Here is a 576,716-nt window from a genome sequence, read left to right on the forward strand (position 1 = left end):
CCTCTGGCCGCCATCAGTCTATTCTCAGTGTTTTATAGATCTGATTCTGCTTTTTGTTTATTCATGCTGTTGTTTATTCACACTGTTCATTCATTTTACTTATGAGTGAAATCCCATGGTATTTGTCTTTCTTAGTCTGACTTATTTCACTGAGCATAATACTCACTAGGTCCTCCATGTTGTCTCAAACAATCCTTTGTTGTGGGAAGATCTCCCACGTCTTGTAGGTGTTCAGCCGTATCCCTGAATTGGACTCACCACACGCCAATAGCACGCCCCTCTCCCAAGGTAGGACGATCAGTAGGATCTTTAGACGTAGCCAATGTCTCCTGAAGGCAAATTTGGTGTGGGTTCAGAACTACTACTACTCTAAAATTTGGAGAAATTTTAGAGAAATTTACTGGAATATTTATGGGTGAAATGATTTGTTGTTCCATAATGAAAAGTTTAAAATACATTTAAAAAAATATGAAAGAGTCTGTTTGTATGCTCTTTCTGTCAATGTGGTGGAGTCATTGTGAAATTTCTTCTTACTTCAAAATCTGCATATCCTGGATAAAAAAAGTAAATATTTACCTTGCTTGGTGCAAGATCTTGTGTCAAGCCTCCTACATTACTCTTAACCCCCAAGGCTATAGGCCTTTCTGACTGTGGGTAGGGCAGACCCTCTTGCACATCATTCACTCAGTGCAGCCCTTAGCATTCCCTTGTCATGAACTGGGGTGGGGGGGAGGGGGGCGTTGGAGAAGGATCGGGGAGGTTCTGAGTTGCCTGGTGACCTAACTCCTGAGGCCGTCTCCCACCATTTCTCAATGGGCCTACTTCTCCTGTCCCCAAAATCCTGTCCAGAGGGGGTGTGTTTAGAACCTGACTCGTTAGGGCCTTGCCTTGCCCATCCTTCAGAGTCCAGCCGGTTGACTTTCTGCTGACTGTTTGCAGAAAGCTTGTGCTCTCACCACGCATCAGGTCAGCCCACTCTGTTTAAACACGCACCACACCCGTCCCCATCTCCTCCACCAGTGCTTCACTTGACCACCTGCTGCCTCACTTGGCCACCTGCTCAGGACACTCCAGGCCCCCCTGGGCCTCAGACTTCCCTGGGTGTCTCTGCTGAGCCTGACTTTCAGGCCCACCTGACCATCGGAAGGCCCCAGGCCTTCCACAGTTTGGTCAGGCCTCCCTTGTGATTGGGCTACGTTATCACCCAAGTCCGCCAGGGGCCAGTCGGAGTGTAGGTCAGAGGAGGGGCTTCTGAACTGCAGGCAACCACAGTTGGAAGTTTTGGGCTGAAGAGCCACATAGGGGTGGGGGTGGGCTCCACGTGGGCTTCCGACACCAGCTGAAGGGCAGCCTGCTGGGTTCATGAGGGCCTCCCCACAGAGCCCAGGGCGGCGGGGCAGGCAGCCAGGCCCAGCGTAGTGGGGCCGTGGGGGAGGCAGCCAGGCCCAGCGAGCCTGGCCTGCAGCAGCGACTCGGCCGGACCAGCACGGAGCCAGGGCAGGGAGAAGGCCCAGTTATTTTTACACGGACGGCGTTTGACCACAGCTGGCTGTTTTCAGAGGTGGGTGGTAGCTATCTGTTAAAAAGATCTTTCAGGTGAGAGGGCGGCAGGAGGCCTGAGCGACCACCACTTCCTCTACCTTTCTGAGTGTACCTTATCGACCTCCTGGTTCTCCTCCATTTTCTGCCTCTCAAAGAAGGAGGAGAGGTGAAGTCTGGCCACCTACATGCCTGGGAGGCCAGCATGGCCCCTGGTGTGTTTCCAGGGCACCGAGAGCTGTGGGTGGACTTACCAAAGTAGTCCTTCCCTGCCCTTTCTAGAAGCGGAAGGATGAGTGAGTTCACAGCAGCACTCGGGCGTCAAACACTGGGTTCAAATCCCACATCCTCCACTTAACTAGCTGTGGGAAGCAGCAGGCTAGGTGGTCAACGTCTTCGTACTTCACCTTTCCCCTGTGAGATGTGAATGTGCGGAATGAGAACAATCCTGCCCACTCCATAAAATTATTGTGTGATATAATATTGTGTGATATAATAGTTATAATATACAATATACAAAACACACATTATTACCCATATAATGCAGAAGCAGGACAGGAATGAGTCATATGACCTCGCTCAATTCTTTGCAAACTCCTATTATTAATGACCCTCCTTTTATGTCAGTGAAGTGGGGGATTGTCCTCAGTATACACCAGTGGTTCTTCCTTTCCCACCAGCATCTCAGTAAATACCTACCTATGCTATTTTAGGGGTCAGTAATCCTGCCCGTGTCTGTGACTGTAGCTGTCATTAACAATAGCTTCAGTTTATCGAAAGCTTGCTCATGGAGACAAAGACATTTTTCCACCATTAGGCCTTTTTGTCAAGCAAGTGAAGCAGACCTAGAGAAGGAAGAGACCAGGCTGGCAGTGGGGTGGGGGTGGGAGGTGCAGTGGGGAGCTATTTAAGATGATGGAGCAAGAGCATCATCAAAATAATCAAATATCAGCACAACAGGATTAAAATTTTTTGAGGGTGGAGACTTATTGACTACTTAGAGGTTTTGGGGTCAACGAACACCAACATGGTGCCCTTGGGCTTTGGCTGTGGACCGGTGTTGTTTTCACTGACCCACTGTCCCTCCCCCACCCTCAGCACCACGTGGTCTTTGGAAAATTCGCACCATTTACTCTCTTTCCACGCAGTGCAGGTGAGGACAACCTCAGGTTTTCCCACCTCCAGGTCCAGGGCCGGTATGTTTCCCAGGCTTGGCCAACCAGTCACAGTGATTGGCTGGGAATTAAGGCCTTCATCCAGGGAGGGTCAGTGAGAGCTGGCACTGGGACTTTTGCTAAAAGAGATCCTCTTTCTTCAGTGGAGTTGGGAAGGTGAGAAAGTGTAAGCTGAAAGGAAGGGTGGCCATCTTTGTCACTGTCTGCGCTGAGTCTGTCTGCCTGAGAACAAAGCCAATAGAGAGAAGCAGCAGATCCAAGAGGTGGGGACACGCGGATTTCTTACTGCCCGTGCTGCGCATGTGGAACTAGCCATTCCTAAAGCTGTAGAGCTTTCCAGTAGGAGCCAACATTATCTTTTTAAAGGCAGCTTGCATTGAGTTTCTGTTAATGGCAGCCAAAGGGGTTCTGACTAATTCATCTTTCTATTTATTTTTTATTTTGATGAAAAATTTGCAATTTTTACATTGTGGCATAAAAACAGAACCCTGACATGTTTGACAACATATTTTTGACAGTTCTGTCTATTTCTGACAAAGACGTGCTGGGAAGTTGTGGGAACACATCCCCTGTGTCTGTCCCCCTCCTTTGATTCAGAGCTACATAAATGTATGCTAATGATCTTCTGATGATGACAATCGGGGCTCTGCTCCAAGAAGGTTTTAGCAGTTGGGAGTCGGATCAGAGCAGGGAGAGACAAGAGGTAGAAAAGACTTCTCAGGATGCTGATTTCATTATTCCAGTGAGAAGTAATAAGGAGTTCATGAGGTGGTAGCCACAGAAATAGAAAGGGAAGACCCTGCAGAGGTTGGATTTTCATGGTCTGGCCACAGATTAGAGGGCAAAGGAGTAAAAAAATAGAGTGTTTTCATCTACAAGGCCTGAAAGGACCTGACCCCCATTTCCCACGTCATTCCTGGTTTCTCGCTTACTTCTCTTCCCCTAGCCAGTCTGCTCAGTGACTCTGGCTTTTGAATTCACTGTGCCCTCTGCTTGGCACACTCTTACTCCAGATGGCCCCTGGTTCATTTCTCACTTCCTTCAAGCTTCTGCTCAGATGACATTGCTTCAGAAAGGCTTCCCTGGGGGCACCTGGGTGGCTCAGTCGGTTAATTATGCATTGTGGTGTAGGTCATGAGCTCATGGGTCCTGTGATGGAGCAACCTCTCCCCTCACCAACCCCCTCCCCCGCCCCGTCTGGCTCCGTAATCAGTGGGGGTCTACTTGAGCTGCTTGAGGATTCTCGCTCTCTGCCCTTCCACTCCCAACCCCCCCCCCCCGGACGTGTGCGCATGCATGCTCTCTCTCTCTCACATAAATAAGTAAATCTTAAAAAAGAAAGAAAGACTTCCTTAAAGTCCCCACCCCCCAAACTATTCTGTTATTGTGGCTCCCATCAATTAGCATGCCTTACACCTGCTAATCTCCCTCTGTAGTACGTAACCCCTTCTTGACTAGGTATCTGTTTCCTTTCTGTCTCCCTTGACTAGGATGTGGGCTCCAGGAAGGCAGTGACTTTTGTCCACTGCTGAGTCCCCAGAACCTAGGACAGAAGCTGGCACAAAATAGGTACTCAATGAATATAAATAAATACATCTTGAACAACTGGGACAATGATGTGGTGTTGACAAGAAGAGAAACAGTGAGAGATGAGTGGTGCCAGGGGTGGTGGAGAGGAGGAGTGAGGTCGTGAGTCATTCAGACCCCATGGAACTTAAAGTTAGATGTGCAAACAGCCATAACAGACTGGTGGTCGGAGTGGCCGTCTGGAGCTCAGGAGAAGCAGGAGGTGGGATTTTAGGGAGGAATTTTTTTCAAAGGCTGGTGGCTGCCATGGAGTCAGGGAAATCCCTGAGGAGCCCATGAAGAGAGAGATGAGACCTGGGGACTAAAGCCTGAAGAGGATCGAGGGGACCAAGTAGTCTTGGTTTGCCCAGGAGTTTCCTGGTTTAAAACCTCAAAGTCAAGCTTGAGGACCCCCTCAGTCTCAGGCAAACTGCGGTAGTTGGTCACCCTAGGAAGGCCCTTCCATTAAGGTAGAAGGAGGGGAAGGGCTGGTTAGAAAAGATAGAGGAAAAGCAGCCTGGAGCTTCCTCACAGAACTCAAGGAGAGGTGGGCTCTGATAAGGACGAGTCTCCCACACCCTCTTCCTCCTCCTGGACCAGTTTGGTTCTGCCCTTCTGAGCCCAGGAAGGCTGAATTACCTCTGAGCTTCCCCCTTACCCCACCGCTCAGCAGAATTTGATGGCTTCCTGGTATGCTGGGGAATTTGGTTTGGTTCCAGGGCTGGGGCCCCAGCTCCAACCAACTGGAGCAAGTATGGACCCTTAAATGGTGTCTGGGGGTTAAGGGACGCCCTGGGTAAGGAGTTTCAAGTCAGTGATCATTTTCTGCTTATGCCTGGAGGGAGTTAAAAAGGGTAAACAGCTCTGCATTTGCCTAGCCACTGTGGCTAAGGAAACAGGAAGCCGCCTCTCCTCTTGTAAATGACAGCGGCCAAGATAAGCAGCACTTGTAAGATGCCACTCTTAGCAGTGGATGCTGAATTGTGCCCAGAGTTAACCTGCAAGTGAGAAAAATTGTTGCTGGATATGCAGAAACACAAAAGAACCCTAAGGGGCATTTTCAAACCGAATTTGGTAGTAGAGTGAGTTTTAAATCAGATGTTTGGAGCCTTGGTCATTCACATTAACTGAGAGCAAATGAGACAATAAACCAGAAAGTACCTTAAGCTATGTAGTTTAATTATACAACTAAAGTTGTGTCATTATTTTATAATAATTAGACAAATACGAGTTCTTATCACTGCCTGGCTTGAAATAAAGGCACCACCTATAGAACATATGGTCCCTGTCTTTAGAGAACTTTACGGCTTACCTGTAGAGGAAAGATATATTCCAAATGTATGATAAGAACTTAACTGTATTTACAAAACAGTATATAAGGAAGTGGAAATAAATGTTGTGTCCACTCCCCGACTCCCTCACCCCTTCCTAGCTCTCTAACCTACAACATGCATCTCTACCTTCCCAATGAACATGGAGAAAAGTGCCCTAGTTCATCCAGGCCAGAGCACAGTAATGTTTCTGGCCACCTTTCTTTAGCCACTGACCTGCTCTGGGTCATGAAAAGGGTCACAGTGGGTCATGAATGTGGCAAGCCTGAGCATAAACACATTGCCTAGAACGTTAATTCAGTAACTATGTATAGGCTGATTACTTAAGGCTAATGCTGCCGCAGGTTTTGTGAAGGTCTGAAAGAAGGTCCCTTCCCCTTCACTGGCGTGAAGAAACTACAATCCCCAAACAAAGTCCCATGTTGTGAAGTGTCAGTGTTAGTTCTGTGACAAAATTCTAGAAAAGGGAAACATTAATATTTTAAGTGGACTGTATATTTCATGGAGGGTGGGCCATGAGCTGGACAGACTGTTGAGACAGAAGAAAACCTGGTGAGTCAGGGCATCGTAGAATGAATGAGAGCGGCATTTGGAAAACAGGGACAAGACTTCCTGCCGAGATCCATCTTCTGAAAGAAGGGAAAATGTTTTATTGTTCCTTCAAAATATGGATGGCTTTCAGTAGTAGTAAACAAAAACAAAAACAAAAACAAAAACACATGGTTCTTAAGAAGTTAAAGGACTTGAATGGAGAAACCTCCCTACCCTAGGACTCGAGTAGAGAACCTAGCACTTAGGCACTGGAAACTCCAAGTCCTTCTGGAATGGATAGGTCCACTGTGCTAGGAAGAAGGAAGCTAGTGGCACTGCCTCCTGCTTGGAGCCAGGATGTCAACACTGGGTTCCTGGCAGAGGCCACCACTGCTGCCACTGACTGAGGCCATCGTAGGTGTTCACCAAAGGCACCGCTGTTGCCCATGAAAGTTGCCCTATGCTCCTGTGCTCGGCTGCCTTACTGGGCTATTGTTTCCTAGGACAGGAATCCACCTGCTGAAGGTGTATCCAGTCCCCTGGTCCCCTTGGCTTTGTAAACAGAGGAGCGTTCCGTATCTACATTCACTTCTGCTTCTCCCCTAAGTGCTGTTTGTGTACCCCCAGTGTCTTAAGGAAATGTTGTGTGACTGTGCCTACTTCAGTTTTTTGCCCCTCCAGTCCTCCCTCCTTAGGCCTTAGTCACATCCCCGGGATGCTGGATGGGAACCATCTGGGAGATGTACACCAGCTGTTACTCAAAACCACTCCTTTCCCCAGAAGGCAAGGGTATTATCATCAGTGGCAACTTGTGCTCGCCCATGTCTCCTTTAGGAAGAGACCTTCCTCACTGGCCCCTCGGTCCCTCCTATACACAGGCTCCTCCTCACTGGTTTTCTAGATAAGCCTGGACCTGTCTGAGCTCCAGAAGAGAGAAAAAAAAATAGACAAAGTTAAAAGCATCACTTTCTTGGGAACTTCAGAACCGAGCAACAGAAAATTAGTGGTGGGATGTCTGTAGGAGAGGGCATTGGATGAACATTAGAAAAAAAAAAAAGTTGGCGGGGGGGCGGGCACTGACTGAGAAGACTGGTTAAAGGCAGGGGTAGAAAGCCCTAGCCTTTGAGAACAGATGAGCGAAACTGCCCCAAAAGCAGTAGGGAAGGAGTTACCTGCAGAGCTGGCCTCTGACCTCTGAATGCCTAGAGCTCAGTGATACGGCCCCTGCTGGGAACTTTTCAGTACACTATCTCTAATCTTCAAACAACCCTGTGTTACTGGGAAAAACCAAACCAAACCAAACCAAAAACCCCCGCCCTCGACGCCCACTCCCTCCTCTCCTCCTACCTGCAGGGCCCGGAAGGCAAAGAGCCTGGGCTCAGAGCGAATGGCAAGGGGGGGGGGGGGTAGCTATGGAGCGCTGCAGGCAGTTCTGTAGTTTGGATAGAGCTTTTGCCTTGTTAAGGGAGAGTGGCTCTTGCAAGGAGGGACTGGAGGGAGGTGAATTGAGTGCTTCAGATGATAGGGATAATCTGTATCTCTCCTGAGGGTGGGAGCAGAGAAGAAAGAGGGCAGAATGGGGTGCCTGTGTGACTCAGTGGGTTAAACCTCTGCCCTCAGCTCAGGTCATGATCTCAGGGTCCTGGGATTGAGTCCCAAATCGGGCTTTCTGCTCAGTGTGGAGTCTGCTCCCCCCCACCCCCCTGCCTGTCTCTCTGCCTACTTGTGATCTCTGTCAAATAAATAAATAAAATCTTTGAGGGGAAAAAAAAAAAAGAGGGCTGAAGAGAGAGGAAAGGAGGTTCCTGAGCGTGGTAGGAGACCAAAGCCAGGAGCCCAGAAGAAGCCTGGGGACCAAGAGACTCCGAGAAATGATACTCATTTTTGAGTACACTTGACTGGGTGTAAATCCCTCTATGCTCTGTTCAAAAGCCCTGGGTGAGGGAGTTGTTGTCGAAATTAAGGAAAGGGCTGAGCTTCACTACTCGATCCACGAAACACAGGTCTGGGGCAGCGCTGGCAGCGCATTTGTAAACATTTTCACTGCCATTAGACTCTTCAGAAACAACCTTTTAAAATGTATGCACGATACGGGTGCTCCTTAGTTTTCTTAACTCTATGATTTTGGGCATTCTGAGTGTTTCTAGAATTGTTTTGCTTGTGCATACATTTTCTTACTGAACAGCAGTTTAACCATCCCAAGATAATTATCGGGTAATCCAGACTAACTAGGATTCTCAAATCCTTGAGAGACTGACCCTGCAAATGATCTACGGCGAGACCGTGTGTCAAAACTGAACTCTGACCCCCAGCTTCTATAGCAACCAGCGCAGGAAGTTAAAACACAGCCTCTGTAGTAATCCACCCATCATCACCCACTTTCCTACATGTCGCTTAAGCTTCCAACTCAGGACCAATCCGAGAAAGCCAAATGTACTCTATGAGCCAATCATACAATGTGCCCTGCTTCTAGAAGCTTAGCCAGCCTCCAGCACCCCCGTCAACAGCCTTCTCTGTCACTATGTAGCATTCCTACTCCCCTGCTTGTCTTTGAGCCTCTGCCAGAAGCAAGTGTTGGTGGCTGTTCTGACAAGGCTCTGCATAAAAAGCCATGGCTTGTCACATCTGGTAGGGGCAGACACTAGACCCAGAGGAATGTCGTAGGCAACAATGTTCCATCAGAGCTTTTTCCACCCTGAGCCGCTGGAAAATATCAGGCTATTTCGAGAAGGATATCTAAGAGGAAAACCCCACCTCTACACCCTATGCATACCAATCAGACAGCAGGCCCCGGGGCCCAGTGTCTACTGTGACTGGGGGTGCCTTGTGGGTACACAGCAACAGCGGCGGCGGCGGCAAGCCGCAGAAAAGCAATCAGCTGCTGGGTTCCTATGGCTGCAGCCGGTCACACCTGCCACGTCGTCAGGGCGTGGTGGTGCCGTGTGCCAATTACCCTGGCAAGCGCTGAAGTCACTTTTCAAAACACGGTCAAACAAACTCCAGCAGGGCCAGCCAGGTGTTAAAACACTCAGACACAATTGTCAAAGCAAAGAATTACACGCAAGTACATAGAAGTCTGGGCTCCAGTTAAGCAATCGCCCGGATGACAGCCTTCAGATGAACCCTTTGTGGGTACACAGGCCCGCCACCATGTCCCTGAAATGGGGCTAAAGGGAGGGCAAGAGGGCCCGGGCATGGGATTCAGTCAGACTGAAACTGGGGTGGTTTTCTGGACTGCCACTCCCAGGCCACCACCGTGGTGGGGATTCTGAGCGATGCTATCAGCTCGGAGTGTGTGGAGGGCCGGTGTAGGTGTCTCACAGGCTTCCTCGAGCCCTCCGCCAGTGTTCACACCGTCACCCAGAACCTGACACCATGCAGAGGCTTATGTTCTGGGCTCCTAGGGAAAGTTCTGAGAAGATCCTTTGTAGCCCAACATTCTGAGAAATGATGTGGCTAAAATTTGAATAGGCTGGTAAAGTCTGTTAAGCCCCATTTACAAAACTCACTTGGTTGGATTTCTGCAAACCTTCCAAGATAGTGTGGTCATTACCATTATCCCTCTTCTGAGGCTCATAGAGTTGAACTGGCTCGTCCAAGATCACACAGCTAGGAAGGTAGACAGCCAGAGCTCTTCTGGCTCCAAGCTCTGGGAAGTGGGGTGGTGGGGGATATCGGGCTCTCGCTAGGGCCCAAGGTGTTTGCCCTAAGCTTCCTGATACTCCGGATGGTGGTGAGCTTGAGGCAACTACCGGTTGGGTTTGCAAAGCTCACAGGGAGGCTCAGACTGGAACTAGCCTCTGGGTTCTCTTCCAGCCCCAGATAGGGAGTGCCTAAGTGAAAGCTCTCTTCTGGTATTTTAATGGGACAAAAAGCAGGAAATAGAAGGAGTTAGCTGATTGCCGGGATGACCACTAACATATTCTTTAACTATAAGGAACTAGTCATTTCCTGGACAGAAAAGAAAGGTTTAAGAAAAAAGTGACCGAGAAGGTTCCGGCTCCCAGCCACCGGCCCAGCCAGCTGCAGAGAAGGAAGCAAATGAGTTTCTATAGATGGAATCCTTTGTTTCAGTACAGGTTAATTGTGGCTACTCTGTAACCTGGGGGTGGGGGGAGGGGGAAGCGAACACCTTGATGCTTCCCTCAGGGCACTATCTCTGGAGGAAAGACAGCTGTGGGGACTCTGGACCGAATCACTTAGAAAAAAGGTCATAAACCTGGAAAAGTTGGGGGATCAAGTCAGATGTTGTGAAGGGTAAGGAGCCTGTGAATCTGGGAAAGAAAGGACATTTTCCTGCAGTCTCCCCTCCTTATTCTCTTTTCATGCCACATTTAGATAACAAGACCAAGTGATAGTAAATTCCCCAGTCAAAGTAGGAATGCCCAGGGGAGCAGCGAGCCTGTGCCCAGAGTCTGTCCCGGCTGAGTGCGAGGTGTCCGGGGAAGGCAGGCCTGGTTCCCTGCCCCTTCTGATACGGAACCACTGTGTTCTCACCCTCCCATCCCCCCCTCCCGCCCCTGTGATGAATGAGTGCCTCCCTGAGGCTGGGAAGGTGGAGATCCTACCTAGTTCCTCCCTCCAGCCTCTGCACCATGGTCTCCCACCAGCTCCTCACCCCGAGGGCAGCCTGTCCCATAAAGAGGAGCCCCACTAGGACAGCACAAGCATTTGGATTGATTCTGCGCATGCTTTCCTTCTAAGTCACCCAGAACACCCTCCCTCAGGTACCAGGTTCCCTCCTTGCCTGGGAGTAAGAGAGAACAAGGAGCCGGAAGTGGAGGAATGAGCCATCCTTCTTTCTCATTTTCTAGTCCTAGCCTCTCCTAGTACCCTGGTCATATTGGGCCCTGTGAGTGGCACCTTCCTGTGGATCAGGGCACTGGGTGGTGTGTGTGTGTTGGGGGTGGGGGATGGCCATTGGTGACCCAGGTTGGAGAAGGAGATCTCTCTGTGCCATCCTCACAGGACTGGACTGTGTGCTGCACAGACTGCTTGAGATGCTTGGGCTGGGACTGAGTTTCCACCCGACAACTTTTGAAATCTTTGTGAGGACAATAGAAAATGCATGGCAAATCAAAAGTAAATGCAGATTTTAAAGAGTCCCTACATGAGCCTTGGGTTTTGCAAGAGGCAAGACTTGGATAACAACTTTAGGGCTGATGGGTACTTAGTTCTAGAAAAACCGATGAAATGGTCCATTTAATTATGCAGATGTAGAGATACAGTAGTTGTAAGGGAAAAGTGCTCTCTGGGTGAAAAAGTGAATGAGTGTTTTATGTTGGAGTTTGATAGAGGTCTCCACTATGCTTCTTTAGGAAAACCTGAATTTGTTGAGAAAAGGCAACTTCTGTATCCAGGCTGATGCCCCAGTGAAGCTTGCCTATGTTTTTGTACAGCTCATCGTAGATGAAGGACCCGCTCTTGCCAGAGCTCTGTATGAGTACCACGGGGACAAGCAACACAGAATCACGGAGATTCTCTGTGGGGCTTAGCACCTCAGCCTGCTCTGGTATCCCCAAGGAGAGACCCTACCGGTCAGGACACTGGCATTCTCATGATGGGCACATGAGCAATGAGGCCCTTTGGAGGGGGTTCTCTAGAATCATACATTTACTAGGTGGGGTATAGGAGTTTTTATCCTAACTCTGTGGCCCCCTCAGAGGTTGTGAATAGAATTCAGAGACTTTATTTTATGTTTTCGAATGAAGAAAAAAAACTTCATTTTTACTACTTTTTTTTACTAACTCATTTTTTTACTTTTACTAACTTCTAAATGAGTTTGGTGTTTTCTTTACTAATGACAGAGGCCATCAACTGCAATCATACTTGCAGAACTTGTGTCTTTGTCCCCAGTAGAAATCATAGATATTTCATATCACATTACCATTGTTGCTGTCACCTTGAGATATTTTTTATATGCATCGCTTCTCCTTAGTTACAGTCTTCCATTAGAACCAGGCAGGATTAAACTGACCTTCTAGTTGGGATCAGGTAATCGATCATTTGTAGGTGGCTTAACCTGGAGCAGACTGAATCTTGGTTTGGACCATCCCAAAGGGCATGAGGTACTGAGCTATTTGGACAAAGGAGCAAATGCCAACCTAGTATTCCCAGCCAATGGCACCCACCTTGAACACAACTCATTTTGCCAGTGGAAACCAACATTGAACATTTTGTATGCAAATTAACAAGCCCTCTGGTGCTAGCGTAGATAAAGATGAAATTGTGGAAACTTCTCTTGTTAGAGAAGTGCTTAGAGTTCTGTTTAGAGTCTTTCCTAGGTCTTCATCTCTGAAGAGTGAATCTTCTTTAGAGGACGTCATATTTTAATTAACTATTCCTATGGTGTAGATGACACATATATCATGTTAACTAGGCTGAGATTTTAAGGTAAATGATAGCAGTATAACACAAATCAAGGCTGACCCAGAAGTTCGGTAGAAATTGCAGGTCATCTGGAACCCAGAGAATATTCGTGTTTCTCTTGGATGGCCCAAAATCAAACTTTCCCATGAATTTACAGTTGAAACCACTTGGGAGAGAGCACGGTGTATGGGCTCCCATACTTACCTACTGAAGCCCCTAGTCATGGGTAGATTGCCTCTAAGTCAGGCTTAGCAAACTCTATAATGCCAGGCCACTAGAAAAAAAGTTTCCTGGGGCACCTGGGTGGCTCAGTCAACTAAGTCTCCGTCTTCAGCTCAGGTCATGATCTAGTCCCACATTGCGGGTTCCTTGCTCAGCGGGGAGCTTCCTTCTCCCTCTCCCTGCTGTCCTGCCTGCTTGTGCTCCTTCTCTTTCTCTCTCTGACAAAAAAATTAAAATCTTTTAAATAAAAGAGTTTCCTGAAAGCAGAAGTTCATTGCGCATCCCCTGCCCTTTCTTTAGAAAGAAGCAACATATTTCACAGAAAATCAGCAGATAATGCAGAATGACTGCCTTACCCTGCTCTTAGCTCTGTCTTGCAAATGTCCCATTCCCAAAGGTGCTAGATCTGGCTAAAAATAGCCGAGGTCCTGAATCCAAGAGTAGGGGATGCTAATCTTTATCACACTTGGTATCATTTTCAAATGTGAAGAGGTTCACTGCCTTTTAGCAAATGGAGCTACAGGATTCAGTTTTCTCCTTTTTAAAATGGAACTACTCTTTGGCCAGAAAGAACAAGTTATTTAAAACCTTAACATTATTAATGCAGGAAGGGACTGCAAAGAGCATTTGGTCCAAGTTCCCCAATTAACAGATGAGGAAACAAAAGCCAAGAGAAGACACCTTAATAGCTGCATGGCTGGTATGCTGGCCAGTCTGAGACACAAAGATCTAGTCCCAACTGAGATGAGACAATGGGAGATGATGAAATTCAATCTTCAGAGTAAGCATTCAGTCTGTAAACGAGCAATAACAACTCAGAGAATGCACTGGGGAAAATACCCCACTTGTAGTAGCAGCAAAAATGATATAATTCTCTAGATGTCTTCTTCACATCATCCATAAAAATAAATTCTGGGTGGATTAAGGAGCTAGACATAAAGAAACAAACAAAACCAGCAATAAGAACAAAAACCCAAAAAGAAAGGAGAATGTTTTCATGATCTTTGGGTCAGAATGAATAACCTTCCTAAGCAAGACACAGAATCCTAAATCATAAATGGAAAGATCTACAGCTATAACTGAATAAAAGTTACTGTAAACACTTGGTCAGAATCATGAGGTCTCCAGTTCCATCGGTCCCATCAGGTGGCTCCAGCCCCTGGCTTGGGGCTCCCCCACACCTGGACTCCCTGCCACACCACAGAACTGGGGCAAGATGCATGGAACCCAGTAGCAGCCAAACAACATCAAACGCAAGCAAAAGCACTGAAGATGGGGCACTGGAGCCTGCTTTCCGGCTTTGGCGTCTGGGAGCACCTGGGAGCACACTTTCTGGAGTCTGGTCATCTTTCACCGCCTGCATCAAGGCCGCCAGTCACTGAGCCCTTGAGGAGCGTGAAGCTGCCAGTGGGAACTCCACTAAAGCATTTTTCTCTCCTGGGAGCTCTCTCCTCTGCTGTTTTTGTGGGGAGCAAGGATGACTCAGACATGAGTGCTCCTCAAATTGTAGGGTTGGCCCAGGGGGAGAAGTCTGGGGCTGGACTGACAGTGGGAATAGGAAGTCAGACCTTGCCTGGTCTCTTTCTATGATTTTGAATTAAGAAGGATTTCAAATATCTGGCAGCAGAACAGGGACTGTACAGTGAATCCTGTGTACCCAGTACTCAGCCCTGACCACCAAGTACCCACAAGCCATCTCTCCCGTCCTGTGGTTTTTGATTTTCATTTTGAAGCAAATCTTGGCAGTGGATTATTTCTTCTGTATTTCAGAATGCATCTCTCCAAGAAAATGCTATTTAAAACATGATCACAAAAGTTTTCACACCTAAAAAGGTGGTTAACAATTCCTTAATATCAGTAAGTGTCTAGTAAGTACTCAAATAAAAAAAACCCACTATAAACAAAAGCAAATAAAAAGCAGATTCAGAGAAAATGTTCACAGCCTACATAACTAGCAAAGGTTTGGTATCCACAATATATAAAAAAGTTCAACAAATCACACAAAAATACAAATAGGTCAATAGAAAAGCAGACAGAAGATGGAACTGAACTGGTCAATCACATAAGGAGTACAAGACATCACTGAGCATACGAACAGACGGTTTTACGGAAACAGATTTTAATTGTGGATTTCAGACCACACTCAGTTTCAGAACCGTTCAGTTAAGCGTCTGCCTTCTGGTCAGGTCATGATTCCAGGGTCCTGGGATCGAGCCCTGCATCGGGCTCCCTGCTCGGCAGGGAGACTGCTTCTGTCTCTCTCTCTGCAGGCCACTCCCCTTGCCTGTCTCTCATTCTCCCTCTCTCTCTGTCAAATAAATAAATAAAATCTTAAAAAAAAAAAAAGAGTATTAAGTCACAGGCAAGGGATGGTCTTCAGAGAAATGGGCTTTCTAGAAAACTGAAAAGGTGTAGGCAGAGCTATTGTTCAGGTAGCTCTGGCCTTGTTAAGTTTATTGCAAAAACCAAGAAAGCCCATGATTGACATACCTTCCTTTAGACAGAAATATGGCTTGTGTGTATGAAGGTCCCAGAGAACGCTGATTATAGTAAGGTTAAGGTATAATACGACTTGAATTTTTCCACATCTGACTTGACTGCCTTTGTAGGCGTAGTGTGTCCCACTTTGAGGCCTGGGGACCAGGGAAAGCTGTGCTGAGAACACTCACCTTTGCTCGATGTGGCCACACCACGACTGCTAATATTTTGCATCATTGGCTAGTGAAATCCAGGCTGCATTAGATGTGTGTGTTTTGTGTTTTATGCTGCATTAGGTGTGTGTGTTTTGTGTGGGTTTTTCCCATCCACTGATAACTACCTAAATGCTGCCATGTTTATCCTAATTAATCTAAAAAACACAAATTAAAACATGATACATCTATTTTTGTCTAATCAGAAAAAAAAATTAAAATACTTATTATACCCAGTTTGGCAAGAGGTGGGGTAAAGTGTATGCCAATAAATTGTTGGTAAGGATATTATTAATAAAGCCACTTTAGGGGCCAGTTTAAGGATATCTCTGAAATACCAAAGGCGTGACTCCCTTTAACCTAGCAATTATAATTCAGGAATGTGTGCACATGCTTAATCCACATGGATCAATATTCTCTTGCAGTGTTTTTTGTATCGAAAATCAGAAACAACTTAAATGGTCATTAATAAGAAAATGATTCAGTAAACTAGAGCATATTCATGCTATCTTAGTTTATGTTCTTTTGGAAGCAGACCTTGTGACTAGGGTTCGAGTGCAAGATGTTTGGAAGTGTTAAGCAGAAAAATGGGGAAGTGATACAGGAAGCGCAGAGAGCCCATAAAGGCTTCGTTGTGAAGCCGGCTAGCGTGGGAGTGGCTAGAGTTCAACCTTTCAGGGGAACGCGATAAACAGTGCAAAGCACATGCCTCTGAAATATTCTTAGCCAAGGGGCCCAGGAACCGGGGCATGTATACTCCTAGAGCTTTTAGGTATTGTTAAAGCCTGTTTTCCACAGGGACGTTAATTCCCGAGTACTTGCCACCGACTGTCCGAGGGCAAATTAGTTTTCGTGGCTGGAGGGAGCTATCCAAGAAAGTGGGGGCCCTATGTGGAAGTGATAAGGGTTCCTGAGGGGATATGAGTAAAGCATAAACAGCGTCTGCTACATATGCTGACAAATACAAAGAAACCATTAAAAAGAATAACATAAACCAAGGAGCAAATAAATATATTTTGTATGCTCCCACTTTGGTAATAAAAATACGTATCACATTGTCCACAGTGGTTTACCTCTAAAGAGAGCAAAGGATGGATTTTAATTGTTTATTTTATACGTTTTTGCTTCTTATTTGTTTTGTAACAAGGCTATAGAATGCTTTTAAAATGAAAGGAAACAAGGAGAAAAAAAATCAGGAAATTCATTCATGAGAAAACAAGAATAAAGCTGAAGAAACTAAAGAAGAGGATATAGGTAGGACCAAACAACGCATTTTAATTCAGTCCCTCAACAAATTTTATCAAATGCCTTCTGTGCAGCAGGTTCCATACTAGATACTGGTTAAAGTGGCCAATAAATACTTTGCCAAGTGATATGCTAACCTCACTGACCAAAGTATCCCCTGTCATGAATTCTTGACGTTGGAGGAAAATTAGTTACTTTTTCATGGAATGTCCATGCCATTTCCAGAGCTTCTCAAGCTAAATATTTATGCTTTCGAGGGCTTTCTAGAGGTGGTCCATTTAGGAAGGGGGAAAACACAGAGCTTCAGAACACATGTGGGTATGCTTTACCAAATTGGAAGCACTAATACATAGTCAAGTGTTATTTTCTCATGTATCCTGAACAGAAGGCAAGTGCTTATTGACAAACACAGACGGGAGTGTGTCCTTTACCCACCTGAGAATTTAATTGTCTTTCCCAGGTACATGACTCTTGTACTAGATAGTGATGCTGTTGGAGCCAGAAAACATTTTTCTGCAAAGAAGACTATCTCCTTTCCCCCGAATCCTGACATACCAGCTCTGTGGAAAAAAAGAAGGTTTGAAGAGAGCTAGGCAACCCCTTCCACCCTCAGTAGCAATGCAGGCCTGGGTACCTCTTTCTTCAGAGTTGCCCCCCCCCATTTCATCCCCCAAATGAGGTACTGTTATCTTGCTTGCGGGTGACCGGAAGGCCCTCAGTGATCAACACATGTGACTGGGTAAGAGAAGAAACAAACCTTTCTCACACGATTTTCAGCCTTGCTGTTCAGAACCGACAAGATCAGAAAACTCTCCAATGTTTTAAGAACCACAGATCAAAGCCTTTGGCATTTCCTCCAGGTCATCCTCTAGTTATTTCAAAGTGTTTGTTCACACCTGGCAGGAGGGGAGGAGGGGGAGCGTGAAAGCCATATGCGGAGATCTGCAGCCTTCACTTTCATGGCAAAGCTTCCCCCTCTGAAGCGGTGATGAATTCAGTTATTTCAGGAGCGAGGACAGAGATGTGACCCTGACTCATCTCTGAGTCCCTGTTTAGAGTTCCCAACAATAGGGAGAAGAAAGGAAAATAAAAGTTGAGAAGAAAATCTCTCAATATAGTTCATGAACCTGCCAATGCTCGATTAGGTTCTGTATTGATCTGCTGTCCACTCGGGGTAGGACACCAAGGGGATGGGATTTGAAGGGACAGAGGATTTGGCTCTGATCGCAGATCAGTCACATATTAGCTGGGTGACCTCGGGCAAGTTATTAATTCAGCAAGCATTTATTGAGGGCTTTAACCTTGAAAATTACAGAGATGAAAGACACTGTTTTTGCCCTCAGGGAGCACACAGAACATTGAATAGAAAATGATATATAAGCAAGTATCACAGTATGATAAATTCCAACATAGAGGTCCCCTGAGGGGAGACTGGAGGAGAGATACCCGGCTGAGCCTGCAGGGTGTGGTCTCCCAACCTAAGTTGGGAGTTTCCATCCTTCTGCTAGGAAATAGGGAGGTTTTATGTACTTGTGAAGGGAGCCATTATCTCCGAGGCACCTTGTTTCCCAAGTGAAACCCCTTTAGCGCCCTGCCTCCGTCTTTCTATGTGAGCAGGGAAAGAATGCCCCACTCATCCTATCTACCCTCTGTTCGGAACCCTCGCAAGAAAAGCTCTTGCCTCTCTCTGCTGCTGCCTCAGTTTCCCAGGCACACTATGTCCTTTCTTGGTGAGTCATATGATTCAGATGTGACTGTCCGCAAATGTGCGAAATTGAGAGAGACGAGGCATGTTGCACTGGCAGAAGCTGGGGCTGTTGAAGGAAAAGAGTCAAAGCTCAGCCAGGGCAAGACAAACAAGGAGAAGAGAGATTAGAAGGGAGGGAACCAGGAAAGCTGGAGGCAAATTAAACCAATTTTCACAGATCCCGGGAGCCTCTCCTGTGCCCAGACAGGAACAGAAGAAATGCCTTGATGGTTCTAGATGTTCAGGACTGTCTGAGGTGTCATGAGGATGAAGAAAAGCCACCAGAACAGTCTCCTTTTAGCAGCCAGATGCGTTTAGCAAACATTTTATCTTCTAAGAGGGAAAAATCAAGATGATATTAGGAATTGAACACAGACTTCTTGTCTAATTGGGGAAATTATACCGGTGCTTGCAAATGCATATGTGCTTTCCTTCAAAGGCCGATCCGAAACTCAGCATTTCTCATTCATTAATGTCCCTATCATTCATTCACTAGAGCTGGGCACTGAAGGGAATTCAGGATTGCAGAAGACTCAGCTTCTGCCTTCAACTTTCTTCTAGCAAATGTTTATTGAGCATCTGTTATATGCCAGGCACCCGACTCCAACTCAGAATTCAAAAACAAAGCACAACTTCTTACCTCAAGGAGCTTATGGTCTCGTTAATTTGGTAACAAAATGTCTTCCCATATTCCCATCCAAGTACTAACCAGGCCCGACCCTGCTTAGCTTCCGAGATCAGACGAGATTGGGCGCGTTCAGGATGGTATGGCCGTAGACGTCTTCCCATATTCTAAACATTGACTGGAACAGATATTAAATATTTTTCTTTCCTGCGAATTTTTTAAAAAAAAGATTTTATTTCCTTATTTATTTGAGACAGAGAGTGAGAGCAAGTGAGAGAGAGAGAGAGAGAGAGAGAGAGCGCGAGCGAGCAGGGGGAGTGGCAGGCAGAGGGAGAGGGAGAAGCAGGGTTCCCGCTGAGCAGGGAGCCCAGCACGAGGCTCCATCCCAGGACCTTGGGATCATGACCTGAGCCAAAAGCAGACGCTTAATGGCCTGAGCCACCCAGGCACCCTCTTTCCTGTGATTCTGCCAGTTTTCTGGCCCTTCTTGGGAGAATAAATCCTCTGAATTTATTCTAGAAGCTTGCCAGTTCATCTCTGAGCTCACAGTGTTTATGACTGAGAGAGGGAAAAAAATGGTCTGTTTCCATATCTCTCTCCTACAGGTTTAACAATGCTCCTGGCTGGATCGGGAACATCCACTTTGTTCTCCAAATGAAGGGTTACACACACTGAGTCATTTTTCTGGCTTTTTAAAAAGCTCAGTTCAACCTTCCAATTTCCCACCTTCCTCTTACACCTGCTTTGTTTGATAATTAGGCTATTTAATAAATGCTTTAGATGACGAGGAGGGGAAGCAGATAGCGGTTGTTCGGGTTCACAAGTCCTTGGGGGAGCCGTAGCCTCCACCATATTCTGGGTTGTTTCCTGGACATCTCGCTGAGTGAAAAAGCTGGAGGCCTTTCCTGCCTCAGGGCCCAGGCTTGACTGACCTGGGTCATTCTGTCTCCAACGGCCTTGCCAAGGAACCCAGTTTGGCTCCAGCCTCTTAGCCTCTTTGTTGTTCCTGCTCTAAGTTAACTTTCATCTTCCTTGGGGCTGTTACCAACAGCAGATAAACACTGCTTTTCAAGTACATACCGGTTCAGAAAACCGAGATCAGATTAGACTAGGAGCAGGTAAAGAAATAACTCCAGGCTAGCTTGTGACAAAGCAGATGAGTCGGGAGACCCCACTGGAAAAAGCACAGCTGGGCTGGAGGGCGCTTTAGGCAGAGAAGTGAGGAGTGCCTGCCCATAGACAAGAGAGCCATGGAGATAGAGAGATAGGGACAGAACCAGAGATAGGGAAAGACACTGGGGGGGGGGGGGGTCAGGATGGGTGTATATGTGCTTTGTACAGAGAGGCTATGCAACTTGGGGGCATGAGCACTGGTTTTGGAGTCATAGAGATGTGGGTTCAGGTTCCAGCCCCACTTTGTACTAGCTGTATGATCTGAGGCAAGTGACTTAGTCTTCTATCTAGCTTCCCATCTATAAAACAGAGCTCACAATACCTATCTCGCACAGTCATTGTGAGGACTAGTAATAAAATGTCAAGTTATGTGCATACAACAGGCACTCAATAAATGGTAGTTGTAGTTATTTATTGAGTACCTTTTTAAAAAAAGATTTTATCCATCTATTTGACACACACACACACACACACACACACACACACACACACACACAGAGAAAGAGAGAGAGAAAGCACAAGCAGGGGAGCAACGGCGGGAGAGGAGGAAGCAGGCTCCCTGCTGAGCAAGAAGCCTGATGCGGAACTCAATCCCAGGACCCTGGGTTCATGACCTGAGCCAAAGGCAGCTGCTTAACCTACTGAGCCATCCAGGTGCCCCCTACTTTTTTTTTTTTTTAATTCATTTAGTTGACAGACAGAGATCACAAGTAGGCAGAGAGGCAGGCAGAGAGAGAGGGGAGAAGCAGGCTCCTCGCTGAGCAGAGAGCCCGATGCGGGAACTCAATCCCTGGACTCCGGGATCATGATCTGAGCAGAAGGCAGCAGCTTAACCCACTGAGCCACCCAGGCGCCCCCCCCCCCCCCCCACTTTTTTAAGAGAGAGAGAGCACACATGCGTGCAAGTGAAGGGGGGGTGGATGGGGAAAGGGGCAGAGGGAGAGGGAGACAGAGAATCTTAAGCAGGCTCCATAGTCAGCTTAAAGTCCACCTCGGGGCTTGATCTCATGACCCTGAGATCATGACCTGGGCAGAAATAAATGCTTAACTGACTGAGCCACCCAAGCACCCCTATTGTATGCCTTTCATATATTACTTAGCTGGGTTCTGGGGATACGGGTGGGAGGTGTGCTGTGACAAGTAAGATTGGCCAGTGGATTGCCCTAGGGGCTTTCTCTGGGGTTGCCTGGCAATGGGCTAGCTCCCTCTCTCTCTAACAGGAGGGGCTGGCTGTACCCAACCTCAATTTCTAATGGGACTAGGAGACCTCAAGGCCTCTAGCTGGACATTTCAAACATTTCCCTAAGCAGTGGACCCCTAAACTCATATTACTTAGCATCTGAACCCCAAAATACTCCCTTCCTCACCCCTTACCCAGCAGAGCTCTTCTCACACTGAACTATTAAAGGAAAAGGAACAAGGGATTTCTCCTCAGGAGCACTACCCGGTGGTAGGTCCTGCTGCACCCCAACCTGACCTTGCCTTTCTGCCAGAACCAGAGAGAACAGACACTTGCCCCTTCCTTGAGTTTCACCTGCACCAGTGATGCTACTAGTACTGAGTCCTTTTTTTTTTAAAAGAGTTTATTTATTTATTTGACAGACAGAGACCACAAGTAGGCAGAGAGGCAGGCAGAGAGAGAGAGGGAAACAGGTTCCCTGCTGAGCAGAGAGCCCGATGTGGGGCTCGATCCCAGGACCCTGGGATCATGACCCAAGATGAAGGCAGCAGCCTTAGCCCACTGAGCCACTCAGGCACCCGGTACTGAGTCCTTTGCTAGAGCAGAAGAGCAGCCTCTTTTTAGAAAACAAAAACTCTCATGCTGTGTGGTGAGTACTATGATAGAGTTAGTTCAGGTGGTCTGATTGGGGTGCAGGGTAGAGGCATCTGATCGCCCTTTGGAGAAGGTGCTGCCTATGCTAACTTTGAAGGAACAGTTGGCTGGGCAGATGTTGGGCGTTCACAGGAACGGACATTCCGCTCAAAGAGAATAGTATACACAAAGCATGGAGGCAAGAGAGAAACTCTAAGTTCTATTTGCTCATGTTGCTCATGCTCTGTTGCATGAGACATGGTGCAATAGGAGATGATGCTGGGAAGGTAGACAAGTCTTTGAGGGTTGTGCTGAGAATTTGGAATTGACTTTAGAGGTGATGTAGAGTCACTAGAATACTTGAGGCTGATGCAATGGAAATGGAAATGGAAAGACCATTTTGCAAGATATGTGTTGTGTGGTTTTGGAGGAGCAAGACCAGAGGCAGCTGCCACAACCCGGGGCAGAGATGTTGGTGGCACAAACACAGGTGGAGCGATGGGAATACGGGAGAGAACACTTGAGGGAGAGGGTTCTAGTGCAGCAGGAGTGACCCGACAACGTACGCAAGGAGACAGAAATTCAGTCTGATGCAGTGAACGTGGGATCCTGGCAAAGTCTGATTGGTCACCGGGACAAGCAGCAATTCATCAAGAGCGAAACTTGAGGTGTGCCCATGAAATAATCCTCTGCTATTGGTATTATTGGTCACATTGACCAGAGAGGGAAACTGAAGCCCAGAGAGCTCACGATCATGCCCGTGGACGCATGTAAGTAAGGAGAAATGCCGCTGTCCAAACGCCGAAGGGCCAGACTCAAAGTCTTCTTCTTCCTATTAGCATTACCTGAAAACAGGCACAGGACTTGCCATCACTTCCTGTTTTCACTCTAACACATGCAAGCCCGGGGCCATCTGCTAAGCTGGCCACAGAAAATGTATATAAAGTCTCATGCTTCTGATCCTCTGACTTGCATGTGACTGGACCACCTCTGGGCCCAGTCACACGCAAGGGGGAGGTGGGGCTGTTGTCAGGGACAGAAGGTATCTTTCTCCAACAATACAGCTCTCATGTTAGCCCTTGGCAAGCATCGGGTTGGTGTAGGGTCAGGGGGACAAAATTACTGGAGTGGGGTCCTCGCCTTCCTGTCAGAGTCCTTCTTTCTTCTAAGGCCCGTTTTCCAAATGCAGCACAACCTTGACTCTTACGACAAGATAACCATCTTTCTTCCCTTGAGTGAGCGTGAGAAAAAGCGCTTTCTTTTTTCAACCCAGATTATTTATCTGTTATTCTATTGACCTATCTACTTACCTATTATTGAGGTATAATTGACATATAACATTGTATTAGTTTCAGGTATATAATGTAATGATTTGATATTTGTATACATTGTGGAGTGATCAACACAATAAGCTTTTATCTTAAATGTACCTTATTATAATGTTTATTAATAAAATATTATGTAACGGGAATATTACAAATACGTAACAAATAACATAAAAATAATGCTCCTTATAAAATTGCACATAAACATTTGAATATATGTACATATACATATATCTATATACTTGTGGGAGTGTAGAAATACAAATAAAGCTATCTCTATACATGTATAGCCATACCCAGTTTTTTTTTTTGCATAAACGGTATGACACTGTACAACCTGCCTTGTAATTTTTTTCAGTTACCAAATAAACTGATACTCTTCTTAAGGTAATACTGATGGGTTTCCTTAACTGCAAGTTCTGGAGAACTTGAGTTTATCCACTGTTTCCCGATGGCTCATGAGAGTGGCTCTCATGAGAGTGGCTTGTGTACAACCAAATCAAATAAGGTCACATGTCTGAGAGTGTTTCACAAACTGTAGGGTGCTATACTAATGTTAGTTTATCAAAATATCAAAATGTCATATGTGGTGTGAGGACTACGTTTACACAGAAGTGGGTTGGATGCTTCTCATAATGTTCTTGCCAATAGCTAAGGAGACGTGTTTGCACTTTGGAGGGGAGAAGAGCAAACACTGTGGTTGACAACATTGTTGGTCCTCCCTCCTCCTTGCTGTTGAGAGCCCACCAAGAAAGGAGCCTATAAGGCCTCTGGCTGCCTCTGTCTCTGTTCCCCAAACCACCCAAGTGATTAATCTGAGGAGATTTTCTTTTCTTTTTCTTTTTTTTCACAATATTTTTCCAACTTTATTGAGATATCATTGGCAAATTTGTGATATATTTGAAGTATACAAGATAATTTAATACATGTATCCATTGCGAAGTAAATCCCACAATCAAGTTAATTAACATGTCCATTACTTCACATAGTTACCTTTTTTGGTATAAGAATGCTTCAGATTTACTCTCTTAGCATATTAAAAGTATGCAGTACAGTATTTTTTAATACTGTCCATGCTGTCCATTAAATCTGGAAGTTATTAAGCTTATAACTGAAAATCTGTACCCTTTAACTAACCTATCCTCAGATTTTGAGGAAAATCAACCCCTGGTAACCGCCATTCTAGTCTCTGTTTCTATGAGTTTGGCTATTTTTTAAAAAATTACAATTATTGTTATTTTTAGATTTCACATTGAAGCGATATCATGAAGTATTTGTCTTTCTATATCTAGCTGATTTCACTTAGCAATAATGTCCTCCAGGTTCATCCATGTTGTCACATGACAGGATTTCCTTCTTTTCCTTAAGGCTGAATTACATTACGTTACACTCTATGTGTCTATATGTGTATGTGTGTATCATTTTCTTTATTTTTTTAATTAACATATAATGTATTATTTGTTTCAGGGGTACAGGTCTGTGATTCATCAGTATTACACAATTCACAGTGCTTACCATAGCACACACCCTCCCCAATGTCCATCCCCCAGCCACCCCATCCCTCCCATCCCCTCTCCCCTCCAGCAACCCTCAGTTTGTTTCCTGAGATTAAGAGTCTCTTATGGTTTGTCTCCCTCTCTGGTTTCATCTTGTTTCATTTTTCCCTCCCTTCCCTTGTGATCCTCTGTCTTGTCTGAGGAGATTTTCTGAGTGTATCTGTTAAACCACAAGACCATGTCACAATGGGAGGAGGGAATCCTCCCAATTTCCCCTGGGAGCCCAGAATCTGAGGGCGGCCTTCACTGCCACACAAGGAGAGTTGACTTGGTTGGGAACATGGGAGCAAATATAGCATCTTCCTAACTTCTTAAAACATCCCTCGAAAAACTCCAAATCTCCTCTAGCTTCAGTTGAACATTTTACTTCTCTCAGTTTCCCGCTGACAGCTTGAAAAAAAACAAATTTGTTGTTGGCTGGGTTTTTTGTTGTTGTTGTTGTTTTTGTTTTACCTAATGACAAGCCTGGCTTAGAACTATTCGACTCCCAATACTGTGTGTCTATAGATAAACAGGCATAAATATTATCTACTTTTGTTTACTTCTCCCCAAATGGAAGTCCATTAATTTCCCAATATAGTTTATAGAATGACTTGCCCGTTGCCAGCACTGAGAGGACATATTAATCCTTAGTCCTGAAATGTTTAAGTTAGAAAATAATGGGAAACAGAAGAAATAGAAGGACCAGGATGACTCATTTATCTCAGAGGTTCGCCCTCAACCACTTCAGAAATGCCAGCAATGAATTAAAACCAGAATTGTAGAGGAATGGCCTAAATCACACTTCACCAGAGAGTCTTTATTTTGTTCCTTAGCAGCAATAACACTTTATGACGAGAATGGAGGAGCAAGATGATGTCTTGAGTCAAGTAGCATGAACTTCGCTCCAGCCGGTCTGGGGATAAAGAATCTATGTTGTCTCTCTCTGGGCAGAAACCTCTTTAGCTTATGACAAAAGGAAGGCACAGTCAAGTGGATGATACTGACACCCTGTGATATGTTAATGTGGAGGAGAGCTGGCTTGAAAAGAAAGCAACATTTTTTTCTTTTCCTTTTTCAAGTAGACTCTACGTCCAGTGTGGGTCTTGAACTTGAGAGTTGCAGGCTCTGCTGCTGGAACCAGCCACGTGCCCCAAGGTCTTTCCTCACTTGCGGGCTCATGAACTTGAAATCCTCCCCTCTGCTTCTTCTGTGGTCTCTTCCTGCTTTGCTATTCCTGAGGCACAAATGAAGTGACCCTACGGGGATCAGCCAACTCCCTTTTCTATCAGGTAACCGAAAGGCTGGGGATCCTGTGTGTGATGGTTGGTAAACACGAAGTTGTGACTGAGGCAAAATTCAGGGAAAAAAATAAGACTCAGGTCAAGGAATAGAAAACATTTTGTTGAATGTTACTAAAACTTCGTATGTAACTAGTTACTGCAGGGAAGCAACAATCTTATAATAGATGTTGTTGAGAATGTTCTTTATCTCCTTAGATGCCATCAGGAAATGGCTTTCAAGTTTACACATTTCTCATCCAAGTTGTAAATTTGGTCTCGGTATGAACACAGTGGTGGTAAGAGCCCTGAAAAGCTTAAGGAGGTTATTTATTTTGTGCATAAACAAAGAGAAGGATTGGAGTGAATAAAGATTATGAGTGAGAGGGAGACTAAGCCTAACTTTGGGCCTGTTACCCAGGAGGGCGCTCTGTGGCCAGCATCATGTTGGTGAAGGTGGTCTTGGGGACAGCATTGGTCCTCAGCCTGGCGCATGTAGGACCTCCATTTTATCTATCCCCCTGGCAGGTAGCTGACTCTGGTAGGGTCAACAGGAAAAATACAGGGCACCCAGTTAAATTTGAATTTTAGATAAACCATGAATAAGTTTTTTAGTGTAAGTATGTCCCATACAGTACTTGTATTTTTTTTTAAAGATTTTATTTATTTATTTGACAGAGATCACAAGTAGGCAGAGAGGCAGGCAGAGAGAGAGAGAGGAGGAAGCAGGCTCCCTGCTGAGCAGAGAGCCTGATGTGGAGCTTGATCACAGGACTCTGGGATCAGGACCTGAGCTGAAAGCAGAGGCTCTAACCCACTGAGCCACCCAGGCACCCCAATACTTGTATTTTTATTTGCTAAATCTGGCAACCTTATCTCTCCTAGAGAGAGCTATCTCTCCAGAGACTTGTTTATGCATCAGAACAGCAACGTGTGAATTGTAGGGCTGGCCACATCTTTCCGTGTATCAGAGCCCTTGCCTACTCTCTGTACTGCTCTCTTTCAGCATTTGGAAGACCAAGTTGGTCATTGTTTGGTGAACACCAAATTGTAGCAAAACAAGTTGAGGAGGCTCTTGGGCTTCATACCCAGGCTGCAGCAGAACACCGGAAGCCGGGTGTTGACTACGGGGACATCGCCCAGAACCTGGAATCCCAGCCCAGTCAGACTCAGTGTCTCTCCCCACAGTCCATGCTGCAGTGATGCTGGGCTTCAAGTCTCCTCTTCCAGTATTTAGTTTTCACTGTTTTTTGAAGTTACCAAAAACTTTTTCCTTGTCATTGACAAGCTGCCATTTCCAGGATTATCTGCTGATTAAGTCCATTTTAGATGAACAATTGTGCTACTTTTTAGGGAGTCATAGTAGATGTCTTTCTGAGTTTGAGGAAACTGGATAGTCTTAATTAGTATATATTAGTTTTATGAGACAGTTTCAGGAGTGTATATTGGATTTTCTAAAACAGAACATAATTTTGATCTCATACTCCCTTCTCTTTGGTGCGGAAAAATCAGCCTGTTAACTACCGAGGAGATGAATTCATACTTACACTTCTTCTCTTGCTCTCCTTTAGATGGAATCCTAGTGGTAGGGGACTGAGAGAGGGAAACCATATAACACCATGTGCTCTGAGTTGGTCACTTTCAAGGTGAATGACTGCCCCATCTTGTCTTTGGTCATGGGATCCCTCCCCACTAGTCTCCAGCGTTCTCCTTGGAGGCAGCTCCATGTCCATCTGGTTTGCTCAGCTTCTCCATGGCGGTTCCTCCATGGCAGGACTCCTCGGGACTGCTGGCTGTCACTCTCAGCCAATTAACTTTAGAGCCCTTTCCAGGTTTTGAAGAAGGTCCTGTTATTCTCCCACACCTCTTTGGGGGCTACTGGAAACAAGGCTATCCTTTTGTTCATTTTCCCTGTGATCCATACAACCATCTCTTCTCTGTTGACTCCATCTCACTGTGGCATAAGCAGAGCTCTGGGGTGAGCGACCCTCCCTAGAGGGCAAGTACACATGAACCTCTGCCTCTCTCAGTTTCCTTAAAGCCTGTCTGGTGTTCTACTCCCAATCACAGTCCTCTTGCTTCTGAGGGGATCCCTCTGGGAAGATGATGGGGCTAGGGCCTCTCTGGGAAACCATATACCCTTATAGTCCAGGTAACACCGCTACAGTGCCTGAGGGATGGGTAACTTGGATGAAAAGGGGGAAAGGAGTTCTTTTGGGCCAGTCTTATTTGTCTACTGGTTCAGGCCAAACAGTTGTTGGATGCTCAGAAATACTTTTCTTGTGTTCAGGGATCTTAATCAAATGTCAAAATCTAAGCAACTGACTTTATTTTGCTTGGATTGAAGCTGTATCCATCCCACGCTGCCCTGGGGCAGGGGATGTCTTGGACTGCAGGGTGGGAGAGGGTAGTGAAGTGTGTGATGTTGATGGTAATGGGGAAGACCCAGATGAAGTCTCAGTATCTTCTGATCCACTGGCCAATGAGCCAATCACTGAACTAAGTACATTAGACCCATGTCCTCCTCAGAACAATTGCCCAAACTACTACCATTCCTGTTTCCAGGTGAAGAGATGGAAGCCCTGAGAGAGGATAAGTAACTTGCTCAAAGATCCCAGTTGTAAGTGGTGGAGGAAGAAAGATCTAGGGTAATTGCATTCCAAAGCCTTCATTTTACATCCCAACAGTGGTCTCATTACTTGGTGAACAACCAACTCTCCAGGGAGTTTGTTAAAAATAATTTGATAGGGTGCCTGGGTGGCTCAGTGGGTTAAAGCCTCCGCCTTCAGCTCAGGTCATGATCCCAGGGTCCCGAGATTGAGTCCCACATGGGGCTCTCTGCTCAGCGGGGAGCCTGCTTCTCCATCTCTCTCTGCCTGCTTCTCTGCCTACTTGTGATCTCTATCTGATAAATAAATAAAATCTTAAAAAAAATAATTTGATAAAGACCTACCTCAAGGGATCCTGGTCCAACTGGTCAGTGACAGGGCCAGGTCATCTGTACCTTGAGGAGTCTCTGGAGGTAATTCAGGTGCCCCCCAAAGTTTGAAAGCCCCCTCTGCCACTTGTTAATTGTGTGATCTGGAGTAGATGACAGCCCCTTCCAGTGCCCTGGTTCCTCATTTATTAAATGGGTGATGATGACAGTACCCACGGCATTGAGTTATTGTGGGAATTAAGTGGGTTTAAAATGAAAGTACTAGGATGAGTCCATGGCACATAGTAAGTCCTTGATAAGCACTAAAGATGATTCCTTTTGCTGCCTCTTAGCAGCAACTTACTTATGAAACATTTTTTAGGAGTGTTATTTCCTGGACAGATTACATAAAAGGGTAATTGCCTACATTTACATAAATTTTTGGTAGTCTGTGTCTTGGAGAGCAATATTTTTTTTAGCCCTTTCCCCCCAATCTAAGTTTAAGCCTAATTTGGATCCCGAGGTCTCTTGTGATCCTAACCACTCTGAGGCCACCTTATGAAGGTTAATTGAAATAAAGCTGGAGCTATAATACTAATGGCAGGCAAGAGAGAAGAAGATCAGTGATTCTCAGCCTTGATTGTGCCTTAGAAATATCTGGCGAGCTTTAAACGGTGCCAAAGTCACACCTGTACTATTAACATCAGAGTCCCGGCAGATAGGGCCCAGCTAGCCGTATGCTTTGATGCCAGGTGACCCTGGTGTGTACCCATTAGGCCGCTCCCAGGTCTACTGAATAGAAACTCTGGGGGTGGGACCCAGGAGTCTGTGTCCTAATGTGGGGCTTTCTATGAACTTCAGAACCTTTGGTGTGAACCATTTTGTATCCCCTCCATTCCCCCAAGTCCAGGCCTCTGTTTCTGCTTCTCTGCTCAGTGGGGTGTGATATGAAGGCAAGAGACGTGTTAGCCTTTAGTTCCCTTAAGAAGGTGCAAGTAGATCCGTAGTTAAATCAAGCTGATACCATTCCAACCAGACCTGTGCTAGACTGGGGGAATGAGGATCTGCCTGGGGGGAAAGGGGGGTGAGGAGATAAGCCAATTAAGGGAGGCCCAACTCTCTCAGAACGGACACCTGTTTATATTTGCCTAAAATACCCCTTCTCTCCAATCCTAACCATGCCCTGGAAGCCTCAGGAGGCCAATCAAACGTAAACAAGTTCCAAACCAACCCATCTGCTTTTCATTTCCTGCAGGATGCTAAATCGAGTCTTTTAAGGTTGCTTAAAATATGTCCCTCTCCTCCTGCCCCGCCCTGTGGGGCATTTGCTCTGCGTCCTCAGACCACCTTACCTCCTGCCTCCTCCTCCACCTGGGGCCCTTCTGCACAGACTTGGCTTCAAACAATGCTCACAGTTATTCCTGGCATTTGCTTTTTCGGCTTAGCGTACATCCAATGATATCTTTTTCTTCTTCTCTTAAAAGCACTGTCTTCTGTCTCCTCATTTGTCCCCTTCTCCGCTGGCAAATGTAATGCTACCAACATTTGAAAGTGGTCTGGGTCCCTTGAGTCTGGTAAATGGCCCTGCTGCTAGAATTAGCGTGAGAGCGCTGTGTGCAGAAGTGAGAGCATGGGCTAACAGGATCTCCTCTCCAGGGGCTCAGATGCCCCTCTTGGGACCTCCACAGTGTACTTGGGAGGTTGGAGTGAGCTGCAGCTGGGGGGTGGGACCTGGAGTAAGTCTGAGTTTCCTTCCTAAATTTGAGTAGTGACTCAAGGTGACCTTAAACCACTCTTGGTTTTGCTCTACTTCTGTGTAACATCTGTTAAGTAGAGACCTTTGGCACCAATTAACAAGAGTAGGGCCCCATTCCATTGCAAAGTACTTCAAGATTGTAAACAAACTTGGAAAGACCAGTTCCAGGGGAAATCATGGGGTAGGGGGTAGGAAATGTGCCCTTTATTCTTCTTTCAAAATCAGAGAGATGCGGCCCTCCTCTTCTTCAAGGAGTTAATTTGGACCATCTTCTAGGGCAGAAGCCCGAGCTCCACACCCTGTCCCGAAGTGCTGTCCTGTCCCATATTTCAGCTTTTCAGAGTCCTGCCAAGTACAGGATAGGTAAAATGATAACAGCTCTTATTGCCCTAATGTGTTTTCTCTCTAAATCTGTCAACGTAAACTTCTGAGCGCCCTCTTTATGCCAGGAATTGTGCTATACACTTAAGAAGCTTATGTTCCTGTTCAAGAGACAAGATATGAGCACACGCAAAGGTCATGGCCAGAGAGCATGCCAAATGCACCAGACAGATAACAGAGGTTCAAGGAGTTGCAACCAGTTCAGTAGCAGCATCTCGAGCACCTGTTACATGCACTGTTTTGTGGTAAGCACTGAGGCTAAACCAGTGAACAAAACAGATAAAGCCCTTGGCTTCGTGGATCTTACGTTCTAAGGAGACAAGACAGAGTGTAAATGAGTAAACATATAATTCGTCAACATGTGACAAGTGCTTTGAAGGAAAATGAAGCAGAGTGAGGTGATTTTTTTCTGGAGAGGAGGTCTGGGAAGATCTCTCTGGAAAAGTAGCATTTGAGTCAAAACCTGTAGAAAAGGAAAGAGCAAGTCATCAGAAGGTCTAGGGGAATTTCCCAAGCAAGCTGAATAGTGAGTGCAAAGGCAACGTGTGCTTGGTGCATTCTATGAAGGACAGGAGGGCCAATGTGGCTAGAAGGCAGAGAACAAGAGGGTACAAGCATGTGCATAGGCTATAAGGTTACAGAAGTGGTGGGTACATCAGAGTGTCGTGCGGGCTGTGATGAGAACTTCGGATTTTATTCTGAAGCCCTTGGAGGGTTTTGAGCAGAGTAGTAACATGATCTGATTTATATATCGGAAGGATCTCCTTGTGTGAGGACAGACTCTAGGGGTACACAAAGAGAAGCGTGAGGTCAACAAGCAGACAATGATTCAGGGGCAAAATGATGGTGGCTTGGACCAGGGTAACAGGACCAGGGGTGGCGAGATAAGATTGCATTCTGAATGTGTTTTGTAGACAAGAGAGCTAATGTATGGGGTTATTAATAAAGAGAGAAATTAAGAATGACTCCACAAAGTTTTTGGACTGAACCCAAGGTTTTACATTCATAGGAGGGAGTGGCTACTTCTGCCCAAGATAATCAGAGGATTAACGAAAGAAAGACCCAAGATTTGAGCTGTACTTTGGAAATCTAGTAGGGTTTTGTGGTTTGTAAACTCTCAGTGGTTTATTCTGAGAACATTTTGTCTTTTGGACCCCATCCCCCCACCCTAATCCCACTCCTTTGTTGTTTTAGCAGCCTCTACTCCAGGGGACCAGGAACTCAGAAGTAGCCAGAGGGAAGTTCATCTTTTTATTGTTGTTAAAGGTTTTATTTATTTATTTGACAAAAAGAGAGAGAGAGCAAAAGCAGGGGGAGCTGCAGACAAAGGGAGAGGGAGAAGCTGGCTCCCCACTGAGCAGGGAGCCCAATGTGGGCCTGGATCCCAGGACCCTGAGATCATGATCTGAGCCGAAGGTTTAAGTGACTGAGCATCCCAGGTGCCCTGTGAGGAAAATTCATCTTGATTCTTTGAGCCCATCAGGGATATCCTTAGCTCTTGCCAGTAATTGGTTGAGAAGTGGGCTGGATTAGAAGTGAGCAGCATGTACTACAATTTTGGACAATGAAGCATAAAAGGGAACTCTGCAGAAGAGACTTCTGGGAAATCCTGTAAGTCTGAGATGCTTTGGGGTTGAGATGTTGTGTAAGAACATAGTGCTTGAGCTGCTGTTGCCATCTAGCAAATGTAAAGGGGAAAGCTTAGGACAGCAGCTGGCATGGTACGAGGGGCAGATGGGAAAGGTTGGAGACAGCATGCTTCCTTGAGGACATCATTAAGCCACTGAGTTAAGCAACTCTGGAATGACACCACTTCTGGACTTATTATGTGTGATTAAAAAAACAAAAAACCAAAAAACCTCCAAATCATCAAATGCTTTCGAGTTATGTGGTTTTATACTTGAAGTGAAAAGTATGCCGTTTTAGGTCATTAGAATAAAGATTCTATGTGGTAGGACACAGCGAAAGCAAAGACACTTTGAGGCAAGACTTTCTTTGAGACAAGAAAACTCAAAGCATATCTGGGGAAGAGTAGGAGGAATCATATGTCATTCATTCATAGACTCATCAACAAATATTCGTAGAACCTCTGCTGTGCACCAGGCACTGTTCTGAGGCCTCAGATGCTGTGGTGAACAAGGTAGACAGGATCCTTCTTCTCATGAAATTTATTATCTTGTGGAGGAAAGATGGCTGATAATGAAGGAAACACAAGCAAGAATCATTTCAGGAATTGTGAGTGTGATGAAGGAACTAGAATATACTGGTGTGATAGAAAGCAACCAGAGGAGCCACTTTTGGCTGGGAAATGGTGTATTCTGGAGGCCTAGAGAGAGAAAGAAGCTGCCCAGGCTGAGGAAGTGAAATGAGGCTGGTATGGAGAGAGGAGAAGGAAAAGGACAGATAGAGAAGCGGGTCTTGTGGGCTTTGTGGGCAAGGCAGGCAGAAAGAAAGAAGAATAATTGGAGCATGTTAAGCAGGACTATGTTATAACCTGTTAAGATTTGTAGATCTGTGTGGTGGCATCATGGATGGACCCAAGTCGAAGACCCAGTGCTTATAGGGGACTGTAAATCTGGGAAAGACTTACACTACTGGGTGACTTCCTTTCATTTCAACAACCCACCAAACACTGTGGCTCATTTGAGAACTTTAGGTATAGGAATAAGGTCATTAGGGAAGGCACTTTCCTCTGCTGAGCCATCCACTTAGACTTCCAGGCTCCTTCTTCTAGAAGAAAAGCCAGCCTTGGTACAACTAGATACAAAGAATAGTGTCAATTACAAGTAGGTGATTCCCCCAGGATGCTGGTCACATTAGGTTAGGGCAATTCTAGGACAGAGATGTCCAAAATAAATAAAGTGTGAGCCACACAGGTAATTAATTAGAAAATTAAAATTTTCTAATAGCCACATTAAAAAAGTAAAAAAAAGTAAAAAGATCAAATTAATAGCAGATTTCATTTGAACCAATGTATTCAAAATATTGTCAATTCAATATGTAATCAATATAAAAATTATTAATAATCTATTTTTTCTTTTTTCACCCTGTCTTTGAAATCTTTACATATACATTTAAAAAAAATATGTATTTTTTTAAAGTCGGGCTTAAGGAACCCAACACAGGGCTTGAACTCGCAGCCCTGAGATCATGACCCCAGCCAAAACCAAGAGTCAGATGCTTAATAGACTGAGTCACTCAGGCACTCCTGAGCCAGGAAATATTCAAGTGCTTAGCGGCTACTATACTGGACAGCACAAGTATAAAAATATGGGCTGGGAAGGAAGACCATATCAGGATGGAATTCTGGATTTTGCCAATGGCTTGGTGCTTCTGCTGCTCTGTTAGCGATCCCTTCTCTTAAAGAGATATATTGGGGGTTAAGAGAGATGTATTGGTCACAGGGCATAAACATTTTGGGGACTCTAAATTATTTTCCTAATCGATTACATCCATTTAGGATACTATTCGCCATGAATAAAGGTGCCAATATGACCAGTCCCAGATCTGGGAATTTGCGTCTTAATTTTGGGGAGGTTAATTTAGTTAAGAGTTAATTTACTAATGCTAATTTAGTTAACTTAGTGAAGGAAATACCATACTTCTTTTAATGTTTCTCTTTGATAACTCATAACATTGAATACTTTTCCACATACTTACTAATTTTTTTTGTGGATTATTTTATTACAAGTCTGTTCTGATTTTAGCTAAGTCTTAAGATTCTTATCAACTTGGGTGCCTAGGTGACTTTGCCAGTTGAGCATCTGCCTTTGGCTCAGGTGATGATTCGAGGGTCCTGGGATCAAGTTCTGTATCAGGCGGGGCTCCCTACTCAGCGGGGAACCTGCTTCTCCCTCTGTTCCTCCCTCCCCTGGCTTGTGCTTATTTTCTTTCTCTCAAAAATAAACAAAATCTTAAAAAAAAATCTTATCAACTTGTGTAAATTCTTAAGATAACAATGTCATTAATCTTTTGTTGGTCATATTTTTTATAAATATATCTGTTAGTATGTTATTTGTCTTTTGGCAATTTTTTTTAACATGCAAAGTTTCTTTTCTGAAATCTTCATGTTGTCAAGTACTTTCATTTTTGCTGTATAGTAATCCTGTACTCATGAAGTTTATCATCTTGTGAAAGAAAATTAGGTGGCAGTGAAGGAAACACAAGGCAAATAATTCCAGAAAGTTGTAAGTGTGGTGAAGAAAGTAAAATATATTAATGTGATAGGAAGTCACCAGAAGGGCCTTCCCACTAGCACTGTAATAAATATTTAATCCTATTTTCTTCTTTCTTCTGGACTTTATAGCTTTTTGTTTTGTTTTGTTTTGTTTTAAAGATTTTATTCATTTATTTGACAGACAGAGATCACAAGTAGGCAGAGAGGCAGGCAGAGACAGAGAGAGGGAGGAAGCAGGCTCCTTGCGGAGCAGAGAGATCCCAGGACCCTGGGATCATGACCTGAGCCGAAGGCAGAGGCTTTAACCCACTGAGCCACCCAGGCGCCCCAATGGACTTTATAGTTTTAAGCACATTTAAGTCTTTAAATAAAATGAAATTCAGGGTACCTAGCTGGCTCAATCAGTGAAGCATGTGACTCTTGATCTCTAGGTTATAAGTTCGAGCCTCATGTTGGGTGTGGAGATTACTTAATAAATAAATAAAACGGAATTCTCTTTGATGTACCAGGTAAAGTGTGGATCTAAATTCTTCCCTTCCTCCCAAATTGCTCATCAGTTTCCCTCCACCATTTATAAGTTAAAAAAAAAACAACCAACTTTGTTTATCTCATTGTATTATGACATCTTCCTAGTATACCAAAATTTCTATGAAACTTAGGATGTATTACTGATCTTTCTATTAAATTCTAGGAAGCTGTCTGTTCCACTATTTTACTTTAAGTGTTTTGTAGGTTTTACTTTTGATAGTAATTCCTCCTTAACTCCCCTCCCCCAACACATTTTCTTTCTTGCCTATTTAGAGTTTTCCTTTCTTTCTTCTTGTCATATGTTTAAAAACATCCTTCTAGGGTTTTTTTTTTTTTTCTCCTTAAACAAGATTCTGCTAGAACTAGAAATGAAGTTGTAGGAAACAGGTATTTATGTAATATTTTGGCTTCCTATCCAGGAACATCTATTTTCATTCATTCACATCTTTTTAGACAAGCAGGTTTTGTAGCTTCCTTTGTAAAGAAATGTGTGTATATATATGTGCATGTTTGCACACACATATATAGTATCTTAGACTGGGTTTCGTAGAAACAGACTCAGAGATGGAGCATTGTTCTGGAAGATTTTCACAGAAGGCACATGTAGCAAACCAGCCTATGGTGCAGTGGCCAGTGGGACCTTAGCTGGTTGGGGTAGTGGGGGAAAGGGAGGGAGCAGGGAACCTGAAAGAGATAGTCCAGAACTGGAATGGGACATTGAGGTTTAGCAATTTACAAATAAAATACAATCTTTGAATAGATCCAGATGCTCCTGTCAGCCTGACCATCACATTGTCTTTCCTTAGATTGGCCTCAGTGATGGTCAGATTGTCAGGCAAGGGTTAATAGTACCTGTCTGCCTTCCGTAGATGTATACCATGCATAATCCTCTCATAACAAATGGCGCACTTGTTTCCCCTTGACAATATTGGGTATTATCGAGCTTTGGGATCTTTTGTCAATATGGAGATGAAAAATGGCATCACATTTTAGTTTTGAAGTTTTAGTTTTGAATGGGGTTGAGAGAAGTTGCTGTGGCTGATGTCAAAGAGGTTACTGCCTGTGTTCTTCTCTAGGATTTTGACGAATTCCTGTCTCACATTGAGGTCTTTCATCCATTTTGAGTTTATCTTTGTGTATGGTGTAAGAGAACGGTCAAGTCTCATTCTTCTGTATATAACTGTCCAATTTCCCCAGCACCATTTGTTGAAGAGATTTTTTTTTTCCCATTGGATATTTTTTCCTGCTTTGCTGAAAGTTATTTGACCATAGAGTTGAGGGTCCATATCTAGGCTCTCTATTCCATTGGTCTGTGTCTGTTTTTGTGCCGGTACCATGTTGTCTTGGTGATCACAGCTTTGTAATAGGGCTTGAAATCAGGCAAGGTGATGCCCCCAGCTTTGTTTTTCTCTTTCAACATTTCCTTGGCGATTCAGGGTCTTTTCTGCTTCCATACAAATTTTAGGATTGTTTGTTCCAGCGCTTTGAAAAATGCTGATGGTATTTTGATCAGGATGGCACTGAAAGTATAGATTGCTCTGGGCAGCATGGACATTTTAACAATGTTTATTCTTCTGATTCATGAGCATGGAATGTTTTTCCATCTTTTCGTGTTTTTTTCAATTTCTTTCATGAGTGTTCTGTAGTTCCTAGAGTATAGCTCCTTTACCTCTTTGGTTAGGTTTATTCCAAGGTATCTTATGGTTTTCGAATGGAATCGATTCTCTAATTTCCTTTTCTATAGTTTCACTGTTATTATATAGGGAAGCAACTGATATCTGTGCATTGATTTTGTGTCCTGCCACATTACTGAATTGCTGTATGAGTTCTAGTAATTTGGGGGTGGAGTCTTTCGGGTTTTCCACATAAAGTATTATGTCATCTGTGAAGAGAGTGAGTTTGATTTCTTCTCTGCCAATTTGGGTATTTTTTATTTCTTTTAGTTGTCTGATTGCTGTTGCTAGGACTTCTAGTATTATGTTGAACAACAGTGGGGAGAGTGGGCATCCTTGTCCTGTTCCTGGTCTTAAGGGAAAGGCTCTCAGCTTTTCCCCACTGAGAATAATATTCACTGGGGTTTTTCATGGATGGATTTTATGAAGTTGAGGAATGTTCCCTGAGATGCCCTTTAACAAATGAATGGATAAAGAAGATGTGGTCCTTATATATAATGGAATATTACTTGGCCATCAGAAAGGATGAGTACACAACTTTTGGATAAACATTGTTGGGACTAGAGGAGATTATGCTGAGTGAAATAAATCAAGCAGAGAAAGTCAGTTATCATATGGTTTCACTTACTTGTGGAACATAAGGAATAGCATGGAGGACATTAGGAGAAGTAAGGGAAAAATGAAGGGGGGGAATTGGAGGGGGAAATGAACCATAGAGACTGTGGAATCTGAGAAACAAACTGAGGGTTTTAGAGGGAAGGGAGGTGGGGGGTGGGTTGGCCTGGTGATGGGTATTAAGGAGGGTATGGATTGAATGGAGCCCTGGGTGTTAAATGTAAACAATGAATCTTGGGACACTATCAAAAGCTAATAAAGTATGGGGCGCCTGGGTGGCTCAGTGGGTTAAGCCGCTGCCTTTGGCTCAGGTCATGATCCCAGGTCCTGGGTTCGAGCCCCACATCGGGCTTTCTGCTCAGCAGGGAGCCTGCTTCCTCCTCTCTCTCTGCCTGCCTCTCTGCTTACTTGTGATTTCTCTCTGTCAAATAAATAAATAAAATCTTTAAAAAAAAAAAAAAAAAAGCTAATAAAGTACTGTATGGTGACTAACATAACACAATAAAAAATTTAAAAAAATTTAAAAATGAGGTTGAGTTTTCCAGTTGTTTAGTAGTTATTTGTATCTCATTTTGAAGCTGAAGCTTGTAGTACAGTATGATCTGGACTTTGTATCCAATTGTTGCCTTGCAGAACCCAGAACATGCCTTTTATATCTCCATAGCTTTTGTATCCCTTTAGGTTCATTTTGACTGGCAGTAACATAAACCCCTGAATCAATGGACTTTAGCAATGAGGAAAATCTTTTATCTTAAATGACATGTCCTGGGATAGAGTAGTTCTAGAGTTGGCTAATTCAGCTACTCACCAAGGCCATTGAGGTCCCTGGTTTTTCTATATTTTTGATTGCCATCCTCCAGACTAGATTACCCCCTGAGATCTTCACCTGAGCCCAAACCTACTCACTGGCTCAATCGACTGGGCCACCCAGGCACCCCAAGGAGTAGTTTTAAAATTTCTTCATGGAGCACATTGTCAGGGGGTGTTTGGAGGGGCTGATATTGTGTTGCTGTATCTGTTTTTCATAAGCATCAGAGGAAGGGCTGTGGCCTCTGTCCTCCCTTCACTCCCTGAAGGAGCTGTGCTGGCGGCTGCCCAGCCTTCAGATCACGCAGGTTGGGAGTTGTGGGTTGGGGGGTGGGGAATGGGGTGGGAAGGGGTTCAGATAGGGTGGAGAGGGGTCTCAAAGGGGAGGAAGTCAATTGGAGTGTTTGTTGCATATTTGGGGTCATTTCTCACACATCTGAAATTCTCTCTTCTGTGACTGTCTTAGAGCTGCCGTCACAGCTGAGAATTTGGGCACAGGCTGTCCTTCCTGCTTGCCCACCTCCCTGGAAAACCCTCTGCAGGCTTCATAGCCTGCTTCTTCTGTCGTCAGCTGTATGAACAGCAAGCCATAGATGGGCTTCCTTAAATAGAAAGTTATTGGTACTTGTTTGTTGTTACTCCTGAATTGTTGAGACTTGGGAGAAAGATTCCATAGGGGATCATGCTCCCCCACACCTCCCAAAACACACACATGAACACACACACATGCACACCCTTGAGAGAAGACAAGCAAGGTGGGAAGTTGGTTTGCCTTGGCTGGCTGTTGGGGAAGAGAAGGCTGATATCCTGGCTGGGATTTGCCTTTATCCCAAGGCGATGCAGAACAAGAGGAAATGGGATTCCAAGAGTTTTAGGTAAATATGGGGAATTCCCAAGAATCCAGTGGTTCTTTGCTTGTTTGTTTGGTTTTTGTCCATCCTTAAGGAGTCCCATCCAGGACTGGGGCACATCATTCCCTGTTCTCTGACATGTTTCCAACCAACCTGGGCCCTGAGGGTGCTAGGGTTCACCAGCATGCCCAGTGGAAGGAAGTGTGGAAGCAGGCAGGGCAGTCATACCTGCTCCCAATACCAGGGAAGGAGAAAGACCCCAGCATCTGTGAAGAGCTCGCTCCGTCTTCCCAGCATCTTGGTGTGTCCATTTGCCCACTTTTGTCACCCATGACCTTGAAGTAACCAAGTTTAGTGGCTTTTTCTCAGGCCTCATCTTCTACTGGACAGCCCCTCTTTCTTAAATGCTCACCCTAGTGAGCTAGTTCTCCCTGAACTTTTTTGATGACTCTTTCTGTTTCTTTTTCTTTTTTTCTGTATTGCAAATTTATGACTCCCCCAAACCTGTCTTTAGCCCTTTTCTTTGTTTACTCTCCGTCTCTCTGGGCAAACTTTGGTTTCCTTTGCAACTGACTAAGTAATGTTTTGCTGAGACATGCTTTCTTTCTTTCTTTCTTTTTTTTAAATTAACATATAATGTATTATTTGCCCCAGGGGTACAGGTCTGTGAATCATCAGGCTTACACATTTCACAGCACTCACCATAGCACATACCCTCCCCAATGTCCATCACCCAGCTGCCCTGTCCCTTCCCCCCCACCCCCAGCAACCCTCAGTTCGGTTTTGTGAGATTAAGACTGAGACAGTGAGACGCGCTTTCTGTCAAGAATAGTAACAAGCTTAGGCAAAGGGAAGGTTTACATGGCAAAGCGTCTACAAAGCCAAGCGCAGATGTGAATCTGTCAGGGCTAAACCCAGGACATGCTAGGCTCCAAGAAAGCCAGGCAGAACTGGCTAAGGCCCTGGTCTCTGCCTCTCTCCTGTCTGCTCATTTTCTGCTTCTTGGACATCTCTTATCTCTCCCCTCCTCTCCTTTCTTGGGCTACCATCTGGCCTGAAGCCCTCATGACCTTTTTAGTGATTTCCTTGCAGCTGGTTATGTCCTCCATCCAAACTATTTTATTTCAACAATATCCCCTCTGCCCTGAGTCCCATGCTGTAGGGCCCACCCTCTCTCTCCCCCAGCCCACTTTAGCTGTATTTCTCCATGGGGTAAGGAATCCACAGGCTAATGAAATGTTCCCACCTAAGGTCCCCATTTCTCTTCTATAGCCTATTTGCTGGGCCTGGGTCAGCCTTTTCTCCAGGTACATTGTTCTGAGGACAGACCACATCACCAAAGTACTTGCTTTTGCACCTGAAGGGTACCCAAGGGGTAGTTGTTTACGGAGAGGGGTAGGGTGAGATGGGAGCTTGGACATGACCATTAAAAGTGCTCAAGGTCTTTTGACATGTGGGGCAGAGCTTGAACTGAATGGGCCAGGGCCCAGTGACCAGCTTTCCCCCATTCTACCCAGCATGGAACTTGGAGAAATTCAATCATTCTATATCTGAACCTAGCCTTTCACACTGTAAGTTTATTTTTAAGTATAGGGGGATGGAACATATTTTATTTAATGGTTTGTTAGTTTGATTTATAACTTCTTTTTATGTGGCATGTGGACCTCCGTTTGTAATCATACCTTGGGCTCCACAGACCCTAGGGGCAAGTCCGAATTTCATTATGGCTAGTTTAAGAAAAAAAAAATTCCCTAAACAAAGTTCTGATTAAACCATCACCTGCCTCAAAACTTTTGCTATGACTACTACTGTTTACTGGGGAGTAAGTGGCTGCATTGTTCATTATTTGGGTCAGATGAAGCTGACAGGTAGGGCTTGCCTTTCATCAGAAGAATGCTCAGGCCAGGCTTGACTTGGCAAAGGAGCAGTTTCCTGCTCAGAGCTCGCTGGGAAGGCTCAGGGGACAGAAGCCAGGGAAGCCTGACATCCAGCCTTTGGAGCCTCTGGCAGAGATGCTGTAAGTTCATGCAGATAAGGTTTGGAAAATCACAGGCAATTCTAAGGTAAGCTGTCTAAGAAGTGGCTGGTGTGAGATTGTTGAAAGGAGCAGGGAACACACATAGATAAAGGGGATTTGATTCCCAAGGTCACTTTTTGCCTCCATTCCAGATTGTTCTATAGTTCCCACATACAGGAACCTGTCCTAACCTAATTCATGTAAGATGCTTCTGGGAGGGGGGCGTGGACAGTAGGAACAAAGCTTAATATTTAGCAGCACTCCATAATAGTTTCTTCTTCTCCTTCTTCTTCTTCCCCTTCTTCTTCTTTTCTAAATCTTTATTTTTTTAAGTGATCTCTATGCCCAGTGTGGGGCTTGAACTCACCATCCTGGGAATGAGAGTCATATGTTCTACTGACTGAGCCAGCCAGGTGCCCTTTCGCAAGAGCTTCTATGAGGAACTCAGAGCAGTAATGAACACACTACCTTTATAATCAATCTCCACTGAATATCTTGAAAGTGATTGATTCTGGGAAACAGTCCATTTAGACTGGGAGAGGGTCAGTGGGTAGGACTGGAATCGGGGGAGGTGGCCTGGGATGCTGTCCTCTCGCCTTCCAGGAGCATCTGAGACTGAGGCAGGTGCTGGTGCTGGAGGAGACGCTATGGGACTGAATCCAGGCTAAGGCTTCTGTGGGGCTCAGGACCATCTGTAAGAGCGGCATTCCAGATGTACAAGGATCAAGATCTTCACAGAGGAGCTGTTGCTGAGCATGGGAGAAAATAGGTAATTTTAAAAATAGGGAATATGGAGAAATGTATATTTTAGAATAAACCTTGAGTTTAAGATTAAAAAAAAAAAATGTATGTTGCACAGCTTTCCTGGACTTCAAAAACAGGCATTGGCGATAGAGTCTCCAAAATCCGTAGAGCAGGCTATACTTACACATAAAATTGTTTTATCTCAAACTCACTGATACGGGTCCTAATGGAGGGAACTCCTCCGGCTTCCGAAGGAATGCTGCTGTCTTAAGCGGGCTGCCTTGTGAGGCGCTTCAAGGGCCAGCCTACCCAACGCTCCTTAGACCAGCCCGTCTCAGGACCACCTGGCAGTGATTGTTCCAAAAGCACAGTGTATGAGACTCTTTTCCTATTAACCCAAAATTATCTCTTGAAAGTAACGGTATTCATTTTCCCAACCAACCACAAATTATTTTCTCTATTTTAAAATTCAAATAAGCTACTTTAGCTTTACTAAGGGAAAATTTTACCGAGGCAAAATAAAATCCCACTTGTGGAAGCTTAGGTAAGGGCAAAATTAAGTTAAATTCTTCTCCATATTAATTTAGAAATAGTAATAAAAGCAAAATGTTCTAAAGGTTACACCAATCAGGGTCCTGGCAACAGAGAGCCTTGGAGTGAGTCATTTGAGGAAAGCGTAATAAAGGCAGCACTTACTGAGCTTAGGCTGGGCTTAGACCAAGAAAAGGGGATGGTGTCCTACTGTTGGTTTGGTAAGGGCAGGAATCATTAGCACCAGGAGGTGTAAAAGGGCCGAGGGTGGCAAAACCAGGTAAGGGAACCCAGAAAGAAAGCTGATGGGAAGGGTAAGTTCACAGGAAGGAACCAGAGAAATAAACCTCATCAGCCTTTCCTCCTGGAGGCTGGAAGGCAAAGGGAGCCCATCAATTCAAGTTCCTGTGGCTCAGCCTCTTAGGGCAAACAATAGGTTGAGAAAGGTGAAGAGTGGATCTTGAGGGACAAATGAAGAAAATCCAGCGCTGATCAGAGACAGCTAAGGACCCGGAGGGACCCTTGTGTATTTTCACCAGCGCTGGAGAAAACAGTAAAGGGATTTGTTTTCCTACCATCTTGTTTCTATTGCCCTGTAATATGTTTATAAGAAACATATCGTCATTCAATATTATGCTCTTGTATCAGGGGAGGGGAACAGGATCCTATGTCCCACGCCCAGGCCTACAGACTCAAGTCTCACACCAGAAGGGACGGAGAAATGTGAAGTTTAAGTAAGTACTCCCAATGACGCACATTCAGCTTCCAGAAGCCCTGAGCTACGAAATGAGAGGGTGAGCGGTAGCAGTTATCTGGTAAGGAAAGTGGAATCTTATCTGTGTTGAGAAAACAGCTCTACACCCAGTATGGACACAGGTAGACAAGGAAAGGGCAGATGAACACACAAGTAAGAACAATTGGTTCGTGGGGTGTTCTGAGTTTTAAAACTTTTTTTTTTTTGGCTATGAAAATGTTCACATGAGGGCTTATTAAATTAAAAACACTTAAAAATTTAAAAATTAAATTAAAAACAGAGAAATTGGAGCAGGTAAAACACTAGGTCACCATAGGGGCTGACCCGAGTCCCGAGGTGTCCATGGAACTTTACCACAGGATCTAAGTTCTCTTGGTCCTGGTCAGGGCTACTCAGAATCCCAGAGTCTCCCAAGCCAGCTTTGTCCTACAGACATCCAGAGAGAACATCAGACCCTGACCTGGCCTCCCAGGACCCCACAAGAAGTACAAATGGGTAGGCAGCCCCCAATGACGAGACTTCTTCTCCCTCTCCTGGACTCAGTGACTGAATCTTTGGGACTTGGGCTGAGAAGGCCCCTTCTGTTGGTTTCCTTGTCAGCAGTTCCCAGACAGGGAAAGTTATCTGCCCAAGGTAACCTTATGCTCCAACAGAAATAACTCTTGGGGCTAGATGCAGCAGTGTTGTACTGGAAGTTTCCAAGGCAGCACAGTTCTTATCTCTGTGGAGGCCTGGGTCTGGGCCCTCTGCCTCTCTTTGAAGTCTTCTTTCTTTGATTGGTCTTCCATTGACCTGTAAAGCTCAGGACAGGGTTGAGGGTGGGGAGGGGGGCAGGGTCAGCCTGGTTTCCCCACTGAGGCCAGTGAGTTGCCCGCAAAGAGGAAGTTCAGTGTATAGGCCTCGGGATAGGGAGAGAGGCCCTCTCTCACTGCAGAAGTCAGGAAAGTCTCATTATATTCTATGTGAAGAGCCCCCCAGTATTTTCTGGGCTGACGCAGAGAAGGACTATTTATTTCTCAGCGATGCTTGTCTGAATTGGCAGGCTTGGGCTGGAGCAGGGAGAAGCAGATCCAAGCCAATCATGTGATGGAATTATACCTGCTGAGAGAGAGCACAGCGCGGCTCCCTGAGCAGGCGTTCTTGCAGACTCTGCATTGTAAACCCTGGCCCGGGAGGCCCTGGGCTAATTTGTCTTTTGCCAACTAACGGCAAATGGAGGAGGGCAGGGCCTGGCAGCCTCTCCAGATGCCTGGTGATTTGAGGATCACTCAAACCAGCGCCCCCCACCCCCGCTGCCCCCCCACTGATGCCTCAATAACAGATATGAATTTATTCCACTTCATCAAGGAGCAAATTTTTATTTTTCCAAATCAACTGAAACCAAGCTCTGAGCCCCACCTTGGCCTGGTTGGTGGGACCCTCGATAGTAATCATTATCAAAATCCCCCCTTCCTCTCCCCTGAGCAGCACTATTATCTAGAGGCCTACTTGGTAGCAGAAGAATGCAACAGGGGTCTGAGGTAGTCAGTAAAATAGCCACCGTCATTATTTCTTCTTTTGTTACAAGATGCAGCTATTATACTAAAAGGTTTCCAACATTAGCGTCCGTTTTGCCTGCACCCTCTGCCATAGGCCCTTGCCTGTGTTTTCAAGGTCAAATAATTAGAGACTGTCCCTGAGGCATTAGTGATGGGCTAAGCCTGGGATGGGGGGAGGGTGGATGGAGCTTTGAGGAAACTTTGGACCTTCCCCAAATAATCTGGGTCAGTGTCTTCCACTCTTCACTGTAGATAATTAATATTTGCTCCTTCCCATATATAGAACCATGTAAACAGAACAGCCTCCTCCTCTCCCCAGACTGCTGCCACTAAGACCCTCCTGCAGAGACATTTTGGAGGCCTGACTGCTGGGTGCCAACTGCCACCCCAGAGCCCAGAACCTCCGGAGAGTGTACAAGAGGCGTGGATGTCTGCCATTTGAGGATACCTCCCCTTAATGTCCTTCCAGGCTTGCAGAATGCAACTCTGTCCCTCACCCAGGAAGCCTCAGCTTCTCTCCACCCATCCCCACCCCATCCTCTCGGGCACTTACAGCTTAATTCCTTCTTGGGCTTGACTCTTGAATTGGAGAAAAGCTATTCGTTAGCTGCTACCACCAGCTAAGACAGAACTGGGGGCCGAGAGCACTGAACACAAAGCCTTGGTTCATTTGTCAGGCTAGATGGCCAGTGAAGCGGGACAGATACTGTTTTTTTCTTTTTAAGTCTTTTTTCCTATGGCAGAAAGGAAACCTTGACTCATTTGATTGTCATGCCTGAAACTGTGCCACCAAAGAGGCACTCCTTTGAGCGGGATATCTGCACGGGATCCTAAGAGGTGTCCCTGGGAGAGGTAACAGAGCATGGCTCCTAGCTTACCGTAAGGGGTTCCTGTGACACTGCCCGACAGTGGCAGGGGTAGAATATAGCAGGTGGGGCCGGGAGAGGGGCAGGCCCGGCTCTGTCCCACTTTGCAAGCGGCCCAGTGGCTGGCTTTGTGGTTGGTTAGATCAGGTGATGCTGACCAGAAAGGCTTCTCTTCTTTCTGTTGAAGATAAGCTTGCCAGTTTCCTGTGGTTTGTTAGGGGCTGGGCTCCCATGTCCTAGGGACTTAGCAAGGTGGGGCGATCCGCTCAGATATCAAACCACCTAGGAGTTACTGCTGTTTTGTAAGAAAAAAAGACCTTCAGGTCAAGTTCAGAATGAGCTGGGAATCAGAACACAGGTTCATGTGACCAGCAGAGGCCTCAAAATTCTCTCCGGGACTGCCGAGAACCACCAGGCTACTCTCGGGTCCGCCTCGGGATTAACAGAAGCTAGGAGCAGACTCTGGTTGGAATCAGGTTCCTTGTGTGACCTTGGGCGCTTACCCTCTGTGCCTCAGTTTCTTATCTCCAAAAATGGGGATAATAGTATACCTACCTCACGGTGGTGTTGTGGGGATCTGTTAGTATATTTGGGCACTTAGAACAGGGCCTAGCACATAGCAAATGTTAGATAAATTTTCACTGTTGTAATTGTTGTTATTGTTTATGGCCAGGTGGATCTCAGCTGCAACTAGAGATAATTAATCATACTTGGTACCAGTTGCCTAGTACTACAGGTGAAGTAATAGCTGTAAAACACCCAGAGTTTCCCTGAGTAGGGGTGGGGTGTGGGGAGGGGGTTTCAAAATACCCAGATTTATCACTAGAACCTAGGTACAGAGGCTTTTACCTTGGGGCATTGCAGCCCAAGTAGACCTGACACCCACATGGTTGAAGTACACCCTTGGGGCACCCCGCTGGCTCAAGTCAGTAGAGCATGTGACTCTTAATCTTGTGGTTGTGAGTTCAAGCCCCATGTTGGGTCTAGAGCTTACTTGGAAAAAAAAAAGAAAAGAAAAGAAGAAAGAAAGAAATATACCTTTAATGGCCATAGTTTGAGGGGCTTTGAAAGGCTTTCTGGTCCTCACACATCTCTGTCACGGTCTTGCCTCAATGCCTAAAATTGTCTCCAGTACTCCCAGGAATTCTAAAGCAGTTACCCTGTCTGCAGCCAGACTGACTGTTTATAAATCCTGACTGTACTCACCAGCTGGGAGTCTGGGAGACGTTACCTACTCTGGGCGCCTCTGCTTGCTCACCTGTAAAGTGAGACTGGGAAAGCACCCTCTTGATAGAGCGTTTGCGATTACGTGGAATAATGTGTGAAGGGTTAGCAGAGTGCCTGGTACACCCCAAACTCAGTAACTGGCAGTGATGGTGGATTTGACTAGAGAAGGTATCCAGTAGTGATTTCGTATTTACTAATCCATGAATACTCAATGTTTACATATTTTATTTTATTTCATTTTTTAAAAGATTTATTTATTTATTTGACAGAAACACACAGAGAGAGAGGGAACACAAGCAGGGGGAGTGGAGAGGGAGAAGCAGGCGTCCAGCCGAGCAGGGAGCCCAATGTGGGGCTTGATCCCAGGACCCTGGACTCATGACCTGAGCCAAAGGCAGACGCTTAACTGACTGAGCCACCCAGGCGTAACTGTAATAACTTTTACTAAGTATGCAAAAATGTTAAAAAAAGTAATGTGACGAACACCTGTATAAACACCATTTCGACTCAATAGTTGTTTTATTCATGATTGCCGTTTTTACTGTTATTTGTGGGTTTTGTACAGTTACTTTGCTGTTATGTGCATATATATCTTTTCCCTCAATCATTTGAAAATGGCAAACATCATGACACTTCGCTCCTACATACTTCAGCATGTAGCTCCCACAAATGAAGAGGTTCTCCTATGTAACCCCAGTATCATTACTACATCTAGAGCAACTGACAGGGATTGATTATTTATATATTTATTTATTTATTAAGATTTTATTTATTTATTTGACAGAGAGAGAGAGCACAAGCAGGCAGAGAGAGAGAGAGGAGCAGGCTCCCCGCAGAGCAGTGAGCCTGGTGCAGGACTTGATCCCAGGACCCTGGGATCATGACCTGAACCTAAGGTAACCACTTAACTGACGGAGCCACCCAGCACCCCAAATTTTTAAATATTACCTAATAGTAAGTCAATATTCACACCTTTTCTGTTGTTCCCCAAATGTCTTTTAGAGTGTTTTTTTTTTCCCCAAATAGCAACCAATCATAGGTCATGCATGTATTGTGTTTGATTATGTCTCTTTCAATCTAGAATAATCTCCCCTTCATTCCTTTTTTAGCGACACTGACTTTTAAAGAGGCCGGGTTGTCTCACAATGTCCCACATTCTGGATTTGTCTTACTGTTTGCTTGTAGTGCTGTGTTCAGTGAATATTTTGGAAAGGGATGAAAAAAACCTGGAGCTTGAACCGGATTCTCCAGGCTGTCCTGAGGACATAGAACCCTATTGCCCATAGGAAATGAGGGAGGAAACAAAAAAACAAGGCACACTCATTTTTTTTTTGAAACTTGAAACCTGTTAAACACTAACTCCCCATTCTCCCCTTCTCACAGTCCCTCGCGCCCACCATTCCACTTTCTGTATGAATTTTCACTAAGAACCTCACCTAAGAGGAATCATGCAATATCTGTCCTTTTGTGACTGGCTTATTTCACTTAGCATGATGTCTTCAGGATTTATCCATGTTGTAACATGTCAAAATTCCCTTCCTTTTAACAGCTACAGATTATTTCATTGTATGTGTGGATACAGCACACTTTGCTTATCCGTCCGTCTGTTGATGGACACTTGGGTTGCTTCCACATTTTGGCTATTGAATAATGCTCCTATGAGCATGGGCATACACACACCTGTTCCCATCCCTGCAAAGCGCACTCATTTTTACCTTTTGTCCTGGGGCTAGTCCTCATGCGGCCTCTAGTAACTGCTAACTTTAGAAATCATGTTTTGAATCAATTTTCCTTTCTATTGTTCTCTCCCTATGACCAGCATCTAACATGAGATGACTTTTGTGGTTTTGCCATTGTTTGGAGCTTATAACAATCTACACCAACGGGAGAAATCTGGACATCACTCAGAGCAAGTATTTCTGTCCTGCTTCCTGTTGCAAGTATGTTGATTATAATATCAAGGTGTGAGAAGCCAAAAGCTCCGAGATTTTAAAGCCAGAGATGGCCTTTTAAATCACCGTAATGACTTTTTAATCTGTTAGGTTCCTTTAATCTGTTAGGTTCCCATACTTCAGGGAGTTCCCTTTTTAAAGGTATTTATTCCAAGTCTCTGAGTTAACATGGGTGATTTATATGTAGCTACGCATAAACTATGAGAGGAAACCAGACCGAGTGGAACAAATGAACTTTGAACCTAATGGTCAGGAGACGGGATCCAGGATGTGAGCCCTGCTGATAACCACGAGACCTGGGACAAAGCCTCAATTGTGCTTTAAGTGCCTCAGTCTTCTCATCTGCCAGATGGGAGGTTGGCTTATGGCCTTCACCTGCTACGATTGCCTGAACTACAGTTTTTTATTTGCAGGCGTCAATACTGGGGGGGCAGGTGTAGAGAAGGGAAAGCTCCCAGGTTGAGTCCTAGCTTCTCCACAAAAGAGTCGGGCACTCTTCCAGAGATCCTTTCGTTCTATAAGCCTAAACTTTCTCGCTTGCAAAGCAGGGATGACAACTACTGCAGAGCACAGGTGAAGATTACAGCCAGTGAAGGAGAGTGACAAGGCTTTGTATTTTTAAAGTACTGTGGGGTCCCATGAGCATGGTTAGATGGAGAATTTTAAGCCATCAGGAGTGCTGCAAATGCAAGGAACTACTATACAGTCAAGGACCCTGTTCCTAGAGACTCACTTCCACTTCCACAAACTCATGGAACTTACCACTAAAATATATAGATTATGACTCCTGCCATCCCTCTGGGCCCCAGAATCCATTCTCCGGTGGCCCTGGGTATTTCCCTCAGCTGCTCTGGATGTTGGGGCAGATCCTCCCCCATCCTTACTTTATAAAACGTCCAACAGTCGTTTGAAAATGCTTCCTTTGTTTTGCTCTGGAACTTGTTGCTGCGGATCTTGTTTCCACAGCCCCCAGCCTGCCCGTGGAGCTTTGGTTCTGCCAGTTGCAATGACTCCCAAGCTCTTTGTCAATTCTTTTGAGTCCCGGAACACTTGACGGGCTAGTCGGGTTGCATGTCGCTTTAACCACTGAAGAGCAGGTTCCCAGGCTCTGCTGTGTTTTACAGTCTGCAATTGAATTATGATTGTTTCAACCAGTGTTCCTCCCCAGAGTTCAAATAGGCCTTATCAACGTGCGGTTCATGCTTCACTTTACCACCACCTGATCTCTCTCTTAAGGAACTCCTTGGGTTCCCAGTTCAAAGGGAGACTATTTGAGAAAAAAGAATACAGGAATCAATGTGTTCAGAATTGAGCTAATGGCTGGTTTAGAGTGAAGGATGGTACGCCGAGCTAAATTAGTAGTAGGCCTAAGAATCGCCTGAAATTCCTAAGAAAAATGCAGATTTCTGGACTCTGACCCCAGAGGTCCCCTGATTAAGGATTTCTGTGGTGGTGCTCTCCCTGGTGATTCTGAGGCAGGGGTTCCACATTTTAGAAACCTGGTGGAGAGAGAGCACCATTCCCCTACTGTTTGAAGCAAGTTGACTCTAGATAAGCTGCAAACTTACCGAGTTCCATTCTCCCTGCTCATAAGTGGCCATGAAAACAGTAACTGCCCTCAGTCCCGCAGAAATGGGAGTAAAATAAGATAATGGACCCAAAACCCTTTTGACAGTAAAGTGCTCCCACCAGTGCAAGGCAGCCTCCTCCTTCTCAGCCTTCTCTTGCCCAACAGAGCAGACCCAAGCTGGCAGGATGCCCCCATGCCACTAGGCACTTGTGTGGATGCCCTCAAAGGGAGGGAAACCCCCACCTGCCTTTGTCTACTTGGTTCAGAGAGGCTCACCTAGGTTTATGCCCTTCCTAAGAGAGCGAGGTGAGGCCCACACACACTTCTGCCTGAAATCTTGCCCAAAAGGCATCTGGGATGACCCTCCTATACGCCCTAGCTCTCCTTGAAATCTAGGTCCATCTGCATCCCTAATGATCCCATTAACCTATTTTCTACCATATCCAGCAGTCCCGGGCCACACAGGTCTTCCTCCACACCAAGGCTTACCCTTGAAGCTATGCGGTCCACACCCACCCCTTGGCTTTGGCCTTGTTCCCAGGTACAGTACGTACCTTTTGAAGTTTAGAGTGATCGACTTCGCATTAATCTTTTCTTCTTTCCTCTCTTCTAATCCTTTTGGCAAGTACCTATCCAGGGGATTCTACCCTTTTTGGCCGCACTCAGCTTGGAATAAGGTAATGGGAGTATCATTTCCAATTAAAGCACTCCACCCTTCTTAGTCCGGTTCCCCGGGCAGGGCAGCACCTACAAGGGCCTCCACCACTGTGCCTTTGTTCAGTTATCCAGCACGTTCTGAGCGTTTGCAGGTCACCTGGCTCCCTACAGAGCAAAGAGGGGCATGGCTCCCCTCCTAAAGCCAAAGTCTTTACCTCACTTGTTCATTCAAGAGATGACCACCGAGCACCCAGGATGGGCCATGCATTGGTGGGACAGCCTAAGGTAGACAATGTTCCTGGTCTTCAGGAGTTTATATTCTAACCTTCTTAGAGTCAGTATGAGCAAGAACATTGAAGGAGCTACAGTGCCCGCCTGTAGCATTTATGCAGGGTGAGTGGGGCTGGAGAATTGCTACCAGAGACAAGGTAGTCAGGAAGGGCATCTCTGGGGAAGTGATTTTTGAAGGAAGACTTGAATGAACTGGCCTTAGAAAGATTGGGCCCAGAAAAGCTGTTGCATGAGTTTCCCCTCAATGGTTTTCTGTGTTATTCTGCAGAGGAAAGCAATGCTTAGAAAGTCTTTCGCTCTGATTATGGTGACATTATAAAGATTACTGCTCGTATATAGTCAGCCAGAATGAGAATTCAGGCTATGACCTGCCACAGCTCTGTGCCCCTTTGCAAAGGAGCTCTCAGGTCAGTGGTGGCAGATAAGCCAAGGGATCCCTCAGAGTAGACTCCCAAAAAGACCAGCTTTATCCAGTTAAATTAAGCAGGTTACAAAAGTGTTAAGCTTTTAGAGCCCCAGGAGAGGCTCCTACCTTTCCAACTGCCTCCTGGAGTCTGAAAGTCTTCCCAACCAGTGGTTCATTCTAGAGCCAGTTGAAAGGCTTCTGTGCCATGTCCTCTGGAGAAGAAGCAAACTGGCCCTGCCTCCATGATGGGGTTCAAAAGAGGATCCAGACTCTGTGAGGGGAAGATGGAGAGGAAGAAGTGAGTGCTGGAGAGAGCTAGAAAAGGAAAGTTGGGGGAAAGGGTAGAGCTGAAGGAAGGGGAAATGGAAGGGCTATGTGTCCTTGAGCCATTTATTGGAAGAATGGCAGCTTCTCTAGATTTCTCCAGAACTTGAGGAATTCAAACACACATGAAGTTGGTCTGAGGGGTTGGCTATGGCTGCTGTCTGTTCCTTCTCTTGCTCTTGTCCTGAGGACTTGTTCCTACATTTCAGAAGGTGGGTTTCCCCAGGGGAGGGAGCTGTGAATAATTAACAGATGAGCATGGTAGGAAAGTGACATCTCATTAAGCAAATGATTTTTCATCTTTAAGAAGAAGCCTAGTGGGTAAGAAAGCCTTAATGGGATGAGACTTCCATGAGAATGTGACCACCGGCACCTGTCTGTCCCACAGGAAGGTTGTGTGAGGTCTAACAAAGCAAGAGATGGGATCAAATAGGGAAGGGGTGGGAATGTTGATGGGTCCTTCTAGCACTGAGCAAGCTACTCTCATATTACCCTAGGCCCCAGTTGGAAGGGTAGAAAGAACAGGGAAAAGGGATGGGAAAAAAAGTCCTAGAGAGTTTCGTGGACTAATTCGATGAATATTTAGAATAATAAAGTAACCAAGTAAATCCTAAGGTCCTCCGGAGGCCCAATTTCCCAGAATCAAAATCAAAGATGGTAATCCCAGAACCAAGAAGAAATGAAACTTGCATTGCAATCTTTAGAGCTGCAAATCTCTCAAAGAACGCTAAAGGGAATCTGATTTATATCTCAAAGGACACTTCTTAAATTTCCTTTTAAATTTAAACTTCTTTCCTTTTAAATTTAAACTTCTTAAATTTCCTTCTTTAAATTCTCTTTTTCTCAATCTGCATCTGACAGAGACTTTTACCACCAAATCCCCCAAATTGTCCTCAATGCCCAAGCTATATGTTCATGTCCCCTCTTCATTCACCTTTTCTCTTTCCTCCCACCTCTCCAACCCCATTTCTCTTGATCTCCCAGCTCTGCACAACAAAAGTGTACAAACTGATTTGGAAAAGACAGGACTGTTCCTTAGAGCAGTGCTGTGCACTGGAAATGCAATGTGAGTCACATAGGTAACTGAAAATTTTCTAGTAACCACATTCACAAAGGTAAAAAGAAATGAGTGAAATTGATTTTAATAATGTTTAACCCAGGGCGTCCAAAATGCTATTATTTCAACATGTAATCAATATACAATTATTGGGGGAGATTTTTGATATTTTTTTCATACTACATTTTTGAAATCCAGTGTGAGTTTTTTACTTATGTTTACACTTAATTTAAAAATTACGTCAAGTACTTGCTAGCCACACGTGGCTAATGGCCATACTGGACAGTACAACCTTATAGGTTAGGTGAAAGGGCAGGGGAAGGGGAGAGCCTGGGCCTCAAGTACAGGGACATGATCTGGTTCATGAAGACATTTTCACAAGTTGGTACAATAGCAAAATAGCAAGAATAAGAGCAGTGTGCCCAGTTTTACTTAGGGACAAATGTATTCGATTTTTAAGTTTTGAGATTGTGTCCCCGCTGTTGGGTCCCCCCAAATTGGGTAACCCAATAATGGGTCCGTGATTAAAGGAGCGAGACTGATATAAAGTGAAGGTCAAGCAAAGCTTTATTTCACGTCAAGCATCAGGAATCAGACCTACTGTCAAACAGACGGGTTGGGGCCACCCCTACAGAGAGGACGACGCCTCCCTGCTTTCCAGACTAACTTTTATAGAGCAAAGGCCATGTGGTTGGGCCTGGCCACACACAGGTGGCCAATGAGATTGTAACACACACAGGAAACTCCACAGTGATGCTAGGCAACCAACTGAATTATAATTTACCCTAGTAGACATTTGATTTAGCCTATCCCACCTTGGTTAGGATTGGTGCCAAAAGGCTCCCAAAGGGCAGGGGCCCATACTCCTTGGTAGCTAGGAGACAGTATGTGCCCCCACTGATTGAATACCTCCTCCTGGCCTGACCTACCATTGTACTTGGACTTTGTTACGTGGGACTGGTTTCCCGGACTTGCTTTTAAGTAAGTTCCCCGGGGTGGGGTGGGGGGGTGTCAATCTAAGTTTTACAACAAAATGGCAGTTCAACTGGGTTGGAGCTGCTCTGGCTGAATAGGCCCTTACACCCGCCAACGTAAGTAGCTCCTCACAGAAATGATTATTTATAAAATGATAGTTGTAATTGACGATTGTCTTATTCTACTTCATGTCATTCTGTGGCTAAATAAAAAGGTGGGGATTATAGTGCTCCCCCAATTAAAAACAGGTTTTACTGAACCACAAAACCCAAATGTGAGGAAACCACTGTTTTATAACACACATCGTCTTTTATATACACTAGCCCGTTTAATTATCCTGACAAGTGCATGATTTTTTATTTTTTTTTGTTTTGAAATAATCACACATTTTCAGAAAAGTTGCAAGTACAGTGTATAGAACATTTTTCCCTGGAACCATTGAGAGTGAATTGTTGATCTGATGCTCTGTCATCCTCCAGATTTTATTGCATATTTCCTAGCAAGAAAACACAACCTGCAAATCCACAATACAGTCACAAACATCAGGAAGTTGTGTTACCACTGCCTGACACTTTGATTGCATTCAGGTTTGAACAATTGTCTCCAACGTGTTCTCAGTTGGCCTCAGTCTAGAGGAGGTCCTCAGTCTGACGTACGCCATCCTAGCACTTCGGGAAGTAACAGGTCAGTTATTCCATAATTAATAAGTAGTTAGTGGGGAGTTAGTTGAAAACTATGCAAATATCTCTTTCCTCATCAAACTTTTAATTTATTCATTATATGTTTTAATACTGAAATTGTCCCCAGTTTAAGCAGTGGGAGTCCCTTCAGGTTGTCTTCTGTGTCCTTTGACACATGCCCATCATTCTTGAAAGCACTTTCTTGCTTTCCAGCACAATGGATTGTCCACGTTCATCTTGTACTTCTCCTGCCTCGTGCTGGGGTAACCCCCACTTGGATAGCTTCCTCATCCAACGCCCCATGCCAGGACTCCTTTATTTATCTTCCCTTACAGTAAATTTTGAATTTCGAAAATCATATTTTCAATTTCTAAGCATTCTCTTTTTCCTTTGGACTTTCTTCTTCACTCCCTTTCTTTCCTCTTTCCTAATTTATTTATTTGACAGACAGAGATCACAAGCAAGCTGAGAAGAAGGCGGGGGGGGGGGCCGAGGGCGGGAAGCAGTTTCCCCGCTGAGCAGAGAGCCCAATGCGGGGCTCGATCCCAGGACCCTGAGACCATGACCTGAGCCGAAGGCAGAGGCTTAACCCACTGAGCCACCTGGGCGCCCCTCCTCTTTCCTTTTTTAATAGACCACTGTTCTTATTTCATGGAAGCGATTTTTCTCCTTCTCTCTGATGACATTCATTCATGTTCATTTAGTTCTCTCCTTTTCCTTTATTGTTTCTGTTTTTTCTGGGTGTCCTTCTTGGTTTTGGCCTCTCTGTCTTTCCTGCTGGAGGCCTTTCTCATACATCTGCTGGTCCTCAGCCTGAATTTCTGTATGAGAATGAGGCACTGACTTTAAAAAAAAAAAAAAAAAAAAAAGGAAAGAATGAGGCACTGAGAACCTAACTGGAATTTGGGGTCGGGGATAGAGATGCCAGATACAGTATAGGAGGCCGAGTTCAGTTTGGATTTCAGATACAAAATAAATAGCTTTTTAATATAAGCATGCCCCAAATATTGTATGGGACATATTTACATGAAGGCATTTTCTGTTGTTTATCTAAAATTCAAATGTACTTGCGCATCCTGTATTTTTATTTGCTGAATCTGGTCACTCCAACTAGGATCTGAGTAAACTAAAACCTCAGTTTTTCTTGGGCCTGTCCATTTCCTCAGAGAAAAATTCTTCAGTTTGCCCTTTGGGGCTATGAGTCCAGCTGCTGATGTGCTACAAGCCAGGTGTGGGAAGCAGGCAGGTGTGCAAACTATCTTCAGGGCCACCATCCAGCCCTCTTCAAAGTTTCTGGTGTCCCTCTTCTGAACAGAATCCTGGAGGAGTGGGGGAGGGGGAAAGGGGGAAGGGAAAGGGAACTAGAAGTGATCTAAATGGGTTTTATTTCAATGTTCAACCAATCCTTCTGTTTTCAGGCCTGCCCAGAACTCTGACCCTTGGAGGTACCTGTTACCCCCAGTGTCTGAGTCTTTGGGATTCTGCGACTCTAACTGATTTGCTTCTCCAGGATGTTTAGGTTTCATCTTTCTCTGAATATCATTTCTTTCTTTCATTTGCTGTGTGTTTGTCTAGTGCTCTTTTAGTCTTTGTGAGTTTATGTCATTAAAAAAATTTTTTTTGCTGAATTTGTTTTGTGAGCATAGAGATAAATGTGAGTGTTCAACCCGCCATGTGTAACTTGGCAACAATGATTTTTCCATTTATTTTATTGATCAGTATGCCTGGATGAGAAATTGTAATGTGTTGCATACTCATATGTCCTGGGAAAAAAGGTATTTGGATAAACCCAGAATTTTTTTCTTCTCCCTTTCCTCCCCTGCCCCCAGTGAAAGACCAAAGGTGACCCTTATGTGGGTTATTTGGCCTTCTAGACTTGGTACTTTGGCATTGTTGGCTCCCCAAGGGGAGCTGGACTGGAGTGCTTATAAATCTTCAATCTTAACCAACTGTGAGTTTTAAACCTAACTGTTCCCTGTAGGTCTGTGGCTTAGAGCAATGAATTTAGATAAAGGCAAGGTTTATTGTTGTTTATTGCTTTACAATAAGTGCCGTTTGCTCATGGTAATTGGTTTACAAAAGCTCTTCAGGTCACTAATAAATAAACACCCAGGGTCATTTGTTAAGTTGGAAGGTGAGGGGTCCCAAGGCTCAAGGAGGACTGAGAACCCTGGTCTTTGCCTATTTTCTTGGACACAACCTCTGAAATGAGCCCAGGAAATTTCCAGAGTAGTCCAATTACTTCCAAAAATGATTTTCTATCAACTATTGTCGTATAATTAAACTAGTTGCTACATGTGGTAAATATTATAGGCAGTAAAATCCAGGCTGCTAATCACACAGACTGGAAGTGAACAGCAAGAATGGGGCAGGAGAGCCAACATCTCTCACTTGGCTTGGCCCCATTTTACAGATGATGAAATAGGCTCAGAGAGACTTGTGGCAAGTGGGTAAGTGGTGCCAGTGGATTTAAATTCATGTTTGTCAGACTTTGACTTGTAGAGAAAGATTTCGGCCCTCTTGGATTTTAAGAATCTGAAAGGGCCTGTGTTCATTCTGGGAAAGCAAAGGCTAAAACCAAAGAACTCTGCAAACAGAAATTTCCCATTCTATTTGCCAAACATGGTTTTACACAGTGAATCATTTTTCTAGCAGATATTGCAAGGCAGTAGAATTGGGAGGATGGTGGTCAGGAAGGCTTCTGTTTTGGTTGTGATATCAGCCAAACCAAACCAGAAAAAAAATATATGGTGGCAAGAGGCAAGAATGGGAAATATTTCTTGGTTTGGTCCACAGTTAAAGAGAGTACTGTTTTTCTTTTATAGCAGATAAGCTCATCTTTAGGAAAGCAAAGAGAACTCTTTCCCCTGACATTAAAAAAAAAGGCGGTGGGGGGAGCACCTGGGTGGCTCAGTGAGTTAAGCCTCTACCTTTTGCTCAGGTCATGATCTCAGGGTCCTGGGATCAAGTCTCATATCGGGCTCTCTGCTCAGCAGGGAGCCTGCTTCCCCCTTTCTCTCTCTCTGCCTCTCTGCCTACTTGTGATATCTCTCTGTCAAATAAATAAATAAAATCTTAAAAAAATAATAAAGTAACTCCAAGCTTGACGGGACTCAGACCTGGGCCCATCTGTCACCTCTATGTAGGGACATAATAGAGAGAAACATGAGTTCCTTTGAAGAATTTCATGGGGGCCGGGGCGGGGAGGGGTGCTGGAAGATGAATATGTCAGTTACTCTCCTGTAGTCCAGAAGAATCTGACAATGTTGGATTTCTATGTTCATTTTAGTTGTTTTGATGTCTTAACCTAGTAATAAATTGTTAATTAATCACTTTTATGCAATAATAAAAGACACTTAAAATGGTTAGTGCTACTTCCTGATAAGTCCCCCTCCCCAACATGGAGTGTTATTAAGATACATTTTATTCAGGTAAGTTGGCAATTTTATCAGGGCATGGAGGACACTGACAATTACCCCTCATGCTGCAGCAGACAATATAAAGAGCCTTCGAGTCCTAATCCTAATTTGGTTTGGCCACAAGAAAGTACCTTACAGAGGGAGCCGCTTTGGTGGCCCTAGAGAGTTTGGTCACCAGGTTACATTATTTTGATTGTAGAGAAGGCCCATATTCCTGCTTCAGAACTTAGAAGCTGGGGGTCAGTATGTAGGGAGATAAGTGATTAATAATGTTGTTAATAAAGGTGTTAAAATGGGTATAAATAAATGTGGGTATAATAGGTATAATAAAATGTGTTACATATGTTAATAAATAATAATGAATGTGTTAAAAATGGGTATTCTGTGTTGAATCTGAGCTGCATGAGTTTTTAGATCAAGTTCATATAAGAACATTCTTGAATTCTGACTGGTAATTGACTTCCAATTACCAGTGAGGTCAGCATGTCCATGGAAATCTACCATACACAGACACTGGAAAAACAGTCATTCCCAATTTCTGCCATGTGACCCCATATTACCTTGCTGACGTGTTTGAGTTTTAGTCCCTTGGTTTAAGTGGAGAGGAGAACCCCCTTTACAAGGTTACCATGTAGGGGAGTCATAGCCAACCTTGATTTGGTAAAAATCAAGAGCCTTTGTGAAGTTGTTGCAGATTCTCAAGGTATTTCAATGCATCCTGGTATGCCCTCCCCACCAAGTGCATGCCATCAGGAGAAGCGGTAGTGAAATGGATCGATGGTGGGGTGATGTAACTCCACAAAGGCTGGAAATTCTTGATCTAGTAAGGTCATAAAACAAAGAATAAAGGAAGAAGTGACTTGACTTCATGATGACTAAGATGACAATCTCAGCACATCATTTGGTTGCTGTTGCCAAAGGAGGAGGGAGGAGGAAGAAAAGACAGGGAGAGGAGGGGCGGGGGGAGAGCTGCCTCAGTTGTGACAGTTCGACTAGACCATAAATTAAGTTAATTATTAGTATTAGCTGTTCCTTATTATTTAATTCAGTAGCGCCACTCTGTAATTCTACAACTCGTACGTTGGCACAGCATTTTGTAATGGAGCTGTGTGCAAGATCCTATATAAAATTACGTTTACTACTCCTGTTATTATAGTTCAGGAGTCACCCTTACCCAGCTGGCATGGTCATGAATTAGGAAGATGAACTGCTAAGGAAGAGGCTGAGAGGAAGCCGATGTTTGGATAAAGGTTAAGTAGGATGAAATCTGCAATAAAGCCAAAGGTGTGGGTTCTCTTTCCGATTTTGTCATCATTTTGACCTATTAGCATGGAGACAAAATGAAAATGTTTATCTTCTATCTACCCGCCCAGGATGTAATAGAGAACTCTGGGAGACTCCAGGAGAGAAATGGAGTCTCCAGTAAAGAAATGCATTAAGTAAATGTCAGGTGATACAAGCCTTGATAGTCTTCCAGCTACAACACTTTGAAAAGCTATTTATTTAGGAGACAGAGGACAGAAAGCCCTAGGGTTTCAGATTAATACTTCTGCATATGGTAGAGCACTTCTAGGACTATAGGTAAAAGAAGTCCATGGGACATTAGGCAAATGTCTTTGTGTCTACATAGTGATTCTTCCTTAGAGCATCAAAACTTTTCTTAGACTATTTTATGTAGAGGATTATGAAAAAGGATAGCAGTACCTTTAAAAACACTTTACAAGAAGTTTTTAAACAATAAAAATAATATGTAGAAACCCAAGAAAGTGGGATCACACACGCAAAATTCAAGCATTCAATAACAAGCTAGTGAGCCCCAGCTGTCTTATGTGCCAGGCATTGTGCTTAGGTCTAAGATCGTGGTGGTGAGTGATAAAAACTGGGATCTAGTTTCCACGGAACTGAAAAGTTGCATACCTTCTGGATTTAAGAGAGGGAGTTCTGATCATCTGAAACTTGTTTTTGTAAGTAGCCTAGACATAAGCAATTATTGAGAAACAATGTATAGTGGCTTGGTATTCAAGCTGCGGAGAGCCAAGTAGGGGTGCTACCCTGAGTTCATCCCAGCCCTCGTTGTCCTTATCTCCACCTCTACTCCCACTGGATTTTTGGAAGCTGAAGGATAGGTCATCCCTCTGGGATTTCCCAAGGCTCCTTCAGGCAGGTTGGTCAAGTTTCCTGCCTTTCTTTGTGGCTATGTGCTTTCCCCAACTTGGTTCACAAGGGTGTCAAGGAAGGAAACCCTTCTTCTGAATTTACTGATCCCAATTTTGGAAAGTGTTTCTGAGAGAAAGGGATGCCCAATGTCATGGGTTTCTTATGTCGAGGCTCCACCTGCATCTGGAAAAGGGGAGCCATTCAGCTTACTGGCCTGCTTGCCTGTACTGTATGGCATGGATAATAATGGGGAGGTGGTCTGGCGATGTAAGATGACTAAATCCTTTGTTAATATCCCCTGAGCCCACACAGTTGCCCAGGCATCACAGAAAGGGGTGGCATAGTCCTAGCCCTTGATGGATTTGTAATCTAAACTTAACGTATTTAACATTTAAAGGAGAACTTAAAAATATGCAGGTTAATTCCACTTCCTAAATATTTATTAATTGCCATTAGCTTGGGCCATTAAACACTATCTTTTTAAAGCCCCATCTTTCTTTGCCCTTGCTAATGGAGCGTTCTCAGTAATAGGCTTTTTCTCTTTCTTTAAAATGTTCTTCTATGGCTCTTCTCTTTAAACTAAACTAAGGAAATATTATCATAGCTGAAATCTTTCCCTATTCAGCTAGAAATGAGCATTTAACTTAAAACAGAATGCAGGTTAAGCTTTAAAGGGCCATTAATTAGTAACGGTACCACAGGAGCAAGGTGACTGGATGGCTGAAATTGGGCAGAACAGGCCTAATTTTTGCTTCTTATCCCATGTGACATTTGTCCTTCAAAAGTACATTAAATGACTGGATGGGGTAACTTGGTAGAATTTCAGCATGTGGCCAGGCACATGGAAAGTTCTCAGTGACTGTTCTCTGCCTTTCCCCCTCTCCCATCTACCTTCTTTGCTCTCACTAGTTACCCAGGCCTTCCACCGGATTATGAAAACAATGCCTCAAACTCCCTCAACTTTTTTCAACCTAGAACTTATCTCTTTGGCATCCCTTGCTTGGTGGACTCTTCTAATAACCTCCCACCACCCCCAGGTTCCCCTGTGGCCCTGCTCTTCCAGTCGCCCATCCTCCACTCTATCGTCCTTCTCCTCCTCTCTGATGCTTCCTTACCTTAGTCAGCTAACACGCTCTATTGCAAAGTCCAACACAATTTTCTCTCAATTCTTTTCTTCTTAAGTTCTGGGCTCTTTTTTCCTACCTACTGGACCAAGCTTCTTGAAAGAAAGTCTACGCTCCCTCTGGTTCCTCATCTAAAATCTGCTCTTTGCTTCTTGCAATCTGGCTTCTGCAGTTACTAAAATTGCTTTTCCAGAGACCAGTCATAATCTATTTACCAGATGGAGTGACCTCTTCTCATTCCTCTTCCACCTGTCCGGGGCATGCGATCCACTCTCCTGATTAAAATTTTTCTTATTGTTTTTATCTCTATCCGCTGCTCTTTACCCTGAGCTGCTTCTGTTTTGCTCTTGATTCAGGTGCAATAAGCATTGGCTAGGGAGTGATCTAAGAATCCAAACCCAGATTAAATCCAATGAAATCTGATTAAATATACACCAATTAAGTCTGATTTCTGATCCCAGTGATCCTTCCTTAGAGCATCAAAATTTTTCTTAGACTATTTTATGTGGAGAATTATGAAAATCAGATTTAATTGATCTGGGGACTGTACCCTGACATTTACTTCCTAAAGGCTCCTCAGCAGAGTCTCAAGGACTGCTAGGACTAAGAACCATAACTCTATAATATCTACTTTTATCTTCAGTTCTTACATTATTCCTATTACATAGACCCAATTTTTTAGCTCTTTGCTGAGGTTCTCAGCCTCAATGCTCCATGGCACTTCACTTTCTAGGTGGTCCAAATCAAACTCATGTTCCCAAGTCTAAGAATCTCTTCTAAGTTTATAGGGCTTCCATTCTCCTAAGCTGGAAACCTAGAAGCCACCCTTAAAAATGCCCTTGGCTTTCCCCCTCAATTCACTTATTTGCCATGCTCTCTAGATTTTATTGCTGACCACTTTTAAATCTATTTTCACTACCATCATCCAGTACCCCATTTTAGGACCTTATTGTAATAATTCCTTACCTGGCTTCTCTGCCTTCAGTCTTGTCCCTCTTCATTCCATCCACCACCTGCTAGTAGATAGATCTGATTGTATCCACTTAATAACTACTACTGGATTTCTCTTAGCCAAGAGTAAAGTCTAAATTCCTTAGTGAGGCCCTCACAATCTAGACCCAGTTCTCTAAAACTACTCTCCTCTAACCTAGATTCCCACTCCATGATGTTCCCCATAATGCAGTCTTGGTTCCTTAATCAAGACATGTGTTCCTTCTTGCCTTTACTTATACCACTCTAAGAGTGGATTCAACTCAGAAGGTCCAAATGAAGAGGATATTTAAGAGACACAGTCAAGGTAAAGGGGAACCACAACAGTGTTTAAGACATCCAGAAACTAGCAGAGTGGAAAGCTCTTACCTTCGATAGGTTCAAAGGGGCAGGGGGATTAGATACTGTCACCACAGCCTGGAGAGCTAGAGTCATGGGAAAGGGGGTCATGAGTAGGAGCTGTAGGCTGGGAAGGTGGCAGCCACTGCCAAACCACAGTGCTGACCCAGTGATGGGACAGTGAATAAACACCCAATCTCTCTCTCCTCCTGCCCTCTAATCTCTGGCAGGGTCTTCTACCAAACTCTACTAAAACCCAGCCAGCCACCAAGGATGGTCAGATGGTGCGGTCTCTAGATGATAAAGCAGGGCAGAGAGAGGCAGAGAAAGGAATGGTGGTGTGGGGGAGGGGGATATTAAATGGAGAGATTAATGAAATGGAAATAAATGGAATTTAATGGGAGATTAAATTAACCACAGAATTCCCCTTTATATATAGTAAAATCCCTTGTATCTTACAGGACATGGTTCAAATGTTGCCTTTTATGTCGTCTTCCCACATTTGCCAATCCCAAGATCCAGTTATTTCACTCTTCTATGTTCCCTTGGCTGTTGTTATGTGTACATTACTGCAGCTATCAGTCTGACTTATGATGCAATTATTTATGTATCTGATTCCATCTCTTGCATCATATTTTGTGCTGCTGGAGGAAGGGGATAGCACTTCCTTTGGCGCCGTGCCTTGCAGGTAACAGGCAAGCAGTAACTGTTGGTTGAATTTAATTGCATTTTCATGTTATCGCCTTCTCTGCCTCTGTCAGGGAGATTCATTCATACTTGTAAAGCGTAGTTCTCACATTTTTTACATTCCCACTCTTCTTGAGAGTTCCTTTTAGTCTTCTTCAGCTTCTTGCTTCATTTTCTCCTACTTACCACATTTCGTATGTTAGATACTTTAAGCCTCAGCTCACCCTCAAATTGGGAATACCGCCATCACTGACCCTGGCAAGGGTCTCTAGCTAGCTTTAGTCCATGTCTTAAGTGGTGCATATGAAATGTTTTTTTTTTCTCTAATTTATGCATGCACCGAGCTTAAAAATGAAGTTGCAGAACTCAATTTTTTATTCTTCATTGGACTTTAAACTCTTCTGAATAGAAGTTATGCTTGGCTTAACATGTTTTGCATACAGAAAAGGCTGTGAGCTGCTTCCATTCTTTATAAATACCAATAGCAAGGGCAGCTAACATATTTTTATTATGCAAACGCTATTCTGCACTGATAGTTTTGATGCACAATGGTATGTGGTTTTGAGATTTCTGTATGAAAAGAAGTATTTTTAGACCCAATAAAAATATTATTCTACATTTGTGACATTACTAATGATAGAAATAATGGCAAAAATTATAATTGCCATGGCAGTTCTCAGTTTTCATCTTAAATATTGTATTTTTCATATTAAGAAGTTCAACTTTACTTTTTTTTTAACCTTTCTTTTTCTTTCCTTAATATGCTCATTCCTTCTACTTTCTTGAACATATGGAACATAGTTATTACAGTTGTTTTAATGTCTTTGTCTTCTAGTTTTATCACCTGTGTCATATCTTTTTGTTTGTTTGTTTGTTTTGTTTTTTAGGGAGACAATTTGGTTTATTTTCAACCAAGAACAAAGTGTGGAGGTGTTCTGTACAAGTGGTGAAAGGATACAAAAGAGGGGTGGGGTGGAGAGGAGACCCAATAATGCACAGCATTATTCTAAGCGAGCTCCAGCTCTTCATTCTAACACTTTAGGCAAGGACAACCATACTTTCTCACTAAGGCTGCAGAAGAATGGAAACTGGACTCAGTTTATCGGCTCCTACAGGGCAGGCAGAGCAAGAGGCTCTTTTAAGCTGATGGAAGAGGTCACTGTGGTCTGTTGGGAGCCCCGTAGCAAGCACAGAATGGATGCTGACAGTGGTCCACACAGCCAATGGGGGCCAGTCTTGGCTCCCTAGGTCCTAGGCTTCTCTTGATTCTCAGTGATAAGCTTGTCAGTCAAATACAGTTGGCCCATGTGGACCTGTGGATGATTTATTCCAAGGTCTCTTTTGGTTTTATTCACTAGGGTTTGAATTTCTTCAGGATCCTTTACATTCTTATTGTCCTCCTGACATCATAAGTTCTTTAACTGAAGGAGCTGAAATGCTTGCTCTTTCTCAGCATTGCTTGTTACAGATTCAACATTTGTGTGGGGCTGGAGGCAGCCATTTTGGAAAGAAAGAATACATAAATAAATGGGTCCTCTTCGAGGAGGTCCCAAGTTTAACCTAACCCACAAAACTTTAGCCTACGTAAAACTATAAAAGAAATAAAATGCAGTGGGCCTCGGTCTTGCCTAGAGGGCTGGGCCTCCGCCTCAGAGAGTCCGCCTGCGTCAGATCTGTCTCTGTGGGTTGATTGATTTGTTTTCCTCATTACGGGTTGTATTTTCCTACTTCAGTTGCATGCCTGGTTAAAAAAAAAAGAGTATCAATAAAAACATTGGATCCCAGGCATTATGAATTTCACATTATTGGCTGTTTGATTCTCTCTTTCTTTCTATATTCCTTTAAATATTTTTGAGTTGTGTTCTGGGATATAGTTAAGTTACATAGAAACAGTTTGATCCTTTTGAAGCTCGCCTTTAAATTCTGATAGGAGCAGACCAGCCTTTAGAATGAAGGGCTAAACAGGCCTACTAAAGAGGCAGTAGCTTTCTGATACTCAAGCCAATGCCCAATGTGTTAGAAAGTTTTTCCATTTAGATTGTTGGGAATGTGAAGTATTTCCAGCCCTGTGTGAATGCCAGTAATTGCTCCCTTCAGCTATTTTTTTTCTTGGCCTCAGGTAGTTTCCATACACATCTATGTTAATTAAAGACTCAAGGAGGATTCCCTGTAGATCTCCAGTACTTTCTCTGTGTTTAGCTTTCACCTCTCTGGTCAACTACCCTATAAATCCTAACTGCCTTAGCCAGTCTGAATTCTCACCTCTGCCTCTTCAACTCAGGAAAATTTCCAGGCTTTGTTGGGGTTCTCATGCCTGTGCCGTAGCCTGGAATCTCTCTGGGCAGTAAGCTGGAGTAATTATAGATCCACTTAATTTGTTTCTCTTCTTTTGAAGATCACTGTCCTCTGCTGCGTTTTGTCCAATATTTGAAAACTATTGTTAATAGTTAACTCAAATGTTAACTCAAACCACTGAAATGGTTTTCATTTGTTTAAGGTAAAGGGTAAATCAGGTCCCTGTTATTCTATCATGGCCACAAATGAAAGTCACAGATTTGACTTTTAAATGGAGGATGGGGAAGTATATAGGACCAATTTTGTATCAGAAAAAATAAGCTAGAGTATGACCATGGCTCAGTCATTTAACCTCTTCTTAGCTTTACTTTCCTCATCTGTAAAGTGAAGAGGTTAGTCTATACCATCATTAGGTTCTTCCCTGGTTCTTAAATTCTGTAATTATATAATTAAGCATAGGTTTACCTTTGCAGAGAAAATGGATATATAGTCTTCAAAGTGATTGTTTAAAGATCTGGATCTATGAAGCTTTTACTTTGCCCTGGTAAAGTAAATTTAGAAGAGAAGATTTGTTTTTAGTGGATGAAGAAGGAATCTTAAGTTATAGGCTTGGGAGGGACAATACAAATCCCATAGCACATACCTGGGAAATGACCAAACAATTTGAAGAGGGCAAAATATATAGGAATATTCTTTATTTCATTATTGTTTATAGGGCCTAGGTATCATGTTTGAACATAGTGAGTGGTCAATCAATATCTGTTGAATATCTTATTTGATACTTGAAACCATTTTTCTCACAAGGAAAAGTGACTGAAAAAGCAATTGTTTTTCAGTATACAGGAAAAGTTGGAAACAAACAAAAAACCCATCAACATTGGGATTGCTTAGTGGTATAGCCATATAATGGAATATTATGCAAAAATAACAATACTGAAGCAGCGTGGCATGCATTAATATGGAATGCTTCCCAAAATATGTTGTTAAACTGAGGGTTGCTGGGGGGAGGTGCAGGGATAGGGTAACTGGGTGATGGACATTGGGGAGGGCATGTGTTATAATGAGCACTGGGTGTTGCATAAGACTGATGAATTGCAGACTTGTACCCCTGAAACAGATAATACATTGTATGTTAATTAATTGAATTTAAATAAAAATAAAAAAATATGTTGTTAAATAAAAATGTGAGATCACCATCTAAATTTTTATATCCTTACTTATATATTTCCCAATAAAAATATTTAAAAAGGAGTTGAAAAAGCAATGTTATAATAGTCTATTATTTTATATAATATATATTAAGTATAAATAAAATCTGTTTAAGGGCTATATAATTATACACATCAGAGAATACATCTGGAGAGTTATAAAAATTGGTGTCACTAGTGCCTCAAGGAAGGAGGACTAGGGGCAGAGTGGAGGAGAGGCTCATTTTTCCCTTTATGCCCTTTCATATACCCTTTGCATTTTTTATCATGTGCATATGTTATCTCATTTTTAAAACTGCTGTGACTTGGTATATACATGCATATATATATATATATTCTTCTTCTTTTTCAGTAAAGTAGCCAAAGTTCTCCAAAAGGGTTAGATTTCCATAAAGCAGTCTGGGAAATGTCCCCCATCTCTAGATTACTTGTTTAAAGGAGCCAGACCCTACCCACTCTTTCTACTGCTACTCCAGGGCACTTCCATGGCTGTAATTAATTCCTATTCCTTATGAAAAGAATCATCATGGTAAATAAACAAGCATCATGCTTGTTTGAATACAGGAGAGAAAGAACAAGGCCATTCGTTTCCATGACTCTATATAGTAATTACGGTGTTTAATTAACGTTTATATTCTAACCTACCTTTCTTTCTGGCTTTCAGAGGTGCTGCCAAAAAAGCACAGGATGTAGGAGCTGAAGAGTGAGGCTGTGTGACTCACCAGATGTTAACCTGTGGCCAAGTTGCTCCTTCCCAGCACTGCAGGTAACGTGTAAATATGTTTGTAAGAGTGAAAGGACACTCACAAAGTGGGTCGCTACCTAGTATGTTTTAGGAAGAGAGTTACACCTCTGGAGAGCTATCTTAAAACAATGCCTTTAACCATAACCCGTGTGTCCCTACACATGTCTGAGGCACCTCACATAAAACCCAAGTATTTCCTGGAAGACACCGGGAGATATTTGGAAACATATGTGCAAGTCCCAAAGTAAAAATCCAAGGCCGATGTAAGTCAGAAAAAGTGCTAGGACTTGCTATTATACATGCCTAAGGCATTTTCTTCTGACTCTGTTATCTGCTTTAAAATCTCTGGCGCTGTTGTCTAGTTTTGAATTGTTGAAATGCCGATGTAGCAAGTGGATAGTTAATGCCAGAAAGAGGCCTCCAAGATCTAACTAGCCAATGAACGAATATGAAGAATAAGATCCTGACTTTAAGAGGCTTATTTTTGTCATATGGGAGATATTAGTATGTAGAAATCATTACAACGCATGTATAATAGGAAGGAAAACATTGCTGTTGAAGGGGGAAATGTTATTTTGATGCAAATATACAATATGATACCACATACACACACATGCACACACACACGGCAGTGATTTGGGAGGTTTATATGTTGGCAGGAAGTGTCCTGCTTTCCTCCCCAATCTGAACCAAGATCAAGAATTTAACAAAAGGGAGTACACTACTTATAATGCCAGATCTAGCATATAAAAATGCAGATTGCTCAGTTAAATTTGAGTTTCAAGTAGACAACAAGTAATTTCTTAGCATAAATATGTCTCGTGCAGTATTTGGGAAATACTTATGCTAAAAAATGATTTGTTGTTTATCTGAAAGTCAAATTTAGTTGGATATCTTATATTTTATCTGCCAATCCTAGCTGCTTATAGAGTAGAAGTAGATGCATTTTATGTTGTTTTTCCCTCACTTCTTGGTTCCCTCATGGTAAGATGAGTTGCTATTGACACCTTCCAGCAAGGGATGAGAATACAGCTGAATTCTTGCTATGTTGCAGAGCCGGAATGTGGGAACAGCCTATAGACTGACTTGCCTCAAGAAAAACTATGAGACAGACCTCCTTCTCCCTCACAAATAAACCAGATGGAGGTGACTTTATTATGTATGGGATGGAAGTTGAGCTTTTAAAATTTGGATATTAAAGGAAAAGGGGACTCCTGAAGGCTGGAGGACTTAAAGAAATTCTATACCATAGAAATTTGTGGAGGGAGTGAAGGCGGAGGTTTTGTAAGCTGGGTCAGTGACCGCTGGCTATGAGCTGGGAGGCACCTGCTATGTGGAGTCAGGCTGACGGAGCTCCTGGTTTCAGGTCACACTAGCTTCCAGAGATGGAGAACACAGGAGTGAGAAGACAAAGGTAATGATTGGGGCGCATAGGTGGGTTTGTCCAATGAATGGGAGAGGGTCTTGGAGACCATGTTAAGGATTCTGGGCTTAATCCACAAAGCAATGGGACTTCTCTGGGGGTTTCTGAGCAGGAAATATCATGATCAGGGTTATGCCTCAGGAATATTAGTTTGGCAGCTCTTCATAGAGGGATTGTGAAGGGGAGAAAGTGGAGACCAGGTGACCAGTTGAGAGGGGATACAGTCAAGGCTTTTGATAGTCCATATGGCATCTCTATGGAGATTATGAAGGTACAACTCCCCTGAGAGAATGCAGATCAGGGCAGTCATTTTGGCAAAAGACTGCCAGGCCACATGGTTTGGTACCAAACCAGGGGCTAGATTTCAGGCCCCATTATCCTCTCAGTCACTATCATAGTTGGTTAGTTGACACTAGTGGCTTAATGCAATAAAAATTTATTCCTTGCTTATGTCACAGTCCGCTGCTTGTTGGATGGCTCTTCTCCTAGTGGACACTCAGGGATCCTTGCAACCTACCTATCTTAGAGTGAGACCATCTGAAATATCTAGCCTCCAAGATCACCAAGGCAGGGGAAGAAAGACCTGGAGGTTCTTACATGAGCACTTAAAACCAGAGTAGGAAGTAACAGTATCATTTCTGTCTGCCACCCATTGGCTAGTATGTGGTTCCAATGTTAGTAGAAAGGAGGCTGGGAATATTGAAGGATCAGAGTAAGTTGTGCTGCTCTGAGTCTAGAAAACATTGGAAGATGATTTTAGCAGCTGAAGAGGATTATAAGGATATTAGGGGAAATCTGATGTACTTTATTCAACTTTCATTTCAACTATAATAAAAAAATATTGTTTTTCTTGTATAAGCAATTTAATTGAGCATCTATATCTAGCAGTTTGGTTTTTCTAGACTGTATATGTGGGAAATTATGAGTCATCAATACAGGAGGTACCTCCAGACGTTATGGTTCATGCTACTCTCTGTCAGAGTATGATTAATCCTAAAACCATTACACACACACACACACACACACACACACACACACACACACACATTCATACACCCAAGTTAGTTTGTGTTGGTTAAAATTTGTCTTACTTCATCCTCATGTGATACTGGATTTGTTGTAATGAGTGTAAAATTTGTCCCATGTCCTTGATGAACAAAGTGGTCAGTGGTAATTGGGAGATAATGAAAAAAGGATTAAAAACTCTCCTTACAGAAGCAAAATGATCTGAATACAATCTTGTTTACCAGAGCTTCAGTTAACCTCTCTGTTACTAATTTAAGCTCACAGAAGACAAAGGTACTCTTCGAATATTCAAAATACTATTGCATGGTCTCAGACAATCAAAATAGACTCCTGGCCAATCAGAATTTTGCCCTATTGGTGACTATCAGCCCTGATATACGACCAAGGACACTTTAAGTACAAGGTCATGAGGAATCATGCAGAGCTTAAATAAATATTTCAGACTCATCCGTGGTGTCCATGTGTCTTGGACTTCCAGGCAAATTCAGATTTTAAGTACTAGATTTAGTGCTTAGACTTAGTTTCACTCGATTTGGTGAGTAAAATATGATCACCACAGCCATATCTATCTGGGAGGAGTCGGTAAATGCATTCATTGTAAGTTGGAGGGTAGAACTAATCAAGCACATTTTGTCTTAGAGGCACACAGAATATTAAAAGTGAAAGAGCTGCATAGATTCTTTTATTAGGCCCTTATTCTAAAAATGAAAAATACTCCCATAAAAGGAAAGACAAAGTTAATTGGATTTTTTTCTATTATTTAGGGATGTGGACATAAGTATGTGGAAGCTTTCTTAGGCTACTTTAAGAATAGCTATTAAAAGGTATTACAACTTCCTTGGAAACCATTTGGAGGATCTAACAACATGTGAAGACAATTTTTTTTTTTTTTTGGCCAAATCCTTTCCATTGACATAAAGTCACTTTCTTCATTCATTCATTCATTCCTTCGCTCATGTGTTCATGTAATGGTCATTGAGCATCTCCAATAGCACAAGCACTATTCTACACACTGCAGACCCCATCTGATTCAATGATCCTTCGTTAGGATTTTGCTCTTTGTAAATGAAGTATTGAGCCTGACAGAATATTGGGTTGGGAGCAGAAGACCTGATTCTAAATGTGATTATACTGAACTTTGACTTACATTAACGATATGAAATAAGTCATCAACCAAGCCCAAAATCTCATTCATGGTTTGTCACTTTTTCACCTAATCTGTTATCACTTCCTTCACGATTTCTGGAATTCACCTCCTGCTGTCCATTTCATCTTCTGGTTGTCTTATGTTTAAATTACTTTATCCAGAGCTGTGCCACATGGGATTGTGTTGGTCATCTACTGCCTGTGGTGGAGATATCAGTGCTCACCAAACACCCATGTGGTCCTTTGTATTTCCCAGTCCCCTTGTTGTTAATTCAGAGCTACAGGATTTCTTCTTCCTTTACTAAAAAGATTTATTTATTTATTTATTTTTAAAGGAGGGGTGAGTGGTGAGAGAGTCTTCAAGCAGACTCCCTACTGAACGCAGAGCCTGACCCCAGGCTGGATCTCACCAACTATGAGATCATGACCTGAGCCAAAAACAAGAGTCAGATGCTTAACTGACTGAGTCACCCAGGTGCCCCACAGTGATATGCTATTTATATATTATTCATAAACTCTGATAGAATTAGCTCTTAATAAAATTTATCTGTAGGTTAGCTTTTAAAATGTCTATCTTTCCTCCGTGAAGACAGTTTAGTTCCATTATCCTAGGGCTTTCACCTTTTCGCTGATTTTAAAAGGAGCCATGAGTGTTGCCTTTATGTAATTCATGATTTCTTCTGAGCTCACTTGTGACAGTGTGAGGGGGGCTGAGTCATTTTGTTGGTGAGATGCTAGATGGTCCATGTGGAGGCAAATTCCAACAGAGTCTTCCTGACTTCATGAACTAAACACTTACTGGAAACAATGCATCAGAGAATTTGCAGAGACCAATATGAAGGCTGAGCTTGAGTTGAATTGCTAAGGACTGGGGACAGGAGGACAGAGTAGTAAGATCTGTATGTGAATATTAGAAAGATGAGGAGAGTTGTCGAAAGCTGAAGGGGAAAGTGAGGGGAAGGACTATAGCAGGTTGTCAGTGATATCAGTCCCTGTGTGTATCCTCTTCCCCCACTTCTACTACATGCTCAGGACCAGAGCCCCTGCTGAAGAGGCAGCCACCACCATCTTGACAAGGTAGTTTGGACCAGAATGAGTACTTGACTGAGGTCCAGAAGACCTGTGATGTGACTTAGTAGAGAAAGATACAAAGCCCAGACAAGATTTCCTTCTCTGGAGAACATGAATCAAGAAACAGAAAAACTTAAGACTGTGTCTTACACTATGAAATTACAAGGGAACAAAAATCATGAGCCCCAGAAACCAAAAGGTAGACTAAAAACTAGAAGTCATTTGGGGGCACGTGGGTGGCTCAGTGGGTTAAGCATCTGCCTTTGGCTCAGGTCATGATCCCAGGGTCCTGGGATCGAGCCCCGCATCAGGCTCTCTGCTCAGCAGGGAGTCTGCTTCCCCCCCTCTCTCTGCCTGCCTCTCTCCCTGCTTGTGATTTCTCTCTCTGTGTCAAATAAATAAATAAAAATCTTTAAAAAAAAAAAGAAGTCAGTTGGCACTGAGAAAAGAGCAGAAGGACAGAGAATGAGATGGGGAACGTGAGAGGGATGGAGATGCATGCGGATCAGATCTCCAGCTGCCTTGGTGTCTGATGGTGCTTCAGCCACAGGGTCAGTTTCAGTTCATGCATTTTGAACTGAAAACAGTTCAGATCCTCTTTTCCTTGGAGTAACCTGAGTTGTTTGGTTCCTTGCACCTTAAAAAGCTCAGGTAGGTTGAATGGACTTCTCAGCCGTTTGACAGAAGTGCCCAGAAGACAGGGAGTGTATTTTAAACTAAATGATCAGCCTTGAAAGAAATATAAGTTAGCTCCCCTTGACCCAATCCATGTGAGTTTACAAGTGTACTTGTAAACTCTGCCAGCACAATTTATAGGGGGTTGTTTTTAGAACCTTTGCTCTTTGTTTTAAATACCAACACTTGTACTCTAGCATGTACTGCAGAACTGAAATGACATTCAACCTTCGGTTTAGGAAAATCTTGCCCATCACCTATTTCTTTTTCTTTCCGAGATTCTGTTTTCATGTTATCTTGACTTTGGATATAGATCAGATAATAATAATAGTGTCCACAAACACTTGCTTTAGCTCAGGGTTTTTGTGGGGCGATAAACAGCTAACATTTGTTGTGTGCTAACTCTCTGCCAGGTGCTGTTCTGAAGAGCCTTATATGTAATAATTCATTTTACAGGCATGACAACCCAGTGAGGTAGATAACATTCTCATTCCCATTTTACATGAATGAAAAAAATGACACATGGTTTTAAAAAGTTTCCCAAGGTCTCATCACTATTAAGTGGCAGTGCTTGGATTCAAATATAGTTAGAATCTCCTTTCCGAGCCATGACTCCATACTGCCTTGTTCCCATGGAAACTGTAAAAGACCCTGACTAGCCAGAGGTTAGGAGTTTCTTGATCCCCCTGGCAGTTATACTGTAATGAAAATTAATTAACTCATTCAGCAAATATGATGCATAGTGGTGATCAAGACAGAGAGGCAGGGGCTCTGCCCTCCAGGGACCTTCTGGTCTTTCAGACTTCTGTCAGTTTGGTTAGAGTTAGTCTTTCCTTTCAGATTCTAATTTTCCCTCCGGTGAACTGATAAATAGGGTTTTGCCCCTGCAAAGCAGAACCTTGGAACTTTGGTGACTTCAGCAAGGCCCATTCTTACTGGAACAAATATTTATAACATAGTAACACTGGTAATTTTTAGCTTCCTTGGCTGGAATTTTTCTTTCTGAATTTTTATTTTTCTCTTGCACCTATCCCATCCTTCCTCAGTCTGTATTTTTATTTTTGGTTTAAAAATTTTCAATATAGTAGTATATATTTGTCTTTTTATATTTCTTTTAAATCTTTTTGGATTTATTTCTCTTTTTATGGAGCATTAAGGATCCAACATAATTTATCAAACTACTATGGCATTGTATCAGGATTATGTTCAGTGGCATGTAACAGAAAAACCTAGAAAACAGTGGCTTAAATAAGAGAGAAGCTTGCTTATTTATTTATTTATTTGTTTGTTTATTCATATGAAAGAATGTTAGAGGTAGCAGCCCAGGACTGGCATGGAGGGGTCTGGCTATCTTCCTCATGGTCCAAAATGGATGAAAGGGATCCAGTTATCACATTATGGCTCAGGTAATAGGATGCAGAGAATGGATAAGAAGGGTATATTCTCTTTCTTTTTATGACTTTTTAAAAAAAATAGATGGCCCACACAACATTTCTACTGTGATCTCAACAGCCAGACTTTAGTCATATGGCCACACCTATGCAACAATAGAGACTGGAAAATATTAGGTTTTAGCTGAGTGGCAAGATGACCATCTAAAAATTGGGGGTTCATTGTTATGGAAGAATGAAAGAACAGATATAGGGGGGTAATTTGAAGTCTCTGCTTTACATATAGGTGATGAAGATTTATTGATTCATTTTTATAAACTTGATCATATTCTTAGAAGTATCATTCAAGTTGTTATTAAATTTAATTAATTTAAGGATTTTTCCCTCTTATTTTTCTACTTTATGATAATATACATACCATTGCATTAATCACAGCTAAAATAAGCCCACCTGAAATTAGTTTATGCAAAATAGGGAATATATTAGAAGAATATGGAGGGAAACCTTGGAAGAGGCAACCTACAGCAGAAGGAAAGGCAGAGATTCTGTCAATAGTCAAGAAAACCTGGAACTGAGATCTCCAGCATAACGAAGACACTTTCTTCACCTGTTCTTTTCCCTTTGTCCATCAACTTCATTCTGTCAAAGCAGAATGTGTTTCTTTACTTGGCAAAAACAAAACAAAACAAAAACATGTCCAGTGACATCTTTCAGATGATATATCCAGTTGAGACTAGAGATGACCTCCCTTCCAAAGTCTAAACATATTGGAGGAATGGCTTCATTGGCCCAACTTGGGTCAGGTGTCTACATCTTCACCGATTAGCTGTGGCCAAATGGGCCAATCAGTAATAACAAGGCTTTTCTTGATGCCATCATATGACAGATGTGTGGAAACAGGGGGAGCAGTTCCTATAGGAAAGGCGGTCCTGGCTAGGGAATTGTATAGGCTACACTATCATTACACATGATGGAAAAACACAGGTCAGTGGTATGAATTAAATGAAAGGAAAGATAAAGGAGAATGGATCTATCCTAATGCAAAAAAATTGATTTATCTATGAATAAAGACCATTTGATAGGACTGCAATACATAGAATGTTTATTACGTGTCAGGAATTGTGCTGAGTGCTTTTTACATGTTGAGTCATTTATTCCTCAACCTATGAGCTAGAGATTATTACTCTTTTACAGATGGAAAATCAGAGCTCAGGGAGGTTAAGTAACTTGTCCTAGAACATATAGCTAGTAAGTAAGCGACATTTGTCTTAACTTCAAAGGTTTTAACTACCATGGTAATACTGTCTCATTGCTTCTCTATTTTCAGTTGGAAACTATGGTCATTTTTGATGAAGTAATTATTAGTTTTTTTTCCTTCCTTCTGTCATAACAAAGCTATGTGAACTTGATAAATTTTGAAATGTATCTGGGTCTTAATCTCTTTACCTGTAAAAAGATTGGGTTGTATTAAATTACTTTTCCCCCCTTGTTAATTCCGGTGACATTTTGTTTCTAAAGGCAAGAGCATGAGCTATTATATTTATAAAATTTTTAATTCATCCAATATTTTTGAGTACTTCCAAAGCTATATGTGTTAGGAACTGTGATGAAATTAAAGATATACAAGATGTAATTTCTGCTCATGGTGTTATCGAGGAGAAAACCAGAATTATTATTTTGTAATATTACAAGTCCAGAGAAGAGAAGCCTTCAGAAATTATATAATCACCAGCTCAAACATATTTTCAAGGTTTTTTCTCTTGGTTTGCCATCTTCAGTGTGTTGACTTCATTTTAAGGTTAATTCTTATTGTTGTTAGATTGCTGCCAATGGTAATTTCTGTTATGGCCTGACTCATTTGTATCTGTTAGGAGAGAATCCTCTCCCCTAAGCAGGACTACAAATCCTTCCCTCCAGTCTGACTGCGCCAGCATACTCCAGGACTATAGTGGTTTTCAGGTGTATTAGAATATACCCAAATTAGAATTAAAATCATCTAAGACCTAGCATAACCTAGATATCAAGTCATACTGCAGTAAAAAAAGAAACCCCAAATCTCAGTGGCTTAAATAAAGGTGTATTTTTTATTCATATATTCATCCTGACCTGATGAGGGTGGGTGGTGGGGTGTTCCACACTTTCCTCTTTTAGGGACCCAGGCTAACAAAAGCTTTATCATCTTCAATAATATTGGTTTTGAGACTGGGGCAGGGTAAACACTGTGAGAACTTATACTTGCAATTAAATTTTATGTCTGGAAGCGATACATATCACTTCTGCCCACAACCCACTATAGACACAACCCACTATAGACTATAGACTGTAACTAGTTACATGGTTCAGTGGGGTTGAGTGGCAGGGATGTATTATGAAAATATAATCTCTTTATATGCAAGGAAAGAGAGAGTAAGCAAGTCTTTACCATACTAGGGAATTAATTTACTGATTGACTTAGGCTAATTGAATTGCCCTTCTATAGCTGGAGGTTGGTTTGGTTACCTAAAACACACACACACACACACACACACACACACACACACACACACACACACACAGTACGCCATTAATGAGGAAGGAATAGGAGTGGTTGTGAACAGTGTGACTTATATGATGCTTTATCTCAATGAAGAAGACAGAAATTTCAGCCATGGAGGCAGGTCATAGAAAGGGATAGTTTGGCTAGTTTCATAAGTCTTTAAATCCATCAATTCATTTACTCTTTTGACTGGAAAGATTGCCTTTGCTCTTTAATAAGTGGATGTAGACTGAATTTCTATTTAAGGAGTTGGCTCAAAAATTACTTAAAAACATTTACTGGATTTCAAAGTATAGACTGTTTTTCCATATTTCTCATTGTTGTGGTTGCTGGCAATGGTTTGTCAACCTGGCTAGATATGTAGTTTTAGAACTGGCAAACAACTAAAATTTCATTAGACCATCCCCTTTATTCTACAGGTAAGAAAACTAAGGGCCAAAATGGGTAAAATGATTATCTCAAGGTCACACCTTTTTGCATGTAACAATAACAGTGCTGTCTTTTGAATGATTTCCTGTAAGATGGAATTCTCTAAGTAAATGTACCTAGAGCAATGCTTAGAAAATAAGAACAATTAAGAATTATTACAAATGTTTCCAGGACTGACATTCAATTGGTCCACACTAGCAGAAATGGAAACATTTCTCAACTATTTGGTAAGTAGCTGCTGCTGAGAACCTCTTTAGCTCCTCTCTGTGACCTCTTAGATCCCCCTATTATAATAATAGGATTTGTGTCAAAGGGTTGCTTTGAGAATTACATGATGGAGGTAAGAGTTTATCATGGCGCCTGGCACTCAGCAATATTACACCTAGCCTATTATTTTTATTATAGTCATTAATAAAATGGTAGTAGTAAACTTCAAACCAGTTCCTGCATGAATGTTCACAACTTTGGAAATGTGATAATATTCAAGTTCATTAACTTTGATTTGGCTAATCTCTCAATAAAATGGCTACTAGTGTATTCACTTTAACTTTCATTTTCATCTTTTCCATTGTCTAATGGCTAACTCCTCCTTGCCCCACCCACAAGACCCCACAGCTCTGGTTGGTGACTAAGAATTTGACACAGGCTGTGTAAAAGAATATAATGTACTGATAAGGTTCTATTAGTTCTTGGTATATGACAAAGAATGTTCTGTACCGTCTCTTGCTGAGCAGAACTTATCTGTAAGTTTTCAGATAAGCAAAGATGGGTCTAAAACCTAGCTGGTGAGGGAATGGTAGAGGAAGTGGTGGAGCACTTCTACTTGCTTAAGCAAATATCAGAAACTAGGAGTGATGAGAGGCAGAGGCAGGCAGCTGGTGTGAGAAGAGAGAGTGAGAGGGCCCAGGAACAGCAGTGGGTGGTGGTGGGGAAGCTAGAGCTTGTGGAGAAAACATCTTTTGACAGAGATGTCTTCTGGTGACTAGTAATGTGTAGAACCTTTTGGAGATATTTTCCTTCTTAGAAACAACCTAGCAAGAGAGAGGCAGAGTTTCAGTAATTCCTCTCCAGAGAGAGTAAAAGAAATGTTAAAGTTGGAACTGTTGTGAATTTTTTGGAAATTCATTATTGATCTGGAACTCAGTGTATAAAGATTTGTTCCCAAAGTCAGTTGTATAACTGATACTTCCAGTTCTGAGGTGGCAGCTAATCCTGGGCATGTCCTGGAAAGGGCCTTGATAACACTGTTCTGTCACAGGCTGAGCACATTGACTCAACAGAGCAGAGTCATTCGAGAAGTAGTTTCTGAGTGTATTGTAGAGACACCCAAATTATCTGGTATTTTAATATGTAATATACTATCCTACCAAAATACACTAAATTTTGGGCAAATATTCCTAGGACAGATATATATATATATATATATATATATATATATATATATATATATAATTTTTTTTAAAGCAGAAGGCAGTAGAGAAGATTTATTTTATTTAATTTTTAAAAAAAGATTTTAAACTCACAACCCTGAGATCAAGAATCACATGCTCTACCAACTGAGCCAGCCAGGCACTCCTGAGAAGATATGTATTTTAATTCCTACATTTGGAAAGGAAAAATGAAGGCCAGATGGAAAATCGGATGTTTTGAGGCATATGTAAAGTAAAGCTTTGAACTTGGAGATCTTAAAGTATTATATAAGGTAAGCTTTAAAGTGAAACATCCTTGCTAAAATTTTTTTTTAATGTGCCATGCTCTTTAATTTTATTCAAAATCTTATTTAGCTAATAACTACTCTTGAGATTCACAGTCACGTTCTGAAGAATAGGGTAACACTGTAATCACAAAAATCTATAACATAACTCCCAAAACTCAATGACAAAGGTTATATACAGAGATCTAACAAGTTGAAGTCTAGAATTTATACAAAATTGGTACAATGTATTGAATAAAGCAAAATGATTTCAAAGAGAGTATCTATCCTGAATCCCTCTGATTTATCCATGAAACAACTTCAGTGAAAAAATTCAGAAATCTGTTTTTTTTTCCCAACAAGAAGACACCTAGCCAATCTGTCCTTAAATCAAGGTCAAATTTGATTGACAATGTTGCTTAAATATTTTTAAAATGCTGTTTAAACTAAAAAGTAAATACCTATCTTACTTCTGACTTCTGAAAATGATCTAGAGTATGACTGATAAGACATTAGCCTTTACTTCATCTTACGATGGCATAAGCCTAAAATTTCCGTTCATTTCCGACAACCAAAGATTGTGGCCCTTATAGTAGAATTCTGTTGTTTGCAAGCTCTGCACAGGAACCTCTTTAGTAGAGGATGGCAACCATGCATTCAATAAATCATTGTTGAATGATGATCTACAAGCTCTCTGAGCTAGAACATAATTCTGGCTCTGCCAGTATCTTTTTCGTGTAACTTTAGACAGGTCACTCTACTTTTCCCTCAACTTTCTCTTCTTAAGAGAGATAACAGTCATAAAGATGACTGGAAACTACTTTGCTGAGAGCTTTTCCCTTAAAGGACTGACAGTAAATACCAGAGTCACAACGTCCAGCAAACCTAAGAAGAAGCCGAGCTTCTTGAGGACAGGGAACTTTCTGTCTTCTTTGAATCAGCTGTTATCTTATTTGTTTTTCTGTAATACAGTTCCTGGCCTATAAAAAGGCCTCAATAAATACTATAAATTTATGAACGTTATTAGGCAGATTGCAGTGTTGGCAGGCCAGTGCCTTGTAAATCTTTTTTCCGTGATCCTTTCCATACTCGGCATCTAAAACGCCGCCGCTATTTGTTTTGGGATAAGTACCCAAGGCATTTATTTAAAAATACCCAAGTCCAGAGAAAAAATTTTTTCTGTGCTTGGGGCACCACGTCGCTTTCCAAGTCGGCACAGCGCTCCAGGCTCGGGATCTGGGTCCCGAGGCTACAGGGAAGAGTTGGGTACGGGAAGCTCACCCTCCGGCCGTCCGATTGGTCGGCTCGCACTCCACTCACTCGGCTCGTATCTCTGATTGGACCCCGTGGCACCCCCTCCCTCGGCCCGCGACTACTTTGTGTGCCGGGGCTGCGCGCTGTGGTCCTCCGGCTCCCCTCGCGGTCTGGGCTGGTCAGAGCTAGGTCTTCGGCCCACTGCTCTGCATCGCGGGCGCCAGGAATTTCCCGAGTGCGAGCGGGTAGGAAGCATCCTAGGGAACCCCTGTCCCGCACCCCCAAGTTCTTTTTCCCGTACCGAATAAACTTCCGCCTCAAAGGGGCTGTCGCAGCCCCGGGTCGGGGCAGAGGCTAGGCATCAAACGCAGGCCCTTGTGGGAGGTCTTTCTGTCGGGTTAAATATGGAAACAGCTCTCACAAGATAAAACAGGGCTTCGCTAGTTGCATGGGGGTGCGATGCCATTCTCTGGTCACGCCGCAAGCTGCTGTCGAACGGCCAGACCTAGGCTGCAGGGGCTGAGCTGCCGCGATCCCCTCTAAAAAGTAGCAGGAAGCCTGCTTCAATCTCCAGTACCAGTGCTCCTTAGGGGCGCGGAATGAACTGGCTAGGGCCAGTCCGTTCCCCGGCTGTCGAGAATACAACATTCCCTGGAGATGGCGCTCCCGGGAATGGGGGAGTTCGGCTCGAGTCGCGCCGCCGTCATCCTCCGGCCTGCAGGCGGTAGAGGGCGGCCTACGCTCGTGTAGGAAGCAGGCGCCCAAGCGCAGCTGCTGCCCTGCTGGAAGTCTCCCGGTCCCTCTGTGACCCGCGGCTCTGCCTGGCAGCGGATGCTGCAGCTACGCTATCCACCGGCGCAGCGAGAAGGGGGCGGGCAGAAGCCGGAGCACATGCCAGGGTCGCCGTAGGTGGCAGCGGCCGGCGCATGCGCGCCCTCTCCCAGAAGCCTGTAACGCTGAGGGGCGCGCGCCCCCACCCGCGCGCGCACGCTTGCGCTAGCCAAGGCTTCCCCGCCTGCGCTCGTTGTCGGATCCGCTCCGGCGCGTGCGCGCGTTATCTCCGGCCGGCCGGAGTAGCCGGGTTCCCTCCGCTCCAGGCCCCCGCCGCACACCGCCCCCTCCCAGCCCCCAGCCAACCGGTCCCCTTCCTCTCCTCGCGGAATGGGGCCGGTGCTGCTCGGGGTCGCGCGCCCGGGACCTGGCTCGCGCTCCGTCTCGCGCTGTCAGCGACTGCCCCGCTCGCGCCGCCTCGCGCTCTCGCTCAGTCAGTGGCGCCGAAGGCTCCGTTAAGCAGCGGCGGCGGCGGTTCCTGTTTCCGTTTCTTCCTCTCCTTTCAGTCGGGAGTAGCATCCTCCACCCAGCCACTCCTCCCACTCCCCAACGGGGCAGCTGCGGCTGAGGGCTGTGGCGGCGGCGGTGGCGGCGGCAACTGGGGACGGCGGAGACCGCCTCTGCTCCCGCCTCGGGTAAGGGGGCGTTTGGGAGCCGGGCCCCGCGCGCCTCGGGGTCTGGGGCTGGGCTAGTGCGGGATTCGAGGAGGCGCCGGGGATGTGATCCGGGGCTGTTGCCGCTCTTTCCCCACCAGGCGTTCCCCGGGCCTGTTGCTGCAACTGCTGCTGCTTACCCAGGGGCTCCGGGAAAAGTGGGGAGCAAGCCCCCGGGACGCTCTGGCGCGGCCCCGGGGCGCGGGCTGGGGGTGAGGGGCGCCTGCAGCCGAGGCTGTCCTCGGCGTCGCGCATCCTTGCTTCGGGCAGGGGCCGAAGCCAAGGAGAGAAGGGATGGGGGCGGGGGTGGGAGGTGTCCCTCCTTTCTCCTCTCCACCTACCTGCCCTTTCGCCAGCAACTCGGTCCCTGTATTCACCGACTGTGGGGAAGAGGATGCTTGTACGTTACGGGCTTTTGTGAGGGGTTCTCGGGCGAGAAATCGGGGGGTGGACCTGTACAAAGATCCGCTCCCGGCGAGGGGCCAATGCCTGGGCAGTTAAAGGCGTGAGTGCCGCTGAACCCCCCCCCCCCCCCAACTGATGTGGAAATGATGAGCTGGCGGCTTTTGAGTACCTAAACTTATTTGGGAAGGTGAAATGAGTCCTTATTAGTTAAAGGAGATTTGTCCTGCAAGAGTGAGTGGGTTGTCGGGTGCAGCACCTGTTCTTTTGCTGTGGGGACTGCAATCTTAAGCCACACAGAACGTCAGAGATGCAGTGTATATCTTAAGTTAAATGGCAGTGTCTTGGTTAGGGTTTATCCCTGGTGAGCTTTCAGCGTTTTGCCGTATATTATTAGCCTTTTGATTGGAGGCCTTGGAGAAAGGCAGAGAGAGGTGGTGTTTCTTCTTCCCATGTTTGAATTAATTTACAGTGGACTTAAGCCAACTCTAGAAGGTGAACCTAGGAAAAGGCAGAATCCCCAGTAGATAACCCCCAACTTCAAGGTAACGCAGAACAGATTTCAACAAAAGTTTTCTATAAGTTTAGAATTAAGCTCATCATGGGTAACTGACTGCACTTTGACTTGGCTCTCTTTTGAAACTGTAGGCAAGGTTTCATTATAGTTTTTTTTTTTTCTTTCTTCTTGTTACTCCTGGAGGTAAGTGTATATTTATTTACTTTATTTAATTTAAATTTCATGTTTTTATACATAGTTCTTTTAAAAGGTGCATCATATCTATGAAAACATTTTGGAAAGAAATTAAGCACAACAGCACTATACTGAAATATTGGAGCAAGTTGTGTTTTCTCTTCTTTAAAATAACCTAAAAAATAACCTAAAATTCAGTGCCAAATGATAAGATCTTGTACATTGCCAGCTTTGTGAAATATACCATAAAATGTGTATACAAAGTGGCAGTTACTTGATTTATAAATACTATAGTAGTAACAATTAAGGTGGGCATTCAAACATTTGTATTTGTGAATTTACAGTTTAATATATAGAAATGTAGGGAGTTAGAAATGAATAGGCTATTAGGACCATTGAAGAGTGATTTAGGGCATGGATTTTCCTTTTGCTGCTTTTATAAATTGAGAATTGTTACTTGAACTGAAGAGCTGAACAGCTGGAATGAAACTTGTATAGATTGCAGAAACATGCAAAAGTGTATCTTTGAGCAAGTAATGAGTTAATATGAGTGGTATGCTGTGGTTTATTAGGGTAGTGATTCAAAATAATTTCCATAAAATATCATACCATGTAGATTGTTTAGGATGTTCTTAAATTTAAAGAGTCACTTGAAGTTGTTTTCCTACAAGTCATCCTATTTGAGATGTATGGAATTGAAAAAACAGTAATTCTGATTACATTATGCAATGTTTGATTTCAATTTTAATTAGTTATTTTAAAGTACTGGAATGTCCTTAAAAGTGGTGAATTTTGAAATTCTCTCATGGTTTGGAAAAACTTGTGTTGTTGTTTATTTTTTTAAGTGCAGTTATATTAGTAGGTTGGTCTGGAGGGGGAGCTAGTGCCAAAGCAAAGAATAGCTTAGTATGTATTTGAACTTTTAAAAACGCCCAAACCCAGATTTTTATGACTAAAAGGAACATAAATTTTTAATTAAAAGAGTAAGGGAATTGATATGGGCATATATCTGTACTTGGTCATTTGTGGAATATATATATATGTATATATATGTTTTATATTACAAATTACTTTAAAAAATCTTTTCATGATTTAAAATAATGGAAAGTATATGCTTAAGGCTTACTGAATTTCTCATTTAAAATCTCAGAAAAATATGCCCCATAATGTAGAGTGTTTGATAGTCATTTCTTGTGCATTTCATCACAAGGGAAGTAGTCTTAATCCTTTGTGCTTGTTGTTATGTTCTTAAATTTTTTCTTTATAGTATCTGCAGTCCTAAAATTTCAAAAATCAAATAGAGTCTTATATGGGCAAAGATATTGACTGGGTAGTAAGCTAAGTATTTATCAAGAGTAGAGATACTTTCATTAAGAAATGGACCTTTCAGACATCTGGAAAGCACAATCCCAAGGTCACTTCTTAACCTCTGTCTCCTGTAATATGATGCAGTGAGTCTAGACTGTTTACTAAATTGAACTTGGGCCTTTGAATATAAAGCAATTATTTTTTGGTTTATGGCACTTTAGTAGAGTTCTCAGCTGTAATCAGGTATGCAAATTTACTTCTCACAGTTCACATATTCTTGGAATTCAAGGCTAGAAACTAATAATGTATATATTAAAATTAGAATATTTTGTTTTCTGAAGATAGTGGTTGCGGTTTGTTCTATATTGCTGTGCATTATGTCCATTAAGTAAACAGAATCTCAGTGATGATAAAATAAAAAATCGATTCTTTGAAAAGAATGGCAATATCTGTGAGATAAGACTAGTGAGGTGTTTACCCTTTTTAAGGGGTTTATGCTAGAAGTTAAACAATGTTCTATAAAACATGCCAGAATATTTTTATGTATCTTTTTCAATTTCCTAAATGGTTATTTTTGATTTACTATAAACTGCATTAAGTCTCTTGTTTTAATTAAATGGTAAATACACCCACTTCATATTATAGAACATTTATAAGAGTTTCCATTTTATAATCATAAGAGTAAATATTAAAAAAATAGGTTTTTTTTAACTAAAAAATAAAACACAACTGGGGCACTTGGCTGGCTCAGTTGGTACAGCATGCAACTCTTAATCTCAAGGTTGTGAGTTCAAGCCCCATGTTGGACATGGAACATACTTAAAATAAAAGGACAAAACAAAGCACAGCTAAGATTCTAAACAATGCTGAAACTAAAGTATTATTATTATAGTACTTTTATACCTTGCATCAGTACTAGTCCTGTTAGTACTCTAGTCAGCAGTAGTGTAGTATGGTGTAGCGTTTAGAGGACCCATTCAAGAGTTTCTTTGGTTTCCTTCTTAATGAGTATGTGGCTTATGTTTCTGTACTATTTGGCGTATGGTTTCTTTTTGGCAGTTGGAATTATTATTAAATTGTAGTTTGCTATAATGAGACAAACATGGGAAAGATATTTACAATCAGTTTTTAAAAAACTGTTTTAGGGGCGCCTGGGTGGCTCAGTGGGTTAAGCCTCTGCCTTCGGCTCAGGTCATGATCTCAGGGTCCTGGGATCGAGCCCCACATCGGGCTCTCTGCTTGGCAGGGAGCCTGCTTCCCCCTCTCTCTCTGCTTGCTTCTCTGCCTACTCATGATCTCTCTGTCAAATAAAAAAATAAAATCTTAAAAAAATAAAAAAAAAAACAAAACTGTTTTAAAGGGACACCTGGGTGGCTCAGTCGTTAAGTGTCTGCTTTGGCTCAGGTCATGGTCCCAGGTTCCTGGGATCAAGCCCCGAATTTGGCTCCCTGCTCAGAGGGAAGTCTGCTTCTCCCTCTTGCACTCCCCCTGCTTGTGTTCCCTCTCTTGGTGTGTCTCTCTCTGTCAAATAAATAAAATCTTAAAAAAAAAAACAAACAAAACCATTTTAAAATTCCCAACTGAAGACTATTATATAGGGATGTATAAGGTATATTTTTTAAGAGATTAGTCTCATGTATGAATCTTTTTTTCTCTCTCCCTTCTGCTCTCCAGCCCACTCTTTTTCAACCTCCCTCCATATACCAAAATTTTCACTTTGGAATAATTAAGGATCAAACCAATAAAATGAATGGTATCACTTGCTGGCATAGGTTTTTCTTCCTTGAGTAAATAAATGACCGTATTACCAGCCTCAACAATATTCTAAACATACAACCCATATAAACTTTATATGATACTGTACATTTTACTTTTTTTTTTTTAAGATTTTATTTATTTATTTGACGCAGAGAGTCAGGCAGAGAGAGAGGAGGAAGCAGGCTCCCCGCTGAGCAGAGAGCCCAATGTGGGGCTCCATCCCAGGATCCTGAGATCGTGACCTGAGCTGAAGGCAGAGGCTCAACCCACTGAGCCACCCAGGTTCCCCTGTACATTTTACTTTTAATGGAAGAAGAACATATAGGGCGTATGGAATTATGCTATATATTTCAGTATTAGTTAACTCATATTTGTTACAGAAAGCAGAGCTATATGGTTAATTTCATTTAAGTTTTCTTTTTATTTATTTATTATTTTGAAGATTTTATTTATTTGGCAGAGAGAGACAGTGAGAGAGGGGGAGTGGGAGAGGGAGAAGGAGGCTTCTGGCTGAACAGGGAGCTCAACGCAGGGCTCGATCCCCTGACCCTGGGATTATGACCTGAGCCAAAGGCAGACGCTTAATGACTGAGCCACCCAGGCACCCCTAAGTTTTCTTTTAAAAAGACTTTATTTACCAAAACCAAATAGCTCATTTACCTATTTTTAAAAATATATTTTTGTGATAATTTTTTTGTTTTGTTTTGTTTTTGGTCAGAAAATGACATGTGAAGAGGACATATGTTTCAAGTTTGATGTGGTTCAAACTTGCTTTTGCTGTTATTCTCTTTTGTATTTGTTCTGTAGTATAACTTCACTTGAAGCATTGGAATAAATCTTTAAAGATCACTATTGAACTGCTCCTTATTTTTGTTTTATTTTAGAACTTGGGTTTTTCCCATTTATTTTAACAATAGGATAAACTGAAAAAATATGACAGCATACCGATGTTTTGATTGGATTTAATGTTCTTGTCACAGTCTTGATGACTGGTTAATGTAAATAAAGTTCACATTATAAATATGTAATAAAATATTGATATTAATCATAGATGTAAATGAGAAACTAATATTTATTTTAGAATCTGAGTTATGAGAAATAATACATGATAATAACTTTAAATACTATAACTTTCTGATTATAAATGAACAAAAGTAACAAAAATGGGAGATTCTTCTATTTATTTACTGCAAACATATAACTAAAATGAAAATGAACCTTTTTTGTTTTTATGTACATCTTTTTATTCAATTGACTGTTAATGAACCATGACTGAATTTCAAATTTTTAATAATTTTATGGCTGGATTATGTCCCTTAAATGAGATATGAAATCCCATTAATATCTACAGCCAGAATAAATTTGCATGTGGTAAAAACAATATTTACAAATCATCAAACTATAAAAGCATAGCAATGTTATTAAATGACTTAAGTCATCATTCCATAAGCTAGTTTTAAAAATCATTTTCATAATTTAAAAAATGTAATTGATCATAATATCTTGATTGGTAGTAAAGGTGGGAAAAATGTAATTTGTAGCTTCTGTATTATATCCCTTGTTTCAGACTTTAGCTGTGTTTGGGGCAGATAGTGAAGGGAAGGAGACTGAGAGAGGCCCAGGATCTTAGTGGTTGGTGAGCCTGGTTTGTTTGTTGGTGAGGGAGAGTTCTTCTTAGTTTTTCTTTGTCCCTCCATTTCTTTCTTTTCCTTGTTTGTCATCCATAACTCTCCCAATCATGGTAGAAAATGTGGGAGTTGACAACATCCTTCTAGGATTTTTTTTTCTTAAAGTTCACAGAACGTTTCCTGGTAAAACATTAGCCTTTGTGTTACAATAGATTTATTATAATGATTTCATTTCCTCTGAGGCAGTAGGCAAGAGACTGGGGTAGTGGTTATTATTATTTATTAAAAAATGATTTTGTTACTCCATGTAAAAAGGGATATTGGGTTTTGGTTCATTCATTGTTAAGGGTGTTGTATCAGTTACATTATTATGTTTAATATTTAATATATCATAATCCCCCTCTTCCAGTTTCCTGGAATGCATTCTTATGTCTTCTTTGTTATTTCTGTCTTCATCTATGGAGTTTCTGTCTATAAGGGATTGGTTTTTAGAACATCACTTCACCTTCTTTGTGTGCCTCGAAAAATGTAACAAAAAAAAAAAACAAAAAAAAACCCCAAACTATACTGTGTCCCTTGGAGAGAGCTAACAAACTAAAATGAACAGCAATGTTCTCCATTCATGGGACTATGATTAGCAGGTTTAAGCCAGTTATTGTGAAAAGTTCACAAGGAGAAAGTGTATGTTTGATAATTAGGGCACTCATCATTTGGTATCTGACTGACTCAGATTTTTTTTTTTTTTTAATATTTTATTTATTTATTTGACAGAGATCATGAGTAGGCAGAATGGCAGGCAGAGAGAGGGGGGTGGGAAGCAGGCTCCCTGCTGAGCAGAGAGCCCGATGTGGGGCTCTATCCCAGGACCCTGGGATCATGACCTGAGCCGAAGGCAGAGGCTTTAACCCACTGAGCCACCCAGGTGCCCCCTGACTCAGTTTTTTAACACACGGAAAGAGAGATATATTCAGCTGAGATTGTGTTCTATTTTTCATGTCTTGAATTCTTTGAATAACCTCTTAATTCATTCAGTTACCAAATGTCAAAAGATTGTAATTTTGAGAAACCTATTCTTTTAAACTTGGAGCTTAAGCTAGGGTAAGCATTTAGCTTTCTTTTTATAAGTTTCAGATTTTTCTTTCTCTTTTAGGAAATTTGTCGAAACTCTAGAGCTTTTAGAAAGGTGGTAATTGAAATTCTTTTTTTTTTTTTTAAAGATTTTTATTTATTTATTTGATAGGTAGAGATTACAAGTAGGCAGAGAGGCAGGCATAGATAGAGAGGGGGAAGCAGGCTCTCCGCTGAGCAGAGAGCCCGATGCGGGGCTCCATCCCAGGACCCCGAGATCATGACCTGAACCGAAGGCAGAGGCTTAACCCACTGAGCCACCCAGGCGCCCTGGTTATTGAAATTCTTGAGGCCAAAAGGGTCTTTTGTTAGCTTGGGTAAACTAATGCTCAGCAGCATGGGAAATGTAGGTTTACTAAGTAATCCTGACTGCTTCCTCTGACATAATTACAGATATCTAGGCCTCCATTAATTAAAACGCTGTTCATTTTTAAGGTTCAAACAGTGGTATTTCTCATAGATGTAAAGCATTAATTGTTATGAGAGAGAGCAAGGAGCCCAATGTGGGACTTGATCCCAGAACCCTGGGATCATGACCTGAGCCAAAGGCAGACGCATAACTGACTGAGTCACCCAGTCGTCTGTGCATCTTCTATTCTAAACTGCCTGCGGAGGTTTACTTAGAGTGGTGCAGATCCTATCTAAAAGGAAATAATGATCAATAATGAAAGTGTTTTCAGGGGCGCCTGGGTGGCTCAGTGGGTTAAGCTGCTGCCTTCGGCTCAGGTCATGATCCCAGGTCCTGGGTTCGAGCCCCACATCGGGCTTTCTGCTCAGCGGGAAGCCTGCTTCCTCCTCTCTCTCTCTGCCTGCCTCTCTGCCTACTTGTGATTTCTCTCTGTCAAATAAATAAATAAAATCTTTAAAAAAAAATAATGAAAGTGTTTTCAGAGGAATTATGCACATTTCCTATGTGTGTATTTGTGCACTTCCTGTTACTTTCTGTATCCATGGAAAACGTAAGGTTGGAAAATAAAGTACCTAACTTTTGGAAATTTTCAAGGGAAAAGGATCTGAAGTTTGGGAAAAAAGCTTTTTTTGTGTGTGTTTCAGTGATACTTTTATTTTTTTTAAGATTAAAAAAATTTATTTGAGAGAGAGAGCAGGGGGTGTGGGGAGCTGCAAAAGCGGGGAGAAGCAGACTCCCTGCTGAGCAGGGAGACCCATGCAGGGCTTGATCCCAGGACCCTGAGATCATGACTTGAGCTGAAGGCAGACACTTGAGGGACTGAGCCACCCAAGGCACTGCTAGGGATACTTTTTGACATAAAATTTCCTCAGAGCTCTGTGGACTTAACGCCAAAATCCGAGTTCCTTCTTAGTCATTTTTTGAATAGCTTTATTTAAGTATAAATTATATCTCATAAAGTTTCCAGCTTTAAGTTTTATTTATTTTTTTAAAGATTTTTAAATTTATTTTAGAGATAGAGCTCACTAGGTGGGTCAGGGCGGGGAGCGGGAAAGAGAGTCTTAAGCATACTCCCTGTGGAGCACAACTCAGGGCTCCCTCTTGTGACCCTTAGATCAAGAGCTGAGCCAAAAGAGTCAGACTCTTAACCTCCTGTACCACTCAGGTGCCCCACAGCTTAAATTTAATAAGGTTATATATTATTGTGCAACCATGATCACAATTTAATTTTAGAATACTTTCATTCTCCAGAAAGTTCTGTCTTGCCCTCCTTCCTCATCCTTACTCCCACTCCCAGCCCCAGGCAACCACTGACCTGCTTTTTGTTTCTGTAGTTTTGCCATTTCTAGAAATTTGACATTAATAGAATTATACAATATGTATTCTTTTGTGTCTGGCTCCTTTCATTTTGTATAATCCCGTTTAGTCATTTGAACGAATGGTTAAAGTAGAAAAGCTCCAAGCCTGGAATCAGGAGATTGGATACTAGTGTTAGCTTTGCTACCAAATGTGTATACTTGGGTAAGCCACTTATTCCCCCTGGGCGTTTGTTTTTTTCCCATGCAATGAATTATTTTGATTTTCTTCTATTCCAGTTTTTGCAGCTGGGTAGACATTCATTGACCTTTTGTATCTTAACTCTTCCCCCTAAATATAGTCACTTCATTATTACTTTTTTAATCAAAAATGAGGTTTATGGTCTAATTTTTTCTTTTTTTTAAAGTTTATTTGAGATAGAGAGGGAAGTGTGTGAGCTTATGGCAGGGAGGGGTGAAGGGAGAGGGAGAGACTCTTAAGCAGACTTGACACCTGACTTGGGGTTTCATTTCATGACCCTGAGATCACTACCTGAGCTAAAACCAAGAGTCAGGTACTTAACCAACTGCGCCAGAAATGTGCAGAAAATGAGACTTATAGTCTAATACTTGAGTTAGCCATGGGCAGTTTTGGGACTATCTTGAAGAAACAAGATGGCTGATTAAACCTTTTTTTTAAGATTTTATTTATTTATTTGATAGAGATCACAAGTAGGCAGAGAGGCAGGCAGAGAGAGAGGAGGGAAGCAGGCTCCCCGCTGAGCAGAGAGCCCGATGTGGGGCTCGATCCCAGCACCCTGGGATCATGACCCGAGCTGAAGGCAGAGGCTTTAACCCACTGAGCCACCCAGGCACCCCTGATTAAACTTTTTCTTGAACATTTCTTAGTTTATGTGTGTAACTGAGAATAGGGACAGTCATAAAGCTGAGTAAATGATTTTTGAAGAGAATAAAGGCAAAGTTGAATAATTCTCAGAGGTGGGGCTTTAAAAATGATTGAAGCTTCTTAGGAATGTAAGAAAAAAACTGTGCTTTTTAGGTTTTTTTTGTTTGTTTTGGGAATAGAATACAGCATGGAGAGATTTTAGCTAAGTTTAAACCAAGTTGGGTTCAAGGCAACCAGGTGAGATTAGACTGTTTTTCAAAGAAGAACCAATGAAAATATATAGCTACCGTTGGGAAGACTGTTGTAGGGCTCAGGTAGAGGCAAAACTGAGAGGTAACATTCAGGTGACAAACTAAGGGGAAAAAATCCATATATAAGGAGTTAAAAAATAGTGCTGTATGTGTTTGTATATAAATGTATGTTGTTGTTGTTGTTTTTTTAAATGGGGCTCAATCCCAGGACCCTGGGATCATGACCTGAGCCGAAGGCAGAGGCCTAACCCACTGAGCCACCCAGGCGCCCCTAAATGTATGTGTTTGTAACAGGAGTAGACAGCTGAGTAGGCTGGTGTCAGATATGCCAGAGGGTTCATGTGCATTATCAGCGTAGTATAAAAAAAGGGCATTGAATAACAACTAGCTAAATTTAAAAATGGTGCTGTAACTGCTTTCAAATATTTAATAATTTGACTTTTTTATTTTTTTAAGATTTTATTTATTTATTTGACAGAGAGAGCACAAGCAGGCAGAGTAGCAGGCAGAGGGAAAGGGAGAAGCAGACTCCCGGCTGAGCATAGAGCCTGATTGCAGGGGCTTGATCCCAGGACCGTGGGATCATAGCCTGAGTCGAAGGCAGAAGCTTAACCCACTGAGCCATGCAGGTGTCCCCCCCCCCCCAATAATTTGACTCTTATAAATCATCAGAGCTTCTTATATTACCTGTAATAGTAGGAAGTATGGCTTTTATTTTTACCCAACATACTACAATGTATGAGTGGTAACCCACAGATCAGATACTATGGAGGAGGGGTATGTTGTCATAAATATATTTTAATGATGGAGTCATTATAGCAGCATAGGAATATTTGTTTCATGCTTTATAGTCATATCTTTTGTTCACAAGTAGTATTTCTAATTTAGGTAAACCACTTTATGATAACCAGAAATTTCCCCAAATATGAAACCTATATATTTAATCAATGAAGATTTGTCACTTTGACAATAATATTATTATGTTAAGACTTCAAAGGAGTTCTAAAAGTTGAATCTCATAGCTTTTTATGCAATGGCAGCATTCTAGGAATAAGTGTGAGAACTTTCTAAGGTGACTATTTTATGGCAACCCTATTCTTTTAAATATATGCAATGCCATATTTATTTTTAAATGTCTCATAGAATTTGTAATACATATAAAGTATCTAAATATGAATTATGTAATTGGAAAAATTTCAGTGTAAAGGGAGAAAATACTTCTTTCTATAACTTTTTTTTTTTTTAAAGATTTTATTTATTTATTTGACAGAGAGAAATCACAAGTAAGCAGAGAGGCAGGCAGAGAGAGAGGAGGAAGCAGGCTCCCTGCTGAGCAGAAAGCCCGATATGGGGCTCGACCCCAGGACCTGGGATCATGACCTGAGCCGAAGGCAGCGGCTTAACCCACTGAGCCACCCAGGCGCCCCTTTCTATAACTTTTGAAGCTTTAAAATATTAAAGATCATATTCTCCCAGGGAATTTTTATTTTTGAACATAATAATAAGTGAGCAGCTGTCAAAAGATAATAGCCCTTTTTTATTTTATTAAAGATCTTATTTATTTATTTATTCTAGAGACAAAAAGCAAGCAAGCACAAGCAGAGGTAAATGCAGAGGGAGAGGGTGAAGCAGACTCCCCACTGAGCGGGGAGCCTGATGTGAGGCTCTTTCCCAAGGTTCTGAGATCATGACCTGAACCGAAGGCAGATGGTTAACCGACTGAGCCAGTCAGGCACCCCTCAAAAGATTTAGCCATTTTTGTTTAGAATTACTATTCTCTATATAGTTCTCACATACTTGACTTGAAGAAAATAGACATTGTGGGAACACCTGGGTGGCTCAGTGGGTTAAAGCCTCTGTCTTCAGCTCGGGTTATGATCCCAGGGTTCTGGGATCGAGCCCCACATCGGGCTCTCTGCTCAGCGGGGAGCCTGCCCCACCACCCCGCTCCTCTGCCTGCCTTTCTGCCTACTTGTGATCTCTGCCTGTCAAATAAATAAATAAAATCTTAAAAAAAAAAAAAAAAGAAAATAGACATTGAGGATTTCTTGAATAATCAGATACTACATGGATATTTAAGCAAAGCATCAGAGCAAGACACATTAAAGCAGTAAAAATGATTAATTTAAAAATTTTATAACATAGCAAAGAAAAAATGCAGTAATATACTATGGAAAAGAAGACTTACAGAAGGAACATCATTACCTCAGATCAGATGTAGAAGGCTGTCTTTACAAAACTGTAACAGTCAAATCCAATAGGTCAAAGAATTTGTGCCCTTCTACTAGATAAGTGAAATGAGATGAATAATTAATTATAAAGTGTGCTCTAAAATATTCACTTACAATGGTTGGCAGTTCTTTTGCAGTCGATTTCCTGCAAAGGCTATTTCTGACCTTTTCTACTCCCTAGTCCCTGATGCCTGTGTACTGTTCCCAGACTCTGTAGGTTGTTTTCAATTACCTTTTTTTTTTTTTTTTTTAAAGAGTAAGAAGATTAAGGCCATCAAACAGAAATGTCTTCAGCTTTGCTTTTTCTTTTTTATCTCTAAATTGTTTAATTTTCCTTCCTCTCTACGGTTTCATGTTAGTGATCTGTCCTTTTAGGCTCACCTGACTATTTCGTGGCTGCTTTTATCCCTTTTGTTAGAATGTATGGGTTTGTTAGTTAACTCTTTTATTAATTTTGAGACTCTCTAACATCTTCAGTGACCTAAAAACAAAATCCACCCAAAAACACTTTTTCTTATTCTTTTTTTCTTCTTTCCCCTCTTTTTTTTTTTGTATTTTATAGTAGCTCAAAGGAAAAAGCAACATGTGTATTTAAATTTTGCTATCTTCTTTTTCACTAAAGCTGTTCTCTCTGTTGTTACCAGTAACCTGAGTTGTCAAATAGAGACTTTTTTTCAGTTTTATCTTTTTTTTTTTTTTTTAAGGTTTTATTTATTTATTTGACACAGAGAGACACAGAGAGAGAGGGAACACAAGCAGGGGGAGAGGGAGAGGCAGGCTTCCTGCCAAGCAGGGAGCCCGATGCGGGGCTTGATCCCAGGACTTTGGGATCATGACCCGAGCCGAAGGCAGACGCTTAACGACTGAGCCACCCTGGTGCCCCTTTTTTTTCAGTTTTAATTCTTGCTTTTAAATTCTCCAGATTTGACACTGTGAACCCCTTTACCTCCTCCCTTCTTATAAGGGAGCTTATAAACTCTTCTGTGTATTCTAGCCACTCTTCATTCACAAGGTCAACTTGTTTCTTTAATATTTGCCTTATACATTTTTCTTAATCTAGTTTCTTTTCTTAGAATGTTACCTGGCCCTTTGGCTTCAGTGAGTACCTTCCAGATAACTCCTATACTCTAAGTGCCCAAGCTTCAGTTTTTAGCTGGAGAGCTCTACCTGTTTGTCATTCCCTTAAGTTCAACAGGCTCAGATTTGAATTTTCTTTCATTTTCTTTCTCCTGAAATGTATTCTTTCTAACTTTCCTTCCTGTACTGTTGGCTTATTCCTCCCATTACCCAAACTTGAACTCTGAGTCATCTTTGAATTCCCCTTCAGATCTATTCAGCTGTTAAACTGAAAATTCTGTTACTACAGTATTTCTCTATTTCATCAGCTCTTTTTCCTCCTCCCCCCTCCCTCCCTTCCTCTCTTCCTTCCAAAGATTTTATTTATTTATTTGACACAGAGAGAGAGCACAAGCAGGGGGAGCAGCAGAGGGAGAGGGAGAAGCAGGCTCTCCTCTGAGCAGGGAGCTTGATGCTGGCACTATCCCAGGACCTTGGGATCAAAGGCAGGATCTGAGCCGAAGGCAGACGCTTAACTGACTGAGCCACCGAGGCACCCCTTCCTTTTCATTTATTACTACAGACATTTTACTACAGAAGGTTCTCATTACCACTAATATATAAATAATTGTAATTTGGTAGTTGCTATGGTAGGGAGGAGTCAGAGGCAGCAGTGCTATTAGGGTGTGATAAGTGGAGAAGACTGTATTGAAAGGAGGTGATATTTAAGCTTAGCATCAAAGAATAAGTAGGGGCATTCCAGGCAGACAAATTGAAGAAAGACTTATTGGAAGTTTAGTATATGTTGTCAGTTCATACAGCTTTTGCTTTAATCCTTATTGCATATGTGTGTTTTTTATATTGGGGTGTGCAATTGCCTTTCTTCAGATATTGATGGAGATGAGTGAACAAACAAGGTAAAACCAGAGTGACACAAAGTAGTAACATATATTTATGACCTAGGTTTGAAGGAGCAGAATGCTGAAATGTCAGGTGGTGAGAAGTGAGCACCACATGCATTGAAGACTTAAAAAAATCTTAAAATTTACATTTAAAGCTGTTTTTAAGGTTCCTGGCACTTGGAATTTAAATCTAGTGGACAGCTGTTTTCAATCTACCTATATATGGCTTTATCTTTCATATCTGTCTCTTTATACATGTATGTTTGCCCTACAGCAGGGCTAGGTAATATCTATATATTAATGGCCACGAATACTGGGAATAAGTTAACTAAAGGCCACGGCAAGTGAAGAGATAATTTACTGTTTTTGCTCCCTTAAAGATACGAAATGTTTTGTGCTTTTACAATGGGAAGTATTAAAACCAACAGTTCTAAATTGGCTTAAAAAGATGACTTATTATCTTTGTAAATGGGAAGAGCATAGGTGAAGCAGTCCAGGAACAAACAGATCCAGGGATTTAAATGATGTTTTCAGAATACTCTCCATTTCCTGACTGAACTTTTTTCTGTATGTTAGTCTTATTGTCTGATTATGTTAGAAGTCTTTCATGACAGAGAGGCCCAGCCTCAGATTGTAGAGAGCTTACAGCGAAGAACTAAGAACTTTCTGAACGAAGGCCTCTCATGAGACCCATCCTTGGGCTGATCACTGTGGGGAATTGTCATTAGATTGTCATCAGAACCACATAAAATGGAGGAAGGTCAGTTACCCGAAGGTTGGAAATACTATTAACTGGAGAATTGGGGGGAGGAATGTGAAGTAGGCAAAAGCAATCTATAGTCATTGTACTGGAGGAGGAAAATAAAAGTTGAAGCCGTAGGGAGAGAGAAATGTGTACGTAGGTAAGGGAAGCTAGTAAAGGGAAAGGAAATAGTGTCAGTTGAGAATGTGGTAAGCCTTGTCTTAAGCATTTTGTATTTTATCTCTGTGGTTTACTGGAGGCAGCTTTATTATCTCCAGAGGATAACCATTTCTAGAACTAGTAATTTTTAAAAACCTTTTCTTATTCTTCCATTCTTTTTTTTTCATTTGGCATATTTCCTTTATTTTTTATGAATTAAATTTTCTTTTAATTTTTAAATTTACATGCAGTAAAATATATACTTTTGATATACTATTCTGTATTTTGACAAATGTATGTAGACTGTGTATAAAGCACTATTAATTATCAAGACAAAGAGCCTCTGTGGCCTCTTTGTAATTAGCCTCTCCCCCTCATCTCCAGCCTCTGGTAAACACTGACCTGTTCTCCATGGCTTTTGTTTTGCTTTTACCAGGTTGTTATGTAAATGAATCATAGTTGTGTAGATTTTTGGGTCAGCCTCTTTCACTTAGAAAATGCCTTGAAATTCATTCATGTTGTTGTGCGTATTAATAGTTTATCCCTTTTCATTGCTAAGTAGTAATCCATAGTATGGATGGACCAGTTTATGTATTTATTCATCTGTTGGGAGATGTTTGGGTTATTTTTAGTTTTTGGCAGCTACAAGTAAAACTCTAAACATTTGAGAGGTTTTTTTAAAAGAGATTTTATTTATTTATTTGACAGAGAGAGATCACAAGTAGGCAGAGAGGCAGACAGAGAAAGAGGAGGAAAGCAGGCTCCCTGCTGAGCAGAGAGCCCGATGTGGCGCTCGATCCCAGGACCCTGGGACCATGACCTGAGCCGAAGGCAGAGGCTTTAACCCACTGAGCCACCCAGGCACCCCAAGAATATTTTTTTTTAAAAAATGAATGTAGATGTTCATTTCACTTGCGTAAAAACCTAGCAGTCATGTGGTATGTGTATGTTTGATTTTGTAGGTAACTGCCAAACTTTTCCAAAGTGGCTATACCATTTTGGATTCCCACCAACAATATATGAGAATTCCAGTTGCTGTTCGTCAGCACTTGGTATTGCCAGGGTTTTTTGTTTTGTTTTTTTGTTTTCATTTTAGTTCTTTTAGTAGGTGTATATATAATTGTGGTTTTGAATTATACTTTCCAGATGGCTGATAATGCTGGGTATATTTTCATGTGCTTTAAAATACCTTTTTTTTTTTTTTTTAACATTCTGAGAATATTTTCTGCTTTTTAAAAAATGATTGCAGGGACGCCAGGGTGGCTCAGTCAGTTAAGTGTCTGTGTCCTGCTCTGGCTGTGATCCCAGGACCCTGGATTGAGTCCTGCATCAGGCTCCTTGCTCTGCGGGGAGCCTGCTTCTCCCTCTCTACCTGCCCCTCCCCCTGCATGTGTGTTCTCTCTCTCTGGCAGATAAATAAATAGAATCTTAAAAAAAGAATGATTGAAGTGTTTTTTGAAAACAGAACAATAAATGACCTTAATGAGGGTTTTGATAAGCATTTGGGTTATAGCTGGTGCATTGCACAATCCAGAGGACACCATTCATATTTAAAAAAAAAAAGGCTCTCTGGAGTTGTGCAATGCAGCAATGTTGGCTGTATATTTACAGCCATTATCTAGAATTATCAATGATTAAGTTCCATGGAAAATTTCAGTACTATCAAATGATGCATTTAAAAATCACTTTCCAGTGTTTCTCTGGAATGAAGTTTTGTTCAGGAGCAGGTTCTAAAGAAATGCCTCAAAGGCAGTATGTCTGATGGATCAGTTGGGAGATAGAAAGGCCTATTTCAGATACTCAGCTCCACCATTTACTGCATGAATGACCTTGGGCATCTTATCTAGCTTTTTTGAGCCATTTCTTTATCAGCAAAACAGGGTCGATAGTTTCTCCCTTTTGTGGATGTGGTAAGAATTATCAATAATGTATGTAAAATACCTGACACAGAGTGGACCTCTTCACGTTGCAACTGCTTTTCTATTTCTTCCTGCTACTTAGTGCTGATCACCCAAAAGCCATTCCCAGCAAAGGCTTTAGGGTACCAGCAAAGCAGAGGAAAAGAATTTGAAAAAAGATTGAAAGCACTTAATATTTAAAAATTTTTTTTGAAGAAGTAATCTGGAAGGAAATAATTTTATTCTATTAGTTGTGTAGCATCTAATAAGGTGGAGTAGATGATAATACTATTATATTTTCTGTACTTGGGGCTTCTGAAGATCTTAATTTGGTCCTACCACCATCACCCACCACAGCTACATCTGTATCATGCCTGTGGTACAGAAAGACTCTGAAATTGGTAGTATCATTTAATGTTTAGGATTTTAGAAATGCAATTTCCTTGTTTGAGACAAGATGTTATGAATGAATACTACTTAAGACATCATTAGTTCTGTCCAGTAAAGTGAGAATATTTGAGGTTCGAGGGAATTATTTTATAAGATTTTCTTAAACTTCATAATTTCTTCATGATCAGTCTTTTAAAAAATTATTCAAATCCCGGTTAATTTAATGTAATAGGAGTTTCAGGTGTACAGTTTTGTGATTCCATACTTGCATACAACAGCTGGTGCTCATCACCACAAGTGCCCTCCTTAATCCCCATCACCCATTTAACCATCCCCTCACCTACCTCTCCTGGTCAGGATTATTCTTGTGATTCCAGGTGACTATAGTAAAATCCTTAAAATAGCAAGGCAGGAGAACCAGCAAGATTAGATATGCTTTATGAGTATAAGGAAGAAGTTTACCAGTAATGGAGTGGGGGTATGGAGGAGAGGAGTTTAGGCTGAGTTTCTGGACCTGGAAGTAACTTAACTCTTAACTGTAGAAGAGTGATAGTATGATTTTGTTTCTTTGCTTGGTTTTATTTTTTTTTTAAATTTTTAAAAGATTTTATTTATTTCACGGAGAGAGAAAGAGATCACAAATAGGCAGAGAGCAGGCAGAGTGAGGGGGAAGCAGGCTCCCTGCTGAGCCAAGAGCCGGATGTGGGACTCGATCCCAGGACCCTGAGATCATGATCTGAGCTGAAGGCAGAGGCTTTTTTTTTTTTTAAAGATTTTATTTATTTATTTGACAGAGATCACAGGTAGGCAGAGAGGCAAGCAGAGAGAGAGGAGGAAGCAGGCTTCCTGCTGAGCAGAGAGCCCAATGCGCGGCTCGATCTCAGGACCCTGGGATCATGACCTGAGCCGAAGGCAGAGGCTTTAACCCACTGAGCCACCCAGGTGCCCTCTTTGTTTGGTTTTAAACTCTCTCTCTCTACCTTGGTGTTTTCTGCTTCTTTGATACATTGGTTTTATACCTTTGTGTAGTGAAGCGGTCTGAACCAAATTCGTTTGATTCACACTTTTATTTCTCAAATGGACTTTTTTAAAGGTAATCATATGGAGCAGAGTAAGAAATATTCTAGTTCCAGTTAGTTAACATAGTGTTAATATTAGTTTCAGGTGTAGAATTTAGTGACTCAACACTTCCATACAACACCCAGGGCTCATCACCACAAGTGCAGTCCTTAATCCCCATCACCTGTTTCAACCATTTCCCTCATCCTCCTCCCCTCTGATAATCATGTTTGTTCTCTATAGTTAAGAGTCTAAAGGTCCTTCTCTTTTTCCATTTCTTCTCTCTCCAGTATTTTTGCCATTTTGTAGCTTGAAATTAGAGAAAGGAAAGTTTGCATTTACATCCCCTATCTTCATCTAACTTTGTTGCCTTTGACTTACTGTTTCATATTCTGATTTCCTCAATTAATGAAACCTAGATATTTAGTGGGCGCTACTTGCACTTGCTGAAAGACTAAATTTCTGAGGTTCTCTGTAGTTAAGTATAACCTTGTAAAGAAGTTCTGGTCAATGATATGTAAGTGGATACTTCCAAAATTATATTTAAAGGGAGAATTGTATCCTTTTAATGTTTTTCTCTAGCTGTCAACTTAGACCGTGAGGATAGGGGCTATATTCCAAAAATAGTGGGTTGGAGAGTGGAAAGGATACTGTATGTTGATAACATGGTAGAACAGTCCTGAGCTGCCTGTTTTCAGATTTGTTTTATGTCAGAGAGAAGCAAACTTCTATTTTGTTTAAGCCACAGTTAATATGGGTTTTTCTGTTACGTGTAGTTGAATCCACCAGCGTCCCCCCCCACCCCCACATACACATTCTAAGGCAGCTTCATTTCTCTTGCTCTGTGGTTGAACTCTTGGTACCATTCACCTTTCTATTTCTTTTACTTTTTATTCATTTCTTAAAAATTTTTTTTTAAAGATTTAACTTTTTTTAAAAGATTTTATTTATTTCTTTGAGAGCGAATGAGTGAGAGAGAGCATGAGAGAGAAGGTTAGAGGGAGAAGCAGACTCCCCAAGGAGCTGGGAGCCCGACGCGGGACTCGGCCCTGGAAGTCCAGGATCATGACCTGAGCCGAAGGCAGTCGCTCAACCAACTGAGCCACCCAGGCGCCCCAAGATTTAATTTTTTTAAGTAATCCCTAAATGTAATGTGGGGCTCGGATTCACAACCCTAAGATCACAAGTCGCATGTTGCACCACCTGAGCCAGTGTGCCCCACTTTTCCACTTCTAAGTCCCTGAAATCTCTGCTGTCAGTATCTTCTACATTTGTTCACAGGCACATCATTGTAATTAGAAGCTACTGTAAGTGCTAGTTACATAGTTTCTGAAATTTTAATAACTTTGAAGAAATTTTTTAGACAAGAATATAAAAGAAGGTTTAAGTGCAGTTACAGATACTTTATTTCCTAATAAAAAAGAAATAATTTCTTTTTTAAGAAAATTTTATTTATTTGAGAGAGAGTGGATGCATGTGGAAGCCAGGGAAGGGGCAGAGGGACAAGCAGACAGCCCACTAAGCAGGGACCCTGACTGTGGCTCAATCCCAGGACCCTGGGATCTTGACCTGAACCAAAGTCAGAGGCTTAACTGACTGAGCCACCCAGTCTTCCTGAAAAGATACAATTTCTAAAAAATAATGTATAGTTACTAAGTTGCTCCCCAGCCGAAGCACCCCCACTCCTCAGTGGTGGTAGAGGTAGATTGGTTTGGTTAATTGGCTACCAGCAACTCCTCCAGTGATTTGTTTGGGTCACTATTAACCCTCTTGTTACCTGCCTCTTTTGGAACATTCATACTACCCGTACTTTCATCACAGGGAAGTATAATAATATAGGGAAGCTTCCACATCCCAGTTATGGGTGCAAGAATGGTTGTGTGAGATGAACAAATACTAGCTCTGTTCCAGGCTTTTTGGAACTATACCTAGCAGGGAAAGAGATTATCCTCTCTAGTCTTGGGACTAAAGATGTGGAAAAACTGGGTTTAGGAGAATTCTGCTAATACCTAGAGAGAACCAGAAATAGAGATGGAAGGATACAATCCAGTTTTTTCTTTCAAAAATGGACATTGTACCTCATCCAGGCTAATATAAAATTTCTTTTCTAGTAACTTTTGATTGTTTGCAATTGAGACATAACTTCAAGTCAGACTGGGTTGGGCACTTGAATTGGAGGGTCAACTAAAGGGACAGAAGTCTCTTTAAAGCCATACTCCTAAATATACATAAATATAAATATAAAATATAATTTAAAACTTCAAGGGTGATAAATATTATGTTCTTTGATACTTTGAAGGAAGTTCAGTATTGGTTTTTTAAATTTTAACAAATATACAATACTAATGTAAGATGTTAATGATAGGGGAAACTGGGAAGGTGGTATATGGGAACTCTGTACTATTTCTGAATTTTTCTTAAATGTAAAACTCCTAAAAGAGAAAGCCTATTTTAAGAAAAATTTAATTTTTAAAAATTATGGATTATATAAATTGCTTGAGGACAGGGTCATTTGACTTGTTAATATTTGCATACTTAAGATCTAGCGTGGTGCCTAGCACAAAATAAGCAATAAATGTTGAGGAACATTGTTACACTTAGGTTATTTTGTAGGAGTTTCCAGAAAGATAAGAAAGTTGGAAAAGAAGGTATTAAGTTTTCTCAACTTTTATTAAAAAGCTACAAAAATTCAGTTTAATACAAGTTGAATTTTTTCGACTACATTTCCTACCCAGAGCATTGCATAAACTTTCTGTTACTGCTCGTGAGGCCAATTTTAAATCCTCAGTATTTTAAATGATTTTGAAAAGACATCAAGCTTAGTTTATTTATTTATTTTTTTTTATTTTTATTTTTTTAAAGATTTTATTTATTTGTCAGAGAGAGAGGGAGAGAGAGCAAGCACAGGCAGACAGAATGGCAGGCAGAGGCAGAGGGAGAAGCAGGCTCCTGCTGAGCAAGGAGCCCGATGCGGGACTCGATCCCAGGATGCTGGAATCATGACCTGAGCTGAAGGCAGCCGCTTAACCAACTGAGCCACCCAGGCGTCCCACATCAAGCTTAGTTTAGTTGATAAAAGTATTTCATTCCATTAACAGGCTGAATGCTGAAATATTAAACAGTCCTTTAATAAGTGGAATTAAATGTAATATCTAAAAAAAACTGAGTATATTGGTGTCATTAGCACCAGGTTGGGCCCTTCATTTGACCCTCCAGTTCAAGTACCCAATCCAGTATTAACACCAAATGCAGATTAAAACCACAAAGAGATAACCACTACATACCTATTAGAATAGCAAAACAAAACCAAACAAAAACATTCTGACGGTACCAAACCGGCAGGGATGTGGAGCAACTGGAACTATTACACACTGCTGAATAACAATGCAAAGTTGACCGGCCACTTTAGATAAGTTTGTCAGTTTCTTGCAAAGTTAAACATACACTTAGTGCATGATCCAGAAACCCTATCCCTAGGTATTTTCCCAAAAGAAATGAAACTATGTTCTCTGAAAGACTGGTATATGAGTGTTTAAAGCAGCTCTATTCATAATTGTCGGAAAGTAGAAATGACCCAGATGTCAATGTGTGAATGGATATACCATATAATGGAACACCACTCAGTAATAAAAGGAACTGACTTGGATGAAACTTAAAGGCATTACACTTAGTGAAAGCAACTTGTCTCATGCAAAACTAAAACTAAAACTGCAAAACTATAGTGATGGAAAATAGCGCTGATTAGTGGGTTATGTTACTTATGACTACACATAACATGACTATAGAGAAAGTATGAAGTTTTTTGGTGTAATAGAACTGTTACGTATCTGAGTATGGTGGTGGTTTATATGTGTTAACATTCATAGAACTGTATTCCCCTGAAAAAGTCAATTTTACTGTATGTTAATTTAAATAGTAAACCAAAGACATACACACTGAATATATATCTGCTTTATAAAGCTTTTGTAAATAAGTTTAAATAAATAAGCTTATGTGATTACTGTTTGTTTTCTCTATTAGATTTTTTTTTAAACTTTCAAGAATTTGTATAAGGTCACTGATATCAGAAAATCTTTTATGTTAAAAGAATTAGTACTATAATAATTCTTTACAAAGAATTTGGGTGGTCACATTTTTGATAGGCAAGAATTCGTTCATTGAAATAATACTGGTTAGTTGTCACTTTGCTGAACATTTAAACTATATTTTGCTCATATTCATAGCTAAGTATTATTTTTCCTATTTTACACATGAGGAAACTGAAGTATAGGGATATTAGATATTTTGCCCAAGATCACACAATAAGAATGTGATAAAGCTGGAATTTCAGCTGTTACTGTTGTTTTTGGGTTTATGTATTTTCAACTAATTATCTAATTATATTGTACTTAATATCAAGGTAAAACCAACTGCAAGGCGTATATATACTAATTGGCGGGTCAAAGCAGTCCAACAATAGTCTGCGTAGCAAAAATTAGCTAACTTGGCAGTATAGATTTCCTTTTGTAAATGAATATAGAGATAATAGTTGCAGCTATTAATAATTTAAAACGATTTTTGCCAAATTGGCTATTAAGCATTATATTTATAGTTTTTATGCTCCTCAAGTAGAAATAGAAAAAAAGGAAAATAAAAATGTGTTTGCTACAGTACTCCAAATTAACTTATAATACAGTTTGTCTTTGACTTACAAATACTTTAAATTTAAGTGCTCTATAGAATAGAAGTTGCCTGGGGAGTGACTGATCTCTATGTAGAGGAAGTCTGTCTCACATGATTGTTCAGATTTTCCAGCAGGCACTATTAATTAATTTTCTCTTTAACTTCTATTCTGTTGGTGAATCCCCATCTCTCTGCAAAGCTGTCATGCTATCATGCTATCATGCATATGGTATATGAGTGTCATGGATATCTCTGGTCTCACTGTCAAACACGGAGGCAATGGAATTCCTGAGATCACAATTTAGAACTCAGAATATTAATACATCCACCCTCCTACCCACATAAACTTAAATTCATGCGTGTATATTTTATTCATGCGTGTATATTTTCCTGTATTTATAAATGGTAGCTATATATTGTTATTAAGTTACTATTTAAATATTGGCTGGCCTGGGAACAGAAAGACCACTTTTTAATTTAATTTAATTTATTTTTTAAAGATTATTTATTTATTTGAGAGAACAAGTGAGCATGAGCCAGGGGCAGGGGTAGCGGGAAAGAAGCAGACTCCCTGCTGCGCAGGGAGCCCAATGAGGGGCTCGGTCCCAGGACCCTGAGATCATGACCTGAGCCCAAGGCAGAAACTTAACCAACTGAGCCACCTAGGTGCCCCTATTTTATTTTTTTTTAATAGATATTATTTATTTTAGAAAGAGTGAGGTGTGGGGGTGGAGAGGAGAGAATCTGAAGTAGACTCCATGGTTATGACTCCAAGATCATAACCTGAGCTGAAACCAAGAGTCAGATACTTAACTGACTGAACCACCCAGGCGCCTCTAGAATGAACATTTTTAGCATTGCTTTCCTATACGAGGAAAGTGCATTTTAAATTCTGAGTAGGTTTTGGAATGGCATGTTCATTCGTGGCAGCCTGCCTATTTTTAATACATGAGGACCTCATTGCTTTCCGGTGCCAAACATGAAATATTTGGTACATTTATTAGCTTGTAATCATCAAGGATTATATATCTGAGTTTGGGATTAAACAGTATACTGCAGGTAATTTACATTGTTGTGTAATTGAGACTGCTAGTACTATTGATACTTTGTTAATGAATGATAGAAGACTATAAATTTTAATCTGTGTAACTTGGTGGAATGGAAGAAGCTATGTTTTTGGAGTCAGATTTGAGTTCAAATTCTAACCCTACCATTTACTAACTGAATTTGTTTCTTCAACTATGAAATGGAGATGGTAATTGCTGGGTGGTTATGAGATTTTAAATGATTTAGCAGTACCCTGTATGAAAGTGCTTATTTAGTCAAGGCGCTTGGTACACATTAAACATTCAATAGCATACCATTAGATCTTTAATTCCTTGAAGTTAGTTCTTTAGTAACTTGACCTGCATAAAAGTGAGCATTTCACTGAGCTATGGCATAGAATTATGTTTTTAAAGGTGTAATAGTAAGTAGGTGTGATTATTATATGTTGATACTTCTTTGACTATGTTAAATATCAGATGGTTTATTTTACTTTTTCACACCTTCGTAATGCTCATAAAAAGCACTTATTTATTAAGTACTTATCTATTCATGAAAGCTCAAGTAGCAAGTAAAAATGAATAAAATAATGCACTGTTTATTTTTCAAATTATTATTTTGTATAGTAATATTTGCTTTAGCAGGAAGTCTTATTTTATGGAGATACTGGCTCAATTTTTATTTCCCATTATGAAATAGTAAACCTTTGAAATGCATATGTACTTCTGAAATTCAGAGTAGATTATCAGTGGCCAATACTCACCTTTAAAGCTGTTTCAATAAAAGTGAAGTAGGAACCTTAGAATGTAAATTAATTTGGTAATTGTTCTTACATGAACCTGATGGTAGGAGTATAGAAGTTGAACTAGTGTAATATGTTTGTAGTCCAGTTTCGTAGTGCAGTTTCAGGTTATATAACTAAGCACAATTAAATAAAAATAATGTTTCTGGCCTTCAGTACTGAAAATGATTTGTGAGAAAGTTTTAGTTAACAAATACTTGATTTAAGAAATGCTCTTTGGCTAGGCCATGGTAAATATCAGATGCCTAGAGAAAATTTGTTGGTGAGTATCATATATTTAAAATGTCTGGTCAGCTTTGTAGAAGGTATAGTTAGGAAGTTATTTATTCTTTCTTGGGTTTTTCTCTGCCTTTATTTCTCTTCTTCTCCTTTCTCCTCACTCCCTTTATTCCCCCCTTTTCCCCCTTCCTCTCTTTTCCTCCCTTGTTCCTTTTCCCATTTCCTTTATTCCAGTAGTCTCTACTGAGATTTTTTTTTAAGACTAAGAAACATTTCAGACACATTAAAAAGTACAGTAAATCATATAGCAGACATTATCTACCACTGAAATTAAGCAGATGTTAACTTTTTTGCAGTCTTTAGTTCAACTCATATTTTTTTAAAAGGGCAGGTAGAAGAGCAGGATTCTTGTTTTTTGCAGTATCTTCAGTACTTTGAAGATTTTTTTTTTTAATTTATTTATTTGACAGACAGAGATCACAAGTAGGCAGAAAGGCAGGCAGAGAGAGAGAGAGAGAGGAGGAAGTAGGCTCCCTGCGGAGCAGAGAGCCCGACGTGGGGCTTGATCCCAGGACCCTGGGATCATGACCTGAGCTGAAGGCAGAGGCCTTAGCCCACTGAGCCACCCAGGTGCCCCTCTTCAGTACTTTGAATAATGCCTGAGTCTTAGTAGGTTTCCAATAAATATTTGTTAAAAAGACCAGCAAATATATATTCAGGAAAGAACAACAAAAAATCAGGCATCAAGGCAGTAGTGTTTGAAAGAGTCATCTACAGTGTCAGCGACAATGAGAGAGTTTCAGTAAAAATTGAAAGCAGTCCATTATCATTGATAAACTGGGTAGTCACTGAAAGCATTAGTTTTCACCTTAACTTTTATCATGAGAGAGGCAGTGTATGTAGTAGTCATTTAAGGTCCAGGTTTTGGAGACCCAATGGGATAGAGTTAAATCCCATTTTTCCACTTAGCTTTCTGTGTCACTGGGCAAGTCATGTTTCAGTTTCTTCTGTAAAGTAGAGATGAATTTAGAGGGTTGTGAAAGTAAATGAATTAACTCATGTAAGAAAAATAGGATACTGCCTGGTATATAGTAAATGCCCCCCCCCCCCCCCCCCAAAAAAGTGGCCTTTCGGTAATTACTACCAAATAACCCAAACACTGTGTATGGCTCTTCCGTAGACTCTGTCTCAGTTTGGCCAAAACAAAGTCCCTTCTTCTGCATAACTGCAATATCTCCTGGTATGAAATCTGTTCCAATCTCTATAACTAAGGATGTAGACAATCTCATTATTTGTCTTTTTTTTTTTTTTTTTAAATCTCAGTTCAGATAGTACTTTAAATTTTCTCTTGGTATTTTTTTGGTAGGCAGTAAGAATGAAAATTAAGTGAAAATTAAGCAGGGTGAATTTTTTTACAGCCAAAATGTATTTTGATGGTATTTTATCTACAAAGCTTTTTACGTTGAGAAACTGATGAACTTTGTTCGCTCTTCAGAGCTTTATGAACTTTGTTCACTCGTCCTAGCTTTATGAGGATCTGAAAGGACGATCTTAATAGCTGCTAAGTAAATGGTTTTGAATTTTAGAATTATTTCTATTTTCAGCAGTACTAATTAGTAATACTGTATGCATTGAATTTCAGTATAATCAGGGAGAACTGACAATTTTATTTTCTTCTTTGAGCTTTTAAATGTATTCCATTCCATCCAAAATCATTGAGCGTTTTTCAGCATTAATGACACATTGAGAATAGAAAAATTCACAGCGAGAAAATATAAGTTCTAAAATTTCCTTATTTGAAAAAAGTAAGTTTGGTTATTTACTGAGGGAAAATAATATTTTAAGGTAAATAGAGGTGTTTAGTTAGTTGTATTCTAAGAACATTTGTTTTACCTGTACTGAATTGAATGGACCTGTGTTGTAATAAAGACAGTCCATTTTTTCTTCTTATTTTGTAGCACTTAGAAGAAGCTTTCTTACAAATCAGTTGGTTTTGTAGTAGTGCTTCTCAAACTTTTGTTCCTAAGACCCATTTTACATTCTTAAAATTTATTGAGGTTAGACTGCAAGAAACTTGATTTTTTAGATTATATTGATATTTACCACATTAGAAATTAAAACCAAGAAGTTTAACATAATTCATTTACAAGCAATAATAAACCCATTATGTTCATGTAAACAGCATTTTTTAATAAATAATTTACCAAACAAAAAATGTTAATGAGAAGAGTGGCATTGTTTTACATTAAATTTCTTTAATTAATGGAGTTTTACTTCTGCCTTTGCATTCAGGGCATTGTGATACGTTGTTTTGGTTGAAGTATATGAAGGAAATATGGCCTCACATACATATATATTTGGAAGAGGGGTAATTTTAGCTTTTTAAATGATTATAGATATCCTATTTGATACCGCATCAAAATTTGACACATGGCAGTTTTCTAAGTTGTGAAATCTGAAACTATATCAGTTAAACCTTTTTACTTTTTACTTTATTACATTAAAACCCATGGCTATGTTGTATTCATTGATTGGCTCTTTAATCCACACATGGTTTTGTAACATTAAGCTTGGGTCATTTGGAAAATATTGGTTTACTGAGTTATGTGGATCTTCCAAATGTTGACATGACACATTTCATTATACAGTATAAAAAAAATCACTTGTTAATAGCACCACCAATCTCATTAGAAAAGTAAGGTGTTAAGCTCATGACGATGAATGGATGTTTTCTCAACTTGAAAGTTTGAATTTTATCATTGGAAACTGTCACTTTAAAGATAGGCTTACTGAATGCCACAGGAGAACAGGGTTGACTGTGAGCGTGTGCGCTACCTTGCCTGCATCACTGGTGCTCCAGACTAGCCAGGGGTGGCTGGGATGCTGATTCCCGAGGCTGCTCCAGAGCTCGGTAGGGGGGGCAGGTTGCACAGCAGGCCAGTGGCTAACTGTGAGCCTCCACGTACCTCAAGGACCCTCAGGAGGAATGGCCACAATGGGACGCCTGCTTGGAGCACATGCCCTACTGTGTGCAGGAAGGCCAAGTGTCTGCTGCACTCAGAAGCCGGGTGGACTCCAGGTGTCCTGGTCTGCTTAGGCTGTTCTAACACAATTGTTGCAGCCTGCTGGGGCAGCACATGTTAATGGGGCTGCCCTTTGCACGTTGCCACCTGTGCACATTCTCCTGGAAGACTGACAGCAACAGAGCCTTGCTCACACATGTGTACCAACAAGCCTGTGCACACCTCTGCCAGGTGCTCCTGGTCAAGCAGGACAGCTCCACCATCCACATCTCTTATTGGGAGCCACGACAAATGCTTGAGATGCCAGTAGACCTGGCTGTCCTATTCTCAGAGGAGAGGCAGGCCTGGTTCCTGAAATGTGAGGCCTAGTGCAGAGAGACAAAGGAGGAGCCAGAGCTCTGTGACAGCTTTGATGTGGAGCAGTACAAAGGGTTTTGGATTGAAAAGTGACCAGGCCAGGAAGCTGTTCTGGCAGGGTTTGCTGGGGCAGGGAGCACATGTCTTTAAATGGTATGTTCATACACATACACACAAAAAGATAGCCTGTGTTCATTTTCAAGAAAATGTCTGCCAAATGCCCAAGTCTGGAGAACCAGAGTTCTTTCAAGTAAAAACAGTATCCCGTGGAAAGTGGCTCTTTCAGCTTGTAGCTTGGACAAACCTACAGGTGGTTTCCGACAGGACAATTCTTATTTTTTGGTACACACAGAAATGCTTTATGCATACTTCCATTTCAATACAGAGACTGTTAAAAAGATGCATTCTCAAAAGGATGAGAATTTAAAAAATAAAAAATTTAAGTTAAACTAGCCCCCCTTTACTGCCTCCCTCCCCCAACATTGTGTGTCTTTGAAGCATACAATGACTAGTAATATAGTTTGATGCCAGTGCCTTGATTCATTCTAAGGCACTGTGCATGCAAATGTTAACTGTAAAAGGGAAAATATCACCTCAGTGTTATTATGAAAATAGTTTTGGCCTAGTGGATCCCTGAAGGGATTTTTGGGTGTTCCAGTGAACTTGTACATCATATTTTATATGCAATAGGCCAGTTTGTGGCTATATCTTTTAGTTATTGGGGAGGGTTATTATTTACTGATAATTTTTTTAAGACTGGATTTTCCTGTTCAACTTCTTGTTTTGAGATAAATTTCATAGCTTTAAGCTATTGTGTGTTTTAATGGAATCCAGGTAGTTGAAGGTTCTTGAGAAGAACCAATTTTGAATATTGATTATTTAACAGTTCCTAAGGCTTATTAGAACAGTGAAAAGGAAATAACTTTGTCTTGGAGTTGAGTGATTCTTTGGATCAAAGTTTAGAAAAAGCAAGGAAAAGTTTGTATCAGTGGAGGCTGGTATTAGAACTTCAAAATAAGGCTCTTTGTTCTTTAAATTACCTTCTCAGAGCTCTTGAACCTTAAAAAGTTGGTGTTGGAGTCTTGATGCTGGGTGAAGAGAAGTTGAGGCATTCCAAAACTTCATCAGATTCACATTAAAACTAGAGTGACTTCACTTTGTTTTCCTGCATTGAGGTTCTGTTTTTAGTAGAGAAAAAGATTTTGCTGCTAAAATATGTGTGGAGACTTAATTTTTATCTTTAGGACTTATTTCTAAACAGCTCAGTTCATTTTCTCATGCAGATTATCATTGTTGGTTGTTACTTATATTTTCATCCATTTAACACATGTTTGTTGAGTATGCCTGGTGTGGGAGGCACTGGCTGGAACTGGGATTGAGTAAGACTCAAGGAAAATATAGACAGATATGTTTCCTGTCCCTACCCTGCTGTACTATATAATTTTGGACCTTAGGGAGTCACAGAATCTTTTCTACCCTTTAGCTGATCTTGGGTCAGTTCCTTGGCATCCGTTTTCCAATCTCAAAAATTATTACCTTAACGACCTTTAAAGTTTCTTTTTTTTTTTTTTTAAAGATTTTATTTTATTTATTTATCAGAGAGAGAGAGGGAGAGAGAGCAAGCACAGGCAGACAGAATGGCAGGCAGAGGCAGAGGGAGAAGCAGGCTCCCTGATGAGCAAGGAGCCCGATGTGGGACTCGATCCCAGGACGCTGGGATCATGACCCGAGCCGAAGGCAGCTGCTTAACCAACTGAGCCACCCAGGCGTCCCACCTTTAAAGTTTCTTAAAGTTTCGTATTTTTAAAATAATTTCAGACTTGCAAAAATAAATGGTATACTATCTTTCATCTTGTTCCCCAAATGTTCATATTTTACAGTGTTTTAAATAATTTTCTTTTTATTACATACATATTTTTTCTTGAACTCTTTGAAAGTTGCAGACATGATCCTCTGAAAATGCAATGTGTATTTTACGAAATTTTAGGGTAGTTTCCTGAAGTGATTAAGGACATTCTTTATAAACCATATTCATTTACTATATCTATACTTACTAAATATTTAGTCTATGAATTTAAGTTTCACTAATTGGTCAAATAATATAGCAAAAGAAGAAATATTTCCTCCAGCCCAGGATCTAATTCCGGGTAATGAGTCGCTTTTAGTTCTCATTTTCTTTAATTTGGAAATGTTTGTGTCTCTTAAAGATTGATTGATTGAGGGGCACCTGGGTGGCTCAGTGGGTTAAGCCTCTGCCTTTGGTTCAGGTCATGATCTCAGGGTCCTGGGATTGAGCCCCACGGCAGGCTCTCTGCTCAGCAGGAGGCCTGCTTTCCCCGCCCTTCCCCTCTGCCTGCCTCTCTGCCTACTTGTGATCTCTCTGTCAAAGAAATAAATAAATAAAATCTTACCAAAAAAAAAAAAAAAAAAAAAAGATTGATTGATTGACTGCAGAGGGAGTATACCAGAAAGGTGAAGGCCAGAGGGAGGAGCAGATTCCCTGGTGAGCAGGGAGCCTGATGCAGGGCTTAATCCCAGGACTCCAGGATCATGACCTGAGCTGCAGGCAGATCTTAACCGGCTGAGTCACCCAGGCACCCTTCTGTCTTCCTTTTATAACACTGAGTTTTTTGAAGAGTGTAGCCCAGTTATTTTGTAGAATGTCCCTCAATTTGCCTAATATTTTATCTTCATAGAATCAGGTTATACATTTTTTGCAGGACTACGCAGTAGTGATGGTGTGTCCTTCTCAAGGTGTTCTTTTGGAGACACATGATGTTGATTTGTCCTATTACTAGTGATGTTAGCTTTAATCACTTGCCAGTTTTCTTCATTGTAACAGTTCACTATTTTTTTCCTTTTGCTATTAATAAGTATATTGTGAGGAAATACTTGAGACTGTGTAAATACTTTGTTTCTCATCAGATTTTCCTTAACTACTTTGGCATCTCTTTGAGGAGTTTTGACTGAATCAGTATTATTAATATGGTGGTTGTCAGATGGTGATTTCTCCTTTAATTAGTTGACATTCTAACATGTACATATGCATAGGTTCTTATTTTACTTAGTGCTATCAAATTACTATTTATTTTGATCCTCAGATTGTTGTAAATCTGGTCCCTTTAGGCCAACTCCTGTGTTCTTAAGACATATTTCCATGATTCTTTGAGCATTTCCTTAGTTTCTGGCACAAGATATTTTGGGTCTGTCTTGTGCTACTCTCTCAGCCACTGAGGTGAAATCATTTTTTCTAAGAAGTCTCAGTCCTCTTAGTGGAGAAGAGTATTTAGATAAAAGGTCTTGGTGCTAATTATTGTGCTTATTGTCACTGGGGTGTCATTGCTTCCAGGCCCTCTAGACAGAGTTAGGCAAATATACATCCTGATACATTCATATCCATTTATATTTCTATGTATGTATATCTATAACTGAGCTTAAGTTGATAGCTCCATTTTCAATCTAGTACCCCAGGAATCATTCCAGACTTAATTTTTCAAGTATTTGTAATTCCCTTTGCTGACAGTGAGACACCTGGCTCTGATTATTTACAATTCATTTGCTTATTCAGTTAATCTTAGAATGCATAAAAGATAGCCTCAAAATTGATAACCCATTCCAGTGGTAAAAACAGAATGATGTTAGTTTTGTTTTCAGCTTGAGTATAAACAAAATACCGTACTCAGAAGTTACTACAGGGAATGGCTGGATGGGTTAAGCATCTGCCGTTGGCTCAGATCATACTCAGAGTCCTGGGATTGAGCCCCACATCAGGCTCCTTGCTCAGCAGAGAGCTTGCTTCTCTTTTTGCCTGCTGCTGCTCCCCCTGCTTGTTTTCTCTCTCTCAATGTCTCTCTCTCTTTCTGACAAATAAATAAAATCTTAAAAAAAAAAAAAAAGTTCAGTTCTCCCCAGTGGCCCTATTTTTCTTTTAGTGGTAATGTGTTAATTATTTGAAATGCTTTTAGGTCTGGTTCCTTCTGTTTATATACCACTTTAAGGGCTAGCCCCCTTCCATACTTGGTGATTTTATGTATTTTGGGGGGTATGTGAAACATTCATATGGTTGAGAACTATAGGAGTTCATTAACAGGAGTCCGAACTATATGAAAATTTATTCTCAAATGTCATTCCCCCATCTCTTCCACTCATAAATATACCCTCAAAAATGACCTCCTAAAAGACATGCATGAGACATGCATACACTAATCTCTTGAACTTGTGAATGTTATCTTATATGAAAATGGGATCTTTGTAGATGTCATTAAATTGAGGGAAGGCTTTTGAGATGGAGACATTACCCTGGGTAGGTCCTACATACAGTCACATACATTTTTGTAAGAGGGAAACAGAGAGACTTGACACAGAAGAGGAAAAGACAGTATGATCATAGAGGTAGAGATTATAGTGATGTAAGTACAAGCCAAGGAATGTTCGCAGCCACCAGAGGCTGGAAGAGACAAGGAACAGATTCTTTCCTAGAGACTCCTAAAGGAGTGAGGCCCTATTGACACCTTAATTTCAGCTCAGTGAAACTGATTTTGGATTTCTGGCCTTCAGAACTGTTAAGAGTAAATTTCTTTTAAGCTTCCAGGTTTGTGATAGTTTGTTAAAGCAGTCACAGATACTGATATACGCTCCTTGCTAGTAACCAATCTTACAATTTTCTTGTTTAAATCTTTATTTTATTTTATTTTGATCCATGAATATTAATTCCCCTTCACACTGAAAAGTTTACATACAATAAATATTCTTTGCCCTTTACTTTTCTCTCTTAATGTATCCTGGAAGTCACTGATCTTCATCTTTGTATAGTTACATAGTACTTGATTGTATGGATGTTAATAGGTTATTCAACCAAGCTCCAATTTAGGATTTTTTTTGCATATAATGTTTTTCCATTAATTTGCAATTAAAAGCAATACTGCAATGAATAACTTTGTGCATACATGTTTGTATACTTTTGGAGATTTTTTAGGGTAAATTTCTAGAAGTGAAAGTTGCTAAGTCAGAAGGTAAATACCCTATAAGTTTTATTAGCTGTTGTAAATTTTTCTCCATTAGCATTGTACCAATTTACCTTATCACCAGCAATTTATGAGAGTACCTGTTTTCCTGTGGTTTTGGCAGCAGAATATTATATTTAAAATTTGGGGGGATTAGGTAAAAAGTGGCATGTCATCATAATGAGTGAGGTTAAAAATTTTCTGTATGTTTAAAGGCAGTTACGTGTTATTGTGAATTATCTATTGCCAGTTTCTCTATCCAGTTTTTAAGAATTCTTTCTATACTAGGGATATTAGATTTTTATCTGTAATGTATGTTGTATATACTTTCTGTCAGTTTTTCACCTGTCTTTTGATTTTGCTTATAGCATCTTTTGAAAAATATATTTAATTTTTTTAGAGAACTTTTAAGTTTACAGAAAAATTTATTAGAAAGTACAGAGTTCTCATACCCACCACTCCCCAGTTCCCTCCGTGTTATTTACATCTTATATTAGAATGACACATTTTTATAATTGATGTACCAAATTATTGCATTATTACTAAATAAAGTCCATAGTTTACATTAGAGTTCATTCTTTGTGTGGTATATTTTATGAAATTTGACAAATATATAATATTTGTCAACTATTATTGTGTCATACAAAATAGCTTTTCTATATTAAGCATCTTCTCTGACCACAATGGTATGAAACTAGAAATCCATTACAAAAAGAAAACTGGAAAATGCATGTATGTGAAGATGACATAACATACTACTGAACAACTAGTCAAATAAAAAATTACCTTGAAACAAATGCAAATGGAAATATGCCAAAACATAAGAGGTATAGTAAAAATAATTCTAAGAGGAAAGTTAATAGTAAGAACACCTTCATTAAGAAAGAAGAGCTCAAATAAATGACCTGACTCTTTGCCTCAAAGAACTAGGAAAAAAAAAAGAACAAACAAACTCAAAGTTAGTAGGGAAAAGGAAATTCTAAAGATCAGAGTGGAAATAATTGAAATAGAGACTAAAAAGACAATAGAAAAGATCAGTGAAACTAAGAACTGTTTTCTTTGAAAAGATAAAATAGACATACCCTTAGCTAACTCAGCAAGAAAAAAAGAGAGGATTCAAAATCAGAAATGAAAGGAGATGTTATAACTGAGACCATGGAAATGCAAAGGATCATAAAATCGTTATGAACAATTATATGCCAACAGATTGGACAACTTAGAGAAATGGATAAATTCCTAGAAACATACAACTTACCAAGACTGAATCATGAAAATTGAAAATCTGAACAGACCCAATTACTAGTAAGGAGATTTAATCAGTAATCAAAAACCTCTCAATAAATAAAACTCTTGTCCTAGATGAATTTTTGGGTGAATTCTGCCAGATGTTTAAGAAAGAGTTAATATCAATCTTTCTCAAACTCTTATTAAAAGCCATAAGAGGAGGAAATACTCCTAAACTCATATTGCAAAGCGAGCATTACCCTGATACCAAAGCCAGTCAGTGACACTACAAAGTAAAGAAATATTAAACTAGTATTCCTGATGAACATGGATGTAAAAATCTTTAACAAAATAGCAAATGAAATTTAGGATATATTATAAGTATCATAAACCATGATCAAGTGGATTTACCCCTGGGATGTGGAGATGATTTGGCATATACAAATCAATAAATGTGATACATCAAGTTAATAGAATGAAAGATAAAGATCATATCATCTCAATAGATGCATTAAAAGTATTTGAGAAAACACAACATCCTTTTCATCAGATAAAAACTGTCAACAAATTGAGTGTAGAAGGAGGAACTTACCTCAACCATGGAATGGGAGAAAGTATTTCTAAGTCATATATTTAATAAGGGTTTAATATCCAAAATATATGAAGAACTTAAACTACTCAATAGCAAAAATTTTTTAATCCAGTTATAAAATAGGCAAAGGAACCTAATAGACATTTTTCCATAGAAGACATACAAATGGCTTAGTTACATGAAGAGATGCTTGACATTACTAATCACTAGGGAAATACAAATCAAAACCACAATGAGATATAACCTTCACCTGTTAGAATGGCTGTTACCAAAAAGACAAGAGATAATAAGTGTTGGCAAGGCTGTGGAGAAAAGGGAACTCTTGTGAACCGTTGGTGGGAATGTAAGTTAGTACACCCACCATGGAAAACAGTATGGAGGTTCCTCAAAAAGTTAAAAATAGGGCTACCACATGATCCAGCAGTCCTGCTTCTGGGTATATATCCAGGAAAGTGAAAATTAGATCTTGAAGAGATACTTGCACTCCCATGTTCTTTGCAGCATTATTCACAATAGCCAAGACACCTGTTAGTGGATGAATGGAGAGAGGGGATGTGGTAGATAATACAAGTGCAGTGAAGTGTTCAGCTGTGAGAAAGAAGGATTTCCTCTCATTTGTGACAAGATGGATGGATGTTGAGGGCATTATATGCTAAGTGAAATGAGTCAGGGAAAGACAACTGTATTTCATACAGTATAGGTACTTGAATTGCCTATGTGGAATCTGATGAAGCTGAACTCCTAGACACAATAGAATGGTGGTTACTGGGGGTTAGGGAATGGCGAAAGTGAGATGTTGGTCAAAGGGTACACACTTGCAGTTTTAAGATGAGGAAGTTCTGGGAAAGTTAAGTTTTATTGATCTAACTTTAGGTTCACTGACTCTTATGTCATTTCCAATATGTTCTCTTTATTGTAGATACTCTTTTATTGTTCTAGAATTTCTATTTGGTTATTTTTCTGTGGTTTCTATTTCTTTATGAGCATATTTTCCTTTATTCATTGAGCATAATTACAATAGCTCTTTTAAGATCTTTGTTTATTTATACCAACATCTGATTTTGTAAGGTTGATATTTATATATTTTTTTGTTTGTTTGTTGTTTGGTCTTATTTTCTTGACCTTTGTATGCTAAATAAATTTGGATTATGGTCTTTTATGTTATGAATGCTATGGAATTCCATTATATTCCTCTATAAAAGGGCTGATGCCTTTGTGTTAGCCGGCAATTAATTTGGTTATACTCATACTACAAACTCTGTATCTTAGGAGGCAATTGAGTTGTCAGTGTGGGTTTCTTTTTTTCCCCCCCAGTCATTAACTGTTCTGTGTCCTGGATATATACAGTTCATTGGTCAGTTGGTCTGCCAAAGATTTGGGCAGAGTTACATGTAGGATGTATGACTTACCTCTCTGACTCTCTTCTTTCTGTGATTTTCCCCCCACTTTCCAGTGTTGGCAGTTGCTTTGAAAGCTTCCTCTGGTATTCTAGAAGAGATAAAAATGGTAATTAAAAACTGTAGGTATCTGTGGGAATTAGGAAACTGACTGCTGCCATTCTTTTGTTCCAAGAATATACTGCCCTCCAGAGTCTGCCTGCTTCTGTTCAATGTTCCTGTGCCTTTAGATAGTTATTGTTGTTTGTACTTTTTCAAGTTTTATAATTGTTATCTGCAGGAGGATTTGGTCTGGACAAACATATTCTATTATATAGGACATGGAATTTCCCTCCTCTTCTACTTGTTTTTTTTTTTTTTTTAAGATTTTATTTATTTATTTGACAGACAGAGATCACAAGTAGGCAGAGAGGCAGGCAGAGAGAGAGAGAGGGAAGCAGGCTCCCCGCTGAGCAGAGAGCCCGATGCGGGACTCGATCCCAGGACCCTGAGATCATGACCTGAGCCGAAGGCAGCAGCCCAACCCACTGAGCCACCCAGGCGCCCTTCTACTTGTTTTTAATCAAGAGTCTCATTGATTTTTATGTATTTACAGTTATTTATGGCTTTTGATTTGATGTTCAAATTTGACCAGTGGGAGCCCCTTCAAGTTTACTTATGTGTGTTCGTGTGTGTGTATGTGTGTGTTCTGTGTGTCTTTTTGCTGGGCCTTTATTGGGCTTTGTACTCTTTACGTCAGGCATAAAATGATGTCCCAGGCTCTTTATTTATTCCCTGCTTTGCATATGAGAACAAGATTTAGATACCATGACCTGGGTGCTAGGTTCATTTTTCAGGGGCATCATTGCTTCTAAGATTTCTTATTGGACAAAACTAAGAAATATATAGTTTTTAAAAAAAAAAATCCATGTATCAATTCAAATTTAACAGAGAGTCTATTTTGTCTTAATTTTTTTCATTTTATGAATATTTTGTTTTCCCCACCATACTAATATCTTAGTTCCTAGTAACAGATTTATCTATTTGATTTATTCTATACCATACAAAAAAATTGTTCACAAATAACACTAGAATTACTATTATCAAAAATCATAAAACTGAACTTCAAGCTTTCTTTAGTAGTTCTTTTTCTGTTTAGAATATATTCTACCAATATATGCTATTGCCAGAGTGCTGTCTTTCAGAGTCATTTTTAAATCGTTTTTGTGTGTAGTTATTTTACTAACACAGTATAAGTTTAAGATGATTTGTTTTGGGGTTTTTGTTTCTCCTTTTGATTTAAATTTATTCTTGAATGTGTAAAACATTCATTTAATGCAAAAATCAAAACTATTTAATTATATGTCCTTAGATAATTATTGTTTTTACCTGTATCTCCTGCCTCCTAGCCCCTTTCCCTTCCTTGCCTTTTACAAGTAACTATTTTTATTAATTTTGGTATTTTCAGTATTTTGGTTTTTTAAAAAATAAGACTATATTTATTTTTTTTCCTTAGAAGCTGGCATACCTCATATTTGTTCTGTACTCTGCTTTTATTCACAACAGTATATCCTAGAAAGCAATGTATACATAGAGATCCTCTTCATACATTTTTACAGATAGGAAGGCAAATGTGAGCCACATGTGGCTACTAGAAAACTTAAATTGCACATTAAAAAATTAAAATATAGTTTTAATTCACTATGATTAACTTAACTATTTATCCAGATGTTACCACATAAATTTAAAATACTACCATTTCAGCACTCAAAATGAGTATTATCATTGGCATGTAATCAATATAAAAATTATAAATGAGGTATTTTGTTTTCCTCTTTGTACCAAGTCTTCAAAATCTTGGGTGCATTTCATACTTAGAGCACCTCTGAGTTTGGACTGGCCACAATTCAAGTGTACAGTAGTGGTTAGTAGCTACATATTTTCTCACAGTTTGTTTTTTGCCATTACTTATAGTTTTGTGGGGGGGTGTTGGCCATTCATACTTTAAAAAATAGGTTTTGTTGAATATATCAGTTAAAAATTTTATCTTCTGATTTTAGTTTTGAATCACTGCTAGATTGACTTCTCATTCCTGGGTTATACTTGAAATCATTTCTGTTTTCTTACAGGACTTTCATGGTTTTAATTTTTATATTTTAGTCTCTAATCCATTTGGAACTGATCTTTTTTCTGTATTATACAATTTTGTTTTTTTCCATTTCATTCAAAAGTTTAAGATAACACTTTTTTAACCTGCAGGAGTAAGGGCTTTTTGTTATTTTTCATTTGTAGTCTTATTGCACTGTGATCAGAAAACATAAGTTGTGGGCGCCTGGGTGGCTCAGTGGGTTAAGCCGCTGCCTTCGGCTCAGGTCATGATCTCAGGGTCCTGGGATCGAGTCCCGCATCGGGCTCTCTGCTCAGCAGGGAGCCTGCTTCCCTCTCTCTCTCTCTCTGCCTGCCTCTCTGTCTACTTGTGATCTCTCTCTGTCAAATAAATAAATAAAATCTTTAAAAAAAAAAAAAAGAAAACATAAGTTGTGGTATTTTTAGTATTGTGAACTTAAATTTTCTGTATGACCTTACATATGATTAGTTTTTGTGAATAGTCCATGTCCCCATGAAAAGAGATTGTTTTCTCTATCAAAATACAAAATTCAATGTAGTAAGTTCAATATGTTACAATAATTTACCTTACTGATTATTTGGCTTTGGTCTTCTATAGTTTCAGCTACTATTACTCTGTTTCTATTAATTTTTTCCTACAGCTATTCTAGATTTTTGTTTTCTAAAGCTTGTAACAGGGTTATTTGGTACAAAAGTATACATAATTGATTTATCTTCCTCATTGTTAATTTGTCCTTTAGCATAGAAAAAGCCCTACTTTGTCTTGCTAGGTGTTTTTTGGGCCTGAATTCTGCCTTGTCAGTTATTAAGATCATAACCTCTGTTTTCTTTTTTATGTATTTGCCCATTATTCCTTTCTTTGCTCATATCTTTTTCCTTTTAATGTTTCTTAATGACTTTGTTTTTAGGTATTCCTTGTATAATATACTATTGGGTTTTACTTCATGAGCCAATCTAAAAATTTTTTTTCTTTTGATAGAGGAGTTAAACTCTTTGCATTTATTATTGACACCGATATGCTAGATTTTTAGCTCTGGCAATTATTTATTATATTTACTGTGTGTTCTATTTACTGTGTGGCTTTCATTGTGTTATGTTTTCATTGCTCATTTTAAGAGTTTGCTTTGAATTTTTTTATATTTAATATATTTATTTGAATAAAGTATGGAGTTTTATTAGTAAAATATATTAATATTTTTTTCATTAATTGTGACAAGTGTTCCATAGTAATGCAAAATATTAAACATAGGGGAATGTGGCACATACAAAAACTCTTTGTATCTTGCAACTGGTCTGTAATATAGAGCTATACTAAAATTTAAGACAATTTTTTTATTTTTAATGTAGTAGGACTGAAGGTGTCTAGTACTGGTTTTGGAAAGTAAATTTTATGTGAGTTTATTACTGAACTTTGTTCAGTTTCCAGTAAATTAGGGAGTTGTAATCACTGTCTGTTTGATGGTAAAGAGAGGAAAACATCTCTGTTTTGTAATAATGAAGCAAAAATTAGTTTTTGTACTGGAAAGAAATTTTTTAAGCAAGAGATTAAAGAAAACAGTTTCTTCCAGAACTGGTTACTCAAATACTGTCTTGTCAAGATGAATTATTTAGAATGTTGTTGGGGAAGAGGGCGTGTTTAGTAGTAAGGCATAAAGGTGAATTGGATATAAGCTGAAGAATTTTGATGGCTCCTAGAAGGTGTAGTTTTAGGCTTTTACTCCCAGAATTTTAGAGCTGCAAGAGACTTCAACAATTTTTTTCAGTTCTTTCATTTGTAGAAGAATGACCAGAAGTCTAAGCAAGTGATATGTTACATCCAAAATCATGTAGTAAATTGATGTTCAGAGCTGGGGCTAGATTCAAAGACTCTTCTTCATCTCTATTTTAAGAATCTTTGCTCAGTGCCAGAATGTGTTCTTGAAAGTCATGATAAGCTTGAAAGTCATGGCATCCTGAGCTCCTCATATCCTACTTAATGTGCAGCTAAGGCAATGTTACATATTTATACTAGCATTTTAAAAAAAGGCATAAGTGATTTTTTATTCAGCATTACAGAGATAATGTTAGGTCATAAGCCTCTGCTTTGTTGATTTTTTTTTTCTCTGTATCTTATCCAGTAAGGGAAGGACCAGATAGAAGACTGTAGCGAATAGGCCAGTCACTATGAACTGTAGCCTGGGAGCTAGAACTGGAGGTGGTGCTGGAAACCATAAAAATGCCAGATGATATGGGGGCTGGGATGCTGTTGGGATGATGACTCCTGCCATGATTAAGTGGACCAGTAGAAAAGGGAACAGAGTAAAGGAGAGTGTGGAGCCACCATCAAACTCATGCTAATCATGAGGGCCAGTTCTGTTTTCATTCCACAGAGCCTTCTACTACTTTGCCAGCTAAGATTTAGGATAACGATAGATAATGAAATAAAATTCACCTGACATCTGTAAAACATTTTTATTTGTAAAGTACTGTCACAAATATTACTCTTTTGATCCTTGCAATATCCTTGTGAGATGGGTAAAAGGTATATTGATGAGCAGAAAATGTTAAATGCTGATGAGTGTCAAGATGGCAGTGTGTTAGAAACCACTAAAGGATATAAAAGTGAATACACATAGTCTTGGCTCATGTGGTGTGTACAATCTTGTGAGATGGGTTGGGGAAAACAGCCACAGGTGTAGTGTAAGGCAAGTTGAAAAATATTTAGAAATTCAAACTACCATGGGAATTTAAAAGGAATGGTGGTATTATAACTGATGGAAATTTTAGTATTTTGCCTTCTGATTTCAGACTAGTTAATAATAACTATAAAAAGGATCTCTTTATATATATATATATATATATATATATATATATATATAGTATGTTACTGTGCTGTTACTATATATATATTGTATGTTACTGTGCTGTTAAATAAGGCATAACATTTCATAAGGCTATTTGGGGACTATAGTCAATGACCACACAATAGTGGTCCAACTCTCTAAATAATAATATTAGACAAACAGGACACCCTCTCACATGTGGACAAATCTGCATGGAAAAGTACTCAAGGTTTAGGTGTGGACTTGTGTCCTTTATTTTCCCTTTCTAGTGTATTAAGCAATGACATGCACTTTAACTTGCCCAAAACAATGCTTGCATTCTAGTGGCAGCATACTACTTCTGATACATAGTGAAGTGAGTACCAAAGCTACCAAGCAAGGCAGGAGGTGTAAGTAAATTTTTGTTAGGAAGGGAAGTTGTCAACTTAAATAGCAGCAAATGAAGAGTGAGTAAGGAAACTTCTGTTGTCATAGACATACAAGACCTCCATCACATACAGGATACAGGAGGCATTTCACTTTGTGATATCCAGCCCAGAAATGTCAAATGCTTTTCCATTTAATCTCATAATTCTGGATTTCTACCAGAAAGGAATCCATTAAGATCATGGAAAGTTGCTTACTGAAGGGAAACCCTTAAAAAAAAGTAAGGGAGGGAAAATAGAAATTAAGTTTTGCAGAATACTCTTTAAATGATAATTAACTACATTTTCATATCTTCACGGTAATACAAAACCCAATTACTTACAGAACTGGTTCAGCTTACTTAAATGTCAGATATGTTTTTAGTCCTCTACATAAGTGTTTAGAAGTTACTAGTGTTTATACAAAATGAAGCTATTAATACTTTTCTACAGCACTAACTACACACCAGGAAGGCCAAGGCAAACACAAATCAAGGAATGGGGTTTTCCCAAAGCTACAGTGTGAAAAGACTATAAACATGTGATTCTATACACATGAATGGGTTTCTTTGCTGTAGGAAATTCAAATGGAATAAGAAATGGAGATGTGTAAAAAGGTTTCTTGGGGGGGAGAAGGATGACATCCTGTATGCACTTAGTTTTCTGCTCCTTCTGTAGCATCATATTCTTCTGCACTGTCTGATGTCCATAATGTTAGGTTGTCTCTGAACAACTGCATGATGAGGGAGCTGCTGTCTTTGGATGAGGCGTCATTCACTATATCAAGTTCTGAAGTGGCCTCATCAAAAGCCATTTTAGCTAGTGTGTAGGCAAGCTTGGATTACTAAGGATCTTACAGTGAAACACAGGAAAGTTAAGAGCCAGCCTCAGGCCTATTGGGTGTGTGGGTTTCATCTCTTGCTTACATCAAAAGCCTCTTGCTAAGCAGCTTGGGAATTACCTACCATTTGCTTTTGATCTTGACCACCTGGAGCTGCAGCAACATACCATAGGTAATCTTTCCTCATTTTTAGGTAGAAAACCTTACTCTCTAGATTAATTGCATTGGCTGTTAAATATGCATCCAACAAATAGCTTTTTGCTATTTTTTATTACTGGGTCCTGTTTATTCTTTGCGCTCAGCTGCTATTTGCCTATTTCATTTTCATGGTTATTATTCTTTTCTGCCATGTGTTATGCATTTATCATATGCTTTAGAATAACTTACTAATGTATAAGTGATGGTAATTGAATATATCTAATTTTTTGAAAATGTCAGCATTCAGTGCTGTCACAAAATTAATCTAACTGATAGATAGTGCTTCCACCCAAGATGGACCAACAGGGAGTAGTATACTTCCACTTTTACCCACCTGGAGAAAAGATATGAAACAACAGTTTCTAAGACATTTGCCATCAGGCAGCAAAAGGCTTCGATCCCTGAGTGATAGAAAATAAATTAAGTGAGACTTAAGAATGTGCTAGCCTGGAGAGAGTTTCTAATCATGGAGCAGGTCAACAGAACCCAAGAGGAACCTAGAGATCTTCCTGAGTTGAAGGGAAGGAGCTGGGAGGCTATGAGGAGGTAAAGTAGCTAGAGTTCACAGGGCAGAATATCAGAGAAGACAGAGCTGCAAGAGAATTTTCAAGAATTTAGTTGAGTACTAATCAGTGAGGTTCCTTTCAAGAATTCAGTTGAGTACTCATCAGTGCATGCCTGTGAGGGAACTACTTGAGGCTAGGAAGAACCACTCAAAAGGAATTGAAGGAACAATACAATACTCATAGCTCACATACAATACCAGGAATAGAGCCCTGAATCCATCAGAGTAGAAAATCTTATTCACTGAGTGTCAGGTAGAGCATCTCCAACATTCTAGTTGTCATTTTTAGATGTTCGGGGTTGAATCTTTTTATCTGTCTTTACTGAAAATGTAGTCAACCTTTTTTCTAGCTTCTAGAACATATGGGATTTATAACAACTTTTAATGTCCTGGTTTCCTAATCTTATCAACAGTGTCGTGTCTAGGCTGATTTTGATTGATATTTCTACTCATGGCTGTATTTTCTTTTTCGTACGTTTTTTTTTTTTTTTTTTTTTTTTTTAAACCTGCTTGGAAATCAGTTGATGCTTGTCAGGCATGTAAAAGAAGACATTGTAAATTTTACCTTGTTGGGTGCAGATATTTTTGTATTCCTCTGTGTGTTCTTGAAACTTTTTCTGGAATGTATTGAGGTTACTTGGAAAGTGTTTGGTCCTTTCAGGTATTACTTTTAATCTTTGTTAAGTGGGACCATTTAATCTAATTGCCCTACTGCTGAGGCAGAATCTTTCTGAGTGCTTTACCGGATGCCCTGTGAATAATGAGGTTTTCCATTTGGCTAGTCATCTGGTTACAGATGTTAAATTGAGGACCTGGTTGTTCCTTCAATGTTTGTTTTTAAGTTCTTTTGGGATCATTAGATAGTAGTCTTTATTCTAGGACTGATTTTTATCCATGCTTTGGTCTCTACTTACTGCCTGGAGTATACAAGTCTTTCTTTACTCTGTTTGGATAGAACCTCCAAGGTCTCCAACCCCGTTTGAACCTTGCATTGTTTTTGTTTGTTTGTTTGTTTTAGCTCCTCAGCAGTTGTTTTTTGCCTGGCCTTGTGGAATTTCACTCTAAGTGTATGTAGATCAATATTAAGTAAGACTCAAGTGGACCCCTACCTAGATGTCTAGAGTTTTTTTCTGCATAACCCCTCCTTTCTGGTACATTATTCCGGTAATTCCTGTTACCTGTACCTTACTGAATTTATATCTTTGTCTCTTCAAGTTAAGTAGATTGCTGTGCTGTGCTTTTAATCTCTCTGCTTGCAGGGGTGTTTAGGACATACATGTCTTTTGGCAGAAAGTCAAGATGTTCTCAGGGCTTATCTAGCTTGTTTCCTTCTCTCAGGGAATGCACATCTACACTAATTATTGTCCAATGTCCATAAACTGTTATGTCATATGTTTTGTCTAGTTTTGTAGTTGTTTACTGTCTGGGGGTAAATCTGGTTGCCAGTTACTCCATAATCATAATAGCTAGAAGCATAAATCCTAAACTGGGTTATTGTGGGAATTTGATAAAGACTTTTGGGTGAAGTTACAGGAAGGAGTGTTGGCTGGTTTTTATAGTTGATAGCCATTTAGGAATTGTTTATGGACTCCTGCAGTAGTTGACTTAGCAGTGGTTTGTCTTTTTCAACCAGATCCGGCAGATGAGATAATGTAAATCGAAAAGCACTATACAAATGTGCTTATTATTTTTAGCTTAGAGTAATTTATTGAATGTTCTTATTAATAAGTGTTCTGCTTCCGAGTAGATTTTTTTTTTAATTGAAAGTAAAAATAGGGCGCCTGGGTGGCTCAGTGGGTTAAAGTCTCTGCCTTCGGCTCGGGTCATGATCCCAGGGTCCTGGGATCGAGCCCCACATCGGGCTCTCTGCTCAGCAGGGAGCCTGCTTCCTCCTCTCTCTGACTGTCTCTCTGCCTGCTTGTGGTCTCTGTCTGTCAAATAAATAAATTTAAAAAATCTTAAAAAAAAAAAAAGAAAGTAAAAATAGTTGTTTTACCTTTATGCTGGAGAAGTTGGAGTTGGTGATGATGCCTTCAATGTTATTTCTAGTTACCAAAAATTGGTTTCAGTACACTTTGATGTTATTGGATAAAGAAGGCTTCTCACATGTAGTAAAAATGTCAGTCCAAGACTACAGTAAAGTAGTTGGCAGAAAGACATATTTCTGAAGATTGTATTGTGTCGCTATATTATTCTTGGGTTTTTTTACTTAGGGACTTGCACATACATATTCAATGAACATTTGATGTATGAATCTTTATTAAGACCATTCACTTGTCAATCATATGATTAACTTTCTATATGTCAAACATGGTAGTAGATATTAGGGAAGCAAAAGAAATAAGAGATAGGGTCCCTTATTAGAAGATCACATGAGATGGCACATGTATAAGGCAACAACACATTCTAGCAAAGATTAATGGAGTACATAGTGATTATGTCAGCTCTCAGGGAGAAATGGAGGGGCTGGATTTTGAGAAAATTGATGGATTTGCATTGATTCACCAAGAGGATAAGGGAGAAAAAGTCCCTGCTCTAAGAAGAAGGAATGGTGTGTTGCAGGGTGACAGCTGAGAATGACAAAATTGTTCTGTGAATAATAAGCAAATTAAATTGGCTTGAATGGAGTTCTCTGTAGAATAGAGTCAGAAATTAGGTTGTAGAGCTGATTGTGGTATGAGGGATGTAGAAGATTTTGAGCATTAGTCTGCGAAGAGAGAAAGCTGATTGCCCCATATGTTAAAAAGTAGACAAAATTAAAGAATTTTGTGTTCACAAAGTAAGTTTTATAGGTGTTGACTTATTTTAAGATAAACTATGAAGCAAATGAAGACACTGAGTGTTGCTGTGTTTGATTACAATAAAGTAGAAACCCATTCTTTATTGGGATTTGAAAAACACTGCTTAGAGAAGTGAATAAATATATAAAAGTTTTACATGGAGGTGCCTGGGTGGCTCAGTTGGTTAAGAATCTCCCTTCTGGGGACACCTGGGTTGCTCAGTTGGTTAAGCGGCTGCCCATGATCCCAGTGTCCTGGGATCAAGTCCAACATGGGGCTCCCTGCATGGCAGGGAGCTGCTTCTCTCTCTGGCTCTGCCTGCCACTCTGCTTGCCTGTGTGCTCTCTCTCTGACAAATAAATAAAAATAAAATCTTTCAAAAAAAAAATCTGCCTTCTGCTCTGGTTATGATCCCAGGGTCCTGTGAGTGAGCCCGGTGTCTCCGTGGGGAGCCGGCTTCTCTCTCTGCCCCTCCCCCTGCTCACACTCTCTTAAATAAGTAAATAAATAAATAAATAAATAAATAAATAAAATATTTTTAAAAAGTGAAAGTTTTACATGTTATGACTTATTGTAAGGGAAGAAAGGGCATTTTTTTTTTTAAAGATTTTTTTAAATTTATTTATTTGACAGAGAGAGAGATCACAAGTAGACAGAGAGGCAGGCAGAGAGAGAGAGAGAGAGAGAGAGAGGGAAGCAGGCTCCCTGCTGAGCAGAGAGCCCGATGCGGGACTCGATCCCAGGACCCTGAGATCATGACCTGAGCCGAAGGCAGCGGCTTAACCCACTGAGCCACCCAGGCGCCCCAGAAAGGGCATTTTTTAAATGGTATAATAACTGAAGGTATTCTAACTGAATTCTCTGAGTAAGGCTGAATTTCATTTGTTTGTTTGTTGCTCCAGGTTGCTGCGTACTCATGACCCAGGTGGTATTTTCATTCAAGATAAAGTGTGTCCTATTGCCGTTATTGATTAACTGAACAAATTCAGGTTAATGTATTTTTTGGACAGCATTTCCCTTTTCTGATTATAAATTAATATGTTGAGAAATAGATAATTTTGTGTTAAAATCTATGTATGTACGTGGCAGTGAGTTAGAAAGACCAAGTCATTCTAAATGCTACTGAATTATGTATTAGTTAATAGACATTTTGGTACTACCTACTATGTATAATCTGTAGTGCATAAAATTAAAAAAATGTTTTACTCCTTGTTTAGTAGTTTTGTACTTTAAGAGGCTGGTTAAAAACAAGTTGTGGCTGAATATCTTACATTGTAATTTTGGCATTGTTGTGTGACATATTGGGTGTTGAAAATAAACAACTCATCGTAGAATTTTTGGACATTTTTATAGCTGACTTTTAAAGGATAGATTGTTGTTCAGATTTTAGTCATACATTAAAATTATTATTTGTTTTTAGTGTTGTCTGTGTGTTTTGACAAATATATATTCATCTCCATAATCTTTTAAATTCATTCATGTTGTCTCTCTGTAGTCAACCTCTCTCTCATCTCACCTTCTAGCAACCACTGATCTGTTTTTTTGTCCCTATAGTCTACCTATTCTGATATGTCATTTAAATAGAATCATTGAGTATGTAGCTTTTATTTTATTTTATTTTTTTTAAGATTTTATTTATTTATTTGACAGACAGAGATCACAAGTAGACAGAGAGGCAGGCAGAGAGAGAGAATGGGGAAGGAGGCTCCCTGCTGAGCAGAGAGCCCGATGTGGGGCTGGATCCCACGACCCCAGGATCACGACCGGAGCTGAAGGCAGAGGCTTTTAACCCACTGAGCCACCCAGGTGCCCCTGAGTATGTAGCTTTTAAAATCTAGCTTCTTTCACTTAGCATAATACATTTGGATTCATTCATGTTGTTGTACCGGTAATTTGTTCTTTTTTCTTTCTTTCTTTCTTTTTTTTTTTTTTTTTAAATTCTGAGCTGTGTTCTACCAAATGGGGATATACTGTAGTTGGTTTATTCATTTACCACTTTATATACATTTGGGGAGTTTCCAACTTTTGGTGATTATTTTAGTCATACTTTTTCTCTCTTTTTTGTGATAAAATACTTACATATAGCCTAATATTTATAACAATAAGATACATGACATAAAATTTACCATCTTAGCCATTTTTTTAAGAAAGATTTTATTTATTTATTTGAGAGAGAGAGAGAAAGCACCAGGGAGGGGAGGGTCAGAGGGAGAAGCTCTCTCCCTGCTGAGTGGGGAGCCCGATAGGGGACTTGACCTGAGCTGGATCTTGACCTGAGGTGAGGGCAAACGTTTAACCTATTGAGCCACCCTGCACCCCTCCCCCACTCATCTTTGCCATTTTTAAGTGTACAGTTCAGTGCTTTAAGTACATTCACATTGCTATGCAGTTGTCAGAGAATTCCTGTAACTCTTTTCATCTTGTAAAATTGAAACAATATACCTATTAAACAATAACTCCCCATTCTCTATTCCATCCAGCTCCTGGAAAGCAGTATTGTACTTTCTGTCTTTATGAATTTGACTCTAAGTAATTCATATGAGGGGGGGTCATACACAGCATTTGTCTTTTTGTTTCTGGCTTATTTCACTTAGCATAATGTCCTTGAGGTTCGTCTGTGTTGTAGCATAGCACAGAATTTACTTTCTTTTTGAGGCTGAATAGTATTCCATTGTATGTACATACTTCATTTTGCTTATCTGCTTATTGGTTGTTGGACATGGGTTTCTTCCACATTTTAGCTATTGTGCATAATGTGGCTATGAACATGAGTGTGTAATTATTTCTTCAACACCCTGTTTTTAGTTCTTTTGGGTATATATATATGTTCAGAAATGAAATTGGTAGGTCATATAGTAATTCTATTTTTAATTTTTTGAGGAACCACCATACTTTTTTCCACAGCAGCTATACCATTTTACCGTCTCATCAGCATTGCACAGGTGTTTCACTGTCTCTACCTCTTTGCCAACAACTGTTACTTTCTGATTTTTGATAGTAGCCATTTTAATGGGTATGAAATTGTAGGTTTGTGTGTGTGTGTGTGTGTGTGTGGTTTTGATTTGCATTTCCCTAATGATTGGTGCCACTGAACATCTTTTTATGGGCTTATTGGCTCTTTGTATATCTTCTTTGGAACAGTGTCTGTTCCTGTCTTTTTTTCCAATTTTGAATTAGGTTGTTTGTCTTTTGTTCTTGAGGCTTAGGAGTTCTCTATATATTCTGGATAGTAATCCCTTATCCCATACATGATTTACAAGTATTTTCTCTCAGTCTTTTAGGTTGCCTTTTTACTTCATAGATGTTGTCTTTTGATGCACAAAAGTTTTAGTTTTCACAAAGTCCAGTTTGTCAATTTTTCCTTTCTTTCTCCTTATGCCTTTAGTGTCATATCCAAGAAATCACTGGTAAATTCAGTAACATGAAACTTTTATCCTATGTTTTCTTCTGAGAGTTTTATTATTTTAGGTCCTACAGTTATGTACTTGATCTATTTTGACTTAATTTTTGTATATATGTTAGGTAGGGGTCCAGCTTCATTCTTTTGGATGTGGATATTCAGTTTTCCCAGCACCATTTATTGAAAAGACTGTCCTTCCCTCCCCTACCCCCCCAGCACTGAATGTTACTGGCACTCTTGTCAAATCATTTGACCATATATATGAGGGTTTATTTCTGGGCTCTCTGTTCCTTTGGTCCATGTGTCTGTTTTTGTGGCAACACCACACTGTTTTGTTGTTGTTGTTATTTTTAAAGATTTTATTCATTTGAGAAAGAGAGAAAAAATACAAGTCAGTGGAGGGACACAGGAGTAGGGAGAGGTGGATTCCCAGCTGAGCAGGGAGCCCAACACAGGGCTGGATCCCAGGATTCTGGGATCATGACCTGAGCTGAAGGGAGATGCTTAATTGACTGAGCCACCCAGATGGCCCAACACCACACTGTTTTGATTACTGTAGCTTTATAGTAAAATTTGAAGTCAGAAAGTGTAAGTCCTCCAGTTTTTCTGTTCTTTTTCAAGATTGTTTTGGCTCTTTGGGATCCCTGGAGATTTCATATGAATTTTAGGGTGAGTTTTTCTATATCAGAAAAAATGTGATTGGGGTTTTGATCAGTGTTGCATTGAATCTGTTGATTTCTTTGGGTAGTATGACATTTTAACAATATTAAGTCTCCTAGTGTTACTAACATGGGATGTGTTTCCATTTATTTATGTCTTCTTTATTTTCTTTCACCAATATTTTGTAGTTTTCATTGTCTTTTGCCTCCTTGGTCAAGTTAATTCATAAGTATTTTATTCTTTTTGATGCTGTTAATGGAATTCTTTTTGTAATTTTCTTTTTAGATTGTTCATTTTGTGTAGAAATGTGGTTTGTTTTTGTATGTTGATTTTGTATCATGCTGTTTTGATGAATTCATTTATTCTAAGAGCTTTTTCATGGAGTCTTTAGGGTTTTTTTTTTTTAAGATTTTATTTATTTGACAGACAGAGATCACAAGTAGGCAGAGAAGCAGGCGGGGGCGGGGGGGGGGGGGAAGCAGGCTCCCTGCTGAGCAGCAAGCCCAATGCAGGGCTCCATCCCAGGACCCTGGGATCATGACCTGAGCCGAAGGCAGAGGCTTAACCCACTGAGCCACCCAGGCGCCGCTAGGGTTGTGGTTTTTTTTTTTTTTTTTTTTTTTTTTAACACATAAGATTATATTATCTGCAAATAAATAATTTTACTTTGTCCATTTCAGTTTGGGTGCCTTGATACATGTATATATTTTTTTCTTGACGTATTGCTCTGGCTAGAGCTACTAGTACTATCTTGAATAGAAGTGGGGAAAGTGGGCTTCCGTTTCCTTATAGCTAATCTTGGAGGAATAGCTTTTGGTCTTTCAACATTGAGTATGATATTTGCTGTGGGTTTTTCATATATTGCTTATATTATGTTGAGGTAGTTTCCTTCTGTTCCTATTTGGTTGTTTTCATCATGAGAGGGTATTGGATTTTATCGAATGCTTTTTTTTTTTTTTTTTTAACACCAACTGAGATGATCGAGTGGGTTTTTCTTTCATTTTGTTGATGTAGCATATTACATTGATCAGTTTTCATATGTTGAACAATCCTTGCATTCCTTTAATAAATCCCACTTAGTGGTGGTGTGTAATCCTTTTAAAATGCAGTTATACATTTTAAAAATAAAAATGTCATTGTATTAATGGACTGTTTATTAGTAGAATTATTAATAGAATGTTTTATTAACAGAATTTATTAATAGAATGTTATTTGTTATTGTTAAAGAAACCAAGATGATTTTACTATTGCTTTTTTGGGCTGGGGTTGCATTTCTTTTAAAAAGCATTAAAGCATAACCAAGGAATTTTTTTTAACAGATCTTGTGGGTAGGGGAAGAGACCTGCATTTATGATTTTTTTGAGAATATAAAGACAAGTAATTCAAAACTGTTAGAAATGGGGTATATTGGATCTTGTGATGTTTCCTGACTATTGAAAAACGATGTTGCTTTCTTGAGTATAGTGTTAGATCAGAAATGTACTGATAGGCTTGTATAGTTAACCCTCATATAGGTAGTTCCAAAACCTACCTGTTTAGAAAAGTCAAATAAGTTATAAGAATTCTCTTATATTAAAAATCATACTTACTCTTGAAGATGGCAAATGTCAGGCATAAAACGTCAGTTTAAACTTTCTTGAATGAATATTTGGATTGAAAGTGATGCAAATTGTCCTTCTGCCTTGGGGAAATTAGTAATATAAAAAATTAGCTAGGTAGTGATCTCAAAAAGGCTACTGATTATTTACAAGAATTATCTGGTTCATTGTGTGCTATAGAAATAAAAAGATCTTGAGCAAAATATTATGCTCTGAATCAGAGAATGTTGCCTTAGATTCCAGCTCTCAGCCTCGAGATTAAGAGTCACTGCAACTTTGAACTGTTCTATTTCTGAATATTTTAGATAAATTGTATGACTTGAATAGTATCTATAGATAAAATAGTAGATAAAATAAAATGTATGATATTTGTATTTTTAATTTTTTGAGAATCTTCCATTTTGTTTTCCATATTGGCTGCACCAGTTTACAAAACCACCAACAGTGTACAAGGTTCCCTTTTCTCCATATCCTCACCAATACCTGTTATTTCTCAGTTTTTTGATACTAGCCATTCTGACTGCTATAAGGTGATATATCTCACTGTGGTTTTGATTTGCATTTCTCTGATGACTAGTGATATTCATGTTCAGAACTACCAGTTTCCTTTTTCTCATGAGCATTACCAGGCCTAGAAAATTAGCCAAACAAACAAAAAAACAAAACACACACATACACACAAAACCAGAACAAAACTTATTCAAGATACTGTTTTAGAAATGGAACCTTTTAAAATAAAATAGCATTTAAGTATTTAATTTTAGATATTTGATGTATGGGCATATTAAGAGACTGTGACTCAGTTGAAGTGGTTTTAGTTATTCTAAAGTACACCTCTTTGCTCTAATTTTTTTTCTCCTGTAACATCTTCTATTTATTATATTATACTAATTTCATTCTGATTTCCTAAGAATTTCTAGCCCTTTAGAACAAAGGAGACAGCTATTTTCTGCACGACTCTTGTGTTTCTGTCCATATTCTGAGCAGAAGCATTGACAGCTTTTGTTGGGGGCTGTCTTTTCAAGGAAATTTGTATACCAAACATCCTAGAAAGATAGAAATAGTGTTTTCCTAAGGAAAACAGATTACAGATTTCTTCTGTCCAGGATAATAAAGGTAATCCCTTTGGGGAAAAGATAGGGCACATTAGCTTATAAACCCCTTGAAAGATTTGGATTTCATAAGCTCATCTTTCTTTTCCTGTAGCAAACGTACTCTGTGTGCGGGCATCATTGGCTCACCTTCTGTTGCCTTTTAAGGATTAGGACTTGGGGAACCAGCACAAATGATGATACTCTGGTTCCTGCTGTTGTTTTGAGTAGTAAGCTGTTCTTCGTCTCTGATCCAGTAGTGTCATATCTTCTGCCAGGATTATCTGATGCTGAGTTGCCAAATCCCACTAACACAACTTATTGGTAAAATAAAGCTGAGTTTATTGTTTATTGCTGTGAAGGAGAATACCATCTTCAGAAGGCTTTGGTGATATCTTAGTGGGGCAAAGCCAAGGTCAAAATTTGAGAATTTGAAGTTTGATTTGAGTCTTAAGTGGTGGTGATTGGGCTTCATTGGGATTGAATACCATAATAGTTTAGAATTGGTAGAAACAGCAAAGCAAGGATTTGAAAATTGTTGATGCTTCTTGTTGAAGAGATGATGGGTTTTTCCTGAAGCTTCTGAAATGAACAATCAAGTTATATTCATGCAGGAGTCTCCTGGAATAGTAGAGTTATGCTAATGAGAATGCTGGACTAATAAAGTCTCGTTAATATATACCGGAAGATTTGCATGTAGGTATATTAGCTTCTTAGGGCTGCTGTAATAAATTGCCACACACTTATGGCTTAAAACAATAGGCTCTTTTCTCTTCCAACTTTTGGTGTTTACAAGCAGTCTTTAGTGTTTTCTTGTTTCCTGGCAGCGTAACTCTAATCTCTACCTCCCATTTTCACATGGTGGTCTTCCCTCTGTATCTGTATCCCAAATTTCCCTCTTCCTATAAGGACTCCAGTCACTGGATTAGGGCCCACCTTAATCCACTATTACCTCATGTTACCTTGATTATATCTGCAAAGACCCTATTTCCAAATAAGGTCACATTGACAATGAATGACTTTTGTGGGGACACTATTCTCCAAGTACAAGGATGCAAGGGAGCATGTGGTTTCAATCATCAGTATCTAGTGTGGCTAGATGATTTTGTTTCTCAGTATCCAGGACACTGTGGCAGGCTGATTGCTTAGCATGCATGTAGGATAAAATCTCAGACTCTTCAGAGTTCTTAACAAAAGGATGATGTAGTGGAAAGAATACCGGTATGGAAATCAAGTTGCCTTGGTTCTAGTTTGTACCCTGCTATTAAATAGCTTGAGAAAGTTACTGTCTTCTTCCAGCTATTAGTTTCTCAATGGGTATAATGGGGAGGTCTGGAAGAAAAGAGGAATGGACCAAATAGTCTGTATGGGCCTTTGTAGGTCTCAGATTCTGAAATTTGTTAATTGTTAAGTGTCTGCTATATACCATGCTGACAATAGTTTTGATAGAGTGACAAAATTTAAAAAGGAAATAGAGAATGATTTAAATGCTGATATGATAAATTCTGACTTGTGAATGTGGCCTTGTTTACGTTTTGCTTACTTGGGTGAAGATCACTCATGAAGATAGTAAGTAAACATGAGGTTAGTCCTGATCTCTCTGACTTAACCATATTTTGTTTTTCAATTTGTATAATATTTTGGAATAGAGACATTTTTGAGGTCAGTTAATTCACTTGAAGTTAGAAAAGTGTATCGTTGCTGCACTCTCTCAGCTGAGTTCAGAAAATGAAATAATCTTTTTTCAAGTGAGCATGAGAGGGTAGATCTCCCTTCATTGCCCACATTGCTCTATCATAATATTCCTGCAGTCAAGGGATCTGAGAAACATTCCTCCTAGAGAATGGTAATAGTCTAATGAGGTGGAGCCTGGTCCAAGAGTTCTAGATGTAAGTGATTCTTCTTCCATTGGGTTTTTTTTTAACATTTTAATTAGCTCACTGCAGTGTTGTTTGAATTCTGTCTCTGAATGTTGAAAATACATAATAGTTACTTCATAAACATTTTGTGGATACTTACAAGGAAATTTTTTGGTAATACTAAAACCACGTGTGGTTGTGTCTGTGCTTGTTCTTTTCAAGGTACAAATTAATAATGTCTATGTATTGGTGGTAAGTATAAATACAGGTTGAACCAACATCTTTGGATTTGCATTAAAAGTGACTGAAGTAGAAGAAAATGGATTTTTGATTCATCCCATATGGTAGAATTTCAGACCCATCTTCTGGGAAACCCTGGAAATCTCTCAACACTTGAATTTAAGGATCTTCCAGCGTATAGCTCTTTAATTACAGACAAATTTTCCCAGGACCCTGTTTTCAGGGTAGGTATTTGGGTTATTCAGAGAAGATCACCAGAAACGGCAACAATGGTGATTTCTTTTTTTTTTTTTTTTCTCTTTTCTTTTCTTTTTTTTTTTTAGTTTCAGAAGAATATTAGAATATAAAATTTGCAATAATACGTAGCAATACTTGAAATAAAATATGTTAAAAAGGGAGTTCCTCAGTGGTTCAGTTTGTTAAGCATCTAATTCTTGATTTCAGCCCAGGTCATGAATTCAGGGTCTTGAAATGGAGGCAGACATGCCACCTGCTGTTGGGCTCCATGCTTTGTGCAGAGTCTGCTTGAGATTCTCTCCCTTTCTCTCTGCCCCTCTCCCCTGCTTACCTACAAGCGCGTGCTCTCTCTCTCTCAAATAAATAAATTAAAAAAAAATACATTAAAATGATCATAATTAAAAACTAATAATATATAGATGCTATAATTATGGTAATAAAAATACATACCTTTTGTATCAAATTTTCTGTTCACATTTCCATCCTTCAATGAAAAGAGTAGGAGAATGTTTTTTTAATGTGCTGTCCACAATCAGTGAAAATAACTTAACCTTTAAAAAGCCAAGATTTGGGGCGCCTGGGTGGCTCAGTCAGTTAAGCAACTGCCTTCAGCTCAGGTCATGATCCCAGAGTCCCGGGATCAAGTCCTGCATTGGGCTCCCAGCTCTATAGGGAGTCTACTTCTCCCTCTGACCTTCCATCGTCTCATGCCCTCTCTTAACTTGCTCTCTCAAATAAATAAATAAAGTCTTAAAAAAAAAAAAGCCAAGATTTTTTTGACTTGTGGGCCATTCCAATGAATCCTGGAAGGCTTTTTTTGAGAGGTGTGGGTGGATATGGTAGCTGATTATTCACGTTTTTATTAAACTGTTTGGATTTTCCTCCTCATTTTAGACCTTGAAGTTGGTCTGCTAATATTTAGCAAGATAAAGTTTCTTTTTCTTGTAAGAAATATTTTCTAGTTTCAGAGAATTTTGAATTGGCAAAGAGTAGAAAGTAGAGTATGGATATGTTTGATTTATTTTATGGTTTGGAATCTTCACTTTCTGTGTAATGTTTATTTTGTTGGATTCACATATGCTTGAGAAATTAGAGGATTCTCCTCTTCCCAGCCCCCAACCAGCTACTTCCACAGCCTCATAGGAAAAAAAAAAAAGGAAAGAAGGAAAATCATGATCATGTTAAACACATTTTTTCCCCCTCTTTTTAAATACCTATTCTGAATTAATGGACTATTGTGCTGGTTATTTAGTTGAAGGTTTTTTTGATTGATTGATTTGTCAAAGAGAGAGCACAAGTAGGGGGAGCAGCAGGCAGAGGGAGAAGCAGGCTCCCCACCAAGCAAGGAGCCCAGTGGAGGACTTGATCCCAGGACTCTGGGATCATGACCTGAGCTAAAGGCAGGTGCTTACCCAACTGAGCCACCCAGGCATCTTTTTTTTTTTTTTTTTTTTTAATAGATTTTATTTTTTGGAGTAGTTTTACCTGTAGAGAAAATGCAACAGAAAGTACAGAGTTCCCTTATATCCTATAGTCTTGCTATAATTGCTTATTACTACCAGGTATTTTTTCCCTTACAGTTCTTTGGGATTTTTTATGTAGATCATACTGTCTGTGAACAGAGACAGTTGTATTTTTTCCTTCCTACTTTATATAATTTATATCCTTTCTTGTCTTACTGCATTAGCTAGGGTGTCCAATATGATATGAATAGGAATGGTGAGAGGGAAAATCTTAGAGTGAAAGTATCTAGTTTTTAACTATTAAGAATGGTATTTGCTGTGGGGTTTTTGTAGATTTTATTAGCTTGAGGGATTTCCCTTTTACTTCTGTTTGCTGAGTTTTTATCATAAATGGGTGTTGAATTTTATCAAATTCTTTCTCTGCAGGTATCGATATCACATGATTTTTCTTGTATGGTGTGTTGATGTGTGATGGATTACATTAAAAAATTGATTTTCAAATGCTGAACTTGATTTATATACTTAGAAAAAATCTTATTTGGTTGTGCTGTATAATTTGACTTGCTGATAGTTTTTGAGGATTTTTTGCATCTCTGTCCATGAGAGATATTTGTTTGTAGTTTTCCTTTCTTGTAATGTTGTTTGGGTTTAGTATTAGAGTAATGCTGGACTCATAGAACAAATTAGTAAGTGCTCCCTCTTCTTTCTTTAACAGACTGTAGAGAAATGGTATTTCTTGTTTCTTAAGTGTTTGGTAGAATTCATCAGAGAAAATATCTGGGTATGGAGCTTTCTGCTTTGGAATATTGCTAATTATTTATTTAATTTCTTAGATTAGTATAGGGTTATTTGTATGATCTGTGTCTTCCTTGTGTGAGCTTTCGTAGATTATCTTTAAAAGAATTGTTCCATTTCATCTAAGTTGTCAAATGTATGGGCCTTGAATTATTTATAATATTGCTTTATTATCCTTTTAATGTGGGTAGGATCACTAGGGATGGGCCCTCTTTCATTTCTGATATTACTAATCTGTTTCTTCTCTCCTTTTTTCCTGACAAGGGGTTTATCCATTTTATGATCTTTGAAAAAAAACAGTTTTTACTTTTGTTGCCTTTTCTCTTTTATTTACATATTTTCAGTTTCATTGATTTCTGCTTCCAATTTTTATTATTTCTTTTCTTGTGCTTATTTTAGATTTTATTTGCCTATATTTTATTTTATTTATTTTTTATTTATATTTATTTATTTATATTTATTTATATTTATTTATATTTTATTTATATTTTATTTCCTATGGCAGAAGCTTGAGTGGTTGATTTTAACTCCTTCTATTATTTTAATATATAACTCCAGTGCTATAAAAATTTTCTCAGGAAGAGAAAATACAATAGTATGTTTACTGCATTCCACAAATACTTTTGTTTTATTTTCATTTTTACTTAAAGTATTAATTCCTTGAGACTTTCTTTTTGACTCATGTTATTATTGTGTGTTTTTAAATTTCCAAATATTTGGGTATTTTCTAACTATCTTTTTGTTACTAATTTTTAGTTTAATTCCATTGTAGTCTGAAAGCATACTTTGTATGATTAAGGTGTGTTTTTTGGCCCAGAATATAGTCTATCTTGATAAATGTTCTCTTTGAGCTTGAGAAGAATGTGTATACTGCTATTGTTGAATAAAAGAGTCTGTAGGTGTCAATTAGATCCAGTTGATTGATGATGCTATTCAGTTTTACAATATTCTTACTGATTTTATGTGTACTGGTTCTGTCAATTACTGACTAGAGGGGCGTTAAAGTCTCCAAATATAATAGTGAATGCATGTGTTTCTCTCTGCAGTTCTACTAGTTTTTACATCATTTATTTTGATTCACAGTTGTTAGGTGCATACATATAAAGGAAGTTATATCTTCTTGGTGAATTAACCCTCTGACATTGGGTAATGCCCACCCCTTAATCATTGGCTAACAGTCTCTGTCTTTTAGTTGATATATTTAGACCACTGATGTTTAAAGTAGTTATTTGTATACTTGGATTAATATCTACCATATTTTTAAACTGCTTTCTATTCCATGCCCTTGCTGTTTCTTTCTTTCTTTTTTTTTTTTTTTGTCTTCTACTCTGTTTCTGCTTTCTCTTATTTCATTTGAACATTTCATATGATTTTATTTTTTTATCATATCTTATATATCATTATACTTACTGTAAAATTTTTTAGTGGTTGCCCTGGAGTTTGTAATTACACATTTACAACTAATCTTTGTTCACTTTCAAGTAATAATATACCACTTCATGGGTAGTGCAGGTACCTTATCATAGATTATTCCCAATTCTTTTCTCCCATCCCTTATAACATTGCTGTCATTCATTTCATTTATCTATAAGCTGTGATCACTGAATATATTATGCTATTATTATTTTTAACAAGTTGTTATTTGTTAGATCAAGAATAAAAAATAAGATTTAATTTTATCTTTATTGCATCTCTAATGCTTTTCATTTTTTTAATGTAATCCACATTTTCTGAAATTATATAATTTGTACAAAATTACAATGCTTTATAATTTTCCTTTCCTCTGAAAAACTTTTTATTTTTATTTTTTAAGTATTTATTTGAGAGAGAGAGAGAGAGATTGAGAGAGAGAGCACAAGAGCGGGGGTGGGGCGGGTAGACAGAGAGGGAGATGCAGACTCCCTGGTGAGTAGGGACCCCAATACAGACTTGATCCCAGGACCCTGGGATCATGACATGAGTCAAAAGCAGACACTTAACTGACTGAGCCACCCAGCATCCCTGAAGAATTTTTAAACATTTCTTGCAAGGAAGGTGAGTAGGCCTTCAGTTCCCTCAATTTTTATTTGTCAGATAAAGCCTGTATTTCCTTTTCACTTTTGAAGGATAATTGTGATAGGTACAGAATTCTGGATTGGTGGGTTTTCTTTTAACACTTTAAATTTTTCACTCTGCTCACTTTGCTTTCATGGTTCTGAAGAGAAGGTTTGACAGAATTCTTATTTTTCTCATGTCTAGGTAAGCTTTTTTCTTCTGGATTCTGTCCAGATTTTCTTATCTGTTTTGTTGCAGTTTTACTATGATATGCCTAGGTGCACATATTATAGTATATATCCTGTGTAGTATGTTCTGAGCTTCATGAATCTGGTTTATTGTTTATCATCAAAGACATTTTTTCTGTTACATTGTTGTTGATTTGTTGCATTTCCTTTTGATTTTTTTCTTACTCATAACTGTGCTTACAATAACCATCTGTTCTTGCATGTTGTCTGCTTTTTCCATTAGTGCCCTTAGTGTATTTATCATAGCTATTTTTAAACTCAGTGATAATTCTAAAGCCTTTGTTATACCTGAGTCTGGTTTTGAGGCTTGCTTTGTGTCTTCAGATCATAGTTTTAGCCTTTACAATGCTTTGTAATTTTTTGTCAGTAGCCAGACATATTATATTAGGTAAAACAAACTGAAATGATTAGGCCTTTAGTGTGAGGTTTTATGTTTATCTGATCAGGAGTTAGGCTGTTTACTATATTCCATAGCAGTGGCGTCAGAGGCTAAAATTAGTAGTGTTTTTGTCTGCCCTGTTGGTTTTGGGTTTTGTAGAGAATCCTTTAATAGGGTCTGAGGCTTGCAGTTCTTTTACATACATAATGCATATGTATACATATACACACACACACACACACACACATATATTTGAGAGAGAGAGCATGAACAGGGGGAGGGGCAGAGGGAGAAGGAGAGGGAGAAACACATTCCCTACTGAGCAGGCAGCCTAATTCGGGGCTCTATCCTAGGACCCTGAGACCATGACCTGAACCAAGGCAGCTGCTTAACCAACTGGGCCACCCAGGTGCCCCTACAATCAAGAGGTGGTTGCTTAACTGACTGAGGCACCCAGGTGCCCCATAGTTATTTTATTAGAATGATGTGATGTGGTGTATTGGCTCCCAGTGTTTTAGTGAGCCTGATTTGGTTATCTCTTACCCCATGTTGAAGGATGGAGGGTTTGGAATTGGATATTTACTTTCCCCCAGGTTGGTTAGATTCTATAAAACCTTGGTTGGTTAGACTCTAAAAAATTCTAGTTTCTTAAGCTTTATTAAATAGTTTTTTTGTTTTTTTTGTGGTTTTTTGTTTTTGTTTTTGTTTTTGTTTTTTTCCAGACAGTCCTTTTAAAGAATAACAGAGAGTTCTGGGCATATTTCAAGTTGGTTACTTTTCCCCTCCCCCTTCTGGAAATAAGATTTTTTTTCCCAGACTCTCCCAGGGAGAACCTGATAGGGTTCTTGGAGGTAAAAAGTCAGGAATGCATGGGGACCTTTCAAAGACTGGATTCCCTCTCCATTTTTCACTCCAAGCTAGTTGACACAGAGCCTCCATCAAATTGTCAATTATTGTTAAAGTATTCCTATTGATCCTGGCTCCAGCTAAGGGCTTATTATGTTCCTAGCCTTTGCAGCTCTCACACTGTGATTTTCTGTATCTGCCTGTCTGTGTCTCTGGTTTTCAGGGTAACAGTTTGCCCTCTGAGTTCAATTCTCTGATGGATCTAAGAAGAGCTGTTGATTTTCAAGCCCCCCCTCACTCCCACAAAGTCAGTCTGTCTGTCTTTCTTTCTTTCATGAGAACAGGAGTGATGAATTATAAGCTCTTTAAATGTTGGATATGATTGAAGATTATTTTTGACTCTTTTTGGCAATTTTGTAATGGTGACTTGGTATGATGTCCTTTGTCTGATTTGACAGTATTTTGGAATTTGATTTCCTTCTGGCATTAGGTTTGCACAGTTTGAGGTAATGTATTCTAATTTGCAGGAATGAGTATAGAACTTTTTCAGAGGGAAATTGATCTTAGGACTGATTCTTGTTATTGGTGAAATGACTCATTCTTAGCCCAGTTACTATTCTTCTGTTTGCAAGTATAGTTTGGGGACACTGGCAACCTTTCCTTTGTTTCCTATGTTAAATAGTCAGAGTTTCATTTTTATACTCTTGAACCATACAAGAAATATTTTTACAGACTTTTTGGGTGTAGGGTCTTGTCAGGTTTCACTAATTTGCACTTATGGTAATGATACTGATGGTTCTGGGAATGGTTATTAAAACATTGTGCTGGGGCTCCTGGGTGACTTAGTCGCTTAAGCACTAGCCTTCGGCTCAGGTCATGATCTCAGAGTCCTGCGATGGAGTGCCGCATCAGGTTCCCTGCTCAGCTTGTGCTTGTGCTTTCCGTTTCTGTCTCCTTCTCTCTGTCAAATAAATAAAATCTTAAAAAAATTTACAAAAACAAGAAAGCAACAAAGCAAAAACCTTGTGCTGATACTTTGGATTTATGAAATTAATTGGATGGCTCATTCAGACTGGATGTCTTAATTTAATTAGTACATTGTTCACTAATTGTTTTTATGAGCAGAGAATAGAGTAATAGTGTTAATCCTTACATTTTCTGTGATGTGGTAAAAAAAACAAACCAACCAACCTTGATGTACATCTTGAATTTAGTGCTTAGATATCTTGACTTCAGTGCTTCAATATCTTGGTGGAAGTATGAAAAGAGAAATTGGTGTATATTATATGTTAAATGTTTATTTTCTTTTAAAAAAATTACATTAAAAAAATCACTATGTTACAGGTAATTCAGACAACTGTTTTATTAAAATAAGAGAATCATCCTTTATCCCATAGTTTAACATGACAATAGCTATCATGTGTGAGTATATGGTTCTTTTAGTTCTTTTTCATATATAGATTTTTTAAACATAGCTTTGATAATAATTTTTTAAATTTGTGCTTTTTGTAGTTAGTGTATTTTCTCATTCTGTATTATTGTGTTTTTAATAGTATGTTTTTTTTTTAATTTTTTTTAAGATTTTATTTATTTATTTGACAGAGATCACAAGTAGGCAGAGAGACAGGCAGAGAGAGAGAGGAGGAAGCAGGCTCCCTGCTGAGCAGAGTGCCCGATGTGGGGCTCGATCCCAGGACCCTGGGATCATGACCTGAGCCGAAGGCAGAGGCTTTAACCTGCTGAGCCACCCAGGCGCCCCAATAGTATGTTTTTTCATAGAGTGACATACTGTTAGGTTGGTCAGACTGACAGTTTATTCTGTTATCACTGTGATAAACTGTGTATGCATTTAGCTTTTCCATTTCTTTTGATTTAGCTTAAAAATTTTTTTTTAATTTTATTGTTTTTTTTTTTTTTTAAATTAGGTAGACTCTGTGCCCAGTGTGAGGCTTGAACTTACCACTTTGAGATCAAGAGTTGAATGCTCTAATGACTGAGTCAGCCAGGCACCCTCTGATTTAGCTTTTCTATGTTTGTGCCATTTCCTTGCCTGGATTTTCACAAGTTTCAGTCTCTCTTTCTTTATCTTTCTTTTAAGGAATATGTTATGTTTTCTCCCCCAGTGCTAATTAACTTCTGTTGCATCTTGAAGATATTTGTTTTCTTACACGATTAGAAAACAGTTCTTTAGGACTTAAATTGCCATAGTGATTCCCATTGTTCTCTTCTAATAATTGAAATTTTGTAACTAGGTGATAAAAATGTCAAGATGTGTCAGACTTGGTATTCTGGACTCTCATACTTAGGTTGTAAGTAATCTGTAGTTAAGTAATTTAATATTTTATGTTGTACTTAAAAATTGAATTTTTCCTCACTAGCTTTATATTTGTGGGTTTAATTTGATGTCTTTGTTAGGATTCCTTATTAGATTTCTCTGCGTTCTTCTGACTTTTCCTCTACTGTCACTTGTGTTTAGGCCTGAACTGGGTCTAGCCTTTTGAGTGGAAAGTCAGTAGTGATAGAAACTTCTAGAAACAATTAGTTAGTGTGATGATCTTGAACCTACTTCCTCACCCATAAAAGCTATCAAAGAATTGTCTAGGACCTTGCATACTGCATATTCTCTTCTGACTTTCTAAGTTGACATTTAATAAAGTATTTAGCTTTTTTTTTTAACTCTTGTCATCTTCAAGGCATTTTACCATGATTTAAAAAAAAAAAAAATCATGTTTCTACTGAGACATAGGTGAACCCAAGGGAAGGAAAAGATCATGCAGAATTGATGAATTCATTTCATTTAAAAGCAGTAAAATTCCATAATTGGAATTTGTTCTTATTCTTTGCAATTTTTTCAGGGAAGATAGGATTAAAATATATATATATGTATATATATACATATATATATATATATATATCACTTAGGAATATCTGTATTGGTTGGCATTTAAAGTGATGTATACAAGGATGCTCTTCATATGTCTTTTCTGTCCTTACTCCTTTTTTCTCCTGGTCTTGATTTCTTGTCCTTTCTTCAACAAATTTAATGAACAACTGCTGTAATTTTGGACACAAAATGATTAAGACCCTACCTCTAGAAAGCTGATAATTTAGTAGGTGAGCTGGAAATGTATGTTAATAGTTGCCATGTAGGAAGTCCCCTAATTTCCTATATAATAATATGTTTCCCAAAATGTGTTTGAAAATAAATATTCACATGGCAGAGAGTTAGGAGGTGTTTGGGTATTTCTATGGGGAGTTATTCCATGAAGCCAAAGTGTGTCATTATAAAACAACTAATTCTAGGGGGAATTTAGTTGGTTGGCTGGGTGGCTCAGTTGTTTAAGCATCCAGCTCTTGGTCTCAGTTCAGGTCTTGATCTCAGGGTCTTGAGTTTAAGCCCAGGGTGGAGCCTACATAAAACAAAAACAAAACCAAAAACGCCTAATTCTTTTTCCTGGGCATGTTGTCTCTCTTGGGACTAGGAATCCTATTCGGTGTACAACATCAAACGTGTCTGAGTGGGATTGCTAGCTGTGCCTGAGCTAAGCAAATGAATCTTGGCCCAACCTCCCTGTAGAGAGAGGTGCAGCCTCAGGGATTTGAGCTCTGTTACTGGGATGGTAGGTATATGAAGCTGGGGGAAAAGGATCCTTCTCACCCTGCTGTGACAATATGAGCTGGGTACTTAAAGCATGTCTCCCACTCATATATTTGATTACCTGGGGGTATCCTTTTGCAACCCAGCAATACCTATAGCTCTGCACTGTCCCAAGGGAGAAATCACGGACTGTTGGAGATAGGCCTGGGAAAGAGTAGGCCAGACAAGAGGACACCTATCCTTCAGGATTTGAGAGTGAAAGCTTGAGTCACTCCTTCATTCTTAGCCGTCCCAACTTTTATGTATATGTGGCTAAGGCTTTGTCTGTAGAAGGACTGGGAAATGAGGTAGGAATAGTTAATTTTTTTTCCACTGTAGGCCAGGATAATACTAAATGTTTACCTCAACTTCAGGGAGGCCTGGCTTCACACTTCTTCCACTCCTTGGCTTTGTGAGCTACCAGAGCTTCATGCAGTAACCACGATCATTAATAAGATGATGTCTAAGAGACTGAATTTGGTGTCCTAAAGGTAGTTTAAGGGTATTAGTCTGTAATGTGTGAAATGTGTTGAGTTGTGTGAAATTTAGTCCTGGTTTGCTTAGTGTGGCAAGTATAATTGGCATATTTGTAAAATTCAGTAGTAGCACCCAGGGAGGAATAATAAATTGTGCCTAGAAGGTAATGAGAAGGTTCACAGAGGAGGGATACTCAGACTCTGTAGTAAATGGGTGGCTTTGAAAGTAGATTTAATAGTGGAAATTCCTGCCTGAAAATACTGATATCTTAAGGCCTCACTCAAATCAGATAGGACTGTGGTCCAGAATACATTATTTGTCTTGAATTTCTTTATACCTTAATTCTTTATACACAAAATTCAGTAGCTTCTAAGCTGCCTTTAGTAAATTTTCATTGTGAATTATACGTTAGATGATTAAATTTTTTTTTTTAAGTAGAATCAGTTGCTCTATTTTAAACTTTTGATTCAGATACTGTGATGAATGCCTGAGACAGCCACAACATATGACATGAATTAAGTCTTAAGAGGCAAAAGTCCAGAGGAAAGACAGAAATCTCTAAAACTGTGACAAGTGGGGAATTGTGCTCTTAAAAAATGTGCTTTGTGAGAGTAGGGAGGGAGTGACGATATTCTGAGTGGAGAATGAGAGAGTTTGAGAATGGTGCTGAATGGAGATGACAGTTGAGTTGATAGCAGAGATACTTTTAAAGCTAACCTTCCAGTACCTGGTCTCTAAGTTTTCTTTAACCCTAGACTTAATTGGTTAAGTTTCAATCTTCCATAGCATTTAGTTACATATGTGTACAAGTAGAATTACTACTCTTAATAAGGACTCTCAGATTTTGCATGGTTAATAAAGCAAAATTATATTTTCCTTGGTATATTATTTACTCATAATACTAATAAATACTACTATACTACCACTACTGCTCCTGTAACTACTTCTATCATTACTATTATTACTGTTATTAGTACAGTGTTCTAATGCTATTAACCCTTGTCCTCTTCCTTCCACTCCTAATACTACTGAATAATGCTTAATTTTACTAGGAACCACTTTTAAGTTCTTTTTTTTTCAATTATTTTTTAATAGTAGTCACTATTACTGTCTGACGTGGGGCTTGAACTCACAACCCTGAGATTAAGAGTCACATGCTCTACCGACGGAACCAGCCAGCCACACCTATAGTATTTTCTTTTTAAGTTCTTTACAGTTTTAAGATGGGCGAGTATATCAATTTTTAGAAGGCTTTTCAAGATTGATTTAAAAAAAAAGTGATTATTTCACAGAAACTTAATAAAATTATCTGCATTTTCAAAGAAGTCTTCTGATAATTCAAGTTCTAGATATGAGGGGTTATCCTATGTTTTTCTTTATGTTTCTTGATAAGTATTATTATATGTATGGTAATATGATTGAGTTCTTATGATTAGATTTATTCCAAATAAAAATTAATCCTAAATATAAAGGTTTTTTCTACTGAAGTATATACTTTTTTTGGTTACTTTATATATATATATATATATATATATATATATATATATTTTTTTTTTTTACTTTTAGGTCAATCAGGTGTTTGTTTTAGAATTTCTCTAGAGATCATAAGCTATGGAATAAGGCAGATGTGGACTGATTCTTGGATACTAGCTGTGCTTGGGTAGTTCATTTTAGATACTAAATTTCTGCATCTATAAAATATAGATAAATATTAAGTACAAAGTCTTTAGCACAGTGCCTGGCATGAAGTAATGGCTCAATAAATGTTAACTATTACTGTTAACTGAGTTAGGAGTTAAGTCTCTGACCTTAAATGTGGACCTTGGAGACTAGGAATACCTTGGGACCACCTTGAGCCCCTATATGGAGAAGACTGCCTATAAAATGACCTATTTTGGGTATGCCTTTCTGACCTGAAACTAATCAGGTGCCTATGCACTTTGCTGAAAAATGTTTAAAGAACTCTAATATTGCAAAGACAGTGTACAGGAGAAACTCTAAATTTTGTCATAAGATGAGGCTACAGGATGACTAGGTATCACTATGATGTAAGCATAACCACAGAGCAAGAGATGATGAGAAAACCTTTTTTACAGCCCCTGGTCTGGGTAAGTTTGGTTTGGGATAAGATAGAGGAATCTGAGCTATAGAGCCAGTCGTGCCAAACAGTAGGGAGAAGTGTCCTTTTTTTTTTTTTTTTTTTAAGTTCTAGATTTTAAAAAAAGCACCTTGTTTTAGATGTTATCAGGCATCAGAGGTAGCTGATGAAGGCAGCAGAAAAGTTAGAGACAAATGTAGCTAAATCTAAGTTCTATCTCCTTTAATCTTCTTTAGTTAGAGGACCAGGTCTATAAAATGTTGAGAACCCTGTAAAGGAACTCCATGAAGGGCAAATGCTTGAGAGCTCTGATTTTTTCCTTGTCTTTCCTTTTGGACAGTGGAGGTTAGAAGTACATTCACAATCACAGAAACCTTTGTATATATGGTTACTGTTCTGGAAAGAGACATTCTGTCTTCCACTGCAGATGGTTATCTTAGATACTTAGGTTTTTAGAACAATAATGTCACTGTGGTTTAGGTTCTGAGTTAGTAACTTGAGGAAATTTGATACAGGCCATTGAAGAATAAAAGATAAATCTCATTTTAAAAAATGTTATTTACTGTGCCACCAGGTAGTAATGACTTGTAATATGGAAACATTCTTTCTTTTTTTTTTAAGATTTTATTTATTTATCTGACAGAGATCACAAGTAGGCAGAGAGACAGGCAGAGAGGGAGAGAGGAGGGAAGCAGGCTCCCCGCTGAGCAGAGAGCCTGATGCGGGGCTCCATCCCAGTACCCTGAGACCATGACCTGAGCCAAAGGCAGAGGCTTAACCCTCTGAGTCACCCAGGCACCCCAATAATATGGAAACATTCTTAAAAATCCTAGGAGAGGGGTGCCTGGGTGGCTCAGTGGGTTAAAGCCTCTGCCTTCGGCTCAGGTCATGATCCTAGGGTCCTGAGATTGAGCCCCACATTAGGCTCTCTGCTCGGCGGGGAGCCTGCTTCCCTTTCTCTCTCTGTCTGCCTCTCTGCCTACTTGTGATCTCTCTCTGTCAAATAAATAAAATCTTTAAGAAAAAATCCTAGGAGAGTTGTACTTTCATGATAGTTTAGTTTATTATGTGCCTTTGCATTTTGGGGGTTTAAAAAAAGTGCTGCATGGGGAGGGGATGGCTTAAAAACAAATTGGGTTCTTTTACACACCAATAAGTTGACGGTTTGACTAATTGTAAATGAAAGTGGAATTACTATTATTTATTTATTTTTTAATTAGGCAGGCTCCACACCTGAAGTGGGGTTTGAACTCCACGACCTGGAGATCAAGAGTCACATGCTCTACTGACTGAGCCAGCCATATGCCCCAAAAGTAGTATTTTTAAGTGGTTTAATTCTAGATTCTAGGGGATGTTTTACAAAACACCCGGTCTGCCAATCAGTAAGTTGGTACCTTTCATACGTATTGTTAAAGTTAAAAACTGGAATTTGTTGAGTGATAGTATTATACATGACACTTTATCAAAGATTCATTGACAGCCTCATATAAACTCTTCCTGATCACTCAGTCCAAAATATCTGTTTTTTTTATTGTATCATTTTACTTATGACACTATTATGTATGTGTGCACACACATGTTTGTATTTGTTTATTGACTATTTTTATTTTTTATTTTTTTTTTAAAGATTTTATTTATTTATTTGACAGAGAGAAATCACAAGTAGGCAGAGAGGCAGGCAGAGAGAGAGGAGGAAGCAGGCTCCCTGCTGAGCAGAAAGCCCGATGTGGGGCTCGAACCCAGGACCTGGGATCATGACCTGAGCCAAAGGCAGCGGCTTAACCCACTGAGCCACCCAGGCGCCCCTATTGACCATTTTCTTATCAGAATGAAATTCCATGAGTTCTTTTTCTTTTATCATCAAAACATTTATTAAATGCTTAACTGCATGTGACCTGAGCTGTGACTAGGCTTGTTAAAGATTTGATGGCCTGACTGAAACCAGGAAAACTGCTGCCTCCTTTTCATGTTCACAGAGCAGCTTCTGCTCTGTGGCCCAGAGCAGAGTTGGGCTAGTCCTGTTTCCTGCAAAGGAGGGGATACATGTACCAGAGCAGGATTCTGCTAAATGGAATGGAGCCAGGGGTCGGGACACTAGGCCAGCCCTTCCAGCCAGCCCTTCAGGAGATATCCTGAGCACCTAAAATAGCATGTGACACATAGTAGGTGGTCAACAAATACTTGATGAATGGGAGATTTTCTCTTTTCTTTCTTCTCTCTCTCTTTCTTTTAGAGGGGAGGAGTGTCAAGGTTCAGATTTGAATAACATATAGGTAACTTTATTAATTTTCATAAAGATGATGCTGGGAAAGTATATTTGCATAATAAAGGGATACGTTTCAACATTTTTAAAATGAAGAATTAAGAACTCATTAGTTTTAAGGCTTGCCAGTATTCATCATTGTAATCTGTTAAAGGAAAATATAAATTGTGATAATTAAATTGAGAATACAAGAGAAATTCTGGTGAAGTGATAATGTTTATAACAAAAATACAAATGAAATTTTTGAAAAGCTTGAATATTATGAAATCTCCAAAAGTTAAAAAGTCAAAGCAGAGTGATGCAGTGCCTGGCAGAAGTCCCTCCATCTGCGGTGTTGTGCTGTGGGAAAGAGAGATGGATTTGTAAATCCAGAGTGAGATTCTGCCTACCCGAAGCCACTACTGTGCAGAGACCCTGGGTGAAGCCTCCTTCATCATGTCCTCTGAGGAGGCAAAACTGTCAGCTGAGGACTTGGGGTCTTATAAGAGGAAGGAGAATACATTAAACTCACAGTCCTTGGACAGGATAGCATTGAGATTCGCTTCAAAGTGAAGATGACAACACATCTCTAGAAACTCAAAGAATCATGCTGTCAGAGACCAGCAGTTCCAATGAATTCACTCAGTTTCTTTTTGAAGGTCAGAGAGTTGCTGATGATCACACTGCAAAAGAACTGGGAATGGAAAAAGTGATCGAAGATTATCAGGAACGAACGGGATCATTCAACAATTTAGATATTCTTTTTGTTTTTTTTTTTACTCTCCTTTTTTATTTTTAAAAATAGTTCTTTTATAATTCGATGTTAAAAATGGAATTGAAAATCTTTAAAACATCTGGTAATTTGAATTCTAGTGCTTGTTATTCATTATCACTTGTTTTTATTATGCCGAGATTTAGTGATCAGACCTAAGCCCCCTTCATATTGCCCTCTCCTTTTAAAAAATTATATGTGTGCACAGAGAGACCATCTTTTCCAGCATTGCATTCACAGGAAATGTGAGTATTCATGAGTTTCCAGTTGGCCCTGAAATTCTAGCATGTGATTGCTTTATTCCTAGACTGTGATTTTCAGTGGGAAATGGAAGTTTTTCAGAGAACTGAACTGTGGAAAAATGACCTTTCCTTAATCTGAAGCTACTTTAAAAATTTGTGGGTCTGGACCAAAAGAAGAGAAGTATCAGGCTGGAGTTGAGATGATAGAGATGGTGAGAGTAATGACTAATTCCAAAGATGGCTTTACTGAGGCGAAAGCATTTTAAGATAAAAGAAGTCTTGTCAGAAAATCCAGAAAAGTTCTAGTGTAATTAGCAGTTATCAAAGTTATTCATGCAGAAGTGTATATAAGGGAACACTGCTCTTTTTAATTTTATTTGTACTTTTTGGCCTGGGATATAGGTTTTAAATGGAAATTGTCTGTACCAGCTTCATTAAAATAAGCAAAGTGTGTATAAAAACCATTAAAAATGGGTGCCTGGGGGACGCCTGGGTGGCTCAGTTGGTTGGACGACTGCCTTCGGCTCAGGTCATGATCCCGGAGTTCCGGGATCGAGTCCCACATCGGGCTCCCAGCTCCATGGGGAGTCTCCTTCTCCCTCTGACCTTCTCCTAGCTCATGCTCTCTCTCACTGTCTCTCTCTCAAATAAATAAATAAAAATCTTAAAAAAAAAAAAATGGGTGCCTGGGTGGCTCAGTGGGTCAAAGCCTCTGCCTTCCGCTCAGGTCATGATCCCAGGGTCCTGGGATGAAGCCCCACATAGGGCTCTCTGCTCGGCAGGGAGCCTGCTTTCCCCTCTCTCTCTGCTTGCCTCTCTGCCTACTTGTGATCTCTGTCTGTCAAATAAATAAATAAATAATCTTAAAAAAAAAAAAAACATTAAAAAAAGGGTCAAGCAGAATCTCTGAAGTAGACATTTATTTTAGAATCTGAAAGAGAAAAAGAATAAAATTAGGTTGTAAGTAGACTAGGTATTGACAAAGCAGGCCAGTCTGAGGCTAAATGTTCTCAGCCAAAACCAGATATTAAATGGAGGAACCCAGAAGTACTATCTTCAACCCACTTTTGAACTGGACTACATCGGACCTATCATAGACTCTTGTTAAGAACAGTGACTAAGTTCACGTTCAGGGCTATCCCCAGTGTCCAGTGTAGTTCCTGGTAATTAGTATTCTCTGCAAAAATTTTTTCTTGAAAAAGGTGAATTAATCTGTAGGTAGTAAATTGTAGAGAGCTGACTTCAGACATTTTTGGGGGTGTTGTTGCCATGGGTTGTAGCCATAGCTGCTCCTGTATCATTTTTCTTTGAGTTTCTCTTAACCTTTTAGGGTGAAGGATCAGAATTTGTGCCTTTGGCCCTTGTGAAGAATATGCTTTGAATTATTTTCTGCATTATTCTTATCTATAGCTGGACCCCCCCTTTTTTTTCCATAAAAGGCAGAGGGCAAGCTTCTCTAGTTTTTTAAGTTCTTTAGCTGAAATTTGAGTCTCTGACCAGTGTACTAATAGATGGAAAGTCTTATATTTATTTTCTTAGTGAAGTTACTTTAAATAAAATTCCAAAGGGTTTAATCTGTATTAAAGAAATCTGTATTATTGCTAAAGAAATCTGTATTACTTAATGATGTGAAGTTATAATGATTGATTTAAGGGATTAGGAATGAGTCATCAATGCTTTTCTCTTGTAGTTAGTGATTTCAAACTTTTTTTTGTGTTGGTAACAATGAAAAATTACTTATTCTTGCTGACATGAAGATATTCAGAGTTGCCTTTTCTTGTATCTTCATGGAATGAAAGAGGTAGATTAAGTTGCCTTTTACTAATGTAAATATGAAAATAATTTAGTCTAGATTTTCTTACTAGGCTTGTATTTCACTGAGACCTTTTTTTTTTTCAACCCCAAAGATACACTCCTCTCATTTTAATACATGTTAAAATTGTATGAGTAAGCTTAAATATGTTAGTGTGCCTCCCCTTCGGTCTCAGTAGCCATATTTTAAGCGCTCTGTAGCCACATATGGCTAGTGGTTATTTTATTGGGCAGTTTAGGTATAGAACATTTCCTGCTTGCAGATATGCCTGATACAGACATTTTCTATTATAGATTTTAATGATCTAAGTAATTATAATTTTTAAGGTAAGATTCTTAATATTTTTGGTAAGACATTTGTATTATTAAATTTATTTTGATTATTCTGTTATATAATGGACAGTCCAATAATTCGTTATTCTGTTTTAAAATGCCATTTTTAAAAAGATTTTATTTATTTATTTGAGAGAGAGAATGAGAGAGAGAGAGACCATGAGAAGGGAGAGGTCAGAGGGAGAAGCAGACTCCCAGCTGAGCAGGGAGCCCCATGTGGGACTTGATCCAGGGACTCCAGGATCATGACCTGAGCAGAAGGCATTTGCTTAACCAACTGAGCCACCCAGGCGCCCCTAAAATGTCATTTTTATCTAATTTTGAGACTAGCTTGCATTTTGTAATATAATTTAATGGGAAATTTTGATATAGTAACTAGAAATTGCCCTTACAGGTAACACAGAACATTAATCTTGTTAAGTGAAGTAATGAATATAACTGTGAAAATTCCTCTTAAGGCTTTTATGATCAGTATTTTAGGAATGTGGAGCTTTTAAAACAGGCCTTTAGCTCCTAATGTATTTTGGTTAAACATGATAATGATTTTGTCACTATAATGCTGGGCTTACAGAAGTTGCTGATTAGATGTTAGTTCTTTTAATACATAGATTTCATTTTCTAGTGCGTGTTTCCCCAAATTAGATGATCATAAGAATTCCCTGAGGAGGGACACCTGGGTGGCTCACTCAGTTAAGCATCTGCCCTCTGCCTTTGGCTCAGATCATGATCCCAGGGTTCTGGGATTGAGCCCTATGTCAGAGCAGGGAGCCTGATCTCCCTGCTTCTCCCTCTCCCTCTGCCTGGTCCCCCTGCTTGTGCTTTCTCTCTCTCTGTCAAATAAAGAAATAAAATCGTAAAAAAAAAAAAAAAAGAATTCTCTGAGGAGTATTTATTTTTTTTTTTGAGGAGCTTTTTAAAGATACAGATATCCAAGGCATATATATTATAAACCATATGTATTAATAAAATCCTTTGTATACATTCCTTAGTTTAAACTCCTTGAGATAGAATTGTTGGCTCAAAGGATTGAATTATTTTTTAGATTTTTGATTCAAAGGAAAAATTTCCTTCAGAAAGTTTGTACCAATTTATAAACTTTTCCTCACATTTTCTCTACACTGGGTATTATTGAATTTTTAATATTTCTCAGTTGATTAAAAGATCTCTTATTTTAGCTTGTATTTCTTTACTTATGAGTGAGAGTCAACATTTTTCAAAATTTTTCAATAGGTGTTTTTTTCTTCCCTTTTCCTCTGTCCCTCTGTCCCTCTGTCCCTCCCTCCGTCTCTCTCTCTTTCCCTCTTTCTCCCTCCCTCCCTTTCTTTCTCTCTCTCCCCCCCTCTCTTCCTTCCTTCCTCCCTCTTTCTTTTCTTTCCTTTCCCTCCGTTCCCTTTCTCTTCCCTCTCCTTTTCCTTCCCCTCCCATCTCCCTCTCCCTCTGCCTGGTCTCCCCTCCTCTCCCCTCCAGCCCCTCCCCTTCTCTCTCTTCCCCTCGCCTCGCCTCTCCTCTCTTCTACTCTCCTCTCCTTTCCTTTCCTTCAAATTGCCTATTTTTGATATCTGTTGTTTCGCATACCTAAGGTTCTTCATTTTGATCATCTGTAAGTTGAATGATAGGGCTAGAAGGCAATGACTAAAAACAAGAATTGGTGTTCAAAAGGGCAGTGTGATTTTGGTTATTGAGCCTGGTACAGATTCGGTTAAAATGTTAAATCTATCACAGATCTGCAGTATTCTTTGTACATATTTCCATCTGTTCTCTCATAAATTATATCTTTTAGGAATGGTCCTTTTCAGTTTGACAGTGGAGGAATTGGATTTAAAATTTTCTTATGAACAAAGGAAGTATTTTGCTACTATCATTTGGAAAACCAATCATTATGTTTGGTTCAGGTTGTTACTGGAATCAGTTTGAAATAATGCCATTAATAATGCCGTCTAACACAACTATTTATTTTGATTTCTTGCCTATGTATAAACATGATAGGACAGAAATCCCTTAATTATAGGGACCTTTTATCTTTGTGTTGCTTGTGCCTCTTATTATCTGGCCCTGTAAAAGAAAACTCATTTCCGGTACTCAAAACACTTCTGAAACCAGATTTGTGGGTTTTCTACACCAAGCAATTCTTTAATTTGGGGGGAATACCAACCAAATAATTAGCATAGAGCATAGACTCCAGAGGTTAAGGACCCAGTTCTACAAGACTACCCTTAATGTCAGATGTCATTTGGGTGTAGTGAATGCCCAGGTTACCTACACTTCTGTCTGACTTGGCTACAAATTGGTGGGATCCCATGACTTCCTCCTCAGATTTGATAATTGGCTATTATGGCTCACAGAACTCAGAAACACTTACATTTATCATCTTATTACAAAGGATATAATTAAAGATAATGATGAACAACAAGATGAAGAGATACATAGGATGAGGCCCAGAAGGATCCTGAGCACACAGAGTAGAGTGTGCCACTCTCCAGGCACATGGATGTATTTACCAACTTGGACAATCTGTAGGCCCCATAGTTTAGGGGACATGATTAGTTATTAAATCAATGTTTAGCCTCTGTCTTGTCCCTGGAGGATAGGGCATGGAGCTGGAAGTTACAAGCTTACGATCTGTGTTTGGTCTTTCTGGTGAACAGATTGAATATTGAATATTCAAATATTCAAATATTGAAGCTATCCGGGAACCTACCAAGAGTAGCCTCATTAGAATGAAAGATGTTCCCATTAAGAAGTTCCAAAGGATTTAGGAACTCTGTGTAAGGGATGTGTGTTCATCTAGCCACAGACAACTGCATTCAGTCTGAATGGGGTCTCACGGAGGGAGTGGAGGTGCTGGCACTGGCAAGAGTCCTTCAGAGTGCCCAGGGGCTCCAGTTTCCATGTTCAGAGGGATTTGACAGCTTATTATCAGACTGAGGTTTCAGGGTTGCAGGAGGATTGTCACTAAGTGACTGGGACAGCACTCCACTAGAAGTCCTCACCCACTGGTCCAACACTGGTCACCAAGTCCCTACTGTAAACTGGTGGAGAGCCTCTTTCTACTTCAGTGTCCCTTGAGTGCCCTCTACTGAAAAAGCTTAGCATAGTGCTCATGTTAAAGGAATAGTTAAAGGAATTTTGTTACCACAAAACATTGAAAGATTCCTTCACAGCTGGGGTCTCTATGTATGTGTCCATAACTGACACATACGGATAATACCTAAGTTTGTTTATCCAGTTACCTGTTTATGGGCAATTTTGGTTCTTCTTAGTTATTAGTTTCTGTAAGTAAAGCTGCCATGAACATTAATATACAAGTTTTTGTATGGACATATATTTTCATTACTCTTAGGTAAATACATAAGTGTGGAATGACTGGATTGTATAGTAGGTGTCTGTGTAAATTTTTAGGAAATTTCCAGATTGTTTTCCAATATGGCTATATGATTTTTTTGTTCTTGCTGGCAGTTTCTCTATATCGTATCAATATTTGATATGGGTTATTCCTTTTAACTTTAGTCATTCTGTTAGGTGTTAGTACTATCTCCTTGTGTTTTAATTTCCACTTCTCTAATGACTAATGATATTGAGTACCATTTCTTGTGTTTTTTTACCATTTTTATTTATTTATTTTTTTTTTGGTAAAATGCTCACATCTTACTTTTTTTTAAAAATTGGGTTGTTTTCTCATTATTGAGTTTTGGATGCTTTTTTCTTTCTTTCTTTTTTTTTTTTTTTTGAGTTTTGAATGCTTCTTCTATATTTTTGTGGAAGTTTGCAGAGGTTTTTTCCTGGATTGTGGCTTGTCTTTTCATACTTTTAACAGTATCTTTTTTTTTTTAATTTTATTTTTTTTTTCAGCGTAACAGTATTCCTTGTTTTTGCACCACAACCAGTGCTCCATGCAATCCATGCCCTCTCCAATACCCACCACCTGGTTCCCCCAACCTCCCACCCCCCACTGCTTCAAATCCCTCAGATTGTTTTTCAGAGTCCATAGTCTCTCATGGTTCACCTCCCCTTCCAATTTCCCCCAACTCCCTTCTCCTCTCTAACTCCCCTTGTCTTCCATGCTATTTGTTAGGCTCCACAAATAAGTGAAACCATATGATAATGACTCTCTCTGCTTGACTTATTTCACTCAGCATAATCTCTTCCAGTCCCGTCCATGTTGCTACAAAAGTTGGGTATTCATCCTTTCTGATGGAGGCATAATACTTCATAGTGTATATGGACCACATCTTCCTTATCCATTTGTCCATTGAAGGGCATCTTGGTTCTTTCCACAGTTTGGCGACCGTGGCCATTGCTGCTATAAACATTGGGGTACAGATGGCCCTTCTTTTCACTACATCTGTATCTTTGGGGTAAATACCCAGTAGTGCAATTGCAGGGTCATAGGGAAGCTCTATTTTTAATTTCTTGAGGAATTTCCACACTGTTCTCCAAAGTGGCTGCACCAACTTGCATTCCTACCAACAGTGTAAGAGGGTTCCCCTTTCTCCGCATCCCCTCCAACACATGTTGTTTCCTGTCTTGCTAATTTTGGCCATTCTAACTGGTGTAAGGTGGTATCTCAATGTGGTTTTAATTTGAATCTCCCTGATGGCTAGTGATGATGAACATTTTTTCATGTGTCTGATAGCCATTTGTATGTCTTCATTGGAGAAGTGCCTATTCATATCTTCTGCCCATTTTTTGATATGATTGTTTAACAGTATCTTTTGAGGAATAATAATTTTTAATTTTGATGAAAGCTCAGGCTATCAATCAATTCTTATATCCATCATGTTTTTGTATCTAAGATATTTTTATCTAATGCAAGGTTATAAGGGCTTTCTCCTAGGATAGTTTCTGGAAGTTTTATGGTTTTAGGTTTTTTGTTTTGGAAATAGTTTTTTTTTTTTTTTTTTTTTTTTAGAGATTTATTTATTTTAGAGAGAGAGAGAGCGTGAGCACAAGCAGGGGGAGGGGCAGAGGGAGACAGGCAGACTCCCTGCTGAGTAGGGAGCCTGATAAGGGGCTCAACCCCTGGACCCTGAGATCATGACCAGAGCCAAAATCAAGAGTTGGATGCTCAACCCATTAAGCCACCTAGGTGCCCCATGGTCTTAGGTTTTATGATTAGTACTATGATGCATTTTGAATTAATGCTTTTTATGTAAAGTGAAAATTGGAAAAGGGTTTATTTTTTTGCATATCGATTTGTTGTCTCTACACTTTTTGTCAAAAACCAGTTGATCATATATGTGTGAGTTTATTTATGGTTGGATTACTGTGGTAGTATTAAGAAGTCATGAAACCAAGTTGTGTTGCTCATCTAAGTTTGTTCTTTTTCAGTGTTATTTTGGCTGTTGTGCTGGTTATTCATTTATTGCCTCTCAGTTCCAGATTCACCCTTTATGCTTGTTCAGTGAAAATGGATCTGGCCCTTTTAGTATTTCTCTTTTGCCAGTTTTCGTAGTGTTAAGCTTCGTCAATATAGAGTGCTACAGACACATTCTAAGAGGAAAGACTTTTGCTTCTTGCTTTTTGTGTGCTTGCTTGATAGGCTCCAGTATCACACTCAGTTTCTCTAGAATCAACCCACATGGCTTCCTTAGCGTTTGGTTCTTGCCACATGTGTGACTTCACCAGCACTAAGCTTCTACAGACCTCAGAGGATAGCAGTAACCCAGCAGCCAGAGACCCAAGGCTAGCTTCTCTTTGTTCCTCTCATGTGGGTTTGTAGCAGAATGGCTTCATAGGATACTTCCAGATGAATAGCTTTTCCTAGAATCCTATGAGCAGATTTCTGGCAAGTTGCACAAGGCAGATTTCCAGCAAATTCTGTTGGCATGGCACCAGAACAATTTATCTGTCATTCAGTGACCTAGGACTGTGCCTTCTCCAACAAGGTCTGACCTCAGGCCTGGAACATATAGGGAGTTGGAGGAAGCTCTTGCTTAGGCATGCCTGTCTCAGCCCTAGGAGATATTAGCTGCTCTTATATTCTTTAGTATTTTCTGTGCTTCTCACTAGTTAATTGTTGTTATACCAGCCCCTGTTATAGTTAATGATTCTTTTTTTTTTTTTAAGATTTTATTTATTTGACAGAGAGAGATCACAAGTGGACAGAGAGGCAAGCAGAGAGAGAGAGAGGAGGAAGCAGGCTCCCTGCGGAGCAGAGAGCCCGATGCGGGACTCAATCCTAGGACCCCGAGATCATGACCTGAGCTGAAGGCAGAGGCTTAACTCACTGATCCATCCAGTGCCCCTAGTTAATGATTCTTTATACTTAACTTTTCCTTTTCAAATTTCTGTGTGGCTTCTCTTGCCTGATTGTATCTAGAATGATGCAACCCCTTCTAGGTTTTTTATATTTCTATGTGAATTTTAGAAGCAGTTTCTAAATGTCTAAAAAAGAAAGCCTACTGAGATTTTCACTGAATTTATTCATAAATCTGGGGGAATTGCACTGGGATCTATAGATAAATTTGGGGAGAATTGGCCTCAATAGTATTGGGTTTTTTGATTCATGAATAAAGTATCACCTTTTATTTAGATTTTCAGGGTTTTTTTTTTTTAAGATTTCATTTATTTGTTGATTTATTAGAGAGAGTGTACATGCATGGGGGGACAAGCAGAGGAGGAGCAAGAGGGAAAGAATCTTTGTTGTTGTTGTTGTTAAAGATTTTATTTATTTGTCAGAGAGAGAGAGTGTGTACACAAGCACGGGGAGTGGCAGGCAGAAGGAGAAGCAGGCTCCCTGCCCTGTAAGGAGCCCAGTGGGGGACTCTATCCCAGGACCCTGGGATCATGACCCAAGCTGAAGGCAAATGCTTAACTGACTGAGCCACCCAGGTGTCTTGAGGGAAAGAATCTTAAGCAGACTCCATGCTAATCTTGGATCCTGTTGTGAGCTTGATCTTGTGACCCTGAGATCATGACCTGAGCTGAAACCAACAGTTGGGACATTCAACCAACTGAGCTACCCAGTTGCCTCTAGAATTTCAATCTCTCTTAGCAGTGTTTCATGGTTTTTTTAATATAGCTCTTTTCCAGATTATCCCTAAATGTGTTATATTTTTTATGCTCTTATAAATAGCATTATTCTTTTTAAATTCCACTTTCCAGTTTTTCATTGCTAATATATAAAAATACAGTTGATTTTTATGACTTTAACCTTGCTAAATCTATTTTTTAGTTCTAGTAGTTTTTTGTTTGGTAGATTCCATCAGATTTTCTACATAGTCATGTCTTCTGTGAATAAAGATTTTACTCCTTTCATTCCAGTTTGTGTTCCTCTTATTTCTTTTTCTTGCTTGACCTCATTGGTTAAATTCTCTGGTATAATCTTGAAGAGAAATGGTGACAGGACATTCTAGTCTGGCTTCTAATATTAGCAGGAGAATATCCATTCTTTCATAATTAAGTATGATTATGATGTTAATTGTAGATTTTTCATAGATAAGTTGATTAAATTCATTTCTATTCCTAGTTTGTAGAGACTTTTCAAATCAGGAATGGATGTTAGATTTTGTCAAATGCTTTTTTGTGTGTGTCTGTTGAGATGAGAGTTACTATTTATTTATGTTTTAGTTCTAGGTAATGCAAACATCTGTTGTTATGTACGGTTTTGTTAGTACTTTTTTTTCCCCCAAAAATGACCTCCTTCCCTAAAAAAAGCCAAATAATCTGCATGTATAATACCTGGGTTTTAAAAATATTTTATGTGCAATATCATCTCTAATTGGTTAAAATATAAATTACAGTAATGCTAATGGAGTCTAATTATTGAGCTGTGATGTGAAAAAAAAACGGAAAAGTCTGAGAAGTAGCCCTAAAATACATACCTACTAAAGAAATTTTGATTGAGTACAATTGTTTTAACCCTAAATTTATATTTAACATTATTGAAGGGAGACAGCTATAGGATACAGATACTTAAGGGTCTTTGGTAAGTGCTTAAGAAGAAGTGAAAACAATAGATGAATTACATGAAGAAAAATTTAAAGCATAGAGGCTTACTTAAAGATTGAGAAAAGCAAATAAGTAGACCTAACAGAACACAAGGGGCTCAGAAAGTATGCAGTTGTTTCTTATAGACAATAACTGGAGTTAAGGCAATGTAGCTGGTGACTTTGGTGAAGTGGAAAGGATTGCCCTGGGATAATTGGGTTTAAATCCTGTATTTTCCACTTACTAACTCAGTAAGTTTCTTATACTAAGTTTCTAATTTCTCATCTGTAGAAGGAACATAAAAATATTTATCCCAAGGGTTGTAATGAAGATTAAATAGAATCAGTTACATAAAAGTGCATAGCAGTATAGTTAGGTGCTTAATAGTTTGTCTTTGTCTTTATTATTTTTTTAAATGACCAATAGAAGCATTACTTTTCTGTTGCCTATTTCCCTGGTGATTATATATAAACACAGAAGTAGGGCCACAGTTAGCTTGAAACCCATCGAAAAAATAAAAACTGAAGCGAATTCCTGCTGTGTTGACCTCCTAGAACTTCTCATACTTTGAAAGAAAATTAATCAGAGCACTGTGAGCATAAGATTATATTAGAAGATGTTCTGAAGGAGAGTTCTAATTTGAGGAAGGATGGCAGAATTTATAGGGTATTAGCAGGAGGGGTTAGACATAGTTCAATTAGTTTGGGGGAATAGTTGGTCAAGGATGACTCTCAGAGAATTGATCTTGTAGATTAGTAGCTCTTGGGCAGATTTTTTTTTCAAGAAGTTTGAGGATAAGCAGCTGTGGGGGTCAAAGACATGAGAGGATCAGTGCAAAGTTCTTAGGCTTTTAGTGTCTGCACAGTAGGTTTTTCTATCATTGGCTCTTCCAGTCTTCTCTTCCTGCACCCGCATGACTAGTATAAGGGCCCTTTATCTTCGTCATGATTTTAGACGCTTTCTAGCTCTTGATCTCAGAGGTAATATCTTTATGAAACTATAAAGAACAAGGAATTAAGTATTTTGTAGAACTAGAAAGTTCCCTTAGTCTTTGCTTCCAGCCTTCTTTGTATTGTGTTTTGGATTACATTATATAGATGCTCTGCAGTAGAGAAAATGGTAATGTATGATAACAAAAAGCTTCACTTCAAAGTAGACAAATGGCTGGAAGGGAAATTCAAGTAGGGTTTTGCTGCAGCTATTTTAGATGATGACACAGCTTAAACTTAAATTGCAATTGATTTTTTCTTTTTATTTTGCCTTATCTTTCTATGATGATTCTAGTAGAAGTCAAATGAAATTATTTTTGATAGCTGGGTTTGTGAACATTGGTATTTGCATCTAACCTTCCAAAGCCTACCTGTGCTTTCAGAGAGCTCCGCTTGTGACTAAATGGATCATCTCTTCCCTTGTATCTATTTAATGCATTACTGGTTTCTGGCAGCTGGTACTTAACATTGTTCATTCCTGAGTTTGGTGTTTCAGGTGATTTCTTTGCCTTTATGAGGTACTTTCTGACTATAGGTGAATCCATTCTCCTGTAAATATAATCTGTGCTTTGAAATTAAATTATCCTTGTCCTCTTTGAATACATAAGTCCTTTTATTATCTGATAGTTTGCCTCTCCCTTTGTGGCTTCCTGTGTTCCTTTTGTAATGCTTACTTAGCTTTTAATTTAAATACAAGGTTGCCTTAGTTAGCATCCAAGGAAGACTTTGGCCTATTGAAACATTCAGAAAGTATGAATATTTGGCCACCATATTTAGTATTATTGTGACATTTCATTCTAATTTTTCAGAATATAGAAGAGGAGGCAAATTTATTATTTTTTTCCTAATCAAGCTTACCATAGGCCTTGTACTTTTCAAAATAGCTTGAGTGGGAAAAAAATATATGAAGAATGGCATATCTGCTATTTCTACATGGATGTACTTACCATAACTGTAAAAAATATATTTGATTTACTGTGAACCTCTCAAGGTAAATGTGTCAGATATAATCAATATTTTAGTATTGTCATGTATAGTTAAGCACTTTCCCGTAAATTATGAGAAAGTTATTTATGTTTTTTTGTTTGCAAAATATTAAAATATTTCCATAAGGTGGCTTTCTTTTTTTGATAGAGGAAGTTAAAGATAAGATTTATCTACAACTAAATAGTAAGTCACTGGTGAGAATCTTTTCTACCTCATATATTACTGCGCTTCCTACATCTCATTCTCCTCCATTTGTAACATTTGGTGATATGATACAAATGTCACTATCTTAGCTTTCTTTAATTTTCTGAGAAGTATAGTTTATAGCCTTTATATCTTTTAATCTTAGGAACTCTGGAAGTCTTCATCCTTTATTTCTTCTAAAGAAAATAGCTTCATTTGCTCTTTAGAAAAAATATTTTATCTATTTATTTGAGAGAGAGAGTACAAGCAGGAGGGGCACTGGGAGAAGCAGACTCCCTGCCAAGCAGGGAGCCCAGTATGGGGCTCTGTCCCAGGACCCTGAAATCATAACCTGAGCCTAAGGCAGACACTTAAAGACTAAGCCACCCAGGTGCCCCAAATCTGCACTCCTTTACCAAGCTCTATTTCCCACACCGCCCAGTCTCAGACACTTTTCTACCCTTTGTTAGTATGAGTTGGATTTTTTTTTTTTTTTTTTTTTTTTTGGTAGATTCTATGTGTAAGTGATAGCGTGCAGTATTTTCTCTGACTTATTTCACTTAGTATAATACTCTTTTTTTTTTTTTAAAGATTTTATTTATTTATTTGACAGAGAGAGATCACAAGTAGATGGAGAGGCAGGCAGAGAGAGAGAGAGAGGGAAGCAGGATCTCCGCCGAGCAGAGAATCCGATGCGGGACTCGATCCCAGGACCCTGAGATCATGACCTGAGCCGAAGGCAGCGGCTTAACTCACTGAGCCACCCAGGCACCCCTTAGTATAATACTCTTAAGATTTATTCATATTGTTAGAATGGCAGAATTTCTTTTTCTCATGGCTGAATAATATTGCATATATATACATATATGTATGTACATATACAAACACATACATACACATACATATATACATATACACCCCACATAATATATCCATTCATCTGTGGATGGAAACTTAGGTTGTTTCCATATCTCAGCTATTGTGAATAGTATTGCAGTGAACCTGGGAGTGTCCTGATCTTGTTTCTATTCCCTTAGGGTGTATACTGAGAAGAGAGGGATGTCTACATCATTTGGGTAATTCTGTTTTTTATTTTTTAAGGAAAGCTCCATACGTTCTCCAAAGTAATGCTGCATCAGTTTACATTGCTACGAGCAGTGAACAAGGGTTCCCTTTTGTTCACACCCTCACCAACACTTGTTAAATTACATTTCTTTTTTTGTGATAGCCATTCTAACAGGTGTGAGGTTATATCTCATTATAGTTTTGATTTGCAAAACTGTATATTTGGTGATATCTAGTAATCTGAGCCACCTTTTCACATACCTGATAGCCATTTATAGATCTTCTATGGAAAAATGTCAGTTTTTAAATCGGATTTATTTATCGATTGATTAATTGCTATTCACATAATATGAGTTCTTTGTATATTTTGGATATTAAGCCCTTATCAAGTATATGGTTTGAAAACACTTTGTCCCATTCTGTAGGTTTTCTCTTCATTTTGTTGATGATATCCCTTGGTGTATAGAAGCTTTTTTTTTCCTTTCTTTCTTTAAAATGGAGGTATTATTGAAGCACAGTGGGGCAGGAAGAGCTGCTACCGTTCCCGGCTGCCCGAAAGCTTTTTAGTTTGATATTGTCCCATTTGTTTATTGTGTTTTCATCACCTTTACTTTTTGTGTTTTGAAATTGAAAAAAAATCATTGAAGACTGATGTCAAAGAGCTTACCCCTTATGTTATCTTCTAGAAGTTTTATCGTTTCAGGTCATTTTGAGTTGATTTTTGTCTGTGTTGTAAGATAGGGGCCCAGTTTCATTCTTTTGATTGTGGTTGTCCAGTTTTCCCAGCACCGTTTCTTGAAGAGACTATCCTTTTCCCATTGTATATTCTTGGCTTGTCAAATACTAATTGACCATATATACGAGAGTTTATTAATTAACCATATATGCATGAGTTTATTTTTGAGCTCTCTGTTTTGTTTCATTGATTCATATATCTGGTTTAATGCCAGTGTTGTTTACTATAGCTTTGTAGTGTACTTTGAAGTTAGGAAGTGTGAGGCCTCTAGCTTTGGTCTCTCTCAAGATTCCTGTGGCTATTTGGGGGATTTTGTGGTTGATTACAAATTTTAGGATTATTGGTTTTAGTTCTGAGAAAATGCCATTGGAATTTTGAAAGGGATTGCATTAAATTTGTACATTGTCTTAGGGTGTTTGGACATTTTAACAATATTTTTCTAATCTGTGAGCACAGATTTATTTGTGATTTCCATTTATTTGTGTCTTTTTCAGTTTCTTTCATCAGTGTCTTGTAGTTTTCATGCACAAATCTTTTACCTCCTTTGCTAAATTTATTCCTAAGTATTTTTTTTTGATGCAGTTGCGAATGGGGTTTTCTTAATTCTTTCTGCTAGTTTGTTGTTAGTATGTATAAACACAACTTGTTTATAACAACTTGTTGTTGTTCGTATATATAGACATAACTGATATTTGTATATTGATTTTGTATCATGCGTCTTTGCTGAATTCGTTGATTGGTTCTAACAGCTTTTTGGTGGAGTCTTAGTATTTTCTGTATATAATATGTCATCTGCAAATAGTGAGTTTTACTAACTCCTTTCCAATTTGGATGTCTTTTTTCTTTTTCTTGCCTAATGTCTGGCTAGGATTTCCAGTACTGTGTGGAATGAAAGTGGCGAGAGTGAACATCCTTGTCTTGTTCCTGATCTTAGAGGGAAAACTTTCAGCTTTTCACTGTTGAGGATGACGTTAGCTGTGGGCTTGTCATATGTGACCTTTATTATGTTGAGGTATTTGTTGAGAATTCTTAATCATGAAAGAATGTTGAATTTCATTAAATGTTTTCTTTATCTTTAGAGATGATAATTTGATTTTTTTTTTTTAAAGATTTTGTTTATTTTTTTTTGACAGAGAGATCACAAGTAGGCAGAGAGACAAGCAGAGAGAGAGGGGAAAGCAGGTTCCCTGCTGAGCAGAGAGCCTGACGCGGGGCTCGATCCCAGGACCCTGAGATCATGACCTGAGCTGAAGGCAGCAGCTTAACCCACTGAGCCACCCAGGCACCCCGATAATTTGATTTTTGGGGGGTGGGGTGGGGTGGAGAGGGGCAGAGGGAGAGAGAGAATCTTAAGCAGACTCCATGCCTAGTGTAAGAGCTTGATGTGGGCTTGATCTCACAACCCTGAGATCATGACCTGAGCCAAAATCAAGAGTTGGATGCTTAACTGAGCATCCAAGTGTACTCCAATATGATTTTTATCCTTCATTTTATGTGTGGTATTACATTTACTGATTTGCCTATATTGAACCATCTTTGCATCCCAGGGATAAAACCCTCTTGATCATGGTGTGTGATCCTTTTAATATGTTGTTGAATTCTGTTTACTAATATTTTGTTGAGGATTTTTGCATTCATATTCATCAGGGATATTGTCCAGTAGGTTTCCGTTTTATAGTGTCCTTGTTTGGTTTTGATTATAAGGATAATGCTGGCTTCATAAAGTGAATTTGGATATGTTCCCTTCAAGTTTTTGGAAGCATTTGGAAAGGATTGATAATAATTCTTTTTTAAATGTTTGGTAGAATTACCAGTGAAGCCATCTGGTCCTGACTTTTTTGTAGGAAGGTTTTTGATTACTGATTAAATCATCTTACTAGTAATTGGTCTGTTCTCATTTTCTGTTTCTTCATGATTCAGTCTTTGTAGGTTGGTATATTTCTAGGAATTTGTCCCTTTCTTAGATTGTCCAATTTGTTGTATGTAATTATATAGTCCCTTATGATCCTTTATATATGTGTGATACCATTTGTAATGTCTCCTCATTCATTTATAATTTTAAGTTCTTTCACATTTTTCTCTGTTAGTCTAGCTAAATGTTGTCTATTTTATCTTTAAAAAAACCATTTCTTAGTTTCATTATTTTTTCTATTGTCTTTTCAATTTCTGTTTCATTTATTTCCACTCTGATCTGTGGTCTTTCTTTCTTTCTTTTTTTTTAAACTGACTTTGGGTTTAGTTTGTTATTTTCTAGTTCTTTAAAAAAACTTTTTTTTCCTTGAGTAAATTTAGGCTGTTTATTTGAACTTTTTCTTTTTTTCTTAATGTGGGTAGTAATTGCTATGAACTTACTTCTTAGAAGTGCTTTTGCTGTAGCTCTTAAGCTTTTATATTGTGTATTTCCATATTAATTTGCCCATAGATTTTTAAAAATTTCTTCTTTGACCCATTTGTCAGCATTAGTAGCATGTTGTTTAATCTTCATATATTTGTGTATTTTTCAGATTTCTTCTTATAATTGATTTCTAGTATGATACTATAGAAAAGATGCTTGATATGATTTCATTTTTCTTAAATTTATTAAGACTTGTTTTGTGGCCTAACATGATGTATTCTGGAGAATGTTCCATTGGTAATTAAGTATTTTTTTTTTAAGATTTTTTTTTAATTTATTTGACAGACAGATCACAAGTAGGCAGAGAGGCAAGCAGAGAGAGACAGGAGGAGGAGGCAGGCTCCCTGCTGAGCAGAGAGCCCGATGCGGGGCTCGATCCCAGGACCCCGAGATCATGACCTGAGCCGAAGGCAGAGGCTTTTAACCACTGAGCCACCCAGGCGCCCCGGTAATTAAGTATTTTGTTGCTTTTGGGTGGAATGTTCTGTAAATTTCTCTTGAAGCCATATGGTCAAATGTGTAGTTTAAGTTAAGTATTTCCATATTGTTTTTTTTTTTTTTTTAAGATTTTATTTATCTATTCGACAGAGATCCCAAGTAGGCAGAGAGGCAGGCAGAGAGAGAGGTGGAAGCAGGCTCCCTGCTGAGCAGAGAGCCTGATGCCAGGCTCCATCCCAGAACCCTGGGATCTACACCTGAGCCAAAGGCAGAGGCTTTAACCCACTGAGCCACCCAGGCACCCCACCATATTGATATTTTTTTCTAGATAAACAATATATTGTTGAAAGTGGGGTATTGAAGTTTCTATAATTATTGTGTTGCTGTCTGTTTCTCTCTTCAGATCTGTTATTATTTGCTTTTTAATTTTAGGTACTTGTGTATTGGGTAGATAAATATTTAAAAATATTACAACTACTTGTTGGATTGACGCCTTTATCCTTATGTAATGACCTTCTTTGTCTCTTCTTGTGATCTTTTGCTTTGAATGCTATTTTGTCTGATATAAGTATAACTGGTCTTGCTCCCTTTTGGTTTCGATCTGCCTAAAATGTCTTTTTCCATTCCTTTACTTTCAGTCTATACGTACCCTTAAGATATATAAGAGAACTTAGTCCACTTACATTTAAGGTAATTATTGATAGATATGGATTTATTATTGTCATTTTGTTAATTGTTTTCTGGCTGTATTGTAATTCCTTTGTCCCTTCTTTTATCTCTTTTTTGTTATTTGGTGATTTTCTATAGTGGTATGCCTAGTTTTCTTAATCTTTTGTTGTAGTTTTTACTTTGTGGTTACCATGAGGCTTATATAAAAGATTTTATACTTGTAATAGTGTATTTTAAATTGGTAGCAATTTATGTCAAATGCATACTACTAACACTCTATTTTTACTCTACCCCCATACATTTTGTTTTTGATGTCATTATTTATATCATTTTGCCTTGTGTATCCATTAACAAATTATGTATCCAATTATGTATCCATAACAAATTGTTATTTTTACTAGTTTTATCTTTGTGCCTTCATACTAGATTCACAAGTAATTTACCCACCTTCATTACAAATTATAGTAATCTGAATTTAACTATGTATTTACTTTTGCCAGGGAGATTTTTTCTTTAGTTTGTCTTATTGTTACTAATAAGCATTCTTTAGTTTGCAGCTTGAAGAAGTCATCTTAACATTTATTATAAAGCTGGTGTAGTATCAGTGAACTCCTTAAGCTTTTACTTTCCTGGAAGACTCTCCTACAACTGTGAAGGACAGCTTTGCTGGGGAGAATATTTTGGGCTGGTACTTTCTTCTTTCATGACTTTCATTCTACTTCTTTCTCACCTGCAAAAATTTTTCAGATTTTGCTGAAAAATTTCCTGATTATCTTATGGTGATCCCCTATTATGTAAAATAAATTTTTCTTTTTCTACTTTTAAGATTCTGTCCTTTTCTTTAACTTTTAACTATTATAATAAGTCTTGGTTTAAATTTATCTTGTTTGAAATTTTGTAGGTTGTTTCTTTTCCTGTGGTAGGTGTTATTCAAATAGGCTTTCAGTCCCTTTCTCTCTTCTTTGCCTTCTGGGACCACATAATACATATATTGGTGTATTTTATGGTGTCCCATAACTCTCTGAAGCTACATTCACTCTTTTTCATTCTTCTTACTCATTACTTCTCTAACTGGGTGAATTCCACTGTCCTGTCTTCAAGTTTGCTGATTCTTTCTTCCACTGATCTAATCTGCTGTTAAATCCCTCTGTTGAATTTTTCAGTTCGCTTATTTAATTATTCAGCTCTTTGTTTTGTTTGGTACGTTCCTGTATTTTTTTTTTTTTTTAAGATTTTATTTATTTATTTGACAGAGATCACAAGTAGGCAGAGAGGCAGGCAGAGAGAGGGGGAAGCAGGCTCCCCACTGAGCAGAGAGCCCAATGTGGGGCTCGATCCCAGGACCCTGGGATCATGACCTGAGCAGAAGGCAGAGGCTTTAACCCACTGAGCCACCCAGGTGCCCCAACTTTCCTGTATTTTTAATCTCTTTTTTGAAATTCTCATTTAATTCATGCATTGTTCTCTTGATCTTGGTGAACATCTTTATGATCATTATTTTTTATTCTTGATCAGGTAAATCACTTATTTCCCTTTTATTAAAATCTGTTTCAGGAGTTTTGTCTTGTTCATTTGTTTGTAACATATTTCTCTGTTTCTTCATTTTCCTTAACTTTCAGTGTTGACTTCTGTGAATTAGATAAAACAGTCACATTTCCCAGTCTTGATAGAATGGTCTCATGTAGATGAAGAATTTTTTTTTTTTAAAGATTTTATTTATTTATTTGACAGAGAGAGATCACAAGGAGGCAGAGAGGCAGGCAAAGAGAGAGGAGGAAGCAGGCTCCCTGCTGAGCAGAGAGCCCGATGCGGGGCTCGATCCCAGGACCCCGAGATCATGACCTGAGCCGAAGGCAGTGGCCTAACCCACTGAGCCACCCAGGCGCCCCTAGATGAAGAATCTTATCATTCAACCTGGCCCTAGCTCTTGGCTGTCTCTCAAACCTTTTGTGATTGTCCAAACTGCCTTCTTCATGGCTCTCAGTAGCTGAGAGTATGCCAAGATCTTTGTGTCCCCAAGTGGAGGATCAGTCATCGACGTGTATGCAAGCTGAATGAAAGCTAGACCCTCAGGTAGCAGCTTTTAAAGTATGCAGGTAGATGTGTTTTAGAGAAAGATTGGGATCTGAATGTTTTTGTCTCCACTGTTCTAAGCCCTGGGAGTTAACCAGTTAAGAACTGTTTCTTTGTTTGCTACTGTTTTGTGGGACATACGAATGTAATCCCTGCAGGCTGCCCGAACCAAGCAATCAAAGAGTGCATCCCCTGGGTGGCAGCCATAGTATAGTACCAGATGTGTGCATAACTCTTCTAGGAAGCTATTTGTGATTTGTAGTGATCTACTGGGAGAATGCAGAGATGGTGTCTGCTAGCTTCCCAGGTTTCATGGAAGCTTGACATCTGTCTGTACATGTATGCTAAATTAGAAGCCTCATGTTCTGGCAGCAGCTTTTAAAGTACGTAACTGGTCTCTTATTGGGAATGACTGGGAGATGAGTCTTTCTGTCTGCTCCTTGTGCATTGAGCCCGAGGGAGATAGCCACCATAGAATTATTTATTTGCTGCAATCCTGTTGAGTCTGCTAATGCAAGCTCTGGCCACCAGAGTTAGGCTATCAAGGGGTATGTCCTTTGGGTAGCAGCTGCAAAAGCCAAGCACTGGATGAGTACACAAATTACTTTCAGGAAGATACCAGCGAGTGAGAGGTGGGCAGAGAAGGAATGCAGAGATGGTGCTCACTGACCTTTCTGGTGTCTGGAGAAGACCTGTCCCTACATGTGTGTTAAATGAGAGACCTGGCCCTCAGGCTGCACCTTTTAAGATATTCAAATAGACATATTTCAGGAAAGAATGGTAGGTGGGCATTTTTGTCTGTTGCCTCTGTGCTGAGCTTTGGGGGCATAGCCACAATGAGTCTGTGGAGCCCACCAAGAACTATTTCTTTGTTTGCTATGGTTTTCTGGGTCTTGTGGACATAAGCCCCATTGACTTTCAGAGCTAGATGTTTTGGGGGTCTGTCCCTGAGTTGGTGGAAGTCTTAAAAGTGACACTAGGTATTGCATTGAAACCCTTTAGTCTTTCCTTTTTTTTTTTTTTTTAAAGATTTTATGTATTTGAGAGAGAGCATACACAAGTGGGCACACCAGCAGGGGAGGGGGGGGAAGAGGGAAAGAATCTCAGCACAGAACCCCAAGTGGGGCTCCATCTCATGACCCTGAGAGCATGACCTGATGCTCAACCAGCTGAGCCATGCAGGCACCCCAGAAAATCTTTACTCTTCAGGGAGAAGTCGGTAGTTGTGAATTCTCTCCCAGTAGTATGTTGCTGTGCTGGGAGTGGGGCTTATGGGAAGAGTGTTTCTCAGACTTTCCTACCCATTCAGTTTATGTTTTTTATTTGTCCTCTGTGTAGTAGTCACTCAGCTGGTTTCTGGATTAATTTCAGAGGGACTTGTTTCATGGTTAGATATGGATTCAATATGTCTCTGGGAGGAGGTGATTTTGGGATCTTGTCACCATCTTCAACTGAATCAGAGTTGTGATTTTCAAATGTTATCTTTTTGAATGAATAATTATTCCAGGGAATTAACAGAGATGCCGGTCATATCTAAAATATAACACAGGGGCACCTGGGTGGCTCAGTGGTTAAGCCTTTGCCTTCAGCTCAGGTCATGATCTCAGGGTCCTGGGATTGAGTCCCACATCGGGCTCTCTGCAGGGAGCCTGCTTCCTCCTCTCTCTCTCTCTCTCTCTGCTTGCCTGTCTGCCCACTTGTGATCTCTCTCTGTCAGATAAATAAAATCTTAAAAAAATATATATATATATATAACACAAAGTAAGTCTTAAAAGGTATATAACTTCATTTATGTTGCTGCATGATACAACTCTTTTCAGTAAATATACCATTGGAGAATACAGTAGTTCCCCTTATCCACAGTTTTCCTTTTCACAAGATTGAGTTACCCACAGTCAGCCATAGTCTAGAAGCAGATGGTCCTCCTGATTTTAGAAGGTCAGTAACTAGCTTAACTCTATGTCAATACAATTTCTATATCATTTGCTACACTTTATCTCATCATGTAGGCATTGTATCATCCCACATCGTTATAAGAAGAGGGGTGATGAGATATTTTCAGAAAGAGAAACCACATTGGTATTTTTATTATAGTATAACTATTCTATTTTATTTTTAGTGATTGTTGCTAGTTTCTTACTGTGTCTAATTTATAAATTAAACTTTTTCAACGGTATGCATGTATAGGATCAAAAATAGTATATATAGAGTTTGGTGCTATCTGAGATTTCATTCCACTGGGGGTCTTAAAATGTATACCCTGTGGAAAAGTAGGGGGTAGTACAGTATGTTAGAATGATAGCAAAAGGCTTATGTTGTTTATTGATATCATACATGTATGCAATTTATGTCATAGACTGGTCTCATAGTTACACAAAATAGGTGGCATGGGGAAGGAGAAAAAAAAATTAGTGTTTCTGCAAAATTACCAAAGGAAAGAAGTGCTATATACTTTCTAATGTACTTTTTAATGTTAAAAAAATTGAAAATTCCAAAACCCAAGGAAATTGAGAAGGTTTCTTGGACTTATATAACAATTTTTATCTATTAGTTGCAGAGCCAAAACAATAAGAAATTAATTTTATATAAAAAATAGCTTTTAACTATGAAGTCCTCCTGTCATTCTTCAGTTCGTTAAACTTACTTTTTGTTGTTATTATTTAAAAAAAATGTAATTAGGCAGTTCCAAGAAAGCTTCGGAACAGCTGTAATTACAGCTGCAGATTTAGTCAAAATAGGGGTTTTTAAAGGCTCCACTCCCCTTTTGCATCTCTTTCCCTCACCCTAAGTAACCCAAAGTTAGTTGTAAAAGTTTTGGTGCACTCAGGATTCCTGAAACTGAAGAGCCATATGTTTAACTGCATGCAGATGTGATGATTATATGTGACTCTTCATTAAGATTTTCCGAAACCTTTTTAGTTTTACTACTCTATGCACAGTTAAATGACTTTTATCAGCTTGTTTCTGTATTTAATTTTACAGATATATGTGTATTCCAAACATAGTTTATTAATTTTTATCAAGGTTCAGGCATCTGCTAAAACTACTTAGGGGGATAATAGTCTTTAAATTTAAATTTGAGCTAAATGATGCTGCTATTATTACAAGCTGACTGGGAATCTGTTACACCTTACGTCTATGTTTTTCTTGAAATTTTACTTCAAATATTTTTAAAAAATATTCCTTCAAATATTACTCTTTAGGAAGTTAACTTTAACCTTGTCTAAAAACAAATCTTTAATTGGAGAAAGTTCTGTTATGATAAATCAGAAGTTAAATATACATGCTTGTTAGTACTCCCCTCACTCTTCCTTCCTTAGCTTTATGATCTAGGGATGTGGATGTCATTCTGAGGTCTGGTTTGCTGTTAGTCAGGGATTGGCCATAAGGGTTATGAAAAATATGGCTGAGCGAGGTTTGGGGCCAAACTCTCTGTCTCAGTTAATTGCCATCTCCTTAGCAGATGTTAGTTATGCTGAATATCATTCATGGACTACAGTAACTTAACTTGGATTCTAACTGTAATTTTGCAGTTATATTCTCAGAATTTGTTTAAAAATTGTAGTTATTTGTGGTTGAATCACACATAGGGAAATTCAAGAAGTCTTCTGCCAAAGTTAACAATTTAACACTTTCAGGCAGGTGAGCAAATGAAACATACCTCTATGTGTATACCACCATGTTCAAAGGGATAAGGTTACAAAGATATATGGCTCTTACCTTCAAGTACAGTGGGTAGAAAAGATACAAATATGTGCATTAGTTTAAGAAATCAACTTCTGGGGGTGCCTGGGTGGCTCAGTCAGTTAAGCATCTGCCTTCAGCTCAGGTCATGATCCCCGGGTCCGGGAATTGAGCCCCACATCAGGTTCCTTGCTCAGCAGTGAGTCTGTTTCTCTCTCTCCTGCTGCCCCTCTGCCTGCTTATGCTCTCTCCCTCTCTCCTCTCTCTCAAATAAATAAATAAAATCTTTAAAAAAAGAAATCAACTTTTAGAGGGTAAATAAACTTGGATTTAAATCTCTAGACCAGGAACTCTTTAGATCTTAAAGAAATTCCAAAACTCTAGACCAGTTTTCTTCTACATGAGGAAAAAGATTCAAAGAAGTGGAGTGAATTAAGTCATCGATTTGGAAATAAATAGGACATTTATTGGACATTCTAAATATGAATTCAAGAGTGACAAAGGTAGCAAGTTTGCTCTTAGAATCTTGGATGTCAGCTAATGTCGATTGATTGCTCATTGTAGGTACTTTTAGCGAGAAACTGCTAGTTCTTTCCTCACAGGAGTCTAAGTGGGAGTATCAGCAGAATGTGGACTTATATAGTAGGTTATTTTTAGAGAGATAAAATTGAACAAAAGCCATTTCAGAGAATACTGCTGAATTCAAATGAATAGTTTAATACATTCATTAAGACAGAATAAAGAACTGTATTTACAAAATTACATAACTTAAAACATAGATTGGCTTATTTGAGATTGAGTATAATTTTGATGATGAAGATACAACTAATTATGTAAAAATAAAGGGAGAAACTTAACAGAAAGAAACTTTTAGGAAGGAAAATAAAACTGAAGCTTTAAAAAGGAAAAATGAAATGTGAAAAGTAATTTAATTTTATTTAGGGACTGGCTACCTATTTATCTCATTACCAAAACTTGATGATGTCATTGTCTCTTCTTTCGTCTTCTTGCTTTCTCTACTGGTGCTCTCTGAAAAAGGCTGTAGTGTGGTGTGGTGTGTGATACAGGTCAATACAGTTCTGGGTTTGTCAGCAATGACCAGCATAGGCTTGGATTTAAGGTTTGTGTATTTAAGACATACAAAATGAATAATAACTTCTGAGCTTCAATTAAGGTCCTTCATGAAAAATGAGATTAGGTCTTGGATATGACTATAAGATTGTTAGAATAATCAAATGAAGTCACATGAAATGTTTTAAAAACTGAAAACTTCACGAGGTATATAATATATTTTTTATAATTATAGATTCAATCCAGCTTGACAAATACTTGAGTATCCAATATGTCAGAACCAGGGTTGTAGACTTTGGAATTCAGGCAGGTCGAGTCCTGCGTAATTTGGGGAAGAAACAAAATATATAGTATATATAACATATGTATAATATATAATGCAAATGTCTATAATGTATGACAGAATATGAAAAGGGTAATAAGAGGTTCAGCTGAACCAGATTGTGGCTTAAGTTAAAGAACTGTGCCCCCAGAATCTGCTCGAATTCCATGAGACTTGGTATGCCACAAGTGACAAAGTGAATATTTTGACCTTTTCTTACATATCTTCTGTTTTTTGAACCTTTAAGTAAGAGTGGACAGATTTTTAACTTGCATTGTAATGTGGTGAAAGTCTAAACTTGGGCTCTTCTACTGGTTGCAGATGGGAGCTTACTGATTTTTTAGGTGTCCAGACATGAATCAGTAGCTGAGTCAAAGTGCCACAAAGAATGTATAATTTTAGATTCGGTGAGTATTGTCAATGGGATAGGTTCTAGATTTTAATATCTGGGTTGGATACCTTGAAAAGGACATAGGTGATTAAAGGGATGCTTGAGGAACATCTATCCAACCCCCTTGAAGATAACTTTTACAGGGTCCCAATATTACCCTGTTTCTCATAGTGAGGAATCTCTCTGTTATGTGATGAAGTATACTTTCTTACGGGCTCTTGTGTTTGGGATTCTTTGTTTTGTCAGACCAAGTGACCTGCTCCATCTGCTGTCTGTATTTTTTACATTTTATTAGATATGCTAAAAGCTTGAATAAGGAGAGAACCTGTTGATGGGGCAACCAGAAATAGAAGAGGAGAATGATAGGTTCAGGAAGCAAGTCAAAAAAGGAAATAATAATGATAATAGCTAATACTTATGAACATTGAAGTTCCAGGCCCTGTTCTAAATGCTTTTCTTTTATTATCTTACAACAACATATGGTATTGATATTTTAATAGTAAATATGAGTTAAATGAAATATTAATTTAATGTTAAATGGTAATAATATTTATCCCTGTTGCAGACAACACAGCTGAGCTATAGGGTTTTGCACAACGAGAGGCAGGGTTCATGCTAGGGATATTTGGTTCTGTATATCGAATTCTAACACTACCATATACTACTTGTTAGAGGTGATCTGGAGGCTCTTTTGGGAAAAATTCTCAGCCTCCTCTTCTCTAAGTGCAGTATTCATTAGAGATAAAAGATGAATATTTTAAGGCCAGTAACTTGGTTGGCAAAGGTGGGATAGAGGAGGTGAAATATAGAATTTATTCAATGTTTCAAGACTGAATGAAGGTATCAGAAAGGAAGGAACCTGAATATGCATATAATCTACTTTGCAAATCAGGCAGGAAGGGAATTTTGGTTAGGCTATTGTAATGAGGAGATCTTATGATGCTACATAGTCATGAAAAATTGACATAGAAATAGTTTCATAAGAGCTTATGATTGATCACTCGTTTATAGACCAGCATTGTCCAGTAGAAATATAATGTGAATCATACATGTACTTTTAAATTTTCTGGTAGCCATACTAAATAAGGTAAAAAGAAATCGGTGAAAGTAGTTTTAATAATATATTTTATTAAACCTAATATATTGAAAATATTACCTGAACTGCTAATTAATATAAAAAAATCAATGAAATCTTTTGTATCCTCCTACTAAGTATGAAATCAGTGTATATTTTACACTTACAGAGTTTCTCACTTCAAATTAACCATATTTCACATGCTGAATGACCGCATTTGGCTGCTGACTACCTTACCTGACAGTGCATTTATGTACCATTAAAAGATAAAAGATTGGTTTGTCTTGTTATGTTCTTAAAACATTTCTGATTGAATTACAGATAGATGATTTATTCTCCCTGTGTGTGTATAGCACACAAAGAGTAGAGGTTATGATCTGGGGCCAAAAAGGCATCACTCACTATTCAGTTGTGTCTAGAGAATTTGCTCAGGAGGGGAATATATTTTTAATATTTAGTAAGAAGGGATAAGGAAAGATTTACCAAACGTGTCTGCCTTCAGCTTCGGTCATGATCCCAGAGTCCTGGGATCGAGGCCCACATTGGGCTCCCTGCTTGGTGGGAAGCCTGCTTCTCCCTCTCACACTCCTCCTGCTTGTGTTCCCTCTCTCACTCTGTCTTTCTCTGTCACATAAATAAAATCTTAAAAACAAAAACAAAAACCCATGATGTTTGTTAGTCAGCAACTCTGTGCCTCTGCCTGGGACCTTTCACAACCTCACTAATTTGCTTTTTGTGGGATTTAATGTTTAAGGTTATGTCCCTCAAGCAGGAATTTCTAAATCTGCCTTTTCCTACCCCCCCCAAAAGATATACCTAATTAAACAGATCACTTCAAAATGACAAATCTTTCATAATTGGGGCGCTTGGGTGTTTTGGTCCATTAAGTGTCTACCTTTGCCTTGGGTCATGATCCCAGATTCCTGGAATCAAGTCCCACATCACAGGGGCTCGCTTCTTCCTATCCTCCCCCTTGTGCTCTCTTTCACTGTCTCTGCTCTCTCTCAAATAAATAAATAAAATGTTAAAAAAAAATCTTTCTAATTGTAGAAGTATAATATGCATTCTTTGTAAAAATTTAGATAGTAGAGATACCTACTTTTATGTGTTTAATCAACAGATCTCCAGCAGAAGGAAGTGTTAACACTTTGGCTTCTTTCTGTAGTACGGGGTTCCTTGAGCTCTGTAGCATTCCAGTGAATCAGAATCTCTTTGGTTTGTATGGGAGAGGTATTCTCTCCTTAAAGGTGAGGGTGAGCAAATGGGAGATAGGTGTTCTCCCTGGCTGAGTTATATTTGTATATTGTTCTGTATTATGTACCATTTTATATTTAGCTAAGAGCTAAATTTTAATGCATTTCATTAAAAATCTGTCTAGAGAGTTATCTATAAATTATAAGGTTTGTAAAACTAAATAACCTCCATGAGACTTATATTAACTTGTTGAGAGTTATCAGGTTAAAATAAAATAAAATAAAAATAAAAAAATAAAATAAAACCTGCTCTTTGCAATTTTAACAGAATAGAATGTGCTTTTATCATTAGTAATTTTCATTTTCTGAATTTCTAGTTTTGGTGGTATGTGTATGTTATCAGTATATACATATCTTTTTTTGCATGACTAATTGTGTTTTGTTATGAACGTGGTTCAAGTGGGGAAGGTTTGTGGAAACCAGTGTCTAAAATGCTTACGATTTTAGAGATAGCTGGTTGGGATAGGCATGTACTTGGGAGGAGAAAATGATGGCCATTTGGGAAGCACTGAGATGAGGGGAAAACAGATGCTTTGAGAAGAGGTTCAAAATATTTTAAGAAGTAAATGATTCATACAAAAAACTTAATCATTAGGAACATAAGCAGATTTTATAAAATTTGAGTAGAAAGCATCCTGAAGGAGAACTTTGAATTGCATATTTATTCTGTTCATATTTTGTGATGGGTGAAATATAGAAGTCTCCTTATTGTTTTGAATTCATCGACTACAACTCCTCTTGTGGTGTAACTAAAATCCCGTGGATTCTGTTCAGATAACCTTTTTCCTGTACAGTTGCCAAAAGTGCAGCAGAACTACAACTGCTTTTGTGGAATTCATCGCCTTGTAGCTTCTTATACTCTTAACTAAGGATTACAGCCCTTTGATGTGGGAAATCAAGAGACTTTGAGTTTGTAATGTTTTTGAGTTAAACAGCTTAATGACTTAGACTGGATTTCATTTACCTTTCTATTCATATTGTTTGCTGGAATGTTAACAGTCATACTGGCCCTTATCGTGGAGTTATTGCTAATTCATAATTTTAAAGTGCTGTGAAAATATTAAATACTCTTTAAATATTAAGTATTATATTTATTAGAACATTACTTAATATGAAGTAGTTCACTCATTAACCCGTACTTAATTTTGGTTATTATAATTACCTATTGTTAACCACCCATCATAGTATATGCCTGTCTTTCAGTTCTTAGTCATATAAGAACATTTGTGAGACATGCTTAGGTCATGGTTGACCTGGGGATGATTCAGGAAAATTCTTGTAAAGTGTAGTTATGACTATAGAATGATTTTGTGCTTACTGTTGTTGTCCTGCTATTTCTGGAAGTTAGCCTAGGTTAAAGTAAAGAGTTCAGGTTTTGGAGTCACAGGTATCACCTTGAATCCTTTCTCTGCTCCCTAACTATCTCTGGGCAAATTATTTGCCCAGACAATTTATTAAACCTTAGTTCCTACAACTTGGAAATAAGTAACAACCATGTCTTAGAGTCATTATGATGACCCCCACAAAGTAGACTCTTACTAGGGATAATAGCAGCTTACTGTTTCCTCCTTTTAAAAATTTATTTATTTATTTTTTTAATAAGATATTTTACTTTATTCATTTGAGAGAGAAAGTGCAAGCAAGTGAGAGCACAAACAGGAAGGAGGGTCAGAGGGAGAGGGAGAAGCAGACTCTCCACTGCGTAGGGATCCCAACACTGGGCATGTGTTCCCAGGACACTGGGATCATGACCTGAGCTGAAGGCAGACACTTAACCCACTGAGCCACCCAGGTGCCCCTCTGCACCCCCTCTTCTTCTTCTTCTTCTTCTTTTTTGTTATTTAATAAAGACTTTTTTTAGAGCAGTTTTATGTTCACAGCAAAATCCTATCCCCTGGGGCGCCTGGGTGGCTCAGTGGGTTAAGCCGCTGCCTTCGGCTCAGGTCATGATCTCAGGGTCCTGGGATCGAGCCCTACATCGGGCTCCCTGCTCAGCGGGAAGCCTGCTTCCTCCTCTCTCTCTGCCTGCCTCTCTGCCTACTTGTGATTCTCTGTCAAATAAATAAATAAAATCTTTAAAAAAAAAAATCATATCCCCTGCCCCTGCACATTCATAGACTCCTCCATTATCAACATTCCCCACTAGAGTGGTGCATTGTTGTAATTGATGAACCTACACTGACATATCATAATCACCCAAATCCATAGTTGACCTTAGGGTTCATTCTTCCTGTTGTACATTCTGTGGGTTTGGACATGTATCCATCATTATAATACATAGTATTTTCACAGCCCTAAAAATCCTTTCTCCTTTCTTCTTTTCATCTCCCTTGCTCTTTCCCTAACTTCTACCTGTGACAGCCCCTGATTTTTTTTTTTTAACTGTTTCCATAGTTTTGCCTTTTCTAGTATGTCAAATAGTTGGAATCACACAGTATGTAGCCTTCTCAGATTGGTTTCTTTTTACTTTAAGTTTCCTCTGTGTCTTTTCATAGCTTCATAACTTACTCCTTTTTTAGTGCTGAATAATATTTCATATGTATCAAAGTTTACTTTTTCATTTACCTACTGAAGGACATTTCGGTTGCTTCCAAGTTTGGCAGTTATGAATAAAGCTGCTGTAAACATGCATATACAGAGTTTTGTGTATATATTAGTTTAGCTAGCAGCTAGTTTAATGAGCATTTCTTTATCTTAGAAACTCTTACAGACTTTACATGCAATATATCATTTAATTCTTATATCTGTAATAGATTATGTAAAGTTCACGGCCTATGGTAATGTATGTCCAACAACTGGTAGTTATTATTTTTTCTCTGTCTTAATTCCAAGCACGTAGTTTAATCAGAAGTTGAAGCTCTTAAGACGAGGGATGGGTTGAGTAGTCTGATCAGACCTAAAGGGCTTATAGGGAAGTTGAGAGTGATTTGAATGTGCAGTATATATGGAAGTGTAATTTAAGGATAATCTGCATAATAATTACTTAGGAAGCTTGTTAAAATGTATAATTTTGAGTTCATCCTCGGAAACTCAGACTTTATGATTCAGAATCCCTGATCATAGGCCCAGAAGTCTATAATTTTATGAGCTTAATATGTAATTCTGATTGACAATGAAGTTGAGAATCATCTTTTTAAGTTTATTCTTACTGATGAAAAAATTATTCAAGTGATTTTTAAATAGTTATTTTTCTTTGCTACAATAAGTTTTTTATTGATGATGGAGGTAGTAAATTTTTTTCGTTTAAGTTTTTACACGATGTATAATAGATACAATTTTTCTATGTTATGAGGGTAGAAGGAGTAGTGATTACTCATTTGACTCGTATTTAGTAAACATAACTTATTTGAGGTATATTTTATTTTGCCATAGGTCATATTTTACTTTATTATTCAAATAATGTAGTGTTTTGGAATAGGGTAGCAAAGAAAGGTAGACTTGAGAACACATACTATTATGAAGATAGGTGGACAGATGAAGAGAGTGGTTTTCTGGTTTTAACTAGAAGGAAAAAGTAACTACAAATAGGTTACATAACTAATATGGATAATTAAAACCTGATGGAAATTTTCAAGAGTTTTGGTATGGGTAATTTTGTTAGTCATATTAGTGAAAAGAGTCATATCAGGAATACTCTGCTTCTGTGTTTTTTGACAGTTGTCTTGTCTCCTAAAAACATGCTTCTTTTGTTTTTTTTCAGTGTTGGCTTCCTGAGACTCTTACTCCATTCTTTGGGAAATCAGGTTGCATCCTTACTGGGCCACACATGCATATTAGCTTTCTTTCTTTTTTCTTTTTCCTTTTTTTTTCTTGAGAGAGGGGAGGGGAGGGTGGTGCAGAAAGAGGGGGAGAGAATGTTAAGTAGGTTCCATGCCCAGTACAGTACTTGATCTCACGACCCCAAGATCGTGACCTGAGCCGAAATCAAGAGTTGGACACGTAACTGACTTAGCCACCAGGCTCCCTGGACCTCAGCTTTCTTAGATTCTTCAGGTAAAACCTTACCCAAAGGAACCAATGAATTGCTTCAAGTTATAGTTTTATACTTAGGTATTTAGAAGAGTATATTCAGTGAGTCTTTGCTTTGATATTTTTAGTTCTCAAATCTTTCTGGCTCCATCATCCACTTTAGTAGCTCCTATGGGTTAAACAACTCTATTTTTAATAACTGTAGTTTTGTTCATTCTCAGTAACTAGGTCACTGGAGTTAGTGTACTTTTTTTTTTTTTTTTTAGGAGTTTGGGCTGAATGAAGTTAAGACATCTTAGAAATTTTTGCTTTCCTTTAAATACTCAGGATATAATTTTGCATATTTTAAATTCACTCTATTTGCAGGTACGATTACATTATTTACCTTTGAGAACTTTGGCTATTCTATCATGCTATTTAGAATTCACATGAATTATTACAACTTACTAATAGGCCTTTAACTGACAGCGTCAGACTTCTTTAAAAGTTGTCTTCAGTATTTTCAAAAGTAACATTTGGGTCTTACTGGGACTGAAATTTTTACTTCTGTTACAAGAGAAGCAGAGTCGACCTTTTGAGAAGTTAGGAGCACTAGAGTACAGAAGAGGAGAAAAGTCAGACTAAATTTATTTCATGCTTGTTTCATTGTGAAAAATAATCATAGCCTTTTTTCTTTACTTTTCTGAGGGTGGTGGTGATGGTGATAGTAGGAACAGTTGTGGGGGTGAATTAATGAGGCACTGAGGAGATATATCTCCTAATGGGGGCTTTCAGTTATTTCCTAAGTGTAGATAACAAAGTGATTATTACCAAAAATTTTTCTTCTATGGGTTAGTCTCACATGCAGTATTTTATCCTAAAATGTTGACAGTGTTGGCATTGTAAGCAACCTCCTGAGTTATTGTCTTCTCTGTCATGTTCCTCTCTGTTTTAACTGGCGGCCACAGACTCATAACAGTGTTGATGTAGTTATATCACTATTACAACTCTGTTTATCTTTTTTTAAACCAGAGAAAAGCACACTGATTTTTTTTTCTTTTACTCTTGCAGTGTTCCTATTGCCAATAATTATATTTTTCTCCTGAATGTTTTGGGATGGCATTGGTAAACAGTGTTATTTTGTGGTTAAGTTTAAGATAAGACTGTCTGGGTTCAGTTCTCAGCTTTCCACTTACTAATTGTGTGACCCAAGGCAAGCTATTTATTTTATATGACTCTTTCCTGAGTTTTCTTATCTGTAAAACAGGGATTATAAAATTATCTACTTTATTGCGATATATTGAGGATTAAATTATTTTGTTAAGAACAATGCCTACAAACTGTATAGGCTGAATAAATACTAGTTATTATTAAATATTATTAAAAGTTATTCACTTACTAATGCTGTATTCTTAGTATACCCTAGTAGACTTAAAGTATTTTTATTTTACTTAAAGTAAAAGTATTTAGGGGTGCCTGACGGGCTCAGTTGTTGGTGCATGCTGAGTTCAAGCCCCACATTGGGTGTAGAGATTACTTTAAAAAAAAGAGAAGTAGACTGTTTAAAACTTAAGAAAAATTCAACTTAGTTATTTTTAGGTTGGAGTCTGGACACACAAACTCTCAAACCCTTTTCATACTGTTACCGAATGATTTTTTTTTCAAAACTCTAATGTGCATACAGATTACTCAGGGATCTTGTTAGATTCTTAGTAAAACCTGAGAAGCTCCCTGTCTAATGAGCTCCACTGGTAATCTGGATTTATCTAAGTCCTTTGACCATACCTTGAGTATTATAGTTATGGAATGTTCCAATAAGTGCTTCTCAGTCCCTCTGTCAGTACGTTCTAAACATTGGAGTGGCTTTTTTTTTTTTTTTTTAAGATTTTATTTTTAAGTTATCTCTATACCCAACATAGGATTCAACTCATAATCTCAAGAGCGAGAGTCGTGCACTCTACTGACTGGCCATCAGGTGCCCTGTTTTGTTTTGTTTGTGTAATATGTCTACACTCCATCTCAGACCAGTTAAATCAGATCTCTGGCATTGTGTTCTGAGCGTCATCATCATTGTTACTATTTTGTTATTTTTGTCAAAACTTCTCATTCATTCTCATGTGTAAACAGCATTAAGAGCTACTATTTTAGTGATTCAAAGGAGAGTCTGTAAGCTAAGAAGCTCCATTTCATGTCTTCCTTTATTTTATCTTCATTTTATCATTTTAAGCATCTGTAGGGTGATGAAGGAGAGCTGGTTAGAACTCTTTAACTGGAAGGCAGCTAACATCCTGAAGTTTTTTTGGCCTGAGCTAAGAAGTGACTCCTTGAATCTCTCCTCATGCATTCTATTGCCTGTTGCTTTCATAAATTTTTTTGTAATTTCTTTCACCTCTCTCTAATTTGTCAGTGGCTTCCTGAAAGTATGATAACTCAAGCTCAGTATAAAACTTTACTTTAATAAAACAACAGTGGCAGAGGCAAAAGAGTAAAGTTCCTTCCACTTCTTAAATTCTGTGATTTGTTATGTAAAGTGGACAACTATATTTGTTTTCGACTTTTTATTGACCTCTTCTTTATATTTCTGGGGATTAAAATGTGTTTTCTTTCTGTCATGATATTTGCTCAATATATTGCTTTTTTTTTTTTAGAGGGATTTTATTTATTTATTTGACAGAGAGTGTGCATGAATAAGCAGTAGGGGCGGGGAGGGGGCAGAAGGAGAGGGAGAAGCAGGCTCCCTGCTCATGCTGAACAGGGAGCCCGATGAGGGGCTCTATTCCAGGAACCTGGGATCATGACCTGAGCTGAAGGCAGACACTTAACTGACTGAACCACCTAGGAGCCCCCAATATATTACTTCCTCAAATTGTGTTTCCTCATCTTTCTCAATCATACTTCTTGCATCCATTTCCCATCTTGCACCCATTTTGGGGGAGAGGCAGTAAATATTTTCTCATAGGCTGTCATGTTTTCAGAAAATAGTTTTCCTAAGCGATCAAGATCATGCTGGATTTTATTCTGTCTAGCCACTATATATCAGTTAGAATCTGGACAGTGAAGCAATCTACACTAGATCTTTCTGCTGAGAAAATTTAATATAGTCAATGGATTATACAGGGTTGGAGTTGAAAGGGCAAAAGGGGAACATTGGAGTAACACAGAGACGATAATTGCAGAAAGCTACAACCATTAATACTGGGGGAACAAAAAAGGGCTTAGGAGTAGAGTTGGGGCTCAAAACCTCTGGAGGGAGTACTCTCTGGCTTCTGCTGATACTTCTGAGAGTGCTGGAAAAATTGGTGGCTGTCACCAACTGCTGCTGCTGGAGTGGAGGGCCTATGCTGGGGCAGTGCTGACTGGATAAAGCAAGTTTCTCCTACTGCTCTTATTAGCAACAGCCAGCCAAGTTGGCTGGCCAAAGAGAAAAGTAGTTTCCAGAGTCTGTTTTCAGCATCACTATGTCGAGTATTAAAGGCTGGATTTGGAGCTAAAAGACAATAGCTGAATAATGAGCACATACAGCTTTCTCCTCTTCTGGTTACATGATGGCATGGGCCTTTGGTCTCTTGATCTCTTTCTGAGCTATTGGAACTGCTGTATGCTCTTAGAGTATAGGATTTGGAATGAAAGGGGTTGTTACTAAGTTAACTCGTCTAGTTCATGTGATTCAGGGGCATGAGATGGGACCACCTGCTCCAAGATAACTCTGTCATAGCCTTTCTTGGGATCTGAGATTTAATCATTAGATACTAATTTCTTTGTCTCTCAAGGGGTTTCTATTTTTCAAGATCCCTTATTTAAAATACAAAAATTGGGACACCTGGGTGACTCAATAGGTTAAGCATCTGATTTTCATAGGGGTGCCTGACTGGCTCAGTTGGGATCAAGCCCTGTGTTAGGCTCCCTGCTCAGCAGGAAGTCTGCTTGTCCTTCTGACCCTTCCCCTGTTCATACTCTCTCTCTCAAATAAATAAAGAAAATCTTAAATAAAATAAAGTACAAAGATTGTGGGAGGAATAATGATGCTTTTAAACCAAAGTTTAAAAATTGATTGCTTATTGGACAATGGCCTGCAGTAAGAACCAGTCTTTGAACAGATTATACCTTTTTTCTCATTCTAATCTTCCTGCAGAGATTCTCAAATATTAATACCTATGTGAATTATTTGGGGATTGTTAAAATGCAGAATCTGATTCAATCTGTCCCTGGATAGGGACTGAGACTCTGCATTTCTGACAAGCTCCAATGGGAGGCTTAAGTTACTGCCCCTAGATTAGACTTTTCATCTCCTTTTGCCACTTTGAAAACCACTGTTGTGGCTTACATCCCCTGCTGGACCTGGGTTTGAGTGGTTGAATGGTGAGTGATCATAAAGGAAAAGTTTTCTTGCAAGCTTAACTTTCTAGGAATATTTTGAGCAATCTTAATAGAGATTTATAAGCTGTTTCTTTCCAGGTGGAAAGAGAAGGACATATGCCTCTGAATAGGTTGAATTTTTGTCCATAATTTTGTTTGACTGCATCGTCTGCTCTGGATGCAGAGACATGTCTATCACGTTTTCCTGGGTTCTTTTCAGTAATTTCATACATGTTTAAGGGGAACTGACTAATAGGAGATAGGATAGGAGGACAATTAATAAATTCATGCATGAGATATCTTGCCTTCATTAGAGCCGTTATTCTTGATTAAATAGAGCTATCTCTGGATTTCAAAAATTGAATTTGGTTTGAATTTCATACTAATTGCATTTTCCCACTGTTGACACTTTCATATACTTGTCTTCAAAGTGTAGGGTCTTGCCTTGATGCAAATAAGTGGTAGTCTATCTTTTATGTCTTTTATTTTTTAAAAGATTTTATTTACTTATTTAAGAAAGAGAGAAAGAGAGACAGAGAGTGTGTGTGTGCCCAGGGGTGGGGCAGAGAGAGAGGGAGAGAGACACTCCAGCAGATTCTATGTTAAGTGTGGAGCTGGATCCCACACCCTTGAGATCAGGACCTGAGCTGAAACCAAGAGTCGGAAGCTCAACAAACAGTGCCACCCAGGTGCCCCAGATAAATGGTGGTCTATCTTAATGGAACTTTGAAGGCAGCCCAAATTTATGAAGTTGTTAAATGCTCTTTACATTTGGATTTTACTTACCAAGCCATACCTGGCCACATGAGTAAAACATTAAACTTTTATTCAATTGCCATCCTTCCAGATTCTCTCTTTGCAGCCACCTCATCCTCATTCCTGGATCTTTCTTTTTTTCTTTATAGACTTCAATTTTCAAAGATTCTAAGTACTTTCTTTTTGTCTGATATGAATATTATCCTTAAATTTTTAATTCAGGCTATGGATGATAATTCAGGCTATGAATAGAGAAATAATTGGCCCCTTTATCAGCTAAGGTGAAAGAGTTAAAATGGAAGTTAAGGACTTAGGGGATTCCTACAGAAAAGGTGAAAAAAACTCAGTTTTAGGATCCTGAACAAAGCATTTTGATTGGCATATAGAGACCCTTGCATGTATATAAACGCCCATATTTGAATATTTATAGCAGATAATCTGTCAAAATTACTGTTATTTTAATTTGCCAAGCTTGGCTGATTGCTGCAGTTGGATGTTAGCTGAATTCTAGATGAGGAACTGTAAATATGATCTAGTGTGAAGCATGTTTTTTGTCCTTGAAGCTGTTTAATATCCCCCCTTTGTGTGTGTGTGTGTGTGTGTGTGTTTTGTTTTTAATAGCCTTTTTGTATAGCTGAACTTCCATGTTGTTAAGGAAAAAATAAAGTGGTGTGAGAACAGTAAATATTAAAAAAAATTTTTTAGTTGGAAGAAAATTTATTCACATTTAGTGATCAGGAATTGTTTAAATAGTTTTAACTATGTGTTCAGTCTTCAGAGGAGCTCTCTAGAGATTTCAAACGTAGGGACATGTATCTCATTTGAATAGCCTGTGAGATATTATGTGAGATATGTTTCATGTTAACAAAGAAAATGCATAATTGTAGGTAATTAACGTTATCCCTTTTTTTTCTCATTTTGCACAGTGATAATTTTAGTGACCCAGATTCAAGCAATAATATCTTCCTTGGGAAATACCATGTGGTTTTGTCAGTTTACGTTCTAGTGGAAGGAAGGTAAGCCGTTTTTCACAGTTAATATTGAAATAACTTTACTAATAAATCAAATTTTTCTCTTTGAAAGTTAGAAAATCCTTTTTTCTTTAGGTAGGTAGTGTTCCTTCACCCAGAAAGCACTATATTATTTATTGATGCTGTATCACTTTTCCTCAAAAGATTATACTGATATTACATTATTTCAGCTCTGGAGATAATCTGGGACTTCCTTAAAAATCATGTGACTTTTTTTGGAGCAGGAGTACATTCTGAGCTCTGTCTGCTAGATTATGTTCCCGCAGCCATTTTCACCTGGATAGTTTATTTTTACATATATATAACCATTTGACATAATGAGAGAATCGTAATTTTTGTTTTTTGGTTTTTTCTTTTGATGTTTTCATTTATCTTTTGTGAACTGACATAATTGGCTCCATTTTTATTAGTTATTACTTTAGCTAGAAACTATGCTAATTACTAAGTCTTAGTTTTAGTTTGATTCTGAATTTGTTTTGGGATTGCAGGAATGTGGGGTCTCAAGAATATATTTTATGTTAAGCAAATTAAGAATGGAACTTTCAGAGCATTCCTTTCTTTCACAAGCGTCCATCTTCATTCTCATTTGACCTCTTTTGGGGTCAATTACTCTTTCTTCATATATTACTCTTCATATATATATATATATATTTTAGTATATATATGTGTATATATATATATATATATTTTTTTTTTTTTTTAACTAGTTACTGTGGTCATTTTTCCCAATGTTTTTTGTGACCATCCCCAAATCATTTCCTATGTCTTTCACCCTAATTCCTCATTATCCTCATAAGAAAAGTATTTATCCAGCTTTGGTGGCTCTCCTCTGGCTGAAGAGCAAGATTATTAATGATTCCTTAAGATGTTACCCTTGTTCCTAATTTTGTAATGGTTCACCATCTGTTCAATATATTAAAGGCTTAGAAATGTGTGTTGTACCTAATATATCACAGATGTGGAAACAATAATAATAAAATAAAGTTATATTTATGTGAAGTGAAGATACTGCTAATATGTTCCCTTGGGTTTGGTTAGTCTGACATTCTTGCTATGTTTGGGCACTTATTTGCAACATGCTTTCAAATTTCTTAGAGTGAATTAGATATTTTCATCTTATTTAACCAGCATGCATTTGATTCAGTATGTTAAAACTCAGTTGAATAAAATTTAAGTCAATAATATAAAGAGTAATGAGCTGTTTTATGGTGTAATTTGGCAAAAAATTAGCTGTATTTCTTGTTATGAGAACAGTAGACAGCATCATACAGTGGACTACGATTTTCTAAGTAAATTAATTTTGATAAAGGTTAATTGCACAGCGATAGCAAATGCTGGGAATTGGCATCCAAATGTCAGATTTCACAGACAAATTTTAGTTTTTTACTGATTTTTTTTTCCTCCAGAGGAAGAATATGAAAACTTAAGTTCGTTTAGAAGATATTATCATTCTATTTAGGAATTAAGAAATAGGCTTTATTTTTCTGCAAATTGAGCAGCAAAGATACCAGTGAATTACAGTTTTTACGGATAGATTTTTTTTTAAAAGCCCCTATGGAAATCTAATATTTAGGTCTTTATTTAGGAGCTGTTTTTAGTTTGTAATCATAATTCAGGATCTAAATGATCCCTATAATTTTTTATTATATATGTGTTTTCATTGCTTCAGAAAGAAAGGATGGAGTGTATTATTTAATAATTTGTGTTTTGGTATTACTTATAGGGTGAACTCTACAATCAGTTGTATTTTAGGTAATTTATGTGCTGTTGAGACAAATACAGATCTCTATTTTCTCTCTCTCCTTAATAGCATAAGAGTGTTATATATCACTTTATCAGTTAGCAAAATGTGAAGGTAAAAATTGAAAATGGAGATTTTTCAGTGGTTTTTGGCATGCAAGTTATCATTCTATTTTAACAGTAAGTAAGAATCTGAACAAATTGAAAACTTTCAGCTTTCTTAGAGTTTTCATAGAGGTGAGGTCATAGGGCTAGCTGCTGTCCCCAAATTGGAGAGACAGGCAAATACAGAGAATGACAACTTATTCTAGCAGAGCATAGGAGCAGAGACCTCTAAGGAAACCAGAACTGGGTAGGGAAAAAACCTAAAATGTAATTAATGAATTGCCAGAGGCTCAGTGTGGTAAGTCTGAGGTAGAAACTCTAGGGGGGGCCTAAGTATAAGAATCCCACATTTTTCATGGTTTTACTTCCAGCTCTACCATGTCTTCACAGAGAGAATTAGAGAAAAGTGCCCTGGTACTTCCTACATAGGAAGGGGAAATCAATCATTTTGAAATATGCCAAGGCATTCTGTTTTTCTTGACAAGATTTGCCCTAAAGAAAAGTTATTTTGTCAGTGTCTAACCTTTTATGGTGTTATCAGAGCCTATCTGACCTGGAGGAGGGGTAATGCCCAACTCTAGGCTGTTTTAGCCTTCCGTGGAGGGGAAGAAAAGTGTCTAATTCCAGCCATCCTGTTCCTCCTCTAGCCATCCTCTTTGTCCTAAGGGGTGTGTGTGTGTGTGTGTGTGTGTGTGTGTGTGTGTGTGTGTGGATGGTGAGGGTGGTGGTGCTGGAGGATTGAGAAGAACTTTTGAAGGTCCTAACTTGGGAGCACAGACTCACTAAAAGACTGAGACCTAATCATAGAACACTTCTCTTACCCCACATTACTAATGCCTGTTTGCCATAGTTCCTTTTTTCCAGTGTATCATGTCTGGCTTCCAACAAAAAAATTACAAGGCATGCTAAAAAGCAAAAGTACGGTTTACAAAGACAGAGCAAGCATCAGAATCAGACTTAAACACAGCAGGGATATTGGAGTGATCGGACTAGGAATTTAAAGCAATTATGACAAATATGCCAAGGGCTCTAATGAAGAAAATAGCCAGCATGCAAGGACAGATTGATAATGTATGAAATTCTAAGAAAGAACAAAAATGCTAGAAATTAAAAAATACTGTGACAGAAATGAAGAATGCCTTTGATGGACTTCTTAGAAGACCGAACATAGCTGAGGAAAGAATCTCTCTGAGCTTGAGGATATGTCAGTAGAAATGTCTAAAATTAAAAAACAACGAGGGGCACCTGGATGGCTCAGTTGGTTGAGTATCCAACTCTTGGTTTTGGCTCAGGTCATGATGTTGGGCTTGTGGGATTAGGCACTGTGTCTGACTCTGTGTGCAGCGTGGAGTCTGCATGAGGCTCTTTCTCCCTCAGCCCCTCCCCACCACTCTGTCTCTCAAATAAATGGCTAAATCTTAAAAAAGAAAAAAAAAGATTTAAAAAGCAAAGAGAAAAAAGCCTGAAAAAAATTAAAAAAAAAAACAAAACTAAGAACTGTGGGACAATTTCAAAAGGTATAATATATGCATAATGGGAATACCAGAAAGAGAGGAAGGGGTAAAAGGAACAGAAGAAATATTTGAAGCAATATTGACAGAGTATTTCACCAAATTAATGTCATAGTCCAAACCACAGATTCAGGTAGTTTGGAGAACACCAGGCAGGGTAAGAGTCCCCAAAATTTCACCTAGGCATTTCATATTCAAACTTTAAAAAATCAGACAGGAGGTAATCTTGAAAGAAGCCAGAGGGAAAAAACACCTTATCTATAGAGAAGCAAAGGTAAGAATTACATCTGACTTCTCTTCAGAAATCATACAACCAAGAAAAGAGTGAAGTGGAATAAAATATTGGGAGAAAAATCCAACAATTTAGAATTCCGTATCCTGCTAAATTATGCTTTAAAGAAAAGGAGAAAAAAGACTTTCTCAGATAACAAATGTAGAATGTAGATGTAGAAAATTTGTTGCTAGTGGGCTTGCCTTATAAGACATATTAAAAGAAATTCTTCAGAGAAGGAAAACTGTATAGGCTAGAAACTTGGATCTACATTAAAAAAGGGGAAAACGTTGAGAGCTTGTTTGGAGGTTCTAGCAGGGGAGCACAGCTACTCATATACCCTTGACCGAAGAACGGTCCTCTTCTCTATCAGGGAAGGTCGTCCTCTTCAATCGAGCACGCAGCTTTGGGAGGGACGCACATGGAGCCATGAGGGAGGAAGGGGACACCTGCCTAGCCAGCCAGATCAACCGAATCAACCCTGGCGATCAATGGGGTGACACATGTCGCAGCCAGATCTCCCTCATTGGATTGGGAGGGAGACAAACCATAAGTGACTCTTAATCTCACAAAACAAACTGAGGGTTACTGGGGGGAGGGGGGTTGGGGGGGTGGTTATGGACATTGGGGTGGGTATGTGCTAAGGTGAGTGCTGTGAAGTGTGTAAACCTGGCGATTCACAGACCTGTACCCCTGGGGATAAAAATATATGTTTATTAAAAAAAAAAAAAAAAAACAAAACGGGAGAACGTTAGAGAAAGACTAGGTGAAGGGAAATAACTTTAAAATAACTTTTGAATAACTTTAACTTTTATTTTTCTTATTCTTAATTGACCTTACAGATAACATAATTTGTTTAAAATAATATTATCAACGATGTATTCAATGAGTGTAGCTTAAATATAAGTGAAATGAATGACAACAATGATACAAGGGTTGGGAAAGAGGAATTAAGAATATTCGTTATAAGGTACTTGTACTTCACTACCCATGAAATGGACTTGGATTAGTTGTAAATGTATAATGTGAACTCGAGGGCAAAAATAAAAGAAAGTGAAAAAAGAAGTATAATTGATATGCTTAGAAGGGAGAGAAAATGGAATCTCATAAAAATCCTTAATTAAAACCACAAAAGAGAAAGAGTAGAAGATATAAATAGGAACAAAAACAAGGGCAATGAACAGAAAACAGTAACAAATAGAGAGGTTATCAATCCAGGTATATCAGTAATTACTTTACATGCCAGTGGTCTAAATATACTCAGTTAAAAGAGACCGTCAGAGTGGAACAAAAGACAAGATTCAACTATATATTGCCAACAGAAACCCACTTTAAATGTGAAGACACCTACAGAATAAAAATAAAAGAATGGAGAAGGATATACCATACTAACACTAATCAAAAGAAAGCCAGAATAGCTCTATTAACTTCAGACAGAGCAGACTTCAGAGCAAGGAAAATCTTCAGGTGGAAACGGGGGCATTATATAATGACAGTGGGGTCAATTCTTTAGAAAGACATAATCCTTAATATGTATGCATCAAAATGTGTGAGGCAAAAACTGAGAGAATGGCAAAAAGAAAGATGACTCCCCTATTGTTGCTGGGTGTCTCAACACTCTTGTCTTAAAAATGGACAGATCTAGCAGGCAGAAAATTAGTGAGAATATATTTGAACTCAGCAGCACCATCAGTCAACCAGATATGATTGACATTTGTAGATTACTTCATCCAACAATAGCAGAATACACATTCCTCTCAAGAATGAAAATGGTAGGGGTGCTTGGGTGGCTCAGTAAGTTAAGTGCCCTCCTCTTGGTTTTGGCACAGGTCATGATCTCAGGGTCTTGAGATCAAGACCTACCTCTGGCTCCACGCTCAGTGGGGAGTTTGCTTGAGATTCTCTCTGCCACCCGCTTTGTGCTCCCTCTCCCTGGGATCCTCCCCCTGTTCCTACACACACATTCTCTCTCTCAAATAAATAAACAAAATCTTTAAAAAAGAAAAAAGGAATGAAAATGGTATTATTCAGAAACTTCAGAGTTCATTTTAGACTTTAATTTGTTTCCTGTAGGATTGCATCATAAACGAGATCAGAGAAAAGAAAGATGAGGACTCATTTAAAAAAATACAACAAATTATCACCTGCCTCCCCTCTACTTCTTACATATTCTAGGGTAAGAATTTTAGAACTTCGATTTTATTGTTATACATTTTTCTGGCCTCAAGTTTGGCATAATGAATGAGTATATGTGAGTTATATACTTTTATAGTGAAACCTACCTGGCATTCTCTCTCATTCATTAGCTACTAGAAATATTTCCTACAACTCTTTGGTTCCATGTAGCAAAATTTGAAAATTATTCTGAAGTATGAATCCTTCATGCCTTGGCCAGTATTTGATAATTATTGATTTTGCTCCTGAATAAAAGAGCTCTGGATGTCTGACTGCCTTATTATTATTATTTTTTTTTAGTAGATTTTGAGTAATAACAGAAGCAGATGAGAAAAGACAGGTGAGAATTTGTAAAGGAAGAGAATATTCTAACTGGATTTTAGACAGTTTTATAGGTTAGTAGAAGACAGATACTTTGAGTGATACATTGCTGAACTTTCTCAAGTAGAGAGGAAAATGACTTAGATTTGATTTTATATTTGAAATGGTGGTGTTCCTTTCCCATTCTGAGACCAGCCTTTTCTCCCTGATCTTGCTCTCCTGTCGAGTTATGCTAGTGAGGAGCAGAATCATAGGTTTCAATTAGTGGAATGTAGGAGCATTGGGTAGAATGAGGGGTAGTATTTCACCTTCTTTGTCTAAATTTTAATTCTCATTTTTGTTGCTCAAAGTAGTGTTTCAAGAATTGGTACCTGGTTCAAGAGGGTCTTATTCTTAGCAAAGCTATTCTAAATGACAAAAGGCATTCTGTGTTTTCCTGTTAGATTATTGGATTAATTATTGGGTTGGCATCTATTTGCATGCTAAATGCATGTCTTTGCTATCTTTTGTTTGCCTGGTAGACTCATGATAGTGACCTTACAGGGATTACCAACAGAATTCCTTTTCTATAAAAAAACAAATAAAACTGAAAACAGGGGCGCCTGGGTGGCTCAGCTGGTTAAGCATCTGAGTCTTGATTTTTGTTCAGGTCATGATCTCAGGGTTGTGAGATCAAGCCCCATGCTGGGTACTGTACTGGGCATGGAGCCTGCTTGAGATTTTCTCCCTTTGCCCCCCTACCTTCACCCCCACCCTCCACTCAGATACTCTCTCTCTCTAAAAAAAAAAAAAGAACATATAAAAAGAAAAAAAACCATAAAAACCAAAAAAATAAAACAACATGTCAAATGAACTTCCCTCCTTGGATCGCAGTTATGGTTTGAGGACAAAAATCTGCCAATGTATAATCCCAGAGTTTCTGTCCTGTCTTAGCTCCTATTTTCTGAACAAACCTTGATCAAGTCAAATCACTTCTTACCTCATTTTCTTCATCTTCAAAATGGAGACTGTGTCTACCTAACAAAACAGTGGTAAGAACTAAATAACAAAATGTGTGCCAAGTGCCTGGGTCATGTCTGACACAGAGCAAATGTTACTTCTCTTCCTCCTTCCTTTTGGCATCAGTAATATCTAGATTCAACCTCTTGAATTCAGTAGTTACTGATTGTGAGATCAATTTATTTTGTTTCTCTGAGCCTCATTTTCCTTTAACATGAGATCATTAATACCCATTTTATAAAGCTGTGGTTGGACTTCAGTTCCTAGTGTAGTCTAAGAAATTTTTGTTGAATCTGAATGTAAATGTTAAACTGCTAAAAACATATATAAATATATGAATTTTGCTGGATGGATCTTTTGGACACAAGATCCACAATGTATTTTTAGGAATGTATACTAAGAAGAACATAATAAGGAAAAATACATTTCTAAGTCGTTGTTGTTGTTTTTATGGGAGGACTCTACAATAGTTTACTTAATTTTTGCTTAATGTATTTCATTGGGAAAGTAGGGAAATTGTTGATCAAATGATTTATTGTCACTTGAAATAGCTACCTCTAGAACAGTTATGCATAGGGCACTAAGGGAGTCAAACACTTGAATATACCTCTTTCTTTGCTTTTATTATTTTTGTCTTAGGTAACTGCATTTTTACTGACACTTCTGTATACTATAATAGTTATGTGGGCAGATCTTGGAAAATTAATCAGTACTGAAAACTGCCTAGTTTGGTAACTGCCAGAGAAATAATTAATTAACCAATATTAAAGTTTAGTTGGTAAATTGAGGTCGAGTCCCATTAATGAATCATGTTAAATGAGTTACACATTAAATCAATATTGTTGAATTTAACTACGTGTTAAATCAATGTAATTTCTTTGACATCATAGAATAGAAAGGAAATTGTATTGAATTAGGGAGTTTGAATTTTTAAGAATGTTCTATAGTTCCATGAATTTCATTTGGATTTGTTTGAATGTGAATCATTTTTATAATTAGGAAAAATTTTATTGCCTTTTTGTCTTGTAGCAGTTGTGTCAGCTTTTGTACATGTGGGGATGAATGTAAATTCTAACTTATCTTCTTACACATTTCCCAAAGGTTAGGAAATAATTTAGCATACAGAATGTTAATCACTTTCAAGAATTCCCAGTTTATCATTTTATTTGACAAACTATATTTCTTATTAGATTGCTTGTTATCTGCCTTGAAAATGTTGCAGAAAGTTGGAAATAGTCTTTGTATGCATAGTTTTTACCCGCAAGGAAAAAGATACAAGAAAATAGAATAAAAACTGAATTGCAAATCATTTTAAGTGCAGACAAGTTTCTGCTGAAAGTGGAGGTGAATTTATGTGTGACTGTTAAAACGTATGGATATGTTGATTATCACTGTGTTTAAGTATTTTTGTCATAAGGCAAAGGGTTTGCAAAGTAAGAATAATTGCATGCATTATTGGTATTGCTGAAATAAAAAATAACTTTGTTTCTTCAAGGGTTGGTTTTTTTCTTTTTGGTACTTGTTTTTTAAAGAAACCAGATGTGTACAGAACTGGATGTTTATTTTTTACTCCTTTTTAAAAAAATAATTTAATGTTAAGAGCTATTAGAATTCTGTGATTGTACATTTATAAAATGTTTGGGCAAGTCATTCATAAAGTAATGTAATATAATATTTTTGTCCTTTTTTATTGTGGTGAAATATATATAACATAAAATTTACCATTTAACCATTTTAAGTATGTCATTAGGTGTAAATACTTACACTGTAACTCATTGTAAGTACGTTTACAATGTTGTGCTGCCATCACCACTGTCTCCAGAACTTTTTCAGCATCACAAACTATTGTACTCATGGAACATTAACTCTGCCTTCCTTCCAGCCCCTGTAACCCCTGTAACCATTGTTTTATTTTGTCTTTATGGATTTGACTATTCTAGGCTCTTCTTATGAGTTTAATCATGTATTTGTTCTTATGTGACTGTCTTCTTAACATAGTGTCTTTCGGGTTCATCCGTGTTATATCATGTATCAGAATTTCACTCTTTTTTTTTTTTTTTTAAGATTTTATTTATTTATTTGACAGAGAGAGATCATTAGTAGGCAGAGAGACAGGCAGAGAGAGAGAGGAGGAAGCAGGCTGCCTGCCAAGCAGAGAGCCCGATGTGGGGCTTGATCCCAGGATCCTGAGATCATGACCTGAGCCGAAGGCAGAGGCTTAACCCACTGAGCCACCCAGGTGCCCCCAGAATTTCATTCTTTTAAGAATGAATAATATCTTATGAATGTGCCACATTTGTTTATCCATTCATCTGTCAGTGGACATTTGGGTTGTTGTGAATAATGCTGCTATGAACATTGATGTCTAAGTTATCTATTCAAATGTGGTAATATGTTTTTATATATATTTTAATATTGAAAAATTTTTGTGGTAATGAAATTCTATTTAAATGGACTAGATAAATATCTATATTTTCAGTGCCATCAGTGAATATTAAATACCTTTTGTGTATTCTAAATAGTGGAGATATAAAGAGTCATAAAATCATGATACACTCTTTTGAAGTTACAATCAAATAATAATATATAGGGTGTATATTTTAATAATAATAATAGGGTGTGCTTATAAAAATACCCTGATTGGTAGCATATGCTTTTTGGAGTTGAAAAGGTATTTACAATCTAATACAAACCAGCATCCTACTTCACTAAATTTTTGTATGTTGTTCTCACCAATTAAGAGGCAAAATACTTGACCGTAATCAACTTGGATATTCCATTCAAGCATATATATTTAACATATGCATTTAACATTCGAGCATAAATTCTAGAGAGATCATACTAAAATGGAAGTTGGATCATGACATTCCTCTAAACAGTTTTCTCTAATGAAAACATTCTTAGAATGATTCAACATTTCTTTTCCCAGACTTCCACCTTAACTCTTTTTTTTTTTTTTTTTAAAGATTTTATTTTTTTATTTTATTTGTCAGAGAGAGAGAGAGAGCGAGCACAGGCAGACAGAGTGGCAGACAGAGGCAGAGGGAGAAGCAGGCTCCCCACAGAACAAGGAGCCCGATGTGGGACTCGATCCCAGGACGCTGGGATCATGACCTGAGCCGAAGGCAGCTGCTTAACCAACTGAGCCACCCAGGCGTCCCCCACCTTAACTCTTTATCACATCTCCTGTCCCCATACCCACTGTGAGCTGGGTAATTCTTTGTTGTGGATACATGGCTTATGTACGTAAACTGGCTTAAGTGTATATGAGTAAAAGGCAGAAGGTTGAATTCTATATGTTTCAAGGTTCTTCCCAGGTTTGTGATTCTAATTTAATCTCTGTGGTACCTGGATTTTCCAAATGAGAGAAAACAGAATAGGCATGTATAACCTCTAAATAAGGCTTCTCAACAGATCTATGGTAAATTTACAAGCTGAAATAAATATAAACATTTTGTTATTTTTTGGTATTACAGTGGTCTTTTTCTCTCTTTCTCAAAGTATTTTCCTGGAAAAGCAAAATAAATCCTTTATGAATTCATCATAATTTTGTAGTTTAATTGGATTTTTAAGGTTTCTCTGTGTGTGCCAGCTGGACTTTTAGAGAGTGTTACTACTCTTTTTCCATGGAAATGTTAGACCAAAGGAAAACATACAGCTAGCTGTTAGATAGATTCACATTTCCTATGGATGATGTTTTGAAGCTCAAAAGGAACTTTAAACATTTTAAATGCAGCTGAGCAGAGGTTCCAAAAGCTGATGCTATAGTACTGTTTCTTCCTCCATATTCATCTCCTTGACTCCCCTTAGTGAGCCTGAATTGTGAATGATAGACATTTAAAGGCTTATTACTCTGCAGAGTGAAAAAAAGAAAGAAAGAAAGAAAGAAAGAAAACTGAACTAATTTCAAAGTCAACACTTAAAATACTGAAGGGTTGAATGAAGAAGCATAATCATCCATTCATTCAACACATATATGATAGTCTACTATGTATCAGACAATCACTAAACACAGGAAATAAAGCAATGACTAAAACAGAATCAGTCCCTACACTGTTGGAACTTAGATTGCCTAGAACAGTGAGTAGAACATAATAGGCACTTAAAAATATTTGAATAAACTTGTTCTGTTTTCTGGAGAAGATTTTGGAGTAAGGAGCATTGTAGTGAAGAAGTATGGAGTGTCCTGATCATTGTATTATAAATAGTTTGTTTTAAAAACTGAAAAAATGGAAATAAACCAAGTATCTATTAATAGGGAAAAAGGTTAAGTAAGTTTATTAGAAATACATAGAATGTAGTATACACTGGGGTCTTGTAATGACATGTGAAGATATATACATGTAAGGTGTTCTTTACCTAATGAATTAAAGTAGGCTATAGAATAGGATGTGTGCAATGAATCCTTTAATGTAAGACTGTTTATCTTTAAGTAAAATGTCTTGAGAGATGGTGCAGAAATGGTAATCCATGAATTATTCTTTCAAAAGATAAATTTTCTGTGAACTTTTCTTTATCCTTTATGCATTTCTGTGATTGTTTCTTTTGTTTTACAGTAATCATGTACCATAATTTGAAAATAATTAAGCTAATTTAAATGTTTTAGTATAAATTGATTTTTAAACTTAATACCTGTATCAGTAGACATTGTTACTGGTTGATGGTCCATTGTCCTGTAAATATAAAATGTATCAACATTAAGGAATTCCATATTTTCTTTCTGGAGAATGAAAGTTAACCAGAAGGAAATACTTACCTTTAACATTTAATATTTATCTTTAATATTCACAGGGTATATTTTTTAAAATAAACAGTAACATTTTAAAATGTGTATAATAGTAAGAAACTATTTTATAGTAATTTTAGTTTTTATAGATACTTTGAGGAATGTCCGTATAATTGAAAGATGGAGAACTGAGACCATTCTTTTTTCTGTTTGAAAACTTAGTTTGGATATAGATATTAGTAGATGTTAGATTTAACTGTATTTTTTATATGAAGATTTGTTTTTGCTTTCTTCTTTGCTTAGTACGATTACTGATTTTTTCTTTCTTTCTTTCTTTTTTAAGGTTTATTTATTTGAGATAAAGCGAACTAAAGAGCATGAGTCGGGGTTGAGGGAGAGGGAGAAGCGGTTTTCTCACTGAGGAGAGAGCCCAAAGCCAGGCTTGATCCTAGGACCCTGGCATCATGACCTAAGCCAAAGTCAGATGTTTAACTGACTAAGCCACCCAGGTGCGCCTGGTTTTCTTAATTAGGGGAGAGAATACATGCGTTTTGGGAGTCCTGGATATAGTTGGTTAATATTCTTAGGTTTTCACAGTATAATATGGCAGATCATACTAAATTATTTCTTCATGAGTATTTTCTTCCAAATTTCTTGTAATAAGTTGTATTTTTATCAGGACAAATTAGGGAACTCTTGAAAAATTCCATTGTACACAGATTATTCTAACAAATTCATTTCATTAGAAATACTATAGCAACTTTATTTTTTTTTTAATCTTCTGGAAGATCATATTGACTGATTATTGGAGTTTCAAATGATAGGTGATTGAATTTGAAAACTGTGTCTCAAGGTCTGTTTATCTTTTTAAAATGATTATTGTTAAATACTTTTTTTTTTTTAAAGATTTTATTTATTTATTTATTTGACAGAGATCACAAGTAGGCAGAGAGGCAGGCAAAGAGGGAGAGAGGAGGAAGCAGGCTCCCCGCTGAGCAGAGAGCCCGATGTGGGACTCGATCCCAGGACCCTGAGATCATGACCTGAGCTGAAGGCAGAGGCTTTAACCCACTGAGCCACCCAGGCACCCCTAAATACTTGTTTTAATGATAGGTTAATGTTGTTTAGGTATAAATAAAAGTATCATTCGTCAAAACAAGAGTTTTGTCAGGCTACGTAGTCCTATGGACCATGATACACTAAATTTGAGACAAATTTTTTTCTAGATGTTTAGCTGTAAGTGCCGTAATTGTATAAAATCTTCACACACTGAGCATATGAAGCAAAAAAAACTATACACCTTGGAAGGTGATTTTTATAGGTCCTTTTCTCTCTCTCTCTCTCTCTCTCTTGATTTTTAGTTTTCCATTTCTGAAAAATAAGATGCTTGTTCTAGTTCAATGAGTATGGTAATATCAAACCCAGGTAGAATAGTGCATCTCGTATTGTCATTTTTTAAGGTGGGATAGTTGATAGATAGAATGAAGAATAAATAATATTGTTAGATGTTGACTCCCTTCTAGAATAAAAATGTGAACCTCTTTATCAGTAAATTATTATTATATAGACTTTAACTGTTTAAAAATATAAGAAAGGAATTACAGAAAAACTGAAACAAAATGCTTAAATTAATATCATATACTTGAATGATAGCTAGCACTTATAAATGGTATTTTAGTTATTACATGATGACATGTATATAAATAATAAGTGTCTATTAGTCTAAATAAAATTAATGGTTTCTTCTTTTATACACTGTCACTATTCTTGGACTTTTTACTTCATTGCACTCATTTATTCATTAGTCAGCAATATTCAGTGTGTGCTATATTATAGATACTGTTCTAGACTGAATGATACTAAACAATATAGACAAAAATTATTGATCTCATGGAGCTTTTATTCTGGTGGGAATACAGATACTAAACAAAAAGTGTGTTTGATGGTGATAAGTATTCTAGAGAAAAGTAAGTACATGAAGGAAGATGATAGGGAATGTTGGAGTGGGAAGTATACCATTTTTTTATAGAAAGGTCAGGGAGGGTTTTATTGAGAAGGTGGTAGTTGAGCGATGATGACCTGAATTTGCTGAGGAAAGAACTGTGGTGCATATTTGGACAAGGGTATTTTAGACAACAAGTTCACAATCCCTGTGTTGGGGGTAGGCTCAGCATATTTTAGAAACATAAGAAATGTGTAATTATTTGTTTCATTTTTGGTTTCCCAGTAGATTCTGTGATCCACTAAAATGAGTATTATCTCTGTTTTGTCATCCTTGGCACTTAGTATAGTGTCAGACATATGGTAGGCAGTGGGGCAGTGGATAAATACAGATGAATTCATGAATGATGAGGGGGAGTTGGAAGGAATCACCTTTCCCCCACTTTCTAAAGTTCATATTACTATACAAGCTGCAAAGGTCTTTATAGATCATAAGAAAACAAGAGAGTTCTTTAGGTAGAATGATTCTTCCAAAAATCACTGTTAATTAGTAGTGTTCTTGAGATGGCAAAGATTTTTACTTCTTATCCTGACTGTTGATAGGGATCCTTTTGTTTCATATGTCTGCTCTTGACTGGGAAGATACTTGGCTGTGAAAGACATACTTGCAGTAAAATCTGGAACCAAGTTGCTGGGTTGAAATTTCTGTTTGATACTTGCTAGCTCTGTGACCCATTCTTACCCCCCATTAATTCACCTTTAAATGCCCTGGTTTTCCTATCTGAAAGGCAGATATTGTTATCTCTGTTCCAATATTCTTTACACCCTAAACATTTTCTTTTGCATAATAGGATTTTCTCATTAATCGTCCAGTATACTATCATATAGACATCCCCCCCCTTTTTTTATTTTTTATTTTTTTAAGATTTTATTTATTTCTCAGAGAGTGAGCACAAGCAGGGGGAATGGCAGAGGGAGAGGAGTCTCCCTCCTGAGCAAGGAGCCAGATGTGGAATTCCATCCCAGGACCATCAGGACCTAAGCTGAAGGTAGATGCTTAACTGACTGAACCACCCAGGCATCCCATTTTTTTCCCCTTTTAAAAAGAGAATTATAATTAAGAACAGGGGACTTTGAAATGAAACGTACCTGGGTTCTATAAAAGCTTACTACTTAAAGTTACTTGTTAACGTGTATCATAGTTTTTATTTAACTAATGAGAGATCGATCAAAAAGACAGAAGAACTGCTGCCAGGAGTATTTGAGCATAAGGAGTTCACCTATTCGTTATGGAAAGGGATGCCATGATAAAATGACTAAGCTACATTGAAGTCTGGTATTTTTTTTTTTATTTTATTTATTTACTTGACAGAGATCACAAGTAGGCAGAGAGGCAGGCAGAGAGAGAGGGGAAAGCAGGCTCCCTGCTGAGCAGAGAGCCCGATGCGGGGCTCGATCCCAGGACCCTGAGATCATGACCTGAGCCGAAGGCAGAGGCTTAAACCCACTGAGCCACCCAGGCACCCCCCCCCTTTTTTTTTTTTTTAAGATTTATTTATTTTAGAGAGGTGAGAGGGGCTGAGAGAGAATCTCCGCCAGGTTGTGGAGCCTGATGCGGGGCTCAGTTCCATGAACCTGACGTCATGATGGGAGCTGAAACCAAGAGTCAGGCACTCAACCGACTGAGCCTTCCAGGCACCCCAGAAGTCTTGTTAACTTTTAATGGACAAGGAAGCCTTACCTCCTTTCGGATTTAATCTTTAGAAAATTTGGAATGTAAAACATTGAGTTCAATTTAAATATCCTCATGGTCTTTATCAACGTCTCTAGTATCATCAGACTGGATTTCATCATCATCTCCAGCACCAAATGTATGTCTCATTTATTTTAGCAGGCTTTGGAAGCTTGCCACATGCCTTTAGGTTTATACCTTTATCTGCATTGTAGTTTAAAATTTATCAGCTTTGTTATTCTCATAGTCTGGCAGACCAGTATAATGTTAGGTATTTGTTCAAGCCATCTCTTCACACTATCAAGACACATTGTTTCTAATTATACATTTCCCAACATTTTGATTACTTGGTTATACTCGTATTCATCCTGTTTACACACCAGCTTTTTTCAGGTTCATTTTCACTCTTACCCCTGCACCTGTTTTTACCTCCTTTACCTTTATCCTTGGTCATGACAATACCTCATGGTACCTCAGTCTCCTTTCCTATGGTGGCAGTGGCAGCTGTTCTTCCAAATGGCACATGGGATGACCCAGCATGTTGTGCAAAGTGGCGTTCTGCAGGTGTGGGAGAGTTTTGAGACTGAGCTTTTCTGAGCCAGAGTCAGCAGCAGCAAATTTATTTCCTTCCCTCTTCCCTTTCCATGTGTCTTAATGTGTTTAAGGTTTTCTAAGGCAGGTCTAGAGGTAACCTTTATTCTTGTGCTCTCTTAGCCTCATACTAAGGTGGACCTCTCTTTGGGACTTTACTGAATGTTCCAACGATTCAGTGAGGACTCTTCTCTGTCTTGTTTGTAAGAAGTCTAATGATTCCTGGCCTTCTGTGAGCTCTAGTATCATCATATAATTTTACTCAGCTTCAGGCACCTGTTAAATTTTCCTTCCCAGAACTTCTTTTTGCTTAGGCTTCTGTGTTTTCACCCTATGCATATATAGATTGTTATTCAGGTAATTTAAGGGGATCTATCTCTCTGTCTTTTTTAAAATTTACAAAATAGGTCTTTGCATAACTCTCTCACTTCGGGGACTTTTTCCCCCCAAAATTGTTTTATTTTGTTTTGGTGCTCTGACTTCTGCCTTTTCAACTTAGCAATGCACTAGAAGGGTTTCCCCTTCAACATACTATAATCTCAAAAGTACTTTCAGAAAGAGTCCCAGGTAATTATAGGTCTTCCCAGTTCCATTTCCTCTTCTCTTCCTTCTCCTCTTCCTCCTCTTGGATTTCTCTTCCTCTTCTTTTTTTTTTAAAGGAATCAGTTTTGTGTTGCCTATTGTCCAAAGTCAGATACATAGTTTATTCAATTTTCTAGTAGTTTACATTTGGAAGTTAATTCTGGATCCTATTACTCCCTTGTGGTAAAAATAGAGACCTCTTAATACTTTTAAAATGAGGAATGATATTCTTCACAAGTGATATGTCCTTCCCATTTCAAATTGTGTTCAAATACCATTATGTGTAAAAATTTACTTTTAAATATTGCTTAAATTAAATTGCTTTTAGTAACAACATTTCTGTTATCATTCCACACATCGCTATAAATAAAAGCTGCTTTGGCTGCTTTTCATCTAATATTAGTTCCCAGTCAAGTGATGCATTAAATTAAAGTTGGTGTAACGCTAATGATTTATAATAGCTGATTCTTTCTGGTACTTTATGCCTCACTGAGGATCACTGGCTCTTTTATGATTCTTTCTTTCTTTCTTTCTTTTTAAACAGGAATCAGTATAACTTTAAAAAATCTTAATATAATTCTTACTTAGTATAATAACTTCTTAAAAAAGGTTTTATTTATTTATGAGAGAGAGCGAGCACATGAGTGGGAGGGAGGGGAATAGAGAGAGGGAGAAGCCAAGGCAGATGCTTCACCAACTGAGCCACCTAGGCACCCCAGTATAGTAACTTTTTACTAACAAAAATATGTTTTATGTTTCATCCCTTGAGGATCCAATGAAATATAGTGTAAATTTAGTACTGTTCAATTCTTTAAAATTCCTCTAATTAGTTTAAAAGCATTGGTAATTGGAAGTAGAGTATAAACGTGAACTGGTATGAACTTAACTGAGAATGTCTCATTTAGTCTGGAATTAGGAAAAAAGGATGTGTTTGATGAAGAACAATATACTGAGCCTGATTTTTTTTTTTTAATAGGGTATGAGGTGTTCATGAAAGTGAATGACTCTTATAATTGATTCGATTGGTGACATGAGCTTCATTCATCACTAATGCTTACAGTGTTTCAATTACTGTCCTAGGTACAAGATACTCCTTCTAATAGTCACTATATGTCTGTGCTGTTGTTGGAAGAGAGACTTAAAATTCTTAGGGGAGTGTTTGAAAATGAGCCAGTAGTAGCATTGTGATTGGTATGTTGTGTGTTCAGGCTTAACATAGGCTTATTTATTTATTTATTTATTTGAGAGTGGGAGAAGTGAGGGGGGGGATTTTCATTTTTTTTTTTTTTTTTTTTTCAGAGAGGGAGAACACAGGTATTTTTGACTCTGGTATTGGAATTGTACATTTTGGGGTGCCTTGGTGGCTCAGTCGGTTAAGCTGCAGCCTTTGGCTCAGGTCATGATCCCAGGGTCCTGGGATTGAGCCCCACATCGGCCTCCCTGCTCAGTGGAGAGCCTGCTTCTCCTTTTCCCTCTGCCTGCTGCTCTGCCTACTTATACTCTCTATCTCTGTGTCGAATAAATAAAAACCTTAAAAAAAAAAAATTGTACCTTGTTAATCTTAGGAAAAAATACTAAGGAAATTCATAGCATAATTTACGTATCTCTCAAAGGATGAGAGTTAGGGTTGTGATTATAGGTAAAAGAACTATAAATTTTTTAGTTCTGACAGATGGCAACAAAGGATCTGATTCTGTTACTTTTTATTATTTCTTAAAATATTTTTCCTGATGTCTTTAAAATTACTACTTCTAGATATATCCATTGAGTGTGGTGTAGCAAAAAACTGTTTACTCTGTAATTTTTTGACAGCAGTTGTAAAATGCAGACATCTATTTATTCAAGATCTTTTAGATACTAATGATTTCTAGACTAATGTATGACAGTCACTAGATACATTTGCCAAAGCTGCTTTGGGTTTATCTGTTACTAGAAGAGGTGGGTCTACCTGCCGCAGTGTCTAGGCAGCATGGATGCACTGCATTTCATCCTCCTCAATTGCTTATCACTGAAATTTATGGGTTATGTTTGTTATTTTGATAGTGTTATTCTCTTGTAATTCTGCCCTTGAAGAGTAATAATCCCTTGGTCAGTCAAACCATATTGCTTTGATTCATTTGGAGTCAAGACAGTAGATCTAGCTCTTAGGTGAGTTATTTAACCCTCTGCTGGCTTATTTTATGATTATAGTATAGGAGTTAATTGAGTTGACTCTCGAGTGTTTGTGAGGATTTGCATCCTGGCTCTGCTACTATTTTTTTTTTTTTTAAGGAGAGAGACAGCAAGCATGTACATTCATATGTGCACAGGTGCGGGGGTACAGAGAGAGAATCTTAAGCAGACTCCACTTTGGGGGTGGGAAGGGGCCAATCGCAGGACCTGGGGGTCATGACCTGAGCTGAAATCAAGAGTTGGATGCTTAACTGACTGGACCACCCAGGTATCCAATGGCTCTGCTACTTATAAGCTATATGACTTTGGGCAAGTTACTAACTTTTCTGCCTTTTCATCTGTAAATTAGGGATAATAATAGTACTTATCTATAAAATACTTTGAGTAAGCCTGGCACATACTAAACACTCAATAAACATTTGCTATTTTTATTTTCTATAAAATGAGGACAAAAAAAACATAATAGGGTTATTATGAGGTCTGAATGAATAAATAGATCACTTTGCACAGGGACCTACTACATGTTCAGTAAATGAGGTACTATAATGGGATCGATGATAATTGTGATCATGCAGCAGATGTGTCTATGGAATAAGATCCCAGATTTGTAACAAAAGAGACCACACTGGAGCTCCATTGATTTGCTAATTGGTCAAGACACACAGAGTGAGTTGCAGCATTCTATTAGGCCACTTTACAAAACAAATCAACTTTTCTTTCCCAGCTGGTGCACAAGATGTGATAGGTGAAAAATCCTATCCAAGAAGACTTCCGAATTATAATCTTATTGTACCTGTTGTGGTATGAGTACAGTTTAGGATTGGCCATACTCCACAGATAGCCAAGGAAGTAAGAGTATATATTGGGGAAAGCTTTTAGCTGTATTGATTAAAGATATGACACAAAATTTCTCCCACTATCAAGGGTTACCTAGAAGCTGTGAAAAATGGATAGGAACTTGTGATGCAGGCTGTTAGTATTCTACCCAACCTTAAATCTGTTTTTCTCTTCTACATTAATAGAATCCTCATCTTTTTTTTTTTTTTTTTTTTTTTTTTTTTTTTTTTTTTTTTTAAGGTAGGTACATTGAGGGGTGCCTGGGTGGCTAAGGTGTTAAGCATCTGCCTTCAGCTCAGGTCATGATCCCAGGGTCCTGGGATCAGACCCCATGTCGGGCTCCCTGCTTATTGGGGAAGCCTGCTTCTCCCTCTCCCACTCTCCATGCTTGCGTTCCCTCTCTCATTGTCTCTCTCTCTCTGTCAAATAAATAAATAAAATCTTTAAAAAAAAGAAAAAGGTAGGTACATTGACACCTTGAAGAAAAGACTGTATTTTGTAGATAAGTGACAGGCAATAAAGATAAAAGCAGAAATATGTGTGTGTGTGTGTGCTTGTAAAGATCAGTGACTCTGCTGGAAGAGATCCCATTTTGCCATTCAGTTTCTCCTTTTTTACCTTAATTGAAGACATGGTAACCAGAGCTTTACCAAACAATTTGAACTATGAGGTGATCTTGATGATGGAAGCCACTTATGGAGAATGGTGAAAGAGAAAGTTAGAAACTTGGGGCCCTGAGAGTCCCTGAGGATACTATGCAACCACCATCTCTACATGGCCTTTCCCTAGATGACTTCTACAAAAGAAGGAAAAAAAACCTCAGTCTTTTTTAAGCCAAGCTGCTCTTGTGATGGGATATTCTGTAATGTGCAGAACCATGTTCTTATACGGAGGGGAAGCAGTATAAATAACAAAGCACCATTGAGATTTAATGGTTTGTGTGAGAGGAGTGAAGATGTAAGGAGAATTAGAGGCTAATGCTCAATGACTAAGGGATTGTGGGTCTACTTTGATCATACTGGTGAAATTTTATTAGATTAGTAGGAAACAGGAAACTTATTTTATGGGAAAATATTTAATAATTCAGTGGCATTGATAGTTTATCAAATCACATTTTGATGGATATGGGGGATGGTAAGAAAAACTGGTGAAATTGATAGGTGGGCCATAAGTCATTATTGTCTTTAGAGTATTAACAGTTTTTTATAGGTTATTGTTGTTAACTTATTATACCATTGCTAAATGATGTATTTGTAGTTTTGTAGATTTTTATGGTAATTGCTTATTAATGACACTTCAAATGTCTTCTCTCAAAATTTTGGATTGATAAATATAAGAAAAATGTTAGAAAACATTGGATTAGCCATTTTCTGTGGAAGACATTGAAAAAGTTTATTTTGGAGGCTACGCACTAAATGGTTGATATTCTTTACTCTTTTACAAATGGATGATTCTAAACATTTATGTACTAAATTCAGGCTCTCATTTTTTAATGGTTTCTGTGACACCAAAATAATTGATTTGACCCATTTAATTCAGTAGCTTTGGATCAAAAAATGTTTAGATTCCCTAAGAATTTTACAATATCTCTTTTCTTTTAAGATTTTTATTTATATGAGAGAGAGAGAGAGAGCTAGAGAGAGAGAGAGAGAGAGAATATGCACACACACAGAGGAAGAGGAAGAGAGAGAAGCAGACTTCCACTGAGCAGGGAGGCCGATGTGGGGCTCAGTCCTAGGACCCTGGGATCATGACCTGAGCCAAAGGCAGATGCTTAACTGACTGAGCTACCCAGGCACCCCTTCAGTCTCTTTAATCATGTTTCCCAATCTGTGTTTTAGTTTTGTGTGGAATAACAGGCCTAGAAAGACTACAGAAGGTGTCATGTTTCATTGTAATTTAATGTGTTATATAGTTTTTTACCTTTGTTTTTTCCTTGTGGATCTATTCATTTCTTTCCATATATCTCTGTCCATTTAATTTTTTTAAAGTTTACTAAGTATTAATTACAGTACATACTTTACTCATGTCACTTTTTGTCAGCTTATTTCCTTTTATCTTTATTTTTAGATTTTCCTAGGCAGTACATAGAACTCAGGTGGTGTGGAAAATACTACATACTTTCAAATCTCTAGCTGTCCATTCAATGGGATAGAATATCTTCTTCAATAATAATTCCCTGGGTGGTGGCAATATAATATTCCATTGTATTATCATTAGGCTTTTTAAAAAATTTTTATTTCTTTGACAGAGAGATACAGCAAGAGAGGGAACACAAGCAGGGGGAGTGGGAGAGGGAGAAGCAGGCTTTCCCCTAAGCAGGGAGCACTGACATGGGACTTGATCCTAGGACCCTGGGATCATTACTTGCTGAAGACAGAGACCCAGTGACTGGGCCACCCAGGTGTCCTATGTTATCATTAGTTTTTTAAGTCATTAGTACATGTTCGCTAATTTGATATATGTAATATTTCTAATTTGATGTGCTTTAATGTATATTTAATGCTAATGAGCTTGAACATCCATCGATTTATATTTTAATCATTTGTATCAATAGTGTAATGTAATCTTAAGCATATAGGGCTTAATGACTTGGTTTTGAATACTGTATCTTCTAGTTACTAACTTTGTGATTTTAAATATGTTTCCATATCTGATTGACAGCATAGTGTTGCGAAAAGGGCATTAAATTTAGAGACAGAAGACCTATATTCTGACTTTATCATATACTAACTAGCTTTGTAAATGTTTTGAGCAAATTACTTAATACCTGTGGGCTGCAGTTCCTCATCTGTAAAAGGGTAGTAAATCATAGTTAATATTTTTGGGGGGATAAATTGAAAGCACAAGTTATATAGCATTATAGGAATATATAACAATAAAATAGTTTGCCTTTAATTTTAAAAAATTACGGTTTTTGAGGTTTTTTGTCTTTTTTTCTTATACTTAGTTATCTTATAACTGGAAGTTTGTATTTTTTTACTACCTACACTCAATGTGCCCACCTCACACGCCCTTGCCTCTCTGGTAACCACCAATTTGTTCTGTGTATCATCTATGAGTTTGAGTGTTTTTAAGATCCACATTTAAGTGAGATCATACAGCATTTGTCTTTCTCTGTGTGACTTAAATTTCACTTAGCATAATGCCCCCAAAGGTCCATCTATGTTTCACAAATATGATAATTAATATATATTTTAAGTATATTAAATATATATATATATTTTTTTTAAAGATTTTATTTATTTATTTGACAGAGAGATCACAAGCAGGCAGAGAGGCAGGCAGAGAGAGAGGAGGAAGCAGGCTCCCTGCTGAGCAGAGAGCCCGATGCGGGGCTCGATCCCAGGACTCTGAGATCATGACCTGAGCCGAAGGCAGCGGCTTAACCCACTGAGCCACCCAGGCGCCCCTTAAATATATTTTTTAATCTCTGAATAAGTGGACTTGTACAGTTCAAACTAATGTTTCAAGAGTCAACTGTATACCACATTTTCTTTATCCCTTCATCTGTCGATGGTACTTAGGTTGTTTATCTGTCTTGGCTATTGTAAATAATATTGCAATGAAAGTGGTGGTGCGGATATATTTTCAAGATGGCGATTTTGTTTCCTCTGGATAAATACCCAAAAGTTGAGTTGCTGATCATATGGTACTTCTATTTTGAATTTTTTGAAAAAAACTTCATATTGTTTTCCATAGTAGTTTCATCCAATTATGGTCCCACCAGCAGTACACAAGGTTCTCTTTTCTGTATGATCTCACCAGCACTTGTTGTCTTGTCTTTTTGATAAGAGCCATTCTACCAGGTGTGAGGTGATACCTCATTGTGGTTTTATTGCATTTTGCTAATGATTTGTAATGTGGAGCACCTTTTCAGGTTCCTGTTGGCCATTTGTATATCATCTTTGGCAAAATTTATTCAGATCCTCTGTCCGTTTTTTAAAATACATTGTTTGGCTTGTTTCTATTGACTTGCATGCATTCTTTATATTTTGGATATTAATCCCTTATCTGATATATATCTTGTAAATATTTTATCCCATTCCATATTTTATCCCATTGATGGTTTCCTTTGCTATACAGAAGCTTTAGTTTGATGTAGTCCCATTTGTTTATTTTTACTCTTGTTGCCTTTGCTTTGGTGTCAAATCCTAAAAATAATTTCTAAGACTGATGTAAAGGAAGTTATACGATCTTTTGGTTCAGAGTCTATGGGAATAAAAAAAGGCTAACCCATGGACATTTATTTACTAATAAATGATCACAGTTTTCATTTATCAAGCCCATACTATATACTAGTCACCATGACTAGCACTTTACCAAATATCTCAGTTCAAGACTACGATAAATATTCATTTAAACTAGCAAAGTAAATAAGGGTTAATAGTCTCAATCAAAATATTAAAATAATAGCTATAATAGTTATAGCCAATATGTTCTAACTCTAATTGGTTTGAAATGAATGTTACTGACCAATTTACAAAGAGGTTAAATACTATGGTTGCAGTCACAGCTAGAAAGTAGATGAAATGGGCAAACGCAGTTGATTGTAAACCTTCCTCTCTATTAAATTTCTAATGATTATATTGCTAAATGTTACTGAGTGTACATCTTTGTATAGATTTTTTTTTAGTAGTTGCTTTAAGTATTACCTGAAAGATACATAGCTTATCAAAGTGTACTCAACGTTGATGTTTTACCAGTTTGAATGAAATATAGAAACTTTGCCTCTCTGAAGTCCCATTACTCTCTCTCACTTACAATATAATTGTCTTAAATTTCCTCTACATGTGCTTAAAACCATAACAGAAATTATCAAAACATAATGTAGAAAGTCAAGAAAAGAAAGGAAATTCTTTTATATTTACCTATTCTTTTGGTCTTTCTGTTCTTTTTACCTTCTGGGATATATAAGGCAAAAAGAAAACTCAAAACTCACTGCTATGTTATTGCTTTAGTCCCTAGATTATTAGCAGCTCTGCCTTTTCTGTCTTTCACAGTCTTCTTGTACTTGTTTTATATAGAGTGTCCAGGGTTTTTAGCTGTTCTTAGTGGGAGGGATAGAGAGAAGTCTGTCTTTAATCTTGGAATTGAACCAAAAGTCACTTCACTATACTTTAAATGTAAAAAAAAATTAAGTCAAGTGGAATTGTTTTATCTAGTTTTCCTAATAGTGTGCTATTTGGGAGGAAAAGTTTGAGGTCTTTCAATCTCTGAATTGAATTATACTTGAAATAATCTAGTGATATAGTTGCTTTAGGTGGAAGGAGACTTTCTAGACTCCCTTGTAATTCTTAAAGTCAGCAAGCTATTCTTAACAGTAACCAAAAATAGCTATCATTGGTTTTGGTTCTGCCACTTACTGACTTTACAACCTTGGAAAAGTTATTTAATCTCAATGTGCCTTAATTTCCTCCATTGTGAAATAGGGATAATAGTACTTACATCAGGAGGTTGTTGAGAAGATTAAATAGTATTATAATTGTGAAGTATTGAGAAAAGTACCTTGCACTCAGAAGCACTATATAAATATAGCTGTTATCATCATTACACTTTAGAATGATGGGCCCCCTATGCTAGCAATTACTACATTCATTTCAAAGATAAAAAATTCAGGCTCAATCTGCCTTCAGCTCAGATCATGATCAGGGAGTCCTGAGATTGAGCCCCACATCAGGCTCCCTACTCGTGGAGAGTCTGCTCATCTGCCCATCACCCTACTTGTGCTCTCTCTCAAATAAATAAATAAAATCTTAAAATCTTAAAAAAAATTCAGGCTCAGAGAAAATAAGATGCCATGCTTAATTCCTTGCTGGCCCAATTCTGTATTGGTATGGACAGGATTTAGACCCAGTTCTGTCTGACCTTAGAGCTTAGGGTTTTCCAAGGCATCATACTACATACCTGTCAACATTAAATCCTCTGCATCCTGCATTGTTGTGTGTATTTGTCTTCATTAAACTGAGCAATAGTATCTCACCAGTGGCTGTCCCATAACTTATTTGAACTTCTCTTTTTAGGACATATAAATTTTCTCTCTGCCACCTATCTGGCTCACATATTAGTGAACTATTAGCCAATAATATCATCATCATATTCTCCATACATGCAGTAGCAAAGATTAGCCTCTAAAGGGCTTTTATTCCTCTGATATGAAGATTAAAATGTGTGTTTATTTTTTAAATATGTCCCACTAGAATTTTCTGTAACATAAAATGTTCATTACACTTTTGAATCTCTCGTTCTATTTGAATCTGACTTTTAATCTGTTTTTTATAAAGAGTTCTCTAGAAAGATTGTGAATCTCTCTTCATGACCTGTATGACTTAGAATTTTTCAGTACATCTGTCTGCCCTTTTTAGCTATTAAAGTAATTTTTTTTAAGTTTTTAACTTTAATTCTAGTACAGTTAAGATACAGTGTTATGATTAGTTTCAGGTATACAGTATAGTGAGTCAACAGTTCTATAGCACTGTATATATGCATCATTACTCAGTCCTCCATCATTAGAAATGTACACTTAATCCCCTTTACCTGTTTTACCCATTCCCCCCCAACCAACTCCCCCTCTGATATGCTTTATTTTCAATGAGCACCTTTAGTTAAAGTTACTACTTTTTTTTCAACAAGAACATTTTCTACCTGTGGTGTATTTCAGAGTACATGGTTCTAAAAGACACACACACACACATATATATACATATAAGACATTCCATCTAAGGAAATAAAATACATATTTTCCTCAAATACACACAGAAGACTCCCCTGGTTAAATCACATAAAAAGATACATAACAGGGGTACCTGGGTGGCTCAGTGGGTTAAGCCTCTGCCTTCAGCTCAGGTCATGATCTCAGGGTCCTGGGATCGAGTCCCATATCGAGCTCTCTGCTCCGCAGGGAGCCTGCTTCCTCCTCTCTCTCTCTCTGCTTGCCTCTCTGCCCACTAAAAAAAAAAGAGACATTTAAAAAAAAAAAGATACATAACAAATACTACAAATTTAAGAAAACTGGAATCATACCAAATAGATTTTCCTGCCACAATGATACAAAACTAAAGATCAACAATAAAATAAAGCTGGAAAATCTATAATAGAAATATTAAATATTTAACATGTGAATATTAACATACTACTGCACAAGCAGTAGGCCAAATAAGAAATCAAACAGCAAATCAAAATATGTTTCAAACAAAAGAAGAAGAAAACACTATTCCAAAACCTACGGGCTGCAGCAAAAGCAGATGTTAGAGTGAAATTTATGCTATAAATGCTCATATTAAGAAAGTTCAAATAAATATTATACCACAAGGAACCAGGAAAAGAAGAAACTTAGCTGAAATTTAGAGGAAGGAAATAACAAAGAAAAATCAGAAATAAATAAAATAGAGACCAGAATAAAAAGATAACGTAACAGTGAAAGTAATAATCATTTAAGAAAAAGAAAAAGAAAAAACACAGAATTGACAGTGTTTTAAGTACATTAAGAAAAAACAAAGAGGAGATTGATATATGTGCTGCCGAAGCGAGCACCAAAGAGGAGATTGAAAAACCAACATGAGAAATGGAAAAAACAATACAACAGGTAACCACAGAAATACATAGTGTGGTAACAGATTATTATCAACAATAATATACTAACAAATCAGATAACTTAGGGGGAAAAAAACCAAATAATTTCTAAAAATGCATGATACCACAATCTAATCATCAGTTTTGAATCCAAGAAATGGGAAATCTTAGACTGTAATAAGAATGAAAGTTGAATTAGGAATCACAAAATCCCAGCACATGGTTTCACATTGGTGAATTTTACCAAACATTTAAAGATACAATGATGATCTTTATCAAAATTTTATAAATAAGGGAATATAGGGAACACATTCAGAATCATTCCATGAGACCGTTACTACCCTGATATCAAAGCAGGATAAAAATAATATAAGAACAAAAAAGTCTAGTTTTGCTACTCTACTACTCTAGTATTGCTACTCCAACTTTTTTTTGACATCCATTTGTGTGATAAATGTTTCTCCACCATCTTGCTTTCAATCCGCAGGTGTCTTAAGGTCTAGAATGGGTCTCTTGTAGGCAGCATATAGATGAGTCTTGTTTGTTTGTTTGTTTTTATCCATTCTGACACTCTTAAGTCTTTTGACTGGAGCATTTAGTCCATTTACATTCAAAGTAATTATAATTTTTTTTTAAGATATTTATTCAGAGAGTGTGAGTGGGGGAAGGGGTAAGGTGTAAGAGAGAGAATCTCAAGTAGATTCAGCTGTAAGCATGGAGCCCAACATGGGGCTTGCTCTCACAATCCTGAAATCATGACCTGAGCCAAAATCAAGAGTTGGATGCTTAACTGACTGAACCACCCAGGTGCCCCCAAAGTAATTATTCATAGATGTGTATATATTGCCTTTTGGTTATTTGTTGTTATTTTTGGAGATTTTCTCTGATCCTTTCTTGTCTTTGATACTTTTAGTCTCTCCTATACACTCAAAGAGTCCCCTTTATTTCTTGTAGAGGTGGTTTAGTGGTCATAAACTCCTTTCGTTATTGTTTGTGTGGCAAACTCTTGTCCTCTCCTATTCTGAATGATAACCTTGCTGGATGGAGTATTCTTGGCTACAGATTTTTCCTATTCAGCACTTTGAATATATCCTGCCAGTTCTTTCTGGCTTGTTAAGTTTCTAATGAAAAGTCTCCAGCTAGCCTTATGGGTTTTCCTTTGTATGTTATGAATTTCTCTCTTGCTGCTTTTAAGATTTTTTTCTTTGTCACTATATTTTGCAAGTTTAATTACAATATGTCTTGGTGTTGGCCTGCTTTTGTTGATTTTGATGGAAATTCTCTGTGCCTTTCAGATCGGTATGTCTGTTTCCTTCCCCAGATCAGGAAAGTTTTCTGCTATTTCTTGAAATATATTTTCAGTCCCCTTCTCTCTCTCTCCTTCTGGGACTCCTATAATACAAATGTTACTGCGTTTGATGTAGTCACTGAGTTCTCTAAGTCTATTTTCATGTTACATAATTCTCTTGTTCAGCTTCATTATTTTCCGTTATTTGGTCTTCTGGATTCTGCAGCTTTATCATGAATTGGCTTGAATGGAAGTTTTTGGTTTTAAATTATATTTGGATATATTGCTTTCTGAATATCTAGTTTTGACATTTCCTGTATATAAAAAGAAATGAATAAACATATGAAAATGATTTTGAATCTTAGTTTTAATTCTTCTAAGGCTTGATTTTAATTTTATTTTGCCTAGGATTTTAACTATATGTATTAAATAAATAAATGTACACGGGTAATATTCATGCATTCAGTTTTTAATTCAATAAATACTAATAAAGGGCGTGCTCTGTTTTTAGGCATTGTGTTCTAAGTCCTTGTTCTACTAGTGCATACCTTTTAGTATTGGAAATAAATAAGCCAGTGAGTTGTGATCGTGAATAATAGAGGATGGTGAATGCTTTTTTAAAAAGATAAGGTGTTGTAGCATTCTTGTAGGGTATTGTAGCCATTCTTCTTTCTTGCTTTTAGGGTCCCAGTTTTGTTCTGGAACCTACCCTTAGGGATAAATCCTGATTAGTCAAAGCTATAATGGTAATCCCATCCCACTTTTCAGTGACTGATTTTGTGAGGCACAGGTGAGTCAGTCTTGGATAATAAAATGTGCAGATCTTCTAGGGGAGACTTCTGTCGGTAGTTTCCTCTTCCTTAAAATGAGATGGACTAAAGGAGATTACCAATTGTTCCTTGGTAATGTATGTACCATAATTACATGTAGCTGGAATTGAGGCAGCCAACTTGTTCATGAAGAATGCTAGCCTTAGCCTTTCAGAAGGATGAAAATAGATTTTTGGAGTAATTAAATAATAACTTTTTGTCTACTGAGAAATTAAAATGTCCTTATTTTTTTTTAAGATTTTATTTATTTATTTGACAGAGAGAGATCACAAGTAGATGGAGAGGCAGGCAGAGAGAGAGAGAGGGAAGCAGGCTTCTTGCTGAGCAGAGAGCCCGATGTGGGACTCGATCCCAGGACCCTGAGATCATGACCTGAGCCGAAGGCAGCGGCTTAATCCACTGAGCCACCCAGGCGCCCCCAAAATGTCCTTATTTTTAAAGTTATTTTGAGTTAGATTTTTCTCTAACTTGTATCCTAACATGTCATAATTGATAGATACAGTTTATCAGGGCCTGTCTCTGAAAAGAGGTGACATTTATTTAAGTAGAGATATGAATTATAATGATGAGCCAAAAGAATTATAGTACAGGTGGAAGGAACAGGAAGAATGAAGGTGCCATGATAGGTAAGAACTTGACAGAAGGCTAGTATACCTACTTTCTAATGACCAAGGGAAAAATAGTAGTAACTAATGCAAATCACCATTACATATATTATTTTATGTAACCTTTACAATTAGGTGCGGAGATACTGTTATTCCAATTTTATAGTTGGGTAAACTGCCCATATATTTATAGCCAGTCATTAATTTGAAATGGTTGCTGTTTCTACTCTATCATACTGCCAATCAAGTATGTATTATGTAATACTGGATAGTCATATAAAATGGTAAGGGTATACATTTTATTTGAATTTTTTAGTATTACTACTTTTTGGCAGTTTTAATCTATTCAGGCCAAAGGTACAGATGCCAAGGCCAGATTTTTTGACCCATTTGAATAGTACAAATTAATTGCATCAGTAAACACAGCCTGGTGTGTTATCTTGAATTAAGGTGAATGAGATACTCCTGATAGAAACCTCATAAATGTGATTATTTGTTTGCAGTTCATAATGAGGAAATTAATTTCTAAGATATTGGCTGGTTTCAGTGAATTTAAATAAAGTATTTTGTGCTTATGTATTCAGGATACCTAGAATTTTAAATTCATATGTGTGTATACTGTGACCTTACCGATAAGCAGTGTGAAAGTATGATAGATGAGTCTATAAGTAATGAATGAAAATTAAATTTATAGATTTGGTAGGGGCTATTTGAAAATTTCCTTTTCTGACTTCTCCTCTCCTCCCTTTTCCCCTCCACTGCCTTCTTGTCTCCCTTTCTACTTTCTTCCTCCCTGCCTTTATTCTACATTTCAGTTTTCATTCAATAAATATTAATAAAGGGCTTACTCTGTTTTAGGCACCATGTTCTAAGTCCTTGTTCTACTAGTGCATACCTTTTAGTATTGGAAATAAATAAGCCAGTGAGTTGTGATAGCGAATGATAGAGGATGGTGAGTGCTTTTTTAAAAAAAAATTACATTTTTTAAAAATTTCAACTAGCATTAAAGGGCCATTTTAATTTGTGATACTCTTTTTACTTGTTTTTATCCACTTTCTTAGATTAATAAACACAAAACTTCCCTTTTTCCATATGGAGGCTGGACAGTAAGTAGTAGTTTAAATAAATGATATATAACAGTACTTAATTTAAAAATGAATTTAGATCAAATGGGAAGATATTTAAAGTCTTGGGTTTGTGTTAATCTAGAATTGGATTCTATATGTTACAGGGCTTTTAAAATATTTGTACTTTTCTTTCTTTTTTTTTTTTTTTCCTCCAAGATTTTATTTATTTATTTGAGAGAGAGTACATAAGAGAGTGAGAGAGAGCGTGATTGGGGTTTGGGGGGTAGAGGCAGAAGGAGAGGGAGAAGCAAAATCCCCATTGAGCAGGGAGCCTGACTTGGGGCTCAATCCCAACTTGAACTGAAGGCAGACACTTAACCAACTGAGCAACTCACTGTCCTCTCACCCAAATTTTTGTACATTATAATTGATAACTAGCTTTCTCTAAGAGTTTTATTTACGTTTTCCTTTATCACGCTGGTATCTTTAAAATGTAATAGTTACACTTAACTTCTACATTATAGTAATCACTAATTAAATTTGTTGAATAAATGATTTTCTTTTCTGTTGAAATTTTCCATTTCATTTCATTACAGTGAATTACTTCAAGAGGTAGTCTGTAATAGTGATTTGGTTTTCCCTCTTTCCAGTTAAGAAAATAAATTCTTCTAAAGACAACTCTCTGAATTATATATTTTATAATAATAATAACTAGTGTATAATTTAGGAACTCATCATTTGAGTATTTGTGATTACTTATTTTGTTTGGAGGAGGTTAGGCTACTAAGAAGACTGAACACAGTTTATGATTTGTTAATTATATTACTAGTTATTTGAGTTGATTCTTAACTATTTTGAAATGATACAAAATACAATTTTTGCATTAACATTTGGATTGAAGTTTATTATATCTAAAGAATAATTACCTTTGGAATTTTTTCATAAAATGACAATGTGCAATGATTTGGTGAAAAAACTCATTGAAACTCAAGATGCAAACACATAATTTAGTCATTTAATAAATTAGCAGCTCTCAATTATTGACATTCTCAATTACATTAAAAAATGGAGATAGTTTTAAACTTTCTTTTAAAATGTTTTTCAGCTGTATTGAAGCATAATTTATATCAATAAAATGTACCCATATTGAGTGTACAGTTAGATGATTTTTATCAAATACATACCTTCATGTAGCTGTCATTCCTCTTTTTAGTCAGTCCCTGGCCCTTTGTAGTAATTTCTTTGGTCTAGAATTTCATATCAATGTGTATGTTTTTTATCCCTGGTGTCATTAGCCTGGCATGTTATTGAGATTGATCCATATTGTATATATTAGTAGTTTGTTCCTTTTTTACTGTTGAATAATACCCTATTATATGAATAAATCACAATTTGTTTATCCATTCATGTGTTGGTAGATACTTGGTTTTTTTCAAAATTTTGGCTCTTATAAATAAAGCAGCTGTGAACATTCTTGTACAAGTCCTTGTATGAACATATGTTTTCATTTCCCTTATAAATACTTAAGAGTGGAATTATTGAGTTATATGGCAAATATATATTTAGCTTTTATGAGACTGTCAAACTTTTTTCCCCCTTTTTTCTTTTCTAGAAAAATTTATGAAACATTGTTATGTCTTCTATAAATATGTTTGGTAGAATTCACACATAAAGCCATATGAGCCTGGAGTTTTCTTTTTGGCAAGATTTATAAATACAGATTCAACATCTTTAATGGTTATGAGCCTGTATAGCTATTTAGATTGTCTATTTCTTTTTGATTGAGCTTTGGTTATTTCTTTTAAGAAATTTGCCAGTTTCAGGTTTGGCTTTGTATTTGTTGACACAAAGTTGTTTACAATATTCCCTTATTATCTTTTTGTAGCATCTGTAGTGATTCTCCCTCTTTCATTCCTAATATTGACAACTTGTGTCTTATTTTCCCCCATTGATTAGATCAGCTGAAATCTCCATTTTATAGGTCTATTCTAGGGGGTTGTTTTTGGTTTTATTGTGTTTATTTCTATTCCTTAACTGTTTTATATTTCAAGGGTAGAGTTTACATTTTGAATTTTTTACCTGTTTCATCAAACTTTCAAATGCTGTCATACCTCTTGAAGGATAATGTAGGAACTTTAATATCTTTCCTTTTTCTGCCTGTCATCCTTTATTATTGTCATACATTTCATGACATTGTTACATGTCCCATAATACCTTGTCATTACTTTAGTTTTAAAGATTAAAATTTATTTTAGAAGAAATTAAAATGAGGTTTCATTTATATTTACCATATATTTAATATGTCTGTTTGAATCCATTGTTTATATTCACATTTCCATCTATAATCAGCCTGATAAGCATCCTTTTACATATGTCTTTGGTGGTGGTATCTGCTGCAACAAGTTCTTTCAGCTTTTGTTTTCTGAAAATGTATTTGTTTTGCCTTTATCTTAAAAAAAAAAAACAACTTTTTATTTTGGAATGATTTTAGAATTACAGAAAATTTGCAAAGAAAGTATGGAGGATTTCCATATACACTATTCCAGGTTTCCCATCTTACACAGCCATGGTAATTTGTCAAAACAAATAAATTAACAGTGGTACAATATTATTAACTAAACTACAGATCATATTGGATTTCACCCGTTTTTCCATAGCGTCCCTTTCTCTTCTGAGATCTAATCCAGGATATCATGTTGCATATAGTCATTATGTCTCCTTGGTCTTCTCAAATCTTTTATAGTTTCTTGTTTGTTTTATGTTTTTTTTTATGATCTTGATAGTTTTGAAGAGTACATTCCAGTCAGTTTGGGTTTGTCTGGTATCTTTCTCATTATTAGAATGGAGTTAGGGGTTTGCAGATGAATATCATAAAGATGACGTGCCCTTCTTCAGTACCATTTAGAATTGTTCCATCATTGTGAAAATTTCCCCTGCAGCCCCTTTCTAATCCACCTTTCCTTGCATCTTTAAGCCTTGGCTACCAATGATCCCTTTTTTTTTTTTTTAAAGATTTTATTTATTTATTTGACAGAGATCACATGTAGGCAAAGAGGCAGTCAGAGAGAGAGAAGGAAACAGGCCCCCCGCTGAACAGAGAGCCCAATGTGGGGCTCCATCCCAGGACCCTGGGATCATGACCTGAGCTGAAGGCAGAGGCTTTAACCCACCAAGCCAAGCCACCCAGGTGCCCCCACTGATCCCTTTTTCATCCTAGTTTTCCATCTTTCATAATGTTAAATAAATGAATCACATGATGTGCAGCTTTTGATTCTGGCTTCTTTCACTTAGCAAAATATATTAAAGATTCATCCATTTTGATGAATCAGTGGGTCAATAGCTCATCCCTTTTTTTTTTTAAGCGATTTTATTTATTTATTTGACAGAGAGGGAGAGAAATCACAAGTAGGCAGAGAGGCAAGCAGAGAGAGAGAGGGGAAACAGGCTGCCTGCTAAGCCTGATGTGGGGCTCAATCCCAGGACCCTGGGATCATGACCTGAGCCAAAGGCAGAGGCTTAACCCAGTGAGCCATCCAGGTGCCCCTAGCTCATTCCTTTTTACTGCTGAGCAATATTCCATTGTTTTTGACATATCAGAGTTAAATTCATTCACATGTTAAAGGCCATCTCAATTTCCCCCCCCATTTTTGCCTATTATATGTAAAGCTGCTATAAACATGTAAGTATAGTTTTATTGAGAACATAAGCTTTCACTTCTCTTGGGTTGATACCTAGGAGTGGCAGTACTGGATAAATGTAGTTTTAACTTTGAATCCTAAAACTAAAACTTCTTTAAGAAAACATAGGAGAAAAATGTGACCTTGGATTTGGGATTTGTATTTTAGCTATAATACCAAAACTGCAATTATGGAAAAAAAGAATAAATCACATTTCATCAAAAAGTTTAAAATCTTCTTATGTGCAAGACACTATTAAGAGAATGAAAAGAAAGGTAAGTCACAGATTGGGAGAAAATATTTGAAAAATAACTTATCTGATAAAATATTTGTATCTAGGATAGGTAAAGGACTCTTAAATCTCAACAATAAACAAATACTCTAATATAAAAATGGCAAAAGATCACAATAGACACTTCACCAAAGAAGATATATGGATGGCAAATAAGTACAAGAAAAGATAATCACTTGCTTAATATCAGTTTGTTATTAGGGAAATTTAATGCATATAGAATCTACATCAAGATACCACCTACAGATATTTTAATTGCTTTAAAAAATTTGCAATATCGAATCCTGGAGAGATTGTGGAGTAACAAGAATTCTCATGCATTGCTGGTGATAACTCAGGATGAGCAGCCACTTTGGAGTATAGTGTCGCCTTTTTTTTTTTTTAAATAAACATACATTTTCCTTAGGACACAACTGTCCCACTTCTAGGTATTTACCCAAGTTAAGTGAAAACTTAAGTTCACAGAAAACTGCTTTTTTTTTTTTTTAAATATTTTCACTGGATAGCAAAGTGTAGTTTGGCTTTTTTTTTTTTTTTTTTTAAATTTCAGCAACTTTAAAAGATGTTGTTCCATTATCCACTAGCTTGTACTTTTTCTAAGAAGCCCCCTGAAATTATTTTTACCATGTATGTATTTTTTCCATGACTATTATTCCCCTTTAAATTATGATTTTATTTGTATTTTAAAATACTTTGGAAATTCTGCATGTGCATAAAACTAAGCATATTTTCAGTGTACATTACTTTAAGTTTAATGTCAGGTTTTGTTCTGAGAAGTCCTTTTTCAAGCTGAATGTCAAAATGGGGAAATGCCCATAGATTTTCCCCTGCCCTGAAGCTAATGATGTAAATCGCTTTCTTGCTAATGATGTTGGATGACTTTTATTTGAGTTTTTCACCTAAACAAATTTTTAGTTCATGATGATGGTTACTGTATGATGATACAGCTGTGGGGAAAGCTATAAAATACCATAATATCTAAAGATAAGTGCTATAAAATGGCTATTTTAAAATTTTCTTTTTTATCAAATCGCCTTCAGATTTTTTTTCCTAGATAATTTTATCTTTGGTTAATTTTTAAAAATTGGTATATACAACTAATGAATCATTGAATGCTGCATCAAAAACTAATGATGTACTATATGTTGGCTAACCAAACGTGCTAAAAATAAATAAATAAATATAATTGATATGTAACTTATTAGTTTTAGGCATATAACATCATGATTTGATATTTGTGCATATTGTGAAATGACTGCCACAATAAGTCTAGTTACCATTTGTCACTTTATGGGTTACAAATTTTCTTTTTCTTGTGATGAGGATTTTTTTTATTGCTCTGTCCTCAAGTCCATTGACCTTTTCCTCTATAGTATCTAATCTTTTCTTTAATCCTTTCCAGAAAATTTTTTAAACTTTCAGCAGTTTTTTTTTTTTACTTATAGAAGTTGCATTTTTGTTGTAGCTTTTATTTGTTTTTTTTTTCAGTATATTGATTTTTTAATCTAAATCTTAGTATATATTTTTAGTAATTGTTTTAGTTTCCTTGTCTGCCTTCATCACCTCTGTCTTAGGGGTTTGTTTTAAATTGATTGATTTTCTTATTGGCTCTCAGTCACATTTTCTTCCTTTTTGACATCATGGTAAAAACAGTTTGGGGGGTAAAAGTAATTCACAGTTTATTAAACCATATTTCTGTTGACGGGCAATTATGTTTTTTTTCTACTTTGGAGCTATTGCATAAAGTATTGTGATGAGTAGCTTTGTAAAATGCATTTTGTTCATATGTTAAAACACATCTTAGTATAAATTTCTGCTAGTGGAATTCTCATCAAAAGGGATGTTTTTACAGAAATACTTGATGTATAATGCCATATTTCCCTTTGCACAGTGTATAAGTATCTACATACTTGTATTAAATGAGAGCTGAATTATTTTTGAGATTAGAAGACCACCCTCTTAGGAATATCGTTCATAGCAGAACAAGTCTTTGTTCTGACTCGTAGTCAGTTAGTTCTGTAGAATATTGTTATATCCTCATCTTTTGCCCTTGGCATTAAAGTGAAGCCACTTGAATGTGATTCTTGGAAGCATCATTTCCACATAGTCAGATGCTAAAGGAAGTAGTTTTGGTCATTTTCTTGTTAGATATAAGAACAGTCAATTTGACAGTGTTAAAAGTGGTACTGCATTTGTTGTTTTTCACAGAATGATTAAACTAGTTGTGTTTTTGACATCAGTTGGTATAGTTTATATTCAGTTTCTCACTGTATCACTCAATATGTTAGTTGCTGCAAGAAGAGGCTTTTTTGAGGTTGTATCTGGGGAATTACTTCCCTTTGCAGTTAGAATCCTCTAGAATATCACCTCTTGAGGGCAGAGATTCTCATTTGTCTTATTCATTGGTACAACTCCAGTGCCTAGGACAGAGTCTTTTATAGGATAGGGACTTACTAAGTATTTTTCGAATGAATGAGTGAGTAAATCATGGTGCTGTATAAAATTAGGTAAAGTACATGGTAAATTTGTTCCACATGTTGTCCATTACAAATGTTGATTAAAACCACGTATATGTTTTAAAATAAATAGAGTGTAATGTATAAATCGCTACACTGAGTGAAGTAACTTATTTAGAAGGTAAAATACTCATGCCATCTCTCAGATGTGCTCCCTTCGTTACTGCAGCTATGAAACTTTCCCCTGTCTTCTCAAGATACTAAATTCTCTCCTCTCAGAAATCCTAGAGTGGTGATCTATATCATAAATCTTATGTATATCCTTTCTGTATTGTATTTTGAATTATGATTTCATTTTTATCATATTTTTGGATTTTTTATACTTATTTTTATTTTGTAAATATTATAAATTTTCTATAATTTTCTATAATTATTTTCTGTAATTGTTTTCTATTATTTTCTAAATTTTATACTTATTTTTATTTTCTAAATTGTTGCTCTGTGGAAATGTTATACTTAATGAGATGATGGAAATGTTCTATATCTGCACCATTCATAATGGTAGCCATAGGCACAAGTGGCTATTGAACATTTGAAATGTGGCTACTGTGACTGAGAATAAATATTTAATGTTAATTCTAATTAAGTAGTTCCATGTGGCAAGTAACTATTGAAGCAGACAGCACAGCTCTAGGGCTTACAATATACATTTTTAACTTATCAATCTAATGTGCAGTGAGAACTTTACTACAGTGTACTTCATTTAACTTTTTAATAGTGCAGTTTTGCTGACACAGAGTATTTTTCAGCATTTTTTTTTCCTGGAAATGACTATTTTTAAAAGATATTTTCACTGGTTATAAGTTGACACTATCCCCACTCCCATCCCCTCTACCCAGTATTTTTAAAGCTGTTGCTTCATTGTCTTCTGGCTAATGTTGTTTCTGATAAGAGATGTGTTCTCATTCTCTGTTTATCTGTATGTAATTTTTCCCCCAGCTGCCTATAAGATTTTCTATCTTTGTTTTCAGCAGCTTTCCCTACATTTTAAATTTATCCTACTAGTAGTTCTCTGCATTTCTTGGATTTGTGGTTTATCATTCATTGATTGTAGAAAATATATTTTCTGCCTCATTTTCTCTCCTCTCTTTCTGAAACTCTTGTTGTATATGTATTGATAATCAGTACTCCCACAGATTTTGAATTTCTTCTTATTTTTTTTTTGCAGTCTTTTTTTTTTGTCCTTTTCGAGTTTTATTTTGGATAATATCTAATGACCTCTTGTCATGTTTGTTGATTAGTTTTAACTTTTGTCCAGTTTTCTGATAAGCCTGTTGGAGGTCCTCTGATATTTTATTTTTGTTAATTTGGCATTTTATCTGCTGAATCCTCCATCTGTTCATGTATGTTGTCCATACTTTAGACTTTTTAATATATTGGTTATAATTATTCCGAATTTTCTGTCTGATAGTTCTAACATCTAGTTCATTATGGGTCTGGTTCTGGTGTGCTTGCTTTATCTCTTAAAAATGGTTTGTTATTTCTTGTTTTTTTAATGTGTCTCATGATTTTTTATTGCATGCCAGACATTATAAGTACAGAGCTGTAAAGACTGAGGTCAATGGTATTTATGCCCAGAAATGGGTATTTTTCTTTTTGAGAAATTGTTTATGATCTGATTATTTATGTATGGATGGGGATGGAGTCATTCTAGTCAGTGATTGAGTTGGGGTTGTTTCGTTATTGTTGTTGTTGTTTTTGCAATTGTTACCTTCACTGAGTCAGAGACTTAAAATTCTTGGAGTAGTGGAATGCTGTTACCTCATTCTTAGTGTTAGGCCCGGACTGCTAAGATTGCTCAGTATTCTAGTCCATCCTTAGCCTTTACCATGTCTTGGATGGCTGCCTCACAAGATAATCTCTTTCAGTGTTCTTTCTAATTTTTGATTAGTAGCTGGAGAGTGTGAAGTTTATTTTGTTGTCTTTCTTGAAAGAATGTTGAGTTTTGTTTTGCTAGGCATTTAATTTACTTTTAGATCATCTTGATCCTTTTGTAGCTTGTTTTTAAGTTTTGTTCTAGCTTTTGTTAGCCTCTTCTTAATTCTATGGCTAGAGTCATTAAACTCTGGCTTATGAGCTAAATACGGTCCATAGCCTGTTTTTGTATGGCTTTTGAGGTAAGAATGGATTTTACATTCTGAAAGGGCTGTAAAGAAACAAAAATAAAAGTGAGAAATATGTGATAAAGACTGTATGTATCTCACGTAGCTTATGATATTTATTATCCTGCTCTTTAGAAAAAAGTTTCTGATCCCTGCTCTAGGGCTTACTTAACTCTAACTTCTTTTTTTAAAAATTTATTTACTTTTTATTTTCTTTTTAAAAATTATTAATATATAATCTATTATTTGTTTCAGGGGTACAGGTCTGTGATTCATCAGTCTTACACAACACACCTCTTCCCCAATGTCTATCACCCAGCCACCCTATCCCCTCAGTGTCCTCCCCTCCAGCAACTCTGTTTGTTTCCTAAGATTAAGAGTCTCTTAAGGTTTGTCTCCCTCTCTGGTTTTGTCTTGTTTCATTTTTTTCCTCTTTTCTCCTGTGATCCTCTGCCTTGTTTCTTAAATTCTGCATATCAGAGAGATCATATGATAATTGTATTTCTCTGATTGACTTATTTGGGTTAGCATAATACCCTCTAGTTCCATCCATGTCATTGCAAATGGCAAAATATCAATATTTGATGGCTACGTAATATTCCATTATATATATATACCAACCCTAACTTCTAAGATGTTTTATTTCTTGGCTTTCTGCTGAACGCACCAGGTTTTCTATATGGCATTTTCATTTGTTTTTGGTTGGAACTCATAGGTTTTCCCCTTTATACAATTCTGAGACATATTCACTTTTCAGTTACCTAGTATTTATTTTTTTCTTGATAATTTTTCTTTGCGAGCCTCATGAAGTCTTATGCATGCAGAGCTTAGTATCCTACACACATTTTTGGATCCTTTTCTCTGGGCATCTCCCTCCTCTTCAATATATTGACTTGTAGATGTTCTTCTTAAACTTCTTAACTTTAGTATCTAACATCACTTCGGGAAGACAGCTTTGCTTTGCCTGGGTTCTCCACTTTTGTGTTGGTGTTCAGTAAATTTTAGGCAGAAAGCTGAAGTGATTATAGGATTTACCTTTGATTGTTAACCTTATCTCAGACATCACAGTCTTGTCTGGCTATTGCCCAATCTTGAAAACAGGTTTTCTAAATATTTAAATTTTCTAGTGAGCTCCAAGTCTAGTACCAGTTTTTCTTTCATATTTAAAAGTAAAATGCTGGTTGGCAAACAATAAAAATGCCTTTAGTCTTCCAATATAGCATTAAACTAATAATTATAATTTTATTTATTGAACTGTTTATTTGTTCTAAATTGAGTTTAGTTTTTATAGTATTTGTAAGATGTGTTAGCAGGATATATAAGAAAATGTGATTGATTAAGTTCTGTCTGGCATCTTGAACGCCCACTCTGTGCCTAGATTTTGTATAGCTTGCTGGGGACAGAAAGAATAACACATGAACTGAAGACCAGGCACTCAGCCCCAGTAGGAAGTAGGCACATATACTATTTATCTATTGTTAGGTAACAAATCACCCTAAGACTAAGTGATTTTAAAACAATTATTATTTGTTGGTTAAGAATCTGGGCATGGCTTAGCTAGATCTTCTGGCTATGGTCTTTCAAAAGCCTGAAATAAAAATGTGGGCCAAGTTTCAGCCACATCAAGACTTGACTGGTGCAGAATCCATTTCCAAGCTTACTCACATGGTCGTTGGCAGATTCTGTTCCATTCCACATGGGCCTTTTCATATGGCAGCTTCAGAGTAACAAGAGAGAATAAGCAAGATAGAAGTATCAGTCTTTTATAACCTTATCTCAGAAGTGAAATCATATCACTTTTGCTGTATTCTATTTAAGAAGGGAGTCATTAGGTTCAGCCCACACTCAGGAGGAGGAGATTACACAAGGCAGGAGTACAGGACACAGGGATTCTTGGCAGCCATTTTAGGAACTGCCTGTAATAATACGTGGTATATAAATTATGTAAACTGTTATAAATGGGTCTATAAAATAATAGCATTAATATATGTAGCATAATAATAATTTGCTACTGGTATGCTAACTGCTTCCTATAGATTGTTTTATCTAAGCTTTTTCTAGTAGTCTATGGGAAAGGTAGTATGTATTATATCCATTTTACAGATAAAGAAATTGAACTTGAGTATGGTTACCTTGCTGTGATGTAGCAGAGCAAAGATTCTAGTCCAGGCTTTGCCTATTCTATACTTATATTTTTAATCTCCATATCTTATTAACATTAAAATACTATTACCTTTTATTGAGCACCTCTTATGTGCCAAGCATTATAAGTACATTATATATTAACACCATTTAAGCCTCACAGTAACTTTATTAAAGCTCTCAGTTTTACTGATTATATACTTTAGCTTTCAGATTCAAGAAATTACTTTGAAAAATTACATATATTTTATATTTCAGAGACATTAAGCAAATATAACCCAAAGATTCTCTGTAAATACAAAAAACAAAAACAAAAACCATTTAAATACCTACTACCCTAAAAAAAAGTGGTATCACTAATTAAATTTGGAAGGAAGCCTGACACATGTCAATCCATTTAATATTCTGCAATATATACATGCATGTATATGTATATATGTATTCTTTTTTTTTTTTTTAATTTTATTTATTTATTTGACAGAGATCACAAGTAGGGAGAGAGGCAGGGAGAGAGAGAAGGGGGAAGCAGGCTCCCCGCTAAGCAGAGAACCCCATGTGGGGCTCGATCCCGGGACCCTGGGATCATGACCTGAGCAGAAGGCAGAGGCTTTAACCCACTGAGCCACCCAGGCGCCCCTATATATATGTATTCTGCTGATGAAAGGTGGTATATGAATCTCAAACAGGAATGAATTTATAAATACTTAAAAAGAAAACAGCCCACTCCTAGAAGAAATCTCAACAAACTCTGCTGTATAAATTTTAGTTAGAAATTAGCTCATGTAGTTAATGTTGAAATATTTTTACTAATAAATTTGAAATATTTTCACTAATAAATTCACAGATAAATTGAGTGGCTTTCATATCAAAATCTGTACATACTTTCTTCAGTCATCCCATTGTCTTTGCAAAATGAATCTTTTAGATGAGGAAAATAAGACAAAGTAAAGAGAAATTATTTTCTTATGATTGAAGGGTACCATAAGTTGATATTATGGTCTTTTAGACCAGTTTATTTTAATTATTTGAGAGTATCTTGTAAGGTATGTGTTGACAATAGTAAATCCTAAAGCTTATGGATGACTTTATTTTTGAACCATTTTCCTTATAGTAATAGTACTCTCTTACTTTCTACATTCAGATTTGCTTTCTTAAGTGGGGCATAAAATGCAGTTGAAGCTGATATGCATGAATTATGTCATATTAGCATATGTCATGTATGACATCCTTCACTCATTCATTCACTTATTTATTTATTTATTCAAAAATGTTACTCGTACTTACTAAGTGCCAAGCACTGCTCTAAATGTTGGGATACATCAGTGAACAAAATGGATAAAAGTCATGGAGTTTACATTTTGACAGGCATGGTTCAAATAATGGGCTGCTGCTGTTAATTAAGAAAATGACAAGGGTTTGCTCCTATAATAATTTTCAGTGTATTTTTACAACTCCTGTAATATGTAGTAATTTAATATTTTGGCTATTTCTGATGGTAGTTTATAAGAATTTAAAGTATTTTGTATAACAACTTTATGTTTCTATTGACTTTTGTTTCTGTTTGAGTTATATTTTTGCTGGCTTTGAGTATTATAATTTTAATAAAATGTCACCATAAATCTTTTTTTTTTTTATTTAAATGATTCTTTTTTAGAAAGCTATCTTTTCTTTTGTTTATCACAGTTATCTTTCTAAGTTAACTGTTGCTATGAAGGCAAAGATTAAAAAATTTAAAATCTTGGGGCACCTGGGATGCCTGGGTGGCTCAGTTGGTTGAGTAGCTGCCTTCGGCTCAGGTCATGATCCCGGTGTCTTGGGATCGAGTCCCGCATCCGGCTCCTTGCTCAGCAGGGAGCCTGCTTCTCCCTCTGCCTCTGCCTGCCATTCTGTCTGTCTGTGCTCACTCTCTCTCTCTCTCTGACAAATGAATAAAATCTTTAAAAAAAAAAAAAATCTTGGGCACCTGGGTGACTTAGTCATTTGAACATCCAGCTTTTGGTTTCAGCTCAGATCATGATCTCAGGGTCCTGAGATCAAGCCCTGCATGAGTCTGTACTCAGCATGGAGTCTGCTTGGGATTTTCTCCCTTTCCCCTCTCCTCCCACCCTCCACTCCCATGTGTGTGCATGCTCTCTTTCAAATAAATAAATAAAATCTTTTTTAAAAATTTAATATCTTGGGGTGCCTGGGTGGCTCAGTGGGTTAAGCCGCTGCCTTCGGCTCAGGTCATGATCTCAGGGTCCTGGGATCGAGTCCCGCATCGGGCTCTCTGCTCAGCAGGGACCCTGCTTCCCTTCCTCTCTCTCTGCCTGCCTCTCTACCTACTTGTGATCTCTGTCTGTCAAATAAATAAATAAAATCTTTAAAAAAAAATTAATATCTTATTGGTATAGCTTAGAATTAACTAGACTTTTTAATAGTTTTTTTGGCATATGTTATAACAGCAATTTACAGTGTTACATATGTTGTCACAGACAGTATTAACTTAAATGTTAATAGTTAAGCTTCTTTTGTTGAGTTACTGAATTAAATCCACCCCTTAGGCCGTTAGAATGTATTCTTTTTTTTTTTTTTTTTAAATTTGCTTTTTTAACTGGGAAGCCCTGAATATCTGCTTTTTTTCCATATATGACATCTTATGACTGGTCTTTGACCCTGAAATGTTAAATAGTCCTTAATTCTTATGTTTTAGTGAATAGAGGAGGTTACCTGAGATTAGAGGAACAGGGTTTTGGGCAAGGATTTTGAGAGGGACAAGAATGAGCAGTGGAGTCACTAGTAAGAATGTTCTCAATAGGCATAAGCATAGTTATTAAAACAACAGACAAAATGCCAAGTTTTCTTTTGGATTATTGCTTTTTTGGTTGGCTTTCAAACAATTCTCAGTGAGTACAATTCTTTTCATTGTGTGTTTTAACTAGTGTAAACCAGTAACAATGAAGAAAATAGCGTAGGAATAGGAAGGAAGTAGAACACTTGTTTGAAGAGATTTGCTTTTCTTTGAATATTTGGGCACTTAAAAACAGCTGAGATTTGAGGTTCAAAAATAGGAAAATAGCAGCTCTGTTTTTGAGGCCTTTTCTCCAACTTTTCTGTCTAATCTTTAATAAATGCTTAATGCTCAAATGCTCATCACATTTAGTCTTTCATATAGAAACTGTTTATCTTTTCTCTTTTTTATAAGGAACTCTGTGCCTGGAGATACAACTTCTCTTACATAGTTCTGGAATTATCAAATGGTGTTAAAATTATATCTTTGCCTACAATTTTTTTCTTTGCAGAAAAAATTGTTTTGTTTCTAAAGGGAATTCTAAGCCTGATGCTGAGGTGACAGATGAAACCCACAGCCAAGCCTGAGAAAACACGTGCATGTGTAACTTAAGATGCACAGTGACTAAGATATAACTGGTATAGACTTATGTTGCAGTTATTGGTATTTTTTAATAAATTCAAGGAAGGGATAATCTAGCCTAATCTGTATGAACCTTTGCTTGTGATATTTGGAGTAGTTACCAGCTGCTTAATGGATGCCATAACCTTTGCTTAGCTAATATACATGTCACTTTTAGAATTTTATCAGTGACAATTTGCCTGTCACCTACAGAGTTAAGTAGTGGCATCATGGCAGCTGAGCAGTGAGATGGAGGGAGATAGAACTGAGATCTTATGAGAATGAGAACATGTTTCTGCTTGAGATAATGGAAACATTGGGTCAAATATGTATATAATTTGTTTGGTTTTGATTGCTTATTCAAAGATACAATCTTTTGATCTCCTTGTATTATCTATTGCACAATGATGTAAGAAGGAAGAGTGATGATGGCACTTAGAGGACTTCTAAGCTTAGAGCTAATTAATTTGTCTGGTAGAGCCCTGGTATACATGGGTGATTTAATATGCAAATGTAAAAGCTTTTGCTTTTTTACTTATTATTAGGCTGTTAGATTATTTGCCAGCCTATTGACCAGTCAAAACCAATGTTTCCTTTAATTCCATGAATCTCAGCATATGCTACTTTGCATATCCTAAATAATTTAAATGCATTTCTTACTCTTTCCACAGCATGTAGAGTCCATGAAGCACAGGACAATAAAGCTTCCTACTCATAGCACCAGGAAGATCTCTTTGAAAGATTCACTACAGGATTGCCAGAGACAACGAGTTTGTCTGAAGCATCATGTGTTGAAACAACAGAAGGCAACCACTTTTGCACTAGCTAGAAACAGAATTATGATGTTTTCAATTCTTTGAGCTCCAGGAAACCAGGGGAGTGAGCTGAAAATCTGAAAATGCGGCCATGGACTGGTTCCTGGCGTTGGATTATGCTCATTCTTTTTGCCTGGGGGACCTTGCTATTTTATATAGGTGGTCACTTGGTACGAGATAATGACCACCCTGATCACTCTAGCCGAGAACTGTCCAAGATTCTGGCAAAGCTTGAACGCTTAAAACAGCAAAATGAAGACTTGAGGCGAATGGCTGAATCTCTCCGGTAGGTTCTAAAAAATTGAAGGAAGAGACGTATAACTTTGTTTTTAGTTGCAGGGGTTCATGCATCTAATAAAAAATACTTAATGATTTCTTTAAACTGCTGTTTTTGCAGAAATTTAAATATTTTAGTGACATATTTCTTATAACAATGATATCTCTGTATATTTAACATAGAGAATTTTTCGAGGGTCAAATCTTATTTTACATATGAATTTTTTTTTTTAACATATGAATTTTAATATAGAAAAACCATGCCATTTAATTTGTTTTTATATTTCATTTATAGTTATCTTCAGCATTTTGATAATTTTGATACATTAAATACAATTTTTTTATGATTTAAATTAGTGGATATTAAAATTTTATTATATGGACAATAACAAAGACGTTTATAATACTTGAGAGTCTGAGTTAGTCTATAACTTACTAAAATGGAGAAACAAAAATTCATTGCTAAAACAGCTGGATCTGGAATTAAGGAATTGTTGGTGTTGCTACTTCTAATCTGTTAAAAAATATGACATATATGTTAGAAGGCATCAACTGTTTCGAAAAATAAAATCTTACATTTTCAGAGAACAAATAATTCTTAAATTCTAATTCCTCTGCTTTATATATGAAGGTAATTATCGATTTAGCGCTTGCTGTTTCTCAAGCTAGAGTTTTGAAGGTTTGATGTTAAGAGTTGTCATTACTCTAGAGGTGGTAATTGACCCTAAGGGAAGTCGTTTAGAGAAAAAGAGCACAGAGTTTGTTTCTTTTTGAGTAACAAATGAAGGAGTGGAAATGAAAACATCCTGTTGTGCATTGGGCATTTGGAATAGATGGGAAAGGAGAGAGGGACAGTGCTTGATTGTGGAAGCTGAGGAGCATTCTGTGAAGGAAGAATATAGTCGGCAGTGTTACATACTCTCGAGGCTTTAGAGAAGACTTCTCTGCTTCTCTCATTCCCTCACCTCCCTGCCACTGCTGCCCTTGCACTCTTTCTTTAGAACTTACTTCTTTCTCTCAACTTTTTTCTTCACCATAATATTATTTTGGCCCTTTTATGTCCTATGAAAGACAAAGCTAGGTGTTAAGAATTTTATACAATGAATCAAAAATTATTCCTGTCATTTGTAGTAGTATGATGTGACAAAATATAAGGTAACCAGGGATTAGAAAGTGGACAGATAATTTCTTGAATTTATATATCATTTTATTTCCTTTTGGGTGTGGGAGCTTGGGAGTATCATGGAGAAAGTTGGTCTTTAAATAGAGTCTCACTCAATGATTTGTTATGAGATTCAAAGATTGATAATTTAGAGGTAGTAGTAGCTATCACTGATGGAGAGTTTATCATATGCCAGGTACTGTGCCGAGGGCTTTGCATGGATTATCTCATTGAATTTCATAAATTTCCTTATGAGATGCTGGTACTGTTTTCCTAAACGATTTTACAGATGAGGTATCAAAGGAATATTAAGGAATTTAATTTTTCCCAAGGTTATACTTTCACAAGTGGTGGAGCTTACTTTGTATCCTGGCAATATGACTCAAAAGCCCAGACTTTGATGAGGTGTATTGCCTCTGTGAAGAGAAACGAGAGAGAAGTCAATGATTCAGAAATATCAACTATAAGTCTCATGTAGGAGATCATCACGAGTGGCTGCTGTGCTAGTTGTTTTTGGAGTATGCTTTAATTATAGTAAAATCTTGTTCTACAGCCTGGGATTTTTGCTCCTTGGGAAAGATTTTGCTTTTTAACAATTCAGGCTCATAAATAATTTATTATTTTTCTCCTCATTCCAACTTCAATACTGAGACTTCATTCGACTTATTTCTGACTGCCAAGTGTCTTGTTTTTATTGTATCAAAGAAAGCATGCCTTTAATAATAGTTGTTTCTTCTGTAGAATAATCTTTGGGTCTCCTAAGTCACTTTCTTTGTATTCTTTTGTGTTGAAATTAAATTCTGAACTACTGCATTCAAATGTATAGACAACTTGTAAGAGCTGAGACAGTATGTCATGCTGAAATACTGTAAATACAACCTGAAAACAGACTTGAGTCCATTTTTGTACATAGATAGATAATTTTAGGAAAATAAACAAGTAATTCTTTACCCTCATTAGGGAAGAAAACCTCCTCAGGCCCTTCCATCAACTTTACCGGTAGGGCCATTTGTGTTTCAGCCAAAGGGATTGCATTTTAGATCCCCCAGCATAAAAGGAAGAATAGTAGAGGTGCTACAGGCATTGGTGATTTTTCCCTCTCACTGTAACATTTTGTACCCAATTTGCTAAGTCTTTTTCTCAGAAGAAAATGTGTTCGTAAGCTAGACTAAAAAGGAGTAATTCATATGTCTGTAAAACTAGGCCATTTCTTTGGGATGAGGCATATGGATTGAATTTGGAAAGAAGCTGAAATTACAGTGTTTAAGAGTTAGGACAATAGTTTTAAAAGCCACCAGTCCTCCAGTTAGAATTTGCTAATTTTATTGATTATACTACATGTTTAGAAAAATAATCATTATTCTGAGGGATACAAATGTTTAAGTACAATGAATGTTTGTGAGGTTGTTCTATGTATGTGTTTAATTCTGATTATTGATGAATAATTGCTATACAGTAAAATTCACTTTTTTCAGCATATAGGTCTGTGAATTTTGGCAGATGCTTACAGTCGTGTAACTACCACCACAATCAAATTATATAAGAATTTTACCTCCCACCAGAATTCTGTTGTGCCCTTTGTACTGAGATTCTAGCCTTATCTTCTGTCCCTGGTACTGATTTGTTTTCTGTCCTGTATTTTATTCTGTTATAAAATGTCATATAAATAGAATAATGTGGCATATAGCCTTTTGAATCTGGCTTTTTTCATTTATAATGTACTTGAGATTCATTAACGCTGTTGTGTGGGTTGGTAGGTTTTTGTTTTTTTTCTTTTTCCTGTTAATTCTTTTTTAATACTTAGTAGTGTTCCATACTATGGTCATATCACAGTGTTGTTGTCTTTTTTTTTTTTAAACACATTGACCAGTTGAAGGACATTAGGGTTGTTTCTGTTTTTTGGCAATTATGAACAAAGCCATTACAGCATTTGCTTTGTAGGTTTTTGTGTGATTTAAGTTTTTATTTCTCTTGGGTAAATATCTAAGAGGGGGATTGCTAGGTCATTTTAGTGTATGTTTAATTTTTTTAAGAAGTGGCAGTTGCCCCAGTGTTTTCCAATGTTCCTATATCATTTTGCATTTCCACCAGCAAAGCTTGAGAGTTCCAGTTGCTCTCACTCTTGCTAGTATTTGCTATTATAAGTTATTTTTATTTTAGCTGTTTTAACAGATACATAGTCTTATCTCACTGTAGTTTCAGTTTGCATTTCCATAATGATTAATGATGTTGAACACTTTTTTTCATGTCCTTATTTGCCATTCTTTAGTGAGGTGTCTGTACATATTTGTTACCTATTTTATTTTATTATTTTTTTTTTTATTTATTTGAGAGAGAGTGTGAGAGAGAGAACATGAGCATGAGCAAGGGGAGGGGCAGAGGGAGAAAGAGAAAGCAGCTCCCTGCAGAGCAGGAAATCCAATGCAGAGCTCGATTCCAGGACCCCAGGATCATGACCTGAACTGAAGGCAGACACTTAACCAGCTGAGCCACCCAGGCGCCCTGTCACCTATTTTTAAAAATTGAATTTGCTTTTTTTTTTTTTTTTAAAGATTTTATTTCTTTATTTGACAGATCACAAGTAGGCAGAGTGGGGGGGGGGGAGCAGACTCCCCGCTGAGCCGAGAGCCTGATCCCAGGACCCAGGATCATGACCTGAGCGAAGGCAGAGGTTTAATCCACTGAGCCACCCAGATGCCCCAAAATTGAGTTTTCTTATTAAAATTTGTTTTCTTGTTACTGCATTCTCTTTAAAAATTGGGTTTAGCTATAAAATTTTAAATATATATGCATATATGGTAAAGTAAAAACTCTGTGGCTTAAAACAAAAAAAAAAATTTTCTTGATAATTTAATTTGCATTGTCCTCAACTGGATTGTTTTTCTAGTTTGGGGTCACTCTTGTGGCTGCTACAAGATAGTAAGGCAGTCCAGATGACCTCACTCACATGTTTGATGATTAGCTGGGACCATCATTTATTTCCTTTCCATGTGGTTTCTCCAGCAGGACAGCCCAGGTTTCTTACATAGTAGTGTTTCAAGAGGGCAAGAACAGAAACTGCAAGTCCTTTTGAGGCCAAGTATGAAAAGTCACACAGTGCCATTTCTGCCACATTCTGTTAGTGTATGCATGTGAAAGGGGCACTCTGTATTTAGGGAAGAAAGGGAAGAACTGCATAGAATTTTGTAGCCATATTTAACCCACCATTCTCATCTCCAGAAGCAATTGATTAGGTCAAATCATTGTGATCCTGACAGCTAGAGTTTAGTTTAAATTTTTGTTGGTAGGTAATAGGGAGCTATGGTTGGGTTTATAGCAGAGGAATGACACACTGAAAATGGCTGAGTAAGATTTAGATTTTCAGATGGATTTGGGGCATGTGCCTCGCTGGAATGAAATTAACTAGAAAACATACTATTAATCTAGACATGAAGTGATGAGACCTTATTTGGTGTTCCCCAGACATCTCTTCCTTACTTTTTAATTGCCAACACATTAGGTAAACATGTGATAGGCTTTCTTTTAAAAACTTGGAGATAATCACTGCCTGCCACCTTATAGGAATGCCTTTCCATGCTTCATGTTTGTTTTATTCCAACCTTTGATAATGTGAAGTTACTATCAGTTCACAGAATCTTTGCTTCTTGGAATTTGAATCTGCCACTTTGCCTCTCAGTCAGGGCTGACATTTAGCAGAAAATTACTGAAACTAGTTTGGAAATCCCTTGAGCCGTGAACCTTAAGTGGACCAGATGTCAGAACTGGATAAAACTGGATAAAAAATCTAAAGAGTACTTAATTGTCAGTCTTCCTTTTAACTTAAATCCTTTTTGTTCTAGGTCCATTTATTTTTGAGAGTACAGCTTAAAAAAATTCAAACGTGACTTTGTGACCAATTAATAAGGTTGTTTGTTTGGACAACGGAAGAAAACCAGGAAAACCAAACAAATGTCTTCTGGAATTTAGATGCTAGCTATAAACTGTAAATTTACAAACCACAAAGAATGTATAATTAATTTATGGCTTATCTGTTTTTCTGAGTTATGTAGTAATTTTCCTAGATGGATTAGAACCAAAGCGTGACTCTTGGTGGAAAAATTTGACTGAGGCAACAGAAGCATGGAATACTGACATGGGTAGAAAGGAAACAGGTCATATTTTACTTCTGTTTGAGAAGCTCGTGTTAGAAAGCGGGGGATGCCTTTGTTCCTATTGGTTAATTGAAAAATTTGCTCTAGCCTCTCTTCTCTGTAACTCCTCATCACTCATGTAAAGAGTGTACTTATATTCCTAGAGCAAGTGAATGTATTGGAATGTATAGAGTGCCTGCCATCTGGCTGTAACCTTCCCTTATTTTTATTTTTTATTTTACTTTTATTTTTGCAACCCTGCACCCCTTATTTCTTAATGCTATTAAGAGTATCTAATTTTTCCTTAGGGACAATACTGTTTCCCTATGTGAGAATATCTTAGTGAGATTTGTAGTCAAGATTCTTAGCCTTCCCAGTCTGACAAACAGATGCTATCTCCCTGAAATTTTCACTAGCTTTTTTATATATTGCTGGATTAAATTTGTCAGTGTTTTGTTTTGGATTTTTTTTCTATGTTAACAAAGACATGTTTGCCTATAATTTTTCCTCCTTATGTCTTTTGGGTTTTGGAGCAAGGTTATGCGGGCCAATTCTATTGTCTAGGTTTGTATAAAATTGGTGCCCATTCTATCTTAAATCTTTGTTAGAATTCTACCAGTGAAGCCATTTGGGTCTAGAGTCTTTTGGGGAGGGTGCAGGGTTTGAGTTGGGGAATGAAAGGTGGCAAGTGGGAAGGTTTTAAATTCTGGATTTGAGCTTTTTAATAGAAATTGGCCCATTCAGATTTTCTGTTTTTTCTTATATCCGTTTTGGTAAAATGTGTTTTTCAAGGAATGTGTCCATTTTATCAAATTGTCAAATGTATAAAGTTGTTCATAATGTCTTTCTGTTTTTCTTCTCCATACTTGTAATACCTGTAGTAATGTTCCCTTTTTCATTCCTGATACTGATTATTTGTGTTTTCTCCTTTTATCCTGAAGAAAGTTTATCAATTTCATTTATCTTCCCAAAGAACTAGTCTGGTTGCTTTTTTGTTTTATTTGTTTTTCTCTTAATCATGTGTCTGTTTCTATTTTATTGATTTCTATTCTTAGTTTGCTAATTTCTATAGTCTCTTTTTTTGTATATGGGTTTTTGGTTTTGGTTTTGCTGTGGTTTTTAAAGCTTTTCCAAAATGAATTTTATATCACTGATTTTAAACCTTGCTTCTTTTCTAATATACACCTGGTGAACTTTAAATTTCTCTCTAAGTGCAGTTTTAAGTTGTGTCCCACAAGTTTTGACAATGTCCTATTTTAATTGTAATTGAAATAATTAAAATTTTAAAAATATTTTCAAATTTCTAGTTATTTTTTTCTCTAACCCACAGATTATTTAGGAGTGTGTTGCTTAATTTCTAAGTGGGATGCTTTCTTCCTTCTGTCCACCTGGGAGTGATTGAATATGGCAGGAGTAAGGTGATAAAACTTACTTTACATTACTGTACTCAGGGATTATTTTGAGCTTGCCTTTATTTTATGTAGTGTTGTGTTTTTCCCATAATTATATGTATACATATGTAATCTTTCAAACATGGGCATTCACTTTTGTAAGTGTAAATGTAGAAAGTTCCCATTGTAGATGGTTTATCCTTTTGTTCATGTAATGACAAGTTATTCCTGGAATCAGGAATTTTTGGTGAATACTTTTTAATTGAATTTTCAAAATATATATATAAAACTAATCAGAATTAAACAACAGTTAAACACAAACAAGTATAGCTTTCATATGAATAATCACAGACTCTTCAAGTGTTAATTACATTTGGCTACCTTTTTACTGGGAATCCTTATAATATCTCACTTGCTGAAGATGGTTGGATCTCTGGGGTTTTTTGGTGTGTGCTTGGCTTTAAATGGCAAACTATGGCTGATAGAACAAATCCAGCCCTCTTTTGTTTCTTTGGTTTTTGGGTTTTGGATTTTGTTTTTTGTTTTTAATGGCTCCCAAATGAAGAATGGTTTTACATTTTTAAATGGTTGGAGAAAAAATAAATTCCAAGGAGAACATGCAACAGAGGCTATGTGGAGTCACAAAGCCTGAACAGTTTTTTTTCTGGCCCTTAAAACAAAGTTTGTTGACCAAAAGTTTGTATGAATCAGGATGTACTCATTTTTAGTTCTTGTTTCTCTTAATCTCTAAATTGTTATGTATATTGCATGTGAGAATTGACATGCTCTGAAAGTAAGTCAAAGTCCAATTACTGATATTATTCTTATGTTTTTGTTTACTCTAAATCTTTATATACTTTTGGTTTCTTCTTGTTTTATGCTTTTAGTCTATGTTCAACTATTCCATGTTTTCATCCGTCTGCCTCCTTGAAGCAGCTTATATTTGAGCTGAAATGGGACTTATGGGTAAGAGATTGGGTATGTTTAGAAAGGAACAGTCTGGTGAAATGAAAGGAGTGTGAGTTTCTCAAATTTGGATTTGGATCCCAAGTATACTACTTACTAAATGATCCTAAAAAAGATTTATAATCTTTTTGAACTTCAGGTTTTTCACTTGTAAAATGGCAGTAATAGTCTCTATTTTGCAATATTTTTAAGTTTTAACAAAAGATTTGAAAGCTTATTGAGAAGATATCCTTTGTATTAGTAGTTCATAAGTAAATAGTCGTTTTTTACTAATGGTAGTTGATAATCTTATTTTACCTAATGGTAGGTAGTTAGTAATCTAAAAAGCACATGGCCTTATATACTTTTCATAGAATTCAGAATACTTGTTTCCTTTGTTTCTAATAGAAAGAATTCTCTTATGTCAGATGTTTAGCACAATGGATTAAAATTCAAAAACCTATGTATTCTTTAGAGTAACTCTTTACTTTGAGAAAATTACTTAAGCTCTATAGGCCTAGAATCAAAACTATGAGAAAGTCGATTGGGTTAGGTGATCACATTTGATAGATCTGTATGTTTTTGCAGACAAAATAGTTAATACAGTAGTTTCAATTGGAACATAGAATTGGCTTTATTCGTTATAATTTGGTTCTCATGACTAAGTGTTACATATATATATATTTTTTTAGTTGATGGATGCTTTTAGTTATAGGAATTATAATTCCCTATCCTGAACTTTATTTAAAATATAGGAATTTTAATTATTAATTATCACCACGCAGGAAGGTCTCTAGGGAAGAATAGATTGTTCTTTGAGAGAAGTGTCACACAATAATTTTATGAAAATCTTAAATAACTTATTTGAAAAAATGTAAGTTTTGTGTTTTAATTATTTTCCATATATAAATGCCATAGAGACAAAGTGAATTTGTATTAAATATTTTTAAATGTATGAATATTTGAGTTTAGGAGCTGGATTAAACATTTTTTATGTAATAGCCTTTATTTTTATCCTGGTATTATGGAGCTGATAATAGCTCTAAGCACTTCTTGTTAATTGAAGATAATAACAGCAGGAAATATGGCTATAGTCATCATTTTCAGTGTTACCTGATTTATAGATGGTACATAATCTAGTAGTTGTTTAGAAAACAACTTTTCTGGCTATTTCTCATATTTCTTTTAGGAAGACTTTTATTTCACTATGAAGACGTTTGTTTTGTTTTTATAGTTGTCACATTGATAGTTTATAATTTATTCAGTTAAAATGATGAAAGAAAATGGTGGTTTAGTTTCCGAGATCAGTATTCTAGACAAAGCTGTCTGAAGGAGAATAAATATAAAAGGATTTCAAAATATTATAGTTAGCCTGTGAATTACACTGGCTAGAAGGAAATACAGTATAAAATAGCACACTGCTATTCTTGTTGTTGTTGCTGGTTCAAATAAAAAAACTTGATTTTAATCCAGTCTTTGTTCTTTTAAACTGTATGCAAAAGGTGTTGCTTGGCCAAGATGTTTCACATCTGAAATGCATAAGAGATCCTAGTAAGGTTTGGAGAGAAATTGAGGTTCCCCTAATAAATGCAGAATGCTAAATCTGCTAAATGCTAAATGCTCAATGCTTTAAGGGACGTTCAGAAGTATCATATTAATTCTCATTTGTATTCAGTAGCACTTCAAAAATATTATCTCTTACCATGATATGTATAGAAGCTAAGTGACTGTCATTTTTCTGCAAGTCGGTGGCAGAAACAGAAATAGAATCTTTGAAGGAATTAAAAAGTTGTATCTAATTTTCAATACACTGCCAACACTGTCATTTTTTATACCTTTTCAAGTACCTCTTCCTTTAAGTATTTACTCAGGACAGTATGTTTTACTAGCCTACCAATAATGACCAAAGTATCCTGTAATTAGTTCTGTAATTGTTACATGTGATCAGAGGTTCCCGTATACCAATATTAGAAATGGCCATTTGAATCATTACAACTTTAAATTATATAGATACACCTGTATAAGCATATAGGGGCTATTTTAATATAGTTTGTTGAACTTAATTAACTATAGTAACAGTTTATAATCTGTATAAATAAATTCAAGTGGCACATTTGACACAGAAGTTTGCTATGATCAGTACTTGTAGCATTTCATGTGGGTCATGAATCTGTAGGAAAAAACCATAGGCTATAAGATCAGATTAAGTTATTTAGTCAATCATACATAAGCTTATTAGAAGTGGTGTGGCCACGTGGAGAAAAAAGATATGTAATATGTCCAAATGTAGCTTCCACTGGCTCTTTAGAGTCCCATAAACTGCCTGTGTAGTTGTCCACAGAAGGTATTGTCTTGTCAGCTGGAAGGTCATTTGCGATTATACTGTAATCTTTTTAATACCTGGAACTAATTCACCTTTTTGGAAGAATGTACACAAACAGTTTATGCATTTCCATTTAAGGGAATGTATACCAACTTTGGGGTCTATAAGTTCTTGAGCCAGTAACGCCCTATTCTGATCCTTAAGAAGAAAGCAAAATTCATTTCAAGGCATCTCAGTAATAAATATGCCTCTGGCTTCCCAGAATTTTAGAGAGTATATCTTTCCACAATACTATTAGTGTTATATACTAGACACACACACACACACACACACACACAGGCACAGAAGATTGGTTGCAAACTAACCCGGTGTAGGTAATAATCATTATTATTTGATTACTTTTGATAGCTATTGGTAGCTTCCCCTAACTAGAGGTCAGTGAGGAAGACAGGCCTACTCCCTCATTTTTTTTTGCCAACATTTAATATGTTACAGTGAAGGCAAGGCGTAGATTGAATTCTGCCACATATAGACACATAATAAGCAGGTGCAAAAATATTCACATAATCTATTCTGTAATTCTGAAATCCACACACTCTATCCCTTCTTACAGTACCTTCTGTAAAAGGTTCTCTTAAGGCAGTTGTGGCATTATTCTAACTATTGGATTCGGTCAATCTTCTTTTCAAGTATCTGAGAATATTTGAATCAGTCCCTGAACATTATGGTTTTGGAACCTAAGCCTAATACACAATCCCAAAGATTATAGACTACGGGTTTTACTAGATTCTTACATGTTGTTCATAAACTGCTTCTGTAACATTTCTCGATACTTCACATTTCATGTATATTGAATTAACTATAACAATGAAATAATATTTCTAGAGTCTTCTTAGCTAATGAACTGCCTTTTATTGGAAATAAAACTGGCTGAAGAGCTTAATATTACTGTTTCCTTTGGCATATTGTCTTTTCCCCCCAGATTTATTGAGATATAATTGACTCATAACACTATGTAAGTTTAAGTTGTAAAGTGTGATGATTTGGTATATGTGTATATTATGAAATTTTTACCATAGTTAGTTACTTAATTGTGTGTGTGTGTGTGTGTGTGTGTGTGTGTGTGTGTGTGTGGTGAGAACTTTTAAGATCTACTGTATTAGGGGCGCCTGGGTGGCTCAATGGGTTAGGCCCTTGCCTTCGGCTCCGGTCATGGTCTCAGGGTCCTGGAATCGAGCCCCACATCTGGCTCTCTGCTCAGCAGGGAGCCTGCTCCTCTCCCCCCCCCCCGCCCCCCCACCTGCTTCTCTGCCTACTTGGGATCTTGGATCTTTCTCTGTCAAATAAATAAATAAAATCTTAAGGAAAAAAAAAAGATCTACTGTATTAGCAACTTCTAAATATATAATACAGTGTTATTAACCATAGTCACCATGCTGTACATTAGATCCACACAACTTATAACTAGAAGTTTGTGTGCTTTGACCACTCTCACCCATTTCCCCCATCCCTCCATCCCTCCACCCCCTGGCTGCAGCCAATCTACTCTTTGTTACTTGGAGTTTGACTTTTTTATATTCTAAGTATTAGTGAGATTATGTAATATTTGTCATACTCTAATTTATTTTGTTTAGCATAATATCCTCAGGGTTCATTCCTCTTTGAAATACTGATTTTATTTCCTTTGGATATATATCTCCAAAAGTGAGATTGCTAAATCATATGATTTTTCTGGTTTTAATTTATTTGACAACCTCCATACTGTTTTCCATAGTGGCTGTACTAATTCACATTCCCTCCAACTATGCACAAAGGTTCCCTATTCTCCAGAACCTTTCCAACACTTCTGAAATCTTATCTTTCTGTTAATAGCCACTCTAACATAAGTGATATTTTATTGTGATTTAGATATGCATTTCCATAATAGTGATGTCAGGAAACTTTTCATGTGCCTGTTGGCAATTTGTGTGTATTCTTTCAAAAAATGTCTGTTTAGTTCTGCCCATTTTAAAACCAGCTCTCCTTCCTGTGCAGAGTTTTTTTTTTTTTTAAGTTAGATATAGTCCCAATTCTTAATTTTCCTTTTGTTGCTTATGCTTTTGGTATTATATCCAAAAATCATTGCCAATACTGACATAAATGAGCTTTTCCCCTGTAATTTCTCCCAAGAGTTTTATGGTTTCAGTTAAGTCCTTAGTCCATTTTGAGTTAATTTTGTTAGTGATATAAGAGTCCAATTTTATTCTTCTGCATGTGATATCCAGTTTTCCCAGCACCATTAGTTGAAGAGACTATCCTTTTCCCTTTGAGTATTCTTGGCTCCCTTATCAAATATCAGTTGACTAAATATGTGAGGGTTTATTCCTGGCCTCTTGGTTCTTTTCCATTGGTCTATGTGTCTTTTATGCAAGTACTATACTGTTTTGATTACTATAGTTTTGCAGTATAGTTTGAAATCAGGAAGTGTAATGCCTCCAATTTTGCTCTTCCTTCTTGAGGTGGTTTTGGCTATTCAGCATCTTTTGTGGTTCCATACTAACTTTGGGGTTGTTTTTTATATTTTTGTGAAAAATACCATTGAAATTTTGGCGGGGATTGCTTTGAATCTGTAGAGGGCTTTGGGTAGTGTGGACATTTTAATAATATTAATTCTCCTCATCTATGAACATGGGATATCGTTCCATTTGTGTTTTCTTTGGTGTACAGATCTTTCACTTCCTTATTTTATTGTTTTGATGCTATTGTGAATGGAATTTTTAAAAAATTTCTTTTTCAGATGTTTTGTCATTAGTGTACAGAAACAACTGATTATTGTATGTTGATTTTGTATCTTGTTACTTTACTGAATTTGTTGATTAGTTTTGACAGCTTTTTTTGGTGGAGTCTAGAATTTTCTATATGAAAGATCATATCATCACTACTTCTTTTCTGATTTGGATGCCTTTCTTTATTTTTCTTACCTAATTGCTTTGGCTAAGACTTCCCCTACTATGTAGGAGTGATGAGAGTGGGCAACCATTTCTTCTCTCTTATCTTAGAGGAAAAGCTTTCAACCTTTAACCATTGAGTATGATATTTGCTGTCAGTTTTTCATATGTAGCTTTTAATATGTTGAGATATGTTTCTTATGCACCAAATTTGTTGAATTTTTTATATGAAAGGATGTTATATTTTATCAAATGCTTTATCAAATAACCATTTGCTAGGTATTTTAATTACTGAAGTTGTGGTATAGTTAATATAGAGACTGTCTAATCTATTATTTATCATCCTTTAAGGGAAGTTACATTTAGTTTTCATCTTATTTTTGTTTCTGTTGTATTTCCAGTAACATTTGTATATGGAGAACCACTGCCTTAGAGCAGATGTCATGCCTGGTCTACTTCATTTAAAGTGGAAATAATAAATTATGTAAATGGTTCTTTTGATGACCACTTGTCTTAACTGGTATACAGTATTCTATCAGTAGAACAGTTATGGACATTGGGGAGGGTGTATGCTATGATGAGCACTGTGATTCATGTAAGACTGATGAATCACAGACCTGTACCCCTGAAACAAATAATACATTATATGTTAATAAAAAAAGCAAAACAATATATCAGTAGAACAACTATCTTTAAAGTGATACTTTAAAGCGATACTCAGGTAAGAAATCTTAAGTTAAGCAATTAGTACTAGTCTAGTAAGTGAAAATGAGCATACATGTGCTACCTGAATTGTATTAATGTGCAAAGATATAACCAGACTTAATTTAAATATTTGCAACTTCTGTGTTTAGAGAATGAAGCAAATAAAAAATTACTTCGTGCTTTCAAAGCGTAAACCCTGAGAGAATGCTGTTTCTGGTATATGCCTCTCTGCATGTATAAATGTGTGTATATTCATACTCCTCCCTTCCCCTGAGTTCTCTCTGTCTGTTGAGGTTCTGTCCATTTTTCAGGGCCTTTGTCCATAAGCTTCTTCCTAAAGACTTTCCTCAGTTTCCTTCCCGCATAAAATTATTTCTTGTAGTACTTCTTTTTAACCAGACATTGTATTAAAAACATTTATGGACTTGGGATGCCTGGGTGGTTTAGTCATTTGGGCATCTGACTCCTGATTTCAGCTCAGGTCATTATCTCAGGGTCCTGAGATTAAGCCCCACACTGGGCTCTGCACTCAGCCTGGAGTCTGCTTATCTGTCTCCCTCTGTTCCTCCTCCTCCTCCTCTTCTTCTCTTTCTCTCTCTCTCTCTCTCTCAAACAAATGTTAAAAAATTTATAGACTTGTTTTATCTTAACTTCCTTAGTGCTAACTACCTTGAAAGTAGGGGGGCTATTTCATTTGTCTTTGTATCCTCCATAATATTAAATATAGTGCCTTCTACAGAATAAGTTTTGAGTATATTTTTAGGAATGTGTTTATTTAGAGTTTTAATACTAAAATATTCCGGAGAAATTCATTGTAAGGATGTTTCTTTTTTCATCTTAACTGATCAGTCTGATTAGTTTTTATTTACTTGCCTTTTTTTTCTTTCTTTCTTTCTTTTTTTGTTATTGAATCCCGCTGTTTCAAGTGAAGGTTCTTGGAATTAATTTGGGAAGCATCCTGATATATTTGGACTTTAAGGAAAGAAAACTATATCCGTATCTTTACATCAAGGTGTAAAAATTGGCAAGAACCAGTGGTTAGTATAGGAGAATAGATGTTTAAAGAGCATGCCATATGGGTTGGTATTGTGCCTCTCTTCTCTTTGCTGAATTCCATTTCCCCCTCCACAAATATCCAATCACTAGGAAAGAAGCTGGCTAGGAGACGTTTCTTTGACTTTAACTGCTAAGGTTATTAAAATGATTCTTAAAACTTTGTAAGGCCATGATTTGCTCTTGTAGTTGATGAGTTTTTTGTAACTTTATAAATGAGGAACAGGATGGTTTACATGTTATATTTAGTGTAAAGGAAAACTTGAAAATAGTTTTATAGACTTTATTTGTATTCTTTATCTGACCAAATTTTTTTTCTTCTTGATGTAAAAAAATTGGAAGAGTGATGCTGTCATGTTTTGTAACTACACTTCTGTTTTCATGGAACCACCCCAAGCCAGTTTTTTTCAAAATGTGGTCATCTTTTTAATTAATTAATTAATTAATTAATTTTTAAAGAGCGAGATCACAACTAGGCAGAGAGATAGAGAGAGAGGGAAGCAGGCTCCCTTCTGAGCAGAGAGTCCGATGTGGGGCTCGATCCCAGGCCCCCGGGATCATGACCTGAGCCAAAGGCAGAGGCTTTAACCCACTGAGCCACCCAGGCACCCCTTTATTTTTTTAACTCAAGCATAATTAAAATGCAATGTTATATTATTTTAAGTGTATAATATAGTTATTCAGCAATTCTGTACATTACTCAGTCCCCTTAACCTATTTCACCCATTCCTCCCTCCCCCCCAACTCCCTGACCAATTTCTGGCAGAGTGTGGTCATTTGAGTGTAGCATAAATATTATTCTTACAAATCCAGGTGCTCAGGCCCCACTCCTAGGCCTGTTGAATCATAAACTCTGGAGATGTGGCTCAGTAATCTATTTTAACAGACTGTCAAAATGGATCTGATGTGTACTTTTAATACATAGAGTTAATAAGATGGCATTAGTAAGTCCTTGCTTACTAATAATTACTCTCAGTTTAAATGTATTGAATTCTCTAATCAAAAGATGGAGTGACTAGATGGATAAAAAAACAAAACCCAACTATATACAAGAGAGCACTTCAGCCTTACGGATACATGTAGGCTCAAAGTAGAGGCATGGAAAAAGATTAAGAACCTCTGCCGTAATAGATATAAAAATTTGAAAGTCCTGGCAGAGAAAATTCCTAACAGAAAAAGAAATAGTTAACTACCAGCAAATCGTCTTTGAGAGTTTATCATAACCAGTTAGTCTCAGATACCCAGCAGTGTTTACTAATGAAATAAATATTCACATCTTGTTTCCTCTTAAGTGTAGAACTTCATACAATACGACGGAAGTGAAGTTTATATTAATTCAAAAGCACTTATTGGGAGCCTTTCATTTTAGGAAGATTGCTGCTTTTGCAAGATTTACATTGACTCACTTATGCAGCCAAAGATTTTATTAACAGCAAAAGCCTTGAAAGGAGAATGTGAATAAAATATTGCCATACTTGTCTGTGTCAAAGAATATAAACCAGCATGTGCAAATTTCAGTTTATCTGTTCTGGCCTTGTTTTCCAATTAAAACCTACTAGGATTGTTTTTCATAATTCATCTATGTGTGATATATGAGTTGGTATGTTTTATTATTGATAGATATCAAACCTTTTTATCTTTTTTGTTCTACCCATTTTCCTTCCTTGAATGATTTCATTATTGCCAAATCAACAATGAGATATTTATTTATAAGTTCTTTGTTTTCTAACAGGACTTTTGCATATTTACAGAAAAATTTGGTTATAGAAAGGAAGGTATTGACATTTGGACAGACTTTTATTTTCTCAATCTTGGGAGGAAACAGTTTATTTTGTCCATTACATCTGACTGAGACCATTAGAATCTTGTTGTGATAACTAAAAGTCGTGGTATTGAATTTGCCTTTGAGGTGTAGAAAATAGAATGATGTACTTGAGTGCACTTTGCTCCACAGAGCGAGAGTTTGAAAGGAGCATAATATCAGAATGGTGACTTTAACCAGGCTTTTTTTCTTCCATCCAATTAAAGTAATATTTAAAGTCATGAGTATCCATTTTGGTTGTGTATCCATATTTTATTCATGATGAATGCCTATGATTTCTTTCATTTTAAACTTATGTGTTCCCCTCCCCCAGAAATTTTATGCTATTCTGAAATATTTTGATATAAAATGTACTTCATTATTTTTAGATAGATTTATAGTGATGTTGGTATTTCATGGTCTCTGCTTACTTCACTAACCTTTATTCTCAATATTCCTAGTTTGCATTCTAAACGTCTGCTTTATTGAGCATTTTATAGTTCTTAAAAAACGCTATGCTTCCTGCCTTTGTTCCCTTTGCATATTTTACTGTTTTGCTGATTCAGCCCCCATGCCCATCTCTCCTAAGAATTTTTAGTGGGTCCTACTGGTGTTCTCCCAGAATCCTTTCCTGATCCCACTCATCTGGATTCAGCGCCCTTTCTGTGTTTCAATGTGTTCTCCTAGCACCTGTGGCTAACACCAGTCATTTTACTTTACCACAGTGTAATAACTTTTTATACAGTTGTCTCTTCGACTGAGTCTTAAGTATCTTGAAGGAATGAACCATATCTTATTCATCTTTACATTACAATGCCTTGCTCAGAGGCTGGTATCTTTAATAAAATGTCCAACAAATGAATAAATGAATGAACAAATGAATGAACCTGATTGATTTGGGGAGCATTTGTGTCTGACTGAAAATCAAAATCATTCCTGTATTTTCAGCTGATAACTGTCATCTTAGACATGCTGATGCATGCCTATTATATCTTTGATTCCCTATATTACTTAGGATGGTATTTTCTATAAATCATACAATATACCTATTTATTTGCAGATTTAGTAATTTTATGATTGAAGGTTAGATGCCACTTTTTTTTTTTAAGATTTTATTTATTTATTTGACAGAGAGAGATCACAAGCAGGCAGAGAGGCAGGCAGAGAGAGAGGAGGAAGAAGGCTCCCTGCTGAGCAGAGAGCCCGGTGCAGGGCTCGATCCTAGGACCCTGAGATCATGACCCGAGCCAAAGGCAGCGGCTTAACCCACTGAGCCACCCAGGCGCACCCAACCTTTTTTTTTTTAAAGGTTTTGTTGATCTACCTTTTACCCCATTGGTCAAAGTTTTCCTTTTGCATATTTGGACCGCATTTTAGGTTGTGGGTTCCATTGTATTGTGGATTTGTGTGTGTGTGTGTGTGCGCGCACGCGTGTGTGTGATCTAGATTTAGAATTTTTGTCAGCAATTATATAGTCATTGTTCTGAAATTTAGTATTCTTATATCATTGTGGAAGATATTAGCCGTAATATTTTTTGTAGGTCATGTAACTATGATAGTCGTCACTGTGATGAAATATAAAAACCACACTGTTATTCATAACCATCCAAAAGACCTAATAAACCTCAGGTAAGTGAATTATAGGCTCTAGACAACATAAGTGATATTAAATTTATTTGGATTACTGAACATCATAAGCAAAAAAGAGAAAGGAGAACTCTGAGTCAAATCTACATAACTGTGTTTTTAGTAATTAGTCAGCATATAGAGATCATTGGTGCTTTCCAACCCCTTGATTAGAGACCTAGAACCTCATCTTTGTTGTATAGAGTAGGCAGATTTTTAAGAAAACAGTGTTTCACATTTATTTTCTTTAAACTTTTTGAATTAGATCTGAATTAGGCAGCCAAGAATCTTTATTTCTTAATACCAAACCTTAAAACTCCTTGTTCAAAAGATTAAAGAAAGTAAATTGCTATCTATTGTGGTTGCTATTTGCTTATTAAGAACATTAAAAATGGTAACAAAGATGGAAAGATGGTAGGTTGAGGTGGTAACAATTAATGAAGCAGAGAAAGTAAGTCAAGATATTGAAGACCTGTAAATTGGGCCCACATGCTAATATCTTGATGGGTCCTGTGCCTAGAATCTAGGTTCTTTCACGTATATTACCTTTAATTTCAGATGAAAATTATAGTTTATTTTTCTTTAGGATCTTCGTTTACATCTTCTCAACACTTAATTCTTCAGTTTGTGTATGTCTGCATTTGGCATACTGGTTTGTCAAACTTCATTCAGTTTGTCAAACTTCATTCATACATTCAGTCAGGCTTTGTAGTCTGAGAAATCTGAAATCGTGTCCCATCTCTGTTATTTAGTTATTAGCTAGTTACTTATCCTTTCTGACTCTTAGTTTCTTCATTTATAAACGAAGAAATTAAACTTGTTGGTCAAGGGTTTTTTTGTTTTGTTTTGTTTTGTTTTATTTCAGTTCATAGAAATAAACTTAACCATCAGACAGAATTATTTTATAAGAATACATGGGCAGGATGAAAATCAAGACCTTATAAGAATCTAGAAACAGGGGGCGCCTGGGTGGCTCAGTGGGTTAAGCCGCTGCCTTCGGCTCAGGTCATGATCTCAGGGTCCTGGGATCGAGTCCCGCATCGGGCTCTCTGCTCAGCAAGAAGCCTGCTTCCCTCTCTCTCTCTCTCTCTGCCTTCCTCTCTGTCTACTTGTGATCTCTCTCTGTCAAATAAATAAATAAAATCTTTAAAAAAAAAAAAAAAAAGGGCGCCTGGGTGGCTCAGTGGGTTAAGCCGCTGCCTTTGGCTCAGGTCATGATCTCAGGGTCCTGGGATCGAGGCCCGCATCGGGCTCTCTGCTCAGCAGGGAGCCTGCTTTCCTCTCTCTCTCTCTGCCTGCCTCTCCATCTGCTTGTGATCTCTCTCTGTCAAATAAATAAATAAAATCTTTAAAAAAAAAAAAAAAAGAATCTAGAAACAGAATGAAAAAGCTAGTAGAAACCTAGACGGCTAATTTCTGTTTCTCTCTTACTCTTAGCTTTTATTTCTCTGTCTCATCTGTCTGTGTCATCTCTTTGTCTTCTTTTTTTATTCTTTCTCTCTCATCTCATTTCTGATTCTCTTTGTATATCTACCTCATTCTTTTCTCTCCCTCTTTCTGCAGATCACTTTTCACTGCTTTAGTGTGCAAATGGCCAAACACGGGAGCCCCACAGCTCCTCGATTTACATAACTTCAGTTTGAGTGGCAAGCTGAAACTGCGCAGTAGATCTCAGTTTATATTCTAAATTTCCAGAAGAAAGAAACCAATTGGCCCAGTTGTCTCAGCATCCTGCCCATCAACTGTGGGGAGATGAGGGAGGGTCACATAATTCAAACATGGCTACTCTTTAGGTAGTGGCAGGGGTTAGTGCTGAAAGAAGATTGCTGGTGGCTGTCCATTTACTGCCTTTCTCGTTAGGACTGCTGTGATTATTATATTAAATAACACATGGGTATCTATGAGCTGAATTGGTAGAGAAAACTTGGTAGGCATGCGGATGCCTCTCAAATGTTAATTGCTTCATTTAATATTCCTGGGCAAAAGGAGCAGTTATCACTCACATTTTGTAGGTGGTCACAGAAATGGTAAGCAGGCTGCTTACTATCACAGAGTGAAGTAGTTTTAGATTTAAAATCTAGGTATGTAAGTTATCGCTTTCTCTTTATCAAAATGCACTTATTAAATTCCTAATAGCATATGAGGCTATGCCAAGAAAATTAATTTGGCCTTCCCCCGATCATGAGATGCATATAATTAAGACATGCATTAGACATTGTAGATAGCCAATAAGAGAGATTAGTCAGTTATGAAAGGGCTAGTGATGCCTTTAATGCAATTTTAGGGTGCATACATATAGGCTAGAATACAGTAGTCACATTACAGACAATATTGGGATAGATACTGAATTGAAGCATGGCCATGAGAATTACACATTTCACCTGAGTAGGGTAAGGCGTGTCATTGATACAGTATACCCTGGGCCGTAGTGTGAAACCTTCTTTAATACTGTTACTAAATGCATATACGTATATATTTTTGTAGATATGTATCAGATTCAAAGCTTGAATGATCGTTTATAATTGTAAAAACTGATGTTCATTAGTAACAAAGGAATTTAGAGTTTCTGAATTATCTCATTGTCAGGCAGTCTTTGAGAAAAGAAGGATTCAAGAACAAGAGATGGGCCTTCAGGGATATAACTTACATTGGTACATGCTGTCCTTGTCTGCTATATCTGTATGAAAGTGGAATAGTAAATTCATTGAGTTAATTATAGGTCACATGTAGGCACTACCATTGATTCTTTTTTTTTTTTTAAGATTTTATTTATTTATTTGACAGAGAGAGATCACAAGTAGACAGAGAGACAGGCAGAGAGAGAGAGAGAGAGAGAGGGAAGCAGACTCCCTGCTGAGCAGAGAGCCCGATGCGGGACTCGATCCCAGGACCCTGAGATCATGACCTGAGCCGAAGGCAGCGGCTTAACCCACTGAGCCCCCCAGGCGCCCCACCATTGATTCTTATTGGTCATGAAGACAGTTGTTGGTTACGTTGTATACGTTCATTGCATAATTTAATGAATAAACTAGTAGAGGCCTACTTTTGGAGGTCTTTTCTCTTGGCATTTGTGATCATAGAGAATAAATTATCAGTTACAGTCAAACATGCATGCAGCACTAGAATAAAATTCCTTTAAGGACTTTCCAAGCACACTAAAAAAAAGATTGATTAGAGACTATTTTTAAGATGTAAGGAGGAGTATTATCCTTTGTTCAGAAATATTGATAAAATTAGAGTAAATGGTGATTTCTTTAATAAGATGGCAAGTTGAAAAGAGACCTTAATGACTGATGTCCTTAAAATGGTGTGCTATGGTTAAGTATTAAGAAACAGTTTTCAGGGGCACCTGGGTGGCTCAGTGGGTTAAAGCCTCTGCCTTCGGCTCAGGTCGTGATCCCAGGGTCCTGGGATCGAGCCCCACATCGGGCTCTCTGCTCGGCAGGGAGCCTGCTTCCTCCTCTCTCTCTCTCTCTCTCTCTCTCTGCCTGCCTCTCTGCCTACTTGTGATCTCTGTCTGTCAAATAAATAAATAAAATATTTAAAAAAAAAAAAAAAAAACAGTTTTCAGGGGCACCTGGATGGCTCAGTGGGTTAAAGCCTCTGCCTTCAGCTCAGGTCATGATCCCAGGGTCCTGGGATCCAGCCCCGCATTGGGATCTCTGCACAGCGGGGAGCCTGCTTCCTCCTCTCTCTCTCTGCCTGCCTCTCTGCCTACTTATGATCTCTGTCTGTCAAATAAATAAATAAAATCTTAAAAAAAAAAAAAAAGGAACAGTTTTCAGATTTTGCTGTAGTGGGTCTGAAAGTAACGAAATTACAGAACAAGGAGGAAATTATTTCATTAGCTTATACATTGCTATTGATTGTATGTGCATTGAATCTAAGGAAAATTTGCAGAAAGACATGTGGCTCCTGTTCCTGGAAGGAATAAAATCTAGAGTAAGTAAAGTTTTCTAGTGAAGATCGATCATTATATATGACTTTAAAAGAGAGCCTGTAGGTCAGAATAAAAGTAAGCAATGTCTAAGTTTTAGGTCTGCTTAAAATAGAAGATAAGTAGCATGTTAAGGCAGTGGGAAAAGAGATAATGGTTCATTATCCAAAGTTTACATTTAAAGTTTTAGAAATTTTTTTCTTATGTTTTTGAATAGATTATCAATCACAGATATTTTTTCTTTCGGTTAGATGTTATTTGGGGACCCTTGGGATATTACATACCTTTAAAATATTAGTAGCCTAATACATACATATGTGTATGTGACCATACTCAAGTTTATTGAGGAAAGAATTAGCATCAAAATGGCTGATTTATTAATTAGAAATTTGTATAAAGGAAATCAGAATACAGAAAATGGGAATATGGAGGTTGGAATAAAAATGCTGTTATAGCACTTTTTCTTCTCTATTGAAGCTCAAAAATTTAGTTGGTTTGTGAATGACATGCATTTACCTTCTGCATGAAGAGCCAGTGTAATCCCACCAAATTTATAACATAGGCAGCCCTGCCTGAAGTTAAAGGCAGAATTGTGGTTTTAGGGATCATGCAGTTAACTACAAAGCAATCAACTGCAATGGTATGAGCAAAGTGACTATGTTACTATTCATCTGGCCTGGTAAAGACATTAGTGTTTACAAAAGTGTAGCAGCAGCATCAATTAGTTGAAGGTTATGGTACAAATACAGTATATCACTTTATAGGGAATATCCTTTTAAACCTTTTTTTAAAAATTCTTTTAAGATTTTATTTATTTATTTGTCAGAGAGAACAAGCAGGGGGAGCAGCAGAAGGAGAGAGGGAGAAGCAGGCTCTACACTGAGCAGAGAGCCAGACGTGGGACTCAATCCCACAACCCTGGGATCATGACCTGAGCCGAAGGCAGATGCTTAACGGACTGAGCCACCCAGGTGCCCCCTTCCCCAAACCTTTTTTGACAAATCTTCTTAGCTTTGAAAGTCAGCTGATCTTTAGAATTCATTAAATCGCAGATCTCTGTCCCAAATGATTTCCATCATTTGAGGTGTTAAGTGTCTTTCTTGACCGATTTTTTTTTTTTTTTTTTTTTTAAGTAGGGTGTGTGGGGCTTGAACTCACAAACCTGAGATCAAGACCTGAGCTGAAATCAAGAGCTGGACACTTAACCAGCTGAGACACCCAGGTCCCCCTTTCTTGACAGATTCTGTAAACCACATTCAGGTATTTTGTTCAGTCTCATATAAATACATAATAACTTTCAGAATATAAAACAACCTAATACCATTTTCTACATAAAATACTATTCAAGTTTACCCCTCAAGCAACTGTTAGAATGACACCTTAAACTTTTAATTCAGTCTATCTGTAATACTAGAGTTTGAATTGATTGGCTTAGATGATGTCAGAGGGCATGATGTTAAGGAAAAGGTCATAAATTGGTCCACACCCCAAACTGTTATATTTTTATGGAGAAAAATTCTATTTTGTACTTAGAGATATGCATTCTTAGGTATTCTTTATGTTACATACATATAAGTACATGTCTTACTGACTCCTTACTCCCTTTTTGAACCATGCCCATTTGAGAAGTGAGCTAAATTTTGTAGGAAATAAAAGAAGTTAATCAAAACAGATTGTCCCATTGTCTTAGTTTATTAGTTATCTGTTTCTGTGTAGCAGATTATTGCCTTAGAATTATTTTGGGGTGTTTAATGACATGCCACATGGCTGCTGCCAGAGCAAGTGATTCACGAAACTCAGAAGCTGCAACGTCTTACAGGACCTAGCATCCAAAGTCATACTTCGTCATTGGCAACATGGTATTAGTTACTACATCAGTCATCTCTAGTCACTGTGGGAGATGACTATACAAGAGAGTGCATAACAGGAGGTGAGAATTTTTCTGGGCCATTTTGTAGGCTTGCTCCTCTACCTAGTATAATAAATTACTCACATGTTTATACAGTTTGAGAACTGTAAAGGATTTTAAGGGTAATCTGTATCAACTCTCTCATTTTTATGGCTTAAGGAATGGATTATTAGATGGCTTATTGAGTATTTCCCTCAAGGTGATTTGGCTAGCTCATGGCGGAGCCCAAACTAAAACCTTAGCCTCTGAACTTCAGGACAACTTTTAGACCTTCTAATGTCACCATTGGCTCTACTAGCATATTACAGTTTGGGAATACATGTAAACTAAATATTTAATTGTTCTAATAGATACTCTTAATTGTTTCTATATTTCTTGGTTAATTCATTTATAAAACTTTGCCTCCCAACTCATCTCTTAGGTTGTTCTCTCTCTCTCTCACTCCTCCCCCCAACTCCCTCTCTCCCGTCACTCAATTTTAAGGTTCTCAACCTTGAATAATGATTGATTTGAAATGATAGCCAGAGTAAAATTCTGGCCATATGTAATATGAAGTAATAGAAAATAACATTAACTATACTTGTAAAAATATGGATATTTTAAGCTGCTCCTCTTTTGACACATGGATAGATTACATGTATTTTTATTAAAATTTTAGACAAGGAGCAAAAAAGAAAGTATAAAATAGTGAAGATTAAGGAGTGGCATGTCTAGTTACTGTAGTTTCCTTCAGAGATAATGGCCTTAGATTTCCTCAAAGCTGGCAGAACTCAGCATATGGAAGTCGGGTTGCCTTGCCTTAGAAACATACTTTCTGTGTAGTACTTGGAAGTGTAATTACTTGAAAACAAAGTAGAAATAGCAAGGAATAAAAATAATAGGTAAAAATTAAATTACTAACATTAAAGAAAGGCATGACATTAATCACAGAGAATGCAGGTGGAAAAGTGGTAAATAAAAGCACAGAGACTATATTAGATACAGAGAACCAGCAGAGATACAACATGATACAGGCAGTGGAAGATGTGGAAGAGAGAAATTATTCAAAAATATAATGAAGAAATTTTCTCTGAAAAGAATAAACAGCCATCAAGTCAAAATAATATTTTGGGTCCTAGGGATTTTGATTGCTTGACGTATCTAGTTTAAATGATAGAATTAGAATCTTGCTTTTTCTCCAAGTATCCAGAAAGAAGCTTCTATCATTTCAAAGAGAAGAAAATCAAGCTCTTAGTAAGTGTCTTCCTAGGAGCAGTCAGTGCTGAAGACCACCTTAGCAATCTCTGTACACTCCTGAAATAAAGAAAATGTTGTTCAGGAATGTTATTCCTAGCTAAGATACCACTCAAGTGTAAATTCAGTGGTCAGATATTCCCAAATGCCCATGGGTACTCTTTTTCTTTCTTTCTTTTTTAAAGATTTCATTTATTGGTTTGATAGAAAGACAGCAAGAGCAGGAACACAAGCAAGAGGAGTGGGAGAGGGAGAAGCAAGCTTCCCACTGAGCAGGGAGCCGATGCAGGGCTCGATCTCAGGACCCTGAGATCATGATCTGAGCCAAAGGCAGATGCTTAATGACTGAGCCACCCAGGCGCCCTGTCCATGGGTATTATTGAGATAATATCACTTAAATATGAAATCCAGCCAATTAAAAGATGAAACAAATCAGTAACAAAATTGGCAGTGACTCCATTTAAATGCATTACTAGACATCTCAATTTATGATTATGGAATTTAATATATTTGTTATAAAGTTGGACAGTGTGATTAATAGCATGCCCACAAAATTTGGAGTTGGAAATGTGAGTATTCTTATGTTTCAGTTAATAACATCTGAAATTAAAAATATACTCATAAAGACATGACTTTTGCAGTCTGTTAATATATTTTCACAATTTTTTAACCTTAATCTTTCAGAAAATATCAATTTGAAATTGAGAAGTTTGTGTATTTTCATTGAGGCTGTGCTTCCATTAAATTAAAATTAAGTGTATTATATTTAAAAAGCACAAATAAGGGGCACCTGGGTGGCTCAGTTGTTAAGTCTGCCTTCACCTCTGGTCATGATCCCAGGACCCTGCATCAGGCTCCCTGCTCAGCGTGAAGCCTGCTTCTCCCTCTCCCACTCTCCCTGATTGTATTCCCTCTCTCGCTGTCTGTCTCTGTCAAATAAATAAATAAAAGCTTTAAAAAAAAAAGAGGACAAACAATATCAACTGGATGCAATTTATATAAAAACTACTTCTGCATATGCATTGAAGTGGCTAGAATTATGTTAATATAAATGATATTTGTGTGTGGTGATATTTGAGGGTTTTTTTCCTACATTTAAAAATACCTTTTGAGGGAAATTGGAAGGGGAGGTGAACCATGAGAGACTATGGACTCTGAAAAACGATCTGAGAATTTTGAAGGGGTGGGGGGTGGGAGGTTGGGGGCACCAGGTGGTGGGTATTGTAGAGGGCACGGATTGCATGGAGCACTGGGTGTGGTGCAAAAATAATGAATACTGTTATGCTGAAAAAAATAAAAAAATTAAAAAAAAATACCTTTAATCCTTTGAAATAATAAGTCCTAACTTATACAGAAATTAGTAAAATATACATTTTGGGACCAGTTACTTACTATAAAATAATATTTTCATATGTTTAGGAAAAAGTTATGACTCTTACACATGGAAAAAGTGTGAAATGAATTTTCTTTGTCTACTGCTCTTTTAACTCTCTTACATGAATAATAACAAATGAAATTAGGATGCTTCCAGGGTAGTGGTAGAGAGAGCCACAGTGTGTAAACAAAGAAAACAAGTAAGTAGGCTCCATGTGTTTATGCATGCACATATAAAAGAAGATGAAAAATTTTAGTAAACTTACCTACCTAGTATATGTAATATTAATATTTTGTGAATAAAATTATACTGTTTAGGTAACATTTAGAAAACTTTACAGAGTAGGCTTAAAAGATGTCAGCATAATCTTAACACTGAGTCTCATGGATTCCTGGACCTCAAATACTGTTATATATGAATGTTACTGGGGCTTGGATTTGCACAACTAGTTTGTATGTATGCATGCCTGATTTTATAAAAGCAGAAGTGCCCATGTATTAGTTGTGTTATTATATGGTACAAATTTGCTTGTTGAGGGGGAAGATAACAATCTGAATTAATGACAACTGTGAATCATACAGCATTTGATGATAAATACAGCCATTCTGCTTTCAAGTTCATGTAAACCAAAGTAAGTTCAACAAACTCTGCAAGGAGAGAGTCCACACCTGATATAATCAATAGGTAATAGTAATTAGTTAATAGTACTATTTATACACCAGTAATTAGTATATTTGTGTTCTGAAAAAATTGTTTTGTAAGTGAAAATACTGCTACCAAACCTCACCCTGTGTGAGTATTTACACAGTAAATGATTTTTAAAACAAATATTCAGCAGTTTAAGAAACTGTTCATTTGCACTGTTTTAGCTTATTCTTCTCCTACTCCTCCCCTCACCTTAACTTCCCTTTTCACTTTTACTTCCTAGTCTCCTGTGTACCATTTGCTCCAGCCACATAAACTCATACTGGTGTTTCCTGGATGCCGTTGCTCTTTCATACCGCTGATCCTTTGCTCGTGCTCTTCCTTCTTGAGATGCTCTTCCCTTTCTCTGTCACCCAACAAATTCTTCCTTAATTTTTGGTATAGCATAGATGTAACTGCCTTTTTATAGCTCTTCAGCTATACCAGAAATTATTTGTCTCTTCTTGGTCTAATTGAAACCCTCATACCAAATCATGACTCTTAGTGTAATTCATATTTCATAATTTGCGTCTTTTTCCACCAGGTCATGAATTCCTTAGGATAATAACTGTTTCTGATTCATGTTTGTGTCCAACAGGCACCTGGCAAATAATTTTTTTGTTTTTGGTTTTTGGTTTTGGTTTTTGTTTTTTTTTAAGTGAATTGTGATTCTTAGTCCTTACAGAGATCTTTTTATCATTGTTTTTCTTTCTCCTTCTTTTTCCCCCTCATTCTTCCTGTATGTCTCCAACCCCTTTTTCACTCCCTGCCTTCTTCCCCTCCTCCCTCCCTCTCAGTTTTTTTCTTTTCTTCAGATTCCTTCTTAAATATCAAAGTTTGTTAATAGCTTTATTTAACTGTGTGCACATAATAAAAAAGGAATAATGGGCCTATGCAAACTTAAAGGTAAAAATTCAGCAAGGACTTATAATTCTACAGAGAACGCCACGGTACCTCCCGGGATATTTGCTTTGACATTCACCCTCTGCTTGTCAAGGGCCTTACCTTCAAGGTGTTGACTCCAAGTTGTTCACCTTCACTCAGGCACCTGGGTGGCTCAGTCAGTTAAGCCTCTCCCTTCCACTCAGGTCATGATCCCAGGGTCCTGGGATCAAGCCCAGATTCTGACTCCCTGCTCAGCAGAGCATCTGCTTTTCTGCACCTCCCCTGGCTCATGCTCATGCTTGCGCTCTCTCACTTTCTCTCAAATAAATAAATTATATTTTTTAAAAAGTTGTTCTCCTTTGCTCATTCAGTATGAAGACCTCTTTTCTCATTTTCTTTCCCTTCCTCTCACAGTAATAAAGATATATGTAATTTACTTTAATAATTTTTTGAAACAACAGGCAATTCTAATTTTTTAAAAGGTAATCCATAGACTTGGGAAAACATTCAAATGGTACAAAAGGGTATACAGAGGCAAATAACTTTCCCCACTAACCCATTCTTCAACCCTTCATTTCCTCGTCCCATAAACAGTTGCCTATATCACAATCTTATGCATCCTTTCAAAAATATCCTCCCTATCTGTGAAGGAAAGAGACAAATATATGGCATATCAATGGATCACCTCACCTGTTCAAATAGTCTCCTAGCTATGTGTTCAGAGCTCTGCCTCCTTGATTTTGTTCTTATAAATTCAAATTTTTGTGTTTATAACTGTACAAAAATAAGAATTACTTATTGATCATGAGTTTATGGGCAGAAAATTTAATATTTTAATATCCACTTAAAAAGAAAAACACTGGGACACCTGGGTAGCTCACTCGGTTAAGTGTCTGACTTCACTCAGGTCATGATTTCAGGGTCCTGGGATTCAGCTTTGCAGGAGACTCCACTCTGAGTGGGGAGTTTGCTTCTCCCTGTCCCTCTGCCCCTCATGCTCTCTCTTTGTCTCTCTCCATCCTCCTCCCTCTTTGTTTTTCTGTCTTTCTCAAATAAATAAATAAAATCTTTCTAAAAAGACGTGAAAAACATTAATTCTAAGTCTTTGTAATTAGAAATGACTTTGCAGTGAATCTGTTTTCAAACCAGAATAACCAGTTCATTTGTCATATGGGATTTAAAAAAAAAAAAAGGAAAAAAAAAAGACAGGAAAGGAGTAGAGATTATGCTTTTGCTGAAAGCTGAACATCCCCACTTAACCTGCAGAATTATTTTTACATCTTTGCAACATGGGACCAAAGAATAGATACTATGGGGAAAATCCTTTGAGAGGTTTCTTTCTCTTTCTGCCTTTAGCAAACAGTGAGGAATAATAATAACGGAAAAGGGTTGATTGCCTGGATGGCAGCATGATGGAACCTACTGTGTCATTCATGCGTTTCCTGCAAGCGGATTAGTGTCTAAAAGACATTTAGGTATGTGGAAGATCTGCAGTTCTTTTGTGAAGTAAGAACACAGTAAAAACCTGTGATTCTTAACTCCAGACAAAAGGTTTCAAGACACTCCCAGGATTCAGTACCTCAGTAAAATCCTACTTAAAACAATGTTTTACGAGGCTACTGGGATTTGTTAGAAATAGCTTTCATACTTCAGGCTGGAATTACATGCCTGAGGGCAAATGATAGTAATGTTCTTTCACCTCCTTCTGTCACTCCATCTGTCTTGATAAAAATCTCCATGGGGAAAAGTGGTGTTAGTGCTATATTTTGGGTAATTTTACACATTAGTCATTTCATTGTAGGGGAAAAACAAACAGAAGCATTTCAGTATTTACTTGGGTAAATGCTATATCCTTAAGTTTGGGGTTTTTTTATCTACATTTTGTTAAAACACACACATACATATATAACATAGAGTGCTGTACAATGATGGAAGAAAACAGAAAGTACTTTGTTGATACTTTGGGGAAAATGTTTCTTCATAAGAATTATTATATAAATACATTTGTTAGCTAAGTAAGTATGGAGTTAGTAGTTTTATAAGTTCCCATTTCAATATAAAGAAACTCAAATTTACCTATGAACTTGCTATTAATAGTCTATGTGGCTTTCTCTTGGCCCATCATTCGTTAGCTGTTTTCAATGAAAAGCAAAAAAAAAAAAAAAAAAAAAAAAAAAAAAAAAAAAAAAGCATTTAGTTCAGATTTAGATTTAAGTACTTAAGAACATGAAAGGGACATAAAATTCTACTTCTGAGAGCTTATAATACATTCTTTATTTGAACTTGAACTTCCTTGTTCTGACAACTGTATTATGCCTTGGCCAGGCAGCAAGATGATATATAAATAAAATCCAAGTCTTTCTTGGAAAGGATTAACCTTCAGTTGTTTAATGCTTACCTCACTGGGGTTTTGTATAGCTTAATTAGCATTGGCAAAGCAGCTTGATATGATTAGTTAAGTTATTAAAGGTTAGGTAGTGCTATTATGATTGTGGTTTTGTAAACCAATGATCAACTTTTTCATTTGTGACTTGAGGGGAAGCTGAGGAGAATCTTTATCTTGGTCTTAATCTCTGCGATAGCATAGTTTGAGGCTAGAGGCTTTATGAAGTAGGTCCCGTCTTTAATATCTTAGCTGAAAATTGATTGTTGTCTTTCCCTTAAACAATTCTGATACATTAACCAAGGGAAATGTACACTGTGAAAGTGGGCTTCTGTGGTGTGTGTGTGTGTGTGTGTGTGTGTGAGAGAGAGAGAGACAGAGAGACAGAGAGATGTATAATCTAGTAGCAGGTTACTTTACTGATATGGTTAACACTGTAGGCAAGTCACAGATTGATTTTAACAATTCCTTACATGACTTGGTTGTGACTAAAAGGGTGTAAAATTTATTACAAGGTAATATAAATTTTTAAACTGGAAATAAACAAAAGGCCATTGCTTCTAGATCTCACCTCCTAAGTTCTTCAGGAAGTTTCTAGTTGCTTGTTAACACAGGGATTAATTATGAAGGCTTTTCTGCATCTTTGTGCATTTGCAGCCGTATGTGCAGTTGGTTTTTTGCCAGCTCCATTTTTAAAACAGGCACTGAATGCCTATGGTTATATATGAGAATATTTTACTTGGATTTTATATCATAATATTTTCTCTGCTAGAAAGTAGTTCACAAAAAAATGATTGTGAGTGTGACTTGAAATACAAGGATACATTTGTAATTCATGCACAAAAGCATGAGCATGTTTGGTGCAAGGAGAGGGAATGACCTATGACCTATTCTTTTCCTTTATTCAAGCATTGGCTTTTTATAGGAGATGTAATTGTGTTCTCTTAAAGAATGAAAATTCATAAGTGGTGAAGTCTTCCTTCATTATAAAAGATATAAAATATTGTTCAAACCTCAGCCTTTAGTGGAAAGCAAAAGAGGATTTTCTCAGAAGATGGGCTTCCATTTAAGGAATGTCATTCTTTCATGCAAATAGTCTAATTCTATCTAATAATGATACTAGTGGACATTTCAGTTTGTCATGGGCAGTTCATCCTCCAGGATATAACCTTATAAAGTTTTCAGGCTTACTCAGTCACCTTTTCCCCTAAAATAATCTATATGGATCTGCCCTCAGTTGGTTTATTGCAACTTTGTTTGAAACTGAGTGGGATGTCAGCATAGGGAACAATGTATTTCATGTATTTCTATCTTTTATGGAAAATATTACTCTCTTTTTTACTTGTTAGGAAACTATCTCTGGTCATTCTTTAATGCATCAGTCATTTGATAGGTATTTCCTGAGCACTTACTATGTGCAGCACTTGGGCTGGGACATGCCATGTTCATAGCATTGAGTAAGACAAGGTAGCTGCTCTCCAAGTGGAGAATTATTATTCGTGGATATATTGGGTCTTTTGCCCTCCCTCTCTTCCTTCTTCTTCTCCCTTCTTCTCTCCTGGCCTTCCTTCCTTTATTTTCAAGTAACAAATAAAATTTACAGTTATATTACCTTGCACATGATGCTGTAGTGTATCTTCACTGAGTCTTTGAGAATTCCTTAGGGGCGATAAGATGGTTATTGTTTATAAAGTGCTTTTTGTTGTTCAAATGCAAGTCAATCATGTTCCACAAATTGTATTCCTTTTTAACTGAATACGAGTAATGAGAAATCAAAAAACATAAAATTTCCATCGAGTAGTTTTAGGATGCCTTTTATTGCTCTTAAAAATAATATTCGGGGGCACCTGGGTGACTCAGTCATTAAGCCTCTGCCTGCTTGGGATTGAGCCCCGCATCCGGCTTCCTGGCTTCCTGCTCAGCAGGGGAACCTGCTTCTCCCTCTCCCACTCCCACTGCTTGTGTTCCCTCTCTCTGTGTCTCTCTCTGTCAAATACATAAATAAAATCTTTGAAAAAAAAAAAAAGTAATATGGTATGCCTGGGTGGCTCAGTGGGTTAAAGCCTCTGCCTTTGGCTCAGGTCATGATCCCAGGGTCCTCAGATCAAGCCCCATATCAGGCTCTCTGCTCAGCAGGGAGCCTGCTTCCCCCCCCACCCTCTCTGCCTGCCTCTTTGCCTACTAGGGATCTCTGTCTGTCAAATAAATAAATAAAATCTTAAAAAAAAAAAAAAAGTAATATTCACTGTTACAACTAGTGATTGGATCCATTCTACCAGCACCTTTTTTCCCCTTTCTAGTGAATAGGTTGCCCTTTTGTCCATTTTCCCTATCTTGTTGGTAGTTACTGAATAGGTTCCAGTGCTAAGACTTGATATCCACCATACTACTCAGAAGATTGTTTGGCTCACTTCATTACTCTCAGCCAAGTTCAAAATAGGTCAAGCATTATGAACTACCAATAAATGGTATAATTAATGTAGAAGTATGATATTAACCTATACCTTTCTTTTTTAGCATTCTTTTATGTTAGATTCAGAATCGATTTAAAATATAGCCGATCATCAGAATTACCAGAATTGGTATTATTATTATTATTATATTTCTGTACCATTTTAAAGGATTGTTTGTGAAGAGAAAAAAACTGCCCTCTTCTTTCCTTTTTTTTTTTTTTAAGATTTTTGTTTATTTGACAGACGGAGATCACAAATAGGCAGAGAGGCAGGCGGGTGGGGGGGGGGGAAGCAGGCTCCCCGCTGAGCAGAGAGCCCAATGCGGCGCCCCATCCCAGAACCCTGGGATCATGACCTGAGCTGAAGGCAGAGGCTTTAACCCACTGAGTCACCCAGGTGCCCCATCTTCTTTCCTATTTTTTTTTTTTTTTATAAGATTCCATCAACCGTTATTTAAAGGTAGTATCTTTGATTCATTCAGGAGTACAAATCTCTAAATTGATCAGAGAGGGAATCTCCTGATCTCAGCTCTTTCCTTTTATTTCTTGAGCATTATTTCTCTTCACTTCTGTTATTTTTGATAATTTTATTCTGGATTTGTTATGGAAGTTGGCAGAAAGGGACTCTTTTCCCAGATTCTTCCTGTCTAGTAATATACCATCAAACTCCTCAACATCTCTTGCCATAATTACTGTTCCTCAGTTCTAACTCTATAGTGGCTATTTGTCTCCCTCACTGTCTTCTATTCTCTGTAATTCAGCTGACTTGAATGCTCCGGACAATATTATTTTGCCACAACTTGTTTGAAACCGTTCAGTGGCTCTCCATTACATAAAGTCATAAACATTTAACCGTCTTTGAATGGAATAAGAGGTCTTTATGATCTGGCTCTTACCAATCTTTTTGCTTTCATTTTCCACCACTTCTACTATAAAATCAGTAGCACTGAACTTCTCTGCCATTCCATTTTACACCACCAATCCTTTGCACATGTTGTTCTTTCTGACTGTAGGATGGTTTCCATTCCCTTTGGCCTAGGTTTAGTTTATCCTTTAATACAAAACTCATGCATTTTCCTTTCTGTATAGCCACCTTTGCCTCTCTTCAGTCTGTCTCGTTACTCCACAGTCTTAATCACTTTCTCCTCTTTGCTACCTAGACACAAATTTGCTCTTGCGCTTTTCGCCCTGGCCCTTCCCTACTAAACTGGGAGCTTTTTAAACATAGGGTAAGGGTTGGATATGTGTTTTACCTATCATGTATCCCCCAGTAATTGTCCCGGTGTCAGGTACAATTAAAGGCCACAGTATATATTTATTCAGTAAAATTGATTTGGGTTGAAGACCAAATACGTGAAGTGATTAAAGTTGTGTGAAGCATTCTGAGCCCATATTAAGGCTATTAGTCAATGGATACCACCTATAGGTTATATCATAAAGCAGAGGAATTGGCTTAAACAAACGGGGTGTTCAGTCTGGGATTCCAGAATCTTGGCAGTCCCAAATATAATATAAATGACCCCCCTTTTAGGAAAGTATACATCCCTGTAAATGCTAGCATTGATTAAATCAGTACTGCAAAGGGCTGTGAGACCATAGTCTCCAAAGAGTAAGTTCTGTACATGGTATTTTGGTAGTTTCTTAACCATTTTATTCACATATGATGGATCCAGTATAGTTTCTTGCAATTAGTTCAGGCAATTGATCAGTCCTTCCAGGCTTAAGTAGTGTTTGTAATCCCCACCATAATTCCATAGGCTTTCCAACCTAATCCTGCGTTGCTTGTTGATCTTTACCATGTATTTTTCTTGAATCATTTCCTTGAATCACCGTAAAACAGTCACCTGCATTCCACTCTTTTTGTATGTGCCAATGCTATAGACCTTATATTTACCTTTTTTAGGTGAAAAAGTAGAGTAAGGAAAATATCCAATATTTTATTTTATTACTTTTTTTATTAACACATAATGTGTTATTTGCTTCAAGGGTACAGGTCTGTGAATCATTAGTCATACACAACTCACAGCAGTCACCATAGCACATACCCTCCCCAGTGTCCAAAACCCAGCCACCCTATCCCTCTTCCCCCCGCCACACCCCAGCAACCCTCAGTTTGTTTCTCAAGATTAAGTCTCTTATGGTTTGTCTCCCTCCCTGGTCCCATCTTGTTTCATTTTTTCCTTCCCTACCTACCATGACCCCTCACCATGCCAGGGATAGAACTAGAGGGTATTATGCTAAGCAAAATAAGTCAATCAGAGAAAGACAATTATCATAAAATGTCCACTATTTTAAATAAAGAATGATAAAACTTAACTAAAATGAATCTTGAACTTAAGTGGGGAATCTACTGCTACCTTTATTTTGAAAGAGAGATAATTGTTCTTTTAGCAAACAAACCAGACTTTTGTTTTTGTTTTTGAAATGTTCAAATTTTTATAATGAACACTATAGATTATGTATTTCACAGAGTAAAGATACAGACTAAACTTGGCTGCCTAATATCTATATAAAGGAATGTTATATTAAAACAAAATAGTTGTGAGATGATGAACTTTTGTAAAACACACTTTTATAATGAATTTTACAGTGCCATTTTGACTTCTAAGAAATCTTGAGGGGCACCTGGGTGTCTCAGTCAGTTAAGCATCTGTCTTCGGCTCAGGTCATGATCTCAGGGTCCTGGGATTGAGCCCCACTTTGGGCCCCTTGCTCAGCAGAGAGCCTGCTTCTTCCTCTCCCTCTGCCTCTCCATGCTTTTGTTCCCTCTCTGTCAAATAAGTAAATAAAATCTTAAAAAAATAATAAAAGTAATTAGAGGGGTGCCTGGGTGGCTCAGTTGGTTGAGTGTCTGACTTTGTTTCAGGTCATGATCTCAGTGTCCTGGGATTCACCTGTGTTGCCCCCACCCCCAATCAGGCTCTGCATTCAGTGGGGAGTCTACTTCTCCCTCTGCCCCCGCGCCCCCGCTCATGTTTTCTCTCTCTCACTCTCTCTCTCAAATAAATAAAATCTTTTTAAAAAAATAATTAGAAAATAAAATGAAAAATTGCTTTTAAATGTGAATTCTTAAAATATAAATTAGACTAATCTTTGTTAGTGGCATTTATCTAGCATGTTATATTTACTATGTTTATTAATTAATAATAATCCTTAAACCTCTCATTAAGTGTCAGGGTATCATTAACATGAATGGATTTAATAAACTGCAATTTCACTAGCCACATTTCAAAAATATTTAGATAAGGACTTATTTTGAACTCACCTATGTCTATTTTACTATTATAATACGAACTGAAAATATTAGAATTTCTTTTTTGAGGTGGAATGATAAGGGAAATTTGTTTGCAGCATTCAGTTCTTCCTGAAAATAAAGTATCATTTTTTTTCTCACTTCCATGATACTCTTCCACCAGTTACCTGATTTTAAGAGAGGTCACTTTGAATTAAGTTGAATTTGACATATATTCTTTATCAGAGAACTTGGTGAGAGTCATCTGTTTATCCTCCACAGCATTTTCTTCTGTCATTTCTACTCTAAAACATTACTGTGGGTCTGATAGTTATTCTGTTTTTCTTAAAGTAGGAGCATAAATCATATTATCTGGGCTAGAAAATGCAAACTTATAACAATGGAAATGAAGCTTAAAAATGACCTGGCAAACTGGTGATCTGGAATCTAAAACCTTTTCAGTTGAATTGAAATTAATTTTTGGCCCTTATAGATTCTGTTAATTTTTTGGATTTTTTTTAATTTTAGGAATGATTATTTTTCTTAACTGGGTTAAATAAATGTACACAGAGATGATCACATGCACATATATATGCAAATGGGAATTTTGATGTGTTATGATTTTAACTGTAGATCTATAATAAAAACCACATTTTTTTACTTGGATGTGAGTATGCACAGTTTGAAGATTAAATGTACTTATTAATCATTGCTTTGACAGCAGCAGTGTTCAGTTAAAATTCTTGATATTATCATATAATTTATATAGTATTCTTTCCAAAGCTGTTAATTCACTTATGGCAGTTATGACTATTATTCTGGAAAAGGATTATCTTTCTTTCTTACATGATAAGCTATTTTAATGTTACTGAAATTTTTAAAAGCCATAATTCTTTTATGTTCCTTCAAATTTTCCTAGCAGACTATGGTGTGGGTCTTCAGAATAGCTACGTAAGTTACTAAATTATTTATTCTTTTGATAGTTTTCAGTTAACATCTCCAAGATGCCATAGTAAGAAACCAGATAAGAACCTGCTTAATTCTTTGATGACCCAAGAGATTCTCTGGTTAAAAAAAAAATTGTAGGGTGTCTTTGTGGCTCAGTCAGGCTGCCTTCAGCTCAGGTCATGATCTCCGAGGGTCCTGGGGTTGAGCCCCGCATCAGTCTCCCTGCTTGGCGGGGAGCCTGCTTCTCCCTCTCTCTCAAATAAATAAATAAATTAAATAGTTTAAAAATAAATAAATAAATAATTGTAGCTTAGTATTTGTGATTATTTTCTCTCATAGGACTTACTATATTATAGTATATTGAGTTTTCCAAGCATGGTCCTGTGTAAACACTTACTTCAATATGTAGTATTTTATTAAATTTTTTGTAGACCAGTCGTAATTAGCTCAGCAACATACTTCATAAAAAGAAGGTGTAATCATAATATTTATAAAATTTTAGGGTTGTACCATAAAGATGTTCCACAGTGTTCGTGATGTTCTACAGTAGAACACAGTACAAATATTAATAGGTAACATTTATTGAGCCTCTACTATTTTGGAGCATTTAGTCCTCAAAATGAATCTTTGTGGTACTATTGTTTTTGTTTGTTTTTTCTCTTAAAGGCTTTACTTTGAATATGGTAAATTACTTTGAATATGGACAAATCTTACAGGTACACATGGAAAAGTAAGACATGATCACAGTTTGTGGTACTGTTATTTTCATGGTACAGGTAAAGAGTCACATAGCTAGTAGGACCCTGATCAAAGTCTGTCTTACTCTAAAACCACCATAATACACCTAACCATATGTAGAACTTAAGAAACAGGGCAGAGGACCTTAGGGGAAAGGAGGGAAAACAGAATGGGAAGTCATCAGAGAGGTAGAAAAGACTCTTAATAGGAAACAAACTGAGGGTTGTGGAGGGGAAGAGAGTGGGGTGGATGGGATAATTGGGGGATGGCCATTAAGGAAGGCACGTGATGTAATGAGCACTGGATGTTATACCAAACCAATTAAAAAAAAAAAAGATTACTGTGGTATAAAAATAAATAAAACCACCATAGTGCACCTAACCAGCAGTTTGAAAAGGCACTGATTTAAATGATTTTTACAGTGATGGTAATGATTAATTCATCTAATCTATCCATCCTTACTAGAATGATATATATCCCAGAGTAGTTTGGCTTGGGATAAAGGGCATAATAATGTAACAGGTTTTCTTTGGAGGCCTAGAAACTCTTTATACTTATCTTAAAAGAGCTGAGGATATTTGGCTCTAGATCACTGACCAATATGGATAACTAAATCAGGGTAACATTGAGTCAGATATTTACAACTCAGGCCACCTCATAGTAAATTTGTTCCTAACAGGTTTTATTTTATTCTGTTAACCAAGAGAAAGGAAGAATAATAAAAGCCTGGACTCCCAATTCTGGCTGCACTGCTTATTAAGCTTTGGAACTTCGAACAAAGTGCTTAACCTCTCTGAACTTCCATTTCCTTGTCTATAAGAATACCTCCTTTTTCATGATTATTGTGAGTTGTAAATGAAATAGTTCTGTTAAATGGTAAACACAGTGCCTTGAAGATAATGGGAGTAACGTATATGATAATAGCTATTATAACTATATTGTCATTTGCATTATTCATTTTAGAACAAACAAGAGTAGGGAATAAATTTTTTTAAAAACTTGTTTTGCAAATTTGAGTCCTTTAGAAATAAGCAGTTTGGTGATGAGCATTCAGACAGACTAATGTGCCCTACCCTTACATGGGAAACATTATAGTCATAGCAATCTGCCAGTTTGTTTAGTTTTAAAGCGTTCTATTATGAATATAAAAGTACATGTTTCTACTTTTAGATATGTTTGTGTGTGTATATATATATATATACATATCACTATACTTTTTGGGGAGAAGAGAGTATATGTATGCATCTATTAAATCTAGTCTAATTTAGTTTTAGTGTTTTTGTTTGGTAGAAGTCTTATCCTCATTTCTTAGTTTATTGTCATCATTGAATTGTGAAAGAAAATAATTTTATGTTTCCATAATAATACATTTATTTATTTCAAAGACTAAACTGTTGTTTGCAATTTTTTACAAGCCCCTGAACATAAAACTAAATTTTTGCTTGAGCTGTTTTTCACCTTGTAAATGAGAAATAACCAAAAACACAATCAGTCATCAGCACTAGTAAACAGAAAACATGATTTCAGAATATGCTGCCCACTCTAATATCAGGCATATAAATAAGAAAATCATCTTTATAAAATGAAATTGGAGGAGGAGAGGAAAAAAGAAAACCTAAACTCATTGAGAAAACGCTGTTTCCTCCTTTCCATGTGTGCTCTCAACAGCATTTCTTTTTTTTTTTAATTTTTTAAATTTATTTTCAGCGTAACAGTATTCATTGTTTTTGCACCACACCCAGTGCTGCATGCAATCCGTGCCCTCTCCAATACCCACCATTTCTTTTAAGCATTTTTTAAAAATTGAGGGTATGCCTAAAAGGAGACAAAAAGTGCCCTTTTAGAAATTTATTTTCCAAATGTAATTTTATTTACTTTCTTATTTTTATTTTAAGATTTTATTTATTTATTTGACAGCACAAGCAGGGGAAGTGGCAGGCAGAGGGAGAATGGAGCATTAGGCTCTCCATTGAGCAGACGGCCAGACAAAATGAGTCTCCATCCAGGACCCTGGGATCATGACCTGAGCTGAAGGCAGATGCTTAGCTGATTGAGCCACCCAGGCTCCCCTAATTTTATTTACTTTAGTATATTCTTAGTTTGGTATGAGTATTTTCTGAAATGTTCTAAATTCTTACTTATACTAGGGAATGGCTGGTGCGAGGTTGTAAGCAAGCTACTCAAGTTTGAGCCCATGTCATATGAAGGCCTGACCTACTACCTTGTAGGAAGTCTATGTTTAGAAGAATTTGAGGATATATTTCTGGGCCGGACATCCAGAGATACTCTGTGGTTTGCAAGGTTTCCAAGTCTCTTTTCAACATTTGTTCTAGGGGTTCTGCTTCACTTAGTAAACTAGTAATTGGTGTGGTGCTACCATTTTATTCTACCTTCAAACTTTGCATCTAAAAGATCTGTAATAGCATGATTTGGCAGGCAACCAAGGTCTTGCCATTTCTTAATAAAGCCATTCACTACTTTCTTAATTTGTATCTAGAAGAGATTTCTAATAATAGTTTTACAGGTCTACTTAGTATATAAGCTTTGACAAAAATTCAGTAGTCTGTAAATCCTCTGCCCAGAAGATATTCTCACCATAGATTCTTGCCCTTTGAGTATATGAGGAAAATTAGCTGTTGTTTTTGAGAATGTTGGAATGTAGGAATTTCTCAGAAAACAATAGATGTTAACAGTAGAGTAACTTGATAATAAGCCTAGGATTTGGACACTTATTTTAACCAAAAAAACCTAAAATATGCAAATTTTTTTACAACAACCTATACTTTGAGCATTTTCTTACATTAAAAGTATTCATTCTTAATGAAAAACATGAATTTGGAAAAACAAAGAAACAGCAAATGCAGCAATTGCATTTTTGAAAAAGGAGTCGGATTTTCCATTTACTCATATTTCAGTTTCACAAGTGCTCTATTTTCACTTCTCACTGATCTTTCACTTCTCAATATAGCTTGGTACAAACAGAGCTTTGTTGTTTTCCCCTCCTTTACCACCTTCTTATTTTCTCCTTGGCTCTGATAAATAGTGATTTGTTTGTTTGTTAGCTCATTTATTCAAAAAATATTTATGAAGTAATTATGGTGTGTCAGAGAATGTGTCAGATGCTAGATATAAAATAGTGCCCTCACAGATTTGAATGTAGCAGAAAGGAGAAACAGGCTTTTACCTTAAATATGTGGTTATAGAAACAACTAAAATCACCATCAGTAGAGGATGGGTTAAATAGATTATGTTTCTGTAAAATGAATGTTTTGTAGGTGTGTGTGTGTGTGTGTGTGTGTGTGTGTGTGTGTGTGTGTGACATTTTTAGAAAATGCCTAAGACACTGCCAACAGTTATTGTCTCTACTGAGGGTCCATGGGGACTGGACTTGTTATTCGTTGTGTATAATCTTGTACCTTAAAAAAGAAATAAACCTCTATTCATGTAGGTATATTCAAAGAAACTTTAAGTAAATAAAATTTAAGAAAAATTTGCAGTACAGTGAGTAAACAAATAAGCAATCACTCATTACCTTAATTTGTGTGTTTTGTCCAAAATGCCTTCTTTTAACAGGAGTGCTGTTGTCACATTTGAAGTGAGCAGGGACAACTATCAGTCTAGATTGTTCTGTTTTAGGCTGTTGGATGATGAAAGAATGGTCTAATTTACACTTTCTATTTCACTTGTCAAAATAAACTTGGTCACATTTCCTTGGAGAATTGAGCCTGAGACCTCTATTTAATGTTGATATTACAGTATCACAGAGCTGAATTTAGATACAGATTATCCCATGTGATTATTCCGTTAAAACTGATGTGGTTGCTTGACCTTCTACTTCTTCTTGGGTCCCATTTCTAATTTCTGCACATTAGGTAAATGGATAGGTATAATGATAAGCAGTTCATTTGAATAAAATGGTGTTTTCTTTCCATAGAGACAAGGCCTGTCTTCCATTTAATTTGAACAGACTCTTGGCAAAGCTTGACATTTGAATAAATGTAATTTTTTTTGTGCTTTTGCTGGAGATATTTTAGTAGAAAAATATTGAGCATCTATGCGTTATTGAGTATAGTGCCAATTTTCAGCCAATTTAGCTCATATTTATAAATGGTCCAAATTTATGTTAGTCTTAGTGGTTTTACTGATAGGGTACCACTATTATAGATTCTCTTTATAGACTGTGTTCTTTCTTTTTTTGTTTTTAATTCTTTTTATCTTAGGAGCTCTTGTCCCATATAGCAATGACCGAAGTTTTGGTAGATGATGAATAACTAAGTTGGTTAATCTCTTTTAATAAAGGACATTCCACTTGATATTTTTATAGCAGTATTCTAATATGCAATACTGCCTGATGTCAGAAGTTGAGAGTTAAATAGCATTAATGATGAGCATCACCCAATTTTTATTTAGTTTTTTTCATTAAGGGATATCTCTGCATTTAATTAAAGAGTATTTGTAATACATACATGAAGCTCAGAAAATAATGTAATTCCGTGTCCCTGTCACTCCTTTTGAACAAGTATTGACATTTTGCTTCAGATTGTTAGAAAAAATACAGGTATTACTCCCTTCCTCAATCCCATTTTCATTCCTCCCTTCCCAAAGGTAATCACTATTCTGACTGTCATATATACCTTCTGTCCATACTTTTATTCTTATCTTGTGTAAGTATATATGTATGAAAGCATGTTGTTTAATGTTTTAAAGATTTATATGAATGTTTCACACTACATATGTATGTATTCTGTGACTTCTTTCATTCAACATTGTGATACTTGTGCAGGATTTTGCATAAGTCATACTTGGAGATATACCCATTACTCTATTGATGAATAGAAAGTATCTCGTTGTGTTCATGTGCCAAAGTCTCTCTAGGGTGATTACCTGGAAGGACATATGCTGAGTCTTAATATATGGGCATCCTTGACTTTGAAGTAATTTCATGGTTATTTTATGAATGGATTATTCTACTTTTATCTCTCTACCTTTATTATATGTGTCTCCCCTGCCCCTCAGATTTGTATGTTGAAGCCCTATTCCCCCAGTAGCTCAGAATGTGATTATATTTGGAGTAGGGCTTTTAAAGAGCTTATTAGTTAAAATGAAGCCATTAGGAATGTCCCTAGAACAATCTAACTGATGTCCTTATAAAAAGAGGATATTTGGATACACAAAAGAGAAATCGGGAAGTCAATCACACAGAAGAACATGTAAACACACATGAGTAGGTAGCTTTCTACAAGCCAAAGAGAAAGGCCTTACAAGAAACCAAACCTTGATTTTGCACTTTTAACCTTCATAACTGTGGGAAAACAAGTTTCTATTGTTTAAGCCACCAGTATATGGTATTTTGTTATGGTAGCTCTAGCAAACTAATAGAGTAGTTCCAAACTAATAGAGTAGTTCCAAATACTGCCCTATATCCTCACCAGCATTCAGTATCACACTTTTTGGTTATCAATCTAATAGGTGAGAAATGGTATCTCTGTTTTAATTTGAATATCCTAGTTAGTAAAATTTTAGAGTTGGTCATTTCTCAGGAGTATTATTCAGTAAAGTCCTTTTCTATGAATTGCTAGTTCATATACTTTGCTCATTTTTCTATTAGATTTTTTCTTTATATAATCTAGGTAATGATTAGGTATTTTCCATTCTCCTCTGTACATCTATAACTTGCATTTAAACTGTATTGCATAGAAATTCCTATTCAGGAAAGTCAGATTTATCAATCTGATTTACCAAATCATGGTTTGGACTTTTAAAATCTTGGGTTTTTAAAAAGATTTTATTTATTAGAGAGAGAGAGAGTGAGTGAGTTCTTATGTGTGCATGAGGGGGCAGTAGTGACAGAGGCAAAGGGAGAGGGAGAAGCTGACTCCCCTCTGAGCAGGGGTTTTCCCAGGTGGGGCTCATCTCAGGACTATGGGATCATGACCTGAACCTGAACCAAAGGCAAATGCTTAACCAATGAGCCATCCAGGTGCTCCTGGACTTTTAAAATCTTATTTAAAATAAATCTTCTTTCCCAGGATCTTGAATAATGTAAAATTTCTTCTAAAGTTTTTAAGTTTTTTTTTTAAAGATTTTTTTTATTTATTATTTATTTGACAGAGAGAGATCACAAGTAGACAGAGAGGCAGGCAGGCAGAGAGAGAGAGAGAGAGAAGCAGGCTCCCTGTTGAGCAGAGAGCCCGATGCGGGACTCGATCCCAGGACCCTGAGATCATGACCTGAGCCGAAGGCAGCGGCTTAACCCACTGAGCCACCCAGGCGCCCCTAAAGTTTTTAAGTTTTACTTATCAGATTATTTTTTACATTTTCCAAGTAGGAAGCCAGATATCTCAGTGATCATTTATTGAATAATTTATCTTTTCCCCAGTAATTTAGAATGATACCTCTGTCATACATACTGGAATCTATTTCTAGGTACTTTATTCTGTTTCATTAGTCTGTTTATCTGATCTTATGCCATGCTGTTTTAATGTTTTAATTATTATTTTGCAGAATTATCTAGTCCATTTGAGGCATTTGGTTTTTCGTATGAATTTTAGCATCACTTTGTCAAATTCAATTAAAATTTTTTGGTAATTTTTTTAAAAGATTTTATTTATTTATTTGACAGACAGAGATCACAAGCAGGCAGAGAGGCAGGCAGAGAGAGGGGAAGCAGGCTCCACCCTGAGCAGAGAGCCCATGGGGGGCTCGATCCCAGGACCCGGAGATCTTGACCTGAGCCAAAGGCAGAGGCTTAACCCACTGAGCCACCCAGGTGCCCCTGGTAATTTTTTATTAGAATTGCATCTAATATTAGATCAATTGGGGGAGCAATTAGCTCTTCAGAAAATACGTGGGGTTTTCCCCCATACAAATCATGTTATCTTTTGTTAGATTTGCTCCTTAGTACTTGATTGTTTTGTATAGTTACTATTTTTTTTTTAAGATTTTATTTATTCATTTGACAGAGATCACAAGTAGGCAGAGAGGCAGGCAGAGAGAGAGAGAGAAGATGAAGCAGGCTCCCTGCGGAGCAGACAGCCCGATGCGGGGCTCGATCCCATGACCCTGGGATCATGACCTGGGCCGAAGGCAGAGGCTTTAACCCACTGAGCCACCGAGGCGCCCCTGTATAGTTACTATTTTAAAGGTGATATTTTTAAAAGATACATTTTGTAATTTGTGCTTATTGTCTAGGAGCATTAGACTAATTTTTCTTTTAAGATTTTTGTATTTATTTGACAGAGAAGAGATAGTGAGAGAGGAAATACAAGCAGGGGGAGTGGGAGAGGGAATCAGGCTTCCTGCTGAGAAGGGAGCTCAATGCAGGGCTTGATCCCAGGACCCTGAGATCATGACCTGAGCAGAAGGCAGATGCTTAACGACTGAGCAACCCAGGCACCCTAAAAAATTTTTATACCTTAATATTGTATCTAGCAATTCCCCTAAACTCTTTTAGTATTTATTAATTTATAGATTATTTTGGATTTTCTGCATTAAAGGTCATATCATCTGTGAATAACACCAGTTTCTTCCTTTTCTCTACTTGTCTTACTTCCTTCTTACTACCTTGGCTAAGACTTCAGTACAGTGGTGAACAGAAGTAGTGAAGGGCAGACATTCCTTCTTTTATTCTTAACTTTAAAAGGTATGCTTTTGATTATTTGATCCATGGAATGTGATATTTACTTTGAATTTATGATAGTTACACCTTATCAATTTTCCTTATTAAGAATTTTATAATGATGGGTATTAAAGACGGCATGTGTTGTAATGAGCACTCGGTGTTATACACAAATAAAGAATCATGGGACACTACATCAAAAACTAATGTACTTTATGGTGACTAACATAACAAAAAAAAAGAATTTTATATTGAGAAAATTTTAAAATTTGTCAAATGATTTTTTTCCTGTTTCTATTGCACTTGTGATTTTATTTATTTCCTTTAATTTGTTAATGCAATGAATTTACATGAATAGCTTTTCTAATCATAAATCAGTCTGTTAGTCTTAAAGTATGGGTAGTCATGATGTAATTTTAAATACATTGCTGTATTTGTTAATATATCACTTCAGATTTTGAAAATAAATTTTAAATTGAATTGGCTTTTTAATTTTCATTTTCTTGATCTTTATACTCTTTTATATCAACCTTCTACTAATCTCAGGAATGGAATTTTAGAGATCCTCTCTTAATATAATCCATAGAAAACTTCAATTCAGATAATTGTTTTATGAAGATTTTTTTATAACTCATATGTAAAAATGCCTAGGGGTACCTGGGTGGCTCAGTAGGTTAAGCAGCTGCCTTTGGCTCATGTTGTGATTCCAGCATCCTGGGATCAAGTCCTACATCAGGCTCCATGCTTTGTGGGGAACCTGCTTCTCCCCCTGCTTCTGCTCTCTGTCTCTCATAAATAAATAAATAAATAAATAAATAAAATCTTTAAAAAAAAATAAATGAGGGGCCCCTGGGTGGTTTAGTTGGTTTAGCGGCTGCCTTTGGCTCAGGTCATGATCCCAGGGTCCTGGTTTCGAGCCTGCATCAAGCTCCCTGCTTCTCCCTCTCCCTCTACCTACCGCTCTGCCTACGTGTCCTATCTCTCTCTGTCAAATAAATAAATTAATTTTAAAAAAATGAATAAAATGCCTGGACCTAGAGGTTTTTTTTTTTAAATACAATAGATTTTTGGCAAATGATTCAGTTTCTGTTTCTTTTTTAATCTATTTGGTAATTTAATTTCTTCTGAATATGATTATAGTATTTTGTGATGAATTTTGACATTCCTAATCTGTGTTTATAATTCTCTTTTCATTCCTAATAGTGCTTATTTATGCCTACGTCCTTTTTCTTAAGATCTCTATTGTTCCAACATTCAAGGCATAATTGTTTTAAGTGTTTAAGAAAGGCAACCTGTTTAAATCAATTATTAAGTATATTTCTGACGATACAAGTTTCATTTTTCTGAGAATGCTCTATAATCATTCCACTTAGGCTACAGATTCACTGTTTTTTTCATATTCTGACTAGAAAGTAAGAATTTACTGGCTTTCGTATTTTTGGATAGATCCACTGAATTCCTTGAAGAGTGAGGCTTATGTTTGGGTATTAGCAGGGCAACTTCATGCTTTTTTTTTTTTTTTTTTTTAAGATTTTTTATTTATTTATTGGACAGACAGAGATCACAAGTAGGCAGAGAAGCAGGCAGAGAGAGAGGAGGAAGCAGGCTCCCTTCTGATCATCGAGCCCGATGCGGGGCTCGATCCCAGAACCCTGGGATCATGACCTGGGCTGAAGGCAGAGGCTTTAACCCTCTGAGCCACCCAGGCGCCCCAACTTCATGCTTTAATAAATATTTTTGTCAAATGTTTTATTCAGGAGAATTTTGCAACTTTTGAAGTATACAACAAATCTCAGAAAAACCTAACCTGTAGGCATTTTTACTTTTTCTCCCCAAGTTTTTATTTTTAATTCCAGTTAGTTAACATACAGTGTAATATTAGTTTCAGGAGAATTTAATGATTCCACACTTAAATACAACACCCATTGCTCCTCATGATTAAGTGCACTTCTTTTTTTTAAAAAAAAATTATTTATTTTTTTAATTTCTTTTCAGTGTTCCAGAATAAGTGCACTTCTTAATCCCCATCACCTACTTCACCCATCCTCCACCCCCGCCCCTCTGGTTACCATCAGTTTGTTCTCTATGTAGTTAAGAGTCTGTTTCTAGGCATTTATAAAAGCACTTTAAATAAGGAATGAGGATCATCTGCAGGAAAATCAGTTTCATATTTAGGATGTCAGCTCTAAGCAGTGAACCAGGACAGCCACACATTCTACCCTTCTTGCATTTCCTAATGACTAAGGATGTTTAACATCTTTTAATATGCTTATTTGCTATTTTTGCATCTTTTTTAGTGAAGTGTCTATTAGAATCTTTTTGTCCATTTTTGTGGGGGGTTGTTTTCTGATGATTAGATCCTGGGTATATTCTAGATACAAGTTCTTTAACAGATATGGGATTTGCAAATATTTGCAAATACTATCTTCTAAGTCTCTGTTTTGTTTTTTCATTATTTTACCAATGTTTTTCTAAAAGAGTTTTTAATTTCAACGAAGTCCACTTTATCCATTTTTTTCTTTTACAAATCTTGCTTTTGTGTCATATCTAAGAAAATTTTGCCTGAGGATCACAAAGGTAATTTCTTATTTTCTTGCAGAAGTTTGATTGTTGTAAAAGCTATCCTTTTTCAGGTAGATTGCCTTTGTGACTTTGAAAAATCAGCTTTACATGTACGTGGAAACCTCTTCCTGGACTCGTCTTCTGTTTCAATAAATCTCGTTGTCTGTCTTTATTTCTAGCAAATCACTGTCTTGATTATTGTAGCTTTATGGTAGATTTTAATATCAGATGGTGTTAGTCTTTCAGTTTTCTTAGTCTTGTTCAGATTTGTTTAGGCTATTTAAGTTTTTGCATTTTCAATATTTTCTAAAGAATCAGCTTTTAGTTTCATTGATTTTTCTCTTATTCTTATTTCCATTTCATTGATTTCATCTCTGATCTTTATTATTTCCCCTTTTCTGCTTAATTCAGGTTTCATTTGCTCTTTTTTCCTAGGTTCGTAAGGTAGAAGCTACAACATATAATTTGCAATAAATCCCATTGGTTGTATTTTTCAGTTTAGGTATTGTAATTTTTGTTTCCCAAAGTTCAACTTGGATCTTTTTTTATGTTTAGTATTTTTTTTTATTATTAACATATAATGTATGCCCCAGGGGTACAGGTCTGTGAATTGCCAGGTTTACACTTCACAGCACTCACCATAGCACATACCTTCCCCAATGTCCATATAGTATGCTTTTTATATCCTCTTTCTCTCTGTTTAACTTTTGAAGAGATGAAATGTCATAACAACTGTTCCTTATCTGCTAGTTTTAACATCTGTGTCAGTTTTGCTTGATTGATTTCCCCCCTCATTATGGATTATATTTTCCTCTTTCTTTGCATGTCTGGTAACTTTTTGTTGGATTTCAGAGATTATTACCTTTGCCCTATTGCTTACTAGATACATTTGTGTTTTTCCAAATATTCTTAAACTTTGTTCTGGGTTGCAGTTGAGTTACTTGGTAATAGTTTGATCCTTTGGGATATTCCTTCTAAAAAAATGTTGGGCAGGATCCAAGTAATGTTTAGTCTGTGGCTAATTCCCCCACCAACTGATACCAGATTCTCTGAACATTATACCCAATGCCCCATGAACTATGAGGTTTTCCAGTTTAACAGGTAAGATCAGGAACTGTTCCCAACCTTGAATGAATGCCAGGGACTGATTTCATTAATTCTTTGAGAAAATTATTTTCTCAGCCTTCAGCAGATTCTTTACGTACATGCACTGATTGTCAAGTAGTACTATGCATATCTCTGGAGTTTTCTCCTTGTTCAGCTCTCTCTTCTCTGGTACTTTGGTCATCCATACTCTAGCTATCTCAGTTTTTTAGACACAGCTTTATCACTTCAGAACATGTACCAGGTTCCACCTGAATTCTTCTCTGTAGTCAGGAATCTCTCAAGGCAGTAAACTGGGGCAGTAGAAGGGCTATCATCATTTATATTCCTTCTCTGGGAGTCACTGCCCTTTGTTGTCTGATTCCAGTGTTTTTTCAACTTTCTTGGGATATGACTGATACATGACATAAGGTCAGGTTGTACAACATGGTTTATATATATCTATATTATGCGATGATTACTACTAAAAGATTAGTTAACACAACCATCTCAACACATAATTACCATTTTTTTGTAGTGAGAACAATTGAACATCTACTCTCTTTGAAATTTTCAAGTATATAATACAGTATTGTTAACCATAGTCACTACGCGGTACATTAAATTCCCCAGAATTTATTCATCTTAGAAAATTAAGTTTATACCTTTTGATCAGTATCTCCCCATTTTCTCCACCCCTCAGCCCTTGGCAATAATAGTCTACTCCCCATTTCTGCGAGTTTGTGATTTTTCTATTTCACATAAAAATAAGACTGTACAGCATTTGTCTTTTTCTGTCTTACAGTTCGTTTAACATAATGCCCTCAAGGTTTGTGTGTATTATTGCAGATGGTAGGATTTCCACCTTTGTTAGGGCTGAATAATATAGCAGTGTGTGTGTGTGTGTGTCTTGGCATTGAGTGTACACACACACACACACACACACAAAATTTATACCATATATTCTTTATCTATTCATCCTTCAGCAGACAGCTAGGTTTTTCCCATGCCTTGGGTATTATAAATAATGGTGCATTAAACATGGAAATGCAGATATTTCTTGGAGATACTGATTTTATTTCCTTTGGATATAGACCCAGTCGGATTACTGGATCATATAGTAGTCCTATTTTTAAATTTGTAAGGAATGTCCATACTGTTTTCCATGTAGACTGAATCAATTTACATTCCTACCAGCAATGTAAAGTTTCCTTTTCTCCACATCCTTACTGGCACTTGTTATTTCTTGTCTATTTGATGACAACCATTCCAACAGGTGTGAGGTGGTATCTCATTGTGGTTTCATTTCCGTTTTCCTGATGATTAGTGATGTTGATTATTTTGCATGTAGCTTTGCAAATGTTAGCCATTTATATATTGACTTTGGAAAAATGTGTATTTGGGCCCTTTACTATTTTTTAATTATTACTTTTATTATTATTATTATTATTACTATTTTTTATTATTTTTATTATCAGTTTTTGCTACTGAGTTACATGAGTATTTTATAGATGCTTAGTATTAGCCCTTTATCAGATACATGGTCTCCAAATATTTCCTCCCATTCAATAGATTGTCTTTTCATTCTGTTGATCATTTTGATTGCTGTGCAAAAGCCTTTTAATCTGATGTAGTCCCAGTTGTTGGTTTTGTTTTTGTTGCTTATGCTTTTGCTGTTGGAAAAAAAAAAATTCATTGCTAAGACCAGTGTAAGGTTTTTCCCTATGTTTTCTTCTAGAGTTTTATGGTTTCATGTCTTTCATTTAAGTTTTTAATCCATTTTGAGTTAAAGTGTATGAGTGGTGGTAAGATAGGGGTCCAGTTTTATCCTTTTGCATACGGTTATCCAGTTTTCCTAGCATCATTTCTTGAAGAGAACGATCCTTTCCTCCTTGAGTATTCCTGGCTCCCTTGTTAAATATTAGTTGACTCCATGTGCAAGACTTTATTTCTGAACTCTTGATTCTGTTCCGTTGGTCTGTAATTGTTTTTTTTTTTTTTAATATCATGCCATACTGCTTTATATTCTACAGCTTTGTAATAGAGTTTGAAATGAGAAAGTGTGATGCCTCCAACTTTGTTCTTTCTTAGTATTGCTTTGTCTATTCAGTGTCTTTTCTGTTGCCATACAAATTTTAGGATTTTTTTTTATTTCTATGAAAAATGTCATTAGAATTATGGCAAGGATTGTGTTGCATCTATAGATAGCTTAAGTAGTATGGATATCTTACAATGTTACTGCCTTAAGAACATGAATATTTTTCTATTTATATCTTCTTTCATCAAAGTCATAGTTTTCAGTGTACAAATCTTTCACCTCCCTTTTTATTCCTAAGTATTTTATTTATTTATTTTTTTTGGTGCTATTGTGAATGGACTTTTAAAAATTTCTTTTTCAGATGTTTCATTATTAGTGTATAGAAATGTAATTGATTTTTCTATGTTTCTTTTGTATCCTGCTGCTTTACTGAATTTATTGATTAGTTCTAACAATTTTTTTGGTGAAGTCTTTAGCATTTTTTATATACAAGGTTATATCATCTGCAAACAAAGACAGTTTTACTTTTCCTTTCTGATTTGGGTGCTTTTTATTTCTTTTTCTTGCCTGATTGTTCTGGCTGTGAGTTCCAGTACTACGTTTAATAGGAGTCGGGAGAGTGGGCTGTCTTGTGTTTTTCCTGATCTTAAGAGGAAAAGCTTTCAACACTTTACCATTGGGTATGTTAGCTGTAGGCTTGTCATATTTGGCCTCTTATGTAGAGGTACATTCCTTTTAATACCCATTTGGTTGAGACATCTTAACGTAAGATCTTAAAGATCTTAACATCTTTCTTAATGAAAGAATGTTGAATTTTATCAAATACTTCTTCAGTATCTATTGAGATAATCATATGATTATTATATCTTGTTCTATTAATGTGATGTATCAGATTTAATCACATATATTGAACCATCCTTGCATCCTAGAAATGAATCCCATTTGATCATGGTATATGATTCTCTTAATTTGCTGTTTAATTTGGTTTGCTAGTATTTTGTTGAGAATTTTTTCATCTATATACATCAGGGATATTGGCTTGTAGTTTTCTTTTCTTGTAGTATCCTTATCTGGCTCTGGTAGCAGGGTAATGCTGGCCTTGCAAAATGAATTTGGAAGTGTTCCCTTCAGTTTTCTGGAACAGTTTGAAAAGGATTGGCATTAACTTTTTTTTTTTTTTTAATGTTTTTTAGAATTTGGCCTTGAAGCCATTTGGTATTGAACTTTTCTTTGTTGGGAGATTTTTGGTTGCTTGCTCAATCTTCTTACTCATTATTTATATATTCAGATTTTTTTATTTCTTTTTTTTTTTTTAATTTCTTTTCAGCATAACAGAATTCATTGTTTATGCACCACACCCAGTGCTCCATGCAATACGTGCCTCCATAATACCCACCACCTGGCTCCCCCAACCTCCCACTCCCTGCCCCTTCAAAACCCTCAGATTGTTTTTCAGATTTTTTTTATTTCTTGATAGATTGTATGTTTTTAGGAATTTACTCATTTCTCCTAGGTGGTCCAATTTGTTGGCATATAATTATTCCTAATAGTCTCTTACAATTCTTTGAATTTCTGTGGTACCAGTTGTACTGTCTTCTCTTTCATCTCTGATTGTTTTTAAGGTTTCAAATGTAGTTTATTTCTTCAGTCATGCCGTATTTTAATTGGTCCACAGTACTTTTACTTGTCATCAATTATGAGTTGATTTTAAAGCAATTCCGTATTATACCAGCTGGGGTGATTACTGATCTCTCCATTCCTTTGGGTTGAATGTGCCAACAGGAGACAGGTTCCATTCTATTCCAATTTGTGTTGCTGTATATGCCTGTTTGGCAACACAGAAAGTGCCACATTTGGTGTGGAAATCAGGTGTCCCTTTCTGGTAGCTCTGTCTTGCCATTGTTTGCTGAGTGCTTAGAGACATTTTAGAGCATGTGGGAAACATCATGAAGCAGAAGACAAAATGGAAACTGTAGCTCTTGGTTTGCTACAACTTCGTGCCAAGTCCCCTTGCAAAGAGCCCTGAAAAACCTCTTTTTTTTTTGTCTTTTTTTTTCTTGATAAATCTAGGTAAAGGTTTACCAGTTTTGTTTATCTTTTCAAAAAACCAACTTTTAGTTTCATTAAGCTGTCTTATTATTTTCCTCTAATCCATTTCATTTTCTTTTTGCTCATATTTTTATTTCCTTCCTTCTGCTTATTTGGAGTTTGTGTATTCTTTTTCCATTTCCTTAAAATATAAATTTAGATTGTTTATTTGAATGTCTCATTTGTTAATATAAGTATTTATCACTATCAACTTCTGTCTTAGATCTGCTTTTCTGTATCCCCTATGTTTTGGTATGTTGGTTTTCCATTTTCATTTGCTTCAAGATTTTTTTTTTTTATTTCCTTTTTGATTTTTTTTCTTTGGCCCATTTTTTGCTCAGGAGTGTGGTTTTTTAATTTCTACATATTTGTGGATTTTCCATTTTTTTCTCCTGTTACCTAGTTCTAGTTCCATACCATTTGGTCAAAAAAGAGACTTGGTCTGATTACAGTCTTCTAAATTTGCTAAGACATTTCTTGTGACCTAAAATATGATCTGTCCTGGAGAATCTTCCATATCTACTTGAATGTATATTCTGCTGCTGTTGGTTGGAATGTTGTATATGTCTGCGAGGTCAATTTTGTCTAAAGTATAGTTCAAATCCAGTATTTCCTTATTAATTTTATGTTTGGATGATCAGTCCATTGTTGGAGGTGGGATCCCCACAATAGTAGTGGAACCTGCTATTATTGTCTGTTTCTTCCTTCAGATCTGATAATAGTTGGTTAATATATTTAGGTGCTCTAATGTGAGGTACATACATGTTTAAAATTGATATATATTGTTTGAAGACTGATGTCTTTATCATTCTATAATGAACTTCTTTTGTGTTTTGTTACAGTTTTTGACTTAAAGTCTATTTTGTCAGATATAAGAATAGTTACCCCTGCTCTCTTTTGGTTACCATTTTCTTGGAATATCATTTTTCATTCTTTCACTGGAAGCCTATATGTGTTCTTAAAGCTGATGTAACTATTACAAGCATTATATACCTAGATCTTGTTTTTTCAGCTGTTCAGCCTCTCTGTTCCTTTTGATTGGAGAATTTAATCCATTTACAATTTTTTAAATTTTATTTATTTATTTGATGGAGAGAGACAATGAGAGAGAGAGGGAACACAAGCAGGGGGAGTGTGAGAGGGAGAAGCAGGGAACTGAGCAGAGAGCCTGATGGGAGCCTGATGTGGGACTCAGTCCCAGGATCGTGGGATCATGACCTGAGCAGAAGGCAGATGCTTAACAACTGAGCCACTCAGGCACTCCCTCCATTTACATTTAAAGTACTTATTGGTAGCAGCAATGTCCACAATAGCCAAACTATGGAAAGAACCTAGATGTCCATCAACAGACGAATGGATAAAGAAGATGTGGTATATATACACAATGGAATACTATGCAGCCATCAAAAGAAATGAAATCTTGCCATTTGCGACGACGTGGATGGAACTAGAGGGGATCATGCTTAGCGAAATAAGTCAATCGGAGAAAGACAACTATCATATGATCTCCCTGATATGAGGGAGAGGAGATGCAACATGGGGGGTTGAGGGGGTAGGAGAAGAATAAATGTAACAAGATGGGATTGGGAGGGAGACAAACCATAAGTGGCTCTTAATCTCACAAAACAAACTGAGGGTTGATGGGGGGAGGGGGGTTGGGAGAGGTGGGGTGGGGTTATGGATATTGGGGAGGGTATGTGCTATGGTGAGTGCTGTGAAGTGTGTAAACCTGGCGATTCACAGACCTGTACCCCTGTGGATAAAAATATATGTTTATAAAAAATAAAATTTAAAAAAAAAAGTACTTATTGGTAGGTAAGCACTAATGCCATCATATTATTTTGTGAATGTTTTGTAGTTTTTCCCCCTCTTTCTTCCTCTCTTGCTATCTTCCTTTGTAATTGATGATTTTACTTGGTAGTATTCTTTGATTTCTGTTCTCTTTATCTTTTGTGCATCTACTGTTGGTTCTTGTTTTGTGGTTACCATGAGAGTTACATGAAATAACTTATAACAGTCTATTTTAAGCTGATTACAACCTAACTTGGATCATTCAAATAAACCTCTACCCTTTTACTCTCTCTGCACATTTTATGTTTTGATGTCACAATTATATCTTTTTATGTTGTATAGGGGTTAACAAATAATTGTAATTATAGTTTGTCTTTTAACTTTAATACCAGAATGAAATGATTAAAACACTACCATATTACAGTACTATAGTATTCTGAATTTGGTTATATACTTTACTACTGTGTTTTAAATTTTTTTATATGTTTTTATGTTACTAATTAGTATCTTTTCATTTCAACTTAAAGAAACTTCTTTAAGCATTTCTTATAAGGCTGTTCTGGTGGTGATGTCCTCCCTCAACTTCTGGTACTCTTGGAAATTCTTTATCTCTACTTCATTTTTGAAGGACAGCTTTGTCAGATAAAGTGTTCTTGGTTGGTAGTATTTTCCTTACAGCACTTTGAATATATTATCCCACTCTCTTCGTACTTGTAAGATTTCTGCTGAGAAAGTGATTGATAGCCTCATGGAGGTTCCATCGTATGTGAGAATTTTTTTTTCTCTTGCTGCTTTTAAAATTTTCTGTCTTTGATTTTAGATAGTTTTATTATAGTGTGCCTGAGAGAAGATTTGGTGGGGGATTGAAACTTTTCAGGGACTTTCAGGCTGCATGAACTTAGATGTCCACATCTCTCACCAGATTTGGGAAGTCATGTCTTTAAATAAGTTTTCTTCCCCTTTCTCCTCTTATCTTTCTGGTACTCCAATAATTATAGATTGTTCCTCTTATGGAATCCCATAATTCATAGTCTTTTTCACTTTCTAAAATTTTTCTTCTTCCTCCTTTGACTGGATAATTTCAAATGACCTGCTTCAGATTCACTAATTTTTTCTGCTACTTGGTCAGATCTATTGTTGAAGCTCTCTGTTGAATTCTTCAGCTTAGTTATTGTATTTTCCAGCTCTAGAATTGCTTTTTTGTTTTTTGGGGTTTTTTTATGGTTTCTTTTTCATTGTTGAACCTCCTGTTTTTGTTCATGTACTGTTTTCCTAATTTTGTTTAGTTACCTATCTGTATTATTTAGTAGTTTCCAAATTCCTTTAAAAGGATTGTTCTGAATTCCTTCTTAAATAGTTAATGATCCTGTTTAAAATTTATTTTTTTTTTAGATCTTTATTTCTAAAGGTTCGTTTTTTGGAGCTTTATTAGTTTGTTTTGATGGTGTCATGTTTACTTGATTCTTCATAATCCTTATATTCTTATGTTGGTATTTGCTCATTTGAGGAAGCAGTTTCTTTTCCAGCCTCTGTAGGTTTGCTTTGGCAGGGAAAGAAAGACCTTCACCATTGAGCTCAGGGGAGGGTTCTGTAGACAGCTGCTAGCAGCTTCTGGCAAACAGTGCTTGCTCTCAGGGTCTCTAGTTGGGTGGGGCCGATGTCTGTGCTCTGACATTGGTTGGGGTAACGGCCACTGTTTTGTAGTCAGGTGGGTCTGATCGCCGGACTCTGCATTCAAGCATAACCGCTGGTTTGTATCTGTATGCAGGCAGAGCTACTTGCTGGGCTTTGCAATCACACATGGTTGGAGGTTGCAGGTTATGTTTCCTGGCAAGGTGGTATTGCTGGTGCACTCTGCGATTGGGCAAGGCCACATGCTGAACTCCGAATTTGCCTCTAGTCGATTGGAGTCTCCAAGCTGCACCCCGTGGCTTGATGGTGCCACTGGCTGGGAGTCTACATCCAAATAAGGCCATACACAAGGTTTTGCAAACAGATGGGAACTCAGGCTGTGCTTCTTGATCAGATGGGGCTGTAGGCTGTACCCCAAGTTGGATGAGGCTGCCGGCTAGGCTCTACGATGGAGGAGGCTACTGGCTGTGCTCTGCTATTAGACAGTGCCTCTTGTTGGGCTTCCTAGTTGGAAAGGACTGCCAGCTATACCCCACAGTTGGATGGGACTGGAGGCTGTGCTCCCTGGTCAGGCAGGGTTACCTTCTGGGCTCACTGATCTGGTAGAGCCACAGGCTGTGTTGTGATTAGGTGGGGTGACTGGCTCTGCATTCTGTCTGGGTGAGTCTGCAAGCTATTCCCAGCAGCTGGATGGGACTATAGGCTGTTTGTGCTGCTGGAGAGAGCTGTCAGTTTGAGCTCCAGAACTGACTAGGGGCTCTGGCTGGGCAAGCTTATGAGGCAGGGCTGGAAGCTATGCTCACAGCAGGGGGGTGCTGCTGGGGTTGGCACCCTACCAGAACGGAACTGTAGAATGGGCTCTGTGGTGCCTGGAATCACTGGCCAGGATTCCCAGTCAGGAGCTGCTGGAGGCTATGGAGGCTCTACTTAGCAGTTTGATGGGACTACTGACTTGCTTCACTGCATAGGCAGGCCATAGGATGTGTTATATGCTACCCATGGCTACCTGGTATCTTTGGTCAGGCTTCCCTGTTGGGTGGGGCTGGAGACTATGCCCAGCAGTTCGGTGTGGCCAGTGACTTGTTTCTCTGCTTTAGTGGGTGATAGGATGTGCTGCATAGGCCTAGCAGCTTAGGGCAGGCTTCCTGCAGTGGGGCTGGAGCCTATGCTCAGCATTTGATCAGGGCTGCTGACTTGCTTCTTGTGTAGGTGGGGCTCCTCACTGAGGTATCCCTTTGACTGGGGACCCAAACAAAGCAGAACCCCCATTGAAGCTCCCTGGCCAGTTGGAGGCACTGACTCAGCTCTGCACATAATTGGATCCAGGGTCAGGAATCTGTTCAGGCCCCACAACTAACAGGAATACAGTTGGCCAAGATCTGCATACTTGTTGCTATGAGTGGCTTCTATCTGTGACTGATTCTCCCAGTAGTCTCCATGAGGCATTTCTTTCTTTTTTTTTTTTTTTTAAGATTTTATTTATTTGACAGAGAGAGATCACAAGTAGGCAGAGAGACAAGCAGAGAGAGAGAGAGAGAGAGAGAGGGAGGAGGAAGCAGGCTCCCCGCCTAGCAAAGAGCCCGATGCAGGACTCAATCCCAGGACCCTGAGATCATGACCTGAGCTGAAGGCATAGGCTCAACCCTCTGAGCCACCCAGGCAGCCCTCTGTGAGACATTTCTTAAGTGGAGCTCCCAGGAGACATCAGGGATGCTAGGGAAGCTTGATGTCCACCTCGAATTCTTCCTTTTCTCACTGGAGAAACTAGGACCGGGGGAGCCCCTTGTGTAGCATTGCACTGTCTTGGAGGAGGAGCAATGCAGTCAAAGTGAAACTGCTCCTCTTACCTTATTCTAATGAGGTTTTTCTCAGTTTTTGTGGGCCAAGTGGGATCTTCACAAATATCTTGTCTATAGATAGTTATTAGTTGCCCTTTCCCTGAAGGGGACTAAAGTTGGGAACCACCTATTTTGCCATCTCTCTAGTGTCTGTCTCCTGATTCCAGTCTTATTAAACCATTGTTTCATATATTTTGTCTGGGTTTTCAGTTTATGGCCTTATGGTAAATTTAATCTCTGTTAATTCATCTTGGCCAGAATATGTTCTCTATCTTTTGCATGGTAAGTATGATTTGAAACAAACATACAAACAAAAGAAAACCCTCAAATCCCAAATATTCAGATAATATCCTTGTAGACTGACTCTTTTCTGGATGGGTTTTGGAAAGAATAGTCCTTATTGTGTAATTTTTTTTTACATTGGCTTCTCCGTTGCTTTTATCTACAGTTTATCCACAGTTGGATTACAATATTGCATATTATAATGTTATATAAATTACTAGTTCATGTATGTTTTATTAAAATTAGATTGGATTTAGTACTTAATGGAAATCTGCTGAAATGATTTTATGCTCCTTTTTCCTGCCTATTTTACACTAATGCTTTTCCATCAATATATGAAGAAATGAGATGAAAAGGAAAACCTAGACTTATCTTTGTATTGTCTGAAATTTTCTATCATTAAGGTATGTTCTGGAAAAGGACATTCTTGTCCTATGGCATATTGCTGTCAGAATAAATCCCAAGAGGTAGTAGTTTTATTCTGTTTTCAAATTATTTCCTAGAATTCAGCCGTCTTAATTCAGAAAGAGATTAAGAGGCAAATTTTAAAAACTAAATACCAGGAAATGCCTCATTTATGGATGTATGCACATTTGAGCTTATAAATGGGGTAATTGTGCACCTAACAACTCTATTTATTTTATCATTATTCACTTTGTATGTATACAAATGAAGGCTTTGTAATTCAAATTTTGTAGCCTGGGATACTCATGATTAGAGAATGGTTATTTTTCACACTGTTGTTCAATGTTAATGCATACAATTACAGAATACCTCATTTCCTCTGGTAGAGCTATACCAAGAGTTTCTTTACTAAACAGGTATTCTGAAGTGGTATAGGTAAGTAATAGTTAATTTGATTTCCTCTGCTATATAAAAAGTGTTCAAAAAGGTATAAAAAATCTATATTGGAGTCTTTGCACCAAAGGACTGAATTGACATCTGAATTTAAGTGCTGCCAAGTATATTTTAAAAATTGTTTCCTTTGGGACACCTGGGTGGCTCAGGTGGTTAATTGTCTGCCTTTAGCTCAGGTCATGATCCCAGGGTTCTGGGATGAAGTCCTACATCAGGCTTCTTGCTCAGTGGGGAGCCTACTTCTCCCTCTGCCTCTCTCTCTTTCTCTCTCTGACAAATAAATAAAATCTTTTAAAAAAGATAAAGTAAATAGAAATAAAAATTATTTCCTTAAAATGATTGTGATAAGAATAGATAACCCCAGATATTTTGAAATTACAGCTCATCTCTAAAATGACTAAGCGCAGATACAGTAGTCCTGATAGTGTACTGCCAAAATTATGCTAAGTACTTTTACAGATTTTGTAAGAAAACTCAGCCATTGTTTAATCTTCACAATAATTATGCAAATGTATATATACAGAAGGATGGATGGATAGATGGATATGTGTATGTGTGTTAGTTTTCTATTGCTGCTATAGCAAATACCACAATCTTTATGGCTCAGAACAATAGTAATTTATTCTCTTACAGTTTGGGAGACAGAAATCTGAAATGAGTTTTACTAAGCCCAAACCAAAATGTCAGCAGGGCCGTATTTCCTCCAGGAAGCCCTAGGGGAGAATCTGTTTTCTTGCTTTTCCCAGCTTCTAAAGTTGCATTCCTTGTGTCTGTTGCTCATGACCCCATCCTCCATCTTTAAAGCTAATAGCCACACCATCGTCTCTTCTGCAGTAGAATTTCCCTCTGCATCCCACAAAGAACCTTTGTGATTACAGTTAGGACCCACCTGGCTAATCCAAGACTATTTCCCTCATCTCAATATCCTTAACCTAATTAATCACATATTTAAAGTTTCTTTTGCCATATAAGGTAGCATTTATAGGTTCCAGGATTGGGATGTAGATGTCTTTTATGGCCAAAATGGAGTACAGAATATTGCCAAAGTCATATAAAAACAAAACATGTTAGAAACAAGTCTTGTTTGGAAGTTGTACAGATAGGTTAATAATATAAACAAGAGATCCTGGAGTTCCTATACTATGTTCCAACATTTTATTTTATTGACTGATACTTTTTATTTCTGATAGAAACAAACAGGACATTAATCTTCAGTCCCCCCCCCCCCGCCAATATACTTCATCTCCTAGTCTTGTCTTACTATTCTTTTTTTTTTTTTTTAAGATTTTATTTATTTATTTGACAGAGATCACAAGTAGGCAGAGGCAAGCAGAGAGAGAGGAAGGGAAGCAGGCTCCCTGCTGAGCAGAGAGCCCGATGCGGGGCTCGATCCCAGGACCCTGGTATCATGACCTGAGCCGAAGGCAGCGGCTTAACCCACTGAGCCACCCAGGTGCCCCTTGTCTTACTATTCTATAAAACCAATACTTAGTAACCTAAGATCATGAGTTCATGAATTAGAGCACAGATGTACATAGCCTGATATTGTGATTAATTCAGAAGTAATTTGTATTTGCTATTTGAACACAGGCACATGTTCAGATACATGCTTTCTTGTTTTCCTTCAGCCTTTTTGTCAGCCTCACCTTCACCTTTACTGCTCTTGACACTAATGAAGAATTGATCACTTTGCTACTGATGGTGTTTTTCTAAGTAATATGATGAGAGTTTTTAGGACACAGTTCTTTTTTTTTTTTAATTAATTTTTTTCAGTGTTCCAAGATTCATTATTTATGTACCACACCCAGTGCTCGATGCAATGTGTGCCCTCCATAATACCCACCACCAGGCTCACCCGTCCCCCGTCTCTCCTCCCCTCTAAAACCCTCAGTTTGTTTCTCAGAGTCCACAGTCTCTCATGATTTGTCTCCCCCTCCAATTTCCCCCAAATCACTTCTCTCCTTCTCCCAATGTCCTCCATGTTATTCCTTATGCTCCACAAGTAACTGAAACCATATGATAATTGACTCTCTCTGCTTGATTTATTTCACTCAGCATAATCTCCTCCAGTCCCATCCATATTGATACAAAAGTTGGGTATTCATCTTTCTGATGGAGGCATAATACTCCATTGTATACATGGACCATATCTTCTTTATCCATTCATCTGTTGAAGGGCATCTTGGCTCTTTCTACAGGTTGACGACCGTGGCCATTGCTGCTATGAACATTGGGGTACAAATGGCCCTTCTTTGCACTGTATCTGTATCTTTGGGGTAAATACCCAGTAGTGCAATTGCAGGGTCATAGGGTAGCTCTATTTTTAATCTCTTAAGGAATCTCCACACTGTTTTCCAAAGTGGCTTCACCAACTTGCATTCCCACCAATAGTGTAAGAGGGTTCCCCTTTCTCCATATCCTCTCCAACACTTGTTGTTTCCTGTCTTATTGATTTGGGCAATTCTAACTGGTATAAGGTGGTATCTCAATGTGGTTTTGATTTGAATCTCCCTTGTAACTAATGATGATGAACATGTTTTCATGTGTCTGTTCGCCATTTGTATGTGTTCATTGGGGAAGTGTCTTTTCATGTCTTCTGCCCATTTTTTGACGTGATTATCTGTTTTGTGTGTGTAGAATTTGAGGACTTCTTTATAGATCTTGGATATCAGCCCTTTGTCTCCAGTGTCATTTGCAAATACCTTCTCCCATTCTGTAGGTTGCCTCTTTGTTTTGTTGACTGTTTCCTTTGCTGTGCAGAAGCTTTTGATCTTGATGATGTCCCAAAAGTTCATTTTTGCTTTTGTTTCCTTTGCCTTTGGAGACATATCTTGAAAGAAGTTGCTGTGGCCGATGTTGAAGAGGTTACTATGTTCTCCTCTAAGATTTTGATAGATGCCTCACGTTGAAATCTTTTATCCATTTCGAGTTTATCTTTGTATGGTATAAGAGAATGGTTGAGTTTCATTCTTCTATACATAGCTGTCCAGTTTTCCCAGCACCATTTATTGAAGAGACTGTCTTTTTTCTACTGTATATTTTCTCCTGCTTTGTCAAAGATTAGTTGACCATAGAGTTACAGGTCAATATCTGGGCTCTCTACTCTGTTCCACTGGTCAATGTGTCTGTTTTTGTGCCAGTACCATGCTATCTTGGTGATCACAGCTTTGTAGTAAAGCTTGAAATCAGGCAACATGATGCCCCCAGTTTTGTTTTTCTTTTTCAACATTTCCTTAGCAATTTGGGGTCTCTTCTGGTTTCATACAAATTTTAGGGTTGTTTGTTCCAGCTCTTTGAAAAATATCGGTGGAATTTTGATTGGGATGGCTTTGAAAATATAGATTGCTTTAGGCAGTATAGACATTTTAACAATGTTTATTCTTCCGATCCATGAGCATGGAATACTTTTCCATCTTTTTGTGTCTTCTTCAATTTCTTTCATGAGTGTTCTATAGTTCCTTGAGTACAGATCCTATACCTGTTTGGTTAGGTTTATTCCCAGGTATCTTATGGTTCTTGGTGCTGTCATAAATGGAATTGATTTTCTAATTTCTCTTTCTGTATTTAATAATACCTATTCTTCTGAAGCTGTTTCAAAAAATGGAAAGAGAAGGAAAACTTTCAGACTCTTTCTATGAAGCCAGCATTACCCTGATCCCCAACCAGGCAAAGACCCATCAAAAAGGAGAATTTCAGACCAATATCCCTGATGAGTATGGATACCAAGATTCTCAACAAGATCCTAGCTAATAGGAGGATCCAACAATACATTAAAAAGATTATCTACCATGACCAGGTGGGATTTATTCCTGGGATGCAAGGGTGGTTCAACATTTACAAATCAATCAATGTGATAGAACAAATCAGTAAGAGGACACAGTTCTAAAGATTCCTTTATTCCTAGAAGATCATAGATCTCTGTGCTAGATTATTTTTTTCTGTTTTTGTTCAGTATCATTCCATTGTTTATGCCTTATCCTACACCTTTGGAGGGAAAATTTTATTTTGTATTTCTAATATATGGTTTGTGACTTTTAGAGTTACTGATAAGTATGTTATAGCCAAGTAAGCATTAATTTTGTTGCATTATTTATAAGCTAAATATTTACATTTTCTTTTTCTAACTACAGGATACCAGAAGGTCCCATTGATCAGGGGCCAGCTTCAGGAAGAGTTCGTGCTTTAGAAGAACAGCTTTTGAAGGCCAAAGAACAGATTGAAAATTATAAGAAGCAAACTAGAAATGGTAGGTGATTATACAGGGTTTTTCCTCTTTAATATATTGATATTACCACAATTAAAAATGTTCTTTATCAAAATGTTGGGAATATTGATACTATTTATTCTTTGACTGCAGGTCTGGGGAAGGATCATGAAATCCTAAGGAGGAGGATTGAAAATGGAGCTAAAGAGCTCTGGTTTTTTCTACAGAGTGAATTGAAGAAATTAAAGAATTTAGAAGGAAGTGTACTCCAAAGACATGCAGATGAATTTCTGTCAGATTTGGGACATCATGAAAGGTGCTGTTCTTTTTTTACATTTAATTTGGGCTTTGGTAAAGATTATAATCTAAGAATATAAACTGGAACTTTTGTTAATTTCTCTACCATATTTAGGAGAAGAGTACCTGAGGTTTCAAGGACAGTAACTCCCAAATGTACTTATTGACTAAAACATATCACTGGAAAAGATTTAAAATGTATTTCTAGAAATCTTTATGTAAACCCTAAGTAAACTCTGAAGGTAGAGTGTCAGCCAGTAATACATTAAAATATCTTCCTATGAATTTCCTTATACACAATCAATAATTGGAGTATGTAGTTTTTACATTACAGTGCATTGGAACTCATACTGAGGCTGGCAGTTAGGTTTCTAATTCAAACATTAAAAACTTTAAAATAGCACCTTTTTGGGATTTCTAATTAAAGGTTAACAGGTTTTTGATAAAAATGTGCAATCTTTTAATTATTTTTCTACTTAGTTGCTAGAAAGAAGAATCTGAAATTTCCTGTTAAATTTATTTCTCCTGTTTACACATTCCTGAAAATATGCAGTTTATCTTCCATAGAAAAGAAAACATTTTGGTAGTGGTGTATTCATTCAGAACACAGTGTATCTGAGAATCATTATAAATAAAATGAAACCTGTCCTTAGGCCTATTATATATACAAGTCTATATTCCCAGTAGGATTCCAATGGCAATTACTGTCTTATTAGTGAACAGTAAAAGAAAAATTGTTGTATTAACACAACCTACCACTGTGAAGAAGAAAAGAATTACTCCACAACCAAAAGATTCATATATATTAACATCATTAGCAATACTGTATGGAGTTTGAAATACTGTTTTGCTGTTTTAAGTGAAATTACAAATAAAATGCATCAGTTTATTGGAATCATTTTAGCATTAATCTACAGAAGTAAGCATAAATTTCAAGAGGCATTCAGCAGTCCCTTTGAAAGTTTTAGCCATACTTAGACCATTAGACCAAGTGCTGACTAATTCCATGCTTATTGCTTCTCTACAATTCTGGGCATCATGATTCTGCTAATTGGAGCTGTATGCTTCTGTGCTTTGCTTATTGAGGAAAATGTAGATCTGAAGAGGATTTGAGTTGGATAGACTGTGTGGAGAATTTTGAATTCCTAGTGTTTAATTTTAAAGTTTGAGTGATTAAAGTACTTGAGAATTTAATCTTCAGATCTTTTCTAAATTAAAATTATTATTTAAAGAATTATTTTGTGCATATATTTTGTGACTATGTAGAAATGGAAAAATATGTACAAATGTACAAATATAAAAAGTATTGGGCCCAAAGTTGAATTAAATGAATGTTAAATTTTTGGTAAGTTGAATTTTATTTTAAATATGTTATGATTCTTGATACTACCTTTTAGTATAGGTTAAATAATAATAATATTTCACTAAAAACAAAAAAGGCACCTTCCCAGCCCCAGTCCTTGTCAGTCATTAGGTCTGTTTCTTGTACCTATAATTTTGTCTTTTCTAGAACTTTGTGTAAATGCAGTCATTATGTTATGTAGCTTTTGAGTGTGGTTTCTTTCACTCGGCTTATGCGTCTGAGATTCACCCATGTTGTTTTGTGTATTCGTAGTTCATTCTTTTTATTGCTGAGTAATATCCCACTGTATAGATATACCACCGATAGTTTATCCATTCACCATTTGAAGGACATATGGGTTGTTTGTTTGTTTCTGGTGATTATGTGTAAAGCCACTACAAACATTAACATGCATGTTTTTGCAGAAACATGTTTTCATTGCTTTTGGATTAAATATCTAGAGCAGGCTACGTGAGTCATATATTGAGTGTCTCTTTAATTTATAAGATACTGCCAAACTAGATTTTCAAGTGATGATTTCATTCTAGCAATTGTATATTACCACACTTCATAGTAATACAGTCAAATTTACCTGCTGCTTTTGACATCATTGAGCATGAATTGATTGTGGCCTCTTTGAAATAGTGAGAAGGAGATTAAGTTAAGAGTGATTATTTTTTTTTTTTAAAGATTTTATTTATTTGACAGAGAGAAATCACAAGTAGGCAGAGAAGCAGGCAGAGAGAGAGAGGAGGAGGCAGACTCCCTGCTGAGCAGAAAGCCCGATGTGGGGCTCGAACCCAGGACCTGGGATCATGACCTGAGCCGAAGGCAGCGGCTTAACCCACTGAGCCACCCAGGCGCCCCAAGAGTGATTATTTTTGTCATAGTGATTTTATTATATGTGTACTAGTGTAGGTTCAGTGCTTGGATTTCTTACTATACATATCTGTCCCTCAACCCCTGGGGATAGCATGGAAAATTCTGCCTTAGCACCGTCTTAGGTTGCCCAGAGACATACTTAACTTAATCACTGTTGCTTTGGTTCTTTTTGCATTTCTTATATATTGCCAGACACCAATGTTCATGAAATAGTTCCTGGAGCTACTTCTTTCTGATTTTAGATTATAGCAATTATTAAACTCCAAACTGAAGGAGAAGGAGGGCTTACAGGGCTGATGGACTCTTCCTCAGTTTAGTTGGCTGAAATTATTAAGAAATCATCTGGTGAAGCAGCATTCTCATTGCTTGGGCCTGGTCTGCATCATCTCATTATCAATAATATATATAAAGCAGCTTTGGTAAGACTGACGTGAAATGTTTCCCAATGATAAATGATATTTATGGCTAATTGCACTGATTGACTGACTGATGCTGTGTATAGGGGATTGTGTAGCAAAGGAAAGGACTTCGACTCAGATAAGGGGTGAAATATCTGGTTATGGGGAAGATTAGTAGGTTAATAGCTTATAGATTTATTTGATCAGAATTGCTGATCATAGCTATTATAGCACAATAGCAGTGTTTTCACTCTCTTTATAGGGTAGATGCCACTAGTCTTTGAATGGTCAAGGAGTTGATATTTTCATTCTTGAAAAGTTAAGTTTTATGAACCTTCAAAGCTGTTCTTTGTTTTTTTATTTCATGCACACACACACACACATACACGCAAGAAGGAATGAAGGAAAACCTTAAGTTCTTTGAGATGTGACCTGATTGAGATTTATTTTAAACTGGAATGTAGATACTCTTCATACACAAGGTAAAAGCTCTGAAACAGCTCTGAGGCATTGTAGTGTAAATAGCAATGTCTAGTCTGTTCGGGCTGCTATAACAAAATACCTAAGACTGCATAGCTTGTAAACAACAGAAACATTTCTCACAGTTATGGAGCCAGGGAAGTCCAAGATTAAGTCCAGATTTGGTGTCTGGTGAGAACCTGCTTTCTTTATCATGGACAGCGCCTTCTCACTGTGTCCTCACATGGTAGAAGGGGCTAGGGAGTTCTGTGGGGTCTTTTATAAGAGCACTAATCCCATTCATAAGCGTTCTACCCTCATCTCCCAAAGATCCAACTTTGTGCCATAGCCCATATTTGTGAATAAAGTTTTATTAGAAAACAGGCACATGCATTCATTTACTTATTGTCTATGGCAGCTTTCCTGCGACAACAGCAAAAGAGCCCACAGATCCTGAAACATTTACTGTCTGGCCCTTTATCAAAAAATGTTTGCTGAACTTTGCTTTGGACCATTGTTTAACAGTTACGTCAGAATTTTTCTCTCATCTTTTATTCTGACATAGTGTTTATGTATGAAGAGATAATTTAGGAGGGGCAAAGAAATGACAGAACAAAAATGTAGTATCCAAGTACTGGCACCAACTTATTTCTCTCCCTTATGTTACTTTACCTGTTTCTTTGCTATGAGTTTCTACTTCCCCTGAAATCTATAGTGCTCTTTGTTGGAAAATAAGTGCAGCTGACCCGCCTGGGGGAAAACAATATGTTTCTGTCAACAGTGAAAATTTACTATAGGAATGAGTCTTGAATGTTATGGACTAATGGTTGAATTTCAAAAAAATAAAAGAAAAGGAAAAGAAAAGAGAAAAATCTGTGAGATAGATATAAAATGTAACAATGACGTCAAATTTGCCTTTATAAATATGTTTTAAGAACAAAAGCCAAATATACTTTAAGATGTAAAGGAAGCTATGATAAAAATGTTTCATCATACTGAGAACATGGATAGAAATTATTAAAAAAATTAAAAGAACCAAAAAAAAAAAAAGAAGGAAAATAAAGGATGAGAACCAGTATCAGTGTGAACATCAATCTTTATGAAGAATTTGATTCTCGTCTTATAATTTTGTGTAATCCTATGATGAAGTACAAATAAGTTAGATTTCCAAATGTTGTTTGTTTTATAGGTCTATAATGACGGATCTATACTACCTCAGTCAAACAGATGGAGCGGGTGATTGGCGGGAAAAAGAGGCCAAAGATCTGACAGAGCTGGTCCAGAGGAGAATAACATATCTTCAGGTGAGAAAATTAGGTAAAGAAATAAAATCATAATAAGACTAAGAGTTGCTGTTGGTTTTAGTCTTTCTGGCCCTTTTTTTTTTTAAGTATTTACTCATTTTACATATTTATTCAGAAAGATCCTATGTTATGTCTTCAGTGCAATACAAAGATGGCTAAAACAAAGCCCCTGCCTTAAAGGAGCTACTTCTTACACACACACACACACCCCACAATGCAAAGTCGGTAGTGGTACATTTTATGTGAGACATACAGATGAAATGCTCATTGGAGGAAGATGTCAGAGATAGCTTTGTGGAAAAGGTATTTGAATTGAGCTGAAAAGGACAATTGGGTAGGATTTAGACACATAGAAATTGAAAGGTGTGTACTAACTGGAGCATGTGGTATGAAGAATGGTCCATAGTTGGGAAAGAACAGGACAGAAACCCATTGAATAATGGGATTTTTTAACTTGTCTGGAGTTTTGGGTTGTGTGAACAAGTGGTATAAAATAAGCTAGAAAAGGTAGGTTTGGGAGCCAGGTTGCAGAGGTCTGTGGGTGCAGTCTAAGGTATTTGGTGCATAAGCAGCAAGTGGTTGCTAAAAGATTTTGTTTCATAAGCATCATTATAACAAAAAACAGCCACAAGTCCCAGCCCTTTTAAATTTATTCTCTTCACTTTTGGGGTTTTCTTCTAGCTCTTTTTAAGATGCATACCCAATCTTACATATTTGTTACAATTAATTTACTTTTTAAATTTTGTTTTTTTGCTTAATATGCCATAAGCTTTTTTCCATTTTGGAGTCACAACCTGCTTTTGAAAGATCTTTACACCTAAGAGCGGGATGATGAGGGTGCTGCTGTTAATCTGTGAGTATTATTTTGGCTGCACTGGATTAGTATTGGAAGAGACTAGAAACAAAGAGATCTTTTAGGAGGTGAGGACCACCCCGCAGGTGAGAAATACGGAGGTATGTGGCAGTTTGCATCAGAAGTGAAGAGACAAAGTTGAGACTGGGAAGTAGAACTGATAGGCCCTTCCAAGTGTGTGCAAGAGCTGAAGTGACTGGGATGATAGGTGCATTGTTATCTGACAGGGAACTTAAAGAAAGAATAGCCTTGGCATAAGCAATGAATTAGTTAAGTAACTTCAAAATGCTGCAACTTGAAAACCATGCCCATCGTTTTCTAATACTATTGCTAGTATACTTTCTGTGTACAGTCACTCTGCTTTCCTTCTAAGGTTTAAGTGTCTTGTAACAAAAGCAAAATAATAGCCAGTGACCTACTTCTCTATATTTCAAGGTGCACATTTTCCTACACTTAAATAGGAAAAAATAGAAAATCAAGTGTTTAAAGAGATCATTAAAAACCAAACTGATTTTGGCATGCTATCTTGGTCTCATACTCCCATGACCATTCATCAGAGGTGTCTGCAGAATGAGAAACACTTGCCTCCTGTGGGGAAGAGGTAATTATCTCCTATCAACTAGAACCTCATTCAGTGAACTATAAACAGCTGTGGTGCAGAACTGTCAACCTCATTTAAAATGGAAATAACTATGGTTCCCAAGTTTCTTCCATTCCCACATATTCATTAGATTTTTACTCAACAAATGTTATATTTAAACTATGATTTGGTCATAGTTCAGCTCCACATACTATAACAAGTACCTGCCACCTGCTTTAGTTAATTTTTTCCTCTTGGCCAAGTGCTTTTACTTATACTGCAGATTTGATCCTCTGTGTGCTAGTTCTGTGGTTCTGTATTAAGAATTTCACTTGTAAATCACGCTAATAATTTAAAACCATGTTGGCTTTTTCAGTCTTTTAAACTATAGCATAACAAACAGTATTTCAGTTGGACCTTACTTTCAGTTTCAAATATTGCTATTTAACAGATGCTTACTTCCATCCTTTTCTCTTTTTTTCCACTGAAAAAGAAGTGATTTTGAAAATTCAAGGGATGAGGAAAATCTCAGTAGGAAAAAACATATTTCAGAAAAATAGTTTTCTTTAATTATTTAATGTATTCCTGATCATTTTTGCCATTTAGTCCAAAAGTTCTTTGAAGTCAGGAACTGTATTTTTAACATACTATTTGTTAGAGATTAATAATGCTAGTCATTCACTCTTTACCTTCTTTGGATAGAGGTGACTAAGAGTCTTTACTCCCATTCCAACAAAATTAAACACGTATTTTTGTAAGGAATGCTTTCTCCAACTGGAACTTCTATTCTCAGCTTAGAAAAGCACAAGCTACCTTAAAAAAGAATGATTTGTTACTGGTCTAACTAAATGGATTAGAGAGTGTAATCAAATGAGGTGAGCTATTTATACACATTTTTATAAAAGTGATTACATTTCTTTCCTTTTACAACTTTTCTTGGTATGCAAATGTATTGCTGTTCCCAACCCATTACTTTAAGTGAAATATTGTAAAAAGGCTATTTAAGTAACTTAAATTCTGAAAGACTTCAGCAGGCTTAGAAACTGAGTAGTATACTAGAAAATAAATCTGTGAAGGGAGATAAAGGAAAAAAATCTTTGACCTTTGATACCTATAGTCTACATAAAAATAAGCAGTTCATAGAACTTAATGGAGATTTTAGAAGACTCTCCTACTTTGGTCTATCAGGCAGCAGTTGTATAAAGAATGATAATAATGTGTAGCTAACTAGGAGGGGAAAGATACAATAAAGAAAATGTTTTTAATAGTTTAAATCTATTCAGGAGATTTTAGTCACTGAAATATCTCATTGTATTCCCAATAAATAATTCAGATGATTTTATAATTTCAGTGATTGCTTTGGACAGTTGAAAACATTTTCAGCTTTACTAGATTTTTACTCATTCTGATGAAATTTGTTATCAGTTCTCATTATCACCAACAAGCAGTTTTCTAAACTCTGATTTATTTAAGGTATAATGCAAGACCTGGTCAAAAAAAACAACCTGGATTAAACCCTTGTCTTAATGTATAGTAAATTTCATTTTAAGTGTAAACCTTTTTGCAACTCTTCAAACCTTTGAGTTGAGCAAATATCATTATGTCTCCTGAAAATCATGCTTGACTTAGTCATGTAGCCTCAGTTTAGTCTCAGTTTTAGATTTTCATTCATTTATTCTATACCTTGGTTTTACTTGGGAGAAGCAATTTCACGAAAGCTACTAGAAAGTAAAAATATACATACGTCAACTAGACATCAATGGGACAAAGTTCCGTGGTTGTCTTTGTCAAAATTATTTTCTCTTTCGAGTTGAAGGCCTTATGGTGTGGTATAAAAAAGCTCTAGTTAGTTAACATAGGTGTCATATTAGTTTGAGAAAGATTTTTTAAAACATCATTCCTTAGTTGAGGTATGTAAGAGAATGCATGTGAGGTTCTTAACATCTATTACCTAGAAAAAAATAAGCAACTGATGACATTCCAGATGCTGCTGCCCCAAACCATTAGATCTTTGAGGATAGAAACACCTAATAAAGATTTTATCCTCCTTACTTTTTTTAATATAAGTTGGACTTAAATTAGATTTTGTTTGATTTAGGTATATCAGTCTAGCATCTACTTTTTTTGAACATTATTCCATTTCCTCAGTGGTTTTCTACTTCTGGAAATATGCCTCTTTTTTTCCTAAGAAATGGCAGATTTCACTATAGTTTGACTCTGCTCTAGGTTATAATATACACAGTGTTGTTATAGAAACAATTTTCCAAATCTTTTTTTTTTAATTTTTTATTATTTATTTGACAGACAAATCACAAGGAGGCAGAGAGGCAGGCAGAGAGAGAGAGTGGGGGGGGGGAAGCAGGCTCCCCGCTGAGCAGAGAGCCTGACGTGGGGCTCGATCTCAGGACCCTGAGATCATGACCTGAGCCGAAGGCAGAGGCATTAACCCACTGAGCCACCCAGGCGCCCCCAATTTTCCAAATCTTAAAACAGGTATGGTTTCCACATAGGTATAGTGTTATAATTGGGGATTTTGACCCCAACTACCAAGTCCCAGGCCAGAGGTTCATTTTCCATTGTCTTGGTCTCAATTCCAGCAAGGCGAGAACTGGGGAGTAGCAACGTTCCCATGAAAGGAAGAGGGAGGCTACTGACCAGAGGTGGATTCAGATTTGGGGGCTGGACTTGAAACCTCTACAGTTTTTGACACTTTTTATAAAAAGGGATACAAATACACTTAAATATGAAAGTAAATAGTGACAGTTGAGATTCTCATTATTTGCATCAATTATGTTCTATAAATTCACCAAAAACACTGAATTCGTGAACCTCTGCTCCTGGGTGCCTGTGAATCTCTCTGGTCAGAACTCTTTTGTCAACCAATTAATATATGATCTTGTGTTATGTATGTTTCTGTTTAAAAATATTTTGTATAATACATGTTGTTGATTCATTAACATTTAACTCATGACTTAAAGCACTGCGAGTCAGACTTGAATGAAGCTTATGTAACACATATTTTTTCAGTAAGGGATATCACAGCTTTCCTGTGCTTAAGAATGGAGACAGCACTTCAGCACTATGCTTAGGGGCGATTTTAAACAGCGAAGTTGTCCACAAATGCACAAAAATGCAAAAAACATGGCATTGTATAGACTGCAAAAAGGATGCTTTTTCATAGTATGACAGCTAAAACAAGAAGACAAAATGCTACCTTGTTTGACCTCAGCTGAGAACTATGTGCTTTGGGCAGCTCATATTTTCACTGTATTGCATGTGCCCACAAGTGACCCTGAGAGCACCTCAAGTATTGATTTTGAGATTACAAGCAAATTTTAGCTAGTAGGCAAATTTGCAAATATGGAACCTATGACTAGTGAGGATCACTTATTTATAATGAAGAAAAGAAATACCAGCAAATTACAAATTTTAAAAAGTTAATGTATACCATGACAACAATACTCCAGAAAAATTGGAAGTCTTATTAATTGCCTGACACTCTTTATAATACTGTTTCCCCATGTGTCTTAGCTTCATACTCTTTATGATTTATAAGATTTTCTATAAAGTGAATTTACAATGATTTTGTAATATTTTCCATAAAGAGAGTGGAAAGATTGAATCAGATCTTTCTCTAACATGGTTGATGCAAAAAGTTGTTTTTTATTTGGGGGGTTTTTAAAAATATATATTTTATTTATTTATTTATTTGAGAGAGAGAGAGAGAGAGAGACAGAGAGACAGAGACAGATAGTGGAAGAGAGCACCAGAGGGGAGGAGAGGAAGAAGCAAGCTCCCCACTGAGCAGGGAGCCTGATGTGGGACTTCATCCCAGGACCCCAGGATCATGACCTGAGCCAAAGATGCTTAACTAACTGAGCCACCCAGAGACCTAAAAGAAGTTGTTTTTTATTTATTGTTATTTGTGACTCATAAAGTTTGCAACTTTACATATCTCATGTCTGTGGTACTGTTATAAGCTTGTGCCATACAAACAAAGGAGTTCATATAAATTCTATTTCATGTGATACCATAAAAGGAAAAAAAATAATAATACATATAATTGTTTAGCTACATTTTGAATTGCATACACTACATTTTTGAGGATATTAATGACAGAAGAGAACTTCTGTGTTGACTAGGCATTATTGAGAACTGATTCCCAATTCTCTGATTACCTGACACTTCCTATGCTGGGTGCAGTAGGACCTATCGAATTGTAGTATATCCCCTTAGCCCTGTATCTACTATGTTACAAAAATAACTACACCAAAGTAATCCTGAACCACATAAATATATCCCTGTAGATCTAGACTAAATGAATCCCCAGCTTAATTTTCCCAAACAGGATCCCAGAAATGCTGAAAGCTACCTCATTGCCACCTAATACTGACACCAACACCAGGAAAATAAGATGGAAGGGAATTCCAAGTGGGACAAGACAATTGTCTTAACTCATTGTGGTCAAAGTTTATAATTTTTACAAAAATTTATGGCCAGGTGAACACATTACATAAACCCTCCTCCTCCCAGGGCCTTTGAAGGGACCTGTTCAAATGAGGGTCCCTTCAGCTTACATTTCAGTAAACCCACTCTGCCCCTAAGGAAGCCCTTCTCACTGAACTAGAAGGGAATCTTATGTCCTTCATACATAAGATTACCTAAGAACCACTGTAATTAGGAAGCTTGAAATAGAGAAAGACATATGGCAAAATTAGATGAAAAGTATAGATGCTGAGAATTTAAGATTGAGTGGGTTCTGTCTCAAGGACATAGATAACAAAGAAAAACTAGGTTGCCTCCAGTTAAAATTTCACCCTATTTATGAAGCAGCTTTCTGACTAGGACCTTCCCTGTCCTTTAATCCCTCAAGTATGCAGCACTTTCTCAAACTGACCAGCCTACAATTGATTATCAGCTGCTGTTCACTGCCAACAGCCTTGTGTAAGACTGCCATGCTCTAGGTGTAAGTCCTGGTTACTATAGACAATAACGGTATCTGTTCAGTAAGCCTCACTACCCACTCTTCTTGTGCTCCCACCGCCACCCCTTCCCGCCGATTGCTTAACTCAGGACAGAGTACTGACTAAGAATCTAAGACCAGATAAGTCTTAGATGTGAGTCAGTAATAAGTCATAAAAGCATACAACTACATGTCTCTACAATCAATTAAAATATATAGATATGCTCTGACACTAGAAAATGGTGTGCTAGTTCTCATATTGCTTACAGTACTGTAGTAGCTCTTCTAAACACTGCTTGGATGGTCTGTATGGAATGCCATCATATATGGGACCTACCTAAGCCAAAAATGCCAGTTGTGATAAATATTTATCAGGGGGATAAATACTGTGTGATTTGCGCAGCTCATAGCACTTCAAAAATCCATCTGAGAAAGGTTAGTACTGATTTTATTTTCTCTATGGAGAATTGAGACATTGGTGTTATACGGGGTTCAAGGTCTGGATCAGTCATTTGAAAATAGATAATAAAACATCCAAATAGCTGGAGGTCTCATTCAAGTCATTTAATTGGAAGGTGAAAGGAAAGAGATATTTCTTCTTAATCTTCTGCTACATTAAAGGAAGTTGTGAGGATGAATAATGTCTGTAAGCTGCCCCTTGTATACACTTTCTGTACTGCTAGGTTGTAAGCAAAACTTATGAGGCAGGTGTTGTTATATTCAATATGAAGGAGAATAAATTGAGGCCTAGAGAAGTTTGTGTAACTTGCCTAGTAAATGGCAGGGGGAAGAGGCAGAGTCTTAACTGCAAGTCGTTATAGTCACCATTAACAAGTACTTTGAGGAGCCAATATTTTGTTTATTTTTGTTTTGTTTTATTTTCCCAGTGCTTTGTTGAAGGTGACTAACTGAATATAAGCTTTAGGGCTGCTTTTAATATTGGCTGGGCTGGTGAAGCCATATCCTCTTTCGCATCTGCCCATCATTAGCAACATAAGACCTTGCCGCAGAAATCTTAAACAATTAGATTTCTCATGTACTTAGTTAACAGAGGAAATTGAATATAACTTTTAGATAACTGAATGAGTAGAACCATAAAATATGAAGTTTCTAGAAGTGGCTTTGCCTATATATATATATTTTCTACCTCTTAAGATGATTTCTCTGTTATTATAAGAGATTTTCAGTTGTGAAAACACTTAAAAATTTGCGAAAGTCAGTAGGAATATAGCCTTTATTCAGTAATGAACAAGTCTGAAGAGAAAAAAGAGAGACGTAGTATTATAATATGGAAATCCGATGGGAAGTATGTTCAAAAAGTCATTATCTTTGTCTTTAATTGTAACAATAGTCATGAGAAGTGATTTTCTTTCTTTGGATTATAGGAAGTTTAACTTAATGCTGGTAGAATGTAGAATGATGTGCTAAGTAGATTAAAATTCAGATAGATGTTGAGTAGAAAGCCTGATTTTTCACAGAAGAAATGTTAAACATATCCTGACTTCCCCATTGTATCTATCAAACATCTTTCTTTACAGGTGGTAAGAAATGAATATTACTTGTTCCTATCTAGTTTTCAGTGTTGTTCCATGCACAGTAGAGGTATCCTTCAAGTTTATCTATGGACGAGGTAAATGTTCTCTTCAGAAAGAGGAGTCAAGATTTTAGCAGCTGGAACATTAGGAAAATACCACTAGCAGCGTAAGTAGAAAGTAATGTGGGCATTGGATCCTAGGTTTATTGAAGAACTAAATCTGTGTATCCCACTAATGGTAAAAGATGTCAGAACTTGCATCAAATCAGAATACAAAACAGAATAAGACATAGGTTCCAATATTCTTAAGGAACATGTATTCCTACCCATCTTGTCTAATGTCTTTCCTTTTGCCAGCCTGTTTAAAATCTGTTTACAGATTTTACTGGCCTAGACCAGAAGTCAACAAACTACCACCCTCAGGCCAAATCCAGCTCAGCTGTTTTTGTAAAATTTTATTGGAACAAAGCCATGCATATTTTTTTAAAATACTGTCTATGGTTATTTTCAGGCTATAGTAACAAAGTTAAATAATTGTGGTAGGTTTTCTGGCCTGCAAAGCTAAACATATTTACTGTATGGTCCTTTATAGGAAAAGTTTGTTAATTGTGCCCTAGACCGTAATAGAAATAATTCTTAAATGTTTTGCCTTCTATTTTCCTTTGCTTCCTTCTCCTGTTCCTTCAGCTGTATATGAGCTCCTAATCTGTATTTGAGATACCAGCTTTCTGGGCATGTGCCTTTGTCTTCCCCATACTGAAGTTCCTACTCCAATTGGTTATTTTTTCATTTATGAATGAGTTGAAGGGTTTTTACTGGTTAGATCATGGAACTAGATATGAAGTATACATAGGTTCTCAAGAATATACTCTACTCTGTTACAGACTTTGACCATGTTCACTTTCGATCACTATTAGCCAAAAGGCTGAGAAGCAGTCACTTTAGATCGTTAAGAGCACAGTGATCTCCTTAAGATATAGAACACTGTTAATGATTTTGAAGCTTTCAGATGCAAAATGATGTCTGCTTAAATATTGGGGCCACATCGTGATTTATTCTGAATGATCTCAGGTTCTGCTAGAGAGGCATTGAAGTATCTAAGCTTTTTATTTTACTTTATCTTTGATTTCTTATATGTTCAAGGTAGGAAGGAATGAGAGTTAGTAGCATTTTTTTTTTTTTTTTAAGTTCGTAATTTTCTTCTGTCTTACCTCTATAGCAAAGTTCTTCTGGTATATTTGGGATTTTGTTGTCATGCTATCACAAGAGGCTGTAATAGCCAGAAAGACTAAGAGACAGATAGGGGCACCTGGGTGGTTCAGTGGGTTAAGCCTCTGACTTGATTTTGGTTTAGGTCATGATCTCAGGGTCATGGTGTGAGCCCTGCATGGAGCTCCGCAGAGCTTTGCACTGGGCATGGAGCCTGCTTGAGATTGTCTCCCTCTGCCCCTTCTCCCTTCCCCTCCTTGCGTGCACTCTCCCTCTTAAAAAAAGCGATGCAGGTAGAAAAAGAAGCACATAGAGATTTCAATGTGGAAAAGTAGGGAGTTACTGACTACATCTTAATGGATAAAGACAGGTCTTAATTTTTACCATTGCTTGTTACTGTTTTCTCTGAACTGTTTCATATCTTCCACAGAGCTATGGCACCTTCTTTTTAATTCCTCTCTCTTTTCATTGGTATAACCATTGTTTATTATTAGACAAGATGTGTAAAAACCAACCATCTATAAAAACCAACACTTTTGTATGCGTATACCTCATCATTTCTTTTATCAAATTGAAGCATATCAGAGATTATCTGGGATCGTTGAAAGAATTCTGGTTACTCTTCCACCAGTAAAATAGCCATGTAGCTCTTTGGACATTTCCTTTGCTCAGAGGTTGATGGTTTTTTTGTTTGTTTGTGTGGAGGGGTTTTTCATTTATTTGTTTTATTTTGAATTTTGGTATAAATCCTCTTCCCCTGGAGTGATTAAAGTGGCTGTACTTGCTGGGTTTGGAAAGTGTCAGGGCTAGTAGAGACCATACCTTGAAGCTGCAGGTATTGTCAGAAATCAAGAGAGTTGGTTATCAGAAACCCAATGAGAGAGCTGCTTATGATTAAAGGTTTAGGGGCAGGATAGATACTATGTTTGACTTGCAACCAAAAGACCTAGTACCCTGCCCTTTTTATGTGTAGAATGGGTGAAAAAGGAAATAAAGCTGTGCCCTAAGAAAAAGCTTTTAAATATAAGGAGTTTTGCCTACGTTCAAAGCCTGCATCCCATAGAGGCTTTGAATAATCTTTTAAATGTTCACTATTAGAGGTCTTTTCTTCAAACAGATGTTATATTTTCCTTTTACATAAGAAGACACAGTACCATAGTGTTCTCAAGATTCAAATTATATTGAAAAAAAGGTTGGTTTGTCATTTTTAAAAGAAACTTACATGAGCAAATGCCTCTGGAACCACCAAGTCATTAGTTTTCCAATAAATAAGTAGCATTTTAGAAGTAAGTTAAATGTGCATTAAATGAGACTATGTTGAGCTAAAATATAGGCTTCTGTTTCTGGATAAGATTGAGTAAACACATTATACCCTATTCTTCCTGCTAAGTACCAAGAAAAAAAAAATCCTGTACAACGTGGATCTTCTATGTTTGTTTTTGCTTGTTTTATTCCTATATATCCCAGTTGGACGTGCTAGAGAATCCTCCAACCTAAAAATACTAATGGATAAAGCAAAAAAAAAAAAGGTCTCATTTTTTATTACATCTATCCTGTTCCAGGCAAACGTCATGAAAACAGTTGCCCCCTGCCCTTTGCAGTCCCATTGCTGTAGAGCTTGAGCACCTAGCCCTGTCCACCATACCTGCCTTTCAGTAATGAGGGCACCCCTGCCTCTCCCAGCTGGTGTTACAACCTCAGAGCCATTGGACAAAACCCGTCTGCCATCACCACACTGCAATAATGAGGCAGTTCCCATTCTCACTACCACTAGAGTGGATGGAGGGTTATAGAGAAGAGGGAGTTAGAGAACAGGATTTTTCAAATCTGTGTTTGAAATCCTGGGCAGACCTCTGAACATCACATGCATGTGACTAATGAGAATTGATGCACAAAAAGGTTTGAAAACTGAACTCTGGTATGATATACGACCTAGGCTTCACACTGGCTCTTGGTTAGCCCACAAGTGGGTAGAACAAAATAACACTGAAAAAGTTTTAACTATTAAATTGACATTTGGGCTACAGCCAGTACAAGTGAGCTAGGAATCTGTGTAGTTTGCTTCCTACCAAAATAGATAATAGAAAGCAGAGTCTCATAACATAATATTCACCGTATACTAAGAACCAGGTAAATCTTAATTCAAATGACAAAAGATAATCAGCTATAGATAGTATACTGAAATGACACATGTTGGAATTACCTGATAAGTATTTTAAAGAAGATAGAATAATAAAAGTCCTCCAGTAGTAATTACAGCCTGAAAACAAATGAAAAAATAGAAAGCCTGGGTGAAGAAATAGATGATATAATGAAAAAACAAATGTAAAATTTTAGAACTGAAAAATGCAGTAACCTAAGTAAAAAACTGGCTCATGGTAGGATAGCTGTAACAGAGGAAAGAGTCAGTGCACTTGAAGTTAGAACAATGGAAATTATCCAGTCTGACAACAGAGAGAATAAAGATTGAACAAAAAAAGTAAACAGAGCCTCAGGGACCTATGGGACAATAACAACAGCAACAAAAATTTATGTTTGTTATCTTTGGAGTCCAAGGAGAGAAGTTTAAGTAAGAGTGAGGGATTGAAGAAATGACTGAAAACTTCCCAAATTTGGCAAGCCAACAAGTTCAAGAAGTTGAGCAAATTCCCAACAGGAAAAACCCAAAGTAATCCATTTCCAGCCACTTTATACGTAATTTGCTGAAAAACCAAAGGCAAAAAATTCTTTAAAGCAGCTAGAGAGAAGCAATGCGTTACATAGAGGGGAACCATTTGAATGACAGTCAATTTCTCATTAGAAAACATGGAGGCCAGAGAGAAGTAGTAAGATATTTTTTAAGTGCCAGAAGAAAAGAACTGGCAGCCTAGAATTCTTCATCCAGAGAAAATATAATGAGGTGAAATAAAAACATTTTCAGATGAAGGAAAACTGGAAGAATTCATTGCCAGCGGACTTGGTTTAAAAAAAAGAAATTTCTTCAGATGGGAAGAAAATAATGACAGAAGGAAACTTGGAATGTCAGGAATGAAGAAAATGCAAATGAAAGAGTAGACCTAGGGTAATTGATTAGTCTTCTCCACTTAAATTTTTAAAAATGTTTGGTGATGGAAAGCAAAATTTATAACATTATCTGATGTAGTTTTCAATGTATGTAAAGGTAATCTTTAAGACAATTATATTGTGAAAGGGGAGAGAGTAAAGGTGGTGAGGTTTCTGCATCCCACTTGAAATGCTGAAATGTTGATATGAGTAGACTAATAAATTATATGTGTGTGTATATATAGATGAATCACAGTTGAATACTGAGAGTTCAGATTATGTACAGGAAAGCAGGAATGGATGTTGGATTTGAAAATGCTTTTGCTTTATGAATTTGTATAATCATGGAGATTTTCTTCTTTAAACTGTTAATGTGATAGATTGCATCGAATGTATTTTGAATACTTAACCAACTTTGCATTCCTTGAATAAACCCCATTTGGTCATGATATATGTATATATGTATGTGTGCGTGCATATATATGTATATATACGTATGCATATATGTATATATATACAATATATATGTATATATACGCACATATACGCACACACACATACATATATACACACATACATATATACATACATGATATATATGATATATACATATATACACGAATATACATATCATAAAATAGGTTGAAAATAATAAAATATGTTGATAAGATGATAAAAAATGTCAACATGATTAAAAAAATTGACAAAATCCAACACCCATTCATGACATGAAACACTCAGCAGACTAGGAAGAAATAGGACAAATAACCTATAGGTATCATCACACTTAATGGTGAAAGACTAAACGAAATACTTTATCCCTAAAATTGGGAATGAGGCAGTGATATCCTCTTTCACCTATTCTCTCACTCCTATTCATAGTAATGGAAGTTCTGTGCAGTCCAGTAAAGCAAGACAAAGAAATAAGTAGCAATCATACTAGAAAGAAAGAAGACTGTCCCTATTCACAGGTGACATGATTGTCTACACAGTAATATTGCAAGTAACCTACCAAACAATAACAATAACCACACAGCAGTAAAACTCCTAGAATAAATGAGTTTAGCAAAGTTGTGAGATAGGTAATCATCATTAATTATATTTCTGTATCCTAGCAAGAAATAATTGGAAACCAGAATTTTAAGACATACTGCCATTTATAGTTGCTCTGAAAATTGAAAATGAAATACTTAGGTAAAAGTGCTATATAAAATCTGATGAAAGAAATTAAAAATCTAATGAGTAAATTAATATATTATGTTGGAAGACAACATAGAAAAGATGTCAGTTCGTCCCAGACTGATCCATAAGCTTAACATAATTCCTATTAAAATCCCAGCAAGTCCTTTTTTCTATTTGTTTATATAGACAAATTGATTCCAAAATTTATATGAAAATACAAAGGAACTAAAACAGCTAAAGCAATTTTGAAAAAGAAGAATAAAGTTGGACCAATTATACTTTATAGTTTTAAGACTTGACAACTATAGCAATGGTAATCAAAATAATGTATGCTATTGGAGGAGGGACAGACCTACATATCAATGAAACAGAACAGAATCCCAAATAAACCCATATGGGTAAGCTAACTTTTTTTCACTGAGTTGAAATTTATAAAAACATCTAAAATGAATAGTTCAGTGCTATCTAGAGCATTCACAAGATCATGTGACCACTACCTTTAATCTAGTTGCATAGCATTTCATCAGCTTAAGAGAAAACCTCATATCCATTAAGCATTTGCTCTCAGTCCCCCATTCCCTCTTCCCATAGCCTCTGGAAACGACCAATCTGCATTCTCTATGGATTTACCTATTCTGAATATTTCATATGAATCGAATCATACAATATGTGATCTTTACTCTCTGACTTCTTTGATTTAGAATAATGTTTTCAGGTTCCATCCATGTTGTAGCATATATGAGTACTTCATTCCTTTCTATGGCTGAGTAATACTCCATTATGTGAGTATCACTAAAATGTGTTCATCTATTCATTTGTGGGTGGACATTTGGATTGTTTACACCTTTTGCTATTTTAAAATAGCATTGCAGTTAACATGTCTCTACATGCATTAGAGTAATAGTTTTCAGTTCTTTGAATATATACTTATGAGTAGGCAGTTGATTTTTGGGAAAGGTGCAAAAGCAGTGGAGGAAGGACATTTCATAGGGAAAAAAATGAACTTGACCTAATCCTCACATTTTACATAAAATAACTCAAAACAGGTAGTAAATCTAACAGATAAATGTAACATATAAAACTACAAAACTTTTAGAAGAAAGGGTTGGAATAAATCTTTGTGACCTAGGCTAAAAGTTCTTAAACATGACACCAAAAAAATGGCTTATAAAAGGAAAAAAAAAAATCAGTAAGTTGAACTTTGTCAAATTAAAAGCTTTTGTCCTGTGAATGACCCTGTTGAAGAGGATGTAGAAACAAGCCATAGTTGGGGAGAAAATCTTTGCAAATCACATACCCAACAATGGTCTTGTATCCAGAATATATTAAGAATTCTTTAATGTCAAGAGTAAGATACAATCCAATTGGAAAATGGACAAAGGTTTTGAGCAGACAATTCTACCATGGAAGGTATATGGATGACAAATATGCACATGAAAAGATGTACAAAATCATTAACTATTAGGGAAATGTAACCTAAAAACATGGTGAGATCCCAGCACACACCCATCAGAATGGCTAACATTAAAAAATACAAGAATTTAGAGCCACCAGCTCTCTCATACGTTTCTTAAGGAAATGTAAAATGGTATAGTCATTCTGGGAAACAGTTTGGCACTTTGATTCACAATTATACTTCAATATCAGCCACAGCAACTTCTTTCAAGATATGTCTCCAAAGGCAAAGGAAACAAAAAAGAAGATGAACTTTTGGGACTTCATCAAGATCAAAAGCTTCTGCACAGCAAAGGAAACAGTCAACAAAGCAAAGAGGCAACCCACGGAATGGGAGAAGATATTTGCAAATGACAGTACAGACAAAAGTTTGATATCCAGGATCTATAAAGAACTTCTCAAACTCAACACACACAAAACAGACAATCATATAAAAAAATGGGCAGAAGATATGAACAGACATTTCTCCAATGAAGACATACAAATGGCTATCAGGCACATGAAAAAATGTTCATCATCACTAGCTATCAGGGAGATTCAAATTAAAACCACATTGAGATACCACCTTACACCAGTTAGAATGGCCAAAATTAGCAAGAGAGGAAACAACATGTGTTGGAGAGGATGTGGAGAAAGGGGAACCCTCTTACACTGTTGGTGGGAATGCAAGTTGGTGCAGCCACTTTGGAGAACAGTGTGGAGATTCCTCAAGAAATTAAAAATAGAGCTTCCCTATGACCCTGCAATTGCACTACTGGGTATTTACCTCAAAGATACAGATGTAGTGAAAAGAAGGGCCATCTGTACCCCAATGTTTATAGCAGCAATGGCTACAATCGCCAAACTATGGAAAGAACCAAGATGCCCTTCAACGGACGAATGGATAAGGAAGATGTAGTCCCTATACACTATGGAGTATTATGCCTCCATCAGAAAGAATGAATACCCAACTTTTGTAGCAACATGGACGAGACTGGAAGAGATTATGCTGAGTGAAATAAGTCAAGCAGAGAGAGTCAGTTATCATATGGTTTCACTTATTTGTGGAGCATAACAAATAGCATGGAGGACAAGGGGAGATGGAGAGGAGAAGGGAGTTGAGTGAAATTGGAAGGGGAGGTGAACCATGAGAGACTATGGACTCTGAAAAACAATCTGAGGGTTTTGAAGAGGCGGGGGGTGGGAGGTTGGGGGAACCAGGTGGTGGGTATTAGAGAGGGCACGGATTGCATGGAGCACTGGATGTGGTGCAAAAACAATGAATACTGTTAAGCTGAAAAGAAATTTAAAAAAATAAAATAAAAAATAAAAAATACTTGTATATTTATCCTAGAGAAATAAAAATTCATATGCACACAGTAATCTGTACATTTGCATGCATAGCAACTTAATTTGTAATACCCTAAACCTGAAAACAGCCCAAATGCCCTTCAGTGGGTGAACAGGTTGTGGCACAATCCGCGTAACAGACTAGAAGTTGGTAATAAAAGGAGCTGAACTATTGATACACACAGTAGCTTGGATGGATCTCAAGAGCATTATGCTAAGTGATTTTTAAAAAGGCCAAACTGAAAAGGCTACATACTCTCTGATTTCATTGATAACACTCCCAAAGTTACTAAATTACTTAGTCATGGAGAACGATCAGTAGTTCACAGAGATTCAGAGATTAACATTTGGGGAAGGGTGTGACTCTTAAAGGGAGTAGTATAAGAGAATTTCTTTGTTTTGATGTAACAGTTTATATCCTGATTGTAGTACTAGTTACATGAGTCTATACATGTTATAAAATTGGATACTATACACACACATCTCCAAAAAAGAATGCATGTAAAACCTGGTGAAATCCAAAGAAGGTCTATATATTAGTTAATTATGTTATGTAATGTCAGTTTCCTGATAATGATAATGAGCTGTGGTTAAGTAAGATGTTCTCATTGGGAAAGCTCTGTGGAAGGTATACATGGTAACTCTCTACTGTTTTTGTAATTTATTGTGGGCTTTAAATTACTTAAAAATAAGCCGCAAAAAATTCAGTGTTAAAGATTTCAAAAAGTAAATAACCTGATTCAGTTAGATGACTGTTAACCTGAGGCATTGAGGAAAATTATCTTAAGAATGTTTTATTTTTAATTAAAAGTGATAATAATAACTAGGAATTTCCAAGAAATTTAAGCCCAGCTAACAGGGATTCTTAGTGCTTGGATAGCTGCATGAAGAAATAGAACAGTGGTGCTGTCCAGAGAAGAGGCTGCAGGATTTGATCTCCGGTTTAGTTATTGTTGATGGTTTGATTTAAAAGCCAGTGAGTAGACAGACAAGTGCTGCAAGTACCAGTGCTCCTGGGATGAATGGCACTTTGCAGAATGGAAGAGCTGACAAACAGTTTAAGTTACTCATTTATTTACAACAAAACTAAACATTTGCAGCAGCCTTTGCACAGAACAGAGTTTCAATTAATGTTTCTCTTTTGTATCTGCCGTCTACTTTATCCTCTTTTTGTTTTTACATCATCTTTTGATCTGGACTAACCATTCCCAGCTTGCTTTTACTTTTCTCCCTCTCCCCACCCCAGCCCTGCTCTTTCCCTCAACACTTCTTCCCTTTTCCCCCTTTCCTCCCTCTTTCTTCCCTCTTCCCCCTTTCTTCCCTTTCCCTCTGTCCTTTCCCTATTCTTTTCCCTTCTCCATTTTTTTAAAAGAGTATCTGCCATGTCCTCTCTGAATCTCAGTTTTAAGGAAAGAAAGCTGAATGAGTTCTGTTAAGTAAAATAGTGGAAGATATTTCTGAAATTCAACTTTAATTTTGAAAGTATGTTTTTTTTTAACTTTTAAAAAAAAGATTTTATTTATTTGACACACAGAGAGAGAAATCACAAGTAGGCAGAGAGGCAGGCAGAGAGAGAGGGGGAAGCAGGCTCTCCGCTGAGCAGAGAGCCCAATGCGGTACTCCATCCTAGGACCCTGAGATCATGACTTAAGCCGAAGGCAGAGGCTTAACCCACTGAGCCACCCAGGTGCCCGAAAAGTATGTTATTTTTAAACTGAGCAGTTTGTTGGTTCTGACACCTAGAAATCAGACTCTAAACCTCTGGAGAAAAATTGAAGGTGCTTGAGGTTATACATCTTCTGTACATTTGTGTAGGATTAGCAGAATCTGGCCTCTCGGGTAACTTAGCTTTTCTTCACCAGCCTTATTTACATTGGATTCCTGAATGAGAAAAGTTGGATTTTGATGCATTTCATTCTTTCTCTGCCTTTCCTTTATGGCTTTTACAGTAGCAGAAAATGTTACCGAGTTTGCTCTAATGTACTCATCTCTTGAGCCTGAAGTGTAGAGATTTTGTAGAGACCACCTGGGATATCCAGAGATGAAGGACTGCTATCTCAAAGACCCTCCGTAGAAGAAATGCCCCATCATGTTTGTTGCTTTCCACTGGATTTGTAGAATTTCCATCTTTTTTAAAAATGGCTTTAGAACTTTCAATAGAGCCTTCTAGGCAAAGAGCAAAAATTTCAAATATGTGTTTAAAGTAAGCCAATTGTTTGTTGCTTTACTTACCAAGATCTTTCCTCTCCTATAGCTGTATAGTGACCATATGCCTTTGTTCAGTGTGTATGTATCTTGATATCTTTTCTCCATCAAGTTTCCACACTTAAAAGTTTATAAAATACCTAAAGGGAAATTGATTTCCTGCAGTATTGGATAGCCTACTTGGGCCTAAGCTATTGAGTTGTTCATACTACTTGGAACAAATTGTTCTTTGTAGGAGGGGTAGATAGGACACCTCTGTACTATCTTAACTTTGCTATGAAAATATTCATGTTTAATGGGTTAAAAGACAATAATTTCCAGGCCTGGCTTTTAAAAATGAGAATGCTTTTTAACTTTTCTCTTTCATGGTTATTAACTATGCCCAGAGTTTTCATTTTAATTACCACAGTGCAGTACTCCAGTTCTCTTATTTGCTTCATTACCTTCTCTGCTTTGGCTCTGAAAATAATTTTAGAGAAATAAAATCAGACTGTTTCCAATATAATGAAATGCTTTTACCACACTATTAATGAATCTTTTCTTCATTACCAACAGAAAGCTAGATGTTGCAGATCTTTTTAAACAAACAAATTAAAGACTGTTCAGTCTTGTGATTAGAGGAGACAAAGAGGACAATAAAATTTGACTTACCTAGCTCATTCCTTTGGTTTCTGACCTCTCTTCTTTAGAATAGAAGCTGTCTATGGCTTAACTCCTCCCTAGAGAAGAAATGCTGTTAGAGAGTTACTGGAAGAATCCTCAGGGTTCTGAGTCTTGGTCTTTAAATGTAAGACCTGAAACCATCAAAGTACTAGAAGAAAACTTAGAGGGAAAGCTCCTTGGACATTGTTCTTGACAAAGAGTTTTTGGATATGACACCAAAAGCACAATCAACAAAAGTAAAAATCAGCAAGTGACTGCAGCAAATGAAAAGGCTTCTGCACAGCAAATGAAATGATAAACAAAATGAAAAGACAACCTGCAGAATGGGAGAAAATATTTGTAAATCATTTATCTCATAAGGAGTTAACATCCAGATGTATAGGGAATTCAACTCAATAGCAAAAAACAAATAACATAATTAAAATACAGAGTGAGGATCTGAACTGACATTTCTCAGAAGAAGACCTGTGAATGGTCAAGAGATCACTAATCAGGGAAACAATGAGATATCACCTCTTACCTGTTAGACTGGCTATTATCATAAATATTATCATGAAAAATAACAAGTTTTGTAAGGATGTGGAGAAAAGGGAACCCTTGGACACCATTGGTGGGAATGTAAGTTGGAATAGCCATTATGGAAAACAGTATATAGATTCCTCAAAAAGTTAAAAATAGAACTACTATATGATACAGCAATCCCACTTCTTGGTAGTATATATCTAAAGGAAATAAAAAAAAATCTATCTCAAACCCCTTGTTCACTGCAGCATTATTCACAAGAGTTAAAATATGGAAACAACCTATGTGTCTGTCAATGGATAAATGGATGTGTGTGTTTGTGTGTGTGCATGTGTGTGTGTGTAAAATGGAATGTTATTCAGCCACAAAATAAGAAAATCTGCTTTTGCAAGATGGATAAGACACAGGAAGATAAATATTGCATGATCTCATATTTGCAATCTAAAAATGTCAAATTCATAAAAGCAGAGAGTAGTACAGTAGTAACCAAGAACAAGGAGATGGGGGAAATGGAGAGATGTTGATCCAAGGTACAGAAGTTCACTTATGTGGGATGAGTAAGTTCTAGAGATCTAATGTACAGCATAATGACTATAATTAATAATAATGGCATTATATACTTGAAATTTGCTACGAGAGTTGATCTCAAGAGTTCTCACTACCAAAGGTAAATTGTAATGATATGAAGTGATGGATATGTTAATTAGCTTGATTGTGGTAATCATTTCACAGTGTATGTATGTATGTGTATATATGTATATATATCAACATGTTGTACACTTTAAATATATGAAATTCTTATTGTCAAGTGTGCATTTGTCTATAAAGCTAGGAGAGTGATCAGATAATCCTCTGAGCCTGTACTTCTTGTTGAATCATAGATTAAAGACCTCATGGGAGGATATATAAGAGCATTGAACAATAGATTGAGAGAGCTGAATTCTAAATTCTGGCTTGTCACCAATTAATTTATTTTTGTTACTGTCAGCTTGATATCACCTTTCTCTCCCTACATGGAATTCAATTGAACTAATTGTTATTGAGCATTTACTCTTTACAGGAGTTGCCTGGAAATACTATGTCCAGTTTATATTGACTAAGTTTTTTTTGTTTCTTGTTAATTTAGCCTTTTAACACAATGTTTTTGTTCTGTAGTAAATCTAGGCAGATAAGTGAGGAAAATTACATGGTCGCTGGAAAATTTCCCTCTGAAGAGGCTTTTACTTGTGTGTATTGGAAATCTAAATAGTCGTGGCAAAAGGCTTTATCTCTGATTTAATTTAAAAGTCATGGAATCAGTACTATTATAATGTTACATCATTAATTCACAATTACTACTAATTTACTAAATGAAGGCCATGCAAACTTCTAAATCTTAGCAGAGCCAACATAATGTAAGAATAATTCTGGTTTACTAGTTGATTCAAAATTACTTGTTTTTAGCAAAGTAGAAATTAAACCAGCTTCCTAATTTGAAATATGTTCGAGAGTAACTATATTCGTATTTTAACCAAAGTAAAAAGGTCTAAAATATTTCAGCATTATGATGGTGCCTTTAGTGAATTAGTAATCATTTAGGTTTAAGAGATGCTGTTTCTCTTAATGTACCACCCTAGAGGCATATTGATTTTAATATATGTCTCAATTTTTATTTATAGGATAATGAGAAAAAATACAGCTTTTGGTTCTATTGATCGAGAGTCATTCTTGGAAACTAGCAATGTCAGAACAAATGCCTCAGATAGTGTTTAAAAAAAAAAAAGGAAGAAAAGGAAACTGAATACAGAAGAATGCTGTTTTACCTTAAGTCCTTATTTTGTGGTTTGTATGTACTGTAGTGATAGCTTTGCTGGAGAATTATAACTATAAGAATGTTACATAATATTGTTAGCTTATAAAGGTCCATAATTGGGCTACCTTGTGCACTAAATGCACGAAATACTGCATTTGTCCAGTGTGAAATACAACTTAATTCATAACAGAGCCTGAATTAGAACAAAATTGTATCTTAAGCTTTTCTATGCAAAGTTCTTTTTTTGTTTAAGATTTTATTTATTTATTTGACAGACAGATCACAAGTAGGCAGAGAGGCAAGCAGAGAGAGAGAGAGAGAGAGGAGGAAGCAGGCTCCCCGCTGAGCAGAGAGCCCGATGCGGGGCTCGATCCCAGGACCCTGGGATCATGACCTGAGCCGAAGGCAGAGGCTTTAACCCACTGAGCCACCCAGGCGCCCCTCTATGCAAAGTTCTTTAACTAGAGCATGTTGTCTCAAGTAATTTTGACAAAATTACCTCCTGTTTCTGAAACTTGAATAATCCTCATCATTGCAAGGAAGAAGAATGTATGTGCCTATTAATGCCTTTGACTTCCAAGAAGACCCTATATATAAAAAATCCCACATTATAAGTATAATTTAGAGAGTTTATAATTTTACTTTGCTCTTAACTATCATTCTTTACAATATGGACACTCATTTACTAATGAAAAAAGTACTTTTACTTAGCATTTCATAAATACAATGAATTTATCTTTTAAGGTTTAGTTTAAATACAGTTTTTATTTATAACGCTTTCCAGTTCAGCTGAAAGTGATTTTTCCTTCTTCTAGTCCTTAATTTCTTGTTCATCACAGTCTTATTAAATTTAAGTTGTCTGTTATTATTTATGTATAATTTCTTATTCTATTGGGTTGTTCATCTCCTGAGTTTTGTTGTATATATTAAGGGCTTAATAAATACTTAATTAATGAACAAAAGTTCACTTTACTTGGTCAGTGAGTGATACTCAAGGCAGAGAGAAGTGAGACCCACTTCCAGGGGACCTAAGAGGTGTATTTTCAATCTGTATTTCCCCGTTTTCCATTCTCAGATGAGAAGTACTTCCTGGTAGGACTTCTACTGGGAGTGTATCATATTCCACACACACACGTCTCATGTGTGTTTGTGTGATGAGTGGAGAGTGTCATAAAAGGGGAGAGAGGAGAAGAATCAAAAGAATCACAATATAGAACAAAACAATATGCCTGCATTTTTGCATAACTGATAGAGAGATATAGAAGGAAATACATTAGGCACATATATATAAGTTATTGAAAAACAGATTTTATCATCAGATATAGCTCCGCTGTTAAAGCATTAGCATAATTAAAGCTTCTTTTAGTAATGAGGCCCTTCTATATATGCTTGCTTATGGATGAGACATACCAGCAAGACTTTTGAAGACAGAAAGTGTAAAACCAGGATCAATGGCAATTGACAAAGGCTATTTGGTAAGAAATTTGAAGATTATGCATACATATATATGCACACATGCGTGTGTGTGTGTGTGTGTGTAACAACAATTTATAGATTCCTGTAAATCTGTTTGTTGCTTGTTTTTTTCTAGATATTTATTCTGGTGAACCTAATCTTATGTTAGAAACACACTTTTTTTTTTCTATTTCTTACTCTCTCTGGCTTTTTATGAACAAGATATTTTGAACTTTTCAGACTTTTAAATTTTTTTTTTTTTTAGATTTTTTATTTATTTATTTGACAGAGAGAGATCACAAGCAGGCAGAGAGGCAGGCAGAGAGAGAGGAGGAAGCAGGCTCCCCGCTGAGCAGAGAGCCCGATGCGGGGCTCGATCCCAGGACCCTGAGATCATGACCTGAGCCGAAGGCAGCGGCTTAACCCACTGAGCCACCCAGGCGCCCCATAGACTTTTAAATATTTTTATGAAAAAATTGGGCTGTGGCTTTGAGCTTCTTCAGTACTTTATTGACTGTTCTCGTTCTAGTCATTCATTTTCTCTTCTCTTACTGCTAGTCTCTGCCTTTGAATCTTTTGTTGGTTACCCTGTATATATGTAGACCTTTATCATTCCCAGAACCAAATTATCCTTTCTCTGTGTTGTCTATGGCTTAACAGAAAGATTTAATATATTCCTGATTTAGCTTGGTTTGAGGAGCGCTGAAAATCTTGATTTAAGCTTCGTTTCATAAACTGTCCATTTCTTTCTCTTAGGACTCAGTTCTTGTGCTCAAAGCACTGCATTCTAATTAAACTCAGGAAACACAGTAGATGTGCTTGTCTTAATGCAGATGTGTCTTCTTTTTATTAAAAAAAAACAGCTTGTGGTTTCAAATGTTTAATTATTATGTTCCCTCACTCTTTTTTTCATTAAAAAAATGAAGATTAATGTTAGACATAATAGGGGAAACTGGATGTGAGGTATATGGGATCTCTGTACTATCTTTGCAATAATTCTGTGTATCTAAAAGCTGTTCTAAAAGAAAAAGTCTTTTGAAAAATATATAAAGGACATTTGCTTTTTCATTCATATGAATTTTAGAGATATTCAAGTGCTATATTTCTTACAAATCATGAAAAATCTGACAAATGTCAGTTTCTCTATTTGCCCTTTAGATAAACTGTTGAGTTAATAATAAAGCTTTGGATCAGTTTGAAAATGTTATTTATTCCCAAGATTCTTACATTATAGTGGATAGAAAATAAAGGATACTGGTCTTCCAATAACACATCACATACCCTTCTGTTCCTCTCAAATCTTTTATGGCTAAGCCAACTAGATTTCAAAGTCTCAAAATGAAAAGAATCAGCAATTCTAGTACTTGATTAGGGAAACAGTATTGACCAAATCTTGCTGAGTTTTATCTGGATTCTCTTAGATTCATAAGGACTCTTAACTTTTCAGAAGGTTCTTGATAGGGGCACCTGCATGGCTCAGTGGTTTAAGCATCTGCCTTTGGCTCAGGTCATGATTCCAGTGTCCTAGGATAGAGCCCCACTTAGGGCTCCCTGCTCAACAGGGCAGGGTGTCTGCTTCTTTTTCCCCCTTCTCTTGTGCTCTTGCTTGCTCTCTCTCCCTCTCAAATAATTTTTTTTTTTAAAGGCTCTTGGTATTGGGTTCAGCTTTATCTAAGAAGACCAGTTTGCTGTGGCACAACTATGTTGCATTTTCCCTTCTCAGCTTTTCCTTCAGAATCATTTTATACCTTCACCTTCCTAGCTTTTGTTTCTAAGGCTCTGCTTGACCAAGTAGATGATATCCTGGGAAATAGTTGTAGATTTGTGGTTTGGCAGTTGCTTTTTCTCAGGGCTCATATAAATTGAGAACTGGTTTCTTTGCTTCTCACTTTGTGGGAGAAAAGATTCTGTTCCTGAAGGCACCCATCCTTTCTTTAAACCTTGCAAACAAAGCAGCTTAAAACTTCCTCGGCTAAGGAGTCCCTGTCAAAACAAATTTTTATTTGAAGACTAAGATGCCTAAGGATATTTAATAATAGCCCATATGAATTATAGCAGAGTCAAAGCTTTAGAATAAAAAGGACATCTCTCATTAACTAACCTTGTTGCACCCACTGTTAGATAATATTGTTTTAACCATTTGCTATTCATCTTATAGCAGGGAATACAAATAGAAAAATGGACCTCCTGATTAAAAATTGGCATAACAGTAGGTGGGCAGTTAGGTATGAAATAGATAAAGGGGATTAAGAAGTACAAACTTCCAGTTATAAAATAGTCAAGGAGATGAAAAGTACAGCATAGGGAATATAGTCAATAATATTGTAATAATGTTTGGTAACAGATGGTGACTACACTTATGATGAGCATTGAGTACTGTATAGGATTGTTGAATCATGTTGTACGCCTAAAACTAACATAATACTTTAATTATACTTAAATGACTAAAAAATTGGCATGATATAGAACATATTCTACTTTTTATTATGAAATAACTAGGAGCAATCACCAAGATTAGTTTTTTTTTACGTCCTGAACTCATTTTTTTTTTATTCAGTGATTTTACTTCCGTAATGAAAAAATACATTTTGTTTGTGACATCTAGAACTCTGTAGATGGAATTAAGAGGTAAATTATAGTTTTGCATTTAAGATGATTTGAGTTTCAGCTGAAAAGGTAGGCACAACATGCTGAAATAGAACTGGAATAAATAAACTGTTTTACTTCTTTTGTAAAAATCTTAGTCTATGCAACTCTGAGTTCAGAGATGATCGTACTTGCATATTCTGAGTGATAGAGAAGTGAAAGAGTATTTTTTTCAATGTAATGCTTCGTTTTATATTTGTTTAGTGATGTTTCCAAAGCAGTTGTTCCTTCTCATTGCTATCTCTTTAAAATAAACTTTCACTGGATTCTTTGAAATTCAATCCTTAAAGCTGGTTTCTTTGTTTAGTAAGATACACTGGATCAGGGCACCTGGGTGGCTCAGTTGGTTAAGCGTCTGTCTGCCTTCAGCTCAGGTCATGATCCCAGAGTCCCAGGACTACGTCCAGCATCAGGCTCCCAGCTCCACAGGGAGTTTGCTTCTCCCTCTGACCTTCTCCCCTCTCCTGCTCTCTCTCTCTCTCTCAAATGGATAAATAAAATCTTAAAAAAAAAAAAAAAAAAAGATATGCTGGATCAGTCCTGGCTAATTATATGATTTTTGACACTTGTCAGTTATAAAGAGAAGATGACCTCTCTTCACCTTTGTTTGTCTTTCTCCCTGACAGAATCCCAAGGACTGCAGCAAAGCCAAGAAGCTGGTATGTAATATCAACAAAGGCTGTGGCTATGGCTGTCAACTCCATCATGTGGTCTACTGCTTCATGATTGCATATGGTACTCAGCGAACACTCATCTTGGAATCTCAGAATTGGCGCTATGCTACTGGAGGTTGGGAAACTGTGTTTAGACCTGTAAGTGAGACATGTACAGACAGATCTGGCACTTCCACTGGACACTGGTCAGGTAAGAAGGCTGTGCAGTATTTCACATTTCTGGGTTGAACTGCCACGTTCCACATTATCAGATTTCTAGGCTCAGTTTTATGGCTCGTGGTCATCTTTTTCTCTGGATCCATTACTCTTCAATGTTACCAAGGTAAAATTTAGAATGATACTTTGTTTTAAAAGTACTTTATGACCTATTTCATTTCTAATGTTCATTTTTATCTGGCTTTAGCAAAACCACTAAGTTTTTTTAAGGAATGTAATTTACTCTTTTAATGATAATACACGATTCACTTTTTAGGGTACTTTCACATTATTGAACTCATTTGATATTCATAATTATTTAGTAAAGTAGACTGATAAATGAGAATCTTCACCATGTGTTAGAATCACTTGGAAGGCTTGTAAAAACACTGGCTTCTGATTCAGTAGGTTTGGGAGGGGTGCTGAGAATTTGCATGTCTAACAAATTTTCCAGATCCAGGGACGACACTTTTGAGAATCACTGAGGCAAACCATGCAGGCATCTTTACCTCCATTTTATAGTTCAGGACAATGAAACCTGATTTGCTTGTGCAATTTTAATTCCATGATGAGGAAAAATATGAATAAGGTACTGTGCTAGACATTATCTCCAAAAATTTAGTGATAAAGGAAATAAAATATAGAGTTTCTTACTGCTTATCTATTGTTCTTTCTACACCATGGTGATCTTTAAACAAGGTCTAAAGTTGGGCTACCCCTGTGAAAATCCTGGCTTTATCAGTTTGTAATCTTGGGCAAGTTGTGTAACCTAGGCCTTAGTTCTCTCATCTGTAAAATAGGAAGTAATAATTTACTTACCTCTTTGAGTTGCTTGGTAGGATTAAGTGAAACAATATATGTAATGCACTTAGCATAGTACTTGATACATGAATTCTAGTAATTATTAACTACTGTTAATAGCTTTATTCATTGGGTAGATTACAGTGAGTACCTAGAGTGTGGCAGATACTGAACTAAGTGATTAGGTAAAATGCTAAACAAGACAATACACCATCTCTGCACTTAGACCTTGTGGGAAGTCAAAAATTTTTCAAAAGGCTGAGGCATTTATGTTAATATAATTTCTCATGGAGCAGAGCATCTTTTTTCACAAATTTAACAGTAGATGTGGAATTAAGTAGCTCTGTCATTGCCAAAGTGAGTAACTTTAGTTCCTTTGTGTCTTTTTACTTCCTTTGGAAAATATCAGATACTACCTGACTCTTCACAGAAGCGACAGAAAAGCTAATTGGGTAATTTTTATAAAATGCTTTAAGTTGTGCTATAAAATTTTCTATATGATTTACTTTTTATTTTTTAAAGATTTTATTTATTTACTTGAGAGAGAGAAAGAGAGCAAGCACACAAGCAGGGGGAGGGGGAGTAGAAGAGGGAGAAGGAGGCTCCCTGCTGAGCAAGGAGGGCAACACAGGGCTCAATCCCAGAACCCTGGGATCATGACCTGAGCCAAAGGCAGACACTTAACTAACTGAGCCACTCAGGCGTCCCAGTTCTATATGGATTTAAAGTATTTTTTTGTGATGTGAGTTTTGCCTTCCTTAGGATGATTTAGGAGCCCTATTGTATATATCAACATATTTTTTCTTTGTAACTCCAAGTTTTAAAAGAACCTCTTAATCTAGAACCTTAGCTAAGCTTTGATTTTGAGGTTACATCTCCCATTGATCTGCTCTATAGTTTACAGCTGGGGCAAACAGATTAGGTGTCAAGGTTAGAAAGATACAGGAAAAGCAGTTCTGTCAGATTCATGGTAGCTAGCTTTTTCATTTTGTGAACTCAGTTTAGTTTCAAGCCTCTTTGCTTGTGAAGTATGCAGTCAGAGTAGGGCAAGGTTCTTATGTTAAAAGAAAAGTAAAAAGTTGGCCTCACTAGACTTACCAAATTTAGTATATAGTTTTGCCTTGCCTAAAAGCTACAACTCGTTGTTTGGTTTGATTTTTAGTCCTGCTCATACATTTTGTAGTCTCTATTGGCAACTATAGCACTTGAAGGTTAAACAGGCTTGAATTTGAAACATGCAGAATTTCTGAATTTCATAATGTTATAGTTAAACAGGTTCTAGAAACCATCCTTCTTTTATGTGGATTCTAAGGCCTAGTAGACACCAGCTGATTTATCCAGAATTATGCATCTTATAAATAACAGAACTGTGGTTGGCACATTGACTTCCACCTCCCTTCCGTCTACATCCTTCCCAGTTCATTCATGCCCAACACCTTACCCATTACAACCATGGTGGGCACAGAGACTGTCCTGAATATCTAGGAACTAAATAAAATTACTATTTATTTCTTCCCCCTGCCCTGTAACTTTTTTCAAACCTTCCATATAATTTCCACTGAAGAGTTATCTGTGGTATTTTCTTCTCAGTCATTTGCAGTCCCTAATTAAAGAAGTCATTTTATCATGGTAGCACAGAATTACGATTTTAATTTATAGATCTTTCCCTTATCACTACAGGTATCGTATAAAATCATATACTTTTCTTTGTGCTAATGAATTAAACTGTTCCTGTTGGACACCTTTAATTAATTAAACTGGTGATTATTTTCAGTATGCTTACAGAACTCATTGTAACTAAAATAATTTAGATGCTAATCATTTATCTAAAAGAAGGAAGAGATTTATGTTTTGAGCTTAGAATATTTTATTTTTATAAAAGCTGTGGTAGCTCTCCACTTCTGTTTCTGTTTATATACATTATCTGAATATATACCTTTTGGAAAAACTAACCCATTTCTAGAATTAGAGGAAACAGAATGAATTTTAATAAGCTCTTTAACATTAATTCTTCAGTTAGCCATAAATCAACTACTACATCTGTTATTGTACTGACTTGTATAAAGAATCTTGGGATATTTCCCCTGGCACCACTGCCATGAAATTATTATTGTTTATACACACTTGACATGATGTGCCTGCAGGTGGAATTTAGTGATTTCTATTGAAATCTGTCACCAGTACAGGAGTTAGTATGCACATCTGATCATTTCAGTAGCTAAAGCATACCTCGTTGTGGGTTGAGTTCTGTTTTTCTCCTTCGTTATTTATGAAATCATATCCTTTGTACTAAATAATTTCATTAAGTGAAGCAAAATATTCAAAATTATGCTTCCAATTAAAATAATAACAATAATCTTTCCCATCACCAATAGATGTCATGTCTATTCTAAAGTTGCTGATAAAATGGACAATTTATTTTTCTGTATATTCAATTTGTTTTTCTATATATACAAGCTGTTTCCTAAGCCTGAACTAACTACATGTAATAAGACTCATTCTTCCAGATATATTCCTTATGATAATTCAGAGTGGAATCTTGGTGTTTAATGGTTTGAAGTATCAACAGTTAATTGATTTGATTTTTAATATATATTAACTGTTTGAAGCTATTATGATGGCCAGCTTCCAAAATGCTTATCTAATTGATATAAATAGTCTTGAATAGATGACTTAGCAACAAAGAACCTCAACCATTTAAACTCAATTCTCCACTCTTCTTTCTGTCCTAAAAATTGAACATTTATTCAGATTAGCAGTTAAACCACTTTGACTATTTTGTATTCCCTTCTCTTGTCTTTTCCCACTGTCTTAATATGTAATAAATTGAACTGACTTAATTTGATAGGTCTAATTGGAAAACTTTCTTTTAAATAAAGATAATGACTAGTAACAAAAAGTGTTTCTAAATATGATAAAAATTTAATGCCCTAGAGGTGCCTGATTTAAATACATCTTTAAGTAGATTGACATTTGCTATATTTAGTTACCTAAACTGGATGGTTACCTTCTCTCCATACCTCATTTCAAAAAGATTTTGGTCAGAGTTTTATTTGTCATCCTTATATGGAGGCAATCTTAAAATAAAAGTAATTTAACAAAAGCCCCTGCTCCATCCCAGGCACCATGCTGGACTACATGAAGAAAACAGACACAGTCCCTATCCTGTCAGGGGCAGCCTAGGGGGAAAGGCAGACAACTGAATGGACATTAAAATATATTGTGATATGGGTAAGTTGATAGGACTCTGAAGCACATATCTAACACATATTTGGGATTCTTCTGGAAGAAGTGATTTTTAAAATGAGGCCCAAAGTATGAGTAGGAGTCAGCCAGATAGAGATATGGTAGAAGAATTTTCTGTCATTGGGCACAACATGTGAAAAGAGAGGCAAGAGAGCATGGATCATTGGGGAAACTAGAAGTAGTTCCTTGTAGAGTTTGGTTATTGAGAGACTGAAGTTTTGTTCCGAAAACATGTATCATTTATTGGGTTTCTGTTTGGGTGGTTGTACGATTTTGTTCCTCCCTGAAACCAACAGGTTTTAGTTCAAGATTCAGAGCCCTTTGTTTTATTTTTCTTCAGAGATGGGCAATGTTAGAAATTAATTGGCTTTTAGCTGGCTCTTGGTGTTATCCAAGTACCACTGAACTTTTTTTTAATTAAAAATTTTTTGTTTCATTTTTAATACCCTTTAGAATTTATTCTTGGTAAATTTTTAAAAGCTGACAAATAACACAAACTAAATTCAGAAAAAAAAAACAAAATATTGTTGTTAATTGTCTAAAACAGTTACATAATGCTATTTTCCCTGCATTTTGAAATTGAATAATTTTTGTATGATAACAATTTGCAGTATCATTTTGTATGGAAGGAATAGAAAGGTAATTCAGCCTTCTAGCTTGATTGATCAAATTATTTTTCCAGTTTTATTGAGATATAATTATCATATAACATTGAATTAGTTTAAAGTGTACAACATAATAGTTAACATCCATCAATTCATATACTTACAAGGACTTTTAAGATTTATTCTTTTAATAACTCTCAAATATACAGTATAGCCTTGTTAATCTATAGCTGTTATGGTACATTATATCCCCAGCCTAATTTACATCTTAACTGGAAGTTGGTACCATTTCACTACCTTCACCCTTTTCCTCTACCTCTGCCCTTCTCCAGCCAATCTATTCTATTTCGAGTTCAATTTTTTTTAGATGCCACATACAAATGAGATCATATAGTATTTGTCTTTCTCTGACTTATTTCACTTAGCATAATGTCCTCAAGGTCTATCGGTGTTGTCACAAATGCTGGGATTTACTTCCTTCTCATGGCTGAATAATACTCCTCTATGTGTGTGTATTTTCTTTATCCATTCATCCATTGGTGGACATGTAGGTTGTTTCTGTGTCTTGGCTATTGTGAATAAAGTGAAAATGAGGGTACAGATATCTCTCTGATTTTATTTCCTTTGGATATATACCTAGAAGTGGGATTGCTCAACCACATGGTAGTTCTACCACTAAACCCCTTAAGCAAATTATCTGTCACTTAGGTCAAAAGGATAATCTTTTTTTTTTTTTTTTTAAGATTTTATTTATTTGACAGAGAAAGAGAAAGTGAACACAAGCAGAGGGAGTGGGAGAGGGAGAAGCAGGCCCCCACCCTAGCAGGGAGCCCAATTTGGGGCTCCATCCCAGGACCTTGGGACCATGACCTGAGCCAAAGGCAGACATTTAACCGACTGAGCCAGGTACCACAAAAGGAAAATCTTTAGCAAACAAAGCATAAATTAAATTATACTTCAAGTATTCCTGTGAAACTGATATTTTTTTTTAAAGATTTTTTTTATTTATTTGTCAGAGAGAGAGGGAGAGAGAGCGAGCACAGGCAGACAGAATGGCAGGCAGAGGCAGAGAGAGAAGCAGGCTCCCTGCTGAGCAAGGAGCCCGATGTGGGACTCGATCCCAGGACGCTGGGATCATGACCTGAGCCGAAAGCAGCTGCTTAACCAACTGAGCCACCCAGGCGTCCCTGAAACTGATATTTTTAACATTTAAAGAACTACGAAAATGTCGAATCATCTAAATGATCCAGCTAGTTTGTATCCTAAATAATGGCTAAACTCACATAGACTGATTGATAAACCAGTGAAGTGATTAAGAGTCTATAGACATACTAGACCTATTAGGATACACTATGGATATGCTATGTGACATTTTTACAGTAATATTTTCAACCTTTGGTGATTGATTAATAGAAACTTGAAATAAATGCATATATTTTAGATCCCTCATGCTACAAAGACATCTTGATTTCTCTGTTTAGGTAATGTGAGGAAGAGGAAAAAATATGGGCCCTGAGTTTGACCATATCTGATCTCACTTCTCTTGTTTTTATCTTTCTGGATTTCGGCATTTAATTATAGCTTCTGAACCTCTGTTTGGCTGTACAAAAAGCTCATGATACTCAAGACCTACCTCTCTATCCACTTTAGTAGGGCTGTAATCTCAAGGAAAAATGATTAAGAACTATAACAGGTATAAGGTCATTTTCATGTACATTTTATTTTCATCGTGTATGTTTGGTCCCAGATTTTTTTTTTCTAAGATTTTTATTTATTTATTTGACAGAGAGAAATCACAAATAAGCAGGGAGGCAGGCAGAGAGAGAGGAGGAAGCAGGCTCCCCGCTGAGCAGAAAGCCCAATGTGGGGCTCGAACCCAGGACCCTGGGATCATGACCTGAGCCGAAGGCAGCGGCTTAACCCACTGAGCCACCCAGGCGCCCTTGGTCCCAGATTTTAAAATACAAACATGATAATGGAATATATTATTAGATTATAACCTGCAACAACAGAAAAGTTATCTTTTTATTCTTAGATGAAGATTGAGCTTTTAAAAGAGTGTCATATAATTTTTCCTTTTTAAAATTGTAGCGCTTATGTATATGATTTTATACAATACCTGTAGTGATAAGGGAAAGATCTATAAATTAAAATCGTAATTCTGTGCTACCATGATAAAATGACTTCTTTAATTAGGGACTGCAAATGACTGAGAAGAAAATACCACAGATAACTCTTCAGTGGAAATTATATGGAAGGTTTGAAAAAAGTTACAGGGCAGGGGGAAGAAATAAATAGTAATTTTATTTAGTTCCTAGATATTCAGGACAGTCTCTGTGCCCACCATGGTTGTAATGGGTAAGGTGTTGGGCATGAATGAACTGGGAAGGATGTAGACGGAAGGGAGGTGGAAGTCAATGTGCCAACCACAGTTCTGTTATTTATAAGATGCATAATTCTGGATAAATCAGCTGGTGTCTACTAGGCCTTAGAATCCACATAAAAGAAGGATGGTTTCTAGAACCTGTTTAACTATAACATTAAAAAATTGAAAGAGATCCAGAGAGGAAAGATGACTTCTGAGAATAACCTCTAGACATTAAAAGATCTCTGTGTTTAATAAACCCTCTGTTGAATCATAATAAAATTCTAGACCAAAGAGTCTCCCCTGCGGCTACCTTAAGCCTCCATCTCAATATTTTTCCTGTACCAACACATCTGAGGTACAAGATTTACTCCCACCCCTAACAGTGGCTCACTGTAGTTAGTGATTTTTAAAGTGGCTGAGCTTGGGGGGTAAGAGGTGGTGGTACTGGGCTTGGAGAGTGAGTTGGTGCCATAAATCAATGAAAAGCAAGCTGTCTGTGCTTCAAGATTCCAATGGCTCTCTCTGTCCTATACCCCACTCCTCTAAGAATTACTGACCTAAGCAAGTATCATTGCCGATACTTAAGGACTTTTGGTTCAACCTGTATGACTTTTGTTTTGCTATTTATGTTTCATAAAAGAAAGAAAGAAAGATCTTTGTTTCAAGAATATAAAATACCAGATTATAAGTATGTCTCAGAAGAACTCAAACTACTTTTCACTATGACATTTCCTTTATCTTCAGCTTCCCACTTAAAGACATAAAAAGAAGCCTTTGATATCTCATTTATAGTTATGAAATAAAAGATTAGGGAGCTGAAGCTTCGTCTACACAACAGCCTTGCCCGGAGTGAGCCCACATAGAGGCTTATTTCCAAATTTATTCCTACAAGTGCTTTTCAAGTTGAATTATAAGTAAACCTGGGGAAAGTGAGTCAGAGGCTTACAAACTGCCAGGATAAACATGGTACATTTTCCTGGACTATTAATTTTAGTTGCTGGTACATAAGTTCAGTCATTTTCAAATAATAAAACAAACAGGATATTATAATGGTGTAAAATGAAAAATTTGATGAAACATCAAACTTCAGCCCATTGATTTAGACTAAGATTCGCAAGTAGTGTAAGTTTACCCTCCTTTGCTATTGGGAGCATTTTGCTGGAAAACTTTAAGAAGCACCATTCTATATTTGGAATTTTAGTTTATTTTATCCTCAAGAGGAAACTCTAGAGGGCAATAGGGCCTAGGTCTTTTGGGTTATTTACACAGGGCCAAGCACTTGATCGGAACATAATAAATGCAACAAAAGAAACATACAAACCTACCTCTCCTGCATCCTGGTCCAAACTTCAAACTGTTACCCTGGAAAGTTGTATGAAGCACTTTTACCAAATTGTAGATTGTGTTTTTTTAAAAGATAGCTGATCACTAAGAATGAATCTTTTTAGAAATATATTCTGGGCTTTTTAGACAAGCTTCTGGCAGAATGGGTTCAGAGATAAAAAAGAGGTATGTTTTAGGAAGTAGTAATACATAATAAGCATTAAAGTGGAATAGAAACAATTTCATTGGGAAAGTTTTTGAAAAGTCCTCTTACATCTAGTTAGAACCTATCCGAGGTTGCTGGAGCTAGAAATAGAATCCAGGTACTCTTATTCCCTGTGCAGTGTCTGGGCCACATAGATAGCCATGATACCCGTCTCAGAAATTATCAGTAGTTTTGTAAATACAGGTATATTTTTATGTTACAAGTGTGTTTCTTAAAGATTTGGTTGGGGGCACCTGGGTGGCTCAGTCATTTGGGCATCTGCCTTCCACTCAGGTCATGATCCTGGTGTCCTGCGATTGAGTCCCATGGAGGTCTCCCTGCTCAGTGGGTAGCCTGCTTCTCCCTCTCCAACTCCCCCTGCTTGTGCTCTCTCTCTCTCTCTCTCTCAAATAAGTAAATTAAATCTCTTAAAAAAAGAAAGATTTGCTATAAATTGAATTTTTATAAATCTAAGTCATGTTTTAAATATTTTAGCAGAGCTATATAAAGGATTCCCAAAGGAAATCCTTTCCTAAAGTAAAGAACCTTTCTTCTAATATGATCTAGTAGCCCTCAGATTCATCAATTCTTTTTCCTTCCTTCCTTCCTTCCTTCCTTCCTTCCTTCCTTCCTTCCTTTTTCAAATGTTTGGCTTCATCTATGTAAGTCTTTGAGGCTCAGTCATATTTAGCTTTTGATTCAAACATTTAATATATAAAAGGACAAATGCAGTCCTTCATAGCATTTTGATAAGAGTTCTGTTTGTTTAAAACATGTAGATCACATTCAAGTTTAGAAATGATTCTACAAATAAGATAACTATTGAAATGATAAAGAAAGTTAAGAATGCCTCCTAGCTCTTTTGGCTAGTTTTATATGCAAGAGTTCTGAGATGATATAAATCTAGAATTTCCTTATCGTTTTTCCTCAAGGTTATATAAATTATAAGTTAATTCCAAGGAATAGGAAAAGATAATAGTCCATGATCTTTAGTGGAATTATACATATCCTTTTTTTCCTTCCAAAAGGATGTTGCTGAGTAAGAAGACTCGGTAGAGATTTATACATTAGATAATAATATAAAATTTATTATATATATATGTAATTTAGATAATAGACTTTCCTTCTCACACATTTTCCTTGCCTTTGGCAGAAGGTCAAAAGCAGATCGCAGAATTATAAACAGCCCTAGCTGATACTTTAGGGTTCAGTATTCTTTCTCCTGTGTTGTTTCCCAGAAAGCTAGGAATAAAAATATTACTGACAGTATTGGAAAGGATTAGACCTGAGTTCCCTACCTTTTCAAAAAGAGGTATTCCTTTTCATTCAATTAAAGTTTAATCTACTAATATAAGTAGCCTTTATACAATGCAGATTATATTTCCTAGAAGCAAGAAATTGCAGATAGTAATACTATAAGTCAAATGGATTTTGCCAAAAGGTATAATACTATAATTAGGATTATTATAATTCTTACTCAAAAATTGTGTGTCTGGAGCACCTGGGCTGACTCAGTCTGTAGAGCTTGTGACTCTTGATCTTGGGATTGTGAATTCAAGCCCCACATTGGGTGTAGAGATTACTTTAAAAAAAAAAACTAAACTAAAGGGGCACATGGGGTTGAGTGTCCGGCTCCTGATTTCAACTCCAGTCATGATCTCAGGGTTGAGAGATCAAACCCCGTGTTGGGATCTGCACTGGGCATGGATATGGTCATCGATACCTGTCCTATGTACCGTACAGAGTTATGAGGATTCAAAGTGATAACGTATTTGACAAGGCTTTATATATTTTAAACTACCCTGTTTGTTTGTTTGTTTTAAAGATTTTATTTATTTATTTGACAGAGATCACAAGTAGGCAGAGAGGCAGGCAGAGAGGAAGGGAAGCAGGCTCCCCACTGAGCGGAGAGCCTGACACGGGGCTTGATCCCAGGACCCTGGGATCATGACCTGAGCCGAAGGCAGAGGCCCTAACCCACTGAGCCACCCAGGCGCCCCTCACCCTGCTTGCTTTTATTAGCACTTTAGCTTTATGGAAACAACAATAAGATAACCTTTGAAGAATATGATATCTATATTTTAAAAGTAATGTGTTATTTCTATTTCAGAGGAAAGATTATCTTATGGTAGAAACAAGTGTTAGTGAGGATGTGGAGAGAAAGGAATCCTTTTGCACGGTTGGTGGGAATGCAAATTGGTGCAGCCACTATGGACATTTGTATGGGGTTCCTCAAAAAGTTAAAAATAGAACTACACTACAATCCAGTAATCACACTATTGGGAATTTATGCAAAAGATACAAAAACACTAATTTACAGGGATACATAGACCCTGTGTTTATTGTAGCATTGCTTACAATAGCCAAATTATGGAAGCAGTGCAAGGGTGAATTGATGGATGAATGGATAAAGAAGATATGGTGTGTGTACAATAGAATATTATTCAGCCATAAAAAGAAAGAGATTTTGCCATTTGCAGTGACATGGATGGAGCTAGAGAATATAATGGTAAGTCAAATAACTCAGAGAAAGACAAATACCATACAATTTCATTCATATGTGAAATTTAATAAAACAAATGAGCAAAGGGAAAAAGAAAGAGAAACCAAGAGACAAACTCTTAACTATAGAGAGCAAACTGATGGTTACCAAAGGGGTGGTGGGGAGGGATGGGGAGGGATGGGTTAAATAGATGATGGGGATTGAGGAGGGCATTTATCATGAGTACTAGATGATGTATGGAATTGTTGAATCACTATATTATACCCCTAAAACTAATATAACACTAGTTGTATCCATAGGTGAACATTTATTTTTATTATATATGTATGTCGTGACTTGTGTATTCCCTCACTGATGGACGTTTAAATTATTTCAAGTTTTTGGGGCGCCTGGGTGGCTCAGTGGGTTAAGCCGCTGCCTTCGGCTCAGGTCATGATCTCAGAGTCCTGGGATCGAGCCCCGCATCGGGCTCTCTGCTCAGCAGGGAGCCTGCTTCCTCCTCTCTCTCTGCCTGCCTCTCTGCCTGCTTGTGATCTCTCTGTCAAATAAATAAATAAAATCTTAAAAAAAAAAAAAAATAAAAAAAAATAAATTATTTCAAGTTTTTGCCATTATATATAATGGTTAATGAATATCTTTGTGCATGTCCCCTTGTGCATATGTGTTAGTTTCTCTAGTGCAGTGCATATCAGTTTTTCACATCTTACCATATGTTAAAATATGTCTTCCCTCCCCATATTATCACCTGGGAGGTGGTGGTATATGGCAAAGCTACAGAAATCTCTATGGCAGTGTGTTACAGATAAAATCTTATGCTCTAATGAAGGGGTAGGCAAACTGTAGTCCTCAGGCAAACTCAGGTCCCCACTATTTTGGTAGTTTTACTAGAACACACCCATGCCCATTTGTTAACATAGTGTCTATGGCTGCTTTCATACTATGATGGCAGAGTTGAATAGTTGCAACAGAGACTTACGGCCTGCAAAGCTAAAATATTTACCATCTGGCTTTTTACTAAAAAAAAGTTTGCTGACTCCTACTCTAAAATAATAATTACCAAATAAATACGGCTTTAACCATTGTAAATTTGTGAATACTTTTTTAAAAATTTGATCTCTTTCATGTACTTATTAATGTGAGGTAAAAGTAATTTCTGGTGAAATAACAGATCTTAATTATGTAATTCAGTGAGTTTTGATGCTGTAACTAACACCCTTATCCAAGTCTTAAATTAGTTTTTAAAATTGGGCTGTTTATCTTTTTATTTTTAATTTATAGGAGAGAGTGTGTGTGTGTGTATGTGTGTTTCTGGATATGAGCTTTTATCATAAACATGATTTGTGGGGCACCTGGGTGGCTCAGTGGGTTAAAGCCTCCGCCTTCGGCTCGGGTCATGATCTCAGGGTCCTGGGATGGAGCCCCACATAGAGCTCTCTGCTCAGCAGGGAGCCTGCTTCCCCTCCTTCTCTCTCTGCCTGCCTCTGCCTACTTGTGATCTCTGTCTGTCAAATAAATAAATAAAAATATTTTTAAAAATAATAAGAAAAATTAAAATTAAAAACATGATTTCTAAGTATTTTCTCTCAGTCTGTGGCTTGTCTTTTCATTTTCTTAACTGTGTGTTTTGAAGATCACAATTTTTTAATTTTGTTGAAGTCCAGTTTATCAGTTTTTGTTCTAGTACTATAAAAGTTAGTGCTTTTTGTGTCCTATGAAATCTTTGCCTACCCTAAGATCATAAAGTTATTATTTTTTCTTCTGAAAGCCTTATTGGTTTGGCTTTTAGATTTATGTCTATGATCCCACTGTTACTGTTTTTTGTGTACAGTGTGAGGTAAACCTGGGTTGAAGTTCATTGTTTTCCATATGTTTATCCAGTCAGTCCAGCTTTATCTGCTGAAAAATTTGTCTTTCCCTGTTAAATTGCCTTGGTGCTTTTGTCAACAAACAGTTGACCACATCTGGACCTATTCCTGGTCTCCGCTCTGTTCAACTGCTTCATTTATGTCTGTCCTTACACCTTAAATTTTTACCTGCCACCAAATACTTTGCAGCATGTTGATTGGAAAGCTATAAGTATAATGCTAGGCCATAGTAGACTGTACATATCTTTACTTGTCTACATATGCCTAATCTCTCTGTGGGACAACTATGTCAGTAATCTAACTGTCCCTTTTGCTTTCAGAATCTATCTCCTTTTTAATCAGTTCTCCACACTGCCATCAGAATAGTATTTCCAAAATCAAATATGACTTTGTTTCTTAAAATCTTCCATGGCTGCTCAGTGTCTAGAGAGGTATGTGTAAACACCTTACTTAGCATATAGGAAATAAGCCACTTCTCAAAATGTGCCCAGTACTCCTGATCTCATCAGTCCAGCTACTGATTTATTTCTTTAAAGTTATGTACATTTCTGGGGTGCCTGATTGGCTCAGTTGCCTAAGTGTCTGCCTTCGTCACAGTCGTTAGGTCCTGGGATCAAGCCCCATGTCAGGATCCCTGCCCAGCAGGGAGCTACTTCTCCCTCTCCCTCTGCTGCCCTACTTGTGCTCTTTCTTTCACTCTCTTTGTCAAATAAATAAATAAAATCTTTAAAATTATGTGCACTTTTATTTCTATGCTGGGAACATGTTATTTCTTTCTAGAATGTCTTTCCTCCATTTCATCACATGAAATCCTATTTATCTTTTAGCATCATTTGTTTTGTGATATTTCTCTCCCAATTGACCCCATGTTCTCACTTATAAATATACTTTATTTAAATAGTTTATTTTCTTTGAGATTCTTATCTGATTTATTTTTGTCTCATTTTTGCCTAATAGTACTGGCCAATACTTGTTACTCAGTCATTAGTAGTTTTTTGTTTGTTTGTCTTTTAATTAAATTGCCTCTAAGCAAAATGATTGCTAAAAATATTAGGCTCCTTTTCCAAATCTACCAAATGAAGGAAATGTAGCCTAATCTATGTGATTCACAGGTTTCTGATGGGGAGTAAATGAGGCAACAGGCGTGAGAAAAGGTTGGTTTGGTTTTTTTTTTTGTTAAAGAACATAATATTTTATTTTACTAAGACATGGAAATATTTGAAAAAAGCTTTTAAAAATACGATGGCCTTATCGTGGCTTATAACAAAATCCCAATAGAATTGAACCCTCTTGATGTCTTATAAATTTTATTGTGATAGAATTTCACCTTGGCATACTTGTATATTAGTTAAAATAATACTACTAATAAAGACTTAAAATTTTTACTCCTAATATTTTTAGCAAAACTTAAAAATATGTTAAGTAAAACTTAAAATAACTAAGAAAATACTTAACATTGAAAAATACTAAGTTAAAAAATAGCTAAGTTTAAATGTACTTTATGGACTAAAGATGACATTTTTCTGTACAAATTCTCAGCTTTGTATGTGTATGTCTGTCTCTTTGGGTATCTTTGGCTCAGTAAATATTGAATACTTCTCAGTTTAGGCACTATGAAAGTAATGCTACATATAGCAATAGCTAACATTTAGTGAATCTTATTACTATGTAACAGTGCTTAAAACTGCATATGTTATTTCATTTAATATTCACAATTAACCCATATGGTAGGTATTGCTGTATTTTATGTAGATGAGTAATTTGCTAGAAGTAAAAACAAATCCTCAGTTTGCCAGTCACATTATAGATTTTTAAGACAGAGCCCCTGTTCTCAAGAAGCCCCAATCTAAATAGTAGATTAACACAATCATTTAAAAAATTGATCTCATGAGACAAAATATAGTTAGTGATGTTATAAAGATATAAACAAGGCTTTAAGGGATTGGGAAATATTGTCATTCTAGCCAGAAAAATGAGAAGGAAATGGCTTTTGTACTGGTCTTTTTTTTTTTTTTAAGATTTTATTTATTTATTTGTCAGAGAGGAAGAGATAGAGAGGGAAAGTGCACAAGCAGGGGAGCTGCAGGCAGAGGGAGAAATGGGCTCCCTGCTGAGCAAGGAGCTCAATGTGGGGCCTGATCCCAGGACCTCGGGATCATGACCTGAGCCCAAGGCAGATGCTTAACGACTGAGCCACCCCAACATCCCTGAACTGGTCTTTAAAAAATTGTAAAATGACCAGAAATCTTAGATACAGAATTCTGCAGACTGGATTGCTTTTCAGATGATGATAAAAATGCCAATGTGCCTGTTATATCTTTTTTTTTTTTTTTTTTTTATTAACATATAATGTATTATTTGCCCCAGAGGTACAGGTCTCTGAATCATCAGGTTTACATACTTCACAGCACTCACCATAACACATACCTTCCCCAATGTCCATAACCCAACCACCCTCTCCCTACCCCACCCCAACTCCCCCCCCCACCCCCTGGGAACCCTCAGTTTGTTTTGTGAGATTAAGAGTCTTTTATGGTTATATCTTACTTAGAATAATGCCACAGTATCAGAACTCCTGGGCATTATTTTTCCTTCTGCCTCTCCTTTGCTCAGGTGTGTGGAAGCGAGCATTAAGCCATCTGCTTCTCAGTTTATCCTTTAGGAGAATGTAACTAAAAAATTGACCCGATAGCACTTACATTGCATTTCTCAAGGGACACCAAAACAAATCTGATAGAAGGTACTTAGGTACAAGTATTTACTCAGCTGTAAAAGTATAAAAATGATAGTGCTTTAGTTAAATAAACCTTGCATTTTGTATTCATTCTTAACAGTCATTGAAGAGGTGAAACTGAAAGCCAGTGTTTACATTCACAGTAATTGCAATTTTTATGATAGGTTTCTTATGTATGGGAATTCAACATGTAATTTTATAACATTAACAATCATTTTGAAAAGCAATAAATTAATGCAGCTATGCTTTTGAAGAATATCAGCAAAGGCAGTCAAGTTAATACAGAATTGCTTCTTAGGGAATTTTTTAATTAAATTGAGGAAATGACAGGATTGGCTTTATTCTTATTACTCAGACCTTTGTTGTAAAGCATGGCAAGGATATAAACAATGAATGTCACTCTGGAAGATTTGTGTGCTTTCTAAATTAAGCACACAAGAAAGTATTAAACTATATCAGGAGATGCATTTTCTGCTAGCATAATTTATAATATGAAAGTTAAATAATTAATCAAATGGTTAGATACAGAGGGATTTTTCTCAAAAAGCGAGATAAAGATAAATTACCCCATGCCAATTGAACAATATTCCAAACACAAAAAAATAAAGTCAGGGGGAGGCATAAAGCTTCTTTAATTTTGTAGTTTGTGTAGACTGCCATCCATTGTGTGAGTGATATATGTGATGTCCATATTCATGACATTTAAAAACATCTGACACTAGCTTCAAGCTACTTTTTCTGAATATCATTAATATTAATATGTAATTATTGAACTAATTAATGTGTATATGGACAAGTCACTGTTCCCTAGTCTGTTGTAGATATATAATTTAATGTTTCTCATTTGATTAAATGAAGTCTCTTTTTTGAACAATTTTCTTAGCCTGAAAAGAAATATGTATTAGTAATAAGAGGCAATTTTGGTTTCTTTTTTTTTTTTTTTTTTTGCAATTTTGGTTTCTGTGTTTTATTGTTGGTACAGGTATTTTGTTTGGCATTAATTTTATATAAAAATGTGTATTTCATGGCGTTTTTAGTTGTTCAACAAAACACTGATACATGTTTTACTATAACAACTGTTAGCATGCCCCTAAGTATTTATTTATATGTATTCCTCTCTATTCTACTAGTGAAATTATCTATATAATTGAGTAAAAACAGGAGTGGCCACAAATGCATAAGAAAACACTTCTGCAAATTATTGCATTTGCCATCCACTTCTTAAAGATCATTTTGCAATTCTGTCCCATTGAAATGAATTGCCTGGGTCTTTAGAGTATGCTGAGAAGATTAAAGTAAAAGAGAGGGAAAAGAATCATTTGGAGAATTTTTGAATGAAGTCTTTGCATTCTCACTAAAAAATAGTCTGAACCCTCTGTCTAGCCGTGTCATTATTTAGAAAGAGCAGGGAAAGAAATGTTTCCACAGCTGCATGTTGATGGAATGAATTGTTTGTTGTCAGGGGCAAGCTAGCATTTCAAAGCTATTACTTTTTTAGTAAAACATAGTATGTTGTTATCCAGTTTTATGTTTAATCAGTTTAGTTTAATCAAATGCTATTTTGTATCAGGAACCACAGATAAGAAATACTTAAAAGAAAAGACTGTTCGATCTGTGGATTTTTAAAAAGGCACATTGTTCTTTCTCCTGTCCTTCCTCTTTATGTTTAGGTTCGTGACTACCAGAAATAAGGAAAAGGTAAAAGCTCAGACTTTTTTTTTTCCCTTGCTTGACATTTTACAGTCTCTTTTGTCATTGGAATGTGAGACAACACATTTTTTTTGCAGTCTTCCACTCAGTTTTCCAATTCAAAAAAGAGATTCGGACACATTTTTTTCCTAGCATTACTGCGTGGAAGAATACACTTTTTCTCAGTGACTGTTACAGAAAACAGTAAGAATGATGCAATCGACTCTCTCCTAAATTAACAAGATGTAACTGTACATCATTTAAAACAGTATAGTCAGAAAGTCATTTTTCCTTCATTTTGAATAGTTTTGTGCCATGCTGGGGTAACTTAACACCAGGGTACAGAAATGATATGTAGAAGCCATAGTCCACCATGTGGGTAAGACATACCTCAAGAAATAGAAAGCTTTTGTGTTTTTGCTGCATGATGGTGAGCAGCTGTAACCATCAGCTAGCTTGCCCTTTTTGGCAGCTGGCCAATTTTAGCATTAAAATAAAATTGCACGCTATTTGCCTCTGGTGCCTGGCCTTCAATTAAAATTTTAAATATATTCTTATCATCCCCTAACACAAAGCTCACTTATGCAGTCCCAAATCTAGCCTGAGACACCTGTTCTTGAATCCTTTTTTTTTTTTTAATTCAGAAAATTTCAGTGTGAAATAAATCTCTGTGCTGCATCATGCTAGAATAAAAAAAGCATAAATTATTATAATGGAACCAGATCAAGCTACTTAGATGGGCTTAAGTGAGTGGTTGAGACCTGTTAATGGATATGCGATATTATTACACCAAAGCCATTTCTGTAAAGGATTAATGTTGTTAATTTTAAGAGTTGTTTTTGTTTTGTTAACAACAGTCTGGAGACAATAAATAGAGAAAGGGGTTTGATTATATATCGCTTTGATTTCTTGTAAGCCTTAAAATTCCGTCAGTTAGGAAAAAGTAAGAAACAATTATATGTATGGACAAATTTTATGTAGCTGTTTGCCATAAAAGAAAGAGGACTTTGGAAGCACTGTATTTTCATTTATCTCAAATTATAGCCTTCAGATCACTATTGACCAGAAAATTCCTACAGTTGTGAACTGAAAACATCTATACTGAGGTAGAAATTAAATTCATTCAGATAGGACAAGTTTCTTTCCAGTGAGGAGGTTTCAGTTAAACTGTGACTCATACTGAATTTAAGCTGTTCCTCCATAGTCTTACAGTTGGACTGAGAAAGCCTTTGGTTTAATAGAATGCTCTCTTTGTATTTCTAATTTGTGATAAATTTAGCCTTTGTTAGTTGGTTAGAGGTTTCATTGAACTCTTTCCAGGCCTATCTCCCTCTTCAATCAAAGGAAACACCTTATCTTTTCCTATAATTAATCATTTTTAGCACTTTCTTTGATACCCTTTTTTTTTTAATTATTTTTAAAGAGCTTTGCTCATTTTGTCTTCTCCAGAAAACAACTCTAAGGGGAGGTAACATGATTTTTAATTAATACATGAAAAGAAAAAGAAGGATCAGAGATTATGTTAACTGCACAACAGTGTCAGAAATCAGAACTTTCTGGATTTAATTTCATCTGGATCAGATTGTTGTTCTGTTTTAATGCCAAATTTATTTATTCCATTTGGCACATTTTAAAATAATTTTTTAAAAAGATTTTATTTATTTGACAGACAGAGAACACAAGTAGGCAGAGAGAGAGGAGGAAGCAGGCTCCCTGCTGAGCAGAGAGCCCGATGTGGGGCTCAATCCCAGGACCCTGGGATCATGACCTGAGCTGAAAGCAGAGGCTTTAACACACTGAGCCACCCAGGCATGCCTTAAAATAAATTTTTAAAATATATAGCAATGAACACCCATTGTTGAAAAACCCAGAAAGTATAGAAAATGTAACAAAGAAAATAAAAATACATAAATATATGTGTGTATGTGTGTGTGTATTCTTCTAGTCTTTTTTTTTTTAAGATTTTATTTATTTATTTGACAGACAGAGATTCCAAGTAGGCAGATCTTTTAGTCTTTTTTGAATGCATTTTTTTTAATTAATAGATTTTGTTTCTTAGATCAATTATATATTTATAGAAAAATTCGTTAGAAAGCACCTTGGTGTAGTACACTTGTTACAGTCATTGAACCAGTATTGCTATATTATTTCTGAAGTCCATAATTTACTTTAGGGTTCAGTCTTTCTGTTGTATAGTTCTATGGGTTTTGCCAAATGCATAATGTTATGTATCCACCATTACATAAACCTATGCAGTACTTTCACTGGCCTAAAAAACTCCTGTGCTCCACCAGTTCATCCCCACTCCCTTCCTCCAAGCTCTGGCAAGCATTGATTTTCTTTTTCTGTCTGTAATTTCACCTTTTCTAGACTATCATATAGCTGGAATCATACATTTGGAAGTCTTTTCTGACTGCTGCTTTTTCAAAAAGTTCCTCTGTGTCTTTTCGTAGCTTGACTGTTCATTTCTTTTTGCTGAATGATACTGAATGGTATGGATGCACTACAGTTTGGGTATTCACCTATTGAGGGACATTTTGGTTGCTTCCAGTTCGGGGCAATTAATGAGTAAAGCTGGTATAAACATTCCGTAAGTTTTCAAAGTATTTGGGTAAATACTTAGAGTGCTTGACTGGTTGAATGGTAAGACTGTGTAGCTTTATAAGAAACGGCAAAAACTATCTTCCAAAATGGCTGTCTTAGTCTGCTTGAGCTGCTGTAACAAAATACCACAGACTGGGTGGTTTAAACAATAGACATTATTTTTCATAGTTCTAGAGGCTGAGAAATCCAAAATCAGAGCGCCAGCAAACTGGTTCTTCGCGACAGCCCTCTTCCTGGCTTGCAGAGAGCTACCCTCTTGCTGTAATCTCACAGGATAAAGAGAGAAGATAAAGTGACTTCCTCTTTTTATAAGGGCATTAATCCCATCTGCGAGGCCCTACCCTCAGGGCCACATCTAAGCCTATTTACCTCCCAAAGACACCCCGCCCCCACCTCTTTAACCCTCATCACTTTGGGATAAGACTTCAACACCTGAATTTGGGGAGGAGACAAACATCCGTCCTTAACAGTAGCCATACATAGCATTTTGCATTCTCAGCATCAGTGAATGAAAGTTTGTGTTACCAGGCACCTGGGTGGGTAAAAGCCTCTGCCTTCAGCTCAGTCATGATCCCAAGGTCCTTTGAGCCCCTCATCTGGCTCTCTGCTCAGCAGGGAGCCTACTTCCACTTCTTTGCCTACTTGTGATCTCCATATGCCAAATAAATAAATAGAAATCTTTTTAAAAAGAGAGAAACTTAAAAAAAAAAAAAAAGGAAAGAAAGAAAGTTTGTGTTGCTCCCCATCCTCACCTGCACTTGATGTTGTCACTGTTAGATTTTAGCCATTCTAATAGGCATATAGTGGAATCCTGTTTTAATTTACAATGCACTAATGATCGGTAATGTGCATCATTTCATGAGTTTATTCTCCATCTGTATGTCTTCTTTTAATGAGGTGTCTGTTCTGATCTTTTGCCCATTTTTTTGTTAGAGTAGTTTGTCTTCTTTTTGAGTTTTAGGAGCTCTTTTTTGGATGTAAGTCTGTTAACAGATATTTCCTCCCTTCTGTGGCTTTTCGTTTACTTCTTTTAATGTCTTTCACAGAGCTGAATTTTTCAATTTTAATGGATTCTTCTTTTATGGATTGTGCTTTTGGTGCTGTATGTAAAAACTCAGGGCCAACACAAGGTCACCTATATTTTCTCCTGTATTTGTTTTCTAAAATTGTTACAGTTTTGAGTTTTACATTTGGTCTATGTTCCATGTTGAGTTAATTTTTGTGAGAGATACAAGGTCAGTGTCTAGATTCTTTTTTTCTTTTCTTTTTTCTCTTTTAATTCTCTCTCTCTCTTTTGCCTGTGGACGTGCAGTTGTTCTAGCACCATTTGTTAAAAGACTCTTCTTTCTCTATTGATTGACTTTGTTTCTTTGTCAAAGATCAGTTGACTACATTTGTGTGTGTTTATTTCTGGGCTCTCTGTCCTATTCCATTAATCTATTTGTCTATTCTTTCACCAATATCACATTCTTGATTGCTGTTGCTTTTCAGTGAGTTCATTTTCATTTTCTAGAAGTCAAGTAGTGTCAGTCCTCTGAATATGTCCTTTTTCTTCAATATGGTAATGGCTATTCTTGGTCTTTTACCTCACCATATAAACTTTAGAATCATTTTATTGATATTCACGAAGTTATTTGCTGGGATTTTCATTGAAATTGTATTGGATCTATAAATGAAGTTGTGGAAAATTGACATCTTAACAATTTTGTGTCTTCCTGTTTATGAATTTGGACTGTTTTCCTATCATCTTCTTTGAGTTATTCAGAGTTTCACAGTTTTTTTCTTATAGATATTATCTTACAGATATACATATTTTGATTTAAATGTCTTTCTCACTCTTGATACATTGGCTCTAATGTAATGTAATGTAAGTTGTATGTTTTTTTTTTTTTAAGATTTTATTTATTTATTTTGACAGAGAGAGAGATCACAAGCAGGCAGAGAGAGGGGAGGAAGCAGGCTCCCCGCAGAGCAGAGAGCCCGATGCGGAGCTCGATCCCAGGACCCTGAGATCATGACCTGAGCCGAAGGCAGCGGCTTAACCACTGACGCCCCAGGCGTCACCTGTTGTATGTTTTTAATTTTAAATTCCAATTGCTCATTGGTGGTATATAGGAAATTCATTGACTTCTATATATTAGCCTTGTTTCCTGCAACTTCAGTATAATTGCTTATTAGTTCCAGCAGTTCTTATTTCGGTTCTACACAGATGATCCTGTCATCTGGGAACAAAGATAATGATAGTTTTATGTCTTTTTTTTTTTTCCAATCTGTATAACTTTTATTTCCTTTTCTTGTCTTAATGAATTAGCCAGAACTTCAATACAATGTTGCATTGAAGTGGTGAGAGGGGACATCCTTGCCTTTTTCCTAATCTTAGGGAAAAGACATCAAGTTTCTTACAGTAATATATGCCCTGTTTTTCTAAGTTGGAATATGGGTGTCAGCTTTTTCTTTTTTCAGTATAGTTCTATACTTTTCCCTCTACTACTTTTGCTATATCCCACAAATTTTTGTTTTTTTCATTTTCATTTAGTTCAAAAGTTTTTTAATTTCTCAAGACTTCTTTAATTATTGGGTTATTTAAAAGTGTGTTGTTTAATCTCCAAATATTTTGGGATTTTCTAGCTATCCTTCTGTTAATATTTTTTCATTTAATTTCATCGTGGTTGAAGAGCATACTTTATATGATGCCTATTCTTTTAAATTTGTTAAGGCATGTATTATGGCCCAGAATATGGTCTATTTTGGTGAATATTCCCTGTGAGCTTGAGAATATACATTCTGCTATTGTTGGATGAAGCATTCCATGTTACTTAGATACAGTTGTTGATGATACTGTCCTGTTCAACTGTATCTTTACTGATTTTCTGACTGTTTGTTCTGTCACTTTCTGATAGAGTAATGTTGAAGTCTCCAACTATAATCTCTGTACTTATGCTTGCAATTCTATCAGTTTTTACCCCATGTATTTTTATGTTCTGTTGTTATGTTCATGCGTATTAAGGATAGTTACAGCTTCTTGACGAATTGACCTTCTAGCACAACGTAATTTCTCCCTTTATTGCTAATACTTTTCCTTGCTCTGAAATCTGCATTGTCTGAAATTCATAGAGCTACACCAGCTCTCTTTTGATTAGTGTTAACATTGATATATTTTTCTCTTCCCTTTACTTTTAATCTGTGTTTTCGTATTTAAAGTGGGTTTCTTATAAAGACCATGTAGTTGTCTTGCTTTTTTTTATACACTCTAACAGTCCTTGTCTTCTAATTAGTATAATTTAGACCACTTACATGTAAAGTGAGTATTGATGTAGTTGGATTAATGTAAACCATATTTGTGACTCTTTCTATTCGTTGACCTTGTTCTTTCTTTAACTTCCTCGATTCATCTGCCTTCTCCCATTTTAATTATCATTGTATATCCCATTTTCTCTTCTGTCTTAGCATAGAAATTACAACTTCTTTTTTTTTAGTGGTTGCCTGAGAGTTTGTACTACAAATTTAGAAGTAATACAAGTCTACTTTCAAGGAATGCTGTATCACTTCATGGGAACTGCAAACACCTTATAAAAAAAATAATCCCAAATCCTCCCTCTCATCCCTTATAGCATTGTTGTCATTTATTTCACTTATCCATAAGCTATGATCACCACATATTCTGTTGGCTATTATTACTTTGAACAAACTGTTATCTGTTAGATTAATTAAGAATAAGAAAAAGGCAAGATTTTATTTTCCTTTTATTCCTTTTCTAACACTCATATATAGTGTTTCTGACCTATATCATTTTTCATTCTCTCTGAAGCTGGCAACACATTCCCCCGATTTTTATTTGTCTGAGAAAATCTTTATTTCTTCTTCACTTTTGAAGGATAATTTCACTGAATACAGAATTCTAAGTAGATGGTTGTATTTTTTCAAAACTTCTGAAGTATTTCACTCTACCCTCTTCTTGTTTACATGGTTTCTGAAGAGAAGGTTGATGTGATTCTTTTTTTTTTTTTTTTTAATTTATTTATTTGACAGAGAGAGACACAGTGAGAGAGGGAACACAGGCAGGGGGATCTACAGAGGGAGAAACAGGCTTCCCACTGAGCAGGGAGCCTGATGTAGGGCTCTATCTGAGGATCCTGGGATCATGATCTGAGCAGAAGGTAGACACTTAACAACTGAGCCACCCAGGCACTCCGATTGATGTGATTCTTATCCTACTTCCTCTAGTGATAAGATCCCTACCCCCATCTACCTGACTTCTTTTAAGACTTTGTCTTTGATTTTCTGTAGTTTGAGTATAATATTCCTAAATATAGATTTTTTTAAGTATTTATCCTATTGTCTTAACTTCATATATCTGTAGCTTGGTAACTGTCATTAATTTTGTTAAATTTTCAGCCATTATTACTTCAAATATTTCTTCTCTTCCTCTGTTTTTCCTGTGGTATTCCCATTACATGTATATTCACGTTTTGTAATTGTCTTACAGTTTTTGGATATTCTGTTTCATCCTTCTCATTCTTTTTTCTCTTTCCAGTCAGTTTTGTAAGTTTATATTGCCATGTTTTCACAGTCACTGATTCTTTCCTCGCTCATGTCTAGTCTACTGATGGGCCCATCAAAGGCATTCTTCATTTCTATTACAGTGTTTTTGATTTCTAAAATTTCCTTCTAATTCTTTATCATAGAGTTTCAATCTCTTTGCTCAGATACTTGTCTTGCATATTGTCCACTTTTACCATCAGAGTCCCTAGCATATTAATCATACTCATTTTAAATTCCTGGTCTATTAATTCCAAAATCTCTGCCATGTATGAGTCTGGAACTGATGGTTGCTTTGTCCCTTCAGTCTGTACTTTTTGCCTTTTAGCATGTCTTGTAATTTTTTGTTGAAAGCTGGACATGATGTGTCAGGTAAAAAGGAACTGAAGTAAATAGGCCTTTAGTGTGAGGTTTTGTGTTTATCCAACTAGGAGTTAGCATATGTTTACTCTTAGCTGTAGCTATGTATCAGATGCTGAATTTTCCTTTACTACTTCCGTTTTTTTGTCTCCCCTGCTGTTATTTAGATGTTCTTAGAGACTCCTTAAATAGGCAGTTCTTTTACCTCTACTCCTTTGTTATTATTCAGTAGCCCTATTGATGTGGTAGTGTTGTATGGGGAAGGCACATTCTGTAGTCTTAGGATTAGATCTGTTTTTTAATGTACCTGAGATGGCTATTTCCTGTCCCCCAGGTTGGTTAGTCTTTGGTAAAACCTCAATAGGTTAAGTTCTGGTATAATAGTTTCCCTTGAAGGCAGGCCTCAGGGAGAACAGAAAGCTTGCTGCTAATAAACTAATATGTGAAAATTCTCTGAAAGTGAAAAAAGTACAATTATGTCTTATTAGAATGATAGTAATGATCACAAATAACATTAACAAGAGATATGACAATGTTAGCTTTAAATGTAATATTTAATTTGTATATTTTCTGCTATGATATAAATATTTTAAGTGAGATTTTTATAAATTAATTTCATTATCTAATTCAAGTTAATTATACAATGTGAAACCCACACAGTTCTGAATGAAGGGACAGACTTTGTTCAAACAATAAAACATACCTAAAATGTGCCTGAGCATAATTTCCAGTTCCATCAGGTTCTTTTCATCATGTAAAAATTAACTACAAATGCTAATATTATTTAATAACTAAATAGTAACTGTAGTATATGTCACTCTCAAAGATAATCCTTTAGGTCCAAGGAATTAGATTCAACTTCCTAGAAGAGTATACATGTAATCATAACAGAATAACAAAAGCAAGAATATTCTTCTTGCCATGTCCTTTTTAAGTAGGGTGTACTTAAGAAATGGGCAGTGGATCCACAACAGAATGTCTATATATTTCTCAAGTACTTTACAAGCAACAAGAATAGAGGTGTTATATATACAATATTTATATACAGTTTTCCACCTATTTGTTATTTAAAAGACCAGTAAAGTTCTTAAATAAAGGCAGTACATGAGTAATATTGACTATTTTGCATTGTAAAGCAGGAAAACTGGTGATATTCTCAAATCTCAAAAATTTTCCCCTAACATTGAGATTATGGTGCTAAATGGTGGGGTGATCTGTTAACTAGCTAAGTGATTATTTCCTCCAGCAGACTATAGACTCTATATTAATTACAGTACTTTATATATTAAATTCAATTCCATTGTTCAACTAAGCACTTATTTTGTGTTTTTTATGTACCTGGGATAGTGGTAGTTGCTAAAGCAACAGTGTATATAGGTTAAGGTTTATGTCCTTATTCCATATTTGTGGGGGAGATAGATACACATAAAAACAATTATAAACAGGTTGGTAAATGCAGTAAATGGATGATTCTTAAGATTACCCTGTGTTGTAAGAGTTAAACTTCTAAAATTTTAAATTCCTGAAAGCTGAAGTTTTACTACAAAGCAGTTATTAACTCCCCATGTCCTATCTAACATCACCTATTTAAGGAATATAACCTTTGCTGTCTTGTATATTATCATGTAATCACTCCTCATCTCCTGTACATGTTCACGCACACACACAGACTCACACTCACAGCTGTACAGGCCAACGTGATGACCTCACCCTGGGAAACGAATCCTTTAGGTTGGGATGTGCTAAGGGGATGTGTAAGATTCCCTGTGGAGAGATGATCTAATCTTGCATCTGAGCACTCGAGTCTGAAGAATCTGGATTCTGATTCTGATTCTGATTCCTTCACCGATCATCTATAAGTGTACTTGCCCTATGGTGTCATTTTGATAATTAAAAGATATAATGTTTATAAGCATTATGTACAGTACCCAATACATGGTCTCAGTAAATGTTAGTATTTTACAAGACAGAGACTCTATTTTATCTAAGGGTGAGACTAAGTTGTTAAATTCTGTAGACTGAAGCTGATGTCTACAAGATGGGCCCTGAGCAAGAGTGGAATCAGACAGCAAAAAGGAGAGTATGGCTGACTCAGACCACATGACCACAAAGACGTGGTATGAATTGCAGGTTTCCTACCTCCTGAGATACAGTTGTACTTTCTGCTTTTTTTTCTTGGCAAAATCCCTTGTATTCTTTTGGCAATTTCCTTTTTACTTGAGCTAATTTGACTAGGTTTCTATTCTTTGCAATCAGTGATCTTTGGCTAAAACAGTTCTCAGTAAGAATTTTTTGGTTGTTTGATTTTGGTAAGAGGAAATGGTCATGTACGAGATTTGTTCTAACAAAACAACTATGTCGTACAAGCTTCAGAACTCCAATATCCTTTATATTATGAATTTTATATTCTACACTAACCAAACAATCATTATCAACAGGCATAAGTAATATTCTATTCTTCTTCCTCTCATCCTTTTCTGTTTCTGTGGTATATCTAGCTCTTATCTCCATACTGCAAGGAAAAGAAACAAAGAAAAAGCGTCCTTTAGAGCCAAAATGTAAAATAGTCTTCTTATCTGATATATGTAATTTCCTCTGCACTGAAGCCTAAGAAGGGCATTTGTTGGGGGGCGCCTGGGTGGCTCAGTTTTTATCATGATCCCAGGGTCCTGGGATCGAGCCCTGCATCTGGCTTCCTGCTCAGCAGAAAGCCTGCTTCTCCCTCTTCCACTCCCCTGCTTGTGTTCCCTCTCCTGCTGTCCCTCTCTCTCTTAAAAATACATAAATAAAATCTTTAAAAAATAAAAAAATTTAAAAAGGGCATCTAGGGTCATAGCACTGATTAATCCAGCTAAGTACTCTGATTTAACAACAGTTCTCAATGACATTTTATAGGAAATATCATTGTCATCCATGGTGTCATGGTATGAACATTCATATTTTACCTCAAACATCATTTCTGGTTTAAGTTACCTTCTCTTGGGATAGTGAGTTCTGTAAGAATTCTACCTATTGTCTGAAATGAGACTTTATTTTATTTATTCTTAAACTACTTCTTTCAAATACCAATCAAAGATCCCTAATTCTAAGATTCGGTGAACACATTCTTGAACACCTTGTTTAACATCTAACTTTGAACAGAGAGCTCTCAGTTCTCTTTTCAGATAGATAAGAATCATCCTGTTGTTATTTGGAGAAACTCTATCCCTCTAAATATTATTTCTCTTTGTTCTTGAGATCTAGTAGTTTAACTGCACGAGTTTATTAGTACATAAACACAGTTGTGATTGTCCCCATTCATTTATGTTCAACTAAATGATCTATTGAATTAATTTAAAAATTACTTTGTATCACCTCTAAAAGTCCTTTCTCTGATCTTTTTTAATCTTTTAGAAATTCCACTGACACAAATAAAGTTAATTATTTTAATAATCAAGGCTGAAATTTGTTTCTGAAAATAGAAAATATTTGTGCTTACTTTGTGACTCATTTTGGATAGCATCTGTTATATCCTGAATTTTGGGTGATATCCTCAGAAGTAGATACTTCAATTTATAAGGTCTTCAGGAGCAAATTGAAATTTGCTCATTTTTATTTATCTATTAATATACCATTTAAGAAATTAAAGGAGAAAATTTTTTTCCATTTTATTTATTTTATTTTTCTTCAGTGTTCCAGCACTCATTGTTATGCACCATACCCAGTGCTCCATGCAATACATGCCCTCCATAATACCCACCTAACCCCCAGGCTCACCTAACCCCCCACACTTTTCCCCTCTAAAACCCTCAGTTTGTTTCTCAGAGTCCACAGTCTTTTATGGTTTGTCTCCCCCTCCGATTTCCCCCAACTCACTTCTCTTCTCCATTTCCCCATGTCCCCTGTGTTATTCTTTATGCTCCAGAAGTAAGTGAAACCATACGATAATTGACTTTCTCTGCTTGACTTATTTCACTCAGCATAATCTCTTCCAGTCCCATCCATGTTGATACAAAAGTTGGGCAGTCATCCTTTCTGATGGAGGCATAACATTCCACTGTATATATTGACCATATCTTCTTTATCCACTCAACTGTTGAAGGGCATCTTGGCTCTTTCCACAGTTTGGCTATTGTGGCCATTGCTGCAATGAACATTGGGGTACAGATGGCCCTTCTTTTCACTACATCTGTATCTTTGGGGTAAATGCCCAGTAGTGCAATTGCAGGATCATAGGTTAGCTCTATTTTTAATTTCTTAAGGAATCTCCACACTGTTTTCGAAAGTGGCTGCACCGACTTGCATTCCCACCAACAGTGCAAGAGGGTTCCTCTTTTTCCGAAATATTTTTTAAAAACAGACATATTTTAGACTGTAAAATATCTTTTTTTTTTAAGATTTTATTCATTTCATTTGACAGACAGAGATCACAAGTAGGCAGAGAGGTAGGCAGAGAGAGAGAGGAGGAAGCAGGCTCCCTGCCGAGCAGAGAGCCCGATGCGATGCAGGGCTCCATCTCAGGACCCTGGGATCATGACCTGAGCCGAAAGCAGAGGCTTTAACCCACTGAGCCACCCAGGTGCCCCTAGACTGTAAAATATCTTTGCTTTAATGTTTAATAGTTGAAAATAAATATGTAAATAGATGGTAAGAGTGTTTTACATGTTTAATAAATCTCTATGATAACTGCTTTTTAGATTCTTTGTTCTGAAGTAGGCTATTTCTTTCATGAAAGGGCTATTGTATAATTATTAGGAAATAAGACTGTCAAAGATTGGCTAATTCATATTCTCTTTACAATCAAATTGTGAAGTATTATTAACCCTTAACTATGAGCTTTAAGTTGACTTAAAAGCACCCTAATTATTTCATTAAAATAATTTAAATTTGAGATAATGTGTCTTTAGATATTGTTTTTGTTTCTTCAGGGATCTCATTATGAACCCAAAATGACAATGAATTGAGTTGTTTTGTTTAGCCATGATCTAGCTGCTTTATATGTGTACTCATATAGGTGTGATAGGTGTTTGAAGTTTGTCCTTAATATTAAATTCCTTGATCTAGTGCCTGCTGTAGAGAGAGATCTGGACCTTACCTATTAGTTGTTACCTTACTTATACCTGGAGCTGCACCCCTCCCTCCTTTTTAAGGAGTAGAGTCACTTTTGTTTTCTGTGGAACTTTAAGGTAATGGAGTAAGGTGGTGTAAAACTTCAAATTCTGGAATCAGAATGTCTGACCACTAGCTGGGTGACCTTGAGCAAGTTACTTAAATTCATCTATAAATTGAGGATAAGGGAGTACTCACTTCATAAGACTTTGTGGATTATTTGGGATAATGTATGGAAAAGATTTAGTGTATTACCTGGCATGTAGTTGGTGCTCAATAAATGTTAGCCTTTAATTAAAGTTGCTGACAGGGAGCTGAGGCAAGGAGGTGATGGATACAGGGGCTATTTTAGAAATGGCTTATAGCATACAAGGGTCACTGAAGAATTAAGTATTGAATTTAGGGCCTATTGATAGATAACACTACAGGTTGAAAAATAAGTTGCAGATGATGAGAAACTGTAGATAATCTTGGCGGGGGGGGGTAACAGAAGTATTCCTTTGGAAATTATAGTCCAGGTTCTAAAGAGGGTTGTGGTGGTGCTGTCCCTGATTTAAGTATAAATGAGCAATGTCATAGGACCCATACGTGAGAATCAAATCTAGTACAAGTATTGTCTTTTGTAAGCAGTAACAAGCAAAATACTACTTCTTGCCATCTCAAGACCTCTCCTTGCCCTATTTGCCACATTTATCTTCCTCCTTCCTCCCCTTTCCATGCTGTTAAGGTTTCATGCCTTTTGCCTCAGGGTTCTTTCTCTTTGTATATGGATATCCCGGGCTCTTCCCACAGTTAAACCAAAAAGAGTAGAATATAGCCACTCTTTGGGTAGTGCTTTTACAGTATTTATCTCAGCTATGCCACCAGAGGCTATAGATTGTCAAGTATTCGCTCTCTTCTCTCTAGAGATGTAACACAACCCAGAAAAGGAGAGAAGGGGAGGATCAGCTGACTGATACCAGGTTAGTGACTGTAGTGACAGCAGGGGCTGCAGCTTGCCATGTAAAGCTATACCCCATCCCCCATCTCTTCATCCACAGTGGAAGCGGAGGGAGCTGGGAGAGAAGATAGATTCTGTAGTCCAAGATGGCAGCAAGCTAAAGGTGGAAATGGTGACACGGCGACTTTTGGAGCTGCTGGTATTTTATGGATTGGGTTAACATGTGAAACGAGGGAGATTTGCTACCCCAGTTCCTGGTTTAGTAGAGAAGATGTTTGTTTGATTAGCAATTTGTAGAGTGCTTTACCATGGTAATACTACACTCAATTTGGTTGTCTTTCTCCTATTATCTCACAAAAATCTTAACTGTTTTGTTAGGATTTTCTTCTTCCAACATGACTATATTTTCATTTTCTTCTCTCAGGGAATAGCCAGAATTTCTAGTTGTAATTCTTACGTTTTAGGGTATTAGGATTGACCTATACCCTATTATCAGGAAACTCAAATTAGGCCTTCCTAATTTAACATTTGAATGCTAATTTAGCAGAAAAAATCACAGGGAACTGTAAGTCCAGCATGAAACTTTGCATTCTTAACTCCAACTAAGTGTTAATTACAAAGGCTGCTATAGAATTCCCCCAAAGCAAAAGGGAACACAGCATGCCAACTGACAGCTATCCCAACAATAGACTCAGTCATCTCTTTGAGGAATCCTCAAGGGATAAAATGCTATTATTATGAAGGTTGTTCCTCCTGCCTTTATCTTTCAAGGAGAGTGACTTGTGGTGAAGGTGTAAGAGGAATATGAAAGTGGAATTGTGATTTTTTTTTTTTTTCTAATGAGAATGGGGGAAAGAGAGTTTGGGGTTTGGCTCTTTAATAATTTGATGAAATTAACCCTTATCTTTCTTTCTGTTTTCCATTCCTTTGTTTTCTTTTTTTTTCCCCATGAGAAAAGCTGTTCTAAAATTCTTTGGGATCCCTTGGATTAGAAGGAGTTTCTAAGTTAAGAAAAAGTACTAAATTATTTAAATAAAAAACAAAAAACCAGAACACTCTTCCAAATCTCTACATGGAGTTATAGGGCCAATGCAGTGTGACTCATCAGAGAAACTATTGGCACTGTCCCATTTATGAGCAAGCTGTCTGTGGACTGTCTGGAATCTTGGCAAAGTAACATACATGTATATAAAAGTTAAATGACTAAATTTGTTTCAGAAACATGCAGAATGACTGCAGGGAGCCTTCTGTTCAATGGCATGAAGCAAAAAATCTCTTTGGTCTTTTTTCTTTTGACACTATCCTGCCTGCCTTATCCTGAACTGTGTAACTCACTAAGATATTACATATTTTCCATTAGCCATTCTTTTAGTCCCATATCCAGTCTGTCAGAATAACATTGAGGTTGGTGAACCATGAGCCTCGTTGCCTTTGCAAGGCATTTCTGTACTAGTAAAAGCAGAAAATACCTCATAAGAATGCTGCACAATCATTCCCATAGTGTGATATGCTAATTCTTAAGAATGTTGCTAACACTGCACTTTGTTTCATATGATTGAATTTAGAACTTTTACTCAATTGGTTGAAGGCTTCAAACTGGCAGTAATAACAGTCTTTTGAGTTGTTGCTTAAGTAGAGCAGTGATGGAATTCATATGGCAGGCGACAGTTGCTCATTCAAGTTCAAGAAGAAATCTCTATCAGCCGCAGTGGTTGAAACAACAAAAAGAAAGTAGCCCAGCTGTTCATTTTTTAACAGTGTATCTTTCCTCCATATTATAAATGCGAACAGAGCTCAGTCATTAAATGAAGATATAACTATTAAGGTCATCATTGTTAAAAATCCCAAAGAATATACCTCACATATTTATGTGATTTTTTTTTCCATGTCCATCTTACTCTGTCTAAGAAAAATCAAGAAAATTCCCCAGTGCCTCTAGAGGTCTCACCACAGCTAGTTAGCTTTCAGCCTTGATCTCCTTTTACTCGTACCTCCCATAACAAATCTCAGAGAGTTAAGTAAGAATTTAAGCAGTCATATTTGGCCACAAAGTGTTGAATAATATAAATCCAAGAAGTCCAGAAAGTCTTTGTAGATATAATTTAAGCATACAAATTCTCTGCTGTGATACATATTACTAGTTTAGACAATTTACTGTCATTCTGTGCTTTCAGTGTAGGACAGAATTTTGGTCAAGTCAGTTTAGTGATAATAAGGTATCAGAACTGGGCTCCTGGGTGGCTCAGTGGGTTAGGCCGCTGCCTTCGGCTCAGGTCATGATCTCAGGGTCCTGGGATCGAGTCCCACATCGGGCTCTCTGCTCAGCAGGAAGCCTGCTTCCCTCTCTCTCTCTGTGCCCGCCTCTCTGTCTCCTTGTGATCTCTCTCTCTGTCAAATAAATAAAATCTTAAAAAAAAAGAAAAGAAAAGAAAAGAAAAAAGATATCAGAACTTCCAGAGAGCCAGAGTCCCTACTTTTCAGTTTCAACATTTGTTGAATATTTTGAAAAGATAAAAGCTGCTTATTGTTCTATTGCCTGGTAAACAGTGTGATAAGATTTACTTTGGGTGTACATCTTCTATCTCCTTATACCTAGTATATTTAGGAGTTTATCTTTGGCTCACTGAAATTGGGAACTTTGATTACTTTTCAAAGAATATGATATTTTGGCACATAATCTCTTCCTTGACCAAACTCTAACTAGGTTTTTGAGAATTGTTCAGCAGAATGGATCCCAGGGTAAAGAAGTAACATTTCCGGAGAATTACTATGTGTCAGGCAGTGTGCTCAGCTTTCTCCATGTAATATCTCATCCTTAAAATAACTCGATGAATAAGATACCATAATTAATCCCATTTTACAGATGAATAAGGTACTATTATCAATGCCGTTTTCCAGAGGAAGAAACAGGGGTGAAGTTAAATATAGCTTACCCAAAGTCACACAACTGTTAAGTGATAGAGTATTTGAACACGAGTTTTTGTCATTCCAAAGCCCTTCTCATAATCACTATGCACTATAGTGAAGGTACTGTGCGAATAGGCATTTGCTTTACCGTACTTGTTTGATGTCTCTGCCCTGGTCCAGCCTCAAGTAGGGCTGTGTGCCTCAGCAGTGGACACAGTCTTTGGAAAGGCTCTTGGGTATGATGCCATTTACCAGCTATAGCCATTCAAGGCAACCCCTAGAAAGGGAATTAAAACCTCATTCTACCCATCTGTACCTATTTGAGGAAAGTCTGGACATATGTGGGCATTGAAGGAAATTGCCTTAGGAGTCTTGAGACCAGAAAGCAGATTGCTTTTTTGGTTCAGAATTGCCAAAGTGTTGCTTATAATCCCCTCTTCCTCCCAAGTGAAATTTAAGTTCCAGGTAGTGATGTCTTATTGGAGATTTTTCCCATCTGGCAACCCTATTCCAAACCTCTTTATTTTGACCATCCTGGCTGTATGAATTCTGTCTTCAGAGGATTTTCTCCTCTAAGTTCTGTTTCTCTCACAAGTCAGAGTGATACAGTCACTGAGTAGCAACTGAGAAAAGAAAACAGTAAATGGAGAAGAAATCTCATGGACTAGGACCCCAAATCTTTGAAACGTTTTTCACCATAGCAGAACCTATTTGTTCATGGTAGATGTTAAGATCTTTCTGTTAAATCTACTAATGATTAATAATTCTAATTGTCTAATTCCAGGGCTAGTGTCTCTGTCTTATGGTACATGGAATGATAACAGAGTAATGCTTTTAAAAATAGGGTTGCTATGGGCACCTGGGTGGCTCAGTGCTTAAGCCTCTGCCTTCAGCTCAGGTCATGGTCTCGGGGTCCTGGAATCGAGTCCCGTGTCGGGCTCTCTGCTCTGCGGGGAGCCTGCTTCCTCCTCTCTCTCTGCCTCTGCCTGCCTCTCAGCCCACTTGTGATCTCTCTCTGTCAAATAAATAAAATCTAAAAAAAAAAAAAAAAAAAAATAGGGTTGCTATGAATTGAGCATCAGGGAAGAGGGCTTCTCTAGAGATACTTGCCTGCAGCTGTGGAGATGTTCCCTGTCAAAGAGCAATCTACTACTGGCAGAGGGCTGTAAGTATACTAACAAGCCTATTGAGTCTTCCCTGCCTTTAGCAAAGAGAATGACCTTATAAAACAGAATTAGCAACAAGAAGAGGTAGTCTTGAAAATGAGTCTCTGAAATAATGAATAATGACCATATCAGTTTAAGTTGAACTAGGCAGTCAATTATCTAATACCTAGGCTAGTTTTCTGTAATTCTTTCCAAATGCATAGTGCTGACTTTTGTATGACTTAGATATATATAAAACATTCTCTTGCTGGGAGGTTAATGCAGTACTGTTTTTTTTTTTCCCCCAACACTAAATAAAGTCTTAATAGAATGGCAGAGCACTCTTGATTGATCAAAAGGGGACATACTTAAGTGCTTTGAAATATATATATAGGTTCCAGAAAGCAGAATGTAATGTAAGTAATGTAGTAAACACTAGAATCTAATCCTGGCCTTTTTGTTAGCTTTATTACCTTTGAGAAATTCACTTATCCTCTCTAGCTTATTTCCTCTGTAAAATGAAGGAGTTTAAGTAAAAATGTATTTCCCAAACTCTGAACCTACCACAGATTACTGGAGATTAAAAAGCATTTCAGATAATTTCCTGATAAAAGATTAAAATAAACATTGAATCACATAGTTGAGAAAGTTGCTTTTTCAGTCTTTCTAATTATGTCAGAAAAATTCTCAATTTGGTATCAAGATATCTTTAATAGTTCTTTAACACTGGATAATTGTTTAGGGGTAGAGATGGGTAGGAACAGGTACTGGGAATCTTCTATTCCTCAAGAGTTTTCAATAGAAGAAAAAAGAATTCTGTTACTTCAAGCAGAAAGTACTGAAGTGCTTTTTTGCTTCTTTCTGTCTACTTCATTTCCCTTCCACTTGGAAGGAAAGTAGTGTACAACTAGTAAGTTTAGGAAAAGGAATCAAACGTGAGGCAGTGCCCTTTCTGGCTTCTCTCCTGGTACAGCCCCCTCTCAGAAGGCATGTTCCTCCTCCTCCCCTGGGTAAGAGGCCATGGTTGACAGACTCTACATAAGGGTGGGGCGAAACTATTAGGAAACCCAAAAGCCCAAAAATCCAAAACAAAGAACCACATTCTGTAGTTTATCCTTATTAGTAATCAAGCTGGTATTTTAATTGCCATTTTATTCTTCTCTGTCTCTCATTTGGTTTCAAACTCACAGGAGATATAAGGGAAAAAGCAATTATACCCCTTTAATGTCGTCAATAATCTCCTTTTTAAACAGAAATCTGGCTTGGGCTCAGAACCCTTCATGGAATAGTATCTATATAGAATTTAGTAGTATGGTTTTGTTTTCAGTGAAGTTGGCATCTATAAAATAAAACCATGGAGGTTTTAAAATGAATTTTTAAAACATTAAACAGTACAGACAATGCATAGATATGGTAAAAATTATAAAGGTCATATATAAATGACTAAAGTTTAGAAAACACTGAACAAAATTATCCTAGGATCTGTTCCAGATTTAAGTTCTTTTGGATATGTATACCAGTAGAATAAAAAATGTTAGGTGGTAAACCAAGTTAAAAAAGGAAACTTCTAACATAACATGTACTATGTTGTTTTCATTTATTTTGAAATATATCACTATCAAGGGAGCTAAACTTTTATTTTTTATATGAATGAAAATGGTATTGATATGAAAATGATAAATTTGTAATATTGTACTAGGTGGTTGAGTATTGATATCTTTTTAATAGTGTGGTTTTTGGTGACGGTATTTTGTTTCATTTTGTTTATTTTTCTTTTACTGAAAGCAGTCAGTTCTGGGAGAGGATTTTGAACTAGAAATCTTGGAGAGCAAGAGCTAGTTATCATTGTATACTCTGCCTCATACAGTGTTTGGAACATAGCAGTGTTCAATAAATATTTGAACAACTGAATGAATGAATGAATGAATGAACAAAGAATCAACAAAAATAAACTGAATTCTCTGTCCTGAAGGTATAAGCATAGTTTTCATTTATATCTGAAAGCTGTCAGTAGGACTAGCTGTAAGAAAGCTGAGGCCTTGGGGCAATCAGACAGGGTAATACTTCTATATAAGTGAAAGATGAAGCTAGTTTACACAGCGCATTTAGAATTACCTTGTTAGGAAGAAATCACAAAAGGAAGTAGCCCTATTAATTTTGCTCTTGTTTATGGTCATATAGGAGAGGCTAGATTTTTCCATTCTTTTTTTTTCCCTCTCATTCATGTACTACATCTCTTATTGTGTCCTGATATCCGAGAAAGCACCCCAATTTCCCTTGTCTTAGGGAAATTATTAGAGCTTAACTTAAAATGTAGTTCACTCTTTCCCCACACATTCTTTTTTTTTTTTTTCAAGATTTTATTTATTTATTTAACAGAGATCACAAGTAGGCAGAGAGGCAGACAGAGAGAATGGCAGCAGGCGGGGTGGGGGGGGGGGACAGGCTCCCTGCTGAGCAGAGAGCCCCATGCAGGGCTCTATCCCAGGACCCTGAGATCATGACCTGAGCTGAAGGCACCACTGAGCCACCCAGGTGCCCCTCCCCTTAATTACAGCTTCTCATCTGATAAGGTGCCCACCCCGCCCCCCCTTTTTTGTGTGTGCCCATCTCTTTCTTAACTGACACCCTAGATGAATTGCAATACTGGTGTTAAATTTTTTTTATTGCCATTTATTCATGCAGCAAATGTCATGTTTCAAGGGCTTTGTTCTAAGAATCCTGAAATGAATCTTACATATCAGAGAGAGAATATTAACCAGACATTTTTAAATTTTTAGTTACACCAACTAATTTTCGAATAATCATGCAGTTGGTTTAAGTGATTACTTTCCCAGGTCATATAATTTACCTTTAAACATTTTGCATATGTGCAAAAAAAAAAAACCCTCAGAATCTGAGGACTATGTTCTAATGAATACATTTTAAACATATTCTAGGTTTATTCTCTATAAATGCATTCTTTTTTTAATGGTCCGGTGATTAACTGTGATTCTAAGGATAACATCTTAAGTGGAGTTATTTTATATGTTCAGGTTAATATTTTCTGTTATTGAAGTGTTAATTCAGTACATTTTGTATTTGTGAAATTTCTCTGCCTGATGTCTTTGTGTCTTCTAGTTATTACTATGTGGTCTTCAATATGTAAACTCAACTCTAAAGTCACTGGCTTATCCTATTTTGGGATGTTCATCTCATTGCATTATAAAATTGATAGAATGGCAGTAATAGTAGTGATATGTAGAAATTGGATTCTGAAACTACTCATCTTCAAAAATTAGCATCTAGTCTCTGTTCTAACTTTAAATTAATATCCAGGTAAACAGTCAACACAGATTATATTGTTATCATAATTGAAAATATAAAGACAATTTGGCCAAAAAAAAGACCAGAAAAAAAAAAGACCAGAATTACCTTTTTTTTTCTTTAAAAGATATAACTGCTTGATTTATAATTATAATCTTTAAGTATCTCTAGAATCTTTGTCCTATATCATGAAAGTAATTCAATAACCATTTGCTATAATGACAATCTGGAAGTTTTGAGAACACTTTATTGTCTAGTTCAAAAACAATTAAAAAAACAGAACTTTGCCTCGCTGGCTGTGTTCACCAGCTGTACGGCTATTCTCTGATTAGATAGTTTGAGTGCTGGATGCGTCCTTATCTGGGGTATGAGGTGTTCATATGGCAGCTATGTTATGACAGGGAAAAAAGAAAAAACACCATGGAGTTGAGAGGCAGACCAGCTTAAATGTGAAATTTAACTCTGTCACTTCTGTGCTAGTACCTTGGGCAAGTGAATAGCTGCCTCTGTAAAGAGAGAATTTTAATACTGCTTTAGAGTGGCCGTGAGGATGAAAGCATCCAGAATGAGCTCTTCTTAAATGATAGTTGTATGAGGAAAGCAGTATGTTGATGGTACGTTTTGATATTCTCGCAGGTGAAGTCAAGGACAAAAATGTTCAGGTGGTTGAGCTCCCCATTGTAGACAGTCTCCATCCTCGTCCACCGTATTTACCCCTGGCCGTACCAGAAGACCTTGCAGATCGGCTCGTACGAGTCCATGGTGATCCTGCAGTGTGGTGGGTGTCCCAATTCGTCAAATACTTGATCCGCCCACAACCTTGGCTAGAAAAGGAAATAGAAGAGGCTACCAAGAAGCTTGGCTTCAAACATCCAGTTATTGGGTAAGAATCTGACTTATTCCTCATAAAGTGATATGTAGTAGCAGAGATATGTATACTTTATACTTTATTGTAAACTTTATGATATATAGTCTAATTTTCAGAGCCCCACCCAAATACAGATGTTCCAGAGTTCCCCTTAGGTCATGAAGAGATCATTCTTCATTTGTTCACTTAGACATCATACTTTGTTACCCTCATTCACTTATTTATGTATTCATTCAACAAATATATTAAACCCATATTTCTGAAATTAGCTGTCTCTTCTAGGGAAGCTAGCAAATTTTTATTTTATTGAGAGTATTTTGAATGTTATACAAGTCTCATGTCTTATCCTAACAAGGCCATGAGATGAAGCTGTCACATTTATAGCTTTTCTATTGTACTTTTTGTTAGGCTTCATTAATTACCACTAGTGATTATTTTGCATTTTTTTTTTGATGTTCTGTTTTCTTTTCTGTCTTGGAAGCTATTTTTGAGAATAAGAGGACTATTTATAATGTAAGATAATGTTAAAATTATTATTTAAAATTATCTCTTGGCCCACTTGGGAATTATCATGTACATATACAATCAGTCTCATGCTTATGTTCAGGGAGATGTATCTGGAAATCCTAGGACCACGAAGAATCCAAAAGAGCATCTTTGCTCATAAGGATGTGCTCCTGTACACAAAAATAAAAAAGTTATGGAAAGAGGAATTTTCCTGAGTCCTGGTACCAGATTTCATACCTTGGGAAAATTTCCTTTGCCTAATGAGAAGAGTACTGGACTGAGACTTAAATGACCTGGGCAGTATGCCTGGCTTTTTCCTAATTCTGGACCAAGTAACTTATTAATGGTACTAGGCTATGATTTTTCCATCTGTAAAATAGGGAAGGTAATACCTGCCTTAAAAGTGATGATATGATAAGGAGGATAAAAAGATTTTAGTTCAGTGGAAAAAGTGTACTGTAAAATATTATTACCTTTCAGAAAGATTGATGCTAAAGTAATTCCTGGAAATAGACTTGTAAGCTAGGCTGTGACATTCTGTAGCTTATACTGTTTGTAATACAGTCAGCTATTGATTAATATTAATACATGTGTTGATTCATTCACTTATTTGCAGAACATTTACTCAGATTAATTTTTTAAGTGGCTTCTTCTAGCTTATTACAGTCAATTGGAAAAAAGACATACAGAGATAACATTATATGGGTAGAATGTGATATATAACCTGAGAGAAGTATAAAAAGTATCATGAGAGCTCAGGGAAGAAGAAATGTACTTCCATCTGGATCAGGAAAGTCTTCATAGATTCAATGTTTGAACAGGATCTTGAAAGATAACAGTATAGTAATTAAATTACCAAAATACTTTCAACTGCACTATCTCATTGATCCTATAACATAGTCCTGTGAAGTGGGCAGAGGTAACCGTTTTACAGGTAAGGAAGCTAAAGGAAAGAGTATCTCTGCCCAAAGTTCCAGAGTTCATAAAGGCAAAACCAGGACATAGACCATCTTAATTTTTCTAGAAGCTTTCTGCCATACCTAATTGTCCATGCACCACTCATCATATTAAGAGCTAGCCAAATATAGGAAATTGAAGTACCACAGATAATTATTTGTACATTGAGGTAGGGTGCTGTAATGAAAGAGAAGGACACTAGAATTCAAGAATCTGGGGGTACCATCTAACTTCTACCACTAAAAAATGCCATGACTTTGGCCAATATACTTGATCATTCTGGGTCTTCCTTGAGTGCCACTCTTTCCTCGTTTAAAACTGAACAAAAACTAAGTTAGATGGTATCTAAGGTTTCTATTCATATAGTACTAAACAATTAGATTTTGTGTCAACCCAACATTCATTAATTTATTCATTGTATTTGGTGCTATTGGAAGTAAATAAAATCAGATTCCCTGCCATGAAAGAGCTTCATATCTAATACAGATGACCATTGAACAATGTGGGGTTAGGGAGCTAACCCCCCCACCCCATGCAGTTGAAAATCCATGTATAACTTTCGACGCCTCCAAAACTTAACTACTAATAAATAGCGTGCTGTTGGCTGGAAGCCTTACCCATAACATGAAAAGTCAATTAGCACATTTTTATGCTATGTTTATTAATATACTATACTCTTATAATAAAGTAAACTAGAGAAAAGAAAGTGTTATTAGAAAATCATAAGAGAAAATACATTTATAGTACTGTACTATAAAAAGTCTATGTGTAAGTGGGCCCACACAGTTCACACCCATGTTATTGAAGGGGCAACTGTAGTGAAAGGCAGATACACAAAGAACTTTTACTTTTGTGACAATTAGGTTGAAATGTATGTTAGAGAAACCAGCTTCACTTTGCCTTATGTTGTCTTTTTGTTCACTGATGTCTTCAGAACCGTCAGTTTCCTTAACTGTCTGATGAAAGACTTATATTAAACTAAAATGACCTGATATCTTTCACAGGCCTAACATTCTGATTCTTCCATAAAGACCATTATGCTCCTCTCTCAAATTCTTGATTCGGGCCTAATTTCAGGAGTATTTGGAGAATTGAGTACTCTGCCATGACCTCAAATGCTCCTCTTCCTTTGATTTGTCCTCTGTTATTACAGCTCTTCTTTGTTTTCATTTTCATATCTCCTCCCCACATCTTCCCTTTTGTCTTAGTCTTCATATGTATAGAAGTTACTGATACCCATTTATTTACTTTTTTTTTTTAAGATTATTTATTTATTTATTTGACAGAGATCACAAGCAGGCAGAGAGAGAGGTGGAGGCAGGCTTCCTGCGGAGCAGAGAGCCCGATGTGGGGCTCGATCCCAGGACCCTGGGATCATGACCTGAGCCGAAGGCAGAGGCTTAACCCACTGAGCCACCCAGGCGCCCCCCATTTATTGACTTTTAAAGACTTTATTTAATTACTTACTTGAGAGAGAGTGTGCACGAGAGGGGACAGAAGGACGGGGTTGGGGGGCAGACTCCCTGCTGAGCAGGGAGCCCAACTCAAGTTGGGGCTCTATCTCAGGACCTTGGGATCATGACCTGAGCCACTCAGGCACCCCTGATCCCTATTTTAAATGTTAGAGCTGAAGAAATTACATGGTGAAATCATGAGTAACAAATAGTGCTTCTTCTCATGAAGCTTCTCATTGAAATTCAGTGGAATTGTTCTTTCTATCCCACTTCATCTCTATGGAGCACAGTGAGCAATTCCAGTTTCATAAGAGAAGCAGTGATTAAGAAGGATGTGTGAAGAAAAAGATGATAGGATATGTGTTCATCCGATGGTATTTACATCTGAACTATAGTCTGGAATGCAAAGGAAAGAATACCCTGCAGAGATACCAGGTTAACTGCAGTGAAAATAGACCCTCACTCCAGACTCATAATCAAAAGCTGTCCCTTGGCTTGACCTAAGGTTTGCTCATATACTGTGACCTAAGGGGAAACAAATCTACCTCTTTCTTTTTCCCACGTATGAATAGTGGTTTTGTAATTTGCTAGGGAGGGATGCAGAAAGAGCAAATTTAAGGAGAGTTTTAATTTATGAAAATAAACTCTGACCATTATTATTTTCATTACAATTACTTTGAAAGCAGTAAGATGGGAGGAGAGTACTGTGGAAGTCAGCACATATTCAATGTAAATCTTTGTCCCCAATTTTACAGTTTTAGAGCTCTTTTTTTTTTTAAATAGGACAGATGAGATCAGTATCTGCTTGTGTTTGATAGAGTGAAAAACAGCAAAAGGAAATTCATAATGCATCCCACGAAAGCTAGAACGTTTCCGTGAACTTAAAATAGTAAGAATTTTTAAAAGGTTTGCCTGCCTTGATCGTGCTATAGGAAGAATCCGTGCAGGTCTGTGTTTTCCTCAAACAATGTTCAATCCTACAAGCTGGCAATTACAGTAACTATACAGGGTATCATGAAGGAAAAGAAAAGTTGGCATCAAAATGTTACAAAAATATATTTAATAATCTGTAATAACAACTGTGAATTTTTGTATCATTTGTTGTCAAAAATCTTTTTTTTTTTTTTAAGAATTTATTTACTTGACAGAGATCACAAGTAGGCAGAGAGGCAGGCAGAGAGAGGGGGGGAAGCAGGTTCCCTGCTGATCAGAGTGCCCCTCTATCCCAGGACCCTGGGTTCATGACCTGAGCTGAAGACAGAGGCTTAACCCACTGAGCCACCCAGGCACCCCTGTTGTCAAAAATCTTAAAAAGTTACATCAACTTTTTTCTGGAAGGCTGGTTGGTATTTTGCTCCCTATATGGAGTATAACTCTGGAATCTCCCATTTATTTTACCATTATTTGTGGATACGCCAATTACTTTACAAGAAAACATTCTTCAAAAGCTTATTTTCTAATTTTCCTTGTATTGTGTTAACATGCATATATATTTAGAATGTATTTGTTTGAATTTTTTAATATTTTATTTTTTCTAATGGCAAAATAAAAGAAAAATTAATTTAAAATGTCTGTGATGCCACCATAAATAAGGGTGTAAAGTAGAATATCTAACAGCATCCAGTGGATCAGAACATCAGCAGAATCTGACTTTTTCCTTTACTCGCCAGAGTCCATGTCAGACGCACAGACAAAGTGGGAACAGAAGCAGCCTTCCATCCCATTGAGGAATACATGGTACACGTTGAAGAACATTTTCAGCTTCTTGCTCGAAGGATGCAAGTGGACAAAAGAAGAGTATATTTGGCCACGGATGACCCTTCTTTATTAAAGGAGGCAAAAACAAAGTGAGTTAGATGAGCTAGTGATTCTAGACTGGGATTCTTTTCGGTTGGAAGGAATCCTTAATTCCCATAACTTGTGATTCTTGTTACAATATTACTACTGATTATTGGCAGTTTTTTATTCAAGCAACTGTGTACTTGTGTGACTGTTAATATAATCAAAGCATATTTGAGGATCCGGCAAGGTATCTGAAGTCTCCTGGTGTGTAGGCAGCTGCCATCTTGCTGTGTACTCACATGACCTCTTTGTATGTTTGGAAGAGAGAGAGCAAGCTTTCTGGTGTCTCTTCCTGTAAAGGCATAGTTCCATGAGGAGGGCCCCATTCTCATACTCATGCTTGTTTAATCCTAATCATCTCCCAAAGACCCCATCTCCAAATACTGTCACATTGGGAGTTACAGCTCAAACACAGGCATTCTAGGGGGACAGAAACATTCATCCACACACTAACCAGCTATATAGGACTGCTAGAAATAAAACACACCAGGTGCTTGCCTTTTTGCTCCCACTATCTTCATTAGCAATTATGGGCAACTGAAACATATGTAAAGTGCAAGTTTGCATCTCATAAATAATTTCTGGAACTTGGAAATTATATTAAAGGAAAGTAGTATCAGAAGATAAGTCTTACAAGTGGAGGAATAAAGCACTGCTAGTATGTACTGAACAGTAACCAGCATTTATGGCGCATGCCTACATTTCAGGCACTGTGTCAGGTACTGGGGATTCCATGAAATGCAAGATACTCCACTCTCAAGGAATTCCTGATCTCGTGGGAGAACAGACAATTTCTCTGCAGTCTAAGTAGTGCTGCTGTAGAGTTAATGTAGGGTGTTTGGAAAATACATAAAGTACACTGATCCTAATTGGGAATCTATCACAGGCTCTGGGTGAACCTAGAATTGGCCTTTATTTACTATTAATAAATAAAGGATGTATTAAATGTGTGAAAAGTAGGGAATGAAAGAGAAGAATCTGTAGTCTCAGTTCGGCTCAGACACAATTTACTCCAGAAATCGTCCCTGAATCCCTAAGCATCCCTCTGTGCATTCCCCTGACTTAGTGTTTAGCCCTTGCTTACCTCTGTCTCCCTTGCTGCATTATAAGCACTTTAGACACAGTACCTAGCTCTAGTAACTACCCAGTGATTATTGAATTATGTTTATTTCAATCCCATCAGTTTGAAACATTTTATTAGCTGTTAATCACTTAAGCTGTTTGACTAATTAATTTATTCCTTGGTCCATTTTTTATGTCACAAATAGGAATTGGGAAGAAAAATTTAAAGTGAGGACTTGTAATGCGGGTATTTATCCAAATCACTGGATAGTAATCTAAATCCTGTTTCTCCCTCCTAAAAATCCAAATTAACCTGATATAAATTGCATGTTGTTGTTGTTTTTAAGGCTCCCTCTATCAGGTAGTCTCTCTCACATTCTCACTCTCTCGCACACACATATACACAAAGGACCATGGAATTCATTGGCCAACTATAAGCCAAGTTATATGCTTATAGTTAAGGGTTATATGAGCATTTGGTCACAAAACACAATAGAAAATCTCACAGATACTTTTCCAGTTTCATATCCAGACCAACTAGAAACAAAGTAGAAATAGTTCACCATGCTCCTTCACTTTAAAACACAAGACTGAATTTGTAGTTTGGTTAAAAAAATATTAAAATATTGGGGCGCCTGGGTGGCTCAGTGGGTTGAGCCGCTGCCTTCGGCTCAGGTCATGATCCCAGGTCCTGGGTTCGAGCCCCGCATTGGGCTTTCTGCTCAGCAGGGAGCCTGCTTCCTCCTCTCTCTCTGCCTGCCTCTCTGCTTACTTGTGATTTCCCTCTGTCAAATAAATAAATAAAATCTTTAAAAAAAAAAAATTAAAATATTAATCTTATCTCTTCTTTTACTTGTTCTTGAAGCATCACAACCTTTTCCCATTTTTCTTATTTCTCTGATTAACAAAATAATTCATGCTCATTAAAAGATATGGGAGTTGGTAAGTATACCAGCAGGGAAAAAGTGTCACCCACGATCCTCTTACTCAGTGGCAACAATTACTTAAATGTTTACATATTTTCTTTAGCCATTTATATAGTTACCCCTTTTAGTAGTTGATCATATTGTATATAATAATTTGAATTATTTTTTACTTATTAATACAGTAGTGGATCCATTTTCTCAGGTTTCTAAAAAAATAATCATCATAAATATCCCTTTTAATAACTGTATATCTCCTGGATGCATATGCAGTTGCTTGCTTGCTCTTTCTCCTAAGATTGTACAATTTGGTTATTTCCAGCTTTTTACTCTTATAAATAATGCTACGATGTATTCCTAAAGTTGTCCACATTATTTCCTTAAGCTAGGCTTCTCGACTTGGAAATATTTAGATAAAGGGATATGAACACCTTACAACTTTGATGCATAGTGCAGTGTACTTTCCCAGCAAGCAACCCTTATAGTACAGTTGGCAGCAGGGACTAGAACAACTTGAATTTCCTTTTTGTGGTCAGCAGCTAGTGACTCCTCTCCCCGTGATAGCCCAGGAGACAGTTTTTTTCATATTCTGTTATAAATGTAGCAGCAGCATTTTATGCATCTCCCCCCTCCACTTTGGAAATCCTTTAATTTTAATTTTCTGAGTCATTTTTTAAAATATTTATTTATTTATTTTAGAGAGAGAAAGAATGAGCACGAGCAGGAGGTGCAGAGGGAGAGGAAGAGAGAATCTCAGGCAGACTCTGGACTCACAACACTGAGATCGTGACCTGAGCCAACTAAAATCAAGAGTTGGATGCCTAACTGACTACACCAGCCAGGCACCCCAATTTTCTAAGTCATTTTGAGAACTTTCTCAGGAGCTTAAATGCTGTTTCTCTCCTTCATTATTTTACTTAGCTGTTTTCCTACTCTAAATCAACTCTGCTTTATACCTGTCAGGATTAGTTTTGATATCTAAGCAAACCCTAAAACCTCTGCCATTGTTTTAGGAGACCAAAAACATGAATTAATCTCTCATTAAGGTATGTAGTGTCCAGGGTGATTATGAGACTTTTGTGCTCCAAAAGGGTGAAGAGCTGAAGAATTAAATGATGCATAGGGTCCACACAGGGGAGAATCCACTTTCTGTGTAGCTTATCTTTTGTAAAAGCGGTCAAGATCAGCTTTAAATATGTGGCCTCTGTGTGAAAATGTGCAGTTAAGCTTTGCTGCTTGGTCTTACACATCAGGTTTCTCTACGTTAAGACTGAGTTCATCCATAAGATTTTGGCACCTGTATGCCACTGACTATGGCAGCCATTGCTAATGTGGAGATATCTCTTAGGTAATTCACTGTTAGAGTGTTTAATCACAGAATCATTGCAAAGAAGTAAGCACTGTTAAAGTTGTCAATCCAGTATCATTGTCTAGGTAGGACATGAAGATTGGAAACAGGGGTGAAACTGGAGAAGAAACAGGTCTTTAAAAATCTCCCAGAATACTTACATAGTCAGTGTGTTCTTCATCAAAAATGCTGGGTGAGCTCTCCTAAAATTAGTTTCATTTAAATGAATAGAGGCAAGAAAAATATGTTTAAAAGTTTTTGTAAAGTGTTTGGTTGCCCACTGAAATGACTCAGCAATAAAGAGTAGTGAATTTTTTCACTGTTTTATTGAACTATAATATGCTAGACACGGTTACAGGGCACTAGATATACAAAGAGAAATAAAATACAAAATAAAATATAAATTTTATATAAATATAAAATAAAATATTTCAAGGAGTATCTGGTAGGCATATACATGTAACAAGTCATTGTAGTATAGTTCATGAATGTCTTGTAGGAGCTGTACACCAGCTATAGTGAAATCATGAAGAGGAGTATCTCCTTTAGTCTAGAGAAAGATTTCAGAAAAGAAAATGTGTTCTTAGTTTATAAGTTTAATTAGTCCTTTGTGAGTGCTGTAAAAATAAATTTTTATAAGGTAGAAGAAGAAAAAATATGTTTTTTTTATCATGGCTAATCTATACAATTTCACAGTAAAAGGATTCCTCTGCTGACCTACTTGTCTGCAAAAGACAAGAAAGAAGCATGTTTATGTAGAAATTTCCATGCTTATTATTGGAGATGCAAAATCTCCCTTTTCCATTATTTACTTTGTTTCTGTTTGTTTTTTTTTTTCCAAACTCAGTATCCTTCATCAAGCAGTCTCCTATAAGGCCTGAGGAACTTAGGTGTTCTTTTGGTTTGATTCCAGGGGAGGGGTCTTTAAGTTAGGAAGAGCATTCATGTAAGTGTCACATCTCAGAAAAGGATCACTCTTTTCTTTTTACTGGGCACCCAAACCATGCTGACAGTGTCAGTCTTGAAAACCTGTACTGGTGTGTTTTAATGATTCCCTCTGCCCTCTGGCCTCCAGCCTTCTCATATTTATTTGTTGCTGTTTCTGCCCCATGCCTGGCTATGCAGCTTCACAAGAATCATAGTAAAAGTCCTCTTGGTTGTTTTCTTTTTAGAGCAAATGTGACATTTCCTTCATCTCCCTGATTTGAGGCTGAGGAGGGCAAAATGTCAAAAATAATGAGGCCAAATGGATCGGAACACTGAATACGAGTCTGAAACAGTGCTTAGAGACTTCGCTGTCACAGTCATTAGAGGCAACAAGAAAAAGCTCCTTGGTGGCTGTGAAATGAAGAATCTCTGAACCAGCTGTTAGGGAATTGGGAAAAAGTCCCAGACGTAGGTAGCACTCACTGGTTCATGTATTTACTCACACAGCATTGTGTGGGGTTCTAGGTGCTGGGAAGCGAAGAAAAATAAAAGTCTAGTCCCAACCTTTGGGGAATACTGTGCGGGAGACAGACTTGTAAACAGACTTCTGATGGTTCAGGGTTTGCAAATAAGAACCATTGCCCTTCCAACATATGTTTATTGATCCTTTATTATATTCCAGATTCTCTTCTAGGTACTGAGAATAATACAGTGAACAAAGCCTGAAAGATGAAACAAAGATGAAATGCCTCTTTATAGAGCTTACATTCCAGTTAGGGGTGATGGAGGTGGGGAATGGATACAGATAGTGAGTAACAGTCAATATATATTATGATAATAAAAGTCATGAAGTTAAACAGGTAAAAAAGAAATCACTGAAGTCCTCATTAATAAGGCTATATTTCAGCAGAGATCCAAAGGAAGTAAGGAATGAAACCAAGTGGATATCTGCAGAAGAATGTTTAACAATCACAGCTAATATTTATTGAGCATTTGCTACATGTCAGGTGTTCTTCTAAGCACTTTACATTGCTTAATGTATTTAATTCCCACAGAATTATATAAAGCAGATACACTTATTATCCCATTTTCATGTAACTCCCTAAGTTTGCAACTTAACTCTGAAGATCTTCCTCATGCACTGAGAAAATGTATTCATTCTGTACTAGAGTATAATTAAACCTCTTAATTCACAGTAAAATCATTTGAACATATGGTAGACTTTTAAAAGATACCCTGTTTTAGTATTTTCAAACACATCCTATCTGAAGACTATCAAAATGTTACTTGGTGGACATCTATAAGGAATTTAATAAATAATAAATAAATTCAATAAATTTATTAAACTGATTTTTCATTATCGTTGTTGGATAAGACAGTGCTTCGAGAATGGGGGTTAGGGGAGACAGGTCTGAATTATCACAAATTCTAAGTTAAAAATTTAAATGAAACTTAACCATGATGTTTATATTCTAAAGGAGAAGTTCAGTGACCAAATGGGAAACTAGCTTGAGAAACCTCTTAGAGGTCCCTCATTACAAAGAAAATAAGGAACCTTCAACACTTATAATTAAGAAGGGACATTTTGATGCATGTATGTGTATATTATGTGACATCCAAGAACATGTAACATACAAGGCATTATAGAATGTTTTCTACCCCATGATGAATTCAAAGATGCTTCATCAACTATTAAATGCCATAAAGCTCCCCTTACTAAAAAAAAAAAAAAAAAAAAAAAAAAAAGCTCCCCTTACTATTAGAAAGAGGAACTTTGGTCAAAGGAGCAGGTTTCCTCCTGCTGGTAAGATGTATTGCCTCCTGATGGAATACTGTGATTTCCATGACATGTACAAATTTATTTCTTTTTTACAGGTACCCCACTTATGAATTTATTAGTGATAACTCTATCTCTTGGTCAGCTGGGCTACACAATCGATACACAGAAAATTCACTTCGGGGTGTGATCCTGGATATACACTTTCTCTCCCAGGCGGACTTCCTAGTGTGTACTTTTTCATCCCAGGTAAGTGATAGCAGGACATGTTTAAATGGCCAATATTTTTTTGGTCATATTGAGTTCAGGAAGTTCTTGGGGTGTGTGTGTATGTGTGTGTGTGTGTGTGTGTTTAATATTATCATGACTCAGGTGCAAGAGATCATCAGGGGATGATCTCTTCTGTGAAAGAATGGGAAGATTCCCTACCTTCCCCCCAAAAAACAATAGGTATTTAGATATTTAGTTGCTTACAAGCAATCGTTGAATATATCTCCAATAAAACCAGCTATTGGAATTGTTTAAACTACATGGCTTGTTCACAGCATTTAACCAGAATAGCAAGTAAGTAAACTTACTTAATACTTTCTGATTTTGCAGGGGCACCTGGGTGGCTCAGTCAGTTGAGCTTCCAACTCTTGGTTTCAACTCAGGTCATGATGTCAGGGTCATGAGATCAAGCCCCATGTAGGGGTTCCATGCTCAGCTCATGATCTACTCAAGATTCTCTCACCCTCCCCCTCCGCCCTTCCCTCTGCTGGTGTGCCCTCTCTTTCTCTCTCAAATAAATAAATAAGATCTTTTTTAAAAAAATACCTTCTGATTTTATATAGTCAGTATGCAACCAGAATCCATCCACTTCTACACATTGATGTGCTGATACTGAGAGGCTTAAATGCCAAGCATTGTGTCTCACGCAATTGCTTTATAGAAAATAAAGTGTCAATGTAATTCTTTTTCAAGTCCTATTACATTTCTACCAAGCAAAAAGCTGTACATTAAATTTAAGCAATACCATGTTACAATCATTCTTTGAGTTTAATTGTTGCAGATAATTATATGTTATGTGCTTTGTGTATTTGTTTTTATGAGTGGTCCAATCAGCCTTGTATACATAGTGGAATACCAGCATAGAAATATTTATTGTTGGTTTTATCCTGCTCTCATTTATGTGCATATTATTGGTTAGTTCATTCAACAAGCTGTTAAATGACTATTTGTGCTCAGAATTATATTAGGTGTGGAGAGGATTTCCAGGGAGAGTGAAGATATAGATCTTACCCTGGTCCAGAATCTAGTGAGCAAAATATTCACATGAAATAACCGGAGAGTAATTACCAAAAAATACAGATCATGTAAGATAAATATTTGCCTAAAAGCTTAGAAGAAACAGAAAAAAGAAAATGTGAAAAGGAAGGCCGCACCATTTTCATGGGAGTATACTTCAGAGAATATAAAGAAAGGGACATTATTTTTAATTTTGTGACAATGCACATTGTCTCAGTGGAATGGTGATATGATTATTGGAAAGTTACCTACCCCCGCAAAGGCTATGAGGTTCTTCAATATGAAATAAGAACACAACTTTCTACCCGGAACAGAAGTCACATAGCAGTAGTCCTAGTTGAAACAGAAAACTTCTTGGCCTTCAAGTTCCCACAAAAGCATCCACTGCTGACATTTTTTCCCTAACAGGGATAAGGATCCGCTCCCTTTTCTATTCTCTTGGTGGGTAGACAGGAGGAGTTAGAAATATGTGGTCACTCCCAGATGTTATTGAGCATCTGACTCTATGCCCACCTGATCGACAGAATGACCAGAACCACCTCTACACATTTTTGAGTGCTTATTGTTTGAATGAGTGAAGCTAGAGTCATTTTCCCCAGATACACCACTTCCTCTGTAGGCGCAGATGTCAGGCCTGTCTAAAGTCTGTTCCCGTTGTCCAGGGTTTCTCAGCCTGGACACTTTTCGCATTACAGGCAGGTACTTTGTTGTGAGGTGCTGTCTTGGGCGTTGTACGATGCTCAGCAGCATCCCTGGCCAGTAGCACGCCCCCTCAAGTTGTGACAACTGAAAATGTCTTCAGATATTGCCAAATACCCCGCAGCAGTGGGGAAGACAAAAATGCCTTTGTTGAGAATCACTGCTATAGTCATAAAGCTTGAAAATTAAATAAATATATACACGTCTGAACACTTAGCAGCCTTACATGTGGACAGACACTGAGACTTACAGGCCTGTGCTCTGTTGTGCTTTCCTTCCAGCCCTCCTTAATAATACCATGAAGCTCATTCTAGAAAGAAAATCCTTTTATTTTTATTTTTTTTCCTTTTCAAGGATGTGCTATAGAATTTTTGATTCTTATAACCTCATGACTCTAATTTTGACCCAGACCCCTGTTACTTAGTGATAGCAGAAATCTGTCCAAGCTTGAGGGGCATATTGTTCATACTACTTTGTTCTATTTTGTGCATAATATCAATCGCAGTGTGTTCTCCAGACCTCAGGTTCAGAGAAGTCATTCATATGAAGAAAGACTGGTGCTGAGAGGACTGTTTTCCTCCAAAGGAATGAGATTTGTGCTTATATATTATATAGTTTGTAATAACTCTTGATAAGTCAGACAAAGTTCATCCAAAATAACTTCTGTTCATTTGAACCAAGGCAAAACTCAAACCAGTATCTTGTATCTCAAAATAGACTTGAATACCTCAGAAAATTTTATGTGAGGGTTCAGAATAAAAGTTTGACAGTAAAAATACCTTTCATTTATATATTGAGTAGCGGTTTAGTAAATGTGATCACAGCCATTATCCCATACCTTTCTTGATGATTATCAGCTGTAGCATTTGAAATGATGGAATAATTCCACGTTCACTGATAAATCTTTGGGCTTACCTGTATTCCAGCATTTTTTGCAATTATTTTTAGAAAAAAAAATGGGTTTAGTATGGTTCAATATTTTTGCACTATGAATGAAATTGGTTGCTTGATTGTAGAGGTTCTCTTGCTGTAAACCAAAATTGGAATTGTTTGAAATTGCCCAGAAATGTCTCATCATCATCCAGTGGAATGTGAGAGAAAGTCACTGATAGCATCAAAATGCCAAGCCACTGACTCCTAGCCAGAGAACAAGAATGAGACAACACGGACTCTGGAATCAGACTGCGTTTAAATCTAACTTTGAGCACTTAGTATCTGGGTGACATTTGAACAAATTAGCCTATCACTGACCTTTTTCCCCTGGCCTATAAAACAGTAGCACTTAGTGCATAGAGTTTTTGTGATGATTAAAAGTTATATGTAGGGTACCTGGGTGGCTCAGTCAGTTAAGTGTCTGCCTTCAGCTCAGGTCATGATCTCAGAGTCCTGCATCAGGCTCCCTACCTACTGAGGAGTCTGCTTCTCCCTCTGCCCCTCCCCACCACTTGTGCTCTCTCTCTCTGCCAAATAAATAAAAAGATCTTTAAAAAAAAAATAAAAGTTATATGTAAAGCCCCGAGAATAATACTTAGCAATATATTAAATACAATGTTAGCCACTATTGTTATTTATATAGGGGAAAGTATAGCAATACCTTTGTGTGTTAGAGAGACTCTACAGTATTTATTTTATTTTCTCTTATTTATTTTTCTTTTATTATTTATTTATTTTAACAACCTTTTTTCAGCTCCATTTCAGACCACACACTCTCGTGTTTTGGAATGTGAAACATGCTGTTCAAGGACTTCTTACTCCTGCTTATGGTCATGGGTGATGCTTAGATTCCACTGAATAATCATGTACGTTGTACGTGTATAACAATCCTTTGTTAAGAAGAATAGCCAGAGGGCGCCTGGGTGGCTCAGTCAGTAAGCATCTGACTCTTGGTTTCTGCTCAGGTTATGATCTCAGGATCTTGAGATCAAGCCTTGCCTTGGGCTTGGAGCTCAGCAGGAAGTCTGCTTGAGATTCCCTCTCTCTACCTCTCCCTCTGCCCATTCCCGGCTCACACACTCTTGTGCGCTCTCTCCCTCAACTCTAAAATAAATAAATAACTCTTAGAAAAGAAAAAGAAGAAGAAGAAGAGTAGCCAGTAACATTCAACATTTTGAATTTCTCTGTGCCAGTGTACCTCAACTCTTGTATTTAGCTTATTGAAAAAGAATATCACCATATAGTATAAATTTTCAGAAAACAAAGCTCTTCATTCCCAAAGGGTGAATGATAAGTAATAATAGTATTTGCTTTAACAAATGCAAGTAAAATTGTGTATGTGTCAACTTTAGGGAAATTAATCTGCAGACGTTCTTATTTATGCCATAGGCATGTGGGAAATGGGAGAGGACTAAACTGTTACATCCAGAAGGGTGACAAAAGAATAAAACATTGAGAAACAAATCTCAGCCCAGAATAAAACATGGACAGCCGATTCAAACTTTCCTCAATGATAAAATCATAGTTCAGGAGATTATTAGAAAGTGACAAAGAGTTTAATATCTTCTTCATAATGCTTTGACAACCCTGCAGTTTTGTCTCCTGGGTCCAGTCCTTTGAGGACTATTTCTCTATAAGACAATAGTGAGAAAGAGTTTATCTGTTGACTGTGAGCTACAGTAGGCAATATTGGAAGAGTGAAATGCCATGCCAGAAGGAAAAATGCAAGACTTGATTGATGTTTGAGAAACTGCAGGCACAAATATCACGGCACTTAATCAGGATTCTTCATTACATTTTGGACGCATCTCCCTCAGTCTCAGGACTTCTAATCTTTCTTGGTTTGATATCCGTAAGTGAGATCTGGGAATTCTCTCTCCTTAAGTGAAGTTTTTTTAAGCAAATAATATGACTTGACTCTCTAATTTTGTCACTATTGTTGCTCTTAGTTTTCTGAATCCCTTCATCAGAGCTATTTCTCAAAGCCAGGTTTGTCCTAAAAGCCTCATAAATTGAAGAGAACAATCCTCAAGATTTAATTTGAAAATTAGAGGCAATATTAACATTTTCCAAGAACATCGTAAGTTTTGAAAGCTATGCAATCACATTCCAAACTATTCTGCTAAGTACTCTAATCTTGTTCTCTGTTACTGGAAGTTGCCTATACCCAAAGCATCTACTTTTTCACTTATTTTCCAATTCATAAAACCATCTTAAATATGAAACACAGTAATTATAGTTGGTGAAATAGCAGTTGTTATTCAGTTGTACTCAGTTGTAGATGGGCTAAATATCAGAAAGTTTTTTGTTTTTTTTTTTTTAATAATCAGGTTTTGGAATCAGTTTTTATTACCCTGGAATCTGATTTACAGAAATTGTTGTAGATGCTCACTTTAAAGGCTTTGGGTAATCAGCATTTTTTTAAGGAGCAATCAACATTGTTCAATAGTTTTAACCATTAAAATCACAATAGGACAAAATTACTTTTTTTCCCTGTAGACACTTTCCTTTTTCATGCTTAATACAAAATTCTCTTGGCACTCTCTCTCATCTAGTTCCAAATCCACATACAACATTCCTGTCCTCCTTAACCTCTGAGTCAGATTTTCGAAAGCCCAAAGGGAAAAATCATGTACTACATTCATTTTATTCTAGACAGATGACTCTGGATAGGAATTTCCATTGAGGTAAGGCCCATGAAAGAACAGTGGATGCTGTTCTCTGGTTGAATAACAGAACAAAGTAGTTTACAGGAAAAGTGCATACATCTCTTAGAATCACCCAGGGAGACAAGAACCTACTTCCCACTTCTCACACTAGGAGATCCTCCTGGTCCCATCTCTTTTGACAAAAAAACAAGATCCAATCTGCTCTGAGAAAGCTTTGAAGGCTCTTATAAACTCAGCTGGTTGCTTCTCAGGGATAAAATTCAAGTTAATGAAACTTCCTCTCCTTTTTAATTTTTTTTTTTTAATACAGTTGCATCTTGTGTTTTATCCTTTGGCAGCATTTTTGCTCTTATCCATTAGTGTGTGCTTAGTGGTGTTCTAAATGATAGAGTGACATGAAATAAATGAAGTAAAACTTACTACATACAGCCAGCCACTGCTTTCAAACCAAAGGGTTTGCCTCTCTCAGTCATGCTACCTGTCCAGTATCAAACTGAGTATTGATATCAGCTGAAAGCCTTCATTTACCTGTCACACAATTGGGATTGGTAAAGCCCACAGAGGAAGCCAAAGGTAATTAAATGCAAACATTAACACCATAGTCATCTTTCTAGCCCTTCGCAGTAAACTGCTGCGTGGTAAATACAGAGAAATCGTTTTAGCCACTAAGAGTGTTATATGTGGCTCTTAGGGGTTAAATATCACTCATGGACCTGCATTTCCACTGCTGGGCTAGTATTATGCATGAAGCAGTATTCATTCAACAGATACTTTCTGAGCACCTACTATGTGACAGTACTAGGTACTTATCCTAAGACAGTTTAGTGTGTTGGAGACCTGGAAAGAATTTTAATTGTAACTCTACCATTTACTAGCTCATTCCCCTACCCACCCCCACTTTTTTTTTTTTTTAATTAATCTTTCTGGGGCTTGTTTCTTCAGCTATAAAATACTGATATTAGGGGCGCCTGGGTGGCTCAGTGGGTTAAAGCCTCTGCCTTCAGCTCAGGTCATGATCCCAGAGTCTTGGGATCGAGCCCCGCATCGGGCTTTCTGCTCAGCAGGGAGCCTGCTTCCCCGTCTCTCTCTGCCTGCCTCTCTGCCTACTTGTGATCTCTGTCTGTCAAATAAATAAATAAATAAAACATTAAAAAAAAATACTGATATTAATAGCAACCATCTCATAGGGTTACCATTATTATGATAAAGGATAAAAGGCCTTGTATCAGCCCATCTCAGTGTCTGACATTTGTACCATTTGTTTTTCTTTGGCTTAAGAAAATACGTATGTTGTCCATAGGTTAACACTTTATGGATACCAAAATATAAGCTGATTATTAGGATTATCCTCCAAAAGAAAGTGGGTCTCTAAGGGTGTGGGACTGAAGGCCATGTTTTTATGAGGGTGAGATATTAATATTGAAGAGGAGGAAATACATCAGGACTCATTACTACAATGTGGTCATCCCAAGGGCAATGCAAGCTCCTGCATTTCTGGCTAGAGATAATTGAAGAGTGGGTAAAGGGGCCCTGAAAAAAACAAAAACAAAACAAAACAAAAATCCTGTCAAGTTTGCCCAAGGCTTGCCTTGGTCTTGTGTTTTATCTTTCTGGTGTTAGAATCCAAATATGGAGATCAGGATCTACAAGAGAAAATATGCTTAGGCGTTAACAGGCATATACAAACTGCCTCCATTCAAAATGGGAATCAACCACTTAATAATAGTGTAACCTTGGGCAAATTCCTTAACTGACCTTTGAGGTTCCAAAAAGGTGTCAACAGGAAACTGGGAAGGACGGGCCTATATCCTTCCTACAAAGTCCAAGAGAAGACAGAAACAGTCAAGTACCCCACATATCCTGAGGCTGAGAAATAAAACTTCGATGGAAAAGAGGGACAACCGAACTCAGTTCAAATCTTTTGAGCCAAACAGATGAAGAAAGTAGATGAAGTAAAATGAGCATGATAGAATTTTATGGAGCTACTTAGAGGGTTAAATTCAACAATACCTAAAAACAATGTCTGACAGCAAAAACTCTGAAAATACTGGCCTCTGTTGTTGTCACTATATTTTGCTATTATTGGAGCTGCTTTGTTTTAATTATTTAGTTTCTTCCTTTCCAGAGTCTCCACTTGATTTTGCTTGTCCCCTGTGGGCCTTCGGCTGACTTTGGAATTCCTATTCCAAAATTTCTTGACCCTAATTTTGTAACAGTCTCAGTATTCTACCAGTGATCTCAATTGTACCATGACATCCCCAAATCCCCAATGTAAAATTAGTTTGTTGATGGCGTAGTAGGCTTGCAAGCCAAGTCGTTGTCTTGGTTCTATGACTAGTTGAAATTGTAGCACTAGAGTTGGGGCCGATCACTTACTCTTCTTTTTATTTTAGTCCGTATTTGCAAAATTTAAAATATTTTCTAAACTTAGTTTCATTTGCAAATTACATATGGCATATGAAAAGTGTTCCTGCAGTTCCTGAAATTCAGATTCTTTAAGAAGTTAAGGTGATGCTTAACCTAACCAGATTTCGTTTGCTCATAGTAGTTAAGGATGAGCAGCATCTCCATTTAGTTTTTGATCTCATAAATACAAGAGTTTTAAAGGACTGCTGGGTAATCCTAATTTTGTTCCACTGAGCAGGGTAACAATTACTGTTAGTAGTATCATTTTTAATAAATGCAAAAGTATTGGCATAGTGACAATAAAGCTTTATTAACTGAGACAATCACAACTGGAGATTTGGGAAAATTTGACTTGAGTTCTCTGTTCACAATGATTTATAATCGAAGAATTTTCTCCTCCTCCTTCTCTTCTCCTCCATCTTCTTTTAAGATCTTATCCATTTATTTGAGAGAGAGAGAGAGAGCAAGAGAGGGAACACAAGCAGGGGAAGCGGGAAATGGAGAAGCAGGCTTCCTGCCTGAGCAGGGAGCCCGATGCAGGACTCAGTCCCAGGACCCTGGGATCATGACCTGAGCCGAAGGCAGACACTTAACTGTAAGGTTTTATAGGTGAGATAAACACGACACCAGGCGAGGTAGGCACAAGGCAAGATTTATTAAAGGCACTCCCCGGCGAAGTTTCAGGGCTCAGGAGAAGGGGAGCCAGGAAAGTCGCGCCAGGAGGAGGTGGGCACCCTCAGACAATATTCCTCTATTCCTCAACTCTGAAAAGGGGAGTGGGGGAAGTCGCACTGGGAGGGGGTTGACGGGCCCAGGTAGGGCCTGGGCTCACATCCATATATGGTAGGGTATTTGGTGATCGGAGGTATGGGGTGGGGGGTCCTGATACTTCTGTTTCCTGCATAGGTATCGGGTTACCTATGGAGACAACCTGGGCATACATCCTTTTGGTGGGAGAGTTAAGGGTTAAGGAAAGGTGGGTGGGGGGGCAGGGAGGCTGGAAGACGGCGGGACACAGCGGTCATTTTTACTGTTCCTCCTGCTCCCAGAGCCCACCAACCTAACATTAACGACTGAGCCACCCAGGCACCCCTGAAAGAATTTTCTAAGCAAAATGATAGTATTCTCTCTTCTGTCTTCACCTATTCTTAGAAAAGTTCCCGAAACCCATTTACTGTATAACGTATTTAGTAATTGCTTAAAATGTTACTCCCTATGAAAATCGTTATAAACTTTGTCACCGTGCAGCAGGCTCAGTGTACAAAGTTCATATTGTGGAATTTCAGCAGCCATCCAGTGGGCATAGTAGGTACTCTTTGGACAGAAGAATCTTTTTTCTTTTTTTAAGATTTTATTTAGTTATTTATACAGAGAGAGTGATCACAAGTAGGCAGAGAGGGCAGGCAGGCGGGGGGCAGGCTCCCCGCTGAGCAGAGAGCCTGATGCTGGGCTAGATCCCAGGACCCTGAGATCATGACCTGATCTTAACCCACTGAGCCACCCAGGTGCCCCGGACAGAGGAATCTTTTAAGTAGACTTAAATGCATCAGGGAGTTGCATCTTCACCAAAGCAAGTCTGTCTTACTTTAGTTCTAGAATGCTAATACCTAGATTATATCAAGGTTATGTCCCCATATCTAGGGCTCTTAAAACTCTTTAGAACAGAAATGACAGAAATGTTTTAGTTCACTTCCCAATGCTAGTTGATTGTCAATAATTACATGAATTTCTATTGAGAAGAGTTCTGAGATTAAGTCAAACCTAGCAAAAAAGAGTATGTGATTGACTGAGACTCAATGAGGGGAAGGGGGGGTGTGTAGCAGCAGTAAAGTATTTATAATCCTGATGCTCAACCTTAAAATTCTTCAAGGGCACAAATGAGGTCTTACTCATTTTTCTATCACCAGGGCCCAACATGAGGTATACTGTTTGACTCTTAATAAATGTCGATTAAAATTAACTGATTCATATTCTTAAAGTACTTTGCATTATATATATTTTTTTTCTCCAAGAGACTTTAGTTATAGTAATCTTTTATGTTTTGTTTTGTTTTTTTAAGATTTTATTTATTTATTTGTCAGAGAGAGTGAGAACAGGCAGACAGAGTGGCAGGCAGAGGCAGAGGGAGAAGCAGGCTCCCTGCAGAGCAAGGAGCCTGATACAGGACTCGATCCCAGGACCCTGGGATCATGACCTGAGCCGAAGGCAGCCGCTTAACCAACTGAGCCACCCAGGCATCCCAGTAATCTTTTATGTTTAAAAAAAAAAGAGAGAGAGAGAGAGACAATTATGCACAAAGATGAAGAATGAATTGTACCATACCTGAGAGCAAATGGACTAAAAACCTGTGACTAGAATCTACTACTTCTCATCTTCTCAGTCCTAGTCCTGGTCTAGTCCTAGTCTATTTGGCCAAGGGCCTTCAGATTGATATAAAGGAGATTTTATGTATACTAACATTTTTTTTTTTTTCATTCTTTCCCAAGGTCTGTCGAGTTGCTTACGAAATCATGCAAACACTTCATCCTGATGCTTCTGCAAACTTCCATTCTTTGGATGACATCTACTATTTTGGGGGCCAAAATGCACACAACCAGATTGCCATTTACCCTCACCAACCTCGAACAGCAGATGAAATCCCCATGGAACCTGGAGATATCATTGGTGTGGCTGGAAATCATTGGGATGGCTATTCAAAAGGTGTCAACAGGAAACTGGGAAGGACGGGCCTATATCCCTCCTACAAAGTCCGAGAGAAGATAGAAACAGTCAAGTACCCTACATATCCTGAGGCTGAGAAATAAAACTTCGATGGAAAAGAGGGACAACTGAACTCAGTTCAAATCATTTGAGCCAAACAGTAGATGAAGACAACCCTGACCTTACAACACATGGTGAAATGAGTAAATAACTTCAAGCACCAGGAGCAACTGGAAATGACAGATGCTTCACTGGTGGAATTACTCTTTAACGAGGGCTACAGCGCCCTTAAACTCATGCACAGTCCAATAATGTACTCACATATAACATACAAACAGGCTGTTTTCTACTGTGCCCCTTCTTTAAAGATTATGTCCTCATGAGACAAACACTGCCACATTGTGTAATTTAAGTGACACAGACATTTTGTGTGAGACTTCAAACATGGTGCCTATATCTGAGAGACCTACGTGACCTAACGAGAAGACCCGAATAGCTCCCTACTGTGGGGAGGTTGATTCTTAGCCAGTGGTGCTATTGTAACCACTGAATTCACTCCAGTCAGCAGATTCAGAATGAGAATGGATGTTTTTGTCTGGATTTTTTTTTTTAAGTAATTGCATCAGTTCATCCACTTCATCATTAATAAGTGAAGGGTACATCAGAAAATAAAATATTCACACTCCATTAGAAACTTTTGTAAAACAATGCCATGAACGGATCTTTAGTACTCAATGTTTCTGGACATTCTCTTTGATAACAAAATAAATTTTAAAAAGAGGAATTTTGTAAAGTTTCTAGAATTTTCCATTGTTGGATGATGCAATGTGGTCAGCTTTACAGTTTCCTAGTTTTTCTGCTTTTTTTTCTGTTTCTGATTACCTACTCAGTTCTTAGGTCAAACAGTCATTAGTCCATTTTAACACTGAAAACTGAATTTAGTTGATATGCATTACAGAGTTAAGAGGAATACACTCTGGGTACTTTTATTTTCTTATTTTGGGAATTGTTTATTTTTTTAATTGAACTAAATCACACTTCTTGTCACAGAGGAACTGTCACATCCATTTCCAAAACAATTTCAGGCTCGATGGTAACATTTCTTATTGTGGCTATTGTCAACTTTTTGTGGGTTGAGTCCTGTTGTTTTATCGAGGAAACAATATGTGCCCTTTCTTATCATGTTCTGATTTTGAGAGCACCAGGTTGAGAAGCTGACTCTGTTTCTCAAGTACATAGCTCATAGTATATAGAATTTGCTGGAGTGGAACCAGTGTGAGACCCAAGATGGACTTGGGGTTAGCTCTTCCAAATACTTCTTTTAGTACTTCCATGAGAGAATCACTTCAAAAGATAAGACTTTGATGCCCTCCCTATGCTTTCTTTCTGAACATCACTCTTCTTGTAGAGACACTTCCTATATTCAGTAGCCTGCCTCCTTTAGATGAATGGCAAGAACATTTCACAGCATGTGTTCTACCTTCTGAAAGAAGAATTTGATCCATTGAGAACCAGTAGCAGGCCTGGTGTTGAATATCAGGAATGCCAAGCAGAAAAGCTGTCTTTCACATCCTCACTAAATGAAAATATCTATATGTCAAATCTCCCCACCAAACTTCCCTAAATTCTTTCTACCTCTCTTGTCAAGTCTCCTAAAGAGCAAAAACTAATTACCTATAGTGTCAGCAAGCAACTTTGAATTTAGTTTTAGTACAAATAAAAGTCATTTGAAATAAAAATCTCCCACTGAACAGAGGTACTTTTGAATATGAGTTACTTCTTTTTTTTTTTTTTTTTTAAGTAGGTTGTACACCCAGTGTGGAGCTTAAACTCATGACCTTGAGATTGAGGGTCACAGGCTTTACTGACTAAGCCAACCAGGCACCCCTGAATAAAGTTATTTCCTAATTTCCAACTCATTTGTCATCACAATGTCAGTAGCCATGGGTTACTAATGATAGTATATATTCCTCTGCTTATAATTTCTTTGCTGAGATTTCCTGTTTTTATTCATTACAAGCATTTTACTTTATAGAACGTAGCAGGACATAACTACTTTAGAATTCCTTTTTGCTAAATCCAACATCAGAATCCTCTCAGAGTTGGTCTCCATTGTTTGTCTTTTCTCTAGAGAAAGAGTCTTATTTTTCAGGTTCTTCAAATGCTGACTAATTTTTAGATTGTTTACAACTGAATGTTGTGAATGCTTGTGTTGTGGATTCTGTTATATTCCTCTGAACACAGTGCTGATTTTTTATTTTATTTTATTTTATTTGTATTAGCAGATATTTTAACTTAATTGGACTCACACTGTAAATTGTGTTTTGGGCCACATCTCAAATCCCAATTCAGTTTTTTTATCTTTAGATGGAGTCTGCTGTGCATGTGTGTGGTTCAGGGACCCACCAGAGATTTGCATAGAGTTCATAGAATTTAAGTTTGTCTTTTCTTTGGTTCTTTTCTTCTGAGGTTTTCCCCCCTCACTTTCTAGCAGCTGTGGTTCCTCTGATTCTTCAACTGCAGTTTTCAGTCAGCCTAAAAGCCATAAGAATGGGAATTCACCTTGTGCCATTTCCTTCTTCTAAGTTTCAACCTGTCTCGAAAGTTTGCCTGCTTGTTTTGTTCGTTCTCCAGTGACTTTGGGTAGGTTTTTGTTTTGTTGTTTTTTTGTTTTTGTTTTTGTTTTTTGCCTAGTTTATAGTTGTTCTCAGTAGGTGTCCAGAAAGTGCTTAAACGCCACCATACCAGAAGTGAAACTCTGAGGCAGAGACTTAAAATGAAGAAGCAGGGTGTGGGAGGAAGGAACATAGTCCTGTGACAGCCTGGTTAGACTCTAGCCTTAATAGCTAAGCAGCCAGTAGCTTCAGGCAGGAAGGAAGATGAAGAATTAACCAAATTATTAAACCTGCAGATGTGAAGGGCTAATGAAAACTACTCACCACATCTTCCTGAAAAGCTTTTCTGAGCCCCTTTTTTGCAAATCATGTACATGGTGTTGATTCCTCTGTTACACACTGCCTTGTGGGAAGGGCTGACATTTCCTCACCACTGGTGTACTTTTTCCACTAGGACATGGTACTTAAAAACTGCATGATTTTGAATTGAGTAACCAGTGCTAGATTCGGAAGGCTTGGGTCTTTTCTTTGTTATAAGACCCATTTCTGAAGAAGCCTTACCAGAACCAAATGAGTAGCCTGGGCTAACTGAATGTAGACACCAAAATCCTGCGTATTAATGACTAGAGGTTACAATAGGTCTTACCACAGATCTCCTGTTCCTGCCACTGAAGTTGGAGTTGGTGCTGAGCTGTGCCTGCTGTGAAAGGGCTCCCAGTTCCAATCCAGGGTTTCCTGGTATCGCAAGTGAGGGACCAAATAGATGCTTCCCTCTCTTGAGCTTTAGTTTTTCCTATTATATACAGCCGAGCCTGTCTCCTGGGTTTCCTCCTTAAATCAAGAATATGAACTGAGCTTCTGAGAGGGTTGAATGTAACAAGAGAAAAAGCACACTTAAACACAATCTCATGAAATGTTATATTTAGTTCTGAGAGATTACAATTACCAAAGAATCAATAAGCAGGAAAAGTACTTGTCCAAATGGTGCACTAGAAAAATCTCTGCCTCAGTAAGAAACCTCTCTTAGTTGAGGGGCAACAGACAAGTCCTCTTTGACCACAGCCAACTGCCTGATACTTCATTTGTGCTCCCAGGAAGGCTATGCGATAGCCAGGATTGATAGGCCTCTATAGAACAGATGTGTGGCTTGGGAATCAATGAATTTGGGGACTTGGTTATGACACCCAAATATATGCCAAATACAGGCTCTAGGGAATTTTTAAATGCAGTGTCCACAGGGACACACAAAGGAGAGTTTGCCTCTCTTCCCACTGGTTTCTGGCAGCATTCTCCCTCATAGAAACATGGAGGAGCTAGTCCAAGATCTTTGTCAGGGCAGAGGGAAGCCTTGGTAAGTTCTTGACTTCAGCTGTCATTGACATTATGTGTGTTTTATCCTTGCCCTTTGACAGTGGGTTCATTTTTGGTTATTTCTGCAAGTCAGAATTTCTGACTCTGGGTACCTGCTCAGCATTTCAGCCTTGCCGTCTCCAATCCAGTTCAGTTGCCATCGTCTTTCTCCTTATCCTTAAATTAGACAATCTTGATTTTGTTTCCCACTACCTTTACAGAGAATGATCTCATGTGTTTCTCTTGTTACTGTTCCATTCCTTATGCAGTTCCTATCTTAGTTACTTACACTGTAGTTCTGTCTTGGACATCTCCAAGGTATAATGGGAACCAAATATTCCCCTGGAGAGTTTTAGGTAAGATATTCCTGGACTTGAGGTATAATGAAGCTATGATACTGTGTGTTTGTGTCTAAGCTAAAGATTTCAAATATTTTCACAAATCAGTGTTACTACACTGAAGTGGAGCATGGCCAGGACATCCTTTGTGTGACACTATGTTCATCTGGACAGAGCCTGCACTTTTTTAAAAGCCATGAAGGCCATGGCCATAATCATTTGGCGTTTGGGAAGAGAGCCAGAAAGAGAGTTCTGAGCTTCTGCTGACCTTCTGCCATCCGTAAATGTTCTCTATGACCTCTCCTCCAGCATCAGGGTCTCACAGAGGCTCTCATTCCTTAAATGCCTGTGTGGGTAGAGGAAAGACCATTAACAAAGGAAAAAGCAGTATGTTCATAACCCAGCTGCATATGCGAGTGTCTGGAGGTTGGGAATGTACAGTGCTTTGTACAGAAAGCACAGAGAGTTTAGACTGTAGGTTTGGTCATTCCTTACTGAGGAATGCTGGGACTTTGAGTTTCTGGCTCGTCTTCACTTCTGTCCTGGCTTGCAGCCCCTAAGAATTGGAGCAGAGGCAGAAGTTCTCAGTTTTATTTCTTTGTCATAGTGCCTACTAGCAGGTAATATACGTGGATCTCAGATCCTCTAGGGGAAAGAACAACAGTACTGTAGACCCTTGAACAGTGTAGGTCCACTTACATGTGGGGTTTTTTTTTAATAAATACAGTATGGTACTATGAAATATATTTACCCTTCATTATGACTTTCTTAAATTCATCTTTTCTCCAGTTTACTGTAAGAATACAGTATATAATACATAAAATATAAAAAATATCTGTTAATCAATTGTTTATGTTACTGGTAAGGCCTGGTCAAGTAGACTATTAGTAGTTAAGTTTCAGGGGAGTCAAAAGTTATTTATGGGTTTTCAATTGCATGGGGGGCTGGTGCCCCAACCCCCACATTGTTCAAGGGTCAACTGTGCTCATTGAGGATCACTGAGCTGGAATTCAGAACAGCTAGCCTTGTGATTTTGGCTCTGCTATTAAATGTGAACAGGTCAGATAGTTTTTCAGCTCTCCATTTACTTCTTTGGAATGAATTGCTTGGATTTAATCAGGTTCTAAAAGTGTTTATTGTCTGGTTGGATTCTACTCCTCAGCCTCAGCTTCAGCTGATTATTGTCCCAAGGACAGAATATGGCCAGATATTTGTTTTTCAAGACCAGCAAAATCTATTTGTTTTGCACCATCTTCAAATTTTTAAATATTAACAGCTAATTCAACAAATACATAAAACACTAAGGGGAGCAAATAAGACATCTGTAGTTATTTTGGCCCATGGTCCATTGGTTTACAATCTCTAGATCTAGAAAGTTCTTTCCTAACTTCAAGATTCTATCTCTGCAAAGGATTGGTAATATGGGTAACAGCCGAATAATGCTTTCAGATTCAGTTGCCACACATGTCCCAATTCTTTATTAATATCTGCTTGATTGGCTCTTATCCTGGGCTCAGCAGTAACTTAGTATGCTGAAGGACAGCTCTGCTATGATAGCTCAGACCCTGGGCCCCTCTCAGACTTGGCCTTAAGGATCCAAAGTATCTCTATTTCAATTGCCTTGACCACCAATCTTGATTTCTTACACCAAGGCTTACAGACTGCCTGTGACTCAAGAGGCCACAAACTGAGATGCCACTTCAGGGAGTTCCTGTTATTTTTCTCCATTATACCCAAATATTAAGATACGAGAGTATGCTTCAAGTCTCTGGTCCTCAGTATAGAGAGAGATACTAGGGCTCTCGGTAGTCTTTGAGGAGACATGGTGAACTTGGAGATACTGAATGGTTGAAGATGAGCTGGTATTTCTGTTTCTGAAAATAAGATAGGTTACCAACATATAGATGGATATATTTGACAGTTATGAATGAGGTTTTGGACTCGATTATTAAAAAGCCAACAGCGGTAACAATGCGAGAACCAGACATACCAGACTAATCTTATTTCTTGTTTTCATACAGCTTTACAGTAATAAGAATGACAATACCAACATTTACTGATCACTTTCTGTGTGCCTGGGTTTTTCTAATTACTTTACTGGGTTAACATAATCACCATCATCATAAGGTAGGTACTATCGTTACCTTTTCTTTATTGACCAGGAGCCTGAAGAACCGAAGTCTTAAGTAATTTGCCCGTGATGATAAAGGTGGAGGGCAGTAGAGCTAAGATTCAAATGGAGCCTATCTGGCTTTCAACCACTTCAAGAATACTGTGTCTGTGCGTGCTGCCGTACTAAGATTTCAGCCTGGTATCAGTCATTTTATTGCAGACAAGACAGAACGGAGGCTGCATGAGCAGAAGCAGTTGTATGAAGAATTAGCTGTATTTACTCAGAAGCTTTGGTTAACTCAAGTCTCTGCTGGTTTGCCATAGAGCTCTACCCTGACTTGTTCACATAGTTTATTAATGCTTCGAAAAAGGACATTGATGGGAACAATATGACGTAATAGTCAGAAATCTGAGTTCTCTTGTCAATCTGCTTGGGTTCAAATCCTGGGTCTTCTACCTATTGGCACTGTGATCCTGAGCGAGTACCTTAACCTTTCTATACCTTCATTTACCCATTAACTAAATGAAAATAATAAGAGTAACTACTTCATAAGGTTTTTGTGAGAATTAGGTAAGTTAACATAAAAATCTCTTAGCCCAGTGCCTGGTACAAAGTTCAACAAATCGAGCTATTATTACTATTCTTAGTTCCTTGTTGTCAGATTTTTTTGGTGACTAAAAGTGGAGATAATAGCAAATTATACGGTTTGAATCAGGATCCCTAAAAGTTGCTTAAAAATTGGGGAGGGTATGTGCTATGGTGAGTGCTGTGAATTGTGTAAGACTGACGATTCACAGACCTGTACCCCTGAAGCAAATAATACATTATATGTTAATTTTTAAAAAATTAAAAAGCAGCAACAACAACAAAATTGGAATGAAAGGGTAAATCTAACATATTTTCAGGGCTAAGATTCACTGCATCAGATAATAAATGCTGGCTCATTTGACATCTGTACAGCTTACAAGTGTAGTTTATTCTTAGATCCAAAGGCAGGTTTGTGCCTCAGTTCAGACCACGGAAACTGGAACTAAAGAGAATTTAGTTGCCTGTAAACTCACCCTTGCCATTAGTGTGCTGTGACTTCCCCTCGCTCCCTCCGCTACTCCTCACAGACAGAAGTCCCCTGACAGGGAAGGTACAGAACTCCTGAATCTCACCTTGAACCCTGTGCTTGGTTCATGATAGCCTGTTCAGGTATTGGTGCAGCTGCTGTGGGAAGAAGTAAATAGGGTTTGTTGGGTCACGGTCAAAGGAGTGAGACTGATACAAAGCAAAGGTCAAGCAAAGCTTTATTTCGCGCCAAGCATTGAGAATCAAACTGACCGGCCAGGGCTGTCTCTTGCAAAGAAGCGACCTCTCTCTTCTTTACAGACTAACTTTTAAGGGCAAAGGCCATGTGGTTGGGCCTGGCCATGCAATTGGTGAGCAATGAGGTTGTAACACAGAGAAAGCTGCACAGTCCTGCTAGGTCACACATAAGTACCAATTGAATTACAGTTTACCCTAGTAGATATTTGAACTAGTCTATCACCTTGGTCAGAATTGGCGCCCAAAGGGCACCCCAAGGGCGGGGCCCATACTCCTTGGTAGCTAGGGAGACAGTATGCGCCCCCACTGATTGGATACCTCCACCTGGCCTGACCCACCCTTGTATCTGTGCTTAGTTACCTGGGACTGGTTTCCGGGACTTGTTTTTAAATAAGTTCCCTGAAGGGGTGTGGGAGGCAGGGTCAGGATGGAGCTGCTCTGGCTAAATAGGCCCTTACAGGTTGAGCAGCCATGAGACTAACTTTAGCCCAACACATGAAAGAACTTCCTAATAAATTACGTTGTTGAGAATGACTCAAGCTAATTGAGGTGGCAGCTTCCTGTCCTTGTAGGGATGTCCAAACAGAATGGGATGCGCCAGGGAACCTCAAGCGTCTAACTTGGGTTAGACACCTCCAAGTTCCATTCCAGCCCTAAATTTCTAAAAAGGTCATGGATTTGTGGTCATGTTGTAGAGACTAAAATTCCAATAAGGTCACAAGCGGTGCCCGCCTGAAGCTGCCTGGAGTAGAAGCCTGGACGGCTTGACCTGGTAGCAAGAGAAACAAAGTCCTGTTTGCTAGACTAGGTGACTAGGTCTTTTTCTGGTCATCAGTTGTAACGGAGTAACTTAATTTCTTACCTAATGTAACAGGCTTTGTGAACCTCTGTTTAAATTTGGAAACTCCTCTTTTGTTTTCTTTACCACCTTTGTTCCTGGTAAAGCTTCTTTCATGGAATCACAGCTTTTTTCCTATCTAAATTAAGGGAAGAGGCAAAAGCCAAGAGAACTGAGGAGTCAGGGTCTCTCTGGAGGGCAAGTGTTGGGATGATATTCCCCCTGGACATGATCTGACTTTTCCTTCCCACTCAAGAAATCAAAACAAGTGTGAGTCTCTTCTCATCTGTTTCATTATTTTTTATATAATACCTGTAAACACTGGAAATTGTTTGTGAACATACCTCACAATTAATCCCTGCATACTGGGGGTTCTCCTTGCCAAGAATGAGAACATCTGATGTGTGTTAAGGATAAACACAAGAGGTTTGAAATCAGTTAGCTCTAGTTTCTAGTTTTGGGTTCATACCTGTTGAGTATTAACAGGTTTAGTCTGAAGTAATGTTCTTTCAAGAAATTCTTATTGATAAGTCAGACAGCCAGAATTCTGTGTAAGTCAGTCATCAGCAAGCCATAGCCTCCTGCCTTTTTTGTAAGTAGAGTTTTATTGGAACACAGGCACACCCATTTCATTTACATAGAGGCGACCTTCAGGCTACAACAGTGAAGCTGAGTAATTGTAAAAAAAGACAACTGCCCAAAAGGCTAAAATATTTACTCTCTGGCCTTAGAGAAAATGTACTGACCCTTACTATAAGTAATTTTACCTTGTAGATTCAAAGTGATAACCCCAAGGGCCTCAACATCTCCAATACTGACTGGATTGTCAAAGAAAACTTTAGTTGTAGTAGTAGTGTATTAAGGCCCCCACTAATCTGTGTGGTGCCTTTGTACAAACTCGATAAAGGTGCTCCTTTAGACAATTATTATAATATTTTTATAAGAAAGAACTCTTAACACCATCTGTCAGAAAATTACTTCCTAAATATACTAATAATCTACGGTGTCTACGATATGAATTACACTCCCTGGGGAAACTATATGCAGCAGCCTCAGTGTAGTCACGGGATCTGGTAGAAAAAAACACCCTACTTGGAGTATGAGTCGTGGATTCTATCTCCCGCTCTGAAACCAAACTGCTCGAATCTTGGAAGCAAGCCCTGTGATCTGCCTAGGCCTCAGTTTTCTAACCGTTAGCATGAAGGGAGCCTATGGTGGTTGTTGTAAGACATTAAATAAGATGGTAGACATAAGATTGCTTTGTAAAGGCTTACAGCTCTGTAAAATCCATCTCTGATCATGTTTTGGGAGGCTTCTATAGTTAGCTCATTTACAATTTAACTGGAAAGTTGTACACATACGAACTGCACTGGAAAGTTACAATCTAATGTAAAAAGTTATGTAGAGGGACCCCTGGGTGGCTCAGTCAGTTAAGCATCTGCCTTCAGCTCAAGTGGTGATCCCAGGGTCCTGGGATCAAGTCCCACATCGGGCTTCCTGCTCAGCGGGGAGTCTGTTTCTCCCTCCCCTTCTGCCTGTCAGCCCCCTTGCTTGTGTGCTCACTCTCTCTCTCTCTGTGTCAAATAAATAAATAAACAAAATATATATTTTTTAAAAGTTATGTATATTTAAACTAATTATCCTTTAGCTAAGGGACTTCTCCCACCTTCATCTCTCCCCACCCTAAAGATGGGGTATGAAATACTGGTTCACATTTACTGACCTCCTACTATAAGCCAGACATTGTATTAGGCTCTTAACATGCTTTATGTCACAAGTGTAATCCACAACAGCCATGTGAGGTAGACAACATTATCTCCGTCTTTACAGATAGGGAAAAGTAATAACTGGCCTCTATTTATTTATTTACTATGTTCCATACACTATTCTAAGTGCTTTACATATTTTAACTCATTTCATCCTTACACTACCCTTTGAGATATGTACTGTTATTATTTCTATTTTTCACATGAGGGAATTTATTCATAGATTAAATCGGTGCTTTCCAAACTTTTCCCACATCATGGCACACAGAAAATTCTAACTTTTTGGCATTCTGGGATAAATTTGAGGGTTTGGAGCAACTTTATGGGGTGAGATTAAAAAAAAAAAATCCAGTACCTCTGTATTGATAATTTGAGTAGCTGAGAGGATTCAGTATAGGATCAGGAAAGGTACACGTGATGTAGTCAGCTCAGACTGCTCTCTGGCAATGGGTACTAGGTAGAAAATATGCAATAAAATAACAATTATGATAGTCAAGAAATCTCACAGAGTGCCATACAAATAGTGTTCAAATCTAACTCTGTTATAAAATGCTGAATAGTTACAAAAATTGCTTTAAATACGTCATCATTAAAAAAAGTTCACCGCCAACGGTATTTTGTGGTGCACCTGTGAGCCATTGTGCAAGTTCTGAGATAAATTACTTGCAAGGCAAATAGGTAATAGGCGGCTGAGTAGAAGAACTAAGGCTCAAATCCAGGGCTGTCCGACTGGTAAGTCTGTTCTTCAAGCCTCTATACAATCTTGCCTGTCTGCAGTGAAAAGCCAGACTAGGTGAGCCAGGCTCCATTCATCCTTAGAGTATCTGATGACTTGATCATCCAGACTCACTATAAGGTAAATCTGTCATCAACCATGGTCTTCAGTTAACCTTGTTCCCCTCCCCCATCCTCCCAATAATTTTAGAACTAGTATTCCATACTTCTTTCTATTCACTTTCCACCCATATCCATAACAGGAATTAGAGAAGCAGGTGGGACAAGTGAAGAGTCCTGAGCTAAAAGGTGGTAGACTTCCCCTGTGCTCTGGAGAGACCTGCTTGGGCTCACTCTCCCTTCACTTGCTGCATCCGCTGGGAGGTGAGTCCTAGCAGAGTGTCCCTTCCCGGCTCAGCCGGCTGGTGCTCACAGTGAGCTAGGAGGGTGTAATAAGTGGCTACTTAAACTGTATCAATTACCCAGCCCCTAAATGCAGGAGTTAACTCTAGAATCGATTCTCTTTGCCTTCTGCGCCTCACAAGATACACGTCTGAGCAGAAACAATTCCCTGGGTGTGCTTCAGTCTGTGACTACAGTTGATGTTGGAGCTTTTTATCTATTACTTTTATTTATTTATATAAATATGTGGGGGGGGGTGTATGAAGACACACTATTCTAACATGAAGCTTGATATTACATGTGTGTTTTACTTGATGATGGTTTGTCTACGTTCCAAGCCTATTAGCATTAGAATTTCCTATTCCATCTTCAGGGTGGGGAAAGCTAAAGATGGAAGACGCAGACGGTATTTTATTCCTGGCTTTGTCAGGCATGCCAAATGACTGTTGTGTAGGCTATGATAGGTGGCAGGACATCTGGGGCAAAGGTTAGTGACCCATTAAGGTGTCCTGAGCTCTGATTAGACAGAAACTGGAGCCAGCAGAGCTGTCAACACTCAGTTTCTTTTTGATTAAGATTCTGCCTCTTAGCCCCTGGAGGCCACTTATCCTTCCCACCTCTAAAAAAAGACAGAGTTAAAGCCTGAGGTCATTGCTTGTTAGAAGCCCTGGAGCTGATTGGGCTGGAAAGGGCCTCTCTTAGCCTCTCAGCAGCCTTTCATTACCAGCCTCCTCTACTGACAGGTGAGCTCAGACCCTGTGATGTACAGAGCTCCTCAGCTAAGACGGCTCTCAGAGGAGCAGCTTCTCAAGGATGTGAAAATGCTTACACAAACCCACTGGTGAGGTAGGGAGGCCAGGGGGAAATAAGGTTAGCAATTATCATAGGGTTTTTATTTTTGTTTTAGTTCATGTTGGAGGACAGGTCATGATCTGCTGGGTCCTAGGATCAGTTCAGGTCATGATCTCAGGGTCCTGGGATCCAACCTGGTGTCAGGCTCCCTGCTCAGTGGGGAGCTTGCTTCTCCCTCTGCCTCTGCTGCTCCTGCTCATCCTCACACACACACACACACACACACACTCTCTCTCTCTCACTCTCTCTCTCTAAAGGAAGGAAGGGAGGAAGGAAGGAAGGAAGGAAGGAAGGAAGGAAGGAAGGAAGAAACTACTCCAAACTTCTGGGCGATGATGAAGCATAGGTGAATATGCCTAGACCTCTGAGTTACTCCCTGAGGAGAACCACCTCCACACTCTACTGTTGAACCTATACTAGACGGATATGTGACTAAGAGATGTCTTTGTTGTTAAAAAAAAAATACAGTAGTGGCACCTGGGTGGCTCAGTGGGCTAGGCCTCTGTCTTAGTCCCAGGTCACGATCTCAGGGTCCTGGGATCAAGCTCCCCGTTGGGAGCAGGGGGCCTGCTTCCCCCCTCTCTCTCTGCCTGCCTCTCTGTCTACTTATGATCTCTCTCTCTCTCTCTGTGTCAAATAAATAAATAAAAACTTTAAAAAATTAAAAAAAAATACAATATTGGCCATAATCTGGCCCCAGAACCTGTCTCTCCCCTCTCCTCAACTCAGCAACTCAGAGGACATATTAGGGCAGAGAGTTATGTCAATGCCCATTAAACCTCCAAATGATCGCAGTTACCGCTCCCTCCCTTACTTCCTGGCCTCACTTGCCCACTGCAGGTGCTGCCATTCCTCAACGCTTCTGGCTGTTGAGGCACCATCAAGGCTTTTACCAGTTTCTACCCGGGACAGGAGTTTCAGACTGCCGCCCACAAAGAGGCTCTGGGAGCCACCTGAGAAGATGAGAGGAGAGGATATAGGCAGTGTTCAATGAGGGGGGCTATAAAGCCGCACTCTCACAGCAATTCCACTTGATCTGTGCCATGTAAGATCACATTGGGAGAATTGTACCATTCTTGAAATAAAGAAGAAAAAAAGCCCTTGCTTTGGAAAATCCAAACCTTTGAGCCCTTCTTTATATCTCAAGCCTCTCAGGCTCCACTATTCCTGCCCACCAGGAACAGAGGTGGGATAAGCCAGCGGACTATCCCAACTCCTGATATCCCACTCTCTAGGCTCTGGAGCCAAGGAAAATTACAGTAAAACAGAGCTTGTGCAGAGAGAAAGGTTGGTGGGTTGCTGCTCCCCCTACAGTTCCCACAGTTCTGAGCCTTCACAGGGCCTGACGTGGAGTAGGCGCTAAATGACCACGGCGTGAATAAATGAATGATTCGATCTCTGTTGGTCGGGGTGTAGTTCCAGTGGGGGGAAACCCGGCCTTGATCTCAGAAAGGCCACAGTATTTATTTTTGAAGATTCACAGAGGCAACGTGACATCGACATTAAGAAGGTAGAACCTAGAATAAGAACCTCCAGTTTCAAATCCTGACTCTGCCACTTTCAAACTGTGACCTTATCCTTGCAGAATATGAATAATATTTCCCGAGGATGGAGTCAATATGTGTAGAGCACTTGGTGCTCAGCAAACACTAACAAACACCACTGTTCTCACCATTGTTGTTCAAATGCTCCCTTCTGACTCTCCCAAGCAGAACGCATTGTTCTCTGCACTTTCAGAAAGCACTTTGCCCAGACCTCTGAGGAAATTGTGAGGATTTTTTTCCCACCCCAGATCAAAGTAGATGATGGGGACAATAGAGCAGATTCTTTGAAATCGTGATCTGTAGATACCATAGGTAAAGCCCTACAGCTCCCACAGCTGTTCTGTGTTATGCCCCAACAATGGGTCTGTGATTAAAGGAGCGAGACTGATACAAAGCGAAGGTCAAGCAAAACTTTATTTCGCGCCAAGCATCAAGGATCTAACCTAACGTTCAGGGCTGCATCTCTTACAAGAGAGGGCGACCCTTCTCTGTTTCACAGACTAGCTTTTAAGGGCAAAGGCCATGCGGTCAGGCCTGGCCACGCACAGGTGGCCAATGAGATTGTAACACACACAGGAAACTCCACAGTGATGCTAGGTGACCAGTTGAGTTACAATTTACCCTAGTAGACATTTGATTTAGCCTATCACACCTTGGTTAGGATTGGCACCCAAAAGGCTCCCAAAGGGCAGGAGCCCATACTCCTTGGTAACCAGGAAGACAGTATGCATCCCCCCACTGATCAGATGTCTCCACCTGGCCTGACCCACCCTTGTATCTGGGCTTTGTTACCTGAAGCTGGTTTCCAGGACTTGTCTCCAAGTAAATCCCCTGGGGGAAGGGGAGCAGGGACCGTTTCTAAATAAGTCCTTACATTATGGTCATGTGGCTGTCTCTTCCTCCTCTTACACTTTTGGTCATCTTTGTATCCCAGGGGCATGGTGTGCTGTGAGCGCTGACTGCAGTTTGGTGGCATGGGTGAGCTGCGCTGGCTCTGTCCAGAGTCAGAAATAATCCTCACCATGGCCTCATGGCCTTCCTATCTGCTTACCTCTCCAGATGCTAGTACCTTTTTTTTGCCCCAAGATGAAGAGGACATTAAGAGTCTGGGCTGCGGTCAGGGCACCTCTTCAGGGCTTGGCTGCGTGGCTGTGGGAATTCAGAGCATACAAAGACCTGAAAATTAAGGAATAGAGAGTGAGGCGCACTTAGTCAGAGTAGACCTTTCAAAGCTTCCTCTGTTTGGGCATCTGCCCAAAGAAGAAGCTGCCATGTTCCTGGAACTGTTCAGGGCTCTTTAAAGACACATAATTCTCACAGCAAATTAACAGAGCTATTTTCCTGTTGGTTCCATTTTTCTAGAGGAGGAAACTGAGTTCAAGCCACTTTCTTAAGGTCACATATCTGATACGTCTGAGGCAGAATTCAAACCCGGGTCTGGATGGCAAAGCCTGTTCTTTCCACTGTCCTTGCCGGCTCCCAGTGAAGCATCCATCCCATTCTTCCTCTTCTCTCTACCTCACTCTTTTCTTCATTTCCTCCTATTATCTTCCCTGAATTATTTTTCTTCTTGAGTTGGCTTATTTATCACTTGGCCATGTCTTCTTATTAATACAACCACAACTTAAACAATATGTATCCCCACTGCCTCATTTGCCGGCATGGTGCTGAGTGCTTACGAGCTTGGCAATTAGACTGAGCTCAAAGGGGCCATAACATCTGCATCTTCAGCTGCTTTCATGGGGAGATGGTGTGGAGAGGAAAGAATGTAAGATGGGTCAGCGCAAGGCAGTGCACAGTGTATTCGCACACAGCAGGGGCCAAGGAGGGGAATTGGATGATGACACCACCAAGGATTTCTCCTGTAGTGTACTTGGCCTTCACTCAGAATGACCTGCTTATGGCCTAGAGCTGTCAGCCTCCAGGAAGACCCTAAAGTCATTTCTGCCCAAGAGCCTTCTTCTGTCTTATTCCTATGCCTGGTATCAACAGCAACAGTAGCCACCACTCATTTACCGAGTACCTACTGTATGCTTGACACACATCCCATTTGATCCATACAGCAATCCCATGAGCTAGGTATTAATCTGTTTCAGTATTTAGAAGAGGAAGCTAGAGCTCAGACCATGTAAGCAGTTTGTTCGAACTCATATTCCTAGCAAGTAGCAGAACAAGGAAAGGGGCGAAAAGACCTGAAAATTAAGGAGTAGAAAATGAGGTACATTTGGTCAGAGTAGACGTTTCAAAGCTTCCCCTGTTTGGGCATCTGCCCAGGTGAGCTGACAGAGGCACCTGAAGGCCCCTATCAGCTTCCTTCATGGCCCTCTTGAGGAAGGAGGATCTCTGAATCCCAAAAGTAGATGCTCTGATTTTTTTTCTGAATTTCCAAGAAGACTGCAAAACTGGTAGAGGTTGTCCAGAGACCAGGAAGACTTTATCCTCCAAAGCCCATCATGCTTCATGCTTCTTGGACCAAAACACTTTACATTTTTAATGGATACTTCAAGAGCCCCCCCTAAAAAGACGCCTGTCCCAGCTGATTGTTCTGCCCATGACTATTCTTTTCTGGCAGCTCTTCTCCAACTCTTCTACTTCTTTAGTCTTACCCAACCTCATGGTTTCCTGGGCCCAAGACTTCCAAGAACCTTTGGAGCCCTTCCAACAGGTATTCTAAGACAGTTCTCTTAACTGTTCCCTTAACATTTCCCATAACACAAAACCAATTCTTAAGAAAACCAGGCTCTCTGAGATTTTATCAGTTACCCTGGAGTTGGCTCTACCCTCCAGAGGTCTCTTAGAACCCAGCACCGGTCCAATTCACAGATCTAGGCTATGCCACATAGCCCAGGAAAATTAGCTCCAAGCATCTTTGCGGAAACAGCTACCAACAAAAACTAATAAGCTTTAATGGAACAATTGACTTTTTTTTTTTCATTCTTAAAATATATTATTAATAGACAGGTATGGTCAATAATGCAGGACCAAGTATTAACAAGGAAGATCTCAGTAGTTATAGTTGAAGCTGGCTGTGCTTTTTGCCTCCTCACACCTCACTCCACCTTCCCTATCGTCCCCTTTCCTCATCCCCCTTCTTCCCATAGAATGTTACAGTTGGCAATTTGCACGGCCAGCGTGTATGCCCAGGGGTAAGCAAAGCGATGCTCACTGGTTTATTTAAATATGATATTACCAGGAGCATGGGAGTAGTTGGAAGGACCTTGGAAACTATGCATTGAACAGATATTTATTGAGTACATACTATGTGCCAGACACTATGCTAAGCCTTAGAGGTAGAGCAGAAGACAGAAAAAGATTTCCACCCTCCTGGAGCTTCTTATTATGGAGGGGGGGGGTGGATAATAAATAAGTACATGAACCTTATAACATGTCAAATGTTAAGAATTATGACAAAGAGCAGAGAAAGCGTGTGAAGATTGCTATGGTGGGAGGTGGAAGGTCATCCTTTTACTAGGGTGGGGGTTAGAAGCAACCTCATTTGAGCAAAGAGCTGAAGGAGGTAAGAAAGAAGAGTGCGGCTGACGAGGAAGGAGCATTTCAGCAGAAGGAACAGCAAATGCGAAACCTCTGAGGCAGGAGCGTGCCTGGCCTTTTCAAAGAAGAGCAGGGCAGCTAGTGTGACAGGAAAGGAGACTGGCAGAGAAAGAGGTGAAAGAGGTCATGGGAGACTGGATGGTGTGAGACCTTGCAGACCAGCATAAGGGCTTAGCCTAAATGAAATGGAAAGTTTTTGAAGGGTTCTGAGCGGTGGACTGACATGATCTAATGTATGTAATAAAAGCAATTACTCAGGTAGCTGCCTTGAGAACAGGCTGTGGGTGGTGATAGAGCCGGAAGCAAGGAGACCATTTAGGACACAGGCCAATCTTCTAGATGGGTGAGGGAGCTTAGGCCATAAGAGCAGAGTCTCTGGAGCCAGACTGCCCGAGTTCAAATCCCAGCTATGCCCCCTACTAGCCACATGACCTTGGGCGGACCATTTAATCACTCTGTGTCTCAGTTTCCTCACCTATAGAATGGGGATAATAATTGTACCTACCTCATAGGGGTTTCGTAAGGATTAAATGAGTCATTAAATGTGAAACACCTAGAACATAGGGTTGTATGAGGATTAAGTGAGTTGAAACGCCTGTAACAGCACAGCGCAAATGCTGCCTTCTGTATTTGAGTTATTGTTGTCCTCATCATTATCTTCTGCATGAGGGATGATCTTGGCTCAGGCCAAGAAATAAGAATCAAGAATCAGGCCATGATTTTTTATCACGAAAGAAAAATGGTCATTTGGAGGGAGTGTTTTCAAGGTAGAGCCAACAGAATTTAGTGACACGTTGGATGTGTGGAATGCAGAGAGAGAGGGGTCTCCCCTCTCCCCTTCAGGAGGATAGGACTCCTCCATCACCCTCCTCTTACAGGTGAAGAAACTGAGCACAGCGGAGGCCACCATTGTTAATACCATTTTTTTTTTAATTAAGCAGATTCCACATCTCAGGCTTGAAGTTATGACCCTGAAATTAGGAGTCATGTGCTGAGTCACCAACTGAGTCAACCCTTAAAGAGCCTTGTTGCTACATAGTTTAACATGAACAGAAATCAGTATTAAAGAGCAAGTTCATTCTAACACACAAAAAAACCCTATGTAATAAGCTATTTTAATTTTTACCTATTCCCTTCAATTTTTAATGTTATGCATGCGTGATTCTCAGATAATTATGATAATTTCATTAACATAACTTTATATTCCAAAAAAAGGAGGTAGGAAGCACTTCCTGATTCTAGCAAGTGTTCACCGGTCAAACATTAAGGAAAATAATATGCTCAACACCATTTATACCTCAGGATATACACAGGGAACAGCACTCCCATTTTAAGATGAAACAGCATACAGTCCTGAATTAGCGGCTAAAAGAGAGCTGTGGGAGGCAGGGAGTCATTCATTCATTTATTCACTCCACAAACTTTTATTAAGTGAGTCTATATATAGCTACTAGGTAAGTCGATTGATAGATCGCACTTTTTTGTTTCAAGGGGATTAGTCTGGTGGGGACAAGAGCACATTGCTATAATTGGTTTTTACATCTCAGACCTATACTAAAAGTGTTTGTGTACAATGCCTTTGGAAGCATCATGGAGGATACACTTAATTCTGCTTGTAAAGGTAGGGAGGCTTCCAAAGAGAGAGGACATCTGGATACTATATTCTTTCAGTAGGGCACAGAAGAGACCTCGTTCCCTGACCACCAGGCTATGTGTGTATCTCTCATCCCAGGCGCCGTCCGGATGCCTGACACATGGTCACTCCTTTTTTAATGTCTGTTGAAAAACACACATCATATCTTTAAAAAGTGACCAAAACAGTGGCAAATGAAGAAATCACACAAGTACAATAGACTTATAAGTCTTTGGCAGGGGGTTGGGGGAAGGGGAGGTTGTCAAAAAAAATTCTTCCTGACTTCCTGAAGGACCACAGCTTTCATCCAAAGTCTTGCTTAATGGGTGGTCAGGAGACAGAAAATTCTCTCGGTATTCCAAGTTGGAAGGGTCAAAAACAGAGAGTTAGAGACTTGCGCAAACATTAGATAAGCTGGAGGAGTGAAGGCTCAGGGAAGCCACTGTTAGAGATTACACAGCCAAACTATGCTGAGATCTCGAGAAGCCTCTGCACTCACAACTGCTTGTACTTCCAAAGCAGGTGATTTGCAGAAGAAGCTTGGCCAGAAATCACGGCAAACTCTGCTTCTGCCATCTGCTTATATACTTGCCCCCAGTTGCCACCAGAGAAAAATTCACTTCTCTCCTGCATTGAATCTTTCCCAAGTGCTTCTCATTAGCAGACTATAACCCAGAACCATCTAGGAAGAAAGATCCTCAGAAATGGAGGTCCAGACTTCTCTCCTGCAATGCAGAGGTTTTAGGAGAGGACAGTGCTTATGCTGAATGCACAACAGACCGCTCAGCCCAAGTGGCCTCCCCAAGATGAAGATGATTTCTTCATCTCTAAGCAGGGAGGTGTGCACAACTCTGGTAATATCTCATTCTACTTTCCCTACGCCCAGGAAGCTGTCGTGTTCAGTCCAAACATCTTCCTGATGGAGCAGGATGGTACCTATAACATTTCCATACAACCAAATCATGACAACCTGCTATTTAGTAAGCAGATCCAGACAGTGTCAAATGCAGAAAGGACTCCAGTTTTGGAGGTGGACACACTCTCGAGTGCTGATCTCAGCTGTGCTGCTGGGTAGCCGTGTCAAATTAAGCCAGTGAACTCTTCTAAAAGAGGCGGAGGGTATAACATAATCTGAGCTTTATAAAAAATACATATGTAAGAATGTTTATAAAAGTATTTTTAAGTACACAATTACATACCTCCCTAGTAAATAACCTCATGTATCCACTTAAAATTATCTTATGGAAGAAAAAGGTGGACATGGGGAAATGTTCATGATACGGTGAGAAAAATGAGTTACAAAAAACAGTATGAGCACTGTGATTCCATTTTTATAAAAATAGCTATGTAACTGAAAGCCTATTTATACTAAAATTTTTTTATTTTATTTTATTTTTTATTTATTTGAGAGAGAGAGAGAGAGAGACAGTGAGAGAGAGCATGAGTGAGGAGAAGGTCAGAGGGAGAAGCAGACTCCCCGTGGAGCTGGGAGCCTGATGCGGGACTCGATCCCCAGACTCCAGGATCATGACCTGAGCTGAAGGCAGTCGCCCAACCAACTGAGCCATCCAGGCACCCTATTTATACCAAAATTTTAACAGCAATTCCCTCTAAGGGTACTTAGGATTACAGCTGGGGTTTTCTCCCCCTTAGGTGTGTTAGTTTCTCAGATGTTTAGCACATACTGTGTATTACATTTTTAAGTTTAAAACAATTATTTGAAAATAAAAAGTAGGACTCAATAAAATTGAGAGAAGTAAATCAGGCAATATTTGCAAAGTTCCTGATACATTTTCAATAAATGATAGTTTCCTATTCATTTAAAAATGATTTTACTTTTTGGGGGGCACCTGGGTGGCTCAGTGGGTTAAAGCCTCTGCTTTCGGCTCAGGTCATGATCTCAGGGTCCTGGGATCGGGCCCCACATCAGGCTCTCTGCTCAGTGGGGAGCCTGCTTCCTCCTCTCTCTCTCTCTCTCTCTGCCTGCCTCTCTGCTTACTTGTGATCTCTGTCTGTCAAGTAAATAAATAAAATCTTTTAAAAAATTAAAAAATAAAAATGATTTTACTTTTTTAAGAATAAATAAGAGTCACATTCAAACATAAAGATAAAGAAATGAGAATCATCACTTCTAACTCAGGCCTCCAGATACTCTCTTCCTTTCCCTAGAGTTCATGAATGTTATTGGTTTTTTACATATCCTGTAGGGAAAATATACACATATAAGTAAATATATAAAGTTATGTGTTAATTTAGCTCATTTTTTACACAAATGGTAGCACATTCTTCTACTTTTATGGCCCTTTACACTCTTATTTTATGCTCTTCCTATTGGTAATCTTTCCATATCAGTATAGACAGGTATTACAATAATTAGTTGCATTTATTTAACCTGTCCTGTACTGGTGGACATTCAACCCAGTGATAGTTCTGAAGGAGCCCCAGATACAAGGGATACAAGGGTGGCCTGCACTTTAGGAATGACCTCCCCATCCTGGTCTCTTCTGGGCTTGTAAGCATCACCCACTCCATGGGCTCTGGTCATGTCTTTGCCTCAGCTTCTGAGACTGGGGGGGTCTTCAAGACACCTTGTACTGGTTCCAGCCCAAACCCATACTGGTTCCAATCTTCCAATCTTTTTACCTATTTCTCTGCTTACTTTTTTTTTTTTTTTGCAGTGAGCTGGATCTGGCATGGTTCTGAAGTCATTCTAGTCTACGATCTAACAGCGGATAAGCCATGTGCCATGTATTTAGTATTCTGTCTCCTCCGTGCGGCTCTTTTTCTGTGTCACTGTATTCTTCTGCACTGTCTTCCAACCTCAGTGATTTCTCAGGAGAGGCCTATGGCTCATGAATCTCAAAACTCCCTCTCCCACTTTCCTCATTCTCTTCACCATCTTGGAGGATCTGGAAATAGGACTGGGGTGTTGTCACCTAACACCCTGGGTGACAAGGGCAGTGCTGATGAGAAGCCAGGCTAGGGGTTCAGTGGTGACACAAGGGGGTGACAGCTGGACCTATGGGCCCCTGCCTGATGATCAGGAAAGTGGACATGCAGGGTGAAGTGGGGCATGTTTGGCCTAGGGTAAGTCTTCGGGGTAAGAATCCCTGGGGGTAGTTTGGGGGAGGTAGTTAGGATCTAAGCCAGTAAGAATGGTCTAATTCCTGTCCTTATATAAAACCTATAAAGAGAGCCCTTCGGGTCATTTATCAGTTTGTACTGAACTGATATTGATTCAGTACCTGCTGCATGCAAAGCACTCTACTGGGTGGTCCCTCAGTCTCCATGTTGTCATTTCACACGCTGTGGTTTGCCTTGCCAGCTGCGGTCACTAAGTCCTGCAGTCTCTTCCACTGCTTTTGCTTCAAACTTCTGTGGTCTTTCAAGGCCTGCAAGTTTTTTTCCTGGGGCTCAGCCTATACACCAGAGTTCAAGTCCTTGAAAGTCACAGTTTAAATTAGGGCACTCCCAGACATAGACATCTCATCAGGCTGGCACATAGACACGCTGAGTCAGTGCTGTCTAAACTGACCTGATCCGGGTCTGGGAAAGCCTTCTCTAGAACCGCACGGGCTCCCATCTGCCCTCATTCACTTGAGATAATGGCCTTAGGAACAGTTATCAGCTTAATTTCCTTTTACATCAACGCAGATTTGATGTCCAGGAATATATGTTTTGTACCTTTAATGGCCTTTTAATGATGAAGAGTATCAAAGGCATTTTAGATGTGAGCCCGCACCATTAGTTTCCATTCCAGAAATCCACTGTAATGTTCTCAGCTGTTTCTCCATGCCCAGCGGGAGCACGGGTTGCATGCACATAGTGGCATGATTAATCCCTGTGGCACGGAGCTGGTCTGAGGCAGGTCCAGGGGTGGCTACTGAAGGTGGAAGACAGGGTATGCTGGGACAAGGAGCAGAACCAGAAGGAGTGAAGGGCTGAGTCAGTCAGGGCCTGGAGTGTCAAGATCCCTCAGAACAGGGGTTCTCTCAGCTCTGGTCCTCTCTTCTCTCCTCATGTCATAGTGAAAAAAACTATGGGTTCTTGGTAATTCTCCATTCTCCCCCATCCCATTCAGGAAGATTCAGCAGGGGGCAGGGGCAGGGGAGGGTGTGCGGCATGGGATACAGAGTGCCCAGCTGAGGCGAGCGACTCTGACTAGGCAGAATTTGGGGGAGAGGGCACCAACGGAAGGATCTAAGGGACAGTGATTTTCCAGGGAAAGGAGATGTTCCGATGGAATTCAGAGGGTACCGTTTATTTTTTGAACCCCATCTTCAAGATCCATTGTCTGCTGTTCCTTGTGCCCTAGGAGGCTGACCCCTGGGTACCTCATCACCCAGGCTTTCTTGCTCCCTGGCTTCCACTGGGCTTTGACCATCAGAGGGCACTGGCAGCAGATGTGAGGGTGTAAGGAGCCAGGGGTCAGGGTATTTCTTCCTCCATCCCCTCCCTGAGTAGGCACTGCGGGTCTGGCTATAGTTGTGGGTCTGGCCACAACTATAGCTTCTGTCAGGAAGCCCTTCTTCCTTGGCTCCAGCTCTTCCTGGGCTCTGATAACACATTTTCTCTCCTTGCCCTTGTACTATAAACTTCCTCTTTTTGCTAGCTAGTGGATACTTCAAAATCCCATACAGATTCCCTTAACCCCATTCACACCTCTGTAAATAGTACCCTCATTAAATTCAAAACCGCAGCTGAGTGTGCCATCCATTTCCTGCAAGAACCCTGATTGATATAATGAGTATATCAGAAATCAACTCATATTTACCAATCCCGTTTCCTTTTCCTGGACACACAAGAGGATTACATTTTCCATTCTCCCTTGCATTTAGGTTGAGGCTATGCGACTGTGTTCCGGCCAATGGAATGAATTATGACTTCCAAGCCTGGCCATAAAACACCTCTTGTAATTGTCCCCACTGTCTTCCTATTCTAAGATAACATTGGAAGCTATGTATTTAAGGTTACAGGGTCTCAAGCTGGAATAAGTTTGGATCCCTGAGTCACTGCTTGGAGGAGAATTGTCCAGCTGTATTCAACAATGATGTGAGTGAGAAATGGCCTTTATTGCATTGTGCCACTGTGATCTTGAGAGTGGTTTGTTACCATCATGAGGGTTAATTACTTTGACTACTTCAGTGGAGGTGTTCAGTGAAGAGGCCACCTAGAGCAAAGGAGTATTCAAGGTATAAAGATAAGGAAGCATATGATTTTCCAATTTGAGTGACACTGCACCGAAAGTTAACAGAGTGCTAGCATTATTGCTTTGTGAAAAGAACAGGGATTTGGGCATCAGAGTTGAGTTTAAATCTAGGCGTCACCACTTCTAGTGACGTGAGCTTGGGCTAGTAACTTCACTTTTTTAGGTTTTCCTATCTGTAGACTGTCTATCTCCTCAGGCTCTTCGGCAGATAGATGACATATGTCTATAATAGTTGGTACTCAATAGAAGTTCCCTCTTTTACCTCTTTCAGCTCTGAATTATAAACTCAGTCCACTAGTAACTGGTAAATAATTTCAGGTTGTGAGGCACCTGTGTCCGATCCCTGATGGCAGAGAACAAGTCTCACTGTCTGCAGCATCTTGGTATGAAAGTGGCTTGAATATTGACCAGGAAAAAGGGATTTCCTTTAGGTCTTGGGCTTAAGCATTAACTCTTTCACTTCTCTGCCCTCCAGGCCCTGTCTTGAAATTTGTAGGCCAGTTTATGTACGTGTCACGTCAAGCGAAATTGAGTCCCAGTGTCATGTCTTACCTAATGAATGAGTTTAGATCCTGGGACTGAAGTGTCTTTTGGAAAGGTAAAAGGAAAGGACTCCCCATGGAAAATTTTTCATCATCAAGAGGTCTTATTTGTCCATTCATCCATCCATCTATCCAGAAATCCAGAAAATAATCATTTAGTGCCTAACATACGTGAAAACACTTCTAGGCCCTGCAGTAGATACAGAGATGGATTAGATGCATCTGCCCTGAACAGCTTATGTTCTTGCCGAAGAGAAGATAGTTTAACTTCATAAATAACTGCAGGACAGACCAGGTTGTCGTAAGCATGGCAGACCCCATACGAAGTGCTGTGGAGTCTGAGGAAGGGAAACCCCTTCTGGCTGAAGACAGCAGGCGGTGTTTGAGTACATCTTAAAGGTAGGGCAGGATTTGAACATATGGAGATGAGGGAAGAGACCCATGGGGAAATGAAGGTGAATAGTTTGGCTGCCAAGAGGAGGGTTAAGGGGAACAGTTCTAGAAATGTCACCTAAGAACAGATTGGACAGAGCCTGAATTCTAGGTGAAAGGCTTTTGAGGAGGGCAGAGGCAGAGACGGGTCATCCAAATTTTCTGAGCACTGGATTGGCATGTGCCTTGGGAAGAGTAGTTGGGAGGCTGCGTTCAGCAACTTGGAGGCAGGAGGAGGTGGGGATAAGGAGCCCAGCTCGAAGACCTGCCACCATCCAGGTAAACCTTAACTAAACTAGGATAGAGAGTATGGAGTATAGAGAATGGTGGAAAGAATCATCCAACATGTATTTACCATGTATCTATTCTCCTTCTGTCAGTCACTATAGGGGATGAAAACTAAGCAACCCAACTCTTGCCTCCTTGGTGCTTAGCATATGACTCGTGGGATGAATTAGTCAAGGAAAGTTTGTCCTTCTGAACGCTTTCCTGTTATGGCCACCCAGCATAAGTGTAAGCCGCTTTACTGTCCCTACCCACTGTGCACCTGTCAATAGCATCCCGTCTCCACCCCAACAATATCGAAGAGAAGGTAGGGAATGAAGTTTTAAGTTAAGATATGGTCTGCTGTCCATGCTTATTTAACATCTTATAGCACTTATTACATGCTCTGTATATCTTGCTATATGCTCTATTTTAAGAGCTTTATAAATACTACATTATTTATTTTCATAATAATCCTATGATGTAGGCACTATTATCATTCCCGTTTTATAAAGGAGGGCACTGAGGCAGAGATTAAGTAATTTTCCCAAAGTCATATGCTAGTAAGTTGCAGATCCAGAGTTTCAGAACCCAAGGAATCTGGCTCCAGAATCTTACATTTAACCATGACATTGTGCTGCTTCTCCCTGCAACGCTGCTTGCCCTCTGCCCCCTGCAATGAATCATAGCCAAAAAGGAATTACTCTTGGACCTTACCTCTCCCCACTGAATCCGTGCTCTCTCTTTGGTTTGTGATGCTGTCCAAGGTCACAGTGAGTAAAATCAACTCAATGATCTCTGATACAGTCATAGTTACTGTCAATGCTGAATTTGACTTCCCCACCTTGGTGGGTAACCAGCCAGGAAGGTGGGTGGGGCGAAGCAATGAACTGGTGAGGGAAGCCAGTGGTCTCGCACCTATAGGACCTTAACCCTCTGCTCAGAGCAGTCAAGTTAACGCTGCTGCTCACATCCCACTCTGGAAGAGGCTGATAATGGCAATGCCCAGAGCCTGGGCTCTGATATTTACTACCCACAAATGTTTGGACTAAACATCAGTTCCCCATCCACAAAATGGGGGTAATACATAGGAGTTTCCTCATAAAGTTGTAGTAAAGAGTAAACGAGACACTTTCTGTAAAACGCTTAGTCCCCAACATGTCTTAGTCTTAACGTTTAGTCCACAACATGCAGCCAGTACTCAGAAAGTGTTTCCTGTTGTCATTTTGCTCAGTTAAGAACAGACTTTTCACCTGTTCCGTGACACCGGACTCAGAGATACTCAGAGGGCCCAGGCTGGCTCTTCAGGTCCTCATTCAAGATAAGGACGACCATATCACAATAGCCTTTGGAGTGGAGGAACAAGTGAGTTTGGACCTTCCCATGCAGAGTTGTATGTTATTAGTAGTACATTGTGCCTTGTGTTCAGGGGTGTACTGAATCATAGTGGGACCACAAGCCTGATTTAAATCTCAGCTCTGCCATATACCAGCTGGGTGACCTTGGGCAAATTCACATCTCTGAGCCTCAGTTTCATCATCTGCACCAATGAGGTGATGGTGGTATCCTCCTCATAGGGTTGTTGGAGGATAAAGTGACTTCATTATGTCAAGTCTTTAGAGCAGAACTCAGGGCACTACAGATAGGTAAAGAGGATTAGCTAGTATTGCTGCTTTCCTTTGTATCAAACTAATAAATTCCTTTTCTTCTAAAAAAGGAGACTGGGGTAGACTTTTCTTCTTTCATGGCAAGAGATAGCCCACAAAATCCAGGCAAGGAGATAAGGCAGACCTTGATGGTGGGCGTTTTTCCCTCTCCTACAACTGGGAGATGGAGGAGGAGCCCAGGCCTTCCAAGTCTGCGGGTGTCAAACATAAACCAGGCGGAAAGACCAGGATTGACTCCAGGCAGCCATAGTGAGATGGGAGCTCCCTACAAGGAAGAGGTGAATCAGGGTGAAAAGGAAAGTAACCCTTTTATCTGAGGCTTCTCAGGGCATCAGTGGGTAAGTCTGCCCTACCTTGGTCTTTGGAGACAACATATAAGCTCTAAGCTTCTGGCGTTCCCTTCACCTCCACCCTGAGAATGGGAGAGCTCATCATATAAACCTTTCAGCCACGGCAAATAAGGGTTTCTTTTGCCCCCCTCAAAGACCCTCAAACAAGACAAAGCAGGAGATGAGTCATGCATGAAACGGCCACCAATAATCTATGGCCAGAAAGGCTACACAACCAAGAGGGGCTGCAGGAGCGTGTTCCTGGGGGTCCAGTTCCACCCCAGCCAGTAACTAGCTGCTAAGCCCTAAGAGAGCCATGTCAACTTGCTAAGCACCCATTTCCACACCCGGGAAATCCTCCCATCCCAACCTCAGTGTGCTGGGTGATATCTAAGTAACATCCTTCCAGCTCTGTGATCCCATAAGTGTTGGGACAGAAATTCCATTAGGAGTTCAAAGGAGGGACAGATCAACGTGGGTTGGAGTGGTCAGAGAGAGGTTCATGGAAGAGATGAACCTGGGAGGGTTTGTGTAGGCAGAGGGGAGGAAGCGTTGTTCTTGTTCCCTTGGCCTTTAAACCTCACTTTGACAGCTGACAACTTTTTGGGCTCATTCATCAGCCGGAAGAATTTCTCTCCAAGGAGTCCCTGCTCCCCTTCTCACTCCAGGATGTCATCTAACCACACTAAGAGAACCAGAAAAACCTCAAACCAAGGTCATAAGCTGACTAAAATGTCACCTGCCTTGAGGCCACCTACAAAACCTCCTTTGTAGTCAGACAGATGCATTCCATCTGTCTCTCATCCATTAAACACTGCCCATGTCAATGTTCTCTAGGCTGGAGAGATTGTCTTAAAACAAGACTGAGGCTCTGAAGAGGGCTGGATCCCACTGTTCTCTCTGAAAGAGAAGGATGATGTTCATTCATGAACAGGGTTCTGGGTGGAGTGTATTCGCTGGACTTGGCATCCCCCCTTCCCACCACCATCATCTCCAGGAGGGCCCACCAAGGAAGCTTTCCTGGACACTTGCTCAGAAAGAAACCTATTCCTTTACATCCCACCCCCTTCAATGGCTCGCACTGTCAAGCACTGCTTGTGTCCCTGCCAAATCTAATTCAATGACACAGAAGACTGTGGCTGTCCTTCCAAGCTAATTAGAGACCCAAGAAAGGAAGCAGGGAAGGGAGAGATCAGCCCCTGAGAAAACAGTATGTGTGAGAGCATCATGGAAAGCCAATGGGGATTAAACTTCGTGCTGTGTGCCTTTGCTCTGACCTCAATTTTTTTATTCCCAGCTCTCTTTGGGGTCCCTTGTCTACCTCCTTGAAAAACTGTACAGTAAGGTCATTCTTTTAGCAGCAGCCATCTGCCTATTGCCTGTGTTAGAAAGGTGACGTATTTTCCTTTTCTCCTAAAGGTCAAGCTAATTTATTCCCATGTGAGAGAGTCCTGTGTGCTTGTCATGAGTGACAGCTGGGCTGTGATGGATGTCATGTGGTCGCAGTAGCTCCAACTCAGGAACCTGCCTCTTCTAGGACCCAAACCCCCTGGCTGCTTCCGGCTGAGAGATCGAGTCCTCGTCAATGTTCAGAGGCCCGTAGTAACAACTGCCCTCCAGAAGCCCTCTTGCTTATCAGTTTTCTGCAGTTCCATCTTCCCAGCCCTCAGTTCTGTCACTGACCTTTGGAGTCAGGCTCCAGACTCTGAAACTGCCTTCAGTTTTTTCTGGTTAATGACACAGATGGTTATCTTTTCAGATGTGACATCCAGAGGATTTTTTTTTTTAACATCTTTTCTTCTACTGCCACCAGAATAGACTGCAGAGGTCTCTGTCTGGGTTTTGTTTTTTGTTGTTGTTGTTGCTATTTTTTTTTTTTTAATTACACTTCAGAGTTAGGATCTCATATTTTTTTTCTAAAAATGAGAGGTGATTAATGCTGACAAAACACTGTACTTCGGCAAATGAGTAATGATGCCCTCTTTCTACCATGAGAAGACCTGCCCCTCACAGAAAAAAGCCTGCAGTCACAGAACGACACAGCTGGAAGGAAGCTTAGAAACCATTCAGGGCAGCCCCTCATTTTCTAGATGAGGGAATGATGCTTGAAGAATTGAAATGGCTTGGATGCTCAGAAAATACAGCTTTAGAAATAGGGTTCCCTGTGACCCTGCTTCTCCTCCTCAGTGGCCTGGGATGTTAGATGTTCTTCATGTTCCTACTTTTGGGGTCTGACTCTCATCTTGGAAAAAAATACAGAAAACAGAAATTATGTGGAAAAAAGAACAATGTTTCCACTTCAGATAAGAAAACTCACCTGGGTGGCTCAGTGGGTTAAAGCCTCTGCCTTCGGCTCAGGTCATGATCCCAGGGTCCTGGGATCGAGCCCCACATCGGGCTCTCTGCTCAGCGGGGAGCCTGCTTCTACCTCTCTCTCTGCCTGTCTCTCTGCCTACTTGTGATCTCTGTCTGTCAAATAAATAAATAAAATCTTAAAAAAAAAAAAAAGAAAGAAAGAAAACTCTATCCCCTCATCAGCTCCACCAACACTCTTGCCCTAGATCCTTTCAGGTATCGATTACCACAGTCTGGCTCCTGGAGGGTTATACTGGGCAGGACTGGTTTTGCTTCTCTCTGCACCCAGATTGTCATGAGTGACTGAGGCCCCAGCGGACCGGAGTGGAGAGAGACACCTGACTCTACGGAGCCTCATTCATAGACGGATCACCTGCTAAGGACATGACCTGGTTCCAAATGTCGAAACTGTAGTCAGGTGGCATAAGGCCCATGGGTCCCAGAACTAGGGTGACCATGTTGGACTTTGTGCAGAAACAGTAAGCAGAAAGGGCTATTTTTTGTTTTTTGTTTTTTTTTAAGAAACAAATGGGTAGAATCAATTTGGAGACACATGGGCACAAGTGACCATGTTCTCCAGAAAGAGAAAAGAAGGGCTGTGGCTCTTGGTAATTTCTAGTGTTGTGAGGTTCTGCTTTACTTCATTTCCCACCCTTGACTGGCATGGATTTTCACAATCTCCTACCCTCTGTCTTTTATTTGTATTGGCCTTGGTCCCTTACAGCTACAACATCTCTCATCAGAACATTAACTTGTTCTATCTGCGTCTATAAGTCTTGTTCCTCAAACCAGGAACAAGCTCTCAAAGGCCAGAGGTTTATGTCTTAGCCTTTCGAAAAATCCTTCCAAGTAACTTGTACATATGACAGCTGTTGAAAGGTTGGGCTGCAAGGCTTTCTGGAAGTTCAGTTTTATAAGCCCTTTTAAACATTTACATCAGTTGGCCCCAAGGAAGCCTTGTTGAGCCTTCCGATGTAAAGCTGCTCAGTATTAACTGTCACTATACATTTGACTTTGAACACTGAGAGGGTTAGGAGTACAATCAAAAATTCGAGTGTAACTTTTGACTCCCCCCAAACTCAGACTAATAGTCTATGTTGCCTGGATAAGCAATTAACACATAATTTTATGTTTTATGTATTACATGCTGTATTCTTTTTTTCCCCCCCTTAGGAGGGAGAGAGAGAGGGGCAGAGGGAGAGGGAAAATCTCAAGCAGACTCCATGCCTGGCATGGAGCCCAGCGTAGGGTTCCATCTCACAGCCCTGATCATGACCCAAGCCATAATCAAGAGTTGGATGCTCAACTGACTGACCACCCAAGCTCCCCTATATACTGTATTATTATAATAAAGTAAACTATAGAAAAGAAAATGTTTTAAGAAAATAGTAAGGAAGAGAAAAAACGTTTACAGTAGTGTATCATATAAAAAAAGAATGTAGGGCACCTGGATGGCTCAGTTGGTTAAGCAACTGCCTTCAGCTCAGGTCATGATCCTGGAGTCCTGGGATCGAGTCCCGCATTGGGGTCCCAGCTCCATGGGGAGTCTGCTTCTCCCTCTGACCTTCTCTCCTCTCATGTTCTCTCTGTCTCCTTCTCAAACAAATAAATAAAATATATTTTTAAAAAAATCTGGGGGTGCCTGGGTGGCTCAGTGGGTTAAGCCTCTGATTTCAGCTCAGGTCATGATCTTAGGGTCCTGGGATTGAGCCCTGCATCGAGCTCTCTGCTTGGCAGGGAAACTGCTTCCCCCTCTCTCTCTGCCTGCCTCTCTAACTACTCGTGTTCTCTCTCTCTGTCAAATAAATAAATAAAATCTTTTTAAAAAATCTGCGTATAGGGCGCCTGGGTGGCTCAGTGGGTTAAAGCTTCTGCCTTCTGCTCAGGTCATGATCTCAGGGTCCTGGGATCGAGTCCCACATCGGGCTCTCTGCTCGGCAGGGAGCCTGCTTCCTCCTCTCTCTCTCTCTCTGCCTACTTGTGATCTCTTTCTGTCAAATAAATAAATAAAATCTTTAAAAAAAAATCTGCGTATAAGTGGACCTGTGTCGTTCAAACCTTTATTGCTCAAGAGTCAACTGTAATTTTAAGGGAAACGAATGAATTCCAGTGTGTTTTATGTGGTCCTAATTTCCCCAAGCCTCTTCAACTAGCAGGTTGAAATGAGATTACAGGGATTTTAATACCGCAGAAATCACTGGCTCATGTAACACCTTCACCCCTGAAAATGCCCCTCTTCTACTTTTGTAGGTTCCAGGGGAATGTCTCACTTGGGTGCATGGAGAGATTTGCTCCTCCAGGGGCCGCTAACTGTCGACTATCGCCCAGGGATCTTTCTTTACCTTTTTACCCTCCCCTCCAGCTCTTCTTTCACTCCCCCAGCAGATCTGTCTTCCAAACTTAAATCTTACCGCATGATTCCCCTGCTTAACACCCATCTGTGGCCCCTACTACTAGCTGCTGTTCCTCAGTCTTCCCCAGTATTGTTCTTCCTTATCGGGAGTGCTGGTTTCCTATGAGAGATGCCCAGAGTCCCAGATAGTCACCTTCCTAGATTCCCTTGGAGCTATGGCATAGAAATACGCCCTGGCCGACTGGGCTTCAAGGGAAGACTTCTGAGGATTTCTGGGAAATAAGTTCCTCCTTAATGTAAAAGACACAAGTGAGGGGAATTCCCTTTTTCTTGCTTTGGGATTTTGTGTGTTGAGGCTGTGATGCTTAGACCCGGACTCCCATATTGTGATGGTGGAAGTAAGCTGACCCAGAGCCCTACAGTGATGAGCTCCAGCAGCTTTCTACTGCTGGACTTTTTATTATATGAGAAAATTAAGCATCCTTACAATTAAAGTTACTTTTAGATGGGTCTCCTTTTGTTACTTACAGACATCATCCATAGATCCCTACAGGAGAAAATCCAAATTCCTTAGCATGGGTACATCAGGCCTTCCCAGGTTTGCTCTGTATCCTGCTCCAGCATCATTTTAAAAAAAAAAGATTTTATTTATTTATTTGACAGACAGAGATTACAAGCAGGCAGAGAGGCGGGCAGAGAGAGGAAGGGAAGCAGGCTCCCCACTGATCAGAGAGCCTGATTCGGGACTCAGTCCCAGGACCCTGAGATCATGACCTGAGCCGAAGGCGCCACCCAGGCGCCCCCAGCATCATTTTTTTGCCAAATCAACCTTACATTCCCATTCTGTAGCCACACCAAGATATTTGCTAAACGGGCCAAGGTTTTAGAAACCTCAGATTGGAGTGTCCTTCCCTGCCCTGGTCATGCTCACACCTTTTGTGTGGAATTTTCCTTTCTTTGTGCCTCTCTGTACCTGTAAATACTCCCATAGTAGTACCCGTAACAGCTCTTCTTCTTTGGCTGTTTCCACGTCTGACTCTCCTCCCAGCTCTAAGTTCTTTAGGGGCAAAGCCATATATTCTTTTTCGGTTTTATATGTCCAGTGCGAATGGTTAGTAAATGCAATTTTAAATTAATAGATAAATAGATGAGTGACTGAATTAATTACTTGATCCCAATTCTTAACTTCCCTTATGAACGCAATCATTCTAGGATTTGTTTTTGTTTGTTTTTAAGTGTTTTAACTGTCAGCCTGTTTTGGACCAGTACATACCACTCTCCTGGGCCTCTTGTCAGCATGCAGGTTATGACCCATTAGGTCTGAATGGAGGCGCGGAGACTCTGCATCTCCGACGAGCTCCCAGGTGACGCTGATGAGCTGGCCCAAGAAACATAGCAGAGTCATCAGGATAGCAGGGTTGTGGGAGGCAGGGGTGGTCTGTGAGGGGAGACTTATTGATGATGACATTCAGATGACAAGGAGCACAGTTGGTATCCATCACTCCCATCCAGGAGTCTTGGTCTCCTTCTCTGGAATTCATCTTCGGTGATGAGCCGAGCTCTTATTTCTCATTTTCTCCAGCTAGAGTCCAGCCTAGGCCACAAATGTTGCCGCCTCCATACCTCTGAGATCGTTGTCAGGGGTTCAGCTGAGCTGGAAGAGAGAGCACTGAGCCAGCTTCCAGGTGTCAGAGTTGCTGATTAAAGCAACAAGGCAAAAATGAAGGAGTTAAAACCATAAATCACTGACTTCAGTCGTATGAGCGAGAGTCTAAAACTGAAAAAGATAATGACTGGCCATGTTCCATTTCCCCCCGTGGAAAGGCGTACAAGTCAGGGTCAGATGGGTCCGCTGTAGATGGGAGGGTTGTCTTGCTCTTGAGGAAACCCCTGAAGAAAAGGTAGTTTTAAGGCTCCTGAGGTTGGAGGACAGGGATGGGTAAGGGCTTAGAGTGGAAAACTCCTGCATACTGAGTGTGGAGAGTGTCTTCATGGTTTCCTCCCCTAACCGCACTCCCCCTCGAAGGAGGCCTCAGCAGAGATGGGCACCTGAAGAGGACCACTGCCCGAGCCTCGGAGAATGGAATGCTGGTGCCTCCCAGCGAGGAAAGCAAACATGGGAAACACATGACCAGAGAGAGGGTGCCCCCCAGTACGTGTCTGCACCTCCCTCCACAGCCATAGGTGCGCTGTGCCCCAAGACTGCTGTGCAGAAAGCAGCCTTCCCCCGGACCTGCTAGGGAAAGACTTTGTAATTGCTTGACAGCCTTAAACATCACACACAGGTTTTTTTGTTTTTTTGTTTTTTGCTTTTTGTTTTTAAAGATTTTATTTGTTTATTTGAGAGAGAGAGAATGAGAGAGAGAGCATGAGAGGAGAGAGGTCAGTGGGAGAAACAGACTCTCTGGCAATCAGAGAGCCCAATGTGGGACTCGATCCCAGACTCCAGGATCATGACCTGAGCAGAAGGCAGTTGGTTAACCAACTGAGCCACCCAGGAGCCCCTAAACATCACACACAGGTTTTTAAACAGGAGCTATTGTCCTCAATAGTTTTTCTCACCATACTGTCCACTTGAAATTCATTCATATCCATCCCCCTTCTCTTTGTCTCTATCCCCTTCTCCCTTTACCTCCTTCCCCCTTACACCTTGGACCCCCTCAATCCCACTCATCCTTCACAGCTTATTAATTACTTACTATTACATCACAAATTACCAAAGACTTAGTGGCTACAAACAAACATTTATTATTATTTAATAAATTAAACATTTATTATTTATTATTATGTATTATTCCACAGTTTCTAGGAGTCACAAATCAAAGTGTGGCTTTGATAGGTGCCTTTGGTTCAAGTTCTCTCGTAAGACTGAAAACCGACAGCCAGGGCTACAGTCTCCTTGGATGAGGGGGACCTCTTCCAAGCTCACTCACTTGCTCAATGGCAGCGTTCAGCTCCTTGCTGGCTACTGGCGGGAAGACCACCACGGTCTCTTGCCATGGAGCCCCTCCTTAGGGCATCTTACAAGATGGCGACTACTTTCCCTGGGGCAAGCGAGCAAGTGAGAGAGTGCATGAGCATGAATGTCCAAGCTGGAAGGCACAGTCCTTTATGTCACAAGGGGCTTCCCATGACTTCTGCTGTGTCCTGTTGGTTAGAACCAAGTCATTATGTCCAGCCCACATGGGGGTTGGTAATAATCAAGGGCTAGATTCCCAGAGGTGGAGATACTGGGGGCCTTCTTGAGGGCTGCCTATCAGGAAGGTCCAGATAACATTTTCTCTGTCTCCTAATTGTTCTTTTGGCATTCTGTAGAGTCTCTTCTCCCTATAACCAAGCTTTTGATTTCATTCCATTCTGGACAGTTGTTTTATTACCCCAAGTGTCTGAAGCTCTGCTTCTTAATGGAATTCTAGCTCCCTTAGGAGCAAAGACTGCAAGGTCTCATCCCTCACTTCCCTTGAGCCCTCGCTATACCCACGCCAGGAAGAGAGCTATGAAGAACATTTATTGACTAGGATCAACTCTCAACTTAAACTTGTTTGAACTTTTTCTCTTTTAGTCTAGCTTTCTGGGGCACAGAGATTTCTGTGAGAGTTTTTGTATTCAGAGCCTTTTCCTGCTGAGCAAACAGACCTCCTCCGGGTTGGTAATCCTTGCTGGGAGGGTGAGGCCGAGGGTGAGGCCGGGTTATTGTTTATACTACAGAGCTGTCCTCTAACGCCTGTAACATTGGAATTTAGCTATTGAAAGAAGCAGGCGTGGTTTAGAGCCCTTGAGAACAGAGGAAAGATGAAAGGCAAGAGCCCTGGTGCTTGGTGTTTTTTCTTATTGTGTCCTCCCAGCAAACACAAGGTGGACTTCGTCACCCTCACTTTGCAAATACAGAGTTTGGGACCTCACAATTAGCAAGGAGCAGAGTCAGAACCTGAACTCAGACCCCAGAGTCTTTTCTTCACCCCTGCCTTATGCTTCTAGGTGGGATTTCCAGAGTGGTTTGTCCTCCCATCAGGCTCCTTCCTGCTGGGGCTATTGGCAGTATCACTCTCCCATGATTCTCACAGTCCATTCCCAGATGCCCAGTAAACACCTGATGAATGAACTGTTCCTCCTCTGGAGTTGGGGTGGCCAGGGGGCTTCCATGCTCACTCCCAAAGGCCAAGCAGAGCATTAGACCCAACTAGCCAGTGCACCTGATTCCAGGAGTGGAGTTGTGGAGTGAGGTAGGGAGAAGCTGGGTTGGGTGAAGTGTGGCAGAAGCTCTGACACCGCGGGAAGAAAAGGTCACCTGAAATGTAAGCGCATGTAAATGTACGGCTTTGCCAAGCAGACTTGTCTGCCCTTTTCAGAGGGCCCTCAGCAGTGACCTTAACCCCTGAGTGGGACACTTGGTAGAGGTTAGCGTTGCAGGGGACATTGAACAGATCCAGAAATGGATGCAGAAAGAATGACCCTAGCAGGCCTGACATGGCTGTGTTTGGAGAGGCCAGCTTGCATGGCTGGCCTCTGGGAGCTTGCCACTCAGGAGGGTTCCTATCACCCCAACTGATAAGTTGCTCACTGTGCCTATACTGTTTGTGCAAACAGTGTGGCTTCTGCTCAACAACCACTCTCTTTCTGGAACTCCAGAATTTGGGGTCACGCGAGGCAGACAGTACCTACATGACTAGCTCCCAGTAAAAATCCTGGGCACTGAGTTGCTATTGAGCTGTCCCAGTAGCATCCCATAGTTAGGATGTGTTGCTGGGGGAACTGAGTGCCTCCTGCATGACTCCGCAGAGGTAGGACTCTTGAAAGCTCATGCCTGGCTTCCCTTGGCTGGTTTTGCTTTGTATCCTTTCACTGTAGTAAATTTTAGCCTTGATTATGACTAAATACTGAATCCTGTGAGTCCTTCTGGCAAAACACTGACCCTGAGATAGTCTTGGAGACCCCTGACATATGAGAGAAGAAGGAGTAGAGGGTATGATGTGGGAAACAGAGGCAGAAGAAAAATTATTAGCCTTATTGACTGACAAGCCCTTAAAACAGGCAGAGTGACTCTCCTCTAGGAACTCAACTACCCCCACCTTAAGGCTTTGCTAAAGGCAAAGGATAATTGTAGTCAGACCGACCCTACCCCCAGCCAGGATCCTGTAAGTCTACTTTGACAATTCCTTTAGGAAACTTTATCTCTAAACCTACAAGATAGTGTCGACAATCATTCCCAAGCAAAGGGCCCGCTGATAGACATTTAAAAGGTTTTTATTACTGGTAATGAATAACCTTTTCCCCAGACAATAGCTAGCCCCTCAAGGTCCTAGAAAACCTTGTTTCCAAAATTCCTTAGAGGCTTACATCATCTCTAATCCCCTCTCTAACTTACAAGTATATAATAGACCACTCCTCACATCCCCGGGAAGCAGCTCTTCCTGACCATGGGTCCTGTCCCCGGGCTTTAATAAACCACCATTTTGCACCAAAGATGTCTCAAGAATTCTTTCTTGGTCATCACCTCCGGACCTCACCCCACCGAACCTCACCTATGTTCTAGAACTTCATCAGGTAGGTGTGGGGGCAAGAGCTCTCCCTAGCGAGATGTCTGTAAATACTCTCAACTCTACAACTGTCCAAACTTCTCCCCCCGATCACCCTCTTTCCCTCTCAGGGCCTCTAATTTTCTTCTTTCCCTCGTTGAATAGTCTCATTATTCAAAATAAGTGCTTGAGGGTAGCTTCCTGTGATTCAGCCTCATCTGAGCTCCAATGGGAGAATGAGACCAGGGCTCAGGGAAATGAAAAACTCTTGAATCCTTTAGTTAATAAGTATGATGTAGTTTTTGGATATAGGTGAGGTTTGGTGGTGTGAGGTCTGGAGCCAATGACCAAGAAGGAATTCTTGAGATGTCTTTGGTGCAAAATGGTGGTTTTATTAAAGCACAGGGACAGAACCTCTGGACAGAAAGAGCTGGTATACCGAGTTGTGAGGGATGATTGATTATAGACTAGTGGGTGGGTTTGGGGGAGGTAAGGAAGAGGGAGGTTTCAAAAGGATGTTCATATATTAAGGAGTATCTACGAGATACTGGAGGCCTTGTCATTGTCAAGTTAAGGTTGTTTTCCCCTCTAGTAAGGCACTACATTAAGACAGTGGGGAACTTCGGAAGAACATTGTACTCTGCCTGCCTCAAGTATTTGTCCATGGGCTGTAGGTTATAAGGACTTTAATCTTATCCACATTTCCTTCTGGAAGTGATGTTACTGATAAGAATGCTTTTGGGCGCCTGGGTGGCTTAGTCAGTTAAGCATCTGCCTTTGACTCAGGTGGTGATCCCGGGGTCCTGGGATGGAGCCCCACAGCTTCTCCCTCTCCTTCTCTTCCTTCCCCGCCTTCACCACCCACTCATGCTCTCTCTCTCTCTTAAATAAATAAATAAAATCTTTTTTTTTTTTAAAGTGCTTTTTTCTTATTAATCACTAAGACATTTGTAAACTAAGAGAGACTCAACTCTTGCAGGACTGTGATCTCTGTAAGTTAACCATTTGTTTTTCCTTCCCTTAGCTCTAGAGTAGCCAGGACTGCCTGAAGAATGTCCCACAGATTCCACTTGGGAGTTAGGGAACTGTGGGGTGTCACCTGCTTTGTCCTCAGCTTGCTTCCTGCTCTCCCATCAAGTACACTGGTAATAAAATATCTATAGGTTCTCTGCTTAAAATTCTTCTCTCCGTTAAAAGGTCTGAAATGGTGTTCTTCTCTGAAAATGTAGATGGGTGTCACCTGGAGGGCTGTCACAGAGAAACAAGAGTGTCATTTAGCATAGACACAGGAGTCAGAGCATTGGCAACCCCTTAAGGTGGATGTACATGTAAAAGATGTGAGGTTTTCCTCCCCCTAGATATGAGGTAGGTCAAAGGTGGGAGAAGGGCCAGATCCAGTAAGTAGCGGAGGCCTTTTTTACAACCTTGAATTTCAAGTTGGGTGCAGGGGGATGGGGAGTTACTGGACAGGTTTTAACAGAGGACTGAGATCTTGAAAATCTTTTCTAGTTCAAAGACTTTCTATATGAATACCTGAATGTGTCAGATCATTTCTGAAGAAGTACAGGGCTATTTTGGAGAAATTGGTGCTGTAATTTTATGTCCTTTTATTGTAATTTCTGGGAGCCATTGAGCCATCATCAGGGATCCAGCTTGGTTTGACAGTCTTATTTCCTCCCCTTCTTCCTTGCTTTTTCTTTAAGAAATAGAGGCCTTGTCTGTGAGGAAAAACCAGAGTCCTCATTTTCTTCCCTATATCATTGTCATTCAGATTATTTAATTTAGTGAATGGGTTTATGATTTGCATTTAGAAGAAAATTTCCATTTCCATTTTAAACCCAAACAGTAGGGTGATAAATCAGCAGGAGCTCATTATTCCCATTTCCCAGTGGGGTGGGACCCCTGACCCAGCCACACAGCTGGGGAGCAACCCACTGACTACAGGCACCTTCCCTGCTCAGACAAAAACCTTCTCCTGTGGTTAGGCCCCATTTGCCCTCTGAGCAGAGATCTAGAATTCATTGATGAACCATGCTATGGTGATACACTAACACCATGAAGGCAATTAGAAAATGGTATAATAAAAATCTTTCAAGAGTTGAAAGCTAAACTCAACATTTGTAATAAAGCCTTCCTCTTCCCATATGAAAGGACGAATCTCAATTCCTAGATATTTTATTGTGTGCCTACTATGTGCCAGGCACCCTTCTAAGCATTTTACCTCTGTTATTTAATTCCCACAACAACCCTTCCTTTAGCAGGGACAATTATTACTTCCATATGATAGTTCATTTTCTGTGTCAATTTGATTGGGTCACGGGGTGCCCAGATACTTGGTTAAACATTATTTCTGGTATTTCTGTAAGTGAGTTTCTGCATGATATTAACGTTTAGACTGAGTAAAGTAGATTGGCCTCCCCAACATAAGTGGGTTTCATCCAATCCGTAGAATAAAATAAAGGTCGAGTAAGGAAGGATTCTCTTTATCTCCCTATCTCTGAGCTGGGACATCAGTCTTCTCTTACCTTGGACTCAGACTAGAACTGACACCATTGGCTCTCCTAAGTCTCCAGTTTACTGATTCCAGATCCAGGGATTTCTTTTTTTTTTTTTTTTTTAAGATTTTATTTATTTGTTTGACAGAGATCACAAATAGGCAGAGAGGCAGGCAGGGAAAGAGGGGAGGAAGGAGGCTTCCTGCTGAGTGGAGAGCCTGATGTGGGCTCAGTCCGAGGGCCCTGAGATCATGACCTGAGCCCAAGGTAGAGGCTTTAACCCACTGAGCCACCCAGGCGCCCCAGAAACAGGGATTTTTCAATCTCTGTAATCACGTGAGCCCATTTCTTATAGTATATCCATCAGTGGATAGTATATCCACTCTCTTTTTCTCTCTTCCCCTCTCTCTCCCTCTTTCTCTCTCTCTCCCTCTTTCTCTTTTTTCCTTTGAATAATATCTCTCTCTCTGGGAAAAAAAAATGTCTTATTAGTTCTATTTCTCTGGACAACTCGGGCTAACACACCCCATTTCACAGAAGTAGAATCTAAAGCACAGAGCCAAGATCAACATGGCTGTGGTAAGAGGAGCCAAACTGTGATTTCAGAGTTCACAGTAGATGGTCCAGCTCACCAAATAGCAAAGAAGTACAAATAAAAATGAGGATTTGATTCTTCTGCTTCTCAAATTAGCCAATATGAAAGACGATGGAAAAAAAAAAAGCTATATTGATGAGAGATGGGAAAATGGGCACGCCTGTGTGGTGTTGGTAGAGTTGTACTACCAGTTAGTACAATCTTTCCAAAAGCCAGCTTGAGGTTACCACAATGCAAACCGTATAGACCCCGTCAAGAGCTGGCTCCTCAAATATCACCAATGCAACCTGTTGCTAAGACAAAACTGAGCTTCTCTCTTTCCGCCACGAAGGAGACCACCATCTTGAAAATCACTGACAATGTCTCAAAAAGGGAAGGGAAAGCCAGAACTTACTGAGAATGGAAGTTTGGTTTAAGGCCAGTCTATCCATGGAGGTTAGGAGGCGGGTCACAGTTGCTTAGGATTAGGTAAAAATATCCAGAGTTGGTAGAAACAGTAAGGTGAGGATTTTGAGGGAAAGTATTCAAAGGACCTTAATGACACCCTCTGTCTATTGGTATATATTTTAAAGAGCTGATGGGTCTTTGGGAAGTTTCTGTAATGAGCAATCAAACCATTTGCTTATGCAGGACAGTGAAACCAAGTCAGAGCTCTGATCAACAGGGAAAAGGTGGGGCTTGTTGTTCATTTTGGGAAAAACTATAATGAAGTTAAAGTAGATTTTTATTTTTTATTTTCTATGTTTTATGTTTTTTAAAGATTTTATTTATGTTTTTATTTATTTGACAGACAGAGATCACAAGCAGGCAGAGGCAGGCAGAAACAGAGAGAGGGGGAAGCAGGCTTCCCGCTAAGCAGAGAGTCTGCTGTGGGGCTTGATCTGGACTCTGGGATCATGACCCGAGCCAAAGGCAGAGGCCCCAACCCACTGAGCCACCCAGGCGCCCCTAAAGTAGATTTTAAAGGCTGATGAAACATAAAGATGTTTCAGGTGGTTAATCTGAATATGTCACATGAACTACTGCTCCAAACTTCTTTAAAGGATCACAACAACACCATTAATAATAAACAACTCAAATGTCCAACAACAAGGGAAAAGGCTCAGTAACGTATGGCTCATCAACAGTGGAGTTTGGCCATTCAGCCACCGAAGAAATGATTGTGGAGATGCATACAATCTCTACTAGTGTGAACCACCTCCCAGACTGTGTGTCCTTTTTTTTTTTTTTTTTTTTTTTTTTTTAATCTTATAGTTGTCCAGGCTGGCACTACAGGGAAGTGATCTCCAGGATAGTTAGAAAGGGGCAGGCTTGGTGTGGATGGGCTTTGTTCCTATAGAAGCTTGAGAAATGAATGGAGAGAAATTCCAATTTTCTGGGGGTGAGGGTGATACAAAGCCCTAGTGTTAGAAGGCACCTACTCTGATTCCACACAGCTCCTGGACAGTGACAGAGTGTTCCTGCCCCTCACCCAGCACCTCCTGAGACGCCTTCCCCGCTCCAGGACCACTGTCTTAGCTCAGTGGCCTTGTGTCAGGGCTATGTGCCTCTCTCCTCTCTCTTCTGGAGTTCCTCTTTTGGTTAGTTAACTTCTAAACTCAGCATTCTTGGTTCCATATGTCTAGCTCCCGGCACAGCAGGCATTCAGTGTATTTTGTTAAGTAAAGGGATAGAGAAATATCTCTCATCAAATCATTTGAAGAGTTATCTTTTCCTTTTATGAAGAGGTCAAAAGACTATTTCTCAAGTGCATTTTGTGTCAGATTTTTCATTCACCCAGAGGTTCTATAAAAGGGAAATCCTTCTGATAACACATCCCAGCTGATTCCCTATAAAAAATGATCCAAATGGCTCAGCTATCAGGCTCTCCACTTGTTGGTCCCAAGGTAGCAAGGCTGCTTTGTCTAAAGCACAGGGATGGTGTTTGATATAATATATGAAGAGATTTTCCCCTAGGTCTGAGATGGGTAGAGAGAAGTAGATTTGGGCAAGTGCTCTGAGTCTTCTCTGGTTTCTCTCAGAACCTGGGGTTAGATAGGAGGCAACAAATCTGGGGGGAAGAAAAGTATCCTGAAGAATCTACACATCTTTAGAGAGAAAAAAAGCCCTTAAATAAAGTTGAAGAAGAATTTTGGAGAAACCAGAAAGTGACAAGAAACCTGGGTAATGGGAGTCTGATTCCCCTTATTCTTGTTTGGTCTGGGGACATGGTAGAGGGGTGATGTCAGGGAGGAAGTAGGTGCTTGGATCCCCTGTTGTCCTTACCCTTGGAGGGAATGAACCCTACCTTTGAACAAACTAGGGGTTCAGGGTCCAACAGGTGGAACAGAGAAAACGGAACAAGTGCCAACACCCCTGGGGAACACAATGCAGTAAGAGTGGTTTGAAGAACTTGGTCTTGTAAATCTTCCATTGTTGTGTTTGGAGGTTGGACGCATCCTTGTTCCCTCTTCAGTTTCCTTCTTTGTGGAAAAAGTCTCAAAAGAACAGCAGATTGAGTTGTTGGGACTGAGTTTTATCATCTACAAAAGAAAAGGACAATTGGGGTCCCATTTCTGTCTTCATGATCATGCCAGTTAGGAATTGTGCTTATCGAAGAGGCCTTTCTTCTACACCTGCAGAAAACTGTAGGGCTGAGTTACTTTATCATTCTACTCCTCTCTTCCCTTTCAAAATGGTTTGGTCAGAAGACGCTGTGATACTGTTCTCTTTTTCATCACACACAGCAGAATTTTGAAGCTCTAAGAAAATCCTAGCCCAGCCAATTTTTAGAAACAGCAGAAAGGATGCATGGAACATCATTGGGTACAGCCACATGATTTAAATTAGATAACTCTGAGTTTTAATTTTTTGAGAAGTAGGCTTTCATTGGCTTTGGTGTCTGCTTCTCCCTGTACATTTCCGTTTTGAGAAAGAGTCAGAATATGGAAATGAAAGGGCCTATTTCAATGAGGAAAGCATCCAACCATCGGTAAAAGAAAAATCTGACCACAATGGTTTAAATAAATAGGGATTGTTTTTCTCTCAAAAAGGAAGTCTGGAGATAGGTCCCCATTGGTGTTGAGTCAGAGGTCTGATGATGCCAAGGCTATGGCCCCGGGATCCTCTTGGCAAGTCCCTCATGATTGTCACAAGGCTACTCAGGCCATCGTGTCTTCATTCAAGAAAGGAAGAGGCAGAAGGAGCGAAAATGTGATACAATACTTCCCCCACCCCTTCCCTGCAATTTTGCTTTCTGCATTTCAGTTACCTACAGTCGACCTCAGCCTGGAAGCAGCTGTTTCTCCTTCTGATGGATTCTATCATCTCTCATCAACACAAGACACAACAGAAGGGTGAGTACAGCATAATAAGATATTCTGAGAGAGAGAAAGAGAGAGAGGCCGCATTCACATAACTTTTATTCCAGTAAAGTGTTATAATTGTTCTATTTTAATATTAGTTATTGTTGTTAATGTCTTATTGTGTCTAATTTGTAAAGCAAACTTTGTGAAAGGTATGTAGGTATGAGAAAAAAAAAACCCTGCAGTATAATGTATAAAGTATAATATGTTTTGGTATTATCCAGTTTCAGGAACCCACTGGAGGTCTTGGAACATATCCCCTGTGGGTAAGGGAAAGACTCCCTTACTTTTTTACTGGGAAAAAACAATTACCTTCCGGAAGACCCTAGCAGACATCATTGGTTGGAATGATCTCACATGACCATTCCTACCTTCAAGGAAGCCTGGGAAAAAGAGACTTTTGCTTCTTCCCAACTTTGTAGGATAGCCAGTTGGGAGAATAGGGCTGGGAATGTGCGTTGGCTCCACCCACCTGTCATTTTCCATGGTGACGCACAACCCGGGTTTGAGACGTTGTCTACTTTCTGTTTGAGCTTCATTGTTCTCCTTGCATGTCTCCAGTTCATGTCAGTTAGCACAAATTAGTTGCCTCAGTGTTTAGACCCTGTAAATATTACCTAAAGGAGGTAACAAACCTTGGTCAAGATGAGAAAAGCACACGTTTTTAGGGGACAGAGGTGGGCGAAGCAGGGTGGGCAAGCGCCAGAAGAAAAAGCTTTGGAGGAGAACCTTTCTCAGAGTGCAGTTAGACTTTGAATCCTGTCTGTCTGAAATACCCTATTATCACTTCCCAAACAGGGGGAAGCCAGTCCCAGTGGGAACCAGACTCAAAGCCTATAGATTTGGGACGCATTAGAAAAGGCAGTCCCCTGGGGATTCATCAGAGGAGAAATTGGGCTCCTCTTCAAATCAGCTGAACTCAAAACTCTCAGAGGCAAATTGTTCACTCCTTGAGCATATCCATCGTTGGGCCCATTAAAGCATAATGAAAGGACTCTTCTGAGCCCCAGACCAAGCTGGACCTGGGGAGAAGGGCCAGGTAATGTTTAAAGTGAATGTGGAGAGGCTGACTTTCCAGCTGAAAGGCTTTTCAGGAGTTCTGAGAGTGGGCTGAGCAAGCCAGGCATTTTCTCAAATGGGGAGGCACTCTCTGAACCCATCCATCCACAACTCTTTAACTCATTGCTTTCCCTGGCACCGGTGGCTCCCAAAGCCCGGGATCAGAATTGCTCACTGCCACAGCAACTTCGAGGATGGCTTCAAATGAGATCTCTCAGATCCTGGAGGAAGCAGGTGCACTCCTCTCTCTTTTCCCTCTCTCTCTTTTCCTTCTTCCTCTCCTACCCTTTCCTTTCCTTCCTTCTCTCTCTTCCTCTCCCTCTCCGTCTTTTTCTCTTTCTCCCTTCTCCAGAAGGCAGGGTCAGGTAGTGATGGAAGAGTGAGAAACCATAGGGTTGAAATTAGCTGTTGAAGTTGCTACTCCAACAAGAAATGGCCCAGACCTCGAGGCAGAGGGTGAACAGATGGTGTATAACTTGGACTCTCAGCCTCCTGAAGCATCTGCCCTCATTCTCGGGTCTTCTCAGAAGGAAAAGGGGATTGGCATTATGGCTACAGGAAATGAGAGAAATGGGATTGCTCTCCTAGGTAGAATTTGGATACATAAACAAGAAAATAAGAAGGACGTTTTTCTCTTATTGTTGTCTCTTGTGCTTACTCATTTTTCAGAAGCAGCCTGGTTTATGTGGAAGGATTCGACAATTCAATAAATTCAGCAACCTTTTATGGAGTGTCTTCTCTTTATTTTTATTTTATCACTTTTATCTCACCTCTTCCAACAGGAATTCCAGGCAGTTTACACTAAAGGATATAAAAGACAAGACTAATAAAATAGAAATCAGGACCAAAAAAAAAAAAAAAACACCAAAACCCCAAAACAAAACAAATATTCTAACCACTAAGGTTAACAGAGTGGTAGCTGAGGATTAAAATTTAATTTGAGAGTCCTTAACACAGAAACAAAAAAAAATTCATATTCTCATCAGTTTCTCTTATAGAAAACAATTTTTCCCCTACTAAATTCCGAAGGACAATTCTCTTGGGGAATTTGGATTTGATTGACATTGTGTAACATACCCTCCTCCTTCCTCTTCTTCATCATGATCATCAGTGACATTTATTGAGAGTTATTTACCAAGTGACATTTATTTGTTGACACTTATTGAATGTGCTACATCCTGTTCCAAGCACTTAATTTTTTTTAAAGACTTTATTTATTTGAGAGAGAGAGAGAGAGAATAAGAGAGAGCACAAGTTGGGGGAGAGGCAGATGATGAAGGAGAAGGAGAAGCAGGCTCCCAGCCGAGCAGGGAGCCCAATGTGGGGCTTGATCCCAGGACCTTGGATCATGACCTGAGCTGAAGGCAAAGTCCCCCAGGCACCCCCCAAGCACTTTAGATATACTACTATCTCATCCTTGAAATAATCCTAGGAGGTATGTGCTATTATCATCCTCATTGTCTAGGAAGGAAAAGGCAAACATAGGTGAAGTCTTCCACATAACAGATTTGGTTCCTGGGCTACTGATCCTGCCAATAGGGACTTTCATCTGCTGAGCCTAACACTGAAGGTGCCCTTAAGGACCAGGACTGGCTCATGCCCAGGGATCCCTCAGCCCATTCACATGCCCCAGGAGAGCCATGTGCTTTCTTAGGTGGAAGAACAGGGAGCTCTGCCTCAGTCAAGATGCCCTTGACTTCAGCTGATGAAGCTGATATTCTGGTCCTACTGCCAAAGTTGTTCTTATTGTGGAAGGGGAGGCAGAAGGTTGAAGGCCAAGGTCTATTATGTCTTTTTGAAGTAAGAACTGAGAATCAAGGCACTTTTGAGACATATGGTCTCGCTTCATGGAAACTTATCATCCCATGAGCTGCTCAAACCAGAGACGCCTGAACCTTCTTCAGGCACTTTCAGTTCTCTCTAGTGCATCGCCTGCCTCGCTTATAGACTAGAGGGCAATAGATGGTTTCCACGGCAGAAAACCCTCTGACATGAGGACTTGTAGACATCCAGCCCCAAGCAGAAAAGGCAGCAGGATCTGGTGCAGAGAGCAGGCTCCAGGGATGAGCTCCAGAAGCCAGAGGGTCTGGGAGCCCTAAGTGGAGAAATCCACCCCAAATATTTTGGTTTAGTGGGAATCCCACGCAGATACTGTGGGACGGCTGGAGGGGCTGGAGTGTTCTGAGCACCTACTCACGTTTTCTTTATCTCTCTCACTTTTGCACAATTAGAGTCAACTCCACGGGCCTTAGGGTCAGTCCTTCAGAGAATTCGACAGCCCCTCTAACTCGGCTGAAACAGTCCTTTGGTCCAAGTCAATATCCATCTTTCTTTCGCACTGTCCGCCAGTTGTGGACTGCTGACTGCCGTAGTCCGTCACCACAAGTCACGCTTTGCTCTTTGCCTCCACATTCTCCCTCCCCCGCCCTCCACCCTGCCACGATTTGCACGGGCATATTTGAAATGTGTCACATTCTTCTTCATAATAATCATTATTGTTTCTCAAGTGCTTATTATGTAGCAGGCGTGGAAGTAAGAGGGTCACATAAATGAATTCATTTAAGCCTCCACTCTACAGGGTGGGGATGATTATCACTTCACACAAGACGAAACTGAGGTTCAGAGACGTCCCGTAACCCCCAGAGTCTCGTAACTGGTAAGTGGCAGAATTGGGATTTTACCCCAGGGGACTGACTCCAAGGCGGGCATTTACACCACTCCCTGACCATCTTCACCTTCCACCACTCACTGCACTACTGCGATGACACGTTTTTTTTTTTTTTTCTTTTACAAAAATGGAGCACGTTTACGCCGGTCCATGTTGCTTGCAGACACCAAAAAGGCAGTTTTTAAAATCAACACTTTACTCGATTTTAATGATGAATATTGTGTTGTATTTGCATATGTTGTCTTTTAACTATTTATGAATGCATAGCTACTCCAGAAAATAAATCTCTTAGGACCCAGCATGAAAAAAAATCCTTGTTAAACATTTTGTTAAAAATCGTTTTGTATTGCTGCCAAAACAACAGAAAATAATGAAATTCCTTCGCATTTTATGATATAATTTACATAAGTCACCATGCTCTTCCTAACTGTGAAGGTCAAGCGTCCTAGTCTGGGCCCCCTATGGTAACCTCTTGGTGTCATTATGATTTCAACATTGTAAACCAAGGTTGAGTGGCAACTTTGCCATTTACGTGACACACAGGAGTCTGACTAATTCTTGGAAAGGACAGTGAAGACCGGAACCAGGGAAAGTTTCCCCAGCCCTAAGAGCCTTGAGAAAATGCAAAGCAGGTTCCCAGGCCATCTGTCAGGGCTGTGTGTGCATGTGTGTCCCCCCAACACCCCTCCCTCCCTGCCCCGCACTGCTCTGAGCATCGTAACTGTCGTTAGCGCCACCTACAGTGTGTTCTGGGGACCTCCAGTGACCTTTTCTTACTCTACCCCTGACCCTGACTCCCAAATGTGACCTTGGGCGATCTTCTCTTCTACCCAAGCCTAGGTTTTTCTATTTGTATAAATGGCTCCCCTCCTCTATTAAGGAATAGGCTTTTGTATTCACTGAGGGAGGAAGGTCTTTGAATAAAACAGCAGCATCCAAATTCGTATTTTTCTTTAGTGTTAGAGGCAGCGGAAAGCTAAGCATTCTACTATGTGTTCTAGGGTGTTTGTGGGTGGGTGTTGGAACAACCTCCCAATGACCCGAGGACAGAGAGAATAAAGCATTTCCTCTTTCCTCCTGCAGTGCAGGCAACCCAGCAAACCGGTCTGTCTTCCTCTTCCAGCTTTCTGGAGGGGCACGGGGTCAGCCCCACAGGCCTGTATAGTTTTCACGGCCTTTATCAACGACATTAGAGTTAGTTATTCTAATCAACACCTCATTGGTATATAGCGGGAGCTGGGTTTTTAAGTGTTTTGAATATTTCGCCAAGGCAGCTGGTGAAGGCTTGGGGTCATAGGTCACCATAAACACAAATTTAATAGCCGGACACTCGCAGGGCTTTAAATACCTTTATCAACTAGGAGACCCATGCAGCATCCTCGCGGCTCTTAAATTGCATAAAAGAAAATTTTATGACTTGGAAGAAGACAATGCAAGTGCTCTAAACCCGCTGCTTCCTATTAGGAAGAAAATGACTGGGGAACTCAGGAGCCACAGGGAATCGTCAGTATCAGTACCATAAACCATGTGGGTTCTGCAGGAGGAGAAACAATTTCTTGGCTCCAGACCCAGGAGGAATGGAGAGAACAATGAAGGGAAAGGGATCTAAAGACAGACGTTAAAAATAGAAGGAAAATTGGGAAAGAGAAGTCCGCTGGGTAATTCGTTCAAGAGGGGAATTAATTTCAGGTCAGACTAAGCTGCTTTGGGTCTTCCCCACTGAAATAGGGTAGCTGCTCAGGACCCCCACTGACTTCTGCAAAGAACTCAGGGAGTACCTCCCTCCTGAGGGAGTCTCAGAGATCCCAGGCTCTCTGGACTCAGTCCTGCTAGCCATCCCTTCTGGCCACAGAGAGGTTCAAGGGCTGGAGAGGCATTCCTAGGGCTGGAAAGCTGGAAAGCTTCTGCAGACCCACAGAGGGACCAAAGAGTACTGAGACCTTGACAACCCTTGTGGGAGTCCGTTGCATTCTCATAGTGCCCTAGCCTCAGCACAATTCCCTAATTTTGCAGATGGATTATCAGCGACTTAGGGGGCACAGAATCAATCCATCCATCAATCAAACCCACAGAAACCGAACTCCCTAAAACGGCAAGGGAAGCAAGCCACAGTGAGCCTGGGGCACATAATTCCTTAAACTGCTTTTCTGTTCTGCACGCTGTGAGGACCAGAGACCAACTACTGTTTGTAATCGGGGTCTATGAGACCCTTTCTGAGGGCGCCTGGACCCTCAGACCACTGTGTTGCTGGGAACCTCCTTGATGGTTGAGGGGATTTCTACTGTCTCTTCTCTTTCTCTCGAAGGGTGCCGGGATGGGCCCAGCACGGGGAGATGAGCTGGAGGAGAGCATTCTTCCCCAGAGAGTAATCCATGATGGTTTTGTAGCCCATAGACAAGTTACAATGAGTTTAAATGACTTACAATATATTAAAGGATGTGCAAGGGTGTTTAAACACATCAGTATATCCCAAGGCCACGCGGCATATAGCAAAAGCGAGATGTCTAATAAGATACAATTAAGGCAATAGAAAAAGAATGGCTATTACAGAGCAAATAAAGGAATATTTGAATAATCTGAACCTACATAAACAAATAAATCATCTTGCATCCTTGGGTGAAAATAAAATTAGATAATAAACTGTAGGATTGGAAAATTTCTTTGACTGCACAGGACTAAGGGAGGAAAAAGGCTAGCTTGGTTTTAATCCTCATAAATGTTATTAGTGATGTTTAACATCGCAACTGAAAAACTCTACTACAGGCCATTAGATAAAACAAGTAAAACCAGGAAGTGGCAAAGAGGCCTGAATCAGAAGCCTTGCATACTGTGGGTGTCTGAGACCCTAACGTGTCTTGTTGGTGGGCTGGGGCAGGCTATGCAAAATTAGAAAACGTCGCTAAGGGCGTTACCCCAAGCAGAGCAACTTCTGACTCTGCCACTCACCCAGTGGATTTCTTCATAGATTGGCTCATTCTACCAGTATTTGCAGGCAATGATGTTAAGCAGACTTCGCCCTGGGCCGGGGTGACATCAGGGAGAATAAGACAAACAAAGTCTTTACTGTCATGAGGCTTGAGTTCTGTGGGAAGTATATTGAGAATAAACTAGTAAGTCCATAAACAGAAAAGATAAAACCAGACTGATAATTGCAGTGAAGGAATGACAACTGGTGCTCGCGGGTGACTGGGGTGGTAATAGGAGAAGAATAAGATAGGGATAGGAGATCCAGGAGGGTTTCTCTGGGGAGCCGAGTGGCATCTGAGCACAGATCTGAATAGTGAGAAAGACATGGTCATATGGAAATCTCGGGGAAAGACCTTGTAGGCGGCAGAAATGACATGTGCAAAGGAGCTGAGAAGGCCACAAGTCCTCTGTACCTAGAAACCGAAAGGACCAGCATGTCTGGGGAGGCCCTGGGAGCCTGGGAAAGGTCTGAGATGCAGGGGATGGGGGTGGGGAGGTAGATCTGGGAGGGCCTTGTCAACAAGAGTGACAAATAGGGGCCTTAATCTAGGTGCCGGGAACCCAGGGAGAGTAGGGAGTGATGCGTTCTGGCCCAGTTGAAAGTCTAGGTCGTAAACTTACACTGGGTACTTGTGGGACCCTCCCCAGCAGAAGAAGGAGCTGGGAAAGGGGAGGAGATAGTTTTGGACATGGGTCAGCTGCAACATGGCCACCAGAGCAGGCTTGGAAAAACCTCCAGACAGGTCAGCAAGCTGTGTTTTTCACCTTGTAGACAGAACAGCGGGAAAAGCCAAGCAGAGAGAACAACAATTTCAAGTAGACCACCCCTCACTAGGCGCTGCTCTGTGCCATGGGGACACTTTACACACATTCACTCATTCTTCCCTAACAACCACCCTATTCCCATCCCTGTTCCAGAGGAGGAAACTGAGGCCTGAGGTGGGGGGCTTAAGTAAGTTGCCCCAAACCTGCAAGTGAGGCAGGGGTGCCGATCCAAAAGCTCGAGCACGTGTCGCCCTGAATTCCCTGCAGCCACCCGCAGACCTTGGCTTTCCAGCCTTCTCAGGACGCTTGCCTGCATTCTGGGAGACGCCCTCCTCCCATTTGCTGACTCTCCCCTTTCTGTCAACGCCATCTTGAGTAGATGTCTGTTATACGGAACTAAGAGTCCTAGCTTCTGAATATGTAAACCCATGGTTGCGGGGGAAGAGCTAGTTTCTACATGACAACACAGGCCCCTCGACTGGTGTCTCAGAAGAAAAGGGATGTTCCCATCCCTTCCACAGACAATTACACTGACAACACTGTTAATCACAGAAAGCATTTGTGACATACTTACAATGTATTCAGGCACCGCTCTGAGTCCTTCCTGTATGCTAACTTATCCAGTCCTTGCTGACAACACAGCTTGCTGACCAGTCTGGAGGTTTTTCCAAGCCTGCCCTGGTGGCCATGTTGCAGCCTGACCCATGTCCAAAACTATCTCCTCCCCTTTCCCAGCTCCTTCTTCTGCTGGGGAGAATTGTGTCCTACCCCAAAATATTTTGAAGTACTAACCCCTTCATACCTCAGTGTGTGACCTTGCTTGGAAAAAGGGTTGTTGCAAATAAGTTGAGATATGTTGAGGTCATACCACAATAGGGGACCCCTCCATCTGATACGGCTGCTGTCCCCACAAGGAGAGAGAGAACACCATATGAAGATGGAGGGAGAGAATAGAGCGATGGCCCACCTACGAGTCAAGGAACAGCAAGGACTTTGGACAGCCACCAGAAGTTTAGAGAGAGAGGAACAGATCCTTCCTTAGAGCATCCAGAAGGAACCACGCCCACCAACACCCTGATTTCTGATTTCTAGCCTCCAGAACTGTGAGAGAATACATTTCTCTCTCAAGCTACCCAGTTGGCAGTACTTTGTTCTGGTAAGTTCTCGGCAATGAAATCAGAGAAGTTAAGCCATTCGCCCACGGCCCAACAGCTGACGGAGTGGTAGAGGGAGTGTCAGCGGGGGTGGGAGCCTCAGCCTTCTTCTCTGCGTCACGCCCTGCCTAGCAGTCCTGGATGTTGTGTCCGAAGGGACACCTAAGCAGACGGCCAGCTTGAGCCGGGGGAGAATCACAGTGTGCCTTTCTCTCTCCGCCCCTCCTCACCTTGGGGCTAAGGCAGAGAGAGTAAAGAGTTCATGAGTGTGCAGGAAGTTCTAGAGGGGGCAACCGACTGGAGTGAAGGCGAGCCCGCTGCACCATCTCTGACAGGGGGTCCCCAGCATCTCTCTCAAGACCTACCCGGACTCGGTGCCCTGGGTGTGTGCGTGTGCGGGAAGGTGCCAGGAACTTGGGACTTGTTTGGCCTCCCATCTGCTGGATGACCGTAGCCCAGGTGACTGACTTCCCCGTGCCTCAGTTTCCTCAAGTGAAAAAGGAGGCCAAATCTGACCCCTCTTCCCCCAGTGCTGTTGTGGCAAACATGGCAGTGAAAGTAAGTGTGTCTGGGCCCAGAACTTTAAAGATGAGGCCACGAGCAGACGTCCTCTGTTCTGTCATCCCCCCGCCACGAGGGGCCACAAGGGAAAGCCACAGGGCGTTCCTCTTTCCTTTCCTCTCCTTGCCTTTGTCTACGCTGGGCCGACTGTGGCTTCTCAAGTTTAGCCCTTAGTATGCGCAGCTCTCCCCCAAGCTTCCAAGTGGGATGATCTACATGAAAAATTAATTGTGTATTTTTTTTCTCTCCTCTTTTTTTTTTTTCAAGTGGAGAAATTATTTAGGGCTTTGGGGAAGACGGGACGCTATTTGCTATGCAGTGGCTCATCCCCTTAGCCATCACCCCTGCCATGTTCAGCAAATGATTCTTCTATTCTCTTCCCAGCAGGTGGTCTCACAGCTACATGTGTTCCTCACATCCAGCAGGGTGCTCCGGGGAACGCAACGTGGTGATGACTGCTATTTCTAATTACCGCCATATCAGGAGGCAAAGGAAAGAAACTTGGCTGGCTGCTGGGCTGTGGTGGAAGCGCTGACATGCTTGGTTATCGGGCTCCTGGGGACAGCGGGGCCTCCTGGCCTGATTGGTCACTTGAGTGTGGACTTGCCTTTCCCCAGACAGACCTTACCGCTGGATGACTGCCAGGAACCGGGCAATCGATACACCCTTATTTACTGAGCACCTAGTATGCTCCTGGTTTTATGTCAAGCCCTGGGGCTGGGGTTGGGGGGGGTGGGGGGGACAAGTAGTCACAGACACACCTCCCTCCGTGTAGCTGGGGACAAGGACAAAAGAAATAAAGAGGAAAAACATTGCTCCGTTTGTCCATCCAGTGGCATTTATTCAGAGCTGCCCTGTGGAATGGATAGTTTAGTGGGGGAGAGAGATAGCAATCAAATAACATCCCAAATAGGCAGGCACAAACCATGGTCAGTGTTATGAAAGCAAAGTACAGAGTTTGGTAGAGCCCAGGTGGGGACCCGATGCCTCTGGGGTTACAGGACTTCTAGATGAACTGCTGTGAGCTCGAATCCTGGACATGGGAAAGCAAGGTTCCTCTAGGAAGCGTTTAGAAAGAATGAACAAGAATTAACAAGCTGTTAGGTGTTGTGGGGAGGAAATTGTTAAGGCTGACTTCTATCTTTCTAACTAGATGCGCTGGAAATCAGGCGCTCTTGTGACACAGGGCACTTGGGATGGGGAGTGATTTTTGCAGGGGAAGCAGCACAGGACAGGACAGGATGACTGGAGATGTTGGGCAAGGTGGGCTGGCAGGTAGCAGGACCCAGGGGTTTGGGGCTGTGACAGGTGGAGGCTTGGGGTGAGGAGCCTACAGGCAAGTGAAGACAGGTGTGGGGGATGCAAGTCTCAAGCCGGGGAGCTGCCCTAGCTAGGGCTGCAGGGGGCGGCACGGTGCCCCCTTACACTGCCCTGGTGTGGGGTCATTGTGCAGCCAGACCCAGAAACTCGCTCCAGGTCATTTCAGTGAAGTGTGTGTGTGCGTATATGTGGTGTGTGGTGTGTATATGTGTGTGTGTGGTATGTGTGTGCATATGTGGTGTTATATCCTAGGGCAGGAAAGAGCTGGACCACCAGGGAGGGGACCTTGGGAGTCATTTAGGGCACCTCCCCTTCCGCCTTTCTGGGGACACATGATCTCTCATCTCTGCCTTTTTCTGTGTATCTGTTCCATGTTCCTGGCTCTGTCTGCTAACTGTTGGGTACTGGAGTGACTATTCCTTGCTTCTTCATGACCATACTGTGGCTTTTTCGTTCAAGAATCCAATATTATCCATCTAATCATTCAGTCATGATAAAACTTACTGAATACTGTGTGTCAGGCAGTATTTTAGGCACTGGGGTACAGCAGATATCAGAGCAAGGCCTCTTATTTCTAGTAGGGAAAACATAGTAAACAAATGATACAATACGCTGTGAAGAAAAATAAAGGCGAGCGAGAGTCTGGAACGTGCCTTTGGGAGGGGGTGGTGTGGAGTACCATTTTCCTAACTGCTGTCTGGAGAGGCCTGGCTCTGATCCAGTGACATTGGGACAGACTTGAGGAGAGAAGAGAGTATTCTGTGCAGGTAGCTGGGTTGAGAGTGCTTCCAGCAGAGGGGAAAGATGGTTAAAGACCCTGAGAGGGGGCATTGCTTTGGTCTTCAAAGGCCAGCCTACAAGGTGGCTTGCATAGAGTGGGCAGGGGAGCCCCTGGTGGAGACTGGCCTGCCAGAGAGGGCGGGGAGTAGAGGAGGGATCTGTGACCCTCACTGTAGCAGTGGGGCTAAGGATCAGGAGCAGGAGACAGACTCTGGGCCTGAGCTCAGGCCCAGGGAGAGCAGCTAGCAGGCTCATCGGGATCCAGGTGAGATATCCCCGAGATGTGGGCCAGGGCAGAGCTAGGAAGCTGACGAGAGGAGGTCACCGTCTGGATAGGTTAGAAGGCTGAAGAGTTCAGTGGATCTGATTTTGTTTCTGGATCTTTTAGTTCAGCTTTTTGAGGGAGAAAATCTTACGTGCTCAGAGCAGCCTGTGCATGGGCTGACCAGAGGCAGAGAAGGAGAGGGTCCCGTTCAAACCCGCAGCTCTCCCAGGGAGTGAGAGAGGAGAGACTCTGGTGTCCCAAGGTTGGCCTGTTTCCTTCACTCACGTCCTGCTCGGGAATGGTGTTCGCAACAGCCCGACGGCGACAGAGGTGTCCTCATTCCAGCCTTCAGTTTCAAAACGCGGGGCTCCTCGAAGACGGGGAGCTTGCCCTGGCCCGCACAGCACAGCGGGTGCAAGGAAGAGCCTGGATCCCACCTTTCGGATTCCGGCTGCTTCTAAAGCCTGCGCTGGGGGAGGAAAACAGCCGAGGGAGGAGACAGGGACAGCGCGGGGACAGGGGCAAGGTCTCGGAGGCCCCGAAGGAGCGTCCGATGAAGGACCGCGCTGACCGTGCGCGCGCCGCAGGAAGCGGCGAGGGAGAGCGCTGAGCGGCGGCCCCCACGCGGGCCCGAGGCCGGGGCTGCTGATTCCGCTGCGCTGCCCCGGGGAGCCGGGGAGCCGGGGAGCCCAGGCCGGGTCAGTGGCCCGCTGGGGGCTGTAGGCAGGGGGAGCCGGGGCGGGGGGTGCGCGGCTAGGAGGACGCTGCCCCCTGCCGGCGGTGCCCGCGGGCACCTGCCGCCTCCTGACCTCCCGCGCCCAGAGCTGGTCCCTTAAACTTGGGCGGGGCCTTGCGAAACTGCCCCCTCAGGGGCTTCGTTTCCTGTTCCATGTTCGGTGGGGATCGATTTCAGCGCTGCTGTTCCCTGTGTTCACTTTGGCCCAGGCTGACAAAGAGCCCCTTGTCTGGGGCTTTGCCATCTCAGTGGCAGAAGGTGAGGAAGAGAGAGAGAGGATGGGAGGGAGGGAGAGAGGAAGGAAGGAAGGGTGAGAGGATGGGAGGGGAGAGAGAGGGAGATGAGATGGGAGGGAGGGAGAGGAAAAAGAGGTAGGGAGGAGAGAGAGAAGGAGAGAGGAGAAAGGGAGGGACTAGAGAGGCAGGGAGGGAGGAAGGAGAGAGGCTGGGAGGGAGGGAGTCAGGAAGGGAGGGGAGAAAGGTTGGGTATCACTGCTCACTGTCCAGGTGACAGGGAGAGGGAGCCCCCCAGGGAAGGGACATAAATATGTGGACAACAACTCAACCTCTCCCCAGTGCCCAGGAAGGCAATCTGCCTGGGCGGAGGGCAGCTCCCCTGGCTCTCATTCTGTTGTTTGCACCAGGAGGAGAACCAGCAGTGGCACCAGTCTGGCTCTGATAACCAGTCCCCAGGCCATCGTGGAAGTCTGTCTGGATCCCCGCAGACCTGTGGCCTGGCCCGCTCCACACACTCCCAGGGCCCCGCTCCCCTCTGCTCTCCACATTCCTCATGCTCTCACCTCAGCCCTCCTCCTCCAGGATCTCCTGGCTCCTCTTCTTAACACTGGTTTTTTTCCCCCCTTAAAAACAAACGAACAAACAAAAAAACCCAACACAGAAATCTGAGTGGAAATCATTTTTAGTTACAGATTTTGTTCAGGATCCCTAGCTAATCACGTTGCACTGGAGTGATGATTCCTTACTTTCAAGACTGCAGAGTGAGGAAAATGTTGCCTCCAGCTTGATTTCTAATAGGAAAAAAGAAAAAGTGAAAGCTGAAGCCATCTCAGTTCTCATAAACCCAGGGGATCCCCTGCACGGGCAGGCGGGGGGGGGGGGGGGGGGGGGGGCGGGGGAAGCATCATCCCTCCCAGTGGAACCGAGGATGAGCCCATAGGCTGTGGCTTACTGTATGTCTGTTCATAAAGAAAAAAGGTGGGACGGACACAGCCTAGGAATTCACATTTTCAGAGAATGACACTACAGATATCTATGTACCCATAGAAGTACATTTTATCCAGACTTGGAATGGAGGCTTGGAAAGGCCAATACTACTTATAAGGGTAGCAGCAACCATGGGGAGGAGGGGGAAGTGGGAAGACCTGTTAAGTCAGGGAGAAAGAACCAGTGAGGAGAACAGAGTGCCATGATGAGCTTGAATTTTTGTCCAGGCTGCAGATGTTATGATTTGCAAGATATTGTTTTTTGTATTTTTGGTTTTTTTTTTTAAGTTAATTTTCTAATTTTGGCCTCACAGCAACCTTGAGAAGTAGAAAGAGCTGGTAGATTTATCTGTACTTTCCTACATAAGATCAACAAAGCTCAGGAAAGATTAAGTGATTGAGCTGAGGACACAGCCCATAAATGAGGGGCTAAATGTTTTGACTCTTTGCTACCTGTTATTTTATTACTACAAGAAGCCTCTGGAAGATGGACATAGGTTCTACAAAATGTTCAAGTAACCATTATTCCTTTCTTCATTAGGAATTCTGGGTATGCCCCAATAGTTCTGTTGGGAAATGAGCAAAGGCAGTAGAGAGCAGAGTTAACAAAGGCTAACTTTGACTGTGACTTACAATCCACTAATTCAGTTAAGTGTAGGCTCATTGGTCCAAGGCTGCAGCCCTGTTCTCACAGGTGGAGATGGTGACAAGGGGTCAGCTGGTGTTCTTGGGTTGCAAACAACAGAAATTAGTGAAGCAGAGGATTGTGTTGGAAAGATTTCAGGCAGCTCTCAGGGTCCACGGGAAAACCGAAGAACTGGGCAGGGACCGAAGCAGTGGCCTGGGCAGTGGGTGTGGGAGGAGGTGGTACCGATAAGGCAGGAACCAGTTGGGGGCAGCACTGGGTCAATGCGGTCAGAATGAAGGGTGGACTGTCTGGCTCACCTTCCCTGAGTCACTTGTCATCCTCTTGGCCCAGCCTACTTGACAGTGCCAGTGAAGTGACCTGCGGTCAAAAAAGGAAAACAGAATTTTCAGTTACTGAAAGGGGGGAAGCTTGGAAGACGATATCCACCCTTTCCGTGGACCCCTCCAGCCCCACGCCATCTTCCAGTAAAGGAGTTTTGCTAGACCCAGTCCAGGATCTTCTGTGATGTGGACAGTGGGGGTAAGTGAGGAGGGTTGGTGGGGGTGATGAAGGGGTTCAGTCAGTCAATGCAGGGAGTGAGTAGAGAGGAGAGAGGAGGAAGGTCTGCATGCCTTGTTTGGTGCTGGGGCTGAAGGAGATTTGGGTTTAGAGTACTTCCCAGATAGCGTCACATAGAGCAAAGACAAGTTTCTCCCAAGATGTGTTGTGGTGAGTTATGAATTGAGTCAGGGTTTTTTTTTTTATTTTTTCTTGTCAAAGATTTTATTTATTTATTCGAGAGAGAGTGTGTGTGTACAGGAGCAAGGAGCAAGGAGCAGGGGCAGAGAGAGAGGGAGAGAGAGAATCCTAAGCAGACTCCATACTGAGTGCAGAGCCCAACACTGGACTCCATCGCATGACACTGAGATCACGACTTGAGCAGAAATCAAGAATCTGATGCTTAACTGACTGAGCTACCCAGGGGCCCCTGAATTGAGTCAGGTTTAATGTACTTCATGAGTTGCAAGCAAAGACTAGCGGTTCCCTTTTATTAATATGCGGGTCCTGGTTCATGTGACTTTGAGTGTGACTTTATGCACAGACTGGATTGGGCTCTGGATTTTATTAAGGTCACAGTAATATTTAGTGTTTGTCATCAAAATTCTTGGAAAGTGAGTGGCCTACAGTTTGCGGGGCAGGAAGATGAATATGCCTGAATTGATCCAGGCCCTTCTTTTTGTCCTTGTTCTGGAATTACTCACTTTAATTTTCTGATGAGGAAAATTTTAAATCTGCTTAAAATTTCCTTAAGGATGTAAAATCTGTAATGGCTTTATTTTCTAGAAAGGGAGCATATTTCTGGTCAGGGCTTAGGATGTACTCAGATGGGTCCTGCATTTCCATTATTATGGTTCCCTTATAAACAGCTTATCATTTTTATTATAAATAAGACCTTGTGAGCATAATTATATGTGTGTATATATATGTATACATATATGCATACATGTATATATATATATATACATATATATATATATATATATAGGCACATGATCTAACTCAGTAGAGTTTAATTTGTTAGTCTGTCATGTTACTCGAATGCCAACAGTACTATCATCATAAGAACTAACTTCCAGACTAAGTATTTCACGTGCATAGTAACCCTGTGAGGTAAATCTACCCTTATCCCCATTGTACAGATGAGAAGAGTAAGGTTACTCGTTTGTCTATAGTCACACAGGTAATAGGAAAGAACATCTCCAACTGGCCCATTTGCACAGTTGCCTCACTGATTAGTTTGAGCTCCTACTGTGGCTCATTTACCACGATGCTCTAACATTCAGAACTCAATCTATTATACTAGCACCATTAAGAGAACTAAAAAAAAAAAAAAAGGCCATTGGTAGGTTAATGAATTAATTTTGGATTAATTAGGGTTTGCTAATTAACTAATTTAAATCTTTCTGGGGTATTTACTATGTGCTAGGCCCTGTGGATGCAGTAGTGAGCTAGGATAAATGTCTTTCAGACATTTCAAAGACATCTTCGAAGATGTCTTCCAGGATCTTCAAGCCTGGTGGAAATGTCAGATGATAATCAAATAATCCCAAAAATTAAATATAATTATAAATTCTAATAGGGATACATTCTTTGTATCTTCACTACTACTGAAGGACAGTAGTAGTGATAGATGGAGAAAAGACAGGAATGAAAAGGAAACAGATATCAGCCATCCACCCGTCTCACATTTCTCGCGTCCTGTAGGTATACAACCTTGTCAATTGCCACGGACAGAATGACAATCAGCAAGATGTAGTCCTTGCTCTCAAGAGGAAGTCAAGGCAGAAAACCTGTGTATGTGAAGAACCAGAACCGTATACCATAAAAACATGCGTTAAGATGACAGGATGATGGAGTTAGCATATGACAGCTAACATCTCTTGGCACACTTGGAAGTACACCCCCTGGGATAACTCAATACTCCTTAAAACAGCCCTCTTGGGTGAGTACTATTCTTATCCTCAAGTGCATGGGAAGGGGATGGAGAGCAAAGAGGCAAGGACAGATCCCAAGTTTCTGCCTAGGGGCTGGGAGAAATAGAGGTGGTGAGTTTTAAGGAATGGCTGGAAAGTGGCAGAAAGAGAGGGACAAAATGTTATGGGTGTTCAGAGCAGGGACAGCATACTTCTGGCTGGAGGAAACAGGATGGGGTGAATTCTGCAAGCAGAGACTGGGGCTGTTGGCACAGATGGTGGCACACACCAAGGCAGGGCACGTGGTGAATGTGCTGCGCTGGGTATGGCTCTCCCTGGGAGCGGTGCAGAGCAGTGGTTCCTCTATCTGGCTGTGCTTCAGTCTCCTGGAAAACTTTTTACAAACTTAGATTCCTGGGATTCACCCCAAGGCTCTCATTAAGTAAATTAGAGAACACCAATTTTGACAAAGCATCCTTCATGAACCGGCTACATTGGAAGGTAGGGTGAGATGGGGTGTGGCCAGATTCTGCATGGCCTGGGGCTTGGGAGCTGGGAGTTCGCTTTATTTGGTGGGACAAAGCTGAGAGAAGACATCTCCGGAGCCAGGCTTCTTCCAGGTCAGTGTGTTTCAGGATGTTGGGCTTTTCCTCGCCCAACGGCAAGGAGACTAATAGTGGCTAGTTAATTGCACCTGCCAGAAGTTCCACCCAGGATGGGGCAGTGAGAGTGGCCAGAGCATTCCAATGAGTCCCGGTGGCAGAGTCTGCAGGACGTGGGACCCAGAAGGATGGGGAGGGGATGGAGAGCAGCTGGGCTGTGCACTGCACGGCCACTTCTGGACCGGGTGGCCAGACACCACAGCGGTCTCCTGCGAAGTGTTTGCTCCACAAAGGAAGATGAAGGAGGGCGGCTGGCCAGAGGCCTGAGCCTCTCATGACACAGGTGTCTGGCCTGAGTCTTTCTCTCTTCATTATGTCTGCCCGGGAGAAGCTTCTAAGATAAAAGCCTCTTGGAAGCCCAGGTAACATTTCAAAAATCCTTCTGGTGGAAAGGATGGGTTCTTATATAGAATCAGAAAGGGAGCGGGATGCAGGAACAAGGACATCAAGACCGAGGCCGAGGAAAGACCTTCCGGTTGAGTAGATTGGTCTTGGCTCAGAGACAGAACAGTTTCAACCAAATAATAGCATCAGTGATTGTAACACTAACAGCTACTGGGTACTAAGTGTGGGACGACCACCGTGTTAGAAGCTTCATCTGAGTCATCTCATTTAGCCCTGAGGAATGCCAATGGAGGCATTCTTAGCTCCAGTAGGCAGACGATGAAACTGAAGGCCAAGGTCCCCCAGCTCCTGAAGGGCAGAGCCAAGATGCTGTTTGAGCCATTGGTGGGGCCATGGGACCTGTGGGCAGCATGGTGCTTGAGGGGGACATGGATGGGGGGAGCCCCGGACCTGGAACCAGAACCTCCAGGGCCAAATCCCAGCTCTATCTCTCCCCAAAGCCTCAAACCCAAGCCCAGTTCTGGCCCTTAAAAAATGTCCACAGTAGCCCCTGCTCTCCCAGCTTTACTGGGTGGCTGCGAGGCTTGAGCGAACAGAGAAGGAAGCAGAAACAGCAGAGGTCCTGCTCTGCCCGCTGCCAATGCAGGAAGGACTCACTCTGCTGTCATTTACTCATTTAAAGGGCAAAGTCTCAGGAGAGAGTGTAAGAAGAGACAGCTCTTCTCAACTCCATACAGAGCAACAAACCCGGAGGGCCAACTCTGTGCCTGGCGGACGCTGGAAGGTTCCCGATGATTGATCCTCCCGCGAAGGGGCAGGGGAAAGACATGAAAGAGGAAGGCCAGTACTCCTACCCTGCCACACAAGAAGCAGTGGGAATGAACAAGACATTGGAGACGTCCTTTTCCACAAACTTCAAAACCTGGGAGACGACTGGATCAATAAATTGTCATTTTGAAAGCAACTAAAGGACAGGAAGGTGATGATAATCAGTGGGGTGCATGGGTTTGTCAGATACAAATCTTATAACACTGGAACAATTGCTTTCCATCCCAAGATAACTGGCTTTGGCTGGGGGCCAACAAAAAGTAGATTTAGGGGAATATTGAGGTTCAACGAAGAAATCACGCTCACTTGAGCTTTCTCTGAATCCTAACTCGGGGAAGTGGCAGCAAACGCCCTAGTTCTTCTAAATGAGGGGAGTGGTGGGGGGAAAAAGAGGAACGAGAAACTGCAGTTTGCTCATCTTGAGACCGTGGCTGAGTTCGCTTCCTTTCCACCTAAGGTGAAATTCTTCCACTGAGGCAGGGTTGACCTGGGGCTGCCAAGTTGTAGAGGAAGAATGTGTATTGATTGTGTTAATGCATTTTACAAGGAAAGAGATGCCCGGGATTGCTCTGAATCTGTTTTATGGTATAACTGTTTCTTAGAGCAAAGTATTTTATTTTTAAGCATCAGCTGTGCAGAGCCTGGTGGTCCTCAGCTGCCTCAGGCAAGTATTTTGTTTTCCGAACTAGAAACCAAGAAAATTTAAGGCAGATGCGCAACCTTCCTCCTCTGTGAGCTCCCTCCCGCCCACCAGCCCAGCCCAGCCCCGATCCGGGGTGAGACAGTGAGGAACACTCTTGGTCTGGGGTGACGACCCTTTCCCCCAGCCTCCGGGTCCCAGCTGTAGCATGGCTTCGGGGCCGCTGCGGGGCTGTGCGGGGTTGATTGTTTAATCTGGTGCTGTCTGTCTGATATACGAGCAGGAGGATCTGTCGGATGGGGTTTATCTTACCTCACCAATAAATGCAATAAAGCCTCTGCATGTCATGGTTTGTAGCTCTCGAGGTTGATAAAACGTCGACAAGCCTGTAGGATATGATCTGCCCATATGGTACTTACATGATTATTTATGGTTTAGGTGTGAGTCTCGTCACTCACTCTTCCAGCCAACATTTATTGAGCACCTACCATGTACCAGGCACTGTGCTAGAAGCTGCTGATACAAAAATAATCGAAAGACAGCCCCAGCTGAGGGTTTTTTTTTTTTTTTTTTTGACACCCCCTAGCTCTTAAAAGTCTGGAGAGAGTGGAAGGGAAGACTGACACAGATGCACATGGTTGTGGTTCAGCGTGATGAGCACAAGGATAGAGAGATGTCCACAGGAGACAGGAGAGAACTTGTGGGGGTTTCTAGAAGAGGCTCTTTGGAAGAGGAAGGAGATTGCTTATCTGGGTCTTAGAGGACTCAGTAAGTGCTTCCCAGACAGTCTAGATTGGAAAGCCATTGGAGGCTGAACCACCGGAACAGAGAGTTGGGGGACCCTTGAGATAAATCAGGGTGCTATTGCTGGAAGAAAGGGAACTGGATGCCAGGCAGGCTGAAAGATAGCAGAGTTGTCTCTAGAATTCCTAACATGACCTGAGTGCCTTGAACTGGAAATCTGGGTTAGTCTTGACCTCCACAGCACGTGGGGATCCACCATAATCACGTGCTGCAGATTCAGCCTTGCTCCCCAGCTGCAGGGTGGGGCCCCTTGAGAAGCAGCTGTCAACAAAGACTTGCCTGTGAAGGGATGGGTCCCTTGAAATCCACTCTCCTTTTTCCTTCTTTAGGCTCTCCCTTTCTGCCCCAAGAACAGCAGGCACTTAATACCTTTCCACCAGGGGGCCCCCCTCACTGTCTTGATGTCTGCCTGCTGTGGCTGGAGGCCCAGGCAAGTCCACTTCCTGATTAGTCTTTGAACCTCATGAGCTGCCCCGGCCAACAGGGCCATACAGGGCTGCATGCCGATTCCCCTCACATATAGCTAAAATGTCCCCCAGTACAGGGGAACTGCTGCTGTAGGGAGATTAGGACACATACTGTCACAAATGGAAGTGACAGGAAGCTACTTAGCCCTCAGCTGGAAATGGTCCCTAACAGATGATTAGGGTAGTCAGGGTTTTCATACTTCATGACTCTAGGCAGACTGGGAGGGGAAGGAAGCTGGGATGGGAGCAGAAACAAGCCCTGGGCAGGAAGGCCTCTGGGAGTAGGGCCAAGGTCAGATCCAATGTCACGGATGGCCCGGTTTCTTTGGTACCACTTTCACTGGCTCCTTGGCCAAGGGAGAGAGGCTGCAGCCAAGGAGAAAGAGCACCAGAGCAGGGATGGGGAAACTGGAAGCCTGGGTCCAGCTCTGGTTTGAATTGGCTGAGTCACTCGGGACAAATGGCTTTCTGTGTCTGTTCCCTCATCTGTGAAATGAGGGGTGGCCCACCCATGAAGAGTGTTGTGAGGGTCACAGAATATGAGGTGCTCTGAACTTCATCTGCTTCCTCACTTGTACATGGGAGGATTTGGCTCTGTGTCTAGGCCCTTTACAGCACTAACATCTAATAGCTACTTTGAAAAATGAAAACCTTCAATGCAAATACTTCGTGTTATTTTTGTTGATGTTATTATTCCAAGTGGTAAATGAAAGATCTCACTGAGGTACTAAAGAACCTGCTATTCTCCACTGGCCAGTTCTTAGCCAAAGGGAGCAGAGCAGCTCTGAGCTTATGACTGACCGGATGCTTCTCTGAGGAGCAGAATCATGGTGGCCTGCTTGCAGAGGAGACTTTCACTGCAAGAGGAATCATAAAGGAAATTGCCAGCATCTCCCCCTGACAAGTTATTCAAACTTACTTAATAGCAAAAAGGATATTTCTGGTAAGGAGTGGGTATAGTAGTAAAAGAACTAACCTGACTTTGGCTAGATTTAAAAAAAAAAAAAATCTAAGCGGGGACCCATGCAGGGTTACAGAGAGAAGCATAAGATCCTTCACTGTGATGCTGGGGGAGCAGGACATCTGAGCACAAAGCATATAATAAAGGAAAGTTAGATGAGAATATATGGAGAGTAGCCAAGAGCCACAGAGCATTCCTTGGTTAGTTGGGGAAATGAATGGCAGGGAGTGGCCTGTGAGGGTGGGAACAGGTGCTGTGGGAGCCACGTGCATGATGCTTGAGGTTTAAGAACTCACAGGGAACGGCCAAGACGGCAGCTGCCTCGCTGTGGGACGGCAGGTCCCACAGAAGCAGAGGTCCAGGAGCCAAAGGGAAGGGGATGTGGTATGGGCTTCATTAAATCCAGAGTAGTCATTTCCTTCTGTATTGACACCCTCTTGTACCTTCTGCTTCCCCAGATTCACTTTGGGGCTTGGCAGATTTTGAGGTCTCCTACAGGAAGGTTCTCAAGAAAGAAACCTCTGGCTTAGGATACTGTGTGTATGTCAGCTATGGGGAAATCACTTGTTTATACCTTACAGGCTTTCTCTGGGGCAGATAGGAAGCAAGAATGGATGGGAAGTACCATGGGGAAAAAAAACTGAACTCGAGGGCCAGCTGGCCCCACATTTGGATCTCCTACAAGTCACTGAAACTCGCAGGGTCTCAGTTTTCTTATTTGTAAAATGGGGTTGATTCTCACAGCTGGTTGTGAGTCTGAGTCAAAAGGAAATATTCAATGTGGAAGAGCTTTGTCAACTCTAAAGTTATTATCGAAAACTGAACAATGCTGTCTGGTGTGGCTCTCCACTTTCTAGTTCTTTGAGCGCCATTTCCTCATGTGTGAAACGCAGATCCTAACAGCACCTGCTGTTCAAGGTCATCCTGAGGAGGAACCCAGGCGATGTGTGTGAAGTGTTTAATTTAGGGCCCGCTCACGGGCCATGTGGAATCCATGTTTGTTCCTCTTCTTCTGGTAGTTCAAAGCTTGGTCATGAGGAAAGTTTGAAGCTGGCAAAAGACTCCATTATAAACACCCTGGTGACTGTCACCTCTGGAGAGGATCTAAGGACTAAACCAGCCTTAGGTCACCTGTCCAGTCCAGCAATTCACAAGCAGATAGAGATCTTCAAAGAGATAGGTCTTTAGCAAACTGTAGCTCAGAGAGCAGCCTACCTTGATCTTTCCTGCCTCCTTTCTGGGCCTCTGATTTGGGCAAGCAAGAAGCAGCTGACAAATGGAGTGAGGTCAGCAGAGAGGACCCTCGGGAACTTGCCTCCCACAAGTGGTTCTTACCATCCACGCAAACCAAGATGGCTCCTCTGTGGCCAAGCGAGCAGCCACATTACTGAGGGCCAGAAGTGACACCGAGCAGTCCTGCCTGCCCCAGCTCCATGACCAGGGTAATTGAGTCCGATGAGCTCTGGGCCAAGCAGGCCATGAATCCTGATTTGCTAGGTCTGCTCATCACAAAATAGTGCCCTGCCCTGGCTTGGGAAAGCTCAAATTGTCTAGCATCAAAGCTTGATTTATCTCTCTTGGGCACTTGCTTGGAGTCTTTGAGGCTCTCTCTGCCTTGTGATGGATATTCCTGGTCCTACTTGCTTCTCCATCACTCAACTGTGTGGGCAGCATTCGGTGTTCTACCCGCAGGCCTTTCTCTTCTCCCCTTGTGGTCCCTGGGCAACACCACCCACCGCCTTGGCTTTCACCATCACATCGTGCTGATGTTGTTGGAATTTCCATCTCGATCCCCACCTCTCTTCTGAACTACGTGTCTATATCTCCAGCTGCCTCCTAGACAGGTTCATTTGCATGGCCCATGTGACTTTGAACCCCAAACATCCCAGACCTAACTCACGGCTTCTCCTACGTTTTGGGCTCCATCTGGGAACCGGATCATATGCTTCCTGGGGTGGCACTTCGTCCAAGTCTGTGGGATGACTTGGATGACTAGAGCTCAGTGTGTGGGCAGGACACATATTCCTGGAGGCTCCATTTTTATGGAAGGTAGGCAAAATACTGTAGAATAGAATGCAAAATCTGTATTAAAAATTAAGGCAGAACTTAAGATTTTAAACAAAATGTGTCTGCAGGAGTTGCCTCAGACAGTGCCCCCAGTTCTCAATGGGGGACAAATTTGTTCTCCCCATGAAGGACTCAAGTTACTTTGGGTTAGAGCATAAATATTCAGTCATTGCAGGAAAGAGAATGAAGAACTCCCAGCCAGCAGGTGGAGGTTGTAATTGACTGAGTGTGTGATCGGGGGCTGGTCAGCAAAGGATCCCTAGAAAAAGGAGTGTGTTTCTGTGCACTGACCGGGGAAGGGGCAGTCATGCCAGTAGACCTCCAGACCTACTGACTACGGTATGTCTAATGGCATACTAAGCCAACTGGGAGTGTTCCAGAACCATTGGCAAGAGCGTGTAATAGCAAGTTGTAGGCTGTGGGGGAAATTTTTATTTTTCCTTCTACTATTTGCTCCTCCCATTTTCATTCATAGCTCTCATTAATGTTTGCGATTCACCGTCCCTTATTCTAAGACCACATGTTTCCGGCACAGTCCTACCTTCCGCTTAGGGGTGGAGCACAGGGCGAACCTAGGCTAAGGAGCACATTTCATTCCTCCTGATTACAGTGTGAAATCTTAAGACTTTTGCGGGTCTACTAGAAAATAGGCTGTGTCCTCAGCTAGTTTTGGAGTTGTGAACATGAGGCTGGAGCAGCTGGACCCACTTTGTCACCATGCAGTGAGACTCTGTCTGAAAATGGCATCAACCAAGAGGAGACAGAGACAAGAGAGAGAGAGCTCTCGCGTGAAGTCATGCCTGGTGTCAGCTCTACTTCTGGCTTTCTCAGTTGTATGAACCAGTCGATCCCCCCTGTGCTCGAGCCAGCAGGTTGGGTTTTCTGCCACTTAGAACCAGGAGAATTCTAATGGCCTCTCATTCTTCAGGCCATGTAAGCCTAATGGCAACTGCGTATATGTTTCTTCTTACTTTTTCCTGATTTCGTGTCCTTATTTCGTTCATTATCATGATTCATTTCATTATATTATTATTATTTTTTTGGTCACTGTTGATTTTCCAAGTGGTTCTTGCCAGGGTGAGTGAATGTACTGATTACATATGTATATATATATATATTTTTTTCCATCCAAATAACAGGGTTTTTTTAAATTATAAGGAAGTAAATGGGTTTTCTAATTTTATAATTTGGTCACCGTAAGCCCAGTTCCTTAGAGAAGGTGCAAATTGGGTTTCTGTCTATAAAAGATGGAGGGTCAGATTCTAGATTGTGGAAAACGGACCAGAGGAGTAAGTGTAGACTCTAGGCCTTTTCCCTGAAAGAACAATGTAATATCAAAGTGTAGACATGTGAGCATCGAAAACCTTTAACCTCCTTGTCCTTCAAGAACCACCTGAAATGTCTCCTCCTCCCCTTTTCCCATTCATTCAGTGATGACTTACCAGATACTGGGTATGCGTAGTGGAGAAAACTGACAAAAACACCTGCTTTTATTGAGCTTGTATTCTAGCGAGGGCAGGAGGAAAATAAACAAGATAAGTATGTAATCTAGATAGTAACGCACAAGTGGGGAAACTGAGATGTTTTAGACAGGGTGATCAGAGCAGCAACTCTTCACCAAAGACCCAAGGAGAGTGAGGGAAGTATCCGAATGGTCATCGGGGAAGGGCACCCAGTTGAGGAAATGGCCAGTGCCAAGGCCTGAGGCCGTGGCTGACCTGGCAGTTTGGGTGGGTGGGTGGGACCAGGAGATGGAGTTGGAGAGAAGAAGCCAGGGTGTGCCTGCACGTAACGGTCAGGGTGAGGGGGTGAGAGGCGGGAGGGCTTGAGGGCTTTGAACAAAACAGTGACAGGATTCAACTCGTATTCAGGCAAGATCCCTCCGGCCGCCGTGTTGAGGATGGATGAAAGAGGGACCATGCGTGGAAGCAGGAGAGCACCTGGGAGGTGAGAGTGGCCTGGTCAGGAGTAGAGGCTGACAGGATTTCCTTATTGACTGCATCGATAGCCAAGATTGAACAGTGGCACTGAAGTTTTATTTTATTTTATTTCATTCTATTTTATTTTATATTTCATTTCATTTCATTTTTTTATCTAAGTACTGATGTGTCAACTTTATTTATGCTATAATACACACTTACAAATAGAAGTGTTCCTTCTCCAGGGCTGTGGCTGCTTTAGGGTAGGGTGCTTTTAGTTCTCCATCCTTGTCTCCCCCAAATCTGTGTAGGAGACACTCCTGCAGGGAGCAGATTGTGTGTCAACGTGGAAAGCACGACATGCCTGGGAGCCTGAGCAGCTCTCCCGTGGGAATGCTTCTGGAAATGCTGAGCAAGGAAAGGCGGTGCTTTCCTCACTGTCTGGCAACACAGGCAAGCAGCGTGGTGGTGGAGGTAAAGCTCGGGACCAGTGGTGGAGCAGACTCCAGGGTTTTTCGAGGTCAAGGGAGATCAGGCCTCTGGGGTGGGTGGGCTGGGCATAGTGTCAGGAGCATCAGTGGTCTTGAACCACGGCAGGTGGCATGCACTAACATGATGCAGAGCAGAGACCAGCCCTCTGGAGACAATTGACAGTGGCAATGGCCATGAAGGACATCCAGGTCAGAGGCTTGGCAGAGTCAGGTGAGGCAGGGGTGTGCCACTAACTAAGGTGAGCAGAGTGACAGCAGACAGAAGTGGTGTAGAGAAGTAGACAGATAACAGAACAGGGAAAAGACTGATAATAAATGGAAAGAGATAATCAAAAGGCTTCCCATCCTTTTGGATATTCTCAAGGAGGTACAAGAAGGCAAAGGATTGAGATCATGCCTCTTGGTAGGTGGGTGAAATTGATCTAGAGGTTATCCTATAAACTATTAACTATTAACTACAACTTGCCCAGGGTAGGACCTAGGGGATATTCTAATTTATAAGTGTTATCTCTATAGGACAGTTCTGTTGGTGATTATCAATGTCCTCTGTTCTCTAGGGGTATTAGCAGTGCTAAAGTTGTTTCCTTCTGGGTCTAAACCACCTCATCATTTGTCTTCTCTTTATCTCTGTTGTTTGTTGATGCCCCATACCGACCCATGTCCCTTACTGACCCCTACTGGTCAACACTATTTTGGTTGCTCCCCCATATTAAAGCTTGTAGAAGGGTTGTTGTGTCCTCCCGTCTCTGTCCGCAACTGTTTGTGAAGATTAGGCTTTAATGTACACAGACTTCTGTCTCAATTGTATAGCCTTAATCAATTTGGCTCTCTTTATTTCTTTTTTATGAGATCTATTGTCTTCTGATTACAAAAGAAATACATGCCCATGGTAGAACTCAATTGATTTTCTAGAGCTTTTATTTTAAATTTGCATTCCCTGTGAATGCCCATCTGGGCAATTTGGGAGATGCTGGAGGGGCAGCTCTCCTTGAATGCAAATGCGTCCTGTGAGCCTTTGCTGGTGAAAGGGTGTCTGGGAAACAAGGATTCACAGCTGAGTGCTGCCTGGACAACCTTCCTCGTTGTGCAAACATCCTTCCCCTAGAGTTGTTTTTTGTCCTCCACTTTCAAACAGGCTTTTAGCAACAGCAGCTGGAATTAAAGGCATTCACTTACCAGAAAATATGGGCTTGCCGGGGCTTTGTTGTTTCTCATTTCATGCTCTTCACTTGGACAGCTCACATGCGATTTGAAGGGCTACAACCTTTGTGCAAAATTCTGTAGTTCACCCGTGTGCTGATTTTCTTGGGTACACGATTTGGCTTCTGAGTGTGCAGGGATATCATGCTTATAGTCTTTGGTCAAAGTAAGAAAAATCAGGTAGCTAACCAAGGCTAGCTGCTATCACATGGGACACATTTTCTTGTATCTTTTTCTTCCTCCTGAACTCATTGAATGCTACAGGTCATATACATGAAATTTACCTGTCTTCATAATCACCAGGAAGAAGAAAAAAAAAGAAACAACCCTCATGGAGCATCCAGTTTGTGTCACTCACTTAACTTCTGGGACACATAATCCTTACCACGACTTTTGGGGTAAGTATTTCCCTACTTTACAGGTGTCCCTGAAACACGGATGAAGAAATCGGCACTCAAAGAGGTTAAGTACCTGCCCAAGAATTTGGAGTCTGGTCACCAGATTTGCTGTAACCTTGGATAAGTTCTTAAATGCTATTTCAGGGCAAGGGCCAGAAAAATTGCAACTTGAGGAGAACAAATTAAATTGTTTAATTGTTAAATTGCAGAGAGCAAAGGTGTTGATTTTCTGTCCAGATTATTTTTTTTTTTCCAGCTCTTTCTCAGCCCTATTTTCTTCTTTTTAAACAACCCAATCAGCCAGTTGTCCAGGGATTGATATATGGCTGGGAGCAAACTTGTGTGAGCGTAGGCAGGAGAGCCCAAGGAAAACCTACTGGCTTGGCTGATGAGGGTGACAGCTTGGTAATGGACCTCTGAGAATGTATATATGAATTAAACACCTTTCATTTCCTTTGCTGCAAAAACATCAATTAAGCTTGATTAATCCATGGGTTTTCCCCACTTTCAGGCAGAAGAAAATCAGCACAAATTGGCTGGAGTGTTTTTTCCTCTAGGTTTTGATCATTAATCGTCTTTGGCTCCTTTCTACCCTCCCCCCTTCTCCCCGCACGCTGCCAAAAATACACCCCCACACTGCCATCTCTGGTACCCACTGCCAACACTCATAAGGCAATTTGTTTAGACTTGAGTATAAAGAAGATATGCATTCCATGTTCTGAAGGCTGAATCTATGGAGAGGGGGCCAGGCTACTCGCTGAAGGCTGGTGAAGTTTTGTCCAGAGCCCGTTTTGCAGGTTGGCCAAGTTGATTGGCTTTGACATCACAGTCTGGTCCCTGGCTGGCTCTGCCGGGCACTTGAACCAAACAGATGTGTCTCCGCAGGCCTCTCCATCTGACACCAGCCGGAGAAAGCCTCATTTGTCTTTGAAAGGCCTCCCTCAACTCATACTTTTTTTGAAATGATGCTGGAAACGCCATGCTGCAAGGTTCAATACCGGCATGGACCTTTCCCTCATTCCAGAGCCCGGTATGCCAGTGTTTTGGGTGACTCTGGGCCCCCTGGGTAGCATCCCCGTTCCCTGGGGTGAGCAGTCTCCTGGAGGTCATCTAGCCGCCCCTCTGCTTCTAGGAGGGACACACCTGCACCTGTCAGCCATCGCCTGTCTTGCAAGGGCAACAGTTTACTAAGAGCCAATAGAGTGGCACTTCCCTTTCTGTCCTTCCCACATCTCTGCAGGGAACGTCAGAGGGAACACGCAAAACTGCTGACCATGCAGCTGCTTTGTCAGTTTCATTCAGTGTCTAACAGGTATTAATCAGCCCCACTTTCCAGATGAAGAAAGTGAGGTTCAGAAAGCTTTACTTTTTTCTTTTTTGAGTAGTCCTAAAAGGCTACTTTTAGGCTTTGTACTTCGAGTTGAGAGATTATAAACCCCACTCCCTGAAGTTTATTTTTTTAAAGTCATGAAACACATGAGTCACATACAGAAGCAGCTTATACATAAATCTCATATTTACCTGTCATTGGAAAAGAGCTAGAACAGTTCTGTTATTTTAAATAGAACGTTATGTTATTGTGTTATTTTGTTTTTTATCTATTGTGTGATTACATTTGATGTTTAAATAATAGTGGAAATATTTCATATAATTTTCACTTTTTGGTTGTGAAAAAAATTCGGTTCTCTTCTCCATCTGCCCAGAGAGGTCCGCCCTGCAGACAGTACCCCATGGATGACTCCCACTTCCACCCCCCATAAGCCTACTGTTGACATGGGGCTGCCATGGCATTTTAAGTTCTACTTAATTTATATCAGACTGTGATTTGCAGTTCTTTTTTCCTCTTGTGACTTGTTTTTTACTCAATTTTTGTATATTAGGTATCTATCTGTGTTGTTAAAAGTGATTATAGTTCCTTCATTATAACAGCTACATAGTACTTTAGCATATGGAAAGCCATAATTCTTTATTCATTCTCAAGTTAATGTGCATTCTGGTTATTTCCAATTTTCTGTATTACGAACAGCGCTGCAAGGAATGTTCTTTTTTTTTTTTTATTTAATTTTAGGGGTGCCTGGGTGGCTCAGTGGGTTGGGCCTCTGCCTTCAGCTCAGGTCATGATCTCACGGTCCTGGGATTGAGCCCTGCATCAGGCTCTATACTCGGCGGGGAGTCTGCATCCCTCTCTCTCTCTGCCTGCCTGTCTGTCTGTCTACTTGTGATCTCTCACTCTGTCAAATAAATAAAATCTTTAAAAAAATAATTTTATTTAAATTTAGTTAAATTCAGTTAATTAACATATTATTAGTTTCAGAAATAGAGTTCAGTGATTCATCAGTTGTATATAACACCCAGTCCTCATTACATCATGTGCCCTCCTTAATGCCCATCACCCAATTACCCCATCCCCCCACCCGCCTCCCCTCCAGCACCCCTCAGTTTGTTTCTTATGATTAAGAGTCTCTCATGGTTTGTCTCTCTGATTTCATCTTGTTTTATTTTTCCCTCCCTTTCCCCTATGATCCTCTGTTTTGTTTTTTTAAATTTCACATATGAATAAAGTCAGATGATAATTGTCTTTCTCTGATTGACTTATTTTGCTTAGCATAATACCCTCTAGTTCTAGCCACATCATTGCAAATGGCAAGATTTCTTTTTTTGATGGCTGCATAGTATTCCATTGTATATATATACCACATCTTCTTTATCCATTCATCTGTTGATGGACATCTAGGTTCTTTCTATAGTTTGGCTATTGTGGACATTGCTGCTATAAACATTGGGGTACAGGTGCCCCTTCAGACCACTACATTTGTATCTTTGGTATAAATACCTAGTAGAGCAATTGCTGGGTGGTAAAGTAGTTCTATTTTTAATTTTTTTCAGGAACCTCCATACTGTTTTCCAGAGTGGCTGCACCAGCATGCATTCCCACGAACAGTGTAAAAGGGTTCCCCTTTCTCCACATTCTTGCCAACATCTGTCGTTTCCTGACTTAGTAATTTTAGCCATTCTGTGTGAGGTGGTATCTCACTGAGGTTTTGATTTGTATTTCCCTGATGCTGAGTGATGTTGAGCACTTTTTCATGTGTCTGTGGCCATTTGTATGTCTTCTTTGGAGAAACGTCTGTTCATGTCCTCTGCCCATTTCTTGACTGGATTATTTGTTCTTTGAGTGTTGAGTTTGATAAGTTCTTTATAGATTTTGGATACTAAACTTTTATCTGATAAAGTTTTTGCAAATATCTTCTCCCATTCTGTAGGTTGTCTTTTGGTTTTGTCGATGTTTCCTTCACTGTGTGAAAGCTTTATATCCCGATGAAGTTCCAATAGTTCATTTTTGCCTTTGTTTCCCTTGCCTTTGGAGACATGTCTAACAAGAATTTACTGTGGTGGAGGTGCAATGTACATTCTTACATGTATCTCTTTGCATATACATTTGAGAATTTCTCTAAGAGTGGATTAATTAATTAATTAATTAACTCATTTTCTCTAAGAGTGGATTCAGAGCATGCATTTCATTGGTTACTTCTGAACTGCATGCCAACATGGTTGCATCAATCTACACTCCTGTTAGCCACATATAAAAATTTCTTTTCTCCACATGCTCATCAATGCATGGTGTTGTTAGATGTTTCTGTTGTGCTGATATGATGGTATAAAATGGAATCTCACTGTTGTTTTCCCTACCCCCATGGAATGTGCTGCAATGCCTGTCATTGGGACCTTGTCTGGGGGTGGGGGGGAGACTATGTCCCCACAATCAAGATGGCTCCAGGGTCTCTGGGTCCCAATGACAACCTTGTGGCAGAGCTAGAAAGAATCTCATTGAAGATTTGCTGCAGTTGATGGATGCCTTCCCTTCACACATCATGTCTCTTCCAAAACCCTCTGCTGAACCTCAGACCTTGTGTTTGGAGTAAGTTAATGGAGCCAGGATATCCTTGGCTTTTCACCTGTGAGAGATCTGAGGTCAAATGGCCTCAGTGGACCTGTCAAACATCTGGCAGTTGTCTTTGTCTTGAAGGCCATTCTGTCTCTAATCACTTCATTTCCATGTAACCTCTCCCCTTGTTATCCTTTCCCATAAATCCTCCATCTACACGCTCTTTGGGCTGGTGTTTCATGACCACTGGTTTATGAGTGAGTCTGAGCAAACATACCGTGTTGTATCCAGGTCCTCCTCCAACCTACTCCTTGAAGACAGTCGTTTGGAGCTATATCTCCTCTCTTTCTCTTTTGTTGATCTATGTTCACTGTTAAGGTCCAGAATAGAGAACTAAGATTGTTTACTGGCTGCCAGAAAAAGTAGGATTGTAAGACTCAGCTCTGGTTCCCTCCTCTTAGATCCATTCACATAGTTATATTCTGATATGGGAACAAATTTAATGGGTAGAGAGAACTTTGGGAAAAAGGAACAGGAAAGGTAAAGAAAGATGCTGTAGTTTTCCCAGACTGTGATATGGTGTACAGCCTGAGATCATGAAAAGCATGTTGTGCTTTTGGAGTATCCAGGCCTATTTGAGTTCCAGTTTTCCACTTACTGGTTATGTGACCTTGGCCATGTTACCAAGCCTTCACCTCTCTGAGACTCGATTTTTCCAGGTTTGTAGACAAGTTTTGTAGAGTTGGGCAGTTTAGAGATAATGGACGTGAATCACTCAAAGATCAGGCACAGCTCTGAGCAAAGCCAGGTCAGGGCCTGATTGAACATTGTCCATTCCTGGCTCACTCCTCTGTCTAACACACACATACACACACACACACCACACACATATATAACACATATATACACATGCCATATACACACCACACACACTAACCACCCAAGAACCACCCCCACATAGCCCACATACACACATATACATATACCCTCTCCCACATATACACCCCACCCACACAGATACACACAACACACACACACACACACACACACACAAACAGACCTACTCTAGGTGGTTTCCCATCCACTCAGCTGACTTGGTCATAAAGGACAATCTCTGCTATAACTTGAATATCCTAAAACCCATTTTGATTTCCCTGGGAGAGAAAAGAATGCAGTTTCATCACTTTACCTGAGACGTTCCAGAAAGTAAATAGAGGGAAAGAACGAAGTCATGATCCAGGAAAGAGGTTTAAAAAAAAAAAAACAACAACCCAATAAACTGCCCATCAACTTGGCTATTTGTTCGTAATTCCAGCAGAAAGTTCCTGGGGAAGAGCAGGTCAAAACTATTGTCTAAAAATGTAAGGGTTTTGGATGATGATTTGTTTCCTCTTTTCACTGGGAAGTCGGCTCCTTGTTTACTCAGAGGGGCTCTCTGGAAGAAATAAGAACCAGGGTAGTAACATCACCTTAAAACCGTGAATATTGGGGCACCTGGGTGGCTCAGTCGTTAAGCATCTGCCTTCAGCTCAGGTCATGATCCTGGGGTCCTGGGCTCGAGCCCCACATCGGGCTCCCTGCTCAGCAGGAAGACTGCTTCTCCCTCTCCCACCCCCCCTGCTTGTGTTCCCTCTCTTGCTGTGTCTCTCTCTGTCAAATAACAAATAAAATCTTAAAAAAAAAAAAAAAAACCCTAAATAGTGTTATCTTCCTCAGAGTGTCTCAAATGTATGTTACGTGATTATGGAGCACCTTTAGGGATGTGTCCCAGCTGACAGCCATCTGCTCTTGTCAAGTCCCATGAGCTGTGGCCAAACAGCAAGTCGTTTAGATTCATGTTGGATTACAGTTTTGGGTTCCAGTTTCTAACCAGACAATGAGAAAAATATACACCATCAGTTTTCAGGTGTATTCTGTGTTATGTACCACGATATTTAGGGAGCACTGCTGTTCCACAGAAGGAATTTAATTTCTTGAGCAGTACTGGGCTCAGCCCTGACATGTGGTCTCACCATGACTGCATGAGGCGGCGGGGAGGGGCTGCCATTCTCCCCATTTTACAGGTGACAAAACCAAGTCCATGAACCTGCTCAGTGTAACACTACTTGCCAGTGGTAGAGCCAGGATTCACATGCGGCAACCCAGCTCCGGAACACAAGCTCCCTTCTCCTGTGCTCTGTACCAGAGGTCACCCAGTGTGGTGCTGCTGGGGTTCACTGTCATCCGGGGCAAGGCCAAACTCAGGCTATCAGGAGAGTAAGCCCTGCCTCGCAGGAGACTTGATGATGTCTCCGCAAGAAAAATGACCGTTTGATTACATGCGGGCTTCACAGGCAGAGCAGTGAGAAGATCAGCTGGCAAGAACCAGCTGGGGTCTGGTTTTCTTCTCTGCTCGCCTCTCACTCGACTGATTCTTCTGGGGAATCTCAGCATTTGGGGTGGAACAAGCGTGTCCTGACCATCCCTGTTCATGCCACATCCCTGGCCCTGAGGCACTGGCTGCCAGTCGGGTGCGCAGTCACTGGAGCTGACCTGAAGGGCCCCTCCCCATTTCCCTGTCCTTCCACCTCACTGAGGAGCCATGAGCAGACATCTTGCTGATGTCCTGAGGTGTTAGCAGCTGAGGTGTTAGTCCGAAGGGCTGGGGGAGAGGCTGAGGGGACAGCACCTCCTCCTGTGGGGGAGGGTGGAGTTTCCACTGTGAAGAGGCAGAGGACATTGGAAGGGGACTTGTGACCAGAGTAGAGGACTGAGTGGAAGGGGAGGGATGGAGAAGGGAAGTGAGACCAAGGTCTGGGGAGGGACCTTCGTGAACAATCCAGTGAGTGAAGGCTGCCCTTTGTAAACTGAAGTGACCACCTCAGCTTTCCCACCACATGCTGCCATCTGAGACTCTAGCCTGCTCTGGGCTTGACATGGAGAAGGTTGAATAAGGAGAGTTCGAAAGAAAAAAAGGAAAAAAGCACCATAGATGCTGCCAGCCAAGAAGGAGCCAGCAAGCCCCCTTCCTTCCTGGCGGCATCATCTCTCAAGAGATGTGGCGTCTCACTGTGGCACAGAAGACCTCTCCAAGTGCGAGGCCTGTTGTAGATAGAGCTGTCACACTGACACAAAGGATTTCAGAATGTTGCCCCCTATGGGAGGGCATTTCAGAGGGAAAGTCCCATTTAGCATTGAATTATATGTCCTTTTCAGGCTAATCTCAACCCAGCTCCCAGAGGGATCCTATTAAAATTTAAGTCAGACCGGTGGAGGAGTCAAGATGGCGGAGAAGTAGCAGGCTGAGACTACTTCAGGTAGCGGGAGATCAGCTAGATAGCTTATCTAAAGATTGCAAACACCTACAAATCCAACAGGAGATCGAAGAGAAGAAGAACAGCAATTCTAGAAACAGAAAATCAACCACTTTCTGAAAGGTAGGACTGGCGGAGAAGTGAATCCAAAGCGATGGGAAGATAGACCGCGGGGGGGAGGGGCTGGCTCCCGGCAAGCGGAGGAGCAACGGAGCACAAAATCGGGACTTTTAAAGTCTGTTCCGCTGAGGGACATCGCTCCAGAGGCTTAACCGGGGTGAAGCCCACGCGGGGTCAGTGTGGCCTCAGGTCCAGCAGGGTCACAGAAGGATCGGGGGTGTCTGAGTGTCGCAGAGCTTACAGGTATTAGAACGGGGAAGCCGGCTACAGAGACAGAGCCGAGGAGTGACTCTCAGCTCGGGGTTACCTTGAACCGGTCGCAGGCTCGGTCAGCTCGGAGTGCGGCCGGAGGCCAGGGTGACGGGAGTAATTGGGCGCTGTTCTCTGAGGGTGCACTGAGGAGTGGGACCCCGGGCTCTCGGCTCCTCTGGGCCGGAGACCTGGAGGCCGCCATCTTTATTCCCGCCCTCTGGAACTCTACGGAAAGCGCTCAGGGAACAAAAGCTCCCGAAAGCAAACCCGAGCAGATTACTCAGACCGGCCCGGGTAAGGGCGGTGCAATTCCGCCTGGGGCAGAGACACTTGAGAATCACTACAACAGGCCCCTCCCCCAGAAGATCAACAAGAAACCCAGCCAGGACCAAGTTCACCTACCAAGGAGTGCAGTTTCAATACCAAGGAGAGCAGCGAAATTCCAGAGGAGGAGAAAGCAAAGCACGGAGCTCATGGCTTTCTCCCCATGATTCTTTAGCTTTGCAGTTAATTTAATTTTTTTTCTTTTTCAATTTTTTTTCTCTTCTTCTGCTAAATTTTTTTAACTTTTACCCTTTTCTTTTTTAATGTTTTTTAACTAGTTTATCTAATATATATATATTTTTCCTTTTTATATTTTTTCTTTATTCGTTTTCTTCTTTTAATTGTTTCATTTTTTTTTTTTTCTTTCTGAACCTCTTTTTATCCCCTTTCTCCCCCCTCACGATTTGGGATCTCTTCTGATTTGGTTAAAGTATATTTTCCTGGGGTTGTTGCCACCCTTTTAGTATTTTACTTGCTCCTTCATATACTCTTATCTGGACAAAATGACAAGGCGGAAAAACTCACCACAAAAAAAAAAGAACAAGAGGCAGTACCGAAGGCTAGGGACCTAATCAATACAGACATTGGTAATATGTCAGATCTAGAGTTCAGAATGACGATTCTTAAGATTCTAGCCGGGCTCGAAAAAGGCATGGAAGATATTAGAGAAACCCTCTTGGGAGATATAAAAGCCCTTTCTGGAGCAATAAAAGAACTAAAATATAACCAAGTTGAAATAAAAAAAGCTATTAATGAGGTGCAATAAAAAATGGAGGCTCTCACTGCTAGGATAAATGAGGCAGAAGAAAGAATTAGCAATATAGAAGACCAAATGACAGAGAATAAAGATGCTGAGCAAAAGAGGGACAAACAGCTACTGGACCACGAGGGGAGAATTCGAGAGATAAGTGACATCACAAGACGAAACAACATTAGAATAATTGGGATTCCAGAAGAAGAAGAAAGAGAGAGGGGAGCAGAAGGTATATTGGAAAGAATTATTGGAGAGAATTTCCCCAATATGGCAAAGGGAACAAGCATCAAAATCCAGGAGGTTCAGAGATCACCCCTCAAAATCAATAAGAATAGGTCCACACCCTGCCACCTAATAGTAAAATTTACAAATCTTAGCGACAAAGAGAAAATCCTGAAAGCAGCCCGGGAAAAGAAGTCTGTAACATACAATGGTAAGAATATTAGATTGGCAGCAGACTTATCCACAGAGACCTGGCAGGCCAGAAAGAGCTGGCATGATATATTCAGAGCACTAAATGAGAAAAACATGCAGCCAAGAATACTATATCCAGCTAGGCTATCATTGAAAATAGAAGGAGAGATTAAAAGCTTCCAGGACAAACAAAAACTGAAAGAATTTGCAAACACCAAACCAGCTCTACAGGAAATATTGAAACGGGTCCTCTAAGCAAAGAGAGACCCTAAAAGTAGAGATCAGAAAGAAACAGAGACAATATACAATAACAGTCACCTTACAGGCAATACAATGGCACTAAATTAATATCTCTCAATAGTTACCCTGAATTCCTTGAAAGTCAGTCTGCAGAAGCCAGACCTGTGACCCAGACAGACAGATGCTGTGGTCATTTACCCCCAGATGTGCCATCCGCCTAGTGCTTTTTCCTCTCACCCTGCGGCTTGTTTAAATTTCACAATTATGTATTTAATTCTCAAAGTAATATGTATCGTAGCCATTTGTTGACACTAATACAGATTATTAAGGAAAACAGCTGATCTTTGGGGAAGGGGAGCTACCATACACTTTATAGACACACACACACACACACACACACACACACACCCCATATATATATATAATTTGCTTTACAGGGAATTTTTCAGGGTTTACAAGAGAATATGTGATTGGTAGTAAGATACACAGAATGTTTATGAAGAAATTGCATTTTCTGTTTTCTTTACATTTGAACTTCTTGAATGTTAATGGGCTAAATGCCCCAATCAAAAGACACAGGGTATCAGAATGGATAAAAAAACAAAACCCATCTATATGTTGCCTACAAGAAACTCATTTTATTTTATTTTTATTTTTTTTAAAGATTTTTATTTATTTGACAGATCACAAGTAGGCACAGAGGCAGGCAGAGAGAGAGAGAGGAGGAGGCAGGCTCCCCGCTGAGCAGAGAGCCTGATGTGAGGCTCGATCCCAGGACCCTGGGATCATGACCCGAGCCGAAGGCAGAGGCTTTAACCACTGAGCCACCCAGGCGCCCCAAGAAACTCATTTTAAAACTGAAGACACCTCCAGATTTAAAGTGAGGGGGTGGAAAAGAATTTACCATGCTAATGGACATCAGAAGAAAGCAGGAGTGGCAATCCTTATATCAGATCAATGAGATTTTAAGCCAAAGACTATAATAAGAGATGAGGAAGGACACTATATCATACTCAAAGGATCTGTCCAACAAGAAGATCTAACAATTTGAAATATCTATGCCCCTAACGTGGAAGCAGCCAACTATATAAACCAATTAATAACAAAATCAAAGAAACACATCAACAATAATACAATAATAGTAGGGCACTTTAACACTCCCCTCACTGAAATGGACAGATCATCCAAGCAAAAGATCAACAAGAAAATAAAGGCCTTAAATGACACACTGGACCAGATGGACATCACAGATATATTCAGAACATTTCATCCCAAAGCAACAGAATACACATTCTTCTCTAGTGCACATGGAACATTCTCCAGAATAGATTACATCCTGGGTCCTAAATCAGGTCTCAACTGGTATCAAAAGATTGGGTTCATTCCCTGCATATTTTCAGACCACAGTGCTCTAAAGCTAGAACTCAATCACAAGAGGAAATTTGGAAAGAACCCAAATACATGGAGACTAAACAGCATCCTTCTAAAGAATGAATGGGTCAACCAGGAAATTAAAGAAGAATTGAAAAAATTCATGGAAACAAATGATAATGAAAACACAATGGTTCAAAATCTCTGGGACACAACAAAGGGAGTCCTGAAAGGAAAATATATAGTGGTACAAGCCTTTCTCAAGAAACAAGAAAGGTCTCAGGTACACAACCTAACCCTACACCTAAAGGAGCTGGAGAAAGAACAAGAAAGAAACCCTAAACCCAGCAGGAGAAGAGAATCATAAAGATCAGAGCAGAAATCAATGAAATAGAAACCAAAAAAAAACAATAGAACAAATCAACGAAACTAGGAGCTGGTTCTTTGAAAGAATTAATAAGATTGATAAACCCCTGGCCAGACTTATCAAAAAGAGAAGAGAAAGGACCCAAATAAACAAAATCATGAATGAAAGAGGAGAGATCACAACGAACACCAAAGAAATACAGACAATTATAAGAACATACTATGAGCAACTCTACGCCAACAAATTTGACAATCTGGAAGAAATGGATGCATTCCTAGAGACATATAAACTACCACAACTGAACCAGGAAGAAATGGAAAGCCTGAACAGACCCATAACCAGTATGGAGATTGAAACAGTCATCAAAAATCTCCAAACAAACAAAAGCCCAGGGCCAGATGGCTTCCCAGGGGAATTCTACCAAACATTTAAAGGAGAACTAATTCCTATTCTCCTGAAACTGTTCCAAAAAATAGAAATGGAAGGAAAACTTCCAAACTCATTTTATGAGGCCAGCATCACCTTGATCCCAAAACGAGACAAGGATCCCATCAAAAAAGAGAACTACAGACCAATATCCTTGATGAACACAGATGCAAAAATTCTCACCAAAATACTAGGCAATAGGATTCAACAGTACATTAAAAGGATTATTCACCATGACCAAGTGGGATTTATTCCAGGGCTGCAAGGTTGGTTCAACATCCGCAAATCAATCAATGTGATACAACACATTAATAAAAGAAAGAACAAGAACCATATGATACTCTCAATAGATGCTGAAAAAGCATTTGATAAAGTATAGCATCCCTTCTGATCAAAACTCTTCAAAGTGTAGGGATAGAGGGTACATACCTCAATATTATCAAAGCCATCTATGAAAAACCCACCACAAATATCATTCTCAATGGAGAAAAACTGAAAGCTTTTCTGCTAAGGTCAGGAACACGGCAGGGATGTCCGTTATCACCACTGCTATTCAACACAGTACTAGAAGTCCTAGCCTCAGCAATCAGACAACAAAAGGAAATTAAAGGCATCCATATCAGCAAAGAAGAAGTCAAACTATCACTCTTCGCAGATGATATGATACTATATGTGGAAAACCCAAAAGACTCCACTCCAAAACTGCTTGAACTTGTACAGGAATGCAGTAAAGTGTCAGGATATAAAATCAATGCACAGAAATAAGTTGCATTTCTATACACCAACAACAAGACAGAAGAAAGAGAAATTAAGGAGTCAATCCCATTTACAACTGCACCCAAAACTATAAGATACCTAGAAATAAACCTAACCAAAGAGGCTAAGAATCTATACTCAGAAAACTATAAAGTACTCATGAAAGAAATTGAGGAAGACACAAAGAAATGGAAAAATGTTCCATGCTCCTGGATTGGAAGAATAAATATTGTGAAAATGTCTATGCTACCTAAAGCAATCTACACATTTAATGCAATTCCTATCAAAGTACCATCCATTTTTTTCAAAGAAATGGAACAAATAATCCTAAAATTTATATGGAACCAGAAAAGACCTCGAATAGCCAAAGGAATATTGAAAAGGAAAGCCAAAGTTGGTGGCATCACAATCCCGGACTTCAAGCTCTATTACAAAGCTGTCATCATCAAGACAGCATGGTACTGGCACAAAAACAGACACATAGATCAATGGAACAGAATAGAGAGCCCAGAAATAGACCCTCAACTCTATGGTCAACTCATCTTCGACAAAGCAGGAAAGAATGTCCAATGGAAAAAAGACAGCCTCTTCAATAAATGGTGTTGGGAAAATTGGACAGCCACATGCAGAAAAATGAAATTGGATCATTTCCTTACACCACACACGAAAATAGACTCAAAATGGATGAAGGATCTCAATGTGAGAAAGGAATCCATCAAAATCCTCGAGGAGAACACAGGCAGCAACCTCTTTCGACCTCAGCCGCAGCAACATCTTCCTAGGAACATCGCCAAAGGCAAGGGAAGCAAGGGCAAAAATGAACTATTGGGATTTTATCAAGATCAAAAGCTTTTGCACAGCAAAGGAAACAGTTAACAAAACCAAAAGACAACTGACTGAATGGGAGAAGATATTTGCAAATGACATATCAGATAAAGGGCTAGTGTCCAAAATCTATAAAGAACTTAGCAAACTCAACACCCAAAGAACAAATAATCCTATCAAGAAATGGGCAGAGGACATGAACAGACATTTCTGCAAAGAAGACATCCAGATGGTCAACAGACACATGAAAAAGTGCTCCACATCACTCGGCATCATGGAAATACAAATCAAAACCACTATGAGATATCACCTCACACCAGTCAGAATGGCTAAAATTAACAAGTCAGGAAATGACAGATGCTGGCGAGGATACGGAGAAAGAGGAACCCTCCTGCACTGTTGGTGGGAATGCAAGCTGGTGCAACCACTCTGGAAAACAGCATGGAGGTTCCTCAAAATGTTGAAAATAGAACTACCCTATGACCTAGCAATTGCACTGCTGGGTATTTATCCTAAAGATACAAACGTAGTGATCCGAAGGGGCATGTGCACCCAAATGTTTATAGCAGCAATGTCTACAATAGCCAAACTATGGAAAGAACCTAGATGTCCATCAACAGACGAATGGATAAAGAAGATGTGGTATATATACACAATGGAATACTATGCAGCCATCAAAAGAAATGAAATCTTGCCATTTGCAACGACGTGGATGGAACTAGAGGGTATCATGCTTAGCGAAATAAGTCAATCGGAGAAAGACAACTATCATATGATCTCCCTAATATGAGGGAGAGGAGATGCAACATGGGGGGCTAAGGGGTAGGAGAAGAGTAAATGAGACAAGATGGGATTGGGAGGGAGACAAACCATAAGTGACTCTTAATCTCACAAAACAAACTGAGGGTTGATAGTGGGGGGGGGTTGGGAGACGGGGGGTGGGGTTATGGACATTGGGGAGAGTATGTGCTATGGTGAGTGCTGTGAAGTGTATAAACCTGGCGATTCACAGACCTGTACCCCTGGGGATAAAAATTATTATATGTTTAAAAATAAATAAATAAATAAAATTAATAAAAAAAATTTTAAGTCAGACCATGTCACTTCTCTGCTCAAGATCCCCCCCCACTAACTCCCCATTTCACACAAAGTAAAAACTAAAGTCTTCCCAATGACATCAAATGCACGTTTTGGTGATTATTACTTCTATGACCTCACCTCTTTCCCCCGTCCCCTTCACTCTCTCTGTTCCTGCCACATTCTTCTCCCCAGAATGTTCTGCTGCTGCCTCAGGGCCTTGGCACGGGCTACTCCTCTGCCTGGAAATCTCTTCCTCTACACTTCTGCATGCCTGTCTGTCCACCTTTACGGAAATGTCACCTTTTTAGTGAGGTTCCCCCTGACCACCCTTTTCAAACTGCAAACACTTCTTCCCTGGCCCCAAACCCTTCGAATCCTTCTCACCTTCCTTTACTTTTTCCACAGCGGCTGCCACCAGAATCCAGGATACTCACTCATGTATTTATTGAATATATTTAGACTCTTTCCCATCACAAGGACAGAAGCTCCACAACAGCAGAGATTTTCGTCTGACTTGTTCCCTAGTGCCTTGAATGGTGCCAGGAGAAGCTTAATACGAACTGTTGAGCGAAATATTTCCCATAAACTGGCATTCCTCTGGAGACTAGGGCTCTGGGGATCTAACTGAGATGCCTCCCGAAGCTTTGAAGCTTTCATGTTCATATTGCTAGTCCTTCTGTCAGTGTGGATGCTGTCAGCTTAACCCTTACCCAGCCACAGCACTGAGAAGCTAGATGTTCTCTGCATACACCTGCCTGGTCTCTGCTTCTCAGATTGGGTTGCACTGACCCCAAGAGCTGCCCGTTGGAGCCCCCCACACCATGCTCTGGGGTACCCTGGAGTGACCTCTTCCAGCCCAGGCTCTCTGGCTTCCTGGGCCCCCTGTCCAAGTCTTGACCTGATGGTCCATGAAACGGAACTGCTCCCATTCCTGGGTGGGCCTCCTGGACGCATGCTCCTGGCTCTCCCAGAGTCTGTCTCTGTTCTGTTTATTTTTTCCTTGAACCAGAAATTTGGGAACTGAAAGCTGCAGCCATGGGTGAAGAGCAGGGTGGGTATGTGCACACTCCCGGACAAGGGAGTTAACGGCTTTCTTCCAGGCTGGGGATGAGAATTGCTTTGTGTTAATTTAATGAAAATGACACAGCAGAGCCTGAGTTAAGACCAAAAATGATTCAGAAATTCTAAAAGTTAGGATGGATCAGCAGGTTGAGAACTCTTTAAAATTCTAATGAGCTTTTTAGCATTTGCGCTATTTGCTGGGCTTAAAGGAACACACCAAAAAACAAAAGAACAAGAATTCCCTTTTAGGAAGGACAGTGATGTCTAATGCATCTGTTTCCCTCTATGTGTTCAGTTTCCATTTCATTCCGAGATCCTGCTAAACTCAGGAGGTTGCTTTGGCTTTTCAGCACTGCAGGGGATGATCTAAATCTAAATAATAATAAAAAGCCACTGCTTTTATTGGAATTTTATTTTATAAGTTGATGGAAACATTTTATATACACATTAGGTTTTGTAACCCAATCTTGGTACTTGCTGAGTCCCGGAGGGGCTGTTTCACTACTTGGGAGTTCCCTGGAGTTTGCGTTACTCCTCCAAGGCAGAAGGAGAAAATGTTTTCAGTGAAGGCAGAATAATGTTTTTGTTTGAAAGAATTCATGTGTAAGTCGGGACACACACATTCATAGGCACGCGCACGCGCGCACACACACACACACACACACACACACACCCTTATACATTCTTTCTCTCTTATAATGGCTATATCATAAAATTATAGAGTTTTAGAATTGAAAGGACCTTAGAGATGATCTGTTCTCACACTGGCATCTTACATATGAGGACGCTGCTGCCCAGACAGATGAAGTACCTCATCCAAGGTCACCGGCAACGAGTGGAAGAGTGCTGACTACAATTCAGGTTCCTTGACTCAAGTCTAATTTTCCTTCTGCTACAGCACATTGACTCCCAAATAAGATAATGCATATGAAATCATGTTGAAAACTGGAATGCATTATGCAAATATTGGGTGGGGAGTGGGAGCATGAGAATTAGCTTTTTTTTTTTTTTTTTTTTAGGGACAAGCCTGATATGCTCAGGTCTCCTTCCAAACGAAGTGAATATATGTTATGTGAGTCACACAACATATTTCTAATTAGGCTTCTGGATTTGGCCTCCAGTAAATGAGCCTCAAAGGGGTCAAACCAAGACACATTCTTCTTTCAAATTCAACATGTATATATCCCATCTTTTTCCCTTCCTTCTCACCCTCTCTCTCTACCTCCCTCTAGTGCCCACATTCAGTTATTGCATGTAAGCCAATGCAGCATATACACCTTACAAAATGTTTACGTATTTTTTAATTAAAATTATCTGGTCTATTTTTTATATCAGCAGCTGTTGTCAAGAGCATTGTTAGAGTATTTTTCATATCGACAGGAATAATTGGCGGATACAAAGACTTGGATATTGTTTAAAAAAGTCTTTAAACTAGTTTGTGATTAGCATGAGGACATATTTAAAGTTTGCTTGTTAAATTGTTTTCAGTACACTTAAATCACATAAAAAGTCCTTATAAATAATTGAGACATTTTAATGGCAAGGAGATATAAATGTTTTAAGGTAGCAGGCCTACTAAGTGAACTAACACATGATTCATCCAAAGAAGTACTACTTTAACTATTTGGAATACTAGCAGTTACTAACTATTATCACAGATGACTTGAGGGATTGAAATTTTATTTTGGTACCGTTAATAGATTAATTCACTAAGTCATATAGTAACTACAAATAATTTTTCAGTGGTCTTATGCTAACCTCTCTGCTATGTGTATTTCAGCCCTGATCCATTATAAGTTCTGTGTTCCCTTAAAAGGAGTATGTCTGACATTTCAATATTCTAGCCGAGTCCCTTGTTATGAAATATTGGCAACAACACCCAAAACTCATAGGAAGAAGATTCTTTGGTAGTCTTGCCTAAAATCTCTGGATCGAGTAAGACAAATAGGTTGCTAGCAAACTCTATAAACTCTGGACTCCATCTCCTGACCTTAAAAGGTCCGTCCAAAAACGTGAGTGATATTTACAAATGAGAGCCTTCTACCTCGTTCCCAGCCCTTGTCAGGCTGTGACAAAGAGTTCAGCGTACACGCTGAGTCGAAGTGGCTCTGAGCACCTTTTCCCTGCTACCTGCCTTGATCTACCAGCCCTCAGCTGTCCTTCCACACCCTTCCTTGCTTAGAAACGCACATGGCACCGCCCCCCTGTTGCACACACGGCCACACGCTTGCACACCTGCATTCTGAAGGCTGGGAGAGGGGAAATTGTCAAGGTGGACAGTGGGCTCAGGTGTTGGAGGAGCAGCGGGCACGGGCTGCGGCTCTCCGGGCTGCTGCCTTGCTGGGCACGGCTCAGCAGGAGACCGTGGTCTGAGGACACCCTGACTGTCTCACCCTCTCTTGAAGAAAACTGTCAAGTAACAGAGAATGGAAAATGAAGCTACAAAATAAACATTTTTAAGGTTTTAAAATATAACGTAACACCCTACTTTAACACTCTAAGTGCCATCCAAAAATTCAGTCACATAAATTGTAGGGGAGCCTGATCGCCAGGTTAATGAGACGAGATCGGCGTGAGCCAGCAACCCAGGGCCGAGTTGACTGCCAAGTGTGTGATATTGGAATGGGCTTTAGCAGAAGTGCTTGAGGGAGAGGTTTTAGCACTCCTGAGGGAGGAAGTTGGGGTGGCTACCTGTACTTTTTCCACCTTCCTCCAGGGACAGACTTCTGTCTACCTGTACGGGAGTGAGTGACCCAGGAGAGGCCAACCGCAGCCAGACAGTGGCTGCAGACCATGGTTTCTGGGACAGACACAAGGCAGGTCCGTCAGAGCCCTTCCCTGAGACTGTTCTATCTTCATGAGGCTGTAAGGGCCTGTGTCCAGGGGACCCGGGTGGATATGCAGAGAAGTAGAGAGGGCCATCTCAAAGAGAAAGTTCCAGTGCTGTTCTCCCTAAGGCCAGTTGTACCCACTCATGTCCCTTCTTGCAGTTTAGCATTTTTTCCCCTTTTTGGCCTAAGCCAACTTTAGCTTCTGTTACTTGCAACTGGAAGACCCTTGAAAGATAGAGATGACTCCACGGGTCTGGAGTCTGAAGACGCAGTAGTGAGACAGTGGTCACAAGGGACGAAATCCCATCTTCAGTTAGCTTCAGCAAGAAAGAGACGTGTTGGCTCAGGGAACCAGAATGTCCAGAAGATGCTCTCATTTTAGACACCCAAATGGTATAGGATCCCACTTCTTCTTTGACCCTCTCCTCCCCTTTCCTCAGTCTTCGTTTTATTCGCCGTGTGGCTCTCTCTGCCCATGTCAAATAACCCCCTGCCTCCCAGGGGATAGAAAGGATAGGGGCCCAGGAAAGGAATAGGAAAAGCAGAATAGAAACTATGAAGGGACAACAGATGTGGCAGAGAAGTGACATTCAGGTAGCCAACCTTGTGGAGAAGTCTTCTGGTTTCCCCCCGGAGGGTGGGACCCTGGGAACTGGCCACATAATTGTTCAGAGTTCCCAGCAATGCATGCTTCCAGGGGTGAGCAATCTTCTGGAAGGAAGTCAGTGCCCTGGAGAGCAGGCAGCCGGGGGGAGGCGGGGGGTAACACAACGAGAAGGACAGGCCAATGGCCTCAGCCATTCGTCCTATATACATGAGGCTCAGGCTAGGACTTCCAGGGGATGGATAAGAAATCTGCCTCTGGGGACTTTTCTCTCTCTCTCTCTCTCTCTCCTGTTTTTTGTTTGTTTGTTTGTTTTTGTTTTTGTTTAATTGATAGCTTTTCTCTCCCTTTGGCTTGACCTGCATGACCAGAAAGGGTGAGCTGACTTAGTTGTCAAAAGCAGACAACTTTGCTAGAGACTGGGGTGTGTGGCAGCTGCAAGGTGTCACCCAGGATTTACTGCTCTAAATGGGTCAGGTATAAGAAACAACCATTGGCTTTTGCTGACGATCTCAGATGACATCGGGTAAGCCCTGAGCTGCTCAGCACGGGATGTCTAGTAGATTCCAGGACGTGGAATTACTGAAATCCCTCATCAGTCGGTCAGTGACTTCCCTGGGATGCATCTGAAAGGCCCTGAAATCTTTGTCAAGTGTGGTGTCTTTTTAGGCTCACCCTCTCCTTTCTCCAGCACACAGTGTTTGGAAAAAAAAGGGGGGGGGGGTTGGCGAGAAATTCCAGGCTGAGAACTGAATTAAAGGGGAGGGAGCTGCCTGGCTTCAGAGGACGACTGTGGTTTAGGGGCAAAGTAGATAATCTCATCACCTTCGCAGGAAGGGCTTGGCCCCTGGAGGAACTCCAAACCCCAAAGGCATTCAGAGGCTTGTCAGGTTTCCTGTGCTTGTCCTTGGCAGGGCCATAAATCTATCCCAGCTGAGAAAACTGTTGACTTACAGCCCCAAACCAATCAAGTCGGGCCTTAATGAACACAAACTGGTTGGCTGCTTCCATTCTTGAATTTGATTCTGGATCAAAATACTGATTTAAGGCACTTTAGATTTCCTGCACTCCTCTCCACCCGGAATGAGGAGGTGGTATAACATTGATGTTAAGCCGGGAAGGCAAAGGGAATGAGGGGGCAGGCCGGCAGGCAGGGAGGGGTTTGTTCTAGGCTCAGAGTCCATCTTCTTGGCTTGGAGGCCGTTACAGTCCACATCGATGGCTTGGGTTTTAGAGATGTAGACCAGCATGTAGCCTGGTATCAGCCGAAGATGCCAGTGGGGTAGAAGGCAGGCATGGTTCCTGCCCTTCTAGAACACAGCGTCCACGAACAAATCAATGAACCTTATCAAAAATATCTAGAAATGTTCCTATTAACTGGCATAAGAGAAACTATAAATGAACACAGCCTGGTCGTTCCTGCAAAGGACTCTGGGTGGGAACAGGAGGTGTGAGAAAGAGAGGAGGGGGTCATGGGGGCCAGATCTCTGGCAGGCACGGGAGGAGCTTTGCTTAAGTTTTAAAGATGGAAGCAGAAAAAAAACTTACATCATCATCACTTACAACACTTAATAATTCATCACTTACAACACCCACTGAGAGCCCTCTATGTCTGGAACATGGCAGGAAGGATGAGGGGAAGGAGTGAAGCCAAAATGCTCCCCTATCTCTTTAATTCCAAGGTGTCTCCAGCCACCTTCCCCCCCGGGCCCACCCATGTGGGCTAGAGGGAGAGAGGAAGGAGGGAAGGCAGCCAGGTTGGAGAGGGCACAGTCCGATTTTCACCCACCACACAGGACTGGGTTGTAACTAATGAGATCTAAGAGCTGGCCCTGTGATGGGACATGCTGGCTGTTCTCCGGTCTCCACAGTGGGGGAAGGGAAATATTACATCTCTCATCATTTCTCCACCACATTCGGGGATAATGACTGTCACACTGCTCTATTTGTTCTGAAGGAAATCAAATCTGCCTCTGAGCTCCCACTTACCAGTGGTGAGAAGTCACGATTGGTTACAGGTTAGCCTCACTGCTCCCTTGGAATCTTGTGGAACTCTCAGAGGACATAGGCAGAGCATGGTCTTCTGGGGCAGGGCCTCTGGTCTCCACATTCTTAGTGTCGCTGCTGAGGAAAGGCCTAGAGGAACGGAGTGACCCATGGCTTCTAGACCAAGGGGGTTCAAGCTGCCAGGCCTGACGTCCGTCCCTGGGCACCCACATCATGGCACCCCTCAGAGAGAGGGCACAGTGGATATGCTCATCCTTTCCTTCCCTTTGGATTTGAAGAAACCACCATTTCTCTTCTTGGAATAGGCTGTTGCTCCTCTTATACCCCCTTTCTTAGTTGGCTTTGTCTTCCAAACCAGGTGCTTCTATGGGGAGGGGAAGAAAGGTGTGCCTACACACACATGCATGGCTATCTCCTGGACACTGACAACCAGGGAAACTCCTCCCAAACTAGGGAGCCCGACTGTGCAACAAAAGACCTTTTGGGACGTCAGAGGTAAAAATGCCATCCAAATTCTACCGTGAGCAGCCTGTGGTGAGGGAACACCCACCCCTGCCCACTGAGGGATTGAGTGTTCAGTGACTAGAGTGTGTCCCAGGTGAAATGGCTGCAGATGTGTGAGTAGAAAAAGCTGTCCCCTGGTAGGGACTCATTCTGAGCCTTAATACTGCCTTTGCAGCCTGGAGTGCAAGGGGGAGTCACGTCCTTGTGAACGGGGATGCTGAATGCTGCTCTTGTCTCCACAAACCCTGGCTCCATTCTTGCTGGGTGCCCATGGTGCCCATGTCATTGAGAAGGGGCTGCTGGGGGCAAGGCTGGGGTGTGCAGCTTCAGGGAGCCCCTTCGGGGTCTTGTCTCTCCAGCAGGCTGCAGAAAGGGGAGGGACCCTCGGAAACCAAGCATCCAGGGCCTGGGGGACCCAGCCAGGAAATGGGGTGGAGGTTGGAGCTGCTGGGCTTTGGGGAACTCATACTGCTGCCTTTTTGCAAAGGGTGCCACGGAATGCCACGGAATACCACGTAGTTCTGGGGCATCTCATTGTCAGTGGCACTGAGTCACCAACAATTCCTCTCTTCCCTGGGTAGGCACCACGGCTCTGTCACATGTTCTATTAGATCCTGACAATTGATCTCCAGTGGATTTCCTTCGAAATTATAGGCCGTCCTCTGCAGTATGGGGCACATTTGGGGTTGAGTTTAGTAGGTGATCCAAATGATGGGTTAACTGAGCCCACGGAGAAAAAGAAAATCCAAATAAAAAGCAGGAATAAAATAAATAGAGGAACATCTTCCCAGCACGAAACTGCCAAGTATTAACGGCTCACTGATGGCTTTCTTCTCTCAACTTGTTAACGTTGGTTGCAATAACTTATTTAAAAAAGTACAATAAACTTCTCTCCTTATTTGTACGGTCTGTATTCGCGACTGCTGTTGTCATACCGTTATCACAGCTGTCGATCGTGTCGGAAAGCAGAGCGGTAAGAAACTTTCGGGGCGTTTTTGGCCTGTCCCTAGAGGACAATTGCTCTTTCTCGTGTGCTCTCCTGGGCTTTGCGAGGGCCAGTGTTAAAAGGATCCAGAAATGAAGTCCTGTCACTTCCTCTGGGAAAGACTATTTTAAAGTCAGATCTTATCACAAAGATAAGTTTCTCCCTTGTTATTCTTTCCCAACTTTCTGTTCTAAATGTCATCCTTGCAATCATTAATCACAATGAATAGGAAGTTATAATTAATAGAGGCCCAAACCATTCAAGTGGAAGATTATTCTTTTGAATTCTTGTATTTTTCTTGAAAGATGTCCTTGAGTTAATTATTTAGTATTTGGGATTTTTTTTTCCCCACAATCTTGTTTCCAAAAAGAACAAATCAATCGCAGTAACGTGGGGGTTGAGGGCATTCTGTATAATGTATGCAGGAGACAGATGTTAAGGATACAAACAAGGCTCCGGGGGCTGCTCCCCCTGCTGGCTTTTTAGAAAGAAGAAAGAGCTGCCTTGACTCAGAGAGGCAGGACCCTGAGACACCCTTAGGGTACAAAACCCAGAGGATTGTGGCCCGCGCCAGGTTCTCTGGGAGGCCAGTTGCAAGAGCGGGGCTGGGCTGCTGCGTGCAGCGGGTGAGGAAGAGAGGAAGCTTTCACGAGTACCGGAGGGTTTGGTGGCTGCAGGTTCCCCAGCCTGCCATTCTGTGCACTGAACAGTCCTGTCTTTTCGATGGAGGTATCCTGTGCTCCCAGGGTTGACAGCCTCCGTCACACTGGGAACGTGGGACCTTTAAGTCCTAAGCTGGAATATGGAGGCAACCATTTGACAAGGAGACACTGGGAGTGCAAATGAAAAACCATACACAGCTGTAGTCTGGGTCTGTTGCTGAAAGGGAGGGGCAGAGGATGTGGAAGCCTCTAGAGGGTTCTCCCAACAGCCTATCTATTCCCTGATCTGCTGGCCTGGACTTTGCAGCTCAGCTTCTCTCCTGGCTCGAGCTGTAGGATCCCGTTCCCAGGTACATTCCATATTTATGTCCTGTGTTCCCTTGCCGGTCTCACTGGTGCCACTTGTTTCTGAAAACGACATCATCGTGTCTGTATTCTCCCGGCTCAGCAACTTCTGGGATTCCTGAGCCCCAGGGAGGAAGCCGAGTGCTGCCAGGCTGCTGTGCACTGCGGGGCAGCTCTGGTGTTGGGTGACAACATCGGGCCCGCAGTCCTGCTGACCTCACATCACCCTGCTGGCCTTGAGAAAGCCCCAGATCCGGATGGAATTCCATGACAGAGAAATGCGGCAGCTAGGGTGTCATGGCTGGAATCCTGGACGATACAAGGGTGGGGATGGAGCCATATGCTTAAATCTGAGTCTGAGGGAGGGACTACAGTTCTCCCACTCGCTCATCTGCCATTGACACAGCTAGAGATTCATTCTCATGATGACAATGTTGAGTCCATGCAGCCTTAGAAAACTGTTTCCAGTGCTGAATCTTGGTTGTAAATAGTGACAAACATGACCCCAGTTGTTTCCCTCCCTATAGCCACTCACAAAGAAATGTGGCTTTGCAGTTTTCTCCTCAGAGAGAAGGAATCTAGTTCCCCCGCCCTGCGATCTGGGCTGCCCCTAACCTCCCTTTGACTAGTGGAATGTGGCCGAGTGATGGCATGCCAGTTCAGGGCCTTGGCCTCAGGAAGTCTTGAACACTTCTACTCCCTTTCTCTCTCTGTCCTTCTCTGTCTCAGAACCCTGTCACCTAGAGGACAAGCCCAGAATAGTGGTGTTCAGCAGAAGAGAGGCCACATGGAAAGATGGTCAGTGGTCCCAGCCTAAGGACAGCAGAGACCATCTTATAAACTCCTGACGCCAGACACCTGTGAAAACCCAGCCAAGACAAGGAAAGCAACCTACTCAGCTGTCAGTGGACTGCCAGAGTGTGAGCAATCCTGGCTGAGGCTACAGACTCCCCAGCCTACACATAGGCGTATAACCAATCCTCAATGTCTCCAGGTTTTGGGATGTTTTGTTACACAGCAGTAGCGCACACACACACACACACACGTGTGTGTGTGTGTGTGTGTGTGTGCGTGTGCGTGCACATATATACGGCAGTTGGTTCCAGCTAAGGTTGACTTCTAGAAGGTGTGGACCATTCCAATAACAACCAGCACACCCTCATGCTGCCCAGTGCTGTCTTCTGGCCAGGCAGCCATCAGCCACACCTTCAGTCCTGTAGGCAGCCTCTCCCCTGCAATCCCTCACTGCCCACCTCTGGGGTCTGCAGACTGCTTATGGAGCAGAATGAGGGCCTCATAGCTGCCTGCGAGGAGGGTTTGTAAACCCTGATAGAGAGGAGCTCAGGTCTCTAGGGCTTCAGGACCGCTGAGGCCTGCCCAAAGGCCTTCGAACTGCAGGAGGGGTGACTCCTACTTTTACAGGAGCTCCTTGCCCCTTAGGATTGCTGGGGCTCAGGAAAGCACCACAGGGTGAGGCTGGCATGGCCCTCACAAAAGGGGCCACTCTTGTTCCCACTCCTGCTACTGGGATTGTGGTTCTACAAGCCTAGGCTGCAAAGAAGAAGGGCCCTACACTTTGGGGTGCAGAGTGAGCCACAGCTTGCTGCTTTCTCAGAATCCTGACTTAGGCTTGCTCTTCTCTCCCTCAAGTCTGGAGTTCCCACAATTAGAGTCAAAATTGGCCTTCTAAAATGATGATAGTGCTGGGACACCTGGCTGGCTCACTCCATAGAGCATGGAACTTTTGATCTCAGGGTCATGAGTTCGAGCCCCATGATGGGGATAGAGTTTACGCGCACACACACACACACACACACACACACACGATGATAGTATGTGTATTATCTCATTTGTATTTTTCTCACCAATGTCAGGTAATAAATTTTATTCCCACTTTTGAGGAGGAAATCAAGGTTTAGCAAGTTGACTAACAGCTCAAGGCCATGCTGTCTCTAAAGAACAGAGCTGGGATTGAACCTGTGTTGCCTGGTTTGAAGGGCCCAGCTTTCACCTACTGTACTACACCAACATACACAACAGAGCGACAGAGGATGCCTTCAAAGGGCCACTGTGAGTCCTACCTAACTGGGCAGAGGGGGTGGGAGCTCAGAGTTGTATCAAGTGGTTTGAGTCAGTGTCCTCTCACAGTGAGAGAAGATGGGGTCCAGGACCCCTCAGTTGTCCAGGATAGGGGTACAACCATGGGGTGGTTCTGACACTGGTCACATGGGCTCCCTCAGCGCCTACAACACTGTGCATGCCTCCATGTTAGCAGATCTTGCTGCAGCCCTGCTGGTGGCTTTCTTGCTTCCTCAGGGAGACCATTTGAACCTCTGGAGAGGAGGGCTCATGGCATATTACCTGCCCATGGCAAGGAGGACTTTGGGCCCACAGGTCCACCTCAGGCCCAGGTCAGGTGAGTTGTGGCAGAGCATTTGGGTGAATCAGACAAGACAGGTCAGGTTTTGCAAATGTGGCCCCTGAGACTGGTGGCTGAATCCTCCCCATTCTTAAGGGTGATGGAAAATCTTGAAGGGGAGGAGAGATCATTCTCGAGGATGTCAGAGTAAGGGGAGGCCACTTTTGGTGGTGATATAGGCCATGTGGGGATAGAACATTGATCAGGGCATCGAGAGAAGGGGAAATGTAATTATTTATCTCTCACAGCCACCACCTTCACGGGAGGCCTGTTGATGGAGTGTCAGGGAGACTAGCTACTGGTCCAAGTTCTTCTCCCTTTAGGCAAAGACATTCTGGTACATCTCAGAATGAAGGCTTGCCATGTACCTGGTGTGTGTGTGTGTGTGTGTGTGTAAGAAACCAAGGCATTGTAGCTATTTCTGTTGGTCTTTGTGGGTCATTCAGGAAGGCTCCTCTGTGTGCTAAGGCAATGGGATGGGCCACTTGGGGCCAAATCTTAAGGATCACAGAGCTGGCATGGCGCATCCCCAAAGCTAGGCTTGGACTCAAATATATAGCAGGGAATCCCTTCATGTGGTTCTCAACTCCCCTCCATTAGGTTCCCATGGAGGGCTTGTTAGACACGCAAATTCCTGGGTCCCCAAAACCTACTGCCTCAAAATGAGGGGGGCTGGCCCTGGGAATCTACTTGTTTAGCAATGTCCCCTGGTGATGCTTCTAGCACACTTAATTGGTGAACCAGGGCCCAGAGGAGACCTGACCCAGTCCCTCTGGACCAGCAGGCAGCCTCAAGCATAGGCTCCAAGGCCAGGTGGGCAAGCACAGTGCTCTCTCAGTCTTCACAATGATCTCATTCTCCATACATTCCCTCCTCTATACTATTGGCTTCCAAACATATCTGTACACCAGAATTGCCTGGGAAGATTTTTCTAGAATATGTATTTCAAGTCCTCATCCTAGACCAACTAAAATGAGGTCTCATAGGATGGGGAATCTCCTCTCCTTTTTAGAAGAAAAAAACTCCCCAGGTATCAATCTTGAATACCTTAATATTCAATCAGGTGAGGGGATCATTGGGCGCTACCCATTCTGGCTCCTACACAGGTGACCCGTTCTTACATCAGCGCTCACGGATCCAAATCACTCTCTTAGTGTATCTACTCAGGGTGTGTATATTTTTCCTTTTAATTTGGGGGCGCTCTGAGTCCACAAATTTTTGAGTCTTTGAAAACCAGAGAGAGAACAATGAACATGAACTTGTAGGAGGCAAGCTGAAACAACACGCCATCTGTGATAAAATCAGCATAAATTCCCCAAATGGCCTCACGCTGCCAAGACAATTCTCCAAGGCTTCTCTGTCCGCCTCAGTAGAGCACGAGCCCTGGAGAGGTTCAATTATCCTCCACACATGTGCTCTTGGGGAGCCCGGCGAGAGAGGAGGGACTGGAATGTTCAATAATAAAGTTCTCTGGGTTTTAGAATAAAGGGAAGGGCAGGTAAGTCAGAACCCGACTTGCATTTCTGTTACAGCTTTGATTACTAGCAATTAGCCAATAATTCAATTGTGATCACTTGCATGACTCACCTAATTGGAAAATAACTGATGGACAGCGTCATTATTAAGGACTCATCTCACATTTGAATATCCATTCATTCATCTAACAAATCTTTGTCTACCACGTGCAAAATACTGGACAAGCCACATAGTTTCTGCTGTCCAGTTGCTGATGGAAAGGAGGGTGTGATATTAGAGAGAGACTAAAATAGAGAGGTTTACGGGAGATGCTGTTCAGGTCAGGGAAAATAAGGACCTTTTTAGGGAGGAGATGCACAGGGCCTCAGGTAATAGGTTGGATTGACAGATGTGTGCGTGAATAATGCCCAGAGGTAGGTGGGTGTATGCGAGGAGTTGGGACACAGGGTGGGGTTCTGCTTTTTTAGCAAGGAATTGAAGAGCTCTGATGGTGAAAAGAGGATGATAGTGGGTCAAATGATGGCAGGCCTGGAAGTGGGGTACCCATAGGGGGTGTGGTGTCCCATTGCCCTCTTTCTGGGATCATGGAAGATATGACCCACTCTGCTCCTGGGACTCTCTTCCGTTAACTCTGGATACAGCCTCACAGTCCTTTTGCACACTGTATGTAATTCTTTGTGCGTCCGCCAGTTGGAGTTGGCTTGGGAGGGAAAACGAATTCCTTGCCCCTCTTTGCCCTTTTGAAGCCCAAGCAATTAGCAATTTATTCTGGAGACAGTGAACAGAGGACAGTCTCTCCCACTACGTCACCACCACTGAAGAGGTAACATCATCATGCACATATCTTTGGGATGATTAATCTGGCAATAGAGCCTGAAAACGACTGGGATGGGGCCAGTAGTTGAGGCTGGGAGACTGGGTAGGTGGCTGTGGCAACAGCTCAGGAAGAAGTGATGAGAGCCACAATTAAGGATGTGGCCGTGATGGTGGGAGTACAAAGGAGAGGACAGAAACAAGACCCCTTTTCAGGGTAGAATCGGTAGAATTTGGAAGCCTATGGGATGTCAGGGGCTGAGATGGGGAGAGATCTAAGCATTCAGCTTCAGAGCTGGGAGGAGAATTCCAGAGGCTTCAGAGGGGTAGGTGGGAGAGAGACAGAGGCTTCAGAGGGGTGGGTGGGGAATTTAGCTCTGGACTGAGTGTGAGAAGCTGGCTGCACATGAGGCGGGGAGATGCTCAGAAGTTTAGAATGGCACGTGGAATCAATGTCAGGAAAGAGGAGGAACTGGAAATATATACCTGGTAGTTGTATCTGCAGATGGTGGTTGAAGGCATAGGAGTCGATGAGAGCATCAGGGGAAAGAATGGAGAGGAAGCAAGGGGAGGGGAGAGCAGGGAGAAGGAGGGAGACGACAGACACCTGCTCGCTGAAGCTATTACCAGAACAAGCTGCTTGTGTTTGTCTTCCTGAGTCTGATGGTTTCCAGTCAATTGGAAAATATCCACTTTAAGAGCCTCTGGTAAATGCAGTGCCCCACACCACTACCCATCAGTCGGGTTCAGGAAAGACCTAAACCCCAGACAGGAGCTGATAGACCTCAGCACTGCTGCTTGTGGATGGTCCGGTTTCTGTTGCTGTGATGCCCAGACACGTAAGCATACAGGAGGGACACGAAGGAAAACCCGGTTGTAGTCGGAGCCCCGTGCTTTTTGCCTTAAAACTCACCCCTGATGCAGCCCTGCAGTCTGGGTGCAGAGCTGGGGGGTTGCCCAGGGGCGGCCCAGCCCAGGCTTCAAGGCCACAGCTCCCCTGCTGGCCAGGCGGTCCACTGACGGCCAGCCCCTGCCAGACAACCAGGTGGCTTTGTGGGCCTGCAGCAGAGTCGGGACAGAACTCTGCCACAAGGGACTTGCTGATTTCTTACTAGAGCGTCCTCTTTGGTCTGGGGACTGAAATGGGGACCCCCCATGAGGCTTACCCTGAAAACCTGCAGCTCCCAGACCACAGATGAGGAATGCTTGGGACCCTACTTGTATGTGCTCAGGGACCCCTTGACCCTCCCCCAGTATTAACCTGGTTTAAGCATCTCGTTGGTTCCCAAAGCAGGCTGCTGAAGCAAAATACAATCCTGGGGGCATCTGCGTGGCTCAGTGCGTTAGCGTCCAGCTCCCGATTCCCGCTCAGGTCGTGATCTCAGTGCGGGATCCAGCCCCACGCTCAGCAGGGAGTCTGCTCGAGATTCTCTCTCTCTCCCTCTGCACCTCCCCAATGAAGAAACAAAAATAAAAAATTCTGCTGCAGAGATGTCTGGTGGGAAAAAATGCTTTAAGAAACGAAGTAACAGTACAGACAAAGGTAAACTCCTATATCGATTGCCTCCATTTTCTTTAAAGCAAAAATTTCTTTAAAATGTTCTTGGCCGTCTTTGTGTGTGTGCTTTTTTTTTTTTTTTTTAAAGATTTATTTATTTATTTGAGAGAGAGGGAGAGAGAGAGAGTGCACCCGGGTGTGTGTGTGTGAGGGGTGGGGAGGGGCAGAGGGAGAGAGAGAATCCCAAGCAGACTTCCTGCTGAGTGCGGGGCTGGTTCCTCCATGACCTGAGCCAAAATCCAGTCTGGTGCTTGCCCAACCGAGCCACCAGGGCCCCTTGGCTATCTTTTTCATAGCACTCAGCATCCAGAGTCTTGTCCTCTGTCCTGTGGGAACTTCCCCAGCAGGAAATTCCGTCCTCTGGCCCCAGGACTCTGTAGCTGCCCATCCCTGCCTGTCCTCCCCTGGGTCACTGTTGTTGCCCCTTCCTTCTCGAGCCCCTGTCTTCGGGGCTAGCCTGGCCTTCCTCACCACTGCCATCTCCTTGGTGCTCTCTGGCTCCCAGTGGCTGGGGAGGACTTCTCTGCCTGCAGTGGCTTGAGTGCCATTTCTTGGCGGGTTATATTGCTGCCTTCCTGTGGAGGGTCACAGCTGCTTTGTTGCCTGAGGTGCTAACCACGCTTATTTTGGCTGGGGAGGGCTTTGTCTTTGTATTTTAAGTAGCTTAAAGTATTTGAAGCAGTTTGCCTTTCTCCCAGAGACAACCGCTCCTTCACTCCTCCCAGATGTCTACCTAAACCCGTGATAGCGATCCTCATTTTCATGATAATCATACTAGTAAGAACTAACACAGGCTGCGCTTACCATGCTAAGATCCACTCAAGGAGAGCTCATTTCATCCTCACAATGATCCGATAAAGTTGAGGTAAACACTATTATTATTCCCATTTCACACATGGGGAAACTGAGGCCCAGAGAGGTTAAATAATGGGCTCAAGGTCCATGCGAGGCCCTGAATGCCTCAAGTTGGTAACCACTAGCTGCTGTATTATTTATATTATTAATTCATGTCTGCCTCCGACTGGCTAGGATCTGGGGAAATGCACCCTGTCTTTCTTAGTCTTAGTTTCCTCATCTGTAAAATACAAATCATCTGTAAGCTCCTTTCCAATTAATCTGCATGCTCTTAGGTCATCTTTCCTGCTTTTCCACAGAATGAGTCCTGTTTTCCTAGGAAATCTAGCTCTCCAGCTTTTCCTGGATTTTGCAACAAAATAATTCATGCCTGCTCTGGAAGCTTCCAGAAAACAATTTGAAACAATGCTCAAGGGGCTCCCCTTTTTACCAGGGGGCTTTGGAGTCACAGCCACCTTGGATGTCTCCAAAAACCTTCATTAAACCAGTGTTGTGAATACTACTAAATCAATGTTTTCCAGTCTGGATTCCCTCTGGGAGAGGTGAGGGAAGAGATGGGAGAGGCCAGGTCATTCCTTCATCCCATTTGCTTTCTGGTCAGGTCTTCTGTCTCCACTGCATTACGCTGATGAGATTCCATCACCCTGGGATTTGACCACAAAAGAAGTTAGAATCAAGGGCTCCCCCTTGGCCATCAAAGGGTTTTCTTCTCTTGGAAGAACCACAGTGATGACGGGTGCATTGGTTTTGCTTCCTGATCTTTTGCCATTTATAGGAGATTGAAGTTTGAGCCCCTGGCCCCCCAGACCAATAGGCAGGTCCACGGGCCGGTGGCCTGGGCTTAAGGCAACCGTGCAGGCAGGATGTCCTCTGATCCTGTCTTGTAGAGTCTAATAGAATGACATCGCAGGGGGCTCTGGAGTCTCTGGTCAGAGTGCCAAGAGACAGAACAATAAGGGGAAAACGGTCTTTGAGTCCTGCAAAGCCTAGGGCAGTGTCCTTGCCAAACCAACACAGCGGAAGCCTGCTGGGTATTAATAGCAACAGCTAACATTTATGGAGCGCTTACAATGTGCCAGCTGCTGTGCTAAGCACCATTTAATCCTCACGATGACCCTCTGAAGTAGGTCTTATTATTATTATCACCGCCAACACTTTGTAGATGAGGACACAGACTAAGAGAGGCTGAACTACTTGCCCCGGGCACACAGCAGTGCCAGGCTCTGATGCAAAAGCCCACGCCTTACCCACTGCACTCTACTGCCCTTCTCTGGGGTCCTTGGTGTAATGACACCCCAATGCAGACAAGGGGCACCAAGGACAGCCGCTGAAGTCTTGTTCTGACCCCACCTTTGAGCTGGGTTTGCACCTCATGGGACCTTCAGTCCCAGGTCTGGGTCTTGGTGCTGTGGATTAAAAGTCTGCTATTGGTTATTTAGGGGAATTGAGCCTGAGGGAAAGAATTTCTACTGATCTCAAAGAGAACTCAAGACATTAGCATGCAAATGCTAGTGTACAGGGTGACACACACCAGCTATCTGGTCATCCTTCCTGGCGGATTGTCTGTTTGGGAAACCACTAGGCAGATAGGCACATTGCTCAAGAGATATTTCTATCAGGGAATAACTCTTCTCTTCTTTAGGGATCTTCCTGCCCATTTTACTGGTACTTGTTTTTGGAATTCCAAGTATCTTCTTTTTTGATCTGTGTTGGCGATATTCCAATATATTCTCATTCTCCAGTTTTTATTTCCCAACATTCTCCCTTAAGATCCCAAACCTTCTGTCATTGCAACACAGCTTTAAGGGGCATGTGGCTGGCTCAGTTGGCGGAACATGTGACTCTTGATCTCGGGGTTGTGAGTTTGAGCCCCACACTGGGTGTAGAGATGACTCAAAAATAAAATAATCCAATACAAAAACCCCCCACATTCCTTTAAGAAAACGATGATAGAATTTCTGAAATTCATTTTATTTTATACCAAGACCTTAAAATTCCTGTCTTCCAAAGAAGAAATGGAAAGAGAAGTGGATTATGAGGTAGGAAAACGGAGCGCCAGATCTAGCTCAGCTCGCAGGGAGTCAGCCCAAGGAGCGAGTGGACTAGACACGCTAGTGGGCCCACCAGCATGGACTAGTGAGTAGAACAGGAGTCCAGTCCGTCCGTTTTGCTTCTTGGCCTGGAGGAAGCTCAGCATATACTCCTGCCAGAGGCTGGGATGGAGAGGTAATTGAGATGCCTGGCTACAGAGTGTGGGAGGAAGTCGGGTGTCAGGGCTGATGGCCAGGAGAGGAGATCCAATAGTTCCCGATGACTGAGGGGCACGTGTCCTGGTTACTTCGTAATGAGGAGCTCCAAGCCGCTGAGTGGACACCACTGAGACCCCTTCAGAAGAAACTTTCCTGGCTGACTGGCACAGGGGGCTGGACTGTGAAGCACTTCGGATGTAGGAATGGGAGCCAAGATGAACATCTTTGACACAGATTTCTCTTCAGGTCGCCTTCACGCCGCTTCTGAGCATCCGGTTTGCCTCATGTGTAAAGATAGTCCAGGCATTTTTTTTTTTTTAAACCTCCCTGTTGTTGACAGACTGATATTATAATTTACCTTCTAGAAAAGTGATTGCTGACCTAGAGATCTGGACTTCCAGGTCAGATCAGAGATATTTGCAATCTTTCAGTATTTTCAGTTTTTCAGATAGTCTCTCGGAAATTGTATATTTACGCAGATAATAAGTCTACGCTAACAAAAATGTCAGGTCTCTTTGCCTTTTGGTGAGAACTATTTCATTAGCTTGGCATAGTGACACTGGTTATCTTATGCTAATATGAAAAGTTGGTTGGCAGTAATCTATATTTTGAATAACTAATACGCAGGGAAAAGATACTCACATGCACTTGTCATTTACACCCCACACTCTTACACGCAGTGTGGAGGAGATTGAATTACTGCTCAATTATCTTTTCTTTTAATTGTAGAACATCTTTCACAACATTTGTACGAAAATCCTGGTGAAGGAAGTACGAGGGCATGAAAGGTTGAAGGGCTCTTTGTGGTTCATTATCTCTCACTTCAAAAGGAGGTGGGGGTTGAGGGTCAGCAGAGGACACCTAGAGGCCCTTTAGTCGGGGGGTAGTTGGGTTCAGCTTCCTAGACCTATCCCTCCAACTTAGGGGTGCAGGTGACTTTTTTCTACTCACTGGCAAAGCCATCCAGATGATTTATGTTTCCCTGGGTTCTTTAACTGTCCAGTTATTTAAATTCTTAAGGACTGTCTTCATTCCCAACCTCTCTCTAAAATCCTATCTTGTAGACCAGTTACCACCGGCTTCTCTGAACAAGGGTGGCCCTTTGTTTTCCACCCAACATCCCAGGTAATTAGGCGCTGCCTTGGTGTCTTCACTAGATGCTCCTGTGTTACCCATCTCTGCCAAGGCCTCACTGTAGGCTCCTTGCAGCAAAAGGTTTGATACAGTGCCATAAAGACCTTATCATTTTACAACATTTACTATATCAAAATGCTCTAGTGGCCATCACCATGCATGATCTTCACATCAGTTAGGGAGGTGAGCGGGACAATGTTAATATCCTCCTCTTACAGACAAGGAACAAAGACTCACCTGGAGTCACCCAACAGGCAGGTGGTGGAACTGGAGCGTTTGCCTTCCTGATGTCTCATTTCCTTCTCACTGTGCTATGAGCTATCTCTCTAGGTAGCCAAGTGCAGTGGCTTTTAAATTATATCGCCTTCTTTGATAGGACTACAGCAACTATTTCCTAGAGGGTGTGAGGGAGTTCTTAACTATCCCCATCAAGTAGGGGCACGGGGCTAAGCTTGGAGGTGGCAAGAGTCACGGTGTAGGTTTCTTTGCCTAGCAGACCTCTTTATTTTTCCATTTGATACCTGGGCCAGTCAAGGACTGGGGAGCCCCCTGTGACCCTACATTCCTGTTCTGCCAAGAGGATTTGCCAAAATAAAGCCACCCAGGGAAAATGAAGTTGCCCAGTACAGTACACAAGGAGAACGGAGAGCCATTGTCTAGAAAGCAGTCTACTTTTCGCCCTGTCGATCCGATCTGCTTGCTGATTGGAATCTTGCTGGTTTGTTGGTCTCTGTACCATTTACTTTCGAGTCTTTTTGGTCCCTCACTGCTCGAATTAAGCTCTAGTTCTGGGTTCACTAGGGCAGTCATTTTCTACCCAAAGCCTCACTTCCCTTCTCGGTCAGGACCCAGGGGAAACCTGGATGGTGGGGATTGACTTGTGCCCTTCAGAGCCTGAAGATTTGAGCTCTGCCATGTCCAAGGCAGAAGCCCACTTTGCCTGCCAAAAGGAGGATTTTAGCTGTTCCTCTAAATTGGCTGCCAAGTCTCAATCCCAGACCCCCGACATACTCGCACCCTCCTGGGAGACTGAGAAAGGAATTGCTTCATTTCAAGGCAGCCAAGTGGATAGATGGTAGGAAGCATCTGTTTTGGAAATGCATTTCTCACAGCAAATAACATTTGCATGATTGCGCCTGCAAATATCACCATGGCATTTGTTAAGTTAAACACAGAGCCTTTGCTTGCCTGACCTTTGCCTTGCTTCAGACCCAAGATGCTCCTGGGGGCTGGGAGTTCCACCCTGGGGGGGGAAGTCTCCCCTCAGCTCTGTCCTCTGAGGGTGGGATGTTTCCTTGGGGGATATGTCTCTTTTATACACAGAATTCAGGTTTTAAGGAATTCTGATCCTGGTGGTCCAAGACATGGAGGCAATGACAGTGACCTCTTATAGCTTCTTTTCTGCCTTTCATGAGCATATAGCACTTAAGACAATAGGCCATTTCTATATATATTTTCATTATGTATTTATAGTATTGTATCACCTGTGTAAACTTTCCTCCCCTGCCTTGTGTTGATGTTTTCATATACATGCATTGTGTCCCCTAAAAGAAGGTAAGCTCCCGGCCGAGAGAGACTATACCTTTTACTATGCTGAGTCATCTGTACACGTCAAAATTCTATGTCTAGCTGTATGCATATGTGTCTGTGTAAGATCATATGAACATCGAATATATGGGAAGGTACATAATAGGTTGTTAATATGGATTACCTGGGCAAATGGTGGCTACCGTGGATGGAAGGAAGAAGAAAGTGGGAGTGGGTGGTTAAACAAAAACAAAGAAAAGGACAAAAAAAGACCACATTAACAAAAATTCCCGGCCCATCATTTCAACTCGGTGCGGGGACAGGGGGAAAAAGCCAGGATGGTGAATCAGCAAACCATATTTACCCATCTATGTAAAATTTTACATATGTTTATGCGTCAAGAAATTACCATAGAGTACAATGAAGGAAAAGAAGTACTATGCTCATAACATTCCATAAATATGAATGAATGCTGAGTCGTGTGCTCTATGTGATCATTTTATAGATGTGGATTTTCAAAGAGGTATTTAGTTGCTGATGTTACTATGACACCTGCAATGCTCACAGTGTGTTCTCGTACTCAGAATCACTAATGCCTTCTGCTTCATGGGTAGGGTAGGCTGCCCTTGGGAACCCTAGTTGACTCTGTGGTCATCCTGTTCACTGACCAGCTGCATCAGAACTGGCTGGGGTGATGACCAGAAGTGGGAATGACAGGGTCTCAACCCTAGTGTACTGATTAGCATCTGGTGTTGGAGAGAGGGGGACAGGGACTGGGGCAAGGGTTGGGAATTGGGAACCTGCATTTCAACAAGCACCCCAGGTGATTTTTATGCTCATTAGAGTTTCAGAGCCATTTGCTCCAGGCATGGCTAGCTGCCAAAGTGGTGCACTGCTTTTATAATTAACTATTCTTCAAACAAAACCAAGATTTATTATTTACTATATTTAAAAAATCATGCCTCATTGTCTGACCTTTCTTTGTTTTATTGCCAGTATTTAAAAGACCTGATTCGTGTGAACTTCCTAATATATAGATCCAACTTTGAATGGATCCATCTAACTTGCGGGGGGAAGCCACAGTCCCTGAGCCGAAAATGTCTCGGCACTTTCTCCTGTACCAGCTTTGTGCAGTGGTGACCTGCCCTAGTGAAAAAATTCTTAGGTCTCTAGTCACCCTAAAATAAATTTCTGGAAACAAAATGCAATGTATCGAACATAAAAAAGGCACGGAGGGTAATAGAACAACTCTTCGTGCTTCTTTTAATATGTTCGATATATGTATTTAAGATTTTATTTATTTATTTGAGAGAAAGAGAGTGAGAGAGAAAGCACAAGCCAGTGGGGAGGAGCAGAGGGAGAAGCCCCAATGCGGGGCTCGATTTCAGGACCCCGGGATCATGACCTGAGTGGAAGGCCGATGCTTGACCAACTAAGCCATCCAGGTGCCCCTTGATATGTGTATTTTTTTTTAAAGATTTTATTTATTTATTTGACAGACAGAGATCACAGGTAGGCAGAGAGGCAGGCAGAGATAGAGGAAGGGAAGCAGGCTCCCTGCTGAGCAGAGAGCCCAATGCAGGGCTCGATCCAGGACCCTGGGATCATGACCTGAGCGGAAGGCAGAGGCTTTAACCCACTGAGCCACCCAGGTGCCCGATATGTGTATATTTTAAGTAAGATCCATGCTCTTGCCACCCAGCTTCGTCCAGTCTTAACATTTTGCTATGCTTTCTTCAAATATGTGTTTTCATAAATAAAACATGGTAGAAAAATTGTCTAGCCATCCCTGACCCTTCCCTCTCCCCCTCTGCAAAGGTAGCTACTGTACCGAATTTAGTGATTTTCTTGCCATAAATAATTCGTGTATGTTTTACTATATAATGTATGCATACATAGTTTGGTTTGACGTATTTTGAACTTTATGTAAATGGTATTGCACGGTATGCATTTCGCTGCAAATAGATTTGTTTCGTCCAGTAATTTACCTTGTTGACATATGTAGTTCCAGCTCATTTACCTGTTCTGTGGTATGCCCCAGTGCGCTGCCATGTTGTGTAGTAGGGAATGGTAGGAGACTGTCACCAGCGGGCTCGCAGTGGTCTGTTGGAGCAGCTCCGACTGTATCTATTCTTCTTCTCCTTCTTCTCTCTTTTTTTTTTTTGATGTACATTTATTTTCTTTTTTTTAACGATGATGGAAATGTTGACGTGCACTTTTTCATTGAATTTCTGCTGCTTGTGTGAGGATTTTATGTCTCTAGCAATGGACTTGTGGGCTGTAGCATATGTGAGTCTTCAAGCTTTAACAGATATTGCTAGACTGTTCCACAAAGAAATTGCTCCAGTTCCTATCACCACTTCTTGAATATTCCAGCAAGTTTTTCCTTGCGTGACTTCAACTTTGAAAGCAGAAAACAGAAATATAAGCCAAAGAAAGAAAACAGCTGTGAGAACACGTTTAATTATCAGTGGAACTTAACTCAGACCGTTCATTTTCCAATCTGAAGGCGTTTCTCCCATGTGAGCACCTCCCTTCAAATACAATTATTGCGTATTGGTTAAGCTCTGGTGTCGACGTTTGGGAGTGGCGATGCAAAGGCATACATGTGAAAGGGCTTCTCTGAGAGTTTGAAGAATAACTGGGAAGCTAAGACATATATTATAGATAAAAGTTAATTATTTAAATAAGACTTTAGTAGAAAGAGAGAAAAGATATCAGTAGATAGTGCTGATTCATCATTGAATGAGTTGTGCCTACATTAATTCTATAGAAGTTCTCAAGACGGGGAAGTCAGAGCTTGTGTGATTCCAATTTGCCATAGAATGGTTTCCTAGCAACCATCACTAGCTCAGAATCAGCTAACTCTGCTTTTTGAAGCAGACTTTAGTCCCTTAGAAAAAAATGAGTTAAATAAATGCCAGCTTAAAGTAGAATTTGACCACATAAAAATATATTTGAAATATATGACTTTTGAACAAAGATCTAAAGCGATATCCTTTCCCAGAACCTACAAAAGGTGGATGTGTGGGAGCAGAAGGGGCTCTAGAGTGAGGGACTCAGGCATCTGAATAGGATGTCCCAGGAATTGGGGTTGGACACTGATGAGCCAAGAGAGTGGACCAGCTGGGGATGGGGCAATGGAGCCGCAGGTTTGAATTATGGAAAGGAGCAATTTCCTAGGCACACCTGGGCCAGGAAGTCTGGCCAATAGAGACAGCTGAAAGGTGGGGAAATTGGCCATTTGGGCATGAGCCCTGGAGACTCGCTCCGTATCACCAACTTCTACTGTGTCTCCAGAAATTAGCTTCAAGGAACTAACATCATGTATCTCCTGCATAGAAAAAAAACCCAGCATTAACTTGATAGTTCATTTCTTCTTCTCCTTCTTCTTCTTCTTCTTCTTCTTCTTCTTCTTCTTCTTCTTCTTCTTCTTCTTCTTCTTCTTCTTCTTCTTCTTTTTAAATTTTATTTATTTATTTGACAGAGAGAGAGGGAACACAAGCAGGGGCAGAGGGAGAAGTAGGCTTCCCGCTGGGCAAGGAGCCTGACACGGGGCTCAATCCCAGAACCCTAGGATCATGATCTGAATGAAGGCTGACGTTTAAGGACTGATCCACCCAGGCATCCCTGATAGCTCATTTCTATTTCTCTTACCATGTCTTATGACCTCTGGTGGTGACTGGTTAGAAAAGGGAAGATCTCCTGGGCATTCCTGGGAGCAAGGCCCACAAGGGACCAGTTTATATAGTTTGAGCTTCCTATGTGCTTGTGGCCCTGGCTCCCAAGAGAACCTGCCAGAGGAAATGGTCACCACTGAAGGGCAGAGTTTTCAATGCAAAATCTCAGCTAGGACCACATCAAGGAGACATATCTGGGGCCTTCAAATAGAAATGGAGACTCACTTCTAGATTTGGAAGAGAGTTTTACATACTAAATGTATAGAATATAAAAGAAAATAATCCTGCCTTGTTGTTTGGAGTTATAATTTTACCCAACTCAACCTGGAAACTGCCTCTTAACCTTCCTCCTTTGTACAAAAAAAAATGTTATTAGATACTCTCAGAGACACCTATAAGAGAAGTCATAGTTTATCTTTAAAGCTTAGTCAAGGGGCACCTGGGTGGCTCAGTGGGGTAAAGCCTCTGCCTTCGGCTCAGGTCATGATCCCAGGGTCCTGGGATTGAACCCCACATCAGGCTCTCTGCTCCGAGGAGAGCCTGCTTCCTCCTCTCTCTCCCTGCCTGTCTCTTTGCCTACTTGTGATCTGTCTGTCAAATAAATAAATAAAATCTTTAAAAAAAAGGTTACTCAATAAAACTGAGAATAAACTATAAAGAGACTCTAAAAAAATTCTTATCATTCTTAAAATTGTGTAAAGTTTTTAAGATAAATCTAGAGTTGATAATAGAATTCTGTTAATAATAGATCACCTTGGTACGATTTTCCAGCAGTGTAATTTCTGCTGCACATCAAATGTCATTGAAAGTCGTTAGAAATCAATGCTATGCCAATTTGGGAAATTTATGGGCAAGTATTTTTTTCAAGATGGCGACAAAGTCATACAATTACCCTTGAGGTGTTCCTTGACATCATTTTTTGATATACCAGTTCTTATTAAAAGTAATTAACTTCTTTGAATGTAATTATGGTGACAGATAGACAAAAATGTAAGATTCCAGCCCCCACCAAAATTGGTGGGTCTTCTGGTTTCTGACATCTGAATTCAGCTTATTCTGGTTGAAACAGTGGTATGTTGGGGCTGGCTCTCTTCCCAGCTCGTGTTCAGTGATACATTGGCATCTTGGAATCAGCCGCAGTGCAAGTATTTATACCACTAAAAGTGGCAAACACAACAAATCAGGGCTTTTATTGGAGAACCAGTTGTTAGACATTTATCATCACACCCCTGGATGGAGGTCACCTCTGTTATCACAGTGAATAGAGAACCCTAGGCAGACATTCCTTCCATTGCTATTTGCCATCCATCTCACATGTGCCCAGGGCATAGACTTACTTTTCCTACTGTCCAAGCAAAATATAAAGGAAATCTACAATCACTTCTTCAAAATCAGAAAGGGAATCTACAATCTCTTCTTCAAAAACCACGTTTTTTAATTTTAAAAAAATCTCAAAAAGCTTCATAGAATCCATTCTGGGATTAACGTGTCGAGTATAATATTTTGTTTTGTGTGATTATCTACACCAATAGAAAAACCTCTGTTTCCATGGATTATGGAGACATTTCTGGAAAGCCAATTCAATCATCTTGAATATTCCTTATTTACCTTTCACAGTGGGCCCAGCCTAATGACTGGGTCTGCCTGTTGGGGAGCAGTTTTGATGCAACAGCCCTTCACAGACCCCAGAGAGGACCAGAGAGTCAGAAGGGCCTTTGATTCATGCTGCTTATTAGGAGCTTAGCTCCTTTACTGCTAAGCATTCTCCCTCCTGCTGGTTAAATCCCTTGTTTTTTCCTCTCGGTTGCACTAAGTATGCATCACATATGGGCAGTGTGCTAGGTACTGGTCTGTTGGGAAAACAGGAAGTGGTTTTTTTCACTAAAGCCAATCCAGCATGATAAGGATTTAATGAGAGGCTAGAAAGCACCCCAGTGACAGGTATATGAAGAGAAACCTGTACCCGGTCCTACTGGAATGTCAAAAGTAGCTGATACCTAGAGACCTGCACAAAGCCCAGTGTCCTTGTTACGTTTTTATTACTGATATATTCTTTAAAAAAATAGCAATGAAAAATGTTCTGTCACTTGGACTTTGGGGTTAAATCCCTTTAGGCGAAATAGATATCCATCCATCCATCCATCCATCCATCCCAGGATAATTTATTAAACATTACAAAATCCCAGGATCAAGTATACTCAGACTCTGTGGGAACCCCTTGCCTATGGGTAACCAGGGATCTGAGGACTAGGGGTTACAGAAGAGGTGGGAGAATTTACCTACTATCAGCTTGTTCCTCCAGGGTGCTCGTTGCTTTGGAAGAACAAGAGGTCTTCTCCCATGAGAAGTTTATTACGGAGGAGGAGTCACCATGTCATCTGCAGTGACAGGGTAAAGGTGTTGATTTTATACTTTTTGCACATTCCACTCTTTCTAGGCTTTAAATAAGGTGACTTCAAAAAGAAAAAAAATTCAGAAGGTATTAAAGGAACCACTGATATCAATTTATAAGCCCTTCTTGGACCTTCATTCCCAGCTTCATACTGAGTCAGTTCTCTCTTTTTCTAAGGGAGGGGGAGGGAAATGACCACAGCAGAGCCACGATCTCCTGCACAGTTTGGCCCTCATACCAGCTGATTTACAACATTCTGGGGGCGCAGGGCTACCCGAGCATCTCCACCCTTCTGCAGTTGTATAAGTCTTTGTACTATGCTTCCTGACTCAGAAAAACCCAAGCAGAAATAGTAATTTGGTGGAGGATCACGTTCCACGAGTTGAGTCTCATGCTGTGTTGGTCCCATAGATGCAATTAGTTACCCAACAGCAGAAAGCTCGTTCTGTTGTTGGCAGGTACCTTGGCACATTACCCATAGAACAGATGGCTACTGGTTCCACAAATTAGATTTCCCGATGATTGTATAATAGCATGTCAACCAGCCACTCCTGCCTTGCCCTTCCTGCCTCCCAGATAAATGGGAGTGAGTCTATGTAAATGTATTGACCTCCTACAATTAACCATTCCTGTGGGTGGAAACGCAGTTGGGACAGGGTCGCAGGGAGGGCAAGGGAGTCTGCTCTTTCAAAACAATTAATTAATCCTCAGTGTGTATGTCTTTGTGCCCTTTCTCTCTAGTCCCCATTCCAGCTTTCCCAAATGTTCTATGTATTGACGCGATGGCACCTGGTCTCCCTTCAGTCTGCTTTGTTGACCAGGCTGGAAGGGATTCCCCTGCCCCAGGTCTGTGCTCCTGATTCATAGTGATGTGTGCAAATAAGAATCTTTCCCTATTACTAAGGGGTGGAAGAGGAGGGGCTTCTGCAGCAAACCTGCTCCTTAGTGCTCCCTTGCCCCCATACTTCCTTCATAGAGGTAGTTCTTCTGCTGTGCGTTCTCCCTCCCACCCCAGTGGTGGTTGACTAAGAAACCAATCAGATCCCATGCTTGAAAAATGAAGAGGGAGGGATCAGGAAGCAGAATAGTGTCAATGAGCAGGCACTAGGGTGAAGGTCTAGGCAGTCTTGCAGAGGCCTCAGAAAGGTGCTGGCTCCAGAGTCTAGTTGGTCACCTTCTCTTTGGATTCTACTCAATCTGAATTTTTTGAATAAATTTTCCTTTACATTTGTGTAAATGGTTTCTCTGCAGCCAAATGATTCCTCTCTGGAACGTCCCCCTATTCCATTCCCTTTCCCAAAGGAAATTCACAGAAACCATGTTACTGTCTTGGCTATGATTATCTCCCAAACCCTGAAAAGTCAGATGAACATCCCTGTATCAGCAAAACATTCCTGAGCCAGAACCACCATCGAGTTCAATTACGCATAAGTGCAACCTCATCTGAAGGCCATTCACCTGTGCTCTACCCACTAGAGCAGCCACATAGCTCAAGACTTGGAACCATGACGCCAATATTCTTTCTTCTAGTTGCCGAGATGACAGTGACAAAAAGGCTACACTTCTCTATCTTGGTCTTGCCTACTCAGTGGTGTTTGGCTCATCACACTAATGGGGTTGGGTATGAATCACACCCCTTGATTTCCTTCCTTTCATAAGAGAATGACTTAGAGTAGAGAGAAACAGTGCCTCTCGTGACAGAAGCAGTTTGGGATGTGACCATTTATTTGTCCAGCAAGGATGCAACCAGGCTCAAGCTTGAGGCTTGGCTTTGGTGGAAAAGAGTACATGGAGGCAGGCCTAGGAAACACCCAGATAGCTGAAGAAGAGGTTTGTCCTTTGGTTTTGATTATTTGGTTAGATTATTTTTGCTTATTTGTTTTCTCAGATTTTTAACAAACCTGTCTGGCAAAGTGTGTGCCAGAAGCCCACTGGACTCCGTCTTCCTAAAGGGGACGGTTGGCACTGTGAATAGGATGAAAATGACCTTCCAAACTCCCTGCATATGATGGGACAGAGAGCAGAAGCATCACTCTCATTCTTATCCTAGGCTCTAAACTTGGACCTTTGAGGCCAAGCCCTGGTCAACTCAACCAGTGGTTACTGTCTGTTAACTGTTAGAGGCAGACTTGATATGAACCACTGGGGAGCTGGTAGCCAGCCTATAGAGGGACTTGGGGTAAAGCGATTTCTGTTGTCATACTGGATTTGGCCAAAGGCACACTAAAACAGTAGTGACTTTGGGTGATGAGCCTGTCTCTCCCTGTATGTAGCATGTTCTTTCTGTGTGTTTGGTGACCAGCTAGCTATACATGATGTCATTGTCAAGGATGTGCTAGGCCACGTGAATAATCCTCTTTGGCCAGAAATGTGTGTTTGTGGTTTCTATGAGGGAAGGCAGCGAGGTCTGGTCCTAGGGAAGAAGTCAAGCAAACAGCAAAATTATCATTTCCAGATGTGTCCCATTTCAGTGTAGGGTCAGCTCCCTCATGCAATCAGGCTGGTGCCCCCACGCCACAAGGCTAGCTGAGTCCTCAGCAGGCATTGGCTCTTGTTCTCCTGGCCTATGTTCATTTATCTGTTTTAACTTCAGGCTGACCTGTTGTTTTCTTCTTTGAAATCCCCAGGAGTTTATAAGCAGATAATGATGAGATTTAAATAGGCATACACTTGCAAAATAGGGAAAAAAAATACCAAGACTCAGACCTTAGGCTAGGTTGTAGGCTGCCACAGATCAAAAAACAGGCTTCTCTGTACTGCACACAGTGGGACTGTGTCTGATAGGGGGCAAGTGGCTTGCCCTGTTCTGCTTCTTGGTTGAGCAGCTACACTTGACCTTTTCTGGCATAGAAGTGCCTTCTGGTCTCAAACTCATGACTCTTCAGAATGCTAGCAATTGAGAAAGGGTTATCTCTTCAACACACTACCTGAAGGCGGAATAAAATCCTAACGGCATGATTAAAAAACATACAGCTAAGGCAAAAATATGTCAAAGGATGAATAAATCATAAGGTGTGCAGTGAGCTCAGCCAGAGATGGTTTTACAGCAAAGCATCCAAGAACCAGCCACTCTTGGCAGAGGTTTTCATCGAGCACCATGCAATTTAGGAACTGGCATCATGTTACTATCTCCAAGGCCGCCTTAGGCCATTTGGACAGGCAATGTCTATTGGGTGTTTGCTTTATGAAAGGCATAGGATTAAGAGCTGAGTGGGAGAGACAGAAAGGAATCTGAAGATCTGGTTCTTGTACTCACAGAGTTTGCAATCTCATTGGGAGATATCCTGCAGGTCAAACCATTTAAAGGTAGTTTTCTGAAATCTTAAAGTACAAAGTACCAGTAGTATCCAGGGGTGCGAGGGAGGAGAGGGACCAAGAAGGTGAAAATCCATCCATCTTGTCTGGGGCATTTCTTCAACATATTCTGTGTTAAGATATATCCAGTTTAACTCTAGGAAACAAACTGAGGGGTGCTGGAGGGGAGGTAGGTGGGTGAAGGGGTAAGAGGGGAATGGGCATTAAGGAGGGCATGAGATGTGGTGAGCACTGAGTGTTCTATGCAACTGATGACTCACTAAACCTTACATCTGAAACTAATAATACACTCTGTGTTAAAAAAAAAAAAAAAGATATATCCAACTAGGGTCCAGAATCTATCCACATGGATGTGAAGGTCAGGTGGGGAGCTCTGATCTGCTTAGCAGCTCAGAGACCAATGGTGGGTTGTTAGATGTTCCATCAACATCCCCTGGGGACTTTCACCGAGGAGACTGTTAACCAAGAGCTCTGTGTTACTACCAACTTCTTTTCTCTTTGAAGTCTTGTGAGGGGAAATTCTATTCCTCACCTCATTGTGATTGGACGACATTATTATACACCAATGAGATGTTGTCACCCTTTTACCAAGATGTGTGGGAGGTTAGTGTTCTTATTGGGCATAAGGGTAAATCATATATCTGAACATATGTGCGTGGGAGAGAGTATGTGTGTATGATAAAGGGTACGGATTGGAACACGTACGTACATTTCCTGTGACAGGATAAATGGTCCCAATAAAATGTGAGTATTTTAATTTTCAACACTAGTCCTCATGTGGCTTTCTATTTCTTCCTGTGTTCTTGGCTGGCAATTGAAGGTGACTGGCACACATTGCCTTGGCCTGTCGATTCTGGCCTCATGAGCCAAGCAGCCAGGCTCCCAGGAGGTTGTGTTGATTTAACCAAGTGAATAACATGCTTTGCCTCTTATTTTTTAAAATACCCTTTCATTAAAACAGCTAATCACATGCATTTTCTAAAACTTTATTGCCGACTCTTAAAGATGGCTGAATTTTAGAGCAGTAATTAAGAAAACAGTTAAGAACCTATGGGGTATTATGCTAAGTAAAATAATTCAGACAGAGAAAAAACAAATACTGTGTGATTTCACTTATATATGGAATCTGAGAAACAAATGAACAAACAAAATAAAACTCATAGAGAGAGACCGGATTGGGGGCTGCCAGAGGAGGGGGGTGGGAGTAGGAAACATGGGTGAAGGACATCCAGAGGTACAAACTTCTGATTATTAAAATAAGTCAGGGAGATGTACAGTGTGGTACCTATAGTCAATAATATTTCCTGCATATTTGAAAGTTGCTAAGAAAGTAGATCTTGGAAGTTCTAATCACAAGAGAAAAAAATCTGTTAATTATGTGTGGTGGTGGATGGTAACTAGACTCATTTTGGCGATCCTTTCCCAAAGTCATGTTGTACATTTGAAATTAACATAATGTTATATGTCAGTTATGCTTTAATAATAATAATAAAAGAACAGCATGACAGATCAGAGTAGACTTTGAAAAACAGAAAGAAAAAAAAAAAAAAACAATGTAGGATCCATGTGGTGAATCCATTTAACGAAGGTCAGCTTATTGGTAGGGGATACTCCCATGAAACTGGAGAGACAAATCTAGGTCAAGTTGAAGGATGTATGTATCCTACAGTAGGTTTATGGAGTTTGTTACCCAGAGGAGATAAAATAGGCTGAAGTGAGAATAGATTAAAGTTTGGATTGGTTCTTGGTTTGCAGATTGTTAAGATATCGAGGAAAATGAAGATAGGACATATATGACTAGAACATATATGACTATAACATTTTTAAATAAGAAAAGTCCTGAGGTTTCTGTATCCCTCCCCCAGAAAAAATATTCCTTAGGATCAAGTTGGGAGAAAGAATGAAGGACTGGCCTAATTCAGCATAGGAAGGCCATTGTTTGGGGGTGGGGGAAGCAGCTCTCTTCATCAGAGTCAGTGTAATATTACTGTGACTTTGTGAAGACAACTGACCTCCAGTCAACACAGTGATGAGCTCAGTGATGAGCCATAGTAGGGAAGGCCTGCCAAGTTTGTGTGACCGAAGTGGCAGTAAGAAAAGCCCAGAGACTAGAACGGAGGAGAGGAAAGCCCCAACACACCATCTTCTTAACAGATCACTTCTGGAAGGATCTTTCAAGAAAGGCAAGTTGGAGAGCCAGTAATGTTGCAACTTTGAGAAATAATGCCCACTTAGGTATCCTTTGTCCATGTTCTAGAATTCTCCAAGTGGCTACATTTGTTATCTCACTGAGCCTCAATACAAACCTATAATGTAACATTATCCCTATATAACATGTGAGAAAACTGCGACCCAGGGAGGCTAACAGGCAAGCCAGGGGATGGAGCTTGCAGAACTTAAATACGAGCTTTCTGGTTCCAGATGGACATCTTTCTGCTAGATCATAAACTGAATTGCAATAAGCCCAGAGGTAGGGGGCCAGGACTGAGGATTCGGGAAGCCACATTCCAGAAGAAGCTTTTGAAGAAACTAGAGATGCTTGGCCTGAAAGAGAGAGGCTTTTAGAGGACCTGAGAGTGAATATAAATCCATGTCTGAAGGAGGGAAGAGTGACAAGGGCTGAGCCACAGTGTTGTGTCCAGATAGGTCAACGAAGCAATGATCCCAGAGCAACAGCCATACCAGTGGCCTAAGCAGGTGGCATAGTGGGTCATCAGCACACATGTCTGCAGCTGGAGTTTCACCTGCTTTTGTGGGCCAGCTGTCCGTCTAAAACACCAGTCCTGCTCAGCTTTGATTCCTCTTCTAGCGGTTTCCACTGATGTGGGACCTTGTCCTGGGAGGGAGGCCTCGCCCATCAGTTTGGAAAGTTCAGAGTTCAGAGCTGTCTGCAGACCGTTCCCATTCCCTGACAGGATGGGACAAGGCCCCTCCTGGGACAGGCCACTGTTCCCGACAGGCTCCCACCTTTTAGGTCTCTGAGGTTTTCTTGTTCTAGGTCTGTGGCTTGCTTGTGGCTTCTCTCTGCTTTCTCGAAGGTGCTGAGAGCCCCCACTGCTTGCTGCTGCTGGAGGTTGATTCCAACCTGCTTGCATTTGGGATTTTGGGAATATCTCACCAGCTAGTTTTGTGGCCTGTGCTGTCCATGACCAGGTTTCTTGGTTTGGCTGGTCAGTAGCTCCATCTGTCTGTGGGGATTCAAGAAGGTCCAAAGCCTGTGCTGTGCAATCACTGCCCTCCTGCTGGGACTCTCGGGCTGGTTACAGTCACTTCAAGCTCCTCTTGTTTTGGCTCTTGGGCTAGGTATCTGCTAATTTAATTACAACCAGCTGTCTTAGAAACCGTCATCAGCCTATAATAAAACAACCCTTCTATGAAGGGGCTTGGGGTTGCAAAGTAAGTTAAACTCTGCTAGATCATAGCTTAAAAAAGAAACTCAAGATTTAAAAACAAATACAGGGGATTTTTTTCACAGTGAGTGATGGTCCTGGGCTGGGTAAGAGATGTCATCTCTCCATATTTTGCATTCTTCACCCCAGTAGGAAACAATTCTCACAGTTGGATATCCAACTCCGTAATCTGTCGGTTTTGCCTGACTAAAGTCACATCATTGATTGATGCCAAATCTTGCTCAGTTAAAGGTTCATTTTTCTTTCAGCTGTTGGCAAATGCAACATTGATTAGGGGTTATTAGCATCCACCCCCTCAGATTTCGAATGGGCCCAGAGAGTCTGTCTGCATACCAACTATAGCAGCAGCAATGGGGCTCCTGCCCGCCGTGCTGTTCTGGGAGCAGGGGCGGGGGGGGGAAACACCTGCCAGTGTGTCTGACTGGGGAGGGGATGGCAAGGTGGCGTGTTCAGTCAGGGCCTTCCCAGGAGATTAGAGAAAAGGGGTCTTTCCTGGCCCCATCTCCCAACCAGCCCGCAACCCCCCTCTCCACCCCAACTTTAGGCTAAGAAAAATGGTGGTATTTTGTGATATTTGGATTCGTTGTTGTCTATTCATTCACTCACTTGTTTGTTTTATTCGTTCAGTAAGTATTCTTGAGGACTGGCTTGTGGGGCAAATGAAAACCGTTTAGAGGCTATAGAAAGACGAGGTTGAGTGAACCATGTATGAACGCAGTCTCTGTTTTGTCGTACAAGTTGCTGAGCAGCACATGGGAACTCTGAGCCACGCCTTCCCACCCGACCCTTCCTCTGAGGTTTTCTGAGGAAAGAGGAGACATCGGGCTTGGTCTGCTGAAGGACATTAGGTTTTTCTTCCCTCACCATCTCCCGCTTTGGGATGGCCTCCTGACTCCTCTGGCCTTGAGCTGTGCCTCCCTGGATACCACAGCTTTGCGAGGATGAAAAGTAGCTGCTCTTCCGCACAGGCTGAGGCCTCCATGGGGGGGTGCTGCCAGGATGGGGTCCATATCCCAGGGCTGCCCCCCACGGAGGTTCCTTACCCCCACTCTGATGGGGCCCCCAGGTCTCCATCATGACCCAGGACATTTTTGTTTGCTGGGGCTGTTGGAACAAATGACCATAAATTTAGTGGCTTAAAATGCCACAAATTTATTGCTTACAGTTCTGGAGGTCAGAAGTCTCATTGGTCTAAGATCGAGGGGCTAGCACTGGAAGTTCCTTCTAGAAGCCCTAGGGAGGATCTGTTGGTTCACCTTTTCCAGCTTCTAGAAGACATCTGCATTCCTTTACTCCTGACTGCCTTCAGTCTTCCTCAAGGCAGGCAGGGTAGTGTCCTCTCCCCAGTGTGACCTCTGCGTTTGTCTTCACATCCCCTTCTCTGACTCTGATCTCCTGCCTCTCTCTTATGTGGGGACCCCTGTGACTGGATTCACCTGGGTGATCTGAGATAATCTCCCCTTCTCCAGGTTCTTAAATGAATCCCACCTGCAGAGCCCCTTTGGTTATGTAAGGTCACATTCACAGGTTCTAGGGATTAAGATGAGGGCATTTTGGGGAGGCTGTTATTCTATCCTCCATACTCAGCTCCTTTGTTTGTTTTAATCCTTTTTATTTATTTTGATTTTTCTCAGTTTTTTATTGTGGTGAAATGCTCATGAAATTGACCATCTTAACCCTTGTTAAGTATACAGTTCAATGGTATTGGAAGCTTTCATAATGTTGTGCAACTCTCTCTACCATCCATGTCCAGAACTCTTTTCTCCTCTTGTAGAACTGAAAGCCTACACCAAGGAAAGATCCCCACCAAGGCAGACAACTCCTCTGGCCTGGCATTTGTCAAAATGATCATAATGAGAGCAAACATGTAATGAACACTTGCCACAAGAACCCCAGGCCTCATAAGAGCTTGAGATACATTTTTCTCATTTAATTCCTCTCCAACATCGTAGGTAGTTGAGAAGCCTGACACATGAGAGGTCAAGCTGCTCACTTAGTATAACCCTACCAGGGGGTATCAGAAGCCGGCGATGGCTCCAGACACACATGATGCTTCCCCAGGAAAGGTCTGCGGGGACACCAGGGACCCCGCAGATAAAGAGTTCTTCCCAAACGCCGCCCGCAGCCCAGGAACTTGAAAGATCTCACATGAAAGGCAGAAGATAAAACTTCTCAGAAGCCTTTGTGGCCAGTGTCAATTAAACACCATTGCTCTAGGAGGTTGCTCATCAGACTCTTCTGTCTAAAACAGAATGTTGGGGCGCCTGGGTGGCTCAGTGGGTTAAAGCCTCTGCCTTCAGCTCAGGTCATGATCTCAGGGTCTTGGGATCGAGCCCCGCATCGGGCTCTCTGCTCGGCAGGGAGCCTGCTTCCTCCTCTCTCTGCCTGCCTGTCTGCCTACTTGTGATTTCTCTCTGTCAAATAAATAAATAAAATCTTAAAAAAAATAATAAAATAAAACAGAATGTTGCAGAAGTAAGCAGGACTTCTCTACAAGTTACAGAGTAACCGTCAAGCTTGTTAGTGGAACTTCCCCCCAGCCCTCCCCCACGTGGCTTGCTGCTGACGCTGCTGCGAAAAACGCCTCAGCCTGCCTTTTTTTTTTTTTTTTTTTTAAGATTTTATTTGTCAGAGAGAGAGAGAGAGCGCGAGAGAGCACAGGCAGACAGAATGGCAGGCAGAGGCAGAGGGAGAAGCAGGCTCCCCGCTGAGCAAGGAGCCCGATGTGGGACTCGATCCCAGGACACCGGGATCATGACCTGAGCCGAAGGCAGCGGCTTACCCCACTGAGCCGCCCAGGCGCCCCCTCAGCCTGCTTTTTGCATCCGTGGTTTCTAGACGGGTTTCTCCTCTCTTTGCTTGCTATTAGCGGCGATGGTCCTGCCGGTCTTCAGGAGTCCAATTTTCTTTCTGGAGAAGAACTAGCAAATCTTCACGATCTCTCGGCAGCCCCGTAATCCAGCTGAGTGACTGCTGTGTGAAAGATCGGCCAAGAGATCAGAGTTTGGGGGAATGAAAAGGGCTCGTAGCCGCGTGCCCTGAAGAACACGAGCCCGTGGAGAATCCAGGAAATGAAAATAAAATGCCCAGTTTGAATAGGGAGCCAATGAGACAAATCTTGTCCATGGTCCAGTGTTAAATGATGCCCTTAATCCCCTGCTCTTGGGACCTGGTATCTCCGTTGAACTTTGATCAGCCTTGGCTCGGAGCCTCTGCCCTCCCTGCACTGATGTTCAGGGCTGTTTGCAGGCACAGTAAATATTTGTCCTGTCAAATGGCATTTGGCTCTTCACACGTCTTGTTTAAGAGATAAATGTCAAGGATTTCTCTCTTTCTTTCTCTCTTTGGTGGGAACCGCAAGGAGATACACATACATTAATATCATTCCGAATTCCCTCCCAACTATGAAGCCACAGATAAAGACTTCTATCTTCGGAGTTCTCGTCTCCTGACTGGGTTTGTGTCAAGTCCAAGTGAAGGCACCCCCGTTTCCGTGATATATGTGTCATCGAGAGCACAGCCTGTTTCAGACCAGAAGCAATTTCTGTTCTGACATGTTTCTGTTATTAAGAAGTTAAGGAGAGAAGGGAATACAGAGATTAGATCCTTCAAAGATGAAGCTACAAAGTTAATGGCACTGAGCCATCTGTTTGCAGAGGTGAGGAAACCCAGGAGGAGATAGGGAGACTCTACAGGGACCCTTGAACAAGAGGAGGAAAAAGAAGGGGGAAAAAAAAAAGGACTTCTCTGCCCTATAGATATTATGTAAAGACTACAGGGATAAAGAGTAATAATCAAGTAGAAGGGAGCAAGCATTGTGGTAACAGAAGACCATCCCCCTGATCACTGCTGCAAATTAAAAGAACAGAACTGGAAATGATGACTTCATACTTTCCTAACTGCACGTTCATAAATGGCAAATGATGCACCAGGAAGTGGGCAGGGGGTCCTTTTGTGTGTACTTAAAGGCAACTGGAGCAATGATTCTGATTAGCTTTTGGGAGCTTTTTTTTTTAGGCTGGGGAAGGGGGTGTGGTGAAAAGCAGTGAGGGAATGTCCTGATCCTGGAGGAGGGGATTATGTTCTTGTAATAGTCATACTATGCCCACTGCTACTGGGGAGAGTTACATAATGGTAATCATCACTATTGTGACACTGATGTGCCCTCACCCTAGAACGAGTCCCCTCATTAAACTCTCTTTCATCACCCTTTTGGAATGTGCTATTTCCTTCTAGGATTCTGACCCAAACCAAAGGCTGTGCCGAGGGAGTGACTTTTAATTGGAAGTTAACCAAGTGAAGGAATTGGCAGTGGGAAGGAGAGGGTACCAGTTAGAAAGAACATGTTCAAATTCTGTTGTCTAGAGTGAGCCAGACACATTTGAGAAACTAGAATGAGGCTGGGGAGATAGGTCAGGGCCCAGGGCCTGGTGTACAGTTGTGTAGGTTGCGTACTGCACAACTTTCAGGGGAGTCTTCACCCAGACTATGATGCAAATGGTGGACACATTGGTAGTTGGACAACATGAAGTTGAACAACATGCGTAGCCCAGCCGCAGCCTGATCTTGCTGGATATTATCGACCAAAATAAATAATTTAATTAAATTAAGGATTTGGATCTGGAATTCTATGAGCAATGGAAAATCATTGAAGAGCTTTAAAAAGGGTGAGTGTGTATGTTTATGTGTGTTTATGTATGTTCACTTGTGTTTAGGTGTGTGTGTGTGGATCCTATTTGCACTTTAGAACACATTATTGGGCTTTTATATTTCAAATATTAGTCAGTAGCCACTCAGGGCAAAAGGATGTTTGGGGAAGACTGATGAAGAGGACAATATTGCTGACCAAGTGAAAGACAATGGTGGCTCAGAATGATGGCAGGAGGATGGAGGGAAATGGACACACTTAGGACATACTTAGCAGATAAGTTCAGGAGTACTTGTTGGTGGGTTAGATGTAGAGAGCAGGAGAGGAAGAGGTGTTGTGGATGGACCCAGGTTAATTCTGGCTGCTGTAGCTGGTTGGGTGGTGGTCCCACTTCTGAACTTGGGAACACCAGATCAGGACTCACTGAGGGGCTCAGCGGAGAGGTCAGCTGACTTGAGACAACCAAGGGACTCTGAAGTATGAAATGCCACCCAGAGCTGCCATGAGATGAGAATGGAAAACTGTCCACTGTGTTGAGCAACTTGGAAATCATAACTAGCTTTTGTGTGCGTTGTTTGGATGGAGGAAAGAACCAGATCTGGGGTGGCTGAGGAGAGTGAGAGGTGAGCAAAGGCAGCCAGCTCTCCAGACCCTTAACTTGCCAGAGAGGAGAGAGGGAGGAGGAAGAGGGCATTGAGTGAGAGCTTGTTTTTTTAATGAGTGAGCACTTAAGGGGAAATCCCCTGGAATACAGACATTGCATGTACAAAAGAGAAACCTAAAATTAAGTCATCCTGCTGGTCAGTGAACCCCGGGCCTTGCAGATAGCACACAAACCCCAGCCCCTCCTCTACGCCACACTGCCTCTGCCAGGGTGAGTCTCAGCTGTAGGTGTGGGATCTGGTGGGTCTGGGACACCTCACTGGAGGTTGTGATAAAGAGTCCCCTTCTGGTACCTGTAGGATGACATCTCTCCCCTCCCTCTCTCTCTGTCTGTCTCACCAACTAACCCTAACCCTAATGCGTTCTGCACGGTCTCAAGCTCTTTTCAGATGCCATTATCAAGTACACAAGACCAACCCTCAGACAACCTGCTCTATCTAGTCCTACACACTCAGTGATGAGTTAAGCGCCCCACCCTTCTATGTCCGTCCCACTTGGGCCCGGTTTGCTGTCCTAGGATGTCAGCATTTACCCAGAGGGCGCCCCCACCATCCCCCCCTCCCCGTCATCCTCTCCTCACCCCCCTACCCCCGCCCCAGGACACAGCAGCTAAAACCACAGGGACTGACAAAAAGCAACTTGAGTCACAGTGACTGCTTTTGCTGAGCTCTACTTTGGGACTTTGTCCACACTAGAGACAGGCTCATTTTTCACCAGCACAAGTTTTATTTGTTTTACTCCATCTGCTGACAAATAATTTCCTCAGGAACTGAGATGGGGACCCAGACTTGAATATTTGGCTTGGTGTAGGTTGAGTCCTTGGATGCCCCCACGATCTCCGCTTCTCCCACTTTCCAGTCACTGCTGCGCCCGGGGAAGGATTCACGGTCTGCCCAAGTAGGAGTTCAGGCCCCATTTGGAGCCTGGTTGGCTCAGGGCCTCTGGGATTTAGACCCATCAAGGCTGGGCTCCTCCTGTTTCCTTTTGTAATCTCCCTTGTAACTTTCCAATTTGAATTTGTTTAAATTGTCACTAGATTGTATAGCCTTGCTTCAAAAGACTTTTCCACTGTGAAATAAAAAGTTTTAAAAATATGTAAATGCTTATGCAAAACGTGTCTTCCCACCCCCAATTCCTCCTTCCTTCCCCAGTCCCAGCTCAGCCAGCTCAGACTGCTGTGGTTCCGAGGACAGATGAGATCACAGAGGAGCAGGAATCTGGGGCAAATGTTACCATGACTACCACTTACTGAGCACTTACTCTGTGCCAGGAACCATGCCAAGCCCATTACATGCATTATCTCATTTTCCTGCACAACAATTCTTAGGGCTAGATTATTATTAATATTTTTATTTTAACGGAACGATTGAGTAACTTGTTCAGGAACACATAGCTTCTGGCAGGGCCAGGGGGTGTAAGCCCAGCTGGCAGAACTGAAATCCAATGCCCAGGAGCACTGTGTTTTCCCGTCAGATGTCTCCTTAGCCAAGTATAAGGATGATGGGACTAGAGGGTTTAAGACCCAAAAAGGGAAGGTTTGAATCACCTGGATGAGATTCCCTTAGGAGAGCAGGCATGAGACCTACTACCAGATTCTGAGCAGTGGGCAGGCAGGCTCTGAGGCCAGGAACCTGGGTTCGAGTATTGCTCTCATACTGGGGACTGGGCATTCAACCTAAGCCTGTTCCTCACCTATCAAATGGGAAGAACAATAATAATATCCAACAAATCCCTCTACCTAATCTGCTTTTCATGTTCTATTCCTTATTTCTAGGACACATACGAGTATGTGGCACATAAGAAACGTCACCGAAATGGTAGATATTATCTTCAGTTTACTTGTTCATTTATCTAGCAAGCATTTATTGAGTGACTACTCAGTTATTTTTATTAATTTTACCCCACAAGCACAGTGCATAAGGCTTAAGAGCTTTTCAAGAATGTTTGATGCCTAAAATAAAATTATTAACTCCAAAACAGGAAGCAACTTTCTGTAGATTCAAAATTAATAAATGTTGACATTGAGTGTGTCTATTAAACTAACATTACATCAGCCAGTTGACTGTTGACAATTTAACTCTTTTCCAATCATGTATAAATAATAAACAATCGTTTACACCACGAGAACAAAGTGAAGAATTTAACATGTTAAAAGATAATTTTTTTAAAGATAAAACCATGATCGTCATATAAATATACAAAGTGAATATATGTCAAATATTTTATTTAATTTATTAGCTAATGAAGAAACCTACAAGATGTTACAACTGGTTCAAAGGAGAATTCAAACAGCAGAGACATATGTGGGTCATGAAATGAACTCACAGATACAAGCAAAATTGGCTTTTTCCTGCAGCCCCTGGGTGGATCAGTCCATTAAGCATCTGCCTTGGTCTCAGGTCATGACCCCAGGATCCTGGGACTAAGCCCCCTCCCCTTCTTGGGCTCCTTGCTCAGTAGGGGAGCCTTCTTCTCCCTCCCGCTCTGCAACATCACCACTCCGTTCAGCTCACAATCTATCTCTCTAAAATAAATAATTAAAATCTTAAAAAAAAAAATCTGGCTTTTTCCACACTGGTGGGGTAGGAAGAGATCAATTGTTCCTCCATCAGATAGAATTAATTTGCATGTTTATAGATAACAATTATTTGCCTTGTTATCATTTTAAAAAATAACAGAATTGTAAAATAGTTCTAAGATGATGAAAGGTTTAAATTACATAGAATCAGATAAGCCAAATGATGTGCTCTGGATTACACATAGTTTGCCAACCAGTAGAGCTAGCAATTTTTTGGGTACTCTTTTGGTACAATTCTTTCTTTTTCTTTCAAAGACTTATTTATTTATTTGAGAGAGAGAGAGAGAAAGAGCATGGGGAAAGGAGGAGCGGCAGAGGGCAAGGGAGAAAAAGTTGCAAGCAGACTCCCCACTGAGCTTGGAGCCTGACTGGGGGCTCAATCTCATGACCCTGAGATCATGACCCGAGCCAAAACCATGAGTAGGATATTAAACCGACCGGGCCACCCAGATATCCCTCTTTGGTACATTTCAGTCTGTCATAATTTTTTCAGATGGTCTCTCCCCCATTCCTCATGATTATAGAATCTCAAGGAAAGATTATTCTTGACCACAAAATAAGATTGATTTCTTTTTCTTTTTCTTTTTTAATTTCTTTTGAGAGAGAGAGAGAGACCGGGGGAGGAGCAGAGGAAGAAGGAGAGAGAATCCCAAGCAGACTCCACACTGAGTGCAGACAGGACATGTGGCTTGATCTCAGGACACTGAGATCATGACCTGAGCCAAAAATCAAGAGTTAGATGTTTAACCAACGGAGCCACCCAGGTGCCCCAAGATTGATTTCAATTAGGTTTGGCTTGATTGGCTTGATGGTTTACATAAATGCAGCAAGAATATGCATGAACATCTAGGCTTCTTTAAGTTTGTTTTGCAAATCTTGGGCCATATAGTATTGAACAACTGCTAACTTCATAAAATTAACCTCTGGGAATTTTCAAAAGGAATCTTAGATTTAAAAGCCTGCAAAGAGTGATTTAAATCTTAGATTTAAAAGCCTGCAAAGATTCCTTTTGAAAATTCCCAGACAGAGACAGAGACTCTTCCTAGACTCTCTTGAGACTAGGAGACCAATTCTCAGAAACAGTCTCCATCAAATTTCATTGCCATACCTATGAATTTAGGTGAATTCCTCTCTTCTTAAGTTCCCTAAATATCCTATGGTTCCTGGTCTGTGAGCAAGAGGGCTTCCTAGCCACCTGAAAAGGCCGGGACATTGCCAGCCAGGAGCCAGGCCAGCTTTCCTGAGAGCATTTTGTAGACATTAAGTTCCATAAGAACAGCTAACCTTTGTTTTATGAACAAAGTGGTGGCATGCCTGACTCAATGCGCTTCAGAGAAGGTCCATGTTGCACACTCAACTTGCCCAATTACATCCTGGTAAAATGGAGGATGGCCAACCACGAAGATAACCATGCTGCCCTGAAAAGTGAGGAGACTGAGTTCTGGTGACCCAGTGAAAATCAGGGTACCACTTAAAGTTTGTTTCTGTTTCCAAAAAGTAGAACCTACTAAATTCTTGTGTGTTAAGAAGTATTAAAGGAAAGAGAAATGGTTTTCTTACAGAAAATAGGACGCTTACAAAAAATGAGTGGTATTCCACATAACCATAATAAAATTTCCCTTTTCTGTGTATTTAGTACTATAGTTAATTCTCATTCTATTGGATCTTGGGTTAGCAGTCTTAAGACACTATCTCTTTGCAACTGGAAAGAGTCCTCGAAATCTTGACTCATGTCACTGGTAGAATCTGAAAGTTGTCTAAGGGATGTCGCTTCGTAAGACTGTACCTAAGAGTCTATTGTTTGAAATGTCAGTCAATTGAAGTACTCTGCAAAGTCCTTTTCAATGAGACTCTGAGACTGTCCTTCGTTCAAGACATAAAGTCTGGCCCTTCCCTTATAGCATCACCTCAGGGAAATGTTAGTTTCAAACGAAAACCGTTTGTAGATAACAAAGCCAGACTGGCTGTGGTTAATTTATCACTGGCAATTTTGAGATGAAATTTGCATGTCTCACGACATGCAAAACAAAGATAATAAAGTCATTAAAAAAATTTTAGACAAACGTCTCTAAGGATGTAGGCTAAACTTCTTTCCAAAGAAGCCAGTGAATGCTACATTTGGTTTATCAGAATGTACGATATAATTTTTGTAAAGGAATATAGCATATAATAATTCTGAGGCATAATATATACAATATACCAAGACTGCACCAAGAATATCAAGTAAAGAGGCTCAATAAATCTGGATCTTATATTTATGGGAAATATAAATGGGCATTTTACATTGCCATTTATATACCCATATTCTCTGTAAGATTCCATGATGTGTATTTCCAACTGAGAACCAATGACCTAGAAGTCTCTAGATTCAAATTAAAGAAGTAAGTATTTAAAATAATAACTAAATTTGTGACTGATAACACCATACTGCTATGGCCTAATACATTATTAGGCAAAGCATCTTCAGGACACTAATAAATGTAAGAAAACTTGAAAGGAACTATTTCTTAAGAGTTTTGATCAGTGTTTCCCCTGGGGTCGAAACATATTATAGAAAGCCAGAACACTGACAGACTTCCAGGGATATCCCACAAAACATACAGTTTCTGAAGTATTTATTTTAGTACCATTTTATTTTTACAAATTTAACCCAGGGCAGGCTGATGGTCTCTGCTGACAGTTCTTCCCACAAAACTCTCACCACAGTCACATATCAAACCTAATTATTTCTAGGGCTTTCCTTTTTATAAAGTAAAAGTAAAAATAACTTTGTGTGTTTTCCTAGGGGTTCTCTGGAAAATCTCAAAGATGGTTTTAAGTATAAAAACATCCTGACATTCTTGAGTTTTTTCTACATTTAGGATCTCATTTTGGGAAAGCACAATTTAAAAAAGTTGTCAGAGGAGTTTGGACAACTGATTAAAATAGGCTCATAGATGTCTGAGAAACAATATTTGGTTACCTATTTAATCAAAGTGACAATAAAATATTTTAAAAAATCCATATGGTGGCAATGCAATTGGAAAGAACCAGAAAACTTTTTTTTCTCTTTAAATAATCAAAAACATAATAAAGTCCACATAAGACACAGAAGATTATTCTGGTAAGATACAGAATCTTTCCTCTCTAGGCAATTTACACAGAAAGGAAAAAAATCACCATTCATATTGTAAACAAAGTCATTCTCAATAAAGCAGGTAAACAAATGCTCAAAACAGAGTGAAATTTGCTAAGATTTTAACACATTTCATAACTTCTTCTCAGACTGAGGTATTATTAGCAAAGCTAAATAGAATTCACACTTTGAGTTTTTCCTTTCATTATTGTCTTTCATATTCTGGAAGAAATTGACACTTTGCATTAGGATAGATCTCAGGGGATCAAAACAAAAATTTTTATAATTCTGAGATGTCATTTATGTAAACATGAAATTTGTTCTTTACTACCACCATCAAATTAAATAATAGACAAGTATTCTTAAAATTCTCAGTTTTAATGGCTAATATGACATTGATAGTTGTAACCCACATATGCAGAAAACCTTTGGGGTCCTCAACAAGTCTCAAGAGTAAAATGGTCTGGAGACAAAGAACATTGAGGACTGATGCTTTAGGATAAAACTACTCTTTTTCTTTGAAAAAACAAAATATTTATACAGTTGGATTTTTTCTGTCATTATTGCTCCCACATGTAGTTGCAAACACTCATATTAATTACAACTTTTAACCAAGGCTGTTAACTTCTCATTCATAAAAGCATGTGCAGGGTGATCATTGAAAACTCTTTGCCATATACAAGCATGACAGCAGACTAGAAAAGCTCATGAATGAATATACTTTTGTGTAAACCATGCATATCTCTTTTGCAAGTTCTTAAAGTAGCAAAAATAAACATGGGCACTAACATGAGCCATAGATACAGCCTCTTTAGAGCAATTAAGTTTATGTTTTGGTATTCTATCTTATTTAGGAACTATCTACATATTCAATATCCATTAATTAACTCAATTTAATGCCAGCTCAAGATTTTAAGCTACCTAGGAATCTTGGAAGTCATCTTTAAACCAGCATGCTACAAACAATTTTTCTTGAAATAAAATTATGAAAATCATAATTCAATTCTGTTGAACACAAATTTACATTTTATAAGAATATTGTTAGTTTATTTAATCAGTAACCTGTATAACTACAGGAAAAACTACATCCAAGCAGAATAAAATGTATGCTTTTATTACGTTCAATCCTGATAAATTAAAGAAAGCATACCAGTTCTATTAAACCGCACATATTAAATTAATTTTATTTGCCAAAGGTTTACCTTAATTATATGAACTTGGACTCTCAAAATGCCTCTGAGTTATTCTGTAAGGATTTTTGTAGTGTAGCACATTTAAAGAATTAGAAATTCAATCCCCTCATTGTATTAAAATTTTAGTAATATTTGATTTACATAAGCACTTATTTTTCTCTTTAAGTCAATTAGAATAGAGATTCTTAGGCTAATTGATAATGTAATTTATAAAGACTGTCTCAAGGTAGGAATATTTCACACTTACACTACAAGAGGTAAAAGCCTGAATTACGGACACATAGATGTACAAGCACAAATTGAGCTTAGAGTTTCAAGTCTACTGTTTTTGCCACAGCTTGAGACACATAAAGGGCATAGAAACACAAACACTCATTGGTCCAGATACCAAAGAGCTGTTTTCCTTCTTGGTGGGCACAAAATTCTTTGAGCTCAAAACAGACAAATCAACAAGACTAACCAACTCAGATGTTCTATCATCTCTTTACGTAACAGAAAATATATTTCTGTAATTTATTAATCTATTTACAGAGATCATTATATGATCAGACTAAAAAGTCCAATTCTCAATCATTGCTTCCACCATTGGGGAATAACTTCTCAGCCATTAACAAAACACACAAATGAAAGAAAACAAAATAAAATACAAAACTGGTAGAGAGGAAAATCAAAACTGGAGAGATCCAGTCAACAGAGTTGTATCGCTACTTCAGGTTCCCCTCTGGGAGTCAAGAAGTGTTTTACTGGGCTTCAGCTGCATGTAGGATGCACTTCTCCGGCCGGACAATTTCTCTTGCTCTGTCAGATGAATACACTGGGCACAAGGATGGAAGATCTCTAAAGCTAATAAAGAATAACTTTTTTAAAAAGGTAAGATCATGGGGTGCCTGGGTGGCTCAGTGGGTTAAAGCCTCTGCCTTTGGCTCAGGTCATGATCCCAGGGTCCTGGGATCGAGCTCCGTATGGGGCTCTCTGCCTGGCAGGGAGCCTGCTTCCTCTTCTCTCTCTGCCTGCTTCTCTGTCTACTTGTGATCTCCGTCTGTCAAATAAATAAATAAAATCTTTAAAAAAAAAAAGGTAAGAACATGACTTTCATACAAATATAAAATGAACACGTCAATAATTTTATTTAACTCATTAATTAATAACAAGTAAGATGTTATGACAGATTCAAATGAATTTTCAGAGACCAGAGACACACATAGATGCTTACATTAGTTTACAAATAAACACAGAGGGGGAGGGGAAATGAATTGTTCTTCTACCAGACAAAATATACTTAAACATTAATAGACCAGAATAATTTGCATTGTTATCAGTTGTCTAAAATTTACTGTGTTGTAAAATAACAAATGAGGGGCATGAAACCTATAAATCAGATAATCTAGAAGGGTGTGCTTTATTACTCAACATATAAATTTCCACTGAAGATAAGCCATAATTTCTTCTTTCTTTGGTTCATTTCAAAGACTTTCATGAAGAAAGCTCAAAAGCATAAAAGCTACAAAGGTCATACAAATCCTCAAAACAGTTAAATTAAGTGTGGGCTATCAGTAAATTTTAACACATTTGACTAGAGGTGAAGTGGAATGGGTTCTCCCAAAGTGAAAGTGCCTGAGATCTATGAAAACTCTCCTTGGAGTTGACTGGGTACTAGCACTGTGTTAAGTGTGAAAGCTTATTGAGAAGAAAGGAGATTTGGACCAAGCCTTTAAGAAACATTCTATCATGGTGTACAAAAACCAAGGAAATAAGCACATAAATTAATTTTAGATATTGACATGCACAAGAAAATGAGTTCAGTGAAAGAGGATGGTGCAGAGGAAATGTGACTCACTAAACACAGTTGACATTGTGACAAATGTGACTCACTAAACACTGCTGACATTGTTGTTTGCTGACTAAATAGCCATATATTCAGCTCTTTCTTGAGATTAGATTTTTTTCAGGTATAGAGTCTCAAGGTGTGTAGGGAAAGTAGGCTCCTCCCTCAGTCAGGCACTGGTCAAAGCCATTCGTGATAATTCCATGTCACGTGCCATTCTCTCCATGACCACAGTCGTTACTCTAACGGGGGCATGATTTTCTCCCTTTTAGATTGTTGCCTACCTTTAGCGGTGTCATTTTTCAAATCATTTTCTTTCTTTCTTTTTATGAACCTGTGAAAACAGACACACACACACACACGCACTGAAAAATACACAAAACGAAAAGGTAAAGAATAGCTTTTTCTAAAAGTGAACACCATATAACCATGACCTAGGTAATAAAATATTGTTAGCAGTGCCTAATCCTTCTGTGTCTTTGCCTGCTGGCATCCCTCCTTACTGTTAGAGGTAATCACTGTCCTAATTTTGTGTCATCCCATCTAGCCTTTTCTTTAGAGTTTTACCACTGATATAGGTCTCTGAAAATGATAGTTTTATTTAAGCAGTTTTGAAGCTTCATTCAATGTTCTATATCTGAGACTCAACAACATGTTGAGTCAACCATGTTCAACTCAACCACGTTCCTAGCAAACTGTATTTTGCCAGTTCTCATTGCTTTATAGCAGAGCTTCTCAATGCATTTTGGTCTCAGGACTACTTTACACCAGTAGAAATTATTGAGAATTCCAAATACCTTTTGTTTGTGTGAATTATACATATCCATGCTTGCTGCAGTAGTCATTAAAGTGGGAATTTAAAAAATATTTGTATTTTCATTCAGAAATAACTCATCCTCATCAAAGAGCTAAGCATAGAATTATTGTATGACCCAGTAATTCTACTCCTGGGTATATATGCAAAAGAATTAAAATCAGAGATTCTAACAGCTACTTGTATATCAATGCTCATTGCAGCATTTTTTGCAATAGCCAAAAGATGGAAACAACCCAAATGTCCATCAATAAGTGACTGGATAAACTAAATGTGCTAGATACTTACAATGGAATATTATTCAGCCCTAAAAAGGATGAAGTTTGATGCATGCTATGACATGGGTGAACCTGGAAAACATGTTAAGTGAAAGAAGCCAGACACCAAAGTACAAATATGGTATAATTCTATTTTATGACATATCTGGAAAAGGCAAATTCATAGAGACAGAAAGCAGGAGGGCCCCTATCACCAAGGGCTAAGGGAGGAGTGGAATGGGGAGTTATTGCTTAATGGGTACAGACTTTCTGTTTGGACTGATGTCATTAGTGTCACAAAATTGCACACTTAAAAATCATTCAAATGGCAAATTCTGTGTTAATCCATGTGTTAACACAATAACAGACAAAAAAAAATAAAACTATTACATGTTAACATAAGTAAAATATTTTCTTGAAAAAGAAGGGCCATATGTACCCCAATGTTCATAGCAGCAATGTCCACATAGCCAAACTGTGGAAAGAGCTGAGATGCCCTTTAATAGATGAATGGATAAAGAAGATGTGGTCCATATATAAAATGGACTATTACTCAGCCATCAGAAAAGATGAATACCCAACTTTTACAACAACTTGGATGGGACTGGAGGAGATTATGCTGAGTGAAATAAGTCAAGCAGAGAGAGTCAATTATCATATGGTTTCACTTACTTGTGGAGCATAAGGAATCGCATGGAGGACATTAGGAGAAGGAAAGGAAAAGTGAATTGGGGGAAATAGGAGGGGAGATAAACCATGAAAGACTGTGGACTCTGAGAAACAAACTGAGAGTTTTAGAAGGGAGGGGGTGCAGGGATGCATGAGCTTGGTGGTGGGTATTAAGGAGGGCACATATTGCATGGGGCACTGGGCGTTATATGCAAACAATGAGTCTTGGAACACTGCATCAAAAACTAACGACGTATTGTACCGTGACTAATATAACACAACAAGAAAAAATAACTATTTTAAAAAATTTTTTTAAATTATGAGGAGAGTGATACTGTTTTACATGTCTTAATATCTGGTATAAAAGAAAAACAGTTGAATTCTCATCTCTGCTTCTTCATTTCATCTGTTGTGGTATCTTGACTGGTTGAAATATATGAAGAAAAGCTGACTTCACACAAAAACGTAGCTGGAAAAAAGAGGACCAGTTTAATAGCTTTTTCAGTTAACTCGGGATATTCTTCTTTAACATTACACCAGAACTTGACAAATGAGAATTTCTTAAAGGTTATTTGCAATGTGGAATCTGAAATGACATTTTTTGGTCTATCTTGCCCTTCGAGTGGATCTCTTACCTATGCATGCTTTCATAGCAAAATGCATTGATCGTTTAGAATATGTTGACTTACAGAGTCATGCAGCTCTTCCAAATGATAGATTTTGTTACGCAATATCAAAAATCACATTGGTAAATATCACTACAGATCTCATCCAAAAATCTTCAAATTTTGGGAAACATACAGTGATAGGTACAAGTTTTCAAAAATTCTAATTTTTGCTTGAAACCTTGGATTTCATTATTGGCAACAGTACTGTCATTTTCTCCCCTAAGCTCACTCTGTTAATGCTTGAGAACATATCTGCCAAATTCCCAAGTCTCAATAACCATTTTTGGTATGTCGGCTGTTTTTTTTCCCCCAAACAAAAACTGGTGTTTTATGAGAAGAAAATGTACCGCTAAGCTCACAATTTAAATATTTGCAAACGGGTTTGTCTACCAGGCAGCCATTATACGTGGCATGTAGCACAAGTGCTTTTTGTGCATGCCTCCCATTTTGTCATATGGAATATTAAAAAAAAAATTAACACCTTTGGAGGGAAATTTGGCAACACGGAACAATAACACACAAGCTTACTTTCTGTTCAGCAATCCTATTTCTGAAGATACACCTCAACAACACAAAAAGTGCCTATGTATGAGTTTATGTGTTACAACATTGTTTATAATTATTAAAAAAAATAGAAACAACCTAAAGGTCTCTCCATAGAATAGTGGTTGAATAAACTATGGCATCTCCTCAGTACAATGGAGTACTATACAGCTATCTAAAAGAATCAAGATGTAGTAGAACTGATTTACAGGATATACTGTTAAGAGAAAAAAAAGCAAAGAGCACAAGAGTATCTGTAGTATGCACTCTTAATGAAAAAGCAAGGATACAAAGAACCCACCTATATCTCCTTATTTGTGCAAGCGAATTCCAGAACGATAAATGAAATTGATTCTCTTAAGGTGGTGGGTGGGAATGTGGTGGGAAGGAGGGGGATGGGAACGTGCTAATGGACAGGAACAGGTGACACATCCCTGAGTAGGCCTTTTTGTACAGGCTTGGCTTTTCAAATTGGGATATCTGGAACACATCTCAAAATGTAAACAAATAGGGGTGCCTGGGTGGCTCAGTTGGTTAAGCATCTGCCTTTGGCTTAGATCACAATCTCAGGGTCCTGGGATCGAGTCCCACATCAGGCTCCCTGCTCAGTGGGGAGCCTGCTTCTCCCTCTCCTGCTCCCCCTGCTTGTGCTATCTCTCTGTCAAATAAATAAATGAATCTTAAAAAAATGTAAACAAATAAATAAAAGCAAGCAGGATGTAGGAGAAGCCAAAGTTGGAACACAAGCCATAACAAGTAAGTCTGACTTTATTTTTTTTTTAAGATTTTATTTATATGAAAGAGAGAGAGAGCAAGAGATGGAACACAAGCAGGGGGGTAAGAGAGGGAGAAGCAGGGTCCCCGCTGAGCAGAAAGCCCAAAGTAGGGCTCCATCCCAGGACTCTGGGATCATGACCTGAGCAGAAAGCAGACGCTTAATGACTGAGCCACCCAGGCACCCTAAGTCTAACTGTTTAAAAAATGGAAAACACTGAAGAGGAAGGCGAAGAAAAAAATCCACCTGCACAACTCTATAAAGCAGTGATCCTGGCTGGATTCGTTAAAGCCAAAGACAAAAGGAATGCAGTTACTGTATTCCAGTTAGTAAATCTCTTTCTCACGGGGGTGTGTTAGCAATTCCACTGCTATTTTGCATTTCTACTAGGATTGAATAAATAAGGTAGATAATGAGAATCAGATTTCTCACTGTTGGAGAAAGAAGTTAAAGATAAGGAATGCAGAAATACTGGAATAAGCCTTGTGGTTATTTTGGGTTGGAATCAACAGTATTGCTAGGAATTCATGACTTTTTAAACATAAATACAGAAAAGAAAGAGATAGATATAAATACAGATGTGTGTGTGTATGCATGGTTTCATTCTAATTCTCTATGTTGAGAGGGCCCCAATAACAATGATTGCATTAATTTCAAGACTGGTTTCTCTAATAAAAGCAACCAGTGTTATGTGGGAACAATAGTAGATTACAGGATTTGGGCATAGAAAATGCAAAATGAGCTTGGAACATTTTGTGGTACCAGGAGAAAGGGTGTGCTTGAAAAGGGATAGGGACATATCAAAAATATACAGGAACCCACCCAAAGGAACAACCAATGGCCAAATTTGGAACAATTTGAGCAATAAAATAAATAATGATAAAAATAAATAAGAATAAACATCTTTTTTCTTTCTCTCTTCTCCTCCTCCTCCTCCTTCTTCTTTTTTAAAGATTTTATTTACTTATTTGCCACAGAGAGAAGGAGAGAACAAGCAGGGGGATCAGCAGGCAGATGGAGAAACAGTTCCCCGCTGAGTAAGGACCCCCCCCCCCCCCCCCCCCCGCCAATGCAGGACTCCATCCCAGGACCCTGGGACCATGACCTCAGCTGAGGGCAAACACTTAACTGACTGAGCCACCCATGAGCCCCTGAACAGCTTTTTCTTACAGACTCACCCTATACCATTCAACGAAGCAGGTATTCTTGAGAAACTAGGCAGGGAAGGCAGAAAAATCATCCCCCAGTGATGTTCATATCCTTGCCTCCAGATTTTGCAAATATATTATCTTATATGGCAAAGAGACTTTATGATGTGATTAAATTAGGGACTTTGAGTTGGGGAGACTATCCTGGATTGTTTGGATAAGTCCAAGGTGATCATAAGGATCCTTGGAATTAATATTGCATCTATAAGGAACTTCCTAAAAAAATAAAGGAACAGGTTACAAAACTAATGAATTAATGGGAGGGTCTCTTGGGATGGTAAAAAACAAACAAAAGTCCTGATTAATCTTAAAGAGGACAAAAAGAACATGGATGAGGTAGGACAACTAGAAAACATAGCAAGACACTTGTTTTAAATCCAAGGCATGGAATGAACTGAAAAAGCAAGATCCTGAACTATATGCATCTCTTAAGGAATTTTTTATAGGCTTGTCAACCCTGTAAATGCTTCTGGAAGAATACATAGGGTTTCACAGAGGGCCTCAGATGAAAGGAAAGATTTTCTTTCATTATTTACCTCTACTTGAAATGTCTGATCATGTGAATGAACTACATTCCAATTTTTAAAATGTTAATTAAAATAAATATTTATTGAAGGAATACACTGATATGAAAATTCATTGAACAGACATCTTTTTGGTTTAAGTTTAGATTTTCTTTTCCCTTTCCCCCAACCCAATCTTCTCTCCCTTTCTCCTCCCTTTCTTCTTTTAATATATTATGCCCACAAGGGGATTAAAGTGGCTTAATTAAAATATTGCAATTTTAAAAGAACACATTGTACTCTACCCTTAGAGAAATTCATTTCAGGAGCTGATCCTTGGTGGCTTGGCACAGGAGCGGGCTGTCTCTGAGCCGGCAGGAAATGGTTTCCTTCTTAGGGTAAGCTTGAAATTGTCCTGATTTTGGGGGGGTTGGTGGGGAGGAGGAGATTGGTTTCCAGTGACCTTTACCACCAAACTTAAATGGTTGCATGTATTGTTATTTTTTTCATTCAGCAGTCTTTTATTGACTGCATACTGTCAGCCATGGACATGTCAGTATTTGAGGAGTAAAAGAGAGTTTTGTCACTATAGGTTTTCACCGGTAGGCAATCTTCAGGACTGAGACAAGTGAGATGGCAGTAAGACAACCAGCCTTCCCAGAATTAACCCCTTTCATCTCTCCTTCATGAGACCAGTGGTTGCACAACGGAGTCAGTTAATGATAGCTCATGGCTAAAGCAGACTCGGGGCCAAATCCAATTCATGGTCAAGTCCGCCCTGTGTCTCTTTTTGCAAATAAAGTTTTCTTGAAACGCAGCCACATCCATTCTTTTATATATTGTCTATGGTTACATCCATGCTAAAACAGCAGAGTTGACTAGTTATGACAGCAACTCTATGACCCTCAAAGCCTGAACTACTTATTCTCTTGTGTTTCACAGAAAAAGTTTGCTGACCCCTATAATAAACTCACACAGAGCAAAGAGTCCAGTGTGTCATCTGGAGATACATTTAGAACGAAATCTGTCTTAGTAGGGATTAGAAGACAAGAACTTTAGGGTCATGCAGTCTGTTGGTCATTTGATGACTGAACCTTAACATACATCATGTGCACTTTCTCCAGGGGAGTGCATGTGTTACGACAGTATACACAGGCAGAGTAATGGAGTTTGGTGATGAATAAAGCCAGAGCTTTTCTTGGCCAGTAGTAAATGTGAAAGAAGACAGACACATGTCACCAGTCTACATCCATGGGAGCAGCAGCCGGAAGTATTGGATTTGATGAGCATCTAGCTGCATGAACAAATCATAAAACATATTGTATGAATAAAGTAATGTTTATGTTAAAACCTCTTCCATCAAAAATAGATGCATAAAGATCAACAATTTACATCTTATCATATCACTTATAAGCAAAAGATCTGCATTAAACACATTTCCTTGTGGGGAGAGGGCAAAGGGAGTGGACGAGGGAATAAGAATGAATCAATCACCTTGTAAGGCAAGGGAGAGGCCTCACGTGGACAGATGAGGAGGAGGAGTTTAACCGACTCAGTCCTCGGCACCTGAGGTCCAAGGACAACAACAGAACAACCAGATAGAAGGAAGGGAGGAAGGGAGGGAGAGGGAGAGAGAAAGGAGGGAAGGAGGGAAGAAGAAGCAAGACTGAAAGAACCTGGAAACATATTCTGATTCTGTCACAGCTCTGGCAGCTAAACAGACTTGTGACCTTGTGACAGCATCAGGACTCAGCTTCCAAACAAGCCAGAGTCTGAATGGTGGAGGCAGTGGTGGTGATGGTATGGTGGTGGTGGTGGTGTGTATGTGTGTGTGTGTGAGTGTGTGTTAGGTAACAAGGGGTCAGAGCTATGGGAACTCCAACCCAAATGAGGTCCAGTTCAGTCTCCAGGGAATGGAGCCAGTCTAAGGTAGGCAGGCTCTAAGAGTCCTGGGGGAGTTGAGGTTCAGGCCCCAGTTGGGATCCACAGCCCAGCCAAGACTCTGGCACATGTGTGGGTCAGTGGAGAAGACTCTGGGTCTTTGGACACTCACCTCAGGTCATAAACTTAGCCCATTCTGGGGAGTGGGTTTTGAATACAATACTAGGTTCCTATTGACTCAGACTAAGCAGAACTTGGGCAACAATGAGTTCAAGGTCTTCAGAGACAATCTTTGGGGTTCTTTGTGCAAATGTCATCATCCTCCTGTACTTAATTTCCACAATTTGGGATTCTAACACCTGTTCTGACTACCTCATTGGACTGTTTCGCTGATCAAATAAGATGACATATATGGAAAAACTCTTGAAAAATAAAAGCACCCCACACCTTAGTTACTAATATATTTAATCATCTTCTTAGAAAGTAATTCCTCCTTCTTATCTACTCCATCAGCTCAGTTTGCTGGAAAGAAAGAAAAAAGGGAGCTGGTAAAATTCCCTAACAGCTAATTTACTCTGAAAGGCTTGAGAGGAAACATAACAGCTTTGTTATTTTGGTGATTTTCTTCAAAAGGAACATGTATTATTACATATAATTTCATCCTTAAATTCTCAAACATTAAATCAATTCTTTCCCATAGTTTTCAAACATATCTGAGAGGCAGCTCAGGACTGCCTGGTTTACAGGTGGCTCCCAGCAGGCTGCCCACGCTGTTGACCCCAGAGCTGTGTCCTGTAGTAACCCATCAGCCTTGAGAACAGGAGAGACAGGCCTGATCCCAAAGCTCGTGAGTCAGGGGCTTTGTGGGTAAGGAAAGACATCCTAAGACCATAGTTTTCAAAGAAATACAATAAATACTCTTGTATCATTTTCTATAACCAAATAATTTAACACATTTCTAAAATACACTTTTTCTCATTTAAAAGATAACTTGAAAATTAGAGCAGAGCCTATCAAGAGAGTCAAATTCACTTGTAATCCAGCTAACATTTGGGACACAAACCCATTATATATATCATATTCATTTTTGCAACATCAGGTTCAAACTACATGTACAATTCTGTCATCTGCTGTTTTTAAATACACTATCTTATCACTAGTACCTTTTTATGTTACTAATTTTCCTCAGTAACATGAGTCTTTTTTTTTTAAGATTTTATTTATTTATTTGATAGGCAGAGATCACAAGTAGGTAGAGAGGCAGGCAGATAGAGAGATAGGTGGAAGCAGGCTCCCCGCTGAGCAGAGAGCCCGATTCAGGGCTCAATCCTGGGACCCTGGGACCATGACCTGAGCCGAAGGCAGAGGCTTTAACCCACTGAGCCACCCAGGCACCCCTCAATAACATGAGTCTTAAGTACCAAATACTATTCTGTCTTATAAATGCATCACAGTTGATTGACCTTTTCTATAATTAGGTCACTTATAATTTTTTTTTACCACAAAAAGTAATATTTTCATGAATATTCTTTCATGTACATCTTTAATAACATTGCTGACTGTTTCCTAGGATAGATTCATGAACTTTGAATCTCTGAGACAAAGTATGCTAAGATTTTTAAGTCTCTTGATACATAGTTCCAAATTGTTTTTCAGAACCACTTTGAGATGATATTCCAATCAGTAGCAACATTGAGTCTCATCTTTAAAAACAAAAAACAGGGACGCCTGGGTGGCTCAGTTGGTTAAGCGGCTGCCTTCGGCTTGGGTCGTGATCCCAGCGTCCTGGAATCGAGTCCCACATCGGGCTCCTTGCTCAGCAGGGAGCCTGCTTCTCCCTCTGCCTCTGCCTGCCTCTCTGTCTGCCTGTGCTCACTCGCTCTCTCTACTTCTGTCTCTGACAAATAAATAAATAAAATCTTAAAAAATAAAAAAATAAAAAAATAAAAATAAATAAAAACAAAAAAGCAAACAAACAAAACCCCTTGCCTATTTGAGGGGTACAGGGAAAAAATTGCATTGGTCTCCCCAGCATCCCTTTGGGGACCATTCCTGCCCCTATTCCATAATCATTCAGAGCAGACCCTAGAAACAAGCAGTATTCAGCGGCAACACGGATATTGTATGCCTCCATGTGACGACACCACATATTTTCTTGCTGAAATTGGCTTTGCATCAGAAAAAAGGAAAGCTCTCACAATCCATCCTGATGATTTTAGAAAATGTCTTATGGAAACAGCATCTTGCATTCATATTACTCTTCTAGAGGAATCTAGGCTTCATTGGGTTAGGGCTTCCCTCTCCGTGAGGAAAAGCTCTCCAAAGCACACTTTCTTTTTGGATTTTTGGCTCCACACTGTGTCAGCCCCCAATGTATCCTATGCAAATGATGGTATTTCTAACTCAGTGTGTAATAATGTAGGGAAGGAAAGCACATAGAAATTCTAGGCTGGACACTCAGTGTGAGCTAGGGAGGGGTGTGATGGGAAACACCATGTGAGCCCACTGAAACCAAGCAGGAGGCAGAAGCAAAAAAGTGTGCGGACTGAAGCAAAGCAGCAGGAGGACTATGTTGTTCAGGGCTTGAGGTATAGTTTCCTTTTAAACAAAAGCAAGTCCTGACACAAAAGACACATTGATTTTCACTGTCTGGCTTTGATTGAGGAGAGAGGTGGCAGTGAACTAGCAAAAAAAAACCCAGAAACCTTTGGGAGAGCAGGATGAAGAACCTACAGGCATAAAAGCCTAGACTCAGACATCCGGGTTCCAGAAACTTCCAGTGACGACTTGGCATCTCGTACTGGCTGAGGAGGGCGGGCTCCATCTAAGAGCTACCTGTCATTCACCTGTTCACACATCGCTCCTGTTCTAAGGGCCATTGTCAGTAGAGTTAAATAGCACTTATTCATTATTGAGTAGAGAAGTTAAATACCCATGGTGGTTGTTTTACTAAAGAGTTATGATGTAGGGGGAGAAAAGCACACTTCAGTATGGAGAAGAGTGCTTAAATCTCTCTCGGCGAGCCATTCTGGTTAAAAAAAAAAAAAAAAAAAAAAGCTTATTCGCAATTCCAGTCTCCACGGTTTCCCTTTGGCAGCTCTTGGAATTGTTTGCATCAAGACTGGATGGAAACAGCTGGTCTCTGGAGGGTTTGCCTGGCAAACTTTATAGAATAGCTGCTCTGTGTCACCGCTGGGAAGAGATGCTGAAGTGGAAAGAAAAAGGCACAAACTAACACTTATAGGCTAACAGAAATACCCCAATTAACTTTCTGTTTTAGCAAGAGTTAAACGTGTGCACTCCCTAACCACCGCGATAATGAGCTGTTCCAGCTACTAAGCTATTGTTTCTCTGTCCTAACCCACCTTTCCGTGTAATATTTTGTGATGCCGGAGCACATACGTGCTCTGCAGGAAGGCTCTGTTAGGCTGCTCAGTAGGGGGCGCTCCAGAGAGACGGTGATGCTGGAGAAGACAGACCCACCATTCCATCCAGCAAGGCAGTGGCTGCCATGGGTGGCTTTCCTCAGTAGGCCACTTCTGTGGTACCATAGGAGTCTCTTAATGTTCTTTCAGATGCTAGGTAACAACTTTCTATCTTGTTAACTGTTCTTTATATTAAATTTATTCTGCATATATAACTGGTGTGGGGTCTGACTTCTGACTAACCCATGAGCCTATGTAGATCTCTATACACAATCAGACAAGTGAACGGGAAAGGTTTGACCATCTCTCTTTTGAGAGGGTGTTGTAGCTTGTTTGTCACTCAATATGAAAGGATAACCAAAATGTGGTGTGTCCATACAATGGCATAGAATATTCTTGGGACACAAAAAACAATGAAGTATTGATACTTTCTATAACGTGGACGGACCCTAAAAACATGATGTTCAGTGAAAGAAACCAACCACAAAAGGCTATATATTATATAATTCCAATTCCATGAAATTTCCAAAGTAGGCAAATACATAGAGACAGAGTGTAGATTAGTGGTTTCTTTGGATGGGGGTGGGAAGAGGGAGAGGAGATGGACAAGGGAGGGAAATGAGGATGGATTGTTCATGGCTTTTTTAAAAAAAATTTTATTTATTTGAGAGAGAGCACATGAGCAGGGGGGAGGGAAGTGGGCAGGCAGAGGGAGAAGCAGGCTCACTGCGCAGGGAGCCTGACATGGCACTGGATCCCAGGACCCTGGGATCATGACCTGAGCTGAAGGCAGACGCTTAACTGACTAAGTCACCCAGCCACCCCATTAATGGAATTTTTTATGCTAGATGAAAGTTTTAAATTAGATTGTGCTGATGGGTGTACAACCCTGTGGATACAGTAAAAAAAATTGAATTGTGCACTGTAAATGCATAAATTGTATGGTACGTGGATTATATATATTAAAAAAAAATGTAAAAAATGACAGGACCAGCCTCTGGAGACCTATGACTTCTAATACTCGACTTATGTTCTTAGCTGTTCTGTAAATATTTTTTGAGACCTAGCTTGTGATAGGAACAACCAAATATTGGGGATATAAAGATTTGTTGGGCAGTTCTCATCCTTAAGAAATTTATAATTTGTTAACAAAACAGGTATAGACAAATAACCCGTGCAAAATGATATGGGATATTATGGTGCATGTTCCTGGTAGAAAGAAGAGCTATTTCAAGTTTTCGTTGATGGCTGAATGTTGAGAGAGTGCTGATCAGAGGAAGTGGCCGAGCAGTGAGTCCTAAGAGGCTGGGTGGGAGTCTTGGAGGTGGGTAGAGGGAAAGGGCATTGCAGACAGAGAAAGGAGCACAAAGCATGGAGGTCTGAGTCAGCACAGCGCATCTGGGAAGATAAGTGGTTCCGCAGGCAGAAAGCCAAAGACGGGGTAGGTTGGTAATGGGAGGACAGCTGGGCCGAAACCTGGTGCCCCCTTTTTTCTTTTTTTAAATCTCAACACTTCTGTTGCTCTTTTCTCTCAAGCAACACCCTCTCCTTTGTCTCCGATTCCCATATAAACGTCTTTCTCTGTCCTCAGTCTCTCTTTTACTTCTTTTTTTTTTTAAAGATTTTTTAAAATTTATTTATTTGATAGAGAGAGATCACAAGTAGGCAGAGAGGCAGGCAGAGAGAGAGGAAGGGAAGCAGGCTCCCTGCTGAGCAGAGAGCCCGATGCGGGACTCGATCCCAGGACCCCGAGATCATGACCTGAGCCGAAGGCAGCGGCTTAACCCACTTAGCCACCCAGGTGCCCCTCTCTTTTACTTCTTAGTATCTTCCTTGTTTCTCCACCATGACGGTTTCAATACACAGAGCATCTGTTTGCTAACAGCAAATCTTTGGTTACCTCCTGTTAAGTCATTCCCACTGCTACCAGCAGTGTAGTAGCTAAGGTTTTGGTAGCTAAAAATCCAGAGGTCAGTGTTATGCTAAGTTCTGCTTTCTGTACTTGACCAAGGACAAGCACTTATTAGTATTCAAAAATGATACATTATTGTATTTTCTCCCTGATGCTTGTCTCAAATTGGGAAGACAGAGCCCAGGGGTCCCGTGACTGGGGCAGTCATTAGACCTGACTCTCATTTTGTGGTTCCGGGAATCTCCCAGGGTCGTGTCTTCTGCTTGGAGACCAGATTTGTCAAACGAATAATGTGGTCCTCCTGACCAAAGCACTTTTCCAATTTTTACCTACAATGACACTGGTGCTTCATTATTTCAGACCCAGGAAACCACAGGCTTTCATTCTGGAGTTGTGACACGCACACATCTGGCCCAGACATTCTCTTGCCAAGGTGTAGTTTCAACCAGAGAGTGACCAAAGGCAAGCATATGTTGTAGAGTTAGGCTTGAGGAAGGGGAGAAGTGACGGGTGGCAGAGAGGGGAAAGAGCAAGCCAAGATGACGTGGAAGAAAAGGAGCTGGGTGGGAGGAATGGGGTGGGAGTGGGGAGGACAGTTAGGGATCACATTCAAACCAGTTTGTGCCAAGAGTGAGTTGTCTACAGTGGGGGAATGTTTGCTATTGCCTCCAATGTGCCCCTCATTCCTAAAGCCAGTCATAAAAGTTCTTGGAAAAATGAGAAGGAAAATGAGGTTGATGTTTTTGGGGGACTAGACGGGGTGATGTCTGGGCACCCGTGTCAGCTGATGGGACAGTTCAGTGGGGCCCAGGGCTGGAAGTCCAGCCAAACTGACCAGAGACAGCCTGCATGCCCGCCTCGGTGAGGGAGTGGGTGGCGCTGCTGGTCATGGAGGCCTGTCGGGCTCTCTTGAAAGAGGCCACTTGAAGAATTAGCGTTTAATAGCTTGCCAGTATTTCTTTTTATGTTCAATAAATATTCATATCACAATTACTATCAAAGATTAGTGATAGAAATTAAAGTTTTTTTTTTTTAGTTGTATCCCCAATGTACCTTGTCAGCATTATGAAAATGAATGTTTTCTTAAAAATGGATTTAGGGAGGGCAGGAAATGTCTCCGGGGAGGGAGTGGTGGAAATCTCTCTCCAGCCCGTGCTGCTATCTAATGAAAGCTGCGCCTCCCCACCTCCCAGCCTCCCCTTCCTCTAGCTCCCCAGCGGCATTCAAGGCCCACCCTGCCTCTCCCTGTTTTCTGTCCTTTCTTTTCTTTCTGCGAAAACATGACTCTGAGAATCCCAAATATCCCTAGGCCTGCCAGGTTTGTATCATGCCGGAAAGTCAAAGATTCTGAGCAGAAAGAGATATATCAAGCTTTCCTCTGGGCTTTCTTTTCCTTTCTACTCCTCTGCTCTCTCCCACCGCAACCCCACCCTTCCCCCCCCCCCCAGAACAAGACAACAAATTCCTCAACGACCAAACACCTGCTAAACAGATTCAGAGAGCTTCCTGAGCTGGGGGACTGTCTATATCAGCAGCGTCTGAACCCCTGTTTCAACCAGCCCAGTGCTCTGCGGTAGTTACCATCTCTGATTTTACTTTCCATCAACCTACGTCATGAAATAAACCCGCTGGTCATGAATTGGGTCATGCCCCCAACATAGTGTCAGCGTGGGCATCAATTCCCCTCGCCAGAGGAGGCTTCCTGTCTCCCTCAGGCCTTGCCTCTTTGCCCAGGGAATGGCTGGCACAGATTTTTTTTTTCAGTGAGCCTTTAAGGGCTGCAGCCCAGTGTGGCCCACTGGGAATGGAAACATCTTACTCTGGAATTTCTAACTGCTATTCCTCCTCCTCTTCTAGGGGTCTTCCTCTGGGACAACCCATCTGGTCTTGGTTCAAGTGCAGTTGCCTCACTATGGCAACGCTGCTCTGAGATCTCAGAATGGACTCTGGTCAAGTTTGGTGATGAGCTTCATCCCATCAACTGTTGAATTATTCAGGAAGCTTCCCTACCCCTCTGCAGAGGAACCTGAGGAGACCATCGGGAACCGCTGAAAGGAAGCAAAGACAATTCAGGAAGCTAGGTTTAATTTACTTAAGGCTCCCCCTTCACAGGCTTGCTAGCAATGCCTGCAATTAAGTTCCCTGCCCGGCCCCCTCCCCAGCATGAAGGACTCACTGGACAGCTGTGGTTTTATGAGTCTTTCTTGTGCGAACCTCATTAAACTTCAGATTCCTTCGGGTAAAAAGCAAATGGGGAATGAGAGTTGCCTGCCTGGGAGATGCTGAGGTTAAACACTGAGCAATAACGCCACTTGCTGATTTCAACATTCTTTTTGTTGTTTCTTTGGCTTTCCTTCGAGACTTCTGTCTGCGCAGGCCTAGAATGTGGGGACGTGGGGATGTGAGGACAAGGGGCTGTGGGGATGCAGGGCTTTAAAGTCGGTGGTGTGTGTGTGTGTGTGTGTGTGTGTGTGTGTGTAGGTCAAGGAAGGTCATACACGGTAGAAGTTGGCAGATCCTGGCTTCTCTTTGTAACAACCCCAGGACCACTTGAAGCACGTCACAAGGAAACATGGGTACACAGCAATTCCCTGTCGGTCCCCCAGCATCTCTCTGTGACAGTCTTTTAACTTTGGCCTGTAGGTAGTAGGTCAGAGGGAGTCAAGCAACACTGTTATGCTGTGGTCTGTATGCGAGGCTGACTCCCGCCAGAATCATCAGCTCTGCAAGATGAGGGCTGGAGTATCTTATCCTGGACTGGAAGCTGCTTCCCAGTGTCCAAGGCAGTGATCCATGGAGATATCAAGATCCACACCTGCGAAGGGGTATGGCAAGAAATTTCTTACTTTTAACACTTATGATGACATTTGCCGATGGCTTACTTAAAAAAGGAAAATGTTATCCATGTTGTCCCTACACTGTTGCCCCTGATATTTCCCCCAATTTGGATATGCTTTCCCATGTCTCTGTGAGAATGGTTGAGTTACAACTACAACACAAGGCATCTGATGCCAGCATCCTCTGTGGGGTAGTGGGGGCCGCTGACCCAAGGCAGGCACTTCACCATTCCCTATGTGGGAGACTAAACATGAGAAGCAACAACAGTGACAATAAATGCCACCAGGCACACAATAACTGAAGAGGTCTGTGGGATTCTCTCTCTTACATCAACCCCACGGGTGGACGCTACATGAGGGGAGGGATTCGGGACTGTGTCTAGGCTCTTTTGGCACTGTCTTCTATGGTGAGAATGACAGTCACCGTTGCATATTTGACACACCCAAACACTCAGCTGGACTTACATAACCAATTCCATTTCCACTCTTCCCAGTCCCTTTTCATACACCTCTTCTGCAGGAAGAAGAGAGCAGAGTCATAGAGTCCATTGCTCTTCCCAGCAGCCTAGGAGGAAGAATCTCCATGCAGTCTTGTCCTTTCTGCACTGCGGCAAGTCTGACAAGTCCCTCCCAGGCCACTGGGCCAACCCTTGGTGTTTCTCTCCCCACCTCCCTCCTACCTCCCATGGGCATGTGGTATTACTTTTGTCGTGATTAAACCTTGGAAACAGGTGTATTTCCTATTGAATTAAAAAAATCCTGGAGAAATCTCAGTGGTGACACTGGGGACAATCATATACTGAGCTTGGAAAAGCCATTTTGGTTTTTACTTATATCACACCCACAGATCACGTGTTCATATTTTCGCTCCAGACCTTCTTTGCTAAATGCCTGGAGAGAGAAATAGGATAGGGGGTGATGGATTGCTTCAAATATTCAAGAACCTCCAAATCTCTCAGTAGATAAAAAGCAAACGAAGGATCCTTGACAGGTTAAAATCAAGTATTTGGGGTTTCTCCACTGAAGAGAATGAATTTCCACTTTAATAACTTTCTTAGAATTCCCCCTGCTACTCTATACTATGATCCTTTCAACTACTGAGCTTATTCCTGGTGTGTGTCATGAGTTTTAAATCTGACGATGGCTTTTAATTAAATTCTTGTTTATCATTCAGTTAATGGGCTAAGACTAATGATGAAAGGAAAAACAGGCTTTCAACGATTTTCTCACCCATCATATGAAACTTGAGAAAAATAATAAAGTGATTTACTCAAGGGTGAGTTGGTATAAATGCCATTTCCCCTATTTGTTCTTTTATATGATTTCTGGAATGATTTGGGACAGCTACTCTGCTTGGATACATCCAGAAATTACTATAAATCTGTCCAGAGGAGCTTGGAGACATCCAACGTCTCCCTCAAGCCAGGAGCTGCTGCTAGGTCTGGGCACGCGGCCATGTGCGGTGTGATCCTTGAAATTTGAAATGACAAATCTTCAGGGTCACCTTTCTTTCTTTTCTCTTTTTCAAGCGTTTACACTGGGAACTTTAAGCACATTCCTATTAAAGGCATACCAGTTGGCCTGATTTCCCAGGCCTCCTTTCCTTTGTGCCTGTCCTTTTCCACCCCTCTACCACAAAGTTCTAAAAAGAGAGTCGGCATTAAAAGTTAGGAGTCCTGAGTTCTCTTCTCTGCAGGGAAATACATGAACTTGGGGTAGCTGCTCAATCGCTTCGTACCTTAGTTTTCCACCGAAAGAGCAGGGATAGTCACACTATCCTCTGAGCAATCAAAATGAGATATTGTGAGGATCCGTATGGAAGTGAAGGTTTAAAATGAAAACAAAAGAAGAAACCAGGAGCCTCTGACTATCCAAGGATACACTTGGATGTACTTCCCAGAGCCCTGGGTGGGAAGGTGGCACACAGATACAAGATGGATGGTTGGCACGTTCATGGTCATTACCATGGGGTACATAGAAAATTCAAAGACTTCAAGCTCTATAGTGGGAAAACCCATAGAAGTTGAGCTTGCAAGTTGACCTTCATGGCTGTGAAAACATTTCTAATTTTCCCTGCTTAATCCAAGCCAGCAATCTCAAATTTCCTCCTTTGGTCTTTTAGGAGGAAGGCTAGAGATAAGATTTTGATGCATCCTACAAGTAGACCATTTGTTTGCATTAGAAAGGAGGATCCAGTCTGAGCATTTTGAAGCCCCCAGATTGAGAAGACCTAAATGGGTGGTCCTAGAGATTCCATGGATAGAATTCAAAGGTTCTGAGGTGGGGGGAAAATGACATCTTTATTTTCCCTAAAATTTATCTGAAATTAAGTATTTTTGTCAATTATAAATGTGGGCAATAAACCATAATAGTATTGGTAGTACCTGTGTCTTTGTTACTGTCAGAAATTAAGGATATTTCCATAAGATATTGCTATTGTTGAACGTACCTTAAAATACAATTTACACTGATCACTGCTTTGAAATTGCAAACATTATTAGATCAGCTATTAGCACTGGATGAGTTAATAAAGAAACACTTGTATAACACTATATCACACCCTTGATTAAAAATATTTTTCTGTTTCAATGTAATTGCATTTCCTTGAAACTCTCTGTATTTGACTTTGTGTATTTAAAAACAGTATTCTGTGAAGGGGTCATTATTATTCTGTGAAGGTTAAGACCGCCTGTCCCAGAGTCTGCCTGATGCCTCCTAGAGCCAGAGACAGCGGCTCTGAGCAGGGGGCAGAGCCCAGGCCTCCCTTATGAATTAGAGTTAGAAAGCCCAGGGCTGAGCCCTGGGTTCACCACTGTCTAGCCGTGGGGTCACTTAGTTTCTCAGAGCTTCCATTTCCTCCCCATAAAAGGGAAATAGTCATAACTCCCCCTATGTTTTATGGGGAGAGCAAATGAAATGAAAAGAATTGAGATGCTCTGTAAACCGTGAAGTGCTATACAAATGGTAGGGATTAATATTCGGTGGTGCTAAACATTTCTCTTCCTTAGCATTTCCACTTCTTTTACTTAGCATCAAATCAGTGATGAAGAGGAAATGAAAGAAAATCATCAGGGGGCCAGATGTTTTGTGTGCAAGACACTGGAGTAGACAAGTACACGTGTGGCTTGAATTATGGAACATCTATGCGTCTGGTTAAGAATATAATGGAATCCGATAGAACTGGGTAAAAATCCCTGCTCTGCCACAGACTAGCTGAGAGTCTTTGGAAAATTATTGAAAGCCTCTGAGTCTCAGTTGGCTCATTTGAAAAATGGGGACTTACAGCGACTTACCAGGTTTACTGTAAAGATTAAATAAATGCATTTCTGTGCCAGCATGTAGGGTCCAGAATCTGTGTTTGCATGCTTTTGCAGTCACATGGTTTCTTAGCAAGCTAGACACGTGGGAGAAATAGTGAGGAGCACAAGAACTGCCTATTGGATTTCCCCATGAGTCACAACTCCAGGAGCTTATTTTCCACAATGTGTTTTAGATGAGTCTTACCAAGGAAATGTGCAACGTACGTCGATGAGCTTGACCTTCCTTCTGGTGGATGGCATGGGGCAGAGAGCTCCCTTGGTGCCCCTGGGAACCTCACCACGTTCTAATCCATGCTGCTGTCCAGTACATGGTTATTCAATTTTGAATCAAAATGAAGCAAAATTGAAAATTCTATGCCTTAGTTGCACTAGTTGCATTTCAAGTGCTCAGGAGTCCCGCATGGCTAGTGGCTGCCACAGAATTGTAAAACACGTCCATCCCGGGGCGGACTCTATTGGACAGCGCTGTGACTGGCAGTGAAGGGCTAAGTCTTCCCTAACAACATAACCTAAACTAGGCAGGGTGATATATGTCAAATATGGCAACAAAGAGCCTGGTGTAGACCCTCCCAACCCCCTACTCCCTCCCTGTCTGAATCTTAGCAGGGTCCCAATACGGGGAGGGAAGGTACCCGCTGAGACTTGTTTGTACTGAGCATAGAGGGTCTCCAGTGCCCACGGCACAGTGCCCTGGACCTCACCACAGTCCATAAGGATGGCCTGTACAAGAAGAAGGAGCATTCTTCCTGTCCACCTCTGTTCCTCCTCTTTGACTCCTTCCACCCCATTTCATGCAAAGTCTCGGATTAATTCTAGAAAGGAGCCCTGGCCCCATCCTCCCTGACCTCACCTACCTCCACATTTTTCTAATTAGAATTTAAATTGGGAAAAAATTGTAGGAAATGTGGTAATTCCATTGCAGCTTTCCATTTCTCTGTATCACAAAAGAGGGGAGCCTTATACCCACTTCCTTTGATATGGTAATATCATTAATCTGATTTGCAAAAACTCGTTCAGCTTGTGGAATGGGAGTCACAAAACCGGCAGTCCTGATGATGGATTTCTCAGCAAAGTTAAGCATTCATTCTGCCTCAGTTTCTTCTTCATAGCATGCGGATGTCACTTCTCACCACTCACCACCTTCTAAGTATACTGGGGGGCATCATAAAAAGGAAGTGGTTTATAAAGTCATTTTTACCATCTCTTTCAAGTTTCTTTCTACCTGCCTTTCTTATCTCAACATACTCTTGGAAGAAATAACCTTCTCTCCCAGTAGCTTGTCTGTTTTCTAAAACCAATGGACTAACTTCTATTTACTAAGGAGTCGTCTTTGTGGATTCAGGATATGGGTCACCGGAAAGGAGGGAGAAATTATAAGTCTGGAAAATGGGTCGCTGTCCCCTCATACATGAAAAGATGTTTTCGTTAAGGTCATGCCCGCTGTTGTAAATGACAAACTCCCAAACAGCAGTAGTTTAACACACTAGAAGCGGATTCCTCACTCACCTCAAGTCCCACCTTGTGTTTCAGAAAAGGTTTCCCAGGGTGAGTTTTGCAGACACCAAGATACTTTCTTTAGTGTCTCTACCTGCTGGATCTTCCAAAATCCGCCGATAGATCAGGCAACAAGAGCGGATGCTGAAGTTTGACGTGGTTCGGGGGGGTGGCGCGCACCGCACCTGCTTTGCTGAACGCACAGTTTGCCGTCTGATCTCCCACACGAGGGCTTTGGACTGGCAAGGATCAAGGCTGCCTTGGACCCAGTTTTCCTCTGTCGCCAGCACTAGAGACGGAAGGGCTTGTTAAGCCACCGCCCACGTCGTCGGCTGGTTCTTATTGAGAGCAGAGCTCCCTGTCTCCGTGGGCGGGGTTGGTCCAGGATTGCTGGCCTGGCTCCCACCTCCACCAGCGAATCCCGGCCCCAGACGATGCCTTCACCCTTGCCCTAGCACGGAGACCACCTCCCAGATTTCCTTTTCTCTGTTGATAGACTAATCACGGGGGACATGTGAGGTTAGAAAGACACCTGTCCTCAGAGAGCTACAATGATGTCCCCATATTTGCCACTGTGGCAGAGTGAGGGAACGGGACCATCCATTAGCTCTGGGCTCTTTGAGGCAAGTCCTCAAAGACTGTCCTTCCGATAGAACCTCAGCAGCAGATGTTTCAAATCAGATAAGTTTCCCCTCCCCCCAGGATTCTCTCCAACCATCTCTCCACACGAGTTGGTGTCAGCTCAGGCAAGACAAACTAATTTTAATCCGAGGGCAAGTAAAAACACAATTTAGGAGGTAAATCTGTTTCCCCCCAAGCATACAATTCTCTGTTCATTGTGCATTTTTTTAAGCATCTGTAAAGACAAAAGACATGCATTTGTCAATACAGAGACAGCTGCTCATTTGTTTGGGGAGTTTGCAATTAAATTCCCAGCCTCTGCGACCCAGTGCGATCTATTTTAGAGGGCAGGAGAGAAAAGAAGAATTTTAACTCAAAGCATTGAGCAGAGAGGGAAGCAAAACCTTGAACAGGGCTCTGAATTCTCTTTGAATAAAAATGTTGGCACGAAAGACTTAGGCTCTAAATTGTCCCCCAGGGTGGGGCTGCATTTTGCTTCATGTTATCTTAGAGCCTTCCTGTTCCCCTGAAAAAGCCAACAGATCAAGATGGATGAGCTTTTCCAGTTGCCTAAATATTTAAAGCACCTAAGTGGGCTCCTGCCTCTCCTGCAGGCTCCGGGTGAACTCCTCGGCTGCCGCTGGGCCGACTGCTGTATAAACTAGTCCCAGTGAAATGGCAGAGCATGGTCCCCAGAACGCAGGGGACGTGTCTGCCCACCTCCCTCTCCTGGAGGCCAGGAAGCTCTTTAGTATGCCCCACTTGGCTTCCGACTCAGAGAAGGTCGCTCTGTTCCCAGGAAGACACTCAGTCATAATAGATACGGTTAGAATGATAGCTCAGGGGCTGTGGGTTAGGAAAACACATTTATTAGAGAAGGCTAGAGACCGCAATAATTAAGTGACACAGATGAACACAAGTTAATGCTATCTCAATCGGACTGTACGTGCCCCCCCCACTTCCCTCCACCTCTCCAAGGCAGCAGCAGCCCAGGCCCGAGAAAGCCTGGACTGGGAGGGAAGGTTCTGGAAGGTGGGGCCTCCCCCAGTCCCTCCTGGAAAGTCAGTCTTGAAGGTGGGGACAGGACCTTGATCTGTCTTGCTCTGTCCCCAGACTTTGCTGACAGCTTTTTAGATTGACCTTTCCGTTCTTCAATTTGTTTCAAGGCCTGCCAGAGCCAGAATCCTTCTCCCTTGTACACTTTGAAGAGCACAAAGTGATTCTTAAAAAAAATATTAAAAAAAAAAAAAAAGCACTCAAGATGACTGCAATGGTATTTTACAGAGTTTGATCATCCATTCATTCTTTTTATTTTAAAAAATACTTTGGGGGCGTCTTGGTGGCTCGGTCGGTGAAGGTCTGCCTTTGGCTCAGGTCACAATCCCAGCATCTTGGAACCGAGCCTGCGTCCAGCAGGGAACCCGCTTCTCCCTCTCCCTCTGCCGCTCCCCCTGCTTGTGCTCTCTAGCTCTTTCTCTCAAATACATAAATAAAATCTTTAGGAAAAATATTTTGGAGTATAGTTGACACAAAATGTCACATTAGTTTCAGACGTATAACATAGCAGTGGGGTAAGTGCATACGCTATGCTGTGCTCACCACAGGGTAGCTTCTGTCCATCACTAAACAATGTTATCACAATATCATTGATTACATTGCCTAGGCTCTGCTTTTTATTCCTGTGACTAACTCATTCCGTAACTGGAAGCCTGTATCCCCTACTTCCCTTCACCCATATGGCCCATCCTGCCAGTCCCCTCCACTCTGGTAACCATCAGTTTATACTCTGTATTTATAGCTCTTTTTCTGCTTTTTGTTGGTTTATTCATTTGTTGTTTTTTAGATACTGCATATGAGTGAAACTTCATGGTACTCATCTTTCTCTGTCTGACTTTTTTCACTTAGCATAATACTCTCTAGCTCCATCCATGTTGTCAAAAATGGCAAGATGACAGTCATCTTGAGTGCTTTTTTTTTATGGCTGAGTAATATCCCATTGTAATATCGCATACCACATTTCTTTAGTCATTCATCGGTCAGTGGACACTTGGACTATTTCCATAACTTGGCTATTGTAGATAATGCTACAACCAATTAAGGGGTGCATATATCTTTTCGAATCAGGGTTTTTGTTTTCTTTGGGTAAATAACCATTAGCTGAATACTGGATCATTTGATATTTCTATTTTTCAATCTTTGAGGAACCTCTGTACTATGTTCCACCCATTCATTCTTTTTAACAAAAATGTACTGACTGCTATCACGTGTCAGGCATGCAGACCACAGCTGTAAGTGACAATAAGGACAAGAATGTCAACACCATGAATGACAACTCACTCTTGTGCTGTTCCAAGTGTACCCTCTTCGTAGTAACTCAACCCTATCCAGGCCGGAGAGAGCATGTAGTGGGTGAGGCAAACCCTCTGCTTGCTGAGGGCACATGGAGGCCATGGCCAGCCCACAGGACTAGGGAGGGCTTCTGGAAGGACCACTGGCTAGGCCCATCACCAGCTGTGGCTGAGGTGGGAGGAAGAAGTGGCCTGGAGCAGGGGACCGTGTTTGAGGGGACTGCAAGGACAAGAGTTCTGTTGGCTGGATTTGGGGGTCTTGGTAAGAGATGTTGGGGTGGAGGAGAGGGTAAGAATACTTCCTAAAGGAGGCAAAAGTGATGTCCCTCACAGACCAGAAGGGTGCATGGGAGCTGGCCAGCCAGGGGGGCAGGGGATAACTAAAGTCCTAGAGGGTCTAAGGAGAGGGTAGACATGAGGGTAGTCAAGCACAGGCACCTGTGGGTGGGTGAGGGGACACGAGGGAGGCTGAAGGGGGCAGATGGGGACAAGGGTTCTCAGCTGTATTCAGGAGACCATTTTCAGCAAGTGGCACGGAATCCTGAGGGCACAGATTTTCCACTGAGGAAGAGCATGCCAGCTGCAGTAGGGAGGGTCAATAAAAGAAGACATTGTGTTGGGGGGAGTAGGGAGGCCCCTAGGAGTCTAGGTGAGCCATGATGGTGAGCGCTGAGGGCTGTGGCCAGGGCATGGAGGCAAGAAGAAGACAGATTTAAGAGATAACAAGGGGGTGCCTGGGTGGCTCAGTGGGTTAAATCCTTTGCCTCCGGCGTAGGTCATGATCTCAGGGCCCTGGGATCGAGCCCCGCATCGGGCTCTCTGCTCAGCAGGGAGCCTGCTTCCCTTCTTCTCTCTCTGCCTGCCTCTCTGCCTACTTGTGATCTCTGTCAAATGAATAAATAAAATCTTAAAAAAAAAAAGAGATAACCTGGATGAGTCCTGGGAACACCCCCTTGTGCGGGGCTGAAGAAGGAGAGCTGGTGAGGTCCGTTCCTGCCACAGCTCAGCTCCGCTCTGACCTCCACTCCCACCCGGGGTCACAGTGGAAGCCTTCTCCACAAAGGAGGTTGGCGGCTATACCCTGATTCCCTCTTGCCCCCTCCTCCCTGTCTGTGTCCCACTACCCATCTTGGTCCTTAGGGTCCAGTATACACTGTTGCTGGCAGGGACCAAGCAGCTACCCAGAGGAACCCAGTGGGTTGGCTCCACACTGGGACGTGATGCATTTGCTTCCAGATCTTTTCTGACACCAAGCCCTGTCAGCTGCAGGCTTTTCTTTCTCCCATGAGAGATTCTTTTTTTTTTTTTTTTTAGATTTTTTAGATTTTTTAAAAGATTTTATTTATTTATTTGACAGAGAGAGATCACGAGCAGGCAGAGAGGCAGGCAGAAAAAGAGGGAGAAGCAGGCTCCCCGCTGAGCAGAGAGCCCCATGCAGGGCTCGATCCCAGGACCTTGAGATCACCACCTGAGCCGAAAGCAGAGGCCTAACCCACTGAGCCACCTAGGCGCCCCTCCCATGAGAGATTCTTAGTCTGGGGTCAGCTTCCTTCAGGATCAGTGAATGGGCTTCATGGCATCCAGGGTCACTCTGGTATTCCATGGAGAACATTAAGTGCGTGTGAAGCTTTTTTGGGAAGAGTGCACATAGCTATCAGATTCTCTGAGGGATTTATGATCCTCAAAGCTTAAGACTCATTGGTTTGGGCTTTGATTTCAAGGTTAAATTTTTTCTGGCCAATTTTCCCTCTCATTATCCCCCATCACCTCCCAATGCTAATGTCCTTGGACAGAATTTGCCTTGTCTCTTCAAGTCTTGCCAGGAATTCAAAGTAAGCATTTGCCTATTAAAGCTTGTCCCCATCTTGCCCTCAAAAGCCTCCATTACCCTGCAGTAAATATTTCAAAGTAGTCCCCTCACATATTTATATTTTATGGTAGGAAAAAATCATTATCTGGGGTCCCTCCCGCACGTCCCCGTCACGTTTGAAGAGGGAGCAAGTTCGCTGCACACTTGCCTGATTATTGGGTACTTAGTAGATGTCGGGCTCTGTGCTAAGCGCTTTACTGGTATTATCCTGTTTAAAGCTCTTCACTGTGCTGTGAGACAGATGCTAGACTTACCTCAGTTTTGAAATGAAGAAACTGAGGCATAGAGTAATAGCCAGGTAGGAAGTAGCAAACTCAGGAATCACACAGAGGTGGTAGAATCTGAGAGGCTCTGTCTTCACCTCCCACTAAGCCCTGTCTTTCCTTTATCTGTTTCCTGCTCCCCCTGAGGAAGTCACTATTCTGACTTGCCTCCCAGCTTAGACTCCGTTCCATCCAGAGTTAAGTTCTAACCCTTCTTACTGAAGTCCGTTTTGGAACCATGGATAAGAGCTCTTTGAAAGAGCAAGTGGTAGCTTTTATTTATTTATTTTTTAAGATTTGATTTATTCATTTGAGACAGAGAGAGAGAGAGAGAGCATGAGCAGGGGGAGAGGGTGAAGAGGGAGAAGCAGATTCCCCTCTGAGCCAGGAGCCTGATGTGGGGCTCGAACCCAGGACCCTGGGACCACGACCTGAGCTGAAGGCAGATGCTTAATCATCTGAGCCACCCAGGTGCCTGAAGCTGTAGCTTTTTAATAATAAGAGTAGCCAGAATCAGCTTCTTTCATCACAGGATGATTTGAAATGCCAAGAAAGTTTCTGCTGCTTCTCAGTATTTCTCTACCAGTGTCCAAAATTGGAACAGTAGGGATTTACTCCTTTGGATTGGTTTTCCCCCACTCCACTTCAGCCTCTTAAAAAGGTAGTAATAACCCTAGGAATATGAATTAGGGAGTCCCATAAACTATAGTGTTAGCCCTGAAAGATCTGAGGGCAGAGGGTGTTCACAGAGGGGAGAGAGACACATACAAGAGTTGCCAAGGACCAGCCATGTACATGGCCCCTACCTTGTCACCATGTCATGAGGAGACTTGTGAACTCGACTCATCACTAGATCTCCAACATGTGTCCTGGCTCATGCCTGCATAGTTGGGGGAGTCTAAGGGAGGACCATCCTGTGCTGTCCAAAGCTGTTTGAGGTTTCCCCTTTGGGAGGAGGTTAAGGAGTAAGTGATCAGTCTCCTCTGGGAAGTCAACCAGTGGCCTGGCATTACCTGATGTCAGAGCCATCAACCCTGGTTTCTGGGAAAGGTGGTTCTACAGTTATGAAAGGGACAGCGATACTCACCAGAAGGCCGGAAGGCAAGTGACCAGCTAATGGCTTAAGTACAGCCAAGATCCCTCCCCTTGGTTCCAGGGTCAGATACCAGGCTCTCATTTTCCTGTGGAGGGCCACTGGACTATTATCTGGGTAAGGGTCTGCGACGGGCATAACTGTGTCTCCCTCAAATCCATCCTGAAGCTCTAACCCCCAGTTCCTCCAAATGGGGTTATATTTGGACCAAGGACCTTCACAGAGGTGATTAGGTTAAAACGAGGCTGTTGGGTGAGGCTCGAATCTGATCTGACTAGTGTCCCTATAAAAAGAGGACACTGGACACACAGGGGCAGCAGGGTCCTGCAGGTACAGAGGAAACTCTGTGTGAAGAGGCAGCAAGAAGGCAGACCTCTGCAAGCCACGGAGAAAGACCTCAGGGGAAACGAGCCCTGCTGACACCTTGACTGGGGACTTCCATCTGGCAGAACTCTGAGAAAATACATTTCTCTTGTTTAAGGCAACTAGGGGATGATACCTTATTATGGCAGCCCTAGCAAACTATTCACAGACTCCAGGCGACTTAAAGCAGAAGTCTCCTAAAGGTAGGTGTCTAGATGATCCTTTGAAATGAAAGAAGAAAATCTTTTTATTTTATTTTTTTAAAGCTTTTATTTATTTGAGAGAGAGAGTGAGCAAGTGAGAAAGAGAGCACAAGTGGGGGAGAGGCAGATGGAGAGAGAGAAGCAGGTTCCCTGCTGAACAGGAAGCTCAACTCTGGGCTCCATTCCAGGATTCTGGGATCCTGACCTAAGCTGAAGGCAAACGCTTAACTGACTGAGCCACCCAGGCTCCCTAAAGGAAGAAAACCTTGTGACATCTATGTCTACTGATTTTTATCTGATTCTGTTAATTTTAATTTCTTATATATGTTTTAAAATGATTGTGGTAGATGAGTGTGGTAGGACATAGTATAATATATAACATATGGGGAGTGTATACTTAAAAAATTGGCAGATGGGGCGGGTGGGTAGCTCAGTCAGTTAGACATCTGCCTCAGCTCGGGTCAGGATCCCAGGGTCCAGGGACAAGACTCACCTTGGGCTTCTGTTCATGAACAGCCAGATTCTCCTTCTCCTCCCTGATCGTGCTCTCTCTCACTATCTCTTCCTTTCTCTCTCTCTCTCTCACACACAAACATAAATAAATAAAACTTTTAAAAAAATTATAGATGGGTTAAATAATCAAAGTTTGGAGAGCACCAAGCCAAGATGGTGGCTCTCTATGTATCTCTAACTCCTCAAGGCACATGAGAGTCGTTTCTCTTCTCATAATTGCAAGTGCCCCAAAGAGTTCATCATTTGTTCTCTATTCTTACCCCAGCTTCCTAAAGATGTCCAGGCAGCTACTCCTTGCTTATATCAGGGAGATTTATGTTGTCATTACTATAATTGTTGTCTATGAGTGCTTGTGAGTAATGGCTCATAGAAATGTGTTCTATTGAACGGACCAGGAGGCAACAGAAAATCAATCTGTTAAAAACCATGCTTCTCTTAAACTTCTCAATTTGGTCCCCCATCCCCTTTTTCCTATCTGCTCTTGATGAAGAGACCCAGCATTTTGGGACCCTGAAGTTGCCAAGATTACTAAGCATTAATAGCATGAGGGAAGGGTGCTTGGCAGAGCTCTGCAGCTCTCCCAGTCCCCGCCGGTCACAGTCAACCCCTGTTCTGGTCTCAGATCAGATGCTGAAAGCCTGGCTAGACTCAGCAAAGTGGGTCTCCTCAACCCTTACCTATCTCCAATTTAGGGACGCTGCTCATGACCCCTGGGAAAACTGTCAATAAAGCGGTTTAGTGTACACATGCCTAAATAAAAAATTAAAAAAAAAAAAAAAAAAAAGGAGTTGTGGATCTGAGACTCTGGAACTCAAAGAGAAAGCCAGCCAGGCCTTATGGTCCTCCCAAGGAGGGGCCAAGGATGACCCACCTCAGTCCTGACCACATCTTGGCCATGCTCAGCCTTTGCTTCATGGTTAAGCAAGAACCATTTCTCTCCATTTAAAGGGGGAAAGATGCCCTACCTGATTCCAAAGTGGGTCAGTCTGGCCTGGCTTTGCAAGGCACAGACTCACTCAATGGTCTTGCAATTAGGCAGGACCTGGAAAGCTCTTGGAAGTGACTTCCCCTGGCAGACACTGCCCAAGATTGAGAAAGAATATTTCTGGTGCACACATTGACCCTGCATCGAATTATGCTAGCAGAATGTTTGCAGTGGAAAAAGTCAATGCTATGGTGGTGACATTAAAAATGTCTCCTTGGCAGACTGGTTAATCTCCTTTCATTGTTTAAATGTGCCTACAGAACCCAGGAGAGTCACAAATCTGCAGGAAAGGGAACTGGCTCTCGGAATTAGCTGGCAGATATATAGTTATCCTGACAACTGGTGAGGAGGCCATATAGCCGGTGCATTACTTATGTCATCAGCACTTGGGAGTCACCATGACCCTTGTGTCCTAAATAAGTGTCCCTTTGACAGGAGCGTAAGCAGAACTGGCCTCCGGAGCAGGGCCCTCTGAGACCAATCAGACCGTCTTGAGTTTGACAGCTCCGCGCTCCGCGGTGGTACAAGGAAACATAATGTCATTTTGGGGCAATGTCAGTCACACTCAGAGCCACGTAGAAGGCCTTATAGCCTTGTTCAGACCACCCATAGTTAAGTTTGGTTCTCAGCTTTCTGGAATAAATGTAGTGTAAGAGTATGATGAAAAAAGGAAGTGCTCCGCAGACAGATCCGGTGTGGGATAACAACTTTCTTTTTTATGAGGGTGAGACTGTGGGTAAGAAATAAATTTTCTCTAGCTTTCAGGGTTCTCATCTCTAAAATGAGGATAAGAACTCTTCTATAGGTATTACCGTGATGAGGATTATATGTAGTCATGTAGGCCAAGCCTGCCATCCACACACAATTGTGTTAGCTACCCCCACCCCCGCCAGCCGGCAGAGATCTAACGTGTCTCCCACCACGTTGTCTCTGTTTGCAGCCGTCCGTGTCTGTGCTTCTTTTTATGTCCAACCCAGTGTTACTAAGACTTGCTTTGGCTTTTTTCTTTCAAGAGTATTAATTCATTCTTGTATTCAGTCCCTCAGCACAAATGTATTTTTCTGGTACAAGGAGGGTGCTGGGGACACAATGTTGAGCAAGTTAGACATTATGCCTGCCCTCGCAGAGCTTCCAGCTCACAGCCAAGGTAGAAAAAGATCTATGGGCCTGTGGTAGCAGGTGGTTAGAGGAGGCCTCCCCCAGGAAGGTGTGTTTAGTGAAATCTGAAGGAAATGTGCTAATATGGCCACATTCCCTCCTCTGTTGATTCATGCTCAATGATGGACATTTAGAAATTGGCTGGAAAGGAGTACTCAGGGCTTATCAGGCAGAGAGCAAATCCGCAGCCCTGGCTTTATTATTTCTGTTATCTAACCAGCTCAGCTGGCCAGCCATGTCCTCAGTCTCAAGTTTGAAGTGGAATTAGAAAGTGGGACTCAACAAAGCAGAGTTTGGCAACAGATGATGCATAAATTTGGCATCGGTATTTTGCATGCTAGTTGACTCGCAAATTTCACTTCTGGAAATTTACACTAAAGAACTAATAACTTACTTGTACAAATATTTGACTACAAGGATGTTGTTTGCCAAATTATCTTCACACAACATTTGAAACAATATAGACCCTCCAAAATACGGATTGGGTAAATAAATACTGATAAATGTACTCAGAGGAATAATAAGCAGCCATGAAAATGGTTTTATAGAAAATAGGAATCAATATGGAAAGACGTTCACAACATGTCTTAAATGAGAAAAGGGAAGTTATAAAATGATACATATCACATTATTTCTATAATATTTCTCAGAAAAATATGTCCAAAAGTATTATTAATAATTATTTCTAGGTTATAAAATTAAGAATGATTTTATTGTCTTTTGGTTTAGTTTTTTAGTTTTTCTCCAGTTACTATATATTCTCTGACTATTAAGGAAATGTTAGCATAAAGTTAGAACTCTCACTGGAAAAGATGGTCAACATCATTAGTCATTAGGAAAATGCAAGTCAAAACCACAACGAAATGCCACTTTACACCTACTAGCATGGCTATTAACAAAATGGTAGCTCCTGGGAGGGTGTGGAGAAATTGGAAGCCCTACCAATTGTTGGTGCAGCCACTTTGGTACAAATGTTCACAGCAGCATTATTCATAATGGCCACAAAGCCAAACCAACCCAAGTGTCCATCACCTGATGAGTGGATCAACAAATGTGGTCTGTCCATACAATGGGAAGTTATTAAGCCTTAAAAAGAAATACTGACACATAGCACAGCAAGGATGAATCTTGAAAACATTATGCTAAGTAAAAGAAATCAGATACAGAGGTCATATTTTGTATGATTTCATTTATATAAATTGTCCAGAATAGGCAAATTCAGAGAGATAGAAAGTACATTAGTGGTTGCCAGGGGCTAGGGGCAGTGACTAGTAATGGGGTACAGTGTTTCTTTTGGGTGTGATAGAAATATTTTTGAATTAGATAGGGGTGATAGTTATACAAACTGTGAATAAACTAAAAAACTATTGAATTGTATGCTTACAAAAAATTAACAAAACAAAAAAGTAGAACTGACTGCTCTCCCATTAATCCTTTTGTACAGTGAAAAGTTGCTGTCAAGATCCTCCCCACATACATGAGACCAACACTCCTCTAGCCCTTCCTCTGGAAGGGCTACAGAACAACAGGAACAACAGGAATAAAAGATTTGGCATTCATGTATTAATGATGACTTTTAATTTTTTTGTATTTTGATGTTTTGACATCTTGGAGCCTTGCTCAAGCAGGAAGGATAGTCCTTCCAGGACTAGCCAGTTCCTAGAGATAACGAACAACTTGCCTATGAGTGTGGCTTCCATATTCAAAGCAAACAATCCAGAGCCCATACCCTGAGCCATGGTCTTTATTGGGCTCTCATACTCAGGACCACTCTTTCCCTGCCATAATCATCTCAAAGTCAGATACCAACCAACTATGGACAGTCCCTAGTCCATGGAGCTTAGGAAGATTATCTAAACCAGACAGTCTTAAACCTGCTCTCTCTGCCTAGCCCGTTCCTTCTTGAGGAAACTGCAATAGAAGCTCTTGCCCACATTTTCCTCTTGCTCCTGCTTCCTGACTGACTCTGGTGCTTCCCATGTGGTCCTCTGCATAGTATGTCATGCTTCCCGTTCATGTTAGTTAAAAAACCTTCTCCCTCCATGACAGACATTGGCATGTCTGTGTCTAACCCTAAATGATTAAAGCAAATCTTGGGTACCCTTAAAACAATATACCTCCACACGATTATCAAACCCTGGCCTGACATATTGGCAGAAATCACAGGAGGAACAAAGAAATCAGTGCTTCTATGAGGTAACCAGCAGAAGAGATAATAATTGATATTGTCAGAATCTTTCTCCAGGGCTCTTGAATGTCTCTTATGGGCTGATTTTTCAAAACCACTTTTCCCACACATAACCAATATCCATTTCTATCCTATTATGGGTTACCTGTGGATACCCAGGACTTAATGGTCCCAGGGTCTCACCGTCATATAAACACACATGTAATGTGTGTGTGTGTGTGTGTGTGTGTGTGTGTGTAATTGCATTTTTGGTCCATCGATCATGGATATCCTAGGTAGTTGGAACTGAATGATTAGGGTTTTCTCTGCATTACAATATCGAACTTGACACAAATTAAGGTAATCTATTTTTTATCCTTTTACTTCTCGAAGTCAGAATGGCCATCTCAAATGTAAAATGGGATCAACTGTTAAGGGATTAGAGACAATCCATGATTTAGGAGTTAGTTACCGCACACATGGGCCATGCAAGCACACAGGAGAGCTAATCTCCCCTTCCCTCAGACAGCAAAAGGATTTGCATTTTTATTGATTACTGTTATGTAAGTAAAAACCAAACGACTGAATTTGTGGAGCACAGAAGAGGTAGAAGTGCCCCCACAGTCTTGAATAAGTAGGTGCAGGAGGGTGAGCCCCCCAGGAGAGACAGGAGAGGAGAGAGTATGCTTTGATGGAGATGGCAGGACCAACTGGGATGAGAGAAAGCCATTTCAGGCTGTTTGTTGTCTGACTTCAGCAGACCATGCCTGAGTAGCTTTAGCCTGGTATCTTGCCCATTTTCCCATTGTCATAGGAGAATCACCCTGGCTTGACCAGATCACTGAGCAGGAATCCAACCCAAGTAAGCCAGATGCAATAACAAATTTGAACGAGTCTGTATTGCCTTCGAGCAACACAAAGAAATAAAAGGAAGACCGAGATCTTTCTTCTGAGACCAAATGGCTCAGAGTTGATGGAACCAGAAATAATCATTATGAGTCTCAAAGACTACTTGGCTTTAGGTCACTGTCTACCTTTGGAGAATGAGTTTCTTTATCTGTAAAATAGGGGCAATAATAATAGCTATTTCATAGAACTGTTGTGAATATTAACAAGATAACACATAGAAAAACTTGGCAGGTTCTCGAGGAAGGGAAGATAATGTCCCAAGCTCATGAGACCTTGTTCAGAATTTGAGATTCTATTTCATTTATTTTCCCTTAAAAGAAATAAAAGAAGAAGGAGGTACCATCTATTTCAAAGGATTAGTCTAGTCATATCAGTTTCCTTCTAAATAACATTTCTCCTTCTGGTTGTACTTTGGATCCGCTAATGTGCATTAGTTTCTAATTTCCCTTCAGCCACTCTCCAGAAGTGCAATATTGGTTCTTTGTCTTAGGGATATTTCATTTCCTCAATCATGTTAAATCAAACAAACCTCCCACACCAGCAAACAGAAAGGAGCAGCTCTGGGCTCTGAACTAATTTGTGCTGGCAAAACTGATCAGGCCTCCTCCAGTGTCTTAATTAGGAGTCTTAATCCCTTTGATTTAAAACCAGAAGATATACAGGACATAGTAGGAAACTCTGAGCATATTTATTTAATACAGACAAATAGGGTTTAGAAAGTTCACTTAATACACAGTGTCAAAAGAAATGTATGTCGCTTTCTTCCTAATAATTCTTCCAGGATAAAGTATGGCTCAGGCTCCGATTAGAGCAATCAGTTTGCATGGTCTCTTTCATTTAAAGAGACAGTTATTCCCAACCCACTCGGTGTTTCCGGAGACTTTTGACTGGTTTGCTTTAATGTCTCCTGTGACATAAGGAAAGCGTGACTCAGAATATATGCAATATTGATCACGTTGAATTTTAAAAAATGGGATGAATGGGTGGTGGTGGATGGAGGCTTGAAGGTGGGAAAAATAAAACAGAATATTGATGATTGTGAATGATCTCGGCCGACTTCCCGCACAGACGCTAGAATGCTTCGGGGATTCGGTTATCAGGTGGGTTCTCCTCGAACCCTATCCAAGGTGGTTCTGTTCTTGAGGAGACAAAAGGACAAGGTCAGGGTGGACTGGTGAGGTGCTTAGCAAGGGGCCTGGATCAGCACTGGGAGGCTTCACCCCCTGGGATGATGGGTGTGGGCTGCTGGACAGCTTGCCTTTGACAGGAGCCCAGCACGGGGGCATTGACTAGAAACTAGGTGAGTGTGGTGATGACTGATGTGAACCCCAGACACCTTCGAAAGGATTAGAAGGAGATCACGTGGCTGAGTGGGCCTTGTGCTCTGTGGAGTCTTCAGGCCACTTTCTCCTATGGAACAATGACTGGATCCCCAGAAAGCTCAGCCTCTCAGGAGGAGCGCTCATGGTTTTGGATGCTTCTCAGCACTGATCCCGGGGCACAGTTATTCAAGAAATAGCGCGTCAGATGCTTGAGAGGGGTCCTAACGCCTATGATCTAATGTGGTGTCTTAGAATACGTAAATAATGACCAGTGTAATTGGCGTGAGTTACGTGGGTTTGAGCGCACACAGAAAACAGTGACGTTATGTTCCCTTTCATGTAAAAAGACAATCTTTGTAGATCTAATTGTTCATAGATTGGAGTAGAACCAAATTTAGTCTGTGTTGAATCTTAAAAAATTAGTTTGATCACTTTCAAGAGCACAGAATAAGCCCAAGAAGGCAAAACTTAAAAAAAAAAAAAAGTAACCCCAGGTGTTTAAAATACTTTCTTTAATGTGTGAAACAATTGACATAGTATTTTTTTTGTAATAAAAAGTCACTGTCATCTCTTTTATTTCATTTATTTCTATAGTACCCCTGTGAAGTTGGAAAGTCATATTCCTATTTTACAGAAAAATAAAGCCAGCTAAGAAACAAAGCTGAGAAATTCATCTAGAGAAATACAGAGGCAGGACTGGAGTTTGGTCTCTCAACTGTTAGACCCTAGAAGGATCCGGGATTAATAAATTGTCTGTTGGTGTGTGACCGGGGGCTGATAAAGACTGACAGGTGATGTTGAAAAAAGTTCATCCCCTGAAATGTCTTCAACGTGCCCCTCCCCCTGGGTTTTATTTACATCAGGTCTTCTTGAGAAGTAATCGACATCCCATCCAAATTATCAGTAATTCCAAAATTAGTGAACTCTAAGCCAGTAAGATTTGATTGTTTACTTTTCCCCAGCGCATAACCATTATCCAAAATCTAAGGCCTGATCGTGCATGATTATCCCAGAAATGGAGCTTTTACTCTGGTGTCCCCAAAGTGCTGTTCGGCTGCCTCAGGTGGGTATAAATAAGAAAATAAAGAGCCCCATCTAAGTGTGGCTGACATCTCCGCTGGAGAAACGGGGAGGCCCGGGAGGGTTTAGAGGTGGGCAAGTCCATTCCCCAGGCTCCCCAAAGATGCTATGGATGAATGTGCGGCAGCCCCCGATGGTGGGAAGAGATAGGCTGCATAGGCGTGTGAAACAATTACACATCAGCACACCCGGCCGTTTGTCAACAGAAAAAAAAAATGCAAGTGCCGCTGAATAATTATGGCTTGGACTATTGATCGGGACCACGGAACAGTTTCCAAATGCTTTTAATTTGCCAAACAGAGGGAAGTGAGCTACAGAGAGGTTGCTTCCAATAAGGGCAGTTCTCCCTCTGCTAATTAAGGGGAGAGCTTAACAAGGTGGAGGGGATTGTTTGAAAATCCTGCCAAGTAAAATCTATGGCCATTTGAAAGGTGGCGAATGGCCGATGAAGGGCTCGTCGTAAGAAATGCTGAACACAGTTGCTCTGGGCTGGGCTTGGGTCCAATAGGAGACCCACGACTCCCACTGGTTGGAGGGTTCACACCATGCTCCTCCGAGAGAAGCGGGTCCATGGCTGATCAGAGGTCTGCCTTCTGGCGTCAGGGATACTTGCCACCCTCAGTGCATATATTTACTACCACACTTGGGTTTGCATCCTTGATGAGGAATGACAGTATTATCTAATTGGAACTGATGAATGATTAAAAAAGTACATTATTATTAATGAAAGTCCTATTTTTTTCAGATTTCCTTAGTTTTGAACCCAGTGCCCTTTTTCTGTTCCAGGATCTATCTGAGATCCTACGTTCCTTTCAGTCATCACATCTCCTAGGCTCCTCTTGGTTGTGACAGTTTCTCAGTCCTCCTTTGTGTTTGATGACTTTGACAGGTGTGAGGAGTCGTGGGCAGGTGTATTGCAGGATCCTCCTTTGTTGGAAGGCGTCTGATGTTTTTCTCATGATGAGACAAAAAAGCACGAGATAAAGTTGGCCTGATCAAGGTGAGGAGGCAAAATCAATTCTGTACAGCAAATGTAGGCCAAATGCCCCCTTCTCTGACATCAGAGAGACACACACGTAGACTTTGCATCTTCCGAAATGTCTAGCCCTGGTCCTCTACAGCAATAATGCAATTTGCTGGATGGATGAATAGGATGATGGATGGAAAAACATGTTCTCACCTGCCACATCCCTACTGTCCTCATGTAACTTTATGTTAGTATTGTGCGAAATCTCTCAAAGGACATTCAACCCCTTTTTAATCACGCCACAGTAAAATTCATGTGGACAACATGTGTCTTCACTCTTGTTTTAAGTGTGTGCTTGAATTGATCCCAGTATTTTTCAGACCCCCAGTCCTAGTGAAATCTTAAGATTTGCACAGACTCTTCTCAGAGGTTGCAACATACTAAGCCCACAAGTACAACATAGTTGTACCCACCAAGATCAGTTCTTGATCTTCAAAACTGTCGGATATTTTGTAAGATGACAAGCTTATCATAAAAAGAATAAAAAATGAATTGGAATTGTTTAGCCTAGAGAAAAAAAGACTACGGATGACTTCATTACAATCTTCTGCGATTGTGGAAGAGTGAAAAGAGTCACTCAGACTTGGGTCACAGTCAAGCTCGTGACCATGGGCAAGTTACTTGATCTCTCTGTGCTTCAGTTCCTATCTGTAAAATGAACAAAATAATGCTTATCTGGCAGAGCCAGGGTATGTTTACAGGGAGATACTGTATGTCATGTGCTTAGCACGGTTCCTGGCACAGACGGGTTATTCAAGAAAATTTAGTTTCTATCTCACCTGCTACATGATCTACATATAATAATTAAAGCACTTCCTATTTTTATGAGTCTTTGCAGCTTAGAAAAAGCATTTTCTCACCATTTCAAGTGATAAAACCATTGTTGTCCTCGCCCTTCAAATGGTAAATAAAAGAAAATGGCTTTTAATTCAAGTAATAGTGATTTTGGTTGGAGAAAGCACATTTTTGGCCATGGAGATAATAAAACTCAGAGCAAGTTATCTGGGGGCACTGTGAACTCTGTCCTTTGGGAGCTTCTGAGCAGAGTGGGTAGCGTGGGACAGATAGCCTTGGCCCCCCTACCGCCCCCTAGCCATCAAGTCTTGGCTGACGGGAGCAATACACTTAAGTTCTGGGAGATGTGGGCGGTGTCAGACTCTGTGTTTATCCTAGAACACTCTAACCCCACCTTCTGCCTTTGGGAATGTTCCCAATTCTGCCTCCAGAACTCAGTTTCCTGGAACTAAACTTCGTGGGTGGAAGTACATCTTAGGGTGTAACCCAATGTGCAAGAAATATATTATTTCTGTATACTTAAAAAAAATCAGTTTAAACCCACTTGTGAACTTCTCAGCCGGGCTGAGAAGTTTCAGTCATTTAGGGGCTGCTCTCCAGGGTCATGCCAGGGTTCTGGGATCTCAACCTGGTACAAAAGCCCAGGAAAACTCTGGTCCCACTGGGACCTCCAGGTGCATTAGGGAGCCCTGTGCTGAACAGTCCAGGCCCTGACCTCCTACAGTGCCCCTGCCCCTAGGTGTCTGTCAACCCTTCTAAAGAATCAGCAGCCTGAGGACAGGACCTGTGTCCTTTATCACCATCTCCCCGTCTCTGGCACATTTTCCAGTATGCGAGGCGCGTGAGGAACCGGTGCTCGTGAACAAGCGGATGTCTCCTTGATATCGTGAAGCCTATTAGACCATAGTTTTTCTCTCCCACCACTGAGAGCCTGAGGAGGGAAAGGATGGTAACTTTGCCTCTACTTCCTCCATGTGCACAGACCCTAACAAACGGTCCTCGAATAGACGCGGGCGAACGGTGCCCGTTTCACTGAGCACGCCTCCTGCGGGTTCGGCCGCCCTGACACCCGCGCGGTCTCCCCGGGCAGGGCTCGGAACTGGTCGTGGTGGCCGAGACTGCCCGTTTTCCCCACATCTGTTTTCTCCTTCACAGAACCTCCAGGTTTTAGGTGGGCAAATGGCCGCCTGAATAATAATGGTTCCCCGCTTTCCTGAGGGGCAACTGCGTTGTGGCTGGAGAGAGGACAGCTCGGAGCCCGGCCGGCTCTGCCCTTCCCGATCCTCCCTCCCCCTGGCTGCAGTGCGGACGGGATGGGAAGCCGCCTTCACCGTGAGGGTGAGGAAGCACCGTAGGAGCAGGGGAACCACGGGAGGGAGGAGGCTGGGACCCTAACGCTGTGGGGCCTCCGCACGGACCCCAGACTGCTGGGGGCGAGAGGAGTAACTTCTGTTTTGTACTTTGTGAGGGAGGCTGAGCCTTCATCCCCACAAACACCCTTAGTGTTGTACCCTCACTGGTGCGGCCCAGTGCCTGGCAGGAGCAGGCCACCCTCTGAGTGGGGCCCTTCCGGTGCCATCAGTCTGGGGTTTCCATCTTGCCCCATGCAGCTCCCTGGGGAGGCTACCCAGAGGCCAGGAGGCAGCCCAGCCTGAGTCCGCAGCTGTTTCCAGTTTAATGGGAGGACACTAACGATGGTGTCTCCCTGCAAGGAGTGGGCCTGTCGTCCCTGGAGAAGTATGGAAGGTCCTGGCACTTCCATTCTTGCTGAGCTTGGAGGTCAAGGGGAACAGAGGTCTCAGAAAAGGTCAGGGAGGTGATGGACCTGCAGAAGATGCGTTTGCTGCTCTGGAACACGTCTGAACGTCAGTGAAAGGGGAGAAGACATCACCCGGGCAGTTTCACGCTAGGACGTGCCACTGAAAATGTCCCCTCTCCTTCCGCTGGGTTTGCTGGGTCAGGCCTCCCAGGACCCCTGGGAAGTGCTGGGTGCTCAGCCTCTAGGATTCTCACCAGCTCTCTCGGGTATGGAATAGTCAATGGGCCCACTGCAGCCCAGGTGGCATGAACCGTGGCTCATTCTGTCTTCTCTCTCAGTGGGGGTTCCCTTGGGAAACTGAGGACTCTACTCCTTGGACCCTTGTCCCTCAGACTCCTGCCCTGTAGATCCCTCTCCTCAGCTTCTGCCCAGACCATGTCAACGTCTGTTCCTCAAACCGATGCTCCACAGATCCCTGCCCATTCCTTAGCAACATTGCATTATCTCATTCCTTGACTCTCCCTGGGGTTCTGGGTCCTTCTTCTGAACTCGGGTGTCTAGAACCAAGAAAGTACCATTACTCTAAACATTTTCAGTTTGTATTTTGGGGGATATGGGTGGCAAGCATCAATTTCTCATTCATGACGGTCAGTAGAGTCTTAGGGTTGAATTTCTTATTTTATCTAACATTTGTTGAGTGCTTACTGTGGGTCAGGTGCTTTGCTAAGCACTCATATGTGGATTCACTTACAGGGAATTCTCTCTGTAATCTTATGAAACTGGTGCTATTATGATCCCCATATTACAAATGAAGAAGCCAGGGCTTGGGGGGGCTCGGTAGCTCACCGTGGTAATCCAGCTCACAAAAGATAAACCTCAGAGCCAGAGCCAGAGTCACACCCAGGGAAGCTGGCCCAGATGCCGGCTCTCCCAGCTACTTCAGCTGTGCTCCTGGTATTCTAAAGCATATGGTCTGGGACGCAAATGCAAATTACCTTTAATGAGGGCAGAAGAGGGCAGGACCAGATGAGCTATATCAAGAGTCAGACACCCTGGACGATAGTAAAGCCAGATACAGAGGCATGAGGGTCAAAAGGTCATGTTCCAAGATGACCAAGAACAGGGGAGACTAATGGAGCACGAGGTGGGTGGGACAGAATGGTGCAGGGTGTAGGCTGAGAATAAGATTGGCTGTTGGCCACCTGGGTCAGGGAGAGGCCTCCTGGCTTGCAGGTGTTGGTAGGGCCCTGGGATGGGGAGGGATAGGTCTGGTGTTAGCACCTCTCCCTCATAGTGAAATTAGCTGCTTGCTACAGCTCTTGTCCTTGCAAACCTGTCCTGGAAGAAGTAGGAGAAGGTCCTGGAAGGTGTAGATATAGGACCGTCTCCTTCTACACACACACACACACACACACACAGATGAACATCTCCTCCAGCAAGGAGGGAGGGGGTCCCCCAGGCGGGCCATGACTTCTCTGACATAGAGCTTTCCCTCTCCAACATTGTCTTTCTACAGTCCCTCCCAGCTTCAGGGCTGAACAGTGAGGAGCAGTCCTTGCCAAACCAGCCATCCTATGCCACAAACCTCCTCCATTTATTTTCAGATTTTATGTGCTTTAAAATAGCCTTCCTGGTAGGTGTCCAAACCCAGCAGACCTGAAAGATGCTTACCGGGTTAAAAAACCTGAAGGACACTGCCTTCTCTGACCAGACTCAGTGCTGGCCCCACCCCCCACGCTCTCCCACAATACATCTCTAGGAGCAGAGACCCCCCCCCAAACTTTTCCCAGTAACCCCCATTCCAGCAAACACTCCATAGGAAGCTGGTAGGAAGGAAGAGTCCTAACGGCCTGGCAGGAAAGAAAGCACCATTTTTATCCTCCAGATGCTGAGATGGACCAGGTACTCATGGGTCAGATTCACAATGAGTTTGGCTTCACACTGAGGTTTGGTGACAGGACGAGATGAGAATCAGGAGGGAGGCAGGATGGCAGCCTTGCGTCCATTTTCATGGCCTCTCTGCTCTGTTCCTTTTCCGCGCTGGCCCCTCAGAAGCTTCAAAGGCCCCGGGAAAGCTGCTGAAGGGTGTTTGCCGCAGGGGAGGTGTCCCTGCCAATGATGTCGCAAGCCAGGCTGACGGCTTCAGCGGGACATGGGACAACAAGCTGTACAGAGGCTTCAGACACTGGGCTGTGCCTCACTATATAAAATATGGTCTGCACCTTCAGGGAGAGGCCAGAAAACACAAGGTACTCTGGGTGCACATGGTAGGGGAGCTTAAGACCTTTGGAGGTAGGGGAAGGCTCCCTGGAGGAAGTGACCTTGAGGCTGAGACTGGGAGGAAGACCAGGAGCGAGGAGTCAGGTAGCAGCGTGATGACTGGGGAAAGCATGCTACATGCAGAGGGAAGAGCACATGCAGGCTTCCCAGAGGCGAGCCAGAGCCAGCTGTGAATGCGACAGCACAGTCCCTTCAGCGTGCGCAGAGTGGAAAATGCCAGGGCGTGGCGGGCACCCAGGGGCCGGGAAGTGCAGTGGGCCCGGAGGCTGGTGAGCCTGTAAGTGGGACTTAGAGAGTTTGGGTGCCACTGGGGCAAGGTTTGTTTGGGTCACTGCTGTATCCCCTGCAGCTAGATGGGTGACTAGCACAGAGTAGATGCTCGTCCGTATTTGTGGCTCAGTAAGTGATGAACACGGAGAGATTTAAGCAGGGACAAGACCTGACGAGTTCTGCATTTCAGAATCACCACCAGGTTGCAGCACAGAGAACGAATTTCAGGGCTGTGAGGCTGAGGCAGGGGGTGGGGAAATGACAGGGGCCCCCCACCATACGTGGCAGTGGTGGTGGAGACGATGGGATGATAAAATCCACAGGACTGATGATAGGGCTGTGGGCGGTGGTGGGAACAGGGATGTCTAGAAGGGCATTAGGTGCAACATCCTCTGAGATGAGCTCCCTGGCAAGGTACGGACCACAGCCCTGATGCAGGGGCTGCTCCCTGCGGCCATCCGTCAGAGCCTGGGCTGCCTTGTGCTGTGCGGTCCTCTCAGCTGCAAAATGGAGGCAATGCTCTTGGCCTTGCAGGGAGAGCGAGCGAGCTGAGATTATGCAAAGCGCATAGCACAGAGCCTGACTCACTGAGGAGGTGCAGTGTAAAGCCTCTGGTTCCCTTGAGCTGGCCTCTGAAGGACCGCGGGAGATGGGGTCAGGGGAGGACATCCAGGTGGTGGGATGGGAGAGCACAAGATGTCTGTAGGAAAGCACAAGGAGTCCTGAGTCATCCAGCTTGACTGAAGTGTGGGCAAGTGTGCGAAAGCGGGAGCTCGCAATGGCAGGGGGAGAACAAGGAGGATCTGCCGTGCCCTCTGCACCTCCCCGCCCACAGTGCTCCCGTGCGTGCTGCCGCCTCCCACACATCACCCAATCTCCACACCCCTGTGGGGGTTTGCACACTGCGTGGACCTCCCTCATCAGCCGTTGAAGGTTTGAGGCAGGGGAATGACTAGAGGGATGCTGTGCGTTAGGTGTGCGGTCCACACGGGTATGGGGGGCAGGGTCACACTGGAGCCTAAGCAGCATGTCCTCCTTGTCTAGGTAGCCCCCCTGGGACTCTCCACCACCTACAAAACAGCCCAAGCTCAAGTTCAAGTTCTGGTTCTGTGAAGCTCACGTGCGCTGCTGCCCTCCCCTGTATGCCCTCAGTCGGCCTCACACCACCTCAGAGCCCCAGTGTGTGGACACCTGGCTTCCTCTCCTTTCCTCCAGAGTACCCCAAATGGCAAGAGGCAAAGACACTAAGACCCCAGGATCCCTGTCTGCAGCAGAAGACCAGACCAAACCATACTGTTTCCTTGAGGGCTAATGCTTCATTTAAAAAATTCACACCAAGGGGTGCCTGGGTGGCTCAGTGGGCTAAAGCCTCTGCCTTCAGCTCAGGTCATGATTTCTGGCTCCTGGGATTGAGCCCTGCATCGGGCTCTCTGCTCAGCAGGGAGCCTGCTTCCCGCCACCCGCCGTCTCTCTACCTGCCTCTCTGCCTACTTGTGATCTCTGTCTGTCAAATAAATAAATAAAATCTTTAAAAAAAAATTCACACCAAGTTTGCATTCTGTTACATAACATTCATGCCTATCTTAATTTTAAAAATCCCTTTAATCTCTACTTATATAGCTTATTTTACCCAAATACTTAAGCAAAATGAACACCCTTGGAAGATGTACCCAATGTATTCTGTGGCTTGGAGCTGCCTTGACCCACAGCAGCGTGCTCCCGAGCTGTGGGGTTATCCCACTGGGGAGGCTGCCTTATACTTTAGGGGGGTCCTTGTGCCCAAGTGTTTTCTTCGGCTTGGGGCGCCTCCCCTTTTAGTAGCATAAACACGGCCTTCATTTGCATTTCCATATACTTTGTGATATCTCCATCATCATGCGTATCTCATCGTGTTAGGAAGTAGTTTTGACGGTGGGTTTGCCAGCCCTGCCAGTGCTGTGATGGCAAAAGCAAAAGAAGGGGTTAATCCCGTTCACCACTTTGAGGCTAGTGAACCGACTGGCCACAGGGGGGCGCTCTGTAAAACCAGGAGGGAGCAGCCCTGCGGGTCTGTGAAGGGAAGGTGAAGTCGGATGCCCACCGCGCTGGGATTCCCTAGGACCACGGCCGCCCTTCTGCAGGGTCACAGGATGGCTTGAGTAAGGCGCCCCCGTCCACTTTCACTCGCGGCCCACGGCGTGTGTTCACACGAGGCAGCTGGGTCTTCCCTGTAGTCCTAGTTAAACTTGCCTTTGCTGCCAGAAAGCACCCAAACCCAAAGGCTCAGAGAGAGGAGGCATCTTTCAAGGGCAGGACCTTACTGAGATGCTGTCCCCATTCCAGGGACCGCCTGAGGCTTTCTGGCAGTTTCACAGCCTCCAGACCACCCCTGCTTGGAAGAGGCAGAGCAGTCAGTCTGCACCCCGCCATAATCTGCCCAGGGACCCCCTCTTCCCCAAAGGTCTGGCCTCCTTTGCCCTTTTCTCAAAGGAGTTTCCCAAATCTGGGATCTCAAGGCCTTTGGAGAGCCCTGTCTTGGCTCCCCACACCGAAGAAGCCTGAGGCAGGCAGCTGCAGATGAAGTGCTTTTGATTCTGCCACCTCCTCAAGGTCTCGGTTTTGACCTTGACGGGATTTATTGACTCGGGTTATCCAAACATGGATTTCTAGACCACAGGATTTTTCTGAGTGGGCCACCCCTGCTCCTGCCTCTGACTATTTATAAAGCACCAGCTCTGGTTTCTGACAGCTCCCACCCAGGGGTGGGCGGGGCGGTCGTTTCTGTCCCTTCTATTTACCTGTTTGGGCAGCTGCAGGAGACAAGGAGCAGACTCTCTGCCTACAAGCACGCCTCGGAGACCCAGGAGCACAGAAGAGCTGTTGTAGCTAGAGCCCATAACCTCTAGGAATTCTTACACAGGAAAGAAGAAATACATCAATGTTTGCTTAAGAAATAAAGACCAAACTTCTCCGGAAGAACAAAATGTGATTTTCAAATTATCAAAGCTAGCTTCCGTAATCACAGAGGGAGCTCAATGCCTTGAAGCTGTTAACTGGGTGCCTGCTGGTCTCCTTGTTGGCCTCAATCCCAGGTCACGTTCATTACCGATGCCCTCTTTCTTCTCCACCCCGGCTGACCCCAGCCACTTGCCTCTGTCCTCATCTCCAGCCTTTCCCGTTGCATCCGCCACTATATTATCACTCATACATGGATAAGGTGGGGACAATCACAGGAAACAATAAATCCTCCTTCCAATACATAGGCCATTTCTTGCTCTAGCCATTAAAATAGGCTTCTAACCCACCTCCCTGGCTCTTCATCCTCCACACAGCTGCTGCTCCCGATAACTGTCTAAAATGTAAAACTGACACTACCTGATGCTGGCCACTCCAAGTGTCCTCATTGTCCCATGCAAGGTCTCCAGGATATAGCTCTACCTCTTCTTCCTGTGATTAAATCTATCACCAAAAAGTGCGGCATGACCAGCTCTTCCTCCATAAACCCAGGTTCCGAACACCATATGGGCCTGTCTCAGTGCTTCCCTCCAAATGGTTCTTCCAAAAGAGCTAAGATCTAAGTCAGAAAGTAAATAAAGGGGTGGAGGGATGAGAAAATCTACTAAGAAAGGCTGTGCAGTGGGATGCCTGGGTGGCTCAGTCAGTTAATCGTCTTCCTTGGGCTCAGGTCGTGATCAAAAGGATGCTCGTCAGCTGATCACACTGATGGCAGGCAGCGCCCAGATGAAGAGACAGAACTTGACCAGCCCCCAGGACCGCTCCTCATAGTCACCAGGCTTGCCAGGGTCACCATATTGGCTTCTGCTGACCCACAGTAGTTTTGCCCATTTTTGAAATTTAAATTAAATTAAACCTACGTTTTGTGTTCAGCTTCTTTTGCTAAACATTATGTTGCTAAGACTCAACCATGTCCTGATAGTTATTCATTCTCAGTGCTGTGTGATAGTCAATTGTGCAAATATACTTCTTCTTTTTTTAAGATTTATTTAATTAATTAATTAATTTATTTTTTAAGATTTTATTTATTTATTTGACAGACAGAGATCACAAGAAGGCAGAGAGAGAGGGGAGGAAGCAGGCTCCCTGCTGAGCAGAGGGCCCGATGTGGGGCTCGATCCCAGGACCCCGGGGATCATGACCTGAGCCGAAGGCAGAGGCTTTAACCCACTGAGCCACCCAGGCACCCCAAGATTTATTTTAGAGAGATAGCATGAGCAGGGGAGAGGCAGAGAGAGAGAAAGGAAGAGAGAGAGAGAAATCCTCAAGCAGACTCCTCATTGAGTGCAAAGCTCAACATGGGGCTTGATCCCAGGACCCTGAGATCATGACCAGAGTCAAAACCAAGAGTTCGATGCTTAACCGACTGAGCCACCCAGGCACCCCAAGCAGATACAATTCTTTATCTAGTCTACTGTTGATAGGCCCACGGGTCATTTCCAGTGTGGAGCTATTATAAAATGCTGTTCCGAGCATTCTAGTTCATGTCTTGTGGTGAACACAGGGATGCATTTAGCGTGGGTATATACCCTTGAGTGAGGCTGCTGGGCCTTGGGAGTTGGAGACACCCAGCTCTGGCTGGTGCTAGCAACCAGTTTTCCAATGTGTATGATTTGAACCAGTTAATAGAGTGTGAGGCTTCTGGGAGTTCCACATCCCCTGGTGTGGTCAGTCTCTCTCATTTCGGCCATTCTAATAGGACTGGGTGGCATCTCAGGTGATTTTAACTTGCATTTCCTTGAAATAGCTGATGCTAAGCACCGATGCACATGCTTTTTGGTCATTTCGATATTCTGCCTGTTTCTCCATGAGTTGTCTGTCTATTTCTTATGGATTTATAGACGCTGTGCTTTTTTAAGTAGTCAGATATTCACTACTTTCTCCCTCTTAAATCCATTTGGAGTGACTCAGTTTAGCGAGCCTTAATCACATGCTATTGGCGTGGCTGTGTTAGGTGCATGGGATCAAGGAGGGGTGATGTCCAAAGCGCACTCTTGGTCCTCAAGTTTGAGGCCTTGGCTTCTTCCTCTCACTCCCCCCGACCGCCCCACGCACACCGAAGCTTGGCCTGGTGCGTGGGAATTAGGCTGAATTTCTGAAGTTCAGTAGTTGACTCTTCTGCGGGTCTCCATGAAAGAAACAGGAGGAGAGGATCAAATAGTTTGAGGCAGGTGAGGCATCACGGACTCTGTCTGACTTTGCAGATCTGCTAGGAGCCACACTGCAGAGGGGTCTGGCTGCGGTCCCCCATCTCAGGAATGGACAGAATAGTCAGGGGCAACACCTTATACTGATCTGCCTTACTTCACGCCTTCCAGCTGTGGCCGGTACTTTGTGTGGTTTCCATATGTGAGCTTTCCACCTGCTTCAGAATTCCATTGCCATATCTTAACTAACAGCTTCTATTTCTATAGACTCCTATAGAACACAGGCAGGTAACAGCCACAGGAATCTCTAACTGCCAGACAGAAATTCTTTAATTCTTTATGGATCCACTCAGGCCTTGTGTTGATCTCATTTCGTGACCTTATCTCATACTGGAGGATAATGTGCCATAGCAGTAATACCAATGAACAGTATTCAGCAGGCCTGGGCCCTGACCAGCAGGTGACCAAGTTGCTCTGTAACCTTAGGCAAGTTGCTTAATATCTCTGAGCCTTTTTCTCCCTCTGTTCATCTGCCAAATGGGTATCCTATTCTCTGCCATGCCTACCTTGCCAGGTTTCTGGAAAATTAAAATAAGGTGATATATATGAGAAAGCATTTTGAAAAAAATTGAAGTTCTATATAAAAGTTAAGTACTACCTATCCCACACCAAATTGTGTTCTAGCAGAACAATCCATGTCTCGGGTCTTTTCTTAATCACCAATTTCCATTTTGCTTGTATGAGTTGGTGTTCAGACCTGTGAGTCACCCTTGGCTTGGAGTTCTTCTGTGTAAAGGGTACCTCTTTGGTCTAGATAAACTCTTGTACCTTGGCATTTCACCACACAGATACTTCCTCTGTGACCTTTTCCTTCCTTTGTTTCTTTCCAGGATCTAGCAGACCTTTTGTCACCTGGACAGGATCCACGCAGGCAGCCTCCAAGCCACATCAAGGGATTTTAATTTCCTCATGGCTTTGTTAGCATTTCATGTTGTTACAGGTCAAAACACAAGGTTATTTACTAAGAATGAGAAATGTCACTAATATGAATTATGGGAGCCCCATGAATTTCCTCTAGGTATTCAGAACAACACACAGTGCCCATTATCCTGGTGAGCTTAGCATGGGCCCTGACCTCCCCAGGCTCCTGAGCACAGTGGGCTTGACTGAGGTACGATGGGAGGACAACCATCCCGGGGCTGGGAAATGCCAACGCATGTTAGGTTTGTTCAAGGAGCCTCTTCCCATCGGCTGCCATTTTGTTCAAGGAAATTCTAGAAGGTTCATAATCTATTTCATAGCCAAGAAGGGAGGGGAATGAAGATATTCATTCACTCATTTGAAAGTCATCTATTTGTCTTCTTACTCCTCTGACGGTGAGCTCCTGCTGTGCAGATACTAATGGGAGAGAATGTATGTAGTGGTTTATGTTTTATTTTCCCATCTGCTTCCTCTTTCTATCACCATAAATATAGCAAAGAGCTGGGGTAGAGGAGGCCATGATAAGGGAGGGGAGCACAAGTTCTAAAGGGAAGAAGATGCTTTCGGTCCTTGTCAGAAATAGAACTTTTTCAAGCCTCCCTTCTTCCAGCGTCTGTGGCAAGTTGTTTTTCTCTTTTTCTGTCTCTTCTTCTTCTTCTGAGCACTGGAGTGCCTCTGGGATCTGTTCCAGGCCCCTTTCTCTTTTCACCAAGAAGGTCTTAGCTATTCTCATGGCTGTAAATGCCTCCTACAGGCCACCCCTTCCACGGCCAATCCTGACCGCTTCTGAACTGCAGGCGAGTGTACTCACCAGCTCACGTGATATGTCCACTTGGAAGAAGCAAAGCATGTCCAAATTTGCGTGCCAACAGGGGAGACGTCCACTTTCTTTCCACACCTGCATCTCCTCCACATTTCCCCACCTTGGCAAAACTGGAAACCCAGGAGGTCATCTTGGCCCTCCCCTCCCGCTTGCCCCCACTCTCTCCACCCCATGCACTCGCCTCTCCAAGCTCTGCAGATCTCACTCTCTTTCCAGAGCCCTGCAGTGGCCGCCTCATGAAGCCTCCCCTCTCTTTCTCCTGCTCCACCTCTCTGCGGAAAGAAACAGCCAGTGGGAGTTTTTAAAGAAGAGAGTTAGTTGTGGTGCCTCCCTGTCTGAAAGCCTGTGGGCCTCCCGGGCTAGGGATACTGCTCACAAGCCTCACGAAGCCAAGCCTGGCCCTCTGGCCTGCATGGCCGCTCCCCTCCTTCCATGCACCCTCACTCCACCTCAGCCCCGCTGTCCTCCCTCAGGTCCCCTGGCAGCGTCTTCACTCAGGCACTGCCCTTGGCCTGGAATCTGCTCCCTTCTTATCTCAGAACAAATGTCACTTCTCCACTGTGCCTTGTTTGCCTCCCCATTTATTTATCTCCCTTGTTATTAACTTCGGAGCCCTTCCTATTTATAATTATTAATTTATTATGTGTGAATTGCTATAATGTCTGCCCCCTCTATAAGTCCCATGGAGACAGGGATCATGCCCCCCACTTTTTTTGGCCTGTAGCAAGAACTCGATAAATAAACATTTGTTTAAAAAATATCCAAACTACACAAAACCAGCTATTTGAAGTACAAAACATACACATTATATCTATTCTTTGAGAGCATGTAGATTGTCATTGAAGAAACAAGTACTCCCCTTAGATCTGGGATGGCATGACCTAGGGCCTGTGTTTTAGAGGCTATGCTCTGGCCTGCCTCCAGCTGTGACTCTTCCTGGGGGGTAAGGAGTCCATAGGGCAAATGGGACAGTCCCGTGCAGAGCTCCTGCCTCGACCAACATGGCCAGACTCAGCAAATAAAAATACATGATGCACAGTTAAATTTGAATTTCAGATAAGTGATCACTCATTTTTTTTTAGTGTAAAATATGTCTCATGCAATATTTGAGACGTACTTACACTAAAACCAAATTTACTGCTTATCTGGAATTCAAGTTTGACTAGATGGCCTGTATTTTACTGGCAACCCTTGTCCCAGCTTCAAGACTAAGGGTCTGCCAACTATGGCCTATGGACCAAATCTGACTTATTGTTAATTTTCATGAATTAAGTTTTGTTGGAGCACAACTATCCTGATTCATTTGTGTATGGTCTGTGACTGCTTTTGAGAGACAGTCGCAAACAGAGTAGTTGCCAGAGACTGGATTGCCCGTAAAGGCTAAAATAGGTCCTCTTTAACCCCTGAAAGTCAACTGACCTCTGTTCTAGATCATGCTGTGGGTACCCAGGATCTTACAAGCACCTACTCAACACCCCTGAGCCTATTTCCAGAGCAAACAGAGGCCTGGTCTCTGAGGGTGAGGGGCACAGGGTGTAGATGGAGTGTGCAGGATGGAGCTGACCCTCCACGGAGGGAGGCTGGATGCCGACCTTTCCCGAACCTCACTGCTCCTAACCCCGAACTCTGAGGATCTCAGAATTCTAAATTTGAACCTGGCCTTCCATTTCATTAGAAAGATATGTTTTTAAAGAAAGGTGGCATATTTTATTTACTTCGTGCATGAGATTGAAATCATTTGACTTTTAAATAATGAAACACGTGGCCTGCGGACCTCCCTTCATACCCTTGGTCTGGGCTCCTCAAATGTCAAGACCTGTTTTTAAACAATCAAGGCACAGAAATGTCACCAATACTACCATCTTGTGGTGAGGTCTACTATTACCATTTCCAAGGTGCCCAAGTTCCCTAGCAGTCATCCACAGGTTCAGGGGCTTAGCAGCTCTGCCTTGGGACAACAAGCGATGTTTAAAATCATACCACTGAACCATTGGGAGGTTCTAAAATGCTTTATGTGACACTAAAGAGATACTAAATTATATTCAGCATAGTTTTCTTCAAAATTAGCAATTTTGCGTTGTGCACAATGATTTCTCATATTTGTACGGTGTTTTACAGTTTATAAAGTATGTTCATGCACAGCTTCATAGCTGAACCTCACAGCCATGCTTTGGGTCCCATGGAAAATGGAATCTCTCTTTTTTTTTAAGATTTTATGTATTTATTTGACAGAGAGAGACACAGCGAGAGAGAGAACACAAGCAGGGGGAGTGGGAGAGGGAGAGGGAGAAGCAGGCTTCCCGTTGACCAGGGAGCCCAATGCAGGGCTCGATCCCAGGACCCCTGAGCTGAAGGCAGATGCCCAACGACTGAACCACCCAGGCGCTCCTGAGAATGGAAACTCTTAATGTTCATGACTTGCCCCAGCCTGTCCAGCAAGTCGAGGGCTGGTCTCATCATATTAGAGACATCTCGCTCTTAACCAGAACAGGGGTTAGGCAGAAAATCAATTTCCTTAACATGAAAATAACAGAATGGTTACATTTCAGCAAACTGGAACCTTGGGGATGACTTTTTCTTAATGCTCCCTGGCATAGATAAGGGAGAAGTGATTTCTGAAAAGGTATTCTAATCCTTCAATAGCAAAAATTTGTGACAATTTTTTTTTATTATTC

At 39.9% G+C, this 576,716-nt stretch overlaps 1 protein-coding gene, 1 long non-coding RNA gene and 3 pseudogenes across 10 annotated transcripts; 3 read left to right on the forward strand and 2 right to left on the reverse strand.

Moving 5' to 3' along the window:
* Window positions 1-1,310: 1,310 nt before the first annotated feature.
* Window positions 1,311-393,080, forward strand: FUT8 (fucosyltransferase 8). 9 transcript variants are annotated; one of them, XM_047736710.1, is made up of 14 exons: window positions 1,311-1,561; window positions 68,344-68,445; window positions 129,708-129,794; window positions 190,515-190,604; window positions 196,320-196,422; window positions 236,476-236,905; window positions 300,655-300,770; window positions 300,882-301,044; window positions 305,296-305,410; window positions 331,467-331,704; window positions 370,574-370,820; window positions 375,394-375,570; window positions 381,701-381,851; window positions 392,083-393,080. In XM_047736710.1, the coding sequence occupies exons 6-14, from the start codon at window positions 236,703-236,705 to the stop codon at window positions 392,398-392,400; spliced, it is 1,728 nt and encodes a 575-aa protein (XP_047592666.1). In that variant the 5' UTR covers window positions 1,311-1,561; window positions 68,344-68,445; window positions 129,708-129,794; window positions 190,515-190,604; window positions 196,320-196,422; window positions 236,476-236,702; the 3' UTR covers window positions 392,401-393,080. The 9 variants fall into 9 exon arrangements, with proteins under 9 accessions (XP_047592666.1, XP_047592667.1, XP_047592659.1 ...); XM_047736711.1 differs by lacking the exon at window positions 196,320-196,422 and adding an exon at window positions 221,679-221,723; XM_047736703.1 differs by lacking the exon at window positions 196,320-196,422.
* Window positions 65,407-65,677, reverse strand: LOC125104216 (LYR motif-containing protein 4-like; annotated as a pseudogene).
* LOC125104529 (small ubiquitin-related modifier 1-like) lies at window positions 152,552-154,504 on the forward strand (annotated as a pseudogene).
* On the reverse strand, window positions 206,204-206,594 carry LOC125104215 (eukaryotic translation initiation factor 1A, X-chromosomal-like; annotated as a pseudogene).
* A 55,797-nt stretch (window positions 393,081-448,877) lies between the features above and the next one.
* LOC125105248 (uncharacterized) lies at window positions 448,878-455,666 on the forward strand. The gene is made up of 3 exons (XR_007128848.1): window positions 448,878-448,958; window positions 452,816-453,053; window positions 454,769-455,666. It is a non-coding gene; the product is annotated as an uncharacterized LOC125105248 (long non-coding RNA).
* Window positions 455,667-576,716: the final 121,050 nt, after the last annotated feature.

This window comes from Lutra lutra, chromosome 7 (genome assembly GCF_902655055.1).
Source record: "Lutra lutra chromosome 7, mLutLut1.2, whole genome shotgun sequence".
NCBI classification, from domain to species: Eukaryota; Metazoa; Chordata; class Mammalia; order Carnivora; family Mustelidae; genus Lutra; species Lutra lutra.

What these genes read in the sequence shown, in the direction of transcription:
- FUT8 (XM_047736710.1), top strand. Translation starts at nt 236,703, where the DNA reads ATGCGGCCATGGACTGGTTCCTGGCGTTGGATTATGCTCATTCTTTTT. An exon ending in TTCAAACATCCAGTTATTGG is followed by an intron (nt 370,821 to 375,393) that starts GTAAGAATCTGA and finishes TTTACTCGCCAG; the next exon opens with AGTCCATGTCAGACGCACAG. An exon ending in TTAAAGGAGGCAAAAACAAA is followed by an intron (nt 375,571 to 381,700) that starts GTGAGTTAGATG and finishes TCTTTTTTACAG; the next exon opens with GTACCCCACTTATGAATTTA.